At 41.2% G+C, this 570,195-nt stretch overlaps 5 protein-coding genes and 4 long non-coding RNA genes across 25 annotated transcripts; 4 read left to right on the top strand and 5 right to left on the bottom strand.

Moving 5' to 3' along the window:
- Positions 1-3,164: 3,164 nt before the first annotated feature.
- On the bottom strand, positions 3,165-19,678 carry LOC138738462 (uncharacterized). Its single transcript, XM_069888720.1, has 6 exons — positions 19,436-19,678; positions 16,343-16,459; positions 9,249-9,379; positions 8,919-9,080; positions 7,489-7,715; positions 3,165-4,439 (listed from the first exon to the last, which is right to left on the bottom strand). The coding sequence occupies exons 1-6, from the start codon at positions 19,500-19,502 to the stop codon at positions 4,349-4,351; spliced, it is 795 nt and encodes a 264-aa protein (XP_069744821.1). The 5' UTR covers positions 19,503-19,678; the 3' UTR covers positions 3,165-4,348.
- A 6,299-nt stretch (positions 19,679-25,977) lies between these two features.
- Positions 25,978-248,458, top strand: cmss1 (cms1 ribosomal small subunit homolog). The gene is given in 15 exon segments (XM_069888705.1): positions 25,978-26,222; positions 53,969-54,109; positions 143,121-143,173; positions 205,407-205,507; positions 209,411-209,448; positions 210,515-210,694; positions 228,196-228,290; positions 230,633-230,710; positions 234,950-235,076; positions 236,400-236,459; positions 241,043-241,145; positions 242,493-242,553; positions 244,094-244,181; positions 245,730-245,818; positions 247,360-248,458. Coding segments are annotated over 10 exon segments (897 nt in total). The 5' UTR covers positions 25,978-26,222; positions 53,969-54,109; positions 143,121-143,173; positions 205,407-205,507; positions 209,411-209,448; positions 210,515-210,582; the 3' UTR covers positions 247,444-248,458.
- Positions 53,606-208,505, bottom strand: filip1l (filamin A interacting protein 1-like). 4 transcript variants are annotated; one of them, XM_069888694.1, is made up of 7 exons: positions 208,194-208,505; positions 195,278-195,344; positions 151,289-151,344; positions 144,022-144,291; positions 138,183-138,356; positions 135,796-135,974; positions 53,606-56,481 (listed from the first exon to the last, which is right to left on the bottom strand). In XM_069888694.1, exons 2-7 carry the CDS (start codon positions 195,291-195,293, stop codon positions 53,676-53,678), a joined length of 3,501 nt encoding a protein of 1,166 aa, XP_069744795.1. In that variant the 5' UTR covers positions 195,294-195,344; positions 208,194-208,505; the 3' UTR covers positions 53,606-53,675. The 4 variants fall into 4 exon arrangements, with proteins under 4 accessions (XP_069744795.1, XP_069744796.1, XP_069744797.1 ...); XM_069888695.1 differs by having other exon boundaries at positions 208,246-208,505; XM_069888696.1 differs by lacking the exon at positions 151,289-151,344 and having other exon boundaries at positions 208,194-208,214.
- A 46,843-nt stretch (positions 248,459-295,301) lies between the features above and the next one.
- Positions 295,302-320,514, top strand: LOC138738458 (uncharacterized). Its single transcript, XR_011341556.1, has 4 exons — positions 295,302-296,024; positions 296,768-296,988; positions 299,180-299,269; positions 319,831-320,514. It is a non-coding gene; the product is annotated as an uncharacterized lncRNA (long non-coding RNA).
- dcbld2 (discoidin, CUB and LCCL domain containing 2) lies at positions 299,610-390,218 on the bottom strand. 6 transcript variants are annotated; one of them, XM_069888698.1, is made up of 15 exons: positions 390,013-390,218; positions 376,550-376,777; positions 372,814-372,951; positions 351,214-351,265; positions 346,907-346,979; positions 327,550-327,683; positions 326,324-326,364; positions 324,566-324,781; positions 320,784-320,908; positions 318,627-318,783; positions 315,284-315,403; positions 312,167-312,260; positions 311,800-311,849; positions 310,610-310,789; positions 299,610-304,125 (listed from the first exon to the last, which is right to left on the bottom strand). In XM_069888698.1, the coding sequence occupies exons 1-15, from the start codon at positions 390,098-390,100 to the stop codon at positions 303,674-303,676; spliced, it is 2,148 nt and encodes a 715-aa protein (XP_069744799.1). In that variant the 5' UTR covers positions 390,101-390,218; the 3' UTR covers positions 299,610-303,673. The 6 variants fall into 6 exon arrangements, with proteins under 6 accessions (XP_069744799.1, XP_069744801.1, XP_069744802.1 ...); XM_069888700.1 differs by having other exon boundaries at positions 299,610-304,122; XM_069888701.1 differs by having other exon boundaries at positions 310,610-310,747.
- Positions 390,219-390,907: 689 nt separating this feature from the next.
- Positions 390,908-567,797, top strand: LOC138738448 (collagen alpha-1(VIII) chain-like). Of its 7 annotated transcripts, XM_069888677.1 has the most exons (6): positions 390,908-391,541; positions 453,276-453,351; positions 485,306-485,440; positions 548,243-548,538; positions 552,363-552,663; positions 563,479-567,797. In XM_069888677.1, exons 5-6 carry the CDS (start codon positions 552,366-552,368, stop codon positions 565,401-565,403), a joined length of 2,223 nt encoding a protein of 740 aa, XP_069744778.1. In that variant the 5' UTR covers positions 390,908-391,541; positions 453,276-453,351; positions 485,306-485,440; positions 548,243-548,538; positions 552,363-552,365; the 3' UTR covers positions 565,404-567,797. The 7 variants fall into 7 exon arrangements, with proteins under 7 accessions (XP_069744778.1, XP_069744780.1, XP_069744781.1 ...); XM_069888679.1 differs by lacking the exon at positions 453,276-453,351; XM_069888680.1 differs by lacking the exons at positions 390,908-391,541; positions 453,276-453,351 and adding an exon at positions 420,685-421,134.
- On the top strand, positions 398,951-411,129 carry LOC138739753 (uncharacterized). Its single transcript, XR_011342390.1, has 2 exons — positions 398,951-399,341; positions 410,830-411,129. It is a non-coding gene; the product is annotated as an uncharacterized lncRNA (long non-coding RNA).
- On the bottom strand, positions 507,542-553,197 carry LOC138738453 (uncharacterized). 3 transcript variants are annotated; one of them, XR_011341553.1, is made up of 5 exons: positions 553,013-553,197; positions 536,718-536,982; positions 534,119-534,233; positions 511,114-511,193; positions 507,542-509,361 (listed from the first exon to the last, which is right to left on the bottom strand). It is a non-coding gene; the product is annotated as an uncharacterized lncRNA (long non-coding RNA). The 3 variants fall into 3 exon arrangements; XR_011341554.1 differs by lacking the exon at positions 511,114-511,193 and having other exon boundaries at positions 553,013-553,196; XR_011341552.1 differs by lacking the exons at positions 507,542-509,361; positions 511,114-511,193 and adding an exon at positions 528,369-529,741 and having other exon boundaries at positions 553,013-553,196.
- Positions 555,076-568,656, bottom strand: LOC138738454 (uncharacterized). The gene is made up of 4 exons (XR_011341555.1): positions 568,303-568,656; positions 562,218-562,437; positions 558,305-558,545; positions 555,076-556,253 (listed from the first exon to the last, which is right to left on the bottom strand). It is a non-coding gene; the product is annotated as an uncharacterized lncRNA (long non-coding RNA).
- Between the last annotated feature and the right edge of the window lie 1,539 nt (positions 568,657-570,195).

Genomic DNA, 570,195 nt, shown 5'->3' with positions numbered 1-570,195 from the left:
ATTATTGTCATATAATACTAATGTTATGAGGCCAGGGGACCCCAAAACCCAGCAGCAATAGATATTCACCAAGACAAATGTTCACTGACACAAAAGCTACTTTTAATTATCTTTAAACATGAAAATAGCACCCAACAAATCAGTTAAAGTATGATTCTATCAGAAGTTCCAATAATGACTTGGACCAAGACTAAGGGGAACAATAGGCTTTATTGTACTTGAGACGGCCGGTCCAGGTCCAAGACTAGGAATGAGCGGGAAGGAGAGGGGACTCAACCTTGATGGCCCGGGGTTACATGGGTAGGACTAAGGGAGGAGCCAAGGTAGGACACCCGGAGGAAGAGGCCAGCCAGCACAATCATATCACAACATGATTAACTTAACCCTTCTAATTCTAAGTACGCTTGTATGTAATGTGTGTAAGTTCAGAAAAGTTCTTAGCTTCACAGTCCAATCTCACTTCTCATTCGCTGGTTGCAAGCAATTCTTCTTCTAACTGTGCACAGAATTTAACATTTATGAAGTTCACCAGGCTTTGGTGCTTGAAATGTAAATGGTTTTCAGAGAGATTTCTTGCTCATTTGACACCCACAACTGATCCCTTCTGATCAGCCACTTCAGTGTCCCGCTGAAGAAACTTGCTTCATCAAGGTTTTCCAGATGATAATCTTGCTTTCAGGTCACCAGAGTTCCTTTTCTGTTTCCCTTATTTCAAGTGAAACATTATACAGCCAGCCATCTCCTCTTGTTCAGACTACAAGGGCTTTGACCAGGCTGAACTAAGAACTCCCAACCAGTCTTCAAATTGGGCTTTTTCCCCCCACAAGTTTGCCAGCTTGTCATGTTCCAGTCCCAGTTGCTGCTGGTAAACTGTCAAACTGAATCCTCTCTGAGAAAACTACCCTCTTAGAACAGCAAGCTACACTCAAGACTGCAACACTGGACCCAATGTTCTGAGTTCATTCATCTGTTGCAGTACAAAATAATCCATTACTCCACAGCATGTCCAATTAACAACTAGTTGTGAAGACCTTACAGGCATTCTTCAAAGTTTGTGCAAAGGCATTCAGAGCCTGGACTGTCTGGCTTGAGCAGAGCGCCAGCATTTTCAATGATATCGGTTTTTAAGTGTTTGTATCTGTATGACCCAACTAAAAACCCCACAATTTTTCAAATGCATACCTATATAAAATTTAAAATATTACAATCTGTCACACTACATTTAGAATGTAATATATCCATGAAATTCTTTGTGACAAGTAGTTGAAGCTGGTTCCTTATCTAGATTTAAGAGGGAGTTAAGGGGATCAGGGGAGAAGGCAGGTACTGGGTAGATGATCAGCCAAATAAATGGCAGTGTAGGCTTGAAGGGCCAAATGGCCTCTTATTTTCTAAATTCTGACTTTTATCTAACGGAAGGCAGATAGAGTCGCCACTTGTCCTGCGCCCTCACTAAAACCTACAGCTCCTGGTGTTCCTAGGTGGTCTCCACACCAAGTACAAACCAGGCCTGAGCTTGCTGAGCTTCCACAATCTGACAGTCCCAGGCATATTTCAAGCTATTGGTTGAAATATTTTTCAAGCATCCTTTACATCACCTTGCAAAAAAGTTTTTTTTTTCTTTTTAATTTTTAAATCACCAATGGTTATTTCACAATCAGAACAGATATTCTGATCAAAATTTACTGTCTTGAATCAATTGATGTTTCCTCTGCAGATACCATGTACTTAATAAATTATTGCACCCCATTATATTGAAATGCCAGATTTTTAGTTTGTTCAAGAGGGATTCTGAATTGACTCACTCAATTGTTGTTTACAGATGTAGTCCATACTTCCAATTTTTCTGACTTAAGTAAATGCAGGACAAAGTAAATATAAACCAGCAAGATACTGAACATCATCATATAGGTCTTTCAATGCTCTCACTGCTTTCTTTGGGTAACCAAGACTCTGCAGTGTTGCGACATTGAGGTTAGAGAATATGGAGAAAAGGAGTCTTGTATAGATACAATTTTCAGATGTTAATTGTGCTTTAGAATTGCAGAAAAAAAATACAGCCCGGAATTAAGGAACTCTGCCCATACTGGCACTTTAAAAGAAATCCAAATAATTCCAATTCCACTGTTCTTACCTGCAAATATTCACCAAGTTTATAATTTTGTATTTCTCATTGAATATCTTACTCCCACTATTTTAGACTCCGCATTTATGTTAACAGTGCATAACATTTTATATTTCGTGTTATCTTTGTTCTTTATGCCAATTGTATTAAATAAATGTTTACTACACTGGACAATTTCACATTACTTTTGGATTCAACTGCTAGCCAAATTTCAAAACTAATATAGACTGAGCCAGGATGACAGAATGCAGATTCCTAAAGCATCAGACCCAGGCATCACAACATACTCTTTGGAATCCCATTTCATACCCATTCTGAACCAAATATATTGTTCCCTAAACATATCTTCAAAATGAAACATGCTCCAAATCCTCTGCTTCATACCCCAGAGCTAAATTCAGCATTGTTCCTGCCTTGTTGATCTCAAAGCATACGAATAAATTTAGCTTTTCTCAGAAAATTCTTCCCACTCATCCAATCAAGAACCATCAGAGGTCCTTTACAGGTACTTCCGTGCCTCGCATCTGGACCCAATTTCAAAAAAACATCTAATTTAAGACTAAACTCAAGTATGCCCTTTCCAAACAATCATTAAAAATGATGGGACTCTCATTTTGCAGTTGTACCTCTAGCTGACAGGTATTAATTTCCTCATTGGAAGTTTAACTGATGCTACAGGATGGGGATAAATTATTCAGCGCTCAAAGGGCTTCAAGACCAAGCAACAGGGTGGGAAGGGGCGGGGTGGGGGGGGGTGGAGGGAAAATATCACTGTATATTTGATGAAAAACATTTGGATACATCGTTGATACAGTTCATAGTGCAATAAATAAAAAGTTTAAAATAATCAAGCAACAGGAGAAAGATACAGAATCCAGAGATTTCTGTAGCACCAGTAAAGAAAGCTTTGGAATCAATGCCCACAAATTGCTTTAAAGTTGCAAGTTACAACACCAATATTGTGTACCACTTGAATTGAAACAAGCAGCTGACTTTAACGGTTTCTTCATTTTACAACTTCATTGAGAGAAATCACTAATTGGTAAATGCAGCATTTTTAATAAAACTCTGATTCCCTCGCTTTGTCTGCATGACGAAGCTGTTGCAATTTGCAATATTATTAAGTTTACAAAATTGAAAATAATACTGTTGAAAACAGTGAAATCTCACACACACACACACTGAACACCAAATTCTCATTTACAATATCCAGAACATAAAATGAAAAGTTGACTCACATTAGATACATTTCATTTATGTTTAAGAATTAACATGTTACATCCTACAGGTACATTTACTTAAGAAATTTTTTTTGAAAACATGAAAAATATTCCTAACATTTGCCAAAATTCTTTTTTTAAATACAGAAACTCCATATTAAAAAGGTACTTGATCAAAGGTTAAAGTGCAATTGCCATTATTAGATTACTAATACTGCTCTTGCTCCAAATTTGTTGCAGAATACATTCTACCTGTACATTAACTTACCTACAACATAGTTTCTGATACAAAAGGGAGTAAAATTCATGTGATTTTCACAATTCTAAAAATCAAATACATTTGTTCATTACATTTTAAAGACCCTCCTTTAAATTCCAATTTTCCATTACGTTATGAAACCAGAAAGCCTTCAGTCACCGTGAGAGTAGTAAACAGACAAGCTTGCTGGTGAAACTCAGCAAGCCCTACAAGTCAATAGGAGGCAAAGATAGACAGTACAACTAACATTTCAGGCTCAAGTCCTTTGTCAACGCATGACCAAAAAGCAGGCTGGGGCCTAAAAAGGCAGTGGGAGGAGGAAAGAAGGGGCAAGGGGAGGAACACAGGCTAACAACCAAGAGGCCATAGGTGTTCACGGATAGGAGGACAGGAGAGAAAAGGGGAGAACTGCCCTCTATCCATGTCGACCTTTGCTCCTCCCCTTGCCCCTTCTTCCCTCCCCCACCTTTTTATTCAAGCACCTACCTGCCTTTTGCTCGTACCTTGGTTGTACATCTTTGCCTCCTATGGACACTGCACAACCTGCTGAGTTCCTCCAGCAATTGTGTATTTCCATGTTATGCTGGATCCAATTTAAGGCAAAGCTGGACACTTTATTTTAAACAATTTGGTGTAAGCATATCGCTTTCGTCATATTGTCCTTTTAAGGCACAGGATTTTCTCACTGCAACACTTTTCATTCAATTTGAAATGTCAAGTTTTTGAGCAAGATGATATTTTTACTCAAGGACTGCATTCCAGGACGACAATCATACTATCCAATTTTTCAAGGCAGGGTTTGATCAGTTTGTTTTGTGTATATGCAATTTTAAATCTGCAACAGAAAAAAAATTATTCGATCATGGTTCAAGTTATTTTGCTTGTGTTACATAAACTACAGTTGTGTTGTTCAGTTACTTTTTATAAATTTCAATGTCATTAACACCAGATCTCAACATTCAATGGTCATTGTTGATGGAACACTTCAGAAAAGTCAAGACAAACTGATAATAACAAGGTTACTTTAAGAAATGAAAGCATTTCCCATGGTGTGAAGATACAGCAAGGGTTGATGCAAATTAAAGTGTACATTTCTACTCCCATCATCTCATGTCAAGCTAAGTGGAATAGAAGTTTATTGGCACCGTGTAAATTGTGGTAAAAACAAAATTGCTGGAGGAACAGCAGGCATTAGATGACATTAGTGCTGCCTCATGTGTGGCCATCTTTCACCCCAACTTCAAATTCACTCTGTCCATTTATAGCAACATTCTCCCCTTTCTCGATCTCAGTCTCCATCTCGGAAGATTGACAGACATTTTCTACAAACCCACCAACTCCCACAGCTACAACTCTTCACACCCTGTCCTCTGTACAGATTCAATTTCCTTCTTGCAATTACTCTGACTCCATCACATCTACTCCCAGGAGGAGGTCTGACAGGCGAGATCATCAGAGATGTCCTCCTTCAAAAGACGTGGCTTCCCCTCGACTACTCCCAACTCAGCCTTCACCCACACATCCCCCATTACCCATTTCTCTGCCCTGTTCCTCCCTTCCCTACCACTTACAACAAGAAGATTCCCCTTGACCTCTCATACCATCCCACCAGCCTCCACATCCAACACATTTCTGCCAACTACTAGGTGATCCCACACGCAGTCACATCCTCAACATGTTACACGTGTCCACACCTCCTCCCTGACCATCATTCAGGGCCCCAAACAGTCCTTCCAAATGAACCAGCAGAGTGTCATCTACTGCAACTAGTGCTTCCCTTGTGGTCTACTCATCATTGAAGAGATTGGGCACAGACTGGGAGATTGCCTCTGAGCTCTGCTGCAATAGCGAGGATCTACCAGTGGCCACCATTACAATTCCCCATCCCATTCCAACACGTCTGTCCACGATCTCATGCATTACCAGACTGAGATAACCTGCAAATTGGAGGAACTCTTCAGATTCTACCTTGGGAATCCTCCAATCAGATAGCAATAACACAGACTTCTCCAGGCTCCTCTCTACCTATTCCTATGTTTCATTTCCTATAGATTAGTAATTATACTCTTGCTTGTCAGCTTGTGCTCCTCCCCAGCTTTTTTATTGAGGCACCCGTCTGCTTTTTACTCATACCTTGAAGGGCTCAGGCCCAAAACATTGGTTAAATATCTTTAACTCCTGTGGACACTGCCAGATCTGCTGAGTTACTTGAGCATTTGAGCTTTTAATTTCTCATTGTTGTTGCACATCTTCATCAACTTGGCAATTTTGGCCACAACATACAATGTTAAATCAGTATTTTAAAAATTAATTTACAAATGACGAAAGAAGTTGTTTAAAAAAAAATAGAAAGAGTGTGATCATGCACACAAAACCCAAAGGAATAAATAAGTTCTGGGGTTCACATCAAAGACCATCAGAATGCACAAAGGTAATTTATGTCACATACGGTTCAATTACAAAAGGCTAATAAGGGATGAAAATTAACAATTTGTTTATTTTTAAGAATATTTTAAAGATTTACTTTGTTTATCATCCAATAGCAAGCATTAGGTCAATAAATGACATTCATTCCAAAAAGGATGATTCATAAATGAAAAGGAATGCAGAGCAACTCAGAAACATTATCAAAACCAATATCATGAGGGTTGAGGTTTCAGTTTTCACTCAAAATCCAAAGACTGACCCAAGAATTTACCAGTTAAAATACAGCAGAATAACTTCATCTCATGCAAGTCTCAGAGGGTTGCAATCGAGGGAGCTTTGGGAAGCAGTTCACACAGAAATGATGGAAACCAGCAACCTTTCCCCTCCCTATTTAAAAGGCCCATTGATCAGGACAAATTAGTGCAAAAAGGAGAAAGTGCCATATTCATACACACAAATGGAAGACAGATCAGCTGCAATCTGAACGTCAGAACAAAATGTTGCACCCAACTCGGGTGCAATTGTTTTTATTTTACAGTAAAGCTTCCTGGCCCAAATCCATTTTAGCTATCATTAATATGCAAACTCAGTAAATTAGCTTTGTGACAATCTGATATTAGGAAACATCATCATCAGGACATTCAATTCTATTCCAATGTTCACCAAGTAGTCTAATCAATCTTTCTCCCCTAGCCAAACTGCCATCAGTTGAGAATGAACTCAAAATTCCTGGTTTCTACCGTACAGTTTACAATTGAATTCTTGACCAATTACCATAACAACAAAAATTACAAATCCCCTCCTGCGTTTTGAATTTTAACACTATCCTCATGACGGACTTGCATTCGACAATAAAGTTTATATAAAAAAAACCGCAAACCAGACCCCCTCCCCCAAGATCAATCAACAGCTCAAAAAAAAAATCATACACAAATGATCCAAATTTCCAAACTACAGGATTATGCAACCACATCTCAATAAATCATTTGTGCACAAATAGGATTGGCATGACGATTTTCTCCTCAAAATGTGCCGAGTCCCCTCAGGATTTCCATTCCCGATATGGAAGAGCAAGCAAATTTTGAGTTCAATTTGCATTTAATTAATTTTATTTATCATCCCAGTTTTTTTTTAAAATAAATTAAGAGTTTATAAACAGAGTGAAGGACAGAGGCGGAGGTGGGGGAATAAAATACGAGCAATTCTTTCATCCATTTTAAAAATGCATCACCTCCTCTTGTGATTAGATATGGAATTGCAAACATTAAGAACAACAATGAGATTTTCACATACGACACAACCTGCTGAGTTTCTCCTGCAAGTTTGTGCATTGTACTCAACTCCAGCATCAGTAGACTTTCTCGTTTTACATACTTCTATAGTATTTTGGATACAACTAGTTTGCTGCCTCGTAATCAAAAAATAATTCTATTGCTTTTAACATCTGTTAGATTTACCTTTTCTTAAGTTGTTTATGCTTCTCCATATCCAGACAACTTCTTTGCAACGCTGTTATGCCTTGAACAGCTAAAACTGTAAAACATTGTTCTGTACATTCATTATGGAAGCTAATATCCCACTGTGGAAGTTCACTGGTGTACCTCCATGCAACCAGTATGTAGTTTAATGCAGTTTCCCAGCATTCTGCTTGCAATAACAGCTTCCCTTGCTCCAGACATGTTTTCTGCAAGGAAACAAAATTCATAACATTTTCTTTAAGTCTAAACTAAATTAGTCATTACTTGCCAAAACTTGACTGCACCTTTCAGTTAAGGAAAAGATGGCCAGGGCTTAAACAGGAAATCAGAATTCATTCTCATGAAATTTGGTATTTTGTGGCAGCATCAGTGCAAATGTTCGTATTATAACCATCTTGCAACATTACAATATTAAAAAAAGTGCACAAAATGTGAGGCAGTGTCTTTGGTTCATTGATTATTCAGGAATCCGATGGCAGCAGGGAAGAAGCTGTCCTTGTGCTGCTGAGCCTCGTCTTTAAGCCCCTGTACCCTTTTCCCATGCTAGCAGAGTGATAGCCCATCAATAAGAGTTCAGACATGTGAATGGAATAATACTTGGCTTTTATTAACAGACTCAATGCTACCCTAGTCTGGCCAGTGGGACACTGAGCACCATCTGTTAGACCAGCTAGGCAGACACTCCCACAGCAGTAGCCGATACACAAGTGAGTGACAGTCAGTAATAATATGCAGAGTGAAGAGGGCATGACCTGGGTGGTGGGGATCTTTGAGGATAGAGGCTGGTTTTTAAAGACACCCCCTCATGTAGATGTCCTCAGTGGAGTGAAGTCTGGTGCCTGTGATGTCACAGGCCGAGTTAACAACTCTCTGGAGTTTATTCTTGTCCTGAGAGTTGGCGCCTGGCAGACAGTGATGCACTCAGCCAGAGTGCTCTCCACTGTTGAAGTTTACGAGAGTCTTTGATGACATAGTGAATCTCCTCAGACACCTCACAAAATATAGCTGCTGACGAGCATTCTTTGTGATTGCATCAACATGGAGGCTCCAGGACAGATCCTCGGAGATGTTGACACCCAGGAATTTGAAGTTCTTGACCCTCTCCACAACTGAGCACTTGAGGACTGGGTCGTGTTCCTTTGACTTTCTCCTGATGTCCAAAATGAATTTGAACAAGATAAAATTGGCACATAGTTTCCTCTCTTTCACTTGATTTAATTAGGATCTCAAGAGACCACAACAGGGAAGACCTTTAGTTTCTGCACTCAGAATGATTAAATGTTGCACATAATAAAGAGTAGAATAGATGGTTTTATTTCATTTCACTTACTATTTTAAACTTTCAAATTGCAGAGGAAAAACAGATATTCTGATGGCCTCTCACTTGATCTTTGATGGAAAATGCATACCTGGAAAGCCTGAATATGATTACGTGCTTTGCGGTAGCAGTATGCATCTCTGTTGGAACCCAAGCGCCATCGTGGAATTGATCGATAAATATTGCTTTTGATCAACTCCAGCTGTTCCTGAACAAATTTCATGATCAATGATGGAAAAATCAATTTCATGTCCTGTTTGAAGCAACAAAAAAAAAAAAGCACTGGATTTAATACAATTCTGTACTGGATAGTCCAAGTCAAGTGCATATTCAAGCCTTTTATTGCAGATTACAGGAAAATTGGTCCATACATGGTCCATTTCAAGTATAAAAATTGTGGTGTGTCAAGTTAATGTCATACCTCATCATCAATTGCTGGATATCTGTGCAATAAGAGGGTCTCCACTAACTGAGAAGATAGTAGGTCATTCAGTTTGACTTCTATCTTTACAGCTGGCTTTAAATGCAGTCGCCGTTTCTTGAAAGGTAATCCTATAAAGTAACAAATTTTGTTGGTTATTTCATGAAATTACTTCCATTAAGTGGTAACTTTCACATTACAGAAGGATTTTTACTTTAATGCAACTCAAGTGTGCATATTTGTCTGCAAACAGCATCCCTGAAGTAATCACCATAAAATAGCCACCTTTCATTCAAAATATGAAACTACTGAGGTAGAGGTCACATCTGTGTTACAGAGTGGGTTAATTATGATAAAATACATCTTAACAGCGGTAAGATCGTGAGATTTAGTTGTTAGATCACATTTCACAAACATCTCAAGTGCATGTCTCCAATTGGCCTTGCTGAGACAATGAGAGAGTACATGCAAAGAGTTTTACAAGTAGGTGTTAATGGATCAGCACTTTTGGACAAGGCCCAGGCTCAAAAACTGAAAATCTTTTGCTATTAAGACTGGTGCCAGAAGAGGGGTCATGCAAACAGAGAGAAAAGATTCATTCTTTGGGGGAGATTCAGCAGCAGGTTGGTGATGAAGACCCCGTTTCAGATTGGATTTCGAGTTCTGCCTATTCTAAATCTCTGTGGTCAATTGTAGAGGCTGTGGCTGGTTAATATGTTTCTCCTGAAGTGGGGGAAAAAGAAGAACTCTTTGTGGCAACCTGGAAGGAGGGGTCATCTTTTGGAAAAACCCAAGAGGGTGGCTGCTTGAAGATCAGTTTGTGCGTGTCCAATGAACATCTCTCTGAAACCAACAAAGATCTTCCTGAGCTGTAATAAGTTAAAGCACCAGAGCCAAGTGAAGATCATAAATGTTTAATTCTGTGCAGTGTGGAAGATTGTACGATACCAATGAACTTGGAGAAGTGAAAAGTGAATGATTGGACAGCGGAAAAAGAACTTTCCTGAACGCACAAACATTACGTACACAAATGCTGATGAATCTCAAATGGTCAAACAGTGCCTTTATGTAGCAAAGATAAAAATACATCACCAACGTTTCAGGCTTGAGTCCTTCATCAAGGTGTGGGGTAACACGAGATGTCCGGTGGTGAGGGCGAGAGATGATAGGTGGGGGTTGAAAAACACCACAGGAAATTGGGATTGAAAAAAGATGCTAAACTCTTCTTCCGTTGTCTCCGTCTCCAGGCTCACTACTTTGGCCGCAACTCTCCAACACCCCCCCTCTTCAACACCTCTTCCTTCATCTGGCCATCTCCTCCTGCCAGCTCTGGGCCTTTTTAATCTCCAACTGCCACTGGGACATCAACCGCCTCAACTTCACTACTCTCCTCTCCTACTCCAACCTCACCTCCTTAGAACACTCAGCCCTCAACTCTCTCTGCAAGTACCCTAACCTCACTATCAATCCTTCAAAGGTGGTGCTATTGTAGTCTGGAGCACTGACCTCGACCAGCTCTCAGACACCTCCTATCAACCCCCCCCCACAGGACCCCACCATCAACCATCAAGCCACCGTCTCCAACACCATCTCTCACCTCATCAACTCTGGGCACCTCCCCCCTCCACAGCCACCAGCCTCATTGTCTCCCATCCTCGGACCGCCCAGTTCTGCCTTCTACCCAAGATACACGAGCCTAACTATCCAGGCAGGCCCAATGTCTCTGCTTGCTCCAAGGAACCAATTTCATCCTACCTCGACTCCATCTTTTCTCCTCTAGTTCAATCTCTCCTCACCCATATCCACACTTCACACCCTCCAACAAGACTTCAGATTCTCTGAACCGGACCACCTCATCTTCACGATGGATATCCAATCCCTTTACACTTCCATTCTCCACACAGAAGGCCTGCCTCAAAGCACTTGGCTTTTTCCTGGACCTCAGACCTGAGCAGTCACCTCCCACCACCACCCTTATTTGCCTGGCAAAACTTGTCCTCACCCTTTCGCAGCCAATTTCCACCTTGACCTCAAACTCACCTGGTCCATCTCTGATGACTCTCTCCCTTTTCTGGATCTCTCAGTCTCCATCTCAGGAAACAGACTCTCCTCTGACATTTATTACAAACTCTACCTCCCACAACCACCTGGACTGCACCTCCTCACACCCTGTTCCCTGCACTTCTCTCAATTTCTCTGTCTCCGCCGCATCTGCTCCCAAGATGAGGTCTTCCAGTCCAGAGCTTCTGAAATGTCTGCCTTCTTCCACAAACTTGGCTTCCCCTCCACCCTATTAATTCACTCTCACCACATCTCCTCCATTTCCCTCTCATCTGCCCTAGCCCCAATAAACACAGAACCCCCCTCGTCCTCACGTACCAACCCACTATCCAACATGTTATCCGCCAGAATGAATTTCCAGGACCTCACCACCAAACACATTTTTCCTTCTCCCCTCTTACCCTTCCGCAGGGACCGCTTCCTCCGTGACTCCCTTGTGTACTCTTCCCTCCCCACCCATCACCCCCCCCCCCAGAACCTTCCCCTGTGGTTGTAGGAGGTGGAATACCTGCTCTGCTAAACTTGCCTCACAAGACTGGTTTTCCAATCCAGGTAACAGCTTCATAAATCTCCTCTGCACCCTCTCCATTAGCATCCACATCCTTCCTATAATGAGGTGACCAGAACTGAACACAATCTGCTGTCTTACCAGAGATTTGTAGAGTTGTTACATGACCCCTCAACTGAACACTATCACCCTAATGAAGCCCAGGATCCCACAGACCTTCTGAACCATCTTATCAACCTGTGCGGCAACCTTGAGGGATGTATGGATTTTAACCTCAATGTCCTTCTGTTCATCCACGCTCTTAAGTAACTGACCATTAACCCTCTACTCAGCCTTCTGGTTTTTCCTTCCAAAATGCATTACCTCACACATCCGGATTGAACTCAATCTGCCACTTTCCTGCCCATTTCTGCATCCTGTCGACATCCTCTTGTAACCTTCGACAACCTTCAGCTCCATCCACAACTCCTCCAATTTTTTTTTTATATAATTTTTTATTTTTCACACCATAAACCACATTAACCATGATACATACTTTTTCCTTTTCAAATATATAGTGCCATTTTCTCCCCCCCTCCTCCTCCCATCCCACCCTCCCTACCTCCCCCCTCCCGTCCATTTAAAGTACAAAATCTAGGATACATTAAACCAGTCAAACAATGTTGTCATTCAATAAAAATAAACAAGAAATTCCACTGAGTCAATTCTTTTCATTTCCTTCTCCTTTTGTTAATTTAGGTAGTGAATGTCCCCGGTAGGTTTTCGCTATTGTGTTTCATGTAGGCTCCCATATTTGTTCAAATATTTCAATATTAATTCTTAAACTATATGTTATTTTTTCTAATGGAATACATTTATTCATTTCTATATACCATTGTTGTATTTTCAAATTATCTTCCGATTTCCAGGTTGACATAATACATTTTTTTTGCTACGGCTAGAGCTATCTTAACAAATCTTTTTTTGTGCATCCTCCAAATCAATTCCAAATTCTTTGTTTTTTATGTTACTTAGGAGGAAGATCTCTGGATTCTTTGGTATATTGTTTTCTGTAATTTTATTTAATATTTGGTTTAGATCTTCCCAAAATTTTTCTACTTTCTCACATGTCCAGATTGCATGAATTGTTGTTCCCATTTCTTTTTTTTTTTTTTTTAAAACATCAAAAACATCTATCAGATACTGTTGGGTCCCATTTATTTAACTTTTGAGGTGTAATGTATAGCCTGTGTATCCAGTTATATTGTATCATACGTAACCTCGTATTTATTGTATTTCTCATCGTTCCAGAACATAACTTCTCCCATGTTTCCTTTTTTATCTTTATATTTAAATCTTGTTCCCATTTTTGTTTAGTTTTACCATTTGTTTCCTCATTCTCCTTTTCTTGCAGTTTAATATACATATTTGTTATGATTATCATTGTATCTGTAATCACATATTCAAAGTTACTTCCCTCTGGTAAACTCAGACTGCTTCCTAATTTGTCCTTCAAGTAGGATCTCAATTGGTAATATGCCAGTGCAGTATCTTGAGTTATATTGTATTTATCTTTCATTTGTTCAAAGGATAATAATCTATTTCCTGAAAAACAATTTTCTATTCTTTTAATCCCTTTTTTCTCCCATTCTCTAAAGGAAAGGTTATCTATTGTAAAAGGGAGTAACTTGTTTTGCGTCAATATTAGTTTTGGTAATTGATAATTTGTTTTATTTCTTTCTACATGAATCTTCTTCCAAATATTGAGTAGATGATGTAATACTGGAGAACTTCTATGTTGTACCAATTTTTCATCCCATTTATATAATGTGTTCAGGTATCTTTCACCTATTTTATCTAATTCTAATCTGGTCCAATCTGGCTTTTCCCTTGTTTGATAAAAATCTGATAGGTATCTTAATTGTGCGGCTCTATAATAATTTTTAAAGTTTGGCAGTTGTAAGCCTCCTTGTTTATACCATTCTGTTAATTTATCTAGTGCTATTCTCGGTTTCGACCCTTTCCATAAAAATTTCCTTATTATTTTCTTTAACTCCTTGAAGAATTTCTCTGTCAGGTGTATTGGCAATGCCTGAAATAGGTATAATATCCTTGGAAAAATGTTCATTTTAATACAGTTTATCCTTCCTATTAGTGTTAGTGGTAAATCTTTCCAATGCTCTAAATCGTCCTGTAATTTTTTCATTAGTGGATAATAATTGAGTTTATATAGTTGGCAGAGATTTTTATTTTTTGTACACCTAGGTATCTTATTGCTTGCATTTGCCATCTAAATGGTGATTCCTTCTTAAATTTTGAGAAATCCGCATTATTCATAGGCATTGCTTCACTTTTATTTACGTTGATCTTGTAACCCGACACTTCTCCATATTCCTTCAATTTCTTATATAATTCTTTTATTGATAGTTCTGGTTCTGTTAAGTATACTATAACATCATCCGCAAATAAACTGATTTTATATTCCTTGTCTTTTATTTTTATCCCTTTCATATTATTTTCTGTTCTTATCAATTCTGCTAGTGGCTCTATAGCTAACGCGAACAATAAAGGTGATAGTGGGCATCCCTGCCGTGTTGACCTGCTTAAGTTAAATTGCTTTGATACATATCCATTTACTGTCACTTTCGCCAATGGTCCCTTATATAATGCTTTAATCCAATTAATATACTTCTCTGGTAAACTGAATTTTAACTCCTCCAATCTTTGTCATATGCAAACTAACGGACCCATCCTTCAGCCTCTTCATCCAGGCTAGGGGTTCCAGAACAAATCCTTGTAGCCCTCTACTGGTCACCGACCTCCATGAAGAATCCTTTCCTTCCACTACTACTCTCTGCTTTCTTCCTTCAAGCCAATTTTTTGTTTTTTTAAACCCACACAGCTAAGGTTGCAGTGACCCTGTGATTCATGACTTTATGGATGAGTCTCTCATGGGAGACCTTGTAAAATGCCATTAAAATCCATGTAGACCACCATCAATTTCTTTTGTTACCTCCTCAAATACCCCAATTAGGCTTGTGAGGCAAGACCTTCCCTTCACAAAGCCCCACTGACTATCCTGGAGCAGACTGTACTTCTCCAAATGCTCACAGATTCTATCCTCAAGAATCCTCTCCATTAGTTTGCACAAGGATTCTCCCTATTAACTTTTTATTTAAAAAAAGGGACTACATTTACCATTTTCCAATCCTCTGGCATCTCCATTTACCATTTTCCAATCCTCTGGCATCTCCTCTGTGGCCAAAGAGGACTCAAAGATCATAGCTACTGCTTCACCTATCTCTTCTCTCACTTCTCACAGCAACCTGGGGTATATTGCATCCTTCCCTGGGGACTTATCCATCTTGAAGTTTTTAAGAAAATCCAACACTTCCTCTTCCTTAATCTCCACATTGTCCAGCACCTAAGCCTGTCTATTCCGACCTCACCCTGATCAAGGTCCTTTTCTCTTGTGAATACTGAAGCAAAATATTCATTTAGGACATCCCCATCCTCCACTGCCTCCAGGCACAGGTTGCCTCCTTTATCATTTAGCAGCCCCAACTTGATTCTCGGTTCTTCACATACAAACAGAACACCTTGGGGGTTCTCCTTAAACCTACATGCCAAATTTCATGACTTGTTTATGACAATAAATTCTGATGCCAAGGTCTCTCATGTCCTTCCTAAAGCTTCTTCTTGGCTATCATATACTTCTCTTGAGCCCTTCCGGTTTCTTATATCTAATATACACTTCTTCTTGACTAGTTTCACCAGCCACGGTTTCCTTTACCTACCATCTTTTCATTGTCCCAATGAGACAAACCTATCCTGAACACAGCACAAGTGGTCCCTAAACTTCCTCCACCATAATTCTGTACTTTCATCTTTGATTATGCTTCCAGAAATTAACATGGAAATATGAATTGCAACTATCAAATTTTTACAATTATTATTGAGCAGCTCAAATGAATTTTATTACAGCTTTTTTTTTTATAAAAAAGATGAAACCAGTCTGACATGGATTAATACAGAATTGGAGAAAAGTCAGCTAAGGCTTTTCCGTATAATGGAATTCATGATTGATGTCAGGAATTAAAGATACCCCAGATATCTAGTAAATGCTTCAGTAAGTTAGATGGTGAAATTGGGTCAGGGGTTGGGGGGGGGGGGGGAAAGAATATCACCAGATAGCTTGATGCATTTACATTTTTGAAAATGTAGTCTGATAAAAGAATTAAACTAATAGAAGATTGTTATGAACAAGGTCTGTTAATACAAAGTAACTAAAGGCAGAATAAAATGACCAAGTAGCATTATAAACAGATCACCCATGATCTGATAAAAAGGCAAAAGAGGGATGAGGGATTAAGTGGTCCACTTGGACTCTGAACTCACAGGTTTGTACAATGCCCTTTTCTGCACCTCATGACAAAAAGCAAAAAAAAAAAAGGAAAGAGAACAGCCCGACACTTTTTAATCTGCATTTCTACAAAAGACTAGTGAACACCTGACAGAACATTCACATATTGAATCAAGCAATCACCTGAGTGGCTCTCTTTTCTTAGAAAATATGCTGGAGGAACATTGGCTTGAAGTGCCATTAACCTTGTTTGTGCCCTTGTGGAATTCAGAATTTCTTCATAGGACCTACGAAGATGGACTAAAGAGACAAAAAATTAAATTAAATTCGTGACAGGACCTTGTGCTATTTTCCTACCAGTTCAAAGGCCACAACTACGGAGTTGTTCCTTTGACCATGGAGCGACAAGCACTTGCATTTTGGAAGAGTGTGAACATTTTTCTTGTAAAAAGTTCCAATATTTCTTCTTCTCCTTAAAAATTGAACAAAAACTTTAAAAATTTCAAATTGTAAAAACATTGAAACCCAATAAGTTGCAAAGAAATAATATCGTGGCAACTTTTAAGGTTAGAATTAAGCTTCATTCTTTTACAAAAATACAACAAATGACTAAGAATTTATTGTCATCTCATCAAGTATAATGTACAGTGAAATTAAAGTCTTGCTTGTCGCAGCTTCCCAGGTACATAAATAAGTACACCAACAACAAATTCAATTCTTTGGCTTGGCTTCGCGGACGAAGATTTATGGAGGGGGTAAAAGTCCACGTCAGCTGCAGGCTCGTTTGTGGCTGACAAGTCCGATGCGGGACAGGCAGACACGGTTGCAGCGGCTGCAGGGGAAAATTGGTTGGTTGGGGTTGGGTGTTGGGTTTTTCCTCCTTTGCCTTTTGTCAGTGAGGTGGGCTCTGCGGTCTTCTTCAAAGGAGGTTGCTGCCCGCCAAACTGTGAGGCGCCAAGATGCACGGTTTGAGGCGATATCAGCCCACTGGCGGTGGTCAATGTGGCAGGCACCAAGAGATTTCTTTAGGCAGTCCTTGTACCTTTTCTTTGGTGCACCTCTGTCACGGTGGCCAGTGGAGAGCTCGCCATAAAACACGATCTTGGGAAGGCGATGGTCCTCCATTCTGGAGACGTGACCCACCCAGCGCAGCTGGATCTTCAGCAGCGTGGACTCGATGCTGTCGACCTCTGCCATCTCGATAACTTCGACGTTAGGGATGAAAGCGCTCCAATGGATGTTGAGGATGGAGCGGAGACAATGCTGGTGGAAGCGTTCTAGGAGCCGTAGGTGATGCCGGTAGAGGACCCATGATTCGGAGCCAAACAGGAGTGTGGGTATGACAACGGCTCTGTATACGCTAATCTTTGTGAGGTTTTTCAGTTGGTTGTTTTTCCAGACTCTTTTGTGTAGTCTTCCAAAGGCGCTATTTGCCTTGGCGAGTCTGTTGTCTATCTCATTCAATTAACAGATGAGAAATAAATAAAAAGCATTCACTGTTGGCCCATAGTGCAAAAGAATGCTGTGTCAGTACAGGATAGTACAGGAGACTCAGAGCATGATAGCAGTTGGATAGAAAACTTCTTGAGGTAGTAAATTGGATTAGACATTGGCTTTGCAGTGTGCCTCACATCAGTTGTTTGTCATCTATATCCAGGATCACCAGTGACGCGGCAGATGGTCTCTTTGCCAGACAAGTCCGTTACGTGGACAAAATTGGATCAGCAAATTCGCAAGTGGCATCGAGATTGGGGGTATAGTTGACAGAGAGGAAACCTTTTAAAACATGCAGCGGGATCTGCAGTTGACAGAACAAGCTGCAAAATGGCAGCTGGAATTTAATGCGGAGAAGTGTGAACTGTTGCATTTAGTGAGGACGAACCAAGGAACGATTTGCATGGTAAATAGCAGGGCACAATGGAGTGTGGAAGAACAGAGGCATCTGGGAATACAGATATACAATTCCTTGAAAGTGGCATCACAGGCCGACAGGGTCATAGTGAGGTTTTGGCGTATTGGCTTTCATAAATATGAAGCCTCGAGTACAGGTGTTAAATGTTATTTTGAAGTTATACAAGACATTGGTGAGGCCAAATTTGGAATATTGAGTGCAGTTTTAGTCACCTACCTACAGGAAAGATATCTTGAAAGAGTGCAGAGAACATTTACAAGGATGTTGTCGAGACTTGAGAAGCAGAGTTATTTAGAAAAGTTGAAAGGGAGAGAACTATTCCCTGGAGTGTGAGAGACATGGTGGAGGGGGGGTAATTGATAGAGGTATACAAAGTTATGAGAAGTTATACATAGGGTAAATGCAAAAAGGCATTTTCCACTGAGACTGGGTAAGACAAGAACAACAGGACACGAGTAAAGGGCAAAAGGGGATCACTTGAGGGAACTTCACTCAGAGGAGGGGGAGCTGCCAGTGGCAGTGGTGGATGCAGGTTCGATTTCAATATTTAATTCAAATTTGGATAGGATGGGTATGGAGGGTTAGAGGTCGAGAGGACTAGGAAAAGAAATGGGCAAGGAATAGAAGGGCCTGTTTTTTGTGCTGCAGTCTTCTACGGTTCTAACTAGAGATGTTTGCACCATCTGAATATGGTGTGCTCAAGCCAAAAGGACCTTACACGATTATTATTTTACAGCTTTAAAAAAAAATAACAGCCAAACAAGAAGAATGGCTTTTTCTTTAAAAAAAGTTTAGTGGGGCCCCCATGATGAACAGAGAAAGAATTTCACCCTGGCTCATGTTTTCCTGGTGCCCAACAATCTGGTCACAATTTCCAAAAGTATTCCATTCTCCCAACATCTATTTTAGTGACCATCCCATCCAAACCACGAGATTTAAATTTTCAAATCAATAGTGTGTAAATAAGGAAGGTCACTCATCAATGGACTCATTTGGCACGCCTTCCATTACTAGAAATAATGGTCAGCCCAGCCTCAAATTGTTTCAGCTTAATTGTTTAGCATTTTAAATGTAAATCATGGGAAGTTACAATAGCTCGTGTGTCAGGTTACACAATTAAGCGGAAATAATTTCAGATAAACAAGCAGAATGAAGGCAGCGTTCTCATCTACCCGCCAAATATCGCAGAAGTTCTTTTCTTATATATAAACGAAGAATTTCTTTAGAACAATAAGAGAAATGGACAACTTAACAAGCGTAATATTCAAAATCCATAAAAACTCGTGCATTAAACTCAATTAACAAGAGTTCTCCCCCCCATCGCCTCGTCTATTTTTTTTGTTCTGATCAGGGCTTAGACTCACCGGCAACCTTGGGCTGCGGGTTAGGAATTTCCACCAGCACTTGCCTCAGGTTTTCTGCAGGAGACATTGGTCAAACTCAAAAATCAACGACTGACTTTTCAAAAAAAAATGTAAACCCTCCCGATTCAAGTTGAGGGTTTTAGTCAAGCAGAAAGGAGGGGGTGCAAACTGTCCTTCGATAAGTTTCAGCGTCTGCCATCCATGCCCCTGTTGGTACTGCCTCGCCATCCGCGTCGCTGAACCTCTCTGTCCTCTTATACCAATGTAGCAAAGTGAAAATTGCCGCGCGGGCGGAGCTTCCTGGATTTCACCCAATCGCGTCACCGCACCAGGAAAGGCAACATCGACTGGGATACTCGGCAGTCCCTTGAAGCGGAACTCCGCTGCTCACTGGAAGATTTTGGCTCTTCAAGATACACGGACTCACAGAATGGACAAGCATCTCCAAGAATCCTTGGGACATTTCCAATTTAAAGATTCGGCATTAGGCGAATAGAGGGGTGAATAAAGTCAACGTCCATGAGCCAAAATTAGAGTAGCTTGTGCATAGAAAGTACCAGAGCCCTATAAGAAAAGTGATAAAGGGTAAGATAAAGGAGGCGATAAGAGTCAAGTAGAAAATGATAATATGGCCCAGGCGATTTGTCAATAGGAGGAAATCAATAGAGGCGAGACAAAGTAAAGAAAATCATGTGGCCCTCGATAACAGAAACATTTGGATGAAGATCTCAGGAAACTGGATCTCTCTGCCACCTAGGATTTCCCAAGAACACCAGTTTATACCCCTTCTTTAACAGTTGCCTGGATTAAGATTTAAATTTGATAAATTTATTATTAAAGCTGCATACTTGTTTTTGGGCTTCAGCACCCGAGACTGAGGTCACAGTGGAGGTGAGGTAGTGAATTAGAGTACCAAGTCAAAGAAGCTCATGGTCACAGGAGCAAATTAAGTGAAGATATTCAGCACCTAGGATTTCCCAAGAACACCAGTTTATACCCCTTCTTTAACAGTTGCCTGGATTAAGATTTAAATTTGATAAATTTATTATTAAAGCTGCATACTTGTTTTTGGGCTTCAGCACCCGAGACTGAGGTCACAGTGGAGGTGAGGTAGTGAATTAGAGTACCAAGTCAAAGAAGCTCATGGTCACAGGAGCAAATTAAGTGAAGATATTCAGCAAACTGATCACCCTTCACTGTTGAGTCTCCTCTCTGTGGGAAGTCAGGTTGGCAAAAGTTGGAAAAATACGTGAATTTGGACAGGATCATGGATGGGAGAGGTATGGAGGGCTATAGATGGAGTGCAGGCCAGTGGGACAAGGCAGAAGAATGGTTCGGCACAGACTAGAAGGGCTGAAGGGGTCTGTTCTGTGCTATAATGTTCTATGTAGTCGCTGTTTCATCCAGAAAGAATTTTTAGGAAGAAGGGTGAAAGAGGTGGTGTTTTAACTTTGCAGGAGAAAGGGCCAGAAGAAGGAGAGCTGGAGAAATGAGGTGGAATGCTGAAGAAAGAATAACCCCTTTGTAAATTCTGCCCAATAAATTGCCAGTTAACACCCTTTAATAAGATAACCACTCCAGAAAGAAATCAACAGAAATTCAAAAACTGCTGATGCAGGAAATCTAAAATTAAAAATAATTTGCTGGAAACACTCAGCATCTGTGAAGGGAGAAATAGAGTGATAATGTTTCAATTCGAAGACCCTTGAACTGTGAAGCTTGTTTTTCTTTCCACACATGCAACTCAACAAGCGCCACGCTAGTTGTAATTAAACGTAATCATTTCTTTTTACTTGTACCCAGAATAAGCAAGTGCAATTTGTAAGTTTTAGTTCCGTCACCATTGGGATGAAAACAATTGAGCTCTTGCTCTACATTTGCCAAAGTCGTGATATTTCCCCAAATGGCAATTTAATCTATGAATTAAATTGTGTCATCAAAGATCAACATTAACTGTATACCTCTATCAACATTAACAGTGAAATCATGAACAATGATATTTAAAGTATTAAAAATACTTTCTGATAATCTCTGAATTAATTACCAAATTAACATAAGAGCAGGAATAGCAATGGAAGTAGCCTACAAAGCCACTTGTCCTACAACATTTGAACTTCTCTTTCAAATCCAGGTTCCCTCCCAATCCCGTAGCGTGTTGTGGAATCACACAGCACAGAAAAATCTTTCAGTTTACCTTCCCTGCACTGACCACCAAGCACATGCAGAAAGTACTCCCATTTTTTTCCCCTCTTGCATTCCTGTCAACTCTTCCCCTTGATTCTCCGTCATCTGCGTACATCATCACAGTCATTCTTTTCTTTAGCTTGGCTTCGTGGACGAAGATTTATGGAGGGGTATGTCCTCGTCTGCTGCAGGCTCGTTGGTGACTGACAAGTCCGATGTGGGACAGGCAGGCATGGTTGCAAGGGAAAATTGGTGGGTTGGGGTTGGGTGTTGGGTTTTTCCTCCTTTGTCTTTAAAGGCTGAGATAATTGGTGAATTAATGATGTCAACTCAGCAACTCAATCTGACAACTGAGTAAGAAATCACTGCTGAGGGGGGAAAAAAACCCTTTTGGTCCTCTAACTAAACTGCAGCACTGAATAAATCAATCAATAAAGTTTGCAAGAATATTGCCAAAGTTCTGTGAGTAAATCAATCAATCAAGGCTTGCAAGCAGAATATTGCCAGAGTTCTTTGAATAAATCAACCAATCAAGGCTTGCAAGCAGAATATTGCCAGAGTTCTTTGAATAAATCAACCAATCAAGGCTTGCAAGCAGAATATTGCCAGAGTTCTGTGAATAAATCAACCAATCAAAGCTTGCAAGCAGAATATTGCCAGAGTTCTGTGAATAAATCAACAAATCAAGGCTTGCAAGCAGAATATTGCCAGAGTTCTGTGAATAAATCAACCAATCAAGGCTTGCAAGCAGAATATTGCCAGAGTTCTGTGAATAAATCAACCAATCAAAGCTTGCAAGCAGAATATTGCCAGAGTTCTGTGAATAAATCAACCAATCAAGGCTTGCAAGCAGAATATTGCCAGAGTTCTGTGAATAAATCAACCAATCAAAGCTTGCAAGCAGAATATTGCCAGAGTTCTGTGAATAAATCAACCAATCAAGGCTTGCAATCAGAATATTGCCAGAGTTCTGTGAATAAATCAACCAATCAAAGCTTGCAAGCAGAATATTGCCAGAGTTCTGTGAATAAATCAACCAATCAAAGCTTGCAAGCAGAATATTGCCAGAGTTCTGTGAATAAATCAACCAATCAAGGCTTGCAAGCAGAATATTGCCAGAGTTCTGTGAATAAATCAACCAATCAAGGCTTGCAAGCAGAATATTGCCAGAGTTCTGTGAATAAATCAACCAATCAAAGCTTGCAAGCAGAATATTGCCAGAGTTCTGTGAATAAATCAACCAATCAAAGCTTGCAAGCAGAATATTGCCAGAGTTCTGTGAATAAATCAACCAATCAAGGCTTGCAAGCAGAATATTGCCAGAGTTCTGTGAATAAATCAACCAATCAAGGCTTGCAAGCAGAATATTGCCAGAGTTCTGTGAATAAATCAACCAATCAAAGCTTGCAAGCAGAATATTGCCAGAGTTCTGTGAATAAATCAACCAATCAAAGCTTGCAAGCAGAATATTGCCAGAGTTCTGTGAATAAATCAACCAATCAAGGCTTGCAAGCAGAATATTGCCAGAGTTCTGTGAATAAATCAACCAATCAAGGCTTGCAAGCAGAACATTGCCAGAGTTCTGTGAATAAATCAACCAATCAAAGCTTGCAAGCAGAATATTGCCAGAGTTCTGTGAATAAATCAACCAATCAAAGCTTGCAAGCAGAATATTGCCAGAGTTCTGTGAATAAATCAACCAATCAAGGCTTGCAAGCAGAATATTGCCAGAGTTCTGTGAATAAATCAACCAATCAAGGCTTGCAAGCAGAATATTGCCAGAGTTCTGTGAATAAATCAACCAATCAAAGCTTGCAAGCAGAATATTGCCAGAGTTCTGTGAATAAATCAACCAATCAAAGCTTGCAAGCAGAATATTGCCAGAGTTCTGTGAATAAATCAACCAATCAAAGCTTGCAAGCAGAATATTGCCAGAGTTCTGTGAATAAATCAACCAATCAAAGCTTGCAAGCAGAATATTGCCAGAGTTCTGTGAATAAATCAACCAATCAAGGCTTGCAAGCAGAATATTGCCAGAGTTCTGTGAATAAATCAACCAATCAAAGCTTGCAAGCAGAATATTGCCAGAGTTCTGTGAATAAATCAACCAATCAAGGCTTGCAAGCAGAATATTGCCAGAGTTCTGTGAATAAATCAACCAATCAAAGCTTGCAAGCAGAATATTGCCAGAGTTCTGTGAATAAATCAACCAATCAAGGCTTGCAAGCAGAATATTGCCAGAGTTCTGTGAATAAATCAACCAATCAAGGCTTGCAAGCAGAATATTGCCAGAGTTCTGTGAATAAATCAACCAATCAAAGCTTGCAAGCAGAATATTGCCAGAGTTCTGTGAATAAATCAACCAATCAAGGCTTGCAAGCAGAACATTGCCAGAGTTCTGTGAATAAATCAACCAATCAAGGCTTGCAAGCAGAATATTGCCAGAGTTCTGTGAATAAATCAACCAATCAAAGCTTGCAAGCAGAATATTGCCAGAGTTCTGTGAATAAATCAACCAATCAAGGCTTGCAAGCAGAATATTGCCAGAGTTCTGTGAATAAATCAACCAATCAAAGCTTGCAAGCAGAATATTGCCAGAGTTCTGTGAATAAATCAACCAATCAAGGCTTGCAAGCAGAACATTGCCAGAGTTCTGTGAATAAATCAACCAATCAAAGCTTGCAAGCAGAATATTGCCAGAGTTCTGTGAATAAATCAACCAATCAAAGCTTGCAAGCAGAATATTGCCAGAGTTCTGTGAATAAATCAACCAATCAAGGCTTGCAAGCAGAATATTGCCAGAGTTCTGTGAATAAATCAACCAATCAAAGCTTGCAAGCAGAATATTGCCAGAGTTCTGTGAATAAATCAACCAATCAAGGCTTGCAAGCAGAATATTGCCAGAGTTCTGTGAATAAATCAACCAATCAAAGCTTGCAAGCAGAATATTGCCAGAGTTCTGTGAATAAATCAACCAATCAAGGCTTGCAAGCAGAACATTGCCAGAGTTCTGTGAATAAATCAACCAATCAAAGCTTGCAAGCAGAATATTGCCAGAGTTCTGTGAATAAATCAACCAATCAAGGCTTGCAAGCAGAATATTGCCAGAGTTCTGTGAATAAATCAACCAATCAAGGCTTGCAAGCAGAATATTGCCAGAGTTCTGTGAATAAATCAACCAATCAAAGCTTGCAAGCAGAATATTGCCAGAGTTCTGTGAATAAATCAACCAATCAAGGCTTGCAAGCAGAACATTGCCAGAGTTCTGTGAATAAATCAACCAATCAAAGCTTGCAAGCAGAATATTGCCAGAGTTCTGTGAATAAATCAACCAATCAAAGCTTGCAAGCAGAATATTGCCAGAGTTCTGTGAATAAATCAACCAATCAAGGCTTGCAAGCAGAATATTGCCAGAGTTCTGTGAATAAATCAACCAATCAAAGCTTGCAAGCAGAATATTGCCAGAGTTCTGTGAATAAATCAACCAATCAAGGCTTGCAAGCAGAATATTGCCAGAGTTCTGTGAATAAATCAACCAATCAAAGCTTGCAAGCAGAATATTGCCAGAGTTCTGTGAATAAATCAACCAATCAAGGCTTGCAAGCAGAACATTGCCAGAGTTCTGTGAATAAATCAACCAATCAAGGCTTGCAAGCAGAATATTGCCAGAGTTCTGTGAATAAATCAACCAATCAAAGCTTGCAAGCAGAATATTGCCAGAGTTCTGTGAATAAATCAACCAATCAAGGCTTGCAAGCAGAATATTGCCAGAGTTCTGTGAATAAATCAACCAATCAAAGCTTGCAAGCAGAATATTGCCAGAGTTCTGTGAATAAATCAACCAATCAAGGCTTGCAAGCAGAATATTGCCAGAGTTCTGTGAATAAATCAACCAATCAAGGCTTGCAAGCAGAATATTGCCAGAGTTCTGTGAATAAATCAACCAATCAAAGCTTGCAAGCAGAATATTGCCAGAGTTCTGTGAATAAATCAACCAATCAAGGCTTGCAAGCAGAACATTGCCAGAGTTCTGTGAATAAATCAACCAATCAAAGCTTGCAAGCAGAATATTGCCAGAGTTCTGTGAATAAATCAACCAATCAAAGCTTGCAAGCAGAATATTGCCAGAGTTCTGTGAATAAATCAACCAATCAAGGCTTGCAAGCAGAATATTGCCAGAGTTCTGTGAATAAATCAACCAATCAAAGCTTGCAAGCAGAATATTGCCAGAGTTCTGTGAATAAATCAACCAATCAAGGCTTGCAAGCAGAACATTGCCAGAGTTGAAGTCGATCATGCGCATTCTCGCAGGGAACAGTCCACTTCCGGCGTCGACAGGTTACCCTGGGAACCAGCAAGTTCCTGTTCAGCGCAGCAGTTTCAATAGACGGTGGAGTTTAGGGGAAGGAAGTTATCCAAGGACGCGCAAAAGAAAATTAGAAACGGCGAGCACGGTATTGCCTCAGCGCGGTCTTCAGCCTTGTCGTTGGTGGGTGTCCCTGGACTCTGTAAAATTAGGGTCGTGTCGAAAGTGCTTTCCTTGGTGGAGTTGAGGCCACGCTGCCGACGGACGGGGAAGGAGCGCGGCGCTGGACGGCACCAGGTACGTGGGCTCCTCGTTGCTGGCGAGCGCGGGGGTGGGTTTGGGGGGGGGGTCTCTCTTGGACAGAACCTTCAACTGGTGGTGGGGGTGGGCGCAGCCCCCTCCCTCCCTCCACACCTCGGGCTTTATTAGGGCCGCTCGTTGAAGGCTGGAACTTCGGGCGCTGCGCAACCTCCCACGTGCGGGAAATAGGACCGAGTGGGTGTGAGGACACTGCACTGCTATAGTCTGGACGACCCCCACCCCTCCTCCGCCCACCCCCCACCCCCCAACCCTCCTCCGCCCGCCAGCAGTAGCGGCAGCAGCAGCAGGCGGTGACAGTGCAGCGCGGTGGGTTAATGTGCTGGAGCAAACCCTGGTGCGAAGCGTGGACCCACTGCAAAGAGCTGGGTGATCTTAATGGTAACGCAGGACACTGTTGAGCGGCGAAAGAAGGCGAGTACAAAGAAAGTTGATTTGAAAAAAGAAACGTAGTGAGGGCCAAAGGAAGAAAAGGCCAGCGTAAAGTTCGAAACAAATGCCAGAAAGGTTCAATAGAGCAAGCGGGAGGGGGAGGGGGAGAGGGAGGGAGGGGGAGAGGGAGGGAGGGGGAGAGGGAGGGAGGGGGAGAGGGAGGGAGGGGGAGAGGGAGGGAGGGGGAGGGGGAGGGAGGGGGAGGGAGGGGGAGGGAGGGGGAGGGGGAGGGAGGGGGAGGGAGGGGGAGGGGGAGGGAGGGGGAGGGAGGGGGAGGGGGAGGGAGGGGGAGGGGGAGGGAGGGGGAGGGAGGGGGAGGGAGGGGGAGGGAGGGGGAGGGGGAGGGAGGGGGAGGGGGAGGGGGAGGGAGGGGGAGGGGGAGGGAGGGGGAGGGGGAGGGAGGGGGAGGGGGAGGGAGGGGGGGAGGGGGAGGGGGAGGGAGGGGGGGAGGGAAGTTGACAGTTTCTGGCATGACACTTCAATGCATAGGAAAGTTGGTATTCTCAGGGGTAGAGACGCAGAGAAAACCAACTGGAGCGCAGACCAAATGGGCACCGGCAGAGGAGGTGGGGACGGGGGTCGGTAGCAGTTAATCAACCGGGAATTGGGGGACAAAGAGAGTTTGAACAATGACAAATTAACACGAATTGCTGAAATCAAAGCGAATTCTCCTACTATCCACTTGAACTCTGGCAAGCTCTTGTATGAAACTGGGAGATTGAAAATTGAGAATTATTATTTTTATATAATATCGAGTTCCTGAGAAAGATGCAGGCTGTGGGGTTTGAAGTTTAAAAGGCCAAATAGAGCAATTCAATACAGAGGAGCATCGTAACAGCTAAGAAGATGACGGGTGTTTTGAATTATTGAGGAGTCTGTCTATCCAGCACACAGTATCTTTTACCCACTACCATCAAAAAGGAAGATTCAATGTTCCTTCATTATCATGTAATAAAACAGATGTAATATTACACAAAATTAGCATTAATCTACAGTAAGGTAGACTGATTCGCCACTAGCAGAAATTGCAAGGCACCTCTTTTAGCCGGAGAAAGAGAAGAAAAGAGAGACTCCCAGAATCACTGAGTGTCTGTGGATTTGCCTCCAGTGATCCCGCAGCCACACTCACTCCAGTCCAAACCATTGGTAACCCGAGTTTCAGATCCAAACCTTTGACACCATCAGGAAACTTCCAGCATCCTCTCGCATCCCAGTTCCGATACCTCCTATCCTTTCAGCCGGTCTCTAGCCTGGTCTGAGTCTTCTGACCACATTTGCCAACCCGCAGCCTGCATGGGCACCTCGTCTTGAGTTGACAACAGCACGCTGCCTGTGTTCCTCAGCCACAGAACCCCTCACTGGTCTGGTGTGGTCACCGACCCATAGGGTTGTCGCCTCTACTTTTCCTTCTAAAATGGGGGGGTTCGTCTCCATTTTCCGGTGCCCTGCTTCCCTGGAGTCTGCAATCCCTCGTGGCTGCTGCCAATCACAGGCACTGCCATCTTGAGCCCACATCTGCTGTTGCAGGATTTTAAAATAAAACATTGGGTCCTCAAACAAGCATCAAAATCAAGACTGCCAGGTTGGGAAATAGCTGTGAGCTTTATGAGCAATAGACTAACCAAGTAAATCATCCAAAAAAAATACCTGTATATATTTAAAAAAATGATATAATTATTATTATGTGCTGTGTGTATACGTGTATGCACTAAGGACCGAAGAAACACTGATTCATATGGTTGTACATGTGCAATCAGATGATAATAAACTTGAGAATGAAAGGAACAGGCAACTGGAAGTTTAGAATTGTGGACAAGAAATGGTATTTTGCAAAACTTTTGTGAACTATTTGGTTTAGCAACTATATCACAAACTCTGAATGCAGTCCATCAAATGGTAGAAACATAAGTGATGAGGAAGTCTGAAGAGAAGTGTGGGTGTAAGTGAAATTGGAAGAGTGAATGAGAGAGTCGTGGAGGAAAAGGAAGCAGAGAAGGAATGCAGACAGCAAAGTGAACGTCTGCGATCAAGTAGAGCCACGGAGATTGAATAATGGAACTGATGGCAGTGTGGACTGAGCTGGGTTGATGAAGTACATGAGTTACAGCTGAACATCTCATCGAAAAGATGGTTGCTCTAGTAGTTTTGTGCCAGATTGCAGAGTGTGCAACTGGACACTTGCAAGTGTTGGTTCCCATGTCACAGGTTTATTGCAGTCTGGCATCTACTTGATGTGCAATGTTGCCAAATGTGTCCTGCTTTCCAAGAAAACTAATGACCAGATGATGACTAATCAGCAATTTTTATAACTAGTCTGCCCCACTTACTAAATGCACTGCAGTTGCTCTAGTTGGACCTGCCAAAACATGTGACCTCTACCTGTTTATATCTGACAAGGGAAGTAGGTACATGGTAGCATCACCACCTGCAATTTCTCCTTAAATCACAAACTTTGCCGACTTGGAAATGTACTGCTAGATCTTCATTGTTCTTGCGTCTAAATCCTGGAACTCTCTGCTCTCCTGAATGACTGCAGGAGATCATGAACATAGTTCACGCTCACCTTTGTTCCCACAATTATGGGTGAGTAACTGATGTCCCCTCATGAGAGATGTTTCAGATCCCCCCAATTAATAAATAATAAATGATCACGCTTTTGCTCTTTGTTGGAAGGGAAAGCCTCTATTTCATTTTCTTGTAAACCAGTGGTTTTCAAACTTTTTATTTCTACTCGCATACCACTTTAAGTAATCCCTATGCCATAGGTGCTCTGTGATGAGTAAGGGATTACTTAAAGTGCTATGTAGATGGAAAGAAAAAGTTTGAAAACTACTTTCTGTTTTAAAACACCACCTCAACGTCAGTGCATGTGCAACAGAAACCTTCATCCATTCCTTTCTTGAAATAATTCCATTGGCTTTGTTTTATTTTCTATAAAGTTGATAGATTCCAAAATTCTGCTCATTGTCTTAACTCTTACCCAAATCCTATTCTCTTATGAATTAATACTTGATACTCTGCGTCTACATGTTGGGTTGACGGGCCTGTCTCTGCAACGTGTTGATATGAAATGTCTGAGGACATTTTTGCCAAGCTATGGTGCTTTGTAAATGGAAGTCCTTGGGGTGGAGAGAAATGGGGGGTGGGGGACAGGGGTGGACATGGAGAGATTAGGTGCTTTCAAATTGCACCTGGGTAACCCTCCTGAGTCCCGGGTTAGATGCTGGGTAGTGTGTGCCTCCTGTACCTTTCAAATAGCAGCCTAATCTACCTGTTAAATTGCCAACCTGGCAATTTAAGGGAGATTCTGCCCCTGCAATGAAGTTGTGAGGGATGTGTCACCCAGCCCTAGGGAGTCCCTTGTTCCCTGTGTTCTTTCTGTTTAAAGTTCCAGAGTAAGTGGGTGAGCCATTTCCCCTTTCAAGTAGGCAGAGGAGGACACCTGGGGAAGTCTGGGAACTGGGTAGATTTTGACTGGGCTTGCCCAGTTCGGCCCTTTCAAAAAGCTCTGTAACTGGGTGTTCAACCTAGTAAATTGCCTGGTTGACCTCCATTTACAAGGCAATTTAAAAGGGCCTAATGACAAAGGGCTGCAACACACAAAATGTGCAGGAACTCTGGTTCAGGCAGCATTCATGAATAGCCCCTTTTAAACTGCAGCACCTGAGTACCCCTCCTGGGACCCAGGTGTGATTACTGGGGCAAAGGTGGTGGAAGCACCTTTCAAATCACAGGGGATCTACCCATCAAGTTGCCAACCCGGTGATTTAAGGGGGATCCTGCCCCTGCAATGACGTGTCACGCACTCACTGGAAGTACTGCCGGATGTTCAGATGCTGGCTGCCCCAAGATGCACGCACGGACATCATCGGAATAAACGGATCGGCCATTTTCCTTCTCAATTTGGCTGTGGACGAGACCTAGGTAAGTTTAACTGGGTTCCGACTGCCTCTGAGGTAGATCAGAGACCCAATTAGGTTCCAATGGGGATGGACCCTCTCAAACTTCCATGTAACTAGGGCACTAACTGTACAAATTGTCCAGTTCACCCGATTTTACACTAAAAGGGCCTAATCGCAGTTGACAGTCAACATTTCAGGTCAAAACCCCACTGCGTTTGTTGCAATGTGTTTGCCAGGAGATGGTAGTGTGTACTCTATTTGTTTGTCTTCGCCACATGGTGGCAGAATTGTGCTGAATTGTGCACAGCCCACACCCACCTCCCTTCACCTGATCTAAATGCTTGTGGGAAATGTCACCCAATTGGCAAATTTCTTTTGACATATTATAATTGACTGAACAATCTGATTGGTGTGAATTGAATTATTTTTCATAATTAAAAAAAAAATTAGATATACAGCACTGTATCAGGTGAGTCCGTGCTGTCCAAATTACAGCCCATAAACCTACACCCCAGTATGCTTTTGAAGGGTGGGAGGAAACCAGAGCCCCCTGGGGAAAGCCCACGCAGACATGGGGAGAATGTCAGCGCAGGATTTTAACTCGGGTCCGTTCCCAATCCTTATATTTGGAACCTTGTTCACCATTTATCTGTTTATTCAAATCTTCTCACAATTATTTAGTTCAGCGATTATTCATAACAATAATATTCCATTTTAAACGATCAAGGCATTTAATCTTATTGAAGAATTGAGTTGTTCCTCATTACTCAATATTACCGAAGCAAGGGATCTCTGTCCAATAGTTCTGTTTCCTTGTGATATTCTTCTATGCTATTGCAAAGGAAATGGCGATGTGCAATTATTTCATGCTTAAGTTTGTTTATATAGAAACATTTGATAAATTTACACTTGAAGTGGAATGAAGAGGTCAACAATTCTTGTGTTGGTCTTGGTGTTGCATCGTTTCGTAGAGACTGTTTCTAAAGTGAAAACTGTTCAGTTCTTTAAAACATGAATGTGGACAATTTAACTCCAGAGAGGTTAAAGTTGGAAGATTGTTGATTTCGGAACTGGTCTGAAATTTACCATTCGAGGTTAACAGATTTCCTGTGAGGCTTGATCCTGATTTTTAGGCTTGTTTGCCACAGCTTTCGATACACATCTTCTGCACCTTCCAATGAATACAAACGACCCTCTATTCTACAGCAAATGGTTGTCAGCTCATTGTTGGCAAAATAAAAATGTTATATTTTTACAAAACTAGCTTGAGTACAGAAATTGAAAGTAGCACTTTTTGGCTGTTTTCTTGCAGGTTGTACTGTATTTATGACTGTAGTTCAGATTTGGAGATAGATCTTTCAGGCATCTTGAACTTTATTGTACTGGATCTTGGTTTTGGGATCCGAGTTGGATATGAATTTCGGTCCATGTTCTCCTGTGTAGCCTGAAGGAGAGATATGCAGAATAAACATCAGAAATTTGATTGAGCAGTCCTATTTTTCTTTTTTATAGTTCTGACTAACTGGTGTTGAACTACAAAATTTTAATTATCTGTAACGCTTTGTGATATTGTGTGGTCTAATCTATTGATTGACTGTTTTATATTGCATTTCACCATTTGCAACATATGAAACTTGTCAAATGCTGTTAATGCTTTAATTGAAATGGGTTGCATCAAAATTCTGATCCATTTGTTGCAAAAAGTTTTCTAACTAATAATTTCTGGTATCAAGAAATATGAGCAGTTTCCTTCTTAAACCAACAGATGGTGGTAGGTGCTTTAAGATGGTAAATCATTTTCTACATCGGAAATCTACTGCTCTAAAGGAATTGCATAACCAATTCCATCGATTTTTATCTGTTCGATTGTGAAAACTTAATTGTCTGTATCTGCACAGTTTATTTTTGATTTAATTAAAAAAAAACTGGCATCTTCAGCAACCTAATGACACGTAGATTAAGTCTGTGAATGGATCAGGAAAAACCCAACACCCAACCCCAACCAACCAATTTTCCCTTGCAACTGCTGCAATCGTGTCTGCCTGTCCCGCATCGGACTTGTCAGCCACAAACGAGCCTGCAGCTGACGTGGACTTTTTACCCCCTCCATAAATCTTCGTCCGCGAAGCCAAGCCAAAGAAAGACTGGATCATGTATATAATGAAAATCATTCTGTGTTTGTCCTGCTTGAAGTGACAATATCCATGTGATCACAATATGGAAACACAGTCAAAATGTTTATGCCACCAGTTGATTTTTCTTAGCGGCTGATGGGCCTTTGGGGTCTACTGTCTTTCTAATTTCCAGAACAATTGCACTCCAACTATTTTCCACAAACTGTAGCAGAATCGATGAGCAGACCTGGTTATTAATGCTCTTTTCGAATATTATCACCTTGATTTTACTGGGACAATAAGATAAGGAAATGGAGCAACGTGTGCTAATTTGGTTACCTAGCCTGGAAGTATGATGAGGAGTGCAATTTTTGTTTTCTTCCAGATTTGTACCTTTTTAGAAAGCTTATTTTTCTCACAGTCTGATTATTTTCTCAACCAGTAGGTTAGAGGTGGAAGTCTGAGGGGAAATGATGCTTGTTGATGTCCCAGAAGAAAAAGACTGACAGAAGCTTTTTATTTGATTTCAAGTTCCTTCACGACAAATATTTTTCCATGTTCTGGTGACGTCACTTTGAGGGGTGCTACTTTGTTTTCTCAAGGGCCAAGCATGATATCAAATTGGATCAAGGCCAGCGACCTATCTTGACAACAAAGAATATGGTGTAATTTGGTCTCAGTACTATCAGTGGTCTTTTTTAAAAAAAAACTTGCAGTTTGATAGTTTTTCTTGGTTAAAGTTAAGATACTTTTTGGGGGAAAAATGCATTGCTTAGGACCTTGTAATTTTAACTGATTTTTTAAAAAAATTTTATATAATGCTATATTGTGATCACATTGCCCTTTTTTTTTCTTGAGTACTTGGGTATTGATAACGACAAAAGTTTAATGGTATTTTCAACTGCATGGATCCAGTGTGTGCCCCAACATGAACCCCATGTCGGCGCGATGTCCAATGCACCCAATGAAATTGATTCACGTCTACTCATTTAATAGACAATTGAATTTGTGTAGGTGGGGCACCTGTGTTGTTTAAAATGGTTGTTGGTTATCAGGATTTTTGTTGTGAAGGGATTTGATTCACCTGGACAGCAATGATGCTCTTTATTGACTATAGTTTGACATTCAACACTGTCACTTCCCCCCCCCCTTAAAACTAACCAGCAAACTCCAAGCCCTGGGACTCGATACCCCACTGTGCAATTGGATCTTGGGCTTTCTCACCTCCAATCAGTGTGTATTGGTAAGAGCATCTTCAATCTCCCATCAGCACCGGAGCACCACAGGGCTGTGTTCTTAGGCCCCTGCTCTACTTTCTTTACACGATGACTGTGAGCCTCATTACAACAACCATACCATGTACAAATTTGCTGATATTGCCACCAGAGTGGACTCTGTATATCTATTTGGTTATATACATGTGGCAGGGGTCTTTAAAACTTGGTTGAATAGAGTACTAACAACAACCTCTCACCAAAATCAAGGATTTCATTGCAGACTTTAGGAAAAGAAAACCAGAGACCTACAACCCAGTGATCATTGAGGGGTCATCGGTGGAGAGGGTGAGAACATTTAAATTCCCGGGAGTCATCATCTCTGAGGACCTTTCCTGTAGCCTTCCTACTCATGTCATCGTGAAGATAGCACAATCAGTGCCTCTACTTCCTTAGGAGTTTGCTGAGGTTCGGTATAGCATTCTGTGTGTTGACTGGGCGCATTGTGACCTAGTAAGGGGCCATGCAAAAGGTGCGGACACAGCACAGTACTTCACAGGCTATATACTATACTACTGACGACATCTACAGGGAACGCTGCTGTCAGAGCAGCAGCAGCAATCATCAAGGATCCAGGACGTGCTCTGTTCTCACTGCTGCCACCAGGAAAGAGGTATGGGTACCTCAGGACTCCTTTACCCCCAGGTTCAGGAATAGTTGCCACCCTTCAACCAAAGACTACTTAGACGGGAACTAATTCAATACAAAATAACCAGCTTAGAAAGCCAAGGGCATATGTCAGTTAGGTACCCTTTATACCAACATAGCAACACTTAGAATCTTCACCTCGTGGGTATGACATTCACAATAGAAGGCCTTGGAGTAATAGAAAACGAGCAAATTACCATGCTAAAAAGTTTAATTCGTGCAAACCAGAGCATAGCTGTACATTTTCTATGATTTTTGCTCCGTTTTTTGTTGGCTTCTTCTAATGAAGTTTTGGCCAATTAAACTAGAGAAGGTATGAGGTGGTTATGCCTGGCAGTTCTGAGTAGTTCTTGGTGTAGGCCATATAGTTTTTCTCTTTAGAGTGAGTAGTCCCTTTCACACTGGCACCTTGTCCTAGTAATTAACGGCTTAAGGATTCAGTGTGAAAGCTCCTTAATCGACAAGCAGGCGTCAAATCACATTGGAGGATGGACCTCCGAGGTAGGTTGTATCATCCCAGGGGTCATCTGATGGCTGTGTGCCAATTTAGCCCAGTGTGAAAAGGACATGGACTATCCAGAGACGAAGTAATGTTGCGAGCTCAGAGGACCAAAAAACCTAGCAGCAATAGAAATTCACCAAGACAAATGGTTACTTAAACAAAAGTTGCTTTTGATTATCTTTAAACATGAAAACAGGATCAAACTTCAACTTATTACTATTAACTTAACCTAACTAAACCCCCTTCTAATTCTAAGTGCATGTGTGTGTAAATTCAGAAAGGTTCTTTAATTCACAGTCCAATCTCACTTCCCATTCCTCCAAGCTCACTGGTAACAGGAAATTCTTACACTGTGTACAGAATTTAACATTTATAAAGTTCTCCAGGCTTTGGTTGAAAGGTAATGGTCACCGCTCAGGAAGGTTCTTGTTGGTTTTCAGAGAGAGGTTTGTTGCTCTTTGGACACCCACAACTGATTCCTTCTGATCAGCCACTTCAGTGTCCTGGTGAAGAAACTTTCCCCATCAAGGTGTTCCAGATGATAACCTCTTTGTTTCAGGTCACCACAGAGTTCCTTTTCTGTTTCCCTTGTTTCAAGTGAAACTGCCAGCCATCTCCTCTTGTACAGACCACAAGAGCTTTGACCAGGCTGAACTAAGAACTCACAACCCATCTTCAAAATGTGCTTTTTCCACAAGTTTTTTTCTCTCTCTCTCTCTCTCTCTCTCTCTCTCTCTCTCTGTGTGAGAGAAAACCACATGACCCTCTTAGCCAACTGTACTCCGACAGATTGCGGCTCTGGACCTAATCTTCTGAGTTGTTCATCTGTTGCTTTACAAAACAATATTCCATTACTCCACAGCATGTCCAATTAATACCTATTTATAAAGTCCTTGTTGGCATCCTTCAAAGTTTGTGCAAAGGCACTCAGAGCCTGGACTGTCTGGCTTGAGCAGAGCTCCAGCATTTTAAATGAGATCTGTTTTGAAGTGTTTGTATGTAACCTACACTAAAAACCTGCCACAATTTATCTCCTTTAAAACATATCTATATACAATATAAAATATAACCTAATCTGTCACAGTACTGACGTGTTGATGACATTTTTGCATGTGTGTAGGAATGTGAAGGAAACCAGATTAAAAAGGTATAAACTTTGCTGACCCATGAGTGCTCCATTCTGTCGCACAAAATTCTGGGAGAGCAGGTCTGCCATCACTCTTTCCCACCGTCTTTATAAATTGTGCGCTATTGCTGCTACCACTTTCCCATGGTCCTTTATGAATTTATAAAGGTTTATATAGGTCGGCACAACAACGGGGGCTGAAGGGCATACTGTGCTGGACATAAAGCTTATTAATGTTATAATTGGGCATAATTAATTCTGTTTAAATACATTATACATCGATCAGGATTTAGGGCAGGTCCGCCATCGCTCAATGCGTCACTCAGATGTCACCAGTGGAGGATAGGCACCCCTCTCTCCGGGGATGCCTTGTGATGAGTGAGAAAGGATGCAGAGAACCAGTTAACAGTGATCCAGTGTGAATAGCAAGAACAGCTTCTTAACTGGTTCACTGAACAGCCAATTTACTGGTTAGACAGTGTGAAAAGGGCTAGTGACTGCAGTTTCAGTGTTCTTGTTGAGGGGAAACCACTCCAAGAAGTGGAGAAATGATGGATGCTGTCTGCTCGACAGAGGTCAGTGTTGTTACAGTTGGCCAAACTCCAGTGTCTCCTCCAGGTCCGTGAATTTGAAAGTTTAGCAAAATGCTGGAAGACAACTTGCAGGAATGGCTTGATGCTCTCAAAATTCGTGCACCTTTGGATCCAGAGTCACGATGATTGATTCGTCCTCTTTATTGACTAGCCACCATTGAAGTCCAATTTCTTTGCGGTGAAAACCATACTTCAATGTTCAAAAATTAGTGCAGCAGTACTTATTCAGCAGGCAAATCAGAAGGTGTTCTTTGGCGATGGCCTTGTTTTGAATTTGTTGAAGTAACCTAATTTTGCATTGTCTGTGCTTGACCTGTCACCTTGGGTGTTGAAACATTTGACAGCTCTTCAGGTTGCCATCCATCCTCTGCTGCAACAGGAAACACAGTTACCTGGTTCCTTTGTTGGACCCAAATGCTGGAGGCTCCATTTGGCACTTGCCATATCTCCTCATTGATGGCCAAAAGTCTTTTTTGATCTGTGGTTGGGAGCCTCTTGTGCAGCTTCAGACATTTGTTTGAGCCAATTTTTCCACTTCTTGAGATTTTCCATGATATTACTGTTGCGGCAATGATATACCGGCTTTTCTCATTCGTTTGATATAATAGAAACTTGTGTTGATTTGACAACTTGTTTTGCAGAAGATCTATTTTCACAGTGTGGATGGAAGATTTGAATAAGGTGCATCCATCTGCTGTTGGCTGCCTTCTTCAGTGACCATGATCCAAATTACTTTCTCCTCAACTCTTTCAATTAGAAGGTGACCCACCCCTTGTTACCCATCTGCTACTGCAGGCAACAGTTGACAGGGTGTCACCTTCTTTCGGAGAGAGGGAAACCTGTGTAGGAGTGGCGATAATGCAGAGGCGTGATTATGCCAGTTGTAGTCAAATAGCAAGCTGGAAGTGATAGTAACCTAGCTCCTGGCTTCGATCCATCCACTACCTCCTGTGACATTTCTCGACTCATCTGCCAATTAAAGGGCTGGAACCATGATTTCATTAAAGTACAAGCTAGTTTCAGATGGCATACGTACACATTCCTGAATTAACTTTTATTTGATGTGTAGAGAAAAGGAGAACTTTTGGCATTCTTATTTCTCCGTTACAGGCATGCACAGAAATCACTATTCGGTGATATCAGAACAAACTGGTATATCAGCTACTTTGGGGTGGGTGGGGGGAATAAAATAAAGCCATGCTCAAGGTACCACGCTTTAATTTTTCTCGAAGACCAGCCCTAAAAGGTGGCAATGTATAGTGGACTGAGCTAGTATACCCTATGCTGAATTACACTCTCAGCAAGGTGTTCTCGGTCTGCGATGTATGAAATTCAAGAATTGTTTTTGATGGAAGGTGGGCGTTCAGCTCATGCTCCTGCTGTGTGAGTGATCTTTACTTATTTCTTCTTGCATAAATTTAACACTCTCTCAGTCCTGATGGTTAAGTTTGTTAACAAGCCAAATGAGTGGCTGTAAAGATATTATCAGTAACTTTGAATCTTAAAATTACCAGCACACATTTCTTAGCAATTTTACAAGTGCTATGTATTGCATCAATTAAAATAAAATTGTTTTGAGAGCTGGTTAATATTGCATGTCTGGTACAATGCTATTTTCTTCTAGCAAAGTGCATGAATTGTACTGTATGCAAAATTAATCCATGTTGCAATGAATGAATGGCCTCTAATTTATAACACCTATGAAGATCTTTAAAAGCAAATGAAGACCTTTGTGAAAGACACAGTTAATGCATCAGGTTAAAATCTGAGTTGCATGGAGATCATGCCACTAAATTGTAATCAACATACTCTTTGAATGGGTGGGTAGAGAGTAAAAGAAATTCTGAGACTGTGACATCATTGAGCCGAAGTCTCAGTCTTTCTTGAATTACATGTACTGCAGCAGAACTGTTGGTTGTGCCCTGGAGAAATAACCACAAAGTCCAATGACATCATAATTAGAAACCTAATAAATAATTTCTTTTTGTTTGATGTGTTGCAGCTGGATCTATAAGTAAACGTTATCCAGACAGCCAGATTCACTCACAGTGAAGAAGAAAGGCAATTCAGCAAATGAAATACACACCAAATTAGCAACAATAACAGAACATAGAGTGAGTTATTACTAACCACCTATAAAAGAGACAGCTTATTAGCTTCAGTTAATTCATACGATATTTTTCAATTCTGTACCAGTATAACCCATTGAAAGCATCAATATGAGGGCTGGCCAACACATGAAGGATCTTCTTTCCAACAGCTATCAGGCTCTTCAACCTTTCAGTACTACCTTGACTTTAAAGGCAAACTACTTCAGAACCATCAAAATAACTTTCTGTGCTATTGAAACTCTTTTTGCATGAATTGTAATTGTGAATATTAATATTCCCTTTATATTTATTATCTATTTTCCATCTTGTGATGTATTCTGGTAATTAAACTATTGTTGTTGGAGTTTCTTCAAGTTCAAGCCCCGTGGAGCTGCAGCAAATAAGTATTTTGGAGCATTTGCACCTTGCACTTTGGTATATGACAATAAACTTGTATGTCATGTTTGGATTACAGGATACCAAGATTGATTACAGATGACCATTGTATGGGTTATGGAAATTCTCCCTCAATTTCTAAATCATTTTGTTTAAAAAAAATTTTGGAGTCAATTTTGCTCTCAGAATTTGTGTGTGTGTGGGGGAGGTGGGGGGGGAAGGATAAATAATTCAACACAAAATTTAGTTTTTCAACTTTCATGTTGTATGTACAGATGAAAGGGCTGCTAAATGTGGAAAATATCATCATGACCAGTTTTTGAGGAACATAACCTTCCTTTCCTCACTGTCCCCACCCCCCAAACAAGGGGTTGCCTGTATGGTAGCTAATAGACTTTTATTACTGTACCTCACTTCTCTTGTATGACTGTGCACCTATTTCTTGGTAGATTATTGGACAATGTTTTTTTTTGCATTTATTAACATAGTTCTATTAATAAAAGGATCCTGAATATGAGTAAAAACTAATTATTTAGTAGTTACTTATTACTTCCTTTAAGCATTATTTAGTTATGCATGCAAGTGATTTTGTTCTATACATGCCAAGACAAATAACCCAATTCATATTGCTCCAGCGCCAGTAACTTTGTTTGACTGACATTGTCCTAGCAAATTTATTTGTTTTTGGCCTGGTAGATGTGAATTGTTTTAATTGCACCCGAAATCTTGAAAATAAACAGGAATCTAGGCATTGCATGGAAGGAAGAGATTGTATTCCCAGAAGGTAGTCTGTATCACAATTTTCTTTTGTGAAGCTGCATCATCTCTGACTGCATCAAGAAATGCAGACACAAAAAATTCTTGTGGTTCACTTATTTTTCACAAATTTTGTAAGAGCAAAGTTTTTATTCCGTATACAAATTTTGTTTGGGTATTGAGTTCTGTGAGGGTGAATTTCTGTTAGATACACTACTGTAAAGCAAGGGTCACCTGCAATCAGATTGCATTTGTGATTGAAACAGAGAAGGATGATGAAAATGTATTGTGTGTATGTGCTGGCAAATGCTTTGCATTCCATTTTGACAATGAGTAATGTAAAAGGAGAGAGTGAGAATTTGGCAACCACTGTGTAAACTCCTTTACCTCAATAATTATCTTATGAAAAATGATACTTTAATTTGCATACATTTTACACCTGTAATGTAAAATTGAAGATTTACCAAATTAAATCTTTTTTTTTTTTAGCAGTTAAGGATTGGCTACATAAACTTTAGCACGAATATGTTTGAGTTCAGAAGTCCACAGAGTTCTAATCAGATACTTAAAACTATAATAGGGATTTGACAGGGTACATGCAGAGCAACTCATGGCAGAATCTAGAACATGAAAGCATAATCTTAAAATTAAAGCTTGATTGATCAATAAAATTTGGAAATTTAGCATGCTATGTTAATTTTGGTCAGTAACTTTTAAGCCTTTTGTTCGGTTAGGCTACCAGGAAAGATGGGATGAATGGAATTAAAATGCAGAACGGTCATCTTCCGACTGAAATGTGGGTGTCATAGATGCAGTAGCTGGTGCCTCTATTTCACAGGCCTGCGGACTGGGTTTGACCAAGATTCACAGGTATCGGTGAAATTTCCATGCTCTCTGTGACCACGTGGGTCTCCCTCTGCATAGTGAGCCAGGTTGATGGGTTACAACGACTTGCCATTAGTTATGTGGCAGGAATAAAAAGGAAATTGATGGGAACGAGAATGCAATAGTTGCAAGGCTCTGTTTGTGATAGCACAGACCAGATAGGCTGAATAGCCACTTGTGCCATGGTCAGTAAGTTGAGGCTCATAGTACTGATTGATCTATATTATTTTCATGGTTCTTTCTTCTGTTCAGAGCAATACACAAAACTATCCAAAACCATTTTTTTTCTCAGCCTCTGATACACAAACATTTAAAAAAAAACACTCATTTGCACCATCAAAAAAAGAGAAAAAGAAATCACCTAAAAACGATTGCAAACATTTAAATAAACTTAATTAGTTTAAGAAATTTATTACTTGAAGATCTCCTTTTTTCCTCCTCCCCCCCATTACTCTTTTTCTCCATCGAAATGAATGGAGTCTCTGAGCCAATTCAAAAGGCGTAGTTTTCAGGTGATGATTCCCCGGTGTAATTGCTGAAAAATTGCAGGAAGTTGGTGAATTGCCTGCTGAACTTCATGAGGCGTTCAATGTCGGATGTCGTTAGGAAATTGACATTGAGGGCCATGGTGTTTTGCGAGTTGTGCATGTAGATTTGTGCTGGATTCACAATCTTCCTGAAAGGTGGAGAAATGGAAGCAATTGTGCCTGCAATTGCCAGCATTTCTCAGGAAATTCTGGGTTGCTGTTCTTAGTTTGCTGGTCATACTGCAGTAGCTCGACAACTGATGCGAGTTTGAGATGGTTCTAATTGCCTTAAAATGGAGCTTGCGAGATTGATACAAAATGGAGAAATAAGGTTGCAGTGGAATTTCAAAGTAGAATTGTTTGTTTCAGAAAGCAGCACATAAATTTTTCAATACTTCAGACATATGAGCATTTCAAAATAGTTTTGCTGCCTATGTAAGATCTAGAAATGGTGGAAATATTAGCTTCAGAAATATAACTCTTCATTTTAGATGAATAAAATGTACTCAAAAGCATCCACAATTGGCTATGAGTGAAATTTAAAAAAATTTAGACATGCAGCACGATAACGGGCCCAGGACCCTATGATGCCTAACACACCCAATTAACCTACAGCACACAGTAAACTGGGGAGGAAACCGAGGAGCACCCGGAGGAAACCCACGCAGATGTTGGGGAGAACATACAAACTCCTTACAGGCAGTGCTGGATTCTAACTTGGGTCGCTGGTGCTGTAATAGCATTGCTCTATGCTAATTGTGCCATGCATTTATTGTAGAATCATAAAATACAGGAGCCCATACAGTCCAAATTGTGCTGGTCATTGGAACTTTGAAAATGGTAATGGTAAGAGTTTATTGTCAAAGTTACAAGTACAATGTACTGATGCATAGAAACTTTTACTTGCTGGAGCCAAACAGATTAAGTATAAAACACTCATAATATGCAAAGACAATAAAAGAGATAAATATGAAAGGATAGATGAATAAATATTCACAAGGATCTTTGATGATGGCTGCCTTTTTAAGATGGTGTCTCACATCAAAGTATTCAGTTGATTGGGGGGAGGGGGATGGTGCCTTGATAGACTGACAAGGTTTGCCACTCTCCACCGTCTTCTGTGTTCTTGGGCACTCCAGTTCCCAAACCAGGCCTTGATGCAACCAGTCAGTCAGTATACCTGTAGAAGTTTGGGAGCATATTCAATGACATACCAAATCTCCTCAAGTCTTCTCAGAAAGTAGGCTTATTGATGTGCCTTTTTCACAGTTGCCTCGATGAGTTGGCTCCAAGAGATGTTCTCCGATATGTGGTCTCCCAGGAACGTAAAGATACCCTCTCCACCACTGTCCTCGCTGTGAAGACAGATGTGTGATCCTTCAGACTCCCCCTCCTAAAATGCACCTTGGTCGTGTTGTTGTTGAGAGAAAAAGAAATGCTGTTCTGGCACCTCCCAACCAAATTCTGGATCACCATCTTGTATTCTGAATGCCGCAGATCTGGTCTTCAATAGTTTGCAGATCTCTTGGTTCATCTATGGCTTAATCTTACTAGGAACACAATCTTCCATGCATTTACTGATAAATTCGGTAAGAACTGTGGCATGTTCCTTCAGGTCTACTGCCAAGTCCTTGAAAGTGGACCAGAAGACGACCAAGAATATCCTGTTCTCTTCCCATAGTACTTGAGTTATTTCTTCCTTCCCTTGTTTATTCTATTCCATTTTTAGAGCCATTAATAAATCTTTCAACTTTTTTGGGGGTTTTGCATTCCAGCTGTTAGAACTTGGTGTTTAATGCTGTTCCCTCTGTAACCACTGATTCTTTGTCATTATATAGTGTTCCCTGTCCCATTATATTTCCGTCACTAGAAATGACATCATCCCCCTGTTTACTCGATCAAACTTTTTTTTAAAGATCCCATTTGTTCTCTTTATCTTTTCTACTTGCCATTTTCAAAGATTTGTGAATGTAAACTCAAAAATCAGCAATTTTTCTCAATTGCAGCAATAAATTTATGCAATCACTCCACATTTTTTTCCTTTCAAAATATTCATTGCATGTAAACAAATTTTTGTGTTTATATGAAAGATTGTGCAATATATACAGAAAGATTTTGGATTACTGTGAAATTATACACAGTTGGCCTTTAGAATTGCTAAACACACAGTGATCTGGAGTAATACTGAAAAAAATCCCCAACATAATTGGCAACTTTTGAGGAATAATTGTGATTAAATGTAAGATGAAGGCTGCTGCAAAGTATAGAATTTATATCTGTATCTATACTTTGTGGAGATCTGGCCAATATTTATTGTACCTAAGTGATTATCAGAACATTTTCTGACTAATAATGAACTACCTTTTTTCTCTCTTTGTATTGAAAAAAACAAATTGTTTTCATTTATTTGCTTACCTGTGTATGGTGGGTACAGTTTCTTTTATACTGCTATAGTGGTAATTCTGGTTTGTGCGCAAGAAAAGAATCTCTGGATTGAATGTGATGTCACGTAGGAAGGATATAAACAAAATGGAGAGAGTGCAGAGAAGGTTCACGAGAATGTTGACAGGATGTCAGGGTTTGAGTTACAGAGAAAGGTTGAGCAGCATGGGGCTTTTTTCTCTGGAGCTTAGAAGATTGAGGGGGGATTTGATGGAGGAGTTCAAGATTTTAAAAGGGACAGAGAGAGTCAACGTGGATAGGCTTTTTCAATCAAGAGTGGGGGAGATTCAAAGCAGAGGCCATGGTTTGAGATTGCAGGGGGAAAATTATAAGGGGAACACGAGGGGAAATTTCTTCACGCAAAGGGTCGTTGGGATGTGGAATAAGCTTCCAGCAGAGGTTGTTGAAGCAAGGACGTTATTTACATTTAAGGAAAGACTGGATAATTACATGGAGGGGAGAGGATTGGAGGGGTATGGACCAGGTGCTGGTCAGTGGGACTAGTCCAGCATGGACTAGTAGGGCCAAACTGGCCTGTTCTGTGCTGTATATGGTTACATGGTTATATGCATGTTCTTAGACGATAAATCTGAAATCTGATCTTGACCAGATTGCAAGTGGTGACGTTTACGTAATGCTCACAAGTTAGAAGTTTCAGGATCTGGACTGAATCACGATAAAGGAATGTATTTTAAAGTCAGAGTGGTGTGCATCTTGTGAAAGAAACTGCAGCTGATGGCCATCCCACGTGCTAGTTGTCCTCGTCCTTGGTTGGAAAAGTTATGGCATTGTTGGACGTGCTTGGGCAAGTGACTACAGTGAATTTAGAAGATAATGCACATTGGAGCAACCGTGCACCGGTGATGAATGGAACGGGTGTGGAGGGTGGTGGATGAGGTCCTGGTCATGTGGACATCTTTGTCCTGGAAAGTGTTGAGCTATGCTTGGGTGCTGTTTGAGGTGCACTCATTCAGGCAAGTGGCGTGCTGTTAATCATGCTCTTGACTTGTGCCTTATGGAGAGAGATTGCAGTACAAGGACATCAGGCACCTGCCACAACATTCCTTTCTGTTGAAACTCTTTGTAGGATCTTGGCTGGACCAGTTGAGTTATGGTCAATGGTGAATCATCAGGATGTTGATGGCATGGATAATGCTATGAATACCAAGAATATTTTGTTGGACTCTCTTTTTTGGGGATATTCATTACCTGGCACTTTTCCAGCATGAATGTTACTGGATCTCAGACCTTGTAGGTGTGTTCACTTGGCTTAGAAGTTGAAAATAGATTTCAACATTTTGCAGTCACTTGTGTCTTCTCAACTTGTGATAGAAGAAAGGACTCTGCTCAGATGAATACCTTCCATCCCTTTGCTGAGATCAAGAGTAGACTGGATGGTAATTAGATGAATTGAATTTGCAGTTGGCAGGGAGAGGAATCAAAAGTTTCCAGTCCCAGTAAAAACTGGTGCTTTACATGAAATAAAATGCTCCCTTGGAAATTACTTTTGGCAGCGTTAACCATTGAAAGCTTAACATACTTGAATAACATCCTCTGTCTGTTATTTTAGCTTTCCAGAATAACTAAAGTAATAATTGTTTAAATTGTGGACTGAGAAATCTCACATGTCAAATGTTTCTTCACTACTATTGGTAACTGCCCTTTATAAACTGCTTTTGTTAAATTTGTATAAGATTTTGAATAGTGAAACAAAAATATAACTCTGTGGGTGGGGGGGGGGGGGAGGGGAAAGTGCTGACTGCTGCATAACACCTTCCAGTGTGTTATACTGGCTCAACTGGAGCACCGAGTCTTGGGTTCAAGCCTTCTCAGAACTTTAGATATGGAAGTACAGAAGGGCGGCACAGTTGTGGTTAATGGAATGCTCTTTCAGTGCCAGCGACCCAGATTAGATCCGCCATTGTTTCTACGGAGTTTGTACATTCTCCCTGTGCCTGTGTAGATTTCCTCTGGGTGTTCTGGTTTCCTTCCACCTTTCAAAACATACAGGGGTTGTGGGTTAATTGAGGTATTTGGGTGGTACTGACTCATGAGCTGGCAGGGCCTGTTATGGTATCTGTTTTTTTTTTAAAAACACTGGTGGCAGAGGTGTCTCTTGAATACATCTATTAGATGTATTTGAAAGCATTTCATGGCACTGTCAAGGATGGGTAGGATAGCTTCCATAGAACATTACATCACAGAAGCAGGCCCTTCTAGTCTGTGCCGAACCATTCGCTTTTTGTCTAGCCCCACTGACCTGCACCCAGTCCATAACCCTCCATACCTCTTGCATCCATGTACCTGTCCAAATTTTGTTTAAATGTTGAAATTGAGCCTGCATTCACCACTTCAGCTGACAGCCTGTTCCCCCTAAACTTTTCCCCTTTCACTCTTAACCCATGCCCTCTGGTTTGTATCTCACCTACCCTCAGTGGAAGAAGTTTATCTACATTTACTCTGTCCCCCTCATTATTTTAAATACCTCAGTCAAATCTCCCCTTGTGGGACCTTGTCAAAGGCCTTGTCAACGTTCCTGGTAATCTCCTAAAAAAAAAACTCAAAAGGTTTGGTTAAGCATAACGTGCCGTGTAAAAAGCCATGTTGTCTATCCCTAATCATTTTCTGGGTTTCCAAATAATTGTATCCAATCTCTTAGAACATAGCACAGTACAGGCCCTTTGGCCCTCGATGTTGTGCTGTCCCATATATTCCTTACTATAAAAAGTACTAAATCCTCCCTATTCCATAACCCTCTTTCTTTCACCCATGTGTCTAAGAATCTCTTAAATGTCCCCAATGTTTAAGTTTCCACCACCGTCCTCAGCAAGGCTCCCATAACTCTGTGTATATATTTAAAAAAAAAACTTACCCTTGATGTCTCCCCTTAACTTCCCTCCCTTAACTTTGTTCATATGTCCTCTGGTGTTTGCTGATCCTGTCATAGGAAACATGTGCCCTGTTGATGCCTCTCATAACCTTGTTGACCTCGATCTGAATGCTTTTTGTTCCTCGAACAGGGTGGTCCTTTCTTACTTCAACTCCTGCACCACCATCTCACCGAAGCCAAAGCCTTTCCACTCGGACTCAGACAATGACAACTCCGCTATGAAGTCCCTCACTTTTATAGTGATGTTTGGGTCGCCTGGTCCCGATTGCCCTTCAACTGTTGAACTCCATTGCCCAATCAACTGCTATCTACCTGCTTTCCCTATGTCTATTTTAAAGCTGTTCCCTAGATCACAATCATGGAACGTCCATAATGTTTGGGACAAAGACACTTTTTTCCTTTGATTTGCCCCTTGCAGTCCAGTTTTAAATTTGTAATCAAGCAATTCACATGTAATGAAAGTGCACATTCCAGACTTTATTCAAGGTTATTTATGTACATTTTGGTTTGACCACAAAGAAATTACAGCACATTTTATACCTAGTCCCCTCATTTCAGGGCATCATAAAGTTTGGGACATTTGGCTTCACAGGTGTTTGTGAGTATGTTAAATTGTTTCATTGGTGCCGATACTGAGTAAGAGAGCATGGCTTGCTTGTAAGCTTTTGATCACCTTTGGAGTCTGTCATTGCCATTTTGAATATGAGGACCAAGGTTGTGCCCAACGAAAGTCAAAGAAGCCATTATGAGGCTGAAAAAGAAGAATAAAACAGTAGGGGACATCGCCCAAACCTTAGGATGACCAAAATCAATAGTTGGAACATCATAAAGAAGAAAGAATGTACTGGTGAGCTCAGGGACTTGTATTCCAAGGAAAATTACCACTGCTGATGGCAGACAACTTCTCACCATAATGAAGAAAAATCCCCAAACATGTATCCGACAGATCAGAAACACTCTTCAGGGGACAGACATGGGTGTGTCAATGACTACTGTCCTACAAGATGCAAACCATGGCAAAGGTGGTATGCTTTGGACAGTTCCTTCGTTCATCCATCATTCAGATACAGGTTAATCTTGGTCTCATTTGTCCTTGAGATCTTTTTCCAGAATTCTGCCGGCTCTTTTTAATACCTTTTTGGCAAACTGTAATCTAGTGATTTGCATCTTGCACTGTAGTCTCCGAGTTCCTTTTCATGAAGCCTTCTGTGGATAGTAGGTCACTGACACCTGCCTCCTGAAGAGTGTTTCTGGTCTGTTGGGTATGCATTTGGGGATTTGTCTTCATTATGAAGAGAATTCTTCTGTCCTCAACAGTGGAGATCTACCTCAGAATACCAGTCCCTTTGCAATGTCTGAGCTCACCAGTGTGTTCTTTCTTCTTTATTGTTTGAAACTTTTGATTTGAGGGATCTCTCTTACTATTTTATTGTTTTTCGGCCTCATAAAGGCTTCTTTGACTTTCATTGGCACAACCTTGGTCCTCACGTTAAAAAATGGCAACTATTTTGCTCCTTATCTTTTTTTTTATTTTGGGTTTCTTTAGTCCCCTTAATGTTTTGTGTCTTTACTGATGTTTGGTTATTTGTATTTGTTTAATTATATAATCTTTATTGTATTAGGGTATGAGAGGGAGAGGGGAAGGGGAAAAATGGACTCTGAATGTTGTATGCTATTGTTCAAAGAGATTCTGTTGTTAGTTTGGATTTGTACGAGTCTTTGAAAATCAAAAATAAAATATTAAAAAAAAAAGAAAGTGGCAACTAAAGGTGATCAAAAGCTTAGAAGCAAGCCTAGCTCTCTTGTATCTCCACCAATTAAACCTACCTTAAGTACTCACAAACACCCATGAAATGTATATAAATAACCTTGAATAAAATCAGGAATGTGCACTTTAATGACACGTGAATGGTTTGATTACAAATTTAAAGATGTGGAGCACAGGGGCAAATAAAGGAAGAAAGTGCCTTTTACCCAAGCATTATGGAGGGCATCGTATTTTTTGACCAATTACTCTTGTGCTATAACTGTGACTTTTGACAAATTTGACCAGCAGATTTTTACAATTGTCAATCGATTCTGAAGTATTTTAAATTATTCTGAGGATGCATCAAGTGCAAACTGTACTGGTGTCTATGTTTTGGGACATGCACCCAGTAATGATTTTATTGAAGGTTGTAAAATCAAGTAAAATAATAGAGAAAACCTACCGGGGACAGCTACCACCTAAAATGACAGAAGGAGAAGAGAATGAAAAGAATTGACTCAGTGGAATTTCTTGTTTATTTTTATTGAGTGACAACATTGTTTGACGGGTTTAATGTATCTTAGATTCTGAACTTTAAATGAATGGGGGGGGAGAAAACGACACTATATTTGAAAAGGAAAATGTATGTATCTTGATCAATGTGGTTTATAGTGTGAAAAATAAAAAAAATTAAAAAAAAAAGTAGGATCAAGATAAAGTTTTACTTGTGGTTAGGATCAATGTGAACATATTACTGAGTTTGATTAAGTAAAAGTCTGACATTTTGATCTAGGATACCTCATCGTATAAGAGATGACTACTGTGTAACATCAGAACCAGAGTGGTTACCTGGTCCAGCCTTACTAATTAAAGCAGTAGGTAAAGAGTTTTTTTTTGTGTGTCACTGATTTACCCAGAATTTTGAATCTTTTTCCCTTCTCCAGGACAATTAGATAGATAGCTGAGAAAATATCAGTTGTAATGCAGACAAAATCACATTAATGGAACAGTCCTGGCTGATGACTCCTCAAGTCAAGTCAACTTTATTCATCATTCATTCCATGCTCTCACGGTAAAGATGAGATGGTGTTTCTCCGGAGCATATTTACACACTACTCCTATAGTGTATCCTTTGGTGTGGGCTAATTTTCAAATAAATCTTTTAACATGGCCTTTTTTTCTAAATTTCTAAATTGAACTGTTGGACTCATTTTGCAAATCGGCCCTGAAAGAACATCCACAAATGGCACTAAAAATGGCTTTTATCTTGAACAATAACAGTTGATTATTGAAATTTTACCTGGGCATTTTTCAGGTCTCTATTGCTCTAAATTACATTATCTGATTTCTATGCAATTCTGTCTTGTATGCATAATTGGTTCAGACCGATGAAGTTAAATCAGTGTTTATAAAAAAAAATAAAAAAAATTGATTTGACCAACTGGTCATCCTTTGCTTCATGTCTACATTAATATCAACTGCCAAGAAGATGGAAACATCAAATAATGTGCTGAAGGGACCACAGTAATGGGTTGTAGAATAAGGGTGATGAGTCATCACTTGGAGAAAGATTAGAACCTTGGTTGAACGCTGCACCAACAACAACCTTGCACTTAATGTCACCAAAACCAAAGAGCTGATTGTGGTCTTTTGGAAGGACACAACAAAGGTGTATGATCCAGTGATAATTGGGGAATCGGAGGTGGAGAGGATGAGCATGTTTAAATTCTTGACAGTCACAATTTCAGAGGACCTTTCATGGACCCGACACACTAATGGCATCGTGAAGAAAACTCATCAAGAGCCTCTACTTTCTCAGAAGTGTGTGGAGGATTAGTATGACATTGAGAACCTTGGCAAACTTCTGCAGATATGTAGTGTTTATATAAAAAAAAAAAAAATTATGCTGACTTGGCTCCATTATGGCCTGATATGGTTGGGGGTACCAATACCTCTGAGCAGAAAGCACTGCAAAAAAAAAAAAAAAAAAAAAGTGGACACCATCCTGAACATTGTAGGCAAAACTCTCCCCACCATCCAGGTTGAGGAACAGTTACCACCCCTGCACCATCAGACTCCTGAACAACCAACTCAGAGACTCGTGAAGGACTATTACTTTGAACATTATTTATTCCTGCATTTTCTTGCAGTCAGTTTATTTACATTTCTTTCCTTATTTATATTTTACTCTTGTATACACATCTTTTCTTGTATAGTTTTTTCCCCATTGACAAGTAGAAATTCTGCCTGGCTCACACGAAAAAGAATCTCTGGATTATACGTGATGTCATGAATGTACTCTGACAATAAATTTGAGCTATGAAAACTGATTTTTTTTTTCTTTTAATGCTAAAATAATATCAATAAGCAGGGAACAGAGGGAAATAAGCAATATACAGACAGGCATGCAGTTTAAATTGACATTGAGCACTAAAGGACCAGCTCCTGTGCTACAGAGTCCCATGTAATCTTACGATGCACTAAATTATCCAAATATCTAATGCAGCAGTTCTCAACTTTTTCTTTCCACTCACATGCCACTTTAAGTATTCCTTATGTCAGAGGTGCTCTGTGAAGGGATTGCTTCAGGTGGGATGTGGGTGGAAAGAAAAAGGTTGAAATCCACTATTTTAATCGTACCTCATTGACTTGTTATATGCACAGTTTCCTCACACCAAAGGAAATGGGCCAATGACCAGTTTTCTCAAGCAAAATATTTAAGTAACAATTGGGTCTCGAGCAGTGATTCTCAACCTTCCTTTCCCACTCACACACCACCTTAAGCAATCCTTTACCAATCACAGAGCACCAATGGCATCGGGAATACTTAAAAGTGGTATGTGAGTCGAAAGAAAAAGGTTGAGAACCAATGATCTAATGTATCTTTATTTCTGTGACATCGCCTTTCCGGAAATGCTTCGCACAGTCATTCTTTGCTGCCATTTTCCCTTTCCCTCTTAATTCCTATTCACAATCATATTTTTCTTTAAATTGTTTGTTTACATATTATCTGCTTAAATCATTACTACTGTTGAAGATGTAAGCTGACTTACGTTAACAAAATTTTTTTGCAAAATGCAAATTTCATAAAAATATTAACAAAATAATTGACAATATGGTAATATGTATTAAAAATATCATCTGAGCTTTCATGCATGAAAATGGAGTGGAAGGGAACAAGTATAATCAGTAGCATGTGCTCTCAGTGATAACTTGGCTTGATCCATTAGTTTGAAAGGGCGAATTCTGGTTCTAGACATCACAGGCAGGGGAAAACTTGCCTTGCATCTGTTGCATGATTTGTGTAAGACTTTTTTTTAAACAATTCATTGACATCACCTCTCATTCTTCCTTATTTTGAGTGTGTCGACCAAGCTAACTTGGCATTTTAGGAATCAATCTGGTGAATCTGTGTTGCATTCTCTCTGTTGAAAATAAATCATTCCAGAGGTAGCGAGACCAAACGTTCACACATTATTCAAGGAGTAAACTAAGTATAACTCTATAAATTTCAGGAAGGCTGATTTATTTTTATTCTCCTATCCTCTTGCAACGAAGGCTAAAAATTGTTTGCCTTCCTAATAATTTGTAATTGCACTTGAAGTTATTCATGTACAAAGTTACCAGTTTCCTCTGAATGAAGTGAACAAAATATAAATAAATGTATAGATATTAATCTATGGACTCGGAAATAGAAATGGTTTGCGGGTCACCCTAAAATGCAACTGCCGCAAATACTAACAGGCTTGCTAATGTTACTAAAGCAAGTCCTAAGATAATAAATTTGGTCACTTAGTGAAATACCCATTTTTTTCAAATTACACTGAACTTCATTCTACAGCATGTTTCCTTCATTTAAAAAATGGATATTCTAATTATTGAATTTCATTTATTAATCTCTAACCTAGTGGTTCTTAACCTTTTTCTTTCCACTCACGCACCACTTTAAATATTCCCTATGCCATCGGTGCTCTGTTGATTCGTAAGGGATTGCTTAAGGATGGAAAGAAAAAGTTTGAAAACTACTGTTTTAATCATACCTGATTGACTTGTTATGTGCATTGTTTCGGAACTCCAAAGGAGAACAATTTTCTCAAGCAAAACATTTCTGTAACAATTGGGTCTAGAGCAGTGGTTCTCAACCTTCCCTTCCCACTCACCTCCCACCTTAAGCAATTCCTTACTCATCACAGAGCACCGATGGCCGAGGGGAATATTTAAAGTGGAAGAGGATGAGAACCGCTGCATTGTGACAATAAAGAGGGCGCCAAGCTCCTGAAAGCACATTGTCCCATGTGCTTTGACTTCAGTCTTACAAATTTTTCTTTCTTTTCCATGCTCATTGTTTTTATGATGGACTGATATTGATTTCCTGAACCCAGTTGTCAGCAGAGTGACGGCAGCTTTGAGTTTATCAGAGATAATTGTGCAAATGCTCAATTGTAATTCCCCTTTCATATTTTAAAGGTGTTTTACTCCATTTAAAATAAATGGGCAATGCCCCCATTGAGGTAGCACAGATGAATGTAAAATGGAAGCGTTGAATATTCTTGTGTAATATAATTCTGCAACGCAATTGTCTAATTTGGACAATGATCAGATCTAACTGGATTTGAATTTGTACCCTTGGATGAAGTCATGTGTTGTGATTCCCATTAAATAAATTAGAAATGGCTTAAACAGAGGTTTTGCACAAAGCCTGTTTTGAAATAGCATTTCTCGTTATTTAAAAAGTATCGAAAAATGTGCAATCAGTGGAAAAAAGAAACTCGACAAGTAAACTTATTCTAATGTTTACTGCTATTTGAGCTATTTTTCTCGATTACAATATAGATCTGATTTTTTTGCCTTTAACATTTGAAGTAAATACATTTTATACATGTGCAGGTTAAATGGTAATTGACCTTTTATACAAGTCTTTAACGTTATGGAGTAATAGTTTATAATATGTACACACAATTCCAGAAGGATTTTTATTAGGTATGGGGTTCATACATGCACAAACCAGTGTGAAAATGAAAACAAAAGATGCAGGTAATACAAGTGGATCTTTTAATACTGAAATTAAAAACACTTATTCTCATGACGGGTTGGGTTGGGAAGGGAGGTTAATCATAGAGATTACTTACTGTAATTTGTGAATGGCGTGGGGCAGTTGTGGCTGTTGGTGTGATAGTAATGGTGCTGGTGACTTTATTGGTTGGCTTATTTGGTGTCCCATCAGTAATAGCTGGAGTTCTGATCTCTTGGATTAAACTGCAGGGGCTCATTGGTCTTGAAATGGGTGTGGCTGTTTGAATATGGGGATGACCTAAATGAATATGGATTTTATTGTCTTCAGTGGTAATTACGTTGGGGCCAGTATTTGACCTCTGTATTTGACGCCCTTGTATCCTTTCAGGCGAAACTCTGAAGATGGTGTGACCTGTGGCAGCTTCCATTGGCTCAGGGGACTGCGTTCGATCTGATGAATTTGGGGAATTTGCAGATAGAGCAACTATTTGTATTGGGGACATTGTTCGTTCTGGAGTTATTGAACCACGTGAGTCAGAAGTTCTGGATTTTGATCTTGACATTGTAGTCCTGGTTAGGGGTGATGAAGCACGTTCTGGTGTACAGTACCCATCCGCTCGCTTTGACTTAACTGGCGTGAGGGAGGCATTCTGTATAATGGTAATTCTTTGCTTTGGAACACCACAGTTGGGGATGATGGCTGTGCTGGTGTAGGAAAAGGAATTTTCTGAAGTGGGGCTGGTGATTTCAAGAGTAGCTGTGCTCTGTCCATGGTCTGGTGTTACTTTTATGTGAAGAGGTTGCCCTTGTTTCGGAGTCAGCACCATTTCACCTGGATGGACCAGATTTCCATTCATCTTTGATGCAGGCTTTCCATTTTGTGCACAGGTTTCTGTACCCTTCATCCACGGTGTCCATGACCTCTTGTTATGATTGACGCTATTTACAGTTAATGAATTGTAGTTTACTCGCAAGGATCGATCATCATCTTGAGTATTATAATCAGACTCTTCGCTTTCTATGCATATTTTTCCATTCACTACTGCTTTCTCCAAAGGCACAAGACTTCTGTAATCAGGTGGTTCACTGTCTATGGCATCAGTCTGAATTTCTTTTGAGGAGATCTGTAGCTCTCCAAATCTCCTACCATTCATGCCAGGCCGAAGACTCTTGCTAAACCTTCTATATCTTTCCAATTCTTTGGTAAGATTTTCAGTTTCCCTTGTTAGTTCCTTGTTCCGGTTTTCTTGTTGAGTTAACCTTTTTTGCATTGTATTCTGCTCTGCTTCAAAATGAGATAGTAAGTCTTCAGTTGCCATATATTCATGAATTTTGTCCTTGAGGGCTTCCACTTCCCTTGTTAAATGGCTTGATTTTGCCTGTTCCTCACTGAGTCTGTCAAACAGAATTTGTTCTTGAGTTGATTCAATCTTTTCTCCTCGCTTGTATTGAGCCAATTCCCTTTTTAGAGCCTCGAGCTCCCCTGTCATTAATTTTAGCCGTTGTTTCTCGCCATAATACCTATGCTCCAGTGAGTCATGGTCATTTTCTGTCTTCATTAGATCGTCCTCTACCATATGTGCATCTTTCAATTTACATTTCCGTCTTTCAACCTCGTGAGCTAATTCTCTGATTTTATTATCATCCTTTTGTAAACGTGAAGGGGATTTGCTGTACTCTTGTTTACCTTTGCTTTTGAGGTATTCCTTTTCGATGGCTTCAAGAGATTGGAGCCTCTTCTTCATCAGGTTGGACTTGGACAGAAGGTCACTCCCTCGTTCTTCCTCTGCTTTGAGCTTCCTTTTCAGCTCATCCCTTTCCTTAGTCAAATTGTATGTTTTCTCTTCCAATTCTGCTTTTGATTTCAGTGCTTTTTTACTTTCCTCAATTAGTTTTTCTGTCACTACTGTAACTTTATTTTCCTCGGTTTGAAGCTGGGCATTGGCATTTTGAAATCTGTCCTCTGTTTGCCTCATCCTCTCGGCCATATTTTTTCTTTCATCAACCAACATTACAGTCAGTGTTTTGAGCTTGCTTAGGTCCTCCTTCATGGCTAACTCGGTTTTCTCCAGTTTATTTTCTATTGCCTCAAGTTCCCTTATTCTTACTTTTAAAGTCTCCAGTTCATTTGCTAATTGTTTAGTTAGATTTTTCTCTTTTTCCAGATTGCATTTCAGCACATAACATTCTTGTTTACTTTTGCTGAAGGCATCCTCCAATTTTTCCAATTCCATTATTCTTTTCTTTAGTTTCTCCACCTCTGTTTTCAGATTCCTGCTATGGCTTTCTTCCTTTTCCAATTTTCGGCTGAGATCCCTGCACTGATCCTCCATTTTTAAAAGTTCCTCATCTTTTCCTTCTATTTCTAACACTCGTTTCCGTAGAACTTCCACTTCTGCCATCAAACTGGAATTTCCACACTCGCCTCTGTTTATCTTTTCCCTTAAATCCTGCAATTCTTCTTCTGCTTTTCTCAATGATTTGTTCGTCTCCTCTAATTCATCGACCTGCCGACTGAGCGTGGCCAGTTTTAGTCGGAGCTGTCGATTTTGGCTTTCTTCATTGGTCAATTTGGCCATTGTTGTTTCCTGTTCCTGAAGCAATCTACTGGTTTGTGTTTGCAGTTCAATCTCGAGAGCAAACACTTTATGCTCTTCTTCTGTTGCCCTTTCCTCAGAGGCTGTTAATTTTTCCTGAGCCTGCTGTGCAATGACAGATAAAGCCTGGGCTTTTTGACTCTGTTGGTTAAGGAGCTCTGTAAGCCGTTGCTGTTCATCCACAAGTATCAATGCAAATGATTTCAGCTTGGTCAGCTCTTCCTTTAGCTTTGCAATTTTCTTGCCATTTTCTTGTTCTTTTTTCACCTGATAGGTCTTTTCTTGTTCAATGAGCTTTTTCAATCTGAAAAGAAATAAAAATTAAAGTAGCTTCACTTGAGATGATACAATTGTTTCATTGAATCGCATCCATTTATCTGATGTACACACACTGACATTGACCATCTCAAAATTGTCCTTTAGTTTTAGACATGTGCATAAAAATTTTTTGTCATTTAAATGAACTGAAGTAATTTTGAGTGGTCAATTTTTAAACTTAAAACAAAAATCACAGATAATCGACGTCTGAAGCAAAAGCTGAAGGGCTGAAAACTCAACAATTCTGAGAATGGGCTTAGTTGTGTCAGATGTTAAAGCTTCTATTTCCCACCGTAGATGTTTCTTTTTCATAATTTTGTGGTGGTTTTCAGAATTTAACAATTAACTGTGCACATTTTTCCATAAGGTTGTCAAAATGCAAACTCAAAATGATGTATGTGGAACTAGAAAGGAGAATTAAGTCATTTAATAGTTTCTTAATCTAGTAAGTTCTTGAATATTGCACAACTCCCATAATTTTCTCAGGATTAACAGGAATAACCAAATTATTAATGGTTTAAAATTTCCCTTTGTCTGATACGTTGTTGATGTTGTTACTTATTGTAATACATAGCCTGAGTTCCAAATAAAAATTTGCTCCATGCTTTTTTGTTTAGATCATTGTTTCCCTTTGCTGTCTAGCTAACTAAATAGAATTAAAATATGATTCTCTTCAATTAATTATATGTAATGAAATAAAAATTGAGAATATCAACACCTGTCCTCACAGAGACTTGACACTGGAGTCTAATAACCCAAGTTGTTCTGTTCATATTTGCATTCAGCCTGTGTAATTGATTTCCAATTTAAATAAAAAAGACATTTTTAGTATGCATTCCCTACAAATATTTGCAGTGTTCCACCATAAAGTTTTAAACAGTCATTTCATCTACTTTTTATTTTGACACACCAGTACTTGAGGTCATTTGTATTTTAAGCACGGAGCCTGGAGGAAGTATTAATGCGACATGATGCTGTTTTGGTTAACAGACCAAAATGCTGGAGGATCTCAGCTGGTCTTTTCATCATCCATAGGAGACAAAAGCTTTTTTCACAGTGGCAAACCGAGAAATTGGCAGTTCAACAAACAGGTTCAAAGTAGCATTTTTGCCGTTCACACTGGACCAATGTTAACTGGTTCTCTGCGCCCTTTCATGCTCACCACCCGGCATACCAGAGCAAAAGGGTGCCCATCATCCAGCGATGATGTGCTTCATACCCTCTGTCCCTTTCACACTGAGCTAATTGGTACGCCAATTCAAAACGATTTAGCAATGATTCATCCCTGGGGCAATCTGACAGTGTTCACACCGGCATGTGAACTGGTAGATTGGTGGTTAATTACTGGGTTAAAGTGCCAGTGTGAATTGGACTCAATATATCACTGATATTTCAGGCCTGAGCCCTTCAAGGAAAAATCAGAAAAGGCAGAACCAGGATATATCAGAAAGTCTTAGAATTCAAACCATGGGGGAGGAATCCAGACCAACAAAAGGTGTTAATTGCACATGATGAGGGACGAGATGGAATTTATCATGTCTGAGACCACCTGTAAATTAGAGGAACAACACCTCGTCTTCCAACTGGGCACCCTCCAACCGGATGACATTTATATTGACTTCTCTGGCTTTCGTTTAAACCCCCCACACCTTACTTCCCCTGTCGTCTCTCCATTCCCTGTCTTCTTTTGCACAGACATGATAAATTCTGCCTTATTCCTTATTTTATCCAATTAACACCTTTTGTTGTTCTGGATTCCTCCCTCATTGTTTGAATTCTGAGACTTTCTGATCTATCCTGCTTCTGCCTTTTCGGATTCTTCCTTGAAGGGCTCAAGCCCGGAATGTCGGCGATTATATCTTCGTCTCCTATAGATGCTGGAAAGACTAGCTGAGTTCCTCCAGCATTTCAGTGTGTTTACTACAATCACAGCATCTGCAGCCTATCATGTTTCGTAATGTAGTTTTAGAAGCAGATGGCAAATGGACTGAAACCTGTAAAAATTTGTAACCATTGATTAGAGTTAAATGTAGTATTCCAGTAGGAATTGCCCTCAACCTCTTTATCTTGTCTCTTAAGATACTCCTTGAAATGTACCTCTTTCATCTATTGTAAAGTTTACTCAAATGACTTGTTATATTTTACTTGACAGTATGCCCAAGAATTTAGAACCTTTCTACCACCTACAATATATTACATAGGGATGTCAGCTGAACTGAGTATTCTTTTATTCTTTGATAGTCCTTCAACACTGGAGAGAACTTGACTCGCCAAATCTTCTTCAAAACCATATTATTATGAAGGACTGTTGGAAATGTCACTCCTGGCATTTTGTTCATCTATACTGAATGTATTGAAAAACCTCACAAAGATAAGCGTATACAGAGCCGTTGTCATACCCACACTCCTGTTCGGCTCCGAATCATGGGTCCTCTACCGGCACCACCTACGGCTCCTAGAACGCTTCCACCAGCGTTGTCTCCGCTCCATCCTCAACATCCATTGGAGCGCTCACACCCCTAACGTCGAGGTACTCGAGATGGCAGAGGTCGACAGCATCGAGTCCACGCTGCTGAAGATCCAGCTGCGCTGGATGGGTCACGTCTCCAGAATGGAGGACCATCGCCTTCCCAAGATCGTATTATATGGCGAGCTCTCCACTGGCCACCGTGACAGAGGTGCACCAAAGAAAAGGTACAAGGACTGCCTAAAGAAATCTCTTGGTGCCTGCCACATTGACCACCGCCAGTGGGCTGATAACGCCTCAAACCGTGCATCTTGGCGCCTCACAGTTTGGCGGGCAGCAGCCTCCTTTGAAGAAGACCGCAGAGCCCACCTCACTGACAAAAGGCAAAGGAGGAAAAACCCAACACCCAACCCCAACCAACCAATTTTCCCTTGCAACCGCTGCAATCGTGTCTGCCTGTCCCGCATCGGACTGGTCAGCCACAAACGAGCCTGCAGCTGACGTGGACTTTTTACCCCCTCCATAAATCTTCGTCCGCGAAGCCAAGCCAAAGAAGAAAAAAGAACTGAATGTATTCTTAAGTACTTATTTTTCTACATTATAATGTTGGTGACATAATTTTGTTATCCACCAGGCAGCTTTGAGAGGGAAAATGTTGGATATTGTGATGGTAAACACCTAAACTACATTCATAATTAAAATGGCGTCCATTATCCTCATTCATGAAACAGATAGGGCAATATGAAGGAACAGAGTTACAAAATGGTGGAGAAAATCAATTTGAAGATAAAGTAATATTTTTTTGAATACAACATGATTAAATGCTGTGTAGTAACAGGAGGAAGTTGGTGAATAAATAATCTGAATAAAAGAATGCAGAATTTTAGGTACTAGACTAACAACATTGTGGTCAGGTTGTTACAATCCCAATCATTTTGCCCAATTAAATGTTTTGGTTCATCGCAAAATGATAGGAAAGGTGGTATTTTGATTCTTAAAACCCCAATTAGAGCAGGAAGATTGCAAATTGGCTCTCAGAAGAAGCACTGAATGGGGGTGCTGTCTCAGTGGGAATTTCAATAACCATCATCAAGAGTAGTTTGGTATTACTGTACTGACTGAGATGGCAAAGTCTCGGAAGGCACAGTTACAAAGGCGGCTTGAAGTGGGTGAAAAGATCAACACTAATGGTGATTCTTTGTCTAGCTTGAAGGAAATTTCATGTAATAGTACATGTTCTGTACTATTACATGACCAATAAAGGGATCTTGATCAGTACAAGCTCAATCACATCAACTATGCCAATCTACTTGTTGCAAACACATTTTTCCACTTCAGAGTACAAAGACTGTTTCTAAGACTTGTGGAAGAGAACTTATTTAATGTGTTGTTAAGCATAATGATTGGGCTAAGTAGCCTGAATTCAGAACAGATCCAACAATTTAAAACTGGGCAAATTGGGCTTGGTTCTGTGTCCAACCAGAGTTCAATGCAGAAGAGTCTGTCAAACGTCAGATGTACATAAAGACTATTTGATCTGGTGAAGGTATGACACAGAATAACTTGCATGTTAACGGCATACGAAACATGAGAGAATTTAATGATCTCACAGCCAGCAGATTAGTTCCAATCTCTACAATTTTGCCAAGATTGTGACTGGTTGTACACAATTAAACAATTCAGTAGTATTTTGGAATACAGTGGAAAATTATCCAGGCGTGTCCTGTGCACAAAATGCAGAGCAAGTATTTCAATTCCTCACTGTTGGCTAACTGTTCATCAGCAAAGTGATGCCAGGTGTTATTTGTTAGTGGTTAGTTAGGTTTCCACAGATATTATCTGGTTCCAACATTGGTCCAGGTATCCAGAGGGGGGGGGGGGGGGGGAAGAACAAGGCCAGAGGAGAAGTGACAGTGATTTCACTTGACAATTTCAATGAGTGTGGCAACTTGCTCCTGGTAAAACTGAATTTATGGGAGTTTAGTAGAAAATTCTAGACTAACTAGATTCATATTTGGGTGATGTTTACGAAAGCTGGTTATCTCAGCAACCGGGCATTCATTCCTGCAGTTCCTTAGGAATGTGTCTTCAGCTTGGCCACATCAATTCTATTGATGCCATCTGTCTGTGATAAACCTGTCATTAGGGATGCTTATCCAAGATTGCATGGTATTTATTTCATTCTGAAACTTCTGAAATGAAGCAAAGTGCTGACGTGGACCTATTCAGTCATGGACAAGAGCCAGGAAATGGCCAAACCAGTAAGAGAGAACTTAACAATTCCCCTTGAGATTCTACTCAATTACCATCACTGATTCCCCTGCCATCCATGGCCTGTGAGCACACAAATTGAATTGGACCATATATATATATATATATCTATACGTCCCATCAGAAGAAGTCAGATTAATACACTGCAGCATACACTCATCTTTTCATATCAATTTCAGTAATTCGGGGAACTGGGTCTGTCAAGGGCAATTACAACCAGTCATAAATACTTGTGAAATCCACAGTCTGTTGATTAATTTTCATTTTAAAAGTTTTCCCTCCACAAACAAAGCACAACTAGTGTGATAAATGCTTTCCAATTGGATAGGTAATTGCTGAACCTCCAAAGAAGTTCAACATCATCCAGGAGAGGAACCTCATCCACCTTCTTGAGCATCCATTTCCTCCTTCCATGGCACAAAGTGGCCTCCTGACATTTGTTATCTCCATAGGTAGTGTTTATGAAAATATTTTATTGACTCAAGACAAACTGCTCCTATACTTCAATCTGTATGATGGTCATTTACTTCTGTAGCTCTACACTCTATTCAGTTCACTGTATACTTAAGATGGTGTGTTGCTTCATTCCTTCAGATCCTTTTCTATTCTGTGTCCTGCAAATTAAAGTTTGCTTTTATTGCCCTGTCCAAGAATATAATTTTGTATTAATCCACTTAAAGTCACATGTGTTTTGGCTGGGCTTTTTCCTTCCAAAATATTTCCAATTGATATTATTGTCTGATAATTACAATCTTCTTAATCAGGACACTTAAATAGGCGTATTTATTCTAAAAATGTTTTAACAAACTTTATAATTAGCTGATCTTTGGAATTACCCTGCCAGTCACCCTTTTCCATGCAATAGTTCACTCTTGCTTCCCAAGTTTGGGATTTTAAAAAAAAATTAAGGTTTTGGTGGGGGAAAAACGTGTACAAAAAAGGCAAACAACTGAGGACCTCGGTGGGTCAAGCAACATGGATAGAAATGGATGACACTTCCAATCAACACCCTGCATCAGGAATGAGAAAGGAGAAGGAAGGTAGGCACTATGAAAGGGAGGGGGAGTGGTCCCTGCATGAGGTGAGGTGTGGAATGCAAGGACTGCTTGTCCAATGGTTGTTGTGGAATGCCTGGGAGTTGGAGGAATGGGTGGGGAGGGAGGAGAGAAGAAGCGAGTCACGGAGAGAGTAGACCTTATGAATAGCCAAAAGGAGTGTAGTTGGGAACATGTGGCTGGTGGTAGGATCAAGTTGTGCAGCTGACAAAAGTTAAAGAATGAAGTGGGAAACCAGAGGCTGATGGGAGGACTAAAAGAACTCCAATTCTGTAAAATGGGAGGCGGAGTGAGAGGAGAAAGGCAGGAAATGGAGGGGATGCTGGTGAGGGATTTATCAACTACAACTACAGATAGGGGGTGGGTAGAAAGCCAGGTTTCTTGATGTCTTCAAGTAGAAAATGGTATTTAGGTATCAGAGACAAAGAAGCTAGAGGAAAGGATTACATCCTTCCACAAGACATTGGGGTGCAGTACAGGTAGCTGTGGGAGTTGGTGGGGGGGGGGGGGGGGTGGTTGAAATAAATGTCAGTAGATTGGCTCCTGAGATGGAGATTGGGAGGTTCAGACAGGGATGAGAATTGATGGAAATAATCTGTGAATTTGAGAACCGTGTAGAAGTTGATAAAATTGAGTTCTGCACAGTTGCAGGAGACAACATCGATGTAGTCCTTGACGCACTGGAGAAAGAGTTGGGTTGTGGTGCCAGAGTAAGTTTGGAGCAGGATTTGCTCCTTGCATCTGTCAAAAAGGCAGGTATACCTCAGGCCCATTTCCAAGAAAGTGAGAAGAACCCAAAGAGAAGTTGAAAAGAGTTGGAACAAATTCTGCAGGCAGGGGTGAACGTAGGGTAAAAACATAAACAGGAGGAGGCCATCTGGCCTGTTGAGCCTGCTCTGCCATTCAATAAAATCATGGCTGATTTAGCCATGGGCTCTGCTCCACTAACCTGCCTGTTCTCCATCACCCTAAATTCTCCTGCTGTTCAAGAATCTATGTGTGTCGTAAATACATTTAATGAGGCAACCTTCACCACTTCATTGGGCAAAAAAATTCCACAGACTCACTACTGTTCTGCAAGAAGCAGTTACTCCTCATCTCCTCTCTGTATCTTGAGGCTATGTCCCATAATTCTATGTCTATAAAAGTATTCAGAATTCTTTTGTGCAGATCATAGTTTGCTATGATAATTGTGAAGTTGTAAATCAATTGCTTAAAGTAATCATAGTTTATCTACTCATCTCTCCCTTGTTTGCAAATCATGTTATTTGACCTTTCTGGTTTTCAAGTATCTTTTTTTAAAAAAAGTAGTTCTACCAATATATTCTTACCAAATTCTTCCTGATTTGCTCACTTTTGATGTGAAGAGAACAATCCCAAATTTTTTTTTATTATCCCCATATAAAGTTCCCCACCTCTCATGTCATTCTTATAAATCTGCTCTACATCCTCTTAAAGTGGTGTATCTAGAATTTTACATGGCAATTGGCTGAGGCCTGCCTGTTCAATGTATTTATAAATATTAAGCATGCCTTGGGATTTGATCAGACATGTTTTTGAACTCTATGAAGGAAATATTAATCTCTGATGACTTCCAGTTTGAAACCTGAATTTGGCAAGCCCACCTAGTTGCAAAGATGGAGCCTCTTTGTAATAATTCATCATGATCACTGGCTAGTTTTCACAACTTGAAGATAAAAGATTAATTCCTTTCCATATTTTTACGCATATTATACATGATTTATATGGACGATTGCAAGATGCACAGCAAGTTATTCAGCTGATGCATTTAAGTAAATATTATCTCTGATTCTTTCTCCACAAATACTGCTTGACCTATTGAACATTTTTGCAGGTTTCTCATTTTCCGCCACATTTTCAGCACCTGTCGTAGTTTGCTTTTGCAAATATAGTTGTATTTGTGTGTGGGAATACATCAAGGCTCAAAACAAAATTTAGTTTAAGGTAATTGAATTGAAATTTTAAAATTTGTTTTCCTATATACAGTACAACTCCGATTCTCCAAAATGGTCGGTACCAAGCCCTATTTTGGATAAACGATATCTTCGGGTAACTGGACATTTTTTTTTAAAAACAGCCCAGTAGCAACAGCAAATCACAGTGTTTAAATAACAACAAACAAGGGAAGGCCTTTTAACCACAAAAATATTGTTTAATTCTCACCAAAAAACATCTTGAACAAAATGAGATAAATCAAACTCGAAATTCTACTTGGAGTTTTTTTCCAAAATTCCAAAAAAATTTCAACCTGTGTCGTCAGTTCGGCTCAGAAAAATTTTCGGGTAACTGAGGATTTCTGATTTTTCTGAAATCCTCATTGTATATACATGTACATTTACTTGATTATAATTTTGTACTTGGTGGTCAAAGCCCATAATAAAGTACTAAAATTTCAGCAAACTTCAGAAAGGCACTGGCTGAAATAATGAACAATTCTCTTTTTCCTGCCTATAATAGATGATAATTTAGCAGAACCAAAATATTTTTGACTTTTAGTTGTCTTGGGAGATTGAGAAAAGTCTATTTTAGTGACAAAATTTTAATGAGTGTGAGAAAAAAAAAATGTTTTATTTATTATGGGGGTGCCTTCTGTTCCCTTGCCTGTAATTTGATTCTAAAGTCCAACTTTACCCCAAATTAGGAGACTCACAGACAGGGACCCAAGGGAAGAGAAAATTTTTCAGACTCCCTCAACATGTGTCCTTGGAGATTTTCACTGTAAATCCTCATCTGCATACTCAGTGTCCCACATGAGACTGTGGAAAAGTGGCATCTGGCCAGCATTAGAAAGAAGAATAGAAAAACCTATCAAGCAATATAATGTTGCTGACAGGACCAAGGAATTGTGCTCTGTGTGGTTGGGGCAATGCAAAAAGATTTTAAACTGAGCAAGAAAGGGCTCTAAACCTTCCTTGTGGTGGCTGGAGAAGCATTTCTTGTCCAAATCCTACAAGGAAGAAAAAAAATAACACTTGACACTGGTTTCCTTTTGCAATACGTATTCTGCTTTGGGGGATGTCACATTCTCTGCCTCCAGTTTAAAGTTGGATTCTGCGTCAAGTGATTCCACTGCTCCTCCCAAGCAGTCATGTCCTCATTATGCTCTAAGTGGGATTCTTCCTGCCCATTCAGGATCAAGTGAATAAGAGAACTTTCAAAAGGGGTTAGTGTCTCACGAATGACTGAAATGATTGCCAACTCTCTATCTTCCAAGGAGAAAAGATTAAACTTGGCCATACTCCGTGGTGTGCAGTATTTAAAAAAAAAAAATTTAAAAATTTTTGTGTTGATGATGAAATGCATACTTTAGAGCACGTAAAAATTCAACAGTTTGCATTAAAGTCATACTTATTTAATCAGTGGAAGGTACAGTACAAATAAATTCTAAATTAATTGAACTACTATCATGTGTGGTTCAACATTATTTAAATCTCATCGTATAAAGACATCTTCAATTAAGCCTTTCTGTTTCAAACATTCTTTTCAATGAATGGTTTGTAACAGAAGCATTAATTGGATGACATTGATTTGTTCCTTGCTGCAACTTCTACAGTGAGCAAAAATATAAGCAGTGAGGCATTAGTAGAGAGGGTACCAAGCAGTCTTAGAAGTGCGGCTATAATTTTAGTGTTCTTGTATAAAATTAAAAGAGAAAAACCTGCTGTCAGAAGAATGTTCCCAGAAGGGAGTAGTTGTTGCTTATTGGCTGCAAGTGATGTCATGTTTTCAGTAGATGGTTGTAGCCTGGTTCGCATTACAGTTATTTTACTGACGTTCTGGGGTCAATTAGCAATTCAACCTCAGAACATTGGGAAGAAACTTTCAAAGTGAATGCTTTTTAAAACAGAGGCTGATAGAAGAGGAAAATAAATGTAACGTGAAAGAGAGACCTTTGAGAAAATGAAACTTTAGTTGCCTTTATCATTTAACATGTTAAAAGCTGGGAAGATCACTTCATCAAAACTTTACTTTCCTGGCCTTGAGATTTACAAGATCGAGTTGTAACAGTGGGCAGAGTGGAAGATTTTGCAGACTTGTTCTGGAGTTAAATTGCAATCTAAACGAGGCCTACGTGCTATTTCCCTTCTGCTAGATGATGTATCCTGAAACTACCAGTGTGGTGATTAAGTGCAAGAGGAATGGCTAGCTTCCCAACCAGAATACAGTTTTAAATCCCAAGGCTGTATGTGTGTTTTGATTCTGTATTATGGACTTTGGAACATTTATATCATCTTGATCAGTCTGCAAAAGTTGTTGAATCCAATTCTCACAAATTAAATATGAAGAACAGACTTAATGGTCAAGTCACATTTAAAGGTACAAATTCCTCCTGAATGATGATGGTAACTATTGAAGTTTGAAGTATTGCTTTTCTCTGCCACTTTTCCAATTATTCTCCAGTTCACGACTTTCCCCAATTTAAGATTTTGTTTTATGTTGATCTGAATTGTTTAAATTCAGAAGAAAATGTCAAATGCTTTTGAAGAAGCAAGTAACTAAAGCAATGAATGAAGCAATTTGCTAGTTGTAATCTTTTTGTGCTTTTTTTTTCTTTGTACAGTTTTCAACTATGTTCATTTTTTCTGACTTTTGAAAGAAGTATTATAATTTTCTCAAACCAATTGATTTTAGGAGCCGTCTAATATTTTCACATCCTTGTCTTGCAAATCGTGCTGTAAATTATGATTGTATTGAAAAATATTAATTTTTTGGTGAACTTGTATAACCCATTATTTAAAAAAGACTGAAGGCAACTGGAGTTTTAATGATTGCTTGGTGAATATTACTTATCTAAAAATAATTGCACAATAAAGAGTTGCAGTATGAATAAAGTTACCATGTTGGAAAATGATTACAATAATTAAAAAAATATTTTGAGGAATTTTTTTTAGAATTCACATTCAGAAGCTGATCGTGCAAGCCACTGGCTGCAAATGGCTGCGCGCATGCACACACGCCATTTAATGCATTGAAATAAATCAGGTTTAATCAAATTAGCCACTTGTTTTTTTAAAATTAATAGTTTATTAGATGAATCTAATCATTACTTTTGTGCAGTTCATTTTTTTTCTCTCTTCATATTTTATGTCCTATAATACAAACGTTATAGGATAATATTATTTATGTTTGATTGTTAAGCCACGTGGGATGAGCGGTCCTCCAAACTACTACTTTCAAGAAAGATCTAGGATGTGACCTGTTCATTTTATAGAACATTCTTTTTGACTAGAAAATGGTAATTTTCCATAAATGGTTTCCAGTTTAATATTTTGACTGAATTTTGTTGGACCTTTTTATCAGCAGAATTGAGTTTTTTTTGGGATCAGATGCTCATAATGAAGAAAAACTAGAAAATTTTGAATTTGCTAGATGATAGACTAGAATTTTAGCACAAAACTGGCATGATATTAAATGTTTCTGAGGATTGGTCAACTTAATTGAGGCACTTTGATTCTTTTTACAAATTGTTTACTTCGTAAATTATATAAATGTAGGCTAATATTGTGAAGAGAAGGTTACTTGAAGTTAATTGAACTGGGGACAATAGCTAGCATTTAGTTCTTGCAATCTAATGATTTGAATTATTTTCCTGCATGCATTGTTCAGAACTCCTCTGAAGTCTGGGAGAAGCACAATTGCATTCGATGTTTCAAAAGAGTTTATCTCTCTCTCTGTATCTTAGTAACCTGTTTGATTTTAATGGCATTGAAAGCAGGAACATATTATGAAACATGCTGGTTCATTGTTGAATGTTACTTAGGACTAAGTAGGATTACCAGTGGTTTACACAAAGGAACTGTCCAGTTCATTGCAGCGTATATATTCCACTCAAATATCCATCTTCTCTCATCTTAGCTCATCGTTGTAATATTCTATTGCCGCCTTTTGTTGAAGTTTGCGTAGCCTCATCTTAAATACATCCATGCCATTGGGACACCACAAAAGGACTGTCTGCACTATTGTCAAGTCACTTTTCTTACACAGGGATAACTGTGAATATTATCTATTTGTTTTCTTTGTGTATTTGTCTCTGCTCCATCCTCAACATTCATTGGAGCGCTTTCATCCCTAACGTCGAAGTACTCGAGATGGCAGAGGTCGACAGCATTGAGTCCACGCTGCTGAAGATCCAGCTGCTCTGGGTGGGTCACGTCTCCAGAATGGAGGACCATCGCCTTCCCAAGATTGTGTTCTATGGCGAGCTCTCCACTGGCCACCGTGACAGAGGTGCACCAAAGAAAAGGTACAAGGACTGCCTAAAGAAATCTCTTGGTGCCTGCCACATTGACCACCGCCAGTGGGCTGATCTCGCCTCAAACCGTGCATCTTGGCGCCTCACAGTTCGGCGGGCAGCAACCTTCTTTGAAGAAGACCGCAGAGCCCACCTCACTGACAAAAGGCAAAGGAGGAAAAACCCAACACCCAACCCCAACCCACCAATTTTCCCTTGCAACCGCGCCTGCCCGTCCCGCATCGGACTTGTCAGCCACAAACGAGCCTGCAGCTGACGTGGACATTACCCCTCCATAAATCTTCGTCTGCGAAGCCAAACCAAAGAAAAGAAAAAAGGACCAGTTTAGCTGCAGCAAGAAAGAATTTTGGGACATCTGTACATTGTGCTGTCTATATCAATAAACTAGTAATCATTGGGAACCAATTCCACCATTTCACAAATCTTGGTTTAAAGAAGTTTAGGCTCATTTCCTTACTGGATTTCATGGGGTTTATCCCTGATTACTGAAAATCTCTGGTCATGCTGATCTGTTGCTGGAAGTATTCTCTGTATCTTTCTTTTTAAGACCTTTTAATAATTGGAAAGACCATTTATTAGGTCTACCCCAGTTTATTCACAAAGTTTATCAAGTTGAAAGAAAATGTGACCCCCCGCCTTGCATCTGCTTCATCCACCTTCCAAGATTGTAAAGGATAATACAAGTTCCTAGGAAATGAACAACTCTGATTTATTCAATAGTAAGTCACCATCTAAGCATTATTCAAGTGACCTTTTTTCCCAGTCGCTCTTTATGTAGCTGTTTGAATTGAATAATTGCTTTCGTTTGAACTTTTCTTCCCTCGTGTGGCGTCTTCTCAACACAACTTCACTACTACTAGCGAGGTCAGAGGAAAGCAAACACATTATTAAAACCTCTTTTCCTAAAGATTCTCCACAACTGCTGATACTTGGACTGACAAAGTCTACAATGTTCCATCATGAGTCAAGGTGAATGACAACTTCGAAAATTCGTTGTCAGGCTTCAGTTATGCTAAAGGCTTTGCTCAAAATAAGGGTGAGAAAGCACTTGAGGTGCATCTCTTGTTGGTTTTAAAAGAACCCATCGCATTTTGACTAAAGGGTTTGGTGTCACTTGCGCATTTCTTATCTTTGCAGATTTGTATTTAATAAAACAAAATGAGGAATTAGATCACAAAAGTAGATTCTGTTATCAGCGACTAATTTATACCCACATCCTTTTAATGAGTTTCTCAGCTAATCCTTGTTTGTTGTTCTGTTTATATTTTCAGGTGGTACATGTTAGTTTTAATAAATTCTTTTCAGTTTTTGCTTGTGACTGGGAATTTCTTGCATCTTTTTCATTTTTTTGTTTAAAGCATGGATTAGTAGCAGGATATCAAAAATTGTAATCTTTGCCACTAAAATTAAACTATGCTCAAACCATAGGCTTACCAAATGTAATGCTTTTCAGTGAACTGTTCCTATGTATAACTTAGGGATGCTTACCATCACAAGAAGTGACTTTTACTCGACACTTAGAACACTGATGTTTAAATTAGACAGACCCACCTTTCATGCTCTTTTTGGGTAACTTTTTACAAACATTAATGCAAAATTTAAAAGGAATTTTTTGCTTTAAAAACTTACTTTGCATGCAAAATGAAAAGCAGCCAAGGAAAATATATATTTGTTCTATTGGTCTGAATATTAAATTTAAGATCGAATAATGCATATGCTGCAAACCATCTGCTGGAAGAACTCTGATTGAGCAGCATCAGCAGGAGGAACTTGGCTTCAGGCTGGAACCTAAGTCTCAGTCTTGACGAAGGGTTTCGGCCAGAAGTGTTTCTCTCTCACTGCTGCTGCTCAACCCACTGAGTTTCTTCAGGTTGTTTGTTGAATTTAAAATTTATTTGGTTCACAAGAAGCTGCATGGAATCCCCCAAGCTAATCAATATTAACGAGGTTTGAAAAATATTTACTATGTATGTATGGAGGAAGTTAATTTCAACCCTGATTTGATAGAATTTTTCTTGAACAAATCTCTCTGGAAAATTTGCTGCTTGTTATAAAGAGCATTATGAAACACATCTGCATTATAAAAGGAACTGGAGAACTATCTGCAGCATTATCTTAATTAAGAACATGGATCGGAGGAGTTGCAACAAGACACTTGTGGAAGGTGATTGCTGCTCTTAAGTTAAAATGTAATTTCCAGCTAATTTGACAGGAAATGAACTTGTTTCTGAAATCAATAGACCTGTACATTTGGCAATCAATTACAAAAGTGTCCAATGTTCTGAATTTAAAGGAAGATGACCAAACGTGCCACACTATGTTGAAAAGGTTTGTCACCGAACAATAGCACACAAAAACAATCTTGAGTGTTTACAGGTGAACATTTCCTTGGTACATGACTGATCAATTTCCATTAAAACAAAAAAAAACAGATGACTTCCATTGCTAGTTAAACTTAACAAAATTCTCTTGAGTTGTCAGTTTGTATGGTTTTGAAAGGCAGTCATATCAACAAATGAATTACTAAAATCATTCATAAGCAAGTTAAATGCACATTTTGGGTGTTTCCTACTCTTTTAAAGAAATAACTTTAACTTCTGCTAAAATTATATCCTTGCCTTTGTAGTTCTCCCCCCCCCCCCCCCCCCCCCGCCCCCCCCCACAGGCTAGGATCATTTCTTTTCACAACTAAACTAGGTTTTATGAGGGTTCAACTGCAGAACAAAGCATATTTTGGCAGCTGCAATTCTGGTTTAATGGGAAGTTTTAAAGAAGCACTTTGAAAATAAAAGTTTACCACTCAAAACATCGTTTCTCCTCTATCTGAAGCCTGAAGTTCCATTTCTTCTCTGTGGGAATAAAAGCGCTCAGGGAACAAGATGATGCGATTCAGCTTTCCACTCATAAGCGATGTGAACATTCCAACAGAAACACCAAACAATGAGAGATGTGCTCTTTGCATCCTCTAGCCAATGGCCCATTACGTCAGATCATTACCCATATATGGTGCTCTGTTGTGCAGACCTGAAGTGTCTGACTGCAGTTCTCTGATAGCCAGAACTAGGAAGCATATTACTGCTCTTTGGCTCCAGCTGACGTTTAAGCCTCTGTGAAATAATGTATTTGTCTGCTCAGTTCTCAGCCAAGAAGAATGTGCGGAAGGCTTTAGGTTACAGAATTTCCTTCTTGTCATTGATTGCTGTGTCATTACTGGAACAGTTATTAATGGTTTTATTGAGTTCTTTTACTTCTTAACCAAAAAATACTCTGTTTTAACAGAAGATTTATTGTATGGATATGAATTTAATTTAGTTTCTAAGTTCATTGAGGCTATGTAAGAAATCTGGAGATATATTTATAGTTGTCAAAGTTGGTCTGTTGTCTTTGCTTCAAGTTAACTAAGTGATTTCAATGCTGGAGTGATTTTAAAGAGAGCAGTGAATGTATTTAGGTTATAAGACAGCAAGGCTTGAACACACAAGTAAGAGAGTATTATCTAGAAATATCTCTGACATCATTTTAAGCCACAGGCAAAATTATGTTATGATGGAAGAAATTCTGGTGTGAGCAATATCTTATGTTTAGTACCTTGCCTAAAATTCTTCCCTTGTGTATAGAATAATATTGTACATTATGTGGTTAACTGCAGTTGAGCTTATAAGAAGATTAATAAAAGGGTTTGTGTGCTCAAATTTTTATATTCTTTCAGTTTCCACTGAATGTTTTTATTCACTACTGGAAACAAATGTGAAAATAAAGAGAAATTTTTAAAAAAATGAGCAGAAATATTTATGAGAAAAATAGATTCTGGGAAAGTTGAGTAGGTGAGACAAGTGGGTACGATGGCTTGGATTCCCCTGCTGGGCGCGTGCTGATGCTCTGCAGATGTATTTTGGGTGATGAGGGCAAGTTGTTTTTGTTTGTCAAGTCTCTTAGTTATATTTCAGTGTGATAACTTCACTTGAAAAGGAAGATGAGCATTTTCTTCATGAACATTACATTGTTAATGTATCTGTGCATTCGATGAGTCAATTTCCTGCAGGTCAATAATGATCTTCCAAAGTTGATATTGGTGATACCACTTGCTAATTTTCCATAAGACTTCATAGATTATAATGGATGCTTGAATTTTGCTTTCCAAAGTCCATAGCCATATAACCATTTACGGAGCGGAAACAGGCCATGTTGGCCTTTCGAGTCGATGCACTAAATTGCATTACATCTCTGTAATGCAGTTTTTTTTGTAGGCTAAATCGTAACAAATGAATAGCAACATATGTACAAATAAGTAAGAAGTTTGACTTGGGCGATAATCTTGGTGATATAGGAGAATTACCTTTTAAGTGGTCCAAAGAGTGAAGTGTGTTTGGAATTGCCACACTTGCTGCCACAGTATCGAAGGAAAAATCAGAGACATAAAAGAAAGGTAGCAACTGAAATCTTGGAGAAAAGATGCAAAGAAATGGAAACATTAAACCTCGGTTAATAATTAATAACAAGCATAAGTTAGGTAGAGACTTGTACCTTTATTTGAATAAATCTAATGCTGATGGTGGTAATTTGTACATTTCTGCAAATTGTGATCTTGCAGGAAGACCTGGAGGCTTGAACCTAGAAATCTTTGAACAAGCAGCTTAATTCAAATATAGGAAACTTTTCTGAAGGGATGAATTAAGATGTGCCTTGCTCATTTACAGTTAACTTGTAGGAATCTTTTTTGCAAATATCATTTGAAATAATAGATTGTAGCATAACTGGTGAACTGAGTCCATCCCCACAAATGTAACTGCCATAGAGTATACAACACAGAAACAGGGCCTTTGTTCCAACTCCATCCATGCTGGCCATGTTGTTTACCTGAGCCTTCCCATTTGCCTGTGTTTGGCACATATCCCTCTAAACCTTTCTTCAAGATGTGATAATGGGTCCTGATCAAAGATGTGACTGACCACTTCTCTCTATGTATGCTGCCTGTCCCTCTGAGTCCTTCAAGACTCTTTGTTCACCCTTTACTCAGTGCCCTGACTGACCTGGCTATCCATGTATTTACTTTCAGGAAACTATATTCTTGTTTGTCAACATTTACTGTGCAAGCCTGGGTTTAACTTCATGATGCCACACTGTGCACTTATCCGAGTTAAATTCCATCTGCTATTTCTTGGCCCGTTCTGGATCTGAGATCATCTTCATTGCTGTCCATAATACCAGCAATTTTGATGTCATCAGCAAACATATTAACTATTCTTATCCAGATTCTTAATGTAGACGATGAACTAAACACCACTGGCCACAGATCTCCAATTTGAAAAACCATTCTCTTTCATACTACCTTCCTACTCTAACTACCATCAATTTGACTAATTAGCCAGATGGCTAATTCGTATCCCACATGATCTAATGTTCGGGACCAGCCTACCATGGCCTTGCTAAAGCCTGTGTTGTTAATGTCTATCAACTTGACCTCATTAATCCTCTTGGTTATTTCTTAAAAAAAATCAATTAAATTAATCAGACTACATTTTACATTCTGACCATTGTTGATTTTTTTTTCCTCCATGCAGGAAAGTCCTTCTCTCAGAATCCCTTCCAGTAATTTTCCTACCAGTGATGTTGGGCTCACTGGCCTTGTAGTTCTTTGTCTTGTTCTTGTAGCCCTCATTAAATAAAGGCACAAAATTATCAACATCCTAGTCTTCTGATGCCTCATCTGTGATTAACAATGAATCAAATATCTCTGCCAGGACCCCAGCAATTTCTTCCTTCAATGTTCTCAGTGATACACTTGATCGTGCCCTGGGAACTTATCCACCTTTAAGCACTTGAAGACTGATTGCACCTCTTCGATAATTTGGATGGTTCAAAATGTCATAGCTTTCCTGAGTTTCTCCATGGTAAATACATAGACATTTTTTTTCATGTAGGGCTGCTTCATCTCTCTTGGCTCCACATATAAATGATCAACTTTTTCTTTTCGAGGACCAATTCTCTTCCTTGTTACCCTATTGCACATAATATGCATAGAATCTCTTGGGATTCTCCTTGACCTTATCTGACAAAGTTATCTCATATCTTTTTTTTTTTTAAAGATTATACAGCACAGTTACAGGCCATTGCCACCCAATTGACCTGTAACCCTACTCATTTTGAAAGATGGGAGGAAACCAGAGTACCATGCAGACACAGGGAGAATAGACAGTGCCAGATTGTAACCCCGGTTGTTAGCATTGTAACACTATTGCGCTAACTGTGCGTCCTTATTTCTCCAGTATATTCCTTCATCCCTTGCACTCCTCAAGGGATTTGCTTTATCTCTGCTGCCTTGACCTCATGGATGACTCCATTTCCCTGACCAGAGCCTCAATTCCATTTGTTATACAGTGTTCGCTAATCCTGATGGTTTTGCCTTTCACTCTAGCGGAATGTGCTGGGCTTTGAAGTCTCAATTTTAAAAGCCTCCCACTTGCCAAATATCTCTTTGACAACAAATTGCCTATCCGTCATGGCTGTTGCAATTTCCTGTTGAATGCCATCAGAGTTGGCCTTAACCTCATTTGGATTTGTGGACCAGTCCATAACTATAAAACTAATAGGATTATGGTCACAGGTTCGAAAGTACTCCCACACTTGCATGTCGGTCACGACCTGTCTAATTTTTCAATAGGTGGTCCAGTATAGTCCTCAAACTAGTAGGGCCATCTACATATTTCTTGAGAAGACCTTCCTGGACACATTTAACAAATTGCACTCCCATTCAAGCCCTTAGCAGTCAATATGAGGAAAGTTAAAATTACACACCATTCTTGGTTATCGGTAACTTCTCTACCTATTTGCTACTCTAATTCCTACTAATAATTGGGGATGGGGCTAATATAATCCTATCAATGTCTCTTCCTATTTCTAAGTTCCACTTATAATTTTGTTTGTTTCCTTCACCAGTTTTGCACCATGATCTCCTGAAAAACCATCCCATGTTTCTACATTTTCATACAGATCATTTATTATATCAGAAATAGTTCCAGCATTGATCCTTGCAGAACATCACTGGTCATGGATCTCCAGCCTGAATAACACCCTTGTCTTCCATGGGAAGTTGATCTGATTCATCGTGAATCCCATGCATTTGTGCTTTCTGCATCAGCCTATAATGAGCAACCTTGTCAAATGCCTTACTAAAGTCTGTGTAGACAATGTCCACTGCCCTACCTTCATTGACTAGCTTTGTCACTTCCTCATAACTCAATCAAGTTTGTGAAGACATGACTTGCCTCGCACAAAGTCGTGCTGACTGTTCGAAATGTAACAATGGGACAAATATCAGCTTTATTTCTCTTTCTTGATGCTGCCTGAACTAGTGAGTGTTTTCATAATTTTCTTTTTATCTATATGTGTTTGGGATAAACTTTCAAACTTTCTGGTGGACATATTAGTAATCTAAGGATCCATTCCCTCTTCCAAAGCTAGCAGGATGTAATGCTACAGGCCACAGAGGTTTCTTGAAAAGTATTTTCCAAATTTGCAAGCTCCACATCATAATATTAGGTCAAAGGTAATGGGTACTTGGGAACATACCATGATACATAGGAGCAGAAATAGGCTATTCAGCCATTGAGTCTGTCCCACCTGCCCAACCTTCTCCCCATAACTTTTGCTGTCCTTGCTAATCAAGAGCCTATTGATCTCTACCTTATAATCCAATGACTTGGCCTCCACAACCGCTTGTGACAAAAAAAAATCCAGTTTCACCACCCTCTGGCTAAAGAAATTCCTCCAAGTGGATGCCCTTTAATCCTGAAGTTGTGTCCTCTTGTCCTAGACTCTCCCACCATTTGTCCACGACTTTCAACATTTGGAATGTTTCAATGAGATCCCCCTTCATTCTCCTAAATTCAAATAAGTACAGGCCAAGAGCTGTCAAATGTTCCTCATATGATAACCCATTCATTCCTGGAATTATCCTTGTAAACCTCCTCTGAACCCTCTCCAATGTCAGCACATCTCTTCTTAAATGAAGAGCCCAAAACTGCTCACAATATTCCAAGTGAGGTTTCACCAGTGTCTTATAAAGCCTCAATGTCACATTCCTGCTCTTGTATTGTGTTCCTATTGAAATAAATGCCAGCATTGCATTTGTCATCTTCACCATTGACTCAAGTTAACTTTCATACTATCCTGCACGAGAACTCCCACATTGCTTTGCATCTGAGAATTTTTAATTTGCTCCCTATTTGGAAAATACTCTGCTCATTTATTTTTTTTCTACTATTCACTTTCCAACATTATATTTCTTTTGCACACTCAGCTTCCCATTCTCCTAATCTGTCTTTGTCCTTCTGCAGCCTCACTGTTTCCTCAACACTATCTTCTCCTCCACCTACCTTCATATCATCTGCAAACTTGGCCACAAAACCGTTCATTCCATAACCCAAATCACTGAGAAACAATGTAAAAAGGTGTCTCAACACCAACCCCTGTGGAACACCACAAGCAACTAGCAACTGACCAGAATATGATCCCTAACCACTGATATACAACATAAAAAGTACCCTGAACACCATCCCCAGATTACCCTCCAAATAACAAACAAATCACCTGATTTAGATATTTATTGACATGCCTTAATTGTTTGGTTAAAAATCATTTAATAATTTCTCATCAGCATAATGGAACACTTTTCCCACCATCCCTGCAATGATTAAAGAAGATCCAAGACTGCAGATGCTGGAATCTAGAGCAAGAGGAAAACCAAACACTGCTGAAGTAACTCTGCAGTCGAATAGCACAGATATGAGCCAAAATTGAACTTTTTTCTCTCCTCTTTGGTTAAAGAAACCTCTCAGGCGATGAACCAATGAGCAGTGCAACTAAATAACCCAGAAAAAGGCAAACTGACCCCTTAATTCTTTAGCTTGTAGTGCTAGACACCAACATAATTTAGCACTTGGAGAATAAGGAAATTAAATGTTCTTTTTGAAATTTCTATTGTTCTCTGCCCTATTGGATTTATGTCAGAACTTAGAAATGTGTATGATATTTATTCACATCTATTATAGGAGTATTTTTGATCGCTACACCAACATTTTTAATTTCTGTCATTGTTTGTTGTACTGCAGTACTTTACACTTTCTTCTTGGCTTCCTGGTTAGTGAAGTCCTGTCTAGTCTTGGAATTTGTCATTCCAGAAAGAGGGACATGAGACAGTATTGAGATTTCATTGTAACAAATAGAAGCCAAGTGCCCCATAATTGGAATGGATTCCAATAGACTTGCACTGCAAGCCAACATGGATGGCTTATCTCTACACTCCTTGGCTTCCTGTTCTTGACATGCAATGTTTACTGGGATGGTTCTTCCTTCCAGGTCAGGAAACATTTCACATGTGCACACACACATGGCATGTGCACTGTGGACCTAATGCCGCCTTTTTAAAACAAAAACAAAGTGTAATTTTATAATTTTCCAAAAGTCCTGAGAAGTTATTTGCTGATAAATGGTAGTTAGATAATTACATTGTTAATTACAACGATTAGATTGCTGCACAATTTTACAAGGGACACTATTTCAGACAGTCCTAATTGTAAATTTTGGCTCTGGCATTTGATATCCAACTGATGAGATCATGTGAGAGCCATAGAACACTACAGCACAGAAAATTGGCCCTTTAATCCTTCTCGTATGTGCCAAATTATTATTCTTCCTCATCCCACTGACCTCCACCAAATCCATATCCTTCCTGTCCATGTATGTGTCCAAATTTTTCTTAAATTTGAAAATTGAGCCCACACTCACTACTTTAGCTGGCAATTTGTTCCAGGCTTCCACCACTCTGAGTGAAGTTTCCCCAAATGTTCCCCCTAAACTTTTCTCCTTTCACCTTTAACATATGTCCTCTGGTTATATCTCACCTAACCTCAGTGGAAGAAGTCTACTTGCATTTACTCTATCTACACTACTCATAACTTTGTATACCTCTATCAAATCTCTTCACGCCCCCCTCCCCCTAATTATTCCATGCTCCAGGGAATAAGGTCCTAACCTTTTTACCTTTCCCTATAACTCAGTTCCTGAAGTCCTGGAAACATCTTAGTGATTCTTCTCTGTACTACTTCAAATTTATTGATATCTTTCCTGTAGTTAAGTGTCCAAATCTACACACAATACTCCAAATTTGGCTTCACCGAGGTTTTACACAACTTAAACATCCCAACTCCTATACTTAATACTTTGATTTATGAAGGCCAATATGCCAAAAATTCTCTTTACAACACCATGTACCTGTGATACCATTTTCATGGAATTATGTATCTGTATTCCCAGGATTCTACTAAATAGAATAATACCTAGTGTCGCTGAGAATATTCTCCCAGAATCACAGTGCGGCTTTCGCGCTAACAGAGGAACCACTGACATGGTCTTTGCCCTCAGACAGCTCCAAGAAAAGTGTAGAGAACAAAACAAAGGACTCTACATCACCTTTGTTGACCTCACCAAAGCCTTCGACACCGTGAGCAGGAAAGGGCTTTGGCAAATACTAGAGCGCATCGGATGTCCCCCAAAGTTCCTCAACATGATTATCCAACTGCACGAAAACCAACAAGGTCGGGTCAGATACAGCAATGAGCTCTCTGAACCCTTCTCCATTAACAATGGCGTGAAGCAAGGCTGTGTTCTCGCACCAACCCTCTTTTCAATCTTCTTCAGCATGATGCTGAACCAAGCCATGAAAGACCCCAACAATGAAGACGCTGTTTACATCCGGTACCGCACGGATGGCAGTCTCTTCAATCTGAGGCGCCTGCAAGCTCACACCAAGACACAAGAGAAACTTGTCCGTGAACTACTCTTTGCAGATGATGCCGCTTTAGTTGCCCATTCAGAGCCAGCTCTTCAGCGCTTGACGTCCTGCTTTGCGGAAACTGCCAAAATGTTTGGCCTGGAAGTCAGCCTGAAGAAAACTGAGGTCCTCCATCAGCCAGCTCCCCACCATGACTACCAGCCCCCCCACATCTCCATCGGGCACACAAAACTCAAAACGGTCAACCAGTTTACCTATCTCGGCTGCACCATTTCATCAGATGCAAGGATCGACAATGAGATAGACAACAGACTCGCCAAGGCAAATAGCGCCTTTGGAAGACTACACAAAAGAGTCTGGAAAAACAACCAACTGAAAAACCTCACAAAGATAAGCGTATACAGAGCCGTTGTCATACCCACACTCCTGTTCGGCTCCGAATCATGGGTCCTCTACCGGCACCACCTACGGCTCCTAGAACGCTTCCACCAGCGTTGTCTCCGCTCCATCCTCAACATCCATTGGAGCGCTCACACCCCTAACGTCGAGGTACTCGAGATGGCAGAGGTCGACAGCATCGAGTCCACGCTGCTGAAGATCCAGCTGCGCTGGATGGGTCACGTCTCCAGAATGGAGGACCATCGCCTTCCCAAGATCGTATTATATGGCGAGCTCTCCACTGGCCACCGTGACAGAGGTGCACCAAAGAAAAGGTACAAGGACTGCCTAAAGAAATCTCTTGGTGCCTGCCACATTGACCACCGCCAGTGGGCTGATAACGCCTCAAACCGTGCATCTTGGCGCCTCACAGTTTGGCGGGCAGCAGCCTCCTTTGAAGAAGACCGCAGAGCCCACCTCACTGACAAAAGGCAAAGGAGGAAAAACCCAACACCCAACCCCAACCAACCAATTTTCCCTTGCAACCGCTGCAATCGTGTCTGCCTGTCCCGCATCGGACTGGTCAGCCACAAACGAGCCTGCAGCTGACGTGGACTTTTTACCCCCTCCATAAATCTTCGTCCGCGAAGCCAAGCCAAAGAAGAAGATCCCAGATTCCTTTGTTCTACCGCACTCCTCAGTGCCCGACCATTTACCATGTATGTCCTACCTTGGTTTGCAAAATGCAACACCTCACACTTGTCTGCATTAAACTCCATCTGCCATTTTTCCAGCTGGTACAGATCCTTCTGCAATCCTTCCTCTCTGTCGACAGCACTGCCAATCTTTGTGTCATCTCCAAACTTGCTGATCCAATTTACTTCATTGCTGTTTGTCATCGATATCAATGATTTGGATGACAATGGTTCCAGCACTGATAGCTAAGGCACACCACAACTCGCAGGCCTCCAGTCTGAGAAGCAATTATCCACTACCACTCTCTGGCTTCACCTGTCAAGCCAATGTTGAATCCAGTTTACTACCTCACCATTAATACCAAGCATTTGAACCTTCCTTACTAATCTCACATGTGGGACCTTGTCCATGTAGTCAACATCCACAGTTTTTCCTTCGTCATCTTTCCTGGTAATCTCCTCAAATGAGGTCTGCAGACACTGTGATTGCAGTAAAAGCACTGGAGAAACTCAGCCATTCTTTCTCTAACCATAGGAAATAAAGATATACAACTGACATTTCAGGCCTGAGCCCTTCAAGGAATAAGTAAAGGGTGAGATTAGAATGAGTGAGGGACTAGTGAAGTTGATATGAATGAAGTTGTGGCAGCAATTGTATATATAAAGTTCTGGAGCAGGCAGGAGACCAGAACGAGGTGTCTCTGAGGAAGGAGGTTTAAAGTGGGGGAAGGGATTTGTAGTGGGGGTTGGAGAATCTTGGTTGTAGAAGTAAGCGTGGTGACAGAGCCAATGGAAGAAGAGTTCAGCATAATGGCATGCACGGAATTCCTTGAGGTGTGGATGAACGAGGACAAAGGTGAGACCTCCACTGAAGACAGTGTTCAGTGTCTGAGAGTGGAAGTTAGGAATGGATAACAAAGTCCAGGCATGGATAGAGGGTGTTGGGTAGGAAGGGTCTAAGGGAGGAAAAGGAGGGTTTGGGGAAAGTCAGAGGTTGGAGGGTGAAAGCCCCATGGAGCCAGGGTGGGAGTTCACGAAGGAGGCTCAGTCCTGGAGGTGCAGGGATCAAGGTGGAAACTTTATAAGATTGGTAAAACATAATGTACCATCCACAAATTTGTTGACTTATCTATAATGAGTTCCTGGCTATCCTAATACTTGTATCCCCAATCACAAGATAATTTGCCTAATACTGACATCAGGCTCACAGGTCTATAATTTCCTTGGTTACTTTTGGAGCCTTTTTTTTTTAAACAATGGAAAAACTTGAGCTACCCTCCAATCCTCTGGCACCTCAGCTGTGGCTCAGGACATTTTGAATTTTTCTGCCAAGGCCCCTGCAATTTGTACACTATTCTCCCTCAAGGCCTGAGGGAATATCTTGTGAGGACCTTATTACCCTTATTTGGTAAGCACCTCCTAAAATATGCATTGGTTCCATTACTTCACTGCTTGTTTTTCCTTAATTCCCTAGACTCTGTGCCTGTTCCCTGAGTAAATACTGATGCAAAAACTTTAAGATCTCTCCCACCTCTTCTGGTTCCGTACATAGCGGACCACTCTGATCTTCAATGGGATCAATTTTGTTTCTTCCTATCCTTCTGCTCTTAATATACCTGTAGTAGCCCTGAGAATTTTCCGTAACATTTTGTGCCAAAGCAATTTGTGTCATTTTTACTTCTCCTGATTTCCTTCTAAAGTTTTCTCTTGCATGTTTTAAATATTCCACAAGAACCTTATTTGCTCTTTGTTGCATTTACCTGCTATACACCTCTCTTTCTTACCAAATCTCCAGTATCCCTCAAAAAAGGTTCCCTATGCTTTTAATTTTGCCCTTAATCCTGAAAGGAACATCCAAACTCTGGACTTTCAAAATGTTGCCTTTGAAGGCCTTCCAATTACCGAACACATCCTTGCCAGAAAACAACTTGCGCCAATCCATGCATTCTAGATCCTTTCTCATTTCCTCAAAATTGGCCTTTCACTAATTTAGAATCTCAGCCTGAGGCCCAGAAATATCCTAAAACACAATGAATTAGAAACTAATGGCTTTATGATCAATGTACGGAAAATGTTCCCTTACACATACTTCTGTCACCTGCCCTGTCTTGTTCCCTAATCCACTATGGACTCTCTCTAGTTGGTATCTCGATGTTGACAAATTCCAGCCCTTTTAAAGTATGGGAGTCTCAGTCAATATGTGGAAAGTTAAAATCCCCTACTATCACAACCTTGTGTTTCCTTCAGCTGCCTGCTATCTCTACACATGTGCTTCTCCAATTCTCACTGACTATTGGATAGTATCTAGTACAACCCCATGAGTCTGGTCATACCTTTCCTATTCCTCAGCTCCACCCATATAGCTTCAGTAGACGAGCCCCCTGGTTTGTCCTGACTGAGTGCGTTGTTAATATTTTCCTTGAAGAGCAATGCCACTCCTCCCCCTTCCATCCCTCCTGTTCTATTGCATCTGAAGCAATTGAAGCCCAGAAGATTGAGCTGCCAGTCCTACTCATCCAGCGTGTCATAATTCCATGTGCCAATCTATGCTCTAAGTTTGTCTGACTTTCCAATAGTGCTCTTTGCATTGAAACAGATGCATCTGAGAACATTTCCATCATGTACAATCCTTTGATTTCTGACTTTACATGTAGTCTTCACATAATCTTTTTCCTCCTCCACTCCACCATCTGCTCTGGCCCTCTGGTTCCCATCTCTTAGCAAATCTAGTTTGAACGCCCAGGAGCAGCACCAGCAAACCTTCCTGCAAGGATATTAGTCCCCCCCAGTTCAAATGCAAACCATCTCTTCGGAACAGGTCCCAGCTTTCCTGGAAGAGAGCAAAGTGATCCAGAAACCTGAAGCCTTTCCTGCACCGTTTCACCAACAAAAGATATGAATAAGATTCTAAGAGCAAATGTACTGAAAATAAAGCCAAACCAAATCCATTTATGATAGATCAAAACCAGAAATATTTTGACTCTTGATCTTGGCATGTTAGCATTTTGAGACGTGGAATATTATTAAATTATGCTTCTGAGTCAATAAAGTCATACAAGCCATTAAAACACACATCTTGTGTCACATCCTTAATTGAACTGGACATAAAAAGGGAACGAGTTGGGAGCTTTCTCACAGCTTTGGTTGGGAGAATTCCACTGAGGGCACAAAATGGGAACTTTCAGCCAGCAGAAATGTGTTCATTTTCGTAACTGCACTTCCTTCCACAAGCATAAAATGAGTGATATTACATCTTACAAATGAGCCCATTGATTTGTTTGTGCAATACGACAATAAATTAATTGCTTCATTTAAGAGTGAATAGATGAATTTGATACTTTGAGTATTGGAAAGATACATGATAGTTTAATGTATTTCCAAAGTCTACTGTAGATGTTCAATTCTGGGCCCTTGAATAAATCATTATTTTTTTTAATTCAAAACACTGGAGAAAATGAGTTCTTAATTCAATTTATCAATTAACTTAAAGCTGAACTGAAATCAATTCGATATTTTTTACCTTGAGATTTTAAAATACTTGGGACTGCTCAACTTCTAAAAGTAAGTATGGCAACATTCAAAAAATTAATAAGCCAACGCCTTTTCAAGAATAACTTCATGCACATTCGGATTTAATTTAGAGTAATAAAATCCAACTGAAACAATAAAGTTGTCTTGATGCCTCAAAGTTCTGCTGACTCTTCAAACCTGCTTCACTGATACTCTTTGAGAACCATTCTAGGAATGATCAGGTAGCATCCAAACTGACATAGAAAATATTTTGAGCATTAAATTTAGCTACATAATACAAAGCTAATGGTATATAAATGAACACCATGATACCATATTCTAACTGAAAATAAAGCAACTGCTATAAAAAACGTTTTTTCCTCTTGGAGTTTAACAGCAAAAAAAGTTTGCTTTGTGGATTTTAAAAAAAAATTACTTTTCAACGCTGAAGTATTCTGCCTTTCATGATGGTCAAAAACTTCATGTCTAACATGAAATACTGCTTTTTTTAACAACATTTTTTTTCAATTTTTAATATTTGTTAATAAGTTGTAATTATTTATATCAATAGACAAAACATGTGATGCTTGGAAACGAAGAAATTCCAGACATTTTCATTTGAGATGTTCGCCCCTGACACATGCATCTTTGGCATTTTGAATGGATTGTTTCTTCCATGACCATCTAGTCCACTGTTATATCTCTATAACAATTCCATTTTTGAAGGCATTTTGCCATCCAACCAGGGGAATGCCTTCTCACTTCCTTTCGATACAGGTTTTCTGTTATTTTTCATCCATACTTTATATTTTTGTTTAGTAACATTACTTTGGGGGTTGGACAGGGAAACCTGCACAGAACACCATTTTGAAGCAGATGCCAAGACACCTACGTTCAAAGCCATAAAAGCCTTATTATTGTTCCATTGAAAGCCCAAGACAATGGAATGTTTGCCCAAAAAGACAGCCTATCTGGGACTTCAGAGCTGAAAGAAGCTTGTTTATTGTTCAAATGTTTACTCAGAAAGACATCTGGTCAAACAGGAGGCCATTTGCCATAATGACTTGTGCTTTTGCAAGAAAATTAAACTAAAACAGTATTGCTCAAGCCAACCATGTCATTAAGACACTTCAAAAAGCAGATTGAGTGTCATCAACGAGATCGATCTGAAGACTGAAATGCAGTGACGTTCTGTGAGAAGGACTCTGCTGTTGTCTCCTTGCCAGGGGAAAACAATGATTTGCTGTGGCTATTGTAATGGTCACTTGTGACTGGGTAAAGAAAGCAAGATAATTCTTACATTTGGATCACAACCATTTTGATGGTTATTTTGTCTAAAAGCCCTTGCCTGGATCTGTAAAAGCACCATGGAGGTCACAAGAAAGGGGGAAGTTGTGTTAAATTATTTGTATGAAGAAGCATTTCTCTGAAAGCAACTCAACAAGAATTCATGAGTTTTAAGAAGTTTGATAACTGTCTCAACTATATAAAATCACTTCTGAACAACAGTTTTAAAAGTTCTAAGTTTCAACACAAGATTTCTCAGACTGAACTTTGAATGTGACTTTCAGAATTGTACCTAAGCTGTAATGGTTTGGGTAATCTATACCCATGCATATATACATTTGTGCATAGTCGGGGATAAGTTTAGAGTTGAGTAAGATTTTATATTGTTAATGGTTATTAATAAAAATTATTGTTTTGAGGATACTATTGTCTTGGTGAATTTCTTTTGGTGACACAACACCTTTCCTGTCCTTCGGGGACCTAAACAATCCTTCATGAAAGTTGCAATTTATTTGCACTTCTTCCAATTTATTGTTTTGCATTCACTACTCACTAAATGGTATCTTTCACACTAGGCAATCCAAATATAGATTTGTTGAACATTTGCAGAGCATTCGGTTTAGGTTCCAAGTTTGTTTCCAATTGCTTAACCTGGATTCACAACACCACCTCATTAGTCAGGAAGCCTGTACTTCCCAAGGAGGCTGAGGAGGGCAAAGTTACTGGCCCCCATCTTGACAACCTTTTCCAGCATAATTGAGAGTGTTCTGTCTTGTTACATCATTGGGTGCTATGGTAGCTGCAAAGCATCAGACCAGAAGTCTGTTCAGAGGATCATTAAAACAGCTGAGAGAATCACTAAGGTCTCTCTTTCCTCAATAGACAACATTACTGGAAACCCCTTCTAAATAAGGAATTATGGAAGACCCTTTCCCTCCAGTGTACATTATCTTCAACCCGGTGCCATCTAGAAGAAGCATCAAAATCAGGACTGACAGGCTGGGAAATAGCCTCTTCCCATAGACCAGTGATTCTCAACCTTTTTCTTTCCATCACATACCACTTTTAAGTATTCCCTATGCCATAGGTGCTCTGTCATTAGTAAGGGATTGCTTAAGGTGGGATGTGGGTGGAAAGAAAAAAGTTTGAAAACCACTGTTTTAATCGTCCCTCATTGACTCATTATGTGCAGGGTTTCTTAACTCCAAAGGAAATGGGCCAATGACAATTTTTCTCATGCAAAATATTTCAGTAACAATTGGGTCAAGAGCAGTGGTTTTCAAACTTCCCTTCCCATCCACATACCACCTTAAGCAATTCCTTACTAATCACAGAGCACCAATGCCATAGGGATTACTTAAGCCACTTTCACATTTGCCAGTGATCCCAGGAATTGAACTCCAATCAGCTTTTAAAGTGGCAAGTGTGAAAGCAAAATTTGCTCAACGCTGATGTCAGATGACATAATCTCATGTCGGGTATGGCTGGCCCCGATTCCTAGTACAATCCCTGGCGTCTGCAGATCAGACAAGAATGAAATGGGCATTTGCATTGCAGGCACTTCCTGTTAAAGATAGAACAGACCAAACACAGGGGATAAACCCTTTCAAGTGTGAAAACTTTCAGTTAGGTGTAGTCTAGTGTGAAAGGCCAAAACCCCTATTCGTATCCTGGGACACTGAACAGCTGATTTACTGGGATGTACGTATGAAAGGGGCTTTAAAGTGGTATGTGAGTGGGAAGAAAAAGGTTGAGAACCACTGCCATAGTCTGTGAGTGATGAACAGTATCCTGCAACAGAGTAAATCATTCCAAATATTCAAATATATTTATTTTGATTATGTGATCTTTATGTACTGTGTCTTGTTTGTTTTTGTACGTGCACCATGGCCTGGAGAGACACTGTTTCGTTGGGTTGTATATGTACAATTAGATGGTAATAAATTTGAAGTTGAAATATGAAAAGTAGATGCAAATCCTAGAAAGGACCAACACTTCAGATACCCGTCTATGGATATAACAAAATTGTTAATGTTTCAGTTTAATAAACTTGCATTAGAACTGGCATCTTGTATTTAGTGTCATGTTGGAGGTAGATGTGGCTAGGTGGAGGAGGGATTAAGACAACAAAAGGAGAGGTGATGGAATGAAGGACCAGAGAGAATGAATGGTAATAGCGGTGATTCATTCAGCTAAGAGCCGATGGCTGGGAGTTGTTAATGCAGTATCTGGAATTCAAGCACCCGGCAGCCTCAAGCAACTGGCAAAAAAAATCGAGGAAAATAAATTTAAAAATGAATAAATGAGAATATAAAAATATGCAAGTTTTAAATTGTAAAAGTAAATGTTCTCTGAAGTAACACATAAACATTTGGTGAAGAGGGGAGCAAATATTCAGCCAGTGGGGGACCTTGATTGCTTTGCTCGTAGCAGCTATTTGAATAAACCAGCCTGAAGAAGCTGGTTGATGCCGCTTGTGGTTGGGGTGACTCTTTTAAAGTGGTTCCTTATCCCTGCTTAGTAAGAGTTACCCTCTTCAGAGGCTTTATCTGTAAACCTGGGGGAGGGCAGATTTGATTATCTATAATGCTATTGTTCATCTTTTGGGCAGCTCCGTAGAGGGGGAGGAACCTGCAGATGCAGCGACAGTTAAATGTTTTCAAGAAAGGTGACTGAAATAAAATGCTTTAAGGTTTATATATTCATGCAAGTGAAGTTTGTTCAGTGTAAGTGCAGTAAACTGTTTATTCTTAATGCAGGTGTAAGCAATGTAAGCAAGTGGAAAACACATTATTTGGCATCTATCGATCCCCAAAGGTACTGGGTACCACAGGTTTTACTGTAGTGACCAGAAGAGAGAGAAAATGATGCAAAAGGCTATATATATATAAAAAAAATTAGCCAAAAGGCTGAAATGGCAGATTATATGAAACTATTGGTTTCATTGTTAGATCTGAAAGGTTATGATGTGTCTGGTCAGAAGATGAAATGATGTTTCACAAACTAACATTGGTCTTTATTGGAGCAGAGCATAAGGCCAAAGGCAGATCAGAATGTGATGGAAAATTAAAATAACAGGGTCCTGGAAACTTGAGTAACACATTTAACAGAATACCTCTTAATTTGTTTTTAATTTCCCCTCTAAAGGAGACCACATTATGAATCCTAAATACATCACACAGAAGTGGGGGTGGAAAAAAAAGGAAATTTCCACTTCATTTAAGTCCCTGGATAGAGAGGAGCTAAAAGGGGATGGTGTTGCCTTTCCTACAGATGATTTGGAAGGTGCCTTGAAAAGGAAAGGGCTCAATGGGAAGTAGTGAATCAGAGCTTCCAGAAGGAATAATCTTTTGTAGTATTCAACACTCCAATGTAATGCCGCCAGAAGCAATCTCATCTCCTCTCACTTTTGTTTTCTGAAAAACTGTTCCCACTGGGTTCACTCATTCAGCCATTTTCACGCTTTACTTTTCTCTTGATTTGGGATTTTAATCCATCTTCAATTGCAACCTCTCTTGCCAACCAATCTCTCCTGTTGACTTTCCTTTCCCAGATCTTGCACTTTGTTTCCGCCACATCTCTTTCCAACGCAAAGTCATCAACCTGAAATGTTATTTCTGCTTATACAGCAGATGCTGACTGATTCATCATTACTTCCAAGTTGCTGTTGGAGAAACCATATTCCCACTGTGTTCACCTCCAGCTACTTTATATAAAATAACATTATTCTTTTCAACTTAACTTAGTTATGTGCAACAAGCCTCTAGGAGAATAAATTAATGGGAAATGGCCTGGAATTATCTTTTCTGTGGGAGACTTTCGAAAACTAGTTTTTCTCACTTGGTTCTGTGTGGCCATAGATGCTGCCAGAGCAAAGCCTCCCAGTTTTCAGTGATGTCCAATGTTGTTTGTGTTATGTCATCTGTGGTTGAGAACTTGTCTCAACTTGTCTGCTACTTCCTGCATGGTTGCCTTATAGAGACAATTCATGTTCTTGTCCATTTAAATTAAGTTGCCATACATGAGATCATTTCCTTTCCCTGCAGAGAAACTTAGCTGCCTGATTATGTTCCGATTTTATATTTGTTTCAGGAAGGTAAAATGGTGTAATGTATGTGCAGCTTTTTCCTTTCACTTTATTGCTCCCTCAGGGAAACGCCAAATGGGAATGTTTTGTAAAAACCTGGAGCTTCTAGATACTGTGGAAATGCAGATAAACATGCTCTACAAGTTAAGAGACTTGAATTTTGTTGTATAAACAATTTTTGGAAAGCATGGAATGTGTAATTCACATGAACTACAAAATGGATTGTTAGCTTCTTATAAAAGGATATTTTCACAAAAGACTTCAAGTGGAGATGATGAAAATCTGAAGTAAAAATATAAACATTTAGCAGGGCAGACACATCTGTGGAAAGAAAAACTAATTTTAACATTTCGGATTGAAGGCAATTTATCAGAACTGGGAAAGTTTTTTTGCAGAGGATGAGAGAGGGGTGGATATAACAAAAGCAATACTTTTGATTAGATGAAGTCAGTGTAACTGAGAGATACGACGGTTAAATGTGGGGGGAAACTGGAGCACGAAGAGGAAACTGGCGTGGTCACAGATTTGTGCAAACACCACAGAGGTATTCATAGAACCTGGGTCATTGAGTTGTGAAGCAGTGGCTCTACCACATTCCCTCACTAGTGTTCCCACAACCTGTTGTTCCCAATACAGATTCAGACATGCACCCCGCACTGGGGGTACATTAGTTGCTTTATAGCACTGAGATCTATTGCTATTGGGGTTGGGTCAGTTGCTGTATGAGCTAAGAGAGGGGGAAAATAAAGGGACATGTTGAAACTGAGAAATGTACGTCAGGGCTAATATTGGATATAAATTGGATAGAAAAGTGGCAGCACTGGCGTTGGTGTTGACCCTGGGGAGTGGAGACACAGCACTACTCCACAGGGTCCTACTGCCTGATTCTAATGCTGATGGCTCTGTGTAGGCTTTAACAGCCTATTAAAGCAACTGATTTTTAAAAAAAAAGCCTACAACTACTGAGGTGTGACCAAGATTATGGTGCTTTTGCTGGGCAGCGTATCATGAGGTGTTGCAGACTGTGAGTACAGTAGACTGGTGCAGGGCACCAGAAACTGAGAGAACACCCATACCCCCACCCTCTGCTGAGAAGGAGAAATGACCCAGCAGAGATTTTGACCATGGCAGCGGACCAGCGAAGGGCTCAGCGGCTGGATCCACACAGGCTATGGGCGGTTGGCGACTTGTGGTTGAAGGATCCATACAGACTGGGCTGCTGGAGACTGACACATGGGAAGCAGGTATCGGAACCATGATTTGAGAGGGTGCTGAGTGCAAAAAGGGTTACCAAAGGACTTCCTGACCATATCGGTTTGGATCTGGAGCTCGGGCTGCCAATGGTTTGAACAGAAGTCTGGCTGCATGATTGTTGGAGGCGAATTCACAGGCCCTCTGTTTCTCTGAAGGGATTCTCTTTTGCTTCTCTTATTCTTCTTGTAGAGGGCCCCAGACAAGACTCATGGTGACTCTTTGTTTCCCTTACAGCAGACAAAAGTTGAAGTGCATCATGTATATTACACTTTTATCTATTATTATGTGACAACAAAAGGAACCTTGATATGGGATAGATGACAGCATAATGGTGGCCATTATTCCATTGTTCACTTAAGGGGATCAAAGATGATCTTGGGATCTATAAATCCAATTGGATTGATATATGTGGTCTCGAAACATCGACCCTGGACAGAATTAAGAGTCACTTAGAGTATAATGATTAATTAAGGCAAGTCAACAGATTTGAAGTATTTTGATGTAGTAACAGGGTGGATGAGAGTAAACCAATTGACGTGGTGTACGTGTTAATTCCAGAAAGCCTTTGGTAAGATTTCACGTAACAGCCTCATCTGCAAACTTGAAGAATATGACCTAATTAGGTTGATTGGTGACATGAATATGAAGTAGGTTAAGAAATAGAGTATCCTATTGAATAGCTGTTTTTTTACTGGTTGAAGGTGAATAGTGGTGTTCCCCAAGAATCATTGATTCTTTGAAAATGGAAGATTCAATATTCTTTTATTGTCATGTAATGGTACAGAACATTAAATTTGCCTTCTTCCTGCAGTAGGGCAAAAAGTCACCATGTGTGTTGCCCGGCACCCCTTAGAGTAAGAGAGAAAGAGAAGCAAAAGAGAGTCCCTTCGAAGACATTGATTCTCCACGGATTCACCTCCAACGCTCCCACAGCCTCCGCAGCCACAGACTCCTGTTTGATTCATCGGCAACCTGAGCTCCCTGTCCAAACCTCGGACACTATCAGGAAGCCAGCACCCGGTAGTGTTAGGTCTGCTTTGTTCATGAATGAGTGAGACAAACACCAGACTGAGTCGAAATCAGGGTTCTTTGTTCTTTATTACCGGATTGTAACACTTGCAACTAACCATGTTAGTCGGAGAATGCATTCTGCCGTTATCAGCAAAATGGTGATTTTTTATACCCTTGGATACGTGCTTAGAACATCATCATATCATTACTTGTCCAATGACTAAAACTGTTGCTATCCTTTCCCTGCTAGCTTCCTGCCTCTCAATCCATCAATGTCTCTCTTATCTTGTAAGTACAAGGATGCATTCACATCTTGTTACAGCCCTGTACAGGGTAACTCCTTACACATTCCCATCTCATGATGTTTTACCTAACAGGAGTACAAGGACACCTCCCCTTCTTGTTACAGCCCTGCACAGGGTAACTCCTTACACATTCCCATCTCATGATGTTTTACCTTACAGTAGTTCACACCATAATTTCCAAATATGATGTTATTGTGAATCTTGAAGAGGCTTGAGGGTGGATTGAAACAGGATATAAACAGTGGTGCAGGTTGATGCATGGCAGATGAAATTTGATGCAGAATACCTTGATATACATTTTCCTGGAAGAATGAGGAGAGGCAATAAATGATGCTCTTCTAAAAGGCATGCAGGAGCAGAGGGTTTGGGAGTATGAGTGCACAGAGCAATGCAAGAGGCAAGGGCTCCCACTATCCACTTTGCCCAGAGATGTTTGGGGGAGATAAAATGCAGTTGTAGCTAGGTGCTACAAGCTATGGCTCTGCGGGGCCTATAGCACAGGAGAAGTTATAGCTGCATGCAGGTTAGCTCAGAAAGAACACACTGTTCCCAGAAAGAACGACACAAACCCAGTTGGGTGTAGTTTACACGGAGCTTTATTGGGCTCACATCCCTGCATTTATTCTCAAGCTGAGGGGTGTGGTCAAACCCCCTCTCAGCACTGATTGGTGTGTTTGTGATATTTTGGTTGTGGCCAGTTGGAGGGCAGCTCTGCGGGCCTCGTGCAGCCTGCGGGGCTCGTGCAGCCTGCTGTATTGTCACATTCATCCTTCGTTTTGTGAGGTCCAGTGGAGAGCGGGCACGCTTGAGAGGGAGTCTATTGTGCACAGATTCCAAGGAAAGCATTTCCCTTCCTTGCTTCAAAGACCACAAGGTATTATCTCACAAAAGCCCTGTACAATCTTACAAGATTCTTTTCCATTAATATAATGTAATCTTTCTGCATATCACAGAACAGAAAGCAACTCCCTCTCGAGTGTGCCCGCTCTCCATGAGAGCAACACTCCAGTGTCGTCCTTCCTCCTTCACTCTGCCAATCTTTCTTCCACATGTATTTATCCAAAATCATCTTCAAGGTCACAATGGAACCTCTTTTCATCACACCTGCATACAGTGCATTTCAAATTCCAACCACACATATTTAAAAGACTAATTCTCAAGTAATTTGCAATAATTTTCTCTTTTGTTTTATATCTGTGACTTCCAGTCATTGACCTATCATTAAAAAGGCAATGTTCTCCCACTATTCATTCTGTTCAGACACTCTCACTTTCTACGCTTTTGTATCCAAATTCTCATCAACCTTTTCTCAAAAGTAAACAATCTCTATATTTCTAATTTCTTTGCCTCACCCAAGAACCATTTTGGTCAATCTTTTCTGAACACTGAGAAGATTAATATTCAATTAAACAGAATGAGATGTGCAAGAGTCTGAAGAACAGGTGATGGGGTGATTGTTCAAAGCCTGGTTCCTCTGGTTAGGAAGTCTAGAACCATGGAACACAATCTCAGAATGAGGGAAAAGAATCTCCACTCAGAGTTGTAAATGTTTATAACATTCTACCCCAACGAGTGATTTAAGACTGATTGTCTGGGACATTTGGGGATTCATAGGATAGAGGGGTCATAATGAAAGATAGAATTGAGATGAGTCATGATTGTATTTAATGAAGGATTAGAGTTCTAAGATCTTTTGATGCTGATAAGAGGGGTAATAAAAAAGATTCTGTATTCAAGTGAGGCAAGATCCAAAGAGATGAGACAAACTCACCACAAAACTGGACTGAATTATTAACTTGTAAACCTAGAAATTGTAGAAAGTGTTTAAAATTTGGTAAAATACAAAACCGAAAAGGCAAAAGCTCCACTTGTCAACAAACGAAGCAAGGCACCATATTTTGATTCAGAAATAATGGAATGAATGCAGGAACAAAACAAGCAGGTCGGGAGAGGGATTAAACGAAATGGAGGGATTCAAGGGAAGTATTAACAGGACAGAAAGTGAAAGTAAGAAAATCTTGCAAAGAGTGTGAAAGTGAGCTCTCACAATTTTGAGGAGAGGAGATTGGTGATCAATTAAAAATAAACACGGGATATTGTCATGAAAAATAAGGAATTGGCAAACATAAATACATGATTTGTTTCCTCATTATCTTTACAGTAGATTTAGATAAAATGTCACTTATCAAGCAAAAACCAAAATGATCACTTTGAAGGTGGAGTGATTAATCTACCAAATTTTGCATCATCTTAATATGCTTTTATTTTTATGTAAACAAGAGCTCTTGATCTCCAACATTAATGATTCCATTGCTGGCCAGGTTGGTTTCCATATTTTAATACGGCTGCTCTTCATAGACTAAAATTCGGCCTTCAGTCAGTGCTGATCAAGAAGCTCCAAACCCTGGGCCTCTGGAACCCCTCTGCAGTTGGATCCTTGACTTCCTCATCGGAAGATCACTGTCAGCATGAATTTGAAACAACGTCTCCTCCTCACTGACTATCAACACAGGCGCACCTCAAGGATATGTGCTTAGCCCATTGCTCTACTCGCTATACACCCTTGAATGTGTGGCCAGATATAATTCCAATGCGATCTACAAATTTGCCGTTGACACTAGAATTCTCTCATGGTACACTTGCAGAAGGTTTTGAGAGCCTTTGGTGACATGCCAAATCTCCTCGAGCACCTCAGAAAGTTTTGCAGCTGCTGAGCCTTCTTTGTGATTGCATCGACATGGAGGCTCCAGGACAGATCCTTGGAGATGTTGACACCCATGAATTTGAAGTTCTTGTCCCTCTCCACTGAATCATAAACAGCAATGAGGAAGCGCACAGTAAGGAGATGGATCAGCTCATTGAGTGGTATCACACCAGCAAACCTTTGCACTCAACATTGGCAAAACCAAGGAGGTGATTGTGGACTTCAGGAAGAAGTCAGCAGAACACGATTTACTCCTCATCGAGGGCTCAGTAGTGGAGAGGGTCAAGAACTTCAAATTCCTGGGTGTCAATATCTCCGAGGATCTGTCCTGGAGCCTCCATGTCAAAGCAATCACGGAGAGGGCTCACCAGCTGCTATATTTTGAGAGGTGTTTGAAGAGATTCGGTGTGTCACCAAAGGCTTTCAAGAACAGCTGTACTGTGGAGAACATTCCTGCTGCTTGCATCAATGCCTGGTACAGAGGTACCAATGCTCAGGACAAGAAAAAAACTCTAGAGAGTTGTTAACTTGGCTTGCAATATCACGGGCACCAGACGTCACTCCATCTGCAAGCGGCGGTGTCTTAAGAAAGCAGCCTCTATCCTCAAGGACCTCCAAAACCCAGGCCATGCTCTCTTCACTCTACTACCATGGGGCGGGGGGGCGGGGCGGGGGGGGGGGGAGAAAGATACAGGAGCGTAAAGATGAGCACACAGCAGCACAAGGATAGCTTCTGCCATCAGATTCCTGAATGATCAGTGAACTAAAGGCACTGCCTTACTTTGACTTTTCATGCACTATTTTTATTTATTGTAAGATGGTTTATGTGATGCTGCCATAAAACAACAAAATTCGTGTCTTGTTTGTGGCGATAAATTCTGATTTTATAATATTGCCTTGTCACACAAGGTCATTTAGCCTGTTGAGCCTCTGTTAACCCTCAGCGCATCCATCAGTCTTTATTTCTCCATAAAATCTCCTCGCAAATTTGCTCTTTTATTCCTGCATAAACTTAGTTCAGAATCTAAATTCATCAGAAATTCTCCTGACAACATTTTAACTTGCATGATGTCCACTTCCACCTCATTCCCTGTACACCATTTTTGTTTTTAAACGAACATCGTTAATACCTCTGTTTCTCCTCATAATAATTTGAAGCTCTCTGAGAAGTCCATCCTTTAAATTGGAACTCTTTTAATTGTTTCGTGGTGTCCGCAGCCATTTAAACGTTTTCTTTCTGTGAACTTTTCCAAGCCTCCTTCTCTCCTTGAAACCTGTCTTCTTAAGTCCTCAATCACCTGCCTGTTCTAATGTCTCCTTTTTTGGTTTTGCCATTTTTTATTAAAAGCTTGCGATACTGCAGTGAGGCGCTTGAAACATTTTGCTGTGGTTCATATTTAGAAGTCGTATCAATAGGAATGATTGCATTCTCTCTGGTACATAATGAACCACTGGAGAAACTGACTTGCGAGCTAACTGGTAAGCTTTGAATTATGTATGCTTGTTCATGTTAAGTATTTTGGAGTTTCATTCAGTTATGTGTGAAAGAGTGAGCAACATTTTATCAAACCTTCCTGAAAATGTAAAGGTATGCAAGAAAGTAGTGGCACAGTAGTTGAGTTCCAGGATCACTTATCCAGAGGCCTGAGCTAACAATCCAGGGGAATAATATCAAATTCTTCAATCCATCCATGAAATTTATAACCAGTCAAGTAAATTATTTTGGGTTAAATGTAAAAAGAAAAAGCCAATAGTTGTCGGTGACCATGGCATCAAGTGGATAATCATAAAATCCAACAGCATCTTGGGGATTCTTTGCTCAGTATAAATAAAATTGGCGCAGCTGGGACTTCACATTACTGGATCAAAATTCCAAATTTCCTACCTAAAATCAGGCTGCCACATTTTATAAAGACTGCCATTCTCAGTGGCATTAAGTGCAATTAAGGATGGGCAATAAGTGCTTGCTTCCTCCGAAATAATTTTAAGTTGCCTTGTTTTGATTTCTCCTTCCCCCCACCTCCACCATAAGATCTTCCTTGGTTCTAGTTTTATCAGAATAATGACCAGATTTCAAGAGCTCATTACTTAGCAGCTGTATCAATTAAGTCATGAAATTTGTGTGGTCCCTCAGGTCTGTGCAGAATACTTGACAAAGGGGGTCACTCATTTTATTTTCAGCAGGAATTTAATTTTACTTCCTCGTCGACAGAATCGGAAGTGCCGTTGTATGAATTTTGAGAAGAGCTCTGATCAGTTGTATTGACAGAACAAATGTGCCTCAAACCTCAAAAAAAAAGTTTATTTTGGTCTTGTTGGATTTGTATTTGGCTCTGCCATATCTAAGCAAAATACTTATACAATAATTCAGCTCGTAAACTACTGATGTTTCGCAAAATTAACATTTTCTTTGGAGGAATGCTTGGATTAATTAAAATTGAGATATTCGTTTGTAATCACTCTTTTACAGTAATGCTTCAAAACCTTCATCTCATAATCGGGTGAAGCGACATGTCCTTCAGCAGCAGGTCACCTTTTCCTGATCCAGGAATTCTCATGGCTCCATCCTTCATCTTTCTGTTTCTGGGATGTGAGGAATGGTTTTTGTGGGACGCATCTTATTTTCCAGTGCTTCGGCAACTGCATTGTGTTGTGCAGAACTAAAATCTTACCACTTTAGCTGACAGTTTCGCCTTGCTCTCACCTTCCCATGGACCATCTCTAACTCAATATTAATTTTCCTTTTGGATCTCTCCATCTCATGAGATAGGCCAGCTGGAAACATCCATTACCTGCCTTCAGACTTCTGAACTTATCTTTATTATACTTTCTCCTGCCTATCCATTCTCCCCATTCATTTGTCTGACTGATTTGTTCCGAGATTTTCCAGAAGGGTGCCTCTGAGATATGTTCTCTTTGAATAGCTTCTCCTGTACCTTGGTTGATAGCACCTTTGACTCTAACTTACTGATTTCTCACACCTCTGTTTTCACCCGTTCACTTGAACATGACAAAGACTCTGTTCCCCTGGCTTCACTTTGAACCTCACCAGCCTCTGAAGGCAATGGGTCACAATATCCTCCAGCTTCAATGAGGTTCCACCACTAAACACATTTCCCATCCCCCTCCACTCCTCTTCCAGTATTTTAAAAGCACTGTTCCCTTTGTCCATTCTTCCACCCATACCGGCCAATATCCTGCTTCTGTGTGTACCTGCCATGCTTGTCTTTTTAAATACTGGTATTCTCCAGGGAATATTTGTCAAGTGATGGTTCACTTGCATTTCTTCCAACCTTTTGGTGTTCACAATGTGGTCTCCTCTACAGTGGAGAAACCAAATGCAGATTTGTGGAGTTCTTGTGTACTGTCCACAGCAGGGATTTTTGGGCTTCCACTTAAATTCTCCACCTCCATCTCTGACTTATCTGACAGTAGCCTCAGATAATGAGCCCCAATGTAAGCTTGAGAAGCGATACCTTTTTCATGCTATCTTCAGACTTGTGGCCTATTGATTTCTTCAATTTTAGACAACTATCATTATGTATGAGAACTGCCCATTTCTGTTCAATTCGTGACATTGGCTTCAATTGACCTGCTGACAATGCCCTACAGCCTCGTTTTTTTTACAACTTTCTAATGCTTCTTTGTTTTTCTCGCTCGCCAACTGCCATCATTTGATAGGTTTTGATCATTTATTTATCTCCAACTGCCCCCATTAACTCAATGTCCAAATGGCGACCATGACATCCGTGCACCAAAGCCTGTTATTCAACCTCTTCCCCATCCTCTTTGTCACACAAAATAATTTGTTTTATCTCCTCTCCCCTGACTTTGAGCTGAAAAGTTCATTCTCTCTCTCTCCTCCTGCCTAATTTGTCGAGGTTTAAGCATTTTGTTTTATTTTCAGATTTCCAGTAGCTGCAGTTTTTTTTAAAGTTAATCTTGCTAAGTTATACTCAGTCAGTCTCTTGTGTTTTAAAGCTGGAAATATTTAATGAAAGACATTTGTTATGACTGACTTTACTGAGTAGTATTATTCAATTGAGTATTTTCCTGGACATTTGTGCAGTATTAAAATGCTTCTATTCTGAATTTTCAATGAAAAATTAGATTAACCTTCTGGCTCACACAATTATCCCAGTGCCCAAGATGAGTAGTGTGAGCTGCCTCAACAACTGTCGCCCAGTAACACAAACTTCTACTGTGATGAAAAGTTTTGAGAGGCTGTTCATGGCCAGAATTAAAGACCTGGAGCCATTGCAATTTGCCTAACATCACAATTGCTCCACAGCAGATGCAACATCACTGGCTCTCCACTCAGCTCAAAAAAGCAACTCGTACATACAGCTGCTCTTCGTCGACCACAGCTCACCCTTCAATACCATTATTCCCTTAGTAGTGGTCAAGAAGTTACAAACTCTGGGCCTCTTTACCCTACTCTACAACTGGATCCTTAACTTTCTCATTAGAAGACCACAGTCGGTACAAATTGGAAACAACGTGATTATTCACACAGGTGCACCCCAAAGATGCATGCATAGCTCACTGTTCTACTCATTATGGACCCATGACTGTGTGGCCAGGCACAATTCCAGTGCCATCTACAAGTTTGTCAATGACACCACAACCGTCAACAGAATCACAAATGGCAATGAGGAAGCGTACAGGAAAGAGCTAGATCAGCTTGTTGAATGGTGTAACGACCATTGTGCTTAAATCAGCAAAACGAAGGAGATGATTGTTGAATTCAGGAGGAAGTCGGGAACACGAACCACTCCTCATCGAGGTCTCAGTAAGTGGAGAGGGTGTCAACATCTCCAAGGATCTGTCTTGGAGCATCCATGCAATCAAAAAGAAGACTTGCCAGTGGCTATTCTTTGTGAAGTATCAGAGGAGATTCGGGACGTCACCAAAGAGTCTTGAAAATGTCTACAGGTGTACAGTGGAGAGCATTCTGGCTGGTTGCTTCTCTGCCTGGTATGGAGGCGCCAATTCTCAGGACAAGAATAAACCAGAAAGTCGTTCACTCGGCCTGCGACATTACATGCACCAGACTTCACTACGTCGAGGACATCTACCTGAGGCGGTGTCTTAAAAAAGCAGCCTCTATTCTCGAGGACCCCCACCACCCAGGCCAAGCCCTCTACACTCTGTCACCATCGGGGGCGGGGGGGGGGGAGGTACAGAAGCCTAAAGACGAGCGCTCAGCGGCAAAAGGACAGCTTCTTCCCCGCTGCCATCAGATTCCTGAATAATCAATGAACCAAAGACACTGCCTTATTTTTCATGCATTGTTATTTTTATTTTTTATATTATTGTTGTAAGATGGTTATAATATGAACGTTTGCACTGTTAATGCTGCCGAAAGACACCAAGTTTCATGACCACAAATTCTGATTCTGAAACTGTGAGTCCATGTTCTGTGAACCTTCTCTCAATAGCTTTGCCTCTATTTGTATTGATTATTGATCTGTTTGCTTTTTAATCCGATTAAAAAATATGCCATTAGTGGGATTTTTAGAATCTGAAGCAAAGGTTGCGTGCAATTTTTATCAGGTTGTCTTGTGAGCTAATATGTCGTCTGGGTTTCATTTTTCAGTATGAGGGGAGGTATTTTAATTTAAAATGAGATTACACAAAGATTAGAACCTGAATCCGGATTCACTGTCATGGAATTCGGTGTTTTGTGGTAGCGTCATACTACAAACATTCAAATTATAACCATCTTACAACATTACTATATAAAAAAATAACAAGAATAATGTACTAAAGATTAAGGCAGTGTTTTTGGATCATTGATTATGTCAATGGGGAAGAAGCTGTCCTTGTGCCACTGATTGCTCATCTTTAGGCTCCTGTACCTTTTCCCCGAAGGTAGCAGAATGAAGAGGGCCTGGCCTGGGTAGTGGGGATCTTTGAGAATAGAGGCAAACATTATAGATATTTTGGTAGTAAAATTCTTGATTTAATTAGATTTGAAACTGCATTAAGTTTGAAAGTTACCTTATTGATAATATGAAATCATGTTGAATGTTCATGATGCCTTTCTTAATAATCTATTATAAACACAGTTAAAAGAAAGCCAGTACAAAAATATGACCACATACCATGATGAAACCTTGATCATTAGAAAGATAGTCATCTTACTTAAAAAAAAAAGTTCTTGAAATATAATACAATATAGGACCTAAATAGCATAATTATTCAAAAGTTCCAGCAAATTAATAATTATCTAATTTCCCCCTTCCCCCACAGTTTTGGGCATCCATATTTAAGTTTAAAAAATAATTAAAATTAAAAAAAAATGTGTGTGTGCATTTATATAGCACAACATGCCAAATTTCTGGCACCTGCAGTTGTGAATTTTTCTGGTTGACTGAGACACACTTACAATGCCTAACTAATACACCAGCATTCAGAATAAACTGTTTAAAACACAAAAGATGGTGCAAAAGGTAAAGTAATTTGGAAAAAATAATCAGTATTGTAGTCCTTAATTATGTAAAGTTCAGTTTAATCAGGTAATTCCTGTAATTTAAGGGAAGGGAAACCATAAACCAAAGGGCCCCCACCATGAGTTGCCTTGGTCTCAGGAAATTCTAACTTCTCAAGGAGGGATTGCAGGTGGTGCCCAATCTTCACCCCTCATGGGTCCAAGCTGTCAGTCCAGTCGTCTGTCAGTGGTCCGCCAGTAAACCCGCTAACCTACTAAACCCGCATGATCATCAGTCCACCGGGAATGTTTCTTTCGTGGCCTGAGGCTCCCTTATTAGCTGTGAGACACACACACTAGGCACACGTGCACAAAACAGGAGACCCACATATGTTTGTTAATACAAGTTTTAAATATTGTGACTGCACGTATGTCTTGCCTTCAACCCTGCTCAAAGCATCAATTGTTGGTGGGAAGGAAACAAGTTTGTGGGTTCAAAGAGCAATGAATCTGGACACAGGCTGAATACAGGAAGGATCTTTATTAAAACACACGCCAGGGGATTGCAACAGAGATAACACACACTAGTACTCTCAATCAGACAACACAGTATAATCAATCACATCAGACTTAACACTACCAATACAAGCAACTGCTTACACTCATACAAGCACAGTACAACCCAGTCACATCAGACTTCACACGACCGATACTAGCAACTGGGTACAGACTTGTATCAACCAAAGATTGCAATACGCTACCTGCTATTCCTCTCTAATGTGGGCATGGCTCCAATGCCATCCTCAACACTAATGTATAATAGTCCCAATCCCTATTTAGTGCATAGATCATGACCTGAGTGGAGCAGGGTTGGTCTCTGAACCAAATATCCAGAGATATAGTGAACTTTATAGTCCAGGTAATCACTAGGTTTTTAAAGGGGCCAGTGGTTAGGTGTGCACTAATGGGTGGGCAGAGTCCAACCTTGATTGTAAGATGACGTGACCTCTGTCAGGGTTCCAGATGGAGAGGCCTCGTGACCCTCCACAATCCACATTCCCACCAGTTTCCAGAAGAAGAGGTCATATGACCCTCCACAATCCACATTCCCACTAGTTTCCAGAAGAAGAGGTCATATGACCCTCCACAATCCACATTCCCACCAGTTTCCAGAAGAAGAGGTCATATGACCCTCCACAATCCACATTCCCACCAGTTTCCAGAAGAAGAGGTCATATGACTCTCCACAATCCATGCTACATGGATTTGTTTAAATTTGAATCCAGTGGCTGGCACTAACAGCATTATGCAACTGTGCCACTGTCATAATTAACCCAAGTTTACAGGTAAAGCCTTATTTATATACTTAATACCAATAAAGATAAAGACTCTTACTAGGCAGGGATTGGGAGACACCTTGGGAGAGTCACACCAGTGACGAGCGTCATCTTGGATGACGCCATTTTATTCAAGCACGACTTTATTCAGGGGGGGAGTGAAACACAAAAGTCTCTCGATGCTGTGATTGGATAGGACATTTCAAGGAATAAGAAAAGAATAAGCAAAAATCAGGAAATCTCCAAATAGAGACAGTGCTGGCTGGGGTAGGAGTTCAGACCAACAAAAAGTGTTAATTGGATATGATGAGGGGAGAGATGAGAATTGATTTTGTCTGTGTGAAAGGAGACAGGGAAAAGGGAGAGAGACGGGGCTGGGGGAAGGCAATGGGGAAGGAGTGAAAGCCAGAGAAGTTGATATTAATGTCATCTGGTTGAAGGGTTCCCAGGCGAAAGGTGAGTTGTTGTTCCTCCAATTTGCGGGTGGTCTCAGTTTGGCAGTGAATGAGACCATGGACAGACAAGTCAGCAAAGGAATGAGATTGAAATGGGTGGCCACTGGGAGATCACGCTGTATTAGCGACAGAGCCAAGGTGCTCAACAAATGATCTCTCAGTCTGCACCCAGTCTCTCCGATTTGGAGGAGACCACAATGGGATCACTGGATGCAGTTGATGACCCCTGCACATTCACAAGTGAAATGTTGCTTCACTTGGTAGGGCTGTTTGGGGCCCCAAATTGTAGTGAGTGAAAGTGGAGCATCTCCTATGGTCACAGAGTTAGGTGCCATGGGGACATTTGGTGGGGAGGGAAGAATGGACAAGGGAGTCGTGGAGGAAGCTGTCGCTCCTTGCAGAAGGTGGAGAGGGAAGAATGGACAAGGGAGTCATGGAGGAAGCAGTCAGTCCCTGCAGAAGGTGGAGAGGGAAATGTGTGTGTAGTGGTGGAATGATGTATTAGGTGGTGGAAATGGTGGAGGAGGATGTGTTTGATGCGGAGGCTGGTAAGGTGGTAGGTGAGGACAAGAGGAATCCTGTCCTTGTTGCGCATGGGGCGGAAGGAGCCAAGGCGGATCTGTGGGTGAGCACCGAGTGATAATGGTAGAGGGAAAGCCATGTTGTTTGAAGAAGGAGGACATCTCTGATGACCTGGCATGTAAGTCCTTGTCCTGGGTACAGATGTGACGGAGATGAAGGAATTGAGAGAATGGAATGGTGTGAAGAGGTATAGTTGAGGTAGCTGTGGGAGTTGGTTGGTTTATTCAAACAGTTGCTGCAGGCAAGGCAAGACCGGGAGCTCTCTGCTGACCGAATGTTTGCTCCCATCTTCACCAAGGGTGTGTGTTTGCTTTGGAGACCATTTACTTTTACAATTTTAAACCTTTATTTAAATTTTTATTGATTCTTATTTATTTTAATTGTATTTATTTACGTTTTTCCTCAAAAAAAGGTGTTTGGCCAGTTGGTTGGATTGCTAGTTGTTGGAATTCCGGATACTGGGGATTTTGCTTTATCTGAGGTAAGAGAATGTATTTGTAGAAATTCACTGCACATTTTGGCTGATTGTGTTTAAGTTGCTTAAAAATAAATATCCAAACCAATTCCAATTTTGAACCATGGTTTTTTAAGTAACAGCACTTTGTGCATATCCAAGTACTTTGGAAATGCATTTATGATTTCTGGCTCCATTATCCTCTCAGGGAGTAAGTTCCATACCCTCGGCAGCCTTTGGGACAGGACTGTTCTCTCATTCTTCCACCAGTTGCTTAAATCGATGTCCCCTGCTATTCAGAAAAAAAATCATTCCTTCCTATTTATGTTCTCTTGGCCCTTCTGAAGTTTACATGCCTTAATTAAATCTCCCATTTGACCTCTGTTTCAAGGAAACTATTCCCATCTATCCAATTTATCCTCATGACTCAAACTCTCCATTCATGGCAACATCCTCATAAATCTCTATGTACTCTCACTTGTGAAATCACTTCCTTCCTACAATGTGGTGACCAGAATCCAGTACTCTTGCTATGGTTTTATATAGTTCAAGCATAACCTCAAACTTCTGACTTTCCCAGGTGGAGGGAAATAAAAAGTAAACATTATATGTTCTTAACAACCTTATGCACTTGCCTGCCATTTTTAGCCCTCCAAGATTCTTTTGTTCCTCTCTACTTGTGTCACTGTCTTACTTTTTGATTGTTTGCCTTCCCTTTTGGAAATAAATTCCATTCATAAATATTCTATCTTAGCAGTCCATCAATTTCTAGTTTCAGATGTCATCTTTTTCTTAACATTATCAAACTCACAGCATTTATTAACTGAAAAAAAAATCAGATCCTATATTTAAATCTAAATCAGCAATTTAACGGAAGAGCAGAGGCTTCACGTTGAGCTCTTTAGAATAAAACTATGAACCCACAATATTTAAATATTTTATACTTCAAGTTAATTCAACATCATATCTTTTAGGACATTTCAACATCCTTGGTTATGAAAAGGATTAGACAACTCTCAACTAATTTACTTTGTGGTGATCCTAAGTCAATTGACACACTTGGTCGATGGAACATGAATTAACAAGTGTTACATTTGTTAAATCTGCTTTTACTTATTTTCTTTTGTAATGGTCCAAGCATCCTATCAATTGTTTGCTTTGATATATTTGTTAAAGTGAAACAAAGATTTGTTTTCCTTCAGTAACACCTGAAGTGGAGATGTGCTTTTTTGAACATGCTTTCCTGCACACTTCCATCAGTTTCACAAAAGCAGACTGAGAAACGCTTAGTGGAGGCTAGCCAGATCAGTGTCTCACTGACCTTCAGCAGATTTTGTTGAGGATTCCAAGTTAGGCCAACAAATTCAGAACCTCCTGTTGGCTTCATGTTATTTGATTCTACGTGATTCTATCCAGAAATTTCACCAGAGCAATGTTTTAATTTTGTGCATTGATCGTGGTAAGATGAAAATAATTTCTGCTTGACGACAGCGATAACAAAAAGTCTGCGTGCGTTGACCGCATTTAATTGGGAATAATTTCCAATGTTGTAATACATTTTGAATTCTTTTGAGCATGCAGTCTCAGAACAAGTAGAGTGAGCCAATAAGTACAAATTAATTCTAAAAATAACCCTGAAATGTGGAGCATGGAGTATCTTGGTGAAATATAATCAGTTTATGATTTAAAATAGGCAATAATTATTTGTGGACCGTGACACTTGTTATCAGACAATTAGCCTCCTTTTTTTGGACCAGTTTGTGTGCATTTTAATCTTTATCAGGTGATGTCATGTTATGTCTTTACATTTTTGGAACTCCCTTCAATTGTTCTTGGGAGGTCTAAGTTAGAAATCTAATTGGAGCAACTGCATAAATGAAGGGTTCAGTGTCCAACATTCTATTGCAGTTCTTGTTTGTCAAAACACATTAATCTCTTCATTTTTGGCAAAGTTTTATTTTTATTATGTTTGTTTTCCGTATTCTTGACTTTTAGTATTCCCTTTGACTGAAAAAAATTCATTACACTGTAATTATCAGTGTAAAAATGACAAAGAGGAACAAAATAATTTAATTTTGATCATGTTTTATCATGTTTCCAGCATTTTAAAGAGTTACAGTTAAAAAGGAACTAGTGTCTTAGATGTCTGTTTTAAACTGGCAGGAGTATTATTGGAGTCTAAATCAGTTTCAAAGCATTTGTAAAAGACTTTTGTGATTTCTTAGGGAAGCAAAAACTTTCTATCAAACGAGAACACCACAACTTTTATTTTCTAATGTAAATGTCTAGTATGTCCTTCCAGTGGCTTAGAACCTATAATCAAAATGTGACTGCAGGAGTAGATTTCACAGTGAAATGACTGTAAATAATTATACTATACAAGAATCAAAAGAAAATTTAAGGCCACCATGGATAGAGTTAGGTAATTCCCACAACAAACAGATGAGATTTAAGCTATGCCTTCTTGCCACATCATGTACATAATGACATTAAATCTGAAACTGGATTGTAGATGACTCGCTTCCTGATTCACATTTCTTTATGACACTGAAGGAAGTTGTTTGGCCTAACGAGTTTATGCTGGCTTCCAAACACAGACCCATTTTCCGATTTATCTCCCTGTGATCTCACCAATGTCCAGTCTCTTGCTTTGCTTGTCAAGTCACCCATCTACAGCAGGGGCAGTGTACATCAGCCTGTTTAATCTACTAGTATGTCATTTGGGAAAATGACATCTTAGTGGATTAACTCATGCACTCATGAGAAAAACCTGCAAATTCCACCAAGTTAGCACCCAATGGTAATCGGGTAAACATGGGGTGCTCTGTGCACTCCACAAAGCTCTTCCACATCTACAAGGCACGTGCGGGCTCTCTGATGAATTATTCTCTGTTTGGATGAGTGCAACTGTACATCATCCAAGAAATACACCACCAACTGGGTCAAAGCAGCCAACTTGGTCGGCATCCATCAACTTTCCTCTGCCCACTGGGGCATTGTAGCAGCAGAATTTAGCATCTGCAAGCAACGCTTTAGCAACAAATGAAAAGTTCTTTGACATGTCCATCCAATTCCATGAACTCTATCAAGGATATCTGCCTGTCCCGCATCGGACTTGTCAGCCACAAACGAGCCTGCAGCTGACGTGGACTTTTTACCCCCTCCATAAATCTTCGTTCGCGAAGCCAAGCCAAAGAAGAGAATCAAGGATGGGAAACAGACACATGAAAATGCCATCAACCAAGTTTTCCTCCAAGATGCACATTATTCTGACTTACAAATAAATTGCTAATCTCTCATTACTGACATTTGATCTTCCTGTATGACAGCAGTGTTTGAGTACCTTCACCACAAGGTGCGTAATGGTGAAGAAGGTGTCTCACCCTCACTTCCTGAAGGGAAATTAGGACTGAGCAGTAAATAGTTGCCTCATTAGCAATGTCCATATCTTCATCAAAGAATTGAGCAAGAAGAAATTTGTTATATTTTAAGATTTATGACTATTTATGTGGGTTAATGTAATATATCAAAATAATGTATTAAATGTAGCTTTCAAGTTCAATCCATTAATCAAATGAGGCATCTGTAAAAGAGTTTGCTGAGAATGATCATTAAACAGTTATAGTTTATTTTAAGGGATTGTTAACACTTATTGTATTTGTAATGCAGATATTGAATGAGGTTTCCTCAGAATTTACACTTTGGAGAAGAGTGTTTGACAGATTTATTGGTGAATGACTGAACAAGAAGGAGTCGGAGACTTTACTCTCTCTTGACTTTTGACTGATGAGGAGAGTATTAGAATGGTGATGCCAAGATGTGACAAAGGTAGAGAAGAGAATTTAAGCACCAGGGTGTTAAACCTCAATGAAGTTCGGTGGTGTATATCAACTTCGAAACAGGTGATTGTGTACAAGAGATGATATGATGTTGGAATCAGCTTGGTTTTGAAGAAACTAAAGTATACCATTGAACACTACAGCACAGAAACAGGCCCTTCAGCCCTTCTAGTCTGTGCCAAATTATTTTTCTGCCTAGTCCGACTGACCTGCATCTGGAGAATATCCCTCCCATCCTGTATCTGTCCAAATTTTTCTTAAATATCAAAATTGAACCTGTATTTACCAATTCAACTGGCAGCTCATTCCACTGTTACTCCTAATGATCTTTTCAAACCTTTCCCCTTTCACCCTTCAATGTCCTCACCTCTGATCTCACCTAACCTCAGTGAAAAAACCTGCTTGCATTTACTCTATCTATCAAATCTCCTCTCATTCTTCTGTGCTCCAGGGCCTGTTTAACCTTTCCCTGAAACTCAGTTCTTCAAGTCTCAGTAACATCATGATAGATCTCCTCTGTACTTTTTCAATCTTATTGATTTCCTTTGTGTAGTTAGGTGACCAAAACTGCACTCAGCACTCCAAGTGTGGCCTTACCAATGTCTTGTACGATTTCACCTAACATCCCAACTCTTGTACTCGATGCTTTGATTCATGAAAGCCAATATGCCAAAAGCTTTCTTTATGAAGAATGAAACAAGTTAGAGTAATGAGTGAGACATCATAAAATGTCCAAGTGATGTTGATCAGACTTCTTTGACATAATAATTCAGACTTCTTTGACATAATAGTGATGTCAATGACCAAAGTATTGTAGAAAAATTGAGTTTTTTAGAGAAGAAAATAGAAATGTTGTGAACGAAGGAGCGAACCCAAATGAGAGCTCACCCGCCAATGAAAGATCGGGTATTTGCACGTTAGGATTGAGCCAGATTGAATCTTTTGAAGTTGGAAGCAAGGCTGGAGCATCATGGAAGAATTTAAGTTTAAATAACTATATTTAGCTGAGCTGGGTGGGTGCAGCCTCCAACCAATGGCAGATATAAATGCAACATAGGAAATGAATATTCAACATTGGTAGAGGAGCCTAAGTGGATGCAGTATTATGGATCCACCATAAATCTCCAGATGTGTGCACAGTACAGAAGAGAAAAAATTTGTATGTTTTGTCCCAGCAAACAGTTCTACCTACCTAAAGAAAATGTTACCACAATGCCTTAGCACTCACCATGTTGCTTATTGACAACTTTGACATTTTAAAAAAAAATTCTTTCCACAGAGATTATCCCAAAGTTTCAGGGGTCTAGTAGCAAAGACTGTCAAATCTGGTAAATTCTTTGGCATGATTTTAAGATGCGAGAATTTAATTAGAGATGAATGAATGTTATCTTTATTGCAAATACAATGAATTAGAAATATAATTTCTCTCTTCCACCACCCCAGCCCGCCCCCCCCCCACCCAGACCAACCACCTACAAAGATTCAATTTTATTTTTTAAATTAAAAAAAAAATCATTTTAACAATTAATGTTGCTTTTCTGGTGTACAAATAAATACTGGGCAAGAGTTTAGCCCTTTTTTTTTAAAGAACAGTCAATTTTGGCAAAATTACATGGAAGATTTTTTTGAAGTAGTCATGTTTGAAATGGAAGTTTTAACAATGAACAGAAAAAAAACGCATTACTTTTTCATAAATTAGATCCAGGGATTGTCAAAATAGTATGGAACTGAATAGAGTGTTTCATAACAGTTCCGTTGTTTCACAGACGTGAAGAGACTTTTCTGGTGAGCATCTGAAGCCAGAAGGTACAAGCATTTCTCGAGCATGACTCATTAACTGCAGTCTGTTGGAGGCTTTGCTTACTGGAAGTGACCTTCATTTGGAAGGGGTAGGGGAAGAATACTTGGAAGTACACTATATGTTTCATTGTGAGAAACATTGAACATCATTTGAACAGTTCCCACAGCAACTCAAAACATGTGACTTTGGTTCAAGAAAAATGGGGGTATAAAGTGTCCAGGGTATAATTCAGTTTGTACTGATGATGAGAGATTACTAGTTTTTAAAAAATGTGTATTTATGTTTCTGGTTGCCAGTTAACTGTCTCTAAAGGGAATTTGCACAGTTTAATTTGTCCAGGAGGGATGAAAAGAAACTTGGAATCTGACAATTTGAAGTTGACAACAGTCACAGGGTGTTGGTTGGGGGCAGAGGGAAAAGTGACACTTAAAACCTGTGGCTCAAACAAAGCGCTGCATTTGACTTGACCCAAATAAGATGTACAAAATCCATGGAGGTCAACAATTGTGATATATCAGCCATCCTGTACTACTTGATGCACAGTGATTAAATTTGGAGTATGGCCTTTTATTTTCTTTCAAGTACAGCAGAGGTGGTTAGACCAATGAATGATCTGGATGTGCCTCAATTGTCTAAATAATTTTTAAAAAAATTCGCAGAGTTCTTCGTTTCCTGAAGATGGACGAAAACACAAATTGAACTAATTTAAATCATTAAGCTTTATGTCACAGCTAGCTCATGAAGAGGAAATCAGATCCCTCAGTTCAACTAATGAGAGAACCCGAACACAAAAGGCCACAAACATCAGAAGGTCAAGCTGCATATGTGAAAAGAGAGGGACAGAGTTAATGTTTCAGGTTAAAGACTTTTCGTCAAAAATAAAGAAGTAAATAAAACAAGTTGATTTAAATTGCAGAGAAGATAGAATAGGGATGCCTCGACAGTGAAGCCAGAGTTGTTGCCAAGGAATGTAAAAATTTGCAAAATGTAGCTTGCCAACGGAGAGAAAAAAATTATCATAAATCACGTGTGTGGATTTACGGATGAAATGTAGTGATTCTTATCTAGAAAAGTTACCTAAAGTTGTACAATTTGATGTTAAATCAAAAAAGATGCGCTATTACAAGATGGAAGCTAGGTGCTGTTCCTCAAGCTTATGTTGACCTTACTATCAAAGATAAGTTTGAATAGGATTGTAATGGAGCGTTAAAACGGCAAGCAACAGTCTGCTTATCGACTGAACGTTGATGATCCATAAACCAAACAGTTAATTTCTGTTTCTCAAGTGGAATAGGAGATCACATTGTAAGACTGAGTGCAGCATACTAGATCAGTAGAATTGCAAGTGAATTCGTCCTTGGATAGTGTGAAGGGAAGAGTGAAAGGAACAGCTATTGCATGGGAAAATGTAGTGCGACAGGGAATGGTTGGAGAGGGTGGAAGAACATGCCAGAAAGTCAGAAGGGAACAATACCTTCAAAATGTGGGAGGGGGGAAGAAGATGTGGTACATCTTTTTGAAGCTGATGGAGTAACCTGCTGAATGTGAGACTGTTGAGGTATAAAGTGAGGACCAGAAAAACTCTATTCTTGTTCTGCCTGGAAGAAATGGGGTGAGATCCATTTGATCTCAAAGATCCAGGAAATAAATAAGAAGTCAGGGGCTCCAACAACAATGGCTATGAAGAAGTTATCATTCATGCAGACAGTGGACATCTCATAATTGGAATAAATACAATGGTGATAGAGGAACTGGGAGAATGGAAGAAATTCCTTCCAAAAGGTTGATACTGGAAAATGGAGATAGAGACAGAAAGATCTATTAAAAGGAAAGGCTACACACAGGTGCAAGTAATAGAGGTGTTACCTCAGAAGTCCAATTACCCATTTTTAGACTGGGCTTCCAATGTTGTCAGGGTGAAATTTGTATCCAAGTCCTATGTGACCATATGAATTTTCACTGGTTATCTAACCACTGTGACTTGCACCAGATGTGTGGGTGAGTGGTAGAACCTGGGGGAACATAGAACATTACAACACAGTGCAGGCCCCTTGTGCCTCAATATTGTGAAAACCTATTTTCCCCAAAGAAAGCTAAGCTTTTTCTACCCTGTAACGCTCTATTTTTCTATCATCCATGTGCCTGAGTCTCTTAAATGCCCCTAATGTTTCAGCCTCTACCACCCTCTCTGACAAGGCATTCCAGGCACCCACAACTCTGTGTAAAAAGAACTTGCGCCTGGTGTCTCCCCTAAACTTTCCTCCCTTCACTTTGGAGAGATGTCCCCTGGTGTTTGCTATTCCTTCTCTGGGAAATGGGTGCTGGCTGTCCACCTTATCAATACCTCTCAGAATCTTGTAGACCTCTATTAAGTCTCCCCTCATCCTTTGCTCCAAAGAGAAAAGTCCCAGCTCTGCTAACCTTGCTCATAAGATTTATTTTCCAATCCAGGCAACATCCTGATAAATCTCTTCTTCACCCTCTCCATTGCTTTCATAGCCTTCCTATAATGAGGTGACTAGAACCACCAGAGATATGTAGAGTTGCAACATGACCTAGAACAATTCTTATTAAATGTTAAGATTGAGTCTGCATTCATCCCCTTGGTTGGAAGCTCGTTCCACATTCCCACCACTCTCTGTGTGGAGAAGTTCGCCCTCATGTTCATCCTGAACTTTTCCCCTTTCAATCTAAACCCATGTCCTCTGGTTTGTATCTCACCTACCCTCAATGGAAAAAGCCTTTCTGCATTTACTCTCACTATCCCCCTTATAATTTTAAATACCTCTATCAAATCTTCCCTCATTCTTCTATGCTTCAGGGAATAAAGTCCTAACCTCTTTAACCATTTCCTGTAACTCAGTTCCTGAAGTCTGGGGAACGTCCTAGTAAATCTTCTCTGCGCTCTTTCTATTTTATTGATATCTTTCCTGTAGTTAGGTGATCAAAACTGCACGCAATACTCTTAATTTGATCTCACCAATGTCTAATACTATACAACTTTACCATCCCATTCCAGCTCCTATATTCAGTACCTTGATTTATGATGGCCAATGCCAAAAGCTCTCTTTACAACCCAATCCACCTGTGACACCTCTCGACTGTTGAATTCAATCCCCATACATATTAATGAAGCCCAGCATTCCATAGGCCTTCTTAACTCTGCTATCAACCTGCGCAGCAACTGTGAAAGAATTTGATGGGAATGTTTAGAGAATAAATTAGAATAACTGTAAAATCATTCAGCATGGACCTTGAGTCAAATGGCCTCTTCTCTTTGGCTTGGCTTCGCGGACCAAGATTTATGGAAGGGGTAAATGTCCACGTCAGCTGCAGGCTCGTTTGTGGCTGACAAGTCCGTTGCAGGACAGGCAGACACGGTTGCAGCGGTTGCAGGGGAAAATTGGTTGGTTGGGGTTGGGTGTTGGGATTTTCCTCCTTTGTCTTTTGTCAGTGAGGTGGCCTACTTCCAAGTTAAATGACTACATGACTCTGGAAGAATCACATGGTGAGATCAGGTGAAAAAGACCAATGCAGTGGCAGATGTAGCAAGAAAAAAGTCGAGGGAGAGGGTTTGAGCAAAACTAAAACTTTAGCTTTCTGGAGACAAAATCAAATCCCACTATTTTGGGTATCTTGCTTTCTCTGTCTCTGTCAAAACTAGCCATTTCTGTAATAAATCATTGATCAGTGATGTTTGCTCAGTTTTTCCATTGGCACAGGCTGACTTGGAGAGGGTATGTCCAACGGCCCTGCATTTTGTAACTGTTTGTGTTCCATTGCTTTTGCTGTATTTTTTGTCTTCGTGGCAAACCATTTATTTATGTTTTTCTTTTCTAGCTACTCCCAATAGCCCAGGTATGCATGATTCCCACAGCAGTCTTGGCCTCACCCTGTCAGAGAGATTCCTGTTGTCTATCTAGCCCTTCCCCACCTTCTCTGCAACTTAAAGCTAATTCACATTCTCTCTTTCCCAACTCTGGCAGTGAGTCTCATACCTGAGATGTTCAATGGGTTTCCCTTTACACCAGATGTTGCTTCTGATTCTTGTATTTTGTAGTTTTTGATTCAGATTTTTTTGAATTTGATCACTAAGAGAACCAATTAAGTTATTGAAGGTTATTTTAAAATAAAACAACACATTAGCACCTTTTATACTTGTGTCCCAGTAAATTGGCCGTTCAGTATCATGGTTCAGAATGACGATTCTTTCGCTGTTCTCACTTGGTCACTCTTAACTGGGACACTGCACGCTTTCACACTTACAAGGAGCCATCCCCGGGGATAGGATTGTTCTACCTTCAATTGGAAATGTCTGAATGCATTTCTCAGTTTCACATTTAACTGATTGCAATGCTGGCGTCTGCAGTCGCCAGGGATTGCCGTAGGGGGGGTCGAGGCAGTCTACCCCCGGCGTGAGATGATATCATCTCACGCCGGCGTTCAGACAATTTTTGCTTTCACACTTGACCCTTTAGTTAATTCCAGGGACCACATGCAAGTGTAAAAGAAGCTGTTGTTTCCACTCATGGATTCTGAATTTTAATGGCGTCGTGATCACGTCTTTCGACTTGAATGGAGTAGGAATCTCACTAATTATTTGGGTAAACTTCTGACCCATAATGAATTTTCATAACTTAACTTCTCCCCCCACCCCCTTCTTGATTCTTTCTCCATTAATGCCTTATAATTGTTATGATGAACTTTTTTTTTCATTTCAAGCCACAGTCTTAACAAGAAGGCCCTATATTCCACAGATAAAGCAGGGTGGTGTGTGTGCGCTATAAATTTGTGCACAAGACGTCCACTGCAAGCCTCGGAGAGCTGGCTGACATATGGGCTCTCTCTTGGGACTTTGGTGAGGCTTACAACATTTTGGCCTTGTTATTTAACAAGTTGGAACTTTTGAGATGCTTCCATATAATTTCCTGGCGCAATGCATTATTTATCTATCATTTCCAAGCTGGAAAAAGTTTTACTTGTCGAAATATTGTGTCCTTTTGAGCATTCTTGTTGATTTACTGTATCCAGCAGCAATTGCAAGACAATTGAATGCCGTCCAGCATTGCTCCAGTCCTTTTTGCCTTCAAGAGACCATGTAACAGTAAGCAAAATGCTTCACATTTCATATTTAGTGGACATTTAATTGTACTAGTCCCAGAGATCTCGACCTCAGAGCAGCAAATGGCGTGAGTCACGCCACACACAAAATGCTGGAGGAACACAGCAGGTCGGGCACCATCCGTAGAGTCAAAAAAAGGGTAGAAACCCAAATAAAAGGGTGGGGGAAGGGGGGAGGAGCACATGCTGGCAGGTGATGGGCGAAGAAATGGGGGGGGAGTGAGAAGCCAGGAGATGATAGGAGGCAGAAGGCAGAGGCACTGGAATTTGACAAAATGGCGGCGCTGCCTCTGGAGCTGTTTTAATATCAGCACTGCAGCTGGTACGGACCCAGGAGTCCAAGGAGCAGAGACAGAATGCTGATCTGCAGGGTCCTGTTGCCTGGTGCTAATGCTAATGGCCCTGTACAAGCTTTAAGTGGCCCGTCATATGCGCCAAAGGATTAAAAAAAAATCCTGCAACCGTGGAGTCTGTGCCCAAGATGGCGGTGCCTGTCCTGGGCAGTGTACCATGAGGGGTTGCAAACTTTGGGGAAGCAGCAGACCAGACTGCCAATTTGTGCATTTTCTTGAGTATCCCTTAAGCCTTCTTTGCATCAATGAAAACAAACATAGCTAATCCAGTCTCCCTTCATAACTGAAACAATCCATTCTAAGCAGTATCTCAGTGAATCTCCTGGGCATTTTCTCCGTTACAATTTATTGCATTCGCTCGAATACTTTAACGAGGATATTGAACAATTTAAAATGAATGTCTGTCTTGAGATTATAAAACGAGCTGGAAAAGTATTGCTTTATAAGATGGTCAGCAATGGTGCCGACTTTTTTTGTGATATTGTGATAAATGTTTGTCCTAAGAAAGAAAAATAAACTATCAGTCATGCACTCCCAGGTAGGCTATTGAATTACAGAGTTGGGCTCTCATGTTATGAGAGTGAAATAGGATTAAAATGCCAATACAACAATAGCTTTCAATTCCTGCTCACTATTGAGGACCAGATTAAAAATGGGCCAAACTATTCGGATGTGAGCATGACACCCAGCAAATGCAAGAGGGTAGGACAGTTTTGCTGTTTTTTTTTATCTCCAAGAAAAGCCAGCGGTGATTTTTTTTGCACATCTGATGCAAGCCTTATTTTGACTGGAACTTGGACTAGAACCATAGAACACTGCAGCACAGAAAATAGGCCATTTGGCCCTTCTAGTCTGTGCCTAAGTATCATTCCGCTATTCCACTGAGCTGCACCCATTCCATAACCGTTCAGACCTCTCCCATCCATGTATCTATCCAATTTATTCTTAAGTCTGAGCCCACATTTACGTCAGCTTGTTCCACACTCCTATCACTCTGAGTGAAGAAGATCTCCCCCAATGTTCCCCTAAACATTTCACCTTGAAGTCGTGTCCTCTCATATTTTTCTCTCCAAATCTGTGGAAAGAGCCTATTCACATTTACTCTGTCTATCCCCCTCATAATTTTGTAAACCTCTATCAAATCTCTCCTCATTCACCATCTGTGCTCCAAGGAATAAAATCCTAATCTGTTTCATCTTTCCCTTTAACTCAACTCCTGAAGACTCGGCAATATTTTAGTATATCTTCTCTGCTCTCTCTCAATCTTACTGATATCCTTCCTGTAATTTGGCAACGAGAACTGCACACAATACTCCAAATTTGGCCCCAACTAGCTTTATCTAATTTGTTGTTCCGTTACACACAAATAGACTGTGGATTAATGTTGACCCATTGGAAACCTGCTATTAAGGGGATTAAATATGATCTTAGATGTACAAGGTGCAGCATCAGAAATTAAGGTACTTAAGAGAAGAAACAGAATTTATTGTCATGAACAAGCCATGAAATCATTGATTATTCAAGAATCTGTTGGCAGAGGGGAAGAAGCTGTCCTTGTGCTACTGAGTGCTCGTCTTTAGGCTCCTGTATCTTATCCTGATGGTAGCAGAGTGAAGAGGGCGTGGGCTTGGTGGTGGGAGTCTTTGAGACTGCCTCATGTAGATGTCCTCGATGGAGTGAAGTCTGATGCCTGTGATGTTGCAGGCTGAGTTAACAACCCTCTGGATTTTTTTCTTGTCCTAATATTTGGTGCCTCCATACCAGGCAGTGATGCAAGCAGCCAGAATGCTCTCTACGGTACACCTGTAGAAGTTTACGAGAGCCTTCGGAGACATACTAAATCTCCTCAGACACTTCACAAAGTATAGCTGCTGGCGAGCCTTCTTTGTGATTGCATCAACATGGAGGCTTCAGGACAGATTCTCAGAGATGATGACACCCAGGAGTTTGAAGTTCTTGACCCTCTCCACTACTGATCCCTTGCTAAGGACTGGGTTGTGTTCCCCTGACTTCTGAAGTCCACAATCATCTCCTTAGTTTTGCTAATGTTGAGCACTTCCAAATGTGCACAATTCCTTCAATATCCGATTTGACCACCAGAACAAGGAAGGCCCACTGCACACTCCTACATCTCCTGATGATCCTCTATTGTCAGTAGCTGAGGATGATGTGTGGGCTGACTTCAGGATAGCGAATCCAAGGAAAGTATCTGGTCTAGACAGAGTACCTGACCGAGGACTGAAGACCAACCGGCCAATGTATTCACGGATATCTTCAACATCTCACTCAGGCAGGGTATGGTACCCACCTGTTTCAAACAGACATCAATCATTCTGGTGCCCAAGGAGAGTGTGCTAACCTGTGTAAATTGCTACTGACCAATGGCACTCAATGATGAACCGTAGTGGGCTGTATAAAAAGAGGCGATGAGTCAGCATACAGGAGGGAGATTGAAAACTTGGCCAATAACCTCTTCCTCCATGTCACCAAGACCAAGAAGCTAATTGTGGACTATAGGAGAGGAAAACCAGTGGTGTATGATCCAGTGATTATTGAGGGAACAGAGATGGAGAAGGTAAGCAAATTTAAATTCCTGGGAGTCACACATTAATGGCATCGTGAAGAAAGCACGTCATCGCCTCTACTTCCTCAAGACTTTGCAGAGGTTCTGTATGTTATCGGAAACCTTGGCAAACTTCTACAGATATGTAATGGAAATTGTGCTGACCGGCTCCATCACAGTCAAATGGGGGCACAAATGCCTCTGAGCAGAAAGCTCTGGAAAAGGTAGTGGACACAGCCCAGTGCATCACAGACAAAACTCTCCCCACCATCGAGAACATCCATGTGCACGCTGCCTTTGGAGACCAGCAGCAATCGTCTTGCTGCTGCCATCAGGAAAGAGGTTCAGGTCCCACAGGACTTGTACCTCCAGATTTAGGAATAGTTGCTCCCCCTCAACCATCAGACTCCTAAACAGCAGACATATTCAGAGACTCCTCTAATTATTTATGATTAAATATTTAGTTTTTCTGTATTTGCAGTCAGTCTGTTTACATTTCTTTCTTCATTTACATTTCTTGAGTAGTACTGATGAGTAGAAATTCTGCAGGACAAAGAATCTCAGGGTTGTGTCTGATGTCTTCTGAAAGTAAATTAGAACTTTGACAGCACCTGAGGTCAGTATTGAACCAGGTGTTACTGGAGTTGCACAAAAATAATTCTATATGCTATTCATTATGCTGCTTTGCTACTACCTGCTGAAACAGTGGAAGTGTGGTCTTTGGGGGTGTGAATTTTTAGTGGCAGAATCTTCAATAATTCCTGCTTATCTCCCAGGCTTGTCCCAGCAACAAATTTGGAACTGAGGAATTTTATTAACTCAAAAAAAAAACTAAAGCCGATCTTTTCTGCTTTTCTCTCCATGTGCTTGATTTCTCTCTCACTTTGTCCTCGGTGCTGTTTTATTTTCTGCACAAGAAATCAAAGCAAAAGCGGGGAAATTGGATCCAAAATTGGTACAGTGGGTGAAACTAGTGGTATTCCACAAGGGCCAATTCTCTTCCTCCTGCTCCTGGTGGTCAAACGGTTGCAATGAAAAGGAAAACTTTTTATTGAAGGAAAATGCAGATGGCTTGGGCTGCTGGGCAGAAGAGTGGCAAATGGAGTTTTAATCCAGGCACCTTTGGGGAGCTCCATTGGGAATGAGTGATAAGGCGAGGGAAAACAGCAGGAAGCGTGTGGAGTGACTGGGGAATCTTGAGAAGTTGTCCCCATATTCGTGATCATTGCAGGATAATAGCGTCCTGAAGCTTGAGACCATTCATCCAGAGGCAAGTGTAAATCCTACTACAAAAACCTGGTTCACCATCTGAAGCCATAAGGGAAGGGTCTGCAAAGCATGCCAGACTGTCTGTGGCATATTAGACTCACAAATGTGAACCTAAAAACATGTAGTTTAAACAGACAGCTTCTCAGCACCACAAAGACAGCTGCCATCAGATTTCGGAAAGGACAACGAACCCTAGACACTACCTCGCTTTGTCTTTTTCCTTTTCTTGCACCATTTATTTTGAAATGTGGTTTCTAGAAATGTTTGCACGATATGTTCATGACACAAAATTCTGATTCTGATGAACTGGAATGGTACAATAAAGATTCACCAGGATTTTCTTGGGACAAGACGGTTTGAGTTATGAGGAGAGGCTGGATTGGCAAGGACTTTTTCCTGGTGCACAGGAGGCTGAGCGGTGAATAGAGTGAATCATTATAGCCTTTTCAGAATCAAAATTTATTGTAGTGAACGTGCCACGAAATTCGTTGTTTTGCAGCAGTATCTCAGTACAAACATTTACATAAACCACCTTACAAAATAAATAAAATTAGTGCAAGAACAAGTCAAGGTGAGGCAGTGTCTATGATTTATTATTCATTCAGGAATTTGATGGCGGAGGGGAAGAAGCTGTCCTTGTGCTTGTCTTCAAGCTCCTGTACCTTTTTCCTGATGGTAGCAGAGTAAAGAGGGTTGGGGTCCTGAAGATAGAGGCTGCTTTCTTAAGACTCTGCCTCTTATAGATGTCCTCGAAGGGATAAAGACTGGTGCCCGTGATATCACGGGCTGAATTAATCCCTCCTTGGAGTTTTTTCTTGCCCTGAGCATGGGCACCTCCACACCAGAGAGTGCTATTTTCACCCGGGAAGGAATATTTTAAACTAGAGAGCATAGATTTAGGGCAGTGGTTCTCAACCTTTTTCTGTCCAAGGCCCACCCAGCTTCCGGCATAACATGCCATGGCCCACTAGTTGAGAAGCACTGGTTTTGGGTGATGGGGGAGAAAATTAAAGTGAGCGTGAGGGGGAAGCTTTTCAGACTGGCTCGTGTGGGGTTTGAATGCTCTGAGGAAAACGTTTTGAAGACATTTGGGCAGGTACATAGAGGGATAAGGGCCAGCTGCAAGTAAATGAGACTCGCTCAGATTGGTTACTTGTTCAATGTGGGTAAGTTTGGCCAAAGGGCCTTTTTCCATGCTGTATAGCTCTTTGATGATGAAATACGCATAGGAATAGACGATTTGGTTTTGCAAGCCTCCTCCGCATTGATTCAAATCATGCCTGAACTGATGGTAACTTTAACTTGCTATTTGTTTCACTTGTTTTCACTTTGGCAAATTTGTGAATGGTCATTTGTCTTGTCTGCCTGCTTCCTCTGCCCCCTTTTCCCTGCCACCCACACTAACAATGCTATCTTGGGTCACTTTCCATGAACTTGATCAGACAGCACAAACACAATCAGAATATTTCTTGGATTTTTGCTGACTGATAGGCTGTGCGGAAAAAATTGTCAGTCAACAATTTGCATCTGAACCAGATGGATGTGGATGCTACTTTCTGTACCAACCATTTTAAACACCCCCCCCACCAATGTTTACTTCCTGTAGTCAAGCATTTTAAACATTCCCCCCCCTCCCCCCTCCATCCCTAACCATTGTTCCAATGACATGCAGTATGTGTTCTTGGCCTCATCCTTTGTCAGAGTGAGGCCAAACATAAACTTGAGGTATAATAGATAAATTTTCTCTTCGACTGCCTTAAAACTAATGGCATGAACATTGATTTTTCTCATTTTAGATAATCTCACCACCCTCCTTTTTGGCCGAAAAATTTCTATTTATTTATTTATTTTCAAAATTAAACCTAGTAACATTTTAAATATACAATATCTTATTATTTTATTTATTAATATTAAACTTTTTTCTCAAAATACAAGCAAAATACCAAAAAGTCCCTCCCTCTTCCCCTCCTCCCCTTCCCTACATACAGACCCGTTCACCGTCAGAGCTTACATATATTTTAAATATATAGAGTACAGTTGGGAAAGCTAAGTTTTTGTATATACTGTATATTAGTTACTTTAATACCTTTTTTTGTTCCTTTGTATTACTGTATCTGAGCCCCTATGCGCTTCAGGTATGGCTGCCAGACCTTTACAAAAGTATCATATTTATTCTTCAAGTTATGTGATTTTATTTTTCCCCAATAGGTATACAGCTGTTCATTTCCACAGTCCATCGCGGTATAAGTAGAGGGGAGTCTGACCTCTAAATGATCGCGATACATTTTTTCGCTACTGCCAGTGCTATTTTTATAAATGAGGTTTGATATTTGGTCAATTTGTCGCTTATTTCCATTAAATTACTGAATAGTTATCGCTCCGGGTTGCCCGTGAAGACCATTTCTGTTAGCCTGGTTAATTTTTCTGCGAGTTCTTGCTAAAATAGCCACACTTTTACATCTGAAACACAGCTCTGAAATTTTGACTTTTGATCTGTGTAACTTTTGTGGGGTAAGATCTAATTGGTGTAAAAAAATATTGTACTGAACCAGTCCATATCTTGCATTTATAATTGATGACCAGCTGTTCCTTCCTATTCTTTACCTAACTGCTGTGCTTAATTCTCCCCATCTCCTACTTTTCTTCACCCCCCACCTTCCTTGCAGTTTATCCCTTGACCTGTCTCCCCAGCTTCCACACCTTTATCCTATGATCTCTGGGACCCCTCCCCTTTTATCTATGTTAAATCATCCTCTTCACTGTAGTCTTGATACATGGTCTGAAACAGGAAATATGGACCATTTCTACCTGTGGCTGCTGTCTGCCCTTCTGGATTCTTCCAGCATTTCCTTGAATACTCTTGCTATTTCTTATGATGGACATAATTGAATATCGTGCCATTCTTTCAGTTGTGAAATATGGTGTGATATAGTTTGTGCTATTCCAGGGATTACTATTTAAGGCTGTATTTTCACAAAGCAGACTTCTACTTCCAAGCTGTAATCTGTGGTCGATTTGTTGGAGCATTCCATAACTATCATGTAAACATATTACAGTAATGTGCAATTATAATGGAAAGAAATTAGAAACTTACAGAATTAGAATGGAATTCAATTTTGACCTTTCAACTCAAAACTACGCAGATACAATGAAGCACCAGCCAAGATCTTGCGCAATTCAGAAATTTGTTGGTCTCTGAGCAAAGAAATCTGATTATGAGTATGCCATGGGCTTCAATTTGCTTACATTTATTTTTAATATCCTTTGTTTTGCACTGTGACGCCATTTTATTGCTTAGATAATGGACAGATTGCCAACTACTCCATTGGCTTTTGATGTTACAGTTGCAGTGGTTCATGTGTGCACAAATCTTATGTTGTACAAATTGTTTTCCTGTGACAAAGTTATGTGTGCACTGAATGCTTGTCCAAATGTAAACTTGAAATTGTTTCAAGATTTTTTTTTTGATGGCGGCACGAGCCAACGTGGGGGTTTTATTTGCAATCCCATGACTGTGGATTTGCGCCCAAGATGGCAGCGCCTATTAATCGGCAGCAGCCGTGAAGGGCTGCAGACTCCGGGGAAGTGAAGGACTAGAGTAGGGCACCAGAGGACTGGAAGATCACCCCCCCCCCCCATGTGAGAGGGAGAAGCAGAGGAGATGACCCGTGGGGATGGTGATCATGGTGCCGAACCAGTAAGGGGACTCTGCAGCTGAGGGGCCAGTTCATGCAGTGGGCTGCTGGAGACTCGAGGTGAGGAACCTGCGGGCTCGAGATTGGCTCGAACAGGCTGGAGAGGTACCAGGTATCGGAACCGGGATGTGAGGAGATGCTGAGGGTGCTGAAGGGCATGTCAGAGGTGGGGATCTGGAGCTCAGGTTGCCAATGGTTTGGACTGGATTTTGTGTGGCTGCGGGGGCTGGAGGCGAATCTACGGACACTTGGTGATTCTGGGGGATTCTCTCTTTTGCTTCTTTCTCTCTGACTGTAAGAGGCGCTTAGGCAATTCCTGCCAGTGGCAAATCTGTCTGTCTTGCAGCGGGGAAAAACAAATTTCATGCAATACGACACTGTTTTACTACTATCATAATAAATTAAGTCTTGAATGATTTTGGCACAGCCAATCTCTCATGGCTAATAAAACTGTATTGGCATGTTTTAATATAATGCAGAGATTATTTTCAATAAGTAAAATTATTAATTACTACATTATTTTCGGTAACTCCCATTGTGTGAGCACATTAATTTCCTTTGTGCGCTGGTTGCAAAACGTGTGTGCATGTGCACAGAAACACAGCTTGGAGGGAAAGTGTGCATGGCTGAGTGAAAAATACAGAACTTTGAGATAACCTCGCTGTCCAAATTAAGATGGTATAATACTCAATCAAGTCAAAAGCTAAGAATTGAAAGCAGAGCAGAAGTGGTTTCAGTTACGTTGGATTTTTTTCAAAGATTAAAATCTTAACCAAATCAACATTTTGACCTCTTTATTTGTGAATTTATTTTAAGATGCTAGTTTTGGTATTTTTTGCCAATGTTTCAGTTACGCAATGGATTTTAAAATAAATTAACAGAGGGTTGATTGGAAATGAAAAAGAAACTAGGGATTTCTTATCCTAAATAGTTGTTGAGATAACCCTGCTGCTATAATACTTTCCTGGCTCTCTGGAACTTCCTTCATAACTTTTTAAGGCCCCTGCGTTTCTTTGGTTTAGCTGCCCGTACATCTTCAATTTTAATCTATCCATCATGTGTCACTGGGGGCTTCAGCTGCCTGGATCATGAACTATGGAATTCTGTTCCTGCATATTTAATTTTCATCTGATGCAGTGCTTCTTAATATGGCCATAATTACTATTTGTTGTCTAGTTGTGTGAAACATCTCAAGATACTTAATATTGCTATAACAAATTCCGGTTATAAAGGATTTTAAAGACCAAGAAAAGATGTAATATCAGATTAGGGTTTTTGATGATATAAGGTGTTACTCTGACTGTATCCAGTCCTAAAGTATATTATGTTTCACAGTGCAAAATCCATTGGCAGGACCTGAAGCAGAACAGGATAACTAGTAGTGATCAATGGTTCAATACGTTTACTCCATTTAGCATTGCATCGTTTGCTCGATATCCAAGTCAAGTTTACTGTCCTCTGTTGTACAAGTACAACCCAATGAACATTTGTGATTGTCAGAAACAAATGTTTTGTAGTTGCTCTCTCATATTTATGTAATTTTCAGACATGCAGAAAGAATGCCCTTTGTCTTGACCAAACATGAGCATATTTCCATTTGGGAATTTCCATTCTCGTCCTGCCAGTTCTTAGACTTAGTGGTCTGAGATGTACCTGATTAAAAACATTAATTTGTTGGCCAGTGCACGGCATGATCAAATCTCACCACAGGAATGTCAATTTCACGTTTAATTGATAGAGATTAGTTTTCTGGATATTTTTTAAACAATTAGAATGAAAATCGATGTCCTCATTCAGTAATTAGCAATGTACTATTCAAAATAGGCTCCACGATGCCTTCCTATTTTTAGCTAATTTGCAAGGTATTATGAGTAAAACACAAAAGTCTACAGAGACTGTGATTGAAGTAAAAACACACGCTGGAGAAGCTCAGCAGGTCAAACAGTGTCCTTTAGATAACAAAGATATACAACCAACGTTTCAGGCTTGAGGCCTTCATCAAAATGTAGACAGGGCCGAGCAAAAGGTATTATTTTTATTCATGATTTTGCATGCGTTTATTAATAAATGTGGGGCTTACTAAAAGTGAAACTTGAAAGCACATTTTTATTTTTAAAATAGTGTGGTAAACTTCTGAATTCTCTCCCCTAATGGTTGAATCCATCAGATTGCTGCATTTGAGATATCCAAAAATATCAGTAAAATATAATTAAATGAAGCAGCAGGTTCAAGATGGGCATGCTTGTAGATAAACTATGATGTGATGGGTTTCAAGGAACAAGTAGTTCATTCTTCCCCCATATCCCAGAATTTAAAGTATGGAAAATACTGGAAAGTACATCAATAAATAAAGTCAGGAAGTGATTTTGAGATTTTGCTGTCACCATTCCAGAGTGGAGAAGTGGAATTAGAGCCCTAAAGCTATATAGCATGGAAACAGGACTTTTGGTTCACATCATCTATGCCAGCCAAGGTGCCTTCCTGAGCTTGATGGAGTCATAGTTATACATAACACAAACAAGCCCCAGCATTAATGTAAAATCCTTCTGTTCAAAGTTGTACCCTTTCATCATTCTACTCATGGCATCCAGCTGTGCCAAAATATACAGAGAAACTGACTTAGTCGCCCATTAAATCTCTTTCCCACTCAAATGGTTTGTGCTTTTTGTTTATCAAGCCAGTAAAAGGACATTGTATTGATTAGTTGGCTTATGTAGGATATTCAAAAATATTATATGGAAAGTATCCTCATTCTCCACATTCATATACTTAATTTATGTTTTAAAAATCCACCCTTTGAAATCTTGTATTGGAGTTTTACCTTTTTTTTGCAAGGTTAAAGCCATTTGCAGGCTTTTTTTTGCATTGATAAAGCTATTCCTATGAGAGATTATATCATCTGGATCTGAACTTGCAGGAATTCAGAAGAATGAAGAATAGAAAAGTATTAAATTATGAAAGACAGATAAGATAGAGATTGGTAAGTTGTAACTAGGGGACATAGCCTCAAGATCCAGGGGAGTAGATTTAGGACAGAGGTGAGGAGGAACGGCTTTTCCCAGAGGGGGGTGAATCTGTGGAATTTGCTGCCTGTTGAAGCAGTGGAGGTGACCTCAGTAAATATTAAGACAAAATTGGAATAGAGATATGGGGAATTAAGAGATATGGGGAAAGGGCAGGTAGGTGGAGGTGAGCCCATCATCAGATCAGCCATGATCTCACTGAATGGTGGAGCAGGCTCGATGGTCCAGGTGGCCTACTCCTGCTCCTATTTCTTGTGTTCTTGTATCTTGTTAGCAATAAACTGTATTTGCATATAATTTTTATTTGGGTAAAATGTGCAAAGGTACTTCATAGGAGTGTTAGAACTTAGAACAATATAGCACAATAGAAGTCCCTTGGCCTTCGATGTTGTACCTACCCATATATTCCTTTAAAAAAAGACTAAACCAACCCTGTAACACTCTTAAATGCCCCTAAATGTTTCAGCCTTCACCACTGTAATGATCATGATCTATTTGATCATGTTCCTATTTGATTAGACTTGGCTGCCAGCAGGGGGCTGACACAGTATGCAAAATCTGTAATGGAGGCTTGCAGCCTCATGGCATGCCTCATGTGCTGTTTATTTATCAACTTTAAAGTAAAGAATCATGGGTCCTCTACCAGCATCACCTACGGCTCCTAGAACGCTTCCACCAGCATTGTCTCCACTCCATCCTCAACATTCATTGGAGCGACTTCATCTCCAACATCGAAGTACTTGAGATGGCAGAGGCCGACAGCATCGAATCCACGCTGCTGAAGTTCCAACTGCGCTGGGTAGGTCGCGTCTCCAGAATGGAGGACCATCGCCTTCCCAAGATCGTGTTATATGGCGAGCTCTCCACTGGCCACCGAGACAGAGGTGCACCAAAGAAGAGGTACAAGGACTGCCTAAAGAAATCTCTTGGTGCCTGCCACATTGACCACCGCCAGTGGGCTGATATCGCCTCAAACCATGCGTCTTGGCGCCTCACAGTTCGGCGGGCAGCAACCTCCTTTGAAGAAGACCGCAGAGCCCACCTCACTGATGAAAGACAAAGGAGGAAAAACCCAACATCCAACCCCAACCAACCAATTTTCCCTTGCAACCGCTGCAACCGTGTCTGCCTGTCCCGCATCAGACTTGTCAGCCACAAACGAGCCTGCAGCTGACGTGGACATTACCCCTCCATAAATCTTCATCTGCAAAGCCAAGCTAAAGAAAAGAAGAAAGTAAAGAACCTTTTCCTTCATCCATGTGTTGCCTAAGAACTCACACATATGAATACAAGATGAAACAACCACCAACCTTGGCAAGGCATTCCAGCCACCCACAACTCTGTGTTTTTAAAAAAAAACATCCCTGATGTCTCCCCTAAACTTCCCTCCCTTCACTTTGTACATGTGCCTTCTGGAATTTGCTATTTCTATTTGGGATAAAGGTGCTGACTGTCCACCCTATCTATGTCTCTCATAATCTTGTGGACCTCTATTAAGCTTCCTCTCATCCTTCTACGCTTCAAAGAGAAAAGTCCCAGCTCTGCTAACCTTGCCTCATAAGATGATGAAAAGTCAGTGATTTTCAAGTTGGGGGATAGTGAATGACTTGGGAGAGAGTTTGCAGTTGTTGTTGTTTCCAGATCGAGACACAGAGTCCAGATTCCAGATTGTAAGATAAATTTGCATGAAACATTAATTTGGCCCTTGCTGTATGGAGTATTATATTTCATTCTGTGTTGAATGGAAATGAAGAGTTTGGAGAGTGTTTCTGTTAATGAATGTTTTTGATTAAGTTGATGGACTGGAGAGTTTAGGGTGGACCTACTTGCAATAGGGAAGGGAAACATTAGATTTTTTAAAAATCCTGTTTTAATGAAGCTGTTCTGAAATTCCAGTCAATTCAGGGGCAGTGTGGGAGGGGCAGTCATTGCGATCTTAGCCAGACACGCCACATCCCGTGAACAAATAAAACACAAAAAGTGTCCTGGTGTTAATTTAAAAAAAAATCATGTCCATGAATAGTCCAAACTTGATAGTTTTCACAATATTTTGGCGCAATATAAATGATGCAGTTACTGTTTATTTCAAGTAGAACTCGGGAAAAATGTGTGTATTTATTTTTGTCTGTATGCAAAGTAATTCATTTTTTCTAATCAGAGGAGGTTAGCTTGCCACATGATTTCTTGCAAACACAGGGTTGATTAGTCCAGGATTTAACATTGCATCACTGAAGGATTGAAAAAAAAAGTCAGGTGATTATGAAATTAGAGCTAAAAATTGACTTTGTATAATAAGACTGAACAGCAGGTATACAAATACATGATGTGCCACTTAAAAAGAAAGACCTGGGTGGGGGGTGGGGGGTGGGGGGGTGGGTGTGGGGAAATCCTTTTTCCCCAGAATAATTGAAAAAATTTAGATGGAATTGCAGGAATAGATATTTTGAAGTGTGGAACATTTTGCAGACTTATCCAATTGAACTCTAAAATAGTACTTTTCCATATTTCAAATATGTGACTGGCAAAGTGATGGTGTTTCGTGTTTGGTTACGACGGGTGAATAACTGAGGGGGGAAAATCTCATTGTTGGTCATGGATCCTTGAAATGATCTAAGAATTACTTAATAGCGCATCATGTCATGTCTATATCTCAGAATACTCTTTGTACTGTGCTTATAAAATCAAATGGATATGTGCTGGTGCATTTGCTTTCTTCATTAAGGATAATCCATCAGAACAAAATAACACTAGATCAGATCAGATTTATTGTCATGTAATAAAACAGAAATGATAGATCACGCAAAATTTCCTTTAGTCACCATTAGCATTGCCCAGTGCCTCTTCCTGTCAGAGAAAGGGAAGCAAAAAGAGAGTCCCCTCAGAGTTTTATTGCCCCCTTTACCAGGCTGTTTAAATCTGTACGGGGCCGCTTGTGTTATGATGGATAGAAGGATTACATGGAGGAGCACTGTATCCGCTTCCTGCTCTCCCAGCTCTGGCAGCACTGCCATTAAGCTAAAGTAATACCTCAAAATCTGTCACAGACCGGGACATTTGATCCTGTATACAACTTAGATTTTGTTTTTGGGGAAAAAGAAACCCTTCACTTCAAAATCACAGTATTTCGATTCTTCATTCTTCAGCTTGGAAGATTGAATTTGTTCTTTTAAGGGATTTTTCTCTCTCCTCCTGTCGGGCTGAAGATCTAGGAGTTTGAAAGCACACCACCACCCAGTTCAAAGGCAGTTTCTTCACAACCTCAGACCCTGCAGTCATAAAATGTTTTAACAGGACTTTTTTTCTGCAACTCTATACTCTACTTTTACGCAACTTTTTATATTTCAAGGATAGGTTAACTTAACAGGATAGTGTGTAAAACAAAGATTTTCAATGTAACTCTGCACATGGCAGTCGCAATTCAATGCAATTTTTAAAACATGATGGTGACAAATTAGCTAGAATTGGACGGTTGTATCGGAATCGACTGTTATGTTTAACAAATGGTGGGAACTATATTTCAAAATACTTTCAAACAATTTGTCGCATTTTAATTCTGTTCTGCAATTGTTAAATGAGATTCAAATGAAGATGAATATTTGGAAATTAGCAATCAAAGTATTCTCTGCTTGTATTAACTACAACACTAATTATGGTATTTAATAGATAATTACAATTGAAGAAATTGACAACATTTTATAAAATAATACTTTGACTCTAATGGATCAATACATCACTTGATGTTACCTGCGGTGGGTCTTAGCTCATAGTATTGAAACCATGAAATACGTTCAAAGTATACAGCAGTCTGGCATCAATCTTGAGCTTTTAACACATAGTCACAAGCATATGTAATCTCTAAATGTGATGCCAATAACCAAAAAGGAAATGATTACATTGAATTACAATGCCACGTACAGAATTAGATTAGTGAACATTGTCAAAGCATTGTGAAATAAATTAGAAACTTATGGTAAACACTGAAATGTTTACATAATGATAAACTGTTATGATTAAGTGGAGCACAGTAGATTTCTCTGGTATATTCCTTTTTAACTACCATATTTTCGCAAAAAGACCTCCAAACTATTCAAGATTCCACAACTTTTTTTCAACAATCCTACAACACAATTAAACTCTTCCAAGTACCAATGACAAGATCAACCCTGGGTTGAATAAGAGATGCAAACTCTTAGAGATGGAAATTCAGACTAAGTATGGTGCAGATTGATTTTTGATTTGAAAAGCAGCGCAACATTTGCAAAAGAGACATTGAATGGATAGGTTTACATGCCAGAAACACTGGTGAAGGTGTAAGTAGGCAGGATTAAAGCAAGTCTTTGTAGAGAAAAAAAATTGCCAGGTGATGTTATTGTTCTCCAAGTTGAGCTGTGAATGGCTTTGGCAGAGGAGAGTTGAACCTAGCAGAGTGGTCTCACTACATATGGTGATGGATGTTCAAATAAACTATGAAAAGCTTATTTCTAACATTATTTAAGTCCATTTATATGACATCAATAGTAATTCCAGTTAAATGGTTGAATGTTAAAGATTATGGGAGCGAAATTTGAAAACTTTTGAAAATGGGCACAGGTATTTTGGGATCCAATTTGTTTGTTGCTGTTGACTGCTTAACTTTGATTACTGATACCATTAAAAGAATTTTAACTTCCAGTCAGTGTGAATTTATTTTCAAAAGATTAACTTATTCAAACACTTTCAAACATATAATAGTGCATTTCTATGTTGCCATTCTCAGCACAAACCGTATCATTCCACTTGCATTACATCAGCGTTGCATCAATTTTCCTTCATGTATATTTCTGGATGGTCCAACTAGTTTTTCCATGGGTTCAGCCCTTTGATGTGCAGTGGCTTTTCTCAATAGTGCTTTTGCTGTGCCTGCACTAAACCTCAACCTGCCATTCTTGACCACAGAGAGTAACAGTTTGCAATATTCTGTTATGCGCAGCTACTTGAGCTGAAAGACCAGCAAGATCTGGGCACGACACAGGCATCTTTCACTGAGTTAATAATCTTCTAGCAACAGTTGCTTTTTGGCTGAATAAATATTATAGAAGAATGACTAGCCCAAGGAAAAGATCAGTTAGCTGTTTAAGAGAAGTGCATTGTGCGTGGAGTAGCTGTCACTAATTATGGTACATTAATCTGACTCATGAAACCGTGAAGAGAGGCATACCATGGGTAAGAAGATTTCAAGGTGTTTGGATCTTGCGTTGGTGGCCTTGATAGTGATCCAAAGTGGGAGAGATGCTTTAAATGCATAGGAATCCGTTCAGTTGTGCATTCAGAGGATACGTCCACCTATCCCTGCTCCTTTCCCAGTTCCATTCCAGACTGCTTATCCCTCTTCCACCAGTGGCTAACTAGATCCAGACCAGCTGAGGGTCACCCTCCTAAGCAATTTGAAGATTATTTCACAAAGCTGGTGACGACAGTGCACCCAGTGGGTGAACATTAAAAAGGTCACATTGGTGTATTTGGGCTTATGAGCCAGAGGGGACTGTTGCTACGCTTCATCTCTAAATTAACATCAAACACCAGGCCAGGTTAAGACACTGAAAAGACAGACTTCAAAAAAAAATGAGCGAGGGTGACTAATAATTGTTGCATGCAATGGCATAGGTTAATTTATTTGGAATTTGGTTTGGAGTTCTTATTTTGCAGTGACCTTCGGTTTTGCCTGTTGGTTGTATGGATGCTGTGATGGTCACTGACAGAAAGAAGGTAAGAACCATGGAGAATTGGATTGATGTCCACTGTGCCCTATCACTTTTGGATGTGTTCTCTGAACTGTGCAGCCAGATATGGGCTTTCTTGGTTGTGTCTTCTATTTTAATTTCTCTTCTACCTGTTTCCAACTCCATAAGGTGATTGCTGTTCTATTGGTGATGAGAGCTGACCCCTCATGAAGAGCACTTATGCTGGCTGGAGTAGAAACCACGGATGGCAATGCCCATTTTACCATCTGACTTGTATCATATTTCATGTGGTAGAGTTGCCCATCAGAATGGTGATGTGATCCTATATTATCCTTTGGTGCTCAATGAAACAAGTAAGTTGGAGAGGGCCATTTGGCTCCTCCTGCCTGTTCCAGCATTCATTGAGACTGTTTGATTGTTTACCTCAGGGCCACTTTTCTACCCTTTTGTACTCCAATTTTGTGCCCTATGTAAATTTTAATCAACTGTCCCATGTTGGAATCCTGCTGTCCAGATTGACAAAGATTATCCCCTGCCGAGCACTGGTGGTTGTTAATTTAGCAGGTTGATGAGCAGGAAATAGCAAGATTAAAAACTATATTGAGGTCCTGTTGTTAAAGTTGGCAGGATCCCCAGTCTCGACATTCCCTGAGTGATTTTGCTCCTACTTCCCGGGAAATATTATGACTATGGTTTCCTCACTGATGTAGTAATTTTCAGAAAGCACATGCAAAGCAAAAACTTGGCATGAGTATTCCTACAATAACAAAAATGGGCCTCATGAAAGATCCAATGAAAAAAAAACATAAATTGGATGGCAAAGGATCACTTAGAACGCTTGCAGTTATAACAAGCATTGGTATGGAGTGGAAAAAATACATTTTTTTTATAGTTGAGCAGTTACAACGGTTCGTTGCAATTATTTACTTTATTTTTACAATTGAAGCTCTAGTGGAATTGAGAAATGAAATTTTATTTAAAAAGCCTTCCCCAATCTCATGCCCTTTCTAAATTTTGTCCAACTTTTCTTTCTCATATATTGTTGGAAATGTCACACTATCCAATTTAATGCTCACTTTCTGTTCACGTCTCTTGGTTTTTTTTTACTGTCCACACTACTGAAACAACTGAAATTGTCAAAAATATGTTATACATTATTCCTCCTTAATTTCTCAAACTTCTCGGTGGCTTTTTGCCCAATGGATTAAATTATTCTCCATCACTGCTCTCTTCATCTTAACATGGGTCAGTTTTAACTTGTAACATAATAGCAGAATTTCTTCATCAATGAACCAACCTTGGTCTGCTCAAATTCCTTTTCTATATGTTGTCAGTATGTACGTTATTCAAAAGAATTGTTGCAAAAATATCATATTCCTTTAACATTTACCCATTTCACATTTGATTCTTTTACCAATACTGAGCTGTGTTGATGTCTGTTTGGGCAGTCACAATCACGTGACGTTTGTCATTAAAAAAAAAAGTTGACTTAATTAATTCTGTCACCTAGCATTCAAACCTCTATCCAACCTTGAATGTTCACCTAAGTATAATCCAGCAGCATTCAGTTTTAGTGTCCTGGTCAAAGTCAAGACTGTTGTACCACAATCCAATTTATTACGTTTTTTTCCAAAATATTGTCCCTCTCTGTTACAAATCTATTTTTCTAAAAGAAAGCCACTTCCATAACCTTGCCAGCTTTAGATTTGAACTACTCTGGCACCTTAACATAACAATAACATAACATAACAATTACAGCACGGAAACAGGCCATTAGGCCCTTCCAGTCCGCACCGAACCAAACACCCCTTTCTAGTCCCACCGAACCAAACACCCCTTTCTAGTCCCACCTCCCTGCACAATGCCCATAACCCATACCTTCCTTAACTGATACCCATAAACAAATGTATTAAGGGATGTGGGAAAGAATGGGTATATGGAGTTTGTGGCAAACGCACCACAATCTGATTTAACAGAGGAACAGGTTTAATAGGCTAGATAGCCCACTCCTGTTCCTGCATTCAACATTTCCTCTCTTTGCTTTGAAAAGATTTTAGAGCAATTTGTCATTAAGGTCAGAACATTTTGATTCATGCCGAGGGAAAACTATATCTTGCCGAATGTAAACTGATGAACCGTGACCAGCTCTGATCAGCAAATTGAAATGTTAAATTCTTGGGATAATATTCACATCACAACCCCTTTAGAAAACCAGCAATATTAGTATCCAACTATAAAATTTGTAACCTGGTATTTTTCTTAAAATCCATTTTTCAGAGTGAGAACAAAAGGATCATGTTTCAAAATTATAATACAGGAAACATGCTGCAATAATTTGTGTGTTCACAATTAAATGCAGGATATCTACATCTTGGCACATTTGGGAGAGTTAATGGACGGAAGGGTGACCAGCTGCTTGTGATGCCAAAATACACTGTGTATGATATTATACAAAGTAATTAAAAGAATGATCAGATCTATTACCATGGATTCAGCTCTACCTCAACATTCTCACACCCAGCCTTTTCCATCTGGAGGTTGTTTTACAACTTGAAGGAAATGGCAGTGACCTTTTCTCATCATCAAGGCAACATTATTCAATTCAGTTGACAAATACTGAAGGACACTCTTGCCATGGATATTCTCAAGTTGACTCTATCAAATAGGAATTGCTCATGGAGGCAACTTGGATGAAGCTCTGAGATAGTGATTCCCAAGAACTTAAATTTGCTCACCTTCGCCACCTCTGATCCCCCAGTGATCATTAAACACCAGGCCAGGTGTTGACTTCCTGAAGTCAACAATTAGCTCCTTGGTTTCGGTGACATCGGGTGCGAGGTTGTTGGAGGTGCGTCATTCAGCCAAGTTTTCAAGCTTCCTCCAGTATGCTGACCGATCACCCCTTGATAACCATATAACCATTTAAAGAGCAGAAACAGGCCAGGTCGGCCTTTCGAGTCTGCACCAGTTCACTAGAACAACTCAAACCTCCCACTCTCTGCCAATGACCCTCCAACCCCCTCACCTCCATGTACACATCCAACCTTCTCTTAAATGACAGGAGGGACCCTGACGCAACTATCTCATTCGGAAGTTCATTCCATTCTGCCACCAATCGCTGAGTGAAAAAGCCACCTCTAATATTTCTCCTAAAGTGTTGCCCCCTTACCCTTAACTCATGGCCTCTTGTTCCAACTTCCCCTGCCATCAGGGAAAAGAGTCTGTTTATGTCTAGTCTATCTATTCCTTTCATAATTTTAAATACCTCTATCAAGTCTACGTTTCAATGAAAAAAGTCCCAGTCTCCTTAATCTCTCCCTGTAATCCAGGCAACATCCTTGTAAACCTTCTCTGCACCCTTTCCACCTTTGGAATTTGGAGACCAGAACTGAGCCCAGTACTCCAAACCTGGCCTCGCCAATGCCTTAAACAGCTGCAGCATCACCTCCCAGCTCCTATACTCTAGACTATGATTTATGAAGGCCAGCAGACCATATGCCTTCTTACGTGAGTAAGAACATGTTATTCAGGTAGATGTGATCATAATGGCACTGCACAAAGAATCTTTACTTGAAAGGGGTTTAGGCCACTGAAGAAAAATATATGATCAGTTCTTTATATACAACTCTCTACCATGGAATCATCAACAAAATTGTAGATAGTGGTGTTGTTGCACTGAGCCACACAGTCATGGGTGTTAAGTGAGTAGAGCAGGGGGTGAAGAACGCAGCTGTGTGGTTCTCCGGTATTGATGGAGATTGTGGAGGTGATGCTCTTATCAATTCTCACTGATTGTGGTCTGTAGGTGAAGAAATCAAGGATCTCATTACACAGTGGGGTGTTGTCCCAGAACTTGGAGTTTGCTGATCAGTCTTGAGGGCATGATGGTGTTAAATGCCTAACTGTAGTTGATACAGAGCATCCTGAGAAGCTGGAAGGTTGGGACTGAAGTGACATCTTGTTGCTTTCAGGAATGTGACTCTTGGCTTTATTTCATAGGTATGGTGCGAGAAACACTTTCTAATTTTAAAGTTGTACTCATTTTTGAATCTCCTATCTGAAGGCCCAACAACCTCTGTCAGAGCTTCTATTTTAGTTGAATGACTTGACCTCACTATCGGTCCTTAAATATCACCTTGAAACCAGTCATGATTGGGTGTTGACTTTGGGGAGGGAGTGGAGGGTTATGGTCAAACATGATCCATGTTTAGTTTATATTTTCCAGCCATTATAAATCTATCCTGTCCTTAGACTAGCTACACAAATTTAAAATATCAAAGCAAACGCAGAGTTTTAAATTTGCTCCAATTTTTGAACATAAGCATTTTAATAAATTGGATTACTGTTCTCCAAAAAAAATAAGCATTTACTCATTTTTTGTTGTTGGCATTGACAAATGGAGTGAAAATTTAATACAGGAGGATATTAAGTAGCAGTTGTAAAGGTTATGAGCGTCATGCTAAGATTCTCCTCCAATTCATTATCACAGTTTCCACACCTCATTCTGATGCCGAATCACAGTATTTAACTGGGATGAAAAATTGAATATACTTTTGCGAACTTACCGTTCACGTTCTTGTTCAAGGAGGTTGGTAAATTCATCACTCTTTTCCATGTACTCTACGTGCTTTTTTTTCTCATCTTCCAAATCTTCTACAGTCTGTTTATGAGATCTTTCTACCAGGAGAAGTTGCTCTAACATCCGCCTGTGAGTCTCTCTCTGTTTTTCAACTAGTCTATCAAGCTGCATTTAAAACAAAATTATGCATGATTGTTTGCCATGAAGACTGAATTACAAATATAACTGATGAAAAATTAATCATTAAACCTGTACTTTCCTTGAGCATTTTACTGGACACATCTTGAAAGTAATAAAGGAATGTGGACCTTGGTTGCCAAATGTTTTTAGCTGACCATATTCAGGATCACTCTTCTGTCGTGGTCCATATTTTCACATGGACCGCTGCTTCTAAAGCAGTTAATGCTGTTGAAATAGAGGCATAATGTGGTATTTCATTGAAGCTAACACATTTTGCCATAGAAGTGCTGGAGTTGCAGACGGACACATTCACAAAGTAGAACACTAGATTTCAGATAGTCCAACAGCCTACATGTAGGCAAAAGGTATATGTTTTGTTATGGATCAAGAGCTTGCTTTAGGAAGTTTTTTTGAAACTGAAATGCTTTAGATGTGGACCTGTTGAGTATTTCCCAACAGTTTTGGTTTTAATTCAGATTTTCTGAATCAGAGGTTTTATTATTTTGGAAATTGATGAAGAAAATAACTGATTTCAGGCCATGAATTAATTTCAAGAGGAAACATGTATTCTTTTGCAAAAGTTAATATTCCCTTTTTATCTGCTTGAGACTGCAGAAAGTTGTGAATGTACTACTCTCTTCCATCAATCATCTACACATCTTGCTGCCTTGGCAAAACAACTATGAAAAGACCTGTCTTCCCCCCTCCCCCCCCACCGCCCCTCCCCCTCCTTTTGGGCAGAAGGTACACGAGTTTGAAAGCACACACATCAGATACAAGAACAGATTCTTTCCTGTTATCAGACAATGGAATGGAGCTTTCATTGGTAAAATATTCTGTCCTTGGACTGTTTAACAGAACCTTGCTCTATAACACTACACTGTGCACTTTTATTTTTCACTGCCTCTTGCACTCAAGAATGGGTTAACTTGTCTGGATAGTATGCAAAACAATGTTTTTTTTAAAAATTGTTTCTCCATATACATGGCAAGAAACAATAAACAAAACTATAATGTTTTACAGATATTGAGGATTGTGATCAGCAAAGGGATAAACTCAGTTTATGATCCTAATTGTTCAACAAGGGCATTTAATTGGAACTGTATGTGTCGTTCACAGTAGATTATGACTGGCTGTAATATTCTCTTGGGTCAAACAAATAGCCAACAGTGGTAGATTCTTTTTGAATGTATTGAAGCAAGTTGCCAACACAATTAACACTGTTCTGCTCAAGAAAGGAAGGGAGAAATTGTTAATAAACCTGGTGTAATATGCACCATCCATGTAGGATTTTTAAAAGAAGCATTTTGTGCATTTACGATGACAAATCGTTCTTATGAAAAGCTAAGAAAGAATGTAAGCTTAGTGAAGAATGAATTTTTTGATGTCCCATTCTGAAACTTGATTTTTTTTATTGATCTTTAACATATTCAATTAAATAGAAGGATCCCACAAAAATAAGTCTGTATAAAATTTGTTATCTATTTTCTGAAGGCATCTCACCCTAATTCATTTTTTAAAATTTGTACTTGTTCACTTGACAATTATCTATCTGTAAAAAAAAAGAGACTCCAGCTCTGTAGTGGCCAGTTATATTGTCCTTAGTAAGCCTTGATGCATTATTCCCCTTTGGTCAAATAGCCAACAGAATTATACCTGGCTCGTACATGAGGAGTAACCATTGAGGCCTGGTTCTGAAGAGCTGCATTCTCAGATGTCATTCTTCTCAAGAAAAGGGAAGAGATTGTAACTTGGTAATGTGCCCCATGACTAAAGCATTTAAAAAGTTTTCTGTTTAATCATTGCACAGAAAAACATCGGGTGGTCTATCTTTAGATTTCTCCTTGAGGCCAGTTTGATTATGACTGATGGCCACACCATTTAATGAGGTATTATTTGTTGTTTTTTGATGTCCCTGTAGATGAAGTTCTTGACTTCCATTTTCATTTGCATTCAGTTGTTAAGGGCAAAGGTTCATGGCATTTGCCAATATAAATAATAATCTGAAAGGCATGAAACCCATGGTGCCTTTTTGGGTTTTTCTTATTTGATTACTGGAGAGGGACAGAGAAAATAACAAAGTTTCATGTTACATTTTATAATAGTGCAAGTTCTTGGCGTGCATTTATAATTTGGCAATTAATTGAGTACTGCAGAAAGAAAAACTGTTGGATTTTTGCCTGAACCACATACCTCAACCATTGGTTTTTCATAGATGTCCTCCTGCAGTGAATTGGTCTTTGCTTGGATTGTATCTCGTTGAAGAGCTTGTAGAACACTTGTTGGCACAACAAACCCATACTGTGCTTCCAGAAGTGCTAGGTCAATTTTTTCTGCTTTTAGTACAGTTATGACTTCATCTCGAGCCTAAAATAAATCCAATAAGAAATATACTGGGTCAGCTGCTGATTTATACTGAACGCCATCAACTGAAGGTATTCCTGAAGGTGCTTTCACACTTGCGTCCCACTAAATTGGCCGTTCAGTGTCCAGTGATGGGAATGGGGATTTGGCTTTTCACACTTGACCACTCCTAACTGGGACACTGAACACTTTCACACTTGCAAGGAGCCAGCCCCGGGGTTAGGACTGTTCTACCTTCTACTGGTAACATCATAATGCATCAAGTGATGGTGGACCTGCCCTAAATCCTGATCAATGTATCATGATTTGAACAAAATCAATCATGTCTAATTATAACATAATTAAGCTTTATGTACAGCACAGTATGAGCCCTTCAGCTCTTGTTGTTGTGCCAACCTATATAAACCTTTGTAAGGGCCCATAAGGAAGTGCTAGCAATAAATAGCAATAGTGGGCAATTTTTAAATAGCATGGGAAAGTTGATAGCTCTCTTGCACACAGTATAGAAATACCGTGGGGAAAAAGCGATGGTGGGCCTGCCCTCCCACTATGCCGTGCGGCAGAGAAATGGCTGTATACACGGAACATTCATGGAGGGGCTTCTCTGCTGCATGGCATTCTGGGAAGTCGGTCCACCATCACTTTTTTCCCCACAGTCTTGATTAATTGTGTGCTATGGTGCTACCAATCTTTTCTTCCTTCACGTTTTGCACTCATGCGAAAACTTGGGACATTTCAATCCTACAATGCAATTGCCCATTCTACACTTGCCTGATTGCAATGCCAGTGTCTGCAGATGCGAAGGATTGCACTAGGGGTCAAGGCGGTCAATCCCCGGCAGGAGATGATGTCATCTGACACCAGTGTTGAGACAATTTTCCTTTCACACTCGACACTGTAAGGCTGATTGGCCTTTAATTCCTCAGTCCACTTGCAAGTGTGAAAGGGGGTTTGACTATTTGTTTTAGGGGATGGAGCATGCTTGTTGGAAAGTAAACTCTCTCCCTTTGTAAGGTAGTGCAAATGCTATTATGAGGAATGAAATTAACATGGTTTCAAGTTCCACAACAGAAAGCAGAAATAGGTAAAATTCCTTGGGGGTGTTTCTTCAAAAGAATTGCTTCCGAGATTAATATAGCTTCAAGTTCCTGGGAGGAAACATCTCCGGTGATTTGACCAACCACGTTGATGCAACGGATGAGAAAGCACACCAACGCCTCGAGTTTCTTCGAAGCCTGAGGACGTGCCCCTCAGCCACTTTTGCAGGTGCACCGTCAAAAAACATGCAGCTGGAAATGTGGTGGGAGTTGCTTTGCCCAGCAATAACCCTCCTACTTCTGAGGAAAGTCGGTCAACATACTGAATCTGTGCTCTTCTCTCTTCTCCGGACGTTTAAGTGTAAATCATGCTCCAACCGTCTTAAAGACATGGCTTTTTTCCCCCCCTGTCCCGGTACCATCAGGCTATAGCATTAACCCTCCAACAGTACTCTCAGGCTGCCCTTAATATATTGATCTTTCTCATTTTAACCCTGTGCTCTTGCCTTGCTACTTTGTACAGCTTTATGAATGTTAGAGTTGACCTGCTAGGCCACTCGCAGAAGAATACTTCTCCCTCTACCAGCTATAACGATAATAAACTTGACTTGGCAGAAATATCATTAGAAATACATACAGAAGCTAGGTTTACTTTTCATTTTATGTTAGGGCAGTCCAGTCTTGATTTAAATGTTTACAAAAATAAAATAGAATTGTCTAAAACAGGAGTGGCCAAACTATGGCCTGCGGGCCATCTGCAGCCCTTGCCCATTTTTGTGTCCCATTAGAACATAGTTTCTCACCATAAATTGCACTTCTTAGATTCAGCACTAGATGCCACTGCCATTTGGAGTCTCCACTCTTTCTTATTCCCTCTTTCTGCACAAATGGTGGGGAGGTGAGTTTTCCTTGCTCCTTATAAAAGGGCGGAATCTTGAGCAACCACAGGGTTGCAGTTCACCTGGAGCTGTGGTAGGGTAACGCAGCTCAAGGAAGGACAGGGCCTGACTTCCTGTGTGCTGACCTGATGCTGGCTGGGAGCCAGATCCAAGGCAGCTGCGATGTTGTCCCCCAATGAATAGCTCATTAGTGGTCCCTGCCTGGGCTCTCACACAGAGAGGAATTGCTTGAGTTTGGGGGGCTGGCGGTGGGGATCCTCCTCAGCTCGCGCTGGTCCAATTCCCATTCCTGCCACCACCTGCTCTACTCCTGTTACAAGTTCTCCCCTTCCAGAGGTTGCAGTGTGGTGAAACCAGAGGTTGTGGTATTGCAGTTGTGCAATGCGAGATGTGGATATGATGAGCTGGGAGGTTCCATGTGGGTGCTCGAGAGGGCAAACGTCTGAGAGGAGCAGCACAATTCTCCCAGGCTCTCTGTAATCCGTACCTGCCAGGCGCAGGGAAGTGACACCACACACTGTATCCCATGAGGCAGCTGTTGGGTGCCATAAGACCAAAAGATGTTGGGCCTGAAGCTGTGGGATCTTACTGGATTGGTGACCAGAACTGTGAGGTGGTGGAAGGGGGTTGGGCCATTCCAGGGTGCACTATCTGCTCTGTCGACAGTCTGAAAACACTGTTCCATCCGAGTCTTGGGGAATCGGATTGGGCGGTTCCACATCTCCCAGGCTGAGAGGCCTCCATCTTTGTACTCGACTATTCTTTGGGGAGGTACCTGAATCTCTGCAGCACCTCTTGCTTCTCTTTCAGAGGGTCCCAACACATCCCAACCAGTGCAGCCCGCTCTGCAGTCCAGTCACTCCTGCAGAGAAGGATCCCAAAACTAGGTGATCAAATCATCTTTCTGGCAGTAATGAGGGTAGATACTAGGCAGGGCAACTTCCCCACATGGTGTCACACAAGACACCCTGCACAGTTGCAGAGAAAGGCAACTTTGCAATGGTCTGGCCGCCCTCTGACCTCCAGTGATGCAGCCTCTGTATGACTCTCCAGCAGTGCAGCTCTCCCTCGCTGTAGCACTGGGTTTTTCTTGCAGTGTAACTGCCAGGCTTGATATTGTTTGGCCTGTGACCTTTTTTTCTGTATGTGGCCCACAACCAAAAAGCTTTGGCCACCCCTGGTCTAAAACATCAAGATAATCTTCCATCCTGGCACACTTGGTAAATTGCCTTAATTGATCTCAATGCTGTACTCCATTCAGACTGTTAGCTTTTCGATTTTCCCCATCCTAATTCATGGGTGAGGAGTGTGAGTAAATTTAAATCCAAATTGAAAGTAATATTTTCTGTTGGACAATTTGTTTGCGCAAATTGTATCTTAAATTTATGGACACATTGGCAGAAATTAATAAAACTATATTGAACTCAGTAATTTTGAAAAGAGAAACTCTCAATATTTTTAAAACAAAATGGTAAAATGATTCATGGCTTTTGGCCTTGGAAAGCAATTGCTGAGAAATTAAATTTATACCAGAAGAGATATAAATCTATTGAATTCACCTGGGAAAGGTTGAAGAATAGAGATTGAAATGGGATCGTGCATATTCTTACTTGACGCACCAAAACAGGTATTTTTGTTCAGAATAACATTCAGAAAAATATAAGATGATATTAACAATTTCAGTAGTGCAAGAAAAAAAAGTGACAGTCTTTTTGTGGCATCTGTTCAAGAGTCTGAAAGCCATTGGGGGAAAAAAAACTTCTTGAACCTTGAGGCGTTGACCTTAAAGCCTCCCAAAGGTAGCAGTGAGGAGAGGTTGAGATCAAGGTGCTTTATGATATTGGCTGTCTTCTTAAGTTAGTTCCTCAAATGGATCTCTTCAGTGAATGAGAGGTAGGGGCCTGTGATTGGCTACTTGCTATAGCCTTCTGCATTCTCGGGCACTCGAATGACCAAACCGGGTAGTGATGCAACTATTGTGGACTACAGAGTTATTAGAACCAATTGGTCATTTCTTATTAAATACTTCATGCTCCTGGGTATTACCATCTCCTAGGATCTGTCCTGGAGCCTCCACGTCGATGCAATCATGAAGGCTTGCCAGTGGCTATACTTTGTCGGGTGTCTGAGGAGATTCGGTACTTCACTGAAGACTCGAGAACATTCTGGCTGGTTGCATCACTGCCTGGTCTGGAGGTGCCAACTCAGGGCAAGAATAAACTCAGCCTGCAACAACACAGGCACCAAGCTTCACTCCATTGAGGACATCTGCATGAGGCGGTGTCTTAAAAAAAGCAGCCCCTGTCCTCAAAGACCCCATCGTCCAGGCCATGCCCTCTTCACTCTGCTACCATCGGGGGAAAGGTACAGAAGCCTAAAGATGAGCACTCACATCAGATTCTCTGCCTTAATTTTCGTGCACTTTTTGTTTTTTTTAAATTTATTGTTGTAAAAGTGGTTTATATGAATGTTTGCACTTAGGATACTGCCGTAAAACATCAAATTTCATGACTTCTGAAATACTTTTTTTAATCCTTTGAATTGTGTCAATATTCTCCCAATATTTCCCTAGAGGAAAATCAATTGGAGAACTATGCGTTGGAATTATTGCCCCCCCACCCCAAAAATAAGAGTCCCTAATTTGTTTAACTTGACCATAATAACTTTTGATTTAAAAAAATTGTTATAACATTATTCTGGAACTATTACGTGGAATCTTTTTTTTATTTCCATTATCCTTTTTAATTATTAACACTTTTGTTTGTCAATGTATTTATGAATTGCTGGGAGCTTTATTACCCATCAATTAAGTTGTATGCTTTTCTTTGAAGGATTGCTGTGAGAAGCCTTCTACTGATAACTCAACAACTTAAGGCAATATCAGGTAAGATTTTAATTTCAAAATTCCAATTAATATAGCCGCTTCGATAGATTTATAAATACATAAATAGGAAGTACAGTGGAACTCTGACAATGTGAATCCAGATATAACGCAGTAAGTCATTGGACTCTGGCCTCGCGCAGCCACCAGGAGTGGGGACCATGGGCTGCCGCCAGTAGCAGGGACAGTCGGTTTACTAAAAATTAATTTGTGTTTTAATTTCAACTATAACTACAATTTATTGAAACCCTGATTTAGCGCAAACCCACTTTTTTGCGATGCAATTTTTGTTTGGACCCAAACTATCGCGTTATAATGGGGGTTCCACTGTACCAAAATTTAAAATAAATATTATTTTGGACTTGTCATAAGCTCTTTGCATTTGTGCTTTTAAGTTTCTTATGAAAATTGCTCTTAAAATCGCCAACTCATCCACTCCCCAATATGGTAAATCTCTTCATATCCAGCATTCTCTGGACTTTGGTGATGGCGGACTATCAGATTTTGTGGACAATTAAATGCCATTTCTTTATTACCCCATCTCACATTTTTAGATGTTCTATGGTATTAAAATTGTATAGCATTATAAATCTAGTGAACTAGATATGATGGGTGGGAACTGACGCTCCGGTGAGTGGAAACGGGGATCTGGAGATTGTAAAATCAGGGTGGCATTCATTACCTTGTGAACCAAACACTGAACCTTCGTGACCCCTGAAGAATTGGTGGGTTAAGTTTTACTGTGCCAATGGCTAATTTTACTCTAAACATGATTCAAACAGATCCATGACAAGTAAAGCATATATTCTTGGAAGCCTTTTAAAATATTACAGGTAATGGCGATTACTGACCTCTAATTCACCTTCAAGTACACTGAGCAGAAATAGCAGATCATCTCGAGAAAGATCTTCATGCTTTTTGGAAGACGTCCTTTTTTTATGGTTTCTTAAAACAGTGCCTGTCTCTTCCATATAGTCTCTTTCCCTTCGATTGTTTATCTTAATTGCTCCTGAGTATAATTCATCGTTCTCAGAATTTTGATGACGTGACCTTACTCTTTGATGCAACCTTTTATTCTTGGGTGAGCTTTCCAGGCTGTGGTCTCTTGAGTGCATTTCCAACTGCAATAATTTAAAACACAGATGTATTTTAAGATAGTTAAGTAAAAACATCCTAACATTTGCAGCATGGTAACAGGCACTTCTGGTCCATGAACCTGTGACGCCCAATTGATCTACAATCCCCATACGTTTTAAAGGGTGGGAGAAAACCGGAGGAACTGCGAGGGGAGAATTTACAAACTCCTTACGGCAGCACCAGGCTGTTGGCTCTTTAATAGTGTCGCGCTAACCGCTACGACAACCGTGCCGCCCAGCCAAAAAGAGCCGGCTCAATTTAAGGAAAATAAATATTTTTACTATTTTAGAACAATTGATACAGAGAGGAGAAGAAAAATGAGGAAGTTTGTGACCACGACAAATCATTTGAAAGATCCTATATATTTTCTATCTGATCTCTTTTAGTTGTATTTCTCTAAAACAAAAGTGAGGAATGAATAGGACGTTTTCCAGGTCATCAGCGTTGGTTGACGTATTTCATTAAAGTCAGAATCATAAAAATGATATTCACAAGTTGTTACATTCACTAAGTTTTTACAATACAAGGATAATTTAACTCTTCTTTCGTTCCATCTTCTCCTTCCAGAATTAAGCTTTTGATCTTTCCAACTGTTTATCAATTATTTGGCTCATCATAGCAACAGATTTTTGGAATATCTCCCTTCTTCAATATAACATTAGATAAAAGAACAATATTCTGTTTTTTCAGATACAGTTTCAGATGATTATTTGAGTTCATTCACTTGCGCATTTGGCCATTTCAACTGATTTATACTCGTTCCCTTTCTGTGTCAGGATTAAAGACTGTATTTTTAATCAGAATGTAGGATCCCAAAAACAATGGGAATGAACTTGGGTAAATGGATAGCAGGAATTGTGAGGAGGTTTTGGAGGCAGTGCTCAGAATTTAGTTGTATACAAGAGAATAAAAATAGACAATGAATTGGGATAAGGTCTGTTTTACCAACGATGGTATTGACATCACTGATGTTATGGATGGAGAATGTAAAATATTGTATTTAAACATGGAGAGAGAGAGGACATATTAAAGGGATTCGGCACCATTAAAATTGGATGAATCAGAAGACCAGGGTAAAGTAAATTCCAGGGTTTTAAACAATCCAAAAACGTAAGGGAATAGACAGGCTTGGGACTATTGTTCCCGCCTCAGTTGGCTTCATTACGGTGCTCGAGGATTTGAAGATCCTTGGCAACATGCTGCCAAACTTTGAACTTAATATCACTTCAAAATTGAGCAAGGAAAACCGAAAGAATGCCGACCATTAGAAGCGGACAGAAATCATTGAAAAATACATTCAGAGGTATAGTGTAAAGCAATATTTGGAGGGGTACAGGTTAATCAATGTGGATTTGTTGAGAAGATTGCATCTGGACTGACTGAATTTTATGAAGAGGTAACAAGCATTTCAGCAAGATATTAAGTAAATGACAGATAAGACTGGGAAAATAGAAGTTCAAGGATTCACAAAAAGGCTACAAACATGTTAAAAATCAGCTCAAAGGCTACAGGTTGATGGAAGTTTAGTTATGGCAAAATTATGTGCAGTTGAGTGTTCTACAGGTATATGACCATTTACAGCATAGAAACAGGCCAGTTTGGCCCTACTAGTGTAAGGTAAAAACCATGAGATGGGACCGGAGAAGGAGTCACCCAGTACTAAGGAGTAACAGAATGCAGATGTGACCTTGTACACTCAAGATAAGCTTGGCACTAACAAGCTGATGAGCAGCAGACTAACAGTGAAGGGTAGCAGCAGCTTATTCATTTGACAGTGTAATGGTATGATAATTTACTAAGTATGTGTCCTGAGGTATAAAAAAACACCACTTGCTGATATCAGGAGAACTCTGTTAGTTGTAAGTGTTACAATCCGGTAATAAAGAACCTTGATTTCGACTCAGTCTGGTGTCTGACTCACTCATTCTTGAACAAAGCAGACCTAACACTAGTCCATGCAGAACATCATCTCCCACCTAGTCCCACTGACCCACATTTGGCCCATGACCCTCCACATCTCTCCCGTCCATATACATATCCAACCCATGGCTTGGAGTCAATTCTAGGTTTCTATGGTAATATGTTGATGATTTTACCATTATTAAGACATTTGGCAATGATACCAAAGTTGACAATTTGATCGACCACAAGGAATAAAATTCAACCCTTTAGAAGATATCAAAAATGAATTTGTTGAATGATCAGAAAAGTAGCCCAGATATGAGATAATGTAGAGTGCAACAAAAATGAAAGAGGACTCTGTTATTCATTTTACATTATTTCAACATGGATTTAATGAATGTTCTTCTTAAAAATAGTTTTATTATTTAAAGATTTTAATTGTTTTTAATGTTCCTTTATATTAATGACATTTAGGAAGTTTTATGAAGGCTTGACAATTCACAGGTGTAGAGGCTCTTCCCACTAATCTTCTCTCCAGGCATGGGTTGGAAAGGCCTTGCAGGGCTGGGTCTAAGAGGCTTGGTCATTGTTCATTACTGGACCTCAGCAATATGCCTGACTACCCATCTCTCCATTTGGAAAACTGAGTCACATCTGGATCATTAATACGTACATGGTAAGAATGCAGTGGGGAGGTGTCTATTCAATATGGCAATCTTACTTGTCGGAAGAAGATGATTGCTTTAATAACATGGTAGATCTTATCACTGGTAGATAAAATTGTGGAGACCTCCAGTTTCCTCCCACTGTTCGAAACGTAGGTAAATTGAGTGGCACGGACTCCTAGGCCAAAATAGCCTGTTACTGTGCTATATGTTTAAATTTAATATTTAAAAATATTTACTTTTTGTGGCCCTGTGGGTCTGAAAAAGCTCCAGGCCTAGCTGCAACCTCTGTTCTTTTTTGACAAGGAAGTCTGTAAATGTCGGAAGTGTTTTGGTGGGTCTGGAGGTGGGGCCTTGGGATCCAGACTAATCACAATTTGCACGTCATAGTACTGAGGCATCACAATGGCATTGGGAGTACAAGCAATGAGTGCTTCTGTGGACAAGACACAAACGGCAAATGTCAGTAGTAGGTGAGATCAAGCGCAAAATGCATCTTTACTTACTGTGATAGTCCAGATCTATCACCAGTGTATATAGTGTATATAGTTACAGTATCTAGACTGTGCTTACAGCGATTGGCTGAGAGATAAGCCACGCCTACTGTCTGGGCCTTAAAGGGTTGTGTCCCTAGCCAGGTGGGATCATTCCGGACTGGTCGGCCACCCGTGAAGAGCTCCTGTCTTTTGCTAATAAAAGCCTTGGTTTGGATCAACAAGTCTTTGGTTCTTTCGACGAGCTCTACAGCGATTGGCTGAGAGCTAAGCCACGCCTACTGTCTGGGCCTTAAAGGGTTGTGTCCCTAGCCAGGTGGGATCATTCCGGACTGGTCGGCCACCCGTGAAGAGCTCCTGTCTTTTGCTAATAAAAGCCTTGGTTTGGATCAACAAGTCTTTGGTTCTTTCGACGAGCTCTACAGCGATTGGCTGAGAGCTAAGCCACGCCTACTGTCTGGGCCTTAAAGGGTTGTGTCCCTAGCCAGGTCGGATCATTCCGGACTGGTCGGCCACCTGTGAAGAGCTCCGGTCTTTTGCTAATAAAAGCCTTGGTTTGGATCAACAAGTCTTTGGTTCTTTCGACGAGCTCTACAGCGATTGGCTGAGAGCTAAGCCACGCCTACTGTCTGGGCCTTAAAGGGTTGTGTCCCTAGCCAGGTGGGATCATTCCGGACTGGTCGGCCACCCGTGAAGAGCTCCTGTCTTTTGCTAATAAAAGCCTTGGTTTGGATCAACAAGTCTTTGGTTCTTTCGACGAGCTCTACAGCGATTGGCTGAGAGCTAAGCCACGCCTACTGTCTGGGCCTTAAAGGGTTGTGTCCCTAGCCAGGTGGGATCATTCCGGACTGGTCGGCCACCCGTGAAGAGCTCCTGTCTTTTGCTAATAAAAGCCTTGGTTTGGATCAACAAGTCTTTGGTTCTTTCGACGAGCTCTACAGCGATTGGCTGAGAGCTAAGCCACGCCTACTGTCTGGGCCTTAAAGGGTTGTGTCCCTAGCCAGGTGGGATCATTCCGGACTGGTCGGCCACCTGTTAAGAGCTCCTGTCTTTTGCTAATAAAAGCCTTGGTTTGGATCAACAAGTCTTTGATTCTTTCGACGAGCTCTACAGCGATTGGCTGAGAGCTAAGCCACGCCTACTGTCTGGGCCTTAAAGGGTTGTGTCCCTAGCCAGGTGGGATCATTCCGGACTGGTCGGCCACCCGTGAAGAGCTCCTGTCTTTTCCTAATAAAAGCCTTGGTTTGGATCAACAAGTCTTTGGTTCTTTCGACGAGCTCTACAGCGATTGGCTGAGAGCTAAGCCACGCCTACTGTCTGGGCCTTAAAGGGTTGTGTCCCTAGCCAGGTGGGATCATTCCGGACTGGTCGGCCACCTGTGAAGAGCTCCTGTCTTTTGCTAATAAAAGCCTTGGTTTGGATCAACAAGTCTTTGGTTCTTTCGACGAGCTCTACAGCGATTGGCTGAGAGCTAAGCCACGCCTACTGTCTGGGCCTTAAAGGGTTGTGTCCCTAGCCAGGTGGGATCATTCCGGACTGGTCGGCCACCCGTGAAGAGCTCCTGTCTTTTGCTAATAAAAGCCTTGGTTTGGATCAACAAGTCTTTGGTTCTTTCGACGAGCTCTACAGCGATTGGCTGAGAGCTAAGCCACGCCTACTGTCTGGGCCTTAAAGGGTTGTGTCCCTAGCCAGGTGGGATCATTCCGGACTGGTCAGCCACCCGTGAAGAGCTCCTGTCTTTTGCTAATAAAAGCCTTGGTTTGGATCAACAAGTCTTTGATTCTTTCGACGAGCTCTACAGCGATTGGCTGAGAGCTAAGCCACGCCTACTGTCTGGGCCTTAAAGGGTTGTGTCCCTAGCCAGGTGGGATCATTCCGGACTGGTCAGCCACCCGTGAAGAGCTCCTGTCTTTTGCTAATAAAAGCCTTGGTTTGGATCAACAAGTCTTTGATTCTTTCGACGAGCTCTACACTTACCTATATTGTTACTTTATATAACTGTCTAGATTTCAATAATCACTGTAGATTTTCTAACCAATTCTAACTGATTGTGGTCTGGAGGTGACGAAACCCAGGATCCAATTAAGCACTGGCCTATTGAGGCCCAGGTCTTGGAGTTTGCTGATCAGTTTTGAGAGGATTATGGTGTTGAATGCCAAAGTATGTATAGTCAGTAAAGAGCATCCTGATGTCTGCATCATTGATGTCCAGATGTTGCAGGGTTTTGTGTAGAGCCAGTGAGATAGCATCTGCCATAGACCTGTTACTGTGGAAGGCAAGTTGGAATGGATCCATGTTGCTGCTCAGACAGGAGCTGATATGCTTCAACACCAGCCTCTCAAAACACTTCATCACGTTTCCAGATCATTAAACAGAAGTTGACGGAGGAGTATCAACCACAGTTCTGAAAATTTCTGAATTGCTGCATTGGTCTCTTAATCCAAAACTTGTCTGACGTCTGTTTAACTGTGGTTGTTGTGCAGTTCACTCATGATAGAATCAGCGTAAATTTGCTGATGATGTGACCCTGTATGAGCAGGACAACCTTTCTGGGTGTTTTCACATCCATAATGTCTATTGAACAGCTGAGCAAGCAAAGAATTGCTGGAGGAACTCAGCAGGTCAGTAATCAAAGTTTCTTGTCTGGGGCCCTCTCTCAAGGCAAAAGGAAAGGGGATGATCTAGCATGTTCAGGGGGCAAGAAGCTGTGGGAGTGGCCCAGAGGTGAAATGGTACAGAAACAGTTGTGAGAGGTGGAGAGACAGATAGAGGGAGAGAACATGAGGAAGTGGGTGGGGTGAAAGACTGGAGAGAGAGAGAGAGAAAGAAGAAAGAAATGTACATGCAGGAATGGGTGAAGAAACAGAGAGAGCACACCCTTAAATATGGAGAACACTAGATGGCTTAGTGCTCCAGAAATAGGCTAACCAGTACACATTAAAGTTGCATTAAAATGTCCCTATCTTTGCACTCCATGCTCCTTGCAATAAAGGCCTTATCCTATTAGCCTTCCCAATTGCGTGCTGTACCTGTATGCCAAATCTGTTTCTTGTACCGAGCCCCCACCCCCAAATCCCTTTGTACCACAACATAGTGAGTCAATAGTAATTTGCTTTTTCATTCTTCCTTCTGAAGTGGGTATCCTCACGGTTTCACACATGATGCTCCATTTGCCAGTATCTTCCAACCTGCTTAAGTTCAATTGTCTTTGCAGGTTTTTTAAAAATCTTGTTAATTTTCTCACCTTATCATCAACAAATTTGTTTGGAGTCTAGTTGGTTCCGTCACTGTGGATCGTGAAGAGTTATGGACCCAGCTCTGATATCTGCATATCATTAGTTGATGATTCCAATCTGGAACTGACCCATTTATCTCTGTTTTCTGTAAGGTGATGACTGCACAAGGCATTTCAATATTGTCCCGAATCCAATGTGCCATAGTCCTGTGTACTCAATTGTATGTGCGACTTCTAAAATGCTTTCTGGATATCCAAATGCATCTGTTGGTTTGCCTTTAATACACTCTGATTGTTGCATTTTAGTGTAATTATGACCCTTGAAATTTCTGCTGTTTGAAGTTCTTTGCTTTGTTGAGGTTGTTTATCCTGATACATGAAGGCAGATTGAAATATTTGCTTAATATTCATTGAATTTTCTCATTTTACACGATTAATTCTGTCTCTGATTTGTAAGGGATCTATATGTTCATCTTTAAACATTTTGGAAGACTTGATGTGGGTCGAATTTTGCAGGACTGGTGATGAAGCTACCGGTGGTGTTTGTCAATTATAGGTAAAATGATAGCATCTTTGGGTTTCTGCATGGATGATTTTGACTACCGAAACTTAGAAACCAATGTACTGATTAGCCACGTCCAAAGCTGGACTCTGCACAGAATTTAATGGATCAATGGCAACTTACAGAGCGAACTTGCCCAAAGATCTTGCACCAGGTCCAAGGAGGTACAGGCGTGTTTCCTGTCAATTTTAAGAAGGTATTAGCTTAGAGTGACATTTAAATACTTTCCTAAAACTTTATATTCTTGAGCCATTTTTAAATCTTTCTGACGGTTCTAAATATTTATTTGTGCATTTGTAATGTACTGTTTTAAAATATGTTAAGCAATGATGTCCCTAACATTTTTGAAATTGCACAGTAATATTCTTGGCCTTGCCATGGAAAACTTCCCAGCATTTTCTCAGAGTTCATTGAAGGTAGCTCATTTTTTCCCGATAAACTTGCTACTGACTGCAGAATCGTAACCAATGTTTTTTTTTCCCAAAGGATTTGATTAAAAATAAAAAGCAACTCGTACTTTGGATTTTACGGTAGTTGTATCCCTGGCTTTGTGGTTATTCACATGTGTAATTGCTTTTCAGATTATGGCACTTAAAAGTGACGTCATTTTAAGCATATAGATTTTCTGAAAGGAAGTTTTGTTCATGGCATGCAATCCATTAATGAGAAAAACAGTTTTATAAGGTAGACATTAAATACACGTAAATAGGAGAGAATTAACTATTCATTTTATTTGGATTTATTGCTTTTGTGCTTGCTAATCCATTTCCTTTTTTTTTTGAAAAAAAAAACTGTAACCCCAGGTTGGAGATATAAAATTGTAATTTTGATCTTAATGTTTCCAGGAGAATTTATCTTAGTTTATGCTAGTGTACATATTAACTTTACCTGGTGCCATCTGAGCACTATTCTTTTTGTGGAGGATGCATTAAAAATAAAATACATAATAGTGTAGTCGCACTGTGTCACGATGAGAGAAAGAAGTCGCCTATCTCTAGTGGGATCCAGTTGGAAAAACTTTCACTGTTTCTTTTTAAACAACACTCCCAGGAAGCCTCGTGCACCACAGGGTGGAAGTGAAGTCATTTTCCGGCCTGCTGTTTGCCCCTAGGCTAGCGTCTTCCTGACAGCTGGCATCTGCGGCGCGCTCGCAATTTTTTGATCTGGTTCGACACGCGCTGAGGTGAGCCGCCACAATAGCAAAATTAACTTCAACGGTTAAGTCGTCTGGCAGAGGAAACGATACACCGGTAAACTATAAGTTAACAACAGAAGTGCCAAGGCAAAGGAGAAAGAAAAATGTGCTTGGATGTAAGGGAATTGTGTCCTTTATTTCTGACTGCAAGACCACAGTTTGGAAGATGCAAACTTCTTGGTTACTGGCATTAGGGACTTGATCCATGAATTTGTGTCTTTGATCCTATTTATTGCCACAACTAAATCAGTAAATTAGCCAAAGGAAAGCAGATTTCTTTTTACAATGAAAAATTACATTTTACAATGAAAAATTTTAAACATAACGGATATCTATCAATTTTCAAAATTAAAGCATCTTTGAGAAAGTTCAATTCTTCTTTGATCATCGCAATCCATCAATCTCTGGATATCGTATAATCATCTACAGGAATCTAAAAATTCAGTTGTCTTAACATGTATCCTTTTGGAGCTGTACAGGGTCATCTTGATTACAATATTTAATCAGCATTGTGAAACTGATTTGCTACTGTCTGTGCATATTATAAAGTCTCCACACTGAGACCACAGGGAATACAATAATGACACAGGTCAACATGCACTGCATACTTGAGATAGCTGCTAAAAAATTAGAACTCTCACAATCACCAAAGAAGCTATTTGTCAAGTCAAGTTTATTATCATCTGATTGCACCTAATGAAACCGTGTTCTCCGGGCCTCATGCAGACACACAACCAGATATCACACGCATACAGACAAACATACAGAGGACAATCATTCATGTATACAAATAAATGAATAAATATTGTTTTGTGAATATGAGAGTCTCGGATGGTGAGTGCGAGGCGTTCCTTTGGTCGTTTAGCATTCTCACTGCCCGTGGGAAGAAGCTGTTCCTCAGCCTGGTCGTGCCGGCTCTGATCCTCCTGTATCTTTTTCCCGATAGGAGCAGCCGAAAGATGTGGGGTGGTAGGGGTCCTCGATGATTTTGTGTGGCCTCTTCAGACAATGATCCCAGTTGATCATGTCATGAGGGAGGAGGGAGACTCCAGTGATCTTCTCTGCCACTCTTGTGGTCCTGTGGATTGACTTCCATTTCTCTGCAGTAACACTATTACACATAGATGCAGTTGGCCAGGATGCTCTCAACTGAGCTCCTGTAGAGGGCTGAAGGCCTGTAATGTTCTATGTTCGAAGCTTTTGAAATTGAACTACTTATTTTATTGTACCCATATTTATGAGATGATATAAAGCCAAAATAAATTTCTGGGCCCACTAGATAGAAAAACGCAAATGCACCTTTAAAATGTGTCGGATGGTGTGTCAAATTAAGACCAGTTACTCAAACCAAAATTCAGTTCAGGTCGATGGGACGAAAGTCAATTTTTCTGGAGCAAATTGATCCGAGTTTCTGGTAAATACATGAATTCACAGATCCCTCAGTATCTGTGTCTCAGTACTAATTGATATTAAATTAGCTACCTAATTCAGAAAGACCAAAAAAAGATGGCTGAGGGCAATAAAGTGTTGCAGCACACAAATAAAATGTGAAAGAGTTCAATTTCAAGCAGGCCCTTGGCCTGTCCATTGGAGCCTACAGTCCTTGTGGCACAAGTTCATTTTCAAGAGTTGTCTTGGGTTCAACATGGCTTTTTATTGCTAATTAATTATAAATCTGTTTTGTTCCCTAGTTAAAAATACATTAAAATATAATAATTTTGTTTATTTTAAAATATTAATGTCTTCTTTAAACCACATGTTCATTAATATAAATCTTGACAGGAAATTAGAATGAGATAAATTGATACATTGATGACATAATTTTCTGTGGATTAACTGTTCTATATACACAAGTGTTTTGGGGGAAAAAAAGATAAAGGAGAAATATTTGATCAAAATTGGTTGTGAGATTTGGGCGTGTTTCTTCAGAAGCAGAGAGAAGGAGCAGAGTTGAAGTCATACCTTTCACCAACTTAGAATGGCAAGCTGATACCTTTAAAGGCGGTGAAGTGAATTTTCTGTAGTTGACTCCTCTCTTGACAGGCAATATCAATCATCAATACGGAACATCTACATGACTGAGTAATTTGACTGCCCTTGGAGCTTTATTCCAGAAAGCTCTAATAGTGGCTCTTGATCAGAGCAAAAACTTGACAAGGGATGAAAAAATATTTTTCAAAATTTGGCCTACCTCTTCTTAAAGCACAAGAGTATGATTGGGCTCCAGTCTACTAGGAGAAGAAATCAACCTGACTTAGACTGACAGGGTGTGACCATGATATTATCCTGGAAAATCCGATTGTCACAACTTTGTCATTCACCAAACTGATCAACCAAATTTTTTGATTCAAAACAATTTGACAGGATTTATATTCTGTGCTATCCCAATAAATATTACTGATGAAATAGTCAATGTGTTAGTCGTCTGTTTGACTGAATGTAAAAGAAGGGAGAACACCAGGGTAGACAACTTCAATTTGATGAGACCAAGCTCTTCATTAATAGCGGTTTTGAATTAATATGTGTGAACTAGTTTAAAATGAATGAATCATGCTTTCTGCATTCTTGTCACTGTTAGACGAAAGACAATTGAAGTTGGAGTGTTTAATTACGTGGTGAAACACGAAAGACTGCAGAAGCCATGATTGTCGTAAAAACAAAAATGCTGGAGGAACTCAGCAGGTCTCACTGTGTCCATAGGAGGTAAAAATATATAAACTGTTTTCAATGCGTGAGTAAAAAGCAGACAGGTCCCTGGATAAAAAGGCTCAGGGAGCAGGGAAAGAAGGGCAGGTGGCGGAGCATAGGCAAAAGGTCATAATGGGACATGGATGGGAGGATAGGAGAAGAAAAGTAAGAGTGGATTGGGGGAGGCAGGTGGCTCTGTGAATGCAGAGCTGCAGGAAAGGAGACAGAGGGATAGGGAAAGGGGGAATGATGGTGGGGGGGGCTAACAGAAACAGGAGGTCGATGTAAATGCCATCTGGTTGGAGGGTGCCCTGATGGACTGTGGAGTGTTGTTCCTCCGATTTGCAGGTGGCCTCAGTCTGACAATGCATGAGACCATGGACAGACATTCTTGTGTGGGAGTGGGGTGTGGAATTGAAATGGATTGCCATTGGGAGATTGCACAGAAAAGGCGAAAGTGCCTAATGATGCCTATTGAAACAATTTCCCAGTCTCTCCGATGGAAAGAAGGCCAGAACGGGAGAATTGAATGCAGTAGATGACCCCTGCAGATTCACAAGTGAAACGTTGCTTCCCCTAGAAGGACTGTTGGGGCCCTGAATGTTGGTGAGGCATGGGTGCTGGTGTTGGTGTACCATTTCCTGCAGTCACAGGGATAGGCACCAAGGGGGTGATTGGTGGAAAGGAAGGTGTATTCAAGGCAGGCCCTGAGGGAGCGGTCCCTGCAGAAGGTGCAGATGGGAAGAGAGGGGAATATATTTTAGATAGTGGGATCATATAGTAAGTGGTGGAAATGGCAGATGTGCAGTCTGGTAGGTGAGGACAAGGGGAATTGTGACCTTCTTGCCCATGGTGGTGGAAGGGGCCAGAGTAGATGTGCAAGCAATGGAGGATATGCGGGTGATGGCCAAGTTGATAGTAGAGGGGAAGACAAATTTTTGAAGAAGGATAGATAGTAAGCATCTGATATAGGAGCAGAAGTAAGCTCTTCAGCCCATTGAGTCTGCTCATTTATTCCCTCATGAGGTCATCCATTCTCCCACTCGGCCCCAGTCCTCTGCCTTCTCTCCATAACCTTTGATACCCTGACTATTTAGATAACTATCAATCTGCCTTAACTATACCCAACATCTTGGCCTTCACAGGTGCACTTCCAGAGATTCCGCATTCTCTGGCTAAAGAAATTCTACAACCCTGAAGTTTTGCCCTCTTGTCCTAGAACCCACCGCCCCCCCCCCCCCCACCACGAGAAACAACTTTGCCACATTTACTCTGTCTCGGCCTTTCAACATACAAAATGCTTCTATGAGGTCCCCCCTCATTCTTCTGAACCAAGGAGTATAGTCCAAGAGCTGCCAAATGTTCTTCATGTGCTAATTCTTTCATTCCAGGAATCATTCTTGTGACTCTTCTCTAAACCCTCTCCATTGCCAGCACATCCTTTCTTAAATAAGGAGCCCAAAACTGTCCCCTATCCTCCAAATGAGGCCTCGCCAGTGCTTTATAAAGCCTCAACGTTACATCCCTGCTCTTAAATCCTAATCTTCCAGATATGAATACAAACATTAGATATGCCTTCTTCACCATGGACTCAACCTGGAGGTTAACCTTCAGGGTATCCTGTACGTAGACTCCCAAGCTCCTTTGCAGGTCAGAATTTTGAATTTTATGTCCATCAAAATAATATTCTTTGTACCAAAGTGTCTGATCCTGTATTTCCCTTTATTTTCCATTCTCCTAATCTATCAAATCTTTCTGTAGCCTCTGTTTTTGCCACACTACCTACTCGTCATATCTTTGTGTCATCTGCAAAGTTAGCCACAAAGCCTTTAATTCCGCAATCATTAACATACAACGATAAAAGAAGTGGCCTCAATACTTGCGGGACACCACTGGCCGCTGGCAGACAACCAGAAGGTGATCCCTTTATTCCCATCCTCTGGTTCCTGCCGATCAAACAATGTTAGTATCTTTCCTATAATTTCATGGGCTTTCATCTCGTTAAGCAATGTCGTGTGCAGCACCTTGTCAAAGGCCTTTTGAAAATGCAAATGTACAGTATAACTGCTTTGTGGTTTCCTAAAAAAAAAGCACTAGGTTTGTCAGTCAAAATTTTCCCTCAAGGAAACCATGCTGATTTTGGCCCATTTTATCATGCACCTCCAGGTACTCCATTACTACACCCTTGATAATGGACTTCAGCAGCTTCCCAACTACCAGGTCTATAATTTCCCTTCTGCTACCTCTCTTTTTAGCTAGCAAAGTGACCTTTGCAATTTTTCATTCTTCCGGAACAATGCCAGAATCTATTGATCCTTGGAAGATCATTACTAATGCCTCCACAATCTCTATAGCTATTTCTTTCAGAACCCAAGGGTGCATTCCATCTAATGTGGAAGACTTATCTACCCTTGGACCATTCAGGTTCCCAAGCCCCTTCTCTCTGCTGATTGTGACTGCCCTCACCACTCTTCCCGACACCCTTGAAAGTATGGTATACTCCTAATGTTACAGTGAAGACTGATGGGAAATTCTCATTCACTTCCTCTGCTATCTCCTTGTCTCCAATTACAATTTCCCCAGCGTCATTTTCTATTGGTCCTAAATCTACTATTGCCTCTTTTAGATGATATCGGGTGATCTTGCATGGAAGACCTCATCCTGGGAGCAGATGGATTGGAGACTGAGGAATTGTGAAAAAGGCATGGAATCTATGTGGTGACAGGGTGTGGAGGTATAGTCAAGGTAGCTGTGGGAGTTGGTTGTTTTGTAGAAAATATCTTTCGAGAGTTTGTCTCCAGAGATGGAGACAGAGATTGAGAAAGGAGAGTGTTGCTCGAGATGGATCAAGTGAATTTTAGGTTGGGTTGGAAGTTGACAGCATAATGGACAAAGTTGAAAAGCTCATCAATGAAGTGGTGGGAGAGTGGAGCCTTGCCTGTGTGGGCTTGTAGCATGGATTGCTCCACATTGCCAATAAAAGGCAGGCAAATTTGGGTACCCTTTGACCTGGAGAAAGTGTGATGAGTCAAAGGAGAAGTTATTGAGGGTGAGCATAAGTTCTGCCTGGTGGAGGGGGGCCGTTTGGGTCTTTTGTCAAGGAGGTCTTTAATGTGGGGGGATGGAGAGGTTTAGCGATTAGATGTTTATAGTGAAGGTGAGGGGGTGGAGTTCAGGAAACTGGAAGTAGGTTGGGAGGGACTGGACCTGGGGGTACAAAATGGAGTCGAGATAAGTTGATACCAGTTCGTTGAGATAGGAACAGGCAGAAACAATGGATCTACTGGGCAATTGGGTGTGTGGATTTTGGGTAGGTGGTTGAACCGGGCAGGGCAGGGTGGGGTTGGGAAACAACAAGGTTGGCAACTGTGGAATGGAGATGACCAGAAGTGATGAGGTCAGAGATAGCATTTGAGATAGTGGCTTGATGTTTTTTGGTGGGGTCCTGTAGGAATTGTGTAAGCTTGAACTGGCCTTGATTATAAACCATATTTTCCTTTATTAGTTACATTAAACCCTGGTTAAAAATTGCAAGCCCTGACTTCATGCCAATCACCAAACAGTTTAGTGTGTAAATAATTTTTTCCCCTCATTTCATGTCAAGAATTCCCTCATGTCAAAGATAACAATACACATTTAAAAAAAAATCTTGTGGTTTGTGTTCCTAAGGTAGGCTTTTAAGAACCGGAAAAGCCAGATAAAGAGTGTGTCAGTTTAAAAATGGAATGTCGATTAATGTTTCTGATTTATTGTCTTCATTTTGAGTTCAACATCTTTGCTTTGAGAGATAGTGATTTTGAATTTTCCACTCCATCTGATCAATTCTTGTCATATCAAAGAATTTTCTTTTATTTGCCAATTTGACGGATAACTATGACTTTAAGACCACACAACTTCTATTTATCCTCAGCCCACACATCCTATTGAACAATTGTGGTCTCAGATAGACTTCTTCACTCTTGATGATACCACATTTTGTATCATCTGCAAAATTACTAATGTACATTCTCACCTAAATCATTAATAACATATATATAACATATAACAATTACAGCACGGAAACAGGCCATTAGGCCCTTCTAGTCCGCACCGAACCAAACACCCCTTTCTAGTCCCACCTCCCTGCACAATGCCCATAACCCTCCATCTTCTTCTCATCCATAGACCTGTCCAACCTTTTCTTAAATAATACAATTGACTCCGCCGCCACTATTTCTCCCGGAAGATCATTCCACACGGCTACCACTCTCTGAGTAAAGAAGTTCCCCCTCATGTTACCTCTAAACCTCTGCCCCTTAATTCTTAACTTGAAAACAATAGTGGACCCAACAGTGATTCCTGCGACACCCAATCTGAAGAGTAATCATCCACCACCGCCCTCTGTCTCCTACTGCCCAAGTCAAGTTTGTATCCATTTGGCTAGCTCAGCCTGGATCCCATGAGATCTAACCTTCTAGACCAGCCTACCATTTGATACCTTGTCAAAGGCCTTGCTAAACTCCATGTTGACAGACAGCATTTATGCCTTGCCCTCATCAACCTTCTTTGTCACCTCTTCAAAAAGCTTGACACTATTTCGCCATGTAGAAAGTCGGGCAGGTTATCCCAAAACACACTTTGCCGTTTCAAATGCAGATAAGTCCCTATTTCTCTGAATTCCCTTGTGTAAGTTCTTTTCTTGCAGCCTTTCTTAAATAAAAGGGCACTAAGCCATCTTCTAGTCTTCCAGCACCTCACCTATCTTGTGTTCCAGAAGAGATGAAAACTGTTTAAGTAATTCTGCTCTGTTCATGTGTATTGATGTCATATGACGCTAGATTAAGCTGAGATGTCAAATGGTTACATTCAAAGAACTTCAGGAGCCCTAACATTTGAGAAAGAAGAAAAGGCTGCCACTGCTTGAGGAAATTGAGCCAAAATAAGTTGTATCTTGGTGGCAAGATAATAATCTCACGCTCAACATAAACAAAGAGACGATCATTCCCTTCAGGAGAGCGGCAGAGACCACATCCACATCAGTAACACTGAAGTGGAAAGAGTTGGTGGCATCAAATTCTTGGTGTTAACATTTTCAGTGATTGATGTGGACCAATGGTGTGGAAGTGAAGGCACACCAATGCCACTACTTTCTGAGAGGGCTAAGGAATTTTGACATGCACCCCACATCCATCAACCATGTCTGCCGGTGCATCGTCCAAAGCATTCTTGCATTACAGTGTCGTATGGAGCTGCTCTGCTCAAGATTGGATGAAGCTGCAGAAGGTGGTGAGTGCAGCTCAGGACGTTACAACCCTCTCTCTCCCCTCCATGGATTACCACTGCCTAGGAAAGGTAACCAACTAAAGAGCCTATCACTCCCTGACCCCACACCCTCCTCCCATCAGGGAGAAGGCGCAAAAGGGCAAAAAAGCGTGCACCAGGAGGCATAAAGACAATTTCTCCAAAGGCCCCCGAATGAAGCTCACAACACTATTCTCGTGCTGCCCTTGTTTTGTACTCGTTGATTTTTTAAAACATTTTAATTCTTTGCTCTGCAATTATGCTCTTATTCTACCTTGTACAGCTGCATGAATGTTGACATGGTAAAAATCTTGCAGAAGAACCCTTCTCACTGTACCTGGTATAACGTGGCAATATAACAATTTAAAGGTAATTGTGCTTTGATACCTGACGGGCGGGGTTGTGTAATCATGGAGGGAAAGCTTTTATGGTGATAATGAGCTACGGCAGTTCCCCCTTTTGTCTCAGAATGAATTGAAACTTTCTTCTTCATCTAACTTAACTGGATAATAATATTAGAGCTGTTTTTTCCAAGAATTAATGAAATTAAAAAATGGCTGAAAATGTGCAGCATGTTAGATAACACACGTGGAGAGAGCAAACATTTGGGTCAAAAGCCCTCTTACCATCGAGAGAGTCTCGAACCTGAAACATTGACTGTTTTTCTTTCCACAGAACCTGCTGTTCCAACATCTTTTGTTTTTGTTTCAGATTTCCAACATCTGCAATTTTTTTATGATAATGAGTAAAATCTGTTTCCTGAGCTGAGTTATTTCTTCTGTATGTGTAAATTTTTAAAATAATTCTTGAGGATGCTAAATTTTACAAATTTCCTTCCCACATCACCACCACTGTGTTTGTAGACACTTAAGATGCAAAAAACACGCCATATATATCCAGATATAACCATCCATTCCTTTCTCATCAACATTTCTCATTTGTAAAGCAGGAGGCACCAGTTAGTCTGTGTTGGCTCATACATTTTGGATAACATTTCCATGAACTCAGAAACATTTTTTACCATGTCTTGTAGACTTCTCACCACATTATTAATATGATAAATTGGCTATTTCCTTTCCTAATGACAGGTTGCTGTATTTTCTCCACCTTTTTAACAAACTGTATGCTTCTAGCACATCTGTCATTAATTTCCTCCTTTTTTGTTATCTTTATTAAACTTGATAAAGATAAACAAAGTATGGATGGTGGAAGTTAAAATGATGTCTGCTTTAACAACAGGAAAAACAAGTATTTTTATTCTATTATTAGAATGCTTGGGTGAAAAGTGAACAGAAGAGGCCTCCAAATTATTCCAGTAAATCTTTGAAAGTTCATGTTTACGTTGATTTGCACTTTCAAAGATAGCAATGAATAATTGCCCAGTAAAGTCCTGAGAAAGAGCCCCTTATTATTTTAAGAAAAGTTTTTTTTCATTCACTTATGAGTCGTGCTCTGCTTCAATCCAAAAAGAATAACATCATAATTTGGTGAGATAGGTCATACGACCTTTGTACAATTCAATGGGTTTTCATTTCATCATATCAATGAAGTCCAGATATGCCCAGTTCTTTACAAATCATTTGATTACTGCCCAATTAAATATTGAGTTTTGTTTTGTGGCTTCTGAACTTGCTTAAATATTGTGAAGGTTCTGAACCAAGAGATGACGAAGCTCAAACTAAGAAGAAATTAGTATTGTCAGAACATTTTTTTCTGTTCATAAACCAAAATAGTAATCTACTGGTTTTTTAAAACAATCAGTAAGAATGCAGGAGGAAATGTTGTGGATAGGTTCAGTTATTTGGAATATTAACTTAATTGGATAAGGTTAAAAAAAAATGTTGATGTCATTATCCTCGATCAATATTCAGCAAACAAAATTGCTATATTTTTGATTCTATAAGGGCGACCCAGTTGGCGTAATGTCTTCACATAGCCAGTGTTCGGGACCAGCTTTCGAATCCAGGCTGTCTGTAAGGACATTGTACGTTCTCCCCACATCTTTGTGGGTTTTACCCGGGGGCTCCAGTTTCCTCCCACTGTTTCAAAAGTACCTGGGGTGTAGGTTAATTGAGTGTAAATTGGGTGGCACGGACTCATGAACTGAAATGGCCTGTTACTGAGCTGTATGTATAAATTTAATGTGAAAAACATTAAAATATACCAGAATTTAAACTAATATTTGTACTGGTTAATAAGTTTCTAATGTTCCGAAAGGCATAGATTGAGAATAATATTCATTTTCTCACAAACATGTAATGGCAGACTATATACTTACCTCCCAAAGGTTTTAAGTGTAAAATATACAGTTTTAAAGTATGTATTAACCTTCAATATTGTATTCAAAAGAAAAATGTCTATGGCAACTGAAAGATTTGTCTTATTCCTTCGGCAAATACGAGATGATGCGAGTGAACATGTAGCAGAAAGTAAGAAGTCAGAAATCAAAGGAAATAATTATTTCCTGAATTGTTTTGAATTTCTCATGGAGAAATTTAGGCAGAATAATGACCGAATGCCATATGATTTCTTTTGGAATCATTGCTGCATTTGACTTCCACTTCCCTCACTTGTCTGTGTCACCTGTTCTTCATTCCTGTCTCTGTTTCTCCTTTTCCATAGAATAAGAAAATAGGATCAGGAAAAGGCAATTCGATCCCCTGGTCTGATCCACCTTTCAACATGCTGTTTGTTGATCATCCTCTACAGTACCCTGCTCTTTTAACCCTCTCATGAATATGTCTAATCCCTTTCTAAATTTTAAATTTAGACGTATGGCATGGTAATAGGCCCTTCCAGCCCATGAAGCCGTGCCACCAAATTACACCCAATTGACCTACTCCCAGTAAGTGGGAGAAAACTGGAGCACGTGGAGGAAACCCACGCTGATGCAGGGAGGACGTAAAATCTCCTTACAGACTGCGCTGGATTTGAACCTGGGTTGCTGGCGCTGTAACAGCCTTGCGCTAATGGCTACACTAACCGTGCCACCCTTGTCCTGAACTAATTTTTGTGGTATTGAATTAGACAGTTTCACCACCCTCTAGATGAAGAACATTTTTTCTGATCTCGGTTCTAAATAGTATATCCCAAGACTTTGATTCCAGGTTCTAGTTACAAGGAAAAACACGAAAATGCTGGAGGCGCTCAGCCTGTCAAGCAGCATCCATAATATAAAGATATATTACAAATGTTTCAGGCCTGAGCCCTTCCACAAGGTACAGTATATGTATTCAAATCTTTACCTCCCATGGACTCTGTGAGACTGTCTGAGTCCCTCCAATATCACTGTGTTTTTACTACAATCACGCTTTTTCGTGTTTCACTCTCCAGTTATGAGGAATATCCTCCCTGTTGGTCGTCTCTCTCTTCCTGTTAAAATTTGATAGATTCCTTTGAAGCCCCTTTTATTTACCTATACCTAATATAGGCCTAACTGACATAATCTTTCCTCATGGGTCAGTTTTGCCAGGAATCAATCCAGGTGCACTCTCTTCCATCACAAGAACATCCTTCTCCTGAAAGGAGACCAGTATTTATCTCAAAATTCCAGATGAGGCCTGGTGCAGCTCTCAGCAAACATCCTTGTTCCTATCCTCGAATCCTCTTCATGAAGCCGAGCATACAAATGTCCTTCCTAAATATTCGCTGCACCTGAACATTTGCCTATGGGTGACTGATTTTGTTAGAAGGAATCCATGTCTCATTGAATCTTCCTCCTTTTAAGTCAGATGTCAGATGATGTGTTTTTCTGTTTCAAGATCCATTCTCAATACCGTATATTTTGGCGTATAAGACAATCCTTGAAGTACCAAAAAAAAAGGGGTCGTCTTGTATATTGTCGTCACAATAAATCATCCTCCATAACATCCATTGTGCCAGAGATACCGCACTTTGAAAGATTCTTTGCAAGATTCCTTGGCCACCTCAGTTGACTTTTAACTTAATGCTTACTTCATACCTTCTTCACTTTGCTGGAGGCTCCATTACACCTACGCCCAACAGCTCAGTCAACACGACACCAGCTCAGTATTTTGAGTGGGAGATCGTCTTGTACACTCAATAGGTGATAAAACCAGGAAATTTGGGTGGAAATTAGGGACCTGTCTTATCTGAAGGTTGTCTTATACGCCGAAATATACGGTACATTCATATTTGGCTGCATTTGCATTGAGTATAGCTACTCAATTTGTCAAAATCACATTGGACCTTTCTGAATCCACCTGCATCCTCGTAGCTCGCATTATCCTTCCTCTCCCGGTTCTGATGTCTCATGATGACCCATGATTGTATTCAATAGCAGTGCATGGTCTACTCCTGCACCTATAGTATTAGCCTTTCAAGTCAATCCCCTGCTCAGTTTAAAAGCAATGTTAATCCAAGTTTAACTTCCAAGCACTGACAATTTATCGTAACCCACTCGAGGTATTTAAATAAAGTTTTGATTATTTATCTAAATCATTCTAAATGTGCACAAACCACTAAAGCATTTGCACCATCAATATAAAGACAGCTGCAACTTTGGATGTGAGCATTGATTTTATTCTTTCTCTGTTGGAATGTCTAACCACAGATCATTTCCAGTATTTCTCTTTTAATCTTGCTTTTGTGCTCCAGAATTAACTTGACTGCAATTTAAAAATTTATATTCACGATAGAATCCCAAGATTTTATCTTACCTTTAGTTTTTAAAGACAGAAAAACTTTTCTTAAAGTGTGGCTTTTTCGGTTGTAGAGATAATTAAACATACCCTATTGTTCTCAGTTTATGTATAAAAGGAGCATGTCTGAACTGGCCTCTTAAAGTCTGGTTTTCAAGCATAGTGATTTACCTGACTTTGTTGAAGCTTTTATTACACACAGACAAGAGCAGCAATTGTATCTGCCAAGAAACTGTAAGAATGCAGACTGCTGGGCTCTGGTATACATAAAATATGCGCATGTATAATATTTATAATATTATCTCCATATACTAAAGGTTGGTTGAAGATGTACCTATTCACAAAATGACTTTATCAGAGTATTAAAATTGTGGTTATGGGTTTGCAATGGTTTCTCAAAGGAAGAAAGATCCTGATGTCTGAAGGAATTTTAACATGTTGGAGTCTATTTGCAATTCTAACTGGGGGATGTACTACGTCAATTTGTTTTAATTGTTTTGAGAGATGTGCATTTTGCACATGAAACGAATGTAATGATTAGAATTAGTACTGGATTTGTGTGTGTGTTTGTATGCAGTTGATAGGCAGTTGAGTTCCTCTGGGTGCTAGCTGGGTGAGATCCAGAGAAGCTACTTGAGCGATGCGACACCTCTGCATAATTAGATCATGGATTTCCTCTCCTACAGGCCACAATCAGTGAGAATTGGTAAGAACATCTCACAATCTCCATCAGAACCGGAGCACCATAGGGCTGCATTCTTAGCCCCCTGCTCTATTCACTACGCCTACGACTGTGTGGATCGGTACGACAATAACACCATCTACAAATTTGCAGACGATACCACGGTAGTGGGTTGTATAAAGAAAGATGATTGAGTCAGCATACAGGATGGAGTTTGAAAACTTGGCTGAATGGTGCACCAACAACAACCTTATCCTCAATGTCACCAAAACAATGGAGCTGATTGTTGACTTCAGGAAGGGAAAGCCAGAGGTGTACAATCCAGTGATCATTAGGGGATCAGAGGTGGAGAGGGTGAGCAAATTCAAATTCTTGGGAGTCACTATCTTGGAGGATCTTTCCTGGACCCAACTCACTAATGCCATTTAGATGAAAGCATGTCAGCACCTCTATTTTCTCAGGAGTTTGCAGAGGTTTGGTATGACATCAGAAACTCTGGCAAATTTATACAGATGTATGGTGAAAAGTGTGTTGACCAGCTGCATCTCGGTCTGGTATGGGAATACCAATACCCCTGAGCTTAAAGCCCTCCTCAAGGTAGTGGACACAGCCCAGGACAGCACAGGCAAAACCCTCCCCACGATCGAGAACATCTACAGGGAATGCTGCAGTCAGAGAACAGCAGTAATCATCGAGGATCCTTACAACCCAGCACATGCTTTTTTTCTTGTTGCTGCTATCGGGGAAGAGGTCCAGGTGCCACAAGACTCGCACCACCAGGTTGAGGAACAGCTGTTCCCCCATCATCAGACTCCTCAACAACAAATTCAATCCGGGACTCATTTAAGGACTCTGACTTGTGCACTTTATTGGTTTTCTTTTAAATTTTCTCTGTATTCCACAGTCAGTTTGTTTACATTTGTTATCTATTTACAGTTCTTCATTTGTTTACATGTGTACTCTGTGTACAGCTTTTTTTGCACTACTAATTAGTGGTCATTCTGCCTCGCCTGTGGGGAAAAAAGAATCTCAAGGTTGTATGTGATGACATGTATGTACTCTGACAATAAATCTAAAATTTGTGCTCACTTGCTTTATGCTGTTTAAATGCCTTTCCACTGACCTCAGAAAATTATGCAGGGGCCGAGCCTGAGTGATTAAGTTGCCACATTACAGACATTACTGTTTGGATTTTGTCAATTTGAGTGGAACTGTAGAAACACAGGTTAAAATATAAGTCTGCTAAATAGTTTGAAAAGTTTTCTCATACATTGGTCTATCCTGTTGCAGTGGTTCCTAACCTACATAAATATTTGTAACTTCTTTCTATTTCTGGTATTGTGGAAGTCCAGTTCAGTTTTGTGTGACTTCACCGAAATGCTTTAGTGGTTTGTGCACATTTAGAATGATTTAGATAAATAATCAAAACTTTATTTAAATACCTCGAGTGGGTTACGATAAATTGTCAGTGCTTGGAAGTTAAACTTGGATTAACATTGCTTTTAAACTGAGCAGGGGATTGACTTGAAAGGCTAATACTATTTTCGGTGAAGCTTTTTCAAGTAGTTCTTGGCCTTTTAAAGAGATTTCAGTCGGCTGATCCTGGTGAATCAGGCATTCCTTTTCCATTACATCAATACTTATGCAACATGATTGATGTTGTAAAGTTTGTGGGGTGACGTAGTGACTAAAACTAAGCCTACCTGACAATTACTGTTCCGCCATGGTTCTCTGCTTAACATCCGGGTGTGAGGAAGCAATATGCTCCCTTAGACTGCAGTATGATAAATTACACATTCACTTTCTGATTGAAGTCAATGCCACCTCTTGATTTTTAAATCTTTCCCCTTTCACTAAAGTTTTTTTTGTTATAAGCTTAGTGTCACAATGCCATGTACACTGCCACCATTAATCTTGCATTACAGGTACTGCCTTGTCTGAAAAATAGAAACTCATTGCCCTTGGGTGCATGCTGAATCTTAATATGATCCATTCCATTCAAATGAGTGCATGTTAAAAATTTGATTCAACTTTTTAAAAAAAAGTTCTCTTTAAACAAAAAACTAATTTCATTCCCTCGGGTAGCTTACTCTGGGATTTTCAGCTTCCTTGCTATGCATAATAAAACCTTTACAGAACATTCCTGTAAAGGTTTTAATTGAATGCGCAAATGCTATGAAACTTCCACATTAAGTGCAGAACAAGCAATGGAACTTGCCAACAGGAATCAAGCTGCAGTGTGTGTAAATATGTGATTTACATATTCAACAGTTTTGGATGTTACCCTGCTTTGATTTTTGTTTTCCCCAACTTTTTCAGCTTGGCTCTTTTCTTTCTGGAAATCCATTTAACGTTAGGATTGCTACACATTTGGCTTCTCGTTTTGCTGCTTGTACATTACTTCCATTTCTGAAAGTACTTTAGCTTGACTCTATCACCGCTGCTCATTCTTCAGGAAAAAAATTGAGCACCATGGTACTAATAACAGACCGTACCGAAACTCCAGAGTTCTGATCACAGCTCAGGCCAACAGGCAGGCAAACCTTCACCCTCCATCAACTGGCGCCTTAGAAAAGCTGCCAACATTAAAAAAAAAAGTCCCTTTGGTCACACTCTTTTTGATGTGTTCCGACAGACAAAGATGCTTTTGCTTGATAACACAAGCCACCAGGTCCAAGGACAGTTTCTTTCCTGCAGTTATTAAATGCTAAAATGGATCTCTTATTGGTAAAAGATGATGCCCTGAACTGTCTTAACATCCTGTTCTCTATTATCTTTGTAATGTACCCCTGCACTCCTTATAATACGACACCCTGCTCTTTTATTTTACTGTTGCACTATCTGCTGTACTTAAGTAAGGGTGGCATGGTTAGCACAACACTGTTAATGCCGGCAACTTGGGTTCGAATCCAGCGCTATCTGTAAGGCGTTTGTACATTCTGCATGGGTTTTCTCTGAGTGCTCTGGTTTCCTCCCACCATTCAAACATACCAGGGGTATTGGGTGGCTTGGGCTTGTCGGCTGAAAGGGCCTGTATAAATTTAAATTTAAAAAAAAAGGGTTGACTTGCCTGGATACCCTGAAAAGCATTGTTTTGCCCGTTGGAAGACGTGACAGTAAACAATTCAAGCAATCGAGTAAAAAAGCAAAATAAGTTGACAACTGCTTATGAAATGCAACGTTCGTTCATGGATCTTACTGCATGAAGAATACATTAGTAAGGGTGGCGAGGTACAGATGCAAAAAAGCAAGTGTGCCCATTGTAGTTTTCTAGGGTCACACACTTGAGTACTGGTATTGAAAGAATTTATTCATTTTGCATCTGCAGAGAAAATAAAGTGTATGTCGAGATTTTGGGTTGAGATCCCACATCAGGACCAAGGGAGAAGGAAAGATTGCCAGTATTTATCAGTGTGAAAAGGGTGGGAGAAAGGCTAGTTGGTAACAGGTGGAACCAGATGGGGAAGGAATGATGGACAAATGGAACCATGGGCAGATGGGGAGGGAATGTGAAAAGGAAAAACTAGGTATGCAGGTAGGTAGGATCAGATCAATCACGAGTTTGTGTGTATGAGATCCAAATTCAACAACAACACAACCTCAAAATCACTGTCACCCACCGTATACTGTCTTTACAACCAGCATGGTTTTTTGTGGGGCTGGTCATAGCTTACAAATTTAATTGAGGAGGTGGTGGACAAATAAATGTAGGGCAGTGGATGCTACCATATGGGCTTTGATAATGTCTTTCACAATGTTGCTCATGGTTGGCTGATCCAGAAGGTGCACGTGCAAGGGATCCATGGTGAATTGATAGCTTGAATTCAGAATTGGATGGACCATAGAAGGGGGGAGTAGTAGAAGGGTATTATTCGGGCTGGATCAACGCTGTTACACAGGGATTGAGTTTGGGAGCCCTGATGCATATGGGATTATAGAATTGGATGAAAAATTAGATCTGTCAATTAATATGTTTGTGGATGAGACTACGTTTGGTGGAGCTGCGGACAGAATAGAGGGCAATCAGCAAAAAGATCAGTCACAGATTTGGGCAAAGAAATGGCAGATGGAGCTTAATCTGGACAAATGTGAGGATGATGCCAGGATTCGAGAGTATGGGTTATAAGGAGAAGTTAGTAAACTTGAATTGTTTTCTCTGGAGCCTAGGAGGCTGAGGGGGGTGGGGGGGGGGGGTCTATAAAATTATTAATAGGGTCAGCTGTCAGAATCTTTTGCCCAGGGTAAAAATGTCACGTATGTATTTAAGGTGAATTTTTCACACAGAGGGTGGTAAGTGTCTTAGAAGAGGCTACCAGGAACAAGGGTGGACACATGAATGTGCAGGGAGTAGAGGAATACATGTCATGTGTGAGCAGCAGTGTTTTAGTTTAAATTGGGCACCTCAAGTTTAGCACAGATATGGGGTGAAGCACTTGTTCCTGTGTTCCTTGGCAAAAACCTTTAGTTGCCTTTTGCTAATTCTGGATGCTGGAAAAATAGTTGACTACCCAGCCTACATTGCTTGTAATATTTAACTCACACCATACTTTGTAGCTCATTTTGTAACTTTGCAATTAGCTATGATATTGACCAGGAATCTGAATTCTTTTTTGCTCTTTCAGCAGATTCCAATTGCCAGGCTTGGGGTTTCTAGCATTTTACGTTCTTATTTGTAGCGAATATTTCATGCTAGATGAAATTCAGCTTGCTCATTGCTCCCAACCTTGAGATTCTAAATAGGCTTCAAGTTGCACCCCACCCCCCTCCACAATATCAAATTTAAAGTTCTAAATGCTGCTCTCATTTCTTTTACATGCTAGACTCCAATAACCTGTTTTAGCCGACACAACCAGAGCCCCTTTCCCCATTATCCCTCCCTCTGTGGAATATCTATCTTATCATCACTGGACCTTGCACCCTGACACTCACGCTTCCAGGTATAAACGACCCACACTCTAGTATTGCCTTCCTAACCTTTTCCTCTTGTGGAGCAGTTTAAAATGTACCTTTGACAAAGATTTTGCATACCCTTTTGATCTTACCATTTTTTTGACTCTGCATTTTTTCATTCTGAAACTCTTGAGTCAAGAAAGTGACTTGTGTGTTGGGGATATTGCTTTGCCACAGCATGTGTTGAAGGCACAATGAAATGGCGATGAGAAAGGGCTTTGACGAGACTAGTACTGCTTGCATTTCTTAGGATAATTTCCATTTTAAAGGGACTACTTATGGAAAAATATACTGTATATTTCAGCATACGTCGACTGGTGTATAAGTCAACTGCCCCTTTTCAGCCTCATTTTAAGGGTTTTATGGTATATCCGGCGTATAAGTCGACCCCAATTTTATGGATGCCTGAGTCGGCCCAATGACCGGCGTATAAGTCAACCACCAAAGATCGCGATGCCTGAAATGGGCTGTTGATTTGATCCCCCCCACCACCCCATGATTGCACGGATTGATCTGCTGGGCGTTGGCTGGAGGTGATTGCTATCATGGAGGGTCCATCGACACAATGCAACTTGCAATGAAAATATAAAGTGAGTTTTGTTGAAAGTGATACAAATGGCCAAGAAAATCAACAATTGACCTGCTGCAAGAACATTTGATGTGTATGAGAAGTTGGTAAGAGATTGGAAGAAGAAAGAAGAGACTTTGAGAAAAATACCAAAAAGGCAATGTTCTTTGAGAAAAGGAATCACTCATTGGCCAGAGTTGGAAAATCACGTTGCAGAATGGGTACGTGAACAGAGGCAAGATTGCTACATAGTCACCCAAAATAAAATAAGAACATTTGCACTGCAGTGGGCCAAGTCACACCCAGACCTCAGTAAAGATTTTGAGGATACAGTCGGCTGGTGTAATTGTTTTATGAATAGGAAAAATCTGGCATTACGACAAAAAACAAAAATTGCACAGAAACTACCATAAGATCTTGATCATAAAGTTGTAAGTTTTCACCAGTTTATTATACGGAACCGGCAGAAACACCAGTTTGCATTGACAAATATCGAAAACATGGATGAAACCCCATGAATTTCAACATGATGGACAGTAGAACAATGGAATGGAAAGGTGTTAAAATGGTGCAAACCAGAGGTACAGGCCACAAAAGGACCAGGTTTACCGTGGTGCATGGCCGAAAGGACGAAGTTAAGACCCTTGGTAATCTTCAAATGCAAAAGTAAACCGAAAAATAAATTTCCCTGCGGGTATCTTTGTACATTTTCATGAAAAAGAATGGATGGATGAAAAGGGTGTAAAACTATGGATAGACCATGTGTGGAGCAGACAGCCAGGGGGTTTATGCAAAGAATGGAGTTTGCTGGTCTGGGATATGTTTCGTAGTTGCTTTACTGAGAAGACTAAAAGTAGATTAGCACTGCATAATACTTACATTGGGCTTATCCCGGGTGGTTTGACATCTATGTTGGAAATTCTCGATGTCTGCTTAAACAAGCCATTCAAAGACCATGTGCACGAGGAATGGAATACATGGATGTCAAAGGCAGAAAAATCATTTACAAAAGGCAGGGCAGTGCATGCTGCATCACTTGATGTGCTGTGTAACTTTGTGCTCAAGGGATGGGACAAATTTAGAGACTGTAATAAAATCATTTAAAAAGTGCAGTATCTCTTGTGCAATTGATGTCACGGAAGATGATTTATTGTGGGACACTGACAACGAAGCTGAAACGGCCTCATCAGACACAGACTGGGACTCATGATGACTGTTTAAACAGTGAGAGTTTGGATGTGCTTGCCGCCATCTTTGCTTCAGGCAATGAGAGCGAGAATGATTTTTAAGGGTTCTGAATGTATTGTTGTTTTCAGACAATTATAGCGATTTTGAAGGTTGCTAATTGTGTTGTAGTTTTCAATAAAAATCTCAATGAAAATCTGTTGCAGTCAGTTTTGTTTTTGGTTTTTCAAGGATTGACTTGTCCACCAGATAGGCGCAAATGGACTTTGAGCTGAATACAATGTCTCCAAAGTACATCCAGCGTACAAGTCAACCCCCATTTTTTTGAGATTTTTTTGGGGTTTCTTGACTTGACTGAAATATACGGTAGCTCTTGCTAATTTTCTGTATGTTGTGTAATTGTACTTGTGTATGTGCCAAATCATGAACGAATAGTGGTCTCTATTACTTTGACTTCTACAGGAGAGTTGATAATTGAAAACTTCATACTATAATCCTAGAAAACATCATAAATGTAGGTTGTTTCCACCAAACTAGGATGTAAAAATGCAAGCTTCACATATCTAAAGCTGATGAATTTCAATTATATTATGAATTCATCATTTATCTTCTTTAAATCAGGATTTGGATGAAAATGCAGTAAAATGTGTTCATAAATGTTGAATTTCTTGGAAATTGTTGCATTAAGAGTAATGAGGAAAATTCTGGAGGGTTGACTTGCACATCCATTTGCTAGTCCTTTGGTGGAAAAGTTGGCACCTGAGTTGTGACTGGAACTCTCATTGGAATCACTTTATTTGATTTGGATTTTGGGTAAATGAATATTGGGCAATATAACCAAAGTCCAATGGTGTGATTAAATGTTTAGAATCTAATACATTGCTGGCTTGTTTAGAAGAAAAGGCTTTTCTTGCACTGTGTTGAAACAGTACTTTGTTCAGTAAAGCATTCAATCGGTTTGAATTTTTTAAATTTATGCCAAATGTTCATTGTTTATCTCAATATTTTAGGAAGTCCTTTCTCAAGCCATGTTTGCATACTGCATAAATGAGAAAATCTGATTATTTATTGCACACTAGTGTATTGCACAACTTTGGAAATTTGAACTTTGCCCTAAAGTCCTGCCTGAAGAGTTTCTGAAGTGTGACATGTCTTTAACATTCCTTTTGTAATCGGAATGTTCATTTTTTAAAAGAAGATTTTTATTGGCATTGGGATTGTATTAACATACCCACAAATTGTTATAATCACTCCACATCATTTTAGTCTTCATAAAAATACAATAAATGAATTCTTGTGGGATGAAGTAAAGCTGAAATAACCCAACTGGAATGGACTGAGATTGTTAGTGAAGCAACAGGAAAGGGAAGATTGCATGTTCTGATGCTCAGGTTAGGATATGATTTGTTTTATAGGTGATTATAATAGTAGTTTTTTTACAAGCATCTTTAATTTATTATGCTTTATTGACATTGGAAGCTGAAAATAGCCAGTGATGTAATGCTGTATCGTATCACCAGAAGATGGGGTTTGTCTTTAGTTCAAAACTCTGCCACTTTTATGTCATGTTGGAGTTAATTAGTGCTTGTCTGCTTTCTGGTCTTGAATTGCTTGATGGAATTCAATGATGTGGGGAGTCCGATGAATGCATTTGGTTCAGTGAAGAAGCCTTGCTCAAAAAAAAAATGAGAACTTGTCCTAATTCTCTTTTTCATTTCAGTATTTGTGCTGCAAAATTCCTTCAAAAAGGCTGTTATCCAGCTTTTTGCTTTCTGACTGTGGATGCAGCTCATGGAATCCAGTAGCGTCACACAAACCTTTGCAGTTTTCCCTACTTTGTCACTGGGGGTTCTTCCCATTTTGACCCACATTGGATGAGATCTGATACAGCTTCAGTGACTCCATTAATTTCAGCAGAAAGAACCACATGAAGGAGATGAGATGTTGGAAGTAATATGATGCTAGTTTTGATGTGAGTTGATTGAAATTTCCTAATTGTTTCCAAATTTTGAATATTAGTGCAATTTTGCAAAATTGTTTCATAATATAAACATTTTTTAGAATCCTTTTAACAGAGAGTGTTGTTCACAAGAATTCAAGCTCTTTGACTGTCTTGACAGTAGATTCAGCCTGAGGGTGGCTGAATCTATGTTCAAAGCTTCCCATTGGGGTGTCTGCAAAACAACAATAGCTCAGCATCATATATAGTGTTCAGAACTTCTCAGTGCAATAATGATTTCAACAGCAAGTATTGTATGTGGGAACATACAACAAACTGCCTAGGACCTTCCATTCTCCCAAGCACAAGGACTCTCCAACCAGATGGCATTAGCATTGACTTCTTAGATTTCTTCTCGACTACTCCCTGTTCTCCCTCATCCCCATCTGTATGTTTCCTTTTCGCCAGCTCTGCACCCCCTTCCCTCTCCATTCACAAAAGCATTCCCCCCTTCCCTGTTTGCTGGTGTTCCCTCCCTCCCTTATTACCTCCTTCCTGCAGAACTGTGCTCCTCCCACTGCCCCTCACCCCCATCATTTTATTCAAGCACCTGCCTACTGCTCATACCTTGATGAAGGCCTCAGACCTGAAGCGTTGATTCTATACCTTTATCTTTGACCGTGTCTGCCTGTCCCACATCGGACTTGTCAGCCACAAACGAGCCTGCAGCTGACGTGGACATTTACCCCTCCATAAATCTTCGTCCGCGAAGCCAAGCCAAAGAGGGAAGAGAGATAAAGTACACAGTTTGCCCTGCTGAGTTTCACCAGCATTGTGTTTTTACTAATCACATGACCTTTAGTTTCATAGCCCATGAAAGGATTGAATGTTGATGTGCTGTCCATGTGTTGACCATCTTCCCCCTCTCTGTAATATCATCCAAGACTTCTCAGACTGTCAGCCACCAAATTTGTTCCGTAAGCTTTCAGCTAGACTTCAGAAAGTGATCAATTCTGGATAAAGAGTTAAACAGTGAAGAAGTTTGTCTCACACTTTAGTGAAAAACATCATGCATTTAAGCAGAAAAGCATGAAAATTGTGGTGCTGCCTGGGAGCAATTGACCAACTGTCATGAGCAAGTTGTGGACAACACCAAAAGTGGTTGGATAGTAGCAGAGGTTATCTAAGATTAGGACTGCAATCAGCTATTCAGCCATAATTCAAAGCCAGAATTTTTTGGGGAGCACTCTTGATCATAACCTTTCTTACCTGCAACACCTCTACATTATAAAAGCTAAGGTCTGGATAAGATGATCTCACACAGAGCAGAGCCAACATATTACGCACTGCCTCATGAGCACTGGCCTATCCAAAGGCAAGATGCTACTGCTCAACCTGAATCAGGAGTTGCCACAAACAAAGTGAACTCACAGGTGTCCTTTCTGAAGAAACAAGACCAATGTAGCTCAAGTGGCTTCCTTCTTTAACCCACATTGAACTTTCTGATGCAACACACAAATTGCTAGAGGAACTGTCCAGCAGCATACCTGGAAGGCAGTAGAGGGTCAAGGTTTTTGGTTGTAGCTCTTCATCAGGCACATCAAGAAAGATGGTAGAAGCCTGAATAAAAGGGTGCGGGAAGAGGGAGGAGCACGACCACATGATAGGTCGATACAGGTGGGAATGGGGAAAATAGGGGAAATACAGGAGGAAGAGGCAGAGGTCTAGGCAAGGTGCACTTTGATAGGAGAACAGTAGATGATACACAGAAGAGTGGGGAGCTTAAGAAAAGAAGGTGTGACAGGCAGATGGAGAGGTTGGGGGAAAGATTGGGGCCAGAGGGATCAAGGAAAGTTAGGTAGTGGGTTTAGAAAAGGGGGAGGTTACTGGAAATTGGAGAAGTTGTTGTTGATGCTGTCTGGCTGGAGACTGGAAAGTCAGAATATAAGGTGGTGATCTTCTAATTTGTGGCCTCAACTTGCCAAAACAGCAGGTCATGGATAGACAGATCCGTGTGGGAATGGAAAATGGAACTAAAAGTAGTGATCCTCCAGGAGATCCTGACTGTTGGGGTGGATGAAGCGAAGGTGGTCAAGGAAGCAATTCACCCAATTTGCGTCTGGTCTCCCCAGTGAAGATCTGCAGTGTACTTTAGAGATCTCCCGTATACATGTTTAAAGGTCCATTGCCTTTACTATTACATACATCATACCCTACAGTCCCCCCTCTTGATGGGCCACAAACCACCTTATCTAGATTATAAAGATCTAGACGAACAGGGAAAGTGGGCAAAGGAATGGCAGATGGAATTTAAATTGGATGAATGAGAGGTGTTGCACTTAGCTAGGTTGAACTAAGTTGGAACTTCAAGTTCAATGTCGGGGTGCTCAGGGTTGTAAGTGATGTCATGTATGTACTCTGACAATAAATCTGAAATCGCCACATGTGAAAGAGGTTGTATTGTGAATAAACCAGTTAGACACCTCATACCTAGTACATGCAATGCAAGATATCACCAAACACAAGACTACACCATCTGCCTGCGCTGGTGATGCCTCCCTCCCAGATGCATTGAATAACTTCGATGGACACTTTGAGGCAAAAAACGACATGGTGGCGAAGAAGACCACCAAATTATCAGGTGCTGTGTCTTGCATTAGCCGATGTGAAGGGAGAGTTAGGCAAGGTCAACCCACGGAAAGCTGCTGGTCTGGACAACATTCCCGACAGTGTGCTCAGGGGATGTGCTGCTCAGACAGCAGATGTTCTCATTGACATCGTTAACATCTCCCTGAGAAGTGCCATGGTCCCAACGTGCTTCAAAGCCACCACCATTGTCTCTGTGCTGAAGAAGTCTTCTGTGTCCTGCCTCAATGACTACTGTCCTGTTGCACTCACATCGATTGTCATGAAGTGCTTTGAGAGGCTCGTCACGGGGCACTTCAAGCTTATGCTGACCCCTGCAGTTCACATACAGATCCAACCGCTCTATGGATGATGCCATCGCCACTGCCCTCCATCTAGCCCTCACCCAGCTGGAAAATAAGGACCCATATGCTTGAATGCTGTTTATTGATTTCTGTTTGGTATTCAACACAATCATTCAACAGTACCTGATAAGGAAGTTGAGCCTGCTGGGTCTAAACACCTCGCTCTGCAATTGAATTCTCGATTTCCTGTTGGGAGACCTCAGGCAGTCCGGATTGCTAACAGCACTTCCAAGACCATCACACTGAGCACGGGTGCCCCCCCGCCCCCCCACCGAGGGCTGCGTGCCCAATGCAGTTCACACTGCTGACCCACAGCTGTACAGCTAAACACAGCTCAAAGCGCATCATCTAGTTCACTGACGACACGACTATGATGGGCCTTATCAGTAAGAATGAAGAGTCCGTAAAAAGAGATGAGGTGCAGTTGCTAACAGACTGGGGAACAGCCAACAGCCTGTATCTGAATGTTAATTAAACAAAATAGATGGTTGTCAACTTCAGGAGGGTCTAGGGGGACCACACTCCACTGACTATTGACAGCTTCACCGTTGAGGTCGTCAAGAGTATAAAGTTTCTTGGAGTGTACCTGATCCCTTAATACCAGCTCCATAGCCAAGAAAGCCCATCAGTGCCTCTATTTCCTGCGAAGGCTGGGGGAAGTTCATCTCCCACCCTCCATCCTCACTACATTCTACAGAGGATGTATCGAGAGCATCCTGTGCAATTGCATCTCTGCCTGGTTTGGAAGCTGTACCACCTCGGACCGCAAGACCCTGCAGAGGGTAATGGTCCGTGGAAAAGATCATTGGGGGCTCTCTTCCTATCATGAAGGGCATCTACAACACTCAATGCATGCAGAAAGCAATAAACATTGTGAAGGACTCCACACACACCTTGTGTAAACTGATCTCCCTTCTGCCATCTGGTAGGAGGTAGCACAGCACTCAGGTCATTATGTCCAGATTGAGCAACAGTTTTTTTTCTCCCCAAGCTATCAAGCTCCTGAATTCCCAGAACATGTGTAGATAGTGTACCATAGAGTTTTACTGGATATGTCTTATTATTTTATTGTGTTTAACTTCTATTTTTGTATTTATCTAAATCTGCTCCGTGGTCCTGGAGAAATGTTATCTCGTCTTTACCGTGCGAGCATGGTATGAACGATAAATAAAGGTGACTTGACAAGTAAGACACGGAAAACCTGTGCAGAGTTGCAGAGAATGATCAGTTGGTATGGAAGTATGGAGCAAATGTTGTGCAACTTTAATATTTTGAGATTCATTAAGGAGGCTGATAATAGCAGAAAGAAACTCCTTGAATCTGGCAGTATGTGATTCTCATGAATCTTATCTCTGTGGCTGAATGGTCAGGCCCTGGAAAATGTTGGAGAACAGAGAAACTTGGGAGTGCAGCTATATAGTTTCCTACAGTGGCAATGCAAGATTCAAGATGAAAGCTTCTTTCTTGTCATGTAATAAAAACTATTATTACACATTACACATTTCATCTGCAGGTAGATAGGATGGTGAAGAAGGTGTTTGGCATACCTGTCTTCAGTCGGGGCATTGAGTACAGGAGCAGGAATGTCATGTTACAACTGAACAAGATGTTGGTGAGACATCACGTAGAGAATTGTGTGGAGTTCTTGTCATCCAGCTAAAGGAAAGATATCATTAAGCTGGAGAAGATGCAGAAAATGTTCATAAGAATGTTACTGGGGTGGGGGGGGGGTGCTTGAATTATAAGGAGAGGCTGGATAGGTTGGGACTTTTCTCCCTGGAGTGTAGGAGGCCAAGACAGAGGCCTTATTGAGGTTTATAAAACGAGTAGCATTGACGGGCAATTTTGATCAGATGGAAAGACAGCAGAGCACCAACACTGCATACAGGATGTTATGTCTTGCTTGAGTTTGGAGAAAATTAGATCTAGTGTTAAAGAGACCATGGTTGAATTGGACAAAATATGGTGCCCATTCATGGAGTTTTATCATAATTTGATGACTTAGGCAGGGCTGCTCTGGGGGGGTTCCTATCTGATGTCCGCGAGCTGATACTCGATTCTTTACAATGTATTTGCTGGTGACTGCGTTTACTGAGAGGGGTTAGATTAGTATGGGGGGGGAGTTTCCTTTTTTAAAAATCTCTTCTTATTTTTGTTTTTTCTGCAACTAGAAGAGATTCGTCTATGTAGATAATCACTACGTTTATCTCTGTATTAGAATGTGAGGTGAAATTCTCCAAAGATTTTTCACTTTTTGAGAATTATATAAGACAATGTATAATAGATATGTGACCCATATTCTGTATTGCATTAAACAAAAGCCATACAATTAATTAATATCTTAACCATATATACATGTTATATTTCTCTCTATCAAATTAATAAAAATATTTAAAAAAGAGAAGGCAGTGGAAGAAATTTCAAAGTAATTTTCCAAATGGAATTACGGTTATGCTTTAAATGGAAAGAAGCTACAGAGGTTTAATGTCGAAGAGCATGGTGTGGAGTTATTTGAACAGTATTTTAAAGAGTTGGGGCAGACATGGGCCAAATGGCCTCTTTCTTTGATCCATAATTTTATGAGCAGTATTTTTTAAATTAAAACTCGAATCAACAATAGTTATTTGTTCAAATAAAAGAGCAAACCATGGGAATTACACATCAAAAGTACATTATTGGCTGTAAAGTCATTTGTGATTTTCTGAATTTGTAGGCACAATGTAATTTTGATTTTTTTTTACGGTGATGTTTGTTTTAAATTAGTTTGGAGCAACCATTGGTTCTGGATGGATTTTGAAGTGATTTAAAGCAGCTACAAATTTAAGAAATAACTCCTATTCACTGAGTGTCTGTTGATCTAAAAAAAATTCAATATTCTGCAAGTAATCAATTGCAGAAACGAAAGACTTTGTTTCAGAGCTGATGCGGTATTTGTTCTTCTCTGTCCCATATTGAAAGGATTTATTTTGTATTTGGTGGGGTAATGAGTTAAAGAGGTTGTTTCAAATGTGCTGTCAACCTGCTTACACGTTTATAAATCCTGATGTCATCCCCTACCAATTAAATTGATGCATTCCATATGTAGGATTTCATCTTTCGAAGTCCATGGCTTCAGTAACCCAGAGGGGTAGTTATCAATGGGACAGGCAGCTGGAGAAATTAAAGGTGATATTGTTTTGAACAATATTGCATCCTTGGTAAATAGAAATTCATGAAATGTGTATTATGGACAGAATCCTTTTAAAATAAAAAAATCAATTAATTTCTGTTGGTAATTTTGAGTATTTATCTCTTAGGATAGGAAGCACCTTATAAGATTCTGTACATTTATCACTATCTCCATATACTATTTTCAGAAACAAATATTTCCACGTGTTTCTTTTCTAAAATTTGTGGATGTATAATTTTCCTTTGCAACTCCAGATCTGCATTTCTATGACTTATGAAATGCTCCAGGCCCACTCATAATGCCATCTTAGTTTGGCCCACTGGAATGTATTTTATTCCTTCCCCTTCCCTCCTCAACCCCTCCCTCACTCCTCACTCTCTCCTTTCCCCCACTTCCCCTCCCCCTCTCCCCCTCCCCCTCCCCCCTCTCCCCTCCCCCTCTTCCCCTCCCCCTCTTCCCCTCCCCCCTCTTCCTCTCCCCCCTCTTCCCCTCCCCCCTCTTCCTCTCCCCCCTCTTCCCCTCCCCCCTTCCCCTCCCCCCTTCCCCTCCCCCCTCTTCCCCTCCCCCCTCTTCCCCTCCTCCCTCTTCCCCTTCCCTTTGTTTAAAAATTTGAAAATTTTAGACATACAGCACGGTTAACAGGCCATTTCAGCCCTCAAGTCTGTGGTACATAACTTACACCCAATTAGCCTACACCCCCAGTACATTTCAAACAGTGGGAGGAAATGGAGCCCCCAGGGAAAACCCATGCAGATTCGGGGAGAACATGCAAATTCCTAACAGCGCGGGATTTGAACCCCAATCCTGATTGCTGGTGCTGTGAAGGCATTGCACTAACTGCTATTACCAACTGTGCCATCCCTCCCCACTTTTAGCCCTCCCCTGCTTTCGTCCAGCCTCTTGCTGCCCTTGTCCTCGTTGCTTTTTCAATATCATTACCAAATCTCCATGAACTCCTGAGGAAGTAGAGACTCTGATGTGCTTTCTCTAAGATTACTTTAGTGTGTTGGGTCCGGGAAAGGTCCAGGAATTAAAATTTGCTCACCCTCTCTACATCTGATCCCGCAATGATCTCTGGCTTTGCACAATCAGCTCCTTGGTTTTGGTGACATTGAGTGTGGGGTTACTGTTGGTGCACCATTCAGCCAAGTTTTCAATCTCCCTCCAGTACGCTGACTCATTCCCCTTTTTATACAACCCAGTTATGTGGTATCGTCAACAACTTTGTACATGGTGCTGTCGTACTGAGTCACACAGTCATGAGTGTAAAGTGAATAGAGCAGGAAGCTAAGAACACAGCCCTGTGGTGCTCCAGTACTGATGGAGTTAGTGGAGATGTTCTTACCAATCCCCACTGATTGCAGTTTGGAAGTGAGGAAATCCAGGATCCAATTACACAGTAGGGAACTTAGTCCCAGGTCTTGGAATTTGCTGATAAGATTTGAGGGGATGATGATGTTGAATGTCAATCTATAGTCAATAAAGAATCAATGAGATGGCAACAGCTGTGGACCTTTTGCTGTGGTAGGCAAATTGGAATGGATCCATGTTGTCGCTCAGACAGGAACTGATATACTTCAATACCTCCCACAAAACACTTCGTTATGAATGTGAGTTCCCCTGGTCAGTAGCCATTAAGCCAAGTTACCTCACTCTTGGGTCACAAGTACAATTGAGGTCTGTTTTGAAATGCGTGAGATGTTGAAGACGTCCATGAATACTTTAGCAAGTTGGTCAGGACAGGTTTTCAGTCCTTAGCCGGGCACTCCATCGAGACTGGATGGTTTCCGTGGATTCACTCTCCTGAAGGCAGCCTGCACGTCATCCTCCGATTCTGACAGTAGAGGATCATCAGGAGATATGAAGTGAACAGTGATTCTTCCTTGTTCTGGTGGTCAAAATGGGCATAGAAGGCACTGAACTCATCTGGGAGTGAAGCTTTGCTGCTTCCTACTGCACCGGATTTAGTTTTGTAGCAGGCTGTTGGGTATCCATCGTAGTTTCCATTCTCGTCTGGAATCGCCATTTTGCCTGGGAGATGGCTTTTTGTAGGTCCTACCTGCTCCTTGAGCAGTGTTCTGGATCTCTGGACTTGAATGCCTGTAGTCTGGCTGTCAGCAGGTTCTAGATTTCATTGTTCATCCAGGGCTTCAGGTTGGGGGAAATCCCTGAACGATTTGGTGGGGACGCATTTGTCCACAGCTGTTTGGATAAAGCCTGTAATGGTCCTGGTGCAAACATTCAGACCTTCAGCGGAGTTCGTGAACACTGCCTAATGCATTGTCTTGAGGCATTTCTGTAACTGTTCTTCAGCCTCATGCAACCATCTTCTGTCCTGATCTCTGGAGCCTCTCTTTTTTAGCTCTGTCTGTCTGAAGGCAGAAGGAGCACAGCCACGTCTTGTTCCTGTTGAGATGTGGCTTGTTCTTCGTGCACCATTTTATGACCTTTTCAACCTCCTCTCTGCAATGCGACTTATGAGGCCAACTACTGTTGTATCATCCACAAATAATATGATTCTGTTGTAGCTGAGTCTGGTCGTGCAGTTGAGGGTCAGCAGCGTGAACAGTAGTGGGCTGAGCAAACAACCCTGAGGTGCACCAATGGGGCTGATGGGGATTGAGGATTTGGTGTCAACCCAGACAGACGGTGATCACTTCATCCTCTTCCAACTAAAAGCATGACCCAACACTGTCCTCTCAAACTCTCCTCCCAGACAATTGTTGTCCAAGTTGTTACATTTTCACCATCTAGATGATTGGAGTTTAAATTTTTTTTAAACTGTTAAAAACTTTGTAACTTTGCCATCAGTTCAGTGAACTGTTGCCCACTTGCTTGTGCCTCAGTGAACAGTTTGACCCTGAGATTTAAATGGTTAATTTTCTTCTGATCCTCTATATATAGAGCAGCACAACTGACAGAATTTTAGGAATTGCATTTGTGTTTTGCTGAGAGTTTTCAAGCAAGAAATTTCCGTCCTTGCATGAAGTCAAGTGCAAGCATTTTGTCCAAACAAGTATATTTTAATGCACTGGGCAAAAATAAATTATGTGACTAATGATCTCATCCAGGACCTATCTGGATAATTTATTATCTGCATTAAAATAATTATGATGTTTGCCGATAAAAGTGGAGTGTGCAAAATTATACATTGCTTGGAAGAATATATCAACAGTTGGGGAGAATTTTTTTATCCTCATTTTCCAATGATTCTGTGCTCGAACCTATATATTAACCACTTATAACTTCAAAGGAAACTAGTCTGCCTAATTGATAACTGCTTCGAGGAGGAACCACTAACTTAACCCTGTATCTTCCATCACTTCATCGTTTATTCCTGCACTCCTTTGAACATTTCTCCCAAACATTCTCTGGCGAAAAATTTAATACCGTTAAAGTCATCCGCATGGTGTTATTCTTTAAACCTTCTCCAATTTGCGTAATTGATTCTTGAACCAGAAAAGTATCCCCTATTTACTTGAGACCCTTGTACATTTTGAAAGTCCCTCAAGTCTCCTTTCGTCTTGACCATTAGTACAAATAGTCCAAAGGGAGTGCTATGCCATTGGACACATTGTTGTCCAGATGGGATGTTGTGCGAAGTGGAGTCTGCTCCCTAAGCCCTACTTTTAAGAAGAGAGGGAGTATCACTGAGCCAAATTTTACCTCTCCAGCATCATCTTGAGTAAATTGTCTTCTGCATGCACCATACTTTCTACTTAACAACTATGTTTGTGGTTTGGAAAATAACTTAATTGCAAAATATTTTTGGGGGACATCTTGAGGCTGGAAGGTGCAAGATGACTGCACGTCTTTTGTTCTCTTGAGTATATTGGGGGTCTCTCTATGATGCTTTCTCTGGTCCAAGACCTTTGTAGAATGGGGCCTCAAACCACACACAGTCAGAAAAATGGTCACTTAGCCAAGGTAGGTAAAGGATAGCCTGAGGTTATTGAACTGAAATTGACTGCTCAGTTGCATCAGTTGGTTCATACAGCTTCTAAGAAGGCACCCAATGGATGTGCCTCAAAGAAGGCACTTCTTGGTGGCCCCGATAACACAGCAGTTAGTGCAACACTATTGCAGCACCAGTGACCCTGGTTTGAATCTGGTGCTGTCTGTGAGGAGTTTATAAGTTTTCCCTGTGACCTTTGTGGGCTTTCTCAGGGTGCTCGGCTTTCCTCCCATTCTCTGAAACGTACAGGGTTTGTAGGGTGCTGGTGTAATTGGGCAGCAATGATTTTGTGGGCTGGAAGGGCCTTTCTACCATGCTGAACCTTTAAAATAAAATAGCGAAAATTAGGAGGACATTGGTCGTGTTTCAACTGCATAAAGATGTCTTCTATTTTTATGAACAATGTTTATTCAGGACAAGCTTGAGGACTCTATAATCATTTTCATTTTATAGTGAAACATTAAATTTGAACTCTGACTCCTTGGTCAACTCTGAATGCATGCATCTTGACAAATGTCCCAAAATGCTATGAATTGTGGCCACTGTTTTAATGTTGAAGCATGTGTGTCAATTGGCACACAGCAATCTTCCAGTGTAACGGTGTGATAATCAGGCAAGTGTTGGTGATACAGACGTGCAAATAGCTGGAAATTTTCAGCATGTCAGGCTGTATCAGGAAAGAAAAACTAGAGTTGTGACAAAGGGTCTTTCGCCTGAAACGATCTCTTGTTTCTCATTCCACAATGGTGCTGATTGTGTCCAGAAATATCTGATCTTGTTTCAAATTTCCAACATCTGCAGTTTCTGATTTACAATCTCTTTGGTGATGTTGGCTAAAATTGCTGCAAGGTAATTGCCCTATACTTCAAAATAGTGACAAGGACTCTTGGATCCGCCTGAGAGATTATTCCGTCACGTCACAGAAATAATCTTTGGCGCTTCTGAAAAGTGACTAAAATTGAAAATGAGTGAGATGACATAGTTTGGAATGCAAATTTAATCTGTACATATTAAGAGAACTACTCCGAAAAAAAATTATATTGGGAGAATTTATTTGCAAATCATTGGTTCTCGGATTCCTTTGGACATGAAATGAAGCAAAAATAGGTGCTTGAGGTCGGGGAGTTTTTTTAAAAAAAGATCGAATCGGCAGATGCATACAGGCAGTGTTTTTTTTAAAGACCAACAGAGGAAACAAAGTCCATGCTTTTAAGGATCTTACATCATCACAGATTTTTAATTGGTCTCAACCACACTTTAAATTACCTCAATCATATTGCAAATTTTTGATTATTGTTTCAAGTTATTTTCTCTGTTCTATTAATGTCCAAAAATTATTGCTTTGAATTGCAATATGCACTATTGGGTTTAAAGAAAAACCCAAAAAAGTACTCTTTGAGTATTAGTATAAGTTATATAACTACTAGTTTCTCCTCATTTTTATGCCTGGGTTGATTTAATTATTACAAACCATGTTTTATTTATGGCTGGAGAGCCTTGGATTTTTGCATTATTCATTACAATCATTCTGATTTTGGAAGTTGTAGCTTTCCCCCCTTCTTCACTTCCTGAAAATTATACCTGATTTCTTCTCGGTGGCTTTGCTGGTGGAAGCACCTATCCTGATGTACAGAAGATGAATTTTCACAATTAATTTATCACTTCAGCGTAATCACTCAGAAGTAATTAGCTGCAGAGCATGTGGGATGATTTGAGGACATAAGAGTTTTATGAACACCAAGTCCTTCTTATTAAGGTTTTGTAAGTTTGCACATCCCACGGACAATTAACACATGACTAAGGCCCTTACCTTTGTATCCTATAGCGCCCTCAAATTTACAATCTTTGTGCTTGCCCTTTACCATCCCCTCTGGCCTTCCCTCTCAGAGATGGAATGCTCGGTCCTCAGTGAGGCCTTACCTTTGTCCCCCCCGCCCACTCCTTAATAAGTTCCGTGCAGCCCCGGATGCCGAGCTCGTCTCCCATCGTCTCCATCTCCACAATCACTTCCCAAGCATGACTCTCCACCTCCCCAGTCAAGAGTCCTTCTCCCGCTTTGTCTTTTTCCTCCTCTTGAACACCTCATCAGGGCTAGCTGCCCAATATGGATCCTTTTATTTCCAATTGCTGCTGAGACATTAACTGTCTCAATTTCATCACTCCCCTCTCTTATTCTGATCTCACCTCCTTCGATAACTCTGCCTCTCACTTTCTCCGCAACAATCGCAGCCTCACTATCTGACCCACAGATAAGAGTGGTGCTGTTGTGGTTTGGTGTACTGGCCTCTACCTTGCTGAGGCCAAACGTCACCTCTCAGATACCTCCTCTTACTTATCTCTTCTGCATGACCCCACCACCGAACATCAAGCCACTGTCTCCAGTACTATCTCTAACCACATCACCTCTGGTCAGCTCCCTCCCATGGCCTCCAACTTCACTATTTCCCATCCATGCACTGCGTGATTCTACCTCCTACCCAAGATACACAAACCTAATTATTCAGGTTGACCCATGGTTTCCGCATGCTCCTGCCCCAGTGAACTAGTATCATCTTATCTCGACTCCATTTTTTTCTTCCGTTGTCCAATTCCTCCCTTCCACGATGCCTCACAAGCCCTCCATCTCTTCAATGACTTCCAATTCCCTGAACTTGACTGCCTCATTTTGGCATACAATTTCTTTACCTTCCCATCCCTCATACAGAAGGTCTCAAAGCCCTCCTCTGCCTGGCAGAACTTGTTCTCACGCGTAATAACTTCTCCTTTGACTCAACCCACTTTCTCCAAATCAAAGGAGTAGCCTTGGGTACCCTGCATGGGTCCCAGCTATGCCTGCCTGTTTGTGGGCTTTGTGGAGCAATCCATGCTGCAAGCCGACACAGGCAATATTCCTCCACTATATTGACGACTACATTGGTGCTGCCTCATGCAGTCGTGATGAGCTTGTCAACTTCGTTCACTTTGATGCTAATTTTCACCCCAACCTCAAATTCACTTGGTCCATCTCTGGCGACACCTTCCCCTTTCCTGATCACTCTGTCTTCATGTCGGGAGACAAGCTTTCTACATTTTTTATAAATCCACTAACTCCCATCACTACCTCGACAATATTTCTTCACACCAGGTTCCCTACAAGGATTCTATTCCTTTCTCTCAATTTCTCCATTTATAAGGTGATGAAGAGCTTAAGCCTGAAACACTGTACTTTATAGAACAAAGATAAAGAAACAAAACCAATGTTTGACCTGCTAAGTTTCTCCAGCATTGTTTTATTTTAACACCATCATTCTCTATAAAGCACTGCCTGTTTTTTGGTCGCGAGCTGTCTCTGTTCACATTGCTGCACCTTGTGAATTCAGAAATGGTGTCAAAACAGATGATCATCAAACACAACTTCTTTTCAAATGTTTAAGCCAGTCGTTCTCAACTTTTTTTCTTTCCACTCACATACCACTTTAAGCCATCCCTTACTAAACACAGAGCACTGGTGGCATAGGGAACCACTGCTCTAAACTCGATTGTTACTGAAATATTTTGTTTGAGAAAAATTGTCATTGGCTCATTTCCTTTGGAGGTCAGAAACCGTGCACATAACGCGTCAATGAGGTACGATTAAAACAGTGGTTTTCAAACTTTTTCTTCCCATCGACATGCCACCTTAAGCAATCCCTTACTAATCACAGAGCACCGATGGCATAGGGACTAATTAAAGTGGTATGTGAGTGGAAAGAAAAAAGGTTGAGAACCACTGGTTTAAACATATGAAAAGATGGGTTTGATGGCCATCTACTTTCATTGACTGTTTTCACACCACTTCTGAATTCACAGTGTAAACAGAGACAGCTCGTGACCAAAAAAACAGGCAGCACACAACTTGTTACCATTGACCTGGAAACATTTATTTGGACAGTGATTGGTTATTCAATTCAAAATAAAATATTTGGGGCTAGAAATTAATTTATATGCACCTCCAAATAAAGCAATCTACTGCACTTTACTGAGTGCCTTCGGACATTTTATCATCTCAGTTTTCTGCTGGGTTTTTGTTCTTCCTAGCACTTATTTTACATGACAAATTCCCCAACCCCATCTCAAAAAAAAACCCCATCAGTGCAAATAATAAAATTTGATTGTAGTGAGTCTATGAAATAGTTCATAATTACTCTTCAAGTACTGTATTTTCATACATATAACATGCAGAAAATCATAAATTGTGTAAAAATATTTTGTTTAACATGCACACGTATATAACGTGCAAGTTTAGTATTCTAAATTCAAACAGGCAAAAGCATTTTTTAAATGGGACCTGAAACAAAGCACATACCAGTATCTGCCACAGTTAATCTCCTGCAATTAACACCCAATCAACTTCCCTCAGAGATATCAATCGCCCATTATATAGATGATATCCTGCTCCAACATATTAATGCGCTTTGGAGAGGAATCAATTAAATAGATCGCTTTTCAGAATTGAGGATTTTAATTCTAACGTTGTTTCAAGAGGCACTTGATATGTTAATCTCCTCCCTCAGGGATGGGTCTGGACGATTAACATTATAAGATATAGTGCCCTAGACAGTATAGCCTGTTTATAGGAATACCATGGCATTCAGTACAAAGAGATATTCCCAAGATCAAAATTTCCCACGCCTGCTATAAATTGTGCATGTCCTTTCATTGCCGCTATTACATTCTCATGCTCGCTATAATATTCCCATACTCGCTATAAAATGTCTTTCCCACGCCTGCTATACATTGTGCCCATTCTTTCTTTGTTGCTATTACATTCTCATACTCAATATAATCCCACTCCCGCTATAAATTACCAGTTCAACTTTCCCATTCCAGCTATTAATTGTGCACATTCTTTCAACATATAAAAAGGTTCTCATATGGTGCGCACACGCATATATCACGTGGTGAGTACTGGGTGGGAAACCATGCATTTTACGTGTGCATTATAGGTGTAAAAATACAGTAATTTACTGGTCCCATTTCCTTGACAACTGTTAGTGATAGGACCAATTATTAAATTGCATCCTTTGTCCCTGCTGGGAAGAGTGATCTCATATGACCTGAAGCATAACCTCATGTAAAACTTGACTGCTCATGCAACCTGAGATCTCTGCCATTTTGATTGGCCAGACTCCATGTTTGCATGCATGATGTGCTTCCCCAATTCAAAGACTCCAGTTTTGCCCTCACATAGACCTCCCTGGAAAATATCTGCTGGCAGTGCTAGGTTATTGCCCGAGTGTCTCTACATTCTGAATAAGGAACATGTCATATGTATCGTAGCTTTCTTGACCAGAATCCTCAGACTCCTGGCGTCATTGACACAACTCTCTCCCATCATTGCTGCATCCATTTATTCACTGACATTTATTCTTTTATTGAAATAGTGCTGCTTGGAAAGTTAAATGTTAACGTTAAAGAATGCCTCTCTTGGGTTGGATTCTATCGTGGAGCACTGAAAACACGTCAGCAAGTAATTTTGGCCTAAAATGGACAGTGTTTAGATAAGGAAAGATAGTAAAGCTGTTTTGTTCATTTTTTATATTTTTAAATTTAGCACAGTAACAGGCCCTCCCGGCCCTTGGGCCCGTGCCGCCCACATATTCCAATTAACCAACAAACGATGTACGTTTTGAAAGGTGGGAGGAAACCGGCGCACCCAAAGGAAACCCACGCAGACGTGGGGAGAACATACAAACTCCATACAGACAGCGCTGGATTCGAACCCGGGTCGCTGGCGCTGTAATAGCGTTGCGCTAACCACAGTGCTAAGTGAGCCGCCCATCTTCAATTTAAAACGATTGCTATTGATCAGGTTTTAAATACTGTCAATGCCAAAAAAAATCAGCATGGAGCAATTTCAGGGCTTGATGTTTATCTGAATAATTTATTTTCACTGCATTTTTCAATTGTGCCTAGGGGAATTTTGTGGCCTTTGCTCTAATTGTTTGTGATCATATCAGGCTAAATTTAAGATCAATATTTTACTGCTGTTATCATTAAGCAAAATGAACAGTTGCAGTGGATTCGGGTCAATTTGTAACACCTGAGATATAACTTCCAACAAACTACAGTATTTATTATTTTATTTTGAGTTTCAAATTTTCATGGCCAAATATTTCTGTTTGCAGGTAATATGGTCTTTAATTTGTAACAGACTTCAAAATGGATATATTAATCTCTGAACTAATAGTTAATATTTCACGTTAGCCACATCGGTACTGTCAATGAGATTACACTTGATTTAATAACCATTGCCTCCAACCTTTTAGATCCTCCGATGCAGTGCCAGAACTTTTTATTTTCCAATTTCTATATTTTTGTTATCTGCGTAGATTTCATATTTTGCACAGTATTCTAGCAGCATCTACTGGAAGGAATTGAAAATTGTGATGGTAACAGGGGTTCAGTAAATTGCATGGAAAGACTTTGTTTCAATCCTTACTCTGCCCCTTTCTCTGTTTTTCTGATGCATTGAAGAAAGTGTTTCTCATTCTCATTCAAAGCTTCACCATGACTTTTGTAGCTGATTTTTGCCACCCCCGAATTCAATTTTACTTTGTCCTTCTCTGATTCTTCTCCCCCCCCCCCCCCCCACAACGCCCTTTCCTGGATTTCTCTTGATCAGCAAGCCTCCTTTTGGTTTTTGCCTCAGTATTAGCGCTGGCCTGCAATTCACTACACTTCCATGTCCCTTTGTTCCTTTTTTCTCTCTGATTGCCCCAATTATTCTATCAATGAGACAGCTCTGTAAATAAATAGAACCACCAGTCATCCCAGTGGAAACATTCCTTTTGTGTTCTACATCACTCCCCATTCCCTCAAATTAATTTGATTTCTCACATTTCAAGTTCTGATAAAGGTTCATCAATCAGAAACTTTAATGTCAAACAGAGGGGCACAGGTCCTTCATCCCACCACGTCTGTGCTAATCATGAAGCCAATCTACTAATCCCATCTCTGTCGGTTCACGATGTGTATCCCTATTTCCTGCCTGTTCACGTGTCTATCTTAAAGGCCTCCTAAATGTTGCTATTGAACCTGGTTCCATCTTTCTTTCCACAGATGTTGCCGAACCTAATGATGGTTTCCAGAACTTGCCACTCGGTTCCAATAAAATAATTTTGGTGAATATCTATACAAAATCTGAAAATATTTTTACTCAGAATTAAAATCTATGGATCATGGTAAAACCAAATGTTCCATTAGTATATTGTTGCATCATTGTGAGGCTCACATCTGTGCTGAATGTGTGATCGACAAAATATAAGGGCCTGGATTTTAGTATAAGATGTTGTGCGGTCACACAAGTGCGGTGAAAAAGTTCATTTTGTGGGGATAAATCTTTAGGCTTAGTAATTGGCAATTTTGGGTTGAAAAATCTCAAGTATATCCAGTTATTTTCCCTTGCCACCTTCAGATCGATTAATAAAGCAAAGATGTCTCAGAATAAGAGGAATAAAAGCAAGGACGAGCCTTCCACAAGTGATATCCAGATATCGTCACCTTCATTTATCGTTCATACCATGCTCGCACGGTAAAGATGAGATAACAATGATATTAGAAACAGATTGCCCATCTTCGTCTGAGGCGCGCAATATCACCTCAGACTGTGACTTCTTAGAGTATTGAAAAGCTGTATTCTTTAACATTCACCTTCCTTTTCTTTAAAAGAAAGCTAAATGTTCACTGGAGTTAAATTGCAGTTAAGCCTCTGTGATTCAGAGTTAACAACCTGAATTCCTGAATGATCAGTGAGTAAATTTTCAGTGGAGCATGTTTTCCAGTTCTCTCATTCTTGAAATTGAAATCATCCCTTGCATTGAAGCTTGGCCTGGTCATTCACGGCCACAGAACTTCCCCCAGACGTCTTGGACCAGACTGTGCTGCTGGATCCGGGAGGGGATGTTGAGGGGGTGGGTCTGGACCCGTGCAACCCCCTACTCACCTCAATCCATTCATGCACACATTGCTCCTTTCTGAGGAGTGGGGTATCCTCCTCTCAAACCCCACAAACTGACTGAAAGGAACCATCATCATCCCATGGGAAGGATACCCAGAAGAAGAAGAATTGAAGAGGAAATAATTAGGGATTTATAAATAACTCATGAAAGGAACTTGCAAGAAAATCACAGATGAACTGTTTAGAAAGGAGAAAATGCATAGATTTGGCAACTCTGAGTCTGTTATGTTTTGAAAAAAGCAGGTGTTTCATGTGTTTCTTAAAATATAGTTTCTTTAGAAATCTATTTGATCAAAAGTAGCATAATGATATTTTAACTAATATCAACAATACATTTCTCAGGTCATGCCATCTGTCCACTTGTATTGAAAATAGTAAAGCTATATCCTGTCTTCAGCTTTACTGCCCTCTAACTTGCTGTACTGATTCTGGTAGCTGAAATTCTCTTATTGTACATATTTGTCTAACATATTGACTTTCTAAATAGAAAGTGGTTTTTAGATCTATTAATCAAGACCATCCATCCATCAACTAATAATCATGGTAACAATGGAAAATCATCTCTGAACAATTTGTAAAAAGCCAAATCTATTGTGGTTGGACTTGACATTAAACCAAGATGCCATCTGCCCCTTCAAAGAATAGGATTATTGGAAAAGCAGGGGAAATCTCCCTGAAGTTTTGCCCAGCATTGGATTCATACCTCATACAAAGGAATATTGTGTGGTAGTTGGAAGTCAACCATCTCAGCAAGAGGATATCCCTGCAGGAGTTCTTTGGGGCAGTATCCCAGGCCCAAACATCTTCAGCCACTTCAATGATACCCTTCCTCAAATCATAAGTTCAGAAGTGGGGAGGTTTACGGACAAATGCGCATTGTTTAAGCGCTATTTGGACCTCCTTATCATGAATCAGTCCACAACCAAATGCAGCAAGATCTGAACAATATCAAAGCCACGACTGATAGGTGGAAAGTAACACTCACACCACGCAAGTGCCAGACAATGATGACATCCAGCAGGATAAAATCCAGCAATCATCCCTTGACTTGCACTGGTATTACCATCCATGAATCCCCTGCTATCAACATCCTGAGGATTATCAGTTCAGATACTGAACTGGAGAAGCCACATACACAATTTGGCAACAAGAGCAGATCAGAGACTAGGAATCCAGCAGGAAGTAACTTGCCTCCTATCTGTCCACCATCAATGAGGCTCAAGTTCGGAGGGTGATGAAATACTCTCCACTTTCCCAGATGACTGCAGCTTCAACAAAACTCAAGAAACTCACCCCCTATGTAGGGCATAGCAGCTAACTCAATGGGCATCCCATCTGCTGCTATTCACTTACTCCACCACCAATGCACAGATGCAGCAGTTCTTCTCACTTCTACAGGATACATCGTGCAATTTGCTAAATCTTCATAGACAGCACCTTCTAAATCTGTGGCATCTACCAGCCAGAAGGACAAGGGCATCAAAAACATGCAAATAATTTCAAGAAATTGCCCAAATTTCACAGACCAGAATCAGTGAGGATTGGTAAAAATATCTCTGCAATCTTCTTCATCAGTGCCAGAGCATCACAGGACTGGGTTCTTAGCTCCCTGCTCTGCACGCTATACACCTATGGCAGTGTGGCCTGGTACAACAACAAAATCATCTACAAATTCCCTGACCTACAGTAGTGGGTTGTATAAAAAGGAGCGATGAGTCAGCTTACAAGAGGGGGATTGAACACTTGTGTCATGCTGCACCCACAGCACTTTGCACTCAACGCCGCCAACACCAAGGAGTTGATTGTTGACGAGGAAGGGAAACCCAGAGATCAACGATCCAGTGATCATTGGGGTATCAGAGGTGGAGAAGGTGAGCAAAATTAAATTCCTGGGAGTCTCAGAGGATCTTTCCTGGATCCAACACACAAATGGCATCAGCGCCTCTACTTCCTCAGGAGTTGAGGAAGTTTGGTATGAGATCAGAAACCCTGGAAAATTTCTATAGATGTGTGGTGGAAAGTGTGCTGATCGGCTTCATCACGGTCTGGTTTGAGGACACCAATACCCCTGAGCGTAAAGCCCTTGAAAAGGTAGTGTACACTGCCCAGGACATTGGGTAAAGGTTCCATTATTGTCATGTAATACTACATTTATAATGTAACATAAATGAAATTCTTTAACTTTTGTCCACCATAAGGCAGACAGAATCACCCCTTGTCCAGTGCCCCTCACAGAAGCCTACAGCACCTGGTGTTCCTCGGCAGTCTCCCCTCCAAGTACTGACCAGGCCTGCTTAGCTTCCGAGATCAGACAATCTAAGGCATATTCAGGCTACTAGCCTTCGACAGGTAAAACCGTCCCCACCATTGAGAACATCTCTGTTCAATCCGTCAGAGAGCAGCAACAATCATCAAGGATCCACACCACCCAACACATGCTCTGTTCTCGCTGCTCCCATCAGGAAAGAGGTGTAGGTGCCACAAGACTCGCACCACCAGGTTCGGGAACAGCTGCTCCCCCTCCACCGTCTGACCCCTCAACAACAAACTCAATCGGTGACCCATTTAAGGACTCTTACTTTGGCACTTTATTGATTTTTTTCTCTCTGTGTTGCACAGTCATTTTACATTTCGTTAACTTGTTTACATGTGTACGTTAAGTACAGCTTTTTTTTTTGGCCTGCAGGAAAAAGAATCTCAGGGTTAGATGTGATGCCATGTTTACACCCTGATGATAAATCTGAAGAGTTCAGAATCAGAATTTGGATCTATTGTCCTGAACAAGTCATGAAATCGTTGGAAATATGTCACCATTTCTGGATCAAAATTCTGGAATATCATCCCCAACACCCCAAAGATAGCATTGACTCACCTCTACCTCCTCTCATGGAATTAGGAAAGAGTAATTAAATGCTGGCTCACCGGTGAAATCCATGTCTCTGAAAGATAATAAGATAAATATTCTTATACTGTCTTATAGCCCATTACTTTGAAGTTGTTTGCAAACTATTTGCTTGAATTTATCAGTGAAAAAAAGTTAGAAATTTGAGTGTACTGAGGTTGTGAAAGTAGTTCTGTGAAAGGCAAATTTTGTTGTTTAAATTTAAACCAAACCTGTTGATAGTATGGAAGAAAACAATAGACCAGCTCTGAGAAAAAGGTTGTGTGATGACAGGTTCCAAACATCTGAAAAAACTGGAAAGATGCAAACCATGAATTAGCCTGGTAATATTTGGAGTCGAGTTACTGGGACACCATGAGTCCGTGTCAGTTTTCATGTTATTACCTTCTTCCTCCATTTTGAATCGGAGTGAGGGAGGAAGGGCTGGATTCATAACTTTCGATATATATTTTTTATCTTCTTTTAAAAATTGCCAGATACCTTTTCTAACGGTTAAAAATTGGCGACAAAGTAGGTTTATGCATTGGTAAGTGAGCACTCTAATTGGATTTGTTCAAGTATTCTCAAATATTCTTATTCTTTGAACCGTTGCAGACAATGCACTCTGCAATTTGATTGGTGTGTTTATTTCTGCAAATTTTGTAAAATATTAGATTGGGTTACTTCTCAATTCATTTGAGAATTCTTTGAAGGTTAATTTATTTTTCATGAAACTGCTGATTTGTTTGTCAAGTGTAGAGTGGTTTTTTTTATATTCAGCACTTTCTACCATGATTATTGAAATCCAATTTCCATTTCATAGCAGTTTTCCAGATAAGCTCCTTAAATTTCTTCAAGAAAAGGGGCAACTGACGCTTACAATAAATCAAAGAAAGGGTAAGTTTTAATTTGAAGTTCAGCAAAGATAAGGCTACTAATAATGATGATTTTGTTCATTTGTACACTCTATTATCCCTTTTACACAGCCATTAAAAGTTGGGATTACCGCCTTTTAACTGCTTCACTTGCCTGTGTGAACACAACTAACGCAGGGTTGGGGGGGGGGGGGGGGGGTAATTTTCGTCCTGTATATTACTTGCCAAGGTAGATAGTATCAGAGCTGATGCGTTTTGCATTGGCCCCTGTCAAAAAGACTTATCCGCCTTTCTGGATCCATGATGGTTGAAGGCTGTGACACATTGTTGATGCTGAATGCGCGTGATTTACCAGAGAGAGAGAGATTCAAACTTGAAATGGTCGGGTTGCTACGTTAAAGGTCGCACTGACCCAGATTTTCTTGGTTCAGTGTAAACGACCCGACCTGGCTTTAAACACAGGTCATTCACATGCCAATTAAGTGGGATCTCTGTGTAAAAGGCATACAAGACAACCACGTATCTCCGATTATATATGGAGATTTTGGAGAATTGTACGGCTGAGAGGCTCTTAGGCCCACCACACCGATACCAATTGTTCTGTTCATCGACAACAATCCCATTTGCCTACATTAAGACTGTATTCTTCTATTCTGTCTTTTCTTCTTCTTTTTTCTTTTCTTCTTTGGCTTGGCTTCGCGGACGAAGATTTATGGAGGGGGTAAATGTCCACGTCAACTGCAGGCTCGTTGTGCACCTCTGTCACGGTGGCCAGTGGAGAGCTCGCCATATAACATGATCTTGGGAAGGCGATGGTCCTCCATTCTGGAGACGTGACCCACCCAGTGCAGCTGGATCTTCAGCATCGTGGACTCGATGCTGTCGGCCTCTGCCATCTCGAGTACTTCGACGTTAGGGATGAAGGCGCTCCAATGAATGTTGAGGATGGAGCGGACACAACGCTGGTGGAAGCGTTCTAGGAGCCGTAGGTGATGCCGGTAGAGGACCCATGATTCGGAGCCGAACAGGAGTGTGGGTATGACAACGGCTCTGTATACGCTTATCTTTGCAAGGTTTTTCAGTTGGTTGCTTTTCCAGACTCTTTTGTGTAGTCTTCCAAAGGCACTATTTGCCTTGGCGAGCCTGTTGTCTATCTCGTTGTTGATCCTTGCATCTGATGAAATGGTGCAGCCGAGATAGGTAAACTGGTTGACCATTTTGAGTTTTGTGTGCCCGATGGAGATGTGGGGGGGCTGGTAGTCATGGTGGGGAGCTGGCTGATGGAGGACCTCAGTTTTCTTCAGGCTGACTTCCAGGCCAAACATTTTGGCAGTTTCCGCAAAACAGGACGTCAAGCGCTGAAGAGCTGACTCTGAATGGGCAACTAAAGCGGCATCGTCTGCAAAGAGTAGTTCACGGACAAGTTGCTCTTGTGTCTTGGTGTGAGCTTGCAGGCGCCTCAGATTGAAGAGACTCCCATCCGTGCGGTACCGGATATAAACAGCGTCTTCATTGTTGAGGACTTTCATGGCTTGTTTCAGCGTCATGCTGAAGAAGATTGAAAAGAAGGTTGGTGCGAGAACGCAGCCTTGCTTCACGCCATTGTTAATGGAGAAGGGTTCGGAGAGCTCATTGCTGTATCTGACCCGACCTTGTTGGTTTTCGTGCAGTTGGATAACCATGTTGAGGAACTTTGCCTCTTAAACATACATTTTTTTCCACCAGTGTTTTCCAGATATCAATTACTGTCTATGGGGGGGGGGGGGGGGGTTGTGGGGGGGTTGGGGGGGGGAAACCCCTCAGATTCACTTTAATATTCCTTTTCACTGTAAACCCATACTCTCTTATTTTTGATACCCCTCCTAAGGGAAAAAGATTTTGACTATCTTTCATGTGTATCTGAAAGAGGTATATCTCATATACTTCTGTCAGATCAGCCTTCTCAGCTTCCTTCACTCCAGGGAAACAATCCAAGTCAATCGAATCTCTGTCATAACTAGTCCTTCAATCCAGTCAGCATCCTGGTGAATATCTTCTGACCCTTCTCCAGCACAATGACAGGACTTGAATTTCGATGTGTGAAAAGCCAAAGACAATGTGGGCATTGTGATGGACAATTAAAGCTCAGTGTTGTTCATGCAGATTGAGAGAGATATTCTGTAAATTGGGGACCATTTGGTTTCCACAAATAAACACCGAGAATTCTGGCAATATTTAGAAAAGTCAAGGAGATGTTATTTCAAGAATGGACAGGAGTTGTAGGTTAATTGAGGTATTTAGGTAGCGTGGGCTCTTGCTGAAATTTAAGTTACTTTTTTTTTAAAATGTAAAATGTTATGTCTATCCACTGATAAGAAATTTAAACCTGCTTTTTTGCTTCATAAGAATCAAAATCATCTTCCGCAGCAGAATCCAGTTGTTAATTGTAAGTGATTCTGGAAATTTAATTCCTTCCACCACTGGTGCCTTTTAAATATTAATCACTCAATGTTAATGGGTTCTAAAAAGGTTCTAAATGTGTCTTTTACTAGCCTTAGCTGTATTCCCTGCCACATCAATGTTAATTTGATGTTTCATGACTTAAGCCTTTACATGATTTTGGCTATGGCACTAGTGTCTACAAAAGAATTACGATAGAGTGAATAAATATCTAGCTATTTGGAATAGAGTACGCATGTATAATGTGTTCAGATGGAAGACTCTTTTATTGAGTTCATAGTTATGTGGATGAAACATGGAAAATTGTGGCTGTGTGTATGTGGCAAATTAAGATCAATTTGACACAATTTTAATCCACTACACTTCCCCGAACCATAAATAAACCATATAATTTATTACTCATCTGGTCATGCTCCTAGTATAATATTAATGTTGGCTTTTATGTTTTTAAAGTTGCAAGTTTATTTCTTTGCTCTAATCTGCATTACATCTTTTTTAAGGCTGAGTAAATATCTTAAAAAAAGTTGAATATCACAGAGTAGAAACAAAAATCCATTTTCCATTAGCATCATTATTACTTCTTGAGCAATGGTTTGGATTTTTGAACGTGAAACTCTCTGACAAAATGTTGATCAGTGGTACTGCCATATGTGGACACGCCAGCCCATTGCTGAACGGTCCACAATGTTTGATATGCCACACTTGCAGTTTTCCTTTGCTATACTTAGGACTGTCATTTCCTAAAGAGAAAAAGAACATTTTGTTGCTTGCTGCTAAGTGAGACAAAGTGCTTCAGGTGCCAAGGATTGCTGTTTGGTTATGTTTGCTTAACAAACTGTTGCTTAGTAGCAGTGCGTGATATGGAAACAAGATTAAAATAACAGAGATATATCGTCGGCATGTCAGAAGTTGTAACTGGAGTTTTTCCAAAGTAATGTTCGCTAAACTTGTGAGGTCCTTTTCATACATAAATAGTTTGATTCCAGGAGAAGTTGTTCAGTGTTCTGACGAAAGATTCGGAAACCCAATACGTTGTACAGAAGTATCTACATGAATTCACATTAATCTCACCTTCGGAGACTGAATCAGCTTTCTCAGCGAACCGAAATACATCTCACACTTTCCAAAAATAGTTCAATAAATTGCAGATGTTCCAAATATGGATCAAATGAACCACGAGACACTTTGCCTGGAACTCCAGTGAAGCTAAGTGGATGGCTGAACAGCCCTTGCAATAGGCACTACTGATTGTGTTGGTTATGCGCCCCCAGTGCAAATTTCCATTGTACCTATTTCTGACCCAACAGGTTGCACATATAACAAATCATCTGCTATAATTTCAACATTGTCCATTTTCATCTTCATAAGCCTGGTACCAAAGAAGGTTTGGGAGGGAGGAGAGGTTAGCCATTGGTCAAATCTAGTTACCCGGACCAATCTTTCTGGGGAGGAGAATAAGGAATCAGGAAATGCAGAGACTTCAGAATCTGCAATTTGAAGCAATAAAACAAGCTCCTAGAAAGGTGGTCTGGACTCAGATTGGGTTGGAGATTTGGTTTGGGATGTGATTGCTGAAGAATCAAAGGTAAGGAAGGGTCAGTGGTTGTGTTATTTTCCTGGAAAAGGCCAATAGTAGTTACTTGCTGATTTAACTTGATGATGGTTACTGTTGCCTTGGAATTTGTTGGTTAACAGTCGACAATTAAATTTTTTTAAAAAGCTTTCTTTTGTAAAGATGACCATAAAACCCACTGGAGTGTCATAAACTTGCTGGGCGGGGGGGGGGGCGAGGGATGGGGGAGGAAATTTGCCACCCTCACCTGGTCTTGCCTATATTTTTTCCAGAGCAAAGTGGTTGACTCTTAAATGATCTCTGAAATTACTTGGCAAGCAAAAAGTAGTGGACACAGCTCAGTACATCACAGCCAAAGGTCTCCCCGCCATCAGGAACATCGACATGGAACGCTGCCATCGGAGACCAGCAGCAATCACCAAGGACCCAGCCAAAGGTCTCCCCGCCATCAGGAACATCGACATGGAACGCTACCATCGGAGACCAGCAGCAATCACCAAGGACCCAGGCAAAGGTCTCCCCGCCATCAGGAACATCGACATGGAACGCTACCATCGGAGAGCAGCAGCCATCGTCAAGGACCCAGGCAAAGGTCTCCCCGCCATCAGGAACATCGACATGGAACGCTGCCATCGGAGAGCAGCAGCAATCACCAAGGACCCAGGCAAAGGTCTCCCCGCCATCAGGAACATCGACATGGAACGCTGCCATCGGAGACCAGCAGCAATCACCAAGGACCCAGGCAAAGGTCTCCCCGCCATCAGGAACATCGACATTGAACGCTGCCATCGGAGACCAGCAGCAATCACCAAGGACCCAGGCAAAGGTCTCCCCGCCATCAGGAACATCGACATGGAACGCTGCCATCGGAGAGCAGCAGCAATCACCAAGGACCCAGGCAAAGGTCTCCCCGCCATCAGGAACATCGACATGGAACGCTACCATCGGAGAGCAGCAGCCATCGTCAAGGACCCAGGCAAAGGTCTCCCCACCATCAGGAACATCGACATGGAACGCTGCCATCGGAGAGCAGCAGCAATCACCAAGGACCCACTTGACCCATGACATGCTCTGTTCTCACCGCTACCATCGGGGAAAGAGGTCGAGGTGCCACAAGACTCGCACCACCAGATTCAGGAACTGCTGCTCCCCCTCCACCATCAGACTCCTCAACATCAAACTCAATCAGGGACTCATTTAAGGATTCTTATTTTTGAATATTTAATTTCTGTATTGCATTATCATTTTGCTTGCATTTCTTTCTTTGTTTACATTTCTATCTGTATCTCTTCCGGAGTACAGTTTTTGGCACTGCCAGTATGTAGAACTTCCGCCTGGCCTGCAGGAAAAAAGAATCTCGTGGCTGTCTGAGATGCCATGTATGTACTCTGACAATAAATCTGAACTTTGAAGCCTCTGTTGGCTTGCTGTCATTTCAGAGATCTTCCAAGTGTAGGACCCTTTTGCAGCTGTCATCAGTCGCACATCTGAGGTCACCATTTTCAGGATGCGTTGCCAGTGATGCCCACATCCAGAAAAAAATGTTTTTTTTTTAAAAATGAGGACATCTGATATGGAAATCCTGTCACAGCTGTAGGATAGTCCCCTACATGGAGGAGTCTGGGTTTGTTTCTAGACTGAAACACAATAGTCCATAAAGTTATCACATTTTGGTCCTGGATCCTTTATTATTTATAGCAGAAACAAAAGATTGATTTTTAAAAAATGTAAACTTACAGCATGGTAACAGGCCCACAAGCCCGTGTTTTCTAATTACACTCAATATACCTACAACCCCGGTACATTTTGAAGGCTGGGAGGAAACTGGAGCACCTGGAGAAAACCCAAGTGGACACGGGGAGTACGTAAAAATTCCTTGCAGACAGCACCGGATTCAAACCCCAGTCACTGGCACTGTAATGGTGTTGTACTAACCTTGTTTCCTTCCACTAATTGTTACTTGTTCCTAATGTAGTATTCCAACAACACAGGACTCCTGGACTGATACCTATCCAGAATTCCCAGATGTGAGATCTTTCCCTGATAAACCTTTCTTTATTAATAATACCTTGGCATAACTACCTTGTTTTAAGACTCACATAATTCATAATGAATGATAGATGTAAAAAGTAGATTATTTGTGTATTGTGCTTCACTGCCTGATCGATGTAGTACTTGTGACATAGATTGGACCTTATTACAAGACAATTAATCAAAAGTAAGATTTGAAAATGAAGATATAATCCTGCTTATTATAAAGTTCTCATCTAGCATCAAGAAAAGAGCTCCTCTGTATTACCAAGCCCTGGGTTTGAATTAAGTACGTGATCAACTATCTTTACTAATTTTCACAGTCTTATCTTTGATTGAAAACTTTCTGTGTGAGAACTGAATTTAACCAAATTTTACACAAAGCATTAAATATACAAAGTCGAGCTTGTACAAAGCAAAAAGAATTCAGGGGACAGAAATTTGACTTTGTTACATAAGTTTCACGGGTGTTTCTAACATCTCGTATCAATGAGGGGTAAATGCCTGTTCTATGAAAACTGAATAGAGACCAGCTCTTTCTTCTGACTAGGGCTAAAGACTTGAAAAATGTAGATTAAGTGATTAAAAATGGCTCAGAAGTAATTGATCAGTGCTTATTTTATTGACCGGTGAAGCAGATACAAGGGCTGAATAGCTTACACCTGCTTCTCTTTCTTATATTCTTTTAAATTTCTATTCTTTAAATATTCCATTTTCTAAAGGCAAAACAAGGCAGTTCATTTTGGAGTCGCAATCAGAGGGCTGACTTTAGGAATATGAGAATACGAAGGTCACAGCAATTGACAGGAATGAGTGGTATAATGGTTTAGAAAGTAATCTTTTCACATCCAGTTTTAGTGTTCAAAGACAACCTAAACTTAAAAGTGGAAAATGGTTCAGATGATGGGGATAGAGGGGTGGAGGGGTGTTGAGGGAAGAAGAGACCATCTGCCATGATGTGTACTCATCGGAGGATCAATGCTTTAATGTGACATATGGAAAGGTCATCTTGCCCCTCTGACTGTCCTCGACTTAGCAGCACCTGTCGCATGGCGCTGCAGGCTATTTTTATGCACTAGTAAAACAAATGACACCTGGCTTATAACCATCAGATCTATAAAATCTATGTTTTTGTATTTTGCTTTTGAAAAGAGAACTAGCCCTTTATCACTGTGCAGCAGGTGTTGAATACATCATGGCATTAGATGTGAAATCTGAGCCAAGCTCTCCGCAGCTAATGCTGTACAGAGGACATCTGAGAGCAAGGAGGTTAATTCAGGATGGACTTTATACGTGTCAAGGTATTTGTTCAGTGAAGGATGTGCTGTTTGGTGCTTAAATGTGTTACTCTATGGTCCAAGTGATTTTAAACAAAGAGTAAACCTAGGCAACGTTAACTGAACAACAGAATTGCTTAAATCATCTAAGAATAAATTATTATTAACTCATTTCAGAACTTTGCATCCTTGCCATATCCCCACCTTTCTTTCTTACTCTTATTTCTACAGATAAGTTTTTCACAACTATAATTGTACAAGAGAAGCTGGTCACCCATGACACTCTTCTTGGGCTTTGGATATGTGCATGCCAATATTTTGTAGATTTTGGTATGAGCTGTCTGCAAAAATCCTAAGTGCTTGCTACAAATCTCCTGTGAGTTACCTACAGCTCACTGCCTATGTGTGTCCTTCAGCCACAGAGCTTCTAGCTGGCTGCCATCATGGTCACCGTCCTCAGGATTGTCTCCTCAACTATAGTGTTCTCCCTATTACTTGTTCCCTGTACCAATCCGCTATTCCACTAGACTATGCAACCCCTCGACACCACTGCCGAACACAAGCGCTGCCATCTTGGGCCTAGACCCCACTGTCGCAGTATTTTAAATAAAACATGGTTGGCTCCTTCAACAAGCTATTTAAAGCCTGTAGGGAGATGTTGGGGCTTGAATCATGTTGCATATCACCCAATTTTGTTGCCATTACAGCTTTAATAACTACAACTTCACGAGAGTGCAACCACCAGCCTATATTAATTTTTCTCCCAACTCACTAATAAAGCAGAATTGATTTTGGCTCTGCAGATATTTGTGACCCAGCTGGCCGCCCTAGCAGCTGAAAGAAGAAGGATGATGGCAAGGAAGTCTTCACGGGAGAGAAAAATACGGAACAAAATGTATATTTAAATACGCTGGTTCAACTTGCAAGGCCATGCAGGGGTTGGCAACTGTTCATAAAGATATCATATCCCTCCAGCAAATGCCCAGTGCACTCATTATCATACTCCATTTATGCCTGATATGCTTTACATACAATACTTGATTGACTTATTTAGGACAAGTGCACATCACATCACTTAAATTCATGAAGTGATTGGTCCCAAAGGAAATAGGAGGGTACAGATTCAAGACATGGTGAAAGCTTGATCAATATTCTACTTCAACCCACAGGTATTATAGAAGTAGACATATTGCAGAAATTTTATTTAGCTGAGGCTGAAGTGCCCATTTGGCAACCATAATTATGCAAATGAAATAGCCATTCTGAGCTTACAGCCCACTTATCTTTATCTATTATATAAAGGACAGAATCCGATAACATACAACCAGGAAATTCCACATTAATACTGTTTTGATGTGAAATAAATGAATATTATTTGGATAAAATAAACCTTAATGCTTTGCAAATATCGCTTACCTCTTTTTTAATATTTCTTTTCCTGAGTATAATTCTTTACATCAGCATCATTTTGAAAAAGAATGTAATTTGGTGATTCGAGGCTGCAATTAATCATCTCATTACCATTGGGACTGTTAAATATTAAGTAATAGTTCTGAAGGAGAAATGACTGCTCTGTGGTCACCAGGATAGAATGGATGAATGCATTCAACAGAAAGACTCTTCACCTTGCTGTATCTTCGGAGTTCATTTGTTTTAGATAGCAATTACAGAAAGAGACGTTAACTTTGCCTACAGCTGTGGTTATAAATCGGGAGATACAAGCATTTAAACTCAGGGCAGGAGTAGACCACTCAGCCCCTCAAGCCTGCTCCACCATTCAGTAAGATCATAGTTGATTTGGTTGTAACCTCAACTTCTCATTCTCATAATGTGATAATGTTTCATCTCCATCTTATCAAGCACCTTTCTTCATGTGCCTTGAAGATATTTTAAAACTCAGCCTTCACTATCATTATTTTTTGCAGTGACCTGTGATATTCTCCCCCAAGAAGAAAGATCCTCTCCACATCCATTGTGTCAAGTGTCTTCTCCAGCAGACGCAAGCTTCGCCTGTCCAATCTTCTTGGTGAGACGTCATACACATTCCAAATTTTGCTTCAGTAAAACCTCTGAACTCTCTTCCAGTGCATCCTTCACTAGTCCCCTATCTAACTGAACTGTAACTTTCCGACTTTTATATTCTAGTTCACCTCGCAATAAACCATTAGTTGATGCTCTTAATTATTTGCAGTAGTTATACAACCTTCTGTTAATTATGCACTAAAATGTACAGACATCTCACGATCTCAATGTTTTGCAATCTCTTAACTTTTTTATTTTTCCTGCCATTCATATGTCAAATTGTTGCCTCATCACTGAACCTGTCTATATTTCATTATAATTACCATGTGCTCTATTCATAACATACTTTCCCATCTATTTTTGTGTTATCGATAAATTAAGCATATCTTCATCTAAGCAATTCACAAAACTGTTAAATGAAACCTGTGGTATAAATGGTTATCCAGAAAAAAAGATGCATTCATTTCCTCAGTCGGCTAATTTATCTTTTCCATGTCCACAATAAATGGTGAGGTAGCCTTGATGGGCTGAATAGCCTTTTTCTGCTCTTACGTCTTATATCAAGGGTGGCCAAACCATGGCTCGTGAGCCACATACAGCTCTTTGACATATTAATGTGCGGCTCATGGAAATAAGTTGGCTGAGGCAGAAATCGTCCAAGCTGGTCCTCACAGTGGACGTGGTTTGCGATCACATGATGGTGGTGTTGTGGGCAGTGAAATTAGCAGAATGTTTGTGTGATGCAGGCCACCTGCTCTCCGTAGCTCCTGACAACCCGACCGTAGACTCTCCCCTCATCCCCGGCTGCCTGCCCATCTGAGCTACCGACACTTCAAACACGGACTTACTACCCAGTCCCGGCTACCCGCTTGCCTATCTGAGCTCCCAGTGCCCCAAACGATGCAGATATTCACTGCAGTCAAAAGTAGTATGGGTGTAATAGTTGGTCCCCTAAATTTTACCCTAAAAATTGGTCCACAAAATTCTATTTTTGCACAAGTATATAGCTCTCAAATATCTGAAGTTTATCTTATGTTAAGCCCGTTTGGCCACCCCCATCTTGTATTTTCTGGTCTAATCATCTTTCATATAGCTCCTTGCTAAGTTCCTACTTGAAATAAGTACCACTTACCCACTGGTTCCCATTTATCCACAGCTTATGCTGCTACTTCAGGGAACTGGTTCAACACGATACTGTTATCCTGTCATGAATTAGAACGTAATTGGAACATCTACCTGTTTCACAGGATTTATTATTAAATTGGCAGGTTCAATGTTTGTTCCAGTAGAATGAACTAACAAAAGCATTATCAATTTGCATTATTTAATGTTACTAGCCTTTGACATTGCATTTATGAATGCAGTAGCCAAAACTTGATGCCTTTGACAGCTTTTCACAATCTTGGTGTGAAAGATGACCATCAGCATATGCATCAGGAGGACCACGAAGAACGTATAATGAAAAGTGAAAAATCAGTTTTCAATATGAAAACAAAATTTTAGGTATACGTGGATACATTCTGTCAGTCACATTTTGCGGTTTGTTTCATTATAGATTGAAAATGTTTGCATTCTCGTAACTAAGCAGAACTTTTGCCTTGTATTCCAGGAACTCGGCAATAAACTTCCATAGAAAAATATTTGAGAAAGGAAAAAATTGGGTTATTTTGCCTGGCTATTCACATTTCCTTTATCGCCCTTGTATTTGCATCATTCATAAAGTACTCTGAACATTGATCCTATGTGGTGGGAATGTCCTGAAAAGCTTCTTGATCAGCCACATCAAACAACTACTTGCATTTCTGTAATACCAACACAAGTTTCCTTGAGGTGTTGATAACACTTTCCAAGAAGTCTTGTCTGATTGCCTGGTTTCACTAATTTGTACTTGTGGGTACTTACAGCAAAGTCCATGTCTTTCGAATCCATCATACTTGTCATAATCTTAAGTTATTATCCAGGTTCCTTTTAATATTTATGTTTGCCAAGAATCTTGACAGAACATAAAGTTTACGATTACATCCATACTAAAATAGTATTATAGTACAAGAACATTGATGGCAAGTATATTGCCGACAGCTAGAAATAAACATTCGTTTTAACTTGACAAAAAGAAAACGAATCAATTACATTATATTCTTTCCTGGGTTCCTGCTTTTTCTTGAAAAGAATTTCTTGCCTTATGTGTTTGGAAATTAGCAGTTTTACTTGCACTTGAATAAAAGATTCAGTTGCTCATCAAAACTATTTAAATGGTCTGGTTTGGTGGGCGGGGGGGGAGTGGGGAGAAGGAAACCTGTCCATTTTTAGTATTCCAAACCTACTTCCACCCTTATAAATTCCATCTTAACAAAATGTTATGAGTCTTTAAAATGGACCCCATTGTTTTCTTCACATAAATTAAATTATAAACCTGGTCCTGAAGTTGGAGACAAATAATACTACATGCATCTCCCAGCGTTCAGTTGAAACACACAAGAATGTAGTCAGAAAAATAACCATTATTTCAATGTCGAAGTTTAGTCCAATAACATATACATAACAATAAATTGAAGATGTAATTAAAATTACAGAAGATTAACATACACGATTTTTATTCTTTGAATTTTCTTTTTTTTATTATTCTTAATGCCACTAATATGTTCATTAATAGTTTGTGAGTGAAATGAGTATGAAAAAATAATACTAACCAAAATGTAATTGGTTTCCTGTCGGATTGCAGTGAAATTTTCTCCTCCTCACCTGGATCTAGGATTGCAATGTCCAATGATAGTTTTCAAGTCCAGTGCAGCAAAGATATCCAGTCTTCAGAAAAGAAAAATTGCAAATGGGGCACATTTAAGCTGGCTTCCTTTTCTAATTCCAGTTTTCATTGAGGACATTTCACCGTAAGTTGATTTGTCTCAACATAGGTTTTATTTCACCATTTTAAGAAGCTGAGAATTATACAGGGATCTGTGTCCGTTGAGTTGGATAGTGTCAAGGACCTGGCATGGAGTGGAAATATCCTCTATATTTATCCACCGCGGTCAGTGGAGCTATGCACAATAAAGGCAGATGGCTCTGTGAGAAAGCTGACCCAGTCTCTCCATAGAGAGTTGTAACAAGACAGTGCTTCAGGGCTTAGAAAGAGCCCTCCACATGATTGTGTTACTGTTGTTCATGAAGTCAAATGGGACACTTTTAATGCTAATTATTCTTTTAGTAACCAAGTGAACCGAGAAGTTTTAAAAAAAATGTTAACAGATATTTCGGCTTGAGTACGTTTCAGACTACGTTTAGTAAATTGTAGCAGTTCGAGAAAGTAAAAATGGGTGACCTATCTTAAAAGTCTTTTTAATTTAGAAAATCTAACATACAGATAGAAATGTATTTTAGTGTGAATGGGTGTATTTCAGTATTAAATTTACAGTCTAGATAAATGATCAAGCACAAAAAAAAATTCTAAGTTGAAAATGAGGATTCTGTTGCAGAATGTTTAAATACATGTGCACTGGAAGATGGGTTTAAAGAAATATGCAATCTGCAGTTGAAAGTAATTGCATCTGTTCCTTTCACATTACCATTTTGTTGTTGTAGAATGTGAATCAAAAAGAATATGATACTGTTCAGATAAAGAGTGGCGTAATAAAAGGTCGGTCATTTCAGTGAAATACATCACTCTAGTCTGTGCTTTACATTTTTACAAACTGAGGAGGTATTATTTCATGGTTAATATACAGACACTGTTTCATTTATCACCATCATTTCACATAAAGATCTGAATGTTGGATATCTAACAATAAAATACCTTCTTGTCTAAAGTCCTGTTCCAAAGACAATATTGTTAATGTTTTGTTTCTGATATTAAATCCTGAAAATGTTGTATTGTTGCTAATGTGATGACCTCTCTCTCTCTGAACTTCAGGTCCTTTCAGACATCAGCTGCTGGAGTGAACAGCAGAGGTAAGCATCCACTATAAATAACTCGATTTTCTTTTTGCAAACAGCTATTTTTAGTTACGTCAACATTAAAAAAATGTTACAATCAGTAAAGGAGAATTGTATTATGTGAGATTACAATGGATGCTTTAAAAATAGTTAAACTGAGAGGCTGTGGCGTTATTTAAGAAAGTAATGAAATTGCATGTACCGTAATTGTGGTGGAATTTATTCTACTTGAAGTGCAGGCTACAGATTACACAGTGAATTTAATTGTTTTTAAAAATGCACAGACCCTTCCAGCCCACAAGCCCACACTTCCCAAGGACCCCCATTTGAAGCTGAAGCTCCTGGAAGAAACCCATGCAGACACAGGCAGAATGTGCAGACAGCAGCAGATTCAAACTGGGGCTGTACTGTCGTCGCGTTAACGGCTGCGCCAACAATGCCACCCTCAAAGGTTCGGTAAAAGTGTACAGTTAGAGACTAGGTCTATCAAACCCTACTAGCGTGATAATGTAGTCAAGCAAAGGCCGTTTAGAAATGCGATTTCAATGTTGGCGAGGTTAATGAGATACAAGGACAGTAAGCCGAAAATGGAGAAAGGTAAGCCTTAAGGGTTGCCTCATTGGAGGAGGATTCAGAGAGAGAAAACTGCAGAAAGTAAGCAGTTGAAGGTGGGACCACCAACAGCGAAGTATTAAAATCAAGAATCTCAAAGTGGAGGAACTCCGAACTTGGCACAGCTGGAAATGTCTGCAGAGATGGGGAAGGTTGATGCCAGCCAGGGATCTGGAAAAAAATTTCTGGAGTGAAAACCAAAACACGTCTTTGGGATGACAAACGAAACTAAGCCTTGGTCCTAGTTAGGCAAGCACTGAGTCCCCAGTTATCATTCTGTAGGCTGGGTTTCTGCAGACCCACTCACTTGTTTGATAACATTTGGATTAGTGTTGTTCACATACTAAATGACGGAAATTTGAAGATAACAATCCCGCTAACCTACATCAAAGTAATGGTGCACCTTTCTCTCTCTTGTTCTCGTTTCTCCTTTTCCTCCTGATCCCTCTGTTCCTGTGTTGTTTCTCAGGCAGAAGCCTCGAGCCCTCTGCTGCGTCGTTGGCACCCGCTGTGACCTTGCCAGGAGTCACAGAGTGTATGACCAGACTGATTTATTTGGATATAAACCAAGGGTTTTATAAGGATTCAATTAATTGTTCGACAAATGTTTCATTGCAAATATGGCGACATGGCTTCAGTTTCACCAAAGGTGTTAATGATATTAGTTATGTTCTCACTTTTTAATCGGTGATGGTAAGTTTTTATATCTTGATGACAATGAAAATAGTCAAATTTATTATCATCTGATTGCAGCAGTGCAACCTGACGAAACCATGTTCTCCTGTGCAAAACATGCAGACACACAACCAGACATGACACATATACAGTCAAACGATACATATGCAGGACGAGAATTTGTGGACACAAATAAATAAGTATTGTTCTGTGAGTAGGAGAGTTTCAGGTGGTTAGAATGAGCAGTTCCTTTGGTCGTTCAGCATTCTCACTCCCCGTGGGAAGAACCTGTGCTACTGGCTCTGATACTCCTGGATCTCTTTCCTGATGGGAGCAGCTGAAAGATGCCTTTTGCTGAGTGGTTTTTGCACAATCTTTTCAGACAACGATTCCAATAGATCACATCAATGGGGGTGGGAGGGAGATGCCCAATGATCCCGTCCATCATTTTTATGGTCCTGTGGATTGACTTTGGATCTAGTGTGTGGCATGAAGTAAAAACCCCCAGAATCCCCCACCTGGCCCTTCACAAAAAAGCTAGCAGTTCGGCTCAGCCAATAATTCTTCCTTTGCTCAGAACCCTAAACCGAGAAGAACGACAGGAAATTTGTTTCATTTAAGGATCGTTACGTGGAGAGGAGAGGACTGGAGGGGTATGGACCGGGTGCTGGTCAGTGGGACAAGGAGGGTGGAGATTTGTGACGGCATGGACTCGTAGGGCCGAACTGGCCTGTTCTGTGCTGTAAGTGGTTATATGGTTATATGGAATTGTTTTCCTTTGCCCATTTAACTGAGTGGAATTTCTGCTCTCCTGACCTAAGTTGAGGCCTTGAATTCTGCTTAGATAATTGTTGATTAGTGGCTGAGATCAGAGATTATTTAGCACTTGAGTTAACCTGCTAAAAGACCGATGGACTCAACAGCAAGAAATGGCTCTGGGGAGAATAGTAAGTACAAGGCATTTAATTGAGTTAATTTAAATGTATTCAGTTTTTCTTTTTTTTTCTTTCAAGTGCTTCAAATTTTTAGTTTTAAATAAATGTTTTAATTCAAAAACATGCAGTCTCTTTTTCAGTTTTGTCACAACTTAACTGACTCTCAACTCAAATTGGGGTTGGGGTTCAATCATTTCAAAGGCCCTGTTTTGCACTAGGTGTGATTGAACAGTTAGAGATGGTTGCACAGATTTCACAAGAAACCTGCTCTTCATAAGAGAGGACTTTGAGGGCAGACAACAGCTGAGCTTGTACAGCTCACAGGCCAGTGGGAGATCTGAATTGTTGGATCTGTGACGTGGATTTCACCCGTCCTGATGTTGGTTGTTGTTAGCTCTGAGTTCTAGGGGATATCAGGTGTCCAGCAAACTGACATCAAGCAGGTGGTCAATCTAATCACGCTGAATGGTTTTCTCAGATGACACATCAGATGTGAACACAGATTTTTAAAAAATTATTTAAGATATCAAATTGCAAAAAAAAAAGTTAAGATAGCTGCCTCCTAGTTAAAAATTTAAATGCTTTCGAGAGAGTCAAGAACAGATCTCATAAATGAGGGATTATGGTTTTAAAAAGAGGGAGAACATTTTAGAATTTATTTTAAATTTTGAATCTCTATTCAGAGAGAGTACAATAGTGAAAGGGTCTTAGAAAATCTTTATAAACCATTGCTTAGGTCACGTATCTGGATTCAGTTTTGGTTTTTATTTGTGTAGCACATCAAGACAGCAGAAGTGAGAAAGAAAAGGTTTGTCATGTTAATTCAAAGAATGATAAGGTTAATTATGAATAGGAACGGAAAAGGTTGATATTTTCAATATTGTTGAGTTTTTGTCGGTGTTTCTACTGGTCAGTGATTTGCAAAAATTTGAAATATTCTGTGAAATAAGAGGGAGGTTTAGAAGAATTTTGCATCAAAGAAAATTTGGAAATTTGAGGGTGAAAGAATAAAGGAATGAGGTTCATTATCAAACAATTCTACGACTGATTCCACCTGCATTGAATTCGTCCATCGTTATTGAATGAAGATCTACCGGGACCAATGCCTGAAGAGGGCGCACAAAATCAGTGAACCGGTGCGGACTCGAAAGGCCAACATGGCCTGTTTCTGCTCCGTAAATGGTTATATGGTTATATACAACAGTAGAAAATTAAATATCACAAAGGAAAAAGTTGAGACAAAAATTCATTGTGTTGAACTGACGACCCGTGGAAATGACAGCACAAACATAAAATTGGTTCTTAAGACTGGAGAGGTCCCCTAGCATTAATTGTAGCTGAATGCATTAACAAGCTCGCTGGTTCTCCACATTTAAGGTTGTTACTAGTTAAGTAGTACCATTACAGTTTTGAGTTTTTTGCAGCAAGAATAATTCTATGTCATCTGGAAAAATGCAACCTATCGCCACTCTAAACATGAATTTCCCCATGTCTCCAATGGTTAGTAGCTAGTGTTTGCCTCATTTACAAAATAGGCTGTAGTTACTTGCTTCGGCTATTCTAACACACCTCCAAAAGTGTAACCACTACAAAGAACAACAAAAACCACAGGCTCATAGGGAGACAAGGTTCCTTCCAGGTTGCATAATCGCTCTCACAAAGAAGTGCCCTTTTCAGTACAGGCATAAAACAACAGCACGTACAAGCTTGTGGATATCTTTAGAACATATAGAACATTACAACACAGTACACGCCCTTCGGCTCATGATGTTGTGCAGACCGATAGAAACCTACTTAACAAACTAAATGCTTTGGGTCTAGGACATTTTGACCCTTACAGTTTGGCGCTGGACATTTTGGCCTGCCTGCTACATTCACTGTCTACTGGTCGACTCTGTCCCACTGCATTGCCTGAACCCCAGCATTGCAGAAACTCCATCCCCCTCCACCCCCCCCCCCCCACCTGGGAAACTGCTCCCCCAGCAAACAAGGGCTTTTTGTAGCTTACAGTGATATATTTAAATTATTAAAAAGCCATGGAGCAATCAAAAATGAGGGCTTTTGGTAAATTATAACGATATATTTATTATAGCCTTAACCTTGATGAGTAGGGCAGGGAGCTAGGGACAGCCCCAAACTGTGGGTGCCAAAATGTCCGATTCAGAAACTTTTTCTACCTCATAGCCCTTTATTTTTCTTGTGCCCATGTCCCTGTCTGAGTCTTTTAAAAGTCCCTATTGTACCAACCTCCACCACCACCCCTGGCAATGCATTCCAAGTGCCCACTTCTCTCTCTATAAAAAGGCTTACCCTAGATGACTCCTCTAAACTTTCCTCCACTCACCTTGTACAGATATCGGCTAGTCTCACCCTAGGAAAAATATGCTTGGTGTTCATCATGTTGATCTCCATTAAGACATCCTCTCATCCTTCTTTGCTCCAAATAGAAAAGCCCTTGCTCTGTTAACCTTGCCTCATGAGAAACATTCTCCAATCCAAGCAACATCCTGGTAAATCTCCTCTGCACCATCTCCATAGGTTCCACCTTCTTCCTGTAATGGGGCGACCAGAACTGAACATAACATTCCAAGTGATGTATAATCAGAGATTTTATTGAGCTGCAATGTTACCTCACAACTCTTGAACTCAGTCCCCTGACTAACGAAGGTCAGCAGACCATAAGCTGACTTAACTACCTGAGCAGAGAGGATCACTGGAGTCTCCCTCTCCTCACCGATGTGATCTGCTGGGATTGTTCACTGAAGAGAGTGCGCAAAACAATTCCCCTTCCACCCTGCACACAGCATCTTTCAGCTGCTCCCATCGGGAAAGAGATCCAGGAGGATTAGAGCCAGCACCACGAGGCTGAGGAACAGTTCCTTCCCATGGGCAGTGAGACTGCCGAACCACCCAAGAAACTGCACACACTCACCATTCGAGATACTCGTGTACAAAACAATATTTTAAAATTTATATGTATATATGAATACTTGTCCCGTATATGTATTGTTCATCTTTATGTGTGTTATGTCTGGTTGAGTGTTCGCATGTTTTGTACCGAGGGCTGGAGAATGCTGTTTCATTGGGTTGTGCTTGTGCAATCAGATGGCAGTAAACGTGACTTGATTTGAAAGAGGTGGTTTCAGAGATAGTGGATGCTGCATCTTCTAAAATGCTATGGATTCTGGAATTCCTCCTCTGGGTTGGAGAGACACAAACCTGACCCAACTACAAGTGGAATCTGGCTATCCATCCCATAGGGTGATGGTTGTTCCTTTCAGTCAGTTTGTGGGGTTTGATATGAGGATACCCCACTCCGCAGAAAGGAAAAATGTGTGTGTGAATAGATTTTAGGTGAGTAGGGGTTGCGTGGGTCCAGACCACCCTCTCGACACCCCCTCCCGGATCCAGTGGCATGGTGAGGTCCAAGACAGCTGAGGGAAGTTCTGTTGTAGAGAATGGCCAGACCAAGCTTTGATGCAAGGGATGCCCTTTCCTCCCTTCACGGCACGTGTTTGGTAGACGGCCGTCGACCCTTCGAGAGGGCTCTTTGACCAGTCTTGTTTTTCATCCTGCAGGGTGCCTAGCCCACCCTCTGCACCAGGCAAGCCTGGTGGGGGAGCAGGTTTAGTCACCGATCGTGCGACAGGTAGTACTGGGTTATATGGTACCAGAGGACTCAGACAAGTGACCTGACGAGTGCAGGAAACTACTAGCATAATGTTTATGGTTATGAATGTGTAATAAAGGAAGAATTAAAGCAAAAACCATGAAAGGCTAACAGGATTTACCAGTTAACATGGATTTGTGTGATTCGAGTCATATGTGACTGATTTGTTCTTTGAGGGTGACGAGTAGACTCGATAAGAGTGGAGGTTGCTGACGGAGCCTGCTGTTACGTCAGCACTGCCTCCGGCGTGGACCCGAGAGAGTGGGTAGCAGAGACACAGTGCTGCTCCACAGGGTCCTTCTTCCCAGTCCCGATGCTGGCGGCTCTATAGAAGCTTTAAACAGCCTGTTAGAGGAGCCGATATTGTTTTTGTTTAGCCACGGAGGTCTGCCCAAGATGGCGGTGCCTGTGCTATGCAGCAGACCATGAAGGGTTTCAGACTCGGTGGGGGGGGGGGGGGAGGGGGTGGTGGCAGTGGAGGGCAGGGCACCAAAAGCAGGGAGCACATCTCCTGTTGAAAAGGAGAAGGCTGAGAGATGACCCTACACTGAAGATGACCACGGCAATGGACCAGTGAGGGGCTCAACAGCTATCGGGCCCACAAAGGCTGTGGGCTGCTGACAACTTGCGGACGAAGGACTCAGACGGGTCGGCGGGCACCTGGAGTCTGGTCATGGGAACCAGATACTGGAAACTGGATTTGAGAGTGTGCTGAGGGAAAGAAGGGCTTCTGAAGGTCCTGGGGTGCTGAAGGCTTGCTGATCATATCAGAGATTTGAATCTGGAGCCCGGGTAGCCAAATGACTTGAACTGGATCTGTGCAGCTGCAGAGAATGTGCGAGCACTGGAGGTGAATTCATGGACACTCTCGTGATTCTGAATGGACCCTCTTTTATTTGTCTTTCTCTTATTGTTAGGGGAGCCAGGCAATGTTAATGACAACTCTTTGTTTGCCTTACGACAATAAGTGGTAATTCTGCCTTGCCCACGGAAAAAAGAATCTCAGGTTTGTATGTGATGTCATGTTAGTTTAGTCTAGCAATAAATCTGATATCAAATTTTTGTATTATTACATGACAGAAAAAGATATCTGAAAATACTTTCGATATGATGGCACATTATATCCACTCGATCAACAAAGTGGAGCACATGGAATAACATTCTGACGTGAATTGAGAATTCAATATCAGACAAAAACCATGGGAGGGAACAAATCGATCAGGAGGCAAACTATGACTATTGGAGTGGAGCAAGGATTAGTACGTGGGTACTGCCTCGTCACAATCTACGATGCCCCCCATAATATTTGGGAAAAAGGCATTTTCTTCCTTTATTTGCCCCTGTGTTCCACAGTTTTAAATTTGTAATCAAATAACTTGCATGTAATTAAACAGTTTTATTCAAGGCTATTTGTATACATTTTGGTTTGTCCGTGTCGAAATTACAGCACTTTTTATTCATAGTCCCTTCCTTTTAGGGCACCATAATGTTTGGGACATTTGGTGTCACAGGTATTTGTGAGGACTCAGGTATGTTTATTTGCTTCATTGGTGCAGGTACAAGAGAGCGAGGCTTGCTTCGAAGCTTTTGATCACCTTTAGAGTCTGTAGTTGGCATTTTTCAACATGAGGACCAGAGTTGTGCCAGTGAAAGTCCAATAAGCCTTTATGGGCTAAAAATCAAGAATAAAACAGTAAGAGATATCACCCAAACCTAAGGATGACCAAAATCAACAGTTTGGAACATCATTAAGAGGAAAGAGTGTACTGGTGAGCTCAGTAATCGCAAAGGGACTGGTAGGCCAAGGAAGATCTGCACTGCTGATGTCAGAGGAATTCTCATCATAATGAAGAAAAATCCCCAAACACCTGTCTGACAGTTCAGAAACACTCTTCAGGAGGCCCGTGTGGATGTCTCAATGACTACTGTCCACAGAAGACTTCATGAACAGACATACAGAGGCTACATTGTAAGATGCAAACCACTAGTTAGTCACAGAAACAGGATGGCCAGATTACGGTTTGCCAGGAAGTATTTAAAAGAACTTGCAGAATTATGGAAAAAGGTCTTGTGGAAAGATGAGACCAAGATGAACCTGTATCAGAGAGATGGCAAGAGCAAAGTGTGGAGGCGTAAAGAAACTGCCCAAGATTCAAAGTGTACCACCTCATCTGTGAAACATAGTTGTCAGGGTGTTATAGTCTGGGGATGTATGGCTGCCACAGGTACTGGTGTACTTATCTTCATTGATGATGAATTCTGAGGTGTATAGAAACATCTGCTCAATTTCAAGCAAATGCCTCCAAATTCATGGGAGGGAACAAATCGATCAGGAGGCAAACTATGACTATTGGGGTGGAGCAAGAATTCAGAGGTGCAAAGGGACTTGGGAGTCCTCATGCAGGATATCCTAAAGGTTGACCTTCAAGTTGAGTCGGTGGTGAAGGCGGCGAATGGAATATTGGCATTCGTATCTTGAGGAATAGGATATAAGAGCAGGGATGTGATGATGAAGCTTTTTAAAACACTGGTGAGGCCTCACTTGAAGTATGGGTTACTGTTTTTGGGCTCCTTATTTAAGAAAGAATGTGCTGGCATTGAAGAGGGTTCAGAGAAGATTCCCAAGAATGATTCCTGGAATGAAGGGATTAGTATATAAAGAACAGCTCTTGGACTACTTCTTGGAGTTCAGAAGAATTGGGGATGAACTCTTAGAAGCATTTTGAATGTTGAAGGGCCTGGACAGAATAGATGTGGTTTCCCATGGACCATGACAAAAGGGCACAACTTCAGGATTGAATGGCACCCATTTAAAACTGAGATGTGGAGGATTTTCTTTAGGCAGAGAGTGGTGAACCTCTTAAATTTGCTACCTTGGGCAGCTGTGGAGGCCAGGTCGCTGGGTGCATTTAAGGCAGAGATTGGTAGGTATCTGAATAATCCGGGTGTCGAGGGCAGAAAGTAGGGATGTGGGGCTGAGTGGGATCAGCACATGATGGAATGGCAGAGCAAGCGATGGGCTGAATAGCCTACTTCTACTCCTATATCTTATGGTCTTATGAAAACAGCTTTAATTGTAGCTGAACTGTGACTTTCAAATGGTTGCTTGCTGTCCTGTAATGTTGTATTCTGGATAATTTTCCATCTTCCTTGCAAGGTTGGCAACTTTTAATAGATCAAATCAGGTCACATGATGAAAACTTCTGGTGAGTTTGTGTTTTGCCTCCTCATCAGATCCCACTAATTCATTATTGATAATTTCAACATTTATACTTGTAGTGCGCGTCGAAAGAACCAAAGACTTGTTGGTCCAAACCAAGTCTTTTATTAACTAAAAGACTGGAGCATATCACAAGTAGGTCGACCAGTCCAGAATGACCTGGTCTGGCTAGGAGCAATCCTTTAAGACCTGCCAGTAGGTGGCAAGGCTTTTATTAACTAAAAGACTGGAGCATATCACAAGTAGGTCGACCAGTCCAGAATGACCTGGTCTGGCTAGGAGCAATCCTTTAAGACCTGCCAATAGGTGGCAAGGCTTTTATTAACTAAAAGACTGGAGCATATCACAAGTAGGTCGACCAGTCCAGAATGACCTGGTCTGGCTAGGAGCAATCCTTTAAGACCTGCCAGTAGGTGGCAAGGCTTTTATTAACTAAAAGACTGAAGCATATCACAAGTAGGTCGACCAGTCCAGAATGACCTGGTCTGGCTTGGAGCAATCCTTTAAGACCTGCCAGTAGGAGTGGCTACGCTCTCAGCCAATCACAGTCATCCTACACGACCATCTGTACAGATACACATTGGTGATAGAATCTGTACCATCACAATACTTACTCATATATAATGGCCTAAGCTCTGTTACTGAGTTGATTGATGAAGGGAAATGGAGAGCTAACTTGGAATAATATATTGCCCACCAAGCTTGCGAGTCTTGTTTATGGTTTAAAAATGCTGTATTGCTGCTTTTTATGGTATTGTCTCGTTGCTGAGAACATCTTAAATTCTCAGAAGGAATCATAAACTGTGTTTGCAGTTTTTCAATGTGACCTCAGGATTCATAAATAGGCCATACTGACTCCTCATCATGTACTTTGATCCTTTAAGTCTTTCATTCCCTGAGTATCAACCTAATTATAGCTATTATTTCACAAGAATTAACATTTATTCTTCAGTTTAGAATTTGTGGCATAATGTCTAAGTTTTTGACAATTTGTATATCATACAAACTGCAAACTACTAATTCACCTTGTCAAAAAGTTCTCCCTTTGTTATTTATTTAGACATACAGCACGGTAACAGGCCATTTCAGCCCACAAGTCCGTGCCGCCCAATTTACCCCAATTGACCTACACCCCCAGAACATTTTGAACGGTGGGAGGAAACCGGAGCCCTCCCCGGAAAAAACCCACGGGGAGAATGTACAGTGTGGGATTCGAACCGCCAGTCTGGTCCCAATCACTGGCGCGGGGAAAGGCGTTGCGCTAACTGCTATGCCAACCATGCCACTCTATTAAATTTATTCAAACATATGTTAGCACTGTATAACTTCATACTGTTTCCATGTTGACTAGAGAAGGACAATATGGTTAGGCAGTACAAACGATGTGTAAATTTATGTATTGCAGCCATTCAACCCATCATGTCCATACTGGTGCTCAATAAAGCATCCCAATCGGTCCTTTTTCCCAGAAGCTCTGCACATTTACAAAATCTAAAAGGCATTCTGCACAAAGGAAAATGGATTGGTACACGTTAATTCCTCTTTTTTTAATTCACTCATGGTGGAAGAACTATTCTAAAAGCAATAAATTCCAAATTATTCTCATTAATGTGATGCCAGATGTCACCTTACCATGACAAAAGATAGTGAGGAGTTATTGACTGGGTTTTTTTCTATAAAAGTCCCATCTGTTGAGAACATTACACTCCTGTCATCTCTGTGATTTACAAGTTTCAACCCACATACTTTATTGCTGGAATTCTCAAGTAATGGTGCAATTTCCATTTTAACTGGACTATTTAAAGGAACATTTTACAATGACTCTGCCGAGAAACCTCACATTAATTTGTGCCTTGTGTGTTGATAAGACACTGCGCAGATATTAAGGGTAATACGCATTCTGTTGCGATATCAGGGGCAAAAAACATAAAGATGGTAATGTAAACTATAAGTAATAACAAGTGCCAGAGAATTAAATGTCATATTTATGAATGGCCACACATTTCAGATTGCAAAGGAAGGGATAATAACAACTTCTATTAATATTTTTGCTTTATTTAATTATTGACTTCATTTGTAATTTTCGGTATTACACTATCATCTGACAACTGGCACAAATTTTATACAATTTGAAAAATATATAAAATTTCAGTATCTGGGTTTGAGTGATAAATCAGTCATTGAACATGGACTTGACCACAGCCACATAATTTGTTCCCAAGTTTTACAGAAAGTTCTATCATATTAAATTGATATTTGGTATAATCAATTAATCTTTGCAGCATATTAGCTGTCCAAAAATAATTTCTGCACATGGACTGCATTGGAAAGTTTGAACATTTAAACAATGAGCATATTTTTTTAAAAATTTACAATCTAGCACCACGCTGTAACAGCACCAGTGATCGGGGCTGCACTGTGCATAAGGAGTTTATACGTTCTCCCCATGACTGCATGGGCTTCCTTTGGGATCTCCGGTTTCCTACCATCATTCGAAACGTAGATTGTAGGTTAATTGGGCATAATTGGGTGGCACGGGCTCGTGAGCTGAAATGGCCTGTTACTTTGCTGTATGTCTAAATCTAAATATTGGTATGTGGCGGCACCGCTAGCGCTACCCGGTGAGTTCGTCAACACACCACACCTCCCAGCGATCACTGCACAAGCTTCTCCCCCACCTCCGGGCCCAGATGGGCTCCTTTGCACCCCCACCATCGCCCAGACACGGCACACAGGCCTCTTACATTCCCAGCGAGCTGCACTCTGCGGAGTATGTTTTTATTCGGCGAGGCCCGTCCACGGCACCTCTGCAGAGGCCTTACGAAGGGCCGTACAAAGTTGTCCAGCGTTCAGGGTCCACGTTCACGCTGGACATCGGCAGTAGGAGGGAACTGTTTACAGTGGACAGGATGAAGCCAGCACACCTCGACACCACCGAACCAGTAGTTGTGGCCCAGCCTAAGAGGCAAGGCCGCCCGACTATAAAGGACATCGGCGCCGGTTCTGCTGGGGGGGGGGGGGGGGGGGTGTGTGGCGGCACACCATTAGGCAGGTGAACCGGTCCCACTTGTAACACATGCGGCGGGACACCAGGCCAAAATGGCACCATCGGGGGTTTCCCCTTCGACCTCGGCACCGGGCTCAGAAGCCTCCGTTTGGGGACCCACGTGACGCCCTGGTGACATCAGCACCCCCAGTGCGGTTCTCTGCCAGGTCCAGACTGGGAGTATAAGGCCAGCCAGGCAGCCTGCAATAAATCAATTCTGCTCACTGAGCTCAACCCGTCCGGTTGTGTGTTCTTTCAGTTAGCTGTGTAGCTGCCGCTACAGGTAAATATTTATAAAATATTGTCCATAAGTCATGATGTACAGTTAACTAAGTACAAACCGAAAGTATTCTCCTATGTTTGAAGAACTATCTTTTGCATCAGTAAACAGATGTTATGTTTCTGCCTTCCAAACATATTCTGTGTTTGTTTTCTGTTCTCTCAATACATCTTGGACTATATTCAATCTAAGTTAAAGGAATTACAGATGGAGTGGCTTATTAACTAAATATTTAGTTGTAAAGAAAGGGGAAATAGATTAGATTATCCCCCTACAAGTACACATCCTGTTAGACTGTCAAGAGAGCAGAAGGTTAGATCATTCCATTCTCCAAGCTGAAGGAAAAAGAATGACAACAGATAACTTTCATGGGAAAATATAGGAAAGCAAGGGTAATGGGGAAATAAAATAAAGTCCGTTTGAGTTTTATTAACCAAGTTCATTTTACTTGGCTCAAATAATGGGCCAGAGTCTTTCTTTGATATTTTGGAATTGTTGGAACATGACTATTTTTTATTACTATTTTAATGTCTGAAAATGCTGTAAATAATGCAACAATTGATTCTGTGCTTATTTCTTGCTTATTAGCTTTTTTTTGTCATTAATCTAGAGAGAGTTTGACTAAAGCCATTAGGAATTAGTCGAACTAGGATCTTGGGGAATGGGAATTGAAAGTATTGCCTTTTATAAGAAACCAGCTTTGCCAGATGATGCATTTTTAACACACTAGTCATCTTCTGATATTTTCCCAAGGAAACCATGTTTGTTCAATTCAGGCATTCAATTATGAGATGAAACCGACAATCATGTCAATTAGAAAGTGTTTTGGATGGAAAGAATAACAACATCAAATTTAATGGATCGGCTGCGATCTTCATCACTGTAAAAACACAAAAATGCTGGAGGAACCACCTGTGGACACTGCGAGACCTCCTGAGTTCCTCCAGGATTTTTGTGTTTTTACAGTTCTACAATCACTTTTGTGTTTCACCCCATCTCCATCATTGTAATGTTGGTACAATTTTCAGCCAAGGCTACAGGAGAAGCACTCAGAACAATAGAATATATTTTCTCAGGAGGAATAATAGTCCACATTTTAAAACTGGTGGTGACTCGAGGCGAGGTACCCACATAGGCTGCGAGCCGGTGATGACTGCAGTCAAAAGATCACACCAGGCTGGAGACTTGTCTCGAGACTGGCTGAAGGGGAATAAGAATTGGGTTGCAAGAGGGGGCTGGAGGCTTCCTGATTGTGTCAGAGGTGTGCATCTGGAGCTCAGGCTGATGGTTCAGACTGAAGGCTGTGTGGCTGCAGGAGTGCTGAATGAAAAACCATTGACGTGCAGTGACCCTGGGGGGACTCTCTTTTGCTTCTCTTTCTCTGGCTGTAAGGGGCACTGGGCAATTTTTGCTGATAGGGAATCTTTGCTTGCAGTAAGACTAAAGGAAATCTCGTGCAATATCACATTTCTGTTTTATTACAGGACAATAGAATAATCTTGAATCTTGAAATGCTTGTTTCATTAAGTAAAAATTAACCACCAATTTGCTTAACATGCCACTGTGAATGCTCGCGAACCAGCACACAGGTGTCAAATCGACCTGGGGACGAGCTGCCTAGGAAAGTTGTATCAGCGCCAATTTGTTTTGAATTGGTGTACTGGTTAGCCCAGTGTGAACGGGACAGGGGGTATGCACGTCATCACCGCTGGAGGATAGGCGCCCTTTGCTCTGCGCTGCCGAGTGGTGAATGTGCAAGGGCGCAGAGAACTGGTTAATATTGATCCAGTGTGAACGGCTGTTTGGGAATTTTAAAAGTTTGTTGAACCACCAATTTACCACTTTGCCAGTGTGAAAGGGGCTATTGAGAATGGATTGTATGGATGAGGGATTTTATTTTACATTCAGTAGAAAACTCATTCATTTATGTGAGTTAGAATTTATGGTCATTGTTATTTTACAATAACAATATCTTTTGAACATTTCAGAACACCTCATGGATGCATACTCAGTCAAAAATGAAACTTTATGTTGGGGTATGTGTTAGATAAGAGATTCATGTTGAAGTTGTGCAGAATGTTAAGACTTGAACCTGAGCCAGTGTGTGGGCAGAAACGAGGACAAATGACTTTAGATTTCCCGATGCTCTCTGAAGGAAATGAGAAGCATGGCAGCATTAAAGTAATGAGGTTTGAAGAAACATTTGTACGTGTCCCACTTAGGGACCCAAGAATAGATTCTTCTGTAACTTTAGAGGTGTCGTGCAAAGGATATGCTTGGCTATGATTGGATGGAGCATTACCCAGAGCTGGATTTCAGTAAAGAATCAGCCAGAAGTTGGAAAGTTAGGAAGATTGGATCCCATGTCAACTTGATGATAACATTGAACAACAATTTTCTTTTCAAAAGGTTTGCTTCCTGAAAAAAAATTGGGACTTATGATGAACAGCTTCCAGCTGAGCACAAAGATAATTTCAGATTTGCTGTTCACGAAGGAAGTTGGAGAACCATCAAATTAACTTTTATTGAATTTAGCATTGAGTGTATATTCATCACAAACATAACATGATGTATCGTGGCTGTTGCAACATTGACGAGACATTTTTGCTGTATTAACTCATCCTGAAGACCATAAATGCTATTCACTGTGTTATTGCCTGAAAAACACGTGCATCAGCATTTGTTCAATTATATCAATGAATGCACAGCATCTGTATATGTGAGCAGCTTTTATAGCCTGGTTTACATCTATCTTGACTATGCATGCCCAGGCCTAAGACAACATAGCATCCACACTAAGTCCATGCCAGGTATGCTTGGACTGTCCAAGCTTGTTTTAGCATTTGATTGGGCAATCGAGTTGAACAGTTGAAGACAAATGGGGTGGGGGGGGGGGGGGGTGCTCATTATCAGAGTGGGCTGAGCCAGAGTGGTAAGGCTTTGGCTCAACAGGCAAGAGGCGAGGAATAGTCAGAATTGAAGTCAGAAAGGGCCACCCTATTCAAGGAACAAAAAGGATTCAGCAGGTAGGCACAGGTAAGGGCAGGTTTTTTTTAAAAAAATCATGTATTTTGTTCATCTCGTCATAGATAGTGGGAATGGCAGCCAAGGCAGGGGAATGTTCCTCTTGCAAAATGTGGGTCATTAGGGTATCCCTGATGACTTAATCAGTGAGAAGTGCATCCAGCTGCAGCTCTTGATGGGCAGAGTTAAGGAAATGGAGCTGGAGTTGCATGAACTCTGGATCATTCAGGAGGTAGAGGGCATGATAGACAGGAGTAACTATCACACCTAGGAGTCAGGAGGAGGGTAGGCGGATGACAGTTAGGAGAGGGAAAAGGAACAGGTAGGCAGTGCAGGGCAGGCAGTGCAGTGCAGGGCAGGCAGTGCAGGGCAGGCAGTGCAGGGCAGGCAGGGCAGGCAGTGCAGGGCAGGCAGTGCAGGGCAGGCAGTGCAGGGCAGGCAGTGCAGGACACCCATGTGGCCATACCCCTCAATAACAAGTATACCAGTTTGGATTCTGTTGAGGAGGATAACCTACCAGAGACAAGCCGTGGAAATCAGGTCTCTGGCATGGAGGTCCATGGTTAAGAAGGGAAGGCAGGAGAAGAGCCGAGGTGTTGTGATAGGGGATTCCATATTTAGGGAGACAGATAAGAGGTTCTGTGGACGAGATCAAGTATCCTGGATGTATGTTGCCTCCTTGGTCCCAGGGTCCAAAATATCTCAGATTGCGTACAGAGGATTCTTAGGAGGGAGTGTGAGCAGCCAGATGTGTAGGTAGGGAAGGTGAGGAGGTCCTGCGAGGAGAGTTCAGGGAGTGAGGCACTAGTTTAAGGATAGAACTTCCAGGGTAGTGATCTACTTGTGCCATGTGCTAGGTCATAGGCATTGAATGGTCGGCTATTGAGATGTGCAGAGCAACATCTCATTCTTAGTGCATGTAAGTCAACACAAACTTACAAAAATACAAAATTACTGTGCAGAGAGTGAGCAAAGGCAACATCTTTTCCCACTTTGGAGATCATTCAGGAGTCTAATAACATTGGGAAAGGAATTGTCCTCGAAGTTGGCAGTGTGTTACCTCAGACTCGTGAATCTTCTTCCTGGTAGTGGAGTTGGGGGGGGGCGGTGGTGGCGGGAGTATGACTAGGGTAGGATGAGCCTTTAAATATATTGGCTGCTTATCCAAGGCAGGGCGAGTTATAGATTGAGTTGACAGAGAGGAAGTGGGTGCTTGTGATGGCCTGAGCCACATTCACAACCCTTGCAATTTTGGGCAGAGCAGTTCCTGTATCGTGCAGTGATTTACCATGGCGGGATGCTTTCAATATTTGTAAAAGTTGTTGAGGGATGTTGATGATGTGCCAAATTTTGTCAGGCTTCTCTGGAAGGAGAGTTGCTGGTGTGCTTCTTGGCTATTGCATTGATATGGGTGGACCAGGGCATGTCACTGGAGACATTGATCCCTATGAAAATAAAACTGTCTACTATCTCCACCTCACCTCCAGACCAGGGAGTTAGCTCTGCCTCTCCTCCAGAAGTCAACGACCAGCTCTTTAATCATGTTGGCATCGAGGGAGGCATTCTCGTCCCAGCACTAAGCCACGTCCTTCTATCTGCACTCCATCTTGAGATCCTGCCTGCAATTAATTTATAGATTGAATTGGAGCATTGTTTGGCCACAGTGTCTTGGGTGTTCAGGGAATACAGTAGGGGACTGAGAATGCCACCTTGTGGTGCCAGGCAGAGAGGACGATTGTGGAGGAGGTGCCTTTACCAATCCTCACAGCTTGCGGCCTGTGGGAAAAAAAGTTGTGGATCTAATTGCAGAGAGGGCTGCAAAGGGGTGTTTGTTTGGTACTGTTGTGTTGAAAGCAGAGTTGTGGTTGATAAAGAGTGGTTCCAGGGCTGAGTGTAGGGTCAGGAAGATGGCATCAGCTGTTCACCAGAGTGGGTTGAGAGTAGTTAGTAGGCTGAAGTTAATGTGAGACATGGCCAACTTCTCGATGAACTTCATGACAATTAACTCTTTGAGGAGCTGATGACATCAAACACTACCAATGAGTTGAAAAAGCCCAAGACATTGTCACATGATGCAGCAAACACAGAAAATAGCAGCAATTATTGTGATTCAGACAATTTCACTGTTTTAGCAGGAATGAGAATTGTTTAGGAATGTTCAAACATTGAATTGCAGGAATTAATTGCATAGATTTGGAAGTTGGTGGTGCAGAGAGATGACAGCAGGTTAGAAAATAGTAAGTGGGGAACAGCTGATGTAGCAAATTAGAGGTTCTCAGATATGAGAGAACAAAAGTGGGGATAATGTCAATCAGAATACTGGTTAAAATGAGCAATACAAAAAAGTGCTGTAGGAAGTTACGCAACATCTATATCAGTGGTTCTCATCCTTTTTCTTTCCACTCACATACCTATGTCATCGGTGATCTGTGATTAGTAAGGGATTGTTTAAGGTGGGATGTGAGTGGAAAGAAAAAGTTTGTCAACCAGTTTTAATGGTACCTCATTGACTCGTTATGTGCACGGTTTCATACCTCCAAAGGAAATGGGCCAATGACCATTTTTCTCCAGCAAAATATTTCAGTAACAATTGAGTCTAGAGCAGTGATTCGCAACCTTCCCTTCCCACTCACCTCCCACCTTAATCCATCCCTCACTAATCACAGAGCACCAATGGCCTAGGGATTACTTAAAGTGGGATGTGAGTGAAAAGAAAAAGGTTGAGAACCACTGATCTCTCGGGAGTCAAGGGTAACCAACATTACAGGCTTGAGCCATTCATCAAGGTAAAAATGAGTAAGGGTTTCAGACATCAAAAGTGGAAGTGAAGATGTGATTGAGAAGATCAACGGCAGATATCCTGTGGCAAATGTTGATTCAAAGACTGGAGTTTGAAAGTGCTGTTGTTGGTCATGGAAGAGTTTTACTTACTGTGGACTAAGTGACTTGTGTCGGCATCTGTTAATGTATTCACCTACCACCTGCTAGTCTATCTGCTGCTTTCTATGGAAACTGCCTGATCCGTTGAGTCCCTGCACCGCACCATCTGCAGACATCTGTAAATGCCAGCTCAGTTGTAGGCTCTGTGCAGCATTTAGGTTTTCCTCTGGCTGACAGGAAATTGTAGCGGGATCAAGCCAGTGTCTTCCCTCTATGCTTAATGATTCTGGAGACATGACTTTTTTTATTACAATGGTATTAACAATCCACATCATAGCTACATTATGCAGGAAGGGATTCTAATCCCACCAGTGTTTTGCAAACTGTAAGTTTTAAAGCCTCTCCTTCAAATTCATTAAGGCACATCTGAAAAGATGAACAATCCTTCAGAGTACAAGATTACAAGAAAAAGAAAGAAGAGAAATGAACCTGCCAAGGTCAAAAATTATCAACAGGTAATGCAAGAAAATCGACGTCTTTTATTATTTGGTAGCATGATGTCTAACGTGTTTATTGCCTAGTTCCAGAGAAGAGACAATTGGTGCTATTGAACATGACGGTACTCACTATTTATTTCTCCACTTTATTCTCCTTGGTCAAATGCTATTCTAGTTTCAACATATCTGCAAGACTGACTAGATTCACTGAAAATGTCTGAATTGCTAACCAATCTTCAATGCCAGATTTGAGTTCCACGCTTGAGAATAAAATTCAAGGTTGAATAAAGTTGAACATTGTTGTGATTAAATGGAAGAGCAGGATTGCACTTAACTCTCTCAACACTCTGAGACAGTATACTCAAGTACCACTTGTTTGTTAAAGGTATGAGGCACCTACTTGTTCCAAGATTGCAGATTCATCAAATAATTCCTCATCTGAGTTTTAAATGGTTCCTTCTGATTTTTATACCCTCGTTTCCTGGATTCACCCACCAAGGGAGACATATGATCATGTTTGCTCAACAGAATGAGAAGACGATGAAATGAACTGACCCAGTGTGCAGAAGTAGATGACACAATTTTCTTGTTTATTTTCATTGTGTGATGACATTGTTTAATGGGTTTAATGTATCATATATGTTGATCGTTGAGTGGGTGGGGAGGGGGGCGGGAAGGAAGGAGGGAAGGGAGGGGAGAAAAGGACACTGTGTATATTCAAGAGGGTAATGTTTACGTGTATTTTGGTCAATATGGTTCATAGTGTGAAAAATAATTTTAAAAAAAGTATTGTTGAAATAAATAAAGTGCATAAATATCGAGGCAGAATTGTTTTCCCTTATCATCTCTAATTATTGAAATCAGTGCATAATTGGATATTGACATTACAAACTGAAAATATGTTATGATATGACATGGGCAGCAATCTACAGCAGTTGACTGCTATTTAATATGGTGAAGGATTATTGTCCTTGAAGTTCCCTGTGGACATTGGCTACAACTTCCAACTACATTCTACAGAAGAAGTATCGAGAGCATCCTCTGTAACTGCACACGCCTGGTTTGGAAGCTGCACCTCCTCGGACTACAAGACCCTGCAGAGGATAGAGAAGTCAGCAGAAAAGATCATTGGGGGCTCTCTTCCTACCATGTCATTGCTATTCCAATGTCATCTCATCGTACTTGCTAATCTTAAGCCAACATTGCTAATGTGAAAAGAATTTTAAGAATAGTTTGATTATTAGTAAGGTTTGGGGCATCCCAAAATTGTGAAGGATTCATGATCTTTCCTGATAATCACAAATGTTGCCAAATTGGGCACAGGCATTTTGCAAGTCAAAGTGAAATTTGGCTCAGTATTTTCTAAATGAATTATTTTATAGGCACTGCATTTGAGGTTGTAAAATCTATCCTGACTTTAATGTAGAATGGGCCGAGGTAATTCTCAAGAACATAACTAGATACCGTATATACTTGTGTAATCGTTGATATCGTGTAATAGTTGACCCACCTCCCCCACTTTCTTGGCCCAAAATACGCGTTTCTATATGACCCTTGTAAAATTCGATCTTCCCCTTTTTTTTCTTAGCCCTGACCGCCCGTCCATCCATCCGAGCTCCTGACGCCCTGCCTATCCGAGTACCCGACTGCCCACCCATCCCTGCTCCCAACGCTTCGACCACCCGCCCATCTGAGCTCCCGACTACCCGCCCATCTGAAGCTCCAATCATGGATCCTCGCCCTGGCCATCCGTCCACTGAAGCTCCTGATGTCCTACCCATCCAAACTCCCAACACCTGCCCACAGCCTCTCTCCTAGACCCTGGCTGCCCATCTGAGCTTCCAATGCCCCAAATGCAGACTTACCACCTGGTCCCAGACATCTGAGCTGCCGATACCTTGAACAATGCAGGTACTTAAAAGAATGACCCGTGTAAAAGTTGACCCCACCCCCCCCAAAATTTGAGCCGAAATATTGGCCAGAAAAATTGACAATTACATGAGTATTCACAATAAATTTACAAGAAAAGATTCTCACCTCTGAAAAATACAGTCTGTCTGAAGTAATTGGAAGTGGCTAAATTTATGAATTTCAATCAGCAAAATCCTTTTAAATGGCAAATATGATGTTAATTATTAAAACAAAGATTTATTCTAAAATAAAAAACATAAACCTTTTGTTAAATTGAAATAGTTTTAATAAATAGAGCAACGTTTGCATGTTTTCATGGCCATTCATGGTTATTGATGTCCACATGCTTTAATCACTGATACAACGCATAACCCATGGCCTTAAGATACATTTGTTGAAAGCATTGTATGTTTATTACGTTCATAATTATGTTTTTTTTTTCCGACTAGCAAACAGAATTTTTTACAGATGCACTAGTAAAAGAACAACCTGAAGCAATTTCATCCAAAAGGAGGAGGCGAAGAAAGGTAACAATCTCTAATTAAAAGATGAAAAAATTAGAATGTAATAAAATTTCATGGGCATCAGTGCCTTCAATGTCCTCCTTGCTTAAGCCCTGGCATTTCAATCATTTCTTGGAATCCTTCTTTGCTATCAATATTAATGACTTCATTTCCATGAGTATGTTTGTTGGTAAGCCTGCTATCCTCTTCAGAAACTCCACTGGACGTCCTTCTAACAACTACCCATCAGTAACCTCACATTTTCTCTCTTTATAAGTCCTTGCCATCCAGATCCATGAGTATCGCACAAAATTTCCTCTGTGGATCCCTTGTCTGTTCACAGCATCTGAACCCTCCTCTTTCATAAATTAGACCTCTCGGCCTCTGAGTACAGTGTTGTTTTCTTGAATATTTTACTTTAATTTTTCCAAGACTCGTATAGAACATTATTACATGCATCCTATAAATAATATTTAAAATTAGAGTCTCATATGATTGCCCAAATCTCACCCCCGTGACTGGGCTGTTTTTAAAAAAAAAATGACCAGTTCTCCGATAAAATCGTTTATCCGTAATAGACCCAGTTCTGACCATTTCAGATAATCGGAGTTGTATTGTCTCTCAATGTGCTTAATTTCTATTCTAACATTTTAACATTCAAAATATTGTCCAAAAAAGAAGTGGTGTTTAGCATGCTTTAGTCCACATCTTGATATTCAGGAATACAACACTATTAACTTAACTATATTATTTAAACCTTTACGGGGAAGTTAATTGTATGATTCAAATAAGGTTGCCATATTTTAACAAACACGTCACATTTCCTTCGAAGATTATAAGTTCTCTTTTCTGAGGGTGAACAACTTCGCATTTCCAAATTCCAGCAAGTAATAAGTAGGGGGGAGTCAGACTTCCTTGTAACAGCGATACATCTCCTGGCTACCGCTGATCAATCCCCACGAACTGAATTTGATATTTTGATTGTTTTATGTCAACAAGATTGCGCAATAAATACTGTTCTGGTTCCAATGGAAAATCTACTTCTATAATTTTTGTCAAAACTTCTGCCAAGACACACCAAAGGATCTTACTTTCATGCATGGCCAGGTTGAATGTATAAATGTTCCAACCTTTGTACCACATCTAAAACATAAGTCCAGAATTTCATATTTTAAACTGTGGAATTTTTATGGTGTAAGGTATAGTTGGTGCATAAAATTGTATTGTACCAATCTATATCTGACATTAATAAATTGTGCTGTCATATTGTCAGCACAATTTTCAAAGTGTTGTTAATCATTTTCGACTATTTTGTCTAGCTAAGTACAATCAGCTACATTGACAACTCCCATCATACCATTTTTTTTGCTATTTGGAACTGCAATTGTACCTCAGGACTTGATAAGGAAGTTGAGCCTGCTGGGTCTAAACACCTCCTTCTGCAATTGGATTCTTGACTTCCTGTTGGGATGACCTCAGGCAGTCCGGATCGGTAACAGCACTTCCAAGACAATCATACTGAGCACGGGGGACTCCCCCATGGCTGTGTGCTCAGTCCATTACTGTTCATTCTGCTGACCCATGACTGTGCAGCTAAACACAGCTCGAACCACATTATCGAGTTCACTGACTGTGGTGGGCCTTATTAGTAAGAATGAGGAGTCTGTGTACAGCAATGAGGTGCAGTCACTAATGGACTGGTGCAGGGACAACAACCTGTAACTGAACATTAATAAAACAAAAGAGATGGTTGTTGACCAGGAGGGCCTGGGGTACCATGCTCTGCTGACCATTGATGGCTCCATCATTGAGGTGGTTAAGAGTATCAAGTTCCGTGGAGTGCACTTGGTGGAGAATCTCTCATGGTCCTGTAACACCAACTCCATAGCCAAGAATCCCAGCAGCATCTCTACTTCCTTCGAGGGCTGAGGAAAGTCCATCTCTCATCCTCCATCCTCACTACATTCTACAGAGGAAGTATCGAGAGCATTCTCTAACTGCACACGCCTGGTTTGGAAGCTTCACCTCCTCTGACCACAAGACCCTGCAGAGGATAGAGAAGTCAGCAGAAAAGATCATTGGGGGCTCTCTTCCTACCATGTCGGACATCTACAACACTCGATACAGGCAAAAGGCAATAAACATTGGGAAGGACTCCACACACCCCTCATGTAAAATATTCTCCCTTCTGCCATCTGGTAGGAGGTACTGTAGCACTCAGGTTGTTATGTCCAGATTGGGCAATAGTTTTTTTTCCCTCAAGCCATCAGACTCCTGAACTCCCAGAACATATGTGGCTATTGTACCATGGAGTTTTACTGTAGATGTCTTAATATTTTAATACAGTACAACTCCGATGATCCAAAATCGGATTCTCTGAAATCCTCAATTATCCAAAATTTTTTCGGAGCCGAACTGACCGTAGACATCTGGCTCCCACTGACGGCAGCAGCGGACCTCTGGTCGCCGGCAGTGGGGACCTTGGGGTCCCAGCACGAGTGGGGCCTCGGCGGGGAAGTGTCAGCGATCGACGGTGCCCAGCATTTTTTTTTAGGAGAACTAAGCATTATTTTAATGCTTAAAAAGCCTTACCTTATTGTTGGTTGTTGTTTAAACAGTTACGTGATTTGCTGTAGCTACTGTGCTGTTTTTTTTTTCAAAAAATGACCAGTTCTCCGATAAAACTGTTTATCCGAAATAGGCCCGGTCCCGACCATTTCAGATAATCGGAGTTGTACTGTATCTCAATGCGTTTAACTTCTATTCTAACATATTTATGTAAATATGCCCCTTGGTCCTGGAGAAACACCCATCTCGTCTTTACCGTGAGAGCATGGAATTAACGATAAATAAAGGTGACTTGCTCTTGTTTGGTCCAAATTCCAGCTACCTGAATGCAGCATACACATCATCAGATTTCCATCCCATCAGGCACAATAATATTTGGAATTTTCCAGCAATATAGCGTGATGCTCAGTCCCATTGTCATTGTTCATGGGTTTTGAGTAAGTTTCCATAATGTTATTAACAACCATTCCAATAATTCTATTGACCCCAGCCTTTTTTTTGAATATTTCATTTACAATCAACACATATATAACAATAATAAAATCATAAATTAAATACATGTTGATTTATATAGAAAAGAGGAAAAAAGAAAAAAAATTTCCTACAAAAGAATTTTAAAAACCCATCTAAACCCCAAATAATCCCATTCACCCACCCCAACCCCTACTTTAAAAAATTGCTAAAATGTATAATATATAATAAAACATAATTATTATTGAATTGGATTGTTTCAGAAGATGCTCAAAGATCCCCCAAAAATTTCTTTAAAAAAAATAGTTGTTTCAAGGGAAGATTTCACCGGGGTCTGGAGGACTCCAAGGAATTATTTATAATTTTAATCCCAATGTTCGAGCGTACAAATACAGAATATTTTCCCCTCAGATTATATGTGATTTTTTTTTCTAATGGAATGCAAATTTGAACATCTGTCAATGAAACATCTGATTTCCAAGTAACAGCAATACCCTTTCTTTGCTATTACCAAAACTAATTTAACAAATTTCAATTGAAAATCTGATAAAGATAATTTAGGAGTTAAATTCTCAAAATTTCCCATCAACAATGGAAAAACAACACCTGTAACCTGTTGGTAAAAATCCAAAAAGGTTTAACCTTTAAACAAAACCATGTGGAGTTAAAAAAAAATTTGCAAATGGATATTCAGAAGATTCATTTTAGCTATCAGTGACCTACCTTTTTTCCAAAATGCTCTTTATCTGTTGGTATTATGACAGGGTGGTAAGTCAACAGCAGTTATTTTTTCCAACCAACTATCTTCATTGACTTGTCAAACGAGCAATTATTGGAACTAAAGCCGGAGACCTTGATAAATAATCTCTTGGGAGGCATTTTCCACCAAAACCTGACCTCCAAACATCATCTCAAAATGATTGCATGGTTAGAGTGACATTTAGCACAGAGTTATTACAGCGGCAGCCACCCAGCTTCGAATCTGGCACTGTCTGTAAGGAGTATGTATGTCCTTCCTGGGCCTACGGCGATTTCCTCCCACCCTTCAAAATATTGCACACAGAGTGTAATTGGGGTATTTGGTTGGCATGGGCTGAAGGACCTGTTATCTTGCTGAATGTTAAATTTAAAAAAATTGTCATGGGATTGAAAATGATCAATGTGCTTTTTAACTTTGCTGTTCCATAGTTGATTCATTTAAATTTGTGCTGTTTGTGAATGTAGAAGATCTCCGATGTTCTAGCAAACTCTGCTCCAGTACCCGCTACCCCTACTGATTTGCAGAAAATGATCATCCAATATTTCAAAAGTGAATGATCTGTAATCGAACTTGAAGAGCTGAAAATACCAGGTAAGGGTACATAAAATAACACCCTAACCCACTGAAGACTGCAAGATTATTTCTGCAAAGAGACATTTTAATGTTGATAGCCTTGAAAGAAAATTTTTTAAAATTCTTTTTGTAGTTAATTAGCTTGAGTCTACATCATAGCATCAGCAGCCAGAAAATTGAGTAATGTTATAAATATTAATACCCATCATCCGATTTATGTATTTAAGCCACTTTATGTATAAGAATTCAAAAACATGAGAAATTGGTCATGTATTAGGCCATGTGGCTTCTCAAGCTTGCTCCACCATTTATAGCATTGTGGCAGATTAGATCTTAATGTCACTACTCTGCACCTGACTTCGGCCTCCCACCTGCTTCACAGACTCGGCCTGGTTCCGGCCTCACTCCCGCTCCACAGACTCGGCCTGGTTCCGGCCTCACTCCCGCTCCACACTCTCGGCCTGGTTCTGGCCTCACACCCGCTTCACACTCTCAGCCTGGTTCCGACCTCACACCTGCTTCACAATCTCGGCCTGGTTCTGGCCTACACCCGCTTCACACTCTCGGCCTGGTTCCGACCTCACACCTGCTTCACACTCTTGGCCTGGTTCTGGCCTACACCCGCTTCACACTCTCGACCTGGTTCCGGCCTCACACCCGCTCCACACTCTCGGCCTGGTTCCGGCCTCACACCCGCTCCACACTCTCGGCCTGGTTCCGGCCTCACACCCGCTCCACACTCTCGGCCTGGTTCCGGCCTCACACCCGCTCCACTCTCTCGGCCTGCTTCCAGATTCAGACCTGCTCCACACTCTAGGTGTGGGTCCGGCCTCACACCCTCTCCACCCTCTAGGACTGGTTCTGGCCTCACACCCGCTCCACACTCTCAGCCTGCCTGCAGCCTCACACCCGCTGGTCAAGGGAGACTAAGGATCTAATGTAGTAACCTTTTATATGGGACTTTATCGAAAGGGTTTTGGTAACTAAAATTTCAGTGAATGCACATATAGTTCTTGTAATCTGGAATTAAGATAAAATGTTGATGACTCTGTGTTATACTGGCACCAGTAAATTTTTATTTCTGTTAATGAACTATTGGAGAGACATATTCCAAGAGGTCTTTGAGGTGATATAACCATATAACCACTTACAGCACAGAACAGGCCAGTTCGGCCCTACTAGTCCATGCCGTAGCAAATCCCCACCCTCCTAGTCCCACTGACCAGCACCCGGTCCATACCCCTCTAGTCCCCTAACCTTTCTCCATCTTGGTATTATGTAGTAGAATAAGTACATATTTATTCTGTTAGTCATCGTACTTTTAATCCTATGCTTTTTCAGATTCTTGTTTTCTTCAGCACAATGATCTCTCTCATACTCCTTCCTCCTATCTCAAGCAAGGTATGTCGATTATTTTATATTAAGTGCATTAACATATGCTAATTTGCGTACTCAGTCTAAAAAAATGTTAATTCCATCTTGGTAATATGGACACTCACGGAACAGGCAGAATAACACAGATCGAAGTCTTCAGTAACATATAGTGGAAAATCTTTTAACCGCAAGTGCTAACACTTGCGACTTTTTTGATTTTCAATTTTTAAGGAGTTCATTAACTGTGCTAATAGATGAGAACAAACAGTATTGGGCTGTTTAACCCATTGAATCTATCCTGCCATTCATTTAATTCAAGTCGGCCAGACACATTTCATATACTAGACATTTCCCATACTATCAGTGATCCATAATCAAATTTAGAATTAAGAATAGACTCAATGGCCATTTCCTATGAGGATTCCAAATTGTTACCACATGTTTCAAATCATTTGATGGTGTGCAACTTCACAGCTCCATATTCCTGGGCTTGATCCTGACCTTGATGCTGACAACCTGGAGTTTACATTTTCTCTGTGTGGGTTTTCACCAGGTGCTCTGGTTTCCCTCCCTAAACTAAAGATATGCTGGATGGCTAATTAGTGGTAAATTGCCCTTCAGTGTGGTAAATGGCAAAAAGAGCTGGAGAGAATTAATGGGAAAGAAACATGGGGGGGGGGGGGCGCGGGGTGGGATTGGTTTGCAGGCCTCGCTCGGTGTCTGAGTAAAATAATGACCTAGCACCTTTTGCACTGGATATGCTTCAATCCAAAGAGCATTGCTTTCATTTGTGTGCAAGCTGCAGCAAGATGTTAGGAAGATAAATGACGTATCAGTCTTCATTGTAAGAGGGGTGGAATTCAGAAATAGTGATATCTTTGTAGAAGGGATTAGTCTCATTGAACTTGGAGAATTGTGTATTGTTTCAGTTCCATTATTCGAGGAAGGATGTACTAATATTGGAGACAGTCTGGAAGAGATTCATTTGACACATTCCTGTGATGAGAGGTTTTTTGCTTTCGCAAAGGGCTGAAAAAGTTGGATCTGCAATCTTTGCAGTTTAGAAAGATCCTATTAAAATGTTCAAGATTTAAAGGGGTATGACAGAGTAGGCGTTACGATATGAAGAGGTGAATACAAGATTAAAAGAGGTCATTTAAAACAAGAATTTCTTCAGGCAGGGAGTGGCAGCTGTAAAAAAAAATATCTTTTCCAGAGGCTACAGGTGCCAGATCAATGGAGTGTGAGAGAGTATATAGATATGTTTTTGGGAGATACATTGGGAAAGGTTTGTTAGAATAGGTAACGTACAAACACTTTAAAACAGATCTTATTTGAAATACTGAAGCTCTGCTAATGCTAGACATATTGGCCCCAGAGCCTTTGCAAGAGCTTTGGAGAGTGCCCAAGAGACTTCACTAATGGATTGTTGCTTACAAAAAGGCAACAGATGAAAGATCTTGTTGGAGCCGCAAATTGTCTGGAACTGTTTTAAGAGGGTCATGTGGTTTGGCAAGCAGAGAGAGTCAAACAGGTTTTTCTCTCAGAGAGAGACAGACAGAGATCAGTTCTACAGCAGCAACAACTGGGACTGGAACAGGACAAGCTGGCAAGCTTGTGGAAAACCCCATTTGCAAAACGGTTTGTGAGTGCTTAGTTCAGCCCTTGTGGTTCATGCAAGAGGAGAGGACTAGCTGTCTAATGTTTCACTTGGAATAAGAGAAACAAAAAGGAACTCTGTAGTGACCTGAAAGAAAGAGGTTATCATCTGGAGAACCCTGAGGGGGCAAGTTTCGTTGGCAAGACACTGAAGTGGCTGATTAAAAAGGATGTCCTGGAACAACAAATCTCTCTCTGAAAACAGACAAGAAACTTCCTGAGCAGTAACCATTTACCTTTCAAGAACCAAAGCCTGGGTGAACTTTGTAAATGTTCAATTCTGTGCACAGTATAAGAATTTCCTTCAACCAGTGAACTTGAAGGAAAGAGGAGTGAGATTGGACTGTGAACCAAAGAACTTTTCTGAACTTACATGCACATTGCATACACGTGTGCTTAGAATTAGAAGGGGGTTAAGTTAGGTTAGTTAAGTCAATAGTGAAAAGTTAAAGTGTGATTCTGTTTTTGTGTTTAAAGGTCATTAAAAGCAACTTTTGTTGAAGTAACCCTTGGTCTTGGTGAATATCTATTGCTGCTGGGTTTTGGGGTCCCCTGGGCTCGTCCCACTAGTTAATTAAAGAGCATGCAGAATTGAAAGTATTGTGGAACTGTCACTGTTGAGGACTTGAGACCTGGGTCAGATCACCCTCTGCTGGTCTGTGTTTCAATGGGATCCCTCTCATCCCTTTATTAAGCAGCAGTTTCGATCTTAACAGAACCCATCCCAAAATCAGAAAAGATTGGAGAAAGGGTAATTTGTTTCACAACCTGAGGATGGAAATTCTATGCCAACTTCAGCACCTTTCCTTTCCATCTTCACTGTTGACTTTGGTGAGCCATGCCGCGACCCTGGTGTGATAGTTTCCTCAGAATGTCCAGAATATCCTCGCGGCTGTGAATGGTTCCCAGCATTTCACAATCACAAATTCAAACCACAAGGGGGTAAGTTCTAAAATTGAGTCTGTAAGTACAGCAATCAAGTAGCAAAGTTCAAAAAATTCAAAGTTCCATGTTCAGATTTATTGTCATAGTCCATACATCCTGTGGGTGAGGCAGAATAACAATTTATTGGTAGTTCAAAAAAAACTGTACTCAATGTACACACATAAACAAATGCAACTTAAACTGAAGTTCTTCAGGAAAGTAACTTTCCATCTTAGCAATTCCATGTGTTAGCAGGTACCTTTTCTCTATTTGACCATTAGATGAAAGAAAAGCAGTGGGTTCTGAGGTAGGGAAGGTCTAGATTTTTTAAGGGGGGGGGGTTAGGTATTTATAGGTCAGCACAACATTGTGGGCCGAAGGGTCTGTACGGCGCTGTAATGTTTTATGCTCTATGTTCTAATACATTTAAGCCAACCAAAAAGAAATACTGTGTCCCATGTCCAGAAAACAAGATTAGAAGTATCCAAAAAAAAGGCAAAACAATGCAAACATGGAAATTTGAAGTGAGACAGAATATTCTGGCCATGCTTGGCAAATCAGAGACTATTTGAGGAGGAACAGTGTTGTTTTCATTCAATGATCATTCAGCAGTGTAAAATCCAGTCAACCATTCATAGTTTGTAGTTGATACAGTTATTTTAGAATGACATTTGGTCTGCCAGGCTTGATTCCAAGTTCCACTATTCCCATTAACATTGGCTACAATCTGTTTAATATAAAAATGACTGAAGATATAATTATATTTGATTCTGACACTGGAAGAAAAATGGCATTGCATATCCAATATTGCGAAAAGTGTAAGAGGTTCCCATACAAACCATACAAGCTCGTCAGATTTTCTACCAGCTGCAGTGTAATTGCAGCAGAAAGTAAAACTGTCCTGCTAAAGTCATTTTTGGCATTTAACCTGTTTGAAAGCTTTGTTTTAGATTAGTCGTCTGTAGGGAAAAGCAGAAGCCCTGTTTGCACACACCTCCGGTTAAAATTCTGAGCAAACAAGCAATAAACGAGACCAAAAGAGTTGTTATTTTTCCCTGGGTGTCCATCAGATTGAAGTCATTCTTTGCTTTAGTGAGGGTTGCATCTGTGATCCAATGCTCTCTGCTCAGTAGTTCCTGCAGAGGAGGTAAACAAGAAGTCTGCAGATGCTGGGGAACTAACGCAATTCACAAAGGTGCTGAAGGAATACAGATGCTTCATGATCCAGTGCTTTTGTGCGTTGTGCAGTTACCGTTTTATCTGAAACAATTGAATAATATTGTCAGGATTTTAAATTGTCTCACTTTTTTTTCGACAGATTTTGCAAGAAAAAAATCAAATGTATCTCCCAACTTTATTTTATTTAAACTAATGTATTAGGGGAGCAACTCAATCCTGACCCTTTCTTAACATTTGATACTGCAACAAATAAAATATCCTCTGGAGATCTGCACAGTTTTATGTTTGTGCAGACTGGAAAGGGGAATAAAGGTTTGCAGGTCTGCCAAATGGTCGAAGTGTACCCATGCATGAAACCTACTAAGGTTTATGGTTTCCTAAAATGCGACATGCTCTATCAGGCATCAGATCAGATTTACATTCCTCTGAATTTGGGATTCCTCAAAGCCAGGTCTTTAAACTATTTATAGGATTGAAACGTAAAATTTCAAGTGATAAAATGTGAATTTGAGGGTTTAAATATTTTTAGAATTCCCTTGATCACTTTTTTTCCATTACTATAAAGTTCTGTGCTTTTGCTAAGGATTCACACTGGTCTTGCCCGATTCTACGAATTCAATAAATTTTAAATTTAGAAATTTAGCCGATTATCCTGCAATCCCAGTACACTTTGAATGGTGGGAGGAAACCAGAGCACCCGGAAGAAACCTACAGAGACACAAGGAGGACGTCCAAACTCCTTACAGACACTACCAGAAACAAACCTCAGTTGCTGGCGCTGTAACATTGTTGAGCTAACCGTGCTGTAAATATACTCATCAACCAATTTATGTTATGTCTGCTTGCAGTTTGTCCAAAGTGGGCGAAGTTGTCCAAGAACCACACCAAGAACAAATCCATACTGATGTTGATACTTTGCAGCTCTGCCCTCCGAGCGCTTGAAATGATCAGGTAAAGAAAGGCTTCTATTGAACTCAGGGTATTCAGAACATTTCACACAAAAAAAATCCAATTGCATTATTTTCCTGAAGCTTGATACCTTTACTCAATACTACCTTTGGGCAGAAGGTACAGATGCCTGAACCTCTAGTTCAAGAACAGTTTCCAACAGCCATCAGGTTCTTGAACCTCCCCTTGCTACACTAATCATGGACTGCTCTGACACCAGAAAAGACCTGAATCTACTAGTGTAGCGCCACATTTTTTCCTTGCACTCTGTTAACTACAAATATTTTGTATTTATTACGTCTTTTTAATTTAATGTGTACTATTTTGGTTGTTTTGTTTATATAATTCCTGTTTGGCTGCAGCAAGTCAGAATGTTGGTAGACATATAGATTGGACAATGTATATTGTAACACAACTGCTGGAGTCGTAGAGTCAAACATCAAAGAAACAGCCTTTGGCCCTCTATGTCCATTCAAGTGCCCATCTATACTAATTCCACGAACCCAGCACATGTCCACGGCCCTCCTTGCCTTCACAGTTCTAGTTCTCATTTAACCATATAATAGCAGTTTAGAGCGCTGAAACAGGCCATATCAACCTTTCGACTCCACGCCGGTTCATTTGAACAACTCCACTAGTTCCCCCCTCCGACTCTCCACCCATAACCCTCCAACTCCCTCCATGTACACATCCAACCTTCTCTTAAATAACAGAAAAGACCCTGCCGCAACTAACTCCTCTGGAAGATCATTCAATTCTGCCACCACTCTCTTAGTGAAGAAGCATTCTCTAACATTTCTCCTAAAGTTTTGCTCCCTCACACTTAACATGACCTCTGTTCCAACCTCCCCTGCCCTCAAGGGAAAGAGTCTCGTCTATCTATTCCCTTCATAATTTTAAATGCCTCTATCAAATCCCCTCTCAACCGTCTACATTCCAATGAATAAAGTCCCAGTCTCCTTAATCTTTCTCTGTACTCTAGATGCTGTAAGCCAGGCAACATCCTTGTAAATCTTCTCTGCACCCTCTCCACCTTATCTATAATTTGGAGTCCAGAACTGAACACAATTCTCCAAACCTGGCCTCACCAACGCCTTAGATGCATCTTAAATGCTGTGACAGTATCTGCCTGCACTAACTCATGAAAACATCTCCCTCAGGTCCCCTCTAAATCAGTTTAGACATTATGCGCTTTTGTTTGACACATCACTGCAAATATTCTTCATTATAATGCCCTTCATTCACTTTTGCTCTTGTGCAATTAATGAGATCATTCCCAAAGTTTGTAAATGTAACCTATCATATATTTAAGATGAACATGTAATAGTTATAACTTATTTGTTTTGGTAGGCTTATTGCAACTTTTAAAGGCAACTGTAAGACTCTAAAATTGTTTGCTAAGCATATAAAGGTAAGAATCAATCTCATTATCATGTTGAAATAATGCACAATCTAATGGATGATCATGTGTGTTCAATTTACTTCGTTTGAGACTAAATGTAAACTCGTAAAATACAGTAACCACCCCCTAATGGGGTAGATGCCAGATAAGTGAATCTTCCGGTTGCTTGAGATTACATGTTATGTGATTGGCGAACTAACTGCCAATTTTAAACTTTTGTATTTTTTACCTGTTTATTTTCCATGATTTTTTTTTTTTGCTGTGTGCTTGAGGCTACCGGTTACTTGAATTGTGGATAATGGGGATTTTACTGTGATTACTTTCCATTTGCATCACATGACAACAGGAAGTTTCTGGTTCCTTTTAACAAAATATAATTGTACTGTTATCACAGAGATTTCTATCTCTCTATTTTAATTATGGAGGAGCTCAATTCTGTTGCTAAAAGGAGCATTTTATAGGCCATCTATTCTGCTCGTCCCAAGATCTATAACCCTATTGAATTTTACTCTCTGTACTACTTTCTCTTGAAAAGTTAGTTATCGAGTCCTGGAGCTGGGCAGCATGGAAACAGGCTTCATCTCCTCCAACTTGTCCAAGTTGTCTCCTTTCCCATCGACGTATCTGTCCAAATATCGTTTTGAGGTCATAGTTGTACCAGTCTCTACCAATTCCTCTGGCAGCTTGTTACATGTCACGCTCTGTGTTTAAAAGGTTGCTGCGCTGGTCTATTTTAATTCTTTCCCCTCTCACCTGAAACCTATATCCTCTCATTTTAAACTCCCCACCCTGGGGAAAGACTCTGACAATCCACCTTATCTAGATACTTCGAGCTTTTGTGTATCTCTGAGCCTCTGATGCTCCAGGGAAAATTGTCAGAGCCTAGACAGCCTCTCCTCAAAATTCAAGCCCTCCCTCACCGTGAATCTTTTTTGCACCCTTTTCAGTTTAATGTCATTCTTCTTATAACAAGACAACTAGAACTGCACAGTGTGCCAAACTTCACTGTTGGATTATAGAGGTGCCCTCAGAATCATGAGAATAAATTTACCAACAGTCACTGGAAATTTGGGACATTTACACATTAATGTCTGTCATTTTTTTTTCCAAAGAAAAGATAAATGACTAACAATAGAGGGGAATGAGTTCCATTTGGGACAGACTGATCACTTTTAATGCACATTACTGCATGTTTGAACTCTCGCAGAAAGGTGGCAACAGCCAAGCTGGAAGGTCAGGAACCTTCAAGTATTCAGGGCATTTTGATCAAACCTCCAGTTTGGTTTCATTGTCACAAGATCTGAGGGCAAATTTCCAGCTGGACTCGTGTTATTCTCTTTCGCTGTGAACTGATGCGTCGCAGCCATGTGTATCAGCACCAAGGGGATTCTATGTATTTGAAAGCAATTCACTGTATTAGTTTACAAATATGTTACTTATCCTTTTTCTTGATAAAATTATGTATCAATCCACATTGTTGCAATTTTATTCTGATTTATACTCTTTTTAATTTATTGAAGGAACTAATTATAATCCCTTCCTTGTCCAGATTGAAGAACAGATAAAATGGCTTGCGAAAGGGATTGCACATATTGGTGTTGGAACACCAGGACGAATCAGAAATCTGATAGATTGCGGTAGGAATTCCTGTACCCTTTAATTGATTTTACAAGCTGCGACTGATCAGCCGATTACACTTAACTTTTCTTATCGAGTAGATAATTGCAGTTAAAATTGGTCATGTAACTTGGTCAATGACGTTTCATGCAGTCTTGAGGAGACGCAAATAGAAAGGAAAACGTACAAAACAGGAGCTGTGAGGTACGAATCTGCAAATGCTGGCAATGTGAAATGAAATCAGAAAACGCTACAAAAGTTCAGCAGGTCAGACAGTATCCCAAAGGGTAAAAATGGAGCTAATGACGCAGATTGATAACCTTTGGTCTTCTTTTGACAGGTTAACCCTTCGCCACTCTCTCTCTTCTTCATGGCTACTTGTGTCATTCAATCTCTTTTCATCTCCAGCCCATAACTGGCAGACTCTTTGTTCTCAACAAACTTCCACTTCCTCTATATCTTAAAACTTGTATGATTTCCAAGGATATCTGGTCATCAACCTGAATTTCTACTTCATTCCTCTCTTCACAGGTGCTGCTTAACCTTCTCTGTGACGTGAGGACAAATAATTTGTAATGTTATAGGAGAAAATGAAGGTGCATAGGACAGGCGTGGTTGGTCCGTCAATAGCTGACATAGTTCATTGAGATGAACAGCAGAGACATAATAAACCTATAATTATCCATTCAGAGGCCCACTGGTACCATGAACAATGATTCCTCATCTATTAGCACCTGTACTGAGATTTCTTTTTAAAATCTACATTGATGGAGAAAGAGTGTATGTGGCTGTGGCTAAGAAGGGTCGGGGAGAACAGGTGCAGTAAAAGTCCAAAAATCCAGATGCCAGAAATCCGGACCAGCCGAGAATTTGTATTCTCAAACTTTTTAAATTTAGCAGGTTTTTGCGTGTTTAAGTGCCACAGATGCACATCGGCAACAAGTGACCACACTTAATACTAAGAAATCAATTTGTATACTGTATTTTTCTTTTACAATGTTCACTTTTAAACAATTTCAAGCATTGCACGCTCTTTATTTGTAGTGAAAATGTTATGTTTACATTTTTGTTAAGTTATTTTTCTTTAAGACTGCTCGTATTGATAAATGAAGCCATGATGACTAAACTCTCAAAATTTACCTGTTCATCTCTTCTTTATTTTTAAAAGTACTTCCTGAGAATCCAGAAAATCTGGACTGACCCAGTCCCCAGGCAGTCCAGATTTTAGGACTTCTACTGTAAAGTGGTTTGATGCAAACTGACCATAGAAATGAGTGGCAATGAAGAAAACGGGAGGAGGAAAAGAGTGAGGCGGGGGGCATTAAAATTCACAAGTAAGAAAAACAGATGGCAGGAGTTGGGTCGATAGAGAGAGAAGGGGCAGAAGCTGGGAGCTTTACTTAATTATGAAGAATTTATAGATTACTGCCATTATCAGTTGGGGTGAGGAGAAGGAAATCAGCTGAGAAGGAGGAAAGGATTTGCTTGAAGGATCATTGTCTATTTATGACTAACGGATCACAATCGTAACTAACCAGTGTAAATATTAATTATTTTATATTGTCCAGATGAATTAAGTCTGCAGTCCCTGAAGTATGTCATCTTTGATTGGAATTGGCGTGATCAGAAGCTTAGGAGATTGATGGATATTCCAGAGGTATTTTTAGTTTATAAAATTAGCAATGACCTTGAGATTATATAAAATACTCCTTTGTGTATGAACATTTTTGACTAATTAATAGAAGTTGACTGCATGAATTGCTAATAAATTTGTTTCAATTCATTGTTTATAATTTGAAAATGCTGGTCATGTTACAACTACACTTGTCATGGAATTTAACATCTGACACGAAGTATTAATATGGATATAATTTTTCAGCTACTGAATCATGATTTGTTTCAGTTTTTTAAAAAATAATTGTTACTTAACTCTACCTATCCAACACTGAAATATTCAAGATTTACTTTGTTGTCATGTTACTGTAATGTTTAAAAAAAATCTTTGCCATTGTGCAACTAAATGTGAAAGACATTTTCACAAAATATTGAACAAAGGAATTTTTTTCCCCCATTGTCAATAAAAATTGAGTATACAAAGAGGTAGGATTCCTAATCTTCTTATCAGATTGAAGATGAGGAGGTGATAATAAAAAAAAATACGATGAACAAAAGAACATAAGAAACAGGAGTTGAACTAGATCAAACAACACGCGTGCTCTGCTGTTCACTTAGATCGTACCTGATCTGATCTGGGCCTTAGCACCACTTTTTTTTAGTCTGTTTGCTATAACCACTTTAGACCAGGAAGTAGTTGAGGCTGGTTCCTTGTCAATATTTAAGAGTAGGTTAGATTTGGCCCTTGTGACCAAGGGGATCAGGGGTTGTGAGGAGAAGGCAGGAACCTGGTACTGATCAACCATGATCATGTTGAATGGCAGTGTAGGCTTGAAGGGCCAAATGGCCTACTCCTGCACCTATTTTCTATGTTTCTATGTTAAGCCTTGACTCAACCTCTGCAGCGCTCCCAGATGGAAATTCGTTTTGAGAAAAGATTTACCTCTCATCTCCATTTTAAAAGGTGATCCCTTGTTGTGAAATTACACCCCTTAATTCTGAATCCCTCCATGTGTGGAAATATCTCATTTTTTGTTGTTCTTTCAGAATCTCGTATTTCAATATAATGACCTTTAAATTTTTTCTAAATTCCATCCTGCTCAATCTTTTCTCAGAAGTTGGCCAAGTATCCTCAAGAATCCACCTAGAACTCTCTCCTACCTAATGCAAGTCTGAAATAGACCTGATTTTTGTCTCCAAGACAGCAATTTGCCAGAGAAGTGTTTTTTTTTAAAGTCACAGAAACTGAATGGCTTGAAGAACTAGGATGACAAAAATTTATTGCATTTGTTTTATGTGCCAAACCAATATTCGTCAGCTTCCTCAGAATTGTGTGGAAATATCTGGTTTAGATGCTTGTCGTGGTCAGTTTTCTTTATAAATTGAGCTAAACATTCTTTGGTTACATACATACAAGTTGAATTAATCTTTCATTATATTATTTAGTAAATCACTCTCAGAAGTAAAAAGGAGCTCATCACTGACAATTGCCTTTATCTTTATAAGCTGATGGTTCTCTGTGTAAGATCAGAACCTAATATCTAGAATGATATTTAGAACAAAATCACTTTCTGTATATTGCAGGTGAAAAAGGAGACATTGAAACTGCTGGAGACAAGTATCATACCAGTCTTAAAGAGTGGATCTGTGAAACTAGGTTTCTTCTGACGTCAGTGGATAATGATACTCCTTGGTTTGTTTCTGCTGGGAAAACATAGTGTATGTCATTCAGAATATCGGATTCCCTTCTTGATTCAAAATATTGTATAATAAAATGTTTTACATTCTTAATAGCTCATCTGATCTTATATCCTTTTCAGTCTTTGTAACAGGTAATTTTATTTTTATCTTGAATCTCTCTCCTGAAGGTTACCCTTTTCAAAGCAGTGTATTGCCATTCAGAACTAAGTTCAAATCCTAGTTCAGTTTCAGGCACTTAAAATCAGTAAGCAATGTGTTTCAAAACAGCTTCAATGCAAGTATTCCCAGTTCACAGGAAGTGCTTAAAAGGGTCAAGCAGATGATGTAAATTTGTTTTGCAAGTTTTGATATTATAACCCAGACCAGTAAACCTTGCAGATCATTGGGCGACATTACATTCATTGGTAAAAACAATGAAAAATAAGGACCTTATTTCAGAAGGAAATTAATTTGGAAAGAAAACCAAAAGATTGTTTTCAAACAGCTCTGTCTTCCATTAAAGGTCCTTTAAACTAAGCAATGAAAATCCTTGGACAAAACTACAAAATGCACTGATTTGCTTTCCTGTTTGAGCCTTCATGTTTTTGAAGGCGAATTATTATTTTTTATCTGCACGATGATTGCATTTTTTGATCTATTTTCTGTAGAAATTTCAGTTTTGGGGAATTTTGTTCAAATAATAATAAATGAGCATTGAGTTTTAAGTATACTGCTTCTGAATGTGAACAATAATATTTGACTGTTTTAATCATGAAATTGTGTAAGTACAAATAATGTATTAGCGTGTCGATTCTGAGTAAACTGGAAGATCTTTTGCCTTCTCAAGTCTAAACTGACCTCAAGCAGCAATGGATGAAGATCAGTGCTGGATATTCCGCTGACAATCCTATTACCACCATTCTGTGACAGTCAGTTGTACCTGATTAACTTGAGCCACTGGAGCTAAACAAAATAAAAAATCCCTGCTACAGAGTAAACACTATTTTTGGCAGTGTTTGTGATTAATCCATTCTGCAAGTTGTCAGCGAAAGACCTACCATTGTACAAAATATCACAAACAAAACCAGTGGCATGCTGAGAGTGGTTTTCTGGGAGAATTCTGCAGCACTCAGTAGAGGCTGTTAAGAATATCAGTGATATAATGCATGTTGTTCTACCTCTCCATCAAAAAGGCCTTTGCCACCAGTTTTATAAAAGTAAACTAAAGAGAAGGAAATGCAGAAGAGGGACAGGGATGACAACATAGTTGGCCCTTTCAGTCTAGTTTTTTCGGTGAAGATCTCAATTAAATGCAGTCCCAATAATCTCAAACCAAATGTGCCATTTACCTACCTTCCTTCAGTCGTCATTGATCAGAAGCCAGACAAACCATCTAAATTAATGATTCCAAGCCAAATGTTTACGTGAAATGAAGCAATGAAGAAGCCTTGCCTATTTCCTTAGTGCCTTTCTTTTGCAGGCCTACCCATCTTGTGATTAATTCAGTGGCACACTAGGCTACTCTTGACAGCTCCTTGCTGAGGAAGGATGGACTGCATGGGTGCCAGCCATTGCGTCTAAAATGGTTGACAATGGAAGGGGATTAGCAGAGTTGCGGGACTGGGAGAAGAGTCATTTCATTCTGAGTGAGCCCTGCCCTTTCCTCACCCTGAATCCCTGGAGCTGGCACTATCCTGTGTTGCAGCATTCTGCACACTTTCTCAGGCAAATTCAGTTGTAGAATACACGATAACGCTTGATCCAACCATAGAACAATACAGCCCAGTACAGGGCCTTTGGCCCTCGATGTTGTGCCGACCCATATATCCCTTCCTAAAAAAAATCACTAAACCTTCCATACCCCATAACCCTCTATTTTTCTTTTATCCATGTGTCTAAGAGTCTTTTTATGGAATACATTAATAAAATTATGATAAAATATATCTGAAAAGGGTAAGATTGTGAGGCTTAGTCATTAAGCCACATTTCATGTCTGCAGTTGGCTTTGTAGAAGCAAAGGGGAGTGCTTGTGAGAGTTTCACAAGTAGGTGTTAATGGACCAGCTTGTTTGAACAGTGTCCAGGCTCAAGAACTGAGAAATCTTTTGCTGATAGACTGGTCCCAGAGTTTTAGATTTCTGATTGAAGTTTTTTGTCCTAGGAGGGGCCAGGTGGTTTTGAAAACAGAAAGAAAACATCCAATTTTTGAGAGAGAGAGAGCGGCTGAGAGTATTCTGCAGTTTGTGTTGAAGGCTGCAAGTTGGCAGACCTACTGCATGACCCCTTTTCAAGATGGGGTTTTGAGTTCTGAGTTCAGCCTATTCTAAATCTGTTGTCAATTGCAGAGGCTGTGTCTGGTTATTGTCTTTCTCCTGAAATAGGGGGAAAAGAAAGAATCTTTGTGGTAAGCTGGAAGAAGAGGTCACCTTTTGGAAAAACCCAAGAGGGGGAATGTTTCTTCGGTAAGACACTTCAGTTGCTGATTGAAGGAGATCTGTTTGTGTGTCCAATGAATAACAAATATCTTTCTGAAACCAACAAAGTCCTTCCTGAGTGGTAACAACTTAAGTTAAAGCACCAGAGCCTGAGATCTTGCCTAAACTTCCCTCCCTTAACTTTGTACACATGTCTTCTGGAGTTTGCTGATCCTGCCCTGGGAGAAAGGTGCTGGCTGTCCACCCTATCTATGCCTCTCATAACCTTGTAGACCTCTATCAAGTCTCCTCTCATCCTTCTACGCTTCAAAATGAAAAGTCCCAGCTCTGCTAACCTTGCCTCATAAGACTTGTTTCCCAATCCAGGCGACATCCTGGTAAATCTCCTCTGCACCCTCTCCATAGCTTCCACATCCCTCCTATATTGAGGCATCCAGAACTGAACACAATACTCTCAGAGTGGTTTTACCAAAGATTTGTAGTGTTGTAACATGACCTCTCTACTCCTGAATTCAATCCTCCTATTAATGAAGCCCAGCATTCTATAATGCACATTTTAATTTGTCGAGTTTTAACTAATGCTAGCCATACACAATAATCATTACCTACTAAAGATGGCTGTCATAGGGCAATTACTGCTGGCTAGACACTGTTTAGAGGGAGGCATAATGTTAACTACTGGGTGTAATACACTGAGAATGCATGGGTTAATTATTCAGTGCTCATGCCTGCTTTTGGGAGCTCTCCAATTTAGCCTCGTGCAGTAAGAATTCTTCAATCCTGGGAGACATCAACATTAATCATTCGGTATTCAAGGGTGCCAGTTTCTTCATGGAGTACTCTGATTTGACTGATTACAAATTGCTATGTGGAAGCCCACATAATTCTGTCCAGTACCAGCAATTGGGATTGGACCTGGGTTGGAATTCTGTGCTGTCTGTAAGGAGTTTGTACGTTCTCCCTGTGTCTGCATGGGTTTTCCCAGGGACCGTTTCATCCCACTGTTCAAAACCTACTGGGGAGGAAGGTTAATTGCGTCTAAATTGGGTGTCATGAACTTGTGGGCCAAAATGGCCTGTCACTGTGTTGTATGTCTACATTAAATTAAATGTGACTACTGCATGACAAGTATTCTCATTACTGCACTATAAAGGTTAATGGTGTATAGGATTAAAGGCAAAGTTAACAAGCATTTCAATGGATATTGGTGATCTGGTTAAGAAGAGGGAAGTGTATAGCAAGTAAAGGCAACAAGGGGCTAATGAGGTACTAGAAGAATATAGAAAGTGCAAGAAAATACTCAAAGGAAATCAGGAAGGTAAAAAGAAGACACGAGGTTGCTCTGGCAGATAATGTGAAGGTAAACCCGAAGGGTTTCTATAAATATATTAAGAGTAAAAGGATAGTAAGAAACAAAATTGGTCCCCAAGAGGACTATGTGTCGAAACTCACATAATGGAGGCGATCTTAAACTTTTTTTTTGCATCAGTATTTACTCAGGCAACTGGCGTGCAGAGGAAGGGAAACAAAGAAGGGTCACGGAACAGATGGAGATTAAGCAGAAAGGGGTGGTGCTTGCTGCTTTACAGCAAATAAAGGTAGATAAATCACCCAGGCTGGATGATATTCCCTCAGACCTTGAGGGAGACTAATGTATAAATTGCAGGGTCTCTGGATATATTCAAAATGTCCTTAGTCACGGGTGGTGCCAGAGGATTGGTGGGTAGCTCACGTTGTCCTGTTGCTTAAAAAAGGCTCCAAACATAAACCAGGTAATTATAGGCCAGTAAGCCTGACGTCAGTAGTAAGTAAATTTCTGGAAAGTGTTCTAAGAGACAGGGTATATAAGCTTTTGGACAGCCATGGGCTGATTAAGGATAGTCTCCATCACTTTGAGCATGGTAGGTTGTGTTTAACAAATCTTGTAGAGTTTATCAAGGAGGTTATAAAGAAGGTAGATGAAGGAAAGGCTGTGGATGTTGTCTACTTGGACTTTGACAAGGACCCACATGGGAGGTGAGTTTAGAAGGTTATGACACTAGGTATCCATGGAGAGGTTGTAAACTGGATTTGAAATTGGCTGCATAGGGGGAAAAACAGAAGTGGATGGTTGCTTCTCAGACTGGAGGCCTGTGACCAGTGGTGTGCCTCAGGGATCTGTGTTAGGACCATTTTTGTTGTTGTCTATATCAAAGATCTGGATGATCATGTGGTAAATTGAATCAGCAAGTTTGCTGATGACACAAAGGTTGGAAACATTGTGGACAGCGAGGAAGATTCTCAAATCTTGCAAAGGGATCTGGGCCAAAAAATGGCAGATGGAGTTTAATGCAGATAATTGTGAGATAATGCATTTTGGAAGGGCATACCAAGGAAGGACAAACACAGTAGATAGTAGGGCACTGAGGATTGCGGAGGAGCAGAGAGATCTGGGAATACAGACACATTGTTCCCTGCAGTGCAAGTCGCAGGTGGAGATTTGATAGAAGTTTACAAGATTATGAGATGTATAGAGAGAGTGGATGCGACTATGTTTTTTCCACTTAGATTGGGAGAGATAAAGGAGAGGTTTTTAAACTAAAAGGGGAAAGATTTAGGAGGAATATTAGGGGAAGTTCTTCACTCAGAGAGTGTGGAATGAGCTGCCATCTGATGTGGTGAATGTGGGTTTTATGAATAAATTGGATAGATACATGGATGGGAGAGGTCTGGAGTGATATGGAATGGGAGCAGGTCAATGGAACTAGTGAAATAATGGTCTGTGCAGTCTAGATAGGCCGAATGGCCAGTTTTCTGTGCTGTAGTGTTCTATGGTTCTAAGTGGAACACCATTCATTAAGTGTTAATGGATAGAAATACATGGAAGGTAGTTTGGAGTCAGCTTGAATTGGTCAAATGGTAGGTTTCTCAATCCAGATTTTCTGCTGTTCTAAATTTAACAAATATCTATCCCTCACATCCGTCCCACGGTAAATTTGTTGAACTGTGTATATTTATAAATAATTTTACTTTAATATCTGATGGATTTGTGTAATTTTCAATGGTTATTTTTTTAATTATAGAAGCTTTATGGAAAATATAAATGTGTTTTTCTTGCAGCTTGACAAGTGGCTATTGAGATAACTAAACGCTTTCATGATTTATAACAAAGTCAAGAATTGTCAGTTTGTCACCGACAGCATTAATAATGCAAAGGCAATTAAGGGATCAAATAGGGTACAAGTTGGCCCTGCCCTTCTGGACAGTGGAACCAAGAGGTAACATTGAAGTGAGGAGAGAAGAAACCAGGAATGGGGCCTTGGGTGTAGAATCCGTGACCTGGATATGCCATAACCAGTGGGATCACATCGTCTCATTCAGTTGAACAAATTTAAAAAAGACATTGACTAAAGACTGAAATGCAAGGTAAATATCATAATAGAGGCCACGATTATTGAAAGATAATGTCATTTGTGATTTTGTTAAGGACAGTTTATTTTGCGACAAGAGTAATGGAAATGTGCAGTTATTCAAAATAGGGTTTTGTAAGTGAAGGACGTGTATTCGGGAGAAAAGGACTGAACTTTTATTTGCAGAATACTATTTATTTATTTAAGTGCAGGAATAAATATCCTGGGTATATATTGTTTGTCTGTATGTGTATTGTTTCTAGTTGTTTGTCTACGTGTTTTGCTCTGAGCTCTGGAGAACGCGGTTTCATTGGGTTGTACTTGTGCAATCAGATGACAAAAAAATGTGACTTGAAAAGGGAGAAGAAGACAGGAGATATGCTGGACGTGGGCTTTTTTAAAATGTTGCTTTCTGTGCGTCTTCTCTGCACCAGCAGTAGTCAATCATCTCACACCTTCCGCCGACTTAACGTCTGTTAGGTACTTGACGCTAACTTGATTTATAATATCTCATATTTCTACTCTGTTAATTCTTTTTTTGCTCTACCCACAGGTACTACCTGACCTTCTAGTTTCCATCATTTTTGCAAATAATTTCAAATTTCCAGTCCTGTCAATATCTTTTTATTCCACTGTGTGGGGACCCAAGGGAAAAGGGCATCAAATAAAATGATCTTTTTTGGTAAGGTTTAAAATATAATTAGAATGACATTGCTGCCGAGACATGGTCTTACTTTCCTGGAGAAAGTATCCACTTTACATTTATCACTTAGAGAGTGGGGAAAAGTGGCTGGATATACATTGTATCTGGCCCCTTGCCCATGTTCCTGCAGGGAGAGGTTGGATGACCCCATCCATGATTGCCAAAATGGGTTGAAAAATAAATGCAGGGAATGGGTTCCTTTCATTTGTATCAATTAATTCCTTCTTTCTTTGGCTTGGCTTCGCGGACGAAGATTTATGGAGGGGTAATGTCCGCGTCAGCTGCAGGCTCGTTTATGGCTGACAAGTCCGATGCGGGACAGGCAGACACGGTTGCAGCGGTTGCAAGGGAAAATTGGTGGGTTGGGGTTGGGGTTGGGTGTTGGGTTTTTTCCTCCTTTGTCTTTTGTCAGTGAGGTGGGCTCTGCGGTCTTCTTCAAAGGAGGTTGCTGCCCGCTGAACTGTGAGGCGCCAAGATGCACGGTTGGAGGCGATATCAGCCCACTGGCGGTGGTCAATGGGGCAGGCACCAAGAGCTTTCTTTAGGCAGTCCTTGTACTTCTTCTTTGGTGCACCTCTGTCTCAGTGGCCAGTGGAGAGCTCACCATATAACACGATCTTGGGAAGGCGATGCTCCTCCATTCTGGAGACGTGACCTACCCAGCGCAGTTTGATCTTCAGCAGCGTGGATTCGACGCTGTCGGCCTCTGCCATCTCGAGTACTTCGATGTTGGAGATGAAGTCGCTCCAATGAATGTTGAGGATGGAGCGGAGACAACGCTGGTGGAAGCGTTCTAGGAACCGTAGGTGATGCCGGTAAAGGACCCATGATTCGGAGCCGAACAGGAGTGTGGGTATGACAACGGCTCTGTATACGCTAATCTTTGTGAGGTTTTTCAGTTGGTTGTTTTTCCAGACTCTTTTGTGTAGTCTTCCAAAGGCGCTATTTGCCTTGGCGAGTCTGTTGTCTATCTCGTTGTCGATCCTTGCATCTGATGAAATGGTGCAGCCGAGATAGGTAAACTGGTTGACCGTTTTGAGTTTTGTGTCCCCGATGGAGATGTGGGGGGGGCTGGTAGTCATGGTGGGGAGCTGGCTGATGGAGGACCTCAGTTTTCTTCAGGCTGACTTCCAGGCCAAACATTTTGGCAGTTTCTGCAAAACAGGACGTCATGCGCTGGAGAGCTGGCTCTGAATGGGCAACTAAAGCGGCATCGTCTGCAAAGAGTAGTTCACAGACAAGTTGCTCTTGTGTCTTGGTGTGAGCTTGCAGGCGCCTCAGATTGAAGAGACTGCCATCCGTGCGATACCGGATGTAAACAGCGTCTTCATTGTTGTACTTACTGCATGATGACATTGGTGTGTTGGGTCCAGAAAAGTTGCTCCGACATAATGACTCCCAAGAACTTAAATGTGCTCACCCTCTCCACCTTTGATTCCCCCAATGATCACTGAATCATACACCTGGTTTTCCCTTCCTGAAGTCAACAATCCATTCCTTAGTTTTGGTGACATTGTGTGCAAGGTTGTTGTTGGTGCACCATTCAGCCAAGTTTTCAAGCTCCCTCCTGCATGCTGACATCATCTTTCTTTATACAACTCACAACCATCATATCATAGGGAAATTTGTAGATGGTGTTATTGTCGTACCGAGCCACAAAGTAGTAGGTGTAAAGTGAGTAGAGCAGGGGGCTCCGAACGCAGCCCTGTGGTGGTCCAGTACTGATGGAGATTGTGGAGGAGATGTTCTTACTAATCCTTACTGATTGTGGTCTAGAGGTGAGGAAATCCAGGATCCAGGTCTTAGAGTTTGCTGATCAGTTTTGAGGGGATAATGGCATTGAATGCTGAACTCTCGTTGATAAATAGCATCCTGATGTATGCATCTTTGCTGTCCAGGTTTTCCAAGGCTTTGTATAGAACTAGAGAGATGATATCTGCCATAGACCTGTTGCTACGACAGGTGAACTGGAATATATCCATGTCGCCACTCAGACAGGAGCTGATCTGCTTCATCACCAGCCTCTCTAAACACTTTATCACTGTTGATGTAAGTGCTACTGGTCGATAGTCATTCGAAGCAAATGGGGACCACACCCTGCCGGAGTCGGATGTTGAAGATATCTGTGAGTGTATTGGTAAGTTGGTCAGCACAGATTTTTAATACTTTGTCCAGACCAGGTTCTTGCCTCGGATTTTACTCTCCTTGAACGCAGCACGTACGTGATCCTTGGCTACAGACAAGATGGGATCATTATGAGACGTGGGGGTGCAGAGAGGTGGTTCTTTGCTGTTACTGTGGTCAAACTGGGTGTAGAAGGCAGTGACTTCCTCTGGGAGAGAAGCTTTGCCATTTGCTACTGCATCAGATTTGGTTTTGTGGCAGGTCACATCATTTAGGCCCTGCCACAGTTGTCGGGTATCCCTCGTGGTTTCCATTTTCATCCGGAATCTCTACTTAGCCCGGGAGATGGTTTTTCGTAGGTCATATCTGTTCCTTCTGTATTGATCTGGACCTCCGGTCTTAAGTGCCTGTGATCTGGCTCTCAGCAGATTCCCGATGTCTTTGTTCATTCAAGGCTTCTGAATGGGGAAATGCCTAGGCGATTTGGTGGGGACACACTCATCCACAGCTGTTTTGATAAAGTCTGTGACAGCCCTGGTGTAATCGTTCAGATCCTCAGCTGAGTCCTTGAACACGGCCCAATCCACTGACTGTTCTTCAGGCTCCTGCGACCATCTTCTGGCTGTCCTGTTCTCCGGAGTGTCTCTTTTTTCATTCTCCTATGGATGCTACAGGTATTGAATATAGCCCCATTTTGTCACCTTATTACCTTTTGCTCCACAATATTTGCTCCAATGACACGTTTGGTTTAATACAACCACTGTGCACATTATTTGCACTAAATGATAACAATGGATTCGCCTTTTCCTGAGACCAAATACTTTTTACAGCTGGTTTATTTAAGTCCACATTTGTTTTTGAAATTGATCCACCAAGTATTTTATGCATGAACATTTATTTAATTTCAAAATAAATACATAGTTCATGTCAATGTTGTTTGTATATCTTCATGCCCCGCATGCCACAGAAACAAAATGACATACCTTCAACATAAAAAGATAAAGATCGGTTTTTCATTTTTATTACATGTCTAGACACCAGCCACAGCAAACAAATTCCTCATTATTAAACTGAAAATTGTAGACTGGGGATACCAATGGTGATTTTTTTTTTTCAATTTTCAGGATTTCTTTATTGTCATGTAATAGTACAGAACAGGTAATATTACACAAAATTGCCTTCTGCCTACCATAAGGCAAAGATTTCCCATTAGCATGGCCCAGTGCCCATTACAATGCAAGAGAAAGAGAAGCAAAAGATAATCCCCTCAAAGACCCTAGGCCCTTTCAAACTGCCGTGTAAAATGGGGTTAACCGGGCAATTTGCCCAGTTATGTGGCAGTTAGAAAGGGTCTGACCCGGTCAACCCTGTCAGAATACAACCGGGTCCCTGACTTACCTAAGAGGTAGTCATGGAACCCAGATAAACTTAACCTAGGTCGCGTCCATGGGCGATTTGAAAATTAAAATGGTTGACTCGCTTATTCCAGTGACGTCGTCGCTTTCGTGCATGCGTCACTGGGAAGCCAGCATCCAAATATCCAGCAGTACTTCCAGTGAGTACATGACGCACTCTGGGTTGGTGATTTAATGGGCTGATTTCCCCTTGCAATTTAAAAGGTGCCAATAATCACACCTGGTCCCAGGAGGGCAACCCAGGTGCTGCAGTTTAAAAGAGGCTACTGAGTGTCCGTGGATTCGTCTCTGCAGCTGCGGAGACCTGTTCGATCTAGCAGGAACCAGAACTCCAGGTTCATTCCGTGAACACAATCGGGGAGCCATCAGTGCCCAAAGACCGTTGGGAGCCCTCAGCGCCCTCTTGAATCCTGTCTTCGATACCTGGTTCCCATGAGCTAGTCACCAGCAGCCCCTAGCCCGTGCGAGTCCCTCAACCACAAGCCTGTGTTTGTCTTACAGTTGCTGAGCCCCTCGTTTGTCTGCCGCCATGGTCACCATCCTGTGAGGTCATCTTCTCTTTCTCCTTCTCAACAGATGGTGTTCTGCCCATTCTGCTGCAACTTCTCGTGATCGCTGCAGAGCACAGGCGGGCACAGGATTTAGTATAAAGACACTGTCAACTCCCTCTAACTGGCTGTTTGATGCCTGTATGGAACCACTGGCCTTAGGAATGGACCCTTTGGAGCAGCGCTGTGTCTCCACTCTCCATACAGCATCTCCGGCACCAACACCATTTAAATTGTTTTTGACTGCATGAGTTGAACAAACTTGTGACTGTAAACAATAATGGCTATATTATTAAACATTACTACACTAACAGAAAGCAACTATCATTAATTTACTCTTCTAGTCTGCATGTAGCTAACTGAAATCTACTAATGCCATCCTCCTGAAGGTGTGCATTTCCATTAAAATCCATCCATTGATTCCGCATTTTAATGGATACATTGGTACTGACCTTGCACATGACTTTAAAATTAAACAACTTATTTTAATTTTCCAATTTTCTCTCTTAAATGGATTGATGAGCTAGTGCATGGTATTATCCACAATTCACTGGATTTCAAACAATTCTAACTCCTTGCCCCTGTATCGCAGAATGCTTGGAGACCAATAGTACTGCTCTTAAATTATTTCAATCGACTTCATCAATGGGAAGTGTTATAAATAATGTAATAGCATTGTTAAACATTCACTGTCTTTTGATTCCAATTTTATGATACATCATGAAGCCAAAGCAGACCCGTTTGTCCGAGCACTCAGGAGACCATCGTGTTTCAAAGTCTGAATTCAGCCTTTTCTTTCAGCAAGTCTGATTTCTCTACACGCTCTCTTTTAGACTGTTAACTAAGTCAATGTCAGCTCGAGGGCCAGGCTGGTCAAGGCTGCGCTCGAGTACATAGAATGTTGTATTTTGTTTCAACAGTACAAATGGTATTGAAGAGCTTCCAACAAATCCCAGTGGTGAGGCTCCTGTTCTTCCAGATTACATCCCTTGGCGCTCCGAGAACATGATGTCATCAGACGGAACACATTCCTTAACTGATAAGGAGGTTTAAGTTGATTTAATGTGAAACTAGATTCAATAAATGTCCAACCACAATTCCAAATAGTGGAGCAAAACAACATCTGGAGCGCAGTGTGGGAGAATAATGACTCTCCAGGGACAAGAAGGATTAAAACGGTTCACCAGAATGATGTGATTAGAATTATGACTTTGAAGTGACCTTTTGACAAAAATTATGTTGGTTTTGAACATTTTGTTGTTAAAGCCACCACCTGAGGAAAAATATCTGGTTGTCTGAGTTGATGTGACATGAACCAGCCAGTTTTCCAATATTAGTCATTCATAAACTATTTGAATGAGGAATTGGGGTGACATCTCCAGGTCACTGCAAATACATGTTGCGTTTTTTTGTGGCAGTAACAATTTTGGATGAGCAGACGGTTTAAATATAATGTGTCTCCCGGGTATTTTTTTAGGCAGTTGAGTAGATTGTAAATTGTTGCTCAGTCCAAAAAAATAGAAGCTTTCCCTGTTTCCCTTGATTTAACCAACCATTTAAAATTTATTCATATTGATCTCGAGCAAAATGTTTTTATTTTCTGCATGTATCAAAACACTGACCAGTTGAGCTGAGTGGCTCACTTTTCAAAACCTGAGCGCATGCATCCAAGCATTGTCCCGAGCTTCAGACGATCTGGCCTCCACCAGAATTGGTGCGGTGTAGTGAGCGCAACACTGTTACAGCTCAAGCCACCGGGGTTCAAATCCCGCGCTGTCTGTCAGGAGTTGGTATGTTTTCCCCATGTCTATGTGGGTTTCCTCCTACCACTCAAAACATATGGTTGTAGGTTAATTGGGTGTATTTGGGCGGTAGGGGCTTCAAAAGGGCCCGTTTATGGGCTGTATGTCTAAATTTTAAAAATTGAGGTAAATTTGAGGACTCTTTGTACCAATTCCTGACCTAATAATTTAGAGTCCACAGTTGAATTTACAATGTGAAACACAAAAGCCTGTAGATGCTGTCATTATAGTAAAAGCACACTGAAATGCTGGAGGAGACTCAGATGGTGTCGCAGCAACCATAAGAGGTAAAACTATATTACCCACGTTTCGGCCCTGAGCCTTTCTTCAAGTTCCAATGCAATAGCTGTCTTTTTTTTTTCCCCTCTCTTTCAAAGAAACCTCCTGATTCAGAGCTTCTCAATGTTTGAAGTAGCAAGGCATAGAATGTACATTGAGGATTTGACATCGATCGCCAAAAGAGGCTTGATGGCATCACCACTGGAAGAAACCTAAAGGCCACAGCTGCCCACACAAGGAATAACCCAACTTAACTTCACCTTTGCCATTCTACTTTCCTTTGGCAAATGAAACTGTGAGTGATGGTGTTGGTGGTGCTCGCGCGCAGATCAAGTTCCGTCTTTACTCCGCGGACATGCTGCCTCATTCTGTGTGCCATCATGCCCGTTGTGATAGGTGGGATATACTCAGAGCAGAAACAAAAACACTGCGGGTCAGGCAACCTCTGTGGAATGAGAGATGGTAAACCTTTTGGGTTTGAAAAACACTATCAGTTTATTCCATTGAAAGGCGAAACCATTGCTGTGTCCCCCAATGTCATTATTCTGGGGATGACTAGTGACCAGAAGCTGAAAAGTGCCAGGCAGATATTGGGGCATCAAGAACCCAGTATCTAGCAGCAACTCGCTTGCTCCTGGCATCCCAAAGCATTTTCATCTTCTGTAAGGCACAGCATAGAAGTGTGGTGGAACACTCTCCACTTGTCTGGATAGCTGCACTTCTAACGACACACAAGAAGTTTGACGGAACAAAGCAGCCCACTTGATCAGTTTTCTCTCTTGCATCAGTCCAGCACTGGTGTGTTGTAGCTACTGTCAGTACCATCCACAACATGCATTGTGTTGCTTAGCTGGAGAACACTGATAGCAACTTCCAAACCCATAATCACCACAGAGATGGACAATGAATTCAGGTACATGGGAATACAAGAGTGTACAGATTCCTGTCCAATTTTCATACCATCCTGATTGGGAAATAGATCATTTTTCCTTTATTGTAATGATGTTTAACTCATGAAACACTTCCCCCTTTCCTCTGTGCCCACCAGAAGTTCAGTGGAATAACTACAGCAGTGCAGGATCTGCAAAATGAATTAAACAAAGAAGATCAAATCCATACTTTGTACAATATGTCCCACTATTCCACTCATTCATTTTACAAGTTTTGAGATATGCTCTCATGCATTGCCTCGACAGTTCATACTTTTAATGTAGTCTGCTGTATGGGGGTTCCGGTTTACATTTAGACTTGGTAAAAATATCTTTGTCCACGTATAAATTTCATGGCTATGATATTATGTTTGACTTTGGGTTATGTTTTTGGCTTACTCTGTCAACATAAGTAAAACCATGTTTCATTGCCTACATGGTAGCATCTCTGATTTCCACTGTTTTTAATTGCATCTGCAAGAAAATGGAAGAAAAGTTTCAGAGATCTATCTCATCAACTATTTTCAAAAAGCCTGGAGTGCATATTGCTTCAGACAAGATGTACTTCAAAGATTGGTAAAGTAATGATTAAAAAATACTTAACATGCAGTCATCTTGAGCTCGCACTTGATTGGCATAAGCTTTAGAGTTTGGTAAGGATGCTGGAAAAACAGAGGATTTCAGAGAAAGGTGAGGGGACTTCACTAAATTTCAGCATCAGACCCTATTCATCTAACTCTGAGGTTCTTGGAAACTTGTTCTTTACTGACAACCAAACATGGAATGGAAAATGGCCCATCAACCTTTCTCATTTAGAATGAGCACATGACTTAAATTGAGGTCTTCATGTTATGCTGTCACCCTCTTGTGTCTTCAGACCATTCTCCTACCAGAAATACTTGTAAGGTCAACTTCACTCAATGCACGTAAACATAGCTATTCCGTCAGCCACTTCAAAAGATTTATTCTTACAATTTCACTAATATTAGGAACACAGTGCCACAGCCTGAAGGATTCACCCTCCACCGGGCGGCCTGGATGCTGGCATCAGGAACAACCAGAGGAGGAGGTGTTTGTGTCATCATCAATTCCTGGTGATGCACAAACGTGATGGTTTAGTCCCAGTCTGCTCTCCCGACCTGGAACATCTGGCGATCAAGTGTCACCCATTCTATTCGCCGAGGGAGTTTTCCGCCATCACCGTAGTTGCTGTGTACATCCTGCCCCAGGCTAACATCAGGCTGGCTCCGGAGGGACTGAGCAGCCATGAGACAGTGCACCCTGATGCATTCCTGATCATTGTAGGTGACCTCAACCAGACCAACCTGAAGAAGTCTCTAACAAACTACCACCAACGCATTACCTGCAAACCCAGAGGAGCCAGCGCACTTGACAACTGCTACACCACCATCAAGGATGCCTACTGGGCTATGACTGCACTTCAGCAAGTCTGATCACCTGGCTGTGCTCCTACTCCCAGCATACAAGCAGAGACTGAGGACTACAACACCAGTGGTGAAGACGGTGAAACTATGGTCAAGGCAGGTGGAGGAGCACCCACAGGACTGCTTTGAATTGATGGACTGGACCAATTTCATTGACTCGTTCTCAAACTTGAAAGAACATACCTTGACTGTCACCAACTTCATAAGACCCATGAGGATGAGTATTTTCCCATGCATTTGTACTGGGAGTCATGGATGAATCAAAGGAGTTGGAACCTACTGAGGGCAAGATCGATGGCATTGAAGGTGGGTGATCCAAATCTCTACGGGATCTTCAGGTGCAACCTGCAGAAGGCCATCACAGCAGCAAAGAGCCAATCCCGAAGAAAGCTCGAGGCAGTCAGATAGTCTCTAGGTACAGGGATTGCAGGTCATGACACCTTACAAGATGAGGCCAAACACCATGAATGATAGTTCTGCTTCACTGCCGATGAGCTGAACACCTTTTGTGCTTGATTTGAAAAGGAGGACTCAACTATACCTCAGAATCAAGAATTGGTGCAGAAATTGATGATCCTATGATATGTCTCTGAGGCCAATGTCAGAACATCCTTCAAGAGGGTGAACCCTCGCAAGGCATCAGGCCCCAATGGTGTACCTGGCAGGATATTGAAGATCTGTACCAACCAGTGTTCACGGACAGTAGTCAGAGGTTCCCACCTGCTTCAAATGAGCAGAGTGAGTTGCCCCAATAACTACAGTGTTGAAATACTTTGAGAGGTTGGTCATGGCCAGAATTAACATGTACATAAGTAAAGATCTGGACCCATTGCAATTTGTCTACCGTCACAATCACTCCACATCAGATGCAACGTCACTGGCTCTCCACTCAGCTCTGGATCAATTAGACTACAACTCGTACAGAGAGCTGCTCTTCATAGACTACAGCTCAGCCTTCTACACCATTGTTCCCCCAGTGCTGGTCAACAAGCTTCAAAACCTGGGCCTCTGCAACTTTATCCTGACTTCCTCACCAGTGGACCACAGTCAGTACAAATTGAAACGTCTCCTCCTCACCGACAGTCAACGCAGGTGCACCCCAAGGATGCGTGTTTAGCCCACTGCTCTGCTCAATGATTCAAAATCTATATACTTTTTCTAACTTATTTGTCTAGCATTATCTGTAATTAAAGGCAAATTCCTCATTCAAGAATCACTTTGCATTCCCAGTTTGTCCTGTTTTATTAATTTCATACTATTTTAGAAGTTACAATTCCATCATGTTTCACTGTCCCTCCTATTACTTGCTGCATTGCAAATGCGTAAAATTAAACAGGGTGGTAGTTTCAATCTCTATTGCCAATATCCAAGTTAATAAAAATGGAAATTTATTACAGCCTATTTTACACAGTAAAAGCTGTTTCTGAGCACAAATGATCTTTCGTTCCTTGAGAGTATCTTTCACTTTCAAGCACGTCTTTTGTGAAGATTGAACAAAGGCTTTTGGGTTTTCCATGCTTAAAACAGCAGTTTGGATGCCACTTAAAGGAGATGTACTTGTGCATACGTGGCTTTAAAGTGGTCTGGCTATTCTTGCAGAAACAGACCTTCACAACAAAGATGGGGCCAAAATCTAAGAGGTCCTGCCTGACCAGATCTAAGCCATGAAACTTGGCACTTGGAGACATCAACATGGGAGGTTCCCTTTACGTTTGATACAATATCCCCTCATCACCATGCTTGCTTTTGGGGTCAGTGAAGGTAAATGTTGAGGTAAAGATAAGCCATAATCCTACTGGAGGGCAGAACAAGTACAAGGGTCTGACTAGGCTTCTCCAGCCTTTATTTATATTCCAAGATTTGATGGTGACACCAGAATCCCTTCACCACTGAATCATGGATGTTCCTATCCCATCCAACATCCAGCCACACTGCAATGCTCTAATTTTGACCAGCATGTCCTAGTTACGTCACATAAAATTTTGACTTATTGCACCTTTGCCTGCTCTGATGCCATCCTATCAATCGCGCTCTCCCACTTATTTCCCTGTAACCTATTCTTTCTCTCATGCCTACTAATCTCGCCTGTTACCTTCTAATTTTATATTAGGCACACAGCATGGTAACGCCCTTTCGGCCCATGAGCCCAATTACACCGAATTGGCCTGCAACCCTGGTACGTTTTGAAGGGTGGGGAGGGGGAAGGGGAGGAGGGAGCAAGCAGCAGGGGGAGGTGTGCAGGCTAATAGGTGGAAGGGTAGAAGAAAAAAGCTGAGAAGCGATAATGTAGGGGATGGCTCTCTGAATCGAGAGGGAAGAGGGTGAGGGGCTGAAAGAGAGGACACAGAGTGTGACTCGGGAGGAGTTTAATGGAAACTGGAGAACTCAATGTTAATGCTGTCTGGAGAGTGACTAGATGGAACATTAGGTGTTATTTCTCCAATTTGAGAGTAGTTTCAGTTTGGCAGTGCATGGATAGAGATGTCTATGTGGGAATGGTGTGTGGATTTCCACTGGGAGGTTATTGCAGTGAACAGAGTGAAGGTGCTCGTTTCATTTATTCCCCTTCTATCCTAAATGCAAACAAAGGCTCTGATGCAGTGGTCCTTCTGACGTCACTGTTACTCCTCCTTTGACCTCCATCCTCCTCCTTTGACCTCCATCATATTGCACCTCATCAGCCATGGCTTACCAGGTTTCCCGGATGGAATTGCAACAGTGGAACAACCAGTTGAAAGGTCTTTCTACGCACAAAGTGTGCAAGGGTTACGTGCCTCGTCAGCATTCACAGCGGGGTGCAGTAACTTTCTTTTGACCTCATCCCCTCTGTCCACTTTTTCATGGCCGTGAACAACTGCTACCAAAAGCAGTGACCAAAAAAAAGGAGTGTTGAATGCCTGAAATTGAAATTTGCAAATTTAAATCTGAAACTTTAGCATTGCTGATTGATGAGCTGCATGCTAAGTGTAGATTACTGTAAAATAATGTCTCATGGGACAGTGGTTCGAATCATTAACTGTTGGTGAATGCTACCTGAAACCTCTCTTTTCACCCAGAGGAATGAGTTACATTTGTTTTACAACTAGTTGCCTTTTTACATAACATCTTACATTCAGCGATTAAGATCATTACTTTTTCTTTCAACAGATCTGTTTTCCCCCGATTGCTGTTAAAATTTAGAGCCATGTGCACACGTTTTGGCTCTTCATCCTATTTCTGTTCCAGAGTGATGCTGGATGATCAAGGCACATTTGTTGGGTGAGTTCTGCTGGATTACATGTTGTTCACGGATTCTTTATATATTCTTTAAAGAAAAACTCTTTATTTTCAAAAATGCTTTGATAACTGCAGCAACTTCTATTAATTCTGGTTCATAGAATCGTGCAACAAGGAATAGTTTCTCTTACCACATATATTATCTGATCTGCTGAGATTCTCCAGTATTTTCTGTCTTTAAGATTTCCAGGCAGCTGCAGTTTCATTGATTTTGAGGACATTGTTATCTGAAGGGTAATAGGGTGCAATAAGAGTTGGGCGTTCATATGGCACTAAGCCAGTTACAAGCATACAGATGTAACAGGTGGTTTATCAAGACTCAACAAAGGGCTCTGGCTCAAAATGTGAACCATTCCTTTTCTCCCAGTGGTGCTGTTTGACCCACTGAACTCCTCCAGCAGATTGTGTTTCGATTCGGATTTCAGCATCTGCAGTCTCCTGTGAGTCTTCACTCGTTGGACTTCTCCGCTGGTCAAAAATAAAAATGGCAGTGCTACTGTAACTGCTGGTGCGCACCCGCGGAGAGCGGTAACAAAGTCACAGCGCAGAGTCCAACTGCCATTAGTTCGGCGCAGTCTTTAAACAATTTGTTAAAGGAACCGACAGTGGTTTATTTTAAAAATACTGCGACCGTGGGGGTCTGGGACCAAGTTGGCAAAGCCCGTAATCGGCTGTGGCCACAGGGGGTTGTATTCTTTGTGGAAGCAGAAGACTGATGCAGGGCACCAAAAAACCAGGGAGACCACCCCACTCTTCCACCCCCCCCCCCCCCGCCGGTTGAAGGAGGAGACAACCTACATGATGGCGGCCATGGGAGCGGGCCAGTGAGGGGCTCTGCAGCTGAGGAGCACACACACCTGCATAGTGACTTGAGGCAAGGAATCCACATGGGCCGTGGACTTTGGTCAGAGGGGTCTCGCCTGGACTCTGGCTCGAGACTGGCTGAAGGGGTGCCAGGTGTCGGAACCGAGAGGTTGCTGAGGTTACTGGAGACTTCCTGATCATTTCAGAGGTGCGTATCTGGAACTCAGATTATTGATGGTTTGGACTGGAGGCTGTGGCTGCGGGAGCGCTGGAGGTGAAGCTATGGGCATTCAGTGACTTTGGAGGGATTCTGCTTCTTTGGCTGTAAAGGGCGATGGCCAGTTACTGCTGATAACAAGTCTTCGTCTGCCTTATGGACTAAAGGAAATTTCATGTTATTAGATTAGATTCAGCTTTATTGTCATTGTGCCAAGTAGAGATACAGAACCAATGAAATGCAATGAGCATCTAAGCAGAAGTACAAAGAACGGTGCCATTTACAAGTAACTGCGAATAAAAGCAAGCGCTCCCACAAACAAACAAGTATAAAAGTACTGACCCTACAATATGGGTGCAATACCACTCAGCGCTGTGATACAAGACTCAGCAGGGTCACAGGCTCAGGAAAGAAGCTCTTCCTGACTCTGCGGGTTCGGGGGTGAAGTCTCCTGTACCACCTACCAGATGGAAGGAGAGTAAAAAGTCCACAGTTAGGGTGAGATGCATCCTTTATAATACTTTTTGCCCAGCCCAGGCAGTATTTCTGACAGATGTTCTCAATGGTGGGAAATTGGATGCCGATAATCTGCTGGGCATTTTCTACCAGCCGCTGGAGTGCTTTATGCCATACTGCACTGAGTTGCCATAGGTGAGTCTGCTCTCAATGGTACAGTAGTAAAAATCCATCGGTATCCCAGGATAGAAGTGAGTTCTCTTGATGCTCCACAGGAAATAAATGGGCTGTTGCACCTTTTTGACAGGATGGAGGAGCTCACATTTTCTATTTTATTACATACAATAAAATAATCTTGAATCTTGAAAATAATCTTGACCTGCATCCTACCCCATACTGTCCATAATACATCATATTCATTCATACGTATCTCAAAATCCATCATCTCTTCATTGCTGAATTGTAATCACTCAACCTACTCAATGCATGACAGTTTGCCATTTCCTTATTCTTCAGTTAATGCTTTGAAACCATTTTCATCACTGAGCAGAACTTTTGCTGCATTCAGAATATTCCAGAAAAAAACCTTCTGTGGGAGAAGATTAATGATCTCTTGAAAAGACAGGGACTAATCAGATACAGACAACAAGGCAATGTCAAATGCAGATCTTGTCTGACCAACTGAATTGAATTCTTTGAAGAGATAAAGCACCAGTAAAATCCCTGGTATCTGGAACCTATGGGGACTGGTGGATGCCGGATAAGTGAATTTTCCGGTTGCTTGAGATTAAGCGTTACGTGGATTGGCAAACTAAAGGCGAGGTGTGCCAATTTTAAACCTTTTTTTTAACCTCTTTATTGTCTGCAACTTTTTTTGCTGGTTAATTGAGACTGCCCATTACTTGAATTCCAGATGACAGGTTTTACTGTATATTGATGAGTGCAGGGCAGTAGGTACAATTTACATGCAAGCATTTGAATGGTCCCGCGTGGGAGACTAGTTCAGAAGGTTAATGCTCATGGGATGCAGGGCAAGATGGCAAACTGGATCCAAAATTCACTTGGAATAGGAGAGGCTGAGGGTAGAGGGTTGTTTCTGTGGAGAGGCCTGTAACTAGTGGTATCCCTGCAATGATCAATGCTGGGACCCTTGCTGTTTGTAATATACGTGATTGACTTTAATGCAGGAAGCATGATCAGTCAGCTTGCAGCTGACACAAAATACATGGATGGGAAAAGTTTAGAGGGATATGGCCAAATGGAGGCAAGTGGGTTTGGTTTAGCTTAAAACAAGAAAGTCTGCAATACACAGATGTGCTCGTTTCTCCAGCAGGTTTGTGTATTGGGAATAGATTAGACTGGCATTTTGTTTGGCATGGATGTATTGGACAGACGCGCCTTTATATCTCTCTGAATCTATTTTCAAATTTCAAAAGTGAAGTTGACACTGATACACTGCTTGTTTAATGCAGAGCAGAGGATGTTTCTGCTCGTTTCCCATAATGATGTCCCTGAATTCATGTAATTTGCCAGTGGTAAATGTGGAAATGAATATTGTAAGAAATAGGAGCAGGCGGGAGTAGGTTATCCAGCCCGTTCAATAAGACCATGCCTGATCTGGGTATAAACTCCCCATGACTCTTGATTCCCCTCTTGTTTTAAAAAAAAAAATTCTATGTCTTAAATACATTTAATGAGGCAACCTCCGTTACTTTGTTATGAAGAGAGGGCGACAGATTTACTGAGGGAAGCAGTTCTTCCTCATCTCTGTCTTAAACCTACTCCCCTGAAACCTGAGGCTGTAGCCTCTAGTTCTAGTTTCACTTGCCAGTGGAAATGACCTCACTGCTTCCATCTTACCTATTCCTTTCCTAATTTTATATGTTTCTATAAGATCATTCCTCATCCTCTTAAACTCCAGGGAATATAATCTCCTCATATACTAACCCTTTCATTTCCAGAATCAACCTGGTAAACCTCCTCATTGCTTCCAAAATCAGTCTGTGCTTTGTCAAGTCAGGAGACCAGAATTGCCACAGTAACTCATCCATACCCTGTTCAGTTACAGCAGAACCTTACTGCTAATAAATTTAAATCCTCTAGCACTGAAAACCAACATCCCGTTTGCCTTTTTCATTACCTGCTGCATTTGGAAACTAACCTTTGGTGACTCATGCACAAGCACTTCGAGGTCTCTGCACAGCAGCTTGCTGCAATTTTTCACTCTTTAAGTAATCGTCTGATTCACTGTTTAAAATTATATCTTGGTGCCAATCTTTTCTCGTGTAAGATAAATGTATTTCTCTACTTAAATAAAAATACTTCCACACCAGTGCATTGAAACTTCCTTTGCAAGTTTTTCGCAGTTTAATCCCAAGGCTAATAAATTTTCACTCGCTGATGTGGCGAAGCAATAAGGGATGGCTCATTACTTCTTGACCAGGAACAAAGCAAAGAAAATCAGCAGATGATTCGTGCATGCCTTGATGCGACTAAATCTTCCATCATAGACTTTCAGCTCATCAATAGAAGTGGAAACGTATCTGGCCTGTTGGAGCTCTAGAAGAAAAAAATGAGCAAAAAATATTGTAAGCACAGAAATGGTTTGACTAGCTAAAACTAAATAATCTGACTAAATAACCCAAATAAGAATTAAAATGATAAATGATGTTATGTGTCACATATGGAGGAAATTGTATTGCGTGCAGTGATTTGAAACTTGGCAAGGTCTGGAGTAAGAATTTGGAAAATTGAATGTTTACTACTGCAATTAATTACATGGTGTCACATCTGACATCATCTGACAAAAATATTTCTGGCTGTTTTCTTAACCCTCCCTATCCCCGATGAATTTATTGGTCAAAGATTATAATCTTAACAACAATGGAACTCGGCTTTAAAGTGCGTTCCAGGCTCTGTTCGCTTCGAGTTAAAAGAGGTGAAAATCCCTCTGGCCTGAAAACCACCAGTTTAGCCTTGTCTCAGAACTCTATTGTCCAAGTTTCACCAATTACAAGGAGAGCTTGCCAGAAGCCCATCTTGAAGCATTTAAATCAGACATGGCAAACTTTTTTTTTTGCAATTTTACCCCAAACTCCTCCTTAAATGATTACCACCACTGCATAAATGGCAGTGGAAACCGAACACATGAACATAAAAATTAATAGCAGGAAGCCGTCTGGTCCTTTGAGCATGCTGTTTGAGGATATGGCTGGTCTACTTCAGCACCATTTTCCTGCTCTTTTCCTATATCCTATGGTTCCCTTAATCTGTCATTCTTTTGAGCGAACTCAATGGCATCCAAGTCATCAACATTTCCCAATATGGCACCTTTTTAAAAATACTCAGTATTTCTGTTTCATAGATGGATAGGATGGCCATTCCAAATTAGGACATGGTCATAGATTAGTATATATTACAACAAACACACACACAAAACAACAAATGCCAATACTGTATGTGTTTGTGTGTGTATATGTATATCACATACATACACATAAACAGTAAGGAGCAGGACACGATAGGTCAAAGGGCCTACTTCTGCTCCTATATCTTGCGATGCACCGGAGTAAATGACTGTTGGTGTTATTGAAGGGAATGGTTTAGGTTGATAAGCCTTTGACACTGGAACTACATAATGAAGTCCAGTGCCATAGATACCAGTAGCATTGTGTAGTTTATTTGTTAACATATAAAAGAAATGGAAAAAGAGTCATTTTGTTTTGATGAAATATTACCAGGGATGAGGTCTCTAGGATGTTATCATTAAAGCTGAGAAGATTGAGAAGTGACCTAACATTGGTCATCAATGAGGAAGAATTATGATGGTGTAAATAGCTTTCAGTTTAGAGGCATTTTCCTGTTAAAATTTACAATTAAAGGTCTAAAGTTAGTTCATTTGACTCATAAGAAGACCATGAAGACAGATTTATTCGCACTCCGCAGCGAGGGGTGGTCTATGTACTGACCTTAATTCAAGCTATCCAAAAAAAAGTTCAGCAATTTCAAAAAGTTCTTTGATATGACTGAATTTGTGGGTGCCTGCAGTAAACTGGTTCATCAAATTGAAGACTTCTCAGAGATAGGAAAGCAGGGTGGTAAGTTTGTAAAAAGTGAAATGAAGAAATGGATATGTAGATAAAATTAAATATAATAAACTTGAAAAATAATAGATATAAACCATGATACATTTTAATATTATTATGAGAAAATGAAACACTACATGGGTAACAGGAAAGTAGTTATTGATATTTAGTTTGATATTTAAAACTGGTTAATACTGCATTAAAGTTTTTACAATGGGTATAAAAGGTTCCAATTGATTCTATCATTCCACCTTACATTTGCAAAGACTACAAAAGCATGCCTTTTGGAGTAGTGGACAATGGCATTCAGATTTCCAAATTTAACTTCATGAATGGACACTAGAAGTTGTGGTCAGATTGGCACAGTTGAGCACCGACAGTTTTGCTTTTATTGCAACTGCAAAGCTGGATCTTCATTATCACTTGTTGCATTAAGCGTGAAAAAGTCAGAAAAAGTGACAAAAATGCAAGAATCTACAATGGAGAATTAGCAAATGGCAGAGAGATTTTAAAAAAATTATTTTGTGTCTGTTTTCATTGAAAATACAAACAAAAAGTGACAGAAACTCCAGAAAACTAAGCGTCAAGTGCAAATAGAAACTAAAGGAAATTAGTATAGAAAAAAATACTAGAGAAGTTGGTGGAACTGAGAGACTATGAATCCCAAGGACCTGCTAATGTGTATCCCAGAATTTTGTGACAGAGATTATTAACTTCCAAAATATTATATCTGGAATGGTTCCTGCAGATTGGAGGAAGACCAATGTGATTTAATGACTAATTTAATATTATTTAACCTAAGTACAATGTGGAGATGCAATGAAATTCTTGTGGCATGGGGATGTAAAACACACAAAGAGTAGGACTTAAATTAACATAATGCACCACAAGAGAGCAATAAAGATAAATATTCACAGTTGCAGAAAATGTGGGTTTCAGTCATGCAGACAGATGTTTGGTGGGTCTGTTGTGGTTAGGGTAAGTGCAGGGAGGTTCAAGCCCCTGATCGGAGTTGGGGAAAATAACTGTTCTTGAAGCTAGATGTACTGGAACTCTGCACTTTCATGAAGATTGGAGCCTGTAATAGACTTTTTATGGCTTTCTGCAATCCTGGGCACTCATGTTTCCAAATCAGCCTGTGACCCAACCTCAGTTACACAGTTGTGGGTATAGTATAATGAACGATGGAGAGAGAATAAAGGAAACCACCGTTAGTTAGGCTTATATTGGTAAAATAAAGGTCATAAAGGCAGAACACCACAGAAAGAATAATAGGTCCATTCAGAATCAGCATGAACGAACAAAAGGCAAATCAGTCTTTGGATTTCTCTGAGGATGCAACTGGAAAAATGGATGAGAGAGAAACAGTGGATGTGAGGCTTTTAGGTTTTCAGTATCCCAGTCTTCACACTCGAGGTTGGTCAACATGGAATAGGAAACTCAAGGCAAAATATGAGTGTGAATTGAGATTTGATTAAAAGATAAGACAAAGAGTAGAATTAACTGGTATTTTTTTTGGTGAACTGTATCTTGGCACATGTCACAAGTCTCCAAATAATCACATTCTAAATCTACAATTTGTCTGGGAGACCAAGACTATAATGTGAAAAGAAAATGTGAGATCATTTGTTTTGATATGCAAAGCAAAAATGTTGACTACCTCTTTAAATGGTCTCATGTTGGGAAATGTTGATGTTCAAAAGGTTTTGGGTACTCTTGTATAGGTCCAATTACAATGGTGAATGATGTGTTAGCCTTCATTATAATAGGATTTAAGTATGGGAGGAATAATGGCTTTTGTAAAAATATAACATTCTGTTGAGATGGCATCTGCAGTTTGGGTGTACATATAAAATGTTAAAATTCCAAAATCCATTCTAATTTATTTCAAAAATTTTGATGACTTGGCATCTGGTTCACCAGCCGATGTTTCCTGCACCTCCCTGAATCTCACCAGTGCTCTTGTTTCTGCATTCCTCCCGCCAAAGCCCCCCCGCCCCAAAGCTCTATGGGACCCTGTTCCCACACATCCCTACCCTTACATATGTGTGAAACTTACTGGGTACAATAGAGAACTTACTGTGCAACATCTTTTTAAAAAAAGTGTTTTTGTGTGTTAATAGGAATAACTCACAACAGATTAAAAAGTGGACAATCTCTAAATCTCATGTTTTACTTCTTTATCAAAATAGCCGTGCAGTGAAAACTCACCAGGCTGTTCTTGAGATGCTAACTTTGCTGGGTGAAAAGAGAATGAGTAGATTGGACTCGAGAGATGAAACTCTCAAACTCTGAATAGAGTTTGAGAGAGTGGATGCAGGGAGGAAGATTCGCCTCACTGGTCTCAGAATAATGGAGCGAGTCATTTAGGACTGAGACGAAGAGAAGCCTCTTCACTCAGAGGGCCGTGAATGTTTGGAATTCTCGAGCCTGCAGCGAGTGTGTCGAGCAATGAGCTCATTCAAAATAGAGATTGATAACCTTCTGGATGTTAAGGGAACAAGGGAAAACAGTTGCTCTTCTCCCTCTGCAAAGTCGTGGCAGAGCAGGCTTGAAGAGCTGGGTTCTTCCTCCTCCTTCTCAGTTCTACATGACACAGGCATCCAATACATTTACACTGAACTAAAGATACCGCTCATTCAACACGCGTATTAGTCAGATTGTTACAAGATCTCTAGCTCCTCCATCCTTATGATTTTTGCTTGCGAGAAACCACACGCATATTTTTTTGTGCCTTGGGGGAGGGTGGTGGTTTGATATATAAACCCTCCAAAGTTTGCATCACGTATTACAACTGTGTTGGTAATTTATTTTCTCCATTAGCACCTGGCTGACACGTGCAGGCTCAGTGCTGTGTTCACTGAAGTAAATAAAATGATTAATTATTTTTGTCAGAGGTCAGCTGGTATTGTTCTCCTGAGAGGGGAGCACATATTTGTTTAATTTTTCCCAAAACATAATGATGAAGGATATCCTATTTTATGATTTCAGATGCACATTGAATTAATTTAATATTATGATCTGATCCAGAAGAAATGTTCACCATTATCCTGCATGTGGCAAAGGTAAGCAAGCTACATTTTCACTTACAATGTGCAAAGGGATCATTTTACATGAAGACAAAATCATGTTTTTTTGCTCTAATTTATAGTGGTTGTTAATATTTCAGCAATCAACTCAGTAATAATGAGGTTACTGTATCTCAGCAAATCCTCGTGGCAGTCAGTATTATGCTAGTAGAGCATTATATGCTGTAAGTACTCATGAATACTGCTGTAGACATTAGCACTTCCTAACTCTTCAGAATAACCAGTGGCGGATTAACCATTAGGCTGAGTAGGCTGAAACCTAGGGGCCCGGAGGGTAACGGGGCCCAAGCCCCTAGGCTTCAGCCTACTCAGCAAACTTATAGAAGCATAAATTTGACCCCTTGTAACTGTGCCAGTTTATTTTAAAAATGTCCATTAAGCCCAGGCAGACTAAAGCGCCAGCGGTCGGGACTGGGGTTCGAATCCCGTGCTGTCTATAAGGAGTTTGTGCATTCTCCCTGTGTCTGCATGAGTTTTCCCAGGGACTCCTCCAGGATTTCTCAATATTTATTTATTAAACCTGCCGGACTGCGAGAGACCCCCAAACTGCACCTGCCTAGTGGCGACGCTGTCACTGGCCCGACTTTGTCCGGTTGCACTGGGTGTTTTAAGATTTTTAGAAATACATTTGCGGTGCTTTCATTATAATAACGCCAGTGTGTCTCTGAATCCGTAGGCCCTCACACAACTTGCGCTCACTGCCTCCTTCGCCCGCGACTGCTGGGCAAAACTGCAAAATCCACAAGCTGCGGCTGTGCTTGGGCCCAGATCTGGACCCAGCCAGATTCCTCTTTCCCTGTGGCCACATTGCATTCCACCAACACCAGCCAGGCAGGGGCATAACTGGGGGGTGGGGGGGGGGGGGAAGGTGTAAGGGGGGGGGGGGGGGCAACAGCTCCCCCTGCCTACTGTTAGGTCTGCTTTGTTCATGAATGAGTGAGACAAACACCAGGCTGAGTCGAAATCAGGGTTCTTTGTTCTTTATTACCGGATTGTAACACTTGCGACTAACCATGTTAGTCGGAGAATGCATTCTGCCGTTATCAGCAAAATGGTGATTTTTTATACCCTTGGATATGTGCTTAGAACATCATCATATCATTACTTGTCCAATGACTAAAACTGTTGCTATCCTTTCCCTGCTAGCTTCCTGCCTCTCAATCCATCAATGTCTCTCTTATCTTGTAAGTACAAGGATGCATTCACATCTTGTTACAGCCCTGCACATTCCCATCTCATGATGTTTTACCTAACAGGAGTACAAGGACACCTCCCCTTCTTGTTACAGCCTTGTACAGGGTAACTCCCTACACATTCCCATCTCATGATGTTTTACCTTACACTACTCAGCCCGGCAGCACCCACAGCCCTCTCCCGCACTGCATATTTTTGAACTGGTAGGCTGAGGGGAGGGTTCAGAGTCGGTGTCGGGAGCTCCGGTATAGGCCAAGGGGAGGGTTCAGACTGAGAACCTCCAGACAACGGAGCCTCTCCTTGCCCAGCGTGATGATGTACCCATAGGGGGCCTCGTACTCTGCCAGGTGTTCGTTCACATCCAGACTGAGATCCTTCTTGAAGCTGACCAAAGTTTCATGATGTGGAGTCCGCTGACAGTGAACTGGTGGCTCGCCTCTTTAAGTTGCTGCAGGAGGTAGACATTGAGGTTGGCGCTGCCGTGGTTGGCCCTGGCCATAAACGTTTTTGTGTTGGTTATCCCTCTAAAGACACACAAATGTTATTGGAAATGTCAATTGTCTGGGCTCAAGGGTGATCTCTGTGGTTACCCACTGGCCACATCACAAGAAGGAATCATTTCTTCCCGCTCTTTACTTTCTGACTTTTAACCCATACTATTGCCCCAAGTTCCATGTTCTCTAACTTTACTCAGCAATGTTGTTATCAAAGATCTTCCAAAAAATTTAAATGCACTATATCCATTTACGTACCCTTTACTTACTCTTTTGGAAACATCTTTAGAATGTAGAACATAGAACAGGATCAGGGGCTTTGGTCCATAATGTTTGTGTCAAACATGATGCCAAATTTAGTTAAAACTCTCCTGCCTTATACATGATCTATTTCCTTTCATCCCTGCATATTAATGTGTCTGTCTACACTTTAAGAATTCCATAAGATTTAAAAATAATTAGTCATGCTCTTGAGCCCGTGCCACTCAAATGTTCCAAATTACCAACAAACCCCTCAGCCCCCCCCCCCCCACGTTTTAAATGGTGGGAGGTAACCCATGCAGACATGGGGAGAACGTACAACTCCTTACAAACAGCGCCGGATTTGAACCTGGTCGCTGGAACTAAAACTAAAAGTTTTGCCCTAACCATGTTTCCCCAATTACGATTTCCCTTTTGTAAGTAAATCACGCTGTATTTTCTAAATGCTTTGAAATTGCATTTTTTTAAATGATCTCAATGTTGTTCCAATTACTGATTTCAGCAGGTTTGCCTGCTTTCTCTCCTCTTAAATAGCGGTGTGACCTTTGCAACTTTCCAAAATCTATAGGAACTCTTCCAAAAGCTCTAGAATTTTGGAAGATGCTATCCATCATCTCTGGGAAGGTAGAGATGATCTATTTCCTTTCATCCCTGCATATTAATGTGTCTGTCTACACTTTAAGAATTCCATAAGATTTAAAAATAATTAGTCATGCTCTTGAGCCCGTGCCACTCAAATGTGTCTCAGTGTCGAGGCTCATTTTGTTTTACTGTTTCTTTATTGACCCTAACATCTTTTGTGTTCTCATTTGCAATAAATCTTTGATTCTCTACTATTTATTGGAGACTTTTGTGTCTTTTGAGAAGTCGAACACAAAGTATTTTTGAGTTTCTCAACTTCCCTCAATAAATCCTTCCACGGTTACTGATAGCAGACTCACATTTTTCCTCGCGAGTCCTTTCCATTTTGTCTACCTATGGAAGATCTTGGAGTCTGTTTTTCTCTGGCATTCTCTTTTTTTTTCCTTCATTAATTTCTTGATTATCCTTTCTGAATTCTAAAGAACTCTCATCTTCAGGCTTAATGCTTTTTTCAAACTACTTTATAAACTTTTTCCTTAGATATAATATTGTATGATTAGCCTAACACTGTTGTAGACAAGGCAATGAGGACAGATAAGCAGATTTTATATTTAACCTGGCTTTGGCAGGAAGACTGGAATCTGACAGGAGAGTCAGGAGGGAGGGGAGCAAGGGTGCCCCTTTTTCCTCCCACCCTTCAAAAACATAGCAGGGTTGTAGGTTAATTGGGTGCATTTGGGCTGCAAGTCCTCATGGGCTTAAAGGCCTTGTTCAGGGTCGGTGCTAGGAATCGCGGGGCCCAATTAGAAAATTGATAGCGGGGCCTCTACAAAAGTCGAAATTGATGTTTTATATTTCGTGTAGTATGCCAGTCTTAGCCAAAAAGCATTAAATGCTTGATATACTAAATATTGAAAGGCAATATAAAAGTTTTAATTGTTTAATACAAGTTGAGACAATTACAGACAAACTGTTTATGCAGGTCTTTTAGAAACAGAGTTTTCTGGCTTTTTTTTTTGCAAAATCTTTCAAAATAATTTCAAAGTCAACGGTTTTAGTAATGTCATTTTCTATAGATAGCATCGCCAAATTGTTTAGTCTCTCTTGTGAAATTGTGGACCGTAAGTATGTTTTAATCAGTTCTAGTTTTGAAAAACTTCTTGCGCCCGATGCGACTGTTACGGGCATTGTTAAGTAAATCCTCAAAGCAATAAAAACATTAGGAAATGCTGCGAATCGATTGTTTACTACCAGGTATTCAAACAGTGCTTGAAGCTTAATGACATTGAAGGGAAGAAAAGTTTTCGGAGCTTCAAGTTCTTCGGCCAACAGATAACCATCCATGTCTTTAATTGTTTCAGTAACTACCCCTCCATCAGTGTTCTGATTTAGTATGGTGTCAGATAAAGCTTCTTCAAGGTCTGTTGTGTGTTTCCTTATTTCCTCCTTTTTTAAGCTCTGAATGTTATTTAAAAATCCAAATAATTTTACATGGCTTTTTAGCTGCTTAAATCTCGGCTCTAAATATTGAATAGCTCTGTCTAGCACTAAGCTGAAGCACTGAACTCTGTGCTTCTTTTGGATCATCTAAAACTTAATATTTTGCCTCATATGAAAACATTCTCTTCCTTCTACGTAATTTTTTTTCTTGAAATTGTCTAAACTCCAATGGTAATTCAACAGCTTCAGCCAATTCATTTGCACCTATTAGGACATCATTAAAACCGCCCTCTCTATAAATTCTTAGCCATGATAATGACTCCATGCCTTCATCAAGGTCCTTTGTTTCACCTTATAGTTCCTTGCTTACATAGTTAACTTTAAAAAGTACTTCATGCCAAAATATCAAAGAAACTAAAAAATTGTAGTGTTTTAGCTGGTTTGCTAAAGATTCAGCTTCTGCTTTTACCTTGGGCTCATCTGTTATCTCCGATATTTCCACGTGCATCATATACTTCTCCAACCTGATAACGAACAGCTTTAACACTATCAATCCGACACTCCCACCTCATGTTGCTCAAGAGTTTCACTGATAACCTGGGTACATGTTTGTTAAAAACTGCCCTCCTCTTAGTTGATGCTGAGAATATGTAGATCCTTTGCAAGATCCCAAAAAATGTTATAGCATCTGGACAACACTTGGCTACATCTCTAAGTAAAAGGTTATAATTGTGACATGCACAGGGTATAAAGAAAACTCTTGAATTATCCTTCAACAGTCATGCTTGTACTCCAGATATGTGACCTTTCATGTTGCTACCGTTGTCATAGCCTTGGCCTCGAATGTCTTTCACCTCTAAATTTAATTCCTTCAGTGTGTTTAATAATGTTTTATATAAATCTTCTCCTGTGCTACTTTCAACCTGCATAAACTTTATGAAATGTTCATAAACACCTGAAGGAGCCAAGATACCATCAGACACATACCTGATCGTTAGAGACATTTGCTCTTTGTGGCTCGTATCAGGTGGGCAGTCTAAAATTATGGCGTAGTACCTAGCTGCTTTTACACGTTTCAATATCTCATTCAATACAGCTGTAGCCGTAATGTCCAGTAGTTCATTCTGAGTATCTTTTCCTAAATAGTGATTATGAATTTCATGGGTTTTGACTTTTCACAAATGTTCTTCAAGAATAAGGTCAAACTTTCCAAACAGCTCAACAAGACCTAAAAAGTTTCCATTGTGTACACTCTCATTACCAACTTTTTCCTCTGTTCCTCTAAATGCTAGATTTCTCTCAGCAAGAAACTGCGCTATTGCTACGAGCCTTTTGAATATGTGCTGCCAGTGCTTTGCATGTTCATTGACGATTATTTCAAGTTCTTTGTCAATTGTCTGTCCACTACAAAGTCTTTGGTGTAACTCCCAGAAACTCCATGTGGCTTCCAAATGGTTTTTAGAATTTTCATGCTCACACAACCTTGTATGAAGATTAAACCAGTTGTTGAATGCACTTGTTGATCGTGCACTGGTTGTGTTCTTACTAAAAGTTTACAATAAAAGCAATAAATTCTATCAGCCCATTGAGAATATATAATCCAAGGTCTTTCAACACACTCCCCATTTGGAAGTTTCCTCTTACAGTGAAACTTTGAAAAACACAATCCCTTTTCATTTCGTGGAAAGTTGTTCACTGGAATAGGAGGACCTTTCATTGTTAAATAATCCCTTACATTTTGACTTATATATGCTGGCCAGTTGGCTGGGTCATCATAAATGTTAATTACAACTGTACTCATGGATGATCCATCATTGCGTGATGTTTGGGCTTGGTCTTTTTCGGCTATGTGGATTTTCCGCTTTGACACTGTCTTCTGGTGTATTGAGATCGTCTTCAATTTGATTCACAGCTGCATCATCTTTTTCTAACTTGTTATCAATTTCATCATTGAATTCATCAACTGGAATTGGATCAAGGCTGTATTGTCATTTTCTGAATTGTTTTTGTTTTCTTCATCCTCAATACATGGGCGCTTCAAAGATGGAGTGACAAGGAATTTTGTGATAGCACCTCTACATTTTTCATTTTCAGCTACCTTAGCCTTGGCCAGTGCTCGTTTCTGGTTGCCACTTAAATACTTACACCCTTTGTCTCTATCCCTGCTTGTGCTTGCCATGTAAAATGACAGACAAATTTTAAGCTGCTAACTCTCTGGGCTATATTTTTAAGGTAAAAAAGGTAAAAGAAGTGTATTTTAAAATGTTTAGACTTAAAATTACACAAAAAAACTTGACGTTAGCAATTTGTTATAAGATTGGACTCGACATCCCTAATAACATGTCTACGTTGTTCCAACAGTGGAACAATGTTGTCATCGTCGTTGGGACAATGTAAGAAACCAACGTCAATCCCACGTCATTTTGCTCGTTAGCTTTACGTTGTTCCAACGTCAGCTGCTGACCTTGGATCAACGCACCCAACTCTCAACTTGTGAACGCCATCGAACAGCAAAACAAGCGACCGATTCTGGATTTGTTGAATGACGGCAATTTTGAATAAGGTAAGAATTGCTTTGCTTTAGTAATGGTTAGGTTAGTTAGGTTAGGTTATGTTAGTTAAGGATACATTCCAGAACGGGGTGACGCACTTTCATTTTTGCCGTTTTTTGTCTGATTTTCTAGTCAAATGTCTAGTGCTAGTTTGTCGCTAGAAAATTGGCAGAAAAACTGATGTGTGTAACGGATGAAATTCGCCCCCAAAGAAAACAATTTCCACATGGTCAAGCTAAACTGGACCTGTTCCAAATCACCAAAAACATGAAATAGGCTATATTAAGCCCTGGCAGTGCAATAGCATAGTTAGTAACAGTAGCCTAGTACTATTTTGATACTAAATCAAACCACTGAAAAATGATGAAGCAATGACAGAGACAGCCTTGCTAAAAATATCCAGATCTTGTAAAGATGAATAATCCCGAGATGTTCAGAACATGCCCCTATAGCTGAATAACCTTGTAAACCAGCTCATAAAGATGTAGGCTATAACCCCCACAGCGACCTCGCCTAGTAAAGATCAACTTAAACTAACCTAACTTCGGGGTTATTCATCTTTACAAGAGCCGAATGTCCTAACCAATTCCATCTATGATTGCTAACATTGCCAGAAATTCTACACTTAGGCCTAGGCTATTTACATTCAGGCTAACTGCTTAAGCCTAGGCTATAGGCTAGGCCTTAGGCTACCATGACGCTATCTCAATCTCATATTAAAGGACAAGTTCTCTAATTGATTAGCTTATACTCTGTTTTGATCTTGATAATAATAAGAGATGCCTCATCAGCTCTAGAATACATCTATCTTACTGGGTCAAATGAATATGAAACATGAAATTTTTGGCTAGGGAGGCAAAAGAGGCCTATAGCCAGTAGTTTAATCGAAAACACATGTCCTAAAAATATTTCACTGAGATAATATGATCAATTAAGGGAAATAACTTCACAAGTTCACTGACAAATCCCTCAGTTTATAAGGCCTGTAGTATTATTATTTTCTTACCAGTTTAAACTAAGTCTGCCACAGTGTTCTCTACTCAAGGCCTGGGCTCAAACATATGCATGGGGCCCCCTTCAGGCGCGGGGCCCAATTTGATCAAATTGGTCAAATAGGCTTAAAACCAGCCCTGGCCCTGTTACCGTGCAAATTAAAGTAAAATAAAAAATACTGCCTTTAATTCCAAATATTGGGCTATTTTCCCATTGTATATTTGTGCTTTGAAGCATTGTTTGTTTGTTGCAAATAATGTATTATTTCCTTACTTGCCTGTTGAAGTTTATTCTTTAATGGGATTCCCTATCAATCGTAGGCGATTTTATCCTTCTTTACAATTTATTTAGATGGAAGGCGCTGGTTTCACATTAAACTCCTTCACTTTCTACCTTACTGTGATTATTCTATCCAGTGATCCCTTTATAGCCTATATTTAACTAATATTATTATTAATAATAGCCTATTATATAGTTACATAACACTAGATTTTAATCACCTGTCACAAAGTTGGTGCCTGGAAATACGGATTTTAAGTCCATCTCGTAACCATTTCAGGTGTTCAGCCTCCACATGGTCAGTATAGACTGGATTTGTTGTGTCGGTGTGTAGATTAAGCTCACCAAAAATTATTCAATGATGCTGGTGGCAAGAACCGGTAATTTCCTCATTTATTGCTAGGATGATATCATTTTATCAGTTGGAGACCTGAAAGCAACTCCCGTCAATACTTTGTTTGCAGTTGCTTCTATTTCCACACAGATGCTAATTCTGTACCACAATTTGCTGAGCCGAGGTACTTCAGAACTACTGTACTCACGTCATCCCTTATTAACAGCACTATCCCACCTCCTTTTCCTTTTTGCATGTCCTTCCTGAATGTCAAGTACCCTGGAATATTTGACTACCAGTTTTGGTCACATTTCTGCTGTGGAGATTAGATCATAACCAGTTGTGACTACTTATGCTATTAAGTCATTGAATATGTTGCAGTTGCTTTTAAAATTTGGCCTTTTTACTTTTTCTATCTATAAACAGTCCCTGTTTTCCTGCCCACTTCTCCTCTGTCTTAATGTTATTTTATTAACTACATTTCTAATTTTCACTTCTCGCCTTCCTCCCCTCCCTCCTGACTCTCCCGTCAGATTCCAGTCCTCCTGCCAAAGCCAGGTTAAATATAAAATCTGCTCATCTGTCCTCATTGCCTTTTCTGCTAGTTTGTGGCATTAATGTGAACTACAACCTTGTACTTTACACCCTCCCCCTTCACAGCCACTACCCAATGACCATTGATCCTGGGCTCAGGAAGCCCACAGTTATGTTGCACGTTACACCTTCTATACCCGCTTTGAGAAGGAGAGCCAAACAGTATCGATTAGAATCCCTGAAAAGGCTGAGGACCCTGTGATATCTGTCTCTGAGGGCGACGTCAGAACATCATTCAAGAGGATGAACCCTCGCAAGGCGTCAGGCCCTGATGGCGTACCTGGCAGGGTACTGAAAATCTGTACCAACCAACTAGCGGGAGTGTTCACGGACATTTTTCAACCTCTTATTGCTGCATTCAGAGGTTTCCACCTGCTTCAAAACAGCATCAATCATCCTGATGCCTAAGAAGAGAGTGAAAATTGTGGAACGACAACAACCTTGCGCTTAACGTTAGCAAAACCAAGGAGATGATTGTGGACTTCAGGAGGGAGTCAGGGGAACACAACCCAGTCCTCATCTAGGGTCAAGAACTTCAAATTCCTGGGTGTCAACATCTCTGAGGATATGTCCTGGAGCCTCCATGTTGATGCAATCACGAAGGTGGCTCGCCAGCGGCTATACTTCGTGAGGTGTCTGAGGAGATTTAGTATGTCTTTGAAGACTCTTGTAAATTTCTACAGGTGTACCGTAGAGAGCATTCTGGCTGGTTGCATTACTGTCTGGTACAGAGGCGCCAACTCTCAGGACAAGAAAAAAACTCCAAGGGTTGTTAACTCAGCCTGCAACATCACAGGCACCAGACTTCACAAAATCAAGGACATCTACAAGAGACAGTGTCGTTAAAAAAAAGCATCCTCTATCCTATTCTGAACTTTAAATAAATGGGAGGGGAGGTGAGGGAGGGAGGGAGGGGAGGAGGGAAGGGGGGGAGAAAACGACACTATATATTGAAGAAGGAAAATGTATGTATCTTGATCAATATGGTTTATAGTGTGAAAAAAGGACCCCCACCACCCAGGCCATGCCCTCTTCACTCTGCTACCATCAGGTAAAAGGTACAGGGTCCTCAAGACGAGCACTCAGTAGCACAAGGGCAGTTTCTTCCCTGCAGCCATCAGATTCCTGAATAATCAGTGATGCAAAGACGCGGCCTAACTTTTTTGTGCACTATTTTTAAATTTATTGTTGTACAGTGGTTTATATGAATGTTTCCACTATGACGCTGCTACCAAAGACCAAATTTCTTGACAATACATTCTGATTCTGATATGTCCGCAGAAATGCGTCTTCTCCCTCTTTATTGAAGCCCTTGTCTGGTCTTCCTTTGCAATTGAGCCACTTGTGGTGCACATTCCTGGTTCCTCTGAGAAGCTACCAGAAAGATTTATTTATATTTCAGGCCATACTCTTCAGTCTTGAGAAAGGTCTGTGGCCCAAAACCTCCATCCTTCTTTTTCTCCAATTAACCGTGCTTGACCTGCTGAGTGTTCCTCCATCAGTCTACATATGGCTTCTGTCCTTTGAGTTGTTGTTCTGGGACCCTGGAATGCTCGCCCAGTAACTTAATCATCACTGAACTCTTTGTAATGTAATTTAGGTGCTGTATATTTCTGCGAGGGGCGCTGGACAAAGTAGCGACTCTCTATCTGCCTTACGGTCGACAAAAGTTGAAGAATTTCTTGCAAGTTACATTCTAAATGTTGTATTGGAAGCTTTACCCTTTGACCTTTATTTCAATTTGAGGTGCAACCTTATACGAAATAGCAGATTATAATAGATTAATAGTTGTGAATGGAAATCATCAAACCTAGGTTACAACTTGTTGATATAACAATTATGTCCACATTCTTTATCAACTGTCCATAGATACAGAGAGTAGTGTTTTTGCAGTTCATCAAAAAAAAGAACAGACTGTCCTTCTGCAACCTAAGCGCTTCAGGAAGATTTGCTATCTGTGCATTTCGATGTACAAAAAAGCAACTGGCATCATTAGCCTGTCAAGCATTCATGTCAAGCAACGTGGATATTTTATTTTCTGTCAGGGTATGTCAATGCCCATAAATCTAGTGTGGATTAAACAGAGGGAGAAGAGAACTATGGACTCACCTATTTGAAATCCTACGAGATGCGGATATGTCCGCAGAAATACATGTCCTGACTCAACTTTCTTGGCAATGTTATATATTTGTCAGAGACTGATTGTGTAGTAGTTGGAGTCTGTGTGAATAATGGGTGAACAAAGATTCCAGGATCATTTACAATCGCAGCAGATGTATGCTTGAGTTGAGTAATATTCAAGTTTTGCCATGTTTTGGCACTGAAGTAAATTAATATGCAAAACACACAGGACCCCGCAACACTGTATATTTCACTGTTAACCATCTCCTCATTTCATGGGCCACAAATGCCAGCAAAGTCCACATTCCGTGAACGTACCTGTTTAAAGGTTCACAAAGTGCAGGTAATTTTTCAAAATTGATCAAAATGCGCTATTTCGGCCAATTAAATGTGCTTGGCAAATCTTTTTACGCATTGTGGGGCAAGTTGCATTTCTTCCCTCCCCACTGCTCTTCTGGGGTGGGGGGGGGGGGTAGAGTCCACTGGATGAGAGATGCGAGTGATTCCCCTAGAAAACCTTGTTTGGGCCCCTAGGTGGCATGGAGGGAAGAGGTGAAATGGCAGATGTTGTATCTGGGAGATGGGCACAGAAGAGCTGGAAAGGAGTTATCACATTAAAGTTTTGCAAGGAAAGGGGAGGTAAATGTGTGCCTTATTGGAACCACCAGTTGAACATGTAACACGGACAATGGTGGTAAGTTTGACTCAAATTGGATAACAACATAAGTGTAGAAGTTAGTGAAACATTGCTGTTAAAGTGGCAGCAACGGGGACTGGGGTTCGAATCCCATGCTGTCTGTAATGAGTTTGTACGTCCTCTGTATGGGTTTCCTCTGGGTGCTCCGGTTTCCTCCCAGCATTTTAAAACGTACGTCAATTGGGTGGCACAGGCTCGCGGACCAAAAGGCCCTGTTACCGTCCTGTATGACCGAATTTAATTTAAATGTAACCCTATCACAGATATTCCTTCTGCGCTATTCATCCCTCCTCCCCCCCCTGCAACTTCACACGAGCTTGTCTCCTCTCTTTCCCAGTTCTGATGAAGAATCTGACCTGAAACATTAACTCCATTTATCTTCCCACAGGGGCTGCCTGGCCCATTGACTGTTTCCAGAATTTTCTATTTTTTTTATTTTGGTTTCCTGCTTCTGAATTTTTTTCGTTTGCATTTCAAGGCCATGGTTGTATTTGATCAGGAGAGAATAATGCTGTTTGGTGTTCGGTTGGGACTACTGTTCCCCTTCCCAGTAGTAGTGTTCATTGAAGAAGGCAATGTTGAAGCATCTTTGGTGAGTTGCTCCAATGCACCTTGTACATAGTGGGTTGTAAAAACACAAACCTGAAGAAAGAAAGTACCAAAGATAAAGACACATAATCAACATTTTGGCCAGAAGCCCTTCATCAAGGCATGAGCAAAATGTAGGCAGGTGCCTGAATAAAATGGTGGGGGGGGGGGGCAGGAGGAGGAGCACAGTCTCACAGGCATGAGGCAATAGGTGGATGAGGGAGGGAGGGCAGAACAGAAAACAGTGAGAGGGAAAGGGGTGATGAGCTGAAGGAAAGAGGGAAGAGAGGGAGAACGGGGAGTGGTTTAGCAGAAACCAGATAAATAGCTGTTGTCGCACATTCTGCTGAGAGCTAGTTAGGGAGATATGAGAGAAGTAGTGAATGTTGCTGAACTAATGTGGCAAAATTCTTGGCTGAAGCACTCGATATTGCTTTGGTTTAATCGTTATTCTGAGATAACCTTGAGTTGTCCGTTTGAAATCAGCCATGGGGAATTCATAATCTGAGACGCATTTAGACATCTGAAAGATGCAAAGAGTTTGCACTCATTCTGTAAAGTCATTAACCTAGAATGTTAACTTTATTTCTCTCTCCACATAACCCTGCCTAACTTGCCGAACATCGATCTCATCTGTGGAGAGGTAAACAACGCTAATGTTTCAATTTGATGATCTTTCATTGGAAATGTGCTTGATTTTGTTGGGTGATGGATAAATATGGGCCAGTTCAAAGTTGAAATAATTTTACTGCCGTTTTGAGAATTGTCAGGATTTTTCTTTTGCTTTCATCTCTTGAGTTTGTTGCTCAACCTTAGAGATGGTTCCTCCATCAGCCCTGCTCTTGAACCTTTAACCTTGATTAGGTATTCTTACCACTGGAGCGGAAATTGAAAGGACAGCCATCTGACTTGATAAGATTTATTTTAGCCTTTGAAAACCCAGGTTTTTCACTTGCCTGCCACACTACCTTCTGAAACAGGGTAAGAGCTTCATTACCATTTCAATAAGCTTATTGGAAGCAAAACATGAAAATCTGCAGTCATTGTGATTGAAGTAAAAACAGAACACTGGAGAGACTCAGCAGGTTAAACAGTGTCCTTTATGTAGCAAAAATAAAGATACAGAACCAATGGTTTGGGCTTGAGCCCTTCATCAAGGTGTGGAAAAATGTCGACAGGCAACCGATCAAAAGGGGAAGTAAGGGGGGGAGGAGTGGTCGCAAAGGCAGGAGGTAATAGATGGAGAAGGGAGGGAAGGGATAGTATCGATCAAGGGGAGGAGGAATGGCTGGGTGAATAGAGGGGGAAGAGAGCTGGATGGGGGTAGAGCAGGTTAGCAGAAACCGGAAAAGTTGATGCTAATGCCATCCTGCTGGATTGTTGGGAAAGAGATTAAAAAAAGATCATAGACTAATTAGAGTTGTAGATGGCCATTTTTACTTTGGCTATTCAAACTAGAAAGAAGCATTTGGCGGATGATCTGGCAGAGGTACGAAGGCGATTACAGTTATTTAAAAAAGGGAAGCTACTGTACAGTATTTAAAAGATCAAGAGGATAAAAGTTCAAAATGATAACAGGAAAACTTGAGTCCAATTTATTCAAATCATTCCTGATATAAATTGTGAACCATACTTGGCCGTATGAATAGAATAATTTCAAAACACAAGCTGAATTTTGATGGGGATTCACCGAATAATCTCCTGTAGAATTGACAGAAAATCCATGGAAACCCAAGAGAAACGATGTAATTCAAAAGCTATGATGGTCAAGAGATCATTAGGTTGGTGGCAAAGAAGGCTAATCCAATGTTGGCGTTCATTTCTAGAGGATAGCATGTAAGAGCAGGGATGTGATGTTGAGACTCTATAAGGGACCAGTGAGACCTCACTTGGAGTTCTGTGTACAGTTTTGGGTGCCTTATTGGAGAAATAATTTGCTAATGTTGGAGAGGGTTCAGAGAAGATTTACTAGAATGATGCCAGGAATGAAAGGGTTAGCATGAGGAACAATTGTTGGCTCTTGGACTGTACGCAATGGGCTACAGAAGGATGAGGGAGGTCCTCATAGAGGCATTTTGGATGTTGAAAAGCTGTGGCGAGGATATTTCCCACAGTAAGGGAGTCTTGGACAAGAGGGCACAACTTCAGGACGTCGAATTAAAACAGAGATGCAGAAAAATTTCTTTAGTCAGAGTCTGTGGAACTGTTGTCTGTAGAAGTGAGGTCATTGGGTGTATTTAAGGCAGAGGTTGACAGTTATTTGTTTAGTCGGGGCATCAAGGGTTACGGGGAGAAAGCCGGGGAGTTGGGCTGAGGGGGAGGATGGGGTGGAGCAGACTCGATGGGCCAATGGGCCTACATCTGTTCTTACATCTTGTGATCAGGAGATCCCCGCTGGAATCTCACTCCTAATGGAGGAAAAAGAGATTTGAGCGGAAGCATGCATCTTTCAAAGTAATCACCTAATTCCTCTCCTCTTGATTTAAGTAGAAAAACTCCTAAGGTGGTACATTTGCAAGTGCACCCTTCGTTCATTTTGTGATTGGATTTAAGTAATCCATTGCATCTCCATGTGCAAGCCCCAATGATCTCCCCGAAGGAAGCAGAACCTCCAACTGCAGCAGGGCTGAGGTGATCATAAATTTATTGTCATACCATGTCCATCTACACCTAAATCTTGCTTGTAGCCCAACAGGTGCCTCATTTAAAAAAACACAACAGTATGTAATAATTTGCATAAAGAAAGAAATATTAAATACAAAAGTTAGATAATAAGTTTTTACAGTGATCAGAGTGTAAGGGAAAATGTGGCGTCAGGAGAGGCCCTCTGATAGATGGATTCCCAGAAAGTCGAAGGTACAAATCCTCGCCACTCCTGTCCCATCGAAGCAGGCAAGTGGTTGGTTCCTTGGCCTCCCCTTTATAAAAATTTACAATAATATCTTTGGTGTTGGTGATGTGAGAGCAAGATTATTGTTCTGGTACCACTCGGCCAGATTCTCAATCTTCATCCTGTTTTCCGTCTTATCATTTCCCATTATTCAGCTGACAAGGCTGATGTTGTTAGCAAATTTGTAGATGATGTTATAGTCGAACTTGGCCCCACGCAAACACGAGGTGCAGAGAGAAAAGAGCAGTGGACGTCAGCATGCAGTCTTGGGGTGCCGCTGTGCTGATGACCAGCGAGGAGGAGGTGATACTGCTGATCCGCAGTGATTGGATCTGCTGATGGAAGAAGTGAAGGACCCTGCTGCCAGAGGAGGCTGAGATATGCAGCCTGCTGCAGCCACAGGGTACAGCTGCCAATCTTAATAATAATCACCAACGTTCAACTGGGAGCTTATGCATTTTTATTTTGAAAAGAATTTCAACGAAGCCTTTTAAGGAGAAATGATTACATCTTCTAATGGATTTGATGGCGGAGAGGTGAACCAATGCTGCCTTCTAGCCATGCAAAGCAGTGTCTGAACTTGTATAGTGTCTCAGAGACTCGGAGAAGAATAGTGCTTTTAGGTGTGCAGTTGTGCTTGATACAGATAGCTCGGGGACATGTCAAGTCAAATCACTTCCTATCCCAATGACTTTCCTCCCTCATTGCATAGAATTTGGGTCATGAAGTTTGTGTCAGTGAATTTTCTGGCAGCTTTTTTGATTTTTTTCCCCCCCCTAACATCAAAATTGGATTTTTCTGGTAAAGTCGTAGTTGATTAAAAAAAAATAAATAATTACTTGGAATGAATGTGAAGTAAATACGTTAATCTGAGGACAAAATGTTGACTGTAGCCTACTCAGTAACAGTAGTTAGTGTCAGCTATTCTCATGTAATATAGTGCGAGAAAATGGATTTAGAAACGCACAACGTCTTGCTAATTCTTTGTCATTTGTTACTTAAAGAGGACATAGCACAGTTGAAAACTTGTAATAAGAACATTACAGATATGGTGAAGAACCATGATTATGTGCGATATTATAGGGGGTTTGGATTCACACGTTGCTTAATAGTTATTAAAAAGGGAAGTACAATACACTTAGTTCAGGACTGCAAATCTGCACTTTTACCTGAAGCAAAACCTAAAGCATTTCAAACAAACCCAAAATATGCTGCATTTTATTTTATCACTCTAACTTCACCTTAAACTGAAACTAATGGCTGTAGTTTTTTTTTATAAATAAATTTCCTAAAATCATGTTTCCTTTTCAAAAAAATGTTGAATGAAAAACTAAATGTTATGGTGAAATGAAAATCCAGACACATACTTATCATTTTTATCCTTTAGATTACAGCAATATATAAAATGGATTTTGCTCTTGTAGCAATGGAAAAGCATTTGCTGTTGAACTATCAACTATCAGCCTTGAAGCTAATAGTCGACGATTGGAGTGCACATTTGTCCAGTTTAAAAGAGACTTCACTTTTTTTAAAAATGATTCAATGCAATCATAATTTGAGATTCATCATGGATTTGGTTTTTCTTCCTGAACACTTCTGGGTGTTCTTTATGGATTTAGGGTTGTGAGATCATGAAAATCACTTTAAAATTTCCTATCATGTACTACTTTTAAAGATATAACCCATTTTTGTGATTTCCTGTTATATTTTAAATCAACTTCAAGCCAGCAAAACCACGAAGTGCAACATGTCAGTGAAAATTCATTCTCTGCATTCGCATTCGGACGTCTTCCCTGCTGATCAGTGACGAACACGGTGAAAGGTTTCACCAGGACATTGTGACCATGGAAAAGTGGACAAATGGAATCCATCAATGCTGGTTGACTATTGTTGGACACTGACACAACAGGCATCAGATGCTGAGTACAAATGAAAATCAGCTGAAAAACATTTTTGGGTCAGTTGAACTAATGCAAGGTGCCAGCATCATTATGCAATTAAACATGCTAAATTCAATAAAAGTTAATTTAATGTTTCTCCAACTTCCTGCTCATTACAGCAGATATGAAATTATCTATGTGTTCAGCTTGAAGTTGTCTATCACGATCCTTTTTTTTAGGAAACAAACCTTTTGGGGGGAAAAAAAATGTTGTCCAGTGTTATCAGAGTTGAGCCCTGCGCCCAGATTTTGATCCACTTGTTTAACTAACAGAATCTAATCAGATAGGAACTAGTAGTCATTATCATCGGTTTAAGTCATTAAAAATTAATGAGATGTCCCTGTTAATTCTACTGAATTGGATTTGTTGAATGAAAAATTTTGAGTTGAAATCATCATTTAATCATGGTGAAGTTTCAAGTAGTAACAGTTAGTTTATGCAAGTTCAAATGATGTAATCGTGGAAATCCAATCACACAATCAATAGATGTAAATTTCTTGGCGAGGATTCAATGGAGGTAATCAAAGAGTAAAACATGTCTAATTATATTCATCAGTAAAGAAGAGAAACAAGGCTCATCCAATAATTAAATACTAGAAAATGTAGGCTTGATATGTTTTTATTACCTCATAGTATTCTTTCTTTGGCTTGGCTTCGCGGACGAAGATTTATGGAGGGGTAATGTCCATGTCAGCTGCAGGCTCGTTTGTGGCTGACAAGTCCGATGCGGGACAGGCAGACACGGTTGCAGCGATTGCAAGGGAAAATTGGTGGGTTGGGTGTTGGGTTTTTCCTCCTTTGTCTTTTGTCAGTGAGGTGGGCTCTGCGGTCTTCTTCAAAGGAGGTTGCTGCCCGCCGAACTGTGAGGCGCCAAGATGCACAGTTTGAGGCGATATCAGCCCACTGGCGGTGGTCAATGTGGCAGGCACCAAGAGCTTTCTTTAGGCAGTCCTTGTACTTCTTCTTTGGTGCACCTCTGTCTCGGTGGCCAGTGGAGAGCTCGCCATATAACACGATCTTGGGAAGGCGATGGTCCTCCATTCTGGAGACGTGACCTACCCAGCGCAGTTGGATCTTCAGCAGCGTGGATTCGATGCTGTCGGCCTCTGCCATCTCAAGTACTTCCATGTTGGAGATGAAGTCGCTCCAATGAATGTTGAGGATGGAGCGGAGGCAACGCTGGTGGAAGCGTTCTAGGAGCCATAGGTGATGCCGGTAAAGGACCCATGATTCGGAGCCGAACAGGAGTGTGGGTATGACAACGGCTCTGTATACGCTAATCTTTGTGAGGTTTTTCAGTTGGTTGTTTTTCCAGACTCTCTTGTGTAGTCTTCCAAAGGTGCTATTTGCCTTGGCGAGTCTGTTGTCTATCTCATTGTATATATGTTGTTAAATTACCCAGTCCCTCTAACAATCTCCCATTGATGAGTCCATTTTGGATCCAATTTGCTGACTTGCTTTTAATTGCAAGGACCCTCACATGTGAACCAGTCTCCCATGTGGGACCTTTTTACTGGTCTTACTAGTCCTTGTAAATCTTATCTCCTGCACTGTCCTCGTCAATACACCATGTTACCTTCTCAAGTGATCTGCCCTTGACAAAACCTCTCTCTGAGTAGTCCCTGGGTTTCCAGGTGATCTACAGAAAAATGCCCAGTAACATTTGGACGACTGATGTGAAACTTGCCGATCCGTAATTGCCAAGTGTTTGCCTGCTGCCCTTCTTGAAAAGGGGGATCACGTTTGCCAAGCTCTGGTCATCTGGTTCCTTGCTGAATTTCTGTTGGGCATGATGCGGAAATGCTTGAACAATGGTACAGATGCTGGATGTGCAAGTACTCTTTGACTTCTGCAGCCCCTTTGTTGTAGGTAGTTATGGCATGTTCAAAAATCTGCAGACATCCTCTCCCTTCCTGTAGTAAATTTAATGGTAAAGCAGTTATCAATTAGGCCAGAAGGTGGCACTTTGAGGAACTCCTTTGATGCATTATATTACAGTTTCAGGACACATTCTAGACAGATTGATCTGTATACTTTACACCTGAAAAAAAGAGCGACTTCTTTTCTGAACTGAAAATAAAACTGTATAAAATCATTTTAAAATTTTATATTTTACAATGTGACCGAAGTTTAGATACAATTGGTACGATTGGGCTAACGCACTCTATGATGCTGTGGGCTTCCCGTTAACTTCTTCACACAAGTCTATTTAACACACAACTGGTTAAAATGAACATCTTGGTTTCTGATTGCTTATGTGAAATACAAAACGTGGAGTTTTTTCTTCTCTTCCAAGGCTGACGATACTATGGAAAAATACAAAAAAGCTGGAGGAACTCAGCAGGTCACACAGCATCTCTGCTGAGGCCTCAGGCCCGACATTTTGGGCCTGAGGCCTTCTTCAAGGTAATGAGACGGAGGTTTTGGCTGCTGTGGCCTAGATGTTCTTCGTTTTACTGGTCCTCTCTTGGACTGGCTGTGATAGCAAGGCCTTCAAATCAATCAGATCACAACAGGACCACAAACGGTTAGTGCAGTCGCTGAGTGATCCATTATGATTGAAGGTCTGGTAAACAAGAAGCTGCAAATCCTGGAGAACTATACCAATGCACAAAAGTGCTGGAAGAACTCCAGATTGTGCAGCATTTTATGGAAAGCAATAGGTGCCAGAGATCAGGAAAATGAATGGTAGTGGGGTGGGGATTGTGGTTGGGGGGGGGGGGTTGCGGGCGGGAGGAGCACAGGCTTACAGCTGATAGGTGAATGTTGGTTGGAGGGGGAAGAAAGTAAAGGAGCTGGGAGGTGTTGGGGAGAGGGGACAAAGGGCTGAGAAAGATGGCCTTTGATTGATAGAAAAGGGTAGGGGGTGGGGAGCTGGAGGAATAAAGGTGTGGGCGATGGGCAGAGGGAAAGAGGAGTCAGAGGGATGATGGAAAGCAAGGGGTGGGGGGGGGGGGGAGGTAGTGTTACCAGAAATTATAGAAGTTGATATTGATGATGTTAAGACAGAAAATGAAGTGTATTTCCTCTAGTTTACATGTGGATTCAACTTGGTAAATATGAGGCCTTGGACTAGTGATTCTCAACCTTTTCCTTCCCACCTTAAGCAATCCCTTACTAATCAGAGCACCGATGGCAGAGGGAATACTTAGAGGTATGAGAGTGGAAAGGAAATGGTTGAGAACCACTGCCTTGGACAGACGTGTCAGTGTGGGAATAGGGTGTTGAATAGAAGTGGCTCAGAGGTCCTTGCAAGGAACAGAGTGAAGGGACTCGACAAAGCGAGCCACCAATTTGCGCCCAGCTCCCCCCACCCCCCAGCAACGTAGGGGGAGGCCGCATCGGATGCAGTAAATTATTGAAGGCCAGCTGGCCAATATTTGTGGGTGTTGGGACCTAGAAATTCTATCCTGCATCACAGTTGACTTGTTCATCACACCACAGGCCTGGATCTCTGCTTTTTACCAGCAACTCTCACAGACCAGCTGGCTACCTGCAGCTCCCTCACTTTCACGTGACCGCCTGTAACGTCACCTCACTCATATGAATGGGATCCCCAACATTGATTGAAAAGGTAAGAGCAAAGAATATGTTGTTTTTCAGCCTTCTATACCTGAAATTCTTTTAAAAGTGCTTTATATTAAAACACAGAATGCTTATTTTTTTCACAAAAATGTAGTTATATCCCCTTGTGCTATTCTTAAATGTTTATTTTTCCCCATTTTCTGATGTGCGCCATGCTCAGCTGTCGTTGGAAGAGTCAGTGAGGTGCCACCTAGATTCACTCCAGTCGTACTAGTCCTGAACTGCTGTTGGATAAGACGTTTCAGTGGATGGGGGGGTGGGGGAGGGGGGAAGGAACCGATGCTTCTATGCGAGGTGGTCAGGGGTTTGGGCAGTGCTGCACGAGTTACTGCAATGTACGTCTGCCAAAATCATTGTGCATTGAAGGTGGGTGTAAATGAAGGTTGAGAGTGGTCGACAGGGAGGCAATCAAGCCTTTTCTTTGTCCTGGGTGGTGTTGATCTTAACTTCTGCTGGAGCTCTGCTCGCCCAGGCCAGGCAGAGTTTTATTATAATTGCCACCTACGAGCCGCTGTTTCATGGACAGCCTCAGATTGGCCAGACTGAGCACAATGCCAGCCAACAATTTTATCAAAGCAGTAGGGCAGCGCGGTTAGTGCCACACTGTTAAGAGCGCCCGCGACCCAGGTTCAAATCCAGTGCTTCCTGTAAGGAGATCGTACCCTCTCCCTGTGCCTACGTGGGTTTCCTCTCACCCCCGGAGGTTGCAGGTTAATTGGGTAGTACAGGGTCATGGGCTGGAAGAGCCTGTTACATGTCGACTTTTTAAAAAAAAATTAAATTCAACTTGTGGTTGATGCATTTTGAGATTCCTTTTCCAAGCCCCTCAGTGCACATCACCTGCGAACAATGTCCTCGTAAGCGGCTTTCAGGTGGAATAGCTGGGAGAATGCGGCTCCGGGTGTGGGCGAAGCGACATTCCGGTGGCAGCGCTGAAGGCGCCGTCATGACAACTAAAAGATCCTGCAGCGGGGAGAGGCGCCGAGGAGCAAATGCTGTCGACTGTGGTCGTAGTCCCACCCACTTTCAGGTACCGGGGGGAGCGCTCGGAAGCGGAGAATACGCCGACCTGAGGAGGGTTGGGTAAGTGCTCCTCGGGTCAGGGTTCTCCGCTTTCAGGTGGCCTCCCAACAGCTGCATACGGGTGTTTTAGGCAGCTTTACGTTGGGGTATTCTGGCCACCTGAAAGTGGCTATATTGTGCTGGTCTCATTCCTCCAGGCAAGGAGGACTGCTGCAATTCCAACATTCCTTTCAACCTTTTCTTCATCCCTCCTCCCCTCACCCCTTTATTGTTAATGTCCTCAGTCCCTTTTGGTGTGTTGGAGAATCCATTGTTCAGTCTAGCAGAGGCCACTTCTGCACTGACATTCTGACCAATTGCATTCAAAATGTGAAAATCTAGAACTGGACCTGACTAATTTTCTAAGTAATTAGTTACCATTTGAGTGAGCTGTAGCAGAGAAGGTGGCATGGTTTGTGCTATGGTTTTACAGCGCCAGTGACCTTGATTCGAATCCGGGTCTCCCTGTGTCTATGTGTGGGTCTCCTCCCACCCTCAACAAACAGGGATTGTGGGTTTATTGGTGGATTTGGGTGGCCCGGAAGGACCTGTAACTGTGCTTTATCTCTGAATTAAAAATTAATTAAAAAGTCCTCATCACTAATATCCAGACAGACTCTCATTTGTTTTGAACATGTGAATTGGATGATGTTATTCAGCGAGCGCCTCCCTTTCACCTTATTTGATGTTTCTCATTGTCCATTGCTCTAGTTCACCGCACTTCTAATCGTAATGGATCTCTCAGCAACTGCACTAACTGTTTGCGGTCCTGATTGATTGGGAGGCCTTGCTCTCACAGCCCATCCAAAAGAGGAGCAGTAAAACATTCCAGATTTCTCTTCAGCCAATTGATGACTTTCAGAAATCCAGGCACCGTCTCAACGTGCAAAGCCTATGGACAATGCTCCTCTAACATTGGGGTGACATTAAAGGTGAGTGTGCTCTACTTTACCTCTGCCTTTGGAGAGAACCGGTAGATATGAGATGGATTCTACATAGTTTTTGTCCACCCTAGTACGGAATTGATATTAACATGTTCCATTTGAAGAATTCTACGATGGATAATGTTTATTTTATCAACTGACCCTCATGAGTTTCTTAAAATCAGTTTTTTTTTTGTCTGATATGAAGCAAAGATGACAATTATTATCGAACATTCTTTGTTTTTATTTATTAAAGAAATTCACTTGAATCAACAGTTTTTCTTTAACTGTGACAGTACAGTACTTGCACTAAGTTATTTAGAAAGTATAAGTACAAATTAATAAACTTAATGGCTTCTACATTGTGTAGAACTGTCTTCATTAAATTCAAATAAAGTAGTTTTCTTACACCAATACAAAATTAAGGCAGTAAACTTGATGCATATTTTGTTTTATAAAAACTGAACCAGGATAGATCGTCTTAACGAAAAAATATTGAGGTGAAGACAAGGCTGTAATAATAGAACTCTCTCAATCTTCTATCAGGAAACATTTCTTGCAGTGTCAACATAAATTCAGTGATTAACATAAAAATAACAAGGTGCATCTTAACAAAATACAGAGGGTGACTAATCGTTGTACACGGGCCACACATAGGTTGGTTTACTATCTAATTTTGTGCTGTGCACTGGATCTTTTTTTAATGTAATGATTCATTATTAAACATCAGGATTTTCTGAGATGTGTGAATTACACCAACCAGGTAAAGTACACTCAACTCTAGTCTTCTTATTAAACTTCTCACTTAACCTTAATGATAAAGCCAAAATGCATGTGCAAAGTTGGATTAAAACCAATAATGCAATGGTAAATAAAATTGACTTGAAATCGCTGTGTAAATGAGAGATGGGCAGCGACAGAGGGAAGGTCAGATGGGTGACTTGCAAAAAACCGTTCTCACAGATTTTTTAAAAAGTACTGCAGAAAATATTTCGTTGCGTTGGCAATTACACTCTAGGAAAAGAATGCAGTATGTAGTAACTTCTGCAGGATACTGCAGAACACCAGAGGCTTGGAGAGTTCTTTGTGAAATTTCCTCTTCAGAACAGTTTCAAAATGGATTTTGTTTAAAATAACAGAGAAAATACAATGTTGTGCTGGTAATTATATACCCCTACTGAAACAATGCAGTTTGCACTGTTATATTGTAGAGACAATACCATTTGAGACAATTATTTCACAGAAATAAATCATGTTGAAAGATTCATAAAACACGAGAATTAGAGGGCAGCACAAATAGCATAGCGGTTAGTGCAAGGCTCTTCCAGTGCCAGTGACCCAGGTTCGAATCTGGTGCAGTCTACAAAGGAGCTTGTACGTTCTCCGTGGGTTCCTCCCTCCCTCCATCCCTTCAAAATGTACCAGGGTTGTAGGCCGATTACCGTGCTGCATGTCTAAGTTAACAAAGCCACCTCCCTTGTGGTAGCGACTGCGGCATTTCAGTGGGGACCCTAATTTTTCAGAAGTACACACTTTGTATAAAACAGCTTTACACTTTTAAAAAACAGCTTCAGGACCACTGGTTCAATTTTCTCTAGGAGATGTCAGTCATTGGTGATTTTCTTTTTTCATTTGCCATTTTTCACACTTTTGACCTCTGCCCCCCCCCCCACCCCGGGAAAAATGAGACAAAACCACTGTCTCAGTTATGGTTACCACTAATGGTTTTCATTTGAGTACTTTTTTTTGAGTGTACTGTCTGGCAATTTAAAAAATGTAAATGAGATATGCCTTAAAGAAAACACGATTTTCCCATTTATTTCTACAATTGCGATTAAGCCCCTGCAGTGAGATAGAATGATCTCACTGAATTTTCATTGCTATAAAGGAAAGTACCGAGATGAAGCTGTAATTCACTCCAAATCTGATTACAGGACACTCAAACTATTCTAACTTTAAACCAGATCTTCTTTTCCAAAAATTAAGAAAAATGTACCTTAAAAACTCTCACCTTTTATTCTACGATGTTGAGGAGCACCAAGCTGTTTGACGCTAATGAGCTAAGAACAAAGTTCAAGTGAAGTTTTTAAATATTACAGCCATTGGTGTCAAGTCTGTGAATAGATCTGAACTAAAGGGTGTAGTGAGAGAATTACATTTTTTGGAGAAACAGTTCCTCAATTTAACCCTGATTTCACAGGTCGAGAGTCCTACATTCAGCAAACATACCATGTAACCTGCTCTGGTCTAGATCATCTACCGGATAGGTCTGAACAAACTCTTGATCAAAGTAAGTATTAAAGTTTATCGTGGGGTATGGAAATGTTGGTCAACAAAAGCTCCGCACAACTGAGTAGGTTATTAATATTGTCTAGGAGTTTACCCGATGAAAACTCATTGGGCCCATTACATAATGCTGGCTCTCTCAAACAGAACATGCAAGTGTGGTTCACCTGAAAAATGATTTTCTGTCTCACCAACACCTTGCAAATTTTAATAGATCTGAACTGACTGGGGTCTTACCAGGGCACATTTCACGTTTTTACCATCAGTGAGAGTGTCAAGATGGAATTCATTTAGATATATTAAATTTTATAGAAAACAAAAACAAATTGCAGTTTTCTATTAGAAGCTATTTTTCTATTTAAATAAACAAGTATAGTGACCCCCCCCCCCCCCAAATATCCGGCACCTGTGGGGGACAGGTAGATGCCAGATACGAGAATTTTCCAGTTGCTTGAGATTGTGTGGTGTGTGATTCACGATTTGACCACAAGGGCACCAATTTTAAACTTGCGTATTTTTAACATTTTTTCCAGATGCTTGAATTTCGAATAATTTTGGTGATTTTACTGTAGATTGGTAGAATTAAAATGTACCAAATATGAAAGGTTCTGCTTCCGAAGTCCAAAGTGATGTCTTTAGTTTCTCTCCACTTAGAATTATGTTACTTTGTTTTTATAGTTTATCTTGGGACAATGTACAAAATATTTGTTTGGTGGCTGTTTCTGGGGAAGACTGATTAATTAATTTATTCTCATCACTGAAAATACTAAAAGGCAAAGACTCTATTTCAGAAATGATTCACCTCCCAGCTGAGGCACACTACCAGACTATTAACTTTAGATTAAACCAAGTCCACAGTGATGATCAGGGTCTTTCTCCCCACTCACGTTTTGGTGACCTATCCCTCATTATCTTTCTGTTTCTGAATTGTCTTCAGAAGAAGCTTAACCAGACACACGCAACCCTCCTACGCAACTTAGAACACACCCCGTTTTCTCTCTTTTCCAGTACAACCTGAAAAATGTAACCGTTCTCTCTCTGTAGAAACTGCCTGACAGGTTGAGTGATTCCAACATTTGTTGAATAATTACTATTCTTATGTTTCGTTAATTGTGACTGTCTGAATTTTTATTTTATCCCCATCTATTAGGCTGCCATGAACATCAGTCCTTTAATACCTCACAGGAAACACTATATATTTCTAAATATACATAATATTTGATGAATTCTTAAAAAGATTCAATTTCAATGAAATTCATATTACTGAGAAAATAATCTTCAAGTTTTGTTTTAAAACAAATGGCCTCGTGCAACGTTTTACCGTCTGAAATAAATTTAAGCCATTATAATGGAGCATATTAAGAAAGATTCAACCAGTTAAATAATGCAGTTGAGACTGAGGACTCCAATAATTTTCTATCAAACACTCATCTGATAATTATGGACAAAAATTGCAATCAAAATCAAAACAAATCTTCGATTCCATGTACACATTCTAAATTCTACCAAAATATACAAATAATATACTGACTACAGTACGTGTCAAGGCAACAAAAAGAATTACATCTTATAGATAATTGATTCATACTGGAGGTTTTTAAATGCCATTTTAATCTGTATAAGAAATATAAGTTGTAGTCTGTCATCAGCAGGAAAACAAAATGGGGATCCAGTGCGACATGAAAACACTCCTCACTCTTTTAAATTACAAATAGTAGGGGTGCAAAATATGTATTTTCTCATGGTTCTTTTCCTTCAGATAATCATTTTGTAGTAAATACATTGTCCTTTGGACTGAATCGTACTAATTCCACTTTATCAGAAAATTGGTGAAAGCAATGTGTTTGATTGATTACTTATTGGAAGATAGCAAACCATAGAGCAGGTAGGAATTAGATAAGGAGAGCATTAACAAAACAATTCATAGCAAATCAGTAGATTTTATGGCAAAACCTCCCAAGATAGAATCTGGCTCAAGTGGCATTTTTTTCCTAGTGGCATGCTGGTCTCCAATTTGTCCTGCCTTTGAGCGACATTTTGTGCCAGGAGCTGAGAGTCTATAAATTCACCACTGTTTTGGCCTTAAGTTTATGGATGTTTTGGTCAATACTTGGTGTTCAGTTGCCAAGACTACACACCACACTCTTAGGAATGGAAGTGGCAGTGAAGGGCCTTGTAATACAATACCTTGTTTTAATGCAAACATTTACCGTGTGTGAAATTGCAACCTTGGTTCAAGTAATCTGACTGACGTTAATAAAGATCAAAAGTGCAGGAAGACATTTACAACTTGTGTCATTTTAACATTTCCAGCTTTCTCTCAAGGAACAAACTAAAATTAGTCTGCAGCAAGATCTTTCAATACCTGAAACATTTTAAAAAAACGCATTACAACTGTTGCGATAATGCTGTTTTAATTTCATCAACTGTATAATATCTACCTTTGGCCATTCGGGAATATGAGAGAGTTTGCAAGACAACTTTAAAGTGACTTAATAACTGCAGTATTCAAGTCTACAGCGAGGAACACCTCACTGAGAAGAGGGCAGCAGCAATTGTTCTGCAAGCATCCTGGAAGGTAGACAATCAGATCACTACAATCAGTAGTGTGATGTACCGCTGGTCCAGGAGAAAGTTAAAAATCAAAATATGTAGAATAATGAGCATTAAAATGTAACATTAAGAGTACAGCTGCTCCTCCACTTACGATGGTCGCTATCGGTATGTTTTATCAATATTCAACATTTAGTTATAAAGCAGGCTTTATTTTATATAAATTTTCCCAGCTATAGGGTACGGTAAGTGTTCTGAACATGTTTAAGGTAGGCCAGGATGTTCAGTAGGTGTGGTACTGTATTTTTTTTTTGACTTAGGGTGTGGTTATCGGAACGTAGCCCCATCCTAAGTCGAGGAGCACCTGTAATCCTGGCTTATAATTAAAAGGCACTGTAATATTATGGATTTGGGCTGCTTAGAAAAGTGGGCTGAAAAATGGCAGATGGAATTTAATGCTGATAAGTGTGAGGTGCTTCATTTTGGTAAGAAGAATCAGAATAGGACATACGTGGTAAATGGGAGAGCATTGAGGAATACAGAAGAGCAGAAAGATTTAGGAGTGACGGTACATCGTTCCCTGAAGGTAGAAACTCACGTGAATAGGGTGGTGAAGAAGGCTTTTAGTATGCTGGGAGGAATATAGGAGTTGGGAGGTGATGTTGAGATTGTATAAGACGTTGGTGCGGCCTAATTTGGAGTTCTGTGTGCAGTTCTGGTCGCCTAATTATAGGAAGGATATAAACAGAGTGGAGAGAGTGCAGAGAAGGTTGACCAGAATGTTGCCTGGGTTTAAGCATCTGGAGTATGGGGAGAGATTGGACAGATTGGGTCTTTATTCTTTGGAGCGTAGAAGGTTGAGAGGGGATTTGATAGAAGTATTTAAGATTATGAAAGGGATAGACAGAGTGGATGTGGATAGACTATTTCCGTTAAGAGGAGGAAAGATTAAAACAAGAGGACATGAGTTAAGAATTAAGGGGCAGAGGTTTAGAGGTAACATGAGGGGGAACTTCTTTACTCAGAGAGTGGTAGCCGTGTGGAATGATATTCCGGGAGAAATAGTGGCGGCGGAGTCAATTGTATTATTTAAGAAAAGGTTGGACAGGTCTATGGATGAGAAGAAGACGGAGGGTTATGGGCATTGTGCAGGGAGGTGGGACTAGAAAGAGGTGTTTGGTTCGGTGCGGACTAGAAGGGCCTAATGGCCTGTTTCCGTGCTGTAATTGTTATGTTATGTTAATTTCAATGGGAAGAGGAATTCAACACGTTGCTCCACTCTTCCACTTACTTTATATCGTCATGAAAGCCTGACAAAGAACTATGGCATCTTCATCTAACCCTCCTCCAATTAGGAAATGTACCGTGATGGATTCAAGTAAACCAACAGAGCTGGTCCGAGATACTAATTAGCCTTGCAGCGACAATACTCACACAAAGCATCAAATGTGTCTCTGATTTAGCATCTACCGATCTTATTGAAATTGGAGAGGAGTTTCTCAAATAGAAGAGCTACTATGGTAGTCTTGAGGCAAACTGAACCCAAATGGGCTGACCAGAATTAAAAATTATTTGCCTTTGAGTGCAATGCATTATCTAACCCTTTGGTATTAAATGACATAAAATACCAAGTCAGTATGAATCAATGTCTATATTCCAGGCACCTGCAACAGAACAGCAATATTTAAGACTCCATGTTCCATCTATTCGAGGTAAAAGGCAACAGTTTCTTCGCAGTCAACATGGGACCAATGCCTACCCATTAGCTCTTGACATTCATGTCTTTCACTGAACTCATTCCCTTCTCCCCACCAAAGTACCCTCTGGATGACATCCACTTTTTAAAAAAAGAAGTTCACTCAACATCAGCTGCTCGTGATATCTGCGAGACGTTGCTCGGTACCTGGTAGACTTGTTCCTCTGCAGAGAGGGCGACCACCTTTCCTTTGGGTGTATCATACCTTGTCTGTCCGGAAGGGCCACCCTCAGTCTGAGGCGACGTGGTGCTTACATTACCCACCAACGAAGGTCCTGTGCTTGCCGCAGATTTAAAGGAGGAGGCAGCCACAGATCCCAAGGTTCCTGTTGGGTGAGCAGAAATTTCCATGATGATTGGAGTGGCATATTCAGGGCTTGAAGCTGGCAAGGGTTCTGCATAGGCATGGTAAATCTCTGGCACAAGTGCATCATAGTGGCCCCTGGTATCTGGGTCACTGTAGCCCGCCTCAGAGTCTTCTTCTGGTTTGAAAGTGGACCTCTGTCGAGACGTTCCCGAAACCCCTGCCACGAGAGGCTGGGCATATTCTGCTTAAAAAAAAACAATGCATTGTTAGCCGCTGAAGATCTTGCAGGCCTCACCACCTCCAGTCAAGTAATAGTTCGTGAAATGGGGTTATTATTCTCCGTCTTCCTCCTGTCACCTTGTGATATGGCTCGAACATTACACCTTGTGCCACCCTGCAGCTGAAGGAAGAAGCAGAACTACTGCTATGTAAGTGTCCATTTCTATGCCAGCTGAAACAACATTCTCCTATTCTTGCTTGGAAAACCATTAAGCATCTCAGTTCTGCAGGTCAGAGTTGTGGTTCTCTGTAATTAACTGCTGAGTTAACGTCTCCTGACTTTCAACAGCAGTTCCACACCAGTGTTCACCATGTGGATTGGAGGACAAATATCAACATGAAGAAGCCTCAATTTTTTATTTTATTTACCAGAGCTGGTTGTAGGGAAATGGGAAGATGAACTGTGAGCTTATGCTTGAGTAAAGCAAGAGTAATTGCTGTGGGAGAACTCAGGAACATGACTGTGACCTCTAGCAGAACTAATTTAGTCACAGTACAGAAAAAAAGCCCATGGTTGAGATGCTACCTGGGTTAGTACCATTTGCCTGCATTTGGCCCATATCTAAATCCTTCTTACCCATGGACAAGTCCAAATGTCTTTTGACTAATACAGCTGTTCCCATTCTCCACCCCTTCTTGCAGATCTTTTCTCATACCTACCACCTGTGTGAAAAGGTGCCGGTCAAGTCACTTTAAAATCTTTCTCCTCTTACCTTAAACCTCTGCCTTCAAGTTTTAGATTCCTTTATCCTACTTTCAACTACCTTAGCCCCTCATAAGTTTGTTTACCTCTTTAAGGTCAATGCTCCTTGGAGAAAGATTCCTTGCCCATCCAGTCTCTCCTTGACAGCTCCAGCCCTGGTCACGTCCTGATAAATGTTTTCTACATGCTTTCCAGCATCCTTCCTAATAGCTAGCAGACCAGATCAGCACTCAATAATCCAACAGTGTTCTCACCAAAATCTTCTACAGTTTTAGCATGACCTCCCAACTCTTGTAGTCATTGCCCTGATCAAAGAAATGTGCTAAAATGCCTTCTTCACCACTTTTAGGAAACAATGTGCCTAAGCGCAAGGTAACTATGCTGTACAACACTCTCCAGGACCCCACCATTTACTGTGCAAGTCCTACCCTGGTTTAGTTTTCCAAAATGCAACTCCTTGCACCTGTCTGAGCTAAATCCCATCTGCTGTTCCTTGGCTAACTTTCACAGTTGATCTACAGCGTCCTCCATAATGTTTGAGACAAATACACTTTTTTTTTCCTTTATTTGCCCCTGTGCTCCACAATTTTAAATTTGTAATCAAACAATTTGCATGTGATTAGACTGCACATTCCAAATTTTATTCAAGATTATTTGTATACATTTTGGATTGACCATTTCAGTGCTTTTTAGACATGATTTCCCCCATTTCAGGATGTTTGGCTTCACAAGTGTTTGTGAGGTACTCAGCTATGTTTAATGCTTCATTGGTGCAGGTTATAAGCTTTTGATCACCTTTGGAGTAAGTAGTTGCTAATTTTTCAACACGAGGACCAGAGTTGTGTCAACAAAAGTCAAAGAAGCCTTGATGAAAAACAAGAACAAAATAGAAAGAGACTGTGACAGTCGAGATTCTATCACCAATGTGTACATGTACATATGTACAGATTGGTAGTGTAGGATGACTGTGATTGGCTGAGAGTGTAGCCACACCTACTGGCAGGTCTTAAAGGATTGCTCCTCGCCAGACCAGGTCATTCTGGACTGGTCGACCTACTTGTGATATGCTCCAGTCTTTTAGTTAATAAAAGCCTTGCCACCTACTGGCAGGTCTTAAAGGATTGCTCCTAGCCAGACCAGGTCATTCTGGACTGGTCGACCTACTTGTGATATGCTCCAGTCTTTTAGTTAATAAAAGCCTTGCCACCTACTGGCAGGTCTTAAAGGATTGCTCCTAGCCAGACCAGGTCATTCTGGACTGGTCGACCTACTTGTGATAGGCTCCAGTCTTTTAGTTAATAAAAGCCTTGGTTTGGATCAACAAGTCTTTGGTTCTTTTGACGTGCGTTACAGAGACGTCATCCAATCCTCAGAATTACTAAAATCAACTGTTTGAAACATCGTTAAGAAGGAAGAGAATACTGGTGAGCTCTGGCATTGCAAATTGACTGATATTCCAAGGAAGAGCTTCACTGTTGATGATAGAAGAATTCTCATCATAATGAAGAAAAATCCCCAAAAGCCGACAGATCAGAAACACTCGTCGGGAGGCAGGTATGGATGTGTCAGTGACTACTGTCTGCAGAAGACTTCGTGAACAGAAAATACAGAGGCTACATTGCAAGGTGCAAACCTTAGTTAACCATAGAAACAGGATGGACAGATTCAGTTTGCCAAGAGCCTGAAGCATTCTGGAAAAATGTCATTTGGACAGATGAGACCAAGATGAAGCTGTATCAGTGTGATGACGAGGAAGATGTGGATGTGTAAGGGGACTGCCGAAGATCCAAAGCATACATCCGTGAAAAATGGTGGTAGGGTTTTTATGTCCTGGGCATGTATGGCTGCCACAGGTACTGGCCCACTTATTCTCAGTGATGATGTAACAGTTGATGGCAGTAGCAAAATGAATTCTGAGGTGTATAGAAACATCTGCTCAAGTTGGAGCAAATGCCTCCAAACTCATTGGACGGCACTTCATCCGATAGCAAGACCATGATCCCAAACACATGGCCAAAGCAACAAAGGGGTTTTTCAAAGCTACAAACTGGTCACCTGATCGTAATCCAATCGAGCATACCTTCCAATATACTTAAGAGAAAACTTAAAGGGACAAGCTCCCGAAACCAGCAGGAGCTGAAGATGGCTGCAGTAGAGGCCTGGTAGAGCATCAGCGGAGAAGATACTGGTGATGTCTATGAATGACAGACTTCAAGCAGTCATTGCATGCAAGGGATATGCAACAAAAGTTGTAAACATGACCACTTTAATATATATATATATATATATATATACATACACACACACACACCATTGCTATGTCGCAAATATTATGGTGCCCTGAAATGACGGGAATATGTATAAAAAGTGCTGTAATTTCTACACGATCAAACCAAAACGTATACAAATAGCCTTCAATAAAATCTGGATGTGCACTTTAATCACGTGAATTATTTGATTACAAATTTAAAACCGTGGAGCACAGGGGCAAATAAAGGAAAAAAATGTCTTTGTCCCAAACATTATGGAGTGCACTGTCGATCAGCTGCATTCAATGTCCTCCGTACCACCAATGTTGGGGACACCCACACACTTGCCAACTACATCCCCGTCCAAATCATTAACCTCGTGGGGGGCTTGGACAGAAGACATGATTAAAATAAATGTTTTTGTTCTATAAATTTAATTGAGCTTGTTCTCTGGCCTGTACATTAAATCAATCTGTGAGTTTCTCCCTGGGAATTATTATTTAACATTATTTTTATAAATTCTGAACCTTTATCCAGCTGATATTTGAATAAAAATATCAGCAATATTTGATACACATTTGTTTGAAATTCAATCACGGTTAAACAACAAAATGTTACATGCATAGGAAATCATTTGATTGAGTGAGAAACAGTTGGAAGGTGGTTTCACAGAATTGTTTGGCCCAATGCCATGAGGCTGAGGTGGATGAAGCTTAATAAATTGAGACAATGCAAAAGCTAAATTCCCTTTTCAGTAATCCTGGAGATTGTAAGATGAGAAAAAATGTAACTATTCTTTCCATTCACACAATGCAAGGCATTTGACATGGTCCCCCATGAAAGACTTATCCAGAAAGTCATGAGCCACGGGATCAGTGGAACGTTGGCTGTGTGGATAAAAAATTGGCTGGTAGAAAGAAAGCAGAGGGTAGTAGTGGAAGGAAAGTTTTCTGCCTGGAGGTCAGTGACTAGTGGAGTGCCGCAGGGATCTGTTCTGGGACCCCTGCTCTTAGTGATTTTTATAAATGACCTGGAGGAAGAGGCAGAAGGATAGGTCAGTAATTTTGCAGATGACACGAAGGTTGATGCAGCTGAAGGTTGCAAAAGGATATAGCCAGGATGCAGAGATAGGCAGAAAAGTGGCAGATGGAGTTCAATCTGGATAAGTGTGAGGTGATGCATTTTGGAATGGACAAATCATAAGGCTGAGTACAAGGTTAATGGTCAGGTACTTAAGAGTGTGGATAAACAGGGGGACCTTGGGGTTCAAATCCACACATCTTTCAATGTCACCAGGATAATTAAAAAGGCCTATGGGATGCTGGGCTTCATTAATAGGGGGATTGAATTCAGGAATAGAGAGATCATGTTACAACATTTTGGTGAGACCACACTTAGTGTATTGTGTTCAGTTCTGGTCACCTCATTATAGGAAGGATGTGGAAGCTGTGCAGAGGAGATTTACCAGGATGTTGCCTGGATCAAGAAACAAGTCTTATGAGGCAAGGTTAGCAGAGCTGGAATTTTTCTCTTTGGAGCGAAGAAGGATGAGAGGAGACTTGATAGTGGTCGACAAGATTAAGAAAGGCATAGATAGGATGAACAGCCACTGTCTATTTCCCAGGACAGGATCAGAAAATACCAGAGGACATGTACAAAGTGAAGGGAGGGAAGTTTAGTGGACACAGAAGGGGATAAGTTTTTTTTTTACAGAGTTGTGGGTGTCTGGAATGCCTTGCCGGGATGGTGGTGGAAGCTGAAACATTGGGGGCATTTAAGAGACTCTTAGACACAGGGATGAAAGAAAAATAGAAGGTTATAAGGTAGGGAGAGTTTAGTATTGTTTTTTAGGAAGGAATATATGGGTCGGCACAACATCAAGGGCCGAAGGGCCTGGACTGTGCTGTAATGTTCGACATTCTAAAGTACTTTATTGTTTTTTTCCCCTGTATTGCAGTTGTTTACATTTCTTTATATGTCTATGTTGTCAGGTTTTTTCTTGCACTACCAACAAGAAAAAGAATCTCAGAGCTGTCTGACAATGAATCTGAAATCCACTCTGATCCAAGTAACTTCAGGTTATTTGTAGGCTAACAAAAATTGAAGTGGATCCATGATCGGAGCAAACAATGTCTGGAAAAGAACTAGGATTAAAGGAGTGTGTTAACCAAGTGCAAGGATGTGGGAAATAATTTAGAGGGGGAATGACAACATAATGATGATTAAATTTAGGGATAATCAAGAGACCAGAATTTGAAGAATTGGAGAAGATTCAAAGAATATAGAACTTTACCAAACTGGGAGGAATGAGACAGAAGAGAGATTAGAAAATAAAGATAAGAATTTTGTTTAACTGATACGCGTTAAGATGTGTAGGAATTCTAGAGCTGCTGAGAAGAGTGGAACAAAGCTGGTCAGCAGCGCATTGAAATAATCCGAGTCTGAAAATGATAAAGGTTCCAACAGGTAAGTTGCAGCAGGGCTAGCGTGGGAGCAGGTTTTAAAAACAGTACTCCAAGAGGTGATATGAAATTGTAATCTAGCACCAAGGATAAAAACAGAATGGTTTAATTTTAGCCCACTACAGAATGAGGTAGCTACGCACAATGGCTTCCAACTTCCCAGCATTGGGAAGATTTTTCTGCTCACTTGACAATGAATGTCAGAATCAAGTGTTCGAGGCAGGTGAGTGTTCGCTGTGCTGAGGTGATGACTGATGCTGCTGAAGGGTGCCACTTAGAGGAAAAATACGAATAAAGAAAATCACCGACAAATGCCTGGAATGCTCTGCCGAAAAAGGTGCTTGAAGCCCAACAGCATTTGACAAGTGGCTAGGTGAAAACTTGAATCGTTCGGGGCTATGGGCCAAGTACTGGAAGATGGGATTAGTACAGCAGGTTGCCCACTGATTGATGTGGATGAGTTGGGTCGAGTGTCCTGCTTCCATGCTGAACGATTCAGTTAAAGAAAAATGTCTATATCGAACATTTTCCGTACTCAATTCCCATGTAACAAAGAATTAAGGCAGCGTAGGAAATGAAGGTTTAATAGCCCAGGGTGAGTAAGTACAAGAGTCATCTATGGGTTTCATATCAGATAAGTATCAATGATTATTGTCAATTGTTATCAGGTGAAAGCTTTTGCTGCAAGACTCGCAAGAGAGCAGATTTTTGGGTGATTAATCTGTGGATCATTATGCAACCATTATAAAAACATCGTCTGGAGGGAAAAGTAAAGCAAGTCAAGGCAAAACATGAAAACAATGGCAGGCATTGTAACACTTCCCAACAACCTGATGCATTCTCCAAGAGAGATGTGTCAAATTCTCAGCAACAAACATTTGGATGGGAAAGGAGATTGAAAATTAGTGGCTCTTTTCCTGCACATCAATCCACTCTACATTTGGGGCCACAAGCTGAGATTAATGTTATGTTGCAGCTTCATGGCATTAGGCCTTTAGTAACTGATTAGTCCTTATGTTTATCCCATTGGAATACCTGCAGGTTCTGTTTGGATCACTGCGTTGCCATTCCGGGCTCTCAGCCGGTTCATCTCAGTGCTGGTGTAGCGCACAGTAGTGTCATCAGGCTCAGCATTTTTCGCAGGCAAAAACTGCTTCATTCCCTTCCACCAGCCTGTACCATAATTCCTGGTTAGTAACATTGTGATATACTGTACTGTTGGGCAGAAGAGCGAAACGGACTTTTTGTTGCTCTCCAAATAATACCAGCAACTTTGAGATACAGTTATCAGGAGAGCTGCCCCGATGCTGTAGAAGATCAACTCTGAGCCAAACTCACCTCAGCCAAAGATCACTTTCTATTCAAGCTAGTACCTCCTTGCATTTGTTTATACCATTTATTTATATTGCCTCTTTCTATACTGTATTAGAATCTAAAGGAAGGTACATTTGTCTATGACATCTCAAGGAAAGATTAAACTGACTAATCTCACTCACTCACACTTTACCGATGGTAATCAATAATTTCTCCTCAAATATTTTTCCAATTTCCCTTTTATCATAATTTAGGGAAAATTGCTGAGGGTAAAAATGTTATTCTTTTAAGCTGTAAAATGATCTGAGTCACTCAAGACATTTAATTTATTTTTGTACTCAGAGAACATGATTCTGTACACCCAGACTTAAGTATTTACAGAATGATCAAAATAGATTAATGCACCATTACTAACGTAGCCTCCTCCTGTTAAACCAACAGTGTTCTTTAACCATGCCAGTCACCTCACATCAATCACACTTAAAGACCATGCTATCTAATAGATTTAGACTCCTATGCTTTATAATGCTACTTTAGGCATTGCATTCGTGTGCTTTGTCCCTGACCCGAGTTGCAAACTCTCCCATCTGCAGCCCCATCATTTCATTTTCTTTTTAAAATCCCAATGCTAGCAATCTCAAAACTTTGAACTCTACTGCAACAAGGACATTTTACATACGTTATTCTATGCAATCAAATATTTTACTGTGAGTAAATATAGTTAATTACAATTTGTAACAAGAAACTAAAATATAATCAATTAAAATGCCCATTATTTTATTAAATGCTTGATTTAAAAAAAAACTGCCCAGGTCTACTTAAAAATAGAAATTTGGTCAGTGCTTCCTGATATGCCACATCCCTGGTTGTACTTTCCCCTGTTCCTCTGCTTCTCAAACATCATCACCTACCTGCTCGATCCCAATAGGGAAGGCTGTATGGTCCTTCAACAGGCTTCTTTCTGTAACAGAAACCACCAGGGTTACCAAATATACAGTTTGCACATTTAGAAGCAAGTAGAGAATCCACATAAATTGCGGCTGAATAGAAATTACCAACCAAAGTTATAATTCATCTTCCCACAGTTTTATTTTACTCATTGCTCAAGTCAGATTAAACTTTTCTTTAAACATTCAAATGTGCAATTTAAAAACAAACTTGTCTTGCTCTTGATTTTTGGGACTGTAGGAATAGTTTTTAACAAGGCAATTCATTTTTTTCTGAACTATAAAAACTTTATTTACGTGATTGCAGTGTCTTGGTGATCCACATGCTCACCTGCTTCTCCAATGCCAGCCACATACAAGGACCAGTATAAAAGCCGTAAGAACCATGACTAATACAGGCACCAGGACAGCTGCCAACGCCACATCTGAAACCCATTGAAAACAGCTGCAGTTCAGCCTCAACCAAGTACAGACCAATTTTTTTTTAAAGAATAAAAACCTGCAATCTCATATTTCTGTGCTTAAATCAGACATGCAAAGCTTAACAATTTGTATCTATATACTCAGTTGATGTATTTGACAAACTAATACAATTTGCAGTGGAAATTTCAATAATATCTGCTATATTTACACAGATAGTCAAGTGATATGTGATTAAGCTTGGAACTCTTGGACTAGGTACGCTATATCACTCTTAAGCATTAGAGAATAGTGCCAAAAAACTTTATTAACCTGTCTAGTAGTACAAATTCAACATGTGCAATTGTTTAGGAAAACCAGATTACCTTAAATGATGTATTACATCTCTTGCAAGCGGAATATGAATTATTTCTAAAGTGTTGGGTGCACGTGTAAATAACTGAAGGGATTTTTTTGGGTAAGAATACTATTATATAATTTACAATGTCCAGCCGAAGAACAGAGCAAGGACAAAAGGTTTACAATACGATTTCTCGGCACAATTATGCTCTGGAGAAAATTGCCCATAGACAGATCTTGTTGTTCAATAAATAGTGGCCAAGATGCACATTATTGTCCACAATTCAGCATTCAACACCTCAAAACCCCACTGTGTAATTGGATCCTTAATTTCCTCAGCCCCAGAGCACAATCAGTGAGGATAGGCAAGATCATCTCCTCTAACAGTACCGGAGCACCCAGGGCTGCGTTCTTAGCCCTCCTGCTCTACTTCTACGACTGCATGGCTCGGTTCGACAGTGCCATCTACAAATTTGCTGGCGATACCATGGCAGTATAAATAGGGGTGATGAGTCACCATGCAAAATTTGGCTGATAGTGACCTCGTACTCAATGTCACCAAAACCAAGAAGCGGATTGTTGACTTCAGGAAGGGAAAACCAAAGGTACATGATCCAATGATCACTGAGGTGGAGAGGGTGAGCAAATTTTAAGTTCTTGGGAGTCACTATCTCTGAGGATATTTTCTATACCCAACACAACAATGGCATCGTGAAGAAAGCATGTCAGTGCCTCTACTTGATCAGGAGCTTGTGAAAGAGTGCAAAAGAAAGTGGACACTGTCCAGTACAACTCAGAACCTCCCACTATCTAGAAAATCCACATACAGCAACCATTAAGGATCCACACCACCCAGGACATGCTCTGTTCTTGCTGCTGTCATCAGGATGCAGTTATAGGTACCACCATGTTCAGGAACAGTTGCTCCCTCCACCATCAGACTCCTCAACAACAAACTCAATTAAGGACTCTATATTTCTACATTATTTATTACTGAATAATTTTTTTCTCTGTATGTTGCACTTTGTTTACATTTCCTTTTCTTTCCAAAATATCTTCATTGAATTTAACATTCAAGCATACAATTACATAATTAATTTGTATTTAAGTAAGTATCCACCAAAAAAAGTAGATAAAACTATATCATTAATTGCTTATAAAACCTCAAAAACATTTAATTGAAATGATCTATGAGACCACGTTAAATGCACTTGTTGAAATAATTTTTATAAAATAAAGGAAATAAAAACTAAATTTAATCTATCCCCTCTAATCAAGGTTACCTTATAATTTTTTTTAAACTCAATAAACGTGGAACCAATGGCAACCCTCGGAGAACAGGCAATGAAACAATAAATTGTTAATTCTTCCAATCAGTGAACCGGTGCGGACTCGAAAGGCCAACGTGGCCTGTTTCCGCTCCGTAAATGGTTATATGGTTATAAGGACAGGGATCTTATAGACCTAATTCTTTATTGAATGTAGATAATAAAATTGTTGCCAAGGTTCTGGCTAATTGATTAGCTAAATATTTACCAGATTTAATTCATGTAGATCAGGCGGGTTTTATTAAAAATTGATATTCAGCAGATAATATTGTAAAGTTGATATCTTTAATTAATATTTCTCAGGAGTAGTCTGACCAACCAATGGTAATTTCTCTCGATGCAGAGAAAATTTTTAAAAAATCTAAAAATGGGCCCCACAATTTCATAAATTGAAACTTTATTATATCTAATTTTCTCTAAACTTAGGACATTATCTCATATAGCCACTGTTTAGGGGATGAATCATCTTTCCATTTCAATAAAATTGCTCATCTGGCTATCAACGTTGTAAAAATTAAACTTTTTCCCAAGACGCCAATATAAGTTTATCTGGATCATGCGAAAAACCAAACAAAGCAATTAACGGGCAAGGTTCCAAATTAATCTTAAGAATCATTGATAAAGTTTGGAAAATGCCTTTCCAGAATCTCTCTAAATTTGGGCACTCCAAAAACATGGACCAGAGAAGGTACAAAAATTTTACATTTCTCACATATTAGATCAATATCTGCATCAAAAACAAGATAATTTAAGTTTGGAGATGCAAATTGTAATAAGCAGTGTCTTGCACAAAATGAGGAATCATTAATCAAGCTGAGAGTTACCAATCTTCATCTGAAAAAGTTATGCTCAAATCTTGTCCCCAATTGCTTGTGATCCCAGCCTTGGGAACTGAATTTAAATTATTATAAATACATGTTGTTAATCCACCATGAAAATAAAACCATAAATTAAGAAACACAAGAATATTAGTGTTGGTATTTGTCCAATTTCAATTTTATATCCTCTTCATAAATATCTCCAAGTAAAAATATTCTTGGATCCTTTTGGTATCTTTATCTTCATAATTTGCCCTAATAATAAACTCTCAATTTTCTGTCAAAACATCCCAGTTTTTTTTGGGGGGGGAGGGAGGGTTAGAGTTCTTTTTTGTTATTCGGACAACATTGTATGGGAAAGGGGTACATCACTATAGTTTTGTTTTTGGAAATGTACATACAACCTTCATATTTGGTTCTCTCTACAATGTGTGCTTGTTCTATAAAACCCATATAAAAAGATTGAGAGATATATTGGAGCCCAAGCCTGAAATAAGTACATTCAAATGTCAACGTTTCACTGAGTAATAGGGTTTGATTTACCTTTGGACACGTTGGGAGTCACTGAATTGTTCTTAACGTCTGGTATAAATGTAGTTGTGTCAGTCTTTGGAGTGATTTCTGTGCTGAGCACAGGAGGTCGTGGTTGCGCTGGAGCTCGAGCTGCAATTACATGTCGAAAATAAGATGCAGAATCTTGAACATTGTGATGATGTTGTCGAAATAACCGTTCTATTTTCTGTATCCTGGAAGCAATTCTACGATTTTGTGCCTTACTAAAGAAACAACTCACTCTTGCATACTGAAAACTAAAGGTTTCAACACAGCAGTGAAAGCATTTCCCGCACTGCTGTTCACAAATGTCTATATGCAGATTTAGTCCAGAAACAGATGGAGTGAACAGTTTGAGAACAGAGTACATCCATTACAACCACACTGTACTTGGCACGGTCAAACCATTGACAAAATACATGTGACAAAAACGCTATCAAATTCCCTTCCCTTGGTTATTTTATTTTTAAAAAATGGCTGAGTATGAGAGCAAATCAGCAGGTTAATCTACTGGTCTAGTAATCCAGATGCTCAAATTTAAATTCCACAGTGGAATTTAAATTTTGTCAATTACCTGGAATTTGGAACAACAAAGCCCTGCAAAAGGTAGTGAACACAGCCCAGAACATCACAGGCAAACATCGACTACAGGGAGCGCTGCCATTGGAGAGCAGCAGCAATCATCAAGGATCCACACCACCCAGCTACCATCAGGAAAGAGGTATAGCACAACACAGCACCAGGTTCAGGAACAGCTGCTACCCCTTCACCATCAGACTCCTCAACGACAAACTCAATCAGGGACTCTTACATTTGGACTTTTTTTTTTCCTCTCTGTATTGCTATTTGATTTACACGTGTACATGATATAGTTATTTTTTGGACTACCAATCAGTGGTAATTCTGCCTTGCCCACAGTAAAAAGAATCTCAAGGTTGTATGCGATGTCATGTATGTACTCTTGACAATAAATCTGAAATCTGATATCCTTCAGAGGAGGAGAAGTCCCACCTTTGTGTGATGGCAGACTGCCCTTGTCAATCTTTCTGGTCACATCCTCAAAATACTCAGTCAGATTTGTGAGCTATGAACTCGCACTTACAAAACTGTGCAGTCCATACCCAATCAGCCCTTGTCGAAGTGCATGTATACCTACTCCATCAGAATGCTCTCTGGTAACTTACCAACCACAGATATTAGCTCACTGGCCTGTAGTTTCCCTGCAGCCTTTCTTGAATAGAGGCACAATATTTGCCAGTCTTCAGGCACTTCACCTGTACCTAATGATAACTCCTAAATCACCTCCAATTTCTTCTCTAGCTCCCCGCAACGTCCTTGGATATATCTGATCAGGCTCAGGAGATCTGCCTACTTTCTTGTCCATCAGGACTTTAAGCACCTCCTCAAATGTAATACAAACTATTCTCAAGACCCAAGTTCCCCAGTCCTCATGTCTCACTCCACAGTATTTGTGGCTCCATACAGAGCTGGCCACATGGATTCAAGAATAGAGTACTGATGACCCACACTCCAAAATTAGCCTAATAGAGTTACAACTCTAGCCTTTAAGTAACATATGTGACCATATAAAGCCAGGACTATTTCAATCCAGCACAGAATCAGGTATAGTGATATAGAGTGAAATTTAAAAAATGACTAAGGAACAGTAACCATTTTTTAAATTTAGTGATAATGTGACTCTCACATTGAAGTCTTTTATTTCCCTCAAAGAGAACCCACTTGGAAAATCACGAAGACAGTTTCTTCAAGTAAACTACCTTTTAAGGAGAATGCTTACCAAGCACGCGCTAGTTTCAAATTTATTGCACCCCGTAACATCAAAAAGCTCTCAATGAAAGGCCTTGTCCATTTAGGCGCTGGCTTAATTGATACCCATTCTTGACAAAATTGAAGTAGGAGCATCACTGGAAAAGTTTAATTTTAGTGATTGGCCAAATGTGCATTACCAAACTGGACTTCAATATTTCGATGTTTTCTACATGGGGTTCACCATGCACAGAAAGTTGCCTTGTTCCAGAGAGTAAGACCTTTAGAGAGTTCCTGCGATAAATCTGCATCGTGTTTCAGTTTCAATCTCCATGCTCCTGATGGGAAAGTCAAAAATCCAACTCAGTCTATTCATCAAAATTGAGATGAAGTAGATTCCTTTCAGGAAAACACCTGATCCAGCAAGGGAGGTGACATTGGACTCGTGATTCCCAAAGCTGTCCGCCAATGGGGTTTTGGTGGTGTTCTGAATTTATTAGGAGTTGACCATACAACCATTTACAGCACAGAAACAGGCCAGTTTGGCCCTACTAGTTCGTGCCGAGCATCTTGTCCCGCTGACCTGCATTTGGCCCCTAGCCCTACCACACCTCTCCTGTCCATATACCTATCCAACCTGTCCTTGAATATCAACATCGATCTCACTTCCACCACCACTGCCAGAAGTTCATTCCGTACCCCCACCACCCACTACTTGAAGAAATTTCCCATTATGTTTCCCTTAAACTTTTCCCCTCTTGTTTGAATCTCCCACAGTCTCAGTGGAAAAAGCCTATCCACATTGACTCTATCCGTCCCCCTTATAATTTTGAATACCTCAATCAAATCGCTCCTCAACTTTCTACGCTCCGGAGAATAAAGTCCTAGCCTGTTCAACCGTTCCTGTAACTCAAACCCTGAAACCCCGGCAACATCCTCGTAAGTCTCTTCTGCACTCTCTCTATACTGTTTATATCCTTCCTGTAATTCGGCAACCAATATGGCATACAATATTCCAAATTTGGCCTCACCAATGCCTTATACAACTTCAACATAATATCTCAACTCCTGTGTTCTATACTCTGATTTATGAAAGCCATTTGTTCACCACCCTATCCACGTGATTCAACTTTCAGAGAATTATCTACCATGACTCCTAAATCCCTTTGTTCCACTGCACTCCTCAGTCTACCATTTAATGTATATTAAAGTAGGAGATGTAGCACCTCACATTTATCAGTATTAAACTCCATCTGCCACCTTTCAGGTTAATTAGTTTGCAAGTTCATTATCATGCAACTTATATTTTGCTACTTGAGCTTTGACTTTTTGTTGTGCATCCATAGAAAGCTTGGCCTGTCTGACAACATGCCTAACTTTGTGAAACTTGGTACCAATTCTTCTTTCAGCTGAAGCCCATATCTAAACCTCTTCATCAACCAAAATTCCTTTGCACTTCAACTCTGAAGGATGATTATACTTAAATCACTAAAGTTCATACCGTTAATATTAAAAGTTGCCAAATTAATTCAATTTGAGGTCACCTGGTATCATGACAGAGCCTTACCCAAAGACGGCTGGAATGGCTGACACCCGAGTAGCTCGACTTTCAGTGCTGCCTTCTGATGCCACTGTACTGGATTGATCTGGATATAACGGGCCATAATAGGTGGGATGAAGTTGTTCCGAACTTCTTGGTAATTGTTAGCATTTCCTTGAAAAATCTGAAGAAATTTAGTAAAAAATGTTGAATGGATCATTTTTTTTTCTGATAGTGCATTTGTTTCAATGTACTATTTTGAATTTCAATTTGATTTCTTCTCTTGATTTATTTTTGTAATTGACAAGCCATGAAAATTGGTTGGGGAGGGTGGGCATTAGAGATGATGCCACAGTCATTCTACAACCATCATAAATCCCAGGATTGAGCCAGAAACTTAGTTGATAACATTTCTTTCTGTTCCCCTGGGGAATCATTTGACCAGCATCTCAAGTTGAACAGACAATAGAGTTGAGCTTCTTCAATGGAACCTCAAATGCCACCTTGAAACACGAGTTGAAAGAATGTCCATTTGATAGGAGACACAGAAGTGTATGTGATGTTTTGAGTTCATTCACAGCACAATTAGCCTTTGTCACTTAGAATTTGTCTGAACAACTTCTATTCAGTAGCATGTCTACACTGTTCAGTATATAGGTAATCCTGCATTATGGGGGAGGGAAGGCTGCATTCCTAGAAAATGGGTTGGAACATGATTTTCTAAAACATACTGCTATGTCATGTGGTCATGCACCAAGAAATGTGAGTTTTAAAAAAAAGATTTACTTTTAATGGTTACACCCAGTTCCAGTAGAGTGAATTTTATTCTGCATTTCAAATGTCTGGGTAGTAAATTCTGTCAAGGTGAATTTCTGTAACCACAATTATTTTAATATAGGGATGGCCTGTTTAAGAGCACAGGATCAGAGGAAATGGGATATAGGATCACCTAGAAATGATGCCTTACTGAGCAAGTCTATAAAGTTAACAGGTACAAGCATGTTTTTACATTGGTAACGTGAAAACAGCTCTTGTTCCAGACCTATTCTGGCACATCTCCCAGCCCTTTCTCTGTTACATCAATGTCTGCATTGCTGCTGCTTTGTACACTAGTGAGGAACTCGTCTGGTTTACATCATCTTTGCCACCGATTTCCAAACTACCCTCAAATTCACCTGGACTTTTTCTGACACTTCTCTTCCTTTTCTGCATCTCTTTGTCTCTTTCGCAGGAGACAAACTATCCACCATAAACCTAAGGAGGTCCTGGATTTCGTTCCTCAAGCAGATTCTCCAAGTCAATTTCCTCATCACTGGAAATTTCAAACAAGCATCAAGTCCCAGCCGGGATGCTGGCGAGAAGGATCTCCCAATCAGGAATTTACAAAGGGCTCCGGATCACTACAGAGAATTCAACATGGAGGCACTGGCGATCAGATCATCAAATAACTCGTACCTGAATGTTTGCAACATTTTAAGAAATAATCAATAAGCAGTAGTCGAAGAAATAAACACGCACACAACGTCCATACAGTGTACTCTCTGTCTTACCAGTGTGATATTTCTGAGATCTTGTTGCCAAAGTACTAGTGTCAATGCATCAGAGTACAGTTAGCGATGATATGTTCTACTTGGTCCCTATTGCTAATTTTTCAATTACTAATCAACAATACAACTAACTACATGTGTTTTCAAGTTAACTTTGTGTAGCCAGATGTGTACTTGTTGCATAGCATTAGTTTATCAACATATCAAAAGTGTAATGACTGGATACTTCACTCCCTTGGAATAAATACATGGAAAATTGCAGTCAAAGTATCTGGATTTTGTTACGACCTCTTCTGTTTACATCAGTGATAGTGAGTCTTAAGATTCAAACCAATTAATTTCCAAAGAAAGTCTACGGCCAATAAACCAAAATGAAAGTCAAATGCTCTGAAAAACACTTTTTGTTCTTGCATGAATATTTAATAAAACCCTTGTTTTTTTAAAATCTCAAGTACATTTATCCAAAACATTTAATATATTTATTGCAGGAAGCCACTCAAAATCTTACACTTTTCTATTGAAATACCTCATCATTTTTGTTCAGATTGTCATACGATTGAGTGAACTTTCTGAATTGACACGTGATATGGAGCTGCAATTTGCTACATAAATAGGAATGTGTTTTAAATGTACTTACCTTATCCAAGTCACTGTTGGCTTCTTTATAAACCTTCCAATCCCCCCCTTCATCACGGGAGAGGATTCGGTAAGCAGAGACATAAAAAGCATATTCACCCAGGGTGGAACCTGTCGTAATTATACCTGAGGATAGAAACAGTAATCATCAAAGGCCCACATCACTCAGCACATGCCCTGTTCTCGCTGTCATCTGGAAGGTGGTGCCACAAGACCCAGGTTCAGGAACAGCTGCTACCCCTCCACCATCAGACTCAATCAGGGACTCTTACTTGTACACTTCATTGATTTTCTTTTATATTCCTTCTGTATTACAGTTTGTTCATATTCTTTGTTTGTTTACATGTTAACACTGTGCACAATTTTTTGCACTACCAATTAGTCATAATTCTTGCGTGCCTGCAGGAAAAAGAATCTCAGGGTTGTATGTGATGTCATGTATATACTCTGACGATAAATCAGAAATAAACTGATATCAAAAGCTTAAGTTAATGAGGCTATGCTATGCTAAAACAATTCCTTGTTCTGTGTAGTAATTACACACACAAAAAAAAACCACATGAGAACATTAGTGGGACTGGAGGGCTTGAGCTGCAAGGACAGGCTGGCTCATATTTTTCTGGAGTGTATGAGGCTGAGGGCTGATCTTATGGAAATATACATCATGAAGAGAACAGATCAGTGGTTCTCAACCTTTTTCTTCCCACTCCCATCCCACTTTAAGTAATCCCTATGCCATCGGTGCTCTGTGATTAATAAGGGATTGCTTAAGGTGGAAAGAAAAAGTTTGAAAACCACTGTTTTAATCGTCCCTCATTCACTCATTATGTGCATGGTTTCATAACCCCAAAGGAAATGGGCCAATGACAATTTTTCTCCAGCAAAATATTTCAGTAACAATTAGATCTAGAGCAGTGATTCTCAACCTTCCCTTCCCATTTACAGACCATCTTAAGCAATCCCTTACTAATCACAGAGCACCGATACAGAGGGATTACTTAAAGTGGTATGTGAGTGGAAAGAAAAAGATTGAGAATCACTGGCATAGATAAAGATGAATATTCCCAGTCTTCTTCCTGCGGTAGAAAAGTCTTAAACTTCAGTTTACAGGTTTAAGATGAGGGAGCAAAGATTTTAAACTTACATGAAGGGCAATTTTTTTCCCCTACAAAGGGTGGTACAAACACGAATGAGCTGCCAGATGAACCAATAGAGGCAGGTATAATTATATTTAGATACACTGATAGGGAAGGGTTAGATGGTATAAGCCAAATGGAAGCAAATCAAATGAGCTCAGGTGGCCAACTTGGTCAGCATGGATGAGTTGGGCCAAAGGATGTTTCTATATTGTAGAACTCTATTACTCAAATCTCTTTTGTGAATCATCTTCAATATATATCCCCGGTTCTTGCCCTGTCCCCTGAACCCACACAGACAAACACGAGAAAAGGGAATGGTTTCTCTCTCTCCCTCTGCCTATCCTACCTCCACCCTTTGTGATTTTAAATATTTTTATCTGGTTTACCTACAGCCTTTGTTCAAGTTAAACACTCAACTTCTCCAGTTCACCCACATTATTCTCTCTGGAATCATTCTGGTAAATCTCCTCCAAAGCCTTCAGGTGTTCCCTAAAAAAAGCATGATGACCATAACTGGACTCGATACTCCGGTTGCAGCCAAACCAGTGGCTTGTCGTCTAAGAAATCATTAATGCTGTTACCTTTTTTCCCTCTCAAACTGCTCTGCCTCTTTCACAAACGGTCCACATGCATCCTCTTCTCTCAATGTTCCAGTACTCCTTTTGGACTTGCTCTTTTGGTTTAAATTTCTGATGTGTTCCCTGATCAAAATGCAAAACTTCAAATTTCTCTCCATAATTTTTACCTGCCTTACAACTGACCATTTTCACAGCCTGCCAATATCTGCTTGAAGTCTATTTCTATCCTTTTCACTTTGTCTCCAGAATTTATTTCAATTGCAAATTTGGAAATTGCACAATATAATTTACATCTTAATGATCATTTCCATATTATGCCTTTCTACTTCTACTCTACAGTTTCCTGTTACCCAGCCAACAGTCCATATATCATGTCAATTGCATTGACATTCATAAAATCTGATGGCAAATTAACTAGATATGATTTCCCTTTATTAAATTCACACCATCTCTCCCTAAACCATCTATTCTTGGCTAATTCAGTCTCTGGTTATGGATCCTCCTTATCTCAAACAGCAAGGTCACAGAATGAAAGGAGACCATTTAACCTGCTTTCCTGCTCGTTTCAAAATTCCATTTAAAGAAAAAAGACAAAACTAGAGTCTTTAGTCAAATTTCAAAGATGAAATTCTTAAGATAAAAGCACCATCAAGACATGATGTGATGCAGACCCAACAGTATCTGATAGATAGACCCAACAGTATCTGATAGATGTTTTCGATGTAAAAAAGAAAGGGGAACAACAATTCATGCAATCTGGACATGTGAGAGAGTAGAAAAATTTTGGGATGATCTCAATCAGATATTAAATAAAATAACAGAAAACAATATACCAAAGAATCCAGAGATCTTTCTCCTAAGTAACATAAAAAATAAAGAATTTGGAATTGACTTGGAAGATGCACAAAAAAGATTTGTTAAGATAGCCCTAGCCGTAGCAAAAAAATGTATTATGTCAACCTGGAAATTGGAAGAAAATTTGAAAATACAACAATGGTATATAGAAATGAATAAATGTATTCCATTAGAAAAAATAGCATATAGTTTAAGAAATAATATTGAAATATTCGAACAAGTATGGGAGCCTTACATTAAATACAATAGCGAAAACCTACCGGGAACAAACATTACCTAAGTTGAAGGAAGGAGAAGAAAAGAAAAGAATAGACTCAGTAGAATTTCTGGTGTATTTTTGTTGAATGACAACATTGTCTGACTGACTTAATGCAACCTAGATTGTATACCTAAAATGGATGAGAGGGGGGGGTGGGGGGGTGGCTTGGGAGGAGGGAGGGGGGGGGGGAGAAAAAGTCACTGTATATGTGTGAAAATGAAAAAGTGAATATCATGGCTAACGTGTTTTATGGTGTGAAAAATAAAAAATTTTTAAAAAAAAGACATGATGTGATGCAGATGAAGCTGAGTAAAAATCAGGAAATAGAAGAGGGCTGAAAGCAATGTCAAACTGATAGAAAGGGGAATGCGATGAGAGAAATGGAGGGTGCATAGGGTTACATTGCAGTAGCTCAGATATGGCCATGGAGGGTTTTGGAGAGGGAGGGTGACAAATGATTGGGTTGCAGGCTTTGGTGCAGCGACTGAAGACATGGGTGAAGGGATTCTGAATAACTATATAATGGAGAAGTCCAGCAAAGAAATTAAAGATTAGAAATTGAAAGTGTGAAGTAATGCTAAAAGTGAAATCATGTTGTTTTGAGTTGTCGTCATTAGCTCACCCTGCTCTTAACGTCCAATGAGCATTTGGAAATAGTGAAAATGGCCAGGAATTGGATAAAGTGGAATGGCAAGACTGAGGCAAATGTCATCAACCTGTGAGGGTGTATGGTTGTATATTTTCATTTAACATTATCAATGAAAGTTTTGCGAATAATAAACTTAGCTAATTATGAAAGAGAATTAAATGAGAAAAGGAAGACAATACACTAGACTGCATTAGGTAGGGTAAAAAATGAGAGGAGGCTGCCTCGTTGAAACATTGCATCTGAAACCAAGAGATGTAGACACAAATTCAACCTCCACTGATGAGACAATTACTATTAACCCACCTGTTATTTTCTTTTCTTTCTTCAAGTCTATTTGTAACCACTGGGATTCATCAGTGTGAAATGCAGCCCAGGGGGAGCCAGGTTTTTTCAGGCGTGCTCTTTCTGGCCCCCAAACATGGAACTGTCCCGAAGGATCATGCCACTGCAGGACTGAAGATGCATTGATCTGGCTGTCTCTAATAACACCAGACTCCATTCCCAGCGTTCCATAGCAACCTACAGGCCACATAGCAAACACCTGAAATCATCAACTTGCAAGTTTACTTAAAGTATCAAGCCTTACAAGATAATTAAAAAAAGACAAGCATGTTCACAAGATATAGGAGCAGAAGTAGGCCCATCGAGTCTCCTCTATCATTCTATCATGTGCATGTTGACCAGCAAGTACCCTATATTCATATAATAATTAGCTATTACTGCAGCTGAGATAGCAAACAAGTTATCCTTCAGTAAGGCAGAATTTTTCTTTGATGTGACTACATTCTATTTAGAGCCAGAGGGAAGGAAGTACTCAATACCAGGTCAATCTTTGGTGTCATTCCCATTAACATCCTCTCTCCTGAGAAAATTCATAATTCCCCAATAGGTAAAGACCTCAGAAATGCTTAATGTTTTACAGTTCCGATTGTTTTCTGGAGTATCTTTAATTCTAAATTGTTTACCACATGAAAGAGAACCACAAATTAAACTGAGATAAGCTGAAGACACCCACTGAAGAATCAATTTCAAGCTTCAAGGGCGCAGAAAAGATTTTCAAAGATTTCACTGTCATTGAAAGGCTTGAGATATAGAGATTGGATAGGCTGGGGATATTTTCTCAGGGGAATAGGAAGCTGAGGAGTGATCCTGCAGAGGTATTTAAAATCATGAGATGCATGGATTCGGTGAATGTTCAGAATTTTTCCCAGGGTAGAAGAGTCAAAAGCTAGAGAGTATAGTTTTAAAGAAGGGAAAGATTTAAAAGGGACTCGAGTGTTAGGATTTTCACACAAAGGGGAATTGATATGTGAAATAACCTGCCAAAGAAAGTGGTAGCAGCAGGTACAAACTATTAAATTACATTTACACAGGTACATGGGTTAAATAACTAGATCAGAAAGGCAACTTGGCTGGCAGGGGAGAGTTGGGCTGACAAGCCTGTTTCTGTTATATTACTCTAGGATGCAGTTGAAAATTATTTGATCAATTGAAAATTTGACCGAGAAACAAAAGAAAAACAATGGGCTTTTGTTCACTATAAATAAATGCAAATGCTTAAACACTAGTCATGTGGAAGTTCTAACTAACAGAACAGTCATAACCCTAGAATTGGAGAATTGGTCTATGCTATTGAGTGGGAAAGAGAAGCCAGTCAAGTCCCAGCTAATCATATTTCATTGGAAAATCCACGTTTGTGGATAATGAGTAACACAGCAGTGATGCAAAGTTGTTTATTGATACTCAAAGTTAAGGCTTGAAAACCTAAAATAGATATTTAAGCAAAGCACGACAACCTTGCCACATCCCTTGGAAATGTCCCCAGCATGAATCACGGACTTCAAGAATAGGCAGAAGGAAATGTGTCTACATCTGTAAACCAAGGTGTCTATATTTTGAAGGGAGGAGCTGGTGTTATATCAAAACAGGATATAGTACTCTTTTACAAATGGCAGAACTACAAGTTTCTTACTGACTTCACAATTTAAACTGAGAAGGTGAAAAGTTGAGGCTAAGTATAATGTATACATTTAAAGATGGCCTCGTTGAATGAATACTCACCATTAGTTTTGAATGTAAACAGACTCGCTGATAATGGACCTCTGGAAAAATTAGGGAGACAGATTAACTCATACACCAGCATTAGGGTAGAATTAGCATTCCATGTGTCCGTTTTAAACATTCAAGCATGGACATTGTATATTAATAGTACAGTGATGAAGGAAATCTCATTGCTTTTGAAAGATTTCTTTGGAGATTCGTTCTCCAAGTCATGGAATATGACCACAGAGATGAATGCAACAATTCCAGATTGGGATACATTTCAGAAGTTATATGGATAAAGGAAAGGGAATCATACTGATTTGGCACATGGGCAAATGTTTTGCATCGGCAAGTGTAGACTATATTAAGCTCTTTGGAGACAATAGTTAATGGCAAGATTAAGAAAGGAAGCCTATGGTAGAGATCTGCCCACTCTCACCAGAGTGATGCGAGAGGTATTAATGAAAAGTTCAAAAACCAAATGACACAGATATGATGTGACTGTCAAAAGAACCAATAAAGAACTTCCTTCTTTAATGCACCAAGATGACATTATTTTACAGTTTAAAGTAAATAAATTGTACAGATATAGGGGAAGAATAAGGGTGTGGGACCACATTTATAACGTGCAGCATAGACTCAAAGAACTGAAATGTTCCTGTCTGTATTGTTCCCCTCCAATGTTTCTATGTGCCAAATATTTGCTTGTGGCTGGCTTTATGGCCAGAAAATCAAAGGAGGGGAAGTGATGAAGCATCTGGGTGTGGCCTTGGACGCTCAGCAGAATGTCATACTATGCCCATTATTTCCGACAGAGTTGGAACAATAGTTCCCTGATGGAGAGACTCAGTACTCAGGACACGCAAAGTGGCTGCAGACCAAAACAGTTAACATCCTGCAACCAGGTTAATGATGGCATGCAGGGACGGCAATCGAAGTTTCCAGATCTTGGGGTGGTTGATGGGTGGCGATTTATTCGAGAAGAGGTGTGGACCGTGGGGGCAGGGGTTGGATGCCCATTGGTGGACAGGTTAAAAAGGTGAACCTGCTGGGTAAAGAGGAATGGATGGGCCAATAGGTGTAAAATTTTAAACATTTCATCCAATACCAACCTCTTACTTTTTTGGAGATTATTTTTATTCATACAAGCACAAATATTTTTTTCTCGATTCAAATAAGTGTGAACATTACACAATTTTGAATCTCCCCTCTTGAAAGAGAGTGGAATTCATTGGGGTACTTACAGCTTTGAAGAGACATTATTTGCAAGAGTGCTTTCATAGTATGGAATTCCTTTACTGATCACAACATTGATGCGGCCGCCCAGAAAATTCGACACCACACCAGCATGAACACCAGCCATACATAGTAATGAAGACTGAAAAATAAATGACAATCAACATTTACTATGCATATCATCAACTTCCTTCTCTCCTTCCACACGTCCTCCTTCTTCCAAAGACATGGCTTTCCCTCCACCACCATCAATTCAGCCCTTACTCGCATCTCCTCCATTTCCCACTCATCCTGGCCCCCTCTGCTCTCAGATGGAACAAAAACAAGATTCCCCTTATCCTCACTTACCACTCTACCAGCCTCCACATCCAACACATTATCCTCCATAATTTCTGCCACCTACAACAGGATCCCAGCACCAGACACATCTTCTCCTCTTCGCCTTCTGCAAGGACCGCTCTCTCTGTGACTTCCCTCGTCCACTCATCCCTTCCCATTAATCAGCCCTTTGGCACCTTCCCCTGCAACCACAGAAAGTGCCAACCTTGCGCCCGCACCTCCTCCCTCACCACATTGGGGGCCCCAAACAGTTCTTCCAAGTAAAGCTTGTGTATCTTAGCATGTCATCTACTGCATCCGGTGCCCCCATCGGAGAGACAGGATGCAGACTGGGAGGTTGCTTTGCTGAGCACCTTCCACATCAGTGACAATGGCCATTTCAATTCTGCACCCCACTCCCACGCTGACAGGTCAGTCCATGGCCTTGTGTACTGTCAAACCAAGACCAGGCATAAATTGGGGGAGCAACACCTAATTTTCAGTCTGGGAACTCTCCAACTGGAAGGCATTAACAAATTCTCCAGTCTCTGCTAGCCTATTCCCCATTCTCCCTCTCTTCTTCATCCCTCTGCCTTCTTTCCTCCAGCTCTCCATCCCCCTCCCCTTGTTTGCGGGTGTACCCTGCCTTCCTTATCCGCCTATGGGCTGTTCCCATCCCCCTGGCCCTCCAACCCACCATTTTATTTAGGCCCTGCCCACATCTCGATGAAGAGCTTAGGCCAGAAATGTTGGTTTTGTAACTTTATTTTTCCTACATAAAGTACACGGTTTGACCTGCTGAGTTTCTCCAGTGTTGTGTTTTTACATTAATTCACTGCAGATTGATACAATAATTTACAGGCTTGAGCAATGGCTCTTATCTAAAGATATTATTTATTTTGCTTAAGTACTGTTGATTTTGACAAAGTATTCAAATGCTAGCGGCCAAGGGTTCTAATAACTGATATCAAATAAGGACTGGGAATTTAAGAATAAAAAGGCAAATTACAGTATCTGCTTTTGAACAAAAGCTAACGTGTTTGTGGACGGTATCACTGCGGAAGATCTCCGAGAGTTGGTCAGAATTCTTGGGAGGGGAAGTAATTGAAAGACAGCACTGGAGTGGAAATCAATGAGAGAAACTAGCATCTTGGAATTTCCAGAGGGATGTTCTCAATTTCCTGCTCAGTTTCAGATGAACCTTTAGGGACTAGTATAAATTGTTACATTTTTTTTTGTTCCAGGGTTTCTGCAAATTTGCCACAAGGGTGATTCTCCAATCATGCAAGTTTTTTCAAGCATGACAGACCTAATGGCCTTTTTCCTGTTCTCAAAAACTCCTGACTAATTTTGCAATTTAATAATGTTAGTTTTTTTTTTAATTGATCACCATGCAAACTAAAATCAAGCATCTTTTGGTGGCGTTTTTTAAATTTGTACTTATAAATTCTTTCCAACTTTTGACTGTGCAGTGCCTAAGCAGCCCGTACACTGACAGTTTCTCGGGCAGTTCCATGATTCTTGGAGAAAGATGGCGAATGCAGTTTGTTTCGACCATGGGATTCGGGGTCAGTTTCCGCTCTGAACCCTAGTCATTAGCTGCTCTCAGAAAGTGTGAAAGTTTTAAATTTTATAGGATATTACTGATAAAGAGCAGACTTATTAAATACAGTTCATAAGCTGATGTTAAATGTCTGCCGCCAATTAAATCTGGGTCCATACCACTGCTCCTCTAGTCATTAGTGAGATAGATTTCAGCTGTTCTCTGACGAAGTAGCTTCGTGGAAATATCTCTGATAATGTAACAGACGCACTTCCACTGGATGGTAGGAGGTACAACACACCTGCTTTCCACAGCTTCCCGTTATTTTGTGCAAGTGTGTGTGCCGGTACTAAAAGTGTCAGTGCACAACTGCAATGAGATTGTTTAACAGCCACTCATCCATCACTGTCTGAATGTGGTCTACAAATTGCTACATATACTTGTACTTGATAATTTAAGGAAATAAGCCATGTCAATCGAAAAGAAATTTTAAAAAAAGTCACCCCAAGATGTGAGAGTTTCCAGGATTTTTGTTCCAAAGCAAACATGTAATGTTTAGTGTTTAATGCAATTACTAAATCTATTCAAGATTAAATCCACTGATATAATTCACCACGAATTTTCTGGACTACTTGATTTTTTTTAAATTAATTTTTGGAACCTGCGTATCCCTGTAGTCATTGAGAAGCAAGTTATAGGGGAATAAAGACTTCTATTGTGGAACACAAGTACAATTAAACAATGATAGTATAACAAAAGGAAACAATGAATCAAAAGACAAATTAATTTTAAGAAGACCTTATTCACGAACAGTGACCGGCCTCTGGAAAAGATAAAAATATGCAATTTCCTCAGAAACTATTTGCTGTTGTTGGCAAGAGTGAAGTATTATCTTATGGAATTAATTTTGTATTCATTTTACAGGATCTGGACATTGTTGGCAAGGCCAGCTTTTATTGCCCTCTCACCTTCTTGAATTACTAAGACTCTTTGTGTAGAGTTATTCTCAGAGCGCCGTTGGAGAGGGTAGTGGGGGACTTGCACCAAGCAATGAGAAATGACCAGTGATAGATTTCCAAGTCAGATGCTGTGCATGGGGCGGAGGGGACTGTAGGTGGTGGTGTTTCTGTGCATCTGCTGTGTTTGCCTTTTGTGAGAGTTTTTTTTGGGGGGGGGGGGGGAAGTGCTGAAGGAGTAGTGGGGGCAAGTACAACTCCAATTATCTGAAATTGGATTATCCAAAATCCTCATTTATCCGAAATTATTTGCACCCAGAAGTGATTTCCTTTTGCCTCTGAACATTTTTGGATAAATGAGGATATCTGAAACAATCATTTATCCGAAATTTTTTGGAGCCGAACTGACCTCACAGATTGAAAAAAAATAATCCAACAATGAAGTTAGAAATGACGATTGTCCTCGTTTCATGTAATTCCCTCCCCTCTCTCTTTCCATTTTTTCTTTTCCTACTCTCCCCCCCCCCCATTGACTTTCCCTCCAAACCTCTCTCTCAAACTGTGCGCCACCGTCTCCCAGCTGCCAGCGGTCGGAAGAATCCCTTGTCCTGGCATCATCAAGGAGAGCACCTCTCGGGCAGGAGCAGGGACCTCAGGCTGGGGAGGTGTCGTTGATCGGCGGCTGACTCACCAGTTGAGTGTTCCACCGGCCCGGGGATTAGCAGCAGTGGTTGGGATTTTTTTTTGGGATCGGCAGTTGGGAGATCTTGGTGATTGCTGGTGGCGTTGGGGACGTGTCAGGGATTGGCAGTGGCCAGCAATTTTTTTTTTAAGCATTATTTTAATGCTTAAAAAGCCTTCCCTTGTTTAAACATTGTTACAAGTGATTTGCTGTTGCTACTGGGCAGTTTTTAAAAAAAACAATTGTCCAATTCTTCAGTCATTCAGTCGTCCAGTCCCGACCATGAGGGGATAATCAGAGGGTTGTAATTCCATGCATTTTGTAAATACAGCAACACCCATTCTTTCCAATGCCATTGAGCACAGGGAGTGGAGAGAATCAACGTCCACTCTTAAAACTGCTGAGAGAACGGTTTCAACATTATTTGGGGTACAATCTCTTGCATCTAAAACTGAATGGAGAGAAAAGCGAAAACACCAACTAACTCTCATGTCCTTTTCATTCATTTCAACTCTGAGTTTGAGGGTCTAGATGTCCAACACATGCAAGCCAGACAAAGTACTGGTGAGTAGTAAGACTGGGGCAAGAAAGTTGTTGCAGAGCTACGTGGCAGTTTGTTTCTAACTACATGTGTGATGTATTAATTTGCTCCTGAGAATGTAAGGGTTAACTGCCTCCTTCGATCTGACTGGATGCACTCCACAATGCTCTTAGGCAACAGTACCAGGAAAAATGTAAGAATGGGTTTATATTTCCAATTTAGAACATTGTATAACCAGGAAGAAGTTTATAGATGTATGTGCTTGCTGTTCTTGCCCTTCAGAAGTGACAAAACATGAATTTGGGTGTAATGTTATGCAAGCTTTGGTAAATTACTGCATCTGTACAGAGAGCAGACACAGTGTAATAGTGGTGGAGTTAATAAAATTGATGGATGCAGTGCCAATTTAGAGGCATACATGGCGTTGAGCTTAATGAGCTTAACTCATTTAATCATACTCTTGACGTGCTGAGTAGATAGAAAGTTTTGAAAGGCTTTGGGGGCTCTAGAGGTGAGGCGCTGGAATGACTAGCTTCTGGCCTGCTCGTGGCGCCACAGCTGGTACAATTAAACCTTTGTTCTATGGTGACCCCATAGGATATTGATGACGGAGTGTGCCACTGAGTACTGGGGGAAAGGTGCAAACAATGGGAAGCTGGAGGGACTCAGCAGGTCAGGCAACATCCACAGACTGAAATGGTCAGGGCACTTTATGGAGATGAAATTGGGGGGGGGGGGGGTAATATCAATGGAAAAAAAGGGAGGGAAGCTGGGGAGAGGCAAGGAAATAATATGATATTAGAAAGGTAACGAACGTGCAGAATGAGAAACCACAATGGGGGGAAGGGGGGGAGTGAAGTAAATAATGATGAAAAAAAAATCTATGTGCATGCCATGAATTTCATTGTTTTTCCCATTAGAATTACTGGAGATGGTCTCTAAATTGCATTTTTCTGGGCAAAGACATGATCCAACAGTGTTGTTCATACCTTCACCCAGTTTCACAGGACTGAAAAAAATAGACAATAAACAATGTTTTAAAGCACTTAACATTCCTGTACGGAACTTTTTAATGAGAGAGTTACTTTTTAAATTCCATTTGAAGTATGGATTAGAATTTGCTTCGCGTGTTATGAGGCTTTGCTCAGAATGTTTGCAATGTGAAAATTCCAACACATATTCTTTATGTTACTTCATCTTAGATATTTGATTACATTTGCATCCTATTCCCTCTGGTGACACTAGATTTTTGCAAGCCAGATGAAGAAAAAAATTCTCTGAATTCAAGGACAGGAATGATTACTGATAGGGGTAAGCACGTGCATTCACACAGCACTCGTTTGTCTGTTATTTCAAGGCAGGCGTTAAGCCATTTATTTTAAATTTTGCTGAGGGAAACATGATAAATTGCAATGAATCTTCTCCAGATGTCCATAAACCAATGTCAAGAGTGCAAGATAAATGATTTCCAGTGGGTCTCATCACTAGAAATGATTCATACAAAGGTTTGAATCCTGGCTGTTTCTGCTAGGAATGTTGCTGGATTCTAAGTGTGACCACATATAGCAGTGGGTAAATAGAACCAGCCGCTGTATCATCACATTTTACAAAACCCCATTTAGCATAAACAAGGATCATATCAGAGTGAGTAATGGCAGAATACAAATTACATTTCGTTGCATTTTCCACTCTGAAATGTCCCAACAGATTGGAGGTTTCTGACTCAGCCTTGTTCTGGTGCATTTGATAGATTTTCCGGCCATCTTCACTTTTCTCCTGGGTTTGTCAGCTTCAGCTTAAAAAAGGCTTCTAATTTCTCCCCCCCTCCCCGTAGAAAGGTTTCGACATTTTTCAATTTACTCCATTTGAACATTTATCAGTAAGTATCATTTAGAAACCGAGACTGCAAATATTTAGTTGGTTTGCGTGAAAGTTTAAAGAGTGCACAAGGAAAAGCGGGAGTCCCATTGGAAAAGAAGAGGAAGAGCAGTCAAAATGGAGTTCAGCCAAATGTAGAAACAAGAGAAGATAGGACAGCTATCTGCAGAGTGAGGGATAAGCGTAGCTGTTCAAAAATAGCTAGAATTAAACGAGAAGAAACTGGTTCGGTCGGCTATTAGCTCAATGGCACGTTTTTAAAATACAGTGATGGGGTGGTGAGGGCCAGAAAGGGAAAAGCAGTATATTTCATGTAATAATTTGTAATTATCTGAAATATTCTCTCACAGTAGTAATTCAATGATAACTTTCAAAAGGAATGCAGCTAAAACAAGACACTTTCAAAAGTACTGGTTTAAAAAAAAGTGAAAGTGAAAATTAAAATCTAAAAATTAAAACCCACATCATCTGTACCACAACATTAATTCAGTCTCTTCCTTAGTTATCTGTCAGGACGGTTTGTATCTTAATTTTTTTTTCTTAAGGGGGGGGGTAGAGATCGAATCTGTGCATCTCTGTACCTCATGCCACACTTCAATGAATGTGCCCTACTTCCTTCTCAAGTTATAAGTCATCTTCTCCAAGGGAACGCCACTCTGTATTTGGGTACTCCGTCGTGTAATACTAAGTTGAGAGTTGGACTTCCACGCAACTGCTAAACATCTTCCTGGCTACCGACAACGCGATCTTCACAAATTGAATTTGGTGTTTGGATAGTCTAAACTGTTTCTTTCTTTTCTTTTCTTTGGCTTGGCTTCGCGGACGAAGATTTATGGAGGGGTACGTCCACGTCTGCTGCAGGCTCGTTGGTGACTGACAAGTCCGATGCGGGACAGGCAGACACGGTTGCAGCGGTTGCAAGGGAAAATTGGTTGGTTGGGGTTGGGTGTTGGATTTTTCCTCCTTTGTCAGTGAGGTGGGCTCTGCGGTCTTCTTCAAAGGAGGTTGCCACCCGCCGAACTGTGAGGCGCCAAGATGCACGGTTTGAGGCGATATCAGCCCACTGGCAGTGGTCAATGTGGGAGGCACCAAGAGATTTCTTTAAGCAGTCCTTGTACCTCTACCTTGGTGCACCTCTGTCTCGGTGGCCAGTGGAGAGCTCGCCATAGAACACGATCTTGAGAAGGCGATGGTCCTCCATTCTGAAGACGTGACCCACCCAGTGCAGTTGGGTCTTCAGCAGCATGGATTCGATGCTTGCGGACTCTGCCAGCTCAAGTACTTCGATGTTGGTGATGAAGTCATTCCAATGAATGTTGAGGATGGAGCGGAGACAGCGCTGATGGAAGTGTTCTAGGAGCCGTAGGTGATGCCGGTAGAGGACCCATGATTCGGAGTCTAAACTGTATTTTCCTAATATCTCCCAGAAGGAACAATTCTGGGTCTTGTGGAAACTCCACTTTTGAATTTCCTTTTTTAAGATGTCTCCCAGGTCTACCCAGAATGATCTCACCTTCGTACATAGCCAGGTGGAGTGGATAAAGGTCCCAACCTCTACACTGCATCTGAAACACATATCCAAAATTCCTGATTTCGATTTATCTAATTTTTGCAGTGTGAGTGCAGGAAATTGACCTGCACTAGCATGTATCCAACATTGATAATCCTTGTCATGCTGTTTAGACTAGACACGTCTTCCCACCAATTTTCATTAATCGTTGTACCCAAGTCCAACTCTCATCTCTCCCTCCACCATATAATCCCGGTTTCAGAGTATAATCCCTCACTTTGGAGTACAAAATACATTCTAAAAATAAATTTAAATACATTCCCCCGTCCAATTAGAATCTCTATGGCGCTACGCTCCAGCAGAGTCATTGTTTGTCCTAATTTGTTTAAGAAAGGTCTCAATTGTAGGAAGCAGAAAAATGTTCTATTAGGTAACCCAAATTTAAAAGTCAATTTTTCAAATGACATTAGTTGCCTTTGATCATAACAGTCCTCGATATACCTGATCTCTTCCCGGCACTAGGCGTCCAGGATCTTGTTGCCCAGTGTCATGGGTATTAAATTGTTCTGGGTCAAGGGTGTATTAGGAGACAGCCCCACCTTCAATCCAATATATTGATGTTTTTTTTTCATATTTGGTAAATATGTTTTAATATGGGGTTATTTGTCTTTTTGGAAAATAATTTGGTGTTCCATTTATTTATAAATTCTCCTGCTGTCCTTTCCCCTATTGTGAGTAGTCCAATTTGTGCCCAGGAAGGGATTCCCCCCCCCCCCACCCCACTTTCTTAAATAGTGAAGCAATAAACCTCACCTGGGCACCCCAAAAATATATTTTGAAATCTGGTAGTTTTAGACCCCCTAATTTATATTCCCATGTTACTTGTTCCATGGAGACTCTAGCCACCTTCCCATTCCACAAGAAACTTCTGACACATGCATTGAACACTTTGAAGAAGCGCTGGGGGAATGGAATGGAATGAAAGTGATATTGCAGTCTTGGCATCGCCTTCATTTTGATACAATTTACTCTCCCCAGTAATGTTATGGCCAGAGTTCTCCACCTGCTCAAGTCCTCCTCTATCTTCCAGAGGAAAGGCAGATAATTTAACATATGCATTGCTTAAATCTTTTTCTACTCTTACCCCAGAATATTTGACACCTTCTTGTTGCCACTTAGTTTTCTTTTTTTTTCCCCTTTGCCTTTTATGGTTTATTTAATATCTGGGGAAGGTGGGGGAATATTTTTATTACATTTTATATGCGATAATAAACTTTCTATCGTTTGTATATATTTGCTTGAGTCTTTTAAAATAAAATATTCAAAAAAAGTATAAGTGCTTAGTGTGGGAGCAGCATGGTTAGCGGAGGACAATTACAGACTTGAATCCGGCACCGTAAGGAGTTTGCGTGTGAGATTCCTCTGGGTGCTCATGTTTCCTCCCATCTTCCAAAGATGGACAGGGTTTGTAGGTTAATTGGTGTATTTGGGGGGGCGCAGACTCGCGGGATGCAAGGACCCGTTACCGTGCTGCATCTCCAAATTAAAAATTAAATGGATATAGACTTCAAAGAGGTTCCAAACCAAATGACTTATTGTATGTTGGGTTCCACTATTCTGTGACAGCAGTTAAAGAATTTTAAAATGTAGCTCTCTCTGTATAAATCACTGGCATTGCATGAAGAAAAGGCATTAAGTAAAGAACTAGTCACTAATTTGAGCTGTACTAAACGCAGTAGACCGAGAGTTAAGGAATTAAATAGGCAGGACTGAGTTACACAACAGTAAAGATGTACATATCCAAGTGCAGTGGCAGATCCAAGACACAGGCTGTTACTGCCATGTGCATTGGCTGAACTGCTGTTACTTGAAAATCATGATTTGGCCCAATCAGTTGGTGCAAGAAGTTGTAAAAGAGCTATCTCATAGGCATCATCTGTGCAGGAGAACAGCAATCTCATAGACTTCAATTATTTCTTGCAAGTACAAATTTTTGTTGTTGTTTTCTAAAGTAAATATTTGCAGCAAGAGTTATTCCTATGGTTAGAGCCACTAAATTAATTTAGTGAGGGTATTCTTCAGAGATTCTGAATGAAGAGGTTTACTAAAATATCATCTCAACAAATTATGTTTGACATGATGGTTCATCATCAATGATCCTTTGGCCCATCGCCAATAGACCTCCTAAACCCCTAGTAATTTTACCGTTCTTGACTTTGTCCAATTGGCGATGGGACATTAACCACCTGGACTTCTCCACCCCAGTTGCTCTCTCTAAACACACTGGTCTCCAATCGCTCTGCACCAACCCCACCTTCACCATCATGGCCAAAGGGAGAAGCAGTTGTGGTCTGGCATATTGACATACATTGCTGAGGCCAAACACATCCTCATACCTATCCCGAGTTCAGGACCCCACAAACCATCATCAGGATATAATCGCCCAGGGTATCACAGACCTCAGCGCTCCCCACCATTTTATGCAATCCAATAGTTCCCCAACCCAGCACCACCCAAGCTTCACAAACAGCTGTACTGGCAGACTCATTGTTTCTGCCTGCTCCTGGCCCATTAAACTCCTCTCCTCATACCTTGACACCATCTTGTCCCTGCTTGTCCAATGCTTTCCCACCTACACCCGGGACAATACTCACGACTTCCAGCACCTTGAACAATTCCAATTCTCCAGCCTCCACTGCCTCATCTTTATCCTTTACACAACCACCACACCATCAGAAAGACCTCAGCTGCTTTCTTGAACAGAGAGCTGTTCAGACCCCACCAACAAACACTCTCCTCAACTTTGCAGAACTTGTCCTCACACTTGATAACTTCTCCTTTGCCTCTTCCCATTTCCCTCAGATCCAGGGAATAATGAGCAGACAATGTGCCCCCCATCACTCTCGCCTTTTCTTGGGTATGTGCAACAGTCCCTGTTCCAATCATCCTTGGACACCACTTTCAGCTCTCTCTCCACTACCTCGATGACTACATTGGTTTTACCTCCTGGACCCATGCAGAACTTGGCATTTTTATTAAATTTTCTGTCAATTTCCATCCGGCCCTTAAATTTGCGTGACTGTTTCTGACACCTCTCTCCCTTCCTCAACCTCTGTCTCCATCTTCACAGATATCCAGTACAAATCCACCACCTCTCTCAGCTACCTGGATTACAATTCTTCCTATCCTGTCTCTTTGTCACAGTTCCTCCACCTCCATTTCATCTGTCCCTAGGATGAAGCCTTCCACTCTAAGACATCCAAAATGTCCTCTTACTTTAACAAATGTGAATTCCCCATTGTCGATAAAGCCTGCACCCACATTTCCTTCTCGTACTGCCTTTGCCCCACCTCACACCAGCCTCCACATTTGTCTTATCAGCTCGATACTTATAGAGCGCGTCAAAAGAACCAAAGACTTGTTGATCCAAACCAAGGCTTTTATTAACTAAAAGTCTGGAGCGTATCACAAGTAGGTCGACCAGTCCAGAATGACCTGGTCTGGCTAGGAGCAATCCTTTAAGACCTGCCAGTAGGTGTGGCTACACTCTCAGCCAATCACAGTCATTCTACACGACCATCTGTACAGATACACATTGGTGATAGAATCTGTACCATCACAATACTTCTGCCAACTTCAGCGCAATCTCACTAACAGCCACATCTTCCCCTTTCCAGCTCAATAAGAACACAAGAAACAGGAGCAGGTGTAGGTCACCCAACCCGTTGAGCCAATTCCTACACTTGATCTTAACCAAAAGGCCAAGAAGTGATCCCTGTGGAGCCAATCCCACCATTCAATGAGTTTGTGGCTGATTTATCCGCTTTTCACTCCGCAGCTTCCCCACTCACTCTTCCACCCCCTTGGGTATTTCCTGCCGTAACTGCAGAAAATCCAAAATTTGTTTGTATATCTCCTCCCTCTCACCTCCATCCAGGAACATACAAAAAAACCTTCCAGGTGAGGTAGAGCTTTACATGTACATAGTCAAACATAATCTACAATATTCAATGTAACCAGTGGGTCCTCCTCTACATCGGTCTGACCAAACTCAAATGGGCGACTGCTTCGCCAAGCACCTACACTCTGTTTGTAGGTCTAAACATGAACTTCCAGTAGCCAAGCATTTTATCTTCCTAAACCATTCTTACAGTGACGCACCTCTCTTTAGCTGCATCTATTGTCAGGGTGAGGCTAAACTTGCAGAATAACACATTGTATTCGTCCTGGACACTTTTAACCCAATGACACGAACGTAGATTTTTCTAAATTTAGGTAACCCCTACCCCCAACTGATTCCACTATCTCTTCTTTATCTACTCCCTCACTTATTTCTTTCCTAATATTTTCTTCCCCGTTCCCTCCCCTTAATGACTTCTCCCTCTACCTGTCTTGTCTCCCCACCTCCCACACCTGTCTTCTATCACTACTGAACTCCTCCCCAAGCTTCTTTCCCTCTTTATGTATGTAGTTTCACCTATTTCATCTTCATCTTAAAAAAAATGGGTTCAGACCCAAAACGTTGACTGACCATTTCTACCCATGGATGTTGTCTGACCTTTCGAGTTCCTCCAGCAATTCTTTGTTTGCACTAAAGTGACACCATTCATTTGATATTTGGTTAACTTTTGAATCCCTTTCTGGCATTCCATGACTACAGCTGATATGTCCAGTCTGGAATGAGTGAAATAAGCACTCTGGATAAACATGTCTGGGTGAAATCTATACCCTCAGCTCCATGACTCATGCCTGCAAATTGCTGGAATCCAGCTTGTTCTGAGTAGGTTCTGGGGAATTATCACATAAACTTCATTAAGTGAATGCTTCTGCGTAGCTCAAGCAAATGTTCCAATTGCCCAGATCATCACTAGCTGACAGGCCTGTGGCTGCTGCAGTTGGATCTTGGATGTGCAGATGTTGCAGACAAAGTTGACTTCAGTATTACCCACAAATGGAAGTGATCCCAATTGGTTGTTGCACAGACTGATTCAATTTAAAAAAAAAAGCACTCCAATTTAAATACTAGAGACACACAGGAGACTGCAGATGCTGGAACCTGAAGCCAAACGCAATCTGCTGGAGGAACTCGATGGGTCAAGCAGCATCAGTGGGAGAAACAAAAGGTTAAAAGTTTGAGCCTAAACTCTTTATCAGGACCTAATCAACTGCATTTGCTATACTCAGTGTGGCCTCTTTTGCATTGGTTAAGCTGAAAACTTTTCTCAACACCCAGGCTCTGTTTGTGGGTCTAAACTTGAACTTCAAGTGGACAACCATTTTAATTCCCCCAAACATTTCTAATGACCTGATGAAAAGTTTCTTTTTCCCCTCACGAACACTGCTTGACCCGGTGAGTTCCTCCAGCTGATTTGCATTTGGCTTCAAATAAATTCTCTTTTTATCCATGGGTATAAATATTGAAGGAAAATATTAGAAAGTCACTCTTGAATAGGCACGAAAGGGATTTTTTTTGTTTCAAACATTTTGCAACCTCCTATAGAGGCAGAAATGCCCAGGATACTCCTGAGGGCATTTGAAGGTAGAACACGCAAAACAAATACAGGAGCAGGCCATAGAACATTACAGCTCAGAAATAAGCTCCTTCTGCTCTTCTAGTATGTGCTGAATCATTTTTTCCCCTCCTGGTCCCTCTGACCTGCACCCAAGAACACAAGAAATAGGAGCAGGTACAGGTCACCCAGACCGTTGAGCCCATCGTACGCCTCTCATCTACCTGTACCTGTCCAAATTCTTCTTAAATGTTAAAATTGAGCCCACATTTATGCTGGTAGCTAGTTCCACACTCTCAGTGTGAAGAAGTGTCGCCGTGTCCCGCCCCCACCCCCCCCCCCCCCAATGTTCCCCCTAAACTTTTCCCCTTTCATCCTTAACCCATGTCTTCTGGTTTATATCTCACCTCCCCTCAGGCCATTTCGACTTTTGCGCCAACTCCATCAATCAATAAGATTGTGACTAATATTTTACAAATGTGCTATTTTTGCTAGTTCTATTGATTCCATTAAGATCTCTGTTTTGTATATACTCAGTGAATAGATTTACTGTCCTCCAGTTGGATAAATTTCTTCTCGGAATCATGAAATGTCAACTCCTTTCTTTGAGATTGTGACCCCTGGTTCAGGACATCCCATCCAGGTGAAGCATCAGCTCCACATCTACCTTTTCAAATTCTGTAAGAATTTAATGTTACAACCAGACCATCTCCCACTCTTCTAAATTTAAGAGGACAACCAGTTCTGATCAATCTGTTCTCAAACTTCAAATGGAGAACCCAGAAATCAATCTACTGAACATCCTTTGCAAATATAACCTTCTAATATTCTAGATACACTCTCACTTTTTCCCTAATATAATTTCCTACATCATAAAATTTCTGAACAGAGAGGTGGAGAGGATGAGCAAATGTAGGTTCTTGGGAGTCACTATCTCGGAAGATCTTTCCTGGAACCAACACACCAATGGCATCATGAAAAAAGCCTCTACTTCCTCAGGAGTTTGCGGAGGAGCTAGTGGAGTTGTTCAAGTGAACCGGTACGGACTTGAAGGGCCGACATGGCCTGTTTCCGTGCTGTAAACGGTTATATGGTTATATAATCTGAGGGATCCACGTTAACATTTGTTAGAAACTCTAACAGCTGGCTTTCATCTTTCTTACAACCTTATTCTCATGTTTTTTGTCTCCTTATCAATTCCTTAATCTTCCTTTGCTAAAAAATTGTCTTCCAACACTCACCTTATTATTGCTCCTTTGCAATTCACATGATATTGCTAATTAAGTTTACCCAGGCTTTATATGGTCAAAAGCTCCCCGTGATTTTTGTATTAACCTTTTTGGTTTTTTATTTATTCTTTCTTTCTTGTTTTTTTTTAAACTTCTCGTGACCTTCACTTTTTAACTTTTTGATTCCTACTTTGTTCTATGTTAATACAGTAAAACCCCAGGTGTACGGCACCTATGAGGTTGGTAGAGGCCTGATAAGTGAATTTTCTGGTTGTTTAATTTGGCAAGTTAACCGCTGGGGAGGGGCCACCAATTTTAAACTTTCATGTTTTTTAGCCTATTTATATTCCGGTTGCATGAATAACAAGGGTTTTACCGTATTTTGGTGGCCCATATAGTATCCTCATAAAAGCTTTCCTCCTCTTGCTGTTTGTAAGCTTCATCCAAAATGGCTTTCCTTCTTGGTTATGATCCAAGATCTTGGTCCACTACTCTTCCCCCACAACCCCCCCCATTTAAAAACAACGCGAGCCTACATTCTTTTTCATTTCACCTGTCCTCCATGTTAATTATCTGAGAATGTTTAATTCCCAACCCTGCCCACTTCACAACTAGGTCTCTATAATAGCCATACATACCCATTAATTCATTTCTTCTACCCTGTAATGAACCCTGTGCGCATTCAGATGAAGAGCTTGCCTTAATGTCAGGTCACACTGCTCTGACTTCAATTTGAATTAAAATGCTTACTTTATGATGCCTGCCACCAATAAAACAAGGAATAGAGTAGATGAGGAAAATATAGTCCAATGGATTCTAATTTGAGACAGTCAGTATTTAATGCAAATTCAATTTTGCTAGAGACTTTTGTGGTATATGCAGTCAGCATAATATGTTAACGATAATTTAACAGTAAATGTAGCAGTGTAGATTTGACAGAACTTTCATCTCCACAAAGCACAACCTTAATCCACATAGCTTGGGTGAAAGCATCCACATGCAATATAAATGCAGTCACGCCATTTGGGATTAGGACATTTCTGCTGAATAATCGCGAAACAAGAGGCCCGTTAACTCAGTCATCCCCTTCCAGTCTTTGCAATCATCTCGGTAACCAAATAACTCTGGAAAAATACAAAAACCAATGTACATGTTCTAACAGGAAGAGATGTTCATGGGCCGGGTTCTTGTAAGATGAACAAGCACCAAACACATAGCAACTGTGTGACGTGCTACAATGCAGAAATTACATCAGTTTTCCTGGTACTCAATTTTACAGTTTGTCACACTAATTTTGAGTTTGTCTTCATCGTCTTCTTAAGGTGCAGTTTCCAAAAACTGGTATCGAATTATTTGCATCTATTCACTAAAACCTGTTTCTCAATTGTCTGCTAACAGTAGTACAAATGTGGATGATGGGAGCATCCCTAGTAGAAGGTCATTTTCAAGAATTTTTCAGTACCAAGTACTTCAAGGTTTAAAAAAAGCTGATGCAGAGGTAGGAGGGCAGTGAACAGCGAACAGATGACACAAAGATTAGAGGTGTAGTGGACTGCGGGGGGGGGAATGGAAGGGGGAAGGTTTTCAAAGCTTGCAGGGGGATCTGGACCAGCTGGAAAAATAGGCTGCAAAATGGCAGATGGACTTTAATGCAGGCAAGTGTTAGGTGTTGCACCTTGGAAGGACAAACCAAGGTAGGGTTTACATGCATAGTAAATGGTAGGGCACTGAGGAGTGCAGTAGAACAGAGGGATCTGGGAATACAGATAAATAATTTCCTGAAAGTGGCCCACAGGTAGATAGGGTTGTAAAGAGAACTTTTGGCACACTGTCCTTCATAAATCAAAGTATTAAGTTTATGTGTATAGGAATTGGGATGTAATGGTAAAGTTGTTCAAGACATTGGAGAGGCTTACGAACATATGATGTCCCAATATTGAAGCATTTATTAAACTTATGGACAGGTAAACCTAATAAATTGGGGCTCAAAAATAAATGGTCTGGACGATTGCCATTATATAACAATCAACTTGTTCCTTTTACAGTCTCCAATATTACTTTGAAACAGTGGGAAAGGAAGGGAATAAAAAATTTATCCGATTGTTTTTCTGAGGGATGTTTTTGTTCTTTTGATGAATTACAAAGGAAATTCGGTATTAGTGGAAATTCTGTATTTGTGTATTATCAATTAAGATCTTTTGTAAAACAGATATGTGGTCGACATATGATTTTATTGCCTGATTCTAATTTTGAGGAATATGTACTTTCAATACCACAAAAGGGATATATATCTGATTTGAATTGTATTTTACAAGAAACTGATGGTAAAAAAGATTGGGATAAGGATAAGTTGAAATGGGAAAAAGATTTAGGTTTTATAATAGCTGAAGAAGCTTGGATGGAAATTTGTCAGAATACTATTAGGAAATTGGTTAATGCTAGATTAGCGATGATTAATTACAATTTTATACATCAGTTATATTTAACACTGGAGAAATTAAAAAAGTTTGGTCTTAGTAAGTCGGATTGCTGTTTTCGTTGTGATCAGACGGCTAATACTTTTTTGCATACTGTTTGGTTTTGTGATCGATTGCAACAGTTTTGGAAAGGTATTCAATCTATATTTAATAGTTTATATAATATTTGTCTTGTATTAGATCCTGGTATATTTTTATTAGGGAATATGCAATCATTAATTGATTTGGGTCTACAAGATTATCAGATTTCTTTTATCTATTTAGCTTTAGCTGTGGCCAAGAAATGTATAGCTCTTGCTTGGAAAGATAGAAATATATTAACTTTAGATAAGTGGTATTTGGAGATGAAGTTCTGTTTGACCATGGAAAGGATATCTTTTTCAATTCAGGATAGGGTGTCTTTTTATAGGTTGAAGTGGACTCTGTTTGCTAAATATATGCATTTAAGTTTGATTTAAATATGTTTTTAAGTTTAATATTTTAGTATTGACAATTTTTTTTTCTTTTTTTGATGTTAGTATCTCTATTTGTTATGTTTTATCTTTTTTTGTGTAAGGGGTTTTTTTATATATAATTATTGTTCATTTTATTAACTCTTCACTCTTTCACTCTTTATTTTGGAGGGGTTGGACTAACTTTAAGCTAGGTCATTAATGTTGTGTACTAATTCGGGGGGGGGGGGGTTTAGTTTATTTAGTCTGCCGATGTAGTATTGTAATTTTTATTATCTTATGTTTAATCTTTTTACTGTAACTTTCTATTTTATTCATGTTATAAAAATCTTAAATAAAGTTTAAAAAAGACATTGGAGAGGCCAAATTTGAAATTTTGCATGCGGGTTTGGACACCTAACTACAGGAAAAATGTCAATAAAATTGAAAAAGTGCAGAGAAGATTTACTTGGATATTACCAGACTTGAGTAAAGGTTAAACATATTAGGACTTTATTCCCTAGTGCGTAGAAGAATGAGGGGAGATTTGATAGAGATATACATAATTATGATAGATATAGATCAGTGGTTCTCAACCTTTTTCTTTCCACTCACATACCACTTTAAGTATTCCCTGTACCATCGGTGCTTGTGATTAGTAAGGGGTTGCTAAAGGTGGTATGTGGGTGGAAAGAAAAAGTTTGAAAACCACTGTTTTAATCGTACCTCATTAACTTGTTATGTGCACAGTTTTATAACTCCAAAGGAAATGGTCCAATGACAATTTTTCTCCAGCAAAATATTTCAGAAACAATTGGGTCTAGAGCAGTGATTCTCAACTTTCCCTTCCCACTCACATACCACCTTAAGCAATCCCTTACCAATCACAGAGCATTTATGGCATAGGGGTTCTTAAAGTGGTATGAGTGGAAAGAAAAAGGTTGAGAACCTCTGGTAAAGATTGAGTAAATGCAAGTAGGCCTTTTCTATGGAGGTCGGGTGAGATAAACCAGAGGACATGGGTTAAGGGTGAAAGGGGAGAACTCTAGGGGAAACTTGTTCACATAGAATGTGGTGGGAGTATGGAATGACCTGCCAGCTGAAGTGGTGAATGCTGGCTCAATTTTATCAATTAAGAAAATTTGGACAGGTACATGGATGGGAGGGATATGGAGGAGCATGGTCAGGGTCCAGTTCAGTGGGACTGGGCAGAATAACAGTTCAGCGCAGTCTAGAAGGGCTAAAGGGCCTATTTTCTGTGCTGTAATGTTTTATGGTTACCAAGAACTTAATAGAGGTGCCTGATCCTGGACTGCTTTAAGGAGATTTGAAATTTACTTTTCCCAAAATTGAAATATAAATTTTAGTCAAAGTTAAACTAAAATTAATAAAGTTCATATGATCCTTGGGGTGCAAGCTTAGCTCTTCAACAGTGACTGGCACAAGATGGAGTAAACACTTCCAAAAATCAGATTGATAACGTCACAATTAAGCTGCAGAAAACATCAAATGGAAGAGCTCTTCACTCCTAACCTCAGCTGAGCAGAACAAATATCTGAAATCATATGGGGTGCAAATTAAGCCAACCAACCAACATCACTTCAATTTACATAAATTATTCCTTATTCTTACGATATTACATGACTCTTAACACATTTTAATGCTGCTGAGAGACAATGATCAAAACACGAAGCTGAATCTTTTAGCCAAAACAACAGAATGAAGTCAAATGATGCACTGTTCACGGTGCACGCAGTTAGCCTAGTCCTGTACGCTGTGAACTTTTTTTTGTTTAAAAGAGAAGCTACATTTATAGACAAACCACACTAATTGCCCAAGCACATATATGAACAATAAAACACAGGAAAAGTTGGGAGAAATTGAGCATCAATCTTGCCAGCACGAGGTGAAAAATATCGACATGAGCAATTTTGCTTGTAACCTAGGTGAAGGAAAGGCCAACACAGACACCAATACCTGGCCATTCTTTGGCTGCTTTTATTGTCATATACCAATGAACTTTTCCCCTACCTCACAGGAGGGCACAAATACCTCATATGCATGAAGAGGACACATGGTAAACAAAAACAAATCTTGGATAGATGCAATCTGATAATCAACGATACAATTTTCATTCCTCAATAAGGCTTTCAAAAATCAATAATGAAGTCGATGAGAGAAGTCAGATTAGAAAGGCAGATGAGAGAGAGCATGGATGAATGTTGAGGTTGTATGCTATTTCACCTGGCCAATCGCCATCAATAAGGCTGCCCTCTTTTACCATACTTACATCACGATACCCATGAGGAATAGTTCCCGAGATGTCACCGAACGGAGTCAAGCATCCAGCAGGACAGTACCTGCTGAAAATAAGAAACAAAATATCCACTAGGTACTCATGAAGGATATAAATCAAGATTAAAACGGTGAAGGAAGGCACATTTTAAAATAATTACGAGCACAAAGGAGGAGATTAGAACAATTCATTTGTACAGCCAAGAGTTAGAATGTGAAATTTGTCATTTCCCAACTTTTATTGCTGCAACTTTCTTAAAAAGGATATTAAATGAGTCATTTGTAGTTGCCAGAGAAAAGAAGAAGATCTGAAAGAGTAAATTGCCTTCTTGTCTGCCTACACTCGAGATAAAAAGAGAAATTAACAGAAACCCTGTGGAGAGATTAACCTCCGTCAGATTCTCAAGGAAGATCACACCGTTTAACGTCTCGTAAAGCGGACTGTTCAGCGTGTTGTTTCTCTTCCTGAAAGAGGAAAGAATGAGAAGGGGAGGATTGAGGCTGACAAACAAAAGGTGTTGATTGGAATATGATCAGAGGGAAAGTGAGAATTGATGTTGGCTCTGTGAAAGGAGACAAAGGGAAGAGAGAGGGAACTAGAGGAAAGAAGACAGGGGGAAGAAGATTGGGGTTAACAGAAACTGGAGAAGTTGATGTTAATGCCATCTGTTTGGAGGGTCCCAAGACAGAAGAGGTGGTGTTGTTCCTACAATATTGGTTCTAGAAGCTTTCTATTGTTGGAGTTATCTCACATCAGTCATGAAACAAAAGTATCAAAATTATCAAAACTATTAAAATCATTAAATTATTAAAATTATTAAAATCATAAAATTATTAAAATCATAAAATTATTAAAATCATAAAATTATTAAAATCATAAAATTATTAAAATCATTAAATTATTAAAATCATTAAATTATTAAAATTATTAAATTATTAAAATTATTAAAATCATTAAATTATTAAAATTATTAAAATCATTAAATTATTAAAATCATTAAATTATTAAAATTATTAAAATCATTAAATTATTAAAATTATTAAAATCATTAAATTATTAAAATCATTAAATTATTAAAATTATTAAAATCATTAAATTATTAAAATCATTAAATTATTAAAATTATTAAAATCATTAAATTATTAAAATTATTAAAATCATTAAATTATTAAAATCATTAAATTATTTAAATTATTAAAATCATTAAATTATCAAAATCATTAAAATCATTAAATTATCAAAATCATTAAAATCATTAAATTATTAAAATTGTTAAAATCATTAAAATTATTAAAATCATTAAATTATTTAAATTATTAAAATCATTAAATTATTAAAATTATTAAAATCATTAAATTATTTAAATTATTAAAATCATTAAATTATTTAAATTATTAAAATCATTAAATTATTAAAATTATTAAAATCATTAAATTATTAAAATTATTAAAATCATTAAATTATTAAAATTATTAAAATCATTAAATTATTAAAATTATTAAAATCATTAAATTATTTAAATTATTTACTGCTGAAAATTAATAACTCAGTTATCACGATGTCAAAAGGCAAACTGGAGAGATGAGTCTTTTTTTTCCTGGCAATTCCATGTTCTTAGACAATGACAGAAAAATGCTACCTCTGTTCATAATGTCTGAAAGGCTCAGTTGGGTCTGGTCGAAGTTGAAACAGATTCATGCAACCCACCACCCAACTCTGTCAATTGGATTTCCCCCGAGCTCTTTTCTTTTCTACTCCTCCTTATCCTCAAAATCTTCAACGGAGGAATTCATAGTTTAAATAAAAACTTGCTGCATGAAATTGGTTCAAAGCTCTCTGCAAGGCTTCGATGACCAAAAACATAAGCAAAGAAAAAAAAGTTAAAAAAAAAATCAACCATAAAACACTCCTCTCCAGTTCTTCCACCAGCAGCTCAATCCACATAATCAACCCTCTCTGGGTGTGATAACGATGCCCCTCAGGGCCATTTTAAATCTTTTCCCTCTCCTTACAAATCTCTGGGCCCTATTTTTAAACTCCCCGACCCTGGGATCAAAGATAATGACCTATGTCCTTGTGATTTTATACACCTCAATAAAGACACCCAAAAGCTCCAGCTCTCCAGGGAGAAAAATCCCAGTCTGTCCTTATTACTCAAGCCCACCATATTCACAGTAACGTTCTCATAAACCTTTTCTGCACCATTTCCCACTTATTAACAGCTCGGCGATCAGTACTGTGCACAATATTCAGACTGCAGTTTCACCAACGTCCTGTACAGTTATAACACGACATCTCAGCTCCTTTATTCCATGACTGATTGATGTAGGCAAGTGTGCCAAACACCACCCCGTCTTTTGATCAGATCAGGTACCATTTATTGTCATGTAATAAAACAGAAATGTAATATTACATAAAATTTCCTTTAGTCTGCATAAAGCAAACAAAGATTTACCATTAGCATTGCCCGGCACCCCTTAAAGTCAAGGAAGAGAAGCAAAAGAAAGTGGCACCATTCACCTCCAGCACTCCCACATGCTCAACAGTTCAGTTCAAACCTTCAGTTACCCGAGCCCAGGTCCAAACCTCCAACACGATGAGGATGCCTTCTTTGCCCTCAGCATCTTCTCGAATCTCAGTTCCGATATCTGGTTCTCGTGAAGCAGTCTCCATCAGCCCGCAGTCTGGGGCGAGTTCTTAGACCTCAAGTCACCAGTGGCCTTTGAGAGTTCCTCGCTCGTAAATCGCCAGCCCCTCGCTGATCCACCTCCGTGGTTACCGTCTTTGGGGGTTGTTCCCTCTACTTCCCCCTTGCAACAGGTGGGGGTGGGGGCTGTTCTCCCCATTTCTGGTGCCATGCATCAGTCTACTATGAACCTGTTCTCCTAAATCTCCATATTCTTCAACCCTCTCTCGGGCCCTAGCATATACTATGAAAATTCTGCCATGGTTCAATGTGCTGCTCCCATAGCATAAAAGGACTTCGCACTATTGGAAGTGACTTATTTGGGCAGATTATTGTGAATATTTATTATCCATCTGATATATTTATTGTCTCCAGGTTAGGTCAAATGTTGCCTCTCCCCTCTCGCTTCATCCGAAAGAATCCAGGGATTGGAGAAGGCAGCACACCACCATCTTATCAAGGGTGATCAGGCATGAGCAGTAGATGGTCCCTTTGACCCTCAACTCGCATATCTCAAAAATGAAAATAAATCCAACATTTCTGGATAGCGATACACAATGGATGAGACATCTGGGTTTGATGATTTTAATACAACTGAACGCAACGAACAATAACAGTGAACTGAAGACTAAAGGTCTAATCAGCATCACTGACTGCAAGGTACGTTCAAATATAGAAGAACCATTTTTTGGTTATATTTTCTGCTCTTAGAATGCGGTACCCAATGAGATCATTTGAAATCCTAGCATGGCAGAAATATAATTGAAATCTGGTTATTTAACTAAATTCGGAATAATTTAAAAAAAAACTGCTATCAAAGGTCACCATCACGTTGCCACAAGAACACTAGGCTCACCAGGGAAGGCTATCTGTCATACTTCACCATTCGGATGCACCAACTAATGGTCAAGCTATGTTCAAGGAACGGGGGAAGCAATAACATTGCTATCAATAACCATGTTCTGTCAATGCACAGATTACTGGATAACATCAAGGAACACCTGATGACTTAGCCTTCCTCCTGGAGATGGACCTAGTATAACCGATGAACATCCCTCCCCATACGTGCATCGCCCATCTCATGCTGGCTGACATAACAGCCTATCAGATTCACAAATTGCAAGGCTGGAGTGATTTAATTCGGACTGCAAGATAATTATGGCACTGTGATTAAAATAAAGGATTCAAATTATGAAATGATGGAAAGAACAGATCGAAACAGAAAGTGAGATACCTAGAATGCCAGCCAACAGATACGAGACTAAACACAACATATAGAAAATAGATCTGGAGACGTCTGTATTACATTGAAGGCCTACCGGCGAATCAAGAGAACACGTTACCATTTAGGTCCATAGTTCAAGAAGGGGAACCAAAAGATACACAGGTTTAGAGCAGGCAGATTATTGGAAAAACTCCAAATATGTCATGTTTCTGTGTTGTGAATTCATTGTAATTTAATAAACAATGACCACTCATAGTCATATTAACATCGTGCACAATATTACAGCAAGCTGATCCAAACCATTAGGTAGCTTTAAAATGTTTTCAACTTATTTACCTGAAAGAAATTCCAAAACTAAACCCTTGTACCAGCTATTAAATTAGTCCTTACCTAAATTCAGGCTCTGAAAAATGGCTCCCCTTGTCCAAACAGGTAATTAGATCTGTAGGAAAGAAAAACATTATTAAAAACAAAGCAAAACAAAGAAGAAATTGTAACAGTTTACTTGCATCTTATAGAATGAGTATATATACACACATGTAAAATTATAAATGATTTCCAATACAGTATTATAATTCAGAATCTGATTGCAGCAAATGTAGATTGTAGTTAATATTGCAGAGGGGAAAAGGAGGACTGAAAGTGAAACACAAAGTGAGGTTCCTTGAAAATAACATGGCAACAATATCAGTTTGATAAAATAAACTATTTGGTTCATCTATTCCCTGCAGTAAAATGAAAGCAGACACCACTGAAACCTAGAATAGGCCCATATTAGTAGCCGTGTGCCTTCATATGTCCTTTGCACAATCAAAATCAAATACACAACAGAAAAAAACAACATTTCAAATATTACAGGAAATGTGAGTAGGAAACTGTTAGTTACATCTTTCTGAGCATAATCTATCAGGAACATTCCCAATTTTGTTTAATTTATCATAAAATTTGATGCAAAATTCCTCACCTGGTGTCAAACTGAGGGATAATATCTTATAAATTTACACTGAAGAATAATATTAACTTATCCATTGATTGTATTCAACGCACCAATGTCAGAAAAAAGATTATTTCCCACCCCCCTTCTCTGTACAACATTGTTGAACTGGCTGTTCAGCTAATTAACAAGCTCCATCCGTACTGAAAGATCAGTGTTACACTCGAGTTAGATTAGAACTCCAGTGATTTTATATGTCCCTGCAATGATGTGCATTAATGGAAAGCAATAATGGGCCAAATTCGTACAGAAAACCTTCCTCTGCAAATGCTTTTGATGAAAGGTAATCAATCTGGAAAGAAACTGATAATTTAATTGAATGAACATAGAATGCAGGATTGAAAGTCCAAGATCAAGCTCCGAGGTGGACTGTTGGGAGATAAAACTGCATGTGTAGAACTATTCAAGTGAAGACTCTTGACAGAAAAATACGTTCAACTGAAAATAACTTGATGCTCATTTTTCAGGATCTAGGTCAGCAATGACTGGACATTCCCAACTGCCTATAAGGTAACTGTGAGCAATTTTCTTGAACCTATGCAGCCCCTCAAGTGTTGGTATTCCTTTGGGTAGATACTATAAATGATTTAGACCCAGTGATGAAGGACTGCTGATATATTTCTCAATCAACATAATAAGAGATAAATACAGGAATCATTAGGTCTTGGTGTTTCTTTGCTTTTCTCTGAGAAAAGGAGCTAGAATGAAAATATCTACAATGAATTAAAAGAACAATACAAGCATCAAATGAAAATAAAAACAAACAATTGCCATTTTATTTCCCATTGGTGCACAACTAATGACACTGTGCTAAGTTTCATTCCAGAAACAAATTACCAAGTGGAATGAATTAAAGATTTAAGGATGTTCTAACATAGAAGCATAGAAGATAGGAGCAGGAGTAGGTCATTCGACCCTTCGAGCCTACTCCGCCATTCAACGAGATCACGGCTGATCTTAAAGTTCAGTACCCCGTCCCCGCCTTCTCTCCGTAACCTTTAATACCCTAACCTCCCTCAAGGTCCAAGGGAATATCTTATCAGGCCCTGGGGATTTGTCCACCCTTATTTGCTTTAAGACAGCAAGCACTTCCTCCTCTTTAATCTGTATAGGTTCTATGACCTCACTGCTTGTTTTCCTTACTTCCCAAGACTCTGTGCCCATTTCCTGAGTGAATACTGATGGAAAAAAAAACATTTAGTTGTTCATGTCAGCTGCAGGCTCGTTTGTGGCTGACAAGTCCGATGCGGGACAGGCAGACACGGTTGCAAGGGAAAATTGGTTGGTTGGGGTTGGGTGTTGGGCTTTTCCTCAATATAATGGCCAAGAAAATGCACCAGCATCTCTACTATCTCAGAAACCAGAAGAAAGTCAGCATGTCACCTGTGTCACTCAACAACTTCTGCAGATTTAGAAAATTTTGCTGGCAGGATCCATAGCTGTGTGGTATGGGATATACTCAACCCATGACTGCCAAAATGACATGGGTTGACCCCTCCCTCAACTTCAATCTACATTTCCCCCCCCCAACCTTAGAAAAACAGCCAACATTTCAAGACTCATCCCACACTCCTCCAGTCTCATTGAAGATTCGAGAGTATGAGATCACACACCACCAAATTCAATAACAATTCCTCTCCAGCTCATATCTGACTAGGACAAACCTCATATTAGTAAAATAACACTGCTTTTGCTCAGTTCTAACTGTTCACACTCTCACACACACAGCACTGCATTTTTATTGTTGTACTATGTACGAGTTGAATAGCTGGATTGCACACAAAATGAACTTTCTCACTGATACACATAATAATAAGCTTGAACTAGAACAATTTACCAAATGTAAAATACAGATCTACACAGAAATGAGATTCAGTAAGAAAATTCCCTAATCTTTCCATCAAGTGACATTTGAATGGCAATTAACGAACATGGAAAAACTGAGAAGATATTTCATCCAGTAAACAAATTTTATTACTCTACTGCTCCCGTTTATTTGAAATTTGGTAAGTGTTGCCCAGGATCACAAATTCTAACTCCAAATAAGAAAATGCAAATAGATTCCAGAACTGTTCTGGCAATGAACCAGAGATGGATGTCTTCTCAGCATCAGGATGAGAGGGGCAGGTACATAAAACCCCTGGTTTCTGGCACCTATGGGGTTTGATAGATGCTGGATAAGTATATTTTCTGGTTGCTTGATTTACTCTTACATTGCCTAACTAATCACTTTCATTAAGGATAAACAGTTTACTATTCTGTGCTTCGACTGAACAAACTTCACTTACATGAACATATACACCTTAAAGCTCTCGACTTTTTTTTCAGTCACATTCTTTTAAATCATTAAACTGTCGCTGCATCTTCAGGTTCCTTTCCCTCTATGGAGCCGCCCGAAAGACGCATAATAACATTATAAATAATTAACCCCACCCTTCCCCCAAGTTTACAGGTAAAGCCTCTGACTGGGGCGACTCTTACTAAGCAGGGATAAGGAGACACTCAAGTGAGTCACCCCAACGGTGAGTGGCATTGACCAGCTCTTCATCCTGGGCGACGCCATTGCTGTTTCACGCCTCTCTATTCAAACAGCTTCTACGAGAAAAGCATGACGAAGGCCCTCCGCTGGCTGAATATTTGCTCCATTTTTCACCAAGGGTTGTTGTTACCTCAAAGAATATTTACTTTTACTATTTTAAACTTGTGTATCTTTTACCTATTATTTTATTCTTATTTATTAAAAATTTATTTCCTCGATATTTTGCTCCTTGCGCTGACCATAACCATATAACAGTTGCTTAAATTCCAGATACCAGGGGTTTTACTGCATTAAGATAATAAGACATCAGTGAATGCTCAGTGGAAATATTTCAAGTTGTAGATGTCATTGGAACACCAAATAGATTAGCATCAGTTCCTCCACAGGGTTACAGGGTTGGTGGGGAAGAAGGATGAGCTTAATCACAATTGCATCTAAACATTTGTTATCATGGGCAAAACAGTTGAAGTATACAAAACTGTTAAAGCATGCTGCTGTGCTCTTTCATTACAGTTTAGGCCTAGGCTCTTGGCCAACTGGCTTCCACTCAAATTTGCTCTTCCACCAGAACACGAACAAAGGCTTGGTGGGTCAAGAAAAGGTCAGTAAAACAGCTTTTCTATTCAAGTCTGTGGTCCATCCTCTAACCACAAACATATTTATCCTAGTCTGTGTAGCTGAAAAAATCTGATCGAGGTCAAACATGCAAAAAGAGGTTTTTGAATAACGTACTGGAAGTTCAAAATGCAGAATTGAGCAGGATTATTGAGAACTTGTACTGACCATGGAAACGATAAGCACATGCTTCAAGCCATGTGGAACTTTCAATTTCATCTGTCCTTGGCAGAGCTGCCTTTAGATGCAGCCACCTCTTTCCCTCCATGAGATACTGCTGATCTAGATTGTATCTGCTTTGGTTGGAATCTATAATTAATCTACATTTTCTTGCATTTTCAAAAAATACTTCTCAAGTACCTCATTTGCTCTATGTTGCCTATACCTGCTGTACATCTCTCTCTTCTTCCGAACCAGATCGCCAGTATGACTCAAATATCAAGGTCCCCTTTGCCTTTAATCCTGACAGGAACGTGCATATTCTATACTCACAAAATTTTACCTTTGAAGGTTTTCCACTTCCCTCTAGATCCATTCTCATTTCCTCAAAATCAGCCTTTCTCCAATTTAGAATCTCAACCGAGGCCCAGGCCTATCCTTCTCCTTAATTAACTTGAAACTAATGGTTTATGATCACTGGACCCAGAATGTTCCCCTACACATATTTCTGTCACCATTCCCTAATCCAGTATTGCATTCTCTAGAGTTGATACCTCTATATATTGATTTAGAAAATGTACCTTACGACATTTGACAAACTTCAAGCTAGTCCACCCTTTTACAGAATGGGAGTCCCAGCCAATATGTGGAAAATTAAAAGCCCCTACTATCTCAACCTTATGTTTCCTGCACCTGTCTACTATTTCTCTACAGATTTTCTCTTCCAATTCTCGCTGACTAATGGACTGCCTATATTACAACCCCATGAGTGTGTTCATACCTTTCCCATTCCTCAGCTCCACCCATATAGCCTCAGTAGACAAGCTCTCTGGTCTGTCCTGCCTGAGCACAGCTGTGATAATTTCCCTGACGAGCAATGCCACTCCTCCCCTTTTCATCCCCCAATCCCATTTTAACACATCTAAAGTAACAGAAGCCCAGAACACTGAGCTGCCAGTCCTGCCCCCTCCTACAACAGTCTCACTAATGGCCACAATGTCATAATTTCACATGCCAATCCACACTCTAAGCTCGTCTTATATTTACTGCCGCAGCCTGTCACGCATTTCGTATCAATTTTCTCCTCACTATCCTGTGCCTTTCTCATTTCCCCTTGATTACTTGTTAAAATGGTGTCATAGAAATTATTGGTTTACAAACTCCAGGTTTAATGCCTTAACTGAAAGGTAGCACATCTAATTACAAAACTTCCCACTGCATTTCAAAATTGATGTAAAGCTAATTTTTGACTGATAGAAAGTGAGAGATGGAGCTGATGAAATAGCATAACGTAGACAGTACTCATGTTCAGCCACACTTTCCATAAAACATACCTTTAAAATCACAGCTACTTGATAGGCTCTTGCCCTGTATAAAATTCCAGTAAAGCCGCCTTGGAAGATGCTCAGCTAGTGTAGTCTAAGATCTTTCATCTGTATATCATCACGGTCCTTTAAGTCACTTCTGTTTCAAGGAATTTTGGAAATTTTTGATCATCACCTCAAATAGCTTTCACTTTGAACAAAGTGTGAATAAAGTGCTTTACCGTAATATTGAACTTTTACCTGTTTCAGAATGGCCAAGCACTAGACCAGATTCATTGGTTACTGATATTTTATGGGGAGAAGGAATTAACAGGGGACAGGTTGTCCTGATTAGTTGAAGGTGGAATTGTATTACAAGGAGATTTTCCAAATATGTGACTTTATCCTAACCATATGAGACCTATATCGAAATAGTTTATTTAACAGATTAAACTAAAATAATCTGAACCCTGATTTACTGTATGAACATCAAAATGTAAGAAACTGAAGGTTCAAAATCTGCCAGATATCAAGGATTTGCGAAGAATGAGGAACTGGAAGGAAGTAACTACGTCACAAAAATAGTACCAGAGAAGCTGGTGGAGTTGAAGGGTGATAAATCCCTGGGACCTAATGATCTACAACTCAATGTTTTGCAAGGGCTGCTCATAAAGATAGAGGATGATTTTGTAATTATCTTTCAATGTTCTGTAGTTTCTGGAATTGTTGTCGAGGACTGGTCGGCAGCAAATTTGTTTAAGGAAGGAGAAAGAAAATAGGGAATTACTGCAACTGTTGCCTTGTAGGAAAAATGCTGGAATTTATTACAGGATGTAACCTGGCACTGCCTGCAAGGCGTTTGTACGATCTCCCTGTATCTGCATAGGCTTTCTCTCGGTGCTCTGGCTTCCCCAACCCCTCAAAAATATATGGTCTATTGGGGGGTATAGGCTTGTGCCATGCCTTACTAAAGTCTATGCCTACACACAATATTCTTGGTCACCTCTTCAAAAAGCGCAATCAGATTCATGACACACGATCTCCCACACACAAAGCCATGCTGATTACCTCAAATACTGGGAGTACCATCTTGCAATTTCCACACTACTGACATTAGGCTCACTGGGCTGTTGTTCCCTGGCTTGTCCTTGCCGTACTTTTTAAAATAACAACTGTTCAACTACCCTCCAGTCTTCTATCACTTCAACTGAGGCCAATATAAAAAGAAGACTGTCTTTCGATTTTTAGAATTCCCAACAGTAGGTTGGTTATGGGAGCAGGGGTAATGTTTTAGTTGCAAGTAGTGATTTTTACAGTTTGAGAAAAATGCAGCAGAACTTGGAAGTGTAGGTCTCAAAACAGTATTTTGTCTTCTGATTGAATTCAGAATGCTGCCGCTGTCGGGTCCCAAAGTCTGAGGGATTGGCCTTTCTATACTTATTGACCATACTTGACTTCAAACTATGGTGTAGCTAAGAACACAGGGTCATTAACTGAAGGATCTCTTTCATATACAGGTGTCCTTCGAGGACAGTGTGTTCCGGATTTCAGAGTTTTCCGGATTTCAGAACAAAAGCCAGCTGCCCCGGATTTAAGCCCATCCGAATCGTGTTGCCATATCCACCCCCTTCCAGTCGCGCTGGCGTCTCTCTCTCCCCCCCCCCCCCCACCCGCTCAACCTAGTCGCGCTGCTGTCTCTCTCTCTCTCTCCCTCTGCTGTACCAGCACCAGGAAAAAAATGCCAGTTTTTGGAGCTTTCCAGATTTTAGATGTCCGGATAAAGGATTGTGTACCCGTACTGGTTTCCCCTGCTATCCGAAAGTAGAGCATTCCCATGAAACCTTTTGTAAGCTGAAATGGTGAAAAGCGAAGAAGCAATTACCATTCATTTATATGTGAACATTTTTTGAGCATTTCCCAGTCCCAAAAAATAACCTACCAATTCATACCAAATAACACTTAAACCGTAAAATAACTCTAACATGTATAGTAAAAGCAGGAATTAGACGATAAATACACAGTCTATAAAGTAGAAATAATGTATGGAGAGTGTAGTTTCACTTACCAGAATTGGGAAGACAGCACACTGGAATACTGGGAGGTGATGATGATGTTATGTTAGGCCGAGTTGTCAGGAGGTTGGGGCGGTGGGAGGTACAGGAGAGCGGGGTATAGGAGAGAGCGGAAAAGGGTCGACTACTGTATTAACATCTCTGCCGTCTGAATCCATCAGGGCAGGAAGGTCACTAACGTGTAATGCTGAGTGTAGTTCCCGGGGAAGGAGCTTGGCGTCGCCACTCTCACTGCTAGGGGTGCCCGCTGCCTCTATAACAGCTCATTGGAAAACAAACGCTGAACGCTATTTTCACTTTTTCTTCCGTAAAAGTGAAAATCCTTTTTGAATTTCTTTCGGTTAGTGAAAACAGGTGCTAATGTAGGTCTTTCGTAAAAGTGGGGATATCTGTACTCAGATCCCATTGATGTTATGACCACAAATATGCAATGGCTCAGATTAATAGAGACACATAATGATCTTCCAGGATTCAGGCTACAGGCTTCTTGAAATGCCATTAATGAAGGTCAATGGGATGGAGAGAGGAAGCAGCATTGAAAAAATGCCACTTGAAACACCATATGGATTACACACAAGTGGTGGGACTTTCCAGTTCCCATGCTGCTAATCTGTTGAGAAAATAGCCTCAGAAACTGCAAAAAAGAGTCTTGGGTCCAAAATGACTCTTATTTCAGGTTTCATCAGTCAACTGATTTGTCAACTTGTGAAACAGCAAACAGTCCAGTTGTCCAGATTATCCCAAAGACACCTGCCTATTTTGCCATCCCCATATGGACTGTTCCTAAGAAATCACCAGCTATTTATCAAACAAATGAGAAATATGGATTTGAGAACCTCTTGAGCAGACCTCAGATGGAATGATAAACAGTACAATTTACACGGGATATGCAAATATCTTGCCATCGTCCTCCTGCTTAGTGTATGAACAGATCAAATTTCTGCATTTTGAGGTTTCAATACAAAATGCTTTACTTTTCTGCATTAATATCTCGATTTCTGGTTTTCACGTTAGTTTAATGTTAATTAAATGTATTAATCTAGACATAGGCAAATAGCACAGTAACAGGCCCTTTCAACCCACAAACCCATGCTGCTCAGTTACATCCAAATGGCCTACAACCCTGGTACGATTTGAACAGAGGGAGGAAACCCACGCAGACACTGGGAGGACGGACAAATTCCCGACAGACATCGCCGGATTCAGAATCCTGATTTATTGTCATGAACAAGTCATGAGGTTCAGTGTTTTGGGGCAGCATCATCGAGCGAACATTCATATTATAACCATCTTATGACATTAGTATATAAAAAAATAAAAATAATAGCGGATGAAAAGTAAGGCCATGTGTTTGGTTCATTGATTATTCAGGAATCTGATGGCAGAGGGGAAGAAGCTGAGTGCTTGTCTTTAGGCTCCTGTACCTTTTTCCTGATGGCAGCGGAGTGAAGAGGGCGTGGCCTGAGTGGTGAGGGTCTTTTGAGGATGGAGGCTGCTTTTTTTTTTAAAGACACCGCCTCATGTTGGTGCCCTCGATGGAGTGAAGTCTGGTGCCTGTAATGTCACAGGCCGAGTTAACAACCCTCTGAAGTTTATTCTTGTCCTAAGAGTTGGTGCCTCCATACAAGACAGTGATGTAACCAGCCAGAATTCAAATTCGAACCCCAGTCGTTGGCATCGTAACAGCGTTGTGCTAACTGCTACACTAACCATGCCGCCCCAATTTCCATAACCCTGGCCACCTTCAATAGGTAGTACTGAAGAACTTACACAAGGGAGCTTGTTTACGCCAGTCAACAATAGTCTGAACACCGAAGACCCATTTCTGTATTAAATTGTATTTAATTTGTATCCACATTTGAGGCATTTTGACAAAGTGACAGGCATGGCACCAAGTCGCTTCCCATGTTAGGGTAATCTGTAACAAAATGCTGCAGACCCATAGCCTCAACCCCCAAGCTCTTTAGTCACTTTGAAGCTTAACGTTAGAACGCACATAAGGGCTGGCGGAAGACAATCCGTCACATTGCTCAGCAGTTCTGAGCCACACTTTATTACAACCAAACCATGACAGTATCTGTCCCAAAACATTAATTTCTCTCTAATGTCATCCAATTTAGATTTCCAACAGCAGTTGTTATTTTGCAGTTTATTTTTGCTACATCATCTTCTGCTAATTGGAACACAATGGTCCTTCTGAGTTTATTTTCTTTTAATTCTCACACTGTGAACCATATCAACCAAAATATGTACAAATGTTTCTCATTAAATATACACAGTGACATTTTCTCCCTTTTTTTCCCCCCCTTCCCTCCCTCCCCCCTTCAAAACCAATAAATATTCAACATATACAATAAAACCATAAAACAACATCTTCACACAAGGGAAAAACAAACAAGAAAAATGTGTCATCCACTTTTACACACCTGAGTTTATTGAGCCAAGATTGTTCCTATTAAGGTATATAAACCTTCCTCAGTGGTGACACATCCTGATATCCTGACGAAGAGACCTTCTGAGAATTTTGCAGACGAATCACATATCCTGGCAACTTCTCCACTGGATGCCAGCCAGTAGATTCACTAGTCGGATGAGCCTGCCTTCATGCTCCACATTCCAATCCAGTCAAAAGCTCAAAGACGACAAAGTCCAGTTTTTTTCCCCTAGTGTGATCCCCTTAAAGAGAAGTATTACTTCCAATGCTTCATGTTCTTCCCATGGGATGAGATAATGTACAATAGTTCTCTCTTCCATGACGACAGAGCCAAAAATTCACATAATTTTGTACATCTCCTGCATCGATCTCCAGGCCATTTTTTTGGTATCACTTTCATCTTTTTATGCTCTTTCCCTTCATTAATTTTATGAAATATTATAGTAACAATATACTGACTACAGTTAAATTATGACAGTGTGGCTATCGGCCTCCGCGGTGGAAGAAACATGCTGAAGTTTCAAACCGAGTGCTTTATTGATTCAAACTCACATGCTTAAAAGGTTCACGCTAGTCCCAGCGCTCGTGCGGGGCGGAAGGGACGTCAACTTCCTGCCCGTTGTTTTGCCCCGCATCGAGAGCTCACGAGTATGTCTCTGATTGCGAACTCGACTGCGACTGCTGGCACCGGGTCGCCTGCCGCGTGGACAAGCCGCCACAACCGCCTTGAAATTCAAAATCATCCAACGTTGCTCGACTTGCTTTCCTAGGCTCAGCTGACTTCAAACAATGCAATTTACAAACCTCTCAGGACAGAGTGATTTCAGTGTTACCTCTGGCTGATGTCCAGAATCATGAGATCAAGGAACTTAGCCCAATGTAGAAATAACGGAAAATGATCATTTTGATTGGGACGTACGATAGGTCCCCAACAGTCTGCTTCTTAAAGACACAGCAAACTTAGCAGGAGTACGAAGAAGAGCACAGTGCAGGAGCCTTTAGCCCACCATGTTGGCTGGATACCAATTTGAACCAACTTCCACACCCACAACATTTTACACAACTTATTTTCAATTTTCCATTAATTCAAGTTAAGCGAAAGAAAAGAGGAAAAACAGTAGTCCTATAACAAAGCTACATCTCTCTCTATGCCTTAAGGGGAGTCATAAAAAGCACTGAGCACCATAAGGCACACGTAAACCCAAATCACAAATCATAGACTTTCAGTATAGACAAGAACACTTCATTTTAAATATTGGTGCTTTCTAAAAAGTATAATTTAGTTTCCCAGTAGAATAACAAGGATATCACAGATTTTTAAAAAAACTGAAACATTAAATAAATTGACCAACAACCAATGATGCTAATAAGGTCAAAGAGAGCTCCAAGATTACATTATTAATGGATGGAATTTAAATTTTCTCCTATTTCACAGCCAAGGTCAATGTCAGGATGACAAAGAAGTATTCTTGTGTGCATGTTGAATGTGCTCATATTTCACAACTGCCACAGTCTGACTGACACAGACTAATTGGTCTCATTGCAAAGTCTGAGAATGGGGCATTAAGCAAATCCATTTTTTTCCTGACAGAAGCCCTGAACTCCAAATAAAACATGATGTAATGTTTGCAAAGTACAGCATTAGGATTTAGACTCTGATAGCTTTGTACATAGCCCACAGATGGTAGAATATATAAAAGATCAAAATAAATATCAATAAAACACACAGGTTCCAATACATCAACTAAACTCCTGTAAGCCACCTTTGTGGTATTCGGAAAAGGTTGGAATAACATTTGAAGAATATCCAAAGCAGAAAGGAAATAAAACAGAAATTAGCACTTGTGATTTTGTTGCCTATTTGGATTTTCAGAAGGCCTTTGACACATGAGGCTACGTAACAAGAATATAACAATAAACATACTAGTGTGAGAAGAGCATCGATAGATTGTCAGGAAGGAGAGTTAGAATACAGGGATCATATTCTTGTTGGTTGCCAGTTGCTTGTGGTATTCCACAGGGGTCAGCAATAGGACGACTTATTTTTATGTTGTATATCAATGATTTATGTTCTGGAGTGAATGTGTCATCTGCAAACTTGGCCAGAAATTCAAAGATATAGAGGAGTGGGTGGTGTTGAGGAAACAGGGAAGGCTGTAGAACGACTTTGACATATTAGGAAAATGAGCAGAGAAGTGGCAAATGAAATACAATATTGGAAAGTGTGGGGTGATACACTTCGGTAGAAGATATAAATGGGCAGACTATTTTATAAATGGGGACAAAATTGAAACTTTCCAGATGCAAAGGGACCTGGGAGTTCTCATGCAGGACACACCGATAGGTAAACCTGCAGGTTGGTGAGTCAGTAGTGAAGGCAATGCTGACATTCATTTCAAGATGAATTCAATCCAATTCAAGAGCAGTGATGAAATGTTGAGGCTTTATAGGGCACTGATGAGACTCCACTTTAGAGTACTGTGAGCAGTTTAGGGCTCCTCTTTTAAGAAAGGAAGTGCTGACCTTGGAGCGAGTTCAGAGGATCATAAGGGTGATTTCAGGAATGAAAGGGCCATCATATGAGAAACGTTTGATGGCTCTTGGCCTGGACTCGTTGGAATTTAGGAAAATAAAGGGGAATCTCAATGAAACATTTTGAATGTTGAAAGGTTGGTTCCATCTTAAGTAATCCCTATGCCATAAGTGCTCTGTGATTAGTAAGGGACTGCTTAAGGTGGGATGTGAGTAGGAAGGGAAGGTTGAGAATCACTGCTCGAGACCAAAATATTTTGCTTCAGAAAAATTGTCATTGGTCCATTTCCTTTGGAGTTACGAAACCATGCACATAACGAGTCAATGAGGGACGATTAAAACAGTGGTTTTCAAATTTTTTCTTTCCACCCACATCCCACCTTAAGAAATCCCTTACTAATCACAGAGCACATATGGCATAGGAATTGCTTATGGTGGAATGCGAGTCTAGAGGGGCAGTTTGAAAACCACTGGTCTAGAACAAGAGGGCACAACTTAAAGATTGTAGGACGTCCACCAGAACAGAGACATTTCTTTAGCCAGATGATGGTGAATCTGTGGAATTTGTTGCCACAGAATGGGTGTGGAGGCCAAGTCACCGCGTGTATTTAAGGCAGTGGGGCTGAGTGAGAAAATGGATCAGCTCATGACTGAATGGCAGGGCAGACTCGATGGGTTGAATAGCCTACTTTGCTCCTATGTCTTGTAGCACTTCTGCTTGCCCTAGTAACTTCCCAGTAGGAACCATGCACTGCCTGCTGCCATTTTAGTGATGGCAGTTATAATTTGAATGCCCGTGTTCCTATTCTGCAACCTGTCCCATAAGTGTCTGCCTCAGCATACGAGCCCCTCACAATTGGGCAATCAAGTCAATCATCCAGTCTGCAACCAGAGAGCATTAGCATAGACCTCCAATTGCTGATGAACCCTCCCCCAACTTTTCCCTTTTCCTGTCTCATTTCCTCCAGCTTCTTCCCTTCCTTCTACCCTTAGTCCTCTCTGCCTATCATTTCTCAGCTTTTTGCTCTTCTACCCTCCCACCTAAATCCACCTATAACCTCTTATCTGTTAGCCTGTGCTCCTCTCACTGCCCCTTCCTCCTCCCTCCTCTATTTTATTATTCAGGTGTTTATACATGACAAGGGCCCAGGCCCAAAATGTTGGTTGCCTTTTACTCCCTTTGGTTATTGCATGATCTGTTGAATTTCTCCAGCATGTATGTGCTCTGCACTTCACCACAGTATCTGAAGACTTTCTCATTGAACTCGGGTTCAATCCTGATCTTGAATGCTCACCACGAGGAGTTTACAATGACAATCACAGGGAAATTCCTACAGGTGCTCTGGCTTTATTCTGCACCCAACAATGAAAGGGGTGGTAGGCCAACTGGTCAATTTGAACTGCTCCTACTGTGGAGTAGATGGTCTACAGTTGATGGCTGGTACAAACTTGGAGAGGGGAGGTAAAAAGACAGTTCCATGCTGTACAAATCCATGACCCTGCATATTACTTCTCCAAGACACAGAATACTGGAGGCTGTGGATCGCTCCAGTGAACTAACAAATCAAAATCAATTTTAAAATGAATTTTTTTTTTTTAAACAAGGGCCTTGAACAGTGCATTTGGGCTCAGATGAGAAATAAATTTCTACTGGAAGGTTTACATTTGTCAAAGTTTCGGATGAAAAATTTCCAAAACTATTTACCTGGGCTTTTACTACAAGTTTACAGTTTCAGAGTGCAATGAAAATCTGAGTGAGCAATAATATTCCAAAGGTCTGCAGGAACTCACAGTCTAGGCCAGCCATTCTCAACTTTTTTTTTGGCTATGGGGCCTCCCAGGACTCTGCTCAAAGTTTACAGGCCCCCTTCCCCTGGGAAGCAGTCAAGTTGTGATTTCTTCCATTCTTCTCCCCTACCGACTGCACAAAACAAATGTATGCTATGTGAGGTGAAAAGAAAACAAGGCTTTTTCTTAAGTGAGCTGTGGGCCCCGGGGGGGAGGGGGGGGTCCAAAGGGCCCCCGTTGAGAATGGCTGGTTTAGGCTCCTATGTTAAGCAGAGAGAGAGAGACCACAACAGAGGAGATGAAGCTTTATAAAGCAAGTTAAATAAAGTGAAATGTTTGAACTGTATCAGAATTTTAAAAATGTGTAGCAAATCAGTTGTTAAAGTAAAGTTAATACAGAATTAAATTGTGTTTGTAGGCATTCCCTCAAGTACAAGTACACTATTCGAACAACAAAAATCTTAACATTCAATTTCTGTACAGCATGTTCCACAAAGCACCAATGGGATTTTTGACCAAAATATACCTTTACTGATGCTGGTTGACCAGAGCACCAGAAGAAGGGTGTTGGAAGGACAAATAGAATTCCCTACTCTTCTAAAACCAGTCAGGGTCTGTTGCAGTCACTTGACTGGGTTAATGGACCTTCAATTTCATGTCTCATATGAAAGAGGAGATCTTCCAATACCTTCTTACATCCTACGTAGATCACTTAAAAGTCAATTTTTTTTTTAAAAACTGCAGAGGCTGGAAATCACAAAAAGTTGAAGATGTCCAAATTTGCTTGCAGATTGTATTTCTCAGCTGTAGGTTTGTCTTTGGAATGGTACATACATCCTTCTAACACAGAGGCAAGAATGCCACGGCTAACATCCTATATTCTGAGGATATATGGTATAATAAACCTGAAATAAATCAGTCTTATTCTTTGGCATTACATTTAAATAGGTGCCACACCCATTGCTTTATTGCTCAAGTAGTTCAATGCCCCTTTCAAGTGCACATGCTGATATTTTTAAAAGTTGCAATTTGCTTTATTGCATCAGTGAAATAGAAATAAAAGGCAAATATAAAACAGAGGGGAAGAGTGTGCTTTCTCCATTTGAAAGATAAAGGTTTGCTTCTGAAAGCAGCTGACTGAATCCCATCTGTCAAGGCTCTTACAGCTGTTCAAAGTTGCTCAATCTGAACCTAGTTCCCAGTGGACATCAGCTCCAAACACTGATGTTAACTATGCCTCAATTAGCACAAATAATTCCGTTCAGCTCAGAGAGGTCACAGGACAGTCAATACAGGAAATAAAAGGCCCTTGGTGTTACTGCAGGGATTTCTTTCCAATGTCAAATCAACCTCCAGCAGAGCGACCAGAGAGAAATCGGCGCTAAAGTTAATGCCGCTGATCAGCAAGCTTGATGCTATTAGCGATTGCAAAGTGGAAGAATGTTTAATTTGCTCCCAAGTCAGGTTATTGAAATTCAGCAAATATTTATTCAGATCATTCACTTTTTCAGCTCTCAAAGCAGTCAAGAATGAATCTAGAAACAGTCCCCTGGCTTGGATTTCCTCTCATATGGACATGTTGCAATGGAGCCTGCCATTGTAGAAATTAGACAGATGTCATTTGCATTCAGGAATACCAGCTGGCCACATATTAAAAGACTGCTGAGCACAGGTTGCTTGCCCCTTTGTTTCTACCTTTAAACTACCAGATGAAAAGGAAAGGAGTCAGAGATCCTTTCATTACAAGAGTACATGGTGACCAGTGAAGTAAATACTTTGCAATTTTTAAAGTAATTTTTATACTTTTTGTTTAAAACTATAATTTAATTTTCTTTAAATTCTACTTTCATTCTCTTTCAAGTGCTTAGATTCAAGTTATTTTGGAAATAATTTTGTGATGAGCTTTCTAAATTAAAGAACATTGATTGATCGACAGGGGGGGATGCTGATGGGATGTTTCAATAGACGATAGGTGCTGGGGTCGGCCAATTGGTCCTTCGAGCCAGCACCGCCAATTATCGTATCATTAGCTGATCTTTCCTTTTCAATAACCAATCCCAGCCTTATCCCCGTAACCCTCAACTCCCCTGCCCACAAGAGCCTTATCCAACTCTCTCTTAAATCTATCCAACGAATCTGCCCCCACTACCCTCTGTGGCAATGCATTCCACAGACCCACAACTCTCTCGATCTTTGGCCACTTAAATTTAGAATAAGGGGTTGCCCATTTCAGATGGATAGATTTGCTTCGGGTTGTGAACCTTTGGAATTTTCTACCTCGCACATCCTTGGAAACTGCAGAAAAGAGGGAGGTGGGGTAAGAGCAAGGAATGAGCGCTGAAGCTAAGGCTGGTTTAACCATGATTTCATTGAATGGTCGAAGAGGGTCAAGAGGCTGACTGAGCTACTCCTGGTATGGTTTCTTCTTTGATAATTACAGACCACAGCAATGAAATCTGATAATCCACATTTCCCTGAATCTAATAATGATCGCTAGTTTAAATACAAATGCGGTAACTTCACTGTATATGTGTTAAGCTAAAAGTTCCAATTCTGATGGGGCCTTTAAATGATACTTGGCATCATCTTAAAAACCAAAACCAGAAAATCCCATCAGGCTGAACTCTAATGGATCAAAGTATTTAAGTTTTAAATCTTCAAAAAAAAGTCTTGAAGATGGGAAACGTAGGTGGATAAGATACAAGAGTTCCAGGATACAGTTTTGCCTGGAATGATGACGATGAACTTCAACACATTTGCAGCATTTTCTAACACAACGTGAAAAATATAAAACAATGCTACCAACAACCTGATGCACTCAGCAGATCCAAACAGTTAGAGATGTGTATATAATTTCTGACTTGATGTATCAGAAGCCGAGAGGTGTGGCAATTGGAAATGAGAAAGGAATTGGTGTGATGAAACAAGTCCAACTGAATCTCAGCAACTGTGGATATCCAACTCAGAATTCAATTATGGTTACAGCGCAGGGAGAGCTCAAAAGCTACACATTAGGATGCGGTGCACCATAAGTGCATTCATGGTTTCAAGGCCACATACTGTGTAATCACAATTTGCCTTCAAGTATTGTACTTCGTGGTTCATTTTGATAATATGTGGCAATATAATTTAACAGTAGCTGCAGTTTCTCACTAAAGAGATAAAAAAGACTAAACATGCAAGGCTTCATTGAAATTGTGAAATAAAATTGGCATGGGGGAATTCATACGTCCCTACCTCTTACAGTTAAAGAATTTAAAAAAATTCTTTGAATAACATGGGAGAAGTTGATTCCAGCCATTTAAACCCGGTGCCCAATTACACCCAAATTATCGTGCAACTCAGGTTAATTTGGAGGGTGGGAGGAAACTGGAGCACCTGGGAGAAATCTGCATAGACATGGACATTAGAGTTTTCAAACTGGGCCGCGATGCAACCTGTCCACTGTGCGTATGCAGAAGTTTGATGTTCAACGACAATGGAAAATTTCCTCATACAAGAATGTATGTAGAGACAGTGGTGTGCCTTCATCATGGTTGCCTTAATGTACAGGCTCCAGGAGAGGTCCTTCAAAATTTCAATTCCCAGGAACTTGAAGGTACGAACCCTCTCATGAATGAATGCCGTCCCATGAAGAAGACTGGTGTACAAATTTTTTTAACTATGAAAAATTTCCAGTCAGCATGAGCACATATGGTTAACAGGTGAAAAGAATGCAACGCTCTAAGAACATGAAATCGTAAGAAATAGGAGCAAGCCATCTGGCCCATTGAGCCTGTTTCACCATCTAACATCATGGCTAATTTGTCCCTGAACTCGGTTCCACTTACCCACCTGTTCCCCATAACTTACATCCTCCACTGCTACATTGGGTAGAGTATTCCACAGATTCACTACTGTCTGGGAGAAGGAAATACTCCTCATCAGTCTTAAATCTACTCCTGGAATCTTGAGGCTATGTCCTCTGGTTCTCGTCTGAACTGCCCGTGACAATGACCTCCTTGCTTTTGTCTATTACTTTCATAATTTTATGTTTTTACAAGATACCCCCTCATCCTTCTATATTCCAGTGAGTATAATACAGAGGCTACTCATAAACTAATTAACCCCTCCCCCATTTCCAGAATCCACTTAGTGAACTTTCTCTGCACTGTCAACAAAGCAGGTCAAACAATGATCATACACATTACTTCCAAATGTAAAATATGCCAAGCTGCATATCTCACTGGAAAACCCAGCTCCCAGGCATCCCAAATCAAAACTTGAACAGGTTTAGGTTCACCCAGGTCTGAAATAGTGGGCTGGATCTTGTTGTCCCATGGTTTTGGCATTTGGCTACTTTAACAGACATCAACTCCAAGACCTCTGTGCATGTTCTGTTATTTGGTCCTCCTACCAGACTCTGGTTCCACAGATAATACTATAGCTTTGCAACTCCACTCCATCCTGTCCCACCTGGAGAATGACACCTCATTGACGTGCTTGGTTGGTGTAGAAGATGTCCTGGCTGAGATTCAACAACCCTCTCTGTAACTGGATTCTGGACTTCCTAATGGAAAGACCACAGTCGGCAAGCACTGGCGCATCTCAGGGCTGTGTGCTCAGCCTTTTATTGTTTGCGCTACGGACCCACAGCTGCAACGCCAGATCGAGCTCAAAGAGTCATCAAGTTTGCAGACGACATGACAGTAGTTGGCCTCATCAGCAACAACTGTGAGTCAAGCGACAGAGAAGAGGTGGAAAATCTCGTGAAATGATGCGAGAATAATAACCCGAGTCTCAAGGTGGACAAGAGACGATTGTTGGCTCCAGGAGGACCAGGAATGACCACTCTCCACTACACATTACTAACTCGATAGTGAAAAGAGTAGAAAGCATCACGTTTCTCAGATTTCACTTAAGAAGTGATGTATTCTGGACACAAAACATCTCCTCACTGGTCAGAAAGGCACAACAGTGACTGTACTTCCTGAGGCATCCGAGGTGGACAAGACTACAGGTCTATTGAGAGCATCCTGGCCAGCTGCATCAGTGTAGTAGGGTTGCAGATGTTATGAGCTTCTGTTTTAGTAAAATGGGATTATCTCTGTAAGGGATAGTGTGAACAGGAGGGACTGAACGGTCACATTTAACATTTCACACAAGCACAAGTCACAGCCCAGCGATAATTCGATACATTGGAAGAACTAAGGGAAGGTTTTTCACCGTCTGTTCCAGATTCGTTACATTTGCAAAGACACGGTGATTTTGCAGGGGAGAACCATTCTGACGGCTGGAAGGAAAACAGCTTTTTGAAGCAGCTCTTGTGGCCGCCCATTCTGTGGAATTCAGAGCAAAGCATGTTCTGGGAATGACTGGACCTTTTCGGTGGATTGACCTGTGCCAGGAGGGTCTTTTTGGGAATAAAGTGCTTCATTTTGATTGTGACCAACAGTGGAGGTGACTTCATTTTAAATGTGACTAGCAGTGAAGTTACTTGGAGAGACCGGTGCCAGGGTCTTGGAAGCTTCGTGGAGGCCACCCAGTTCGAGTCCTTCCTAGAGGAGTGTTATGACCACAGCTCATGTGGATGGACATTTCTTCAAAGGTAACGCAAGAATTCGTGAATCTGTAGCAGCCCCAGCTCCAGTCTCCCCATCAGTTCAACATTAATTCTGGACACCAAATTTCAAAAGGCCGGCGCTTCATCACTGAATTAAAAAGACTGAACTTTGAAGTAACTTTCTAGATTTTGGCCTGGACTGTAATAGTTTGGATATATCACACACATACACTAGACATCTGCACATAGCTGGGGATAGATTTAGAGATAAGGATAGTTTAAGAGTTAAGACTAAGAAATAAAATTAGTGTTTTAAAATGGAACACTGTCTGGTTCATTGTCTATTGCTGCTTGTTACCTACAGTTCGTAATACAGTACAACATCAAATTGGAGGTCAATCCACAGGACCATAAGAGCGGCAGAGATCACTGGGATTCCCATCCCCCACCACTGGGATCGTTGTCTAAAGACGATTCACAAAATCCACAAGAACCCCTGACACCCCGCTCAGAGCATCTTTTAGCTCAAAGAGTCAAGGAGAATCAGAGCCAGAACCACCAGGCTGAGAAACAGCTTCGTCCCACAGGCAGTGAGACTGGTGAACTCGTACAAACCCTCTGTGACTCAACTCTTTATTAAACAATAATATTTATTTATTTTAATATTTGTACATGAGCATTGTGCTTACGTATCATTAGTCTGTATGTGTGTTGCAGTGTGCTGCACTGAGGACCGGAGAAGGTAGTACAAGTAAAACGAGAGGGCATGGTTTAAGATTGAAGGGGGAAAATTATAAGAGGAACATGAGGGGAAATTTCTTTACGCAAAGGGTGGTGGGGATGTGGAATGAGCTTCCGGCAGACGTGGTCGAGGCGGGATCATTGGTTACATTTAAAGATAGACTGGATAGTTACATGGAGAGGAGAGGACTGGAGGGGTATGGACCGGGTGCTGGTCAGTGGGACTAGGAGGGTGGGAATTTGTTACGGCATGGACTAGTAGGGCCGAACTGGCCTGTTCTGTGCTGTAAGTGGTTATATGGTTATGGTTAAGTACAACCCGATGAAAAAGTAATCAAATGATAAATTAACTTGAACTATTACTAAAGACATTTGCTTCACATTATGCCTCTTAGTCTGCGCCAAGTCAATTAATTTTGTTTAATTATTTCATTTCAATATTTTTTCATTACTGATGTTTTAAATGAATATTCTTTAAACAAAATTAATTTACTTTTAGATGAAAAATGTCAAAAGTACCAACTTTGAATTCAAAACAGTGTGAATCAAGTCCCACCAGAAAAATAATTGGTTCCCGTTCAAAGAAGTACAATCAAAATCGCTGAAAATGGAGAAAGTATTGAAATTAAACATTAAGATGAAAGATTAGGGGTCTCCCTTCTATTGCAAGATGAATAAAAATAAAATGTTGTCTTTTTCTCTCTCTGCAGAACCATGCTGGTACAAAATGGCTCCCGTTTGCAATACTTAATGCTTATAACATACAGCTCTTTGAAGCATTTCATTGTGATATGGTCATTTGAGGCAACTATTATTATACCTCATTCTATCTAGATTTTATCTTTTTAATCCATTTCAATTTTCAGTCCCAGCAGACTTTATTTCCTAATTTAATCTCATGCTGCAAGATCGCTGATTACATTCGCAAGCTCCACTGTGCTTGAACCATTTAACAACAGCTATAATAAAGCAATGTTGAAGAGAATAAACCAGTAGACTAACTCAGATCATGTTCTTCCCCACAGACAGAAGGCGACTGTACAAATGCATTAAGCTCGGCTGCCCGAAGTAAAATTTGTTTCTTTTGCATACACAATTTGAAGCTCACCCATTCTTGGCACTTATTAATCACTAAACGTTTTGACTTGGAAAGACGACGGGCTGGAGGTTTTGTCACAGCTCAGCAGACACAACCGATGACACCAGTGTAATGAATCAGTATTCATCCCGGAAATGGTTCAAACTGAAATATGAAATTCTCCAAAAATACCTGCTTCATTTGATGTAGAGTAGGATACAAGGAACCCTCGACCAGAGATGTGAATCCCACTCATAAACTGAACGGTGACTTCATTACTCTCTGATTCTATAACTTTCTCCCGCTGAAGTCCAGTTCCACAATATTTACCTGCAAAATAACATAAATAAAAAGCTTATGTTAAAATATAATATGGAGGAAAAGCAAGAAGGCTCATGGTACAAGTATATACAAGTTAAGCAAGATCACAATATTTTAAACGGATCAAAAAAATTATTGACTTCCTTCTACACAAAGTTCTTCATAGCTCTGAATTGAATCCAATCTCCCACTCAAGTTAAAACGACTTCAAGATATTTTGCTGCAAGGCCTTCCACAGAATTTGAGTGACTTGACATAAAAATACACCTACCAAAACACTGGTTATTATAAGGAATCATATATAAATTTTATCTTCCCCAGCTTGTGTTCAACGACTCAATGTGGTACGGGTACTGAATGAAAAACATCAGATGTTTCATTATGGCCAGCTGCCCACTCTGAATCCATAGAACCATAGAACCAGGCCCCTTCAGTCCTTCTGGTCTGTGCTGAACCATTTATTTTGCTTTGTCCCACTGACCTGCATCCAGTCCATAGCCCTCCATACCTCTCCCATCCATGCACCTGTCCAAATTCTTCTCAAATGTTTAAAATTGAGCCTACATTCACCACCTCAGCTGGCAGCTCGTTCCACACTCCCACCACTCTCTGTTTCCCCTCACATTCCCCCTAAATTTTTCCCCTTTCACTCTTAACTCATGTCCTCTGGTTTGTATCTCACCTTCCCTCAGTGGAAAAAGCCTATCCACATTTACTCTGTCAATCCTTCTCATAATTCTAAATACCTCTATCAAATCTCCCTTCATTCTTCTACAATCCAAGGAATGAAGTCCTAACCTGTTTAACCATTCCCTCTAACTCAGTTCCTGAAGTCTGGGCAATATCATAATAAATATTCTCTGCAATCTTTCTATCTTATTGATATGTTTCCTATGGTTTGGTGACCAAAACTGCACACAATACTCCAAATTTGGCCTCACCAATGTCTTATACAACTTCACCACAACATCCCCAACTCCTGTACTCAGTACAGAATTTCCAAAACTTACAACAAAATCCCACTACTAGACATATCTTCCCCTCTTCTCCCCCACCCCCCGCCTTTCGTAGGGTCCGCTCCCTCCATGACTCCCTTGTACATCCATCCCTCCCTTCCAATCCCTCCCCCCATCCCCACCTAACCCTGGCCACAGGAGGAGCCACACTTGCATCCTCACCTCACACCTCTTCCCTCACCCCAGTCCAGGGGCCCAACAAGTCCTTTCAAGTGAAGCAACACTTCACTTGTCTAATCCGCAGGATTGATTTACTGCATCCGGTGCTCTCTTTGTGGACTTCCCTACATCGGAGACTGGGAGATTGCTTCACTAAGCACCTTCGCTCTGTCCGGACCAGTGACAGGGACCTCCCAATGGCCAACTACTTCAATTCTGTATCCCATTCCCCTGCCTATTCATGGCCTCATGTACTATCCCACCAAGACCACCCGCAAATTGGAGGGACAAAACCTGATTTTCCAATTGGGCACTCTCAATCTGGGTGATCGACTTCTCCGGTTCCTACTAACCTGCTCTCCCTTCTTCCCTTCCCCTGATTTTTCCCTCTCTATTTACCTACCCATCCCTCTCCCCTTTCTTATTGTTGTGCACTCCCTCCCTTCTTCACCTATTACCTCCTGTCTTTGCAACCATACTCCTCCCCCTTATCTTTTCATTCAGATGCCTGCTGATATTTTCCAGACCTTGATGAAGGGCTCAAGCCCAAAACGTTGGTTATCTATTTTTATCTTTGCTCTATAAAAGACAGTTTGACCTGCTGAGTTTTTACTGTGCTTTAGTATAAGTAGTTATCAAATGAACACTGCAGACTTTCTTTAATATGGAGCCTATGGGTGATGGGTGGAAATGTGAGATTAAATGGATTGATTTTACTTGGACTTATAGCTAAATGCCTGGCTTTGTACTTTAACCAATTATGACTCTTGAATTCACAAATCTAATGACATCGGGCAGCCAGGACGATAGTGCATGGACCTCTCAGAAAGTTTGGGAACATCAGACCTTTTGAATCCTTCCCAAGTAAAAGTTGGGTGTCATTGTGAGACCTTTTTTGCATAATCCAAACATTTGATAGGATCTGAAATTTCATTAAAGAGATCCTTAATGTGTCTATCAAATTCATCTCTCTCTTGTTCCTTTTCCACTGGCATCCTGTCCCAGGAATTAACTGGGAATTTACTGGGTCAGGGTCCAAATGCCGGCGTCAAATGATGTCATTTCACACCAGGGATTAACCACCTCAACTCCTATTCACATCCCTGGCTTTTGCTGACGCCGGCGCGCTGATAAAACCAGTGGAAAAGGGACAACAGAAAGTCACCTGTTTCCAGTTGAAGATAGAACACTCCAATCCCCGGGGGTGAGTTGTGTTCAGTGGAAAAGCAATTAGTGTCCAGGTTAAGGGTGGCCCAGTGGAAATAGCACAAAGGGATTCCTATCCCAGGACACTGCACAGCCAATTAACTGGGATGCCAGTGGAAAAGGGGCTTCCGGTTTAGCACTGATATTAACTTGCATTTTTATTGATGTGAAAGACTCCTGCCCACAACATACAAAATATTTAGCCAATGAAGTACTTTAAGAGTGTTGATGTTGTATATTTTTTTTTTTTTTTTTTTAAAAAACAGTTTTGATGACATTGAAAATATATTTGACATCTGTTTACATTGCACTTGGCTGGAAACCTATATAGCCCAGGGCATTAAGTTTTAGTAACAGGCTCTATGCATTTTTGGTTTGATAACTTTCAATGGGTAGTTTCGAGAGGGTCAAATGTGCCTATGTTATGGTTATGTTTGAAGACACCAGGAGACAGCACTTTTGGATTTGCAAAGAATAGATTTCTAATGGATTTGCCAGACATCGCTGTATGTTTGAAAGTGAGAGCAGATGGATAGTGGACCAACGGGTACAATGGGAAGGATTCACAGGGCTTGGATTGTAATTGGAAAAGACAAGGTAATTCACCTAAGTAATGAACATTCAGGTTCAGAAGGGCACTGCAAGGACCAGGTTCTCTCCGAGCATCCAACAACAGGTGTTCCTGAGCCACATTGAGCAGGTACTCCGGCACTGCTCCAGAATGATCACTGCTCAGAGCGCAACACTTTTGAGTGCACCTCAATATGGAAATTATGTCATGGGACTCACAAAAAGTGCCCAATTAAATTTTAAGAATGAAACAAAAGGATCTATTCAGGTCCTCCTCGGGCGACGATTGTCCAAGTAATTGATTCATTCACTCACTCACGACCGAGTCAGTGAGACCTGTTGGCAGCCGCTTTTCTGCCACAGCTATTCTGGTGATCCTCTCGTATGTGCTATTTGTGTTCATTGCTGTTTTATGAACAATTTTCAGGAACTGAACCCTGAGGAAAACTGGGAACTTCTGATACTGTGAGAAGCAAATGTCAATTGAACAATGAACATGCGAAGCAGCAAAATGCAACGGAATTTCTTGGCAGGTACATCTTGTGCTTTCAAAAATACCTCTGAGTGAAAGTGTTCAGACAGTTAATTATGTCCGATACATATTGCATATGTTATTTTTTGGTTAGTCAAGTATTAATAGATCATGTTTTGCTTACCAATTTCACTTCTGCTTGGACCAATCCCATTGTAAAGTCTTAAGTAACTCAAGTGACAAGAGGTAGAATTTTCAATATCAAAGTCTCCAAATTTAAAAATAATTCTCTGGCTGGGCTTCACCCAGATCTCCCATTCACAAACAGTGTTATTGGGATATGTTTGCGGATAATTTATTGATGTAAATGTTCCACTCTCTGGTCCAAGAACAGTGTACCCACAACCATCACCTGAAAAGAAACAAAGATTAAATGTTCTAACATGCAAATTACAAAACATTGAAAACTCAACACATCACGCGATACAAGCTCCCTCAGCACATTAATATTTGATCAAATATGAAGACACTAGTGGGAGAGCCATGAACGCAACTCAACATCATCGTGAATTCTCAGCATCATGCAGTAAAAAAAAACAATTGTCCCCTAACTGTGCAAAGTGCATTAGCCAGTCTTTGCTCACTGACAGCGCTCTGGGTGTATTGATCGATATTCAATCATTCAACAATATCACTGAGGGCAGATTATCTATCCCATCTTTATGGGGACATATGCAAATTCTCTATGCCCAAGATAAATTTTATTGATAATATTCCATCTGGTATAGCGAGAAGGCAACATCATCCCCTCCACGCTGTGCCTCAACACAAGGGTCTATATGCTTAGTCCTGTGCTCTATTTCCTGTACACTCTTGACTGTGGAGCCAAATTTGGCTTCAACACAAATCAACAAATCTGCTGACTACATCACCATTGTTGGACCAATAATTGGACACGACGAGTCAGAACACAGGATGGAGAATGAGAATCTGGTTGGGCGGTGCCAGAACAACAACCGTGCTCTCCAAATTACAGAGGCCAACCCTTTACTTTCTGAGGAGATTTGACACTTTTACACATCCGCTGAAGAGCAGAAAATCGCCGGAAACTCTCTGCTCTGGTGGCAGTGTAAAAATATCGAGGTGGAATTTATTATGTAAATTCCATCCCGTAATTTTTCCACAGGGACCCCTACACATTTTTACGGAGTGGCTGCAGTGTAAATTGACCACAGCCACTCCGTAAGAAACAGGCCTAATGACTATGACGCTTCCCCTCCGACGATCTCCGCAACACAGGAAGGCTATGTAAAAATGCCCCTGTAAACGACCACATTGGGACACACTGGAGGGAAGTATGCTAATTTTTGTTTTGGAATAATTTCAGTTTGTGTGTAAAAATCTCATTTGATTACTCTGTCAAACATCTACAGGTGCACTGTGAAAAGCGCACCGTGAAAAGTGCACTGACTGGTTGCATCAGACCCCATTTTGTTCATTTTAATAACCAGGAATTGGGAAGGCTGCGGAAGGTAGCAAACATAGCTAGGTCCATCACATGCCCACCCACTTAAGACATCTATGTGAAATGCTGCCTCAAGAAGGCAGCCAACATCATAAAGGACCCGCATCACCCAGATCAAAACCTCTTCTCATTGTTTTTTAGAACAGCAATGTTGGAAAAAATCTGTGAAAATTTTAACGTAAATTAATGACTCACCTTGTGGTCATTAATACTGCACCCCTTAAGTTCCTGTGCACGTTAGTCCCGGTGCTTTTACATGGAGCAACGTGGCCTGAGTCATCAACTGGATGTCAAATTCATGAGGTGAGTTTTGCAGTGCGATTTAGACTGCAGGCTTCCCCCCCCCCCCCAAAAAAACTAGTCGGGGTCCTGCAGAATAAATTGCGGTGCAGGAATTGACTAAAAATTCCTGCACTTTCCTTTTTCGACTGCCCGGGTAACAGCAAACTCCGTTGATTGTGCGTTACACGCCTACAGTCTAAAAATCTTAATTGATACCATTAGAAAGGTACAGAAGCCTGAAGAGCAGCACGTCTCAGGTCAAAAACACTTTCCAACAGCAATCAAGCTCTTGTACCTCCTTTTGTTACCCTATTCATGTACTGCTCCAACATCACTGAAGGGCTGTTTGCACTATTGCAAACTCGGTATTTTTTTTACACCTGGATAACTGAATATTTATATCTTTGTTTTTCATTCAATTATATATACTATTGTAATCAATTTTTTTAAAGAAAGTACCTGTTTGGCTGGTAAGAATTTTGGTGCACATGTACATTGTCCAATGTAAATAATAAACCCATGATCATTAAGTTATGATTTGAATTTGTCAGTTTGGATTTGCTGGAATGTTTCAACCATCAAATGTGCCACTCAAATGTTCCAAAAGTGTCAATGAACAAGTTTTTACTTAATCTTCATCTCTCTGCAATATTTCCTCTGTATTTAGTAGTGATAAATCTATAAAATCAAAAAATTTCTTCAAATTGTTTTTAAACAATATTGCACATTTTTCTTACTGAGGTGTTGTGGACAATGAGGTAGATTACCGTAGATTAAAAGGTGATTTAGGAAGGCTGGAGGTGTGGGCTGAGAAATGGCTGATGGAATACAGATAAATGTGAGGTGCTGCATTTTGGAAAGGCAAATTTAAATAGGTCATATACATTGAATGGTAGACAATTGAGGAGTGCAGAGCAACAAAGGGATTTAGGAGTTATGGTAAATAGTACCCTCAAGGCTGATACTCAGGTAGATGGTGTGGTGAAGAAGGCATTTGGAATGTTGGCCTTCATAAATCGGAGTATTGAATTCAAGAGTAGGGAGGTTATGATGAAATTGTACAAGGCATTGGTGAGGCCAAATTTGGAGTACTGTGTACAGTTTTGGTCACCAAATTATAGGAAAGATATAAACAAAATAGAGAGAGTGCAGAGAAGGTTCACGAGAATGTTGACAGGATTTCAGGGTCTGAGTTACAGGGAAAGGTTGTGCAGACTGGGGCTTTTTTCTCTGGAGCGTAGAAGACTGAGAGGGGACTTGATAGAGGTGTTTAAGATTTTAAAAGGGACAGAGAGTAAATGTAGATAGGCTTTTTCAATTAAGAAAGGGGGAGATTCAAACTAGAGGACATGGTTTAAGATTGAAGGGGGAAAATTATAAGGGGAACATGAGGGGAAATTTCTTTACGCAGAGGGTGGTGGGGATGTGGAATGAGCTTCCGGCAGACGTGGTCGAGGCGGGATCATTGGTTACATTTAAGGAAAGACTGGATCGTTACATGGATAGGAGGGGACTAGAGGGGTATGGACCGGGTGCTGGTCAGTGGGACTAGGAGGGTGAGGATTTGCTACGGCATGGACTAGTAGGGCCGAACTGGCCTGTTCTGTGCTGTAAGTGGTTATATGGTGTTACAGGCACTGAGCTCTTTCAAGAACCCAGAAAACTCACCAAATTAAACATCTCCACAAGTGCTAAAAAAAAACTTCCCCAATTGGGATTTTTTCAATCCCAGCAAGTTTTTTTTAAAATTAGAATGCAACTCAGTAGTAAGAGATATGTTTTCTTAAGCACATATTGGACTAACGTCATCTTTATCTAAAATCGCTGTCGATTTCCTTTACTGCACGCTATTATTCCAGAAGTGTACATTTGATTTTGTAATTTGATATTGCAGTTCCTTGATAATTACCATCTAAAATTTAAGGATTGAAGGGTGTCTGCTCAGAATAGAGATATGGAATTTGTTGCCACAGACTGTTTTGGAGGTGTATTTAAGGCAGAGATGATCGGTTCTTGATTAGCCAGGGCATCAAAGGTTATGGGGAGAAGGCCGGGCAGTGGGGCTGAGTGGGGAAATGGATCAGCTCATGATTAAATGGTGGGGCAGACTCGATGGGCTGAATAGCCTATTACTGCTCCTATGTGGCCTAAGAAACTAATTAAATGAAAGGGGCCCATGAACTCTGAGCAGAGTCCAAAGAAGGCCATAGCCAAAAAAAAAGGTTAAGAGTGGCTGGTCTCAATCTTGGAATTCCCTCCCAGACAACATTATACCAGTACCTGCACTAGCAGATCAGCAGGCACCTCAAGGACAATTATCGGTGGACAATAAATGCTGACCATATCAGTGATGCCACATCCAAAAATATGAATAAAATCTTACTAGAATGAATACTTTGTAGACACTGTGGACATTGCTCAAGCCACACTACTTCCCGTTCCACCAACTTCCTGCCCCAGCATGTCCAAAGTGTGAACAAAACACAGCTAAAAAAGTGTTTTAAAAATTATGGGCCAACAAGACTTTTACGCCCAAGTTAAGAGAATATTACAAAAAATAAAAAGTGTTGATGATAGGGCTGACCTCAGTGGAGTTGGGTCGCAGAAAATTCATAGATGTTGTCACAGAAACAAGTTACAAGTGGACTGGAATAAACTTCATAACCGGGCATACATGTAGAAAGTTGAAATTACTGTAGTCGATGCCACTGTTATACAGGAATAAATACGTTGGCAGGATTTAATATTTAACGGAAAGAAAACAACACGCATGAAAAATAAATGACCTAGGAATCCTGATAGGTGATGAATTTGTTTTTGTCCAAAGGTCTCAAAGGTAGTGAGCATATTTGCTACTAAGGTACATTAAAACATTATTCTGAGCCAAAACATTGGACACTTCCTTACTTGGAAAGCAGTCTTTTCCCCTTTGGCTTGGCTTCGCGGACGAAGATTTATGGAGGGGGTAAAAAGTCCACGTCAGCTGCAGGCTCGTTTGTGGCTGACCAGTCCGATGCGGGACAGGCAGACACGATTGCAGCGGTTGCAAGGGAAAATTGGTTGGTTGGGGTTGGGTTTTTCCTCCTTTGCCTTTTGTCAGTGAGGTGGGCTCTGCGGTCTTCTTCAAAGGAGGCTGCTGCCCGCCAAACTGTGAGGCGCCAAGATGCACGGTTTGAGGCGTTATCAGCCCACTGGCGGTGGTCAATGTGGCAGGCACCAAGAGATTTCTTTAGGCAGTCCCTGTACCTTTTCTTTGGTGCAGTATTATCCTATTCAAAGGACAACGGGGATATTGCAGTGATAGGACAAACACAAATGTTACTGGAATGACAGGTGATCAATGAAATATATGAGGATTAATTATATTGCTAGGTGTAAAAAAACGTTGCTTTTAAGAGTCTGCAGGGCGAGATAATGGGAGATCTAGCAGCAAAAATAAAAAGATCTGCTGGAAAAACTAGGAGGTCGAGCAGCATCAGTGGAATAAAAAAACGAATGGTTGGTTTAAGATGACAACCCTTCATCAGGGCTGATGTTACTCGATTTGTTGAGTTCCTCCAGTAGATTTTTTGCTCCAGATTCTAGCATCAGTCTCCTGTCATGATGAATATGGTAAAGCAGCTTATTTCAGATTGTCGTAACAGAACTGGAGCACAATGATTCAAAAGGGTAAATTCAAAATAGGTAGAAACAGTTTGAAAACCACGGTTTTAATCGTGCCTCATTGACTCGTTATGTGCACGGTTTCAGAACTCCAAAGGAAATGGGCCAATGACCATTTTTCTCAAGCGAAATATTTCAGTAACAATTGGGTCTGGAGCAGTGATTCTCAACCTCCCCTTCCCACTCCCATACCAACTTAAGCCATCCCTTACTAATCACAGAGCACCGATGGTCTAGGGATTCCTTAAAGTGGGATGTGAGTGGAAAGAAAAAGGTGGAGAGCCACTGGGTCAGACAGTGCACTTTATATGGCAAAGATAAAGATACATACCTTAGCTATATAAAGTACACTGTTTGACCCGTTGGCTGAAGGACTCAAGCCTGAAACGTTGGTGATGTCTCTTTACCTTTGCTACAAAAAGGCAGTTTGACCTGCTGAGTTTCTCCAGCATTTGTGTGCTTTTTCACTTAACCAGGGTCCTGTGTTTTACCCCTTGCACTGCATGCCTTTATGAATAAAATCTAGTTTTATTAAAAATCAGTTTTTACTAGGTAGTCTCCTCAATGACTTGATTTCAACTCCACGGTTGAAACCCTGGCATCACCTACACCAGATGAAAATAAGTGTTTAACGACTTAGAATAAAGCTGTACCGTTTCAAGCAATGTCTATCCTGTTGCTGGTTTCTGGAAGATAAATGAGTCACGTGCATGATCCCTAGAGCTGAATAGCTGGCTCACTCTTTAAAAAATGGCAGCTGCAGTGTATCCCTTCAATAAAAATAATATATTTAGCAAAATGCAGGGGCTGTTTAATAAGCCATTTGCGGTCATGTGGAGTACCTCTTATTTAATAAGATACTTCACATGGACAATTTTGATATAATTGTACTGGGTGTGCCACAGTTGGAATGACGTTTAAGGCAGATACTTATTTCTCCCCAAGTTCCAAATATGACCCAAGTGAATCAAAGCGGTAAACATCTGTTTTAATCAGAAGCAAAAAAAAATCCATTCATTTTCAAACAGTCAGGGGCAGATATTGTGTTTTCTCCTCACACTGGAGTGACTGAAACCCCGAGATGCTCTTCGTGGATGTTTATTTTTCCACCACCAAATGAGAAGAAAAGTTGGCTCGGTTGCAAAACATATAGCTTGCTTTTCAGTCGAGATTAGATAATGACAGTTTTATGTCACAGAAAGTTCCAAGCAGCTTTATGGGGTGGGGGGGGGGGGGGGGGGGGAGTGATGTTGAACATAAATGGATATTGTGGAACATGAGGGAATATTAAGTTGTTGGTCAAAAAGGAAAATTTTTTAAAAATGTTAAAAAGAGCATACAAGATATTAAGGGAGGGATTTCCAGAATGTGGGGACAAGACAGTTGAATGGCTACCCACTGATAATGAAGCAGAGGAAATTGGGGCCACCTATTATGTGTTATGGTCATGACAACACATATTTGAATGCAAACATGCAGATATTTAGGCAAGTACATTTAGGGAGGGTAGGTAGTCAGCCAGGAGTATTGAAATAATGGCTAGCAAGGCAGAAACTGGGTTTCATACGCAGACCAAGTTAATTAAACCAGCACATGCTGGCAATCCAAGAGAGCTCAGCAGAAAATTGTTAACATTTTTGCCCTGCTCCTCCCACCCTGAAGAAACAATCTTAATGGTTACTGCATTGTTTGCATTCCTTTTCCTCACCTGACGCTCTTTCTTCACATCCATATAGCAAACCCTATTTCTGACTGCCACCCATGTTAAACTCTATTTATCGACTACAGGTCAGCCTTCAACACATAGTCGCAAGCAAATTCATCCCCAATCTCCAAGGCCTCCCACCTACAACTGGGTCCTTCCCTTCAAAACCTGCAAACCACAAGAATTAATGGCACCTACCCTATGATGGGAATGCTTCATGCTCAGCCCGGACGATACTCCCTGGACACCCATGACCCTGGCAAAATACTGCTCTAACCCCATCGTTAAGTTTGCAGGTGACACCACTGATCTCAATGACCAGACATACAGGCAAGAGTTGGAGGGTCTCATGACATGGTGCCAGAATAATAATCTCTTCTTCAATGTCAGCAAAACAAAGGAGCTGATCATGTGTGGTTGGAGGGGTGGGGTAGGGGTGGGGGGGGAAAGGACATGTCCCTTCATGTATCAAAAGTGGTCAGGAGGAGATAGTGGAAAGATTCAAGTTCTTCGGAGTAAATATCACAAACAATCTTGTCCTGCTCCAACCACAATAATGGAGCAGCCAAGGAAGCGCACCAACGACACTACTTTCTCTCAAGCCTCGGGAAATTTGTCATGTCAAGTTCTCTTACCAATTTACCAGATGAACCGTAGAAAGTATTCTGTCTGGATGAAATGAATGAGACTATTGAAAATGAAGATTTTTAAAAAATATATGCATATCATGCTCCCTCTCTCTGAACAAATAAATTTTCCCTCTATCCATAAGCAAATTTTTCACTCAATAGAAAATTAAACTTAAGAAAAATAAACTGGTGCATTTATCAATAAATGAAAACAATATTTTCCATATTGCCTTATATAATTACCATTGTTTGATTATTCAGACATTTTTCAAAACAAAAAATTCAAAAACCATCCTGGCATATTGCTGCATCATTGATTCACAGAACATGAACAGTGCACGTCCTTCAGGCAATTATTTTATAATGCATTCTCTTTAGATTTATTCACTGGGTGGTGCAGTCTGACATAGTAACATTGTAAATTAATCCTTTCTTTCAACTTTGACAAACTGATAAAATAACCTCAGCTTGCAAATCCCAATTCTGGACTGAAATGAAGTCAGTACTATATATTGAAAAAGATGAATTTACTTAAAATGCACAATCCAAAGAGGATTTTCCAAGACTTGTTTCTGAAATAATTCCTTGCTGTTACCACAGAAACTGGTGGATAGAATGCCTGCAAGGATAGAATCGTCTGGATGGGGAAATTTTTTTTTTTTACCAAAGCCAGTACAATTGCAAAACTGCACAGTACTCCTAGCAATAAGAAACCTTTAACATTTTTACATTTGGGAATCATATATTAGTAATGTAGCAATCTCAGGTACACAGGTGATTATAAATGTATTGAAAGCAGCCAGTCATAGCTGGAACAATGAACCCGTCTAAATGGAGATCAGATGATAAACCAATAACGTGGAACTAACAGATATTTTCCCTAAAAATAAACTCTATTCACAATAAAACGACATACAAATGAAAAGTCTTTTCACATCCTTGATGTCATTATTTATTAATACATTCCATTACTGTAACACTAATTCTCTAATTTGTTATGCATGTTGCATAACACTGTTATGCCCCCTTGTAGTTAGGCCCATCCCCTCCACCAATTGTTTGAGGGGCTTCCCCTCCAGTCTCTTCCCCTCAGTACCTGGCAGCAGAAGGATCCTAGACTGGTCCTTTGCCACACCGCCCTCGCATTGGCTGTGCCAAGCCTCAGTGCATCCCTCAGCACGTTCTCCTGCAGCCTGGAATGTGCCAGTCAGCAACATTCCCTCACCGACAAGTTCCATTCAACATTTCCATCTGGTTGCTTGTGCCTTACTGACCTATGCCCTCCCTGACTGAATACTTCAGAATCATGGTGTGTAAAAATGTTTTTCAAATAAACAATGGTTGATTTGGCCAAGTGTTTTGCATCTAAACATTTTGTTACTGATTGTGACACAACCATACCCTTGAGACTGTTACATTTAATTTGTTCTGAAGTTCTAAATGGCGAATTAGGTGAAAAGGATCCAAGTATGTAAAATGTATAGTAACTAAACAATTACAATATTAGTTAAATTTGAAGTTTTCTGCACATGTAATGGCAGATGTTAAGCCTTTCCTCTAACCATCCAGAACGTTTAGAAATATACAATAATGTTTTCCTCTGTAGCTTAATAATCCAATCAGTTTAATATAAAATAATGATCTGTGTTTCTGTATTATTTTCTTTCTTTAATTGTCGATTAAAAGTTCACAACCAGCTCAGAAACATGGACGCGAGCTAAACCTGAAGATTTCACAAAGATCTTTCTCAAAGTCATTATCTTTCTTTGCTATCAGTGCCTGTGCCAGAACCTAACTCTTGCATCTCTCCCACAGCAGCACATTCCTTCACTTTTTTTCTTTTGTGCTCGATTTGAAAACTAACGATCTTACCTACAGAAACTTGCAGAACAAAGTAACATGGATATTAAAAAAACAATCTGGTTAATGACAAAGCAACACTTGTTCTCCAGTTAAGAGATCATTTTAGGGCAATGAACGACGCAGATTTTAAAAAATGTATTAGAAAACTGAACTGCTGGAACACAGTGTGCAATTTCATTACTTGTCCACATAGTTTGCCACCAAGTTAATTATCCTTGCAACTTAAATACTGAACATGAGCAAGTGGAGTGCAGCTGTTCCCCAAGCTCTCTCAAAACTGTGTTGGGGACAGCAGGAATAGTAAAGAGCAGACTTCATGGAGTTGAATTTTAAAGTTTGTAATTTTAGAACTGAAAAAAAAATCTTATTTTAAAATCATTCAATAAACTCATAAGAAAAAGTCGGTAATTTTTTTTATTGTGAAATTGTTTGGAAAAAGTAGTCATCGACAGGGTTTTCTGAATTTGTGTCTCCTGCTGTTTCTTGGCCACTGATTCCAAACTCTCACAAAACAAGTATTCAGTTACATCATTCAGGATGGTTGGTGTCAAATATGAGGCATTGTTTGTACCCATAAAAGTTCCAGTTAGATGTCCAGTACTGCAATGGAATCTTCTGCAGAATTGTAATACTGTAATGACTCCATATCTGCTTTAATGTGAGATAATAGAAGTAAGAGCTTATGCTTTCAATAGCTTGAGGAATACAGGTGTGTTAAAGAAGTTGCAGTGGTACTGATCCAGCTAACTGCAATGTCAAAAGTTAAGGGATGATTGCCGATTCATACAGTGAAGCAATAGTTTGATGGCCTACAGGTGAACCTAGATAAACCCAAGCGCTGCAGCCATCAGCCAAGTAGGAGCCGGAGATCGGCAAGAGCAATGAACCAAGACACAGAGTGGATCCAAACAGATGAAAAATGAAACAAATTATGCTTATACAACACCTTTCACAGCCCCCAATGCACCTACTGTCAAGGAAGTCGTTGTGAAGATTTTGTGTGAAGTGTGAAGACTAATTTGTGCAAAAAGAGACAGTAACATTAACCAAATACTCTATATTAGTGCCATTAAGACACAAAATAAGGCCAGTAAATAGAAATGGGGAGTGAGAGGGAAAGTGTTTTTGGATTACTTTTGTCCACAAGAAGGTAGGTGGGACTTTATTTTTTTAAAAAATCATTCAGGTCAACAACTCTAACACAGTAAAAACATAATGCTGGAGAAACGTGACAGGTCACCCAGGGTCCTTTATATAGCAAAGATAGATACACAACTGACGTTTCAGGCTTGAGCCCTTCATCAAGGTATGGAAATAACGTCAGCAGGCATCTGAACAAAAAGGCAAGGCTTGGGGAGGGGAAGGAGCATGGTCCCAAAGGCTAATAGGTGGAGGAGGGAGGGCACAGCAGCAAGCAAGGGGAGGAGGGATGGCTGGGTGAATAGAGGGAAGGGGAGGGTGGTGTGGAGAGCTGAGGGAAAGAAAACAGGAAGAAGGGAAGGGAGGGAAAAAGGAGAGCAGGTTAGCAGAGACTGGAGAAGTTGGTTAATGTTATCTGGTGTTGTTCCTTTAATTTACGGGTGTTAAATAAAATTGATGTAAAAAATTATAATTAATCATTGCATAACGTGCATTTATCAGTCGTTCCTTTAATTTACAAATGGGAAAACTCTCACACAGGTTTTGAGACCCAAAAGATTAACACTCTCTTGCAGGCTGCTGACCTGTTGAGGTGTTTTTTACCCCAGGATGAGCATTTTAATCTCAGATTTCCAGCATGTGCACTTAATTTACAAGGCACTGGAATATCAGTCTAATTTTGCTGAGGTCTTTGAAATGGAAATTTGAACCAAAGCCTCTCTCTCTCAACGGTCTTGCAGCAATAGGAGTAAATAATTGGAGATCTGACGTAAAGAGGAAAGCTTCAACATATTGGATGGAGAGGGGAGTTAGATGAGGGAATTTGCAGCTAAATTAATGGAATACTTGCAGATGCAAGGCACAATGCATCATTCTTTTAATAAAAAGGAACCCGGTAACTGGATACAGTAGTAGCTAAATATCACAACCGCGATGACATTTTTTTTCTTGGACATGTTACCATGCCTTTCAAATTTCCATGGCAAAAAAAATTATATAACGACAAGCACATTCTTGATTCTTGACAAGAAATCTGGTTCTCAAGTACAGTGCCATTGCACTTTTTTTTGTGAAGGGGCACGATTTAAACTGGAGCCCTCTCTCAGAATTCAGGCACTTTTAAAAAAAAACATTCAGGCTGCACATTTTTGACGACAGAAAAAGAGGTTCTTTAATAACAGTTTGGCAACTTGTAGCCTCTCAATTTTCACAAACATGGCACTTTTTGATGCGTTATGGTGCTGTTCATACGGCGGTTCTCAACTTTTTCTTTCCACTCACACGCCACTTCAATTAATCCGTATGCCATCGGTGCTCTGTGATTAGTAAGGGATGGTTTAAGGTGGGATGTGGGTGGGAAGGGAAGGTTGAGAATCCCTGCTCTAGACCAGTGGTTCTCAACCTTTTTCTTCCCACTCACCCACCACTTGAAGTAATCCCTATGCCTGTCAGTGCTCTGTGATCAGTAAGGGATGGTTTCAGGCAGGATGTGAGTGGGAAGAAAAAGGGTCGAGAACCATTGCTCACAACCCCATTGTTACTGAAATATCTTGCTTGAGAAAAATGGTCACTGGCCCATTTCCTTTGGGGTAAGGAAACAGTGCACATAACGAGTCAATGAGGGACGATGAAAACAGAGGTTTTTCAAACTTTTTTCCTCCCACCTTAAGCCATCACCAAACACCTCTGGTGGCAGAGGGAATTCTTTTTTGAAAATTGTATCTATTAAACCATGATGCATCTGCTAAACCTACAATCAATGAATAAAACTGTTCAAAAAAAGGGCACAAAACACATCCATGATATTGTTTTTTCAAAACTAATCCCCTACAAGCGCAAAGAAAAGGTCGGGAACCACTGTGACAAGGTAGGAAGTTCAAAGGGTGGGTTTGCAAAGTTGGAGCGAGTCAAAGCCGCGCCGGGAACGAAGCCGGAGAAAGTGGGCAGGTCGAACCGTGTCCTTTCGTGGAGCAGAGCCCCCCAACCTTCCCCCAGCACCGGGGCTCCCACCCCCGGGGCTGAGTCCGGCACCACCCACACACATCACGAGTGACGGCCACAACCCGCTTCAGAACCAGATAGAACCCCCCCCCCCCCCTCCGGCCAACAGCCTCTAGAGCTACTGAGAGGGGAGGGGGGTGAGTTATTGGCCTGTAGGCCATTGGGAGAAAACAGACCCCAGCACTAAAAGAAGCCCGTCTCCCCACCCCGCTCGATCTCTCAACTATCCCCCCCCCCTCACTGAAGGAGGGGAAAGTCGAACAGAAAGCCCGAACAATTAAGGGAAGCGAAGCCAAACTTCTGGACGGTCTCCCCTCCCGTTCCCCCCCCCCCCACGACCCGTTCCCCCCCCCGAGTCCCATCCCGTCTCCCCCCCCCAGTCCCGACCCGTTCCCCCCCCCGAGTCCCGTCCCGTCTCCCCCCCCCAGTCTCGTCCCGTCTCCCCCCCCAGTCCCGACCCGTTCCCCCCCCCGAGTCCCGTCCCGTCTCCCCCCCCAGTCCCGACCCGTTCCCCCCCCAGTCCCGACCCGTTCCCCCCCCCCGAGTCCCGTCCCGTCTCCCCCCCCCCGAGTCCCGTCCCGTCTCCCCCCCCCAGTCTCGTCCCGTCTCCCCCCCCAGTCCCGACCCGTTCCCCCCCCCGAGTCCCGTCCCGTCTCCCCCCCCCGAGTCCCGTCCCGTCTCCCCCCCCCAGTCCCGACCCGTTCCCCCCCCCAGTCCCGACCCGTTCCCCCCCAGTCCCGTCCGTTCCCCCCCCAGTCCCGTCCGTTCCCCCCCCCAGTCCCGTCCCTTTCCCCCCCCAGTCCCGACCCCCAGTTGGCAGCGGTCTGGGCCGGACCCACCTTTCTGGCCGATCGCGCTGCTCAGGGTGGCGACCACGTAGAGGAAGGTGGTCCTGGAGTGTTTCCCCCTCACGGTCCCAGCCTCCATGCCGAGAGGGGGAAGGAAGGCATAATGCGGCGGGGTCGGAGAGCGATCGCGCTGCCGGCGGCTCCGCACTCGCCTCTCGATCGCTGGTCACCCTCTTCCTCCGCTTCCGGCCGCCCCACAATGCAGCCCGCCCCGCTGGACACGCTGGACATGCCCCCCCCACCCCCACCCCCACCCCCGCCCCGCCCCTCCCCTCCCCTCCCTCTGCCCGTCCCACCGCCGCGGCCGGGCGCGCACGCCAGAGGGATCCGGGACGAAGCTGCCGGCTGCGACACTGGGGGCATGGAATGGGAGAGGGTTATTGGGGGAGGGAGTTTACTGGAGAGCCGCTCTGGCAAGGGGGGGGGGGGGTAGGGGGGGTGGTCAGCTCAGAGGGGTAGCTCCAGGCACCTCAGGGGGCAGGTCCGGGCACCTCAGGGGGGGTAGCTCCAGACATTTGAGAGAGTCCAGGCGTCTCGAGGGGGGTAGCTCCAAACATCTAAGGGGGTAGGTCCAGGCATCTAAGGGGGGCGTCCAGGCATTTCAGGGGGACAGGTCCAGGCACCTCAGGGGAGCAGGTCCAGGTATCTCAGGGGGCATCTCAGAGGGGCAGGTCCAGGCACCTCAGGGGGGTAGCTCCAGACATCTATGGGAGTCCAGGCATCCCAAGGGGGGTAGCTCCAAACATCTAAGGGGGGTAGGTCCGGGCATCTCAGGGGGACGTCCAGGCATCTCAGGAGGGTTAGCTCCAAACATCTCAGGGGGCAGGTCCTGGGATCTCAGGGCATCTCGGGGGGGGGGGGGTCCAGGCATCTCAGGGGGGTAGCTCCAGGCATCTCAGGGAGCAGCTCTGGGCACCGGGTCCGGGCAACTCAGAGGAGTAGGTCCAGGCATCTCATGGGGGCAGCTCCAGGCATCTTATGGGGCCACTCTGGGCATCAAACGAGGCCACTTCCTAGCATTTCAGGGGGTCAGCTCCGAGCACCTCATTAGACCACTCTGGGCACCTTCTTGTCACCATTTTTGGTGAGCTCCAGTGCCTAAAAAATTAGCACTACATCCCTGTTTAGGAATATATAGGTCAGCACAACATCCAGGGCCAAAGGGCCTGTGCTGTATCGTTACTATTGTCTAAAGCGCGTCAGCACCTCTACTTCCTCAGGTGTTTGCGGAGGTTTGATATGACATCAGAAACTCTGGCAAATTTCTGCAGATGTGTGGTGGAAGGTGTGCTGACCAGCTGCATCATGGGAACACTAGTACCCCTGTGCACAAAGCGCTGAGAAAGTTAGTGGACACAGCCCGGGACATCACTGGCAAAACCCTTCCTATCATTGAGAACGTCTACATCGAACGCTACAGTCGGAGGGCAGCAGCAATCATCAAGGATCCACACCACCCAGCCCATGCTCCGCTCTCGCTGCTACCATGAGGAAAGATGCCACAAGACTCACACCACCAGGTACAGAAACAGTTGCTCCCCCTCTCCCATCAAACTCCTCAACAACAAACTCAATCAGGGATTTACTAATGTACTCTTTTTTCTCTGTTTACAATCAATAGTCAGTTTGTTTACATTTCTTGATTTGTTTACATGTGCACTCGGAGTACAAGGTTTTTTTTGCACTACTACTTGGTTACTCTGCCTCACCCATAGGAAAAAGTTCACCCATGAGCCTCCTTCACTTCAGGGAAGACAACTGTAGCCCATCTGATTCTTCCCCCAATTAAAGCCCTCCAATTCAGACAGCATCATGCCAGAATCTCCGCAGCGGCATACTTGCCATTAAACCACATCTTTCTTATAAAAGGTTTTAAAGGTTCCATTGTTGGAACGTAATACTAATGTAACATATGTGAAATTCTTTATCTTTTGTCTACCGGAAGGCAGACAGAGATTTGCCACTTTGACCAGTGCCCCTCGCAGAAACCTACAGCGCCTGGTGTTCCGAGGCAGCCACCACCCCCCCCCCCCCCCCCCCCCACCCTCCTCCAAGTACTGACCATTCCTGAGCCTGCTTAGCTTTCAAGATCAGACAATCTCAGTATTCAGGCTATTAGGTGCTGAACAAGAAGGAAACAAATGCAGATTGGGTGACTTTGCGTTTCTGGTTGCCACTTTGATTCATCATTCCATTTCCCCTCTGACCTTTCATTCTGTGGCCTCCCACACCATCACAATGAAGCTTGAAGAACAAGATCTCGCCTTCTACCTGCGCATAATGCAGCCTGAGAATTCTACAACTCATTGTTACCTACTGTCTTTCTATCCGTCTCAGAATGGGCAGTTCTTACCTGTCATAATTTTGGTCTAGTTTTTATTTTGATTTCTTTGTTATTATACAGTCTGATCTGCTAGGTATGTCCCACAGCCTTGTTATTAGCAATGCATTACAGTCAAAGAAGCTTAATTTGAGCTTAACCCTTTGGAGTCTGGCCATTTTTAACCTTTCATAATATATCCAGTACTCCGGACTGGATAAACCTTTACACAGTACGAGCACCAGTATGAACCAGCTAGTAGTTGGGTATAAAACCAGTCCCTGAAAACACACTTGTTAGTAGTCCTGTAAAGCTCTAGTCGCTGAAAACGGGGACATGGAGTCCAAAGGGTTAATACTACCCTCATTCTGCACAGCCAAGATCCTAACCACTATACTAATGCATTAACAAAGCTACCACATCTTTTTCCTTTTACCCTGCCCTAAAATACCTTGGAATACTTAGTGCCCAACTTACATCATCCTGTTCGGGCAATTTCACCACATCTAATTTCAATTATTTGTCCAACTCCTCTTTCGGTTGGAAATGGGAGTTCACCTATGATTATATTTTTGATTCTTGACTTTATCTTTCCATCCATGTGGTTAATATCAATGTTTAGCCCAATGACCTGCAGTTGTTCAAACCATCCATGACTGAGGAATCAGGAGATGTGACATTATATCTCACGTCTACGGCCAGAGAAACACTCATCTCTTCCCCTATCAAATCCCCTGACACCATTGATTTCGGACCTTTTTTTCCTCCCTCCTGTGCAGCTGAGCTGTCGGTGATGGCAAGCCCACCACCCCCACCCCGGCTACAGCTGCACTCCCCTGGGGTACAATCTTCCTCATCAGTATCCAAAAGTCTGTAATTAGGCAAAAATGTCACGATGCTTTGAAAAATTGTGACAATAATGCTTTACATCTAGAAAGATTGCGTTGAATAGCTTCTCGTTCACTTCTGCCCATCACCCTGCAGTGGTGGCAGGGTAATACAGGAAAACATTCATTCCACATAATGCACAACTACTTCCTGTAACAAAAATATCTCGTTGGGAGGCAAGTCACATTTTTAGTTCAGAAACTTCTCGTTTACCTCCTTCAGAACAAATACATTAAACAAGACAAGGAAGGGGTTTTTTTATACCATTATTGGATGTTTTACTTTAAGTGGCAGAATTTTGGTCAATTTATCTGTTCCACAATTTTGCTTGTTGAAATAATAGCCAGACCAGGATTGGCAGCAAGCCATTGTGAAATGAAATGCCTGCTGCCACAAGCTGTTAGTGGATTGTATTCCATCCTGTGCATCGATCCATGTGGTATACCACTCAACACTGACTTCCTTTCAGAAAGCCATCCTTCCATCACTACTGTCTGCCTCCTATCACCAAGCCAATTATGGATCCAATTAACTGGTTCACCTTGGATCCCCATGTGACTTAACGTTCTGGACAAGCCTGTGGGAGCTTGTCAAACACCTTATTCTCTATAGGTTGTACGGTCAGCTCAACACTATTACAGCAACCGGAACCAGGTTTTGAATCCGGTGCTGTCTGTAAGGAGCTTGCATGCTCTCCCTGGGTTTCCTCCAGGTGCTCTGGTTTCCTCCCACCCTTCAAAATGTGTGGGGTTTGTGGTGATACAAGTTGTGTATATGTGACTGTCAAAGCCCCTGTCCTCAGTCAAGCACAAGGAATTGGGCCAGCTATGTCTAAAGCGTAATAATGCCTATCAGGGTTGTAGCTCAGTTGGGTGGAATTGGGTGGCACAATCTCATGGGTCCAGAGGGCCTGTTACCGTACTGTATGTTTAAATTTTAAAATTTAAAATTGATTATTTTAACATCTACCGCCCTGCTTTCATCAATCTTTTTCATTTCCTCATCAAAATTTCAAATGAATGAGTTAGGATTTCCATGATCACCTTTACCTTTCCAAGTGTACATAAATCCTGCCCCTTAGGATTTCCTCCAATAATTTCTCCCACTGATGTTAGGTTCACAGTCCTGTAGTAATCTGGTTTATCCCTGTTGCTCTCTTAAATATAAGAATGACATTAGTGTTCCTCCAATCTTCTGCTTCCAGCTCTTTACTTACGGCTAACGAAGATTTAACAATCCGGTTTTAGAGCCAGACAAAACATCATGAAAATCAAAACAGCTGCATATGCTAGAAATCTAAAGCAAAAGCCCTTTGGCCTGTATGACTGCGCTGAACATGATGCTCAAATCAAACTACAGTAAAACTCCGGGTATCTGGCACTATTAGGATGGGTAAATGCCGGATAAGTGAATTTTTCAGTTGCTTGAGATTGCATGTTGCGTGCATTGGTGTACTAATGATGAAGTGCACCAATTTTAAACTTCTGTATTTTCTACCTATTTATTTTCCGTGATTTATTTGCCGGTTGCTTGAATTCCAGACAACAGGGGTTTTACTGTGAAACTGCTGCTGGGCACATGATAGTAATCCTTAATATTCATTTATCTATCTAGTCACTATCTGCCACATCCCCCCTGGCAGCCCTTACCAGGCACTCATCAGTCTCTGTGTAAAATATTTTCCCAAACATGGGTGCCGCAGTAAACGTAGTGGTTAGCATCACACTGTTACCACGCCAGCTACTGGGGTTCAAATCCAGTGCTGTCTGTAAGGAGTTTGTCTGCTCTCCCTGTGTCTGCGTGGGCTTCCTCTAGGTGCTCCAATTTCTTCCTACATTCCAAAGATGTACGTGATTTGTAGGTTGATTGGTCACATAGGTGTATTTGGAAAGTGCCAGAGGGTCTGTTACTGTGCTGTATCTCTAAATTAAAAATGAAATAAAATCTCCCTTAAACTCCCACGCCCCCATCGTAAATGCATGTCTTCTAGTGCGTGCTTTTACCCTGGGGAAAATATTTCTGAGATCTGATATGTCTTGCAAATTTGTAGAAGTGGAGACCATTCTGACTGGTGGGATCACTATCTGTTACGGAGGCACAGGGCAAGAAAAAGCTACAAGAGTTGTGAACTCTGCCAGCGCCCGCACAGACATCAGTCTCCACCTCATCGAGGACATCTGCAAGAGGCGGTGTCTTAAGGAAGCAGCCTCTATCCTCAAGGGCCCTTACCACGCCCTCTTCTCACATGCTACCATCAGGTATGAGGTGCAGGAGACCGAAGATGGGCACCCAGTGGCACGAAGACAACTTCTTCCCCTCCGCCATCAGATTTCTGAACGGTCAACGCACACAGGCACTACCTCACTTTCTCTTCTTTTGAACTATTTATTTATTTTAAAAATGTAATTTATTTGGAGTTCTGATGCTGTTGCAAAGCAGTGGATTTTGTGTCATGTTCATAGCAATAAATTCTGATCCTGTTCTAATTTAAGATACAGATCTATATCAATCAAATCAGATAAAAGGACATTGACTGAGAACATTAACTTCTGTTTCTTGCTGTATGGAAGCTGCCTGAACTGCTGAGTAATTTCTCCATTTACTGCTATGCTTGGTAATTTACTCGGTCTCCCTGTAAACTGTGGTTGCATAAAGTACCATCTATGGGATGCAACAATTCAATTCATTTACAGTACTTTCGTAATCTCCTGCTTGGAAAGACAAGAGTAGCAGATGCTGAGAAGCACATCACTTTCCAGGCATGAAGATGGAAAGAGTTTAGCAGCCACCAGTATTTTCCTGATCTTAATCCTGATAAGACATTAACATATTTGACTGTTGCTTTACTATGCTGGAACTGACGTTGCGAGGACTTTCCTCACAAGGGAAAGGTCACCGCTGCCTTCTCAATAAAAATTGAATTTTGTCCATAATAACAGCTTTGCATATTTTCAAAGAATTATGAAAAATTGATAATACATTCAAGTATGCATTTTAATAGGTGTCCCATGATCTCAAGATATTCCAAAATGCTTTAGGGCAAGTTAAATACACATTGAAATATAATGTAATGCAATTTGTCCAAAACAAGCTTCCACAAATAGCATTAAGTAAATATGACCAGATAATGATGTTCAATGTTGTAAAGATTTTTGTAGCTGCAGAGTTTCCGTTGCTCACCGATGCCACTTTGTTTTTATATTGAAATCGGCCGAAGGTATTCGTGAGAACGTGGGCGCATACATGCATGTGTATGTGCAGATGTGGAAGTATCAGCCAATAGGTAGAGAGATTACATCTGCTGTATCTGACCCGACCTTGTTGGTTTTCGTGCAGTTGGATAACCATGTTGAGGAACTGTGGGGGGCATCCGATGCGCTCTAGTATTTGCCAAAATCCTTTCCTGCTCACAGTGTCGAAGGCTTTGGTGAGGTCAACAAAGGTGATGTTGAGTCCTTTGTTTTGTTCTCTGCACTTTTCTTGGAGCTGTCTGAGGGCAAAGACCATGTCAGTAGTTCCTCTGTTTGCGCGAAAGCCGCACTGTGATTCTGGGAGAACATTCTCGGCGACACTAGGTATTATTCTATTTAGGAGAATCCTAGCGAAGATTTTGCCTGCAATGGAGAGCAGCGTGATTCCCCTGTAGTTTGAGCAGTCTGATTTCTCGCCTTTGTTTTTGTACAGGGTGATGATGATGGCATCACGAAGGTCCTGAAGCAGCTTTCCTTGGTCCCAGCAGAGCTTGAAAAACTCATGCAGTTTGGCATGCAGAGTTTTGCCGCCAGTCTTCCAGACCTCTGGGGGGATTCCATCCATACCTGCTGCTTTGCCACTTTTCAGTTATTCAATTGCCTTCCCGGGTGAGGACCTCATCCAGCTCTAGCCTTAGTGGCTGTTGAGGGAGCTGGAGCAGGGCGGATTCTTAGGACTGAGCAGTTGGCACTGAAAAGAGATTGGAAGTGTTCTGACCATCGGTTGAGGATAGAGATCTTGTCGCTGAGGAGGACTTTGCCATCTGAGCTGCGCAGCGGGCTTTGGACCTGGGGTGAGGGGCCGTACACAGCCTTTAGAGCCTTGTAAAAACCCCTGAAGTCGCCAATGTCCGTGCTGAGCTGGGTTCGTTTGGCAAGGCTAGTCCACCACTCATTTTGGATCTCCCGGAGTTTGCGCTGAAGATGGCTGCATGCGCCCTTCTCCATTAACAATGGTGTGAAGCAAGGCTGCATTCTCGCACCAACCCTCTTTTCAATCTTCTTCAGCATGATGCTGAAACAAGCCATGAAAGACCACAAAAATGTAGACGCTGTTTACATTCGGTACCGCACGGATGGCAGTCTCTTCAATCTGAGGCGCCTGCAAGCTCACACCAAGACACAAGAGCAACTTGTCTGTGAACTACTCTTTGCAGACGATGCCGCTTTAGTTGCCCATTCAGAGCCAGCTCTTCAGCGCTTGACGTCCTGTTTTGCGGAAACTGACAAAATGTTTGGCCTACAAGTCAGCCTGAAGAAAACTGAGGTCCTCCATCAGCCAGCTCCCCACCATGACTACCAGCACCCCCCCACATCTCCATTGGGCACTCAAAACTCAAAACGGTCAACCAGTTTACCTATCTTGGCTGCACCATTTCATCAGATGCAAGGATCGACAACGAGATAGACAACAGACTCACCAAGGCAAATAGCGCCTTTGGAAGACTACACAAAAGAGTCTGGAGAAACAACCAACTGAAAAACCTCACAAAGATTAGCGTATACAGAGCCGTTGTCATACCCACACTCCTGTTCGGCTCCGAATCATGGGTCCTCTACCGGCATCACCTACGGTTCCTAGAACGCTTCCACCAGCGTTCTCTCCGCTCCATCCTCAACATTCATTGGAGCGACTTCTCCCTAACATCGAAGTACTCGAGATAGCAGAGGCCGACAGCATCGAATCCATGCTGCTGAAGATCCAACTGCGCTGGGTAGGTCACGTCTCCAGAATGGAGGACCATCGCCTTCCCAAGATCGTGTTATATGGCAAGCTCTCCACTGGCCACCGTGACAGAGGTGCACCAAAGAAGAGGTACAAGGACTGCCTAAAGAAATCTCTTGGCGCCTGCCACATTGACCACCGCCAGTGGGCTGATAGCGCCTCAAACCGTGCATCTTGGCGCCTCACAGTTCGGCGGGCAGCAACCTCCTTTGAAGAAGACCGCAGAGCCCACCTCACTGACAAAAGACAAAGGAGGAAAAACCCAACACCCAACCCCAACCCACCAATTTTCCCCTGCAACCGCTGCAACCGAGTCTGCCTGTCCCGCATCGGACTTGTCAGCCACAAATGAGCCTGCAGCTGACGTGGACGTTACCCCTCCATAAATCTTCGTCCGCGAAGCCAAGCCAAAGAAGAAGAGAGAGATTACAAGACATAAACGTTATCGTGAGCTCCTGGATTATAGGAAAGTTGGGAGTGTAAAAGTGTTCCCGGGAGAGTATTCACTGTCTATTGCTACTGTACAAACAGCTTACCATTCCTGCTCCACTAAACTTAATTACTTTCACGTTGCTGGAGTGTGGCTTGACCTTTTAAACTTCCAATGACAGACTGTAGCTGAAAGCTACCGTTTCTTTTGTGTGCATGAGAGACAATTGCGGATGGGGGGGGGATATTTCAATTTACCATGTTGCCCCTACTTCATTAGAGTTGGCATAAAATGCTTGGCGTAGCTCACAAGGCTGAAGGAAATGAACTTTTGCTTTTCATTAAATGGCCACGAGGAACCACCAAAATAATCTCCACAGCCAAGTATTCAGCAGATCTAAGCAAAGACCATCTGTCTGACACATGGCCAAGCAATTATCATGAGTGATTCACTGCAGGGTCACAAATGACCTAATAATGAGCAATAATGTAAAAGTATTCAGTAAAATGTAAGAACAATATCGAAAAACAAGGACCAATAACTTCATTAAAAAAGCAAAAATTGCTTGAAACATTGAGCAGGCCAGACAGCATATATGAAAAGAGAAACAGTTAACGCTTCCGGTTGAAGATCCCTCATCTTAACTTTTCGAAATGCTAAGTGGTGTAAACTGATACTTTGTTCAGCACTTCATGAAGCACAAAGGTAAAATTAATAAGAACATAAATAATTGAAGCAGGAATAGATAGCCTCTTGACCCCATGAGCCTGCTCTTCAAATCAATAAAATAATCATAAATTCTATACCTTAAATTTCATTTTCCTGAAGAATATCCACATTTCCCTGGAGTCCAAAATCTCTTGCTCTCAGTTTTTAGTTTATATTCATTGACAAAACATTGATGGTTCTCTGCGGGATGAGAATTCTGAACATTTACAACTCAATCTTAAATGGGCTCTCGATTCTACTGTTACCATGTACCCTAGTTTTTGACAGCCCACCGCACCCCCTCCCTCACTGAGGAGACAGCATCTCAACATGTCCTCTCGGAACTCTCTTGGATGATCACGACACATTCTTCTCATTTCCACTGTCGATTATGAGCTGGATTAAGAATTAGTGAGAAAATATTACTGGAGAAATTAAGGATTATAGAGAGCGAATAAATCCACAGAACCTGATGATCAGAATGGGTTATATTAAGAAATTAAGTTTGGAATTAAAATTAGAAAGGTTTCAAATTGCCTTTTTGAGATTGGCGTCAGCTGTGGCAAGAAAATGTTTGGCACTTACTTGGAAAAATGAGACCAATTTGAGTATTCAATGGTGGCATTCAGAAATTATAATGTATAATTTACATAATAATTATCCTTTCTTCGTTAAAGTTTGGACCCCCTATATGAGCTATATGGGTTCCAATGTGTAATAGTTTTTTTCCCCACGGGTGTTGGGGTTGCACCAAACCATGGCAATAGTTGATGATTGTTACATAAGTTGATCTACTCTTCTATTTTCTTTCTTCTATTTTTCTTTTTGGGTAGATTAGGGGGGGTTAGGGTTGGGGGTAGGGGATTATATGTGAAAATATTATATGTATTTACTTGCATTTTAATTTTGATTGTATGACTTTGTGGTGCTCTGTTAGACAGAATCAGACACACACAAGGTAAAGACTGTACAACAAGCTTTAATCCACAAAGACTTCCACAGAGACAGGCTGGCTGTAGCTGCAGTAACTCTGAGAGAGACTTCGGAGGCTGGCGCAGGCTTATATCCCAGAGGGTGATTGACACCTGACCGGGTGGGGCTTGATCCATTCAGGTCGACTGATTGACAGCTGGCCAGGTGTAGTCCTGTCCCCCTTACACTCCTGCAGGTACAGAGGTTGCCCCCCTGCAGTAGGCCGGCAGTACACTCCTGCAGGTACAGAGGTTGCCCCCCTGCAGTAGGCCGGCAGTACACTCCTGCAGGTACAGAGGTTGCCCCCTGCAGTAGGCCGGCGGTAAAGTCCTGCAGTTACAGAGGTTGCCCCCTGCAGTAGGCCGGCGGTACACTCCTGCAGTTACAGAGGTTTCCCCCTGCAGTAGGCCGGCGGTACACTCCTGCAGGTACAGAGGTTGCCCCCTGCAGTAGGCCGGCGATACACTCCTGCAGGTACAGAGGTTGCCCCCTGCAGTAGGCCGGCGGTACACTCCTGCAGGTACAGAGGTTGCCCCCTGCAGTAGGCCGGCGGTACACTCCTGCAGGTACAGAGGTTGCCCCCTGCAGTAGGCCGGCGGTACACTCCTGCAGGTACAGAGGTTGCCCCCTGCAGTAGGCCGGCGGTACACTCCTGCAGGTACAGAGGTTGCCCCCTGCAGTAGGCCGGCGGTACACTCCTGCAGGTACAGAGGTTTCCCCCTGCAGTAGGCCGGTGATGTACCACCACAAACTTATTTGATAAATAAATTTAAAAAAATTTTAAAACCTGATGATCAGATGTTGAAAGAGATGACTTCGTTGGTGGTAGATGTTGTTATCATTTCATATTTTTCTATGACCTTGAAGAAGTGTATTCAATCCGTTTAATTTAAACAGTGTCCCAGAGTGATCGCATCAATCCCTTTCCAATGAAATGAAACAATAAAGTCTGCAGATACTGTAATTGCTCTTAATACACAATAGTGGAGAAATGCATCAGGTTCCACAGGAGGGCAGAGGTATATGTAGCCAACATTTTGGACCTGAGGCCTTCATCAAGGTGTGAGCAAAAAACAAGAAGGCGTCTGAAAATAATGGTGGGGGAGGAGGGAAAGGAGCGAAGTGCAGGCCAACACCTAGAGTCCATGGTAGGAGGCAAGGAGAGAAAAGCTGATTTTCTCCAGCACTTTTGTTTATTGATCTCTTTCCACTATTTATTTGCCTGTTGCCTGTTCCCCCATGATTGTTCATTAACATCCTTAATTCACCACCAATCACCTCCATTAGAGGCACTTTACAGTGGCCAAATTAACTCATCAATCAGTATGTACTTGGGCTAGGGGAGGAAACGACTCTCCGGGAACACAGGGGAAATGTGTAAATTCCACACAGACTGAACCAAAGGTCCAGAATCTAACCAGAGTCTGAAGCAGTGAGGCAGCTGCACTTACCTGCTGTGTGGTTACGCAGTCCATTATTAAAATACCCCGAATAGTTCTTACAGATTGAAAAGCAGCAAATTAAAAAAGAGAAAACACATAATTATAGGCCAGTTAGTCTGATGATAGCGGGGAAAATGGTGGAATTTATTATTCTGGAGTTGGCAGCCGGGCACTTAGAACTTTGTAATAGGATTGAGCAGAATTAACGTAGACTTATGAAAGAGAAGTTACATTTGAGGTTGTAAATTGACAGAATAGATAAGGGGAAAATCAGTGAACATGATGCGCTTGGATATGCAGAAGGTTCTTGATTAGGTGCTATACAAAAGATTAATAAATAAATTTAGAACACAAAGATCGGGGATAATATACTGGTGTGGAGTGAAGGCTAATTAATGGACAAAAATATCGTAGAAATACAGTTATCCAGAAATCCTGTTATCCAGAATTCAAGCAACCAGCAACCCCAAGCAACTGGCAAACAAAAATCAAGCAAATAAATAAACATAAAATAAATAAAAAATTAAAGTTTTAAAAATAAATGTTCTCTGAAGCAAGTATGGTGAAGATGGGAGCAAATATTTAGCCAGTGGTGCTTGGGATGAAGAGCTGCTGGGGCAGCTCTCCCAAAGTGCCTCCCTATCTCTACCCAGTAAGAGTCTTTATCTTTATTAGTATATTATTAGGTATATTTGTAAGGCTTTATCTGTAAACCTGGAAGGAGAGGGGAGGGGGGGGGGTATGATAGTGGTACGGTTAGTGAAACATTTTTAGTGCATCATTGACCTGCATCTAATTTAAATTTTGAAAGTTCGGGACTTACCTGATTAAAGTGAACTTTACATTATTAAGGATACAATAATGATTTTTATTCAAATTACTTTGCATTTTGTCTTTTAAACTGTTTATTCTTAATGCAGGTGTATTAGGCATTGTAAGAGTGAATCTCAAGCAACCAGAAAATTTGCATATCCGGCATTTGAATTCCCTGCAGATGCTGGATACCAGAGGCTTTACTGCAAATGGGTCAATTTTTCACTTGGGAGGCTATGAATAGCAGGATACCAGCAGATCACAATCTATGCAATTTGGATGAATGGATCAAATGTAATGATAACGTTAAGTTGTTGACAGAGTGAGTTGTGAGGAGGATGCGGAGAGTTTTCAAGAGAATATAGATAAGCTGTGAACAGACTGAGCATGGAAGCTGGATTGTTATGTGGAAAACTGTGATTTTCCACCACTTCAGATAAAAAAACCGAAAGGATATCAGTTTTCAGATAAACTGCATATTCTCGAACATGAATCACGAAAAGTAAATATACAGGAACAGCAAGCAATTGGGAAGAGAGATAGTACGTTGACCATTATTGCAAGAGATTTTGAGGACAAGTGTAAATGCACCTCACTGAAATAAGATTGGGCTGCAGTGACATCTGGAATATTGTCATCGCACAAAAACAGGCCCTTTGGCCCACCGTGTCCATGCTGTCAATCAAATACCCATCATACTAATCTGCCCTTGTCTGTAGCCTTCTACGGTTTGGTGATTCAGATATTTGTCCAGATATTTCTTATCAGCATGGTTAGTTAAGCGCAGCCATTCTCAATCCGGGTCCTGCTACCCCTCCCACCCTCCACTGGGGGCCACAACAGATTTAAGTAAAAGCCTCGTTTTCCTTTCACCTCACGTAACATAATTTTTTTAAATGTAGTCAGTAAGAGAGAAGTGCTGAAGAAACCAAAACAGAGTTGGGGCCCCATAAACTTTGAACAGAGACCCTGGGGAGGTCATAGTAGAAAAATGGTTGAGAACGGCTTGTCTAGAGCTTAGCGCAACGCGGTTAAAGTGCCAGTAACCCTATTTTGAATCCAGCGCTGTCTGTAGGGAGTTTGCATGTTCTCCACGTGTCTGTGTGGGGTTCCTTCGGGTGCTCTGGTTCTCTCCCACCCTCCAACAATGTATGGGGTTGGTAGGCTGATTATATTTGGGCCGGAAAGGCTGGATACTGTGCTGTAACTCTAAATTTAAAAAAAAAATGTCTTTACCATCACCTCAGGCAATCTGCTTCAGATTCCAAACACCCTCTTTTTGAACAAGAAATTCCTTAGATCCCCTCTAAACCTTTTCGCTCATGTCCTTTTTTCATATTTCTTGTGAGTTTATGATCATATGCTATTTAGCTCCCTCTTCACTAATATTTTAGTCATTGCTACATTCTTTGGCTTGGCTTCGCGGTTAAAGATTTATGGAGGGGTAATGTCCACGTCAGCTGCAGGCTCGTTTGTGGCTGACAAGTCCGATGCGGGACAGGCAGACACGGTTGCAGGGGAAAATTGGTGGGTTGGGGTTGGGTGTTGGGTCTTTCCTCCTTTGCCTTTTGTCAGTGAGGTGGGCTCTGCGGTCTTCTTCAAAGGAGGTTGCTGCCCGCCGAACTGTGAGGCGCCAAGATGCACGGTTGGAGGCGATATCAGCCCACTGGCGGTGGTCAATGTGGCAGGCACCAAGAGATTTCTTTAGGCAGTCCTTGTACCTTTTCTTTGGTGCACCTCTGTCACGGTGGCCAGTGGAGAGCTCGCCATATAACACAATCTTGGGAAGGCGCTGACAGAATACTCAGTATAATCCTCCTTCTCACATCACACTTATTATACAGTCTCCTTCTGACTCGTATTGTAGATGGTGTTCTCATCATAATGTAAGCTGATGGGTATGCAGAATAAAATGCTTGTGGCTTTGGCAGATGTGCCATGAAGCCTCCATGTAACGTCCAGCAGCCTCTTTCTTTCAATGAGCTTGTTGGGCGTTTTGAGTCCATCTTCTCCAGCGCAGAACTGGTGATCAACCCTATTAGCACACTAGTGGACCCAGTCCCTAGGATCACTTAGTGATTGATGACACAGGTTAGAGCAGTGGTTCTCAACCTTTTTCTTTCCACTCACGTTCCACTTTAATTAATCCCTATGCTATCGGTGATTAGTAAGGGATTGCTTAAAGTAGTATGTGAGTGGGAAGAAAAAGTTTGAGAACTACTGTTTCAATTGTCCTTAATTGACTTGTTATGTGCATGGTTTCACAACTCCATAGGTAATGGGCCAATGACAATTTTTCTCAAGCAAAATATTTCAGCAACAATTGGGTCTAGAACAGTGGTTCTCAACCTTCCCTTCCCACTCACATGCCACCTTAAGCCATCCTTTACTAATCACAGAGCACCGATGGCATAGGGATTACTTAAAGTGGTATGTGAGTGGAAAGAAAAGGGTTGAGAACCACTGGATTAGACTGTAAGTCATAGGACCAGAAATGGACTATTCAGTCTGCTCCACTATTTAATCATGAGCTGATCCATTTTCCCACTCAGCCCCCCTGGCTGGCCTTCTCCTCATAACCTTTGATGCCCTGGCTAATCAAGAACCAATCATTACTGCCTTGAATACACCCAATGAGCTGGCCTCCATAACCTCCTGTGGCAACAAATTACACAGATTTACCACTCTGTGGGGGAAGAAATTCCTCCTTATCCTGTTCTAAGCAGATGACATTCAATCCTGAAGGTGTCCTTGACTAGTGGTTCTCGACGTTATTTTTCCTCTCACATATCACCTTAAGTAATCCCTTATAACCACTGAACACTTAATAAAAAGGTTGAAAACCACTGTCCATCATGGGAAACAACCTTTCTCCATCTACTCTGTCCACGTCAGTCAACATTCAAAATGTTTCAATGAGATCTCCCCCTCATTCTCCTAAATTCCAATGAATACAGGTCAAGAGCTGTCAATCACTTCTCAAATGATACCTGTTTCTTTCCTGGAATCATCCTTGTGAACCTCCTCTGAAGCTTCTCCCATGCTGCACATCTTTTCTTAAATGAGGAGCCCAAAACTGGTCACAATACTCCAAGTGAACCCTCACCAGTGTCTTATAAAGTTCTGCTGTGGCACAAGTGAAAGGCACATAATGTTTGAATGTAGCATTTACGAGTTTAGTCCTGGGACTTGGATGCATTGCACCATGGCTATAGATTCTTCTGATCAAAGTGGTACGCATTGTATCACAGCTAGTTCAAGTTTTTGTCCCTTGTCACGTGTGCCAAGGAACAGTGACAAGATTTGGGCCCCTTATCTTAGAAAGGATGTGATGTTGTTGGAGAGGGTGCAGAGGAGATTTACTAGGATGATTCCCAGAATGGAAGGGCTAACATACGAGGAGCATTTGGAAACTCTTGAGTTGTATTCATTGGAGTAAAGGAGAATGAGAGGAGATCTCATAGAGTTGTATTTTGAAAGGTTTAGATAGGGTGGATGTGGGTAAGATGATTCCTTTGGTGGGTGAATCGAGGACAAGGGGTCATAGTCTGAAAATTAGAAGTTATCCATATAAAAAAAGAGATGAGGAAGAACTTCTTTAGCCAGAGGGTCGTGGATCGGTGGAACTCGCGGCCACATACAGCAGGGGAAGCCAGGTCACTGGGAGTATTTAAAAAAGAAATAGACAAGGATCTCATTAGTGAAGGCATCAAGGGATATAGGGAAAAGGCTGGAAATTGGAACTAGTGTAGTGTAGCTTAGTGTAGTTTTATGGAACAGACTCGATGGGCCTAGTGGCCTGGTTCTATTCCTTTGTCTTGTGATCTTGTGATAAATACAGCAAAATAAAACCCAATACAGACTGTAGGGCTACAGTGAGAGATCAATTCTCGTGGCTATCCCTCAAGGCCGAGGATGATTATTTTCATTCCTATAGGCTCTCAAGTGGCTTATGAGTACCATCTTGGGAAGTGGCCCACCGAGCAAAGACGCCTGTGCTTGTTTAACATGTACTTAATGTTGCACTGCAAGAAGTCCCACGATACTTCACAAATCAACCATCTAGTTCCAATGGCATGGAAACCACGACGATCGGAGCTGATTGATTTGTTGCTGCCTTCACAGCCGTTGAATTCAAAGTAACTTTGTCCATCTGTTCCACTGATCAGAGGAAGGTGACATTATTTTACAAATGCACGATTCTGATAGCGGCAGGGAAAAAAATTGTTTTTGAATTTGGTGTGTGATCCCACATTCTTAAATCTTCTTCCCAATGGGAAAAAGGAAGAGAGCATAGGGAGGGTGGGATGAGACCTTTAGCACGTGGGCCCATTTTTTGAGGCATCAGAAGTTGTAGATGGAGCTGATAGAGGTTTATGAGATTTATGGGATGAAGGCTTGAGATGATCTGCATTCTCAATTCTATGCAGCTTCTTCTGGTTGAGATCAGCAGCTTCCATACCATGCAGTGATGCATCCTGACGGGATACTCTTATGGTACATCTGTAGAAGACATTGAGGAACGCCGAGACATGCCAAATTTCCTCAGGCCCATGAGAAGGTGTATGGTTGGCCCATTCATTGGAGATGTTTACTCCTGGCAACATTAACACCATTGATGCAAACAGGGGAATGAGCCTTACCCGCCTTCCAGAAATCAATGCTGGCTCCTCAGTTTTGGTGACCAACCACATTGGGTCGACGCCACCAAAATATTAGCATTGCTGAGTCAGCTCCCCGACCCCACCCTTCCTTGGGGAGTAGCTGTGGCTTCAGTGGAGCTCAAATTATCCCTCCTTATGACTCCACTGTTGCCAGTCAACTGGCAAGCCCAGACAGCATGATACAGTTCATGCCTCGAGGGTGAAATCCTCGGCACATGAACAGGCAAGGTGAGGGATGGTTACTGAATGAGGGACTGAGCATTAGCATGAGTTGGTCTTGGATTGCCCCGGAAAAACGGGATTATTACACTTCTTCCCCATTCCCGCCTACTCTCACAACACCTTCCTCTCCTTCATAATTGCTCATGGATTGGCTGGTGATAAAGACTGAGCCCACATAGTGGCAACATTGCAGAATAAATCATACCCTCACCATACAAGATCCACTTTGTTAGTCAAGGTGGGGAACCTCCCAAGTCAGCCTAGGCATCAGATTTATGAGCTGAACACACCAATAGTCATTTCTCAAATTGAATTTAGCAGCATGGAATACTTATATACTATATATATGTTCTTTTTTTTTCTTTTGGCTTGGCTTCGCGGACGAAGATTTATGGAGGGGGTAAAAAGTCCACGTCAGCTGCAGGCTCGTTTGTGGCTGACCAGTCCGATGCGGGACAGGCAGACACGATTGCAGCGGTTGCAAGGGAAAATTGGTTGGTTGGGGTTGGGTGTTGGGTTTTTCCTCCTTTGCCTTTTGTCAGTGAGGTGGGCTCTGCGGTCTTCTTCAAAGGAGGCTGCTGCCCGCCAAACTGTGAGGCACCAAGATGCACGGTTTGAGGCGTTATCAGCCCACTGGCGGTGGTCAATGTGGCAGGCACCAAGAGATTTCTTTAGGCAGTCCTTGTACCTTTTCTTTGGTGCACCTCTGTCACGGTGGCCAGTGGAGAGCTCGCCATATAATACGATCTTGGGAAGGCGATGGTCCTCCATTCTGGAGACGTGACCCATCCAGCGCAGCTGGATCTTCAGCAGCGTGGACTCGATGCTGTCGACCTCTGCCATCTCGAGTACCTCGACGTTAGGGGTGTGAGCGCTCCAATGGATGTTGAGGATGGAGCGGAGACAACGCTGGTGGAAGCGTTCTAGGAGCCGTAGGTGGTGCCGGTAGAGGACCCATGATTCGGAGCCGAACAGGAGTGTGGGTATGACAACGGCTCTGTATACGCTTATCTTTGTGAGGTTTTTCAGTTGGTTGTTTCTCCAGACTCTCCTGCGTAGTCTTCCAAAGGCGCTATTTGCCTTGGCGAGTCTGTTGTCTATCTCATTGTCGATCCTTGCATCTGATGAAATGGTGCAGCCGAGATAGGTAAACTGGTTGACCGTTTTGAGTTTTGTGTGCCCGATGGAGATGTGGGGGGGCTGGTAGTCATGGTGGGGAGCTGGCTGATGGAGGACCTCAGTTTTCTTCAGGCTGACTTCCAGGCCAAACATTTTGGCAGTTTCCGCAAAGCAGGACGTCAAGCGCTGAAGAGCTCTCCATTGCAGGCAAAATCTTCGCTAGGATTCTACTAAATAGAATAATACCTAGTGTCGCTGAGAATATTCTCCCAGAATCACAGTGCGGCTTTCGCGCAAACAGAGGAACCACTGACATGGTCTTTGCCCTCAGACGGCTCCAAGAAAAGTGCAGAGAACAAAACAAAGGACTCTACATCACCTTTGTTGACCTCACCAAAGCCTTCGACACCGTGAGCAGGAAAGGGCTTTGGCAAATACTAGAGCGCATCGGATGTCCCCCAAAGTTCCTCAACATGATTATCCAACTGCACGAAAACCAACAAGGTCGGGTCAGATACAGCAATGAGCTCTCTGAACCCTTCTCCATTAACAATGGCGTGAAGCAAGGCTGTGTTCTCGCACCAACCCTCTTTTCAATCTTCTTCAGCATGATGCTGAACCAAGCCATGAAAGACCCCAACAATGAAGACGCTGTTTACATCCGGTACCGCACGGATGGCAGTCTCTTCAATCTGAGGCGCCTGCAAGCTCACACCAAGACACAAGAGAAACTTGTCCGTGAACTACTCTTTGCAGATGATGCCGCTTTAGTTGCCCATTCAGAGCCAGCTCTATATATATGTATATATACTATATATGTCCATATAATAGTGAAATTTTGTAGACCAATTTTTAGGGTAAAATTTAGAGAGTTGACTATTACAGTCATTCTACTTTTGACTACGGTAAGTACTTGAGTTGTTTGAGGCATTGGGAGTTTGGGAAGGCGGGTGACTGCCCGGGACCAGGTGGTAAGTCCATGTTCGGGATGTCAGAAGCTCCAGTGGGCGGGTGGCCAAGGCCTAGATGAAAGCCTGTGGTTGAGGCCTCAGGAGCTCTGATGGGTGGGCAGCCAGGGGCTAAAAATAAGGGGGTCGACTTTTACATAGTATCGACTATTACATGTGTTACCTAAGGTATGTAATATCCACAGTCCCCACACATGCTTGGGTGGTGCAAGAGCCATGTGAACCAATATCCAAGCTTTGATGTGTTCAGATGCAGAAAGCAGAAAGCAGACGAATGGAACCATAGAATATTACAGCACAGAAAACAAGCCATTTAGCCCTTCTAGTCTGTGCCAAAACCTCATTCCGCTAGTCTCATTGACCTGCACCCATTCCATAATCCTCCAGACCTCTCCCATCCATGTATCTATCCAATTTATTCTTAAAATGTAAGAATGAGACCTCATTTGCCACGTCAGATGGCAACTCTTGCCACACCCCCACCAATCTCTGAGTGAAGAAGTTCCCCCTAAACCTTTCCCCTTTCACCCTAAAGCCATGCCCTCTCATATTTATCTATCCCAATCTCAGTGGAAACAGCCTACTTGCATTTACTCTGTGAATACCCCTCATAATTTTCCATACCTCTATCAAATTTGACCTCGCCTATGACTTATACAACCTCACCACAACATCCCAACTCCTGTATTCAATACTTTGATTTATGAAGACCAAGATGCCATTAGCTTCCTTTATAACCCTGTCTACTTGGGCACCACTTTCAGGGAATTATATACAATGAAAGTATCATGTTTCAGATTGCACCAACCTGCATGATTTATGTGGGAGGCAAGGGAGAGGGAACCCTTTGAGTGTAACGTATCTCCACAATGGCACCTATCACCTGCAATGTGATGTGAAAAGATTCAGTGACACCCTGTGATTCTCATTCAGCATCTGCTCTCTTTGCCTGTTGCTCCCTGGGAGGAGAGAATGAGTCAGCCCTCTTTGAATTCACCACATCCTTGTCTTCCGTTAGTCAATAATAGATGAGCTCTAATTATCTCCAGACCCAGTCTGGAAGAAGTTGATGGATAAACATCCATGGCGATGGTACCTTGGCTGGCCAATGGCAAACCCAGCTCTAGATTAGAGTAGAAACAGAAAATGCTGGGAGCAGAAAGTAATTTGGGCAGTAACTGTAAGAAGGGAAGCAGAATTAATATTTTTGGGTTTCAGACCCTTTGTGAAACAGGGAAAATGTTAACATGCCCTTTCAGTCATGAGTTTTTCCATTTACTCTCAGAGTGGAGGTGTGCCTGGACCAGGTAGGCCAATATTACTGATGCGTGGATGCCTCGTGGTCCCTTGCTGAAGTGCAGTATATGGAGGAGAACTGCTTCTTGAAAATGCTGGGTATATATGTGCCTTTGCGGAGACCCTTCCTTCCTCATCCAGCAACTTGCCCTCTTCTGCCTGCCCTCTGCTTCCTGCAGGCTGGGAACACCTGGGAGCAATGCTCATTGTGAAGCGTTTGAGTCAAGTCAACGCTCTTTAGCCATCAATTTTTAAAGCTGAATTAAATATAATGCTACCTTCAATATAATTATCACGCACTTCTGAGCCGTTTCTTATTCCATTGATTGTAGCAGACTGTGCTCACTTTTTTGTTGAATGTCTACTTCCCACAAAGAAATATACAAAATGAACTCAACGTGGGTTGCACACTATCTTTTACTCTGTCTCGGTGAGAATACTGGAGTTGGCTTACACAGGAAGTACGACGATGAATAATATTTCTCATTCATAAACATGCAGCAGAATAAACACGTCCTTGCATTCTAGTGGCTAAGCAGACAGTGTCATGGCTACAATAATGAGAATCATGGGGGGGGATATTATAAAGACATTAGATGCTGGAATCTAGAACCAAAAACAGTCTGATGGGGGAGCATCATCTGTGGGGGTGGTGGGGGGAAGGAATGGTCAATACTTCAGGTTGACACCTTTCATCGAGAAGATGGGTGACAGCCAGCATAAGGAGGAGAGGATGGGTGGGGCGAGACAAGAACCTGTCGGGGACTGGTGAGGGGCAGGTGGGGAGAATATTGGGTGGAATGGGAGGTGATTGATAGATGCCAAAAAAGACAGGGGAGTGAGTCTTCCTGAATTCAATGCCTAGCTCCTCAGTCAAGGCAATCAGAGCAAGAGATATCCAGGGGAAGTGCAGGTGGGGACAGCTGGTGGAGGGGGATCTGCTAGATTTCTGGGGATTGGCTGAGAAATTAAGGAAATGCGAGGGAGGTCTCCATCAAACACACGAGGGGAAGTGGTGTCACCCAAGATAGGAGGACACTTCAAATTCGTTCACTCTGTCCACCACCAATTCCCCCAATGATCACTGGACTGTACACCTCTGGTTTTCTTTTCCTAAAGTCTACAATCAGCTCCTTGGTCTTGGTGACGTCGACTGTACAAGTTCAGCCAAGTTTTCATTCTCCCTCCTGTGTGATGAGGCTTTGTCCGGTGGGCATCACCGCAATTTTATTCTCTGCCTCTAGACTCCAGGTCTAGATGTAAGAGGACAGTTTGGGAAAAGGCTCCCAACAGGTGGCCACCAGGTTCAGGGATCCCAGCAGGAATCCTGAACACGGTGGCAATTCCCACAAAATTTGGCCCAATGGCTCTCCCCCCCGCAGGAAATAAATCCCATCTCAGTACACTGCCGCCATCTAGTGGCCATTATGTAAAACACATTTTCTCTTTGAGGACCTTGCTTGTCATCTTACTGCAGTACTGATGCTCGTGAATCTTCTTCCGGACAGATTCTTAGTTTTCTTGTTATAGGATTTTTAAATATTTAATACATTTAGGTATAAATATGAATTTGCAGAATTTCACGGCTCTTTACGCAGGTAGGAAATAAAAGAGTATCTTTGAAGTAAATAACAGAATTAAAAATATCAATGGGGTTCATTCACTCTGGTCCAGTTTTAGTGTAATTTCACAATATCAGCCACGCTGCTGAAGACCTGAGGAAAGAAATAATCTTTGGAACAGCGACTGTAGACAGAATAATTTTCATCACAATTTGTGAGGCAAGCTTTGGAGAGAATGCAGAGAAGATTTACAAGGATGTTGCCAGAACTCGGGGAAAGGAGCTATATGGAGAGGTTGATTAGGCTCAAGCTTTATTCCTCGGAGCACAAGGAGGATGAAAGGATGAAGGCGTACAAAATCATGAGAGGAATAAGGCGGGCGAACTCAGTCCTTTACCCCCGAGGAGGGGTAAAGGTCATAGGTTTAATGTGGAGATGGGGGGAGATTTAAGGTGAACCTGATGGGGTAACTTTTTTTTTACACAGAGGGTGACGGATGCATGGAATGGTCTGCCAGAGGAGGTGTTTGAGACAGGTAGGATTACAGAGGTGAAGAAAATAATTGGATGGCTATGAGGGATATGGGTAAAACACAGGCAGGTGGGACAATTTGGCGTGGACAAGTTGAGCTGAAGTGTCAGTTTCCTTGCTCTATAGCGCTACAGAAATTAGATCTTTATTGTTCGAAGCGAAAAAGGGTGTCCAAGTTAAGTCTATTGCCATTGACAAATGTCCTTGAGAAGGCACTGGTGAGGTGCCTTCTTGAATGCCGCTGTCCTTGAGGTGAAGGTACTCCCACAATGCTGGTGGGTGAGGAGTTCCATGATATAAACCGAGCAGGATGGAGGAATGACAATATATTTCCACGTCAAGGTACAGTGTGACTAGGAGGGAAACGGACGATGTTAACACAGAGACGCCACAGAAAGTATGGATCGCAGCTCAATCTAATCTAATTGCGGAGGTGGCAGAGGTGCATCCTGTTGAGAAGGTTATAAGATTATTGAGATGATTACCTTTTCAATTAAGGCCCCATGAGAAACTTTGGGTGTTATCAATCACTTGTATTAGAGTTTAGGTCTAGCTTCGGTAATTTATTTATCTGTTCCTTTTCCTTCCAGTTTTGCAGGATACTTTTCAAACTTTACTTTCAATGACCTTAGGCCAGTTGCAGCCACCCTCTTTCATCATTTGAACTGCTTAACTTTACAATTATGGTCTGTTGGCCTTTATAAATCAGAGCATTGAGTCCAGGAGCTGGGATGTTATGTTAAAATTGTACAAGGTATTTGTGAGGCCAAATTTGGAATATTGTGTGCAGTTCTGGTCACCAAATTATGGGAAAGATATCAACAAATTAGAGAGAGTGCAGAGAAGATTTACTGGAATGTCGCTGTGGTTACAGGTTCTAAGTTATAGGGAAAGGTTAAATAAGTTAGGTCTTTATTCTTTGGAGTGGAGAAAGTTGAGAGGGGATTTAATGGAGGTATTTAAAATTATTAGGGGTATAAATAGAGTTGACGTGGAGAGGTTTTTTCCTTAAAACAAACAATGAAGGCAATGGGGGACAAACTTGCCTTGGTGACCTTGTTAAAGTGAAAAGAAAATTGTCTGTTCGTAACCACTTTAGACATAGGGCTACTATATAAAGCCTTTATCAGCGGTTTCTAATATATTCTGTGCATGGTTCTCAAAATTGTTCAAATAAGGTATGTTTGTCTTTTAGATTGTAGGTAATTTTTTTCTAATGGAATACTCTTGCTCATTTCTATGTACCATCGTTGTTTTTTTAAAGTGGGAGGAAAGGCTGGGGTGGGGTGGAATGAGAATGCCACTGTGTATATTTTAATGATGAATATTTGTATATATTGTTATTGACATGGTTCACGGTGAAGATTTTTAAAAAATTATAAAAAAAAGATAACATCAGTTTTTAGTGTCACTGGGTGAACTTCAAAGACTCTTTCCAAAGAGCGGATCTTGCAGGTCATTCAAAAATTATGTCTTGCGTCATATCTGTCCAATCTGCACCGGGAGTCACACTATCATTTACAACTTTTGAAAATCACAGATTTAAAAATAAATGTATGTACATACATACAGCATGTTAACGGGCCCTTCCAGTCCATGAGCCCATGGCATTCAATTACACCCAATTAACCTACTAACCCCATATGTTTTGAAAGGTGGAAGGGAACCAAAGCACCCGGAGGGAGCCCACACAGACACGCGGAGAGTGTGCAAGATTCTTACAGACAGTTCCGGATTCGAACTCAGGTCGCTGGTGCTGTAGCAGTGTGGCGCAAGCGGCTCTGCTATGCTGGCTGTGCTGCTCTGATTTTAAACGGTGTGACTATGATCCACAACACAAGTTTTAATTAAGTTGAATAAGCAAATCTATAGATGGTCACCACTATTCTGGGCCCCAAATGGTCCTTCCAAGTGAAGCAACAGTTTACTTGTGAATCTGTAGGGTGCTCCCGATGTGGCCTTCTCTCCATCAGGGAGATGGGACAGAGAATAGGAGGCTCTTTCCGCTCCATCAGCGAGAACCTCCCAGTGGCCAACCATTTTAATTCCAGGCACCATTGCCACACCGACATGTCTGTCCAAGGGTTCGTACTGCCAAACCGAGACCACCGTAAATTGGAGGAACAACACCTTACATTCAGTCTCAGCAACCTCCAACCAGACGGCATGAACATCAAGCTCCAATTTCCATTAACTTCCTCCCCCACTTTCTCTTTCCCTACCCCCTGACTTCTTTCCTACAGCTCCCCACCCTCTCCCCTCCCTTCTCCTTTCAGAGAGCTACCCATCTTAACCTCCTGCCCTCTCCCCCTTTCACCTCACAGCTTCTACCCTCGGTGATGGGCTGTGGTGCAGCAGGCAAAACACGAAACACGAGAAGTCTGTACTACAGGCTCAAACTCTGTACACACCAGTCTTAACATCATTGCTAGCTCCACGAGTGCCCGACTGTCGTCTGCTGTCTCCACGCGTCCGACTGACCCCGGGAGGGGCCAGCTCGAGACTATACAGGCCGGTGATTGACTGTCGGCCAAGTGGGGCCAGTAAGAGTGCGGCCAGTGCTGTGGTTGTATCACCACACCCTCCCACCATTATCCACCTGTTAGCCTGTGCTCCTTCCACTTCTGCCCTCTTCCCTTCTTCTCTCCTCCACACCCTCCTCCCCCAAACATTTTATTCAGGCATCTACTTGTTTTGCCAGGTACCTGAGAAAGGGCTTAGGTCTGAAATGTTGGCTGCCCTTTACTTCCTATGGATGCTTCATGGTCTGCTGAGTTACTCCAGCCCTTACGAGTTTAGCATGTTTCATGGAAGTAACTAAATTAACTGGATTTTCATTAGTATTGTGGCACAGATAGGTTAGCAGGATATGATGCTTAGTCTCTACAGCTTAAATGATCTTGAATTTAAAAAATATCACCCATGTTCTTTCACATTAAAATACAGTAAACAGGTGTCCACCTATTTATCACTTGCCAAACAGTGAGAAAAACGAGCCAACTTATATAGAAATAATTCTCTCTATCATTGTTAGAATTTTATTCACAGGAAACATTTTTATTCTGTTAATACGTAATTGGCTTGGGGAGGCAATTATATAAATTCACGAGTGAATGCACATTATCCAGGAAGCCCTATGATTTATTTCAGTGGTTTTCAACCTTTTTCTTTCCACTCACATCCCACTTTAAGTAATCCCTAGGCTATCGGTGCTCTGTGATTGGTAAGGGATTGCTTAAGGTGGGATGTGAGTGGGAAGGGAAGGTTGAGAATCACTGCTCTAGACCCAATTGTTACTGAAATATTTTGCTGGAGAAAAATGGTCATTGGCCCATTTCCTTTGGAGGTCTGAAACCGTGCACATAACGAGTCAATGAGGGACAATTAAAACTGTGGGTTTTCAACCTTTTTCTTTCCACTCACATGGTACCTTATGCAATCCCTTACTAACCACAGAGCACCGATGGCCTAGGGAACAATTAAAGTGGGATATGAGTGGAAATAAAAAGGTTGAGCACCAGTGAACTAAAATTCAAGCACAAATTTAGATGGGCATTTGATGACTTCTTTGTTCACGTCTGTCACTAAGAAGTAAAAACACAAAGATGCTGGAGGAGCTCGGCAGGTCTCACGATGCCAATAGGATGTAAAGATATATTACTGACATTTCTGTGTCTTTATGCCATCATAGCATCTGCAGATGCTTGCGTTTCAGTCTTTAAGAGTGGTTGGCTAAAAGGAATCAGTTCAACTGAGATTACCAGTGGGTTTATTATTTATTCATGAAATTAGCTATGTATGCTGAGATTATTTTTACCCCCTCATCGGAAAGGAAAATGACTGCAAATATTGAAAAAAAAATTTTTTTTAAATGTCACCCCCATGGAAGCATTCTATTTATCCTGCTTTCATAAAGGAAATTCCTGTCTATGTCTATATTTACAGTACCAGTATTCAAATGTGATTATGTAGCGACGAAGGTTTTAGACTCTCAAGGAACTGGAGGGGCAAAACGTCAACAATCCCCAGACACGAATTTGAGGGTAATAATCCACCTTTGCATGAGCGAAGTTTGATCAAGAATTATAAAAAGATGGAATATCAGATTAAATGATCAAATAACATAGAAGCAGGTAGCAATAACTTAAAAGGAATAGAGTAGCTGAAGTAACAGTGATCCTTTAGAAGCTGAGACTGATTACAATTAATTATAATTAATATTATTAATTAATATTAAGAAATAGAAAAATTGCAGAGATTCTCTTAAACTTGGAGTTTTAGTAAGGAAATGATCTTTTTGGAACACGTAAGATTCTGACCCCAGGAGTGTGTGATGGGATGGTGCGGAGGGAGCTTCACTCTATGTCTGACCCTGGGAGTGTGTGATGGGACGGTGTGGAGGGAGTTTCACACTGTGTCTGACCCCGGGAGTGTGTGATGGGACGGTGCGGAGGGAGCTTCACTCTATGTCTGACCCTGGGAGTGTGTGATGGGACGGTGTGGAGGGAGTTTCACTCTATGTCTGACCCCGGGAGTGTGTGATGGGACGGTGCGGAGGGAGCTTCACTCTATGTCTGAACCCGGGAGTGTGTGATGGGACGGTGCGGAGGGAGCTTCACTCTATGTCTGACCCTGGGAGTGTGTGATGGGACGGTGTGGAGGGAGTTTCACACTGTGTCTGACCCCAGGAGTGTGTGATGGGACAGTGGAGAGGAAGCTTCACTTTGAGTCTGAGTCAGAGCAAAGGGTGGCTTGCAAGGGGCTATGGGTAGGATCAGTCTTGGGAGGTCTGTCCAGTCGGTAGCAGCCAATCATGGTATGACAGAGGATTACCACACCAATATAGATTGATTGAAAATGCAAGTAATATTGATGCACTTGAACCTCTAGCCCTCTTAAGGATGTATCTTCGCAGGCACTTACCAAAGGGACAAAGGAGACTTCTAGAAATATGTGGTCACATATTCATTGTTTATCTTCTAATATATAAGTAAATAAAAGTGAGGAAAATGAGCAAAACATTCACTGTTCCAAATTGAGAACCAATTTTATATCTTTCTGTGCCAAGTTGTACTCCCAAGTTATGCCTTAGGTTCAGCTATGTCTTCGACACCCACCATACAATGTTCCAGTCACTCAATTCTGCAGGGAACAGCTATTAAATGCTTGGTTTATTCCTACTCTTTCGCATTCACAAGCAGAGTTATTGATGATTTTCAGCCCTTCCCAAACCCATCACCTCCACCGGCTAGAAGGACAAGGACAGACGCTGCCCGGAAGCACCACCAACTACAGATTCCTCTTTAATCTGCGTCATTTCTGATTTGAAACTCGATGGCCATTTCTTTACCATTTGTCCTACCTCAATATCACTGTTGGAACATCTTCACTCAAGGGCAGATTAGACATGTATGCAGTAAAATCCCCAGTATCCAGTACCTATGGGGATTGGTAGATGCCAGATATGTGAATTTTCTGGAGGCCTGAGGCACACTCTTACAATGCCTAACTAAAGCACGTTCATTTAGAATAAACAGTTTAAAGACAAAAGACAGTGCAAAATGTAAAGTAATTTGAAAAAAAAAGGTAATTATTGTAATCCTTCATTATGTAAAGTTTACTTTAATCAGGTAATTCCTGTAACTTACAAATTAAAATTTGGACCCCCCCATCCCAAGTTTACAGATAAAGCCTTACTAAAATACTTACTAATATATTAATAAAGATAAAGACTCGTACTAGGCAGGGATAGGGAGACATTTTGGGAGAGTCGCCCAGTGGCGAGCGGTATTGGCCGGCTCTTCATCCTGGGCTCCACCATTTTATTCAAAAACAACTTTATTGAAACAGTTGCTGCTGGAAGGGCCATGACCAGGGAGCTCCGTTGGATGAACAAGGGGTGGTGTGTTACTTCTCCGAACATTTACTTTTATAATTTTAAACTTTTAAACTTTTATTTATTTATTTTAAATCTATTCTTATTTATTTATTTCCTCAATTTTACTTTTTGCCGGTTGCTTGAATTCCGGAAATCAGGGATAGTCCAACAATTTTTTTTTGCACCGCAAGATGGAATTTAAACATCAACCCAAATTGTTAAATGTAATTAGTATCTTAAGTGAGGTTATTCTGGAATTTCAAATTCATTCTCATTTGTTGTGGTCATGACATTTTTATGCTTGGTGGCATTCTTCTTTGGCAGTTCCACAAGGCCAAGGGTTATGTGGATCCATTGGAATCTTGTGGATTCTGTGTTGACTCGTGAATCCTATGTGGGATTCTTCAGACCCAGCCACAGGTGGATGGGACGACGGGTGGGTAAATTGGGATCGCTATACTTCTGCTCAATGCTTTATGGAAGTGTCTCCAGCAGTTTGAGTGGGCTACTATTTGACAGAGGTTTTGAGACCATCTTAACCTCTTGTTGTGATGGAGCTCAGACCCCCATCTGAGTTGATTGACTGGGGTCAGAGCCTCAGAGCTGGTTGTGTTTGCTCTGCCAGTGGATTTGGATGATTTTAGAGAGATTGGTGATCATTTCTGTGCTTTGACATATATAGAGAAACAGACAACACTGCAGCCTGGAGGACCATGACTTTGGTGTAGGGTTCAAAAACTCTTCAGGCAGAGTCTCAGCCAGCTGTTTCTGCCTGTGGATCATAGCACCATTCTTAGTTATGCCAACTGATTTTTTAAAGGTCAATTTGGGGGAAGGAAGGCATCGTAATTCTGCAATTAATGGAACCATATCAGTTGAAATGTTGTTATGGCAGTTATGACAGAGTATATAGAGTATATAGTGGAGAACAATCTGTATCAGAGGTGTTAGTTGTTGTCAGGGTTGAGGAAGTTATGGATCATAAGATTATGGAAACAGAATCTTGTAAGGGTAACCTTAAAGAAACCATGGTTCCTGGGCACCTGTCGAACTCAGCAATTTTGGAAAATCTGGAGGAAAAGTTAGGCCATCTTAAGTCACAAGAACAGACACAGTTGAAAGAATTAATTTTGAAATATACAAATTTGTTCCAAAAAGGACATCAGTGATTTGTCATGATGTAGATGTGGGAGAAGCAAGTCCCATAAAACAACAATCCATTAGTGTAGTCTCTTGGGCACTCTCCAAAGCTCTTGCAAAGGTTGTGAGGCCCCGACATGTCTAGCATTAGCAGAGCTCCAGTATTTCAAATAAGATCTGTTTTTAAGTGTTTGTGTATGACCTACTCTAACAAACCTTGCCCAATTTATCTCCCAAAAACATATCTATATACTCTGTCACACAGTAAAAGAAAGAAAATGACAGCTGAAATACAGGACAGTTCTTCATAGATAAACTGGGAATGTATAAAAAGGCATGTGAATGGTTTGCATTCTAAATGGGAAGGATGGAGATGTTTTTCATGGATTATAGAGATACTGAAGGGGAAGATACTACTGAAAATCCAGGCCTTGAATGCTGCCTGAGGAGAACATTAGATGTCACTACCATTTAAATACATTGTCCCTGAATTATATCACCCAGAAACTTACCAGCTCATAAAAAATTAAAGATATTTAATTTACAGAGGCAGCTGGAGGTTGGAAAACTACACAAACCCATGGCCATTTGAAACTGCAGATTTGGCACACATGATCAAAAGTCGGGAGAAACAGTGAATGATTACATTGTTGAACTCAAGGCCTATCAAGTCCCATTGGAGAGATGCTGAACTGTACACTCAGACAGGTTAGTGTCTGGTCATCAAGGGGAAACGATCCAGTTGAAGCAGTTCAGCACACAAAGTCTTATATTTGATTTGGCATGTAGAATTGAAACTTCCAAGGAGACGGCAGCCAAGAATGCCAAGAAATGTGATCATTTGCCAGCCACAGATGTAATGAAATCAAAGGACAAATTTCAAAGATTCGGCCTAGAAACAAGAGCAATATCATATGACTGCAAGTGGCATAAATCACTTGTAAGTGTATAAGCTAATTGTAAATCCCTATGTAACTCTTCAGTACATCATCTCTTTCAACCCCTGTTCAACAAAACACCCAAAACACAGCTGCTCCCATCGGGAAAGAGACACAGGAGTGTCAGAGCCAGCACCGCCAGGCTGAGGAGCAGCTTCTTCCCACGGGCAGTGAGGCTGCTGAACAACCAAAGGAACTGCTCACTCTCAACATCCAAGTCCCTCCCATTCGTGAAGTCTCGGAAGGTTAGCTATTTATTTATTTGCCTATCTGAATACTTTTCCTGCATATGTATTGTTGTCCGTACATGTGCTATGTCTGGTTGTGTGTCTGAGTGTTCTGCACCTTGGACCGGAGAGCACTGTTTCATTGGATTGCACTTGTACAATCAGATGATAATAAACTTGACTTCAGCTGAAGAATGAGTGACAGACAGCTGGTAAAGGAAGTACGATCCAACCCATTGTGCAATTTAAGCAAGTTTTTGAGAAATAGATTCATCCTTTTGATGATGGGGCTGTTCTATAAGCAACGAATGATTTGAATGTTCTGGGATTTAGAAATACGAGAGGTAACAGGGCATAAGGATTCTGAGGGATATTGACAGGATAGATGAAGAAGGCACCTACCCTCTGGAACTAGAGGTCATCGTCTAACCGTTTAACACTGAGATGAGAAGTGAATTTCTCTCTCTCTCGGTGGAACTGAGTCAAACATTAGATCATCCCTGAATGGTGGAATCAAAGTCTATTCCTGTTTCTATATTTTTTGTTTCCTAGTTTCTTTGGGATAAAATAATGCAAGATCCAAATTATAATGGCATATTTTATTTCTTTCCCAAATAATTCTATCCCAAAGAGAGAGACCAGATTTCCTTGGTAGGCCAGTACATTTACAGTCCATATCCAGAGGGAGACTGAACGCAGATGATTTTAGAACTTTAATAAATATTTGAAAGATGTAAAAATTAAATGAAAGATGGCGACACAATCAAAGGATACAATATTGTCTGCCCGAGGAACAGCTTGAATGCACCAAGACTAAAAATTCCACAGGGAAGTAAGTTGCTTGTAGAGGTAGTGACCACTACAGGTTAAAGAAACAAAGGATTGCATCTAATACCAGGTTGGGAATCTCGGCCTGTATACACATACTTCTTAGCCAAGAGAGCAGTTGAAATGTGGAACCTGTTGCCACAAGGAATACTTAAGGCTTTTGGTTTGGTTGCATTGAAGCAGGTAGGCACGCGGTATGGAAACAAACAAAATTGTGATGCTTCAACTGAGGGGAACAAACTCTTAGGGAAAGGCAAGGTAGATACTGAGTAATAAGTTGAGATATATTAATCTAGCATTTTGAACTGATAATTTGTCATAAAATCAAAAGACATTTTAAATTTATAGTTTACTATTGTTCTTGGACAGTATATGTAGCCTAGTATGGATTGATACAAATTTGTTTGTGGATGAGGGTGGGATTCCATCAGAATCAGTGGCATAGCAGAGGTGGGGGGGTTGCTCCCCCAAGCACATTTGTTCAAAAGTGGCGCTGTTTTGTACCGTGTGCTCACCAGTGGCGGATTAACCATTAGCTTAGGCTGAGTCAGCTCAAGTCTAGGGGCCCGGAAAGGGGGGGGGGGGGCCATAGCAAATTGTTATAACAATTGCTGATTGGTTTCCAATGGCTTTCTGGACCTGTCATCGATCGGAGCCCCGGCTCGAAACATCGACTGTTCTTTTTCTCCCGCTGAGTTCCTCTTGCAGATTGTGTTCTGCCTCAAACCATGGCTTCTGCTGTCACCTTGTGCGTCTCCGGTCAATTGGGTATCAACGGGTGTCAGCTCCCTGCTGATTGGGCACATGCAGCCCTTCAACTATTAGCTGGCGTGGATCGGGGTTTGCACGCTGCACACGCGTGAATCGCCGTGAACCCAAGGCGGAAAATGATATCCACTTTGAGTTCAAAGTAAAGCAGAGAGCTGTGAGTAAAATGCTTTAGCTTTCCCAATCAAGATGATTTGTGGGAGGGGGGTGTTTGTAGAAAATGTCTTTAGAAAGTTTGTCTCCCAAGACGGAGGCAGAGAAACTGAGAAAGGGGAGTGCGTTGCCAGAGATGAACTGATTGAATTTAAGGTTAGGGTGAAAGCTGGCAGCAAAGAGGGTAAAGTTGATGAGCTCATGATGGTGCATGAGGCAGCACCAATGTAGTCAATAACGAAGTGGAGGAAGCCTGTGTCGTCTTGCAGCATGGATTGCTCCACAAAGCCCACAAAAAGGCAGACATAGCTGGGACCCATGTGGGTATCCATGACTACTCCTTTGACTTGGAGAAAGTCAAAGGAGGTTATTGAGGGTGTGAATAAGTTCTGCCAGGCAGAGGTGGGTGGTGGTAGAGGGGGACTGGTTGGGTCTGTTGTTGAGAAAGAAACAAAGGGCTTTAAGACCTTCGGACTGATTGATGGAGGTGTCTAGAGATCGGATGTTCACAGTGAAAATGAGGCCATTGAGTTCAGGGAATTGGAAGTTGTTGAAGTGATGGAGGGCATGGGAGATATCACAGATGTAGGCATGGAGGAATTGGACCAAGGTGGTGTCGGAGTAATATGATACCAGTTCAGTGGGGCAGGAGCACGCAGAAACAATGGGTCGATTGGGAAAACTGAATCTTGGGCAGGAGGTAGAATTGGGCAGTTTGGAGTTGGGAAACATATGAAATGTATCAGGGGAGTTGTTTAATTGGGTGTAAATTGGGCATCATGGACTCATGGGCCAAAATGGCCTGTTACCACGCTGCATGTCTAAATTTTTCTTTTAAATTAAAATTGAAGTTGGAGTCTATGGGAGGCAGATGATCAGGCATGATGAGATTAGACATGGTGGCTTGATGTTCTCTGGTGGTCAGCGATCGGGACTGAGGGGTTCGAATCCCGTGCAGTCTGTAAGGAGTTTGTATGTCCTCCCTGTATCTGTGTGAGTTTTCTCCAGGGGCTTTGGTTTCTTCCTGTCAAACAAAATGTACTGGGGTGTAGGTTAATTGGGCGGCATGGACTCGTGGGGCGAAAGAACCTGTTACCGTGCTGTATGTCTAAATTTAAATTTAAAATGTATTACACTGTGACACAGCCGACTATGAAAACCTCGATAGAATTCGTGTAGAAAGTTGACAGGATGGTGGCTGGTAGCCTTGCCCACCTCAGTCTTCTCAGGAAGTACCGTCTTTGTTGCACCTTCCTGACAAGTGAGATGTTTTATGTCCAGGGTAGGTCACATCTTAAGTGGACTCCGAAGAACTTGGTGCTCTCCACTATAGAGTAATTAATGTGTAGTGGAGAGTGGTCGATCCTGGTCCTCCTGAAGTCCACGATTATCTCCTTTGTCTCGTCCACATTAAGACCCAGGCTGTTACTCTTGCACCATTTTGTGAAATTTTCCACTTCTTCCCTGTTGTGCGACTCGTCATTATAACTGATGAGGCCAACTTCTGTCATGTCGTGTGCGGTCCTGATGGCTCTGTTGGAGCACCGATAGCATGGGGATTACTTAAGGTGGTATGTGAGTGGAAAGAAAAAGACTGAGAACCACTGCTCTAGACTTTCGATCCATGTACCTAGAAATGTATAATGAAGGAGGACAGAAATAAAGAATCTCTTGCATCTAGCTATATTGCAACAAGACAGGGTTCATTAGTTGTGAAGTGTGACGACATCTTAAAGTGCTTTATAAATCCTACTTTTTTACTGCACAATAAGAACTTTTCCATCTGAATTTAACCACAAGTGCTTATATACTTAAACAGATTATAGGGTACATCTTAGAAGCCTGTAGTAGAGACAATGGCTGACTTACTAGCCATCTGGTAATTTAAATACTAGAATATCAGAGATATGCAAATTGAAGGATGTTTGTAGAGTGACAGATTAATATCTAATCTTTCAGTCAGCCAGGGTACTTGTTCTGATTCAGTGACTTGAGGCATGAACCTTTTCAAGTTAGAATTTTGTTTGATGAGTCTTGAACGTCTGTCTTGCAGACATGAGGATGCATGTGATGTGAATATATTAGAGCCTGCTCTTGATGTGGGAAAAGAATGATTAAAGCATAAGTTGGACGCCTCTACTATGTATTATCTTTAATATTACTGTTTGGTGTGTGGTTGCACTCATTATACACTTATTTACACTCTCCCCCCCTTCACAATCAGCGTTGCTACCTGATCAATGTCCTTAACATACTGTATATCCCACTGGACTTTTCTTTCTAAAACAATGTTAACTGTTTGTTTCAGTGAATCGTCTATTTCTCCAATTTTACCTGATTCCCAGCTTCATCTGATTCCACCGTTTTCATCTCTTCTGAACTTCTGTTCTTACTTTTCTCTCTAATGCTCAATTCCTCCCAGCAAAGTTTCCTTCTACCTGCCTCTCCACTTCTCGCACCTTCTGTCCAATACACTATTACCTCTTAGCCTCTCCCCAACCATTTACTCCATCTCATTTCTCCCCTTCCCATTTTTGTCTTGATAAAGGGCCTTGACTGAAAATGTTGACTGACCATTTTTTAACCATGAAAGCTGCCTGACCCAAGTTTCTCCAGCTTCTCATTGTTACCCCCTGACCTCCTCCAGCTTCTTATTGTTACCCCCTGAGCTCATCCAGCTTCTCATTGTTACCCCGAGTTCCTCCAGCTTCTCATTGTTACCCCCTGAGTTCATCCAGCTTCTCATTGTTACCCCCTGAGTTCCTCGTTTCTCATTGTTACCCCCTGAGCTCCTCCTGCTTCTCATTGTTACCCCCTGAGCTCCTCCAGTTCCTCGTTGTTTGCTCAAGATTCCAACATCTGCAGTTTTTTTGTGTTTCTCATTTGTCTTCTGTGTTTGCTTGACTTAGTTGTTTCATCCACTGGCTTTTTCTGAAGATGTCCATCATTTACACTAAGAGCGAAGGCAAACATACCACAGAGCTCCCAATGGAATTTTCAAGCATAAATTACAAAATCCTACTAAAAATGAACAGATTAAGTATCAACAGTCATGTTTAAAGGTGCCAGATAATAAATATTCTAGACTAAACATTTGCAAACTGTCTGTCCAGAGGAAGAGAGCTCTTTACAGTTGTCACATTGTAGAGATTGGCCTCTTTCAGAAGTTTTAGACAGGTTTGGCTTTAAAATATTAGACCTGCATCGGATTTTCATGCAAAATGTAAGGATACACCAAGTTTATCTGCATCTTTAAAGGTGAAAGTGAAAATATTATTAACCCTTTATATTTCAGTTCCATATGTTCAGATTGTGAAGATCTTTCCTGATACCTTAAACACCTGTTGTCAACTTTTCAAGTTCCAAGCTAATCATGGAGTCAAGTTCAATGTCAGGCAAAACCAATCAAGTTCATGGAGCTGTTTTGCTGGGCTAGTTATCGTAAGTCTTTGTATTGCTGGTGATCTATATTTCTTTGTAAATGTAGCTTAATCAGGAGGAATCTGCTCTTGTGTGCAGTTCTGACAGGAAGGATGTGGATGTGGCAGCTTTTGAGAAGGCACAGAAGAGATTCACCAGAAAGCTGTCTGGATGAAAGAGTTTTGGCTTGTAAGGAGAGGTGGGACAAACTGGAATATTTTTAATGACACGTCAGAGACTGAAAAGTGACCAGATAGAAATAAATAAAATTGGGAGAGGCATAGATAGGGTATATAGTCAGAGTCTTTCCACAGGGTAGGGCATAGCTTTAATATGGCTGTGGTTAGAGCTCTAGAGAAAACACGCATGGTCAAGAGTACAAACAGCATTGATTAATTCGCTCTGCCTTTTATAGGCCAGCTGAGCCTTGCTGCTACACCATCAGCAGACGTGGCCTGCACCCCACTGATCGCTGGTTGTTGGCTTTACGATCTGCCAATTGCTGATTGGTCTGTTTCCTCTGTTGCCATTGTGGCCCATGGATGAAGGCTGTCTAGGCCCGTGCTGCCTGCTCGATCATTGTGTTCGGACGTCGCTATTTTTGTCGGCCCACGGGTCGCTACATGAGGGAGCACATCTACACTACATTCAGAATATGAAACACAGAGCTTAATCACATCTAATCCCACCTGCCCACACATGGTGTGTACCCTTCCTTTTCTATTCATGTGTCTGACTAAATGCCTTTAGAACATAGCAGCTCCCCCACCCCCCACCCCCTCCTCTGCAGCACATTCCAGCCACCTGTGACTTTCGATATAAAAATAAACGGGTCTTACAAACATGAAGGTGACACGAATTTAACATAAAATAATGAACCAGGTCATTTCAACATCCATTATTAATTCCCAAGGGTTGTGTCATTTGAAACCTCAGAACCATCAGCTCCTTGACATCTGTTCATGTAAGTTTTCTTAGTTATAATGTGGCTTCTTATTTTTTTTTAAACAAATCTTTATTGATTTGTTTAAATACGTATAAAATAACTTAATTAAAACATTTAGATTTAAATTTATTTACTTTCAAACGAGCAAATACATCTGTAGGTCATTGGAAAATTAATCCTAGAAATTTAAAAATTGCTAATTGTTGCATCAGTGTTTCCTGCATTAAAACCAAATGATAGCTACATTCATCAGAAGTATGATGTTCCAGGTTTTAATGTAGTTCCTGCCCAGAACCCAGTGAAAGCTCATGGGTGCCCAGTTGAAATCGCCCGACTTACTGCCTCTTACCCCTATATCTTACATTTTCAATCTCTCACTGCAACAGTCAGATGTCCCACCTGCAGTATCAACAGGACATCCAATTTTCTGGTGCCAAGAAGAGCAAGGTGACTTGCCCCAATACTATTGGTTGGTGGCACTTATGTCTACTGTGATGAAAAACTTTGAGTGGTTGGTTATGCAGCACATAAACTCCAACCTCAGGAAGGACCTGGACCCACATAAATTCACATATCGTCACAGGTGGTCAATGGTAGATGTCCTCTAACTGGCTCTCCACTCTGTGTTAGATCACCTGGGTGACTCACCCGGGTGCCAGGCTCTTGTTCATTGACTACTGCTTGGTGTCAACACCACCATACCAGCAGAACCCAAACTAAGGGATATAGGGCTCGGTTCATCCCTCTGCAACTTCCTGATTGGCAGACCTCCCCCAATCAGTGGATTGACATCATCACCTCCTCCTCACTGACCGTCAACACAGGGGCACCCCAAGGCTGTGTGCTTAGTCCATTCATCTATCCCCTGTACATTCATGACTCCATAGCCAAGTTCAGCTATGACTCAGCGCCAGTGTTGGCCAAATAACAGAAAATCATGTGTCACTATACAGGATGGAGATTGACCATCTGCTTGGGTGGTGCCAGAACAACATCCCCAAGACCTCAAGAAGCTTACTACTGATTTTAGAAAGAGGACACAAGGGATTATACACCTGTCCACATTGATAGGATGGCGGTGGAAAGGGGTCAAGGGTGGCCAAACTTACTTAATGTAAGAGCTGCACACAATGAGCTTCAGATGACTGAGAGCCGCAAGAAATGAAAGAATATTAAATACATGTTTTTACTCTTACGGGCACACTTTGTTACAAAAGATTTCGCTGAATATTAAGAAACACATCTACATAATATATTTATTCCTGAATGTAGTTTTTAAAATACTAATTTGCAATAGTTTCAAAAATCAAAAAGTACACATACCGAATATACTCATGTAATAGCCGAATTTTGTGGACTAATTTTAAAAAATTTAGGGAGTCGATTACTACACGCCTACTGCTTTTGACCGCGGTAAGAACCTGAGTAGTTGGGGACGTTGGGAGCTTGTATGGGTGGCCGTGGCTGGGTGGTAAGTCCGTGTTCAAGGTGTCGGGAGCTTGGATGGGCAGGTGGCCGGGACCGGGTGGTAAGTCGGTGCTCAGGGCGTCAGGAGCTCAGATACTGTTTATAAAAGATATATCAAATCAAACTTAACTACAGTAAAACTCCCCAGTATCTGGCACCTATGAGGATTGGTAGATGCTGAGGATTGCCAATTGCTTGAGATTGCGTGTGGCATAACTGGTGAGCTAATCACTGCTGCGGGGTGGGGGGGGGGGGGAAAGAATTTTAAATGTTTGTATTTTTACCTATTTATTTTCACAATTTTTTGGCCGGATAATGAAGATTTTACAGTATAATGGAGCCAAAATGTTGACTGTCCAATAGGGACATGATCCACTGAGTTCCTCCAGCCATTTTTGTTTTGAACATAACCGTAGAAATAATGGCCATTGGTTCCTTCCAATTATCGACAGAAGTTACTCATTCCCTACAGCAATATTGCAGCACTCTCAAATCAGTTGCCACCTAATTCAGGCACGCACTAAATTTGATTGTTTTTATTTTGTCAATAAATTTAAACTAAGCAAAAGCTGCATCATTCTTGATGCTTTCACATCATGGTCTTTGCTTAGTGTACTTGCACAAGTATTTTTCAAGGTCATATACTCTAATTTGCTCAAGAGTTGGGTTAACATGACAGACAGACCAGATAGTATAGCACAACGCTGCTACAGCACCATCAACTGGGGCTCGAATCCCGCACTGTCTGTCAGGAGTTTGTAAATGCTCCCTGTGTCTGCATGGGTTTCCTCTGGGTGCTCCGATTTCCTCCCACTTTTTGAAATGTACCAGCTTGAAGGTTAATTGGATGTAATTGGTCGGCATGGGGCTCATGGGCTGAAAGAGCCTGTTACCATGCTATATGTCTAAAATTAAAAAAAAATGAACATAGATCACACCTGAACCTTATAACCAGAAAGTTCCTCTCCTATTCTTCCAGCTATAACTTTATAGCTTTCAACATTTACAATAAGTTCTCTCACATCTTCGTCGCAGAGGGACCACCATTCTACTCCCACCCTGCACGAATAGCATTCCTTAAATATGACCCAGCACTTTATTTTAATGCCTGTTCTCCCACCATTTTGTTCAGGTGCCTGCCTGCATTCTGTTCATACCTTGACAAAGGGCTGAGACCAAAATCGTTGGTGATGTATCCTTAGCGTTGCTATATAAAGTACGCTGTATGACCTGCTCAGTTTCCACAGCATTGTGTTTTCGTGTTTCACCCCTGTGACAGAGTATATAGAAATGTTTTTGGGAGATAAATTGGGAAAGGTTTGTTACAGTAGGTCACATACAAACACTTTAAAACAGATCTTATTTGGAGCTCTGCTAATGCTGGACATATTGGTTCCACAGCTTTTTCAAGAGCTTTGGAGAGTGCTCAAGAGACTTCACTAATGGATTGTTGTTTACAAAAGGCAACAGATGAAAGATTTCATCAGAGCCGCCTTCTGACTGGAAAGTACTTGATGTTCTAAGAAGGTCATGTGGTTTTGCAAGCAGAGAGAGTCAAACTGACTTTTTCTCAGAGAGAGACAGATGATTTCTACAATGTTACAGTCGGTAACAGTAGCTGGGACAGGAATAGAACAAGCTGGCAAGCTTATGGAAAGCCCCATTTGGAAGACAGCCTAGTCAAAGCCCTTGTGGTTCATGCAAGAGGAGAGGACTGGCTGTCTAATGTTTCACTTGGAATAAGAGAAACAAAAAGGAACTCTGTAGTGACCTGAAAGAAAGAGGTTATCATCTGGAGAACCCTGAGGGGGGAAAGTTTCATCAGCAAGATACTGAAGTTACTGATATAAAAGGAATCAGTTGTGGGTGTCCTGGAACAACAAATCTCTCTCTGAAAACCAACAAGAACCTTCCTGAGCGGTAACCATTTACTTTTCAAGCAGCAAAGCCTGGTGAACTTTATAAATGTTAAATTCTGCGTACAGTATAAGAATTGCCTGCAACCAGTGAACTTGGAGGAATGAGAAGTGAGATTGGACTGTGAACCAAATAACTTTTCTGCACACTTGCACACATTTACATATACATGTGCTTAGAATTGGAAGGGGGGTTAAGTTAGGTTAGTTAAGTTAAAGTGTGATTCTGTTTTCATGTTTAAAGATAATTAAAAGCAACTTTTGTTGAAGTAACCATTTATCTTGGTGAATATCTATTGCTGCTGGGTTTCGGGATCTATTGGGCTCGTAACACCCCTTTTTTATGGGATCCTGACAGTTTAATCTGGTCTTCCATTATTAATCATACAATTATACCCTGTCCAACAAAAGCTGTTGGATTATAAACACAGGTCCATCTGGCCCACGAGCCCGTGCCGCCCAATTACACCTAATTGACCTACAATCCCTGGTACGTTTTGAATGGTGGGATAAAACTGGAGCCCCTCCCTCCCAGGGAAAACCAATGCAGACAGGGAGGAGTGTACAAACTCCTTACAGATAGCGCAGGATTCAAACTCTGGTCCTAATCACTGGCACTGTAGCAGCAATGTGCTAATCGCTAAGCTAACCCTCCTTAATTAGAATGGGAGCTTGGAAAGCAATTGCTGTGACCTCAATGTTGGGATTGACTAATTTTTCATAATATAAGCAGTGGCAATATAAGCACAGTTTACGTTTGCTTGCACGGACTTAGACAGCCCAGGTACATTAGTTGCATGGCTCTACTCTTTTCCAGTCCTCACTTTACTCTTGGATCCTTTTGGCTTAACAATCAGTATGTACAGCCAAGCATGTTCTCCTCTTATTTCACTAGAAAAGCATTCCTAGTGTAACATTCCTTCCACTTAGTTTGTACCTTGGAAGCTGTAGTTTAACATCTGTGCAGACTTGCTCCAACCACATCAGTATATTTTTGTGAATAGTTTCCTTTGTCAGCATAAAGTTCTCTGAGCATGTAATCAATATGCCAAACCACCTTGAGCTTATACATCAAGCCAAAGAAATTTAAAAAAAAAGAACCTGGAAACGGCAGTGTACCCCTCTGTGTGGCGTTATTGGTGCACGTAGCTTCAGAAGAATACTTTGAATATTTAGTTATATTCTTCTCACAAGCCACTTCCTTTTGAGAATGTAGAGATGTGGTAAGTAATCTTTTAGTGTAAGTAATATTTAAAAAAATAACAATTGATAAACATTTGGCAAATATGAACACCATACACATTTTTTTCAGTACTGGTGGAGAAAAATTCTATTGTGTATGGTGTTCATATTTGCCAAATGTTTATCAATTGTTATTTTTTTAAATTTAACTTTAGACATGCAACATGGTAACAGGTTTCTCTGGCCCTTAAGTCCAAATATCCCAATTATCCTGCAATCCCAGTACGGTTTGGAGGAAACCGGAGCACCCAGAAGAAACCCATACAGGCATGGGTGCTGTAATAGGGTTGAAGCAACCCCTGCACTAGCCACGACGCTAACCATTAAAATGTTCCCTCTGCAAATGGTTCAATCTGTTTGGTTGAGTAATTGAAGAGTTGATCTGTTTTCTTCTTCTCTATCCAGACTTTTTCTGATGCTATTGCTCATGAGATGTTTTCCCAAAAAGCAAAATAAGATCACAAGATAGGTACTGACGAAGAAAGCCATTGATCCAACAGAGACCAAAGGAAAATAGGTCATGTCAAAAGAAGCAAAAACACACAGTGCTGGAGAAACTCAGCAGGTCAAGCAGTGTCTTTTGTATAGCAAAATATAGAACCGACATTTCGGGCTTGAGCTGCTATGGGAAAAGAAGGCCCAGCACATGCTCTGTAGTCACTGCTGCCATCAGGAAAGAGGTGTAGGTGCCACAAGTCTCACACCACCAGGTTCAGGAACAGATGCCACCCCTCCACCATCAGACTCCTCAATGACAAACTCAATCAAGGACTCATTTAAGGACTTTATTGATTTTCTTATTCTCCCTGTACTGCACAGTCTGTTTGTTTACATTCATTATCTGTTTACAGTTCTTTATTTGTTTACATGTATATGCTGTGTACAGGTTTTTTTTCATGACCGTCAAGTGGTAATTCTGCCTCGCCCACAGAAAAAAGGATCTCTTGGTCATGTATATACTTTAACAATAAATCTGAAATCTAATTGTTAGAATGGCCCAGCCTCAGACATCACTTCAGGAGTTTCACAGGATAAAGTTCGAGGTCCAACATGTTTCAGTCTTCTTCATCATTGAGTTTTCATCTGCCATAAGAGGAGGGTGAGGGAACTCCAAGGATCCACACACAACAATAAAATGGTTTGTTTACATTCAAGTTCATTGAGGAACACTATGAGAGACGGGTAGGATCTGACACTTAAATTACTCTCAAGATCAAGCTCAAACAAGGGTTTCAGGACCAGCTAGAAAAATGGACTGAAAAACGGCAGATCAGAGAGTCGGCTGGCAGAAACCGGAGAAGTTGAAGAGCGCCCAAACAGGCATGGCTCTTCCAATTTACGGGTGGTCTTGGTGGGACTGTAGATGAGGCCATGTCAACACGGGAGTGGGGCACGGAATTGAAATGGTCGGCCATTTCACTGATGTGGACTGAGAGAAGGTGCTCAGCGAAACGATCTCCCAGTCTGCGTCCAGTCTCTCCGATGTAGAGGAGGCCGCAATCGGCTTGAGCCAAGCCATTTTATACATGAAAAGCAGGCAAGTATATACTAATAAATTGTTATGAGATCAATACCAAGATTGTAATGAAAAATTATTCTGATTTTTTTATTTGCTGGAGAAAAATACAATTTTATTTTACAATAACTCACATAGAGTTAACTAATTATGGACACAAATCCTAGATCATATACAACATTTGTGCCCAAAACATCAGATTGCAATGAATTGACTGTCACAATCAAACAGATTATTTAAGTTAACTGATTGAGATTTCACACAATAAGAAATAATAATAAATTTGCTGTATGTAATAGAGGGAGTTATGTTATTGTAAAATTATAAAATTCCTTATAATTTATGCCAGACTTCAAGAGAAATCCAATTCTTAAACTGTCCAATTTTGAAGAATAATTTCTTTTGGCAATGATACAGCAGCAGTAAAATTACTTCTCATTTCTGCCTGCTAGCTGGAGGTGTTTTTTTTTCCCTCAAAATGCATGTTTGACAAACTACTGGGAATTTCTAGCTAGAAAATGGCAGGCAATCTGATACCTTGCAAATTAGATTTAATAACTGAGCTCTTAAGTTTTAGTTATGGCACGCACACAAAAATGAGAGGCGATTTTTCTGAAATTACAAAGTAAATATTCTTCACCTAAAATAACTTGTGTTGAAACCTTTCTCAATAATATACTCAAGCACACTGGCTTAAAGATTTGTACAGCCGATGGATAATATCACTTTATCAAGGTTAACGGTTAGCACCATGGGACTTTCCTAATATTTCTACCAATTCTTTTATGCTCTCGATCCTGATCCATTTCAAAACATGTATCTGAATTGGACACCAACGACAGCAGGGTGTTCCAGTAACAGGAAAGTCTTAATGACCTGATAATCTGCTTCGGAATACAGATAGTAATTCTTCTTTGGCTTGGCTTCGCGGACGAAGATTTATGGAGGGGGTAAAAAGTCCACGTCAGCTGCAGGCTCGTTTGTGGCTGACAAGTCCGATGCGGGACAGGCAGACACGGTTGCAGCGGCTGCAGGGGAAAATTGGTTGGTTGGGGTTGGGTGTTGGGTTTTTCCTCCTTTGCCTTTTGTCAGTGAGGTGGGCTCTGCGGTCTTCTTCAAAGGAGGTTGCTGCCCGCCAAACTGTGAGGCGCCAAGATGCACGGTTTGAGGCGTTATCAGCCCACTGGCGGTGGTCAATGTGGCAGGCACCAAGAGATTTTAGGCAGTCCTTGTACCTTTTCTTTGGTGCACCTCTGTCACGGTGGCCAGTGGAGAGCTCGCCATATAACACGATCTTGGGAAGGCGATGGTCCTCCATTCTGGAGACGTGACCCATCCAGCGCAGCTGGATCTTCAGCAGCGTGGACTCGATGCTGTCGACCTCTGCCATCTCGAGTACTTCGACGTTAGGGATGAAAGCGCTCCAATGGATGTTGAGGATGGAGCGGAGACAACGCTGGTGGAAGTGTTCTAGGAGCCGTAGGTGGTGCCGGTAGAGGACCCATGATTCGGAGCCGAACAGGATATTAATTAATGCACTGAGAATAACAACCCTCCTCTTCAAAAATATTATCAAGAGTTATTTTAGGTAATCCAGAAATCACAGACAAAGTCTTGATCCATTGTCTCTTCTGAAAGGTGGACCCTCTGAAGATGCAGTATTCCATCAGCATTGAAGAGACAGCCTAGATTTAGATATTTAAACCTCTGGAATGAGGTTTGAACCTATAATTTAAAAAAAAACTCAAATATGGGAGAATTACCCTGAGAATAGAATGAATGAATAGTTAATAAATCAGCCTTCAGACAGCATGTCTCAGGAATTTCAAAGGATGGCCAGATGGTGGGTTAACTACCACCTGTGCCCCTAGGCTGATCTTTAGTAAGTCCCCCCTGACCTTGCCCCCCCACCACACCACCCCATCATTGAATAGAATAAAGTGATGTTAAGTTACATTAAATAACTTGTATTAGGGGACTCCAAAGTGGTCAATATTGACCTCTGGGAGTCGATGGGACTATCCAAGTGGTCGAAAAATGCCAGGGGGTTGAGAAGGGGTCGACTGAACTTTGTAGAGCCTGAGGTCCTTGCTCCTGCCCGGGAGCCCAAGGTCTCTGCTCCTGCCTGGGCCCCTAGGTTTAAGCCTACTGAGCCTAATGGGTTAATCTGCCACTGGGCAGCACAGTTAGTCCTGCTGCCTAACAGTCTAAAGGACCCAGATCTGATGCTGACTTCCATTGCTGTCTGAACAGAATTTGCATGATCTTTCTTCTGCATGTTCTGATTTCTTTTCACATCCCAGGGAAAAAAAATTATAGTATTATTTTGTTATTGTAAATTACCCCTTAGTGCACTATAATGGAAAAAAAAATCAAATATTGGTGGGCATGTGCCAGAGACAATAAGTTGTAGGCAAATAAGGAAAATGGGAATGGAAATAATGGAATTGCTCTCCAGAGAGTTGACATGAAACGATAGACTGAATGACCTGCTCCTGTGTTGGAGATTAAAATAATGGTGCTGGAAGAGATTATTGGTGATCTTTTGGCTTCAATTGGAAACAGGTGAATGTGGTTCCACCCAGCTGGTTAACGACAGAAAGGTATTGACAGAGGATGGTGCCATCAACCATTTTAGAGGTGGTAAATAAGTCAAAAGATTCTGATAATCTCACTGGATTTTGGTCAGGTCCAGTTAGTTACCATAGTAAAGACATAAACCAGATGGATGGGTCTCAACCAGGAGGGTCTGGTAAAATGGGCATGAATTTGAGGTGTTACAGATGTTCAAGGTCTTTGGAAAGAAAATGGGGGAAGGGGCAGCAGTCAACGTTTCATTTCTTGAGGAGGGAGTTGCTGACCTATTGAATTTAAGTTCACCATCATTTTGAACATCAGTAGTTCTTAACCCACCATTGGCAGATCTGTTGGTCAGTACTTTGATATGAACTGCAAAATATAAACCAATAAAATCTTATTTATTAATGGAAGAAATTTATAATTATTTTGAAAATGGTATGTTATCAAATGGTGACAAAAAGCAATATTGATGAAACCATAACTATAGGAGTTGGGATGTTATGTTAAAATTGTACAAGGCAAATTTGGAGAATTGTGTACAGTTTTGGTTACCAAAGTATAGGAAAGATATCAACAAATTGGAGAGAGTGCAGAGAAGATTTACTAGAACGTTGCTGGGGTTACAGCGAAAGGTTAAATAAGTTAGGTCTTTATTCTTTGGAGTGTAGAAGGTTGAGAGGAGATTTGATTGAGGTATTTAAAATTATTAGGGTTATAGAGTTGACATGGAGAGGCTTTTTCCTTCAAGAAAGTGGGTGATACAAATGAGAGGACATGAACTGAGAGTTAGGGGGCAAAAGTTGAGAGGAAACATGAGAGGGGACTTCTTTACTCAGAGAGTGGTGGGTGTGTGGAACGAAGTGGCGGAAACAGACTCGATATTAGCATTTAAGGAGAAGTTGGACATGTATACGGACAGGAAAGGAATGGAGGGTTGAGTGTAGGTCAGTGGGGTTAGGCGGGAGAAAGTGTTCGGCATGGACTAGAAAGGGCCAAGTTGGCCTGTTTCTGTGGTGTAATTATTATATGGTTTATAATGGAGTTCATTCAATCCAGCCATCACGGTTTTTGTATTAGCCATAATGCTTTCATTTCATGATGCCTCGATTATTTGGGAGCAGAAGTAGCGAATGGTGATTGACAAGAACATCAGTGAGTAGCAACATCTGAGCCTCTCCTATGGTCTTCTCTGTGGTTCACTGGCTCTGTCCAAACATAGCCAAAATCCCCTGTGCTTTCATTCCCATCCAATGCCAACATTCACATCTCAGTCGGACAAGAAAATCAACTTGAGACATTCCAAAAAAATGCATGAGGATTTTATTTCTCCACTCTGCAGGCCAGGTTTATGAGGATTTTATTTCTTCACTCTGCAGGCCAGGTTTATTTGCTCTGTGCCAAGTTCATGGAAAGTGATGGGAAAAGAAGCAAGCACTTCGTCCATTCACTGTCGCCTTTGCTTTGTCCTCAGACTGCTTCTGGGACAGGGCAAGATAAAAACAAGTATGAAAATCAGGCACAGGCATTATTATTCAATATAAAGAGACAAGAATAATGCTTGCCCCCCTTTTTTGAGTGTAAAGAAATGGATGGTTGCCCTTTCGTAGAAGCTTCAAGACAAAGAGAGACATGCTGCGTGCCCAGCCAAATTCAAATCATTTGATCTGAGTCAAACCAGTGTTTTCATTTAGAGCCCAAGTAGAAAATATGCATCGCTTTTAGCAGGTGCAGAAAGAGAACCACCATGGTTCGAGTTCCTGTGGCCTGCTGTTTTTGGGTTGTGGCCAGAAGTCCTGGAGGGAGCAGTCATTACTGATGGAGCAGGTCTGCCAGATTTTAGGCAGCAAGTTAGCCTTAGGCTGCATCTTCGCTGAACGGTCTTACCAAGGGACAGTCACATGCCTGGTGATAGGTGAGTTTGAAAAATCTATCCAAAATAATAAATCTGTATGTGTCTGTTAAACTTTGTGGCTGTAGGCTGGAATCAAATGAACTGCTGCTTCACTGGGTTACCATTCATTACCATTACTTCATTGCAATGACATTGAGGGTGGGCACAGGAGCCAAACGTTAAACAAAGAAAATTTCTTCTGAATTATTCAAAAAAATTGATTACAAAGGAAGTGTAAATCCACTAAAAAGAACGTTTTTTTTTCAGATGTGATAACTGCTTTTGGAAAAATTGAAAAATTCAATTTTCCAAAAAATTGATTATATTTTTTAAATATTGAAGATTGTTTTTTTTAAAAATAAACTGGAATGACATGATTACTTTATCAGTGGCAAACAAGATGGTTGCTCCTCAGAAAATCTGCGCAGAGTAGTTTTACTTTGTAATTCTTGATCAACCTATTTTACTGCTGTTGCGTAATCAATAACCTCCAGCAGACACAAAGCAAGCGATTAAAGGCTTTAATATCCTGAATTCTCCAACACATCACTACATACTTCTGGCCCGGATCCAAAGCTGGCACTGAGGGAGGAGACCAGGGCTCTCAGTCTTTATCGGGAAGGAGTCACCCGGGTCGGAGACAAGCCAGTGATGTCCCCACCTGCATTACCATGTTCCACCATAACTCCTATACAGCAACCACTAATTCTGCCTCTTTAATAGCCCGAGATATTTCACAAAGTGAGACATCAAAAGAATTATACATCTAGCTTTCCAAAAGTACAAATAAAGTGCGGGGTGTGAGATAACTGGCAAAGATATAACATGCTGTAAGATTTTATCACATCATACTTTTGCAAGCTAACTATCAGTTAAGTTACCCGTGATCAAGGAAAACAAGAGAGATACATTTGTCCAAATCTTAAGCCTAGAAGGCACTGCAAATCACAGCTGCAGAAAGGAAGGATGTCTTGGAGGGATTGTCTATTGAGTCAGTGTGGATGGTATCAGGAAGGGAACAATGACTCTCTTCAGTGGTTATATCCATTGGACGTTGTGTGACCTACTGAGTATTTCTAGTACTGTTGTTATTGCCCTCTATTCAGAGTATTCTATTGACCATCCCCAGTAGACACCGGGCCACTGAGGAGCAGATAGGGTGGCAGTAGGCGACTAACAGAGTTGTTGTCAAGGGAGTCTTCAACTTCGTTAACGTGGATTGGTGGCTTCTTAATAGGTTTAGAGGGGGAAAGAACTTCTTAGGTGTGTCCAAGAAGAATTCCTGACACAGCACGTGCCAGGCCAACTAGGGGGATCTAACACTGGGCAACCAATCTGGTCAGTGACAGACCTCTAAGTGGGCAAGCATTTCAGAGACAGCGACCACTACTCCCTATTGTTTTGGCATAGCTATGAACAAGGATAGGAGCAGAAAGAATGGGGAAGTTTAATTGGAGATTATAATGGCATTAGTCAGGAAATTGGGAACAGATGTTCTGGGGAAAATGCACAGCAGAATGTGGAGGACGTTTAGTGTCCACTTACATAGGGTTCTTGAAAGGTTTGTCCTACTGGCACAGAGAAAGGTTTGTAGGGCAAAGTGGAACAGTTAATCAAGAGGAAGAAGGAAACCAAAGTCAGGAAGGGCTCGTGAGAATTACAAGGTAGTCAGGAGGGAATTTACGAAGGGACTTGAGGGAGCTAGAAAGAAGCACAAGAAGGCCTTCACAAGTATGATTAATGAAAACCTCAATGCATATATGAAGAATAGGAAGGATGACTTGAGTAAATGTGGTACCACCCAGGGATAAAAGCGGGGGACATGTGCCTGGAGGCAAAGCAGGTTCTTAATAATTACCTTGCTTTAGCATTCACCAGGGAGAGAGAGAGAGAGAGAGAGAGACTGATAAATGGGTCAACATATAACAAACAAATGTGCTGGAGCTTGCGAAGGTTAAGGAAGAGGAAGCTCTGCAGCTTATAGTAGCCATTTGGATAGGTAAGTGCCCGGGACTGGATGGAGTATACTCCAGATTATTTTCGGAAGCAAGGGAAGAGATTGCTGGGGTGCTGGAGATGTTCTTGTGTCCTCCATGGCCGCAGTAGTGGTAACAGAGAATGTAGTTCCCTTGTTCAAGAACGGCAATAGGGAGAATCCTGGAAATTTATAGAACGGTGAGCTTTACATTAATGGTGGGGAAATAATTGGAAAGGTTTCTTAGTGAAAGGATTTATGAGCATTTGGAAAAGCAAGATCTCGTGAGGGAAAGTCAGCATGGCTTTGAGAGGGACAGGTCATGCCTGACAAGCCTAATTGAGCTTTTCGAGGAGGCAACAAAATAAATAAATGAAGATAAGGGCAGTGAATGTGGTGTGCATGGATTTTGATAAGGCATTTGACAAGGCTCCCCACAATAGCCTCATCCAGAAAGTTATAAGGCATGGGGTCCATGGCTGCAAGGATTTGGAAATGGCCTGCCTAGAGAAAGCAATGGGTGGTAGTAGAAGGAATGTATTCTGACTGGAGGTCAGTGACTAATGGGACCCCAGCTCCTTGTGTGTTCTTTTTGCAAATCACTTGGACAATGAAGTGGAGGGATGGATTAGTAAGTTTTCCGATGACATTAAGGTAGGAAATGTGGATGGCGTAGAGAGTTGTTGTAGGTTACAACAGGATGTAGACAGAATGTAGCAGGTGGTTGGGGAAGTAGCAGATGTAGATCAATCTGAAAATGCATGAAGCGAAGCACATTGGAAGATCAACTCAAAGGTAGAGTATATGGATAATGGCAGGATTCTTAGCAGTGTGGTGGAATAGAGGGATCTTGGGTTACAAGAACACAGATCTCTCAAGGTAATTGCACACGTTGATAGGGTGATTAAGAAGGTGTAAGGTATGTTGGCCTTCATTAGTCAGGGGATTGAGTTCAAGCTTTGAGGAATGTTGCAGCTCTATAAAAACTCTGTTTAGACCATAGAATATTGTGTTTAGTTCTGGTCACCTCATTACAGGAAGAATGTGAAAGGTATATAGAGAGTGCATAGGAGATTTATCAGGATGCTACGTGGATTGGATAACATATCTTATGGAGAAAGGTTGACCAAGAATTATCTCTTTGGAGTGACAGAGAAGAGCAGACTTAATAGAGGTGTCAGTGCATAAGATTATGAGAGACAAAGATAGGGTGGAAAGCTAACATCTTTCTCCTAGAGTGCCAATGGCCAATATCAGAGGGTATGTAGCGGGCTGAGCGACCGCGCGGTTAAACGGACCGAATCACCACCCAAGTCAGTTGGTACAAAGTGGCGTGGATCCTCCTTCCCTTCTCAGGAGAAGGCCGTGTTGGGTGGCACCCGTTCCCTGGGAGATGTCGCCACTTCCTGCTTGCACGTCGCTGGGCAGGCAGTGACTCCACAACGCGCTGACATCACTCCCATAGACCAGCACACCCCAGACAGGAAGTGGGTCGTCCCCTAAAAGCAGCTCGAGAGATTCAAATAAAGTTCACCCTCGTGTTGTGCGGATGTACTTCATTTCAGTAGCGCTGCCGTTAGCAGCCGCTACAGGCACCTGTTTAAGGTATGTGGAGGAAAGTTTAGGGGACTTGTCAGGACTGTTTTTTTTTTAAAAAAAACACAGAATGGTGGGTGCCTGGAATGCATTGCCAGGGATGGTAGCAGAGACTGGCGCAAAAGGAACATTTAAAAGATTTAGATATGGATGCAAGGAAAATAGATGGTTATGGACTGTTACCTAGTTCAGCACATTAGCACTGACCTGTACTGTTCTATGTGCCAGAAGGGTACATTTGCAATATCAGGCATGAGTAGTTTCTTGAGGTTCAATAATCTACAGATGTTAAATATGTTTCCCACTGCAGACGGTATTCTCCTACTGAGGAAGTTCGATTAGTACTTATAAAAGCAAAAGAAAAGCATGAGATGGAAATGTACATTTAAATCATTCATTACTGAAAATATTATTTTACTTTTAAATTTGACCTAAAATGTTAAACTATTTAAGGTTTATTTTCCCCCAAATGATGTATTGAGTAACAGCAAAACAAATGGATGTCACTTTGATTCTACTTATAGACTCTCTTAAATTGTCTAGTTATTTGCAGCTTTGTGGAAGCATAATTGGGTGCAATTTGCCTTTAAAAATAAATTATTTTCCATATTAAAAACATTAAAGATTTACTTGACATGGCAAGATGCATTATAAACCAGAATATAGGCTGGTGGCTCTTATTGGCAGAAATCTTTCTAAAGCTAGCCGTCAAAAGTACCCATTTGTTCAATTCTGTAAAGGATATCTATCCCTGTGTCTAAACAAGCCACATCATATGTGTGTGTGTGTGTGTGTGTGTGGTCTGAACAGGTGACCTTTGGGAGACCAAATGGAAATACTAATATTTAATTACAGAGCAAGATTGTGTTCGCTATCCCATTAAATAAAGCAAATAAAACCCAGAGAATTGCATGCCAATCAAAACTTTATTACTGAGCATGGATCTAATGGATTGTGTAATTAATGAAGAGTATCCAAATACTGGATAGCAGTTTTGGGATATTTAAAATAAACCAATGGAGACATTGGGCCTTGGCCCATGCATTCTGATGGCTTGGCTGTTTCTTTGTCTGGATCCTTGACTCTCACACACTCTAACTAAGGAATAGAAGCTCAGTTACAAGTTTCCTTTTCATAATGAGCAGCAGAAGGAAGCAGTCTATATGAATAAGTGGGCAGGCGCCCATGCTTGACTTCACAGTCTGTTGCAAAACACCAAAATTTTAGGCTGTAATTTCAACACAAGGGATTATGTAGATGCAAACTGAGAACAGAAGAGTGACTGAAGTTACCAATGGAATATTTCCAGAATTGGATTCATTCTGAGGATCAATCGACTTGGAAAAAAATTTAAACTTTAAAGTTAGACATACACCACTGTAACAGGCCAGTTCGGCCCTACAAGTCCATGCCACCCAATTTAAACCCCATTAACCTACACCCCAGTAAATTCTGATTTAGATATCAAAATTTCAATTAAAGATATATAATATTTTCTTTATTTTGTGTTTTTGATTTTGTAAGGATATTTAAATTCTAATATTTTGCAACTTAAAGTTAATTTATTATACTTAAACGTAAATGAAATAGTTATAGAGTGGAGGCTGAGTGGAATGACCTTCTGGAAGAGGGGGTTGCACCAGGGTCAATTTTGTCATTTGAGGAGGTTGGATGAGTGTATGGATGGGAGGGGGTTGGAGGGTTATGGCAGGGAGTGAGTAGGTGGAACTAGTGAAGTTTCACTTAAATCGGTGCGGACTAGAAGAGCCGATATGGCCTGTTTCTGTACTGTAATTGTTATATGATTATATGATTATAGCTTCAAGGTAATAAAAAAGATTGGATGTGGAACTAAATACCAGGGAGACTGATGCCTATCTTTAGAAAGGGATTAGGCTGTGAATACAAGTATTGTCATTCATAATATAGAAAAAAACAACACATTCATTGTAAATTTCCTACTCACTGCTGCATGTACTGTGTGAAACTCCAATCAATAGCTCCATCTCCTAGACTGCCGAGTTGAAGTGAATTAATACCACCCCTTGGATCACTTGATCTCTTTTGCTCAACCAGCTTCCTGCTGATTTGAGCTTTTCAAATCCAACTGCCTGAGTTACCTGACTCCAATTGCCAGGTGCAGCCTTCAGATAAAATCCCTGTTGAACCCTGCTGCAATAAAGTCAAGGAACATCATTTATATTTTTGACTTTTATCACTAACTATCACTGTCACAGGCGAGCGTTACAACCTCTTTTCTGCCATACTTAAACAGGTTAACAGAGAGAGATAAAAAAACTTCAGGCTATTGAATTTTTAGTACAATTTTAAAAAGGGAAATGATTTTCCCATTGGAATTTACAATGGTGCCACAAGGCTTCGGGAATCAATAAAAGGAACAGAAGCAAACAGAGCGTTTCCCAATCAACTAAAATCTTAATTTCAAATATTCTGTCAGATAAGGTTCCAAACTATGTGGAACTGAATGATTAATGTTTTTCCTGAGCAGGTCGAGCAATGCTACTGGTTATGTACATTTTCTCGGTGAAGATTTTGAGGCATCTTCGATGTCTTTGTCAGTTGCACTTACTTGTGTTTTGTGAGCTGTTTGAAATCTTCCAGAAATCTGCAAATTCATTCACATTTTGTTCCTGTCTATCACTGTTCTTGAAACATGAAATGAAATGGATTGGTTTGCAAAATACAAAACTATTCTGAGATGGGACTTTTTACATCTCATTCACTTAATCTTAGTGAAGAATGCAAATTTGCAGAACACTTCACACTAAACTGTGGATCTCTCCTATTGTGGCAGATTGCCATTTAATGTCCTATTGCTTCTATAAAAGCTTTACTTTCCCAAGTATGAAATAATAATTTGATTTTGTATTTTGCCCTCCAGTTATCAGACTTGTCCCTCTCAGTTATTTTCAAAGTGGTTTGTGGGGAACTTTTAAAATTTAATTTTACTATTGTTAGGTGCAAAATTATTGGATGGATTTTTGATTCCAACCAAGTTGACTGCTTATTGGAACAGTCTTCCTGGACAATCACTATCCAGTGCTGTCTGTATGGAGTTTGTACTTTCCACATTTCAGTGTCTGCGTGGGTTTCCTCTGGGTGATTGAGGTCCCTCCCACCCTTCCAAAATGCACGGTGGTTGTTACCATGCGGGATACCTAAATTAAAATTGAAAATGTAAAGCTGTTAGGTTCTTTGCATATTTGGAACCTTACTTCTCCTAGATAATTCTTGGCAGACACTCTGGAAAATACACGAGAGTTGTTCAAGTGATCAAAGCCAACTTCTCCTCCCGGCATAGAAAGTACCCAACTTCCTGTGCATCCTCCTGTTTGATCTGTCGAGTTATGAATTCTCAACCTATTGTATTCAGTATGTGTTTTCTAACAAATTGAAATAGACACATTGATCAGAAAATGAGTTTAAATTAATTTTAGAGCCATTAAGTATCCTCCAAATTATTGATTAATTGTGCACCATCTTTCTTGTGCAGATTGGATGTGGCAAAATTATTTCCTATGGTAGGGGAGTCCAGGACAAAAGGATAAAAATTCAGGATTGAAGGGTGCAGAGATGCAGAGGAATTTAGCTAGAGAATTTTTTACCACAGGGAGCTGTCATTGGGTGTATTTAAGGCAAAGTTTATTGATAGGTATTTGAATCTCCAGGATATCAAAGGTTATGGGGAGAAGCCAGGAGAGCAAGGTTGAGTGGGAGAATGGTGGAGAAGACTCAAAGGGCCAAATGACCTACTTCTGCTCCTATTTCATGATTTAATTTAAAGAGTAAAACGCAAGGAAATACTTTCTGTATGAATGTACAAAGTTTTAAAAAACTTCCATCTCATGACATTTTCAGTTGCTGTTGCAAGCGGCATCTGATACAGCAGCCTAGCATGTCGATCTTCCAATGCAGAGCTTGATTTGGGTAGATGACAGACTGCGGTAGACACATGCAATTCAGGAAATCTCAATTTTAACCGAAATTACGGTGGCGTTCTACAGGTATTGCAACTTCAATAATGTTCTGATCGGCTTTTTCCCTGATTAATAGTAAACTTTGAATGTTCTGCCGTTCTTATTGGATTCACCCAATTCACACAATTGGCAACATTAGTATTATACTGAATATCTGTATAAACAAAATGCATGTGCCCAAATTATTTGATTTGAAAGAGCAATTCTTTGCTCACTTTTTTAAGACCCGCATAAGAATGAACAAAATCATTTCAGGATACCTGCGTAATCGAACATCAAGTGTTTGGATAATTTACCCCACACTCACCAGGAAGCAGTTTGATTGTGTTCACGTCTTGTTGTCCATGGAGGAATTAGAGAAGATACTTTCTTTCATCATTTGGAACTGGAGATAAAGCTGAAGGGACGGTTTTAATTGTTAGCTTCTGGAGGAAACAATACAGCACAGGAAGAGACGAGTAGCCCATCATATTTATCTTTTTCAATGAACTGTAAAATTAGTTCCATTTGCTTATGTTTAAACCAGCAATTTATCGCCTTAAAGTATTTATCCAATTTCCTTTGAAAGTTAGTCTTGAATTTATTTCCAGTCTCTCATAGAGAGCATATTGCAGATTACAACAACTTGTTATGTGAATACAATCCTTCTTACCTTGTCCCTGGTTCTTTTGGCAAGTATTATGTGACAGAATATACATATGTTTTTGGGAGATAAATTTAGGGTAGGATTTTTAGTGTAGGTCACATACAAACACTTTAAAACAGATCTTATTTAAAATACTGGAGCTCTGCTCATGCTAGACATGTCGCGGGCAACAGTCTTTGCAAAAGCTTTGGAGAGTGTCCAAGAGACTTCACTAATGGATTGTTGTTTACAAAAAGGTAACAGATGAAAGAAATTATTGGAACCTCAGATTGACTGGAGGGGAACTTGCTGTTCTAGGAGGGTCATGTGGTTTTTCAGGCAGAGGGAGTCAAACAGGCTTTCTCTCTGAGAGAGGTGGGGGGAAATCAGTTCTGCAGTTTTACAGTCAGCAGCAGCAACTGGGACTGGAACAGGACAAGCTGGCAAGCTTGTGGAAAACCCCATTTGGAAGATGGATTGTGAGTGCTTAGTTCAGCCTGGTCAAAGTCCTTGTGGTTCTTGCAAGAGGAGAGGACTGGCTGTCTAATATTTCACTTGAAATAAGGGAAAAAGAAAAGGCACTCTGTGGTGACCTGAAAGAAAGAGGTTATCATCTGGAGAACCCTGAAGGGGGCAAGTTTAATCAGCAAGACACTGAAGTGGCTGATTAAAAAGGAATCAGTTGTGGGTGCCCAACGAGCAACAAATCTCTCTCTGAAAACTGACAAGAACCTTCCTGAGTGGTAACCATTTACCTTTCAACCGCCAAAGCCTGGTGAACTTCATAAATGTTAAATTCTGTGCACAGTATAAGAATTGCCTGCAACCAGTGAACTTGGAGGAATGAGAAGTGAGATTGGACTGTGAACCAAATAACTTTTCTGAACTTACACACACATTACATACACATGCACTTAGAATTAGAATGGGGTTAAGTTAGGTTAGTTAAGTTAAAGTGTGATTCTGTTTTCATGTTTAAAGATAATTAAAGCAACTTTTGTTGAAGTAACCATTTATCTTGGTGAATATCTGTTGCTGCTGGGTTTTGGGGTCCTCTGGGCTCGTAACAATTATATCTTAATTTTTAAAAAATCTGCTGTTATCATCTTTCCTCCTTCCAGAAACTGACACTCTTATTTACTCTGTTAAAATTTTTTTGTGATGTTCAGATGATTCAGGTTCATATTTCAGATTTCAGATGTATCTCTAAGTACATATATGACATCACATACAACCTGATTCTTTTTCCTGTGGGTAAGGCAGAATTACAACTTATTGGCAGTGTATAAAAATACTGATTCAATGTATACACATAAAAAAGTAAAGAAGTGTAAACAATCTGACTGTACAATACAGAGAAAAAAATCGATAAAGTACAAAAGTAAGTCATTAAATAAGTTCCTGATTGTGTTTGTCATTGAGCAGTCTGATGGTGGAGGGGTAGCAACTCTTCCTGAACCTGGTGGTGCAAGTCTTGTGGCACCGATACCTCTTTCCTGATGGCAGTAGCGAGAACAGAGTGTGTGGTGGGTGGGGTGGATCCTTGATGATTGCTGCAGCTCTCTAATGACAGCATTCCCTCTAGATGTTCTTGATGGTGGGGATGGTTTTAGCCGTGATGTCCTAGGCTGTGTCTCCACTACCTTTTGCATGGATTTTTCACTTGGGGGCATTGGTGTTCCTGTACCAGACCAAATGTTGAATACATCTGCCTAAAATGTCTTCTCAGAAGAACATTGAGCTTCACCAGTCATTCAAGTTCCACATCCCTGGTTGCATTGAAATAAAATTCCAATGAACCTTTGCTCAAATAAAAAAACCCACTGATTTTGTTAGTTTTCACCCTCAAAGTTTTTACCTAAATTTTCAACTATTCATTTTCCAGCCAAAGATGCTACTCAACCCATTAAGTTCCTCCAGCAGATTGCTTTTTTTTTGCTTGCCAGACATATTCCTGGCATGAAGGGAAGGTAAAGAAATTGGGTGAGAAGACAAGCTGCAAGGTGTTCACTTTCCAGACAAGTCCAAAGCATGTTCTTTAAGCAGATGGTGTTTCCATTTTGGGTAAATTGTCCGTAGAAGCAGTGGGCCAGTGGAATAAACAACTAAAGCATTTGCAGAAGATTTTGTTCCTTTCCTGACATATGTACCTTTAAATAATCTCCTTTTATTGTTTTTTTCAAAAATGATGAATAGGAGGCAATTAGAGAAAGTATCACGGTATACCAGATGTGAATTATTCACGATAACAGTTCTTAGTTTCTGGTATGTACTCCAACCTAATTTTGGGTAAATTAAGAGCAGGTGTAAAACATAAATTATTGGCAAGATCAAAATAAATATTTTGATATTGATGACTTTGAGCAGCAGGATGGTTGCCTAAAACTACAAACGTTACAGCTGGAGCTAAGGAAACTGGAGTTCCACGAAGTAATCAGTCATTCCTACAGTCACTGAGTATTCACATTAACGACATCTTTCAAGAATCCATCTTCCATTACACTTTACCTGAAGCCAGTGAGTCTATTCTTCATGTTGACCTGAATTGGATAATTATTGACGTGCTCAACAAGACAATTTTACCCAAACTTGCTGGCGTTCTCATCTTATATGCATTAATATTGCATATATTCGCATAATATATGCATTAATATGCATCTTATATGCATTAATAGGTCAAAAGTAATACAGTTTCAAAAAGCTCAAAGGTGATAGCAGTACCATTGATCTGGAGAATTATTAGAACATGATGTTGACAGATTTTGAAGCTTGAATTGTTGCTGTGTGATAGTGTAAATAATTCCAAATGGACTGCAGAATAGATTTCTAACACCTGTGGGAATTATTTTCATTACAAAATTGGATACCGCTGTTACTATTTGAGCTGGAAAAAATGTCCAAGAAAAATTTGCAATTTCAGGTAGAAATCACCAACTGAAAGGAGTGACCGACAACAGTACAGCAAAGGAACTAATCCCATCAGCCTACGGTAGAGCTTATCCCTCCATGCTCTGCCTTGCTGATCTACTGCTCTAGTTCCTACTACCCCGTCATGCTAGTTCAAACTCTCCCAGATATAACTAGCAAACCTCCCTGCAAGGAAGTTCATGCTCTTCCATTTTGTATCATCCTTTCTTGTGCAGGGCCCATCTGCCCTGGATGAGAACCATGTACCAGAAGTCCTCCCTTGCCGCACATTCAACTGCACTAATCTTCCTGTTTATTGCTTCAGTAACATTTAATGGCATAAGGAATAATCCTGAGATTACAATATGAAAGTACCTTTTTTTATGAACTTTTTACCTCAATTCCTTTTGCAAGACCTTATCTCTCTTCCTGTTTATGCCATTAAGCACAACTTGATCCACAATGTCACCATCCCCTTTCAAATGTCCTGCGCCCACTCAGACATCCTTGACCCTAGCACTGGGAAGGCAACACACCATCCTGGTGAATCACACATGGCCACACAAATGCCTGAATGATCCCCTGATTATTGAGTCCCCTTGTCTATTCGTTGATTACCCTGCTGAACAACAAAGTCAGTCATTTTATGTTGCAGTCATTTTCTCCTGAGTGAATATCCTTTTTTCCGAACGGTATCTGAAACAGAAGACGTGTTTGAGGAGGGACAGTCACTATTTTTATTCCCCTCCTGTCTATCTGTACGAAGCTGCAGTGTGACCACCTCCCAGGAACTCCGATCAATAACCTCGTTCTACCTCAGTGAGTCAACCGTGCAGTTTGAGAGGAGCCGCAGCTGGGCACACTTAGTTGGCCTCAGGTTATCTCCACACGTGGGTCCTTAAAAATGTTAACGGTGGAGCACACGATAATCACGTCGACATGATGGAGGAATTAAACGGCTTTAATGATCAAAAACCTGAGTATTACGGATACATGACTTGGCTAGGTTCCACGTACAGGAGCAAGAGGGGGGCAAGTCCAGGCATGCCAGCCTTTATTGGGAAATCCGGGGAGGAGCCAAGAGAGGAGTTAGGGAAGGTCAGGGAGGTTTGGACTGGCCAGTCCATACATCTATGCAAATGCCTTTCACCATGTTAACTAAAATACTTTAAATTAGATACAGACGTGTTTCTTACAGAGCTGTCTTTGACTTGAAGATATTGCTCAGTCATTGCCGCTAGGGGACCATGGCATCTTAGGCTGAAACTCAGGTGGGCCTTAGACTGATGAAGGTTGAGAACCACTGATCTCATCCAATAATTGCCAGGTGACCTCCGTTTGTCGACAACTGAGAGAGCAGCACCCTGTCTTATTGCTGGTTTTCCCTAAAAGTTCAGGAGACAATGGGTCAGACTTAAAATATGTTGTGCGACATTAATGATCTCAAGGAGTTTCCTGAATAACCAGGGATTCTTCCTGCATGGATATTCAAATTTAGAATGCTGCCAACTGAGAACCCAGATAAAGTGTCAAAACAGAGATAGCCCAAGGCATTCCTAGCAAAGAACTTTTAAAGAGTATAGCAGTACTTCGAATCCACTCACCTGCAGTTAAATCTTGTCACCAACCTTGCCATCTGTAGCTGCTTTCAGGTGGAATAGCTGAGAGAATGCGGGTCTGGAGCTGGCTACGGGTGTGTGCGAAGCGACATTCCGGTGGCAGCGCTGAAGGCACCGTCATGACACCTGGAAGGTCCCGCAGCAAGGAGAGGCACCGCGGAGCAAACGGCGGCTCCTGTCGACTGTGGCCATAGTCCCACCCGCTTTTAGGTGTCTGGGAGAGCACTCAGAAGCAGAGAATACACCTATCCAAGGAGGGTTGGTTAAGTACTCCTCAGGTCAGGGTTCTCCGCTTTCATGTGGCCTCCCAACAGCCACATTCGGGTATTTTAGGCAGCTTTACGTTGGGGTATTCTGCCCACCTGAAAGTGGCTTATGATGCACAAGAGCATAAGAAATAGGAGCAGGAGTAGGCCATCCAGCCCGTCGAACCAGCATCCATTAATTTTGAACGCTGCCATCGTTCCCAGGTACTGGGTCTCACTGTTGCCTCGAGTAAGATGGACAACCAGATAGACTCATTTACAGTGAGGTGTAATTAAAAAACTGAGTAAATTAATCCTTTAGCATGGTAGAAAAATATTGAAACAAATGATGCTGAAACTTTGGATATAATGGTTTGTCAATCACTGACTCTATTGAAAGATCTAAAAATCATACTAATAAAATATTTTGATTTATAGATGCTAGTTTGTAGCGAATAAGTGTTTGTTTTCCTTATAGGCTGATCATTTTGTCTTGTTTTGCTCGACACATACCCTTATACTGTATAACTGTGGTGTGCTGTTGGCCAGAATCAGACACACACAAGGTAAAGACTGTACAACAGGCTTTAATCCACAAAGACTTCCACAGAGACAGGCTGGCTATGGCTGCAGCAACTCTGAGTGAGGCCTCGGGAGGCCGGCGCAGGCTTATATCCCAGAGGGTGATTGTCACCCGACCGGGTGGGGCTTGATCCATTCAAGCCAACTGATTGACAGCCGGCCAGGTGTAGTCCTGTCCCTCTTACATTCCTGCAGGTACAGAGGTTTCCCCCTGCAGTAGGCCGGCGATACACTCCTGCAGGTACAGAGGTTCCCCCTGCAGTAGGCCGGTGATACACTCCTGCAGGTACAGAGGTTGCCCCCTGCAGTAGGCCGGCGGTACACTCCTGCAGGTACAGAGGTTGCCTCCTGCAGTAGGCCAGCGGTACACTCCTGCAGGTACAGAGGTTTCCCCCTGCAGTAGGCCGGCGGTACACTCCTGCAGGTACAGAGGTTGCCCCCTGCAGTAGGCCGGCGGTACACTCCTGCAGGTACAGAGGTTTCCCCCTGCAGTAGGCCGGCGGTACACTCCTGCAGGTACAGAGGTTTCCCCCTGCAGTAGGCCGGCGGTACACTCCTGCAGGTACAGAGGTTGCCCCCTGCAGTAGGCCGGCGGTACACTCCTGCAGGTACAGAGGTTGCCCCCTGCAGTAGGCCGGCGGTACACTCCTGCAGGTACAGAGGTTGCCCCCTGCAGTAGGCCGGCGGTACACTCCTGCAGGTACAGAGGTTGCCCCCTGCAGTAGGCCGGTGGTGTACCACCACAATAACTTGCCGTCATTAATTGTTATTTCAACCTATTTAAGCATGGATTAGATGAGAAAGCAAAGCACTCAAACATGTCATTAAGTGGGGGAAATGCATCCTTTAACAACTACCAATAATTTCCTACAAAGTAGGTCTGGGAGGCTGGAAGTTTGGAATTGCAAGACTTTCCACAAGGACTTGATTCAAGGTAACTAATACTTCAGTAAGTCTGAATAAAATATAGAGAAAATGATCTTTAAGAAAGAAGGACAGGAACTTAACAGTCCATTTAAACAAGAGGCAACACATCAATGAATAACCATGTGTGAAGCAGAAAGCCTTCTTGAGAATAGGGCAAATGCAAAGCACCGCAAGGCAGAATCAAAATAAAAAATGACCAACAACCATATCCATCTGATACTCATTATAGAATTCAACTAGGTCGCAGAAGCCCAAGTACATACTAGTAAAGCAGTTCCCACAATCAGACGACATCTATCAGTGCTCATGAATCACGCGCATGATTACGAAGGGATGAGGTATAAAAAGAGCTGCAATTTCCACATGGTCAAACCAAAACATACACAGATAACCTTGAACAGAATCTGGAATGTGCACTTTAGTGACATGCGAATTGTTTGATTACAAATTTCAAACCACGGAGTACGGGGACAAATAAAGGAAAAAAGTGTTTTTGTCCCAAACATTATGCAAATGTTTGAGATGTCATATTCAAAAACATGTTTAAAAGCAGCAACTATTATTCAGATAGAAGAATTATCACATCAAAAAAATAGTTATGTGGATTTAAATTTATCCTTCCTCTGGTGAATGAAAATCACAGATGGAATGTGAAATCCTGTATTAACCAATATTGAACCTGAATTGCATTTTAAATATGAACATTAAACTTCCTACTCCTTGAGGTTCATGGTCCTACATATTGTATAAACATATGAAGGGAAAAGAATGTGATCATTCTTTCCAAATATTTTCCTGAGAGATTGCAGTACTGCAGCATTTAAGTAAGAGCATGAGTTAAGAAGGCCGACTGAATTGCTTAATGTAGAGATTCTTAACATGGGGCTAAAATATGTTTAACCAAAAGATGAAACACATTTCTGTTAAGAATTTGATCACATTTACCCCTCATCTTTAGACTCGTGCCGGGATGCGGACTGCTGGAGACTGGCTCGATACTGGCTGAAGTGGTGTCCAAGTACTGGAACTGGGAGGTGAGGGCGTGGCGAAGGGTTCCTGACCATGTCGGAGGTTCCGACCTGGACCTCAGGTTGCCAATAATGGTTTGGATGGGACTCTGTGTGGCTGCGGAGGCTGCGGAAGTGTTAGATGCGAAATTACGGACACTCGGTCACTCTGGGGGTTGGGGGGGGGGGCCTCTCTGTAGCTTCTCTTACTCTGACTGTAAGAGGTTCATGGTCCTACATATTGTATAAATATATGAATGGAAAAGAATGTGATCATTCTTTCCAAATATTTCTCTGAGAAATTGCCGATTTCTGCCAATGGCGAATCTGTTCGCCTTACAGCAGGCAAGAGGCAATTTTGTGTAATATGACGCTTTTTATTTCAATGACAATAAATTGAATCTAAAGAATGCTAAGGAACCAATTTCCAATTACTGAAAATTCTGAAAAATTGGATCATTAAAATAAGATCCCACTTGCATATAATTACTTTTATGTGGCAAAGGAAGCGGGGGAATCATTCGGGAAGGTGTTGCATTGTTTGGGAGTTATTACATTGTTATAAACTCCAGATTGAGTCATACTTAACATTTTCTTTGCTTTTTTTTGTGTGTGTGACAAAAGCATATTCACGGTGAAATTCCATGAAGAAGCAATTTTTAGCACAGAAGTGTGCCTTTTCAATTTATGCTTTTAATGGCACATGTATGATGTTGGCAGTTTCTATGGTAACGAAGGCCAAGTGATGAGAGTTTCACTGTCATTAATCTGCAGGTTCCAAGATATAATAACACAAATAATTTTAGAAATGAGTGAAATGCAGAAAGAAATTGATTACGACATTTAAATCATGATCTGATGATTTATTGTTTGTAACTTATGTTACTGTGCAGCCTCGTTGATGATCATCTTTTTTTTCCCTCTAAAGTCTGGCGTCAAATTGAGGTCAAATTATGGTTTTCGTCTTGTTATTCTTTAGTCTGTGTTCCTCGGTGATTTGGATTTTTTTTTTAACATGTCTGACACCACCATTGAAATAAATTACCTCATACAGTGCAAAACATGAAATCCAAGGGTTCTTAAATACATTTTAGATAGTTTGAAATCTCTCTTGAAAGAAAATAATTTTGCTGAAAATATTCAGAAGCTCAAGCGAAGAGCAAAAAATTGTCAAAAAATGATTTTTGTTGGATTTGTTTGATTAGGATTCAGTAATTAAGAATATGAGGAATCTCAAGTTTAGATTTGTTGTCAGAGTAAATACGTGACATCACATACAACCATGAGATTCTTTTTTCCTGTACTCAAGAAAAAGATAGGAATACAAAAGAGAGAAATGTAAACAAACTGACTGTGCAAATACAGAAAAAATAAATATGAGGTCAAAGGCTTGGAGTTGTGATAACGACCTTGAATTAATGTGGTGAAGCTATGTGGTCCAGCCCTGACATAGTTTATTCACAGTGAGTGATGGTTTATGATGAATTGAGCAATGTGTGAATCAAGTGATAAAATTGATGAGATTTTACATGAACACTGATCGTAATTACTCATTGGGTTACTGCACAATTGTCCTTGGGCTGTAGTTGTTGTGTTGATTGGCATCACGGCTAACTTCTACTGCCACTAACTTGTATTCCAAAAGACCATCTTGGCCCCTACAGGAAGAGGAACTCCCCCAGATCATTTGCCGTCACATGTTTTCTGACAAGCCGTTCAGATTGTGCAGAATGATGGATGACCATATCCAGCTGAGCCAGAAGGCTCATTGATCTGAAATGTTAATGGTCCTTTTTGCTCGCAGATGCTTAATTGCTGAATACATCTGGCATTTTCCAGATTTATTTCAGTTTTCCAACAACTGCAGTATTTTGCTTTTGAAATCATGTATAGATCTTGGCAGAGGGCGATTTTTTTTCTCCCATATATGCATCAATACATTTTGTAATCAGTTTTGGAAAAATCAAAGTGGAATAATGTTGTTGTATTTTGAAGTAACCACTAGAGGGCGATATTTGTGTTTTACTTCATGAAGTTGTGGCCATATTATGAGACACAATGAAATCCGTAGACTGAATTTCCATTCTGATTTAATGCATCCTCAGATGAGATTTCTTCTGTGTGTAATTTTGGCAGGCCTATTAATTTAACTTTTGTTTGTGCACGTGTTGCTTGTTTTGGATGGGAAATTAATTATTTTAGCCAATTACCATCACCAGATGCATATTGAACTCAAGGACATAAGAAACAGTAATTCAGCTCTTCACGCCTGGTCCTCCGCTTAGATTGTGGAGAAAATGTGGGCCTCACTACTTGCAAGAATGCAATATGCTTTATATGATCACATTTTAATATTGCCAGCCTGAAGTAAACATGGATAAACCATTAAGCAGAGCCTGGTGGGGTTGAAAAAGAGTAAAAATGGACAAGGGGAAGCCCAGCCTTACTCTGGGCTGCAGAAGAGGGGCTGAGTTGCAGGAAAAGGGGCAGGCATGGTTTACTGAGACAGGCAATATATCAGAGAGGTCTTTTCCTACTTTCGAGCAAAAATCATTTTTCTTTCATATTGCAATGGCCTGTCATATTAGCTTAATTCTAACCAGCCCATCAAGATACAGACAGGCCACCGCATACTGAGGACAGAAACCAATGGGACCAGTTGAAATGCCAACAACAGGTGCAGTTCTAAATGACCCACAAGAGCTTGGCAGGGCCACCTCTGAATGGATATCCCGATCTGCAGTTGCATGGTGCGTGTTTCCCATCTGTGTCTCTAGACAAGGGCAGAGTGGAGAATGTGGAAAGTAAAAAAAAAAATGCAAGTGTGATCATGCCATTGAATTTCAGACAATATTGCATCTGAGCTCTGAATTTTGCAAAAAAAAAACAATTGGAGTTATTTCTGCAAGGATATGTTATCCCTGGAAGATACAGAAACACCATCTTCCTGTACAACGCCTGGCTTAGAGGTTCTGAATGCTCAGGGCGTATCTGGCAGGAGCTTCTTTCTTTACAAGTATTTCCAGAATTCCTATCTCCACTTAGCTGACTTTAAACACACAAAAACCTCTCAAGCAGGATCGCAACCGCTGGGAAAAAAAAATTGTTAGATGAGAAAATGGGTTCTCAGTGTTGCTGCTTGAGCCACGCGGAGGGTATTGGAGTTCTCAATGAATGCAGCTCTTGAATTCCTGGACTTTGTTGGATTTAAAAGGAGTCTAAATGATTAATTAAGTAAGAAAAATGAAAATGATGGAATGTCATATGATTGATGTCTTCCATTTATAGAAGTTGGGAGTGTGGGTGCAGTGAAGAGAAAAAATACTTTTTTTGTGTTATCCACTCTGCCAGTGAGGTCATGCACATCAATAAATAAAATTAAAATGCAAAGCATATTTTAACTGATAGCAGATCAAAATAATGTTGATGTTCAAAGGGTTTTTGCTGTCTTGGAAAACTACTATGAAGTGACAAAGGGAAATATGTGGTAGGGTTATGAAATTATTTGAGAACGTAGGTGTATAGAACAATGTAGAACAATGCATCTGGAACAGTGCATCGAGTTCTCAAGTCAAATTCAAGTTTATTATCATCTGACTTACATCTGGGACCAGATAAAACAGTGATTCTCCAGACCATGTTGCACACAAATACACATATGTACATAAATATATCATTTAAAATGCATCATGAATAAATAAACATTTTGGGATGATTTACTCAGCTACAGGATACTGTTCATTAATCTCACCGCCTGTGGGAAGAAATATTTCCCACCTTGGCAATCCTGATTTTGATGGTCGTGGGTCAAAGATACGATGCGCTGGATGGAAAGGGTCCCTTATAATTCTCTGAGCCCTATTAAAGCAAGGTTCCCAGTGAATGTGACCAACAGAAGAAAGAGAGACCCCAATGATCTTCTCAGACGTTTTGTTGACCCTCTGTATTGTCTTCCTGTCTGATGTCGTACCACGCAATGACACAGCCAGACAGGACACACTGAATTGGGCTCTTGTAAAAGGTTGTCAAGGTGGAGGCCGGTAGCCTTGCCCTCCACAACCTTCTTAGGAAGAGTAGGTGGTGCTGCACCTTCCTGACTAATGAGGAGGTGTTGTGGGTCCACGATGAGTCGTCTTTTATGTGCACACCAAGGAACTTTGTGCTCTCCATGATGGAACCATTCATGTGTAATGGAGAGTGGGAGACCTTTATCCTCCTGAAGTGCACAGTCATCTCCTTTGTCTTGTCCATGTTGACAAGGCATGTCAACATATGTTGTGTCCAGGTTGTACCATCTGAAGTCTTAATAAACACTAGAAAGGCTTGTAAGTCTACAGTATATTTCTTTACTCACATCAGGCTACTGGGTCACCTATAGATACAATGTCTCTCACCACACATGCACCACTCTCAAGGGTGATGTGGCTCTTACAGTGTTAGTGTTCATGCTCGAGCATAAAATAGTCCCAGGTTTCCTTGCACCATTTTACAAGTCACCTCGCTCTAAAAGGCTTATACTTACTATAGAGGAAATGGAACAAACATTCACTGTGCAAGGTCCTAGGGTGTTGCAAGATGAGGAGAAAGTAAAGAGATTAGACTCTATTCTCTGGGTTTTAAAAGAATGAAAGGTGTTCTTATTGAAGTTTACAAACATCTTACAGTATTCAGACAAAGAGGGTGCAGAATCTAGACCTGCTTTGGACTGAGAGGAGGGTGGAGAGGTTTGGAAGTTGTGGGGGTTAGTTATTAAGGGATAAGAAGAATTAAGACAAATGGGGCTGAATTAGTAGATCAGTCCTGACTTGATGAGTGGTGGAGTCACTTGGACTTTGCCTATTTAGACTGCTACTGTGGTGATCAAAAATGCCAAAGCAGCGGAGAAGCCAACTGAGAGAAGATGGTAAAGGCTTGATCTTCACAAACGATATGTCCAGAGGAGGTTCTTCGTACTTAGTCACCATTTTCCTTCCTTTCCATCATGCCTGTCCCATTTCCTGCAATTCAGCCCCTCTCCTGCAGTCCAGAGCAAGGCTGGGCTTCCCTTTGTCCTCTTTTACTCTTTTTCAAACCCTCCCAGGTTGTGCTTGATGGTTTATTCATGTTAATATCCATCACCTTGAACCACTCCCCACTCTTACATCTTTCATTGTCCTCCTACACTCTTCCAGCAAGTATCAGTGTAACTCAGAACACTATCTCAATCTTTTAAGTCGGCTGGTTCTATCCCTTAGGGACACAACATTGATTCCAAATAGCTAATCTTCCCAGTTTGTATCAGAACAGGCTTGTCCTGATGAGAAGTCGTCGATCTGTAATGTTAACTCCATTTTTCTCTCTCCACAAATGCTACTCGAATCGCTGAGTATACGTAGCATTTTCTCTCATTACAGATTTCCAGCCCCTGGAAACAGTCCGAGTTTGTATTTTAATCTCGCGCGCCAGTTTTCATCGAGGTCCTTCTATTTCCTACTGATGCATCAGCTATTATTGATGAGCCTTCAACATTATTTCTCAGCCCATATCTCCACCATATGCATCGTTCAGTTCTTCTTGGTGGTTCCCCCCTTTTCAAAGGGATTTCCTTTACCTCCTCTCATCCCCCCACTTTCTTCTCTCTATTGATTAAAATCTTCAATTTTCAAATTTTCCTCATTCTGATGAAAGGTGATTTACCTGAAATATTAAATCTGTTTCTCTCTTCACAAATGCTGCTGGACCTAATGAGAATTTCCCTCATTTTACTGATTTTTTTTAATGTCACATTTCCATCATTTGCCTTCTCTTTGCTTGTAAATTTCTTATGCAGTAAACCTAAAATTTGCTGATTGTTGACTTCAGGAAAGGAAAGCCAGTGATCAATGGGGGTTCAGCAGTGGAGAGGGTGAGCAAATTTAAGTTCTTGGGAGTCACTATCTGGGAGGATCTTTCCTGCACGCCAGCACCTCTACTTCCTCAGGAGTTTGCAGAGGTTTGGTATGACACCAGAAACACTGACAAATGTCTACAGACCTGTGATGAAAAGTGTGCTGCATCATGGTCTGGTACGGGGACACCAATACCCCTGAGGATAAATCCCACCAGAAGGTCATGGACATAGCCCAGGATATCACAGGCAAAAACCTCCCCACTATTGGGTACATCTACAGGGGTACACTGCCGTTGGAGAGCAGCAGCAATCATTAAAGACCCTCATCACCCAGCACATAGTCTGTTCTTGCTGCTGCCATGAGGAAAGAGGTATTGATGCCACAAGACTCACACCATTAGGTTCAGGAACAGCTGCTACCCCTCCACCATCAGACTCTTCAACAACAAACTTAATCAAGCACTCATGTAAGGACTCTTGTGCATTTTACTGATTTGTTCTCTCTGAATTGCACAGTTTGTTTACATTAGTCAGAACAAATGTAATCAAACGCAATACAGAGAGAACTTTTAATTTCTTTACATATCTACACGAGTACAGTTTATTCTTGCACTACCTATTAGTGGTAATTCTGGTGCCCTGGCAGGAAAAAGGAATCTCGGGGTTGTATGTGATGCCATGTATGTCCTCTGACAATAAATCTGGAATCTTATAAGTTAGATCCAGGATACTCTCTCAAACTGCATCATGCAACAGGTCATGTTCCAAATTATACAAGGTGAGTGCAACATTTCCCAGTCAGAGTGAACTTCTCAAAGGGCCAAATACATGGAATGAGCACATGCAATGGAGGGCAAAACTCCAGAATTACTCTTGAAGAAGTTTCTGATTGAGATGGTCTGTCTGAACACAAAACTGATGATCAAGGAGGTTTCAAAATGAAGGCCGTGTGTAAGAGATTCTTGACACGGTTCTAAAAAAAAGTTCAATATTTTGCCAAATACTAACTGTACAATCAATACGATTTCAATTATGATGTTGTTTGTGAGATCTTTCTGTGGGGAAATCAGTTATTTGTCTCATTAAATGTCAATGACAACTGGATTTCAAGAGTATATTGATTGACAGTAAAACAATTTGGTGTTTAAAGGTGCTAAAATTGCAAATCTTTTCTTTCTAAGTATCTTCTAGAAAGTGCCAACTGAGCTAATATTTGGTTTGCAGTGAATCAGACTGGAATCAATTTAAACTAATAACTCAAACTGAATAATGTAATAATCCCATCCATTTCCAACCAACCTTTCAAACAGAAGTGAAGACAGAAGTGAAGACAGTGTGAGATAGAAGTGAAGACAGAAGTGAAGACAGTGTGAAGACAGTGTGAAGACAGAAGTGAAGACTGTGTGAAGACAGTGTGAAGACAGTGTGAAGACATAAGTGAAGACAGTGTGAAGACAGTGTGAAGATAGAAGTGAAGACAGTGTGAAGACAGTGTGAAGACAGTGTGAAGACAGAAGTGAAGACAGTGTGAAGACAGTAGTGAAGGCAGTGTGAAGACAGAAGTGAAGACAGTGTGAAGACTTAAGTGAAGACAGTGTGAAGACATAAGTGAAGACAGTGTGAAGACAGAAGTGAAGACAGTGTGAAGACAGAAGTGAAGACAGTGTGAAGACAGTGTGAAGACAGAAGTGAAGACAGAAGTGAAGACAGAAGTGAAGAGAGTAGTGAAGGCAGTGTGAAGACAGTGTGAAGACAGAAGTGAAGACAGTGTGAAGACTTAAGTGAAGACAGTGTGAAGACATAAGTGAAGACAGTGTGAAGACAGAAGTGAAGACAGTGTGAAGACAGAAGTGAAGACAGTGTGAAGACAGTGTGAAGACAGAAGTGAAGACAGAAGTGAAGACAGAAGTGAAGAGAGTAGTGAAGGCAGTGTGAAGACAGAAGTGAAGACGGTGTGAAGACAGTGTGAAGACAGAAGTGAAGACAGTGTGAAGACAGAAGTGAAGAGAGTAGTGAAGGCAGTGTGAAGACAGAAGTGAAGACTTAAGTGAAGACAGTGTGAAGACAGAAGTGAAGACAGTGTGAAGACAGAAGTGAAGACAGTGTGAAGACGGAAGTGAACACAGTGTGAAGACAGAAGTGAAGACAGTGTGAAGACAGTGTGAAGACAGAAGTGAAGATGGAAGTGAACACAGTGTGAAGACAGAAGTGAAGACAGAGTGAAGACAGTGTGAAGACAGAAGTGAAGACAGAAGTGAAGACAGTGTGAAGACAGAAGTGAATACGGAAGTGAATACGGAAGTGAACACAGTGTGAAGACAGAAATGAAGACGGAAGTGAACACAGTGTGAAGACAGAAGTGAAGACAGTGTGAAGACAGAAGTGAAGACAGTGTGAAGACATAAGTTAAGACAGTGTGAAAACAGTGTGAAGACAGTGTGAAGACAGAGGTGAAGACAGTGTGAAGACATAAGTTAAAACAGTGTGAAAACAGTGTGAAGTCAGAAGTGAAGACAGTGTGAAGACAGAGGTGAAGACAGTGTGAAGACTTAAGTGAAGACAGTGTGAAGACATAAGTGAAGACAGTGTGAAGACAGAAGTGAAGACAGTGTGAAGACAGAAGTGAAGACAGTGTGAAGACAGTGTGAAGACAGAAGTGAAGACAGAAGTGAAGACAGAAGTGAAGAGAGTAGTGAAGGCAGTGTGAAGACAGTGTGAAGACAGAAGTGAAGACAGTGTGAAGACAGAAGTGAAGACAGTGTGAAGACAGAAGTGAAGACAGTGTGAAGACGGAAGTGAACACAGTGTGAAGACAGAAGTGAAGACAGTGTGAAGACAGTGTGAAGACAGAAGTGAAGATGGAAGTGAACACAGTGTGAAGACAGAAGTGAAGACAGAGTGAAGACAGTGTGAAGACAGAAGTGAAGACAGAAGTGAAGACAGTGTGAAGACAGAAGTGAATACGGAAGTGAATACGGAAGTGAACACAGTGTGAAGACAGAAATGAAGACGGAAGTGAACACAGTGTGAAGACAGAAGTGAAGACAGTGTGAAGACAGAAGTGAAGACAGTGTGAAGACATAAGTTAAGACAGTGTGAAAACAGTGTGAAGACAGTGTGAAGACAGAGGTGAAGACAGTGTGAAGACATAAGTTAAAACAGTGTGAAAACAGTGTGAAGTCAGAAGTGAAGACAGTGTGAAGACAGAGGTGAAGACAGTGTGAAGACTTAAGTGAAGACAGTGTGAAGACATAAGTGAAGACAGTGTGAAGACAGAAGTGAAGACAGTGTGAAGACAGAAGTGAAGACAGTGTGAAGACAGTGTGAAGACAGAAGTGAAGACAGAAGTGAAGACAGAAGTGAAGAGAGTAGTGAAGGCAGTGTGAAGACAGTGTGAAGACAGAAGTGAAGACAGTGTGAAGACAGTAGTGAAGGCAGTGTGAAGACAGAAGTGAAGACAGTGTGAAGACTTAAGTGAAGACAGTGTGAAGACATAAGTGAAGACAGTGTGAAGACAGAAGTGAAGACAGTGTGAAGACAGAAGTGAAGACAGTGTGAAGACAGAAGTGAAGACAGTGTGAAGACAGAAGTGAAGAGAGTAGTGAAGGCAGTGTGAAGACAGAAGTGAAGACTTAAGTGAAGACAGTGTGAAGACAGAAGTGAAGACAGTGTGAAGACAGAAGTGAAGACAGTGTGAAGACGGAAGTGAACACAGTGTGAAGACAGAAGTGAAGACAGTGTGAAGACAGTGTGAAGACAGAAGTGAAGATGGAAGTGAACACAGTGTGAAGACAGAAGTGAAGACAGAGTGAAGACAGTGTGAAGACAGAAGTGAAGACAGAAGTGAAGACAGTGTGAAGACAGAAGTGAATACGGAAGTGAACACAGTGTGAAGACAGAAATGAAGACGGAAGTGAACACAGTGTGAAGACAGAAGTGAAGACAGTGTGAAGACAGAAGTGAAGACAGTGTGAAGACATAAGTTAAGACAGTGTGAAAACAGTGTGAAGACAGTGTGAAGACAGAGGTGAAGACAGTGTGAAGACATAAGTTAAAACAGTGTGAAAACAGTGTGAAGTCAGAAGTGAAGACAGTGTGAAGACAGAGGTGAAGACAGTGTGAAGACAGAAGTGAAGACAGTAGTGAACACAGTGTGAAGACAGAAGTGAAGACAGTGTGAAGACGGAAGTGAAGACAGAAGTGAACACAGTGTGAAGACAGAAGTGAAGACAGAAGTGAAGACAGAGTGAAGACAGTGTGAAGACAGTGTGAAGACAGAAGTGAAGACAGTGTGAAGACAGAAGTGAAGACAGAAGTGAAGACAGTGTGAAGAATGTGATCTCTATTTCTGGGATATAACTTGGCTAGAAGTAGGATATTTTCCTTTTCCTGTTTTGCCTGTCGCCCTTTTTAAGTATGTCAAGGATTTGTCTGATATATAATGGGGTTTCTCTCTCTGTTTTCAATGGGGAATTTTTGGCTCAGTTCAGTGCAGCCAGAAGTATCCTGCTCAGAAAAAACAATATCCCTCATAAGCCTACTGGCCTTTGCAGAACACTCAGATGAAATTAAACATCACATCTGTTGGAATTTATTCTTCTGAAATATGCATTTGGATTTTCAAATTTCAACATGGTTTTTCCACAAATTCCAATATAAATCCAGTGCCAGTCCTTGCAGTTGATATCATGGGCAAGAGTAGCCAGGACCATCCTCACTTAAAGGTCATCTTCTTCAAATGATCCAATCATTCTGCCTTCTACCACTGCATAACCTGCACAGAATGGATACTTGATCACTGAGCTCTATTAAAATTCAACAGTTGGTCATGGTGTTTGCTCTCTCAGAACTAAAAAATAAAGACACTGAAAATGGATGTTCCAATAAAAATGTAGACCAAGATATTACAGGGAAGTGAACGTTCTCTGTGCAAGAGGATGATGCTTTGATTGCAATCCGCATGAAGGAAGAACATTTCTGAGCTTTCCAAGAGAGGCTTCACAGACATATTATTAAGCTTCAGAAGGGTAGAAAGAAGTTGTTTATTTGTGCATGTGAGTGATGCAAACCATCTACCACCAGTCAAGAAAAATGATGAGCAATGAGAGGTAGAAGGTCGAAACGAGCAGTTGAGGGGATGGCGGCCTTGGGAGGGAGGTGACCAGAGATGATGAGGTTGGAGACAGGGGCTTGATGTGCTGTGGTGGGGTAGGTAGGAGGAGCCCCAGCAAGGTAGAGGTCAGTGTGCCAGACCACCCTTGACTGCGGATTTGATGGTAAGGTTGGGATTGTTGCGGAGAGAGTGGAGGGCAGAGTGTTCGGAGCGAGTATGAGATGGGGCTGGGTGGTGAAGTTGAAATGATTGATAACTCGGTGGCAGTTGGAAATAAAAAGGTCCGGAGAGGGCAGCTGGCCAGGACAAGGCATCCAGGAGGAAGAAGGGGATGAGACCATTATTGAGGCAAGAAAACTTCTAATGTCACTAATCTTTGGGATACTTCCAAAGAAAGTGGTACATTTTTTAGAGTGGAGGGTGCCTGGAATGCATTGTTGGGAGTGGAGGTAAGTGCTGGTACAATAGGGACATTAAAAAGACTCTTAGAGCACATTCATGTATGAAAAATAGAGGGTTATGGATGTGTGGTAGTGAAGGGATAAATTGGCTCTACATCATGGACTGAAGACTCTGTGCTGTATGTTTGATGCAATGGTCCAATATTGTCAAGCATCCCATTGGACCTCTCCTCTGTTGAAAAAGCACGAATCGGAGGTGAAGAAAAAAAATTGTGTAAAATCTCTTAAGTTCTACGTCACAGAAATAGGCTTTTTGGCCCATCTTGTCCATGCCAACCAAACTAGTCCCATTTACCTGCATTCAGTCCATATCCCTCCGGAAGAAAAATATCCTGGTGAATCCCCCCTTTGTGCACTCTCACACACCACTCAAATTTGTGTTTGCAACTTTGAATTATGGTAAAAAGCCATGTTCTGGATATTGGCTGAAAAAGGCTCATTTACATTGCAGTTTACACACTAACAAAAGGTGAGAAGAATAAGGATTGATTGGAACGGACACGTTGATGATTACGTTGTTTGCTGCTTATTCTGGAGTAAGACCATGACATCTCATCTTCAGTGTATGAAGTCGGTTGATTCAACCAATTTGGGCTCAAACATTCCTTTCACACGGGTGACAAGAGTTTAGGGAAGCTGCAGTGTCAGTGATTCTTGATTCTCTTTTCCATCCTCGCTTCCTTGCCTGAACTATCATTGCTTTTTATGCATGCATATCAAAGAGGACGATGCAATGCTTGTTCCCGGTGTGAAGGTCAATGTCGAAAAACTTCAGGGACATTCAAGAGAGTCTTTGAATCTCCCTTACTGACAACCACATGACCTTTTGCCCTCAGTCAGCTCTCCATGATGTAGCTGCTTTGGTATTCTGGCTTCAGACATTCTTCTAACATTTTCTGTCCTTCCATGCTGTGATACTTTCAACAGTGAGATTTGTCTGGGACAGAATCTGTGTGTATAGAATCTTGCCTGCTACTTTAATGAGGTCATGTGGAAGAGATTAAGCTGCCTGGCATATCTGCTGCATTCTGTCCATGGAAAGCTTTGTCTTTCGGCTAATTCGGCACTGGCAAACCTGTCAAAGCTTTCCTGCATATCAGCTTCTGAGCTTGCATTGAGCACACAGTCATCGTTAAAGGTGGCACAGTTAATGAGGCAGTTAGCATAATGGTATTACTGTGCCAACAATCCAGGGCTGAACCTGGCATTGTCTGTAAGGAGTTTATATATTCTCTCCGTGACCACGTAGGTTTCCTCTGTGTGCTCCAGTTTCCTCTCACTCTCCAAAAACATATGGGGTTAGAAGGTTAATGATTGTATATGAGCAGCATGGGCTCATGGACCCTACCGCCCATTACTGTGCTGTAACCTCTAAATTTTAAAAAATTTAAAGTCAGCCAAGAGGAAATCCTTAAGGTGGTTGTGAGCGCTGCTGTGCAAATAATTGGGGTGCACAGACTGTACAACAGGCTTTAATTAGCTTAAACCTGTATACATCAGTCTCAGTATATTTGCTGGCTCCACGTGTCGAACTGTCCCCAAAGGGGCCGGCTCGAGTCTTTATAAGGGCCGATGATTGACAGCTGGCCAGGTGGGGCCAGCCTCGCAGGTTGCCTACCTGCAGTAAGGCTGGCAGGAGTGCGGCCAGTGGAGTGGCTGAATCACCACAGGGGTTTCTCAGACTTTGGTTTTGGCTGAGAGTCTCCTTAGGTTGAAAAGACCACTGTTAAACCAAATCCTTGGTGGCCATTCTCAGATCCAAGAACACAATTTTTCCAGTGATGATGGTGTGAATGCAGCGAGGAGGGCAAATTCTGGCCTCAATGTGATTACGACATTAAATATTCAGTAGCCAATAAAAATGGTGCAGCAGATCATTATCAAGATGGCCCTAAGCCAGTGTCTCCCAAAACTGGGATCTGCGGAAGAGTTCCGCGAAAGAACTAACTAAAACTTGGAACAACTTTTTAAATTTAGATTCTTTTTTACCTGTTTGCTTGTGTTTAAATCGCTGTGTTGCTGCGACAGTAGCAAACAGTTGCCTCGATGCTAACAAAATGGCGTCTTGAGGCCTGATGCCATTTTCAACCAATGAGACTCGGATTTTTTTTTTGGTGCGAGGCATAGGAGACAGAATAGGGGTCTCGGACATTTTAGTGCCCATATTTTGGCCTCCACAATTTGGCATCCTTTCTGGATAACGGAGGCAGGTTGTCCTGGGGCTGGGGACCAGATGCTGATGGCCTCATGATCCCTGATCCACCTTCTACTCCTGGTTCCCCCTTGGAACCTGTGGCCGAGCCCTTTCGGGGTAGCGGAAGCAGATTGTCCCAGGACTGGGGACCAGACACCAATAACATGAGGGAATTATGATCACCCTTCGCTCCTGGTCCTCTCTGCCCACACTCCACTCAGTTCCCTGCTGTCCCCCAGTCCTGTTGACTCATTAGGGCCTTTCAAGCTGCCGTGTAATCACACTAATTGCACCTGGTCCCAGGAAGGCTGCCCGGGTACTGCAGCTTAAGAGTGCCTGCTGACTCAGTCATCGGCGGTTAGCCTCCAGCCCCCGTAGGGCCATGCCGGCAGCTTGACGTGATAGAGCTACAGCCGCTTCCCTGAGTGCAGGGTCCTGCACAACAACCCAAAACGCTGCTCCTAGCTTCATAACAAATATAATAAGTGAATAAATTGTTGTAGCTGAATTGTTAGTGCCAATGCTAATCGATGCTAATATTTAGTATATTTAATGAAAATTTCTAGGCCAGTGCCAAACTGTGGGTGCCAAAATGTCTGAAGGGCTACAAAAGTTATTTTTTTGCCAAAATGTCCAGCAACAAAATTAGGTTTAAGGTTTAAACCCTCTCCTGACAAAAGGATACAGCTGTCTAATTTTGTGCCCTATATTAAGGGGATCTGTGAAGGGAAAAAACAATTCCATTCATCCCATTAAATGTAAATTAGAGGCAACATGGAGAGCGGTGAGTTTGTTTGCTTTCTTACTATGTACCAGGCCTTTTAAACTAGAATTGACGATTGGGGTTCCGTGATTTCCAAGTACTCCCCTAAAGGGTTCCGTGAACTAAAAAGATTTGGGAAGCCCTGCTCTAAGCAGACAGGAGAGTATGACGTTCCATGTAACACTGGGTGGAGGTCAGAAGACTGACATACAAACTCTTGGCAATAATGCAAGTAAACAAATAGATTTTGAGTGCCTGGACTAATTAGGACACATGTTTGGATGACAAAGTAAAGCCTTTTCATCACAAATGTTCCACAGATCACAGATGTTTCGCATGTGGTCACAGTGTGGTTATACCCAAAGATCTACATGACAAAATAAATGGGGGGGGGGCATGATTAAAATGAAGGCAATAATCCATAGCTTTGTTGACTGAATGCAAAAGAAGGATTTGAGATTGCTAGCCAGCATACACACGGTCTGCCAAGAATGCGGATTATAGCCATTAAAGGCACCTTTTCAAGTGGATGCGGCTTGAAAGGCTCTTCCAGCCTATTCCTGTCACTTCTTGTGGTAAAGGTTTGGATAATCAATTAGTATTGGTGGACAGCCATTCAAAATAAACTGAGGGAAAGCATACCACTGAGCACGTGGTGGGGGAACATTAATCCACTTTCATAATACAGTAAGAGACCAAAAATCCAGATGCCAGAAATCTAGGCCACCTGAAAATCCGGACTCTCAAACTTCTTAAATTTAGTTGCCTTTGTGCGCGTGCGTTTAAGCGCCACAGATGCACAGTGGCAACAAGTGACCACGCTTAATACAGGTAATCTCATCACAAAGAAATACCTTTGTATACTGAATTTTACTTTTACAATGTTCACTTTTAAACTTAATTTCAAGCATATGCTTTTCTTGATAGAAAAATAATGATTACATTTTTAACAACTGTTGATTTTAAAACTGCTCGTTTGGAGAAATTAAGTATGCTGTATTAGCTAATGAATAAACGACCAAATTTTACCTGTTCATCTCTGTTCTTTATTCCTCATTAGATTTGAATTTTAAAAGTACTGCCCGGATCAACCCAATCTCCGAGCAGTCTGGATTTTAGGACCTTAACTGTACATAGCCTACCCGAGAAGCCAGTACAAGGTGATGCCCTGAAATTGCACTCACCTCAATTTGGCCAATTTGTGAAATGGCCAAACAACACACTTTAAAAACAGAAAGTTTAGATTGCATGCGCTGAAATCTCCAAGCATATTGGAGATGGGAAAGTAAATATTGCGGAGACGTCTGGTTCCAAAATTTATCTCGTAAGAGTTGGTAAAAGGTCCGTCCAGAAAGATTCACTTCGGGCTTCTTGACCTCAGAGTAAGGTCCTAATAGAGAGGAAGATGGTACTTCTTTTTGTGCTGTGTGGCATGTTCTGCAATAATTGAAGTGGAACAGAATGCAACTGAAAGTGGTAAAAGAACAGAACCCCCCCCCCCCCCCCCCCAAACCCGACTGCTTCACAAAGAAGGGAGCCCAGAAATTCGGACCAATCTCAAAAAGTCAAGAATGGCAATTGACTGCTGTAGGCACAGAATTTTTGTGAAAATGTTCTAGTTAAGCATCTAATAAACAGTTATCCTTAGGATATTGACGGTGGGGTATTTGATGAAAGTATTAGGTTAACTTAACATAGTATTAACATAATAATGTTGTTCTTTTAGAGCATTTTCTCAGCTCTTCTGCAGCGACATTAAGGACTAACATTTCCCACCTTGCCGTCCAATGGATATCGATCCCTTGTGCACCACTCTGTGCTGACACCAAAATATAGAGTGCAATTTCAGGGCATCGCCTTGTACTGGCTTCTCAGATAGGCTATGTACAGTTAAGGTCCTAAAATCCGGACTGCTCGGAGTTTGGGTTGATCCGGGCAGTACTTTTAAAATTCAAATTTAATGAGGAATAAAGAACAGAGATGAACTGGTAAAATTTGGTCGTTTATTCATTAGCTAATACAGCATACTTAATTTCTCCAAACGAGCAGTTTTAAAGTCAACAGTTGTTATAGATGCAGGAGCAAAGTTTTATTTTCACAATTAACAGTCAGTTCCCACACATTTTAACATGGAAAACTATTCCTTTAACAGATAAAAGCATACCTTCTTTGCAATGGGAACATTTGCATGCAGTGTAAAGATTATTTTCAATTAGGGCACTGAAAATCTGGTTTTGGTAACATTTTTTGAACTCATTTCTCGGACAAGAGAGTAAGCATTTCACAGAAAACAATGAGTTTCTGTTGATGGAGACCAGAACTAATGCAGAACAGAATCCATGGCACCTTTAACTCCCTAACAACCCCCCCCCCCACCCCCTCACTCCTTAAGCCTCCCCCTCCTGATGTTATTGGCCAGCTTACAAAGCAAGTGCAGCATACTGAGAAAAGCAACAAGAATAGTTTGCAACAAACAAGTAGACAAGTAGGAAATCAGAACCTCACAATTGTCAACATGTTAAACCTTGCAGTGGATCAGGTCCTCAATATAATGCAGCACTCACATTTCAATGTAACATTACTGTCTGTAAGGCTAGCAATTCTGATGACCATCAGGTTAATTTATCAAAAGCAGGAGCAATGTAAATTTGTGGACTATTTTGGCAAAATAGCTAGATGTTATTTGAAAATACGCAGGAAATCTGTGAGACATTGGGTTGGTGCCCAATTTTATTAAAAATAAAAGAACATAAGGAGACAATAAAGTGTATACTTCAGATCATTATTAAAGGGAAACTATTTTATTGAGTACTGTTGTTCGGATTCATGTGGGTCCCACAGGTTAAGAATCAGATCAAAGTTGAGGTATAAAGCACATGATTATTTTGGGGATGCAGGGTCAATATGCTAGGCAAACCTCTACACATGCACACACATTACGCAGGGGGTAAATATACCCTTCGGATAACAAGGGAGGAGCCGACAGAGACTGGGGGAAATTACATGAACATCCACATTCAACAGTCACGATCAAGGTGCCCCCACCCCTTGACCGGTACGGACACGTCTCTTGCTACCTGGCCTCGAGACTCACCCCAACCCAGTGTGAAAGGTGCTACTTACGTGCCATGAGGAGTCCAAAGAGGCAGAACCTTTATAGTTCTGCAGGCCTGTACTGGGGAGGGGGGGCCCAATCCCTCAGGGCAGGCGTGGCCCCATTGGCTGCGGTGGCCAATGGCTCGAAGCCAAGTGCAAGGGCTCAGCTGAGGCGACTCGCCTGGGTCAGGGCTGAGTCTGGGCGGGCTGCCTGGATTTCAGCACCTGGTGTTTTAGGTGGGGCCAATCGCAAGGGTCACCTTGATGGCTTGGGGTGAGTCTTTAACCTTGATTGGCAGGCGCGCAGCAGCGCCACCAGGTGGCGGATGCTGCCTCTCCATGACAAGGACCAGAGCGACTGGCTTTATATTAGATTATCCTCCGTTCACATGGGTGATTTAGAGAAAGGTCCTGGGATGGACCATTCTGTGCATTCAAACAGTGAGTTTGCATTGCTCCGTCCTGCCATTTAACTGGGAGCTGGTTGGACTGCTCAGCATCTATTTTGAGTGGTGCAGCTGGTTTCGTTGGAATACATTTAAACTTCACATGGATATGAATATGCTTATCAAATTCTTTTGTAATCATCTGCATTAACATAGCAGCATTTTCAAGATTCAAGATCAAGGCTCCTTTTTTTTTGTCATGTAATAGGGACAGAGCATTTAATATTGCACAAAATCTGCTGGATGGCCAAGAGTCACCATTGATGTCCTGTGGTGCCCCCGACAGGATGAGAGAAAGCGGGGGAAAAAGTCACCGTGTCCGGTGGTTTGCCTCCAGCAGTCTCTGCATCCACACTGATTCCTGTTCGAGCTCCAGATCCAGACCTCTGACACCATCACAAAGCCTTCAGCACCGAGGGCCCTTCTTGCCCTCAGCGCCCCCCTCAAATTCTGGCCCTGATGCCCCGTGGACATGAACCCCAATGGGGGTGGGGGGCTTCTCCCCATTTCTGGTGCCTTGCTGCTCCCCAGAGTCTGCAGTTCCCTCCTCCCCACCCCGTGGCCACTGCCAGCACAGGTGCCTTGGGCACAGACCCTCCGTGGTTGCGGGGGTTTTTCTTAAAAATGCTGTTACACGCTGTCTCAAGCCTGTACCTACATGAGAACTGGGTGGATGAATCCTGCAGAGCAGGACCACCCAGCAGATCTGCTGTTACAACAGCCCCGCCAGTGCTGCCAATAGGAGATCTCACCTCTGAATGGAACTAATTATTGGATTGATTTTAACTGAAAGTAGGAGTCAAATGTCAGGATGGGCCAAGCAACCACCTCCCTTCCTCTTGCTGACAGCTTGACAGAATGGAATCTTTAACACTAGGGCATCATTGTGTACTATTGTCCAAATGTTGTGGTGATGTAATATCTAACAGATCCCTGAACCCTACTCATTCCAGGTCACTCATTCCCCACTCATTCCAGGTCAATCATTCCCTACTCATTCCAGGTCACTCCTTCCCTACTCATTCCAGGTCACTCCTTCCCTACTCATTCCAGGTCACTCATTTCCCACTCATTCCAGGTCACTCCTTCCCTACTCATTCCAGGTCTCTTATTCCCCACTCATTCCAGGTCACTCCTTCCCTACTCATTCCAGGTCACTCATTCCCCACTCATTCCAGGTCACTCATTGCCTACTCATTCTAGGTCACTCATTCCCTACTCATTCTAGGTCACTTATTCCCTACTCATTCTAGGTCACTCATTCCCTACTCATTCCAGCTGGGAGGTCACATTTTTCTGTTTGATTTGCTTGCGACGTTGCTGAATTGGTTCGGGAAGCTGTATCAGCTATTTGGAAAACAAGGGGTGGGGGAGTGGGGAGTCAGAACAGAGCTACTGGTCATCAGCACCTGCAGTTAAAGGAATATCCGACTAGCTGTTAGGTGGAAGAACCTGCACCCTGCTGCAGACTTTCAGATAGGAGCACCGATTATCACAAGAAAAGCAACTTTTTCTCTTCATTCCTCTCACCCCATGTTCACTCCCTTCTCCATTTCTTGCCTTTCCTCACTGAAGAACACAAAAAGGATCAGTGCAGTTCAGGCTCTTCGCTCCATGATGTAAACCCACTCCACGTCAATCTAACCCTTCCCTCCCTCACACCCTCCAGTCTTCTTCTATCCACTCTTGGCCTGTCCAAGAGTCTTTTAAATATTGCTGACTATGCCGGCCTCCACCCCTGGCAATGCATTCCAGATGCTCGGTGGGTAAAAATATCTACCTCGGGCATCTCCTCCAAACTTTATTCCACTACCTGTAAGCAGATGTTATTGGTCATTGGCACCCTAGGAAAAGGTGCTGGCTGCCCACTCTATCTATGCCTCTCATGACCTTATTTTTTTAAATTAAAATTTAGATATATATATACAGGCCCTTCGGACCCACGATTCCATACCCCAATTAACCTACAACTCCTGTAGGGTTTGAAAGATGGGAGGAAACTGGAGCAGATTGGGGAGACCCACACAAACTCGGGGAAAATGCACAGACTTCTTACAGACAGCGCTGGACTCGAACCTGAGTTGCTGGTGCAGGAATAGCATTGTGGCAAGCGCCACGCTAACTGTGTTGCTGTTGGTAATGCCTTTAGCTCAGCATTTTAAGATGAATCGATTAGCGTATCACTGGGTACTGGGAAGCTTCTAACTTGTCCACTAGCCAAAGTGCCAAATAACACCAAATTTACCATGAATGGTTGTCTGAGGAGATTCGACGGTATTTCTAGTGCATTTTACTGCCATGGAAGCATAGGATGGTGGTGGCACAGAAGGAGGCCTTCTGTGTCCACACAGGCTCCCCCAACAGAACAACTCACTTATTTCACATCTTCTACTCCCACCTCATCGCCTGAACTCTACAAATATTTAATAACCATATAACAATTATAGTACGGAAACAGGCCATCTCGGCCCCTCTAGTCCGCACCGATTTAAGTGATCTCCTCTAGTCCCACCTACCTGTTCCCTGCCCATACCCCTCACATCCATATACATCAACCTCCTCTTCAATGGCAAAATTGACCCTGCTGCAACCACCTCTTCCGGAAGGTCATTCCACTCAGCCACCACTCTCTGAGTGAAGAAGCCCCCTCTCATGTTACTTCTAAAGTTTTGCCCCCTAATCCTTAACTTATGACCCCTCGTTCCAATCTCTCCTACCCTCAAGGGAAAGAGCCTATTCACATCTATCCCTCTCATAATTTTATGTACCGTTATCAAATCCCCCCCCCCCCCCTCAACCTTCTACACCCCAATGAATAAAGACCCAGTCTACTCATTCTTTCTCCGTATTCTAGATACTGCAATCCAGGCAACATTTTAGTAAATATTCTCTGCACCCTCTCTACCTTATTGATATTTATCCAATTCCTTCTTCAAGGCTGCAATGGAACCTGGGTCCATCATTTATACAAGCAGCGCAGTCCAGATTCCAAGCACTAAATATACTTTTCTTTCATTCATAAATAATTATCTTCCTCTCATGGTAATTATTTTATACCTGTGACCTCTCACATTTGATCCGTTCAACAAGCATCTACTTTACATTCTGTTTAATCATTTTGTACTGTTCTATCAAATCTCCTCTCATCTTTCTCTTCATGAAGAAATTGTCCCAGTCATTCTCATCTTTCCTTGTAACAGTTGCTTCCTCCCTCCCGGGCCCATTCTCCAAAATTATGGCCTAGCAGTTAGCACAACGCTGTAACAGCGCCAGCGATCAGGATCAGGGTTTGTGTCCCGCGCTGTCTGTAAGGAGTTTGTAACATTTTCCCCGCATCTGTTGGGTTTTCCCCTGGGGGCTCCGGTTTCCTCCCACTTTTCAAGAAATACTGGGGGTCGAGGGTGTAAATGGGTGTTGTGGGCTCATGGGGCTGAAAGGGCCTGTTACCGTGATGTCTCGTGGGCCAAAAGGGCCTGTTACTGTGCAGTATTGTGGGCCGAATGAGCCTGTTACCGTGCAGTATCATGGGCCGAAAGGGCCTGTTAATGTGATGTCTTGTGGGCCGAATGGGCCTGTTACCGTTCAGTCTCATGGGCTGAATGGACCTGCTACTGTACAGTCTCGTGGGCCAAAAGGGCCTGTTATCGTGCTGTCTCATAGGCCGAAAGGGCCTGTTACAGTGCAGTCTCGTGGGCCGAATAGGCCTGTTACCATACAGTCTCTTGGGCCGAAAGGGCCTGTTACCGTGCTGTCTCGTGGGCCAAATGGGCCTGTTACCGTGCAGTCTCATGGGTCGAAAGTGGCCTGTTACTGTACAGTCTCGTGGGCTGGAAGGGCCTGTTATCATGCTGTCTCATGGGCCGAAAGGGCCTGTTACTGTACAGTCTTGTGGACCAAAAGGGCCTGTTACCGTGTAGTCTCATGGGCCAAATGGGCCTGTTACTGTGCTGTATGTCTAAATTCATTTTATAGATTCGTCCTGATGTTTTTCACTTCCTTCTTATAGTGTAGCAACTAGAATTAACAATGTTTCAAGGCTAAGTTTAATCAGCTGTAAGTTTTGTGGAAAGTAGGATATTGTAGCGGCAGCTGCACTACTACTGAAAGAACACACAATGAGACGGGTTGAGCTCAGTGAGCAGAAAAACTGGTTTATTGCTGGCTGCTGGGCTGGACTTATATTCCCAGCCCGGACCTGGCTGAGAACCACGCTGGGGGTTGCCGACGTCACTTGGGAGTCACATGGTCCCCCAATGCGGGCTTCTGAGCCCGGTGCTGAGAAGAGGAAAACCCGACGGCGCCATTTTGGCCGGCTGCCCCGCCGCGTGGATTACAAGCGGTGCCGGTTCGCCTGCCTAGTGGCATGCTGTCACAAAATCTTGATTTGGCAGAGAACCATCAGTAGGCAGTTAATGGATAATGATGAATGTGACCTGTTTTGAATTCCAAGTTACTTTGATTGGAGAAGTTTCAAAAATACTAATATGTGGAATATAATTATGCACAATTAAAAAGTGAGGTGAGTAAAAGATAAACAATAATCCTTCAATCTTCTGTGGTTAGAGTCCTGGTCTTGTAAACCAGGGGTCATGAGTTCATTCCTCACTGGGGCCTCATTTCTGTGAGGGTGCTGGACTAAGTGGCGATTCTCTGTCTTCCTATGGTAGTTAAAGAATTTCAGGTATGCTACATTCTAAATGTAATATTACTTGACAGTAATGGAACCTTTACATATTCTTTTAGATCTTTTAACTAGTAAATATCATGCATTTTAAATTATTCAACAGCACACAACAGCATGCAAAATAATAATTCCTAGATATTCAAATGTAGATCAAAATAAATCGGCATGCTTTCAGCGCCTGAAGCCCTTTGTGAACCCTTCTTTGAGATATCCTCCTTTGAGATATCCTCCTTACAGAAAAAGAAGGCTCTCATTTTGCTACCTTTGGAATAGATTTATTCTTTGTTCCTTAAGAAAGAAATTAAGGACGTTTCTCTAAATGTATTTGCTCAGCTAAAAGGCAGGCTTCTTTTCAGGTTAGATTCATTTATCCATTTTGGCCTTTCCCAAGTAATGAGAAAAAATTCCAGTGGAGCTCTCCAATGTTGTATTTTCACTTTGTTCCCATATGTGGCCTGCAGTTAGTGATTTATGTGTGCTTGTTTATTTTCCAGTCAATAGTGATTTTAGGAATGTCATATGACCCCAGGTCATCACTCGGCAAACTTTCTAAAGTCAATTGTAAGCAGTAGGTTGTGAGATTTATGCAGGCTCATTAAAAGGAATGAATTGCATTTGTCTAGTATTTTCAAGATCTCGGGGAGTTCCAAGGCACGGAATGGATCGGCCACAATCATCTCTTCCCCCAACTATTTCCACAATCATGAGATATCAAAGATATGAACTTTCCCTTTAACCAAGCCTTGGATCACAATTCTTCGGGATAAGTAAAAGTGAAACTTGGGTCTGAAATTCCTATCAAGAATAAAGAGGCACACACACAAAAAAAAATTATGAGGGAACGAAGAATGACTACAGGAATTGAGCTGGTCAGGCAGCAACCATAGATAGAAATGGTCAGCCTTTCAAGGATATCTGTTGCCTGCGTTTACGAGTTGCTTGTGCCAAAATGTATCCCATGTGACACACAGAAGCAAGGCGTATAATCATTTTAGGTGCTAATTAATGAGAACAAGTCTTTAGTGGGTTAATAACTAAATAAAAATAAATCTTGTACAATTGGAACTCTGAGACAAGCCGTAAGAGAAATGTTGCCTCTGCAGTTCACTCTCTTTGAATTTCTGACTTTGGGGAAAGGTCTTTGCTTGGAAATTAGATAAAGTACATGGTTCAATTTGGCTGAGAAAACATTTGTTACATAAAATTGTGGACTTCAGATTTATTGTCAGAGTACCTACATGACATCACATACAACCCTGAGATTCTTTTTCCTGTGGCAGAATTACCATGTATTGGTCGTGCAAAAAGAAAACTGTGCAAAGTGTATAAATGTAAACAAATAAAGAACTTTAAACAGATAATGAATGTAAACAAACTGACTGTTCTCAAGTTCTACGCAGACTGTAATTTCTCTTTTGGTTCTACATCCTCTGAATGTCTAATGTCGGAGGTGAGACATTTAGAATTCTTTACAGTTATACCTACATCTAGAAATCACTTTCGGTTCTTGAATAATGAGGATAGCATTGGCCATTTAGCTGAAAGCAAACTTTCACACTGTTTCTGAGAATATATACTGGAGATTTGCTTGAGCAGATTTGACGCTGGAAGGCTCTTTTAAGTGATATACTCATTTTGGTCTGTCTAAAACCCATTGGACTTTCAGCACGCGGAGGTGTTGATGTGGGAATGGTGCCAACTGGCACATTCCAGGCTGCAGGAGCGCATGCTGAGGGTGGTGCAACCAAAGTGGGGAAGGACCACAGACCAGAGTCCTTCCAATACCAGGCATTGAGGGGCTGAGACTTAGGGAAAGACCTTCAAACAGAAGGGGGTGGGGAGGGGGGGGGGGCGGGAGAAATAACAATGCCACAGTGGTAGTGATGGTGTAAATAGAAATGAATACAACAGTGAACATTGATGGAAATGTATGGATATGAAAGTAATGGCGGGAAGAGACTTTGAATGGTTTTCCTTTTGTGTATCATTTATTGAGAATAAAGTCTATTTCTGATTAAAGCGAATATACTCTCCTGTAGTGATGGCTTTCCCTTGGGTTCCTTCATCACCTCTGAACATCACCCATCCCAGTTCACAACCCTTGCCTACATATAATCACCAATCGACTTCTTTGTATCCATGTCTCTCTCAGGGGCGTAGCCAGATTCTAAAGTTGTTGGTGGGGGGGTGGGGGGGAAAGCAAGCACATAAAAATGGCCTCACGACACATGCCAGATGGATGGTGAGTCAATGGTTGAATGGTGGGCCACACTGATTATTCTTCTGTGGCGTCAGCCCGGGGTTGGGGGCTGGGGGATGGCAGAGGTATTGGACCAGGGAGGGGGATGGCAGAGGTTTTGGACCGGGGAGGGGGGTGGTGGTGGTGTCAGACTGGGTGGGGGTGGGGGCGGGGAAAGGTGTTCATGGGTCACTCCCCCTGCAACCCGCCTACCTACGCCACTGGACTCTCCCCAGGAGATTCTCCATTTCTTCTCGATACTGTCAACTATTGATCTCCAGCAAACAATCGTAACATTGACAATAATCCTTCAAATTCCTCATGCCCATCCATACTAATCCCGTCTTGCTAAACCCTTTTGAGATTACACGATGCTATGTCCCAGACCTTGACTAATCTAATAACCTTTGTTGAGAAGGAGCAGCATAGGACAGGACTCTACAGGACGGTGACTACGGCAGTGGATCTGTGAGGAGCTCAGCGGCTGAAGGTGGGATGTCGGCAACTTCCAGTCGAAAGACTCACACGGGCTGCGGCTGCTGGCATCTTGCAATCTAAGATCCCACACAGGCTGAGTGTGGGCTGCTGGAGACTGGTTCATTGGAAGCCAGTCTATGTCGTGGGTGCTGAGGGCAAGAAGGGTTCACAAAGGGCTTCAGGCGCTGAAAGCTTGCTGATCCTCATGGAGGTTTGGATCTGTAGCTCATGTTGCCAATGGAGTCCTTGAGGCTGTGGAAGTTGCTGGAGGAAAATCCATGGACACTCAGTGTCTCTGAAGGCTCTTTCTCTTACAGTAATGGGCCGCTGGGCAGTGCTAATGGCAACTGTTTGCATCGTGGTTGGAAAAAAGAATGTTTTGCGCAATGTTACATTTTTTTGTACAATTACATTGCTCTTCAAAAAACAGTCAGCTGGAGGAAATGGTGGAGGGGGGAAGAGAAGATTGTTTTTTGTCAAGATGCTGGATCAGAACTGAAAGTTGAGGGGAAAGATAGCCGGGATAAAGGGGAGAAGAGGAGGGTAAATGAAAGGTAGGCCAAGGAAGGGTGAGTGTCGCTGAGCAGAAGGAGTCCGCTCATGGAAAGGGATTGAGTTGTGTCAGGGGTGAAAGAGCAGGTGGGTGATAGTTTGAAGCAAACCAGGAAAAAAAGCAGACAAGAATGAGTGGATTTGTTTTCTTTGGAATCTTGGGGAAGGCTGAATGAGGTGAGTGGCACAGACGGGGTTGAATGTTGGAAATTATTCTCCATTGCAGAGGAATCTTCTGCACCTTTTCCATTGGCATCCCAGTTAATTGGCCGTGCAATGTCCCAGGATAGGAAGCCCTTTGTCCCATTTCCACTGGCATCCCAGTTAATTGGCTGTGCGATGTCCCAGGATAGGAAGCCCTTTGTGCCATTTCCACTGGGCCATCCTTAACCGGGACACTAATTGCTTTTCCACTGAACACAACTCATCCCCGGGGATCGGAGTGTTTGACCTTCAAATGGAAACGGGTTACTTTCTGCTGCCCCTTTTCCACTGGTTTTATCAGCACGCCGGCATCAGCAAACGCCAGGGGTATGAGTAGGGGTAGAGATGGTTAATCCCCGGTGTGAAATGACACAGTGTTCCCTTTTCCACTGGACCCTGTCCCAGTAAATTCCCAGTTATTTCTTGGGATAGAGTGCCAGTGGAAAAGGGGCTTCTAACTAGAGGGCACAGGTTATGGAAAAGGCTAAGCAGAACATGCCTGATGAAAGCAACTGGTCTCACGATGTGAATGAAATACAGGTATCTCGACATGCAAAAAAAAAGGAAACAGACCAGATGCTGATAGATGGGGTTAGTAGATATGGGCAAATGAAGGTTGGAGGGATGAAGGTTCATTTTCCATGTGGATGACATAACTCTATGAACATGCCATTGGGCAAATCTTATTGTAGAAGAATACCATTCGTAATAAACACAGCACCCAGATTGGTAACAAATTGGATGCAACACAAAAAGTCTCAGAGAGAATAAAGACCACAGCTGATGACAGATGGGATTTTGGACGAGAAACAGTGGAAGTCACAGAGAACTTGTTTACTTACTTATTGACATGCAGAAGGCCATTCAGTTCATTGGGTCAATGCCATTTCCCATCGGTCCCAATCCCCCTCTGCTTATTTCCCTATAGCCCTGCCACAAACGTAATTGAATTCTTGTTGGAAGTCTAATTTTATGAGCCGGTTCATATTTATTGTATCGGAACAGGTGAAAGCATAAAGACCACAAAATGTTCCAATCAGGCAAAGCAGGATAGAATTTTAGAAATTTCTGTTCACATCAAGGATGGAATCTCAGAATTATATGAAAAGGAAACTTTTGTTCAGTCTCCTACTTGAGTCAAAAGTTTTCGTTCAATATGAAGTTGCTTGGCTACTCCAATGCTGGAAGTATTCACGACTTCAGTGCGTAGTAACAGATTGCATGAAATTCAACACTTTTGAGAGTTTGTTATGATCAGCATACAATGGTATATTTTTATCAAAAGTATTTCTGAAGATGAAAAACACCTTTGATTTAGGTCACTTTGAGTTCCAATACACGGAAAATAGACTGCATGTCTATTTTATTACTCAATAAAATGTTGTTGCATGTAGCAACAATCCCAAAAAATTCCAAAATTAGCAAAAATCCAGCATTAGATGATTTTTATATTCAGTATCAAGTCCAAAATACAGTTTGGAAAATCCCAACAGAACATCATCCATTTCTATGGAGGTGCCAAAACTAAGTTGCGCAGCAATCAGAATCAGTCCTGTAAAGCTCATTTCCCACACAACGACACACATTATGGCCAGTCTGATGGATGATTAATGTAAATTAAGAAATGTGCGGAAATCAGCATGAGATTAATTTTAGTACAGTAAACCCCTGTATCTGGCACCTATGGGGATTGATAGATGCTAGATAAGTGAATTTTCCAGTTGCTTGAGGTTGCATTGCCTGAAAGACCAACTAACGGAAAGGCGCACCAATTTTAAACACAATTTGTTTTAGCTATTTGTGCTTTTTCCCCCCCAGTTGCTTGAGGGTGCCAGTTGCTTGAATTCCAGATAACAGGGGTTTTGACTGCACTTTTTAAAGTTCAATTAAGAAACAATGGCTCCATTACAATGAAGATCAAATATGCCGAAAGCCCAATTCTTCCATCTTGATATTTCCATCATGAGGCATGTAAATCCACACCTAGTTCCAGAGTAAATCTCAGAAATGATACTGGACTAACTACTCAAATGATCCAGAGAAGGTAAAATTCAAATTCATTTCCATGAAACTTGAACGAAAGTAGTGGCATCAGCAAAAATACAAGTTGTTTCATTCAGGAAGGAATCATTTTCTATCTAACATTAATGGTATTGTTCCCTTACCTGGTACAACAAACTAAGTACATAAATTCTTGATTGTACCTAAAGCCAGATTATTTATTCTTAATTTTGAGATATAGTACAGTAACAGGCCTGTCCAGCCCACAAGCCCAAATACACCAATCAACCTACAAATCTTGTATGCTTTTAAGACGGTGGCAGGAACCCAGTGGAATCCCACAGACACAGGGAGAACATACAAACTCCTTACAGCTTGCTGGGGCTGTTACATCGTTGTGCTAACCATTCCACCCAGCAGCAAGAGAGACCCTCGCCATTCCTGCACGACCCATTCATTGGAAGGAATATTTGACACTGAAGTAACCTCACATATTCCCAAATGTGACTTTCTGGGGAAGTGCTAAATGAATGTCCTGGTAAGAAGCAATCCTGCTTCTGTGAAATAGAGGTGAAAAGCTGGCCTCTCACACTTACAATTCAAAATGCAGCCAGGCAATCAATGTGAAGAATCTAATTTGTAACTCAACAATGAAGTCTCCGAGTTTTTCCCAACTATGAAACGCATGGTATGATTCCAATTACATCCCTACCAGGCACGGATGCTGCGGTCACTTTCCAGTTTTAAGATTTCAACAGGATGTTGCTGAAGCCAATCTGATTGAAAAACGGATCACATTTCCACACTTTTATCTAGACACAGATTTTATGATAACATCAAAGAAATATATTCCCTTCACAGAGCTTTAGACTGGCTATCCACCTCTTTGTGTGTGGTTTTAGACTGTGCAGTGTTCTTTGTCCAGCCTCATGCCAAGCTGCTATGGAACACTGGAATCTGTGCTGAACAATCTATTCCCAGGATACAAAATGAGATAAAGATCAATTGTTGCTGTAAAATCATCAACTCAGTTAAACAAAAACAAACTGGAGGAATTTGGTGGGTCTGGTAGCACTTGTGGAACCAGACCTGATGCAGGGTTTTGGTTCAGTGCTGATGGCTAGTGGCTGAGTTCCTCCAGCAATTTGTTTTTTGCTTCAGACTGTAGCATCTGCAGTCTCTTATGTCGCCATCAACTCAGCAAAAGCGCGTACCAGCTGCATGCTTCTTCTCAAGTCCAAGCAGCTTTCCCGCCACAAATGCTGCCGACAGGTATCCTCGGAGGTCCGAGGCCAACGGCTGAAGCCACGCTGAAGTTTGAGTGGGGGGGGGGGGGGGGTAAAAAAACCACACACAAATGCTGGAGAAACTCAGCAGGTCAAATAGGGCCTTTATGTAGCAAAGGTGAAGATACATCCCCAACGTTTCGGGCTGGAGCCCTTCATCAAGGGACGTGAAGTTTGAGTAGAGTCTGTAGCCCTGGGTCCGAAGGGGCTGGGTAATAATTCCCAAACTTGTCAGTGACAGATTGCTTGTGACTGAAACAAAATTATTGACATATTGCAAGCAAATACAGAGAATGAAGGCGATGACTTGCCCATTGCTAATGTTTTTTGGGGATGAAAACCAATGAGACTAGTTAAGTGACTTTAAACTGGACTCAAACTGTTGCAAGACAGTCAAATGAGAGGCACACACATACAGACACCCACACTTCCCCAGACAGATCCATTCATCTGGCTTCTCTCAAGTCTCTGCATCTTCACCTTAAAGGTCGCTTGATCCCAAGCTGTAGATTTTATACAAGTGGACACCAACCTGGGGCTTTAAAACCCCGCCAATGGAATGAATGAACTGATTTTCGACCGGGTTCATTTCCTGGCGTTGATTTTGAACTATTTAATTTTGTAGAAGGATGTACATTTAAAATATATTGAGCCACAGCCCAGTTGCAGCGCGTTGTCCCGGGTCAAGTTCCATTAACCAGCTCCTGCGGCGGCTGTAATTTTAAGCTGGTCGGTGCTTTCGTTTGATCTGAGCCGTATTTTAATTCCCCTTGTGTTTTCCCCCAACGGACTGGGCTTTTCTTTGCGACCTGCAACTTCTGGAAGCAGAAGAGAGGAAGCAAAGTTTGCAGCTGCTTCCTAAACTGGGAATTGGGGCGGTGGGGTGGGGGTGGGGGGGGGGTTGGAGGGGGGTGGGAGGGGTTGGAAGGGGGGTGGGGGGGTTGGAGGGGGGTGGGGGGGTTGGAGGGGGGTGGGGGGGCTTGGAGGGGGTGGGGGGGCTTGGAGGGGGTGGGGGGGCTTGGAGGGGGTGGGGGGGTTGGAGGGGGGGTGGGGAGGTTGGAGGGGGGTGGGGGGGTTGGAGGGGGGTGGGGGGGTTGGAGGGGGGTGGGTTGGAGGGGGGTGGGGGGGTTGGAGGGGGGTGGGGGGGTTGGAGGGGGGGTGGGGGGGTTGGAGGGGGGTGGGTGTGGGTTGGAGGGGGGTGGGGGGTTGGAGGGGGGTGGGGGGCTTGGAGGGGGGTGGGGGGCTTGGAGGGGGGTGGGGGGGCTTAGGGGGGTGGGGGGGTTGGAGGGTTGGAGGGGGGTGGGGGGGTTGGAGGGGGGTGGGGGGGTTGGAGGGGGTGGGGGGGTTGGAGGTGGGGGGGTTGGAAGGGGGTGGGGGGGCTTAGGGGGGTGTGGGGTTGGAGGGGGGTGGGGGGGCTTAGGAGGGTGTGGGGTTGGAGGGGGGTGGGGGGGTTGGAGGGGAGTGGGTTGGAGGGGGGTGGGGGGGTTGGAGGGGGGTGGGGGGGTTGGAGGGGGGGTGGGGGGGTTGGAGGGGGGTGGGGGGCTTGGAGGGGGGTGGGGGGCTTGGAGGGGGGTGGGGGGCTTGGAGGGGGGTGGGGGGTTGGAGGGGGGTGGGGGGGTTGGAGGGGGTGGGGGGTTGGAGGGGGGGGTTGGAGGGGGGTGGGGGGGTTGGAGGGGGGTGGGGGGGTTGGAGGGGGGTGGGGGGGTTGGAGGGGGGTGGGGGGGCTTGGAGGGGGGTGGGGGGCTTGGAGGGGGGTGGGGGGCTTGGAGGGGGGTGGGGGGGTTGGAGGGGGGGGGGTTGGAGGGGGGTGGGGGGGGTTGGAGGTGGGGGGGTTGGAGGGGGGTGGGGGGGGGGTTGGAGGTGGGGGGGTTGGAGGGGGGTGGGGGGGGTTGGAGGTGGGGGGGTTGGTGGGGGGTGGGGGGGTTGGGTGGGGGGTGGGGGGGGTTGGGTGGGGGGTAGAGGGGGGTGGGGGGGTTGGAGGGGGGTGGGGGGGTTGGAGGGGGGTGGGGGGGTTGGAGGGGGGTGGGGGGGGGTTGGAGGGGGGTGGGGGGGTTGGAAGGGGGGAGGGGGACAGAGAATTAGCTGCATCCAAACCAATCGTCAGTTGGAAGGGTTTAAGCGGAAAAAAAACCCTTGTCAGCGTTGAGTTAGTTTCCAAAGTAGCCCCCCCCCCCCCCCCCCCCTCCTCCTCCTCCTCCTGCACAAGCTCTCGCCTTGTCGATCGTCCCGAAGACGAGCGGCTCCTCCTATTCCCGCATAAAAAGCCAAGTCGCTACAGTGGCAGGGGCGTGCGGAGCCTTTCGCTCAGTCCGGTGTCACAGGGCAGGGGGGGGGGTTTAATCAACACCTTCCCTTCCATCCTCGCCCAAGGTAAGGATTCTGCACCCATCAGACGGTAAAGTTGCTATGAATGTGGCCGCCAGTCGTGAAAACCACGCCGGGTTCCTCCTTTCCCCCTCCCCTCCCAAGTCGTTGTCTCTGTGAGTGAGGCTCATTTCGGTGGGTTGAATTTGCCTGTTGTTGCTGGCAGGGACTGTATGATTTCTAACGTGTCTTCTGCTCGCAGCGGAATACTCAGTTTCCTCAAACCTTTCAGTTTCAGGGTCTAGTGTCCAGAGGTGCTGACAGGTGGAAGTGTGAAGTTAAGAAAGCTGGAGAAGTTTTGACCAAACTATTTCTCCCATCCAACAAGAACTGACTAACCTTGCCTCAGGAGATTACAGAACAAAAGGCAAGTACTTCATACACCTAAAAACTGTTTTTAGAATTGCATTTTCGTTATATTTGGATCCATCACACCAGATGTTTGAGGGTCCTGCTCGGTTTGGCGTTGTCATCTTTCCCTGGAACAGGCCAAAACCGATGCAAGGACTTAAACTGGATAGCTAGTCCTTGTGTGATCGTCCGCCTTTCTGGTAACCTGGTGAAGCTCCTAAAACCTCTCTCCTCCACCCCCTCCCTTTCTTCACCAGGGCTGTAACAAAGGGCCTTTATGTAGGTGCAGAATTTGAAGCTTTGGTGTGGTCTCCCTTCTGCCTCAATCTCCTCAGGAATTTTGCAGCTAAGTCATAACTTCTGCAACGTGTGAGCTCGTTCTTTCACATGTGAAATTAGAGATCACAGGAACAAGGTGAAACTAGATGGACTTTAAAGGCTTAACTGGGCTCACAACCCCTCCAGGATTGTTTCAGGAATTAAAGATTAATTTCAGGGATACTTGTTCCGGCAAATCTTGAGAAAGGTCTTTCTGTTCAAAGGAGGAAAGGTTCTTTCCTATTTTCATTTTAACTACATTTCTGGAGTATTGATGTGCAAAGTTGCTTTTTTTATATTTAAGAATCCTCCAATACGGTAAAAAATAATCTATTTGTTCTCCAACATCAATATTCTGAGAAGGAATCTAGATGATCAATGACAAGGCATAAACGTTGAGATGCTGAGAAGATGGAGGGTTAAGTGATATGATTTCCCATCCAACTTGACATCCCTGGGCTCTCTTGAGCTATTTAAATGTGCCTGTTATTGAATATAATTAACAATGATCTATCAATAGGATGTAATACATACAACATGAGGTGGTGCAGACGATGCCGATGTGTTAAGAATAACTGAAATATTAACATTGGAGAAACTGTTAACCATTGAAATGCTATCACCGATTCAATGGAACTAGTTATTAACAATCCAGTGATCACTGGGGGATCAGAGGTGGAGAGGTTGAGCAAATTTAGGTTCTTGGGAGTCACTCTCTCGGAGGATCTTTCCTGGACCCAACACACTAATGGTATCGTGAAGAAAGCACGACAGAGCCCCTACTTCCTCAGGAGTTTGTGGAGGCTTGGTACGACACCAGAAACGCCGGCAAATTTCTACAGAGCTTTGATGGAAAATGTGCTGACCAGTCTGGTACGGGAACACCAATACCCCAGAGCATAAAGCCCTCTAAAAGGTAGTGGTCACAGCCCAGGGCATCGCTGGCAAACTTATTGAGTACATCTAAAGGGAACACTGCTGTCGGAGAGCAGCAGCAATCATCGAAGACCCAGATCACCCAGCACGCACACTGTTTTCACTGCTGCTTTCAGGAAAGAGGTGTAGGTGCCACAAGACCAACACCACCAGGTTCAGGAACAGCTGCTCCCCTCCACCATCAGACTCCTCAATGGAAAAACTCAATCAGAGACTCTTACTTGTGCACTCTATTGATTTTCTTTTGTTCTCTCTGTGTTGCACAGTGGGTTTAAATTTGTTATCTGTTAACACTGTATACAATTTATCTTTTGTACTACCAATTAGAGGTAATTCTATCTTGCCTGCTAAAAACAGAGTTGTCTGTGATGCCATGTATGTAGTTTGACAATAAATCTGAAATCTGCTGTTTCTCTTTCCATCGAAGATATCGTGAAATGTTTTCTACCACTTCAATGTACTTTGGTTAATATTTTTCCTTATTTGTTTCATAATCTTTTGATTTGATATAACTTGGTGGTCTCCAGCAAAACCAAAGTCAGTACCACAACTTTGGCAAGAACTGCACTGCTATGAGGCTGAAGGTGTCCATTTTTGATCTTAAGTTAGAGAACTGTGTTACAGAAAAAAAGACCCTCCATTCTTTTTAAAGAGAATTATATTTTTCTGTCTGGGCACTTGAAATCGAAGGCTTGGTCCAGCATTGATATATTTTTAAAAAAACCAAAGTTGTAATTGAGTTAACATTTAATTATAATCTTAATTTGTACTATTATTCAAAACGTGCAGTAATAACAGTGTCATCCTGTTTAAATAGCGAAACTAATTGCTTTGAAAGTGTGACAGCCCCCGAACTAGCGGCGTCAGAACAAAGTGGTTCTTTTATAGACTAAGGATTTGAAGTGAATGATGGCAACCAGTGACTTAGTCACATTTTCCTCACATCTTCCTCTTGCGGTTAAAGTAACCAACAGGTGACCTATCCTCAAACGGAGGGTATGACCTGGATGATTCATTCAACAAGTCGCACGCCATTGGTGCAGAAAATGTTGAAAGCGACCATGCTGAACTTGATTTTTGAAAAAAGCATTTTGGTTTGAAAGATGTTTTAGTTGGTCACCAGAGAGATTTGGCGGGGTGGGGGGGGGGGGGGTGGGAGAGACTCTGGTTGTATTTAGGTTTGCCAGGTGAATTACGGCAGCACGCAGATCCCCTAATGGAACCAGCTCGAATAAGATGGGACTTCAGGTTTGTACTGCATGAGGTGCTGACTTGTGTTGCTTTTGATGCCATTGTACTGCTGAGCTCCCTTTCTCACCTCCTGTATTAGGTAGGCTCTGAGTAAAACACAACAGTCTGCAGACACTGTGATTGAAGTAAAAACACAATGCTGGAGGATCTCTGCACAAATTTCACATGCCTTGATGAGTTAAGAGTCCAGGGGACCCCAAAATCCAGCAGCGATAGAAATTCACCAAGACAAATGGTTACTTAAACAAAAGTTGCTTTTAATTTTCTTTAAACATAAGAAAGGATCAAACTTTAACTTATTACTATTAACTTAACCCTGGTTATTTAAACAAAAGTTGCTTTTAATTTTCTTTAAACATAAGAAAGGATCAAACTTTAACTTATTACTATTAACTTAACCCCCCTTCTAATTCTAAGCACACTTGTATGTAATATGTACGTGTTCAGTAAAGTTCTTTGCTTTAATAGTCCAGTCATTCACTTCTCATTTCTCTAAGTTCACTGATATCAGGCAATTCTTATATTGTGCACAGAATTTAACATTTAAGAATCTTTACCAGACTCTGGGGCTTAAAGGTAAATGGTTACCGCTCAGGAAGGCTCTTGTTTGTTTCAGAGAGATGCACACCAACTGATCTCCTCTGATCAGTCACTTCAGTGCCTTGCTGAAGAAACTTGCCCCATCATGCATTTTCCAAATGATAATCTCTTCTTCCAGGTCACCACAGAGTTCCTCTTGTTTCCCTCATTTCAGGAGAAACATTCTGGCCAGCCATTTCCTCTTGTAAGGACTACAAGGGTTTTGAACAGGCTGAACTCAGAACTCACAACTCGTCTTCAAAATGGGGTTTTCAACAAGCCTGCCAGCTTGTCATATTGCAGTCTCCAAAAGCAGATCTGCCTCTCTGCGCCTCTCTGCCAAGAGAAATCACCTGTTTGATTTTTCCTCTCTCTGCTTGTAAAAAAAAACAAATGACTTCTCACAGGGCTCCAAACCCAATCCTTGAAAGATCTTTATCAGCACTTGAGCCTGGACTTTGTTCCATTTGTACCTACTTCTGAAGTTCCTTCCAAAGCAGTTCCGTGGTCTTTTGCAAAGTCACTGGGGCCTGAATGTCCAGCTTCAGCAAAGCTCTTGCATTTTAAATGAGATGTGAAGTGCAAGTACCTGTTTGTGAAGTGACCTACACTTAAACCCCCACAATTTATCTTTTTTAAAGACATTTCTATATAATATAAAATGTAACCTGTAATAGGCTCAAGCCTGAAACATTGGTTATGTATCTTTATCTTTGTTATATAAAGGATGTTGTTTGACTTGCTGAGTTTCTCCAGTATTGTTTTTTTTAAAACTTATGAAGGCTCTAACTGTATAGGTGTGCGTTGTAAGTGAGAGGGCTTCAGAAGTGAATTTTTAAGAGTGTCTGTTCTTGTCAAAATTAATAGATAAGACTAACAGGTACAGAAATGTTGAGGTCTTGAATAATGAGGTGCAAAGCAGGGTATAGGCAATAAGTGGCAAATTGGGTACTTAAGGAACAAGTTGAGTTACCTTTATTTATCCTTCATACCATGCTCGCACAGTAAAGATGGGATCGTGCTTCTCCAGGGCCACGGAGAATATTTACATCCAAGTTAGCATAGAAGTTAAACATCTTAAAATATCAAGATGTATACAGTTTCACTCCACAGTCCCCTAACCATAAATGTTCTGATGGTTTGGTGGGGGGAAAAAGCTGTTGCTTTATCTGAGTGCCACGGTACCTCCTACCAGATGGCAGAATGGTTGACATGAGGGGTTGTGTGGAGTCCTTCATAATGTTTGTTGCCTTTCACTTGCATCAGAGGCACAGAGAAAAAAAATTAAATCATGAAGGTTAGAAGGGGGTGCGGTGCAGGTCTGGCAGATAAGGTGAAGTGCCATATCTTTGGCTTGGCTTTGCGGATGAAGATTTATGGAGGGGTAATGTCCACGTCAGCTGCAGGCTCGTTTGTGGCTGACAAGTCCGATGAGGGACAGGCAGACACGGTTGCAGCGGTTGCAGGGGAAAATTGGTGGGTTGGGGTTGGGTGTTGGGTTTTTCCTCCTTTGTCTTTTGTCAGTGAGGTGCCATATAATACTTGTGTAAATATCAGCCCCCTATTTTTTTGGCCAGAAAATCTGCAATTTTCCATATATCTTGTGTAAAACGTCAACCCTCATCTCTGACCCTTGCCCACAAGCAGGAGTTCATGATGCCTCTGTCACGAACTCGTGCCTCAGCCCTGGCCATCAGAACCCCCAAAGCCTTTGACGGGGCGAATACTTGCTGCAGTCTCAGTCTCCTTAGCGGTAGGACACGTGTTTTGATGCACAGACTCTGTATTATTACTTTAATTCATCGTGACTCTGTTCTTTATTTGTTTAGAAATCATTTGGATTTCTGTGGCTGATTTTTGGATCCTAGTGTGAATTTCAACCTCTCAAAAGTAGTATCCATGTAATAGTCGGCCCCATAAATTTAACATGGAAATAAGTCTACAAAATTTGACTTTTACACTAGTATATACCATACAATTCCAAGGAATTCTATAGATGTATTAAGGACAAAATTAGTCCTATAGTGGTCATCCATGATGGAGCCAAAAGAGATGGGGAAAATCTTAAATTGATTTTCTTTTTCCATATACATTTACTCTATGGAGTTGAGGCAAAGCTGTTGTGAAGTATGGACCTTGTGGCTGTTTTGAGGCAAATAAAGGTAGATAAATCCACAGAGCCTGCCAAGATATTCACTCTAACCTTGAAGGATGCTAGTACTAAAATCTCAGGGGTCCCAGCAGAGGTACTGGAGGCTTGTTGTTCTGTGGCTTAAGACAAGCTCTGAATAATCTGATAGGCTGGTGTGCATGACATCAGTAGTGGGTACAGATAACTTACTGGAACGTACCTTGAGATACTGGAACTACTTGTATAGACATGGACTGATTAAGGATAGGCAAAGTGGCTTTGTGTGTTTGGTTGTGTTTTAACAAATATTAAGAGTGTTTTGAGGAAGTTACCAGGAAAGTTACTCAGTATCCAAAGTGATTGGTTCGACATAGGCTTTGCAGGAGAAGCTACATCAGTGGTTTTCAACCTTTTTCTTTCCACTCACATACCACTTTAAATAATCCCTATGCCATCGGGTGCTCTGCGATTAGTAAGGGATTGCTTAAGGTGGTATGTGAGTGGGAAGGGAAGGTTGGGTATTACTGCTCTAGACCCAATTGTTACTGAAATATTTTGCTTGAGAAAAATGGCCATTGGCCCATTTCCTTTGAAGTCATGAAACTGTGCACATAACGAGTCAATACGGTAAGATTAAAACCGTAGTTTTCAAACTTTTTCTTTCCACCCACATCCTACCTTCAACAATCCCTTACTAATCACAGAGCACCGATGGCATAGGGATTATTTAAAGTGGTAGGTGAGTGGAAAGAAAACGGCTAAGAACCACTGTGCTAGAGTGGCAATATAAGATCGCCTCTCTGATTGGAGGCCTCGGGGATCGATGCTGGGCCCATCACTGATGTGGATGACAATGTGGTAAATTGGATCAGCAAATTTGCAAATAACACTAAGACTAGGAATGTAGAGGACAGTGAGGGAGGGTCTCAAAGCTTGCAGCGGGATTTGGGCTAGCTGGAAAAACAAGCTGTAAAGTGACAGATGGAATTTAATGCGGATAAGTGTGAGGTGATGCACTTGGGGAGGTTGAACCAGGGGAGGATAACAGGGTGATCCAAAGGGCACTGTGGATTTGGGAATACAGATGCATATTTCCTTGAAAGTAATGTACAGGTAGATAGGGTCGAAAGAGAACTTTTGGTACGTTGGTCTTTGTAAATCAAAGTATTGCATACAGGAGTTGGGATGTAATGTTGAAATTGTATAAGACCTTGGTGATGTCAAATTGGGATGGTTGTGTGCAGTTTTGGTTACCTTTGTACAGAATTGATAATCAATAAGTTTTGGGGGGGAACAAAAGCAAAGAAAATTTACAAGGCTATTTCCAAGACATGAGGAACTGAGTTATGGGGAAAGGTTGAATAGGTGAGAACTTATTCCCTGGAGCATCAGAGAATGAGAGGGAAGATTTGATAGATATTAAGAGGGGAAAAGCTAGGATAAATGCTATCTTTTTTTCACTGAAGTTGGGTGAGTCCAGGACATGGGCTAAGGGTGAAATGTTTAAGAGGAACATCGGGGAATATCTTCTCTCAGAAAGTGGTGCGAGTGTGAAATGGTCTGCTAGTGGATGCGGGGTCAATTTCCACATTGAAGAATAGACTGGGTGGATGCATGGATTGAAGGGATTTGAAGGCTATGGTCTGGGTGCAGGTTGATGGGACTAGATAGAAAAATGGCCTTTTCATGGACTGGCTGTGTTCAAAGGCCTGTTTCTGTGCTGTAGTAGTATTCCCCACTTCTAAGAAGGCCAGTAGGATCTAATTTGCGATGTTGGAGTATTTCTTGAAATGGCTAGTTTGGAGTTCTTCTGCTTGGCCCTGTTAAATGGAGCTGGCTGCATTGCCATAATTAACAAACTGCCAAAGTCAGTAACTCCATATTGATGTTGTTACCACCCAATTAACACTGAGTGAGAGTGCCTGAAATGGACCCCACAAAGGTACTACAACATGGTTAACAGTGCAAAGTCATTTTTTTACAAAAGTGTTATTGACCATGTAATTTGGAGTCTAAGAAAACAAATGGATTATTATTGAGTAATTGATGTACGGAACATTAAAGAATCATCGAATTGCAATAATTAAGGTTTTGTGATTTTAGTTTTTTAAACCCCCCCCCCCCCCCCCTGCCCCATGTAGACGGACAGACTTTTCATTATAGTGTGCCTGTGTTTAATGGGTACATTTGTAAAGAGTAATGTCAAATAAATTCACAACTTTTCAATATGTCTGGAAATATTCACGAGAATGTAATGCTTCTGCCAAAAGAGCACAGATCTTTGTAACGTGAAACCAAATTCCGTTTTACTTTAGAATTCAGTACAGTTATTTAAAAAAAATGTTTGTGGTGGTCAGATGCAGAATTGATCCCTTGGAGGTTTGGTGAAAACAGGCCTACACATCTGAAAGGCTGAAATGCTTTTTTGCATTAAAGAATGTCTTCGCCTTAAGCTTTCAGAGCTTGTTTCAATTCCTGCAGATAATTCATTGGATGGAACACAATATTCATTTTGAATTTTAGTGTGTTTTTTGTTGAGCGATTGGAGTAGGTGGTGGGATAAAGTGTCCAGTCAGGGGTGGTCTAGTACAAGAGGTATTATTCTTGGTATAAGGTGGTGCACTGAGAACTGTGTTTCACACAGCTGAATCCCTGGTGGTTCAGGCCTATCTTTCTCGTATTGGTCTCCATTTTTCACGTGTGCTGCAGGCAATTCAAATATTTGGGCTTTAAATTTATTCAGCCAGATGTTTTTAAATGCTGATCCCAAGAATACACTGACTGCTATTTGTTTCCAAAAATAGACTTTATTCACCATAAATTATTTATTAAAAGGAAAACCATGCAAAGTATTCTGACATCTTCAGTGTTCCATTTCCAACCATGCACATTGTTAAATATGTTCTTTTTATCTTTGAATATTTTATTTTAGTCTAAAATTCAAACAAACTGATGCACCGTCAATAATCACAAAAGACTAAAGTTGTGAAACCTCATTGGTTGATCGAGGCCGAGTGGAACGGGGAGCATGTAAGAGGCTATGGGTAGGATCGGTCTCTGGAGGCGCGTGACTAGGTGGTAGCCGGCAATCATGGCATAACACAAACCATATAATGATTTTTAACCTTCATGTAACATAGAGTCTATATTTATTCCACCCCCCCCCCCACCTTTGTACAACTGGAAGTACAATCAATTAAATTACATTAATACAATTCAATTAAAAAAAAAATAAAAAAACTCAACAAAACTGAAAGAAACTCCCCGCCTGCACCATGTCCCACTTCCTTGATCACATTTCCCTGCTGGGATGGATTGCTACAGTACCCCTATTTTTAAGTGGGGGAGAAAATAATCAATCTGTGCCCCCCAATATATTTCAAGTAAGGTTGCTGCACTTAATGAATGTGACGTGTTTCTTCCTTAGAATGTATGTGATTTTCTCCACGGGAATGGAACTCTGCATTTCCACATTCCATCGTGTTGTATTTAGTTGGGAGTCGGACTTCCATGAAACCACAGTACATTTCCTGGCTACCGCCAAGGCCACCTTAACCATAGAACCATATGACCGTTTACAGCACGGAAACAGGCCATGTCGGCCCTTCAGGTCCGTACCGGTTCACTTGAACAACTCCACTAGCTCCTCCGCAAACTCCTGAGGAAGTAGAGGCTTTCTTCATGATGCCATTGGTGTGTTGGTTCCAGGAAAGATCTTCCGAGATAGTGACTCCCAGAGGGCTTATTTAAATTCAAGCTTTCACTTGATAAATATATTTTTATTGGGATATATTAAGACATTGAGTTTAGAATTAAAATTAGAGAAGTTTCAGATTGCGGTTATTCGATTAGCTTTAGCTGTGGTGAGAAAATGTATACCTATTACTTGGAAGAATGAGATCAAGTTCACTATTCAAAGATGGCATATGGAGATAAGATCATGTATTCTCACGAATGAAATTTGGTAGTTGGACAGTCTAAACTGCATGTCGCCAATATCTCTCAGAAGGTGCATTCTGGATCTTGTGGAAGATCCACTTCAGAAATTTTTTTTTTAAGAATGTCCCCCAGGTCTTCCCAGAAAGATCTCACCTTTGTACGTAGCCAGGTGGAGTGGGCAAAAGTTCCAACCTCCACACCTCACCTAAAATCTGAAATTTCTGGCTTTGATTTGTGTAATTTTTGTGGTGTGAGGTACAACTGGTGCAAGAAATTGTACTGCACCATCCTGTATCTGGCATTGACGACCCCTGTCACACTGTCCAGACACAGATCTTCCCACCACTCTTCCTTGAATGTTGTGCCCAAGTCCGACTCCCATCTCTCCCTTGACCTGTGTAAACCCGGCTTCAGGCCCTCACTTTGGAATACGTCTTAGAGATAAATTTACTCACATTCCCCTGTCTAATTCTTTTCTTTGGCTTGGCTTCGCAGACGAAGATTTATGGAGGGGTAAATGTCCACGTCAGCTGCAGGCTCGTATGTGGCTGACAAGTCCGATGCGGGACAGGCAGACACGGTTGCAGCGGTTGCAGGGGAAAATTGGTTGGTTGGGGTTGGGTGTTGGGTTTTTCCTCCTTTGTCTTTTGTCAGTGAGGTGGGCTCTGCGGTCTTCTTCAAAGGAGGTTAGAATCCCCATATTACTATATCTAGGTAGGGTCATTTTCCCTTGAGGAAGATCTTGTTTGCAGATAGCAGAAGAATGTTTAATTAGACAAATCATATTTGTTCCTCAATGGCTCGAATGACATGAGCTGTCTTCGCTTGCAACAATCCTTGATACACACGATCACCTTCTGGCATCAGGTGCCCAGGACTTTGTTTCCCAGAGTGTTAAATATGCTCTTGAATTACACCAATGCCACCTCTGTGACCACTTGTCGTTACTTCTGCTCTCTGCTTGAGGGGCTTTCCCTTTGTCTCAGCGCCAGATCAAAAGTGTGTTTTTCATTGAGTTGATGATCATACAGCACTTTTGGACTCTGCCTCTGGATGCAACCCCAGGAACAGTTCCTAAATCAGGGTCCCATGTCACACTGTTGACAGGAACCTTGCATCCTTTTCCTCACACTCTTGGCAAATCTACATTTTGCAAAGAGGTAGGCAACTGTCTCCACTCCACTGCAGTCATCTTGGGGACAACATGCATTCTGGGTAATTAGTAAACACACCAAAAAGCTGAAGGAACTCAGCAGGTCTTGCAGTGTTCATAGGAGGTAAAGATATATAACTGACATTTTGGACCTGAGTACATCAAGGTAATATTTCTGTCGTACAGGAAAGATCTGACTGGGAGGGTTCCTCTCACTGCCAGTCAAGCCATGTCCTCGTGAGCTTTGGTGACCAGACATTTTGCCAGACAGCCAGGACAATGTGCTCTGGGAACCACCACCACCACACTGTTTCCATTGACTCCTCATCTCTATGTCTAGGGGACGTTCCATGCTGACTCCCTTGTGGACTTGTGGTCAAAGGTGTTTGACTGGAAAAATCTTTCTGTGAAGGATAGATGGTAGGGCAAAGTCCAGATGACTAGGAAATTGCATGGCAATGGGGCCAGGCTCATCGTTTGCAACACCTGGGTCAGGAAGAGCCTTCACACATAGTGGCACTTGATGCCCTCATACTTGGGTTCCACATGCAGCCTGATGCAGATACACACACAAAGGTGGGTACTCTCTTGCCCCTGTTACCTCGTAACTTGTACATAGCGACCCTTTGGACCCTTTCCATCTTGGATCCCCATGTGAACCAGATGACTGCTCTGGCACCAGGATGGAGATATGGGGGGGTGATCACACCCAGCAGTACTGAGGACACCTCCCACCTGATGACCAAGTTCTTCCCTGTTATTGAGAGGGAGCTTCATGTCCGCAGACCCAATTTCTGGTGGACATTTTCAATCCGCTCTGACCAATTTTTGTTGCACGCCTCGCCCCTCCAAACCAGATCCCCGCACCTTCAGGTAGTCAGATCTGACTATGAAGGGGATGGTGGACCGTTCAGACTAGTTACAGTAGAGCATTGCCTTGTTCTTCTGGTTTATCTTAACATCTGATGCAGGCTCAAATTGGTTGCAGGTGCTGATCAGTGCATGAACTGATCATGTGCCTGAACAGAAGATGGTGATGTTGTCCATGCACAGGGAAGCTATGACCTGAGAGCCCCAACTGCAAGGTGACCTCAGTCCTCTGATGCCCTCATCCTTCCTGATAGATTCAGCAAAAGGGCTCAATGGAGCATACAAATAAGGTTTGGTCTGAGTAGGTCATCTGTCCCAGAGCAGACTTGACTTGATTGGTGATGGCTTTGGACAGGATTCCTGATCTCCTTCTGTTTGAAGGGTAATGATGCCCTTCCTCATGGAGTCACATATGCTGCCTTCCAGGAGCATAGAGTTGTATACTTTCAGCTGGTCTCGACCCATCCAGTCCCTCAGAGCCATGTACAACTCAGCTGGTAAACCATTGCTACTGGGAGTTTTACTTTTCCCAAGGGAATGGATGGAGACTATCAGCTCCCCCAGGATAATTGGCTGGTCCAGACTCTCCTGCTTCTTTGTTGTTGTTGTTATTGTCTAAGAGCTCTGGACAGGAAGTTCTGTCTGTGGCCTTGTGTAATACAGACTGATCCTTTGTATGTCCATTGGTAAGGAAATGACTGAGCTGTTCCTTCCTTAAGGCTGGCGATCACAGAGCTCCCTGTGATGATGGCCACTTTGTTGTCTGCTTCAGCTTCACTTGGCATTTACTAGTCCAGATTCAAAATGTGCCTTTGACGTTGGACTTGTCCCAGTTCCCTCGACATAATGGCCCCTGAAGGTGAACCCATTCACTCTGGTACATGTGAGTGGAACGTGCGCACTGTTATCATTTATTCCTTCTGTGTCAGAAGTGTGAAGATTGGCTGTGCTTTGAATAGCTAGAGTGGAGCCACATTGCCCTTCTCCTGGAAGTCCCGGAGTGTCCGCTGCCCACCCACCAGAGTCCTGAAGGTCCAATCAATGCTATCTGCAGCATCCTGGAGGCAGTAGATGTCTTTCACTTCAAATTTTCAGGAGTCCATCAACACCTTCCTGACTAAGAGGTCCCGGGAAAATGGGCTCCCTCCCAGTGTTACAGATTCTTTGTCCTCCTGAGGAGTTTGTTGTCGGGCCATCCTCGTGAGACTAGCGGAGGTGGACGCTGCTGGATAAGGGGTTCTATTGTTCCCTGAACTGGCATGAGTCTACCCCTGTGCCAGCAGGCCAGCTCAGACCAAACGATCTCTTCCACTCCAATAGTCTTCCCAGGTCTCCTCTTTCTTGATGCTACAGCTTTTCACAGATCCTGTTGATCAGCTCACAGTGGATGAACTACACTTGAACTTGGCCAAAAGGCCGAGAAGCAATAATGCTCCTTGTGGTGCTATGATTCCTCCATTCTATATAGTTATGATTGACTACTGTATATATGGAGCTGGCCCGCCCACTGATGACTCGTACCCTATGACTCCTCCCCCGTAGTCCTGGGCCATAAAGGCTGAGCCACCTCTCCTTTCCTGGCATTCCTATACATGGATCCAGGCCAGCAAGGTTCTTCTGTACATTAAAGCCTATCGTTCCCTCAGCCTAATCTATGTGATTACTGGTAGTGCCCTACGCTCCTTTCTGTAGTCCTGCCTTATTTCAATTTGTTTCCTGCTCTCACCATTTCTTTCACTCCTTCAATTGGCACAATTCACTTTTTCCCCTGCTGAGACTGTCATTAAAGAATGCTAAGCATTTCTATTTTCTTCATCTTTATATCACTTGGCAGAATAGATGGTTTTCAGATGCATTCACCAGTTGGCTACTGGATTAGTATTTAGTCAACAGACCAGCTACTGTGTCCAGAATGATTAACAAAGTTCCTGTCTAAGACACAAAAACGATTTAAAACGTTCCTGTGCTCTGACGAAGCATGCGCAACATTGCAGGCGTGAGTAGTTAACGAGGGAGTGGGAAAAAAAGTGTTCTTGGTGCATTCCTTTCTCTGTGAGGAAAGGATATTTGCTCCACTTCCACTCAAACAGTACAATTGCTGGAGGCTAACACTTTCCGCACAGGTGCTAAACAGCAGGAACCATATTTAATGGACCGAGCAAAGCCACCCCACAATGAGCAACCTTATCAAAGCTCTGTATTACCGCCTCATCTAGTCATGGGTGGTGGCTGGCGACTTGTCACTTGATGGGATGCAGAATATTTCTATCCTTGGCAATGTGTTGAAGCCCAGGACTAGGCTGACAAAGAAAAGGAGCTAACATTTTAATCGTGTTCCAAACATTTTTTTAAAAAGCTGCATGCAGGAGCAGGAGTGGCTTTCTGAACTCTTAAGCTTGTTCAGCCATTTAACTAGACGTGGCTGATCTGACTCCAACCTATGCTCCATTCATCTAGGGAAATGCTGGGCTCCCTTTCTTTTATTAAGAACCTATCTATTTCTGCTTTGAAATATTTAGAGGCTCACTGGACTTTGAGAGTTCCAAATACTTACAACAAGCTGAGGGGATTCCATCTCCATTTCTAAATTTGTCGATTCAAGCAAACGTCCCATCCATGTCCCTCAGGATCTTGTAACTTCAAACAAGTCATCTCTGACTCTTCTAAACTCCAATGGATAGAAACCTAGCCAATCTAACCTTTCCACATGGGATAACCCATACTTTGGAGTCATAGAGCTGTATACCGTGGAGGCAAGGCCTTCCCTCCAACTTATCTATTCCACCTCAAGAAGGCAGCCAACATTGTAAAATGAGCCCTATCACCCGGGGTCAGAACCTGTTTTCACTGCTGTCTTTGGGTAGAAATCCAGCACCTCTAGGCTGACATAGTTTCTTGCTGTAGGTATCAGGCCCTTGAACCTCCCCTTGTTGCACTAAACGTAGACTGCACTGGCACAATTGCAAAGTCTTTTTTTGCATTTTGATAACGGAATATTTATTACCTATATATTTTGAATTTATTGTCTCCTTTAATTCAATTGTTTGTTTTAATTCAACAGTTGTTTTTTAAGTATCTGTTTGGTTTTTAATGCATACAGTATGTGCGTTGTATAATGTGCAAGACAGCCTTTATCATTCTCACTGCTCCTTCAGAGAGGACGTTATAGTAGCCTGAATTCTAGCATCTCTATGTTCAAGAACAGTCTTTATCCAACAGTTATCAGGCTTTTGAAAATCCCTGTGGTGCCCGAACCTGGGACCACTGAAAGATATGTCTGCGCTACTGAAACGGCACTCCTTCTTATAGTTGTGAATAGTTATCCTTTGATATTTATCTTCTCTTTTTCTGTCTTGGAATATTGTTGGTAATTTCATTTTCACTAATGCAGTTGGTGTATTGTGCTTGGCTGTAGCAAAAAGGAATTTTGGTCAATCTGTGCCTTGCATTTGTGAATGTGACAATAACCTCTCGTCAGTAAAAGACTGCAGTGAATTGGAAGTTAGCATTGGGCATGATGACTCACTCTTGCTAAGAGGTCCCCATTAAATCAATTCCCCAAATCTTTGGAGTGATTAGTGCCACGCCTTTATAGTGTTAGCAATCAGGACTGGGGTTCGAATCCCGTGCTGCCTATAAGGAGTTTGTACATTCTCCCTGTGTCTGCGTGGGTTTCCTCCCACCATTCAAAATGTACCAGGAGTGGTAGATAAATTGGGCAGTATGGACTCATGGGCCAAAATGGCCTGTTACCGTGCTGTATGTTTACATTTAAAAAAAAATCTTAATCAGATATGGCCCTTTTAGATTGATCTGCAAATTCCTTAAATGATCTCAAACTGGATAATTTTGCATGAAGTTATGATGGAATAAAGAAAATGTGCATGAATGTTTGTGTGTGTATTCTTTCTGCTGCATCTATTTCTCCATGTAAGCAATTCTGCACATTTGAAGGTTTTTAGAACAGGCTAAAAAAAATCAAAACAAAGTAGGGGTGATGTTTGCACTTTAAACTCAAAGGCTTGCAAAATTCCAGACTATTAACGTGTAAAAACGAATATTAAAATTCCAGCAGTCATGTGTGATTGGCTCTATCAATAACCACAGAGTCTTAGGCTGCAGGAACAATAGGCTTTAATGCACACAAGACTTTGGCTGGCCCGAATCCAGGAACAGGACTGCTGGAAACGGGGAGGTAACGCGACCTTTATGGCCAGGGCTAAAGGGGAGACTTGAGGGATGTCATTAGCGGGCGGGCCAGCCTCATATATACAGTAACTGGCAGGGGCTATACAATGGAGGAAAACGTATCAGTACAGTGTGACAGTTTAGTCTCTGTTAATTTCCAGTATAAAATTCACAATGTGCTTTTTCATACAATGGCAGCAACGTCTCGGAGTTATTCTGACTGTTGTTTCCTTTTGGATACAGTGCCCCTCAATCTCTCACTGCATTTGTCCTCTGCGATTGAGGAAAGCGGGGTGCAACTGCATCTTGAACTGAAGCAGCACCAGTGACTGGATGCCGACATAATCCAGGCCGCAAGTGGCATGGGGAGCAAATGCTTGGTGGTTCTTGCTTGAGGGAGAGATAAGGCAAAGTTACAGCAGAAGAGCTACAGAATTTCCTTTTCATACCCAAGTAAGCATTTCCGGAGAAACATTCCTCTCTGCTTACTAAGGAACTGGTAAAATACAAAAAAAACCTAGCTGGGCCTCTTCTGGCACTTGCTGTGGATCCCAGGTTTGGCAGGGGTGGGGGGTGGGGGGTGGGGGAGGCACAATTCTCTTGCCCAGGCCTCTGGTTAACAAGAGATCGAACTCCACTAATGACATCATTAGGGGGATTTTCCTTGCCATTGACATCTTATAATAGGAGTTAGAAGGGGTTGGGGGGAGTTCACATTAGTTACATGGTGTTTCCATTACTGGCCTGTGCACAATTCCTGCTTGACTTGGGAAAGTACTGAGTGCAATATTAAGGGATTAAAGAACGATAAAAGGAGAACTTGAGAGCTCAAATGCAAAAGCAATTTGTAGGAGAAATTAGGCTAATTAAATTGTTTATCTCACATTTACTTAGAACCAATCAAGTAGTTTATTAGAAAACAACTTCCATTAAGTAACAGATCAATTTCTGACAGGATTACATTCTCTAAAATGGTGGCCCCCCATTTGTAATCTGGCAGCAACAAGTAAAGGACACAAAGAAGGACTTGCAGAATTTAGTATTTTAGCCAGAATTAATAAAACTAAAATATTTTTATGTTGATTTTTCAACATGATACCACTATTTTCAATGTGAATCTGCAGCAAAACAAGGTTTATAAATATAAATTTAAAATAATTGTGATTGAAGTGGATGACAGTACAGTGGAGGGAAAAGTTTACTTTGCAACCACGTTCAAACATTCAATCAGGCTTTGTGGTGTGAGTGGGAAACTACTTTTAAAAATTATTTGTTTACCAGCATTCAGTAAATAAGAATGAAGCTTTTGTTTCCCATCGTGGACTGTACTTTTTTAGATATAAGCTATGCTTCAACCAGACAAAACCATGAGGAGCAACTTGTTATTGAAAGTTAATTTTCCTGCATTCGCACTCGGATGTCTTCCCTGCCGATCTTGGTGTAGTCAGTGATGAACATGGTGAAAGGTTTCACCAGGACATTGTGACCATGGAAAAGTGATATTGGGGCAACTGGAATCCATCAATACTGGCCGACTACTGTTGGACACTGATACGAGAGGCATCGGATGTTGAATATAAGCGGAAATCAGCGACAAAACATTTTTAGGCCCGTTGAACTAACGCAATGTGTTAGGATCATTATATGATTAAAACATGCTAAATTCAATAAAAGTTAATTGAATGTTTCTCCAACTTCCTATGTGACACAGCAAATCTGAAATTATCTTTGCTTTCAGCTTGATGCTGTCTATCAATTTTTATTCAGGAAATAAACCTATTGGTGGGGGTGGGGCTGATGGGGTGGGGGGAGGAAGGATTTGTTATCCAGTGTAATTCGTGCCTCTGTAAAGGAGATGCTGAGATGACCTCTTGGATGAAAGAATGGTGAAGCTGTTCACATTTTCAATTGTCTCTGTTGTGGTGGAGATAATGCAATTGATGGATAATTTTGTGCAGTTTTATTGCTGATGCATCTTGGATTTTGCACCATGACTAACGGTGAGTTGATCTGCCTTTGTCCTCATTGATGAGTAGATCAGATAGCCAGTGCTGGCAATGTGTTTGTGCATTAAAGGTGGACGTTGAAGTTGGTGATTGTCCCACTAGTCTAGAAACTGTTATAGCGGCGTCTTACCAAATGAGCTGGCATTCAGATTGGGGGAACAGCAGTAAATTACACATTTACTGTATGTTATACCAAATGAATATGCCTTTAAAAGTTTATTAATTCCCATTCAAATGTGTGAATGTTTAACCTGCGTCATAATTGTGCCAAAACATGCATGTTGGCCCTGAAAACGATTTTACAAATGTGGTGTAGAGGTTAAAACCTTGAGTTTATGATTTGTTTTATGACTATCCCTTTAAGGATAAATTGTTTTTTTGTACAGTTACCATAGTTATGATGACATCCTATGTTGTAATATCCGAGCGGTCCAGGAGCTCGTTCTCATTCTTGGAATAACCAGGTAATCAGGTGATCGTTTGCAGGTGAAATTGAGCCAGCTGCAAAGTTTGGAGTGCCTGATGTTTCCATTCATAATGTTGTGTGGTGGTTCCATTGTGAGGCCATAAATCGACCTAGGATCACATTGTGCTAGTAAGTTGCTTCTTTTACCCTTAGAATACATTAACGATTTGCTCTGGGCAGCTTCAGAACTGACCGCAGATTGTTCAAACAGCTCCAATGTCCACAGAGTTATTTTAAAAGTAGGTGGATACTTTATTACCTGCTCTTTCCAGATGTGCTTCAGATAAATTACTGCTGGCAGTGTTCCAAAACTTGGGTGTCATTATGGGTACAGTTGATAATTCAGCGTAGGTCTGAGATCTCCAGGTAGAAGAGAAGGTCAGCCTTTCAACAAAGATGGCCCTCAGCAACACGACTGCTACATGGGCCTCTGATAAACAAGGTGGATGTGGTGTAATCACATGTGTTGACCAGAAACCTGGCATTCATCATGAGGAAATTCTTATCATCCACAATAAGTTTATATTGTGGAAGTGGACACCTTTCCTGTTGGTGGAAAGGTCAGGTTTTGAGCCGTGATATTGGGACAGATGATGTCAATATTGCTGACGAAAGGAATTGTTCGAGATGCCAGCCTGCTCTTCACTGAAATCAAAGTAGGTGAAGTTTTTTTTTATTTTCTTTTACGGAGACTGTGTGATCCCTCTGATGCTGGAGGTGAGAAGCAAATTCAGAGAGACGACAGAGTTCTGCCACAGGCACTTGAAGCAATCACGTTACAAAGAAGTTGTAAATGAGTATGACCTTAAACTCCATGGAAAGAGTATGGCTAAGTGTGGACACTCTCTCATTGGTAGGCTCGTGAAGGGTCAGTAAATGCACAGACTTCGGGGAGGTCCTGCCAGGACTTGTTTTGGTATTTGTTTCTGTTTGTAAATTAAATGAACTCCACTTTAAATTGGATTTTCCAATTCAGATAAAATATGAATTTTTTAATAGCCAATTGCATGATAGTAAAATGCATTAAACTCTTCCACGTTTTAACATATTAAAAATGGGTGCAATTTAATTTCTCCTCAAAAGTTATTTCAAATATAGCCACATTGTTTTGGCTTGCTAATAACTATAGGTTCCAGTATAAAATCCCACGGACCATCTGTGGCCAAGCAGAAGTGCAATCTGCATCCAGTGCCAAATGTAATAGCAGCCCTTCCACTGGTGGGGACCTGGAGAGAGCAGGGAGCAGAAACACACCGCTCTCCCGTGGGGTCCTACTGCCCAGTCCAACTGCCACCAGGCTATAAATGGCCTGTTAAACAAGCCAATGGTGTGTTAATTAAAATCCTGTGACTACTGGGTCTGAGCCCAAGATGGCAGTGCCTGTTGTGACAGATTATGTTATATTTTATATAGATATGTTTTAAAGGAGACAAATTGTGGTGTTTTTTTTAGTGTAGGTCTAAAATGCAAGAGCTTGGCTCAAGCCAGACAGTCCAGGCTCTGGGTGCCTTTGCAAAAACTTTGAAGAATGCCTATAGGGACTTCACAAGTAGATGTTAATTGGACATGTTGTGGAGTAATGGATTATTGTTTTGGAAAGCACAGTTCAGAAGATTAGCTCTGGTGCCGCAGTTGGTCTGAATGCATTTTGCTGTTCTAGAAAGGTCATGTGGTTTTGCAAGCAGAGAGGGTTAAACAAGCCTTTCTGTGAGAGGGAGAGAGAAAGAATTCGGTTCTACAGTTCAGCAGTAGCAGCTGGGACTGGAACAGAACAAGCTGGCAAGCATGTGGAAAAACACCATTTTGAAGGCGGGTTCTAAGTTCTTAGTTCAGCCTGGTCAAAGCCCTTGTGGTCCATACAAGAGGAGAGGACTGCATGCCTAATGTTTCACTTGAAATAAGGGAAACAAAAAGGAACTCTGTGGTGACCTGAAAGAAAGAGGTTATCATCTGGAAAACCCTGAGGGGGCAAGTTTATTCGGCAAGACACTGAAGTGCCTGATCAGAAGGAATCAGTTGTGGGTGTCTAACGAGCAACAAAAAAAATCTCTGAAAACCAACAAGAACCTTCCTGAGCGGTAACCATTTACCTTTTCAAGCCTGGTAAACTTTATAAATGTTAAATTCTGTGTACATAGGAACAGGAGTAGGCCAAAAATGGCCCATCGAGCCTGCTCCACCATTCAATACAATCATGGCTGATCTAATTTATGACCTAACTCCACCTACCTGTCTTCTCCCCATATCCCCTAATTCCTCTATCATGTAAAAATTTATCTAACCGAATTTTAAATATGTTTAATGAAGCAGCCTCAACCACTTCCCTGGTTAGAGAATTCCAAACATTCACTATTCTCAGGGAAAAACTATTTTTCCTAATCTCTGTCCTAAATCTACTCCCCCGAATCTTGAGACTGTGTCCTCTCATTTTAGTTTCCCCGCGCAGCACAAAAAACTTTCCTACATCTATCCTATCCATACCCTTCATAATCCTATATGTTTCTATAAGATCTCCTCTCATTCTTCTGAACTTGAGCGAATACAATCCTAGACGATTTAATCTTTCCTCATAAGTCAACCCCTTCATCCCAGGGATCAACCTAGTAAACCTCCTCTGGACCGTCTCCAAAGCCAGTATATCCTTCCTTAAATATGGAGACCAGAACTGGACACAGTACTCCAGGTGTGGTCTCACCAGTACCTTATACAGTTGCAACATTACCTCCCTACTCCTGAATTCAATTCCTCTAGCGATGAAGGCCAACATTCCATTTGCCTTCTTAATAACCTGCTGTACCTGCAACCTAACTTTTTGCGATTCATGCACAAGCACTTCCAAGTCCCTCTGCACAACAGCATGCTGTAGTTTTTCACCCTTTAAATAATATTCAGCTCTTTTATTTTTCTTGCAAAAGTGGATAACCTCACACTTACTAACATTGTACTCCATCTGCCAGACCTTTGCCCATTCATCCAGCTTAACTATATCCCTCTGCAGACTCTCCACATCCTCATTACAATTTGCTCTTCCACTCAATTTGGTGTCATCCGCAAACTTGGTACATCACATTTTGTCCCCTCCTCTAAGTCATCAATGTAAATGATGACCCTAACCCCTCTCTGGTTTGAAACACAGTAGAAGAATTGCCTGCAACCAGTGAACTTGGAGGAGTGAGAAACTTTTCTGAACTTACACACGCACACACATTACATAAACGTGCGCTTAGAATTAGAACGGGGTTGTTAGGTTCAATTAAGTTGATAGAAATAAGTTAAAGTTTGATCCTGTTTTCAGGTTTAAAGATAATTAAAAGCAACTTTTGTTTAAGTAACCATTTGTCTTGGTGAATTTCTATTGCTGCTGGATTTTGGGGTCCTCTGGGCTCAAAACAGTGTTCAGCAGTGGCGTCAAATCATCAAATAATAATCACAAGGAGACCAAAGTTGAGGTGAGAGTGATAAAATGTGCATAAACCATTCTCTGTTCAATTGAATATTCTCTATAAAGCTGAGGTTCATCCATAAAGCACTGAAAGTAAATGAAGAGCCAGTAGATGTTGTCTGATAATAATTCACAGACCGTTTTAATAGTCATGAAATTGTTCGCCTTTGAAGCAAATATTGAATTTGGCAACATTTCACTTCATTACTTCTTCTTCTTCTTTGGCTTGGCTTCGCGGACGAAGATTTATGGAGGGGGTAAAAAGTCCACGTCAGCTGCAGGCTCGTTTGTGGCTGACAAGTCCGATGCGGGACAGGCAGACACGGTTCATTACAATCATTACTCAATCATTCATTTTAATTCATGCAAGACGATTCCTGCAATCACTAAACAAAAGTTTAGTGCACCAAACTGCACCATTCCATTTAAAAGAAAGGAAAGAATAAAACAAAATCACCCTGATCCAGACAAACCCCCTCCCCCCACCCCGAGCCTATCTCTAAGGCACCTCAGGGAATTTGCGGGTTTTAATTCGGTTCTCATAGTCTTGCAATCAAACCATGTTCCATTTTGGATGTCTCCCTTCCAAAAGCGCGTGGCAAATTATATCACTGACTATCAACAACTGCTCAAGGAGGCATTACGATTCATATTGAGCATTTTGTTTTTACATGTTTTATTTTTGAAATTGGGAACAGGAGCAAAGATGTCTACAGTTTTTTGATTTTTATTTAAAAAAAAAACCCACCAACCATTGTCCAGATTGGGGAACATTTGCACCCCCCCACCCACCCCGCCAAGCCATCAGGCTCTTGAATTCCCAGAATGTGTATGGATAGTATACCGTGGACAATATTTTAGTGTGTTTAACTTCTAACTTGTATTTATGAAAATATGCTCCATGTTCCTGGAGAAATGTTATCTCGTCTTTACCGTGTGAGAATGTTATGAATGATAAATCAAGGTGACTTGAGGTAAGAGGAGGGGATTGCTGGTGTCAAGAAATAAACTAAGAAAGTGCAGGAGTGTTAAAGCACATTGTTGGAGAAATGCAGCAGGTCAAACAGCGTACTTTATATAGCAAGTCCTCACTTGCTATGTTCTTGGAAAGTGCTATTTCAAGTGAAATGAAGTTAAACAAAACCAAACCAAAAAAAAAGTGAGACATGGCATTTTGTTTTATTTTCCTCATTAACGTTATAAAATGATGTTAAACAAAACAATGTTATTCAAGGACTTGCTGCATAGCAAGGATCAAGATACACAGCCAACATTTCGGGCTTGAGGCCTTTCATCAATGACAGGATGTGCCCATTTATTTTAAAACAAAAAGTGGGAGTTTGGACCAGTAAGAGGAAGTTATTGAGAAGATTTATTCAATGTGGATAGCAAAACAAGAAGTTAAAATCGATGGTCACCTGCTGCAGGAAGCGTTTACAAATTGGATCGTAACACCAGTTTAAGGTGCCAATTTGGCAGGTTTTCTACCCATGTAAAACTGATCTATATTCACTTTATGGACACGTGCTGATTATCTCGGTGATCGAACCTGAGCTGCTCACTCTCCACACTCGAACCTCCCGCCAACGTGTTATTGATGGCGTGTGCACGCACTGACACCATCTTCCAGCCGGGCAGCCATTCTATCAATTACAAATTGAGCAGCAGTAGCTACACGGTGCATTTACACGGGTCGGCGATCCACCTCCGAGGTGGTTTGCCAACACTTGCAGTTTTAAAAACAAAACCTTCTGCCAAACTGGCCGGTTAACCTCTTGTTACAATCCAATTTGTAAACCCTAAATGCGTGCGTGCGTCATCAGTGACGCTGGTGGGAGGTTTGAGTGCGGAGAGTGAGCAGCTCAGGTTAGATTGCTGACTCTACTGCTTTTCTTTCTCTGACTCTAAGAGGAGCTTCCGGAAGTTTCTGCCGATGATGGATCTGTCTCCCTTACGGAAAAGGAAAGCAATTTCTGTCTAATATTGGACTGTCTTTATTACACTGTTTGGCAATAAATTGAATCTTGAATCTTGCTGTCAATGTGGAATCTACCTCAATATTTCACTTTCACGCTCTGGCGAACATTCTTATTTTTCCCCATGAGATTTTACTAATTAGAAAATAATTTTTTTTGTATATGGTATTGTATCTTACATGTCAATATTTTTGACAGCCTGCAAAGAAGTGGGAAACCCGGTGGCCAATTTTCTCAAGCAAGTTCTCAAAAACAGTCGTCAAAATCAGGATTTACTGTGATGAACAAGTCATGAAGTTTGGTGTTTTGCATCACAGGGCAAACATTCATATTATAACCATCTTACAACATCACTATACATATTTTAAAAAATAAAACAATACTAGTGCACGAAAAGTAAGGCAGTGTCTTTGGTTCATTGATCATTCAGGAATCTGATGGCAGAGGGGAAGAAGCTATCCTTGTGCCGCTGAGTGCTCGTCTTTAGGCTTCTGTACCATTTTCCCTAATGGTAGCAGAGTGAAGAGTGCCTGGCCTGGGTGGTGGGAGTCTTTGAGACCGCCTCCTGTAGATGTCCTCGATGGAGTGAAGTCTGGTTCCTGTGATGTCGCAGGCAGAGTTAACAACCCTCTGGAGTTTATTCTTGTCCTGAGGGTTGGCATTCAGTGAAAAGCGACATCTTCTGGAAAAGAGAAGTATAAAATAGACTTCCTAATTATTGTAATATACAAAGAGCTTTAGAAGTTCAGCAGATATGGCAGCATCGATAGGAAGTAACATCAACTTCCTATGGATGCTGGATGACCTGCTGAGTTTCTCCAGAATGTTTGTGTATTTCATTCAGCCCCCAGTATCTGCAGATTCTCTTCTTTAACTTCACCTAATTATTGCTTGTGATTTACATCTCTATAAAGTGTTTTTGGCATTGACATTTATTTTAAGTGCCAAATAAATGTTACAGGTGCCTAACCTTTTATCTGGGATTGTGGGGACCGGATACCTGCCATTGTTCAGAATCTGCCAGATTTCTGAATCATTTTAACTTTGGTCCCTTTTAAGCCCACCCGCCAGAGTTGTGCTGCTGTCTCTCCGCCACCTCACCTGCCCGAGTTGCGCTGCTATGTCTCTCCTTCTCCCACCCACCCGGCTGAGTCATGCTGCTGTCTCTCTTCCCTACTGCTGTACCAGCACCAAGGGAACGGCTCCCTTCTCGGTTCTCCTGCGCTGGTATAGTGGTTTCAGTGACATGGGGAATTGTGGGTAGCGAAGACAGCCATTGAGCTGCTGCTGGACCAACTGAAAGCAGCACTGGACGGCCATCAGTATATGGCGATTCGGAGGCGCTTGTAAAGTAGTGGAATAACACGGAGATATTCCAAAATGAGTGAGGGTCATTACAAAATAATGATACCACTAATTAGTGACACGGAATATGATGGGATACATGGGAGTTGAGCGAGGGTCATGTTTGGTGCCAAACTCCATCTTTGATGAACAGGTGTCATCTACTGAAAAAAGTGCTGGTTTTTGGAATTCCGGATAAAAGAACTGACATTACCTAAAATATTTGGTAGTGTATGAAAGTCCATGGGTAAACCACAATGCAATTTTAAAATTAAGAACATTGACATTGCCAGAGAAGTTTGTCTGGTGTATACCGCCACATTCTTTTAGTCTGAAGTGGAGAACAGTTGTTCCAATCACACCACATCAAGCACCGAAAAGATCCAACAAAAGAAGGTCCTCTCTTGTAACAGAGTGCAATATTTCCAAAAGGGTAGGAAAACAAAGCATTCAAAGGAAAATTCCACACTTCAATGGGTTACAGTCTTCCTTGCCTTCATCTGCAATATGAGATGCTTTTGATTACTGAAAGCCAGACAGATAAGTGCACTGTTCTGTGAACTACTTAGTGTACAAAGAAGGCTGTACACTTTGGGATCTTTATAATTACTGTAAATATGTGTGTATAATGCAGAAAGAAAATTGTACCAAAATTCGAGCTCAAAGTAGGGGGTCGCATTATACACACATTTACGGCAGCTTGAATCGGGCAGGTGAGGGGGAAGAGAGACAATAGCATGAATCGGGTGAGCGTGGGGAGGGGGTCGTATTATACACAGGGGTAAAATTTTTCTCCCTTTTCCCCCTCAAAAATGGGGGGGGGGGTCACATTTACACTCTAAATGCATTATACACGCATATTTATGGTATATTTAGTTTCCTGTCCTTGCTGCCGCACAACTTTATTCAGCTGTAAAATGCTCTGGCAGTGAGGCAAATGTCAGGGTTTAACTGAAGGCAGGCAACTAAACACATTCCTCTTTGTGCTGATGGCAGCAAATTAAAATTTGCAATAAAGTTTTCAACTTTAACAGAACATTTTTTTTGTTAAAAATCACAAGACGAGAACACTAGAGTCTTGTGCCTGCACCTTGTGTTTAGTTGTAGAGTTTGACAGGCACAGGGTGTCGGATCATTGGCTTCCATAATTGTTAACAGCTGGATGCTCTCCTGAAGAGGGAAAGGGCAAATGAGACAGTCAGTTCAGTTCAGGACACACTCACACACCTCTTGGTATCTGGCAGCAACAAATTCAACCCAGAAAATTCAGTTGTTTTTTTTTCTTTCCACTTACTGTGGAGCTGGTGTCGTTGAAACTTGGGTATATCTTAATTTTCCTTTCCCCCCCCCACCCCCGGTCCTCCCACCACATTTTGACAACATTTAACAGAACAATTTATTTGATGGGGAAATAAAATCATCAATTGACTATCAATTGAAAGATTGTTGAAAAATCTTAATCATTCTCTTTTCATGAGGAACCAGAAATGAAAATATCTCGAGTAACTTCTAAAGATTTTGGCCTGTTTATCCGGCCACTCTTCATTAGTTCTCCATATGAAATAAGTTGGTATTGACCAGATTTTGATTGATTATGTATATTTTTGGCTGAAACACCATGAAAGCGAAACATTGTAATAATGCAGAGAAGTGTTCTATGTGGTAGCCTTTCTGTGTCCTGGGTTTTTTTTTGTTTCCTTCATTTTCAGTGAAGTCGGGGAACTTTATTGCAATTCCAAAATTTCCAGTTATGCATGAAGATTCAATGGAGCATTACAGCTTACTGAGTGAAATAAATTCTCCCCATCATCTATCTTTTTCCTAATGAGGTAAAATAATGACCCCTAGTTATTGACACAATCACCAAAAAAAAACATTTTTTTACATCTACTTTGTAAAAACTTTTCCACATCTTGAAAATCTTCATTAGTGCAACTCAACCTTCACAACTCCAAGTAAACAACCCTAACCATTTTAAAGTTACCTTTGAAATGAAGTCCCTTCAGACTTCATAACATTTTTTTAGGGTATTTGACAAACCTTTTCATCTTTTTTTGAAAGTATGATGTCAAGATTATTCCAACTGAAGTCTTATAAAATCTTAACTAATCTTTCTGTTTTGATATTCTGTGCCCAAGGGTATGCACAATGAACTAGAAAGTCTTTTGCTTCATTTTGCTAATTGGTCCTGAAACCTTTAATTTGTGAATATCAATATCTTTCTACTCATTTATGCTTTTCAAAATGATCAGAATTTATTGTCATGTTGAGAAATGTGGTGTTTTCTGGCAACATTACAGTGCAAATATTGCTCTAAAATTACATTAAAAATAAATAAGTTAGTGTACAAAAAGAGAAGACGTGGTTCATTTGTCTATTCAGAAATCTGATTGGCAGAAGCCGTCTTTGTGCCACTGGGTGTTCGTCCTTGGGCTCCTGTACCTCCTTCCTGACGGTAGCAGTGTGAAGAGGGCATGGCATGGCCTGGGTTGTGGGGGTCCTTGAGGATAGAAGCTGCTTTCTTAAGACGCCACCTGATGGTGCTGGCCAAGTTTATAACTTGGCAGAGGATTTTATTTCCCCTGTCCTTTGCATTGGCACCTCTCTACCAGATGGTGATGCAACCAGTCAGAAGGCTCTCCATAGTACACCTGTTGAGTCTTCGGTGACAAATCTTTTCAAGCTCCTCATGAAGCATAGCTGCTGGCAAACCTTCTCCATAATTGCATTGACATGGAGGCCCCAGGATAGATCCTCAGAGATGTTGGCACCTCTGTCAACTGTCATCCCACTGAGTCTTCCAAAAGGGTTTCTGTTTTCCATATTTGAATGCCATTGCCAAGTTCTTTGATCATTCTGAAGTCCAGAAGAAGACTCTGTCCATTGCCAAATTTTGTATCACCAGCAAACTTTATAATGTTGCTCCCTTTACCCCAAACTGAATGATTAATTTTAAGTCGGGTTTATTGTTATCTGATTGTACAAGTACAACCCGACGAAACAGCGCTATCTGGTCCTCGGTGCAAAAACGTCCAGACACTCAACCAGACATAGCACACATACATATACAGGACAAGTATAATATCCATAAACATAAATAAATAAATATTGCTTCATGAATAGGAGAGTCTCGGAGGGTTAGTGTGAGCGGTTCCTTTGGTCGTTCAGCATTCTCATTGCTCGTGGGAAGAAGCTGTTCCTCAGCCTGGAGGTGCTGGCTCTGATCCTCCTGTATCTCTTCCCTGATGGGAGCAACTGAAAGATGCTGTGTGCAGGGTGGAAGGGGGTCCTCAAACTTTCACCAATCCGGTTCGAGATTACTATTCCTTTCTGGACTTCCTCAAATCATCTTGGTTGTTCACTCAATTATTCTTTTTTATTTTGGTCTTCATTTTCTATGTCATTCAGGATGCATTTGCTTTGGCTGCTCAATCCTTTCCCTGACTTCTTTATACTTGAGTTTCCCTCTTTGGAATAAGCATTCACAGCCTTTCACTCCTACTTTACATCAAAATTGTTTTGTCTTTGTCTTTTCCTGTCTTGTTTCTAGGAAGATCTCACAAGTTTATGCCCTCTGTTCTAAATCTTTTGTGCCTAATCTTGTGACGATGACATTTCACTCTGAATCTTTTGACTCCGAGAATCACTCAGCATTTTTTTCTCTCTTTGTTGGATGCTTTCCTTATTGCAAGCTCTTTGTGCTATATAATTAAATTCAGTAAAGGATTTCCATGGTTTAATCTTTAGCATATCTTAAAGTGAAGCCGTTCTTTTGGGCCATTGTTGTGAAAAAGAAATTAAAGCGTTGTATCTTTTTTAAGGCACATTGCCTATTGGTAGCACAGAACTCTAAGGCAGCCATCTGGCACTTGGGTTGCCAGGGAAGTCCTCTAATAGACGTGGAATGTTTTGTGCTTGGGGTTTTATAGTTTGCGTTGTATGTTTCATGTCTATTTTCTAAGCTTTCTGTCAGCCTTTATTTCTAATTGATAAAAGTACTCAGCTCGTCTAATGCCTCAGGTTGATGATTTTTAAATTCGCTTCTATGCAAACCTACATTTTGAGTGAAATGCTCTGGTTTACGTTAAGCAGATCATGACTGGAAGTACAGAATATAATCTGTAGACAGGAAACTGTTGGGCAATTTTTTTTCTCTATTGCATACTTGACCCACAATAATCTGATTTTTTTTGGATATATAAACAGCTGACCATCCTGTTGGGGCACAAGAACTCGATATAAATCCCAGACAGAGCAGCTGGCATTCTCTGAAATCAAGCCCCGTTCCCAGTGTTATTTGTTTGGGAATAAAGAGACCTTGTTAGCACTAACTAAGGAACTGCAATGGTAAAACTTCACCAGGTTATGATAAATCAAAATAAGAGTTTTTATTAAACTATCAATAACATAACATCTCTTACTTAACGCGTATGTGTAAAATTAAAGTCCATTTTTAAAACTTCAGCATCATTTTAGTCTTGCTTGAAGGTCTTAAATTCTCAGTTCGGAAATAATTATAAAGCATTTTTAATCATATCTTCAGGCCTCTTTACACAATTCTTTTAATGAGATGTCTTGAGAGATAGTCTTTAAGTAGAAGTGACCATCTTTTGAGCCACCAATGTATCGGTCATCCCAGGATCAAATCTTCTTTTTACTGAAGATTTTGGAATCTGTTTTCCAAATGAAGAATCTGCCCTCTTTTCAAAGAGACAGCTAATGTGGATATGTTTTTTTCCACGATGAATTTGCAAACCCAGACAAGGGTTTAAATGAAGTGGCCATACAAAAAATTTACCCAGTAGAATCATGTCCTTTTTTTCAAAGAGACTGTGAAGTGGTCTTCCTTACCTCAAAAGCCACTCATTCTGTTTTCCCCTTTTCCCAGGAGTAACACACAACAGCATCTATTCTGGTTACTGTAATTCAACCTTGTCTTTCACAAGGTTCCAACCCCTGGGTCACAGGGCTTTGACTTCTGTACTCTCCAAACTGAACTGATCCAAAAATGTCTGAATTTGAGAATACATCATCGATGAGTTAAGTCCCAATTCTTGGAAACCACATGACTCTGTTTTATTTACATGAAAATTATGTTCCTTTTTTCAAAACCACTCCATATCTATAACAACTTCTGACTTCATCCCTATTCAAGAGGCTTACATAGTTTTGTTTTAAACCTGACAGCTTCCTCAGCAGTTCTTCTTGAGTGCTTAAATGCTTCCATTTTTAATAAAGCAAACACTCCATTATTCTTGAATAATTAAGAACCTCTTCGGGTCCATTAGCTCTGTCTTTCCAAAATGCTGCAACTCTGAGAATGAACTCTCTTGTCTGAGTACAATAGTTCTCTGTAAATGTGTTACCTGTGTGTGAACCTGTACCAGCCCACAGCTAACTCATTGTCAGTGCATGCCTGGGATGAGGTTCACTCCACTCCCTAAACCTTTGACATGTAATCATAACCTAACAATAAAGTCATCCCTTTACATAGTCATTCCAATGGGAAGCTTCCAAGCAGAATGCATCTTTTCCCAGTAAAAATGCCATTCCTTACATATAAAGGACACTTGTGTTCACTACATCTTACCAGATAGTGGGAACATCTCCCTTATCTTTCTTCCATAATTTTATTAGATTAAATTCAACTCTATTGTCATTTGTGCCAAGTAAAACATAAACCCAATGAGATGCGATTAGCATCCAACCAGAAGTTTAAAAAAATAATGCTCTATACAAATAACTACGTGCGAATAAGAACAAGTCCATTCAGCAAGGAAACAATTATAAAAATACTGACAGTACAATGTGAGAGCAGTACCACTCAGCGCTGGGATTCAAGGTTCAGCAGGGTCACAGCCTTGGGGGGGGGGGGGGGGAAAGAGGGAGGAAGAAGCTCTTCCTGAGCCTGCTGGTTCGAGAGCGGAGGCTTCTGTAGTGCCTGCTGGATAGGAGAAGAGTAAAAAGTCCGTAGTTTGGGTGAAACGCATCCTTGATGATGCTCTCAGCCCAGCCCAGGCAGCGTTCCTGATCAGTGTTTTCAATGGGTAGGCAATTGGGTGGCAATAATCCGCTGGGCAGTTTTCACAACCCGCTGAAGTGCTTTATGGTCCCATATGCGACAGCGGCCATTCTACACTGAGATGTCATAGGTAAGTCTGCACTCAATGGTACAACGGTAAAAATCCTGGGACAGAGGTGAGCTCTCCATGCTCCGCAGGAGCACATTGCTCCTTTTTGATCAGGATGGAGGAGTTCAGGGATCAGGGGCCTATCTTTGCCTCTCCTGTCAAACATTGAACACCCAGTGGTAAAGTTGAAAACCTTGTGTTTACTGCTGATAGGATGAGGATTATTTAAAATCTGTCTAACAGTGGCTACCAACATGAAATGCACAGATTTTACTCTTTATGCGCATGAATCTGCCTCATTCTGTGGATCCATGTAACCCTATGTCTTTAACAGTATAAACTACACAAAATCAATAGTTGTACCATGGCAGCACGTTAGATGTTTGACTACATACCTTGGCACTCTGGGTTAACAAACTATGAACAAACTAGGGGATAGAAATTAATGTGTGCAATGATGGTTCTACAGGCACATCTTGGAATTCCAAGGTTTTGTATGGCAGCCAAGAAATGTGCACACATTCCCAACTAAATTCTTGGTATTGGCCAAGAATTATAATGTGCATCTCTTACCCAATCTGGAAATGACTACTGTTCCTTTTGCATTTGAAAATAATTGGTCTAACACCAGTTTGATGTGCTCCTGGCCAAGGATGGTTTGCTTTGAGCTAGTGCAGTGAAATCCATGCACCATTGTTCTGTGGGACCAACCAGTTACCTGAAAGGGGGTTAAGAGAAGCAACAGCGATTCCCTCCTCTCCAACACTGCCACTCAATTCTAACCTTACACTTGACAATTCAATTCAGGATTTATTCTCATGAACAAGTCATGAAATTTGGTGTTTGCCGCAGCGTCTTGGAGCGAATATTCATATTATAACCATGTTACTATGGAAAAATAATGGTGCTTGAAAGTGAGGCAGAGTCTTTGATTCATTAGTTATTCAGGAATCTGATGGCGGAGAGAAAGAAGCTGTCCTTGTGCCACTGAGTGCTCATCTTTAGGCTCCTGTACCTTTTCCCTGATGGTAGCAGAGTGAAGAGGGCGAGGCCTGGGTGGTGGGAGTCTTTGAGACCGCCTCATGTAGATGTCCTCGATGGAGTGAAGTTTGATGCCTGTGATGTTGCAGGCTGAGTTAACAACCCTCTGGAGTTTATTCTTGTCCTAGGAGTTGGCACCTCAATACCAGGCAGTGATGCACCCAGCCAGGATGCTCTCCACAGAACAGCTGTAGAGGTTTACAGGAGTCTTCGGTGACATACTGAATCTCCTCAGACTCCTCACAAAGTATAGCTCCTGGCGAGCCACCTTTGTGATTGCATCAACGTGGAGGCTGTAGGACAGATCCTCGGAGATGTTGACACCCAGGAATTTGAAGTTCTTTACCCTCTCCACAACTGAGCCCTCAATAAGGACTGGGCAGTGTTCCCCTGGCTTCCTCCTTAAGTCCACAATTACCTCCTTGGTTTTGCTGACGTTGAGCGCAAGGTTGTTGTCCTTGCACCATTCAACGAGCTGATCTACCTCCCTCCTGGACGCTTCCTCGATGCTATTTGTGATTCTGCCGACAACTGTGATGTCATCGGCAAACTTGTTCAGTAGATAGCATTGGAATTGTGCCTGACCCCACAGTCATTGGTGTATTGCAATTGCAAATCATCCTACCATTTCCTGTTTTAATAAAGACTGGAATAACGTTTTCAGTGAGAGCAGAATTTTATTTCCGCCTCTCAAATTTTTTGGATGTGCAGCAAGAGTGTTTTCTGTAAAATGTAATTGCAGACAGCCAGATAGTGGGTGTCTCAGTGATCGAGCACCACTTCCCCCCCCCCCCACCCCCCCAAATATCGCTGCCCACTCTCTTCTCCAGCCAGATGAGGTGTTGTGTCAAAAGGGCCATCTATCCTATTTGGGAGGTTTCTTGTCTATTCTGCCTGAGTCTGTGTGTATGTCTCAACATGTTGTGTCTCGGTCTCGTCCCTCACCTCTAGAACAGCCGTAATTCTCACAAAGAAACCTGTGCCTTAATTTAAATTTCAGACTGACAAGGAGCCAAAATTTATGATGTAACAAAATGATCATGAAGGTTGCAAGCAGCTTTGAAAATTAAAACCCTTAGCAAAAAAATGTAAGTTAGTACACCAGTGTAAATAAGAATTATGATTGGGTTGAAAGCTTGGATTTTATTTCTGGTGTCTTGGAATGGAAAAGTGAGGATAATTGTTGAGAACCATGGATTATTAAAACCTCGTATTAATATTTAATTTAATATTAAGATATTGGATTATTAAAACCTTCAAGTATTAGATTTGGTTTTCAACATGAAGTTCAGAAATGAGAATAGGTTACAGGAGAGAATGGGATGAATGGTTGTGCCCTGGGAGTTGATGCAGGCTTTGAGTGAAAAGGTGTCCTTCTCTGTTGTGAACAAAAACTAAAATTTGAGGGGGAAATCCGAATAATACCTGGATGACAGGCTCTGGGTACCGGTCCTATTATTTTGTTGCCTTGAGTTTAGAAAATTGATGGATATTTTAACTGTGGTGCTTGAAAGTGATAACTTGGGGCAAAATATTTGGTCTGGATGAGGGTGTCCAAAAAGAAAGGATGCAATGGGACTAGGCCATTTAGTAGTGAATTAATAAGGTGTGAAAGTCCAGGATCGAACTGGTCAGACTGTTGTTAAAGCTGGTCTAAATGTTGAAAATGTAAGTGATTGGGTGTATGTTAGTCTGGAGAATGGAGGGAGATTGAGGAGTGAGAGAAATGTAGTCAAGGATGGTGTAATGGAAAGATCTCTGGATTTTTTGGTATGTTGCTTTTTGTGATTTTATTTAATACCCGATTTAGATCTTCCCAAAACTTTTCCACTTTCTCACATGTCCAAATTGCATGTACTGTTGTTCCCGTTTCCTTCTTACAGCGAAAACATCTATCTGATACTGTTGGGTCCCATTTATTTAGCTTTTGGGGCATGGTGTATAGCCTGTGTAACCAATTATATTGTATCATGCGTAACCTCGTGTTTATTGTATTTCTCATTGTTCCGGAGCATAGATTTTCTCATGTTTCATTCTTTATCTTTATGTTTAGATCTTGTTCCCATTTTTACTTGGGTTTACAGCTTGTTTCCTCGCTCTCTTTCTCTTGCAGTTTGATGTTCATGTTTGTTATAAATCTTTTAATTACCATTGTGTCTGTAATCACATATTCAAAATTGCTTCCTTCTGGTAATCTCAGCCTGCTTCCCAATTTGTCCTTCAAGAAGGTTTTCAGTTGGTGGTATGAAAACATTGTACCGTGAGTTATTCCATATTTGTACTTCTTTGTTCAAAAGATAATAAATTATTTCCCAAAAAACAATTTTCTATTCTTTTGATCCCTTTTCTCTCCATTCTCTGAAGGAAAGGTTATCTATTGTGAAAGGGATTAGTTGATTTTGCGTCAATATTAGTTTTGGTAGTTGATAATTTGTTTTATTCCTTTCTATGTGAATCTTCTTCCAAATGTTGAGCAGATGGTGCAGTACTGGTGAATTCCTATATTGTACCAGCTTTTCATCCCACTTATATGTTCAGGTACCTTCTCCCCTATTTTATCTAGCTCTAATCTGGTCCAATCTGGTTTTTCCCTTGTTTGATAAAAATCTGATAGGTATCTTAATTGTGCTGCTCTATAATAATTCTTAAAGTTTGGTAGCTGTAAGCCCCCTTGTTTGTACCATTCTGTTAATTTATCTAGCGCTATCCTCATTTTCCCCCCTTTCCATAAGAATTTCCTTATTATTTTCTTTAGCTCCTTGAAGAATTTCTCTGTTAGGTGAATTGGTGACGATTGGAATAGGTATTGTATCCTTGGGAAGATATTCATTTTAATGCAGTTTACCCTTCCTATCAGTGTTGGTGGTAAATCTAAGTAATATAAGAAGTAAAGAACTTGGACTCGATTTGGATGAAGCACAAAAAAGATTTATTATGATAGCCTTAGCTGTAGCAAAAAAATGTATTATGTCAATCTGGAAATTAGAAGGTAGCCTGAGAATACAGCAATGGTACATAGAAATGAATAAATGTATTCCATTGAAAAAAATAACATATAATTTAAGAAATAACGTCACAGTATTTGAACAAATTTGGGAACTGTACATGGAACACAACAGAGAAGTCCTACAGCGGACCTCCACCAGCTAAAATGACAGAAGGAGAAGAAGACGAAATGAACTGACCCAGTGTGTAAAAGTAGATGACACAATTTTCTTGTTTATTTTCACTGTGTGATGACATTGTTTAATGTATCATATAGGTTGAACGTTGAGTGAGTGGGGAGGGGGGGTGAAGGAGGGAGGGAAGGGAGGGGGGAAAAGGGGAGAAAATGACTGTGTATATTCAAGAGGGAAATGTTTGTGTGTAGTTTGGTCAGTATGGTAAAAATAATTTTTTTAAAAAAAAGAATGGTGTAATGGAGAGGCAGTGTCCACCACCTGGTGGCGCTGCTGCACTCCTGTTCGGAGGACACACTGCTTGGCAATCAAGGTCAAAGACTCACCCAAGCCATCGAGGTGACCCTTGTGATTGGCCTACCTAAATAACCGGGTGCTGCAGTCCAGGCAGCCCACCCAGACTCAGCCCTGACCTTCACCTCAGCTGACCCCTGCTGAGCCCCTGCACTTGCCTTCAAGCCATTGGCCACAGCAGCCAATGGGGCCCATCCTGCCCAGAGTGATTGGTCCCCCAGTACTGCTATAAAGGGCCATGTGCCCCTTTGTTTTGCCTCTTGACCTCTCGTGGCACGTAATTAGCACCTTTCACACTGGGTTGGGGTGAATCCCAAGGTCAGGTAGCAAGAGCTGTGTCTGTACCGATCAAGGGGTGGGGGCATATAGTATCACCTTGATTCTGATTGTTGAATGTGTGTGTTCATGTAATTTTCCCCAGTCTTTGTCGGTTCCTCCCTCGTTATCCTGTGTATATTTACCCCTTGCGTATTGTGTGTACATGTGTAGAGGTTTGCCTAGCATATTGATCCTGTTGACCCGTTTGCATCCCTGAAATAAATGTGTGCTTTGTACCTCTGGTTCTTGACCTGTGGGACCCACACGAACCCGAACAAGAGATGGTTGTCCCTTTTTAAATTTTATATCCTTTTCATAAATATCTCCAAGTAAAAATATTCTTAGATCCTTTGGTATTTATCTTCATAATTTTCCCTAATAATAAACTCAGTTCATTCCAAAACCTTTCCACTTTTTCACAAGATCACACTAAATGCAAACCAGTCCCTATTTCTTTCGCACATTAAAAACACTTATTTGAATAATTAGGATAAAGTCCATTTAATACAATTGATGAAGACGATTATATTGAACCATTTGATATCTAACATTTACTGTGTTCATAACACTTTCATAACATAATCTTGACAAAATCTCCTCCTGAATTTGTATATTTAAATCTTTCTCCCATCAGATTTTTGATTTATATAAATCTTTTTTTTAATAGTCTCTTGTAATTTTATATACATATTAGTAATAAATTTCTTAACAACAAATGTATCCGTTATTATATCTTCAAATAGACTTTGTTTAGGGAGTCTCAAATCTACTCCAGTTTCTTTTTCAAATACATTTAAAATTTATAATATGCAAAAAATCTTAAGTCTTGCAATAGCAACTGCAAAGAAATGTCTAGCGATATCATGGAAAGATGATAGAGAAGTGTTATTAAGTAGATGGTATAACGAGATGCAAAATTGTATACCTTTGGAAAAAAATACGTTTAGTTTAAGGAATCAAGTTGGAAATGTTTATAGTATTTGGAAACCATCTATGGATTTTATGGATAATTTTCCATCCATCTATCTTATCCACTCCTCTTAATTAGTAATTTTTAATAACAAATAAGGGTGGTCTATGCTAATATTATTGTATATTAAATGGTATACTAAATGGGTAGGAGGGGGGATGGGGAGAAAAATATTAAAGTTTTTTTGTATCCATTGGCAATGGATATTTGATTAATGTTTTATTCATTTATTTCCTGTAATGATGCAAACAATTAAATATATTTTTTTAAAAGATGGTTATCCCTCATCTAGATTAACACTCAAACTAAAGAAATTGAACAGACTGCTATTGTTCCCATATTCCTTTAATAAATCAAGGCCATATTAGTGAAAAAGGTTGAAAGGCAAAAAAAAAACTGGCAGAATAGAGGCCTGGCTTTTACATCTGACTTTTACAAGATTCCTGGCCTTTTTCTTTCCACTCACACACCACTTTCTGTAATCCTATGCTATCGGGTCCTCTGTGATTGATAAGGATGACTTAAGGTGGGATGTGAGTGGGAAGGGAAGGTTGAGAATCACTGCTCTAGACCCAAATGCCACTGAAATATTTTGCTTGAGAAAAATGGTCATTGGCCCATTTCCTTTGGAGTTGTGAAATCGTGCACATAACGAGTCTTTCCACCCACATCCCACCTTAAACCATCCCTTACCAATCACAGAGCCCCGATGGCATAGGGATTACTTAAAGTGGGATGGGAGTGGAAAGAAAAAGGTTGAGAACCACTGGTTTAAACAATGCCAGACACAATCCAACATTGTATTGTCCTTTTCATTAATATTTATGAAACAATCTGTAGCTGTAGTGATTATTTAACCATCAAGGGGGAATTATAAAAGGGCAATGAAAAAGCACAACCAAAATGAAGAAAAAATTTGCAAAAATGAAAGCTTCTTTCATGTGGACGTTGGGTCATGAGAGAGAGAGTAACATCTGTGCTCTCACAAAATAAACTTTCATTACTTGGCTCTCCTGTCTCATTGATGGAATTAAAGAGTTAGATTTTTATGTCTATAATTCTCCAGCTGCGATTAAAAGAGCTGATTTAACCAATGTAAATGGGCAGGAGACCAAGGCTTTGATGGTCACAGACAAATTGGGAGGCAAATCCAATGAAATTTGTGCCTTAGAGATGAAAGCAATTAGACCCTGTGCATCACCAGGCTGTGACCCAGATCCTGGATGCACTGGGCCAGTGGTTCGCAACCTTTTACTTTCCACTCGTATCCGACTTTAAGTAATCCCTAGGCCATCAGAGCTCTGTGATTAGTAAGGGATTGCTTAAGGTGGGATGTGAGAGGGAAGGTTGATTATCACTGCTCCAGACCCAATTGTTACTGAAATATTTTGCTTGAGAAAAATTGTTATTGGCCCATTTCCTTTGGAGTTATAAAACTGTGCACATAACAAGTCAGTTAAGGACGATTGAAACAGTGGTTTTCAAACTTTTTCTTTCCACCCGCCTTCCACCTTAAGCAGTCCCTTACTAATCACAGAGCACCTCTAGCATAGGGAATACTTAAGGTAGTAGGTGAGTGGAAAGAAAGAGGTTGAGAACCCCTGCACTAGGCTATGTAGTGGGAAGGTGTTGGCCAATAGAAACGACAGCTTGAGTACAGCAATAATTATGGTGAGTTGAAGAGCATGAGACAGACTTAGGTTAATAAACAAATGTGCGAGAGAAACTCAGCCCGTCCCGTAGTGTCCATAGGAGGCAAAAATAAATAACAAAAATTTCAGGCCTGAGCCCTTTGTTAAGGTATGAGAAAAAAGCAGGCTGAAAAAATAAAGGCTGGCAGAGGAACACAGGCAAACAGCCATGGATAGGATGGCAGGTGAGAATTGGTTGAGGGAGGTGTGAATGCAGAGCTGGAATAAAAGGGACAGAGGGACCAGTAAAGAAGGGGGGGGGGAGAGGGGGAGAGAGAGAGAGAGAGAGAGAGAGAGAGAGAGCTGGAGGAGACTCAGAGTAAGGGAGAAAATGGGGGCAGGGAGGGCTAATGGGGAAGTCAATGTTAATGCCATCTGTTTGAAGGTACCCAGATGGAATATGCGGTGTTGTTCGGCTGTGGGACCTTCCGAGTTTTGCAGCACTTGTGTTTAAATTACAATCACTAAGTCTGCAGACTTTTCACTGAGAGTGACATATACTGTGAACAGCACTTTAAATGTGAAGCCTGGAATCCTGGATGTCAGTTTTACCCAAGCACAAAATATTTTCATTGGAGTGACTTACCATTTTAGCACTTTTGGTTGAAGCCACAAACCATGCAGCCTGTACACCAACTTCTCTCATTCACACCAAATCCTCTCTCTTTGCTGTAATTTCTATAAACACATCTTTTAAATCTCTATATTTTACTTGCAGTATATAAGCTGCACAATCCAATTATAATCATTGCTGATCAGAGCTTTATTGTTTTGGGTGATTATCTTTCAGATGTACTATATTGAGCTGCCTGATTTATAAATACATGGGTCTGAGCCTCAAAGCCACAATCATGGCAGAGTGGAAATCGATGAATTTGTTGTGAGATGCGTTGAGAATCTCACTTGCGAATGGACATTGGATAATGTAGATATTTCACAAGCAGGTCCTGCCACTTAGACAATGCTTCGTCAAAAGTGAGCACCTTGAAACCCAAACCAAGGTAACTGAAGTATCCCAAGGATAAGCTGAGCCACGGATCTTCCAAAGATTTAATTTGAATCATAAGTAGCTTTTTTTTCTAAAATAGAAACCATTTGAAAGAGTGTGGTGGAGTTTCATTCCAAACTGTTAATGGTTCTTAAATTCTTCCCACAGAACGTAGGAGGACATTGAGTTTGTGGAAGTCTGAGAATTTTTATTCTGGCATCTGCAAGATTGATGTTAAATCCAAGAATTTGATCTCTGAATTTGGACTCTGTGATGGTACATATTCTATCACCAATATGTATCTGTACAGATGGAGGTGTAGGATGACTGTGATTGGCTGAGAGTGTAGCCACACCTAATGGTAGGTCTTAAAGGATTGCTCCTAGCCAGACCAGGTCATTCTGGACTGGTTGACTGACTTGTGATATGCTCCAGTCTTTTAGTTAATAAAAGCCTTGCCACCTACTGGCAGGTCTTAAAGGATTGCTCCCAGCCAGACCAGGTCATTCTGGACTGGTTGACCTACTTGTGATATGATCCAGTCTTTTAATTAATAAAAGCCTTGGTTTGGATCAACAAGTCTTTGGTTCTTTCGACACGCACTACAGACTCCTATAACAAGAGAACTTCAAACAAAAACCTTGTGAACAATTTAAACGAGGTCACTCAACTCACGAGAAGTCTCCAGAGAGAAAAATATCATTTTGAAGTGAGGGGCTCTTGCATTTGTTGTGATTTTCTGATCAAACCTTTATTGACAAAGGACTCTCTTTTCAGAAGGCACTTGCATTATTAACTCTTTTAAAATGGTCTGAATGGGATTTATGTTTTGCAAGCACACCAGAGGATTTAATCATACCATCGTCAGAGTACATACATACGTACAACCCTGAGATTCTTTTTAATTTCCCCCAGATTTGATCATTCTGAATACTTTAGTTTTGACTCATTTGTGGGTTAAATTGTCAAATATTAATTGTAGTGCAAAGCAGAATGAATCGCGTGTTCTGTCATATAATTTTATTGATCTGCTGGTTACTTTTTCTGTAATGAAAGTGAACTAGAATTGAATGGTGCGAGGCTGGAAACACATTGAAAGAAAATAGGAAATATGTGGTGAGAGCATCCAGGACAAAAGAATGTGTTTAAATGAAATTTGGTTAGGAGAAAAAGGGAGGTGTACAAGAGGTATAAAGAGCAGGGAGCTGAGAGTTTGAAGGAGGACTATAAGGAGTGTAGAAGGAATCTTAAGAAAGAAATTAGAAAGGCCAAAAAAAGGCACGAAAAGGCTTTGGCAGACAGAGTAAAAATAAATCCAAAGGGTTTCTAGAGGTACATTAAAAGTAAAAGATTAGTGAGGGATAAAATTGGACCCCTTGTAGATAGCGAGGGTAGGCTGAGTGAGAAGTCAGAGGAAATGGGGGAAATTTTGAATGATTTCTTTGCCTCGGTATTCACTAGGGAAAAAAATATTGAACCAGTTGAAGTCAAGAAAAATAGTGGGGAGGTCATGAAGCATATAAGGATAACCGAGGAGGTAGTGATGGCTGTGTTGAAAAAGATAAAGGTGGATAAATCTCCGGGACCGGACAAAATATTCCCAAGGACACTCAGGGAGGCTTGTGGACTGATAGTGGGGCCATTAACAGAGATATTTAGGATGTCACTGGCCACAGGGGTAGTGCCAAAGGATTGGAGGGTGGCGCATGTGGTTCCGCTGTTTAAGAAAGGGTCCAAATATAAACCTGGGAATTATAGGCCCGTGAGTGACGTCTGTGGTCGGCAAGTTGATGGAAAGTGTTCTGAGGGATGGTATTTACAAATATTTGGAGGTACAGGGATTGATAGGGAGTAATCAGCATGGTTTTGTCAGGGGTAGATCATGCTTGACAAACCTGATTGAGTTTTTTGAGGGGGTTACATCTGGAAGTAGGGGTGGAGAATTGGATAAACAAGTTTGCAGATGATACAAAGATTGGTGGTGTTGTGGACAGTGAGGAAGATTACCATAGATTAAAAGGTGATTTAGGAAGGCTGGAGGTGTGGGCTGAGAAATGGCTGATGGAATTTAATACAGATAAGTGTGAGGTGTTACATTTTGGAAAGGCAAATCTAAATAGGTCATATGCATTAAATGGTCGGCTATTGAGATGTGCAGAGCAACAAAGGGATTTAGGAGTGATGGTAAATAGTACCCTCAAGGCTGATACTCAGGTAGATGGTGTGGTGAAGAAGGCATTTGGAACGTTGGCCTTCATAAATCGGAGTATTGAATTCAAGAGTAGGGAGGTTATGATGAAATTGTACAAGGCATTGGTGAGGCCAAATTTGGAGTACTGTGTACAGTTTTGGTCACCAAATTATAGGAAAGATATAAACAAAATAGAGAGAGTGCAGAGAAGGTTCACGAGAATGTTGACAGGATTTCAAGGTTTGAGTTACAGGGAAAGGTTGTGCAGACTAGGGCTTTTTTCTCTGGAGCGTAGAAGATTGAGAGGGGACTTGATAGAGGTGTTAAAGATTTTAAAAGGGACAGACAGAGTAAACGTGGATAGGCTTTTTCAATTAAGAGTGGGGGAGATTCAAACTAGAGGGCATGGTTTAAGATTGAAGGGGGAAAATTATAAGGGGAACATGAGGGGAAATTTCTTTACGCAAAGGATGGTAGGGATGTGGAATGAGCTTCCGGCAGACGTAGTTGAGGCGGGATCATTGGTTACATTTAAGGAAAGATTGGATCATTACATGGAGAGGAGAGGACTGGAGGGGTATGGACCAGGTGCTGGTCAGTGGGACTAGGAGGGTGGGGATTTGTTACAGCATGGACTAGTAGGGCCGAACTGCCTGTTCTGTGCTGTAAGTGGTTATATGGGAAAACAGAGAAACTAAGGCTGGGGGAACCTGGATAAGATTTCGAATGTTTGACAAATTCATTCTTATTTTTTTTATCCTTTATTATCCAACAAAATTTTTAACAAAACCTAAATCTTCTGACCTGAATTATACACTACTGTGCATTTCAGTTGCAGTCAGTTTGACTCTGATGTACAGTCTCTGCCTTGTTTCAGCGTGCTTTCTTGAACAAGTTTCTGATTTACTTGGTTTGAAATGATTCTATATTCTGTTGGATGCAAATTCCAATGACGGGGGTTGGGGGGGGGATGGAGAAGAAGCTATTTTTTTTTCATATCTGTAACAGTATTCAGACATTGATTTCCTGTGTCTAGTGTGTGATTTCAATTAATCTCCCATATGCTATGGGATCATTTTCAAGAGTGTGACAGTTAAAAGGCTTGAGGGTTAGCTTCCTTGCCAATTTGTTTTGACTGTGCCAACATGTGTCCATGGACAAAGGTTTTAATCATAATTAAATAAAGCCAAATGAAACATGTTGAAGGTCAGTAAGCCAACATAACTGAACTACGGAAAAGAATTTCCGTCGAATGGATGATGTATAATTGGTGTGCTTTAACGCTGAGGGCTCAGCTACTATTTGTAATTTGTGGTGAGAGCTCAATGTTCTTAATCAACATATACAAGATCAAGCCATTGATAATAATGTACCAAAATAATATAATAGAATGTTAACAAATATATGTTGAAGCTATAAATATGGAAAATAAAAACTGAAACTAAAAGCTAAAAACTAAAGAAAATAAAAATAAAAAAAAGCTAAAACTAAATCCCCTATATCCCACCCTCCCCACCCCCCCCAAACTACTATAATCCTAGAACTAAAATCATAATATTTCATTATAAATCAATTTCAATTAATTATTTTGGATTGCACCAGTTGACAATCGGAGACCTCAAAGACATCATAAAATTATTATATCTTCAGAAACATTTTATAGTTTTAATTTCATAAATCTACCATACGGACCACAAATTTGGAAAAATAATGAATATTTGTTCCTCAAATTTTTTTTTTAATGGAATAAATCTTTGAATCTCAGCATGCCACCTCTCTAATGTTAATGAGACATCAGATTTCCAAGTTACTGCAACACATTTCCTTGCTGTTACTAAATCCAATTTAATAAATTTCAGTTGAAAATCTGACAGCGACAATTTAAGAGTGACACTTTCAAAAATTTCCTATCAAAAGTAATTCGGGATTTAAAGGAAGATTCACCCTGTTATCTGTTGCAAAAATTTTCTAATAGAAACCCAGAAAGGATGAACCTTTGGACAAGAATAAAAAAAAGTTCTGTTCCACATCTAAAACATTGATCCGATTAAAATTTGATCTCCATCTATTCAATTACTGAGGAGTAATATATAGTTGTAAAAAAATTATAATAAAGTAATCTATATCTTACATTAAATAGTATTTGTCCTAACTTCTTTGCCCAAATTTTGCAATCTTGTTCTATAGTTGTATAGTCGTTCCCATTTTTCTTTTGAATTAAACAAACCTACTTTAAGTGTCTGAGCTCTCTTGCATATATATTATTACAAGAACAATGTTTGATGTGCCATAAACAACAATATTTTTTAATCACTCTGGACTGCCACAGTGCACCACCTATTTTAGATTTGTGGTGATGTTTGTGCCTGGGAAGCCAGCATCTTTTTCATTCCCTACATACATTAAAGGAGGCAAACAACTGTATGTCACAGCTTCCTATTTACAAAACTATACTAATTCTTTCTTTCTTCTTTCTTTGGCTTGGCTTCGCGGACGAAGATTTATGGAGGGGGTAAAAGTCCACGTCAGCTGCAGGCTCGTTTGTGGCTGACAAGTCCGATGCGGGACAGGCAGACACGGTTGCAGCGGCTGCAGGGGAAAATTGGTTGGTTGGGGTTGGGTGTTGGGTTTTTCCTCCTTTGCCTTTTGTCAGTGAGGTGGGCTCTGCGGTCTTCTTCAAAGGAGGTTGCTGCCCGCCGAACTGTGAGGCTCCAAGATGCACGGTTTGAGGCGAGATCAGCCCACTGGCGGTGGTCAATGGGGCAGGCACCAAGAGATTTCTTTAGGCAGTCCTTGTCCCTCTTCTTTGGTGCACCTCTGTCACGGTGGCCAGTGGAGAGCTCGCCATAGAACACGATCTTGGGAAGGCGATGGTCCTCCATTCTGGAGACGTGACCCACCCAGCGCAGCTGGATCTAATAGCAGTGCATTAAGTGACTGGTTACATAAAAATACAAATATTTCATGGATGAAAACTGATTTGCTAACGTTGAACCAGTTTCTTTATAGTTACAGTCTTTCTTGGGTTATTAAGTTCAAACTCGAGCAATAAGATGGGCATGACTCACTCTTGCATATCTGATATGGTTTCATGGACATGGAGCCACAGGATAATGTCTTTTGTGTCTCATCGATTTTTCTGTACTTCTGTTTTGGCCCTTCTGGGTGGCAGGAGAGGAGAGGAGAGGAGAGGAGAGAGAGAACCAACCTCTGCTTTTGCTTTATCATCCTTAGCAATTTCCACCATTTCTAACAAGATTCCCCCACCACATATCCATGTCCTTCCAACAGTTTGGAGGGATTGCTCCCTGCTCTGCCCCTTCACTTAACAGCTAGTGGTGTTTTCCCATGCTATAGCTATCCTTTCCCCTCTTCCCTTCACCCTATTCAGGATCCCAAACAGTTTTTATCACCGTAAGACAAAGGAGCAGAAATAGGCTATTAGGCCCATCGAGTCTGCCCTGCCATTCAATCAGTCTCACTGCCCACCCTTTTTTTGATGCCCTAGCTAATCAAGAACCTATCAATTTCTGGCCTCCACAACAGCCCGTGGCAATAAATTCCAGAGATTTGCTACCTGTTGGCTGAAGAAATTTCCATACATCTCTGTTCTAAGTGGATGCCCTTCAATCCTGAAGTTGTGCCCTTTTGTCCTAGTCTAATGGTTCTCAACCTTTATCCACTCGCCTACCACCTTAAGTAATCCCTTCCTAACCACAGAGCACCTATGGCATCCTATGCCACAGATGCTCTGATTAGAAGATTATTTAAGGTGGTATATGAGTGGGGGTGGGTGGGGAAGGTTGAGGACCACTGTACTAGACTCTCCTACAAGGGGAAACAACGTTTCTACAGGTGGAGCATTGATTTAGAGCAGTGGTTTACAAACTGCCCCCCAATCTCCTGTTCCACTTTACGTGATCCCTATGCTCTGTGATTAGTAAGGGATTGCTTAAGGTGGGATGTGAGTGGGAAGGGAAGGTTGAGAACCACTGCACTAGACCCAATTGTTACTGAAATATTTTGCTTGAGAAAAATTGTCATTGGCCCATTTCCTTTGGAGTTATGAAACCGTGCACATAATGAGTCAATGAAGTACGATTAAAACAGTGGTTTTCAAACTTTTTCTTTCTAGCCACATACCACCTTAAGCAATCCTTACTAATCACAGAGCACCTATGGCATAGGGATTGCTTAAGGTGGAATGTGAGATTAGGGGGGCAGTTTGAAAACCACTGATTTAGATGGACAGTGCATTGCAAACAATGTTCACAATGTTGCCTCCTCTGCATTGGAGAAACAACAGCTAGATTGGGTGTTTGCTTTGTAGAGCTCATATGCTTGGACTGCAGTAGTGACCTTGAGCTTCCTGTTGCAAGCCTCTTTAATTCACTTTCCCACCCTGCCCTTCCTGTTGTGGCATCTTGCACTGTTGCATAAAGACTCAGTGCAAGTCTGAGAAACAACATTTCAACTTCCATCAAAGCTCATAGAACACGATATCAAATCATCCATCTGTAGATAACTGGCTCCTTCTTGCTGCCTGTATCAAAACTACCCATTTTGGTTCTCCTTCATTTTAGATCTGTTTCTTGTATAGTGGTTCTCAACCTTTTTCTTTCCACTCACATTCCATTTTAAGTAATCCCTAGGCCATCAGTGCTCTGTGATTAGTAAGGGACGCTTAAGGTAGGGTGTGAGTGGGAAGGGAAGATTGAGAATCACTGCTCTAGACCCAATTGTCACTGAAATATTTTGCTTGAAGAAAATTGTCATTGGCCCATTTCCTTTGGAGTAATGAAATCGTGCACATAACGAGTCAATGAGGTACGATTAAAACGGTGGTTTTCAAACTTTTTTTTTCCACCTTAAGCAATCCCTTACTAATCACAGAGTACCTCTGGCATAGGGAATACTTAGTGGTATGTGAGTGGAAAGAAAAAGGTTGAGAGCCACTGGAATAAAGGGAGCCTTTTCTGGCTAGCTGCTGGTGTTTGGCTGGGGTTGATGCAGGGTCTGCGACTTTTTGTGTTGTATGTAAATGACTTGGATGGTGGAACTGATGACGTTGTGGCCAAGTTTGGGGATGACGCGAAGATGGTTGCAGGAAGCAGGGATTCTGCAGAGAGACTTGGAGAATAGGCAAAGATGGAATACACAAGAGGGAAATACATTGTCATACACTTTGGTAGACAAGAATAAAAATATAGTTTATTTTCTAAATAGGGAGAAAATTCAGCAAGTGGAAGTCCAAAAGGATTTCGGAGTCTAAGTGCAAAATTCTCTAAAGGTTACGGTAACTTGCAGGTTGATTTGTTAGTAAGGAAGGCAAGTGCAGTAGAACTTGGAACACCACAGGCCCTTTGTCCCTCAATGTTGTGGTTATCCATGTATTCCTTAACCCTCCCTACCCTGTAACCCTTTATTTTTTTCTTCCAACCATGTGTCTGAGACTCATAAATGCTCCTAATGTTTCAGCTTCCACCACCATCCCTGGAAATGCATTCCAGGCACCCACAACTCTTTTTTTGATATATAAAGTCACCTCTGATGTCTACCCTAAATTTAACCCCCCCCCCCTACTTCACTTTGTACATATGTTCTCTGGTGTTTTCTATCCATGCCCTGGGAAACAGGTGGTGGCTGTCCACGCTACCTATGCCTCTCATTCTTCTAGGCTCCAAAGAGAAAGGTCCTAGACCTTGAGGAATGTATGGATTTGGACCTCAAAGTCCCTCTGTTCATCCACACTCCTAAGTAACTGACCATTAACCCTGGTTTGACCTTCCAAAAAGCATCACCTCACACTTATCTGGATTGAACTCCATCTGCCGCTTTTCCATCCAACTCTGCATCTTGTCTATATCCTTTTGTAACCTATGACAACCTTCAGCTCCACTCACAACTCCTCCAACCTTCATATCATCTGCAAATGTACTGACCCATGATCACGCCTCTTTGACGTGCTCATTTATAAAGATCACAAAGATCCCAGACCAAATCCTTGTGGGATTCCACTAGTCACTGATGTAAATGTGAGCATTTATTTTGGGAGGGTTCTGATATAAAGGCAACGATGCAATGTTGAGGTTTTATAAGGCATTAGTCAGACCACACTTGGGACATTGTGAATAGTTTTGGGCTCCATATCGAAGGAAGGATGTGCTGGCATTGGAGAGAGTCCATAAGAGGTTTACAAGAATGATCCCAAGATGAGAGGGTTAACGTATGGGAAGGGTTTAATGGCTCTGGGCCTGTACTCTCTGGAGTTTAAAAAGATGGGGGTGGGGGGGGAAGCTTCATTAGAATATTGAGTGGTCTAGTCTGAGTGGAGAAAATGTTTCCAGTAGTGAGAGATTCTGGGACCAGAGGGCATATCCACAGAATAAAGGGATGTGAAGAAATTTCTTAAGCCAGAGTTGTGAATATGTGGAATTTGTTGCCATGTATGGGTATGGAGACCAAGTCATTGGTGTATATACAAAGCAGATGTTGATAAGTTCTTGTTGAGTAAAGATGCCAAAGATTGGCCCAAATGGCCTAATCCTGCTCCTACCTCTTACAGTTTTGGACCACGGACCAACTGATGAAATATGCGCAAAGCAGATGCTGGTGCTCAACAAGGGTGGTTTTTGAAGCAAACACAATTATCTATGTTGATGCCTTTGCAAAAAATGCTGCCAACTGTGGCATATTTTAAAGAACAAATTTTTAAATTTATTTCGCAGAAAACTTTTTTATGTGTATCTCTTGTAATTTATGTGTAACAAAAGACCAAATAAATGTAAGAATACCTTTTTAAAAAAAAACTCTACATGGAAAATATTATTTACTTGGGCCAAGGGCCCATAGCAACATAACACAGTTCAAAAAGTTTTTAGTATTTCATGCCAGATGCAAAATCCTCTAGTTTTTGTTGAGGTGATAATTTTAGCCCATCACATAAAATAAACGGAGTGAATAAAAGGGAATGGAAACTGAAAAATATTCCTAAAACAATTATCTATTTTTTAGGCAAATGTTTACCAGGCTTTATTCAAATGTGGCCTTATTTTCCAACAGTGGAGATTTTTTTATGATAGAGTCATCAACTGGGAGATCTCTCCCTCCCAGTTACGCACAATGGAGGACCCAAACCTTATCATGACCGAGCGTCAAGGATTAGATGTTCTGAAAACTGAAGTTAAGTTTGATAAAATGTGGCACATCTTTATGGAATAAAGAATTTTTTAACGTTTAATGAAAAATACAGTAGTTTACTTATTTACATACAAGGCAATTCACCAACGTACCGTTACTGTTACCCTTTTGGTGGTTTAAGGTATCCCAGTGGCTTTTTCTTTTTAGTTTAGGGGTGATAGATTTGGGATCAGTTGTAGTCTTTTTTTCTTTTGGTTTTTTTTTTCCCTGCAGGAACAAGAGATATAACATTGAATTCTGTTTGTTTACCATTAGTTGCGATGTTCATTTTTATTCTAAAATACATTAATTACTTTGTACCTGTACAGTATATTTTCTTGTTCTTGCGTGTGTGTGTGTGTGTGTGTGTGTGTGTGTGTGTGTGTGTGTATATATATGTGTGTGTGTATATATATATATGTGTGTGTGTGTATATATATATATATATATATATATATATATGTGCATATATATAAAATTCAATAAAATAAAGTATGAGAACTCGTATGTCTGATTATAGATCGCATAACTATTCCAAGACGACAAGAAAATTGCCAAAGGTGGACTGATCTGTGCTGGCCTAACCTCAGTTTCTCTGCCAATCCCCATCACCCTCAATATCTCCATCTATTCCAGTACCTGTGAATCCACTGATTCTCCTCAAAGTCCATGTAGGTTTTCTACAGTGTTGTATCATTTAATATATTTATATTTTCAATCTCTCTCATTCGTTTATAGATAGAGAGAATTATATGTATTAAATCACAGTATATAGTTATAATCTTGCAAAGTTCTGACTATAAAATTTAATATTGTCCAGTGTCCTCTTTAATATTGGTCCGTGTAGAAACCCAAAATCATGATACCATCTTTGAACTTGATGCCAACTGTAAACTTTGAACTTTGCCATTCAGTTTGCGACTCGATTTGAAAGACTAGATTACACTGGAGAGGGTACACAGCGGATACACTAGAACAGTGATTCTCAAAGTGGGCACTGCCACCCCCCCCCCCCCCCGTGGGTGGTGGAAAGATCTAAGGGGACGGGCAGGGAAAAGGGGATGGTCCAAACCTTCCATCTTGTTATTATTCGCTCTGCTATAAAATTTAATGAAGAAGCCGATGCAGTAATTTTCTGGCCAGTCTCGGGGTGGCAGTAGCAAGCAGAATAAATGGCAACAAGGTGTTCTTGCGAGAGCTGGTCTCGGTGGCCACCATGTTGTACTGGCATCACAATCCCACGCCCCCCCCACCAGCATCTCCGCTGCCACAACCCTCAGCGTCGCCTCCCTGCTCGGAGTCATATTCCATCCTCCCTGCTCAATGCCGCCACTAACCCCCCCCCCTCCCCCATATGGGGGGGGGGGTGGCGTTGGGTAGGGCTGCTCTTGAGATGTGGCCTGGAGGCCGTCCTGAAAAAGTTTGGGAACCACTGCACTAGAATGTTGCCAGGAATTAAACATTTCAGTAACAAGGAGAGCTTGGATAGGCTGGGGTTGGGGGGAGGGGAGGGGGAGGGGGTGGGTGGAGGTTTGGAAGAGAGAAAGGGAAATTTCAAATACCATTCTAGTGGATTGTCATGAATATTTAAATTTTATTGATGTGTAGGCTGTAACACTGTGAAAAAGGATAAAATCTCAGCTCCCTTATAACAATTCTGCTCAATGGAACAATGTTCTTCAACCACGTTGCCTGCTCCAGCACCAACACTCTCTGACTGCAAGAAAGCTGGAGGTGGTAACACATTTCATGTAAATTTTAATCACAGGTCAGTGGCAAAAGTATTTCTTTCTTCCTGGTTTTGAACATTGATTTGCTATCTAACAAAGACAGAACTATTAACGTGGGAGAAAAATGCACCTCATAGAGTAATCTTTACAGGTTTTTCCTGTTATCCACGCTGCACTCAGTGGAAACACTGCACATCTAACATCAGCACGACTGCTAATTTCCCCCATAATTCAAGCAAATGAGATAATGAAGTCAGAAAAGAGAGAAACAGGCCTTTCATTTTCACCATGTCCATTTCTCTATACCAATTCCATTTATCAGCATTTGGTCCACAGCCTACTTTGACTAGGCGATTCTCGTACTGAATTTTCTTAAAAGCTGTGAGAGTACCTGCCTCCACCTACACGTCATACAATGTATTCCAGATTTTAAACCACTCTTGGTGAAAAATTCTTCCTCTGATCCCCTCTAAACCTTTGATTCTCACCTTCGATTTATATCCTCTGGTGTTAGAGAGCTCTGCCATGACAAAATGTTTCTTACTTTCAACCGTATCAATGCTTCTTACAATTTTGAATTCCTCCATCAGATCCGCCACCCCCCTCCTCTGTTCTAAGGGAGATGAACCCAGCCTATTGAAACTCTTTTCATTACTGGCCACATCCCACTGTATCTGCTGTGTACCCTCTCCAATTTAATTACACATTCCCTATAATGTGGCAACAGGAATGGCAAAGTTCAAAGTTTGTAGTTCAGATTTGTTGCCAAAGTACATGAATGACACCACATATAACCCTGAGATTCTTTTCCTGCAGGCGCAGAAGAATTACCACTTACTGATAGTGCAAAACAACAGTATTCAAGAAAAGGTATATAAACAAAAGAGAGAAATGTAAACAAAGAAAAGTGCAAACAAACTGTGAAATACTGAAAATAAATATTCAATAATAAATAACATGAAAAGTAAAGCCTTAAATGAACCTCTGAGTTTGTTGTTGAAGATTGATGGTGGAGGGGTAGCAATTGGTGGTGCGAGTCTTTCCTGAAGGCAGCAGCGAGAACAGAGCGTGTGCTGGGTGGTGTGGATCCTTGATGATTGCTGTTGCTCTCCTATGGCAACGTTGCTTGCAAATGTTCTTGATGGTGGGAAGAGTTTTGCCTGTGATGTCCTGGGCTGCGCCCATTACCTGTTGTCGGGCTTTCTCCACAATATTTCCAGCTGTGGCCTCAACACGGGTTGACAAAGCTGCTCAGAAATGTGATTCAGTTACAATGTGTTATCATTACAAGTCCGTCATTGATCTAATCTACTTTTGTCTCACCGTAAACTAATGATCTGATGGTTGATAAACAGAGCCAACTGATAAACTTACTTTCATTTCTTTTAACCATATAACCATATAACCGTTTACAGCACGGAAACAGGCCATGTCGGCCCTTCAAGTCCGTACCGGTTCACTTGAACAACTCCACGAGCTCTTCCGCAAACTCCTGAGGAAGCAGAGGCTCTCTTAGGTCGGTACTTCCTGAGATTTTCCAGGTCCTCGTAGATCGGTGCATCCTGAGACCCTCCAGGTCCTCGTAGATCAGGTAAGTTTAATTTAGATGAATAGGATTCGAAAGAACCAGTGTCCTGTTTTCCCTCAGAAGTATATAATTTTTGATAAAATGAATAAAACTGATCATAAATAGGTAACTATTGAATTCTTTTTCACCATTTCCAATCTCAATACAATTAATCATTATAATTAATACATGCTAAAGTTACAACTCACTTTTGGGAGGTCAGCATTCAACAGCAAAAATCAGTCAACGAGCCGATGAATTGTAGTAGCTTCCAAGAATCAATAATTTGTTCTATCAAGGGATATTTTGATGGAATTTAAAGATAAAAATCAGTTTACTGTGTGCTATGGAGTAGTGAAAGCTCATGTGGGTAGCAATGCTATGTCTGGAACAAGATTTTGCTGTTCCAGAATTTGAAAGATGTCCAATTTGTAAACTCTCCAATTCAACAAATTATTCTTCCAGCAGATGAATGCAATGGAAAACAAAATATGTGCTTTTGATGAGAGGGAATGTTCCTAGTTACACAGCTATCTGTCAGTGAACTGCAGCTTTATTCATTGTCCAAAATCATTTAGGAACACTGCGTGCCTTTTTAATACACTGTATTGTTTTTGGACAAAAAGCTTTTCAAGGAAAGTGATTGTGAATTATTGAACATGTTTTCTTGGATCAAAATTTATCTTTTATATGTAGATTTTGGCCATTCATTCCAATAAACACTAATCTTGTAACCAACAAAATACCCAGGATTACCTTGTGGATAACCTCAAGTTATAATCAGGTTAGTGTTTATGGGTTGCCAATATCAAACCTTTATTTTATGATTAACAGCAGTGGCTCCACTGTTTTATTCAAAATGTCAGTGCACCATACCCATCTCATTATCCAGGCAAAATCGAACAGTTTGCAGATTCACTACTGTTTTTCCCAGAGAGAAATGAATCTGTGGAATTCTCTGCCCAGAAAAGCGGTTGAAGCTACTTCATTAAACACATTTAAGCTTCAATTAGATAGATTGTTTTAAAAAAAAAACGGAATTAAGGCCTCTGGGGAAAAGGCAGGTAGGGGGAATTGAGTTGATGATTAGATCAGCCATGATCTTATTGAATGGTGGACCAGGCTCGACGGATCGGAGGGCCAAGTACTGTTCCTATTTCTTATGAAACCTGAGCAAAACACCACCATACATGATCATCAAAACTAATTACTTTTGCATCAAAATAACATTCAATACTACCTCTGCTCGTACTTGACACCACCATCACTGAATTCCTATTGGTTATGTATTACCTGTAATATTTATTATCTATCTTTTGTATTTATTGTCTCTTTTTCAATCAATTAAGTATACTAGCTTGCAGGTAGAAAGCAGAGAGTATTCTGCCTGGAGTGGAGTGGTGCAGAGATCTCTTTTGGGACCCCTGTTAAGTAGATGGCTCTGTGAACAGTGAATTCATCTCTGTAATCTTGTACTCATGCTATCAGGTACACCCTTTATCCTAACCATCTCCTTCCCATTGTTTCAGCACCTTAAAATTGAGAGGTTTTCTCTCTAATTCCAAACAAATGGGCCTTCTCCTGATCCTGTTAATTGTGTTTCTCTTTTCACAGATGCTATCTGACCTGCAGTGAGTTTCCTGCATTTTCAGGTTTTGTTACCTTGTTTTTCCACAATTCTTATTTTCTGCAAATTTGTCCCCCTTTTTCCTGCTTTTCCTCTAAACACGGGCGCATGGTTCTATGACCCTATTATTCCTTCTCAGAACTCATCCAAGTGACCTCCAGAAGCAGAATTTATTGTCATGCACAAGTCATGTTTGTTCATTACTTGATGGTTAGCCGAAACCCTAGAGAGTGCACACCTGTGGGCACACAACTGTGAATGCTGGAATCTGGTGCAAGAAATAAATTGCTGGAATTACTCGGTGGGTCCAGCAACATCTGTGAAGGGATATAAATGTTTCTGATGTAGGCTCTTGACCCAAAATGTCAACTATCCTTTTTCCTACACAGATGTTGCTGGACCCATTGAGTTCATCCAGCTGTTTATTTCTGTGGCACAGTCCCACCCCAGCCTGCATGTTGTATCTTGTAGCAAACATGACCATCTTACAACCAGGAATGGAATAGATTGCTGCTCAATATTGATCTGAGCACTGGAACCTCGGTCTCAGGACACTGGAGGCACAGAGATCAAGGGCAGATAGCTCAGCTCTCAGCGCGGGAAGAGATAGTTCTGAGGTAGGACCTTACTTACATTGAATATTGGTATCAATTATTCATTTTGAATAGCTGCAATATGGTACTGTAGTTGTTCATAATAGGAGTTTACCTATTCATTGGCTTACTATTTGAAATATATCAGCTCTTTAAAATGTCTGCAATGAACAGTATTCGAAATTAGGACCAACAATAAATACACAAAACGGGATGAAATATGTGCATGAGTACAAATGCAAACCGTCCCAAGGAGAGGTCAATAAAAACAAAGCTGCCATTTGTGGTCCCTCATTACCACATAGCTGTTTATTTCCTTTGGCCTTGAATGCCCTACATCAAACAATTGGGTTGTAAAATGCACAGACCAAAATCCCAGCAAAAGAGTATTAAAACCAACAGATCTTGCATACCGATCTGTCCACAGAGGAAGCAGACAGTACTTATTGGCTTTCCTCTGGAGTATGGAATTAATGCTGGAAATATTTATTCTGGATGTACTTTCAAGCATTAAGTAATGATGATTGCTCCGATTCTTGAAGGTGTTACTTCTAGGGAAGTAATATTATTTAACAGGGATTAAATATGTGAAATATTTTGCTTGAGAAAAATTGTCGTTGGCCCATTTCCTTTGGAGTTCTGAAACCGTGCACATATCGAGCCAATGAGGGACGATTAAAACAGTGGTTTTCAAACTTTTTCTTTCCACCCATACACCACCTTATTATATGGAGGGGAGGTGACCAGAGGTGATGGAATGGAGATGGTTTTGGAGACAGTGGCTTGATGTGTAGTGGTGGGGCCCTGTCAGAGGGGGTCAGAAGGAGAAGTGTCTGAGGGCTGTCAACCGGCCTTGGCAAGATAGAGGCCATTGTGCCAGACCACAACAGCACTGCCCTTGTCTGCGGGTTTGATGGTGAGGTTGGGATCTTTGCGGAGAGTGGAGGGCAGAGCATTCTGAGGAAGCGAGGCTGGAGTACAAGACTTGGGGGGGGGGGGGGGGGAGGGTTGTAAAGTTGAGACTGGTGATGGCTGTTGGAAATAATAAGGTCTGGAGTGGACAGTTGGCCAATTTGAGGTGTCCAGGAGGATGAAAAATGCAAAGCGGGAGAAAAGGTCTGGGGGTGGTTTGGAGGAGAGAGAGTCACGGTCATGGAAGTGGGCCCAGATGCAGCGGAAGAAGAGTTCAGCATCATGGTGTGCGCGGAACTCATTGAGGTGAGGGCAGAGGAGGAACAAAGGTGAGGCCTCTACTGAGGACTGAGCGCTCAGAGAGGGGAAGATCAGAGGGGATAGTAAAAACCAAGCAGGGGTCAGAGTGGGGATTGGTGTTGGGGGAGAGTGGTGGGATGGGGGAGGACGGGGGGTGGGGGAAATGAGGTCTGAGGGCTGGGGAGGAAGGGAGATTGGGGTTAAGTGGGGAGGGACGTGGGAGGATAGGGAAGGAGTAGTGAGGGGAATAAGTGAGTGGGATTTAGTGGCTCGATCAGGACTCTGATGGCAATCTGTGTCAGGAGCCACGTAGTCTGAGTCAGTGAGGGAGGCTCAACGACATCATCTTCGGGTCCAGCGCAGGAGCCGGCAGTTGAGGGGTCAGGAGCCCCATGGAGTGGGGGGGTTGGGGTTGGTGTTCCAGAGAGGGGCTGTGGCATCGGGAACTCAGTGGGGATTGGAGTCGGTGTTCCAGTAAGGGGCTGTGGTGATGGGAGCTCTGTGGGTTGGTGTTGCAGTGAGTGGCTGTGGCTTTGGGGGCATTAGGAAAGAGGATCCGTTGGAGCTTTTGTAAAGCACAAATTAAATAATTTGCCAGGATCAAGTTGTTCCCCTGTTCATGAAAGGGAGTAGAGATAACCCAGCAAATTATAGGCTAGTACAGTGGTTTGCAACCTTTCACTTTCCACTCACATACCATTTTGAGTAATCCCTATGCCATTGGTGCTCTGTAATTAGTAAGGGATTGCTTAAGGTGGGATGTAAGTGGGAGGGGAAGGTTGAGAATCACTGCTCTAGACCCAATTGTTGCTGAAATAATTGGCTTGAGAAAAATGGTCATTGGCCCATTTCCTTTGGAGTTAAGAAACTGTGCACATTACGAGTCAATGAGGGACGATTAAAACAGTGGTCTTCAAACATTTTTCTTTCCACCCACATCCCACTTAAGCATTCCCTTACTAATCACAGAGCACCTATGCCACAGGAAATGCTTAAAGTGACATGTGAGTGGAAAGAAAAAAGTTGAGAACCACTGGATTAGTAAATCTTACTTCAGTAATGGGCAAGCTGTTAGGGAAGTTCCTGAAAGACAGGATTTAGAGGGGCATAGCCTGATTAGGGATGGTCAGCAAGGGAAGGTCATGTCTCATGAGCCTGAATGAATTCTTTGATGACGTAACAAAGCACGTGGCTGAAGACAGTGGTGGATGGAGTACATTTGGATTTTAATAAGACATTTGATAAGGTCCTCAAGCAAAGCTCATTCAGAAAGCAAGGAGGCATGGAATCCAAGGAGGACTTACTTTGTCGCTACAGAATGGGCTTGCCCACGGAAAGCAGTTTAAGTTTACAGATGACATTAAGGTTGGTGGGTTATGGAGAGTCTGGAAAGTTGCAGAGAGACATTAAAAAGATGAAAATCTGGGCTGAAAAGTGCCAGATGGAGTTTAACCCAGAAAGGTTAAGTGGTTCTGTTTCAGGAAGTCAACACCTCTACATTTTGTGGAGATTGAGCTTCATCAAATTGTTACGGGCCCAGAGGATCTCAAAACCCAGCAGCGATAGAAATTCACCAAGACAAATGGTTACTCAAACAAAAGTTACTTTTAATTATCTTTCTATAATTTTTTATTTTTTACACGGTGAACCATATCAACCAAAATACATACAAACATTTCCTTCTTAAATATATACAGTGGCATTTTCTCCCCTTTTTTTTTTAACCCCCTACCTTCCCACCCCCCCCCTCCAAAACCAATAAACATTCAACTTATACAATAAAACCATTAAACAATGTCATCACACGATGAAAAATAAACAAGAAAAATGTGTCATCTACTTTTACACACTGGGTCAAGTCATTTTGTCTTCTTATCATTTTAGGGGGTGGAGGTCCGAGGCAAGTCCTCTCTGTTGTGTTCCATGTACGGTTCCCAAATTTGTTCAAACAATGTGACTGTATGTTTTAAATTATGTTATTTTTTCCAATGGAATACACTTATTCATTTCCATGTACCATTGCTGTACTCTCAGGCTCTCTTCAGATTTCCAAGTTGACATTATACATTTTTTTGCTACAGCTAAAGCTATCACAATAAATCTTTTTATTACCTTCTCCCCTATTTTATCTAGCTCTATCTTAGTCCAATCTGGTTTTTTCCTTGTCTGGTAAAAATCTGATAAATACCTTAATTGTGCTGCTCTATAATAATTTTTAAAGTTTTGTAACCGCAAACCACCCTGGTTATACCTCTTTGTTAATTTATCTAACGCTACCCTCAGTTTCCCCCCCCCTTTCCACAAAAAAAATCCTTATTATACTCTTCAGTTCATTAAAGAATTTCTTTGTTAAGGGAGTTGGTAATGATTGAAATAAGTATTGTATCCTTGGGAAGACATTCATTTTAATGCAATTTACCCTCCCTATCAACATTAGAGTTTCTGTCATGACCAGCTCTAATCTATTCACTTTATCTTCTGTACTTTTCATTTTTCATTTAATTTCACTAAATTCTAATGTCAACCATTCTTTTAATGCTCTCATTTATTCTCGGAAAAAAAACTTTATCTATTTGTTTTATCTTCTATTTCTCTGTGCAGATCTTGGTCTTCTTCTTCCTCTTCTTCTGTGTCTGTACCTGTGTTTGTGTCTTCTTCTCTTCCTTGATTCTGTGTCTCTTCTGACTTTCTTGTTGAGTTGCTTGTCTCACTTTGCTAGGTTTCTTCTTGCTTGGCTTCTCTCTGTTGGTCCTCTTCTTCTGGGCTACTCATCTGTTGGGCCTCCTACTGCTGCTCTTCTTTCCTTTCACTCCCTTTCCTGTCGCTTTCTTCTTCTTCCAGCTGAGAGCCCTGGTATCGGGCATCCCTCAGCTGGTTGTGTTGTGTTTGCTCGCTCCTCTGCTGGGCCCCCCTCCCGTTGGTGTTCTCCTTCTCCTTAGTAAGTGCATGCGCAGTTGCGCACTTTTGTTTGGCTCAGAGAGCCATTTTTGCAGTCCAGCGGTCGGGGGGTCGTGACTCTGTGGGGTCGTCACCAATCTCGGGGAACGGGCTCTCTTCTCCACGACGGCTCCCTGTTTCTTCATGCAGGTAAGGCCTTCTCCTTTCTCTTCCGGCATCTTTTCTTCTTTTTCCCCGTTGTTTTTACTTTTTCCTTCTTGAATTTAAATAAAGGGAATTATGATGGTATGACAAGGGAGTTGAGTAAGATTGAATGGGTGGTGTTTATGGGGGAGTTGACTGTGGATAGACAATGGAAAGCATTCACAGATCTAATGGAGAAATTTCAAAAATTGTTTATACCGGTTTGGCATAAAAATAAACCAAAAAAGGTGACTCAACCGTGGATAACAAGGGTAATTAGAGACAGCATTAGGTCCAAAGAGAGAGCATATCAATTAGCCAAAAAAAGTACCACAAACGAAGACTGGGAGCAGTTCAAGATGCACCAAAGGAGGACAAAGGGATTAATCAAGAGAGCAAAAATAAATTACGAAAGTAAGCTTGCGGCAAATATAAAAACCGACTGCAAAAGCTTTTATAAATATGTCAAGAGGAAAAGATTGGTGAAATCCAGAGTAGGTCCTTTGCAGTCAGAATCAGGGGAATATATAATGGGGAATAAAGAAATGGCAGACCAATTAAATTCTTACTTTAGTTCTGTTTTCACAAGAGAGGATACAAATAACCTCCCAAGGATGTTGGGAAACATAGAGACTAATGCAAGGGAGGAACTGAAAGAAATCAGTATCTCTAAGGACATGGTCTTGGGGAAATTGATGGGATTGAAGGCAGATAAATCCCAAGGGCCTGATAATCTACATCCTAGGGTACTTAAGGAAGTGGCCATTCAGATAGCAGATGCTTTAAGAATTATTTTCCAGAACTCGATAGACTCAGGATCAGTACCCATGGATTGGAGGGTAGCTTATGTTACCCCACTATTTAAAAAGGAGGGTAGAGAAAAAGCAGGGAATTATAGGCCAGTGAGCCTTACATCAGTAGTGGGAAAAATGATGGAATCCATTATTAAGGATGTAATAGCAGAGCATATGACTAGCAGAGAAGGGATCAGACGGAGTCAACATGGATCTACAAAAGGTAAATCGTGCTTGACAAATCTATTGGAATTCTTTGAGATGGTGACAGGTAAAATAGATGGGGGAGAGCCAGTGGATGTGGTGTACCTGGACTTCCAAAAGGCCTTCGATAAGGTCCCGCATAAACGACTGGCTTCCAAAATCAAGGCTCATGGGATTGGGGGAAAAGTATTGATGTGGATTGAGAACTGGCTGGCAGGTAGAAGACAGAGAGTTGGGATAAATGGCTCGTTTTCTGAGTGGCAGGCGGTGACCAGTGGGGTGCCACAGGGATCTGTACTGGGACCCCAGCTGTTCACAATTTACATTAATGATATGGATGAGGGGATTGGATGTAATATCTCCAAATTTGCAGATGACACTAAGCTAGGAGGGGTTGTGTGCACGGAAGAGGGGGTCAGGAAGCTCCAGTGTGATTTGGATAAATTGAGGGATTGGGCAGATACATGGCAAATGCACTACAATGTGGATCAATGTGAGGTTATCCACTTTGGTAATACAAACCGGAGGGCAGATTACTATTTGAATGGCAAGAGATTAAGAGATGGGGAAGTGCAGAGAGACCTAGGGGTACTTGTACACCAGTCTCTGAAGGCGAGCATGCAGGTACAGCAGGCGGTTAAAAAGGCAAATGGTATGTTGGCCTTCATATCAAGAGGGTTTGAGTCTAGGAACAAGGATACCTTACTGCAGCTGTACAGGGCCTTGGTGAGACCCCACCTGGAGTATTGTGTGCAGTTTTGGTCACCTTATCTAAGGAAGGATGTTCTTGCAATGGAGGGAGTGCAGAGGCGATTCACCAGGCTGATACCTGGAATGGCAGGAATGACTTAGGAGGAAAGCTTGCGCAAATTGGGATTGTACTCACTGGAGTTTAGGAGATTGAGAGGGGATCTCATAGAGACCTATAAAATTCTGGCAGGACTGACTGGACAGAATGGATGCAGATGGGATGTTTCCAAGGATGGGAAAATCCAAAACCCGGGGCCATGGTTTGAGGATAATAGGCAAACCATTTAGGACCGAGATGAGGAGGAATTTCTTGACCCAGAGGGTGGTGAATCTGTGGAATTCATTGCCACAGAGGGCAGTAGAGGCAGGTTCATTAAATCTATTGAAGAGGGAATTAGATCTATTTCTTCAGTATAAGGGTATTAAAGGTTACGGAGAGAAGGCGGGGACGGGGTACTGAACTTTAAGATCAGCCATGATCTCGTTGAATGGCGGAGCAGGCTCGAAGGGTCGAATGACTTACTCCTGCTCCTATCTTCTATGTTTCTATGGGTGCCATTTTCTTTCTTTTCTCTATAACTTTATCTTTTATTTGTTATATTTTGTATTTCTTTTCTGGAGAGGGCTGGAATTCCCCTATCGGCCACTACTCCATCACGTGACTCCTCCAACTTTTAATTATCTTTAAACATAAAAACTTTATCTTATTACTATGAATTTACTAACCTAACCTCCTTCTAATTCTAAGCGTGTGTATGTCATGTGTATACAAGTTCAGAAAGGTTCTTTCATTCACAGTCGAATCTCACTTCTCATTCCTCCAAGTTCACTCGATGCAGGCAATTTTTATACTGTGCACAGAATTTAACATTTATAAATCTTCACCAAGCTTTGGTGCTTTAAAGGTAAATGGTTACTGCTCAGGAAGGTTCTTGTTAGTTTTCAGAGAGAGATTTGTTCCTCGTTGGACACTGACATAATATCTTGTGTTTTATATTGTATATAGATATGATTTTTGGAGATAAAGTGTGGCAGGTTTTTTTTTTGAGTCACATACAAACATTTCAAAACAGATCTCATTTAAAATACTGGAGCTCTACTCAAGCCATACATTCTGGCTCTGAGAACCTTTGCAGAAACTTTGGAGAGTGCCCAAGAGACTTCACTAATGGATTGTTGTTTTGAAAAGCCACAGATGAAAGAACTCAGAGGAGTAGGTTTGGATCCACAGGCTGCCTGAGTGGAGGTTGCTGTTCTAAAGGGGTCATGTGGTTTTGCAAGCAGAGAGAGTTGGAAGGAATCAGTTTGTGTTGTTACGAGACCAGAGGACCCAAAAACCCAGCAGCAATAGATATTCACCAAGACAAATAGTTACTTCAACAAAAGTTGCTTTTAATTATCTTTATACATGAAAACAGGATCAAACTTTAACTTATTATTTATTGCTCTCAACTCAGGAAGGTTCTTGTCAGTTTTCAGAGAGAGATTTGTTGTTCCTGGACACCCACTGATCCCTTTTAATCAGCCACATCAGTGTCTTGCCAAAGAAACTTGCCCCATCAGGATTTTCCAGAGGATAACCTCTTCCAGGTCACCACAGTTCCTTTTTGTTTCTCTTATTTCAAGTGAAACATTAGGCAGCCAGTCTTCTCCTCTTGTATGGACCACAGGGCTTTGAACAGGCTGAACTAAGAACTCACAACCCGTCTTCCAAATGTCCTGTTCCAGTTCTAGCTGCTGCTGCACTGAATTGTCTCTCTCTCTCTCACCGAGAAAAGTCTCTTTTTATCTCTCTGCTTGCAAAACCACATGACCTTCCTAGAACAGCAAACTGCATTCAGACAGACTGCGGCACCGGACCTAATCTGAACTATTGCTTTCCAAGACAATAATCCATTACTCCACAGCAAGTCCAATTAACACCTACTTATGAAGTCCTTATAGTTTTTTTGCAAAGGCACTTGGAGCCTGGACTGTCTGGCTTGAGCAGAACTCCAAGATTTTAAATGAGATCTGTTTTGAAGGGTTGGTATCTGTATGTGACCTAACTTAAAAACCCCACAATCTATCTCCTTTATAACATATCTATATGGAATATAAAATGTTACATAATCCATAAAAAAAACACTCTATCCAACTTCTACAGGTGCATTTTAGAACATGCACTGACTGTTTGCATCACAGTCTGGTTTGATCATTCGAGTGTCTGGGAATGCAGAAAGCAGCAAACATAACCAGGTCAATCACAGGCTCCTATCTCAGGCAACCAACATCATGAAGGACCCCTATTACCTTGGACTCGCCTCCTTTTCACTGATACCTACAGACACCTGAAGGCTTGTATTTCTAGGATCAAGAATGAATTCTTTCCAATGTCTATCAGGCTTTTGAACCTCGCCTTATTACATTAATTATTGACCTGCTCCATCTTCAGAAAAGGAACGGACTGTTGTGACGCCATGAATCTTGTATTTACAGTATCTGAATATGAGCTAAATATCTTTTGTATTGATCACCGATTTTTAATTTAATGTGTACTATCTCTCTCCCCCCCCCCCCCCCCAACCACCCACTGAAATACCTGTTCAGCTGCAGCAAGTAAGAATTTTGGTTCACATGCACATTGTCCATGAACTCTATAATTACTATTATTTCATTCTAATTTTATTTTTTATTTAGAGATACATCACTCCAACCCATGTGTCTGTGCAACGCAATTACACCCATGTGACCAATCAACCTACTAACCTCTACATCTTTCGAACGTGGGAGGAAACTGGAGCACTTGAAGGAAACCCACGCAGATACGGCGAGAGCGTACAAACTCCCTATAGACAGCAGTGGATTAGAATCCTGGCCGCTGGCGCTGTGATAGCGTTGCGCTCGCTGCCACGCTGAAAGTGTTGCCCACATTATCATCAACTATATTCAAGAAGATCACTATTGCTTAATTGTGGAAGCAAATTATTGAAAAGGTACATTAATTTTAGTGAAAAATAATCGAAAAACATTGTCATCTGGCAGGAGACTGCACTACCGAGCAGACGGAGCATTGCTGGAATCCTGAACTGATAGATAACACCCAGCTAGGTTGCCCTTTAACAACTGGTCCAAAATCTTAAAAAGGCATGTTTTTAAAAACTCTCATTCCGATACTCTCTTTGGATGTGTGCAAATATTTCTTTTTTAAAATCACAACTGCAGATCTAAACTTGAACTAAAACCAGATAAATTAACTGGGGTAAACAAATAGACTATAAAGAGCATCTCTTCATTCAGTTTAAGTGATTGAAAAGTACCCTGCTCACTGTCTGGTGTTTAGGTGAGTTACAGAATAAATGTACCTTTTGCTGAAACTTCCCCACATATTCCATTCTCTGTCTTGAAGACGTGTTGTAAAGATGGAAGATATCGAAGGCTGCATTGATGCCATAATTGTTTGCAACCCTTTCCCTCTTGAAAAAGATGATGGTGTAGCGGGCTGAGCGACCGCACAGTTAGATGGGCCGAATAGCCCGTTGACACAAGATGGCATGGGCCCCCCCCCCCCCATTCCCTTCTCAGGAGAAGCCCACATTTGGTGACGCACGTTGCCCAGGAGATGTCGCCCTCCTTTCCTGGTTGTATGTCGCTGGGCAGGCAGTCAGTCCCTTCGACCAGCGCGCCCCGGACCGGAAGCGGGTCGTCAAACTGAAAGCAGCGCGAAGCATTCAAACACAGTTGCGGGTTCACCCTTGTGCTGTGTGGATGCGCTTCGTTTCAGTAGTGCTGCCGTGAGCAGCCGCGACAAGAGCATCTTTGTTCTCCTCATTCAGGCTGGTGTTTGTTTCACGGCTTTGATCAAATGAGCAGTGTCTGTTTAAGAGCTGTGGCAGCTGCTTTCACTAGGGCCTGCTGGTGTTGATGCTTTCACACCCATTTCCAAGGCTGACCTATCTGGCACCATTGTCACAGGAACTAACCAACTACAGAGTTCAGCAGGGAACAAATTGGAAAAGTAAAAGCAAAGTTATGAATTCCAGGTTTGGGTAAGGATTCCAAAATGTGAGATTTGCAGGAGTCAGTTCGTAATAATTGACACTGGACTGTTTACATGAACATACAACAATTTCCACACAAGAGGGTCAGCCTTTTCAGATGTCTTTTAAAGGTCACAATCATTCCCACCACTTTCACTTATTCCATATACGCACCAGCCTACGTGAAAGTGCCCTGCAAGTCCTTTTTAAATCTTTCCCCTCTCACCTGAAATGTCCTCTGGATTTGGATTCCCTGCTATTGACCTTATCTCCTCCTGATTGTGGACTGGTTTCTCATCAGCCTCCTACATTCCAGTGAGGAAAAAAGTCCCAGCCTATCCATGTAACTCAAATCCCTCCCCCAACCCCCGAAAATCTCTTCCTCAGCCTTTCCAGATTAATTGCATCTTTCTCGAACCGTTTTCTGCAGTTGATAATGAGCCCCCTTGACATGCCAAACACCATCTGCAAATTAGCTGAAGAGGGCAGCTCATTAGATCAGATAACAAGTAACCCAATGTTTCTTCTGCTGACCTTGTATTTTTATTTTATTACCAATCTGTGAAATTCTCCAAACAATGCAATTGATCTCAAATTCTCACTTTCTATCTAGATCAGTTTTTCCTTTGTCTGTCCCTTTACCTACAGTTTTGTGGAGACGAGAGGGGGAATACAACACTTAAATGGACTTGCAAAGAGATCACTGACAAACCTGGTCTGGAAGAATCCTCCAGTAACAATTTTGCAAAAGCCTTAGCTGATGCCTGGTTGGTTGAGAGCCAGTTAACCCCCTAGCCTTGCACTTGACTGAGCCATACATGAACAATCTCTCGTGAAGCCACCTGCTGTGGGTCAGAAGACTATACTGTTTATCGACAAAGCTGTGCCTTTAATTTCAAAACTGCTTGTAATTTATATTTGAAGTTTTGCTTTGAAGATTAGTTTCATTTGTGTTAATGCCTACAATCCACAGGTTTCCACAACTCTGGAAATAATCCCACCAGTTGCCCATTGGCTCCTCTCAGGGGCAGAATGTTCTGGGTGGACAACAGCAGTTGGCAGAAAGTGCATTACTTGAAATTAGGAGTTTTAATCTCTGGAGCTCTTGTTGATCTCAACAAAATTTGTCTTCATTAATCTTGACCGTGTTCCAGTAGAATTGGCTGTGTATTAGTTAGTCTGAAAATGTCCAAGAAACTGGATCTCAACCATGCAGTAACCATTCAGGTTAGAGACATTCATGTTTTAACTGGAACAGTTGATTATGAATATACCATCGAGCAGAAGTCAGCCATCCGTGATTGTTCTGCAGTTTCACAGGGTCATTGTTATCCAGATTGTAATCTTGAGCCCCAATTCCTGCTGAGCCTTGTATCTATTCACTGCCTTTCTTTATCAAGGGAGCTCTGCTGCCATTGAGGAAATTCTCTTTCAAACAGGCAACCACTTACTTTTGACTAGGGAACAGGTAATTATAAATTCTCCACACAAAAGGAAATACTCTCTCCATAACCACCCTGTCAAGTTCCCTTAAAATTTTTAATATTTGAATCAAGTTGCCTCATTGGACTAAATTCTAGTGGATACAAGCCTAGATTGTCCATCCTTTCTCATTAGATACCTTCTCTGAATAGCATCCAATACCTGTACTTAGTTCCTTTACATCATCATTCAGGTGCCTTGCTGTTGGGCGTGGGCGATCATGTCTCGATAGCTGACCCTTCAAATTGTAGTTGTTACCTCCCCTGATCTCCTTCGGTGAAGGCTCCCTCTTTGAGCTGAGTCTGTAGTTTGTGTTGAGTTCATGATTATACAAGGAATAAAATACTGAAGTGGTTTCCTGTTGCCGCCTTCAGTCGCAGTGTTCACACTGGACGAGACACCTGGCCATTGATCAGAAGATTCATCCGCCCAGCATTTTTTTAATTAGTTTTACAACCACAAATTCCAATCTGTAGAATTTGCTTGTAAAAACCATCCACTATCAGGAATCCATGGCTTCACATGACCCTGATTGGGAGGCTAAACAGGTTCTGCACCAGTGATTCTCAACCTTTTTCTTTCCACTTGCATACCACTTTAAGTAATCCCTATCCTGTCGGTGCTCTGTGATAAGTGAGGGATTGCTTAAGGTGGTATGTGAGTGGGAAGGGAAGGTTGAGAATCACTGCTCTCGACCCAATTGTTACTGAAATATTTTGCTTGAGAAAAATTGTCATTGGCCCATTTCCTTTGGAGTTATGAAACCCTGCACATAACGAGTCAATAAGGTACAATTAACAGTGGTTTTCAACCTTTTTCTTTCCACCCACATACCACCTTAAGCAATCCCTTACTAATCACAGAGCACCTACGGCATAGGGAGTACTTAGAGTGGTATGTGAATGGAAAGAAAAAGGGTGAGAGACACTGCACTACACCTTGCCCAGGGGTGACCGCTGGCTATCGGACGGAAGAAGCGCCTTACACCTCCTTTTGCTGAGCAATTGGACAGCACCGAGATATGGAGACCAATAAAATACAGCATATTCTAGACCTGGTTGAACCATTGTCCAATGTAACTGAAACATAACCTCTCTTTGTAACTTTCCTCTCCTGCATCTGAATAGCTATTTTTAAAGTCCATCCTCTACAGGTCCTCTGTTAGAGGCAGAAAGGAGATCAATCCCCACCAAGTAGGTTGAATGTTCTATCAAATTTTGTTTCACATTCACACAAACCACAAAGGTGAAGATATAAGAAAAATAATTGTGCTTTTTTAAAAAAAATGTTCGTTTCAGATTATGGCTGCACCTCTCCTTGTACAGTTTCTGATGCTGACTACCCATTTGTTCTTGGCTGGACTCGTTCACGGGGGCGGTTATTATCCGCTAAAGCAGGGGCCACAGCAGATGCCACAAATTCAAGTCCCACACATGGTACGAGTTGGCAAAGAAGGACCTCATCTTCAACACATGGGCAAGGAAGTGCCACACTTGCCTGTGTATGGAAAGGATTTACCATATGGTTCTCACTATGGGAAGGATATTCCACAAATGCATGCCTTTGGAAAAAATGTGATGCCTCAGAAAGAGGCAAAAGGTAAGACATAATAAATTAAGGATTAAAGTCAAAACTTCATTTTTGTGTGACAAGAAGTATTGGATTCAGAATCTGACATACAGGGAGTCCTGGATCATGAACGTCCGACTTACGGACAACTCGTACGTACAAACAAATTGTTCCCCAATTCATGCAGGCACATGTTACCTCATGAATGCCTCTTCTGGTATGCAAGACATCGTTGGAACGAGAGTAAGTGTTAACTTTTAATCATGATTTTTCCCCCTATCTAAACTGTTTATTCAATTTTTTTTATATATACAGTACTAAGACAAACATTTGAGTAACTGACACTAAATTAGAACTGTATGTACCCGTTCTGACTTACCTACAAATTTGACTTAAAGACAAATGTAGGAACGGATCTTGATCGTAACCCGGGTACTCCCTGTACCCAAATGATAGAGTAATGTGAATTACTCTATAAATATTCAGCAGATCAGCCAACAAATGTGGGAAGAGAAACTGAGTTGACATTTCAGGTCCGTGACCCTTCATCGGAACTGAAAAACTCAAAACAAAAAAAAAACTCAAGCACCAATCAAGTTGCAAAGGAAAGGAGAAGAAAGCAAAGGGAGTGCCAATGCTAGAAGTGAAACTAAGTGACAAAAATACTTTTGGAACAATCTCATTCAGTGGATAGAATTGTTGATAAGGGTAAATTGAGAGGGAAAAAAAAATGTTGGAGGTGAGAGTAAACACACCAGTTACTGGAAATGTGGAGAAGAAATTCCTGTGAAAGCAAAGCAAATCAGGCAGGCATCTGTAGGGTGAGAGAAACTGAAGATCAGGTGGTTGAGCATCAGAAAAGACACAAAGGAAAGAAGCTGATTATTTGAAATCGTAGAATGTACAGTGGTTCTTCCCCCCTACCCCCCATCCACGGTTTCAGTTACCCATGGTCCAAAAATATTAAATGGAAAAAATTCCAGAACAAATCATAAGTTTTAAATTGCTTGCTGTTCTGAGTAGCATGATAAAATCTTGCGCCATCCCATCCGGGACATGAATTGTCACTTTGTCCAGCGTATCTACGCTGTATATGAACCCATCCGTTAATTAGTAGCTGTCTGTTATCAGATCGACTGTTGCAATATTGCAGTGCTTGGATTCAAATGATTGTTATGATGGTTTTACCTTATTGTTAGTAGTTGTTAGTCTCTTACCGCGCCTAATTTATAAATTACACTTTAGATACGTATAGGAAAAATCATACTGTGAATATATAGGGTTCAGTACTATCCACGGGGAGCCTTGGAACATATTCTCCGCAGATAAGTTGGAGGGGGGGGGGGGGAAGAGAAACTACTGTATTATTAAAACCAAAAAGCAATGTGTATTGACAGAAATTAAGAAGCTGTTTCCTAAGCTTGCACAAGATTTCATTGGGAGAATGCAAATCGCCAAGTTAGAGAGGGAGTAGGGATGGAGAATTAATTCTGATGATTCTAATCAGAATTACCAATGTTCATCTGTTAAAACCTCAGAAACTCTTGGACATGTGTATGTGCTGCCAAATGTGGAAGTCCAGGGTCCACTGAGCTACTTGGTAAGCCATAGCTGTTTGTTCTGTGATGTCCAGCACCAGGGTCTCGCATCTTTTCCCACACCTGTAGACGTGTGGAGATTGTAGGACATGGCAGTTAAATGGTGTTTTGTTATTTAAATAAGAAATTTTACCTGTGCATTAAAGCTACTTCAATTTTAGTCTTTTTTTTTAAAGAAGTGTTCTAGTAAATATTCCCTCGAAATAAGCTCTTTACTCCAGTCCACAATTTGGAAACCGTAATATCTGTGCCCTTATTTTTATAACCCACATCTCTTTAAGGCGGCTCGTGTCGCCCTTGCTATTGTAAACAACTTTTTCAATTTCCTTGTTCACCTTCTACCTTTCGCCTCCTTCTTGGCTCCTGCACCTCCACAAAAAATGTGTTTTTAAAAAAAATATATTACGCCCTTTTGTCAATTGCTGAAATATGTAGGAGTGCTGTTGCCTTCACCTGAATCTATCCACTTTATTTACTACTTTAAGATTTATTATCTGCAGATTTCATCTTGCTCAGCATCCATGACATCTTATCAGCATATTTTAAAGAGACCTCTGCAATAATGCTGGACGATTCCCCGCTACTACTTTACTATTACTGCCTTGTGTCCTTCAGCTAATTTTGATTCTGTGCTGCTACTGCACTTCTATCATATCTCTGTCGTCACACACCAGAACCAGCGACAGCTGGAATCTCCTATTCCCCTTGCTGACATGTCTGCCAGACTGAGACCACCTGAAAATCCTTTGAGATCACCAGTTATGCCATAGACTAGCAGCAATAAAAATTCACCAAGACAATATTTTTTTATGAATAACTTTTAATAATAATTTCTTAACTCTAAACTTAGCCCCAACTCTGAGTGGGTGGGTGTGTGAATTACTCAAACCATTATAGCTTAGGCCCAATCTGAAGAGTCAAATTCAAAGTTCAGTCTTAGAAATCTTGTGTTGAAACTCAGAACTTTAAAAAACTGTTGTTCAGAAGTAATTATGTAGTTGAGATACCGAGTCATCAGACTTCTGAAAACTCACAAATTCTTGTTGAGTTGATTTCAGAGAAATGTTCCTTCATATGAATGATTTGTCACAGCTCCCTTGTTTCTCGCGTAAGGGTTACGAGACTTGTGGCACCCATGATGCTTTCAGAGACTCTGGTAAGGGTTTTATTCGAAGTAACAATTAAATTGGTCATGAACCAGAAACAAGATTGATCTTGCTTTCTTTTACCCATATATAGGTCAGTTAGAAGTAACTATTACAATGGCCACAGTATTACTGCTCTCTCTTGACAAAGAAAAACAACAGGAGTGACCATCTTCTTTCCATGTCACTTTAATTCTACTTCAAATGACCCTGATTTGATGCTAAAGGCTGTTTTATCCAGCGACTTAATTGAGCAATGCATGATTTTTAGGTTTCATTTTCCCCAATCCATGAATCATTATGGCAAATGGCCTCCAGTTTGACCAGATGTCTTTCTGTTTAAACAGGTGTCCTTCTTAGCAAACATTCATTGCTTCAGGCTTTCAATGGAGAACAATAGCACTGGTTATGACCCTGAACGGAGGTACCTTTGCACCTGGATTTCAAAATGTATGTCTTTCCCCTGTTTCCAAGCCACAAAGTAACCCACTATAGAATATAAAAACAAAGAATTTTAAAAAAATACAAGTCTATCACACACCTCATCTTCCAGATGGAATTAATATAGACTTCTCTGGTTTCTGTCAAATGCCCCTTCCTCCCCCCACCCCCACTTTTTTCCCTTTTCCCTTGGTCTCCTCTCACAGAACCAAAAATCAATTTTCACCTCTCATCGTATCCAATTAATTCCTGTTGTTGTTCTGGGCTCCTCCCCGGCCTTTATTCTGATATCTTCCTGTTCTTTGCTCAGGGTCGGAACATCCTATGGATGCTGCAAGAGTGGCTGAGTTCCTCCAGCATTTCTGTGTTTTTATTCCAATCAGAGTGGCTGCAGACTTGTTTTTTTTTTTTTAAACACTGCTTGGCATCAGGCAAACTATATTCAAAAGAGAGGAAAGTAAAGAGAAGGGAAGAATCTGAGAATGAAGGTGCATACTGTTTTTGTTCCTAACGCAGGGATTAGGAGGATTTAAACCTGACAGTTTCTGGAGGGGACAGTCCACTACCTGACCTTGCCATCACACTCATCCTTTGGCTTTGTCATCCCTGCTGCTCTCAAGCTCTACAACCATGTACTCACCCAGACTCGATTCCACAGAAACTCTCTCCACCTAGCGTAGACTCCTCCCCACCCAACTCCTTCAGTGTTTCTCCCCCCACCTCCAGCTATCATCTCTCACCTTCACCAATCCCCCCTCCCCCCTTTTGTTCAGACACCTCTCATGTCCCCTCACACCTTGATGAAGGGCTCAAGCTCGAAACATTGGGGATTTACCTTTACCTTTTCTAGATAAAGGCACTGTTTGACCTGCTAAGTTTCTCCAGCATTTGTGTGTGTGCTTTTTTAAAATCCTTTGGCAATGCTTTCCTGCTGCAACAACCATGTCCAGCTTTATGTGGATTTCTCACACTGAATCTAAGAGCAGATCAGAATCTCAAAACCAGGTATGAGGAATACACCAGGGCAATGTTGAGAAGAAAGTTCTTCAGTCAGAATGTAGTGAATATTTAAGAAAGAGATCAACAGATTTATTTTACATGTTAAAGGAAGTGAGATTGTGCACGAGAGTGCGATTGAGGGAAAAGGCCAGGTGTACCTTTACTGGGTGGCAAGGATTATCAAATGGTCACCTCTTTCTTCCAAGAATTGGAATGTGCTGAGCAGTAATGGACTGGCAGCTGGTGATGGCTCCCTTTTGAAATGAAGGATACTGCCCAACAGAGAGGAATTCAACCATTTCCAACAGAGGTGTACTTTTTGGGAAGAGAGAATCAGAATCTGCCCACATTTGTGGAACTCAATCACGACTTAAGCAATTGACAACACCTAGAACATAATACAGTGACAGGCCTTCCTTTTGTCAGACACAATGCCCAAACTAAGCTAAAACTCTGCTGCTTACATTCTAGATCCATCCTTCTAGTCCCCAAATATGCACATGTCCACTACTCCTGGTACTACTCTCTGTGGTGGGGGGGGGGGGGGGGGAAATACTATGCACTTCTCCTTTAAACCCCTCACCCCACCCAACATGCATGTTCTTTAGTGTTTTTTTTAAATCCTGGAAGAAGATTCGACTGTCTAACTTATCAATGCCTCCATCAGGTCACCCTTCAATCTTTGCTCCAGAGAAAACAACCTCTCCCTTATAGCTCATATCCTATAATCCAGGCAGTATCTTTGTAAATCTCTTCTGTGCCATTCCCAAAGCCTCCACATCATGTAATAGGGCAACCAGAATTGCACACAGTATTCCCAGGGTGACCTAACCAAAGTCATGTACAGCTGCAACTCTACTTCCTTACTTTTATATTCAATACCCAGACTAATGAAGACAAGTCTGCCATATGCTCACCTACTTGCGTGGACACTTTCAAGGATGTGTCCACCTGAACCCCATGCTTTTAAGTCCTGCTATTAATTGCATATTTTCCTCCTTGCATTTGACCTCTCAAGTGCAATACCTCACCTGTCTGCCATTTCTCTGTCCACACGTGTAACTGATCTACATCTTTTTAAATTCTTTGATAGCCCTTCATCCACAACTTCAGTTATTGTGTTATCTGCACACTTGCCAATCCACCCACCAATTGAACTAATCAATCCATGTTAAAAACACTACTGCCCCCCCCCCCCCCCCCCCCCCCCCCAACCATGGGTCTCTGCCAATTCAGAATCCAAATTTCACTGTGGACCTTCTGGATCAGCCTATAATAGCTTGTCAAATGCCCGTACTAAAGTCAACATCCACTGCACTACCTTTACCACCTCTTCATGAACCTCAGGTTTATAAGACACAACCTGCCCTGCACATAGCCCTGCTGACTGTCCCCAATCTGACCACGTGTGTAAATCTTATGCCCAAATATCCTCTCCAATAGATTCCCTAGCTCTGATATGAAATACATTGGCCTATAATTTCCTACCTTCTTGAAAGAAAGTACATTGACTACTTTTCAGTCGTGAGGATACAAATATTTTCAGGGCTCCAGCAATGTCTTCTCTTGTCTGTTTCAAGAAGTGGGATACATTCCATCAGACCCTGGAGACTTATCCATCTTTATGCTCTTCAAACTACTCATTTAGAGTATCACTTCAGATTCCACATTGTCCTTTATCCTTGTGTTTTCAATGCAAGTATAAACTGCCATTGGATTCTCTTTAATCCTACACACCAAAATCAGATTTTCATGAACACATCACGAAAACATTTCTATAAACCACTTTAAATAAAAACAGTGTAAATAAAATAAACAGTTAAAGTAAGGCAGTGTATGTGGTTCATTATTCATTCCGGAATCTGATGGCAGAGGGTACGAGGCCGCCCTTGTACTGCTGACAGCTTGTCTTCCGGCTCCTCTACCTTTTTCTCCCCCGATGGTAGCAGAGTGAAGAGGGTATGGCCTGGGTGGTGGGGATCCTTGAGAACAGAGACTGTTTTCTTAAGACACCGCCTCTTGTAGATGTCCTTGATGGAGTGAAGTCTGGTGCCCGTGATGTCACAGGCCAAGTTCACAACCACCTGGAGTTTTTTTTTCCTTGTCCTGAGCATTGGTACCTCTGTACCAGACAGTGATGCAACCAGTCAGAATGCTCTCCACGTAGAAGTTGAGCATCTTCAGTGACACACCAAATCTCTTCCAACTCCTTGCAAAGTATAGCCGCTGGCGAACCTTATTTGTGATTGCATTCCATGGCTCCTTTTGACTTTCCTAATGTCCTCCCTGCAATCCTTATATTCTTCCAGGGCCATGTATGGGTTTAGCTTTCTAAACCTTACATATACCTTCTTTTGCTTTTTGACTATATTCACAGTCTATCTCGACTCTTAGCGTGCTATGCCCGTCCTTCTTCCTTCCTGGGTCATCACTGAATTACATCAGTATTTTGACTACAAATCTTATTCCATACACACCCAATATATCCATAGCTGTGTATTAACGTTCAGTTGGTGTTGAAATAGTAAACATATGAAACAGCAAAATATTTATGGACAAATCATGCACATTTGAACCTACAGCTTAACAAACTGTGGATTAGGAGGTCATCTATACTCAAGCAGCAAATGAATGGAGAAAAAAAAAAGAAAAAATGTATGGGCTTTTGTCAGTTATTAAAATAAATAGAGGATCTGCCAATATAAATACTGTACAATATCAGCATCAGGCTCATAAATCAACAGAATGGGATACCTGGACTTTTATTTGTTAGTCAAAGGATATGACGAGGTTCAGAGAACAAGTGGTCTATTAAAGTACAAAGTTAAATAAATATTTGACAAAATATCTTTAAAGTGCTTGGCGCCAACTCTCAGGACAAAAAGGGTTGTTAACTCGGCCTGCAACGTCACAGGCACCGGACTTCACTCCGTCGAGGACATCGACATGAGGTGTTAATAAAGCAGCCTCTGTCCTCAAAGACCCAGGCCACGCCCTCCACACTCCACTACCACCAGGGAAAAGATACAGGAGCCTGAAGATGAGCACTCAGTGGCACAAGGACAGCTTCTATCCTGCTGCCATCAGATTCCTGAAAGATCAAGCCTTACTTCTTGTGCACTATTATTTTTTTTTAATTTATAGTAATGTTGTAAGATGGTTGTAATATGAATGTTTGCTCTATGACGCTGCAGCAAAACACTGCATTTCATGACAAAGTCTGATTCTGATGAGGACCATCATCCCCAAGGCAGGCAAGTACATTCTATATTTAGGAGTCGCACACCAGTATCACTCGATTGCCAGGAGGAGGAGGGGCAGGTAGTATTGAAGAAGCACTGAATCTGCTTGAGTTCTTCTGCAGATTAGAAGATCGGGCACAACTATAGAGAAGTTTAGGATGAAGTACTTTGGTGGAAGGAATAAAGGCAGCGATTGAGTTCTGAACTAGCTGCCTGTTTAGAAAATAGAGTCCTTGTGAAGATCCCCTAAAGGTCAACTTGCATGTCGAGTCAGTGGTATGGAAGGCAAATGCAATGCCAGCATTCAGTTTGAGAGGAAGGACGTGTGAGCAGTTTTGGGCTCCTTATCTTGACAACAGAGAAGGTGCAAAGGAGATGCACGAGAATGATCCCTAGAATCAAAGGATGATCACACGAGGAGTGTTTGATGGCTCTAGGACTGTACTCACTGGAGGTCCTCATTGAAGCCTATGTACTAGAGTCTTGCAGGCAGCGGCGGATTCGAACCCGGATTGGCGGTGCTATGGTGTCCACAGTGCCAGATTTTTGAGCCAGACTCCAGCGTCGGCTCTTTCCTGTGCCTCACTACACTTAAAGGGCATAACAGACAAGGCAGCTGATGTGAATGAAAGTCTCACAAACCACAAATATTGCGATAGTACCGATTCTATCACCAATGTGTATCTGTACAGATGGTCGTGTAGGATGACCGTGATTGGCTGAGAGCATAGCCACGCCTACTGGCAGGTCTTAAAGGATTGCTCCCAGCCAGACCAGGTCATTCTGGACTGGTTGACCTACTTGTGATAGGCTCCAGTCTTTTAGTTAATAAAAGCCTTGCCACCTATTGGCAGGTCTTAAAGGATTGCTCCTAGCCAGACCAGGTCATTCTGGACTGGTCGACCTACTTGTGATATGCTCCAGTCTTTTAGTTAATAAAAGCCTTGCCACCTATTGGCAGGTCTTAAAGGATTGCTCCTAGCCAGACCAGGTCATTCTGGACTGGTCGACCTACTTGTGATATGCTCCAGTCTTTTAGTTAATAAAAGCCTTGCCACCTATTGGCAGGTCTTAAAGGATTGCTCCTAGCCAGACCAGGTCATTCTGGACTGGTCAACCTACTTGTGATATGCTCCAGTCTTTTAGTTAATAAAAGCCTTGCCACCTATTGGCAGGTCTTAAAGGATTGCTCCTAGCCAGACCAGGTCATTCTGGACTGGTCGACCTACTTGTGATATGCTCCAGTCTTTTAGTTAATAAAAGCCTTGCCACCTATTGGCAGGTCTTAAAGGATTGCTCCTAGCCAGACCAGGTCATTCTGGACTGGTCGACCTACTTGTGATATGCTCCAGTCTTTTAGTTAATAAAAGCCTTGCCACCTACTGGCAGGTCTTAAAGGATTGCTCCTAGCCAGACCAGGTCATTCTGGACTGGTCAACCTACTTGTGATATGCTCCAGTCTTTTAGTTAATAAAAGCCTTGCCACCTATTGACAGGTCTTAAAGGATTGCTCCTAGCCAGACCAGGTCATTCTGGACTGGTCAACCTACATATGACATGCTCCAGTCTTTTAGTTAATAAAAGCCTTGGTTTGGATCAACAAGTCTTTGGTTCTTTTGACGCACTCTACAAATATGCTCTCAGTTCATGTCCAAATTGGTTCAGCTGAATACTTGCTTGGACACTGGGAAAATTCCAAACTATTCATTGGGAAGTGCATCTTGATCTTTTAACCTTCATATAGGCATTGTAGAATTAATTGACAGAGTACCTTAATTCAAATGATTGGAACTCACCAGAACAAGTAGACTACATCACAGTTTAAAGTCTTATTTTGAACGATGTCATCTCAGAAAATGACAGCCTGAATTATAAACATAGGAATGGGATTTCTAATCACAATCTGTTGATCAAACATAGAACGATAGAGCACAGCACAGACCCTTCAGGCCACAATGTTGTGCAAACCTACTCCACACAATCTAATTTTTCCCTCTCTCGGATGCATAACCCTGTATCTTACATGCACGAGCCTATTCAAGAATCTTTTGAATGGCACTATTGTTCCAGCTTCCACCACCGCCCCTAGCAATTTGTCCCAGACCCCACCACCTGGAGTAAAAAAATAAAATCACCTCCCTAAACTTTCATCCAGTCACCTTAAACAGATGTCATTTAATACTGGCCAATATTCTTAGTTTCTTTCTGCTATTTCAAACATTGCCATCTCCATTCAACTGGTGGCCTCCATCACGTTTTGTTGCGGAATTGTCCCTCTTCATGGAGCAGGTCTGAGTGGATGCCACATCAGAGGGTTTGATCAGTCACTTCCAGCATCACGTTTTCAAACGTGTCAATCCTCTTCCTCTAGCAAAAAAGCTACAAATGCAAATTGCATTTATTTAGTATCAAAGCAGATTTCATTTTGAAATTTCCCAAATGTTTTCCCTGAACTTGCATTGAGAGCAAGGTGAATATTTTCTTTTGTTCTTTTTCAGTCCCTTCATTAATCATACTAGGTTTAAATAATACATGAGAATAGGATACATATTCAAGAATGGAAAAATATCACTATATGACATCAAATGATTTAACACATTTTATTACACCCAGGGGTGCAGTGCTAAATATTTTTTAGGTGCTGGAGCTCACCAAAAACAGCGATAAAGAGGTGCTCAGAGCTAGCCCCGCACCCCTGATTAAATCACAATTAATGAATATATTCTCATCTCCTCAAACTGAAATCGTCAAAGCAAAAAAAATAAATAAATTACAATAAAACCCCATCTAATCTTAAAAAAAAGAGAGACTGGGCAGCCTTTCCCGAGAATATATTAATTAAAAATAAGCTGTCTAGTCTTCACCAAAAAAAAAGAAATAAAATATAGTCCGGAAAGGAAAATAATTCTACTAACCAAGTCATGTGGAAATAATTTATAAAAGGATGCCAAGTCTCTTCATATTTAACAGAAGTATCAAATATATGACTCCCAACTTTCTCTAAACTTAAACGTGACATAATTTGAGAGAACCAAGAGGTCAAAGTAGGGGGATTAGATGCTTTTCATTTAAATATGATCACTCTTCTAGCCAACCATGTAGAAAAGGCTGTAACTGAATGTGTGAAATTGGGAACCCGTCCCACTTCTGGAACTCTAATTCCAAAAGGTCCAGTCAATGCATTAGGGTGCAAATTGATATCTAGTATAGTTGACAAGGTCTTATAAATATCTATCCAATACCTCTCCAACAGAGGGTATGACCAAAACATAGGAGTTAGAGAAGCCACTTCTGATTTACATCTATCACAAATAGAACTAACATTAGAAAAAATACGGGTGAATATCAGTGAATAGTTTCAATCTATTGGTTGACAGAGGTAAATGCATTTTAACTGTTTTCATCATTGTTTTTCCATAGAACTGATACCAACATTTCCAAGTGCAATGAAAGGGGAGAGAGGCCCGGCAGGAGAGCCTGGGGCAAGAGGCCCACCTGGACCGCCAGGGTTACCGGGTCGGGGGCTTCAGGGAGCTGCAGGAGCACCAGGTCTTCCAGGCCAACCTGGTCTTCCGAGTGTGGGGAAGCCTGGTCTTCCGGGAATAGCAGGTAAACCAGGAAGAATGGGATTACCAGGCTACAAGGGTGACATGGGACCCAAGGGAGAGCGCGGACCCATGGGACAGCCAGGACCCCAAGGGGCACGAGGGCCTCCGGGTCTTCCTGGATTAGGAAAGCCAGGTCGACCAGGATTCCCAGGAAAGCAAGGACTGAGAGGGCAGCCAGGACAGAGGGGATTGCCCGGTATTCCAGGCCCGACTGGGCCCAAAGGGCAACAAGGAATTAGTGTGCCAGGTTTGCCAGGATTGAAGGGCCCACCCGGGTTACCTGGGCAGCCTGGACTGGCAGGACTTCCAGGGGTCACAAAATTGGGGTTAAATGGCCTCCCCGGAGCTCCAGGAGCCCCCGGTAAAAGAGGGTTCCCAGGTGAGATGGGGCCTCAAGGCTTTCCAGGACCACAGGGTGTTCAAGGACCCCCTGGAAAACCAGGTGTGGGAAAGCCAGGCCTAGATGGGATTCCTGGTCAACATGGATTTCCAGGGGCCAAAGGTGACAAAGGACTGGCAGGTTTACCAGGTTCCCCAGGCATGCCAGGGGTAGCAAAACCAGGGATCCCTGGGGCAAAAGGTGAACGGGGTCACAGTGGACCTCCAGGGATACAGGGAGCAAAAGGTGAAGCAGGAGCTGTTGGGGCACCTGGAATTCCTGGGCTGCAGGGTGAACAAGGGCTACCTGGGCTTCCAGGGCCAGTTGGACCACCAGGAGGTGTAGGTTTCCCGGGGCTGAAGGGAGAATATGGGCCGAGTGGTCCTCAGGGTCCTCAGGGTTTGAAAGGGGAAACTGGCATGCAGGGGATGCCAGGCACACCAGGTTATCCTGGTGAAGGAGGGCAGCCAGGGCAGAGGGGTTTGCCTGGCCCCATTGGTCCAAAGGGAGAGCAAGGACACGTAGGCCCAACGGGTTTACCCGGGCTGCAAGGGGCACCAGGATTAAAAGGAGAACCTGGCTTTCACGGGGAGAAAGGCATCCAAGGTCCTATGGGAATTCCTGGGATGGCTGGCCCAGGGGGCCCCATAGGTGCTCCAGGGGCTCCAGGACCAAAGGGTGACAGAGGAGTACGGGGGCCTCCCGGGTTACCCGGGATAGGAAAACCCGGGGTCCCAGGGCGCACCGGACCCACCGGAAAACCAGGCCCAGAGGGTCGTCATGGAGCAATGGGTGCACCCGGTCCTCCAGGGCCCCCTGGTCCTCCAGGGCCTCCGGCCATTCAACCAGAGATACGGGAGTTCCAACTCCCAGATATGGGTTCAGCAATCAATGGGATAAGAACACCACAAGGATACATAGGCAAACCAAGTGAAAAAGGGAAACCTATAGGACTGAAACCAGAGATGCCTGCATTCACAGCCAAACTTACAATACCTTTCCCGCCAGTAGGATCACCTGTCAAGTTCGATAAAATCCTGTACAATGGCAGGCAAAGTTACAGTCCACAAACTGGTGTTTTTACATGTGAAATACCAGGAATTTATTACTTCTCCTATCACGTTCATTGTAAAGGTGCTAATGTATGGGTAGCTCTGTACAAAAATAATGAACCACAAATGTATACTTATGATGAATATAAGAAAGGGATTCTTGATCAGGCTTCTGGGAGCTCAGTTCTTCAGCTAACACATGGAGACAGAGTTTGGATGCAACTCCCATCTGAACAAGCAGCAGGACTCTATTCAGGCCCATATGTGCATTCTTCTTTCTCTGGATTTCTACTATATCCAATGTAAAAAAAAACATTTAAAATACAACTTTTGTTACCTTACGGAAGCTACACTTTTTTACCACAAAAGGGCGGTGCCTGAAACTTGCTGAATGATTAACTGTCTTTCTTCTTTTAAACTGGAAGGTGACTGTTGGTATTTCCAAGGAAGTGTAGACCATGTCTGTTTTATATGTTACTATTGCACATTAAAAAGGGACTGGAGAAGATAATAGTACCCTGAGAACCAGTAGTCATCTCCAAAAAAAATGTTCGTGTTCTTAAAGCTTATAAAAAGTCAAAGTGGGAGATTCCAAGAACTTCTACATGGGTCTCAATGGACCATATTTCTAAGATTGCGGCCTTGCTCAATTCAAATTAATTTTCCCCCAATCAAAATTTGCAAAAGAAAAAGCAGAAAGACTGCAAGGAGTAAGCTCTGACTACGACACAAGCCACCTGGCCAAAGTCAAAACTTGGGGATTGTTCTGATTAATGCCAGGCAACACACCAATGGTATCATGAAGAAAGCCTCTACTTCCTCAGGAGTTTGCAGAGGAGCTAGTGGAGTTGTTCAAGTGAACTGGTACGGACTTGAAGGGCCGACATGGCCTGTTTCCGTGGTGTAAACGGTTATATGGTTCTATGGTTATGGAATGTGCTTTGCATTTGTTGTATGTTGTACCTGAGCCAGGTGTACTGAGCACAACATGGAAGTGTTCAATTCCCGAGCAACTCTATAAGAGGAAATTCACACAAAAAAGAAATGTGCTTGAATAATGTAATCCTCCCCGTTTGTGAAAAAGGGAGCAAGAGATTATTTCGGATTAACAAAAACATGAACCAATTATGGTGCTATCTACTTCACCTCAAGGAGAGTGGCAATTTAATTGGAGCCAGCCAGATACTGAATGGTCAGTTTGTTTCATAATTCAGGTTAAAAAAGAGCAACCAGCGTGACTGAGATGCTTTTAAAAATAATAGTTTAATATCAAATACCATGAACTTTTCTCTGAGGAGCAGGAAGATAAATGGATTACATAATTTCTTGTAGTTTTAAACTTTCTGCACATTCACCCATGCAGATATTAATTCTTTTATGTAACGGTTGGGCAAGTGCACATTTCTTTGTCTCAACAGTGCAGAAAAAGTCACTTTGGTACACGGTGTTTGCGCTAACGTGTTGCCATAGTAATCCCCAATCAATCCAAATCCCTTTCCCATGAACCTCATGGCCTCCTAGCTGTGTGGTTTATCCTTTTTAGCTTCAGAAGACCACTTGGGGAAAAAAAAGGGCTTTTCCTCCTCTGTGAAGACTACATTGTTATAGTGTACCTGCATAGATATTTGAAAAGATACCAGCACACACGTCATATAATGGACTTCATTCAAACAAACTTCAATACTGCATACATAAAACAGGCAATACCACGATTTTTAAAGGTGGTATAAAATAAACAAACTGGCAATACTTCAAGGTGTTAAAAGATCTCATCACATGAACAATCTTTTTAAATTTTAATCATGATTTCCTGAACTTATCACAAAAGTCAAGATTAAATAACCACATTAACTAGTGATTAATGATAAAACTTTCTGCTCATTAATATTCCATTTTACTGTTCATAGTCCAAATTGCATCACAATAGGAAATAAAACAAAATCTATTTGAAAACTATTTGTTCACTTTGAAATAAGAATTCTACAACTCCCATGCAAATATTCAGATAGCTTAGTGTTGCTCGATTAGTTTCCAATTAAATTTTCCGTAAAGGCCTGGGAGCATTTAAACATTACTGAGATTAAGGTACAATTTGTCAACCATGACTTGTTTTATTGTCCTTACTTCCTAGCAACAGCTTGCAATCTTCAGTAAACAAGTGGACCATATTCTATTTATTCAGTTGGAACTGACAGTTTTATTTCAACAAGCCTTTCACTCCAACCATAATGCAGAGTTGGAAATGCTTCTACCTTCAGAAGCCCTTTGGTGTTTTTCATTAATTATTTTGCAGCAAGCTGTTTTGGCAGATTGTAATTTTTCTTTACACTATCAGCTCGGGGCGGGGGGGGGGGGGTGGGAAAGATATTTAATGAGGTGAAATTAGTCACCTCTCAACATAACCAGGATCCACTTACCTACCTTTCCCTGGTCAAGGGGATCTTCAGAAAAATTGAGGGGGTGGGGGGTGGGGAAGGACAAGGCATGGAGCAATAACGGAGCAATGTTTAGAAAAAAAAAGCATTAGTTGGAGATATCAGGTGAATTGTCAATCACAACTTCTGGTTTCAATTGCATTAAGGATCTGAAATGTAATGGAATAAACTTCTATCTCCATAACTAATGCTTGTTCTGTATTATCAAAATGATTTTGTACCAAATTAGGAATTATTATATTAAATAAAAATATTTTCTGCTTCATTTGAGAAGATTTTTTTTCAAGCAAGGTTATTTTGAAGTGCAACTAAAGATTTTTCCCACAAATGTTACACCTTTCATCTGGCATACTTAATTTAAAAAAATCCACTTAAAATGAAAATTATCCAAGCACATTCTCAGTTTCCACAAACATCAATAAGATGGGATCTTCCATTAACCAAGATCACTGACCACCCACATGTTGGTGTCTTCCTGAATGGTGCCAGCCTTGTTCTTACATGGAAGACTAGGTCCCAGTACATCAGTGGGACACAGAGCAGTAAAATCGTGCTGTGCCTCAAGCCCCCAGCTGTATTGTAGAATAGTTTTTGACATTCACAAAGGTCACATCCCTTGGCTTGGTGGCTTTCAAAGCTGTCTCACATTCATGAAAAGCCATGAACCATTAAAAATACTTTTGAAAAATACTAAACACTATTAAGTGTTAAATACTAAATACTAAAGTAGATTTAGACTGGAATAATTCAAATAGAAAATGTCAACTTACTGTTTTCTCTCACAACTGGTTCTTTCCAATGATTTATGAGGCCATTGTATTTGCGACATCCTGGTGCAGCCTCGGAGTAGATTTCCCAGCACATTCATGCTGCCCCATTCAATACCATGGGGAAATCCGTGCATGGAGTGTGTAGCAGAAGTCATCGCCACTGATTTAAACACACATCAGTAATGGAGTAAGCAAATATTACAAAGAAAGAATCAGTCCAGTCTGGAAGGTCTGCAGAATCTGTGATGTTAAAATGCACAGAAATGCAGAAACGGTGCACCTGACCATGGCTTGAGAACCTGAAAAATGAAAGTTTCTGATTTTTGAACAACTATACATTAATTTCCAATATCTGATTTGCTTTCAGTTAACTATTTTGTCTCAAGACAAACAAACATGCTTCCAGGTTGAAAATTAACCTGCTGATTATTTCAAATCATCATGGTTTTTGCCACTCCTCTTTCAAAAATCCTTATTCTCTATTCCTTCCATGACCTTTTTGATATTGTTCAGGCTAAAGAGTTGGAAGTAATGCACACTGTATTCATGATAAACCTAATTTTAAGCACAGTGTATATGGATGATTTTGTTTAGTCCTTCCTAAAATGGACTTTAACCCAGAAAAATCTTTGTATCCATTATAGAAGCAAGGTAACACAGTGATGTTTGTTTCTATTGTTAGTTCTTGCCCCCAGTTACAAATGGTCACTAACCTTACCTTAATAGAGTTAAACAGAGACACCTGCAGATGCTGGGGTCAAGTGCAATACATAAAAGTGCCAGAGAAACTCAGGAAGTTTATGCTCACTTTCACAAGATGACAAATTAGTTTTATGAACAAAACTGACTTTTTGTGGCAAAATACCATTTACAGTGCCAGTGTGTAATTAATGTTTTATTCCTCAGGGAATTCCATGCAAATATAACAATACATTTGAGGTATTTGATGGTTAGGTCAAGTAAATATACAAACAATGTATTACTGATTAAGCAATGAATCAGTAACAACAATTTTGAATCCCTTCAACATGCATCAGTACTTTAATGGAGTTCGATTCTATTATCACATATTGAAAAGATGAATGGCACTAATGGAATTCTTCAATCAGGTACTGGCCTCCTCCAGTTATAATTAGAACAGATTAACATGAGCTGGACTGCAGAGTAAAATTTAAAAAGAGGTGAAGTGACCTTGCAAGTTGCAAGAGAACAAAGTGTTTCTTGGGAAAGGTAGGAACATGTTATGGTACTTTGCAGCTATCCATCAAAAAATCCAGCTCCCAGAGTGCAGGTTATCAGGCTCAGGACAAAGGCCTGATTGCAAAATATAGATCTGCACTGTATAACCTTGAGAGCGAGCTGCACGTTAAAACATTTCAAAGGTGCTGTTTAACTGTGGTCATCATGTTGATGTTAACCCATTTCACCATTTGAAGATCAGGGAGGATTTTCCCTGAGGTTCCAGCCCAAGAGTCACCTTCACCAAATATAGCTGCAGCTATATCTTAACATAACATAACAATTACAGCACGGAAACAGGCCATTAGGCCCCTCTATCCGCACCGAACCAAACACCCCTCTCTAGTCCCACCTCCCTGCACAATGCCCATAACCCTCCATCTTCTTCTCATCCATATACCAGTCCAACCTTTTCTTAAATAATACAATTGACTCCACCGCCACTATTTCTCCCGGAAGCTCATTCCACATGACTACCACTCTCTGAGTAAAGAAGTTCCCCCTCATGTTACCTCTAAACCTCTGCCCCTTAATTCTTAACTCATGTCCTCTTGTTTTAATCTTTCCTCCTCTTAACAGAAATAGTCTATCCACATCCACTCTGTCTATCCCTTTCATAATCTTAAATACTTCTATCAAATCCCCTCTCAACCT

The sequence above is a fragment of the Narcine bancroftii genome, chromosome 7 (assembly GCF_036971445.1).
Source record: "Narcine bancroftii isolate sNarBan1 chromosome 7, sNarBan1.hap1, whole genome shotgun sequence".
Taxonomy (NCBI): Eukaryota; Metazoa; Chordata; class Chondrichthyes; order Torpediniformes; family Narcinidae; genus Narcine; species Narcine bancroftii.
This window is presented reverse-complemented; position numbering and strand designations above follow the sequence as displayed.

What these genes read in the sequence shown, in the direction of transcription:
- LOC138738462 (XM_069888720.1), bottom strand. Translation starts at nt 19,502, where the DNA reads ATGTCTCCTGCAGAAAACCTGAGGCAAGTGCTGGTGGAAATTCCTAAC. An exon ending in ATCCAGCAATTGATGATGAG is followed by an intron (nt 9,081 to 9,248) that starts GTATGACATTAA and finishes TGCTTCAAACAG; the next exon opens with GACATGAAATTGATTTTTCC. An exon ending in CATAAACAACTTAAGAAAAG is followed by an intron (nt 4,440 to 7,488) that starts GTAAATCTAACA and finishes TTTCTGTTGCAG; the next exon opens with ATTTAAAATTGCATATACAC.
- filip1l (XM_069888694.1), bottom strand. An exon ending in TCTTTGGGCAAGTTCGCTCT is followed by an intron (nt 144,292 to 151,288) that starts GTAAGTTGCCAT and finishes AAATTATTGCAG; the next exon opens with TTGGAAATGCACTCAAGAGA. An exon ending in TACTTGAAGGTGAATTAGAG is followed by an intron (nt 138,357 to 144,021) that starts GTCAGTAATCGC and finishes GATTTATTTTAG; the next exon opens with GCTCGAGATGAAGTCATAAC.
- dcbld2 (XM_069888698.1), bottom strand. Translation starts at nt 390,100, where the DNA reads ATGGAGGCTGGGACCGTGAGGGGGAAACACTCCAGGACCACCTTCCTC. An exon ending in TCCAAGCAGAAGTGAAATTG is followed by an intron (nt 372,952 to 376,549) that starts GTAAGCAAAACA and finishes GTTATTTTGCAG; the next exon opens with GTAAATATTGTGGAACTGGA. An exon ending in TCCCTATTGGGATCGAGCAG is followed by an intron (nt 310,790 to 311,799) that starts GTAGGTGATGAT and finishes TCTGCCCAACAG; the next exon opens with TACAGTATATCACAATGTTA.
- LOC138738448 (XM_069888679.1), top strand. Translation starts at nt 552,366, where the DNA reads ATGGCTGCACCTCTCCTTGTACAGTTTCTGATGCTGACTACCCATTTG. An exon ending in GCCTCAGAAAGAGGCAAAAG is followed by an intron (nt 552,664 to 563,478) that starts GTAAGACATAAT and finishes GTTTTTCCATAG; the next exon opens with AACTGATACCAACATTTCCA.